Here is a 459802-nt window from a genome sequence, read left to right on the forward strand (position 1 = left end):
AAGAGAATTTTTGCAATGGATCACTGTAAGAGAGAAAATCTGTTCAACCTGTTAGATGTGTAGAATAGTATTAGACACACCGTATTTATAATGGCTGCCTCTGAACCTACAGTAAGAAGGTATACATATCAATTAAGTTGTGGTTTTGCTCTGCTTCACATGAGCTGTGCTAATCAGCAGATGTATGCATGCAAGCTCCACATCCCACATTCTGCTGTAAGTATAACTGGCTGAAACGGTGATTGATTTTCTTTATATGCAGCTGTAAGAAGACGGATGGAGAGAGAACTAGGTTGTGCAGCATCAGCAAAATGCAGAAACAATGAATGATCATCGAACAAGCTCTTTTTAAATGAACAGTGTTTGCTCATACTAATATATATATATATATTTAAGATGACAGCAATTGCAAACATTTATGTATGTTTGTTTGTTTTTTTGACTACTGCAAAACCACACGTTTGTTGGAAAATGTCTATCACATTTTTTTTTTTAGGAATGCAGACATATGCTGCATTCTGGATAGTGAAGTAATGTTAATGAAATAAATTAAATAAAAGTATAAACATATAATAATATATGCTCGGCTAGCGCATATTTAAAAAATGTATATAGAGCTCTCTGCTATTTTTAAATAGGGATGAGCTGAACATCCCCGGTTCGGTTGGCAGCAGAACATGCGAACAGGCAAAAAATGTGTGTGACCATGCGAACACCGTTAAATTCTATGGGACGCGAACGTGAACAATTAAAAGTGCTAATTTTAAAGGCTTATATGCAAGATTGCCATAAAAGTGTTTGGGGACCCGAGTCCTGCCCCAGGGGACATGTATCAATGCAAAATAAAGTTTTAAAAACTAAAGTTTTTTCGAGAACAGTGATTTTAATAATGATTAAAGTGAAATATTCCTTTAAATATTGTGCCTTGGAGGTCTCCTTAGTCTGCCTGTAAAGTAGCGCATATTTCCCATATTTATAACAGTACCACAGCAAAATTACATTTCTAAAAGATAACATATTTAAAACCTCCCGAGGGGGTTACCTTGCAGGCACGCTCTAGAGTCCAGCATTTGCGTCCATAGACACGAATGCCAGACTCGGCCCCGCACCCCGCCACCCGCATCATTGGATTTGATTGACAGCAGTGGGAGCATATGGCTGCTCTGCTATCAATCTATCCAATCTAGCCGGGACTCCGCGGAGATAAGGATGGTGTGTCCCCACCGAGGAGATGAAGAGGCTCAGGTAAGTAAAATGGGGGGCTGGAGGGCTGATGACTGCCAGGTGTTTTCCACCTTAATGCAACCCCTTTAAGCAGCCTTATATAGTGTGGGTCATGGACTTGGTCCCCCTGAGCCATGATAGGCCTAAGGCACCCTGCCTTTGGCCAATTATGGCTCTCTCAGCAGAACATGCTGTGATTGGCCAAAGCATGCAAGTCAGGTGCATGCTTTGGCCATTTATCATACAGCAATGCACTGCGATCTCGCAGTGCATTATGGGGCGTTCCGCGGCGCTCACATTTCCCACAAATGCCCCATATGTTTAGTTCATTTTAAAACAAACGAACACCCGATGGTCAAGTCGAACTTACGTTTGACTCGAACCACTGGCTCATCCCTAGTTTTAGAGAGACTGCAAAACTGTAGACAATATGAGACTGGATGGAACCCCTGGTAGAAAGCATGGGCCAGATCCTCAAAAGGGATACGCCGGCGTAACTGCTGTTACGCCGTCGTATCCCTGTTTCTTACTATGGAAATGATCCACAGAATCAGTTTTCCATAGTTAGGCAGAAGATCCGGCATGTGTAAGGGACTTACACTGCCGGATCTTAGGATGCAGTACCGCATCCGCCGCTGGGGGCAATTCATGTCGAAATGCCGCCTCGGGTATGCAAATTAGCACTTACGGAGATCCACGAAGCTTTTCAGCTTCGTTTTTTCTCCGTAAGTTTTAGTTTGCAAACGCAAAATTAGGGCTGCTTTTACAAAGTGTAAACTGTTTACACCATGTAAAAGCAGACCCTTCTGTCCAGCGACGCGATTTTTTGTTGTTTTGAATTTTTTTTTTTCGCCGTATCTTTTTTTTTTCCCGACGCAACTTTATTGACCCGTCGCGATCCACAAAGCTCGGCGGAAATTTCTAGGTAAGTGCTTTGTGGATCGGGCACTTAGGTAGAAATTTTAAGGCAGTGTAACTTAAATGGGAAAATGTACGTTATGCCGGATCTTTGTGGATTACCCCCCATGTTCTTTACAATGTCTAAATATGTTTACTAAAATACTGGAAAGCACCCTTTATATAGCTCAAATTAGCCAAAATTGTATTTCTGACATTTTCCTCTTGTCTTAGGTTGGGCTGTGGGCTTTATGTACCTCAAATTAGTTGCATTAAAAAACCTACAAAAAGAAACCGTTTTCCTCACACCAGTCTTACCTTAATTTCCCCCACTGCTTGTGGATCTAGAACTTATCACCATAGATCAATCACCAGTTCTGGGCACCAGTCCTCAGGAAGGATGTACTGGAAATGGAGCACGTTCAGAGAAGGGCAACAAAGCTAATAAAGGATCTGGAGGATATTAGTTATGAACTTATTCTCTCTAGAGAAAATACGCTTGAGAGGGGATATGATTTAAATTTACAAATACCATACTGGTGACCCCACAATAGGGATAAAAAGAAGGGGGGGGGATTTTGGGACTTTAAATATAGGATTTATAGGGATACAACTTTTTTGCAGAAGGGAGTTTTTATAAGACACGTGGCCACTCATTAAAATTAGAAGAAAACTTCCTTTCATACTGCAGTAGGGGGATATTATACTGCATATGACAAATGTATATTGTGTATACCCTCCCTCTCTCCTTTTCCTCTTTACTATGATGTCTATATGAACAGATTTCTGATGTCTGCTATTATTTGGTATGGGAGCTCCATTGTACACTGGTGCTGGGAATTGTAGTGCTGGATGTTTACTATGTTCTAAGTTTGTATACGTCTTTTTCTATGTAATAAAATGTTTATAAAAGAATTTACAAAAAAAAAAAAAATTGAGGAAAAGAGGTTTAACCTTAAACTGTGTAGAGGGTTCATTACTGTAAGGCCTCGTACACACGACCGAGGAACTCGTCGTAAATGAAACATCGCTTTCCTCCACGAGTTCCTTGTTAGGCTTGTCGAGAAAATTGACAAGCTTTCTTTGCGTACACACTGTCAAGACAAAATCTCGTCGTTCTTAAACGCGGTGACGTAAAACACGTACGGCGGCACTATAAAGGGGAAAATTGATTCCACTGGCACCACCCTTCTGAGCATGTGCGGGTTTCTATGCATACACACGAACGTGTTTCTCGTCGAAAACCAGCACGACGAAGAACCCGACGAGGAAAAAGAGGACTTGTTCTCTTTTTTTCTCATCAAGTTCCTCGACAGTTTTCTCGATAAAAAACATACACACGACCGTTTTCCTCGGCAAAAAAGTTCTGCCACCAAGTTTCTTGATGGATTCTGTCAAGGAAAACGGTCGTGTGTACGATGCCTAAGATCGGCAAGGATGTAGAATTCCCTTCCACAGGGAGTGGTTTAAGTGGGGGGCTTAAAAAAACTATTTAAAAAAACTATTTAAAAAAACTATTAGATAAGCACCTGAACGCCTGCAACATACAGGGATATACAAGGTAATACTGACATATAATCACACACATAGGTTGGACTTGATGGACTTGTGTCTTTTTTCAACCTCACCTACTATGTAACTATGTAACCAAAAGCAGCTTTATTTGCCATACTACCTAGTTAGTGCAAAATGACCCACATCTCATGTGTCCCTTCAAAGAACAAGAAACAGTCTAAAGTCTCCATGTCACTGCTACACTAATGCAATGTCATTGGTAGCCATTTGATCATTTAACCTCTAAGTAATATTTTCTTTATGTGGAAAGAAAATTGTATTAGCAACCACATCAGAACTTTTAATAATATTAGAAAAAATCACTTCAGTCTGTCACTGAACTAGTGATGGGTTTGGTTCGCATGCGAACAGGCAAACAATTTGTGCGAACATTCGAACCCTATTAAAGTCTATGGGACACGAACATGAAAAATCAAAAGTGCTCATTTTAAAGGCTTATATGCAATAATTGCCATAAAAGTGTATGGGGACCCGAGTACTGCCCTAGGGGAGATGCATCAATGCAAAAAATGTTTTCAAAACTACAATTTTCTCTGGAGCAGTGATTTTAATAATGCTTAAAGTGAAACAATAAAATTATATATTCCTTTAAATATCGTGCATGGGGGGTCCCCTTAGTATGCCTGTAAAGTGGCGCATCTGTGTGATGTATACAACAGTGCTGCAGCAAAATTAAATTTCTAAAGGAAAACATTTAATTTTCAACTTTTAAACTGCTTGCAGCTGTAATGTATTGCTGACTCCCGGCAATATAGATAAAAATAAAGGAAAAAATTGGTGTGGGTTGCCCCCAGTCCATACCAGGCCCTCAGCATGGGGAGAGTGCTTTGTGGTCCCCCCATGTGAATGGGGTACAGATTCTGATAAGTCCCACACCTGCAGACCCCCACAACCACAGGGCCAGGGTTGTGGGGACGAGGCACTTGTCCCCATCAACATAGGGACAAGGTGCTTTGGGTGGACCCCAAAGCACCCTCCCATGTTTAAGGCAAGTGGCCTAGTATGGCTCAGGAGGGGGGGCGCATGCTCATCCCCCCTTTCGTGGCTTGCCAGGCTGCTTGCTCGGATAAGGGTCTGGTATGGATTCCCCTTAATATCGATGCCAGAGCCTGGTATGGATTTTGTGCGGAGCCCCACGCTGTTGCAAGTCACAGAGCTACTTTGATTACCACTGTATCTTTCGCATCTGATCTCCACTGTTTGATTACATTGGGCACTCACTGCCATTTGCTGTGTTGGGACCTGGGGCTCCTAGCTAAAAATGTGGGGCACGTGCCCTGGATATCCAATGCTAGTTGAGAGCATGGTTTATACCACAGTCAGGCTGGAAAGCTTTGCTTTCCTCCAATTATTCGGAGAAGGGCCTTCAGCCCCCCCAACACACAGGTATTAAATACTATAATAATTGATGGTATGAGTCTTATGGTATTTTCCTCTTCTACTTTGCCTGCCATAAGAATGTTTTAATGTTACAAAATTCTTCCATTCTAAAAAAACAATAAAAAAAATCCAAAAAACAAAGTTATGTTCAATCAATTTTCCCTTTTATGTGTAATAAACACTATGCTATACTACAGAGTCATTATAAAACAATGCCAACACACCTGAATAGTGTTTAGCAAACCAGCCCTACAGATTTTAATTGTTTTATGATGACTGTAGAATAGCATAGTGTTTATTATTACACATAAATGAAAAATTGCTTGAACATGCCTTTGATTACTGGTATTTTTTTTAGAATGGAAACTACCAATAGCACAGTTTCATAAGTTTTAGTTTGAATACATTAAGCCAAGATGCATGGGTCCTTAAGACCTCCAAAACGATCATAAAGCATCTACGTTAGTGTGATAGTTCCGTTAACCGCAAAGGGGTTAATATGGATTCTACTGCTGTTCCAAATTCTAAGTTCAGATCAGTTGAACTACACCGTTATCTCTGCTTTATTGCAGACAAAACAAACTTCTACATACAGCATGATACGTCACTATTATGTTAATGTGAATTAGAAAGCGCATCTAATTGGCTGAGATACAAGAAGAGTACAAGATGGGGTGTCGATCTTAGCCGGCCCTCTGATGTGTCTTCACCTCTGCATTCCTAGAGCTGTGTGGGAGAGGGAGGCATTCGCCATGTTTGGGAGGGTTGTTATTAGGAGCTGATTTGAGTAAGGAAGGATTATAGCAGTGGTATACATGAAAAACCAATATAGACTTTATATTAAAGATGCATAGAGAATAGACATTTTCTAATTTATCATTATGCTCATTGCATTCCTTCACATTAGCAAATGTGCTACATTGCTACTTTTTAAATACAAACATTACACAATGTTTGGTAACAATTGCCTCTCATATGAAAGTTGTAAAACTAAGAATTTCTTAGCAGAGGAGACATTAAAAAACATGTAACGTAAATGAAATGCTAAATGTGCTGCTGCCCAATGTTCTAAAAAGTACGGTTACTCTTCTGCAGTATACAATGAATAGCACAAAGAAACAATATTACAATACTTATGCATTTGAGCTAGATACTACTTTATATGCATGCTGTTCCCATTGCAGAACTGAAGTCATACTTTCATGTAAAACAAGGTTAGAAAAAACATTTTCTTACCACCAATAGATGAGAACATCAGTGCAAACTCATGTTCCCAAGTGGTCAATTAGAATGTGAACAAGAACATGTGCTAGAAAGTCAGCATAGATCAGTACTGAAGCTAGGGTCCTCAATGCTGTGTTCCTCCTACTTTTCTTTTCAGAAAGTTACAATAGTTGAAAGACGTATATTTTATATGTTCTCACTTGTCATTATTTTCTCTCATCTCACTCTTTCTCTCAGCTTGTAAACGTAAAGAACAAGAACAACAAAAGGACCGTAACCTGCAGCCAAAAAAACAGCGACTGGTTTTTACAGATCTCCAACGACGTACCTTGATTGCTATCTTCAAAGAAAACAAGCGTCCTTCAAAGGAGATGCAAATAACCATTTCCCAGCAGCTAGGCCTGGAGCTAAACACTGTCAGTAACTTCTTCATGAATGCACGCCGGCGATGCATGCATCGATGGCAAGAAGAGCCAGGGGTCAATACTGCAATGCCTTCAGTTTCCTCTAGCACTTTCTCCAAAGCATGAGCTATTGAGCTATTTCCAGAACTTCATAACCACAAAAGACACACAAAACATGACCCATAAAATTATGAACAGCTAGACAAACACAAAAAATAGCTATGGCTGAATACCAATGATCTTTTTAACACTATATTTCAAATTGAATTATAATCTAAGACCAAAGTAACATTCTTGTTTACACTGATTTGCGTCACAGCACCAGAAAACATCCACACAGAATGAGGTTAGGTAGATTATAATGTTGAAAATGTAAAAAGAAAACATAAAGTGTGGATTATTATAAATATTATACAACCATCAACACAAACCCACATATTCAGTTCTGCTATTTACCATTCAGTAAGTAAAATCACATTAATAATGTATAATACCCCTTATAATCTTGGCCATCAGTGATGTAAAGTTTTAGATGGGGAAGATTGTGGGGCAGACAATATTACATATGAACAGTGACAGCTATTGTACAAGCACATTATCATAGATTGGCAAGTCTTTTTCTTAATCTCATGAATATTAAAGAGGCAACATTAGTGATACACATAGAATATGGAGGAATGCAAGTGTTCATGGATTTTGTTCTGTTCCACCCATCCAAAAAAAAGCAAACAAAAATAAAGCACTGAAGCAGGCCTCAAGAAGAACATCAAGAAACTAATAGATTTGAGTGCAAGATAAGGGTAACATTTTGTGCCAATAACAACTGCCTTAAAGCTTTCCATGGAAGATGGTGATACCAAAGAAATGATTATGTCCTTCATGGTCTCCTTAAGTGCACCCATTTAATGACTCATGGCTTCTTCGGTTTTCATCGGAGCTGTAGTGTTCTGTTGTATTCTTCAGTTTAAATAAGGACAATATAGATCTAATATCCTGCCCCAATTGTAGATGACAGAAGTCATAAAACTTGCTACAATAATGGGATAGGCATACATGATTAAAACATGGACAGACTTTATTGATGTTAAATGATGCGGGTAAAACATATATATATATATATATATATATATATATATATATATATATATATATATATATATATATATATATATATATATGAAAACAAATAATGATGTGTTTTCAATGTGACTTCTCTTCATTTTATTGATAGGTGGGTTGTGTACTCAAGCAAGTAGGCACCTTGATGATAAAGTACATATACAGTATGAGAACTGTGAAATGAAGAAGAAAAAATCATACTTTAGTGATGGGTGGCAAAAGGGATGTTTCTTCCTAATTGTTATAAAGATTAGGTTGCAACCTACAATAATCAGGAGTAAAATATTTTGAGAACTTAAGGAAGGAGAATGTTAAATACAAACAGAAAGTATGTTTTTGTCTCTTTCACTTACAAGGAAAAAAATTATCCTTTTGAAGCTCCCTGAACTGTTCAAAGACATAATTTTGTTGTCAAAAAAGTTGCCTAGACAACAAAAGGAATGAAAATATTTCTACTTGGGGCAAGCCACCATTTTGTCTGTACATTGCTCTAAGTATGAAAAAAGTGACATTTAAGACATTTCTAGTGAGAACCTCATAGAAAAGGCTACCTCACTTGAGCTTTCACTTTGTGATTGAAAAATCACACCTGATACCAAAGATTTTGTTCCCACTTGCCTGGTCTGTGCCGAAATGCACTTTTCTGAACTTTACGTGCCATGTATTCATTTTGGCTTTTCACATTGCCATTAGTTTGTAATTACATGTATCTTGTCTTCTTTATTGTTTATTCTATACTTGTTTTAGGGATGTAAATCAAAGTGATGTCATAAAAGGCTTTTGGGTTGAGCACAATGCTATGCACAGAGATTCATTTTTAAAAGAGACATTATAGCAGACAACAACTATGTTCACACCAAAGATAATTGGCATTAAATGCATCAAGTTAAACATAATAGAAATTTCCCCTTGATCTGATTGGGTGTTTATAGTGAACACAGTTTTGCTTGCCTTAAAATTACTAACTTTAGTGAATTATCCTCAGCGTGGGACCATTATAAACACTTAAATGGAGGAAAAGGTGCAAGAATACATAACCAATTTTAAGTTGTCACCCCAAGCTTCAGTACTAATTTGTATTCAAAGCTCCTAGTACAAACACATAAACTGGAAATATAGATGATGCCTCTGTGCTTTGCAAAAAAAACATTTTTTTCTGTACTCATCGATTTTGAGATTTATTCTCATCTGTCTCATGGTTTTCCAATGACCAAAAAACATTTTTAAAATTTAACAATTCAGCAAAACCCTAAAATATGTAATGTCACAATCTTTTTTTTCTTTCATTTAGCAGGATGATAAAATGAAAAAAGATAAACAAAAGATGTACTTTATGAACATCGAACACCAAACTGCCCTGCAGTTGTGTGTTTCATGCATTAGGCTAATTGCAAAAACTAGAATTGTCTTCTCCAGCTGTACATAAAGGTCCATATCAATCAGTGAGTAAAAGAAAAATGAATATGTTTTGCTAAATTCACAAGTTAACTTCCCAACTAATTCTTACTGTAGTCATTATGAAGGAGATTTACTAAAATTGGTGCACTAAAAATCTAGCTTTTAGCTTTTATCTGTCAAAGTTAATTGAACAAGTTGAAGTTAGAAGCTGATTGGTTGCAATGCACAACTGCACCAGATTCTATGTACACCAGTATTAGTAAATCTCCCCCTGTGGGTAGTACTGCTACACAGTTTAACAGTGGGATATGGGTACGCTGGTTAGCGTTCTGCATATATATGTATGTGAGCAAGCTCAGTGTTTTATATGATGATATGAGGTTACAATTTTTGAATTGAAGTTTATTGAAACAGTATTTGCAAAAGCAGACACTTCCACAACGTTTGGTATTATACAGTAAGGTCATTTTTCTTACAGATAGACTTCTAGAATGTCTAAATGCCACTCAAATTACCACTGGGCTATCAATTAAAACAGGAATCAAACATAGTAAATGTATAACAACTAGGAAATGTACCTATGTGCCATTGCTTCTTTGTGGATTTTACATGCTAACAAAGGTTATTGTTTCTTTTTACAGCATCCAAGCCTTTAACTGTGTAATTTGGGATGATTTACTAAAGGCAAAAAGGCTGTTAATTTTGCAAGGCAATTTTTAGAGATTTTAAAATTTGGTAAATCTTCATTTTGAATAGTTTATCCAAAAACATGCAAGGAAAATAAAATAAAAACAGTAGCGCTTCATCTTATTGACTAAGCTTTGGGGAGAATTTCCTTCAAAAGTGAGCAGTTCATTTGCCTTAAGCAAATCAACCCCATTGTGTCTGGTGTTTTTGGTCAATCATGACATATCCTAAAGAATAAAGAACATCATCTGCTTTGGTTTACCCACTAACACTAAGGTTAACTGAAAAACAACATCCCATAGACAGAACTCAAAACCAGACTCCAAACTTTAAAATAGAGCTCCAGCCAAAACTTTTCTCAAAGCTTTTTTTAATATATATTATGGATACAGTGGGCAAGAGTTGGGATCTTTGTCTGGTTTCAATTACTATCTCTGTCTACTCTGGGAAGATTTCCTTTCCTGTCCCAACAACATAGAAGCAAATTAGTAGTACTTTTCCTAATGTGAGGGGAGACACCATGAACTGTCACCAGAACAGGTGTCATCATTGAAAGATATCTCCGGTATTCCTGTTCTGGTGGTAATTGTCGAATGTTGACAATGCAGCCCCTCTGCATGTCAATAAGAGTCAATCTCTCCAATGGAATACAAAAAGCAAACCAAACATGATCTAAAATTGGGGGGAAAACATTTTGGTTGGAGTTCAACTGTAATGTAATGGTAAACACGTTAAACTTTGAACAATAATAATAATAATAATAATAATAATAACAACAACAGAATTATTTGTCTTAAAGCAGAACTTTCTTGAAAAAAGTACACCGTTAGAGTATATTATACATTGCCTTCAGTTTTGTAAGTGAATGTATAAAATATTACCTGTGTTATATTCTCTGTAAAGATCCTGGCTCCGCCACTCTATATTGTTCAACTACTTTGAGAATGATGAACTGATTAAGCATCCCACACTTTCTAGTACGTTAGTTGCGTGATGTGTAATGTCAGCATTCTCCCTGCTCTCCAGCCTTGGTCTTTGGTCTCTATTATTTGTCTGAAGTCATATAAGAGGCAGTGGGGGAACATGGAACCTTGAAGAAAACTTACTATGCAGTCTGAAGATAATCAGATATGACAGCTTCAGAAAACAGTATAGGCCAACACATACTGATAATATGGAGACCAGACATTTACAATAGTAACTCTTGTATGTAATATCTTAGACTCAAAAGGTTTATGATTTAAAAAAAAACATTTTTATGTAATCATAGTACACAATCCTCTTCAAATACATCATATGAATGCTTCCTTAGATACAAGTATACTTCAAGATGTAATGTAAATACAATTGAATCTTTCCATTACTCAAAGCTTTACAGAATTACTCTTCTGTGATTTACTAAACTGGTTATTTTTTCTCCATCCCAGTTAATCTGCATTTTTACCAATCAGATGATGGGAACATAAAGCAAAAAAAGTCTATGCAGAACATCACAGCTGGGGTAAAAGTTTCACCTTTAGTAAATCATACTCAGCCCTAACCTCATACTTAGCAACTCCGACCAGAAAATGGAATCCACTTACAACCTTCTCTTTCAGCACAGACCTCTCAAGCTTTTGACAATTTTCTCTGAAATACCTCAAATATTTAATGTATAGTTTATGTGAAGATACTTAGCTAGTTTTTTGAAATTGTGACTTGAAGCTTTCTACTGTTAAATTATATATTTTTTTCTTTGCCAAAATGTGTGGCATGATCCTTTTTTGATGCATAAAATGAGGGGGAAATATTGAATGTTTAAAGAAGGAAGTTGAAGGTTGGTCTATGGTTTACATATTTAGACATTAATACCATTTGACCTCATCTTGTGAAAGATAGTACATTATACAACCTTTCACAAGACAGAGAAGCAAATGTAGTTTATTTAGCTCAGCTTCTGATACTTTTATTCTGTCTCATCTTATTAGACAGTATTTATAATATGTGTTATGTGTTTAAAATGTAATTTGAAGGAGTAGCAGTAAAAATAAATAATGACGTTATAATTTAATGCATGAAAAATGTACTGTTCTTAAGCTACTGTATTTTTTTCCCTGATTTTGTGGGTGGGTTGGGTAATAGTAGGAAGAATCTACCAGAGATATCTCGGCGGAAGTAGAGGTATTGCATGGAATGTGATTTTATATGATTTATGATAGACAATGTTTTTCTGATAGCATTTCATCAACCCAAATATTGCACTCTTAAGTATGTCAAATATCAGGATTTAACTGGCACAAAATTAGAATTGCCCAGGATGTAAGTGCACAAAAATAAAAGTGCAGACTAACCATTTTAATAGTGTCCTATTTTTCAATCAAATAAACCAATTTACATACTAACACTAGCATTGCTCCTCTTTGCACCATGTACAGTTATACTCAAATAAATGGCGACAGAGAAAGCAATTATATTAAATAATCCATGGTTAGGACCTAAAATAATCCTTGACCAATTTTTGAAATCTTTTGTTACTCTCAATGAGGCCTTGTATGTAGTAAAGAAAAAAAAATACAAACTGAATAAAAAACATACTTGTTTTGGAACTATTAATGCAAAGCCCAAACAAACTTAGAAATGTACTTCCTTGCGTGTTGATTAAATGTAAAATAGGGAAATGTTAATCAGACATAGCATATTTAGGAGGTGTCTGATGATTTTAGGTTAAAAAAAAAAAAAATATTTGGTGCAACCATAATGATGCACTCAAATGGGAATGGTTGTCCCTAAACCAAGATAAGTCCTTCAGATCTTCAATAAAACATTCACAAGTGTCTTTGAGTAAGAGGTAAAGAGACAATCATTTACCTATCGTCTTACATTTTGAAAGATATGTAACATTTCTCGTGCCATAAGTATGCATTAGAACTCACTGGAAAACGATGTGAAGGAATAGAACGGATACATTTTAGTTAAAAAGAGGCCATAATAAGACATGTAAAAATTTGTTCTGCTTAAATTATAACTAGCCACCACCCTGTGTATACCAAGGTAAACATAGCAGGTAAATGTATTCACCTTCTATAAGTTAGTTTGCCTTTAATTTATAATTTTGTACCCCTGCTTTTTTATATTTTAATGAGATCCTTCAATCTGAAAAGATTGTCAGTGTGAGGCTTCCATGGCTGCTGACATCAGGGCAGGAAGGGAGAATAGCTTCATCACTCTAGGATAAAAACATCTGATGCTCTACATGCTCTGGTCTCTGTTAGGGACGAGCCTGATGTTCGAGTCGAACGTAAGTTCGACTCAAACATCGGGTGTTCACCGAATAGCAAACAATTTGCGCTGATCACGGCAAATTCGAAAGCCGTGAAACACTGTTTAAAAGTCTATGGGAGATTAACATGAAAAATCAAAAAATATAATTTTAAAGCCTTATATGCATGGTATTGCATATCTCCTGTCTTTTAAAAAAATGTACAATGTACCCATTACCAATTCACATGGGGGGGGGCCTATGCCATTTAAAAAAAATGGTACAGGGTTCCCCTTAATATCCATACCAGACCAGAAGGGCCTGGTATGGAAGTTGGCGGGACCCCCATGCAATTTTTTTAAAATTTTGGTCGGGGTGGGTAATGGGCTGGGGGGAACCCATGCCATTTTTAGGCTGCTTTAGCCGATTTTGTGTTAGTAAAAGACGATTCGCGCTTTTCTGTCTGTTACAGCGTGATGAATGTGCTTACTCCATTACGAACGCTAGTTTTACCAGATCGTGCGCTCCCGTCTCATAACTTTCTTCTGAGCATGTGCGGGTTTTTCATGTCGTTTAAGCCCACACACGATCATTTTTTATAACCCGAAAAATGACATTGTTTAAAACGTCGTTAAAAAAATGCAGCATGTTCAAAAAAAAAATGTCGTTTTTCAGAACCCGAAAAATTATGTGAAGCCCACACACGATCGTTTTAAATGACATTTTTTAAAAACATTGTTTTTTACATGCCGAAAAATGATCATGTGTACGCGGCATAAGACTTTAAAATTAGCACTTTTGGTTTTTCATGTTCGTGTCCCATAGACTTTAATGGTGTTTGCGTGTTCGAACAAATTTTTTGCCTGTTTGCAATTTCTGGTGCAAGCCGAACCTGGGGGTGTTTGGCTCATCCTAGTCTCTGTACAGTAATAGAGTAAAATTAAGAAATAAAGACACCGATTTATCAATACATGTGCATTTATCTGCTATGTTTATCTTGATGGGCATGGGGAGCTTACAAGGCCTCTTTAACCCAAGGTTCTTCACTATGATCCTAACACAAATTAAGTTCTTTACTAAGGTCCTAACACAAATATGCTTGCTGTGACTATATAACTGTATTGCTCTACAGTCGGAAAAGGACATGAAAAAAATCTTTTGAAATTGTCATATTATTACAACTCATTTAACTAGCTAATCAAGGGTTAAATATTGTTTTGAATTGTAATTTTATGCTTTAAAATATGGTATTTCACAGTTTTTCCTCAAAAGTTATTTAGATGATTGCAAAGCCACCCAATTGGCCAACGGCTTCAGAGTCTCCCTGCTTTAAACCAAAGATTTAAAAGTAGTGACAATCCCCTGCTATCCTGAAAGCAACCCTTTACCCTTTGGGAGAGTCTGAGGCCTGCTGCACTAATTGGATGAATTGAATCTAAAATAGGCCATGTAAAATTCTGTATTTCTTCCCAAATCTACCTGCATCCATGGATGGTCTGTAGTTATAAGTTGCAATGTCCGGAAAATACATTTCTTAGGCAACACACAAACTTCTTGTTAAGTAAATACATTTTTTGATGTTCAAAACCATGTTTATTAAAAATATGAAAATTAATAAGGTGTGTTTTTTTAATTTAATTTGTATTGTGATAAAATTTGTAAAGATGTCTATGGAAACATATTCCCATTACTTAGAAGGAAGAGTGGAGGACTGAACTTCGGAGCCATTTTTTTCAGTGTGTACACTTGCACACAGACTGTAGGAGACATGTAGGCACTTGTGATGCAGGGCAGAAAGTCCATTCACAGCTTGTAGCAGAGGAATAAAGAGTAGAGAGAGCAGTTAGATCCACCCACATCTACTCAATTTCATTTTAAAACAAAACACAAATTTGGAAAAATATTCTTTATTTCATTGTACTTAGTTGTCACCCGAACTATCTTATTTCTGTGTCTATTGCGATTAGCATATTTACTCAAAATTAAGGTTAAATTGTTTATTTCACGTTATAACTGACCAATCAGTGATACCAACCTACTACAGTATGGTTCTGTTTGTACCCCAAAAAAGTCCTGGTGTATTATTTTCATGTAATTATCATATGCATGAATAGTTTGTGAAACTTCATAACATCTTACATCAGCTTCAGAAACACAATTTCATTTAAATACTGTACTTTGAACTATAGCACAAGTTGCTCAACATTTTTACAGTCCACAATTTTTATAGCCAGATTATGTAATATTGTTCACTGATATTCATGTATTTAGAGATACAATGCTGTAATGTCAACCTGGCAATCTGGACGAGCAACGGCACTATCATGTAAATCATACGGTTGTGTTGTAAATTCCATAAATAACTAAGGATGGAGAGATGGCAAAGGTATTGGATTTATTCTTCTCCTCAGTCGTCAAGAGGGAAACGGGGGGCTTCAGTAACCAAAACTGCAATGTTTATCCTCATGACACGTCACAGGAAGCACCCTCAAGGCTACCAGAGGATATAATTAGAAATACACTTGAAAAACATAATATAATATGTCACCAGGACCAGAGGGCTTCCACCCGAGGGTCCTTAACCACTTAAGGACCTGCACACGACTATATACGTCCTATTTTTGAAGAGGGATATCTTGGTAATGGCAGCAGCTGCTGCCACAACCGAGATATCTATCTCTTCAGGCGCCGGTCCTTTAAACGATAAAGGTGGTCTGAGGGGCAGATTCACCGCGAGATCACCGTTATCGATGGCGGAGAGGGACCCCCCTCCCACCGCTCTCCCGTCTCCATAGAATAGTAGGGCGTAAGCGATGTCAAAACCTTACTTTTTTTTAAAGCGCCCCGTCCCGACAAGCTTGCGCGCAGAAGCGAACGCATACCTGAGTAGCGCCCGCATATGAAAATGGTGCTCAAACCGCACAAGTGAGGTGTCACCATGATCATTAGAGCGAGAGCAATAATTCTAGCTCTAGACCTCCTCTGTAACTTAAAAGATGCAACCTATAGAATTTTTTAAACGTTGCCTATGGAGATTTTTAAGGGTAAACATTTGACGCGGGCGCAATTTTGAAGCGTGACATGTTGGGTATCATTTTACTCGGCGTAACATTATCTTTTACAATATAAAAAAAATTGAGCTAACTTTGCTGCTGTCATATTTTTTATTTCAAAAAAGTGCATTTTTTCCAAAAAAAGTGCGCTTGTAAGACCGCTGCGCAAATACGGTGTGACAAAAAGTATTGCAATGACCGCCATTTTATTCTCTAGGATGTTATAAAAAAATATATAATGTTTGGGGGTTCTAAGTAATTTTCTAGCAAAAAAAAATGTTTTAATCTTGTAAATACGGAGTCTGAAAAATTGGCAAGGTCCTCAAGTTATTGCCAGACCATTGTTCCTAATTTTTACAAACAGTCTACTGACTGTAATGGTACCAGCTGATTGGAGAAAAACCAATGTAGCACCCATATTAAAAAAGGGACAGTTTACATCCCTGGGAATTACAGACCAGTTAACCTAACATCAATAGTATGCAAGCTCTTGGAGGGGATGATAAGAGACTATATACAAGATTTTAGTAGTGAAAACTGTATCATTACCAGAAATCGGGATGGATTCATGAAGAATCATTCTTGCCAAACCAATCTATTAACCTTCTATTTGAGAAGAAAAAGGCCTATTTTAATGTGCATTAATCGCAGGGTGATGCTGCGAATGCACCGATGCGCCACCGTCCTGATATTAAGAGATTTTGAATGAGAACTAGTGGTTTGGGTTTTAAAGGCACACGGTACAATTGGTATGAAAAAACTAGAAAATGTATTGGTATGGAAATATCATAAAATCAGTTATAAACATAAAATCACAATGGAAATTAAATGAATAGCTGGTTCTACACAGGTTAACACAATGATTATATGATCTCAAATACAGAAGCTTAAATATAAAGCAGAGTCATAAACATAATTTTATAGTGTGTAACCCGAGTAATGATCCGGAGGATATGGAGGGCTTGCTCTACATGTTGCGCGCTTTGGAATAGCGCTTCCTCAGGAGCATAGATATTTGAGTAACAATTGGGCCACGTTGGTCAGTTGCTGGTAAGCAACAATACAGATACCTAGTCCAGGGGTATACTCAAACGGTAGATTGTATTTTGTGTAAGGTGGGCTGAACAATAGTCGGCAGATGGTATTGGCGTTATCCTTAAACCAGAGGGTTACCTCACGGACGTATGCTAGATCTTGGGCTCCAAGGATCGTTTTTTGCCTCTGCCTACAACCTTCTCCATTCTATGGATTGAGGATTTCAAGGCTGGCTATCGATTAGGCAGATTTACCCATCTGCCGACTATTGTTCCGCCCACCTTACACAGCATACAATCTACCGTTTGAGTATACCCCTGGACTAGGTATCTGTATTGTTGCTTACCAGCAACTGACTGCCTTACCATCTCATGCAACTTTGTCCTCGCTTTATGATACTATCCCTCCAAACGGCTGGATCAGGGTTTTTCTGAATAAACAGCCATTGTTGGGCTAACGTACGACCGAACGTTGCTTACCTCCAACGTGGCCCAATTGTTACTCAAATATCTATGCTCCTGAGGAAGTGAAAATTCCAAAGCGCGCAACATGTAGAGCAAGCCCTCCATATCCTCCGGATCACTACTCGGGTTACACACTATAAAATTATGTTTATGACTCTGCTTTATATTTAAGCTTCTGTATTTGAGATCATATAATCATTGTGTCAACCTGTGTAGAACCAGCTATTCATTTAATTTCCATTGTGATTTTATGTTTATGATATTTCCATACCAATACATTTTCTAGTTTTTTTCATACCAATTGTACCGTGTGCCTTTAAAGCCCAAACCACTAGTTCTCATTCAAAATCTATTAACCTTCTATGAGGAGGTGAGCTGCCCTCTAGATAAAGGAAGGCCCGTAGATGTGATGTATCTGGATTTTGCAAAGGCATTTGATACAGTTCCCTATAAACACTTACTGTATAAACTAAGATCTGTCGATATGGACTACAGAGTGAGTACATGGATTGAAAACAGGCTACAGGTGCGAGTTCAGAGGGTAGTAATAAATGGGGAGTACTCTGAATGGTCTGGTATGGAAAGCAGGGTCCCCCACGGTTCTGTCCTGGGACCAATCCCATTTAATTTATTCATAAACAATCTGGAGGATGGGATAAACAGCTCAATCTCTGTATTTGTGGACGATACAAAGCTAAGCAGGGCAATAATTTCTCTGCAGGATGTGGAAACCTTGCAAGAAGATCTGAACAAATTAATGTGGTGGGCAACTACATGGCAAATGAGGTGTATTGTAGAAAAATGTAAAATAATGCACTTGGGTGGCAAAAATATGAATACAATCTACTCACTATGGGGAAAACCTCTGAGGGAACCTAGGATGGAGAAAGACCTGGGGGTCCTAGTAGATGATGGGCTCAGTGGTGGCATGCAATGCTAAACTGCTGCAAGCAAAGCAAAAAATATATTGACATGCATTAAAAAGGGGATTAACTCCAGAGATAAAACGATAATTCTCCCACTCTACTAGACTCTGGTCCGGCCGCACCTGGAGTATGCCCTCCAATTCTGGGCACCAGTCCTCAGGAAGAATGTGCTGGAACTGGAGAGAGTCCAGAGAAGGGCAACAAAGCTAATAAGGAGACTGGAGGACCGTAGTTATGAGGAAAGGTTACGAGCACTGAACTTATTCTCTCTGGAGAAGAGATGCTTGAGAGGGGATATGATTTTAATGTACAAATACAGTACTGGTGACCCCACAATAGAGATAAAACTTTTCCGCGAAAGGGAATTTAAAAAGACACGCAGCCATTCACTAAAATGAGAAGAGAAGCGGTTTTACCTTAAACTGGGTAGAGTTTTATTTATTGTAAGGCCTCGTACACACGACCGAGGAACTCGTCGGAAAAGACACATCGTTTTCCTTGACGAGTTCCTTGTTAGGCTTGTCGAGGAACTCGACAAGCTTGCTTTGCGTACACACGGTCAAGACAAAATCTCCTCGTTCTCAAACGTGGTGACTTACAACACATACAATGGCAGGGGAAGTTCGATTTCACTGGCACAAACCTTGGGGCTGCTTTTGCTAATCTCATATTACTGCGTGTTAAGTAAAAGTTTGGTAAGAGACGATTTGCACTTTTCAGTCTGTTACAGCGTGAAAAATGTGTTATCTCCATTACAAACGCTACTTTTACCAAAGGTGCGCTCCCGTCTCATACTTTACTCTGAGCATGCGCGGGTTTCTTAGCATACACACGATCGTGTTTCTCGTCGAAAACCAGCCCGACGAGGAAATTGAGACTCCCGTCGAGGAAAAAAGAGAACTTTTTTCCTCGTCAAGTTCCTCCACAGTTTCCTCGATGAAAAACGTACACACGACCGGTTCCCTCGACAAAAAAGCTCTCCCGCCAAGTTTCTTGATGGATTCTGTCGAGGAAACCGGTCGTGTGTACGAGGCCTAAGAGTGGTAAGGATGTGGAATTCTCTTCCACAGGCAGTGGTTTCAGCAGGGAGCATCGATAATTTCAAAAAACTATTAGATAGGCACCTGAACAACCACAACATACAGGGATATTTAATGTAATACTGACATAAAAACACACACAAGTTGGACTTGATGGACTTTTGTCTTTTTTTAATCTCACCTACTATGTACAGTGCCTTGAAAAAGTATTCATACCCCTTGAAATTTTCCTCATTTTGTCATGTTACAACCAAAAATGTAAATGGATTTTATTGGGATTTTTTTTATGTTATAGACCAACACAAAGTGGCACATAATTGTGAAGTGGAAGGAAAATGATAAATGGTTTTCAAATTCGTATACAAACACTTTGTAGAACTACCGTTTGCTGCAATTACAGCTGTAAGTCTTTTTGGGGATGTCTCTGCCAGCTTTGCAGATCTAGAGAGTGACATTTTTGCCCATTCTTCTTTGCAAAATAGCTCAAGCTCTGTCAGATTGGATGGAGAGCACCTGTGAACAGCAATTTTCAAATCTTTTCTCCATTTGATTTAGGTCTGGGATTTGACTGGGCCATTCTAACACATAAATATGCTTTAATCCAAAGCACAGGTGTCAAACACAAGGCCCGCAGGCCAAATCTGGCCCTCCAGGCCATTCCATGTGGCTCTTGCACCTCTCCTGCAGCTGCAGGAGAGCTTCAGCCCTCCTCTGGTCCTATTCCAGACCCTTACTTTCTGCTTTCAAGCAATACACCAAGCTTCTTCCCAGCAGCAGCATAGGGAAAGGGGGGTACACTGTGATGTAAGGGAGAGTGAGGGACTAAACTTCTGATGGTGGGGTGGCTCTTGACATCTAATGTAAAGGGAAGGGGATGCACTGGACATCTAATCTTACAGATACAACCGGCCCTTTTGAGGGCAATCATAATGCTGATGCAGCCCACGATGAAATTGAGTTTGACACCCCTGATCTAAAGCATTTCATTGTAGCTCTTGCTGCATGTTTAGGGTTGTTGTCCCACTGGAAGGCGAACCTCTGCCTCAGTCTAAAGTCTTTTGCAGACTCTAACAGGTTTTCTTATAAGATTGCACTGTATTTGGCTCCATCCATCTTCCCATCAACTCTGACCAGCTTCCATGTCCCTGCTGAAGAAAAGCATCTGCACATGATGCTGAGACCAACATGTTTCACGGTGGGGATGGTGTGTTCAGGGTGATGTGCAGTGTTAGGTTTCCGCAAAACATAGCGTTTTGGTATTAGGCCAAAAAGTTTAATTTTGGTCTCATCAGACCAGAGCACCTTTTTCCGCATGTATGCTGTCCCCCCCACATGGTTTCTTGCAAACTGCAAACGGGACTTATAATGGCTTATAATGGCTTTCTTTCAACAATGCCTTTCTTCTTGCCACTCTTCCATAAAGGCCAGATTTGTGGAGTGCACGACCAATAGTTGTCCTGTGGACAGATTCTCCCAGCAGAGCTGTGGATCTCTGCAGCTCTTCCGGAGTTACCATGGGCCTCTTTGCTGCTTCTCTGATTAATGCTCTCCTTGCCCGGCCTGTCAGTTTAGGTGGACGGCCATGTCTTGGTAAGTTTGCAGTTGTGCCATACTCTTTCCATTTTCAGATAATGGATTGAACAGTGCTCTGTGAGATGTTCAAAGCTTGGGATATTTTTTTATAACCTAACCCTGCTTTAAACTTCTCCACAACTTTATCCCTGACCTGTCTGGTGTGTTCCTTGACCTTCATGATGCTGTTTGTTCACTAAGGTTTTCTAGCAAACCTCTGAGGGCTTTACACAACAGCTGAGTTTATACTGAGATTAAATTGCACACACAGGTGAACTCTATTTATTAATTAGGTGGCTTCTGAAGGCAATTGGTTCCACTCAATTTTTAGTTAGGGGTATCTGAGTAAAGGGGGCTGAATACAAATGACAAATCACACTTTTCAGATATTTATTTGTAAAGAAATTGGAAAACCATTTTTCCTTCCACTTCACAATTATGTGCCACTTCCTGTTGGTCTATCACATAAAATGCCAATATAATGCATTTACGTTTTTGGTTGCAACATGAAAAAAATTGGAAAATGTTAAGGGGTATGAATACTTTTTCAAGGCACTGTGACTATGTATAATTTAAACCCCATTTAGTTAGGGTCTCTGGAATGCAGCTCAACCTATAAGCTAATTATTTCAACATTGTAAGTCTTCTAGTGGGGAATTTCTATACTCTTTGAACTACTGGCTATGGTTAGTTCAGGAAGGTTTTTGTATAGGCTTGTTTGAGAGGCTCAAGAGATGAGGCAGCCCAGATTAGTGTTCCGGTCTTCATTTGAATAGATATTTATGAGCACAGATCAGGAAACTTACCTCTCTACTGTAATTGACTCTGAGTATTATTTATACTCCATCTGTTGGTACGAGGCCATGTTGGTTTTAATAATCATGAAACGTATATACAATGCATTTATTTTTTTATTAAAAATTATGTTTTTGACCCAAGTCGGTGATTAGAACGCATGACCTCCACTTAAATTTTTCAACATCATATGTCTTTGGACTATACTGTACATGTAAAACAAGCATCATAGTAACCAATGATTTTGGTTTGTTAATAATATGTTTAAAACAAAGTAGCATCACAGAATGTTGGCAGGCCTGGTCTTAAGTCACAAAATACAGAGGCTGACATCATCCTGAATGTGTTGCTGCAGTTCTGCCCCAAGATCTTATGGAGATATCAAGTTTCTGAAAGTCAGCACATAGGCTCATACATAGTAATCGGTTACACAGGTTCCAAGCATTACATTGTGTTATGGCAGAAGTAGAATGCAAGTGTCCCTCATATCTAAGTTAATAGTTTAATTTATTCATATTGTTATGTTAGAATGATTTGTTTTTGGAATGTGTTTCGTATGTTTGGATTCTTTTCGTATATTCATAATTTTTAAATTGATTTGAATTTCAAATTTTGGAAGACGGCTATATTCCTTATTTTTTTAGTCTATTTTATTCTATTTCATTCTATATTTTTTCTATTATATTTCTTTATTTTCTATTCTATTCTGTTTCATCCTGTTCCGCTCTTCTATTTTATTTTCTATTCTTTTCTGTTCTATTCTGTTCTATTCTCTTATTCTATTCAATTCTCTAAAGCAGCCTAAGTTGGACTCTTCGTAATAAGATCGTCTTATTTCTCTTTTTTACCTTACTGTAATTATTGCAATATATTTACATTTTTAATTCAAATTCTTTTTTTAAATCAAATTCATTTTCAAATTCATTTTTAAATTCATTTTTCAAATTCAAATTCAAATTCATTTCATTATCATTATTTTCAGATTAATTCAAATTCAGTATTATTGTGATTCCGAAATTTGGATGCATCCGAATCTTAGAATAATGGAAATTTTGTCTGAATTCTGATTCTCAACAAAAAAAATTGCACATATCTATTAATCATATGTTCTGGGAACATCAGTTGCTATCCTCCGTATAAATGTTTTTCTTAATCCCACCCACTGTAAGCTCTTTGATGTCTTCCACACATAGAAACAATTAAAGTTGTACAGTATAGAATCATGCATCAACAAATCCAACTCTGGCTTGTGGTACATTCCACTCAAATCAACATAAATCAACATAAATTAAGTAACCTTGCTGACTTAAAAAAACTTTCCTGAAGAAAGGTTCACTGATCTATTTAAAGCGGAGGTTCACCCTAAAACAATTAAATACCATTACATCCAGCATACTTCCGACATGTACAGTATGTTGGTATTTTTATTTTTTTCGCTATACATACCGTCCTATAGTTCTTTTTCACCCGGCTTCCGGGTTCTCACTACCGCTGGGAGTAGGCGTTCCTATGAAGAGGCGTAGATGATTGATGTGCGGATAAGGCGTGTCACGCGTTCCGAAAATAGCCGAACTGGGACTCGGCCCTATACGGCGCCTGCGCAGTCAGCTCTATACGGCTTCTAGTCTGTGCGCAGGCGCCGTATAGAGCCGAGTCCCAGTTCGGATATTTTCGGAACGTGTGACGCACCTTATCCGCACATCAATCATCTACGCCTCTTCATAGGAATGCGAGTGAGAACCCGTAGGCCGGGTGAAAAAGAACTATAAGACAGTATGTGCAGCGGGAAAAAAAAATACCAGCATACTGTACATGTCGGGAAGTATGCTGGATTTAATGGTATATAGATGTTTTTTAGGGTGAACCTCCGCTTTAACTCCTTGCCTGATTTTGCTGTAAAATGTGCTGTTATTCCCCTTGGTAAACACATTTCAATGATGACCGTGCTTCTGACCTTTTTGTATCACACCCAGTGTACTTTGCCAGTGCCTAGAATTTCAGATCAGCAAGGATTCTAATTCAACTATTCAGGAAAAAATTTCCATACCATTGTTCTTAGTCTAAAGCAACTACACAAAAAATCACGTTGTGGTTTGTAAGGGTGCATCAATAGTCCAGATGACGAAACTCCAGGAATAATTTATGTATATTTATGAAAAGTTTACAAATTTTATACCAAAAAATTAAACCCACATTGCTTTTACAATACTGTCAGGTTGGAAAAGATTGCTGTAGTGGTTGACTTAACTTTAACTTAGCAAATGCTGGTTGATTGGCTTGGAATTAAAACTTACACATTTAGTAAATCATCTCTATGAACACATTTTTCTACTCATTACATGGGAAATATTAGCTTTACATTACTTGACATTATTTAAAACGGCTGTAAGTGTTTTTTTCACTGTTTTCATTTTGTTTGTCATTTATTAAGACTTTGCCTATTTTTCCCAAAATCTTTTAAAGAATTTAAACCATCTTAAAGTTCATTCATCAGAACAGGAATAGAGGGGAATGCTTCCAATAGGGACACTAGTTCTGGTGACACTGGTGACACTGGTGACAATCAGGTGTTTGTCACTTTGAAAGGATTTCCTCTCACTTCCTGTTTTGGGACAGGAATAAAAGCAAAAACTCAGATGGACGCAGATGTAAAAAAAACAAAAAACAACATGTTAGGGCTTATAACCACCCCTTACTTCAAAATGAAAATTCATTTTGTCTTCAGTTCTACTTTAGGCAACACAGCTTTCAAATCATGGCAACAATTTATAAATAAGAAGAACTAGTCATATTTTTCACCAAAACTGGTTGACTGCTTTATCGTTCACACTTCTCAACTTGAAGATGATTTTCCACTGCTTAGTGTACTGTTGTTTGTTAAACCTAATAAAGTTTTTGCTAAAAAACAAAACAAAACTAGGCATAGGTACGGCAAAGTTAAAAACAATTAATTTGTCGGTTTAAAAAAAAAAAATGTTATATATACCGAATGGCAGGCTTCAGATAAATGTTTATGAAACATGTAAAATCAAGTTTTTAGGCTTCTTAACTGTCCATACAACTGCCCAAACAACATACTCTTCAACAAAATGACAAACAAACCAAATAAATATCCAAAGCAATATAAAAAAAGTACCTAAACCTCCTTGCTATCTACAGAGTCAAAATCTGTGTTTTCCTTTCATAGGATCTGCAGGTTATGACATTGACTACTTTTGTTATTTGACCCAAAAATTAACAACAACATTGTTGTGTAAGTAGGCAGTATGCCCTATACTTTTTTTTACTAAATGTCCTCAAGTATTGTGAAAAATGTAATAATGCTTCTTATACACTAGCCGACACTGGCAGTTCTTAAACCTGAGTTTAAGAGATTATGGCATGTTTTTGCCAACACTACTAAACTCAACTTCATAAAAGCATGTACACAGATTATTTATTAAGTCTACATTATTGCACAAACCAAGAGGCAATAATATGAAAGTAAAAATTGAAAACAAAATTATTTACATTAATTAATATTAGAAAAACATAAAAGGCCAATCCCCTATGGTCTGTTATTGGCATATAATAAAAAAAATAAAAAGCCGATATAGCAACCATTCTTACATTTTTAGTTTCTCTTAGAATCCTTGACAGTCTAGCCTTGTCAGTCTATTTTTTTGTAAAATACTTTTTATTGAGATTCATAATATACATACAACTTCAGCCGCAGTTGTGGGCAACAGTCATCAGTTACAGTAAAATTCCGGTGTGTAGCAATAACATAAACACAGAAAGGAAGTGCATTGTGATTTAAGGCGTAGTCTCCATTGGTACTCCAACAGTACCTACAATGTAGACATGAGAGATTAAGGTCTAGAGCCCTCTTCTGCAATTAGCAGGCCTCCAGCTGTTGCAAAACTACAAGTCCCATCATGCCTCTGCCTCTGGGTGTCATGCTTGGGGCTGTCAGAGTCTTGCTATGCCTCATGGGACTTGTAGTTCTGCAACAGCTGGAGGTCCGCTAATTGCATATCCCTGGTCTAGAGAATCAAAATCCTTACTACCACCTGAATTCAATTGTAACTGTCAAGCCTGTGAGTTAATCCGAGACCTGTCAAACTTGGTCATGGCCCCCCTATTCAAGTATGTTGCTTTGTAGAAAGGTACTGCTTTATTGATTAGTGATTTCCAGGATGCCAGAGTTGGAGCTGAAGAGCTCTTCCATGATAGGATAATCCTTGTCAGTCTTTTTAAAGAAAAAGTATATAAGTATAGTAATGAGTTGCTTTACCATTTTAAACTCAGTGAAAAAAGCCATAAATATTACATTTACAACGTTTTAATTAAAAAAATCTTAATCTGCAAAGATCAATGTGTCCCAATGAATGTAAAATCAATTATATTTACTGAGTCCAATAAAAATATAATACAACCATTGTATTTTAAATGAGAAATGTTCTTTGCTAATGGGATCGTCTCGTAAGGCTTACATTTAAAGTACACACAAAGTTATGTATATATATATATTCAAAACAGGTGTGGTGACAATCATGGGTCTTAAAGTTCCTTTATACCGGTTTTAGATTCAGTCTGATTCAAGTTAAGACAATGAAAATCAAATTCTAAATGTTGCAGTCCAATTAACAAACCAAAGTTTTAACACGTCCTGTATTCAGTCTACTGTCCATAATTAATTTCTAATGCCACAGCATTACGTTTCCATAATAATACTGGAAAAAAATGTTTTGCTTCCTTGTTATCTCCAGGTTTCCCAAAAGTACAGTTATTAACACCTCTAGTAAAAGACAACAAAATAAATTTGTCGTGAACATGCACTGCTGATCAAAACTGAGAATTGTATTTTATTTCAAGGTACAAGATATCGAGTGTTTGACATGCACACCCGAAGCACACATACTTTTAAATATTAATGAAAAAAAACAAACATTTTTTTTCCTCCATATCCTAAAACATTATGTCAGATGACTTTCAATCCTAGTATCCAAGTTTTCTAAAAGGGGTTGTAAAGGTACAATTTTTTTTCCTAAATAGCTTCCTTTACCTTAGTGCAGTCCTCATTTCTTCTGAGAAATCCTCACTTCCTGTTTTTCTGTCTGTAACTCCACACAGTAATGCCAGGCTTTCTCCCTGGTGTGGAGTGTCGTGCTCACCCCTCCCTTGGACTACAGGAGAGTCAGGACACTCTCTACGTTGCAGATAGAGAAAGGAGCTGTGTGTTTAGTGGGCATCCTGACTCTCCTGTAGTCCAAGGGAGGGGGCGAGCACGACACTCCACACCAGGGAGAAAGCCTTGCAATACTGTGTGTAGTTACAGACAGAAGAACAGGAAGTGAGGATTTCTCAGAAGAAATAAGGATATTTAAAAGCAAAATCGAAGGATGAGGTAAGTGAAGGAGGACTGCATTAAGGTAAAGGAAGCTATTTAGGGGAAACAAATGTACCTTCACAACCCCTTTAAATAATAAAGGATTATAACCCACAGGAGTTCCCCCCCGCCGTGTTTTTTGTAGCAAAAGAAGCATAGCATTTTTTGTTTCTCTGTCTTTATAACCTGTTAAAAAAATCTCAGTGTCCATTCATTTTTCAGCTATGTGAAACTAGCTGCAAGGTTTTGGAGTTTGGTGGACTCTCTGACAGCACTGTAATGCCACCATTATAAAGGCTTTTTTACTACAGTGAGATCAATACCAGACCAAAAAAACTGTACTGGATTACATATTTAAATATCAAACTGTGTGGAAATGTCTAATTCAATTTTTCCTTGACCTGATTTGATCTTTGAAGCCAATATAGAACTATATAAGATTCAGCTGAACTAATGTTTTTTGGGAAAACAACTGTTATTGTGTGGATGACTAGAGCAGCCACAACTCAGTATCAAACAATGAAAAAATGCTAAGTGCATAGGATAATGGGAAAGCTTTTTGTTTTGTGACAGTCTTGTGTCAATTGTGTTCAGCAACAACAGTATTGATGTAATCTAGATTTTTGTGTTGCATTGTTGTTTAAATTTCTCTGAAAAAGAAACAAAATGTCCTAAATGTTTGGCACTTTACCCAAGATGGTACCATATATATGTTTAGTGTGAGTTTTCATGAATCTACTGTAACGAGCAATCTTGGTGGATACTTCAGGCTCTGAGCCAACTCTCATTGTTTAGCATTTCTGAACGCAAATGCGTCTTACATGTGGTCATCTCTACTCTTTTCAAGTGTTGTATGTTTCTGCAATTTATGTTCAGTAAATTATTTTTTAACCATACAAAAGATGTTTGTTGCATTTATTTGGCAACTCGCGTGCACAGGTTTTCTAATTGCATAATGGTGAAAATTACTTGAAGCACAACACTGTCCTCAGCAGAGGTTATAATCAACTGTGTGTATGCGTGAAGGTTTGCTGAAGACAGATCTTGCAAAACACGTCATAGAATTTTTTTTCAAAAACTAGCCACGAAGTCTGGTTTTGTGGTAATTTTGGTATGGAATTCTCTGCTCTATAAAATGATTCTGTTAAACTGATCATCCTACATTGTCTTGGCTGTGCAATCTCTCAATGTACTGATAATGCACTTTTTTTTTATAGAAATTTTTATAGAAATTCGGGAGTCAGCAACCCAAAAAGAGGAACAAAAGAAAATGTATATAAGCTCCACTTACAGGTAGGGCAGTAGTCCAACCTGGTGAGCCTCAGAATGAGAGATCTCTTCATAAAATATACCAACAGGTGTTATAACTAGACATCAAGGATAAAAAAGATAACGTTACTAAACCATCAAAGAAAGACCAGAGAACCATCTAACTTATTACTCTTAGTAATTACATACCTCCATTATGCACACCACAGCATGACTGCTCTCCTGTATCAAACTCAGGTTACCACCAACCAGAAAGTACCTCCCATATATATGTCCCTGGGCCTACCAGGGACCCCCCCTCACTGAACAGCAGCACCACCTTCCCCCTCCGCCCCCATTGGGGTGTAAAACCCCTCCCCATTAGCAATGACCAGACAAGTGTGCCCAAACAAGATGGCGAAGTGTCCTCCAGAGAGGAAAGTGCCAAAAGAGGGCCACGTGGCACGCTAAACTGTCTGGCAACCGGAAGCCGGGTGGTCAAAACGGCCACCATGCAAGGAGTGACATCAAGTGGAATGGCGCGTACGGCACATTGAAAATGACACAGTCCACTTCTAGGGCTTAGGAAAAAACACAAAGTGACAGCAGAGATGTCTGTTCAGAGGAGAACACTGTGTCTGTTTGATGTGCCCCCCTCTTCCCTGTACACAGAGGTGTTGTGCGGTTTCTTTAACCAGAGATAAGTTGGTGGCATTTGGAAATCTATACCTATCCCCTTTTTACCCACGTTTGGAGGACTGCTATCTCAGAATTGTTATTTCTTCAGTTTTGGTCTCTATTTATATATTTATCATACTATGTATTAGGGTATTGTGCTAGCTGCTATTTGCATTGTTATTTGTTAAAGCCCTAGTGCGGTTGTTTATAGGATATAATCATGATAATTGATGATTTTAGAATTTGCAGTTTCTATTTATTACCAGTGTGAGCCATCCTTTTGTTGTTTTCTTCTGGCACTCTGTGCAGGTAAGTATAACCTCTTTTTTATTTTAATAAAAAAAACTAAGGTTTTACAATCACTTAAAATCCCAACTCCAGGAAACCTGAAGATTATCCCTGGTAGTTGGGTTATGTACACAATGCAAAGGATACAGTAGCTGTTAATTTGGTTTAGAGGAGAGTAACAGCAGTTTTAATTAACCAATCTTCCACTCCCCCATGCTCCAGTGGTGGACCATCCATTTGCCTCCTCAAGTTCAGTGAATGAGCCTAGATAACGTCAGAAATCGCTGAAGCATAAGGGAGAGGATAATGCTGGGACAAGTCTAACAGCGCGGAGGAGTGGGTACATGAGTCTACTTTTCCATATCCCCACTTTATTAAAACAGGCTGTAATTTATTAAAATGTATGCATTTTTTACCACTACTATTTGATGCATAGTTATCTAGTTACATAGTTAATCAGTTTGAAAAAGAGACAAGTCCATCTAGTTCAACCAATAGAAAAAAAAATGAAAACCTCCATATACACAATCTATTACCCACAGTTGATCAAGAGGCAAAACAAACAAACAAAAAAAAAAACATATAAAGCATGATCCAATTTGCTTCAGCGGGGGGGACACTTTCTTCCCGATTCCCCAGGGTGCAATCAGATATTCCCTGGATCAACTACCCCTGGTGTTATTACCAATGAATATTGGTATCCAGTTATTTTTTGTACATTTCTTAAAAAGCGGAGTTCCACCCAAAAGTGGAACTTCTAATTTGTTTCCTTCCCCCTCCAGTTCCACAATTGGTAACTTTTGGGGGGACAGGATACCTGTCGTTGACCATCTCAGAATTGTTATTTCTTCAGTTTTGGTATCCTGTTCCCACTTCCGTGAGCCACAGCCTCGGACATTGACGTCACCTCTCGGCTGACAGATCGACTGCCTCCTCCCCCCGTCACCGGGCAAGTAGGAGAGAGGAGCGGAGCCTCGTGCATCCACAGTAGGATTTCCGGTGTGAAGCCGTAAGGCTACACTGCCGGGTTGCCTTACCCGCAATGATGAGGGCATGCACCCAACAGCTGTTGAAAACATCGCTGGACTCCAGGACAGGTAAGTCTCCTATTATTAAAAGCCAGCAGCTTCAGTATGTGTAGCTGCAATCTTTTAATTTTTGCTTTAAAGCAAACTACTGAGATGGCTAGAACTCATTGTTGAGGGATTTTGTTCTGCCCATTTCTGCTGAAGCTGAGCTTTAAAGGCACAGTTCCTTGGTGCAAAATCGAAAAGGCCTAACATCAACATTAACCTTAAATCTAAATATAGCAATAACAATAATAAATATTTTTCCTACCATTTTACAAACCAAAAAAAGACCTACTGTATTTATAGTTTTCATGCTATCTGTACAAATTTATGCTCAGAGGCCTACTACCAGCTCAAAAAATAGATGAAAATAGAATATAACGAAAAAAGAAAAATCTGAGGTACATGCTATACATAATTGAATATGAGCATACAGCTGGCAAAGTAAAGGGAAAAGAAGTTGAATAGGCTCCATTACAGTAGCATCTGCTGTAGGCCCTGTAATTACACCTCAGCAAACAGAGGTACGCTTATAACTCCAGGCTGTTAGTAAACTGGCTTTACCATACAGGTAATATATTTACAGTTCTTACAGTACATCAATAAAAAAACTGTATACTTTATCTTTCTTTTAATTTTGAACATTCAAGATATAAAAATTTAGGAAAAAAAACATTAAGATAAGTTTATAATGTTAGAAAATTCAATCACACAGTGTGGTAATTAGTAAAAAGTATGATTGCTGTGATTTAGACTGATTGTATTAACAATTAACATACAATTTTATTATACAATATCAATATTACATTTAATCATCTTAGTCAAGAACAAAAAAAACGCATGAAAAAACTGTCAAAAAGTGTGCATAATAGTGGTATTTACTGATACTATGTACACCATACTTATTCTTGAGGAATAGCAGCTTCTGGGGTTTGTTGACCTGAGTTATGCCTTTTATGTAGGCTTGTGCCTTTTGTAATAAGATCAGCATATCCTTCCTTGTGTGAAAATGCATAGCTGGATCTGCGATGTAAGCTGCCTCGCTTGAAAGGAGTAGACATTGCAATTGTTTTAATATCATTTTGATTTTGTGCACCATATGAGTGTCCCTGCAGAGAAGGAAACACACAAGTCATAGACTACTTAGTAACACATATCAGGGTAGTTTAGGATGGGAAGACGGTGCATTAACCTATGTTCAATACTAGAAAACTGCAATACAGTACAATTTTTCCAAACAAGTAAAATAATATAATAACCACAAGTTTATGAAAGCTAAAGAAAACATCAGAATACAGTTTACAGAGGGGTAATCTGATATGTCTTCCAATTAATGTCTTGGCTGCCTTATTTATATTTCTTGAGCAAAATACAGTATATTTTTGGTAAAAAATTGCAATAAGTGTATATTTATTGGTTTGTGCAAAAGTTATAGCGTCTCCAAAATAGGGGATATATTTATAGCATTTTTAATATAATTTCTTTTTTTTAACTAGTAATTGCAGTGATCTGCAATTTTTACTGGGGCTGCAACATTGCGGCTGACAGATTGGACACCTTTGACACTTTTTGGGACCATTGACATTTATACAGCGATCAGTGATAAAAAAAACACTGATTACTGTATAAATGTCATTGGCAGGGAAGGAGTTAACACTAGGGTGCGCTCAAGGGGTTAAATGTCTTACCTAGGGAGTGTTTCTAACTGTGAGGGGTTGGACTGCCTGGGGGAGGAGACTGATCGTTGTTTCTAAGCATTAGGAACAACCGATCAGTCTCCTCACCCCTGACATAATGGAGATCTGTCTATTTACATTGACAGACCTCTGTTCTGTCTCTCTTAAATAGTTACATAGTAAGTCAGGTTAAAAAAAAAAGACATAAGTTCATCCAGTTCAACCATAAAAATAAATAAATAAATAAATGAAAAATAATATCAAACAATCCCATATACTCAATCCTAAACCCACAGTTGATCCAGAGGAAGGCGAAAAACCCCAGGGGAGCATGATCCAATTTGCTACAGCAGGGGGAAAAATTCTTCCTGACCCCCAAGAGGTAATCGGATTTTACCTGAATCAACTTTACCTATAAATGTTAGTACCCAGTTATATTGTGTACATTTAGGAAAGTATCCAGGCCTTTTCTTAAAGCAATCTACTGAGCTGGCCAGAACCACCTCTGGAGGGAGTCTATTCCACATTTTCACAGCTCTTACTGTGAAGAAACCTTTCTGGATTTGGAGATGAAATCTCTTTTCCTCCAGGCGTAAAGAGTGCCCCCTTGTCTTTTGTGTATTATTTTTTCTCAGTTCAGCTCTCGGCAGTTCTCAGAGGAAAATTATCTCCTCTGCAGCCAGTTTAATAAACTGAGAACTTCAGTTCTCAGAGGGAGAACGGAGGAGAAGTGTTTTCTCTGAAAACGGCCTAGATCAGTGTAAAAGGGAGTGGGCTGCCTGTAATCTCGTGAGATGCTGTGAGATTACAGTGCAGCCGAGTTCAAAAAGTGAAACTAAAGTTTAAAAGAACATGTAATTACATGTTTTCAGACATGTGATAACTATATATATAAATATCTTGTATATATACACGTGTGTGTGTGTGTGTGTGTGTATATATATATATATATATAATGTACAAAGACATACTTGGGGGGCACACCCAAAAAACACTATACATCTAAGATGGTGCTGCTATAAGACCAAAGACAGTACAAAACAGATTATAGCGCACACATGCAAAAATGACATTTATCCTGCAAGGCTAGTTAAAAACACCTGAACAAATTAAAAAATACAGGGATTTGGTCACACTATATGGTCAAATAGTGCTAAGCCCACTTACTGCGACAAAGTACCCCGGATTAGTGGGTCCTAACCTGTTAATAGAATGAAAGAACCTAGGGCCAAATCCTCAAAAGGGATACGCAGGCAGAACTGCTGTTCAGCCTGCGTATCCCTGTGCCTATCTTTGGAAATGATCGTCAGAAGCAGTTTTCCATAGTTAGGCAGAAGATCTGACATCTGTAAGACACTTACACTGCCAGATCTTAGGATGCAGTACCGCATCCGCCGATGGGGGAATTTCTCATTGAAATGCCGCTTTGCGTATGCAAATGAGGACTTACGGAGATCCACAAAGCTTTTCAGCTTTGTGTTTTCTGCGTAAGTTTACGTTTGCATACGTAAAATTAGTTCTGCTTTTACAAAGTGTAAACTAGTAACACCTTGAAAAAACAGATCTTTTTTTCGATCGCCGCGTTTTTTTTTTAATTTTTAATTTTTTTTCCCGGCGCGTAAGTTTTTTTTTACCCGACGCAACTTTATTGTCCCGTCGCAATCCACAAAGCCCGACGTAACGTAATTTCGCGCGCTGCCCGTCGGGAAAATGACGTCACGAGCATGCGCAGTACGGCCGGCGCGGGAGCGCGCCTCATTTAAATTGTCATCGCCCCCTGCAGAAGAGGACCGCCTTGCGCCGGAGACATTTAAGTTACACGGCCTGAAATTTCTAGGTAAGTGCTTTGTGGATCGGGCACTTAGGTAGAAATTTTAAGTCAGTGTAACTTAAATGGGAAAAGATAAGTTAGGCAGGATTTTTGAGGATTTGGCCCCTAGTGTCTCAATCTTGGGAGATAAACTCCTCTATATGGAAGAACTGAAGGGATTCCTCCTATGCACTGGTGGCCACTAATGTGAGGTAATGAAGAGGGGGAGGGGTGCTCCAGCTCCAGACCCGTATTTTTGAATATGTTCAGGTGTTTTTAACTAGCCTTGCTGGATAAATGTCATTTTTGCATGTGTGCCCTATAATCTGTTTTGTACTGATATATATATATATATATAGGGCCAGATTCACAGAAGAGATACGATGGAGTATCTCAGATACACCATCGTATCTCTGATTTTTACTGGTCCTATCTATGCACCCGATTCATAGAATCAGATACGCATAGATAGGGCTGAGATCCGACAGTGTCACACTGTGTTACACTGTCGGATCTTTTTTTGGATTTAAAAATGGCGCCGGGGGCGTTCCCGCTGATTTACACTAAATAATATGTAAATCAGCGAGATACGCAAAATTCACGAACGTACGCGGACCCGACGGTGTGTTCTTACGTCGTTTCCGTAGCGCGGTACCCGTCGTATACTTACCCTTTCTAAAAGCAGGGGTAAGTATTGTTAAGTATGGCCGTCGTTCCCGCGTCGAATTTGAAATTTCCTACGTCGTTTGCGTACGCCGATTCACGAACACGCGCGTCGCAAGTCCCGCTCACGTCGCAACCACTGACGTCCTATTGACGTCAGTGGGAGCAATGCACGCCGGGAAATTCCCCGGATGGCGCATGCGTATTTAAATCGTCGCGGGAGCGCGCCTGATTTAAATAGTACACTACACCAGCCGCGGAATTAGAATTCCGCCGGGGGAGTTAGGATCCGCCGTCGCAAGTTTGGAGGTAAGTGTGTTGTGAATTTGACACATGTGTGTGTGTGTATGTATAATATATATATATATATATATATATATATATATATATATATATACACACACACACACACACACATATATATATATATATATATATATATATATATATATATATATATATATATATATAAAAAATGTGTGTGTGTGTATGTATAATATATATATATATATATATATATATATATATATATATATATATATACACACACACACATATATACAGTATCTATATACACACACACGTATGTACATTATACATATATATATATTGTTGTTAATATTAATTTTTAACCCACTGGTACTGATATTAGGGAGAAATAAGCCTTCTTCCTCTAATCGCACCAGCTTCTCTCCCAGATTCTCCACCTCTGAGCTGCTGAATCTGGAAGGGAGATATGTCACCCAAGTTCACTATATGGACCCCTTATATATTTGTACATGCTGATCATACCCTCCTTAATCCAGGGGTTGACAAATTTGCTTGGAATCTAGGAGCCAGCTAAAAAAGTTAGGAGCCAGAAAACGCACCCCGTCCCGACGAGCTTGCGCGCAGAAGCGAACACATATGTGAGCAGCGCCCGCATATGTAAACGGTGTTCAAACCACACATGTGAGGTATCCCCGCGATTGGTAGAGTGAGAGCAATAATTCTAGCCCTAAACCTCCTCTAACTCAAAACATGCAACCTGTAGATTTTTTTTAAACGTCGCCTATGAAGATTTTAAAGGGTAAAAGTTTGTCGGCATTCCACGAGCGGACGCAATTTTGAAGCGTGACATGTTGGGTATGAATTTACTCGGCATAACATTATCTTTCATAATATAAAAAAAAAATTGCCGAATAACTTTACTGTTGTCTACTGTTTAAAGTGTAATTTTTTCCCAAAAAAGTGCACTTGTAAGACCGCTGCGCAAATACGGCGTGACAGAAAGTATTGCAACGATCGCCATTTTATTCTCTAGGGTGTTAGGATAAAAAATATATATAATGTTTGGGGGTTCTAATTAGAGGGAAGAAGATGGCAGGGAAAATAGTGAAAAATGACATTAGAATTGCTGTTTAACTTGTAATGCTTAACTTGTAATACCAACGGCCACCACCAGATGGCGCCAGCTCACATCTGGTGGTAATAACTTGTAATACCAACGGCTCACCACCAGATGGCGCCAGCTCACAAAAAAACGGATTTTTGCCAGATGAGGTCTTACTAATGATTTGTACAGGGGCAAAATTATATCTCTCTCTCTGCAGTCCATACCTCTCTTAATACAAGAAAGGACTTTGCTCGCTTTGGAAACTGCAGCTTGGAATTGCATGTTATTATTGAGCTTATGATCTACCAAAACCCCCAGTTCCTTCTCCACTACGGATCCCCCCAGTTGTATTCCCCCTAGTATGATGCATGCAAATTCTTAAGCCCTGTACACACGATCGGTCCATATGATTAAAACTGTCTGATGGACCGTTTTCATTGGTTAACCGATGAAGCTGACTGATGGTCAGTCGTGCCTACACACCATCGGTTAAAAACCCGATCGTGGCAGAACACGGTGACGTAAAACATGACGTGCTGAAAAAAACAAAGTTCAAAGTATCCAAACATGCATCGACTTGATTCTGAGCATGCGTGAATTTTTAACCGATGGACGTGCCCACAGACGATCGTTTTTTTTCTATCGGTTAAATTTAAAACAAGATTGCTTTTTTTTAACCTATGGATAAATAACCGATGGGTTATACGGCTTGTACGCGGCATTAGCCCCCAAGTGCATAACTTTACATTTATCAACATTAAACCTCATTTTCCACATAGTTGTCCAATTATACAGTGCATTGAGGCTGTCTTGAAAATTGGAGACATCCTGTAAGGATGTTATTACATCGTAATTTGGTTGCATAGTTTGGTTTCATCTGCAAAGACTGAAATGCTACTTTTAATCCCAGACCATGTATCATTTATAAAGATATTAAAAAGCAAGGGTCCGCTGGGGAGAAGTGTATCTTTAAGCCACGCTCCTGGTTACCCCTCCCTCTCGGGCCGCCGATTGGCGCTGGGTTGGGGGTTGCCCAGGGGGAACCGGGTGTGGTCTTACTAGGGGCTGGGGGGGTCGCTTGCAGGGGGGGAAACATCTTGTTTGACAGTCAGCCTGTATGTGTGCCTGTTTGATTCAAAGACATGTTTTGCCGTGTAACCGTTTGCAGAGTTTTATATGTTCTTTAAGCCCTGTCTTTTCCTAGGTGTCTTTAATTTAATTTCCTCACGTGCCTATACCATGCACCATTTGCCTATAGCCCACGCTCACTCACACAGTGAGGGCCGGTGGAGTCAGGAGGGGGCTGGGGGCCCCGCTCGGGCTTTTGCTAGACACACTCCCACATAGGACAACACTCGTTACCCAGGTGATTCTGGGGAGCGTAGTAGCAATTATTTTGCAGATTCTTTAGATACCCAGCTAAGCTGGATAGTGCCGCTGGGGGGATACCCTTTCATAGACGCGCCTCGTGCTTATGCGGGACACCCTCAGGGGACTGTACTTTTCTTCTGATCTCTCATCTCACCTTTTTCGGTTCTCCTCTCCACCTTTCTTTCGCTCCCTTGCCTTTCCCCCGTCCCATTCCCCCCTCCCCACCCATGACCATGGACGAGCTTACCATTGTCACTCTAAATGCGAAAGGACTGAATGTTACGGAAAAGCGACGGATGTTGCTCAATGACATGAGACGCCTAAATGCAGACATAGTCCTGCTGCAAACACATTTCCGAGACAACAAATTCTCAATCCTTAGAAATAGATTCTAACCGACAGTATATTATTCTACCAATTCGGAAGCCAAATACAGGGGGGTGTCTGTCCTAATCTTGGCGAGACTACCGTGGACCCTGACTGATGTGCTCTCTGACACGGGAGGTAGATTTTTGTTCCTAAAGGGACTGATTGGTGGGGTGAAGGTAACCATTGCTAGCCTCTACGCCCCGAACAGCCAGCAAGACACTTTCATTAACCACTTAACCCCCGGACCATATTGCTGGTCAAAGACCAGGCCCCTTTTTGCGATTCGGCACTGCGTCGCTTTAACTGACAATTGCGCGGTCATGCGACGTGGCTCCCAAACAAAATTGGCGTCCCTTTTTCCCCACAAATAGAGCTTTCTTTTGGTGGTATTTGATCACCTCTGCGGTTTTTAGTTCTTGCGCTATAAACAAAAATAGAGCGACAATTTTGAAAAAAAGTTATATTTTTTTACTTTTTGCTATAATAAATATCCCCCAAAAATATATAAAAAAACTATATTTTTTCCTCAGTTTAGGACGATACGTATTCTTCTACATATTTTTTGTAAAAAAAAAAAATCGCAATAAGCGTTTATTGATTGGTTTGCGCAAAAGTTATAGTGGCCTAGATTCAGGTACATTTGCGCCCTCTTACGGAGGCGCAGCGTACCGTTTTTACGCTACGCCTCCGTAAATTACGTGCGCTACGCTTCATTCACGAAGCAGTAGCTCCGTAATTTGCGGGGGCGCTCCGTAAAACTGGCCGGCGTAAGCGCGCATAATTTAAATGATCCCTTAGGGGGCGTGGATCATTTAAATTAGCGCCGAACGTAGTGCGCATGCTCTGTCGGGGAAACTTTGCCGACGTGCATTGCGGCAAATGACGTCGCAAGGACGTCATTTGCTTTAACGTGAACGTAAATGGCGTCCAGCGACGGGATGGTCTTTCACCACTCGAGGCATGCTCAAGGTCATTCACTTGGCCCTACACGCAATGCAGCTGATAGACGCCTGGTGACTTTTTCACCCCGGAGAGCGGGATTATACTTTTTATTCCCACCCTCATCAAACGTATTCACGTATAGATTGCTTGTTAGTTCCACATAGCCAACTCCAAGCCGTCAAGAGTATCTCGATTGGGTCCATTACCTGGTCGGATCATACTGCGGTCACGATGCACTATGCGCTGACCGACTTCCATAGAGGTCAAAGAAAGCCATGGAGGCTCAATGAGAGCCTTCTGCAAAATCCAAAGGTTCTGGCGAATGTGACGAAAGAAATCACCCATGACTTTAACACTAACAATACCACTGACAGTGATGTGGGTCTAATTTGGGAGGCACATAAGGCGGTAATACGTGGGGTGCTCATAAAGCACGGTGCGCGAATCAAACAACAAAGGATGAGTCAAATAGACTCACTCCTCGATAAACTACAGATACTGGAAGCTAGCCATAAACAGGCCCGACTGATATACTGAGGTCTGAGATTGACACGTTACGCGCGCAGATCACCGACCTCCTTCGATTCAGAGCTAAAGCGGCGCTACAGATCTCACGAAAAAAGGTCTACGAGTCGGGTAACAAGTGCGGTAGATTGCCAGCACAATCCTTACATGCCCAGAAACTCGTGTCTTATAAACCGTGCATACATACCTCGTCGGGACAGAAAATGGCCTTTCGCCAACAGATCACAAAAGAATTAAAAACTTTTTATGAGTCATTCTATAATCTAACCAGGGCTCCGTCGCCCCTGGAACGCTACGCAGACTACATAACCTCTTCCGGTATGGCCACGCTACCAACCGAGACACGGGAACTTTTGGAAGCACCCATTACAATAGTAGAACTACAGGAGGCGATAGGGAGCACCAAATCAGGGAAGGCCCTTGGACCAGATGGTCTCACACTACAATACTATAAGTCCCTATTCCAGTCCCTGGGGGCCCACTTCCTATGACTGCTCAACAAACTCACCAAGGGGGACACATTACATGACACCACACTGCAAGCCCAAATCACTGTCATCCCTAAGGAAGGCAAGGACCCGACCTGTTGTGGAAGCTACTGCCCCATATCCCTTCTCAATACGGACCTTAAATTGTTCACCAAAATTATAGCCACCAGATTGCAACCCCATCTGCCTTAGACCAGGTGGGATTTGTCTCGACAAGAGAGGCGAGAGACAACACCACAAAGGTATTGAACCTACTCTACTCGGTCACCTGCGCTAAAACACTGAGTGTCTTTATAGGCACAGACGCTGAAAAAGCATTTGATTGGGTCAATTGGGCCTTCATGTTCGCCACATTGCGCCACGTGGGGCTGGGAAGCAACAGGCTGCGCTGGATCACGACGACATATGTGGCGCAAACGGCTAGAGTTAGAGAGGAGTGATCTCGGACTCTTTCCCGATTACTAACGGAACGCGTCAGGGATGCCCACTGCCCCCCCTACTCTTCACCCTTTCCCTAGAACCATTCCTTTGCCACATACGTTTGAACCCCAACATCTCAGGCGTGACAGTAGACCATATCCAACATAAAATATCGGCATACACGGACGACTTAATGTTCTCACTCACTTCCCCCACTACCTTCCTACCAAACTTGTTACAGGAATTTACTACGTACGGACAGCTCTCCAATTTGAAAATCAACTTTGCAAAATCAGAGGCGATGGGCTTGGGGATACCGCAACCGCAACTCACACATTTACAATCCAGCTTTAAATTGCAATGGTCGTCCACGGCCTTGAAATTCTTAGGCACACACATTCCCCGCGAGCTCTCGCAGATTTTTTACCTTAGTTTTTCACCCCTACTGAAGACAGTTAAAACCTTACTAAGCCAATGGCACATGGGTCTGCACTCTTGGATGGGCCGTAACATCTTAAAAATGTCGATCCTACCGAAATTCCTTTATCTCATGCAAGCACTGCCCATACACATACCAACATCTTATTTTAAACAGGTGCAATCTGCATTCACAGACTTTGTCTGGGCCAGGAGGAGACCTCAACTCTCTTATAAACTGTTAGTACTTCCCAAACATTCGGGCATATTACCAGGCAGTTCACTTGGGGAAGCTTATAGATTGGTGCCGTCATCACGAGCTCTGGACACGGTTGGAGCAAAGCAAACCACGATTCCCCTCACCAGGGCACCTTGGTGCTACATGTATTTGCCGGCAGAAACCAAACGCCATCCACTGAACGGTAACACGACACGTATTGTGCCCGATTTTTCACACAGGCTTCTATATCCTCCCCTAACTCCCCTCTATATCCCATACTGGGAAACCCCCGGTTTGCGCCGGGCATACATGATGCGGCCTTTTGGAGGCTAGGCGAGGCGGGCCTCCACCAAGCCTCCCATTTTAGCTCTGGAGGACGGTGGAAAACAATTGCAGAACTCTCTGACCACACAGGCCTGTTCCGCATGGACTTTTGAAATTCGCTTCAGCTGAGACACTTTCTCCATTCCCTGTGCCCTCCTGCCGCAAATGACCAACCTCTCACGACCCTGGAAGAACTATGTGATGCTTCCGGAGCTATAACACACACGCCTAGCCTATAACCTTTTAAACACACCACAGGCTGAATTCCCACCCCCGAGATTACTTAACTGTCACTTTAGCGCGCCCAAACGTCAGCGTATCCTCAGACTTACACATAGGTCCTCCATTTGCGCCAAAGCCCAGAAGACCAATTACAAATTGCTGTCAAGATGGTACAGCCCGGCGTTGCGGAATAAACTTCCCGATGGCGTCGGACCTTTGCTGGCATTGCTGGGCAGACAAGGGATCACTTGTGCATATTTTTCTGTCCTGCCCGAGCCTAACACACTTCTGGCGAATGGTGAGAGAAACTGTACAGAAATTCACGGAACACGCAATACCAGACGACCCTGCAGTTTTTCTCCTGCATGCAGCCGACATCCCTGAGAAACTGTACAAAAAGTCAGTGATTAGACACCTGCTAGACGCAGCCAAAGCCTGCATGCCACTTCTTTGGAAAGCCACTTTGCCACCGCCCATTGCCTTATGGCTTAAGAAGGTGGAAGAAATAAAACATATGCAGGATCTTATCCTCACAGCACAAAATAGCATTCTCTAATACCTGGCAGATGTTTGTTTATTCTGCCGAGGGCCAGGTTCTCCGTGAGACCCCGGCGGATGTATGCACAAACACTCCTTTGCGCGAGCCCCCTTAGTTAAGACTCAATTACGAAACAGGTGGACATCCTTTACACTCCATGTTCATGAGTACGTACTCCTTTACATCAGGGTCCCCAGAGAGCCCCCCTTACATCAGGGTCCCCAGATAGCCTCCCCCATACAGGGTCCCCAGAAAGCCTCCCCCATACAGGGTCCCCAGAGAGCCTCCCCCCATACATCAGGGTCCACAGAGAGCCCCCCTTACATCAGGGTCCCCAGAGAGCTCCCCTTACATCAGGGTCCCCAGAGAGCCTCCCCCCAAACATCAGGGTCCCCAGAGAGCCCCCCATACAGCAAGGTCCCCAGAGAGCCCCCCCATACATCAGGGTGCACAGAGCCCCCCATACATCAGGGTTCACAGAGAGCCCCCCCCCCAATTCATCAGGTTTCACAGACTTAAACATTAGCACAGTACCTTGTTTCCTCGTTCAGCCGAGTACTGCACTGCAGGGGGAAGCAGAGAGCACAGCACATTCCCCTGCACTGTTTACTTTCACTTTTGAGGCTGATGGTTCTCACAGTGCCATGTATAGTTCAGCAGGGGGATGGGCTCATCTGAGCGACCTTCTCTCCCCTGATCCCGCGGCACACTGGTTGAGAATAGCTGGTTTAGATAACCAGGCCGGCGGGCCGTTCAAAACTGGGTCGCGGTCCGCGATTGGCCCGCGGGCCAGACTATGGACATGCCTGCTGTAGACTTTACCTTACACATAAACCGTGTGTTGGGAACTGTGTCAAAAGCTTTTACAAAATCCAAGTATACCACGTCCAAAGTCACCCCTCTGGCCAAGGTTTTACTCACCTCCTCATAAAAAGAAATCAGGTTTGTTTGACAAATTCTGTCTTTCATGAACCCATGCTGTCTGTTGCTTAAAATATTTTTCTCTGTGTGGTCTTTCATCTGTTGTCTTTTATTAAACTCTCCAGCATCTTCGCGACTATAGAAGTTAAACTAACAGGTCCATAGTTACTTGGTAAAGACTTTGTTCCCTTTTTAAATATAGGCACCACATTGGCCCTACGCCAATCCAGTGGTACTATTCCCATCATTAACGAGTCCCTTGGGGCTGTGTCAATACCATCCCCATTATGGACTTAGGCTACCCCATTCTCCTTTGTATAAACAGAACTGAAGAATGTATTTAATACATTTGCCTTTTCTTTGTCCCCAGTCACCCACTGTAGATCACGGGTGCCTGACGGACATCGTGACCGCTGGGCATGCACTTTGGCTCCGTCGTTACGGCATGTGCACCCCCTAGTGCTCTTAAAGTGATACTATAGCTTAAGGTTTTTTTCTTTTAAAATAACAAACATGTCATACTTACCTCCACGTCGGCTCTCGCGGCTCCTCCCTGCAATAGATAACCCCCTCTGTGAAGCTCTCTCCCAAGGGCAGTGGTGTATTTAGGTTTTGTGCTGCCCTAGGCCTGACTAAACTTGTGCAACCCCTAATTTAAATATGCCACACCCCTTCCTGTCAAGATCACACCCCTTCCTGTTTAAGACCTGCCCTGAAATTTTCCAGTGGGACACTAGTTCTGAGAGCCTTGGGGGGAGGGGGATTCCCTTAATCTGCAGATATTTCCTCTCACTTCCTGTTTGACTATGGGGCAGGAAATGAAGGGAAATGAACAGACGGCAAAAAAAATATCAGGGGCTATAACCATCCCTTACTCTATCCATAATGGAAAAAAAAAAGTGTTGCCTATAGTTCCACTTTAAGGACAATTTCTGCTAAATTTATGGAGGACTAAGAGGATATAAACATGCCAGTAGTGCAGCAGAAAACATATAGCACAGTGATGAAGTCCAGGCAGTGAGCAAAGGAAGGATTGGGGCAGGAACAAATAAATCCATCTATTTTTCTCATCAGCAATCAACAGAAATAAAATTAAGATTCCCTAATATGTACAACTGACACAAGCAAAGTATTGTAGGGGAGTCCTACTACCTACCTGACAGGTATAGGTGACCCTTGTGTCTGCGCCATCCCTATCATACCGGCAGCAGTGCGGCCGCTTTATGGGGGCACCAGACCGATTTGTTTTGCGGCCCAATCCACAACATAAGACTGCCACTGCACTAAAAGTGTAGCGCACACCGGCGGGGACTCTTTTCATGCTGCCCCCCTTGTTGGCCTAGGCCAAGATACAGCGTTGCACATACACCCATTCCTGGAAACGGAAACCTAATGGGAACTCAAATCATCCCAGAAGACATTAGGTAGAATTCGGAAATCTAATTTTTCCGAATCAGAGAGAATGCACATTCATCGCTCTGAAGACAATAGGGAAATTAAATGTCATTATTCTATAGATATTGTGACTGCATTGTGTACCTACTATATCAGACCAAATAATTTATTGGGAGCTTGTTCTACATCTTCCCTGCAAGTTAAAATAGACAAGAATGGCCCTTATATGAGCAAATGTCATTAATCTATAGATGGCCAAAGCAAATTTAACAGAGACGGTAAGTTGGTTTATTTGACGTTTACTATGAGCTGCCCTTGCTGGACTTTCTTTTGGAAAATGGTAGCTGCTTGGCTATCATGCTGGCCGCCTAGCTTCAACACTTCAAGTCACTGACCAGTATAATAATGACTTCCAACTTTACTCAGATTTTTCTGACCTGCATGCTTGTTTCACATCAGTAACTTAAGAGATACTGAAGGCAGTATCATATTCAGGAAATATTGAAGGTCAGCATGACAGCCATACAACTAGTGTTTTCAAATAGAGGCCAGCAGTCTACATATGTTATGCCGCATACACACCATCACTTTATGTGATGAAAAAAAACGACACTTTCTGTGAAGTAAAAAATTACGTTTTTGAAACTTCAATTTTCAAAGACGAAGTTGCCTACACACCATCGTTTTTCTCACAATGTTCTTGCAAAGTGAGGTTACGTTCCACCACGTTTTACCATTGAAGCTTGCTTCATAAGTAGCTTCTGGGCATGCGTGGATGAAAAAACGTCTTAGAAAACAACGTTTTTTGCTACACACGGTCAATTTCTGTGAAGTAAAAATTGCACTTTTGAAAAACGACACATACCAGGTCTTTAGACAGGTATCTGCACCCCCCTCCCCCCTGAAAGGTGTCAAATGTGACACCGGAGGGGGGGAGGGTTCCGATCAGCGGGACTCCACTTTAGGGTGGAGAACCGCTTTAAGATTCCCTAATATGTACAACTGACACAAGCAAAGTATTGTAGGGGAGTCCTACTACCTACCTGACAGGTATAGGTGACCCTTGTGTCTGCGCCATCCCTATCATACCGGCAGCAGTGCGGCCGCTTTATGGGGGCACCAGACCGATTTGTTTTGCGGCCCAATCCACAACATAAGACTGCCACTGCACTAAAAGTGTAGCGCACACCGGCGGGGACTCTTTCCATTCTGCCCCCCTGCAAAGTGCTGCCCTAGGCCTGGGCCTTGTTGCCCTAGGCCAAGATACAGCGTTGCACATACACCCATTCCTGGAAACGGAAACCTAATGGGAACTCAAATCATCCCAGAAGACATTAGGTAGAATTCGGAAATCTAATTTTTCCGAATCAGAGAGAATGCACATTCATCGCTCTGAAGACAATAGGGAAATTAAATGTCATTATTCTATAGATATTGTGACTGCATTGTGTACCTACTATATCAGACCAAATAATTTATTGGGAGCTTGTTCTACATCTTCCCTGCAAGTTAAAATAGACAAGAATGGCCCTTATATGAGCAAATGTCATTAATCTATAGATGGCCAAAGCAAATTTAACAGAGATGGTAAGTTGGTTTATTTGACGTTTACTATGAGCTGCCCTTGCTGGACTTTCTTTTGGAAAATGGTAGCTGCTTGGCTATCATGCTGGCCGCCTAGCTTCAACACTTCAAGTCACTGACCAGTATAATAATGACTTCCAACTTTACTCAGATTTTTCTGACCTGCATGCTTGTTTCACATCAGTAACTTAAGAGATACTGAAGGCAGTATCATATTCAGGAAATATTGAAGGTCAGCATGACAGCCATACAACTAGTGTTTTCAAATAGAGGCCAGCAGTCTACATATGTTATGCCGCATACACACCATCACTTTATGTGATGAAAAAAAACGACACTTTCTGTGAAGTAAAAAATGACGTTTTTGAAACTTCAATTTTCAAAGACGAAGTTGCCTACACACCATCGTTTTTCTCACAATGTTCTTGCAAAGTGAGGTTACGTTCCACCACGTTTTACCATTGAAGCTTGCTTCATAAGTAGCTTCTGGGCATGCGTGGATGAAAAAACGTCTTAGAAAACTACGTTTTTTGCTACACACGGTCAATTTCTGTGAAGTAAAAATTGCACTTTTGAAAAACGACACATAAAATTGAAGCATGCTTGAATTTTTTTTGGTCGTTTTTTACAAGACATAAAACGACGTTTTCCCCCACACACAGTCAATTAAAGTGACGTTTTTAAAAACGTCATTTTTTTTCATCACATAAAGTGATGGTGTGTACGCGGCATTACTCTTGACAAGTGAATTTTATTAATCATAAGATTTAAAAACAACAGATAAAATCATACTTACATGGACTTGATTGCGATACATTATCTTGGTAGCAGTACTGACAAGAAGTGAAGGAAGAATGCTTATTCCAACAGCCAGCAAAATTACAAGCCAGATATACCCTTGTTTTAATGTATTTCGCATTACATCTAGAACAGAGAATTGCATATTCAAAGATGGAAGCTCTTGTATACATTGGGATATATTTAATAACTTTGATCAAGAAGCAATTGATTTGGCAGTATAATTTAGTAACAATCAAATGTCAGTTTTGTAATTAGTGTAATTTCAGGGCATGGTAAACCCTGTCCAAACATGGTAACCTCTTTAACACCAATAAAAGGCTAATGTGTTTCTAAAAACAAATATTCTATTGCTCTAGTGCAGGGATCTTCAAACTACGGCCCTCCAGCTGTTGCGGAACTATTTGTCCAATGAGGCATTGTAAAACTCTGACATTTATAGGCATGACTAGGCATGATGGGAATTGTAGTTCCTGAACAACTGGAGGGCCGTAGTTTGGAGACCCCCTGGTCTAGTGTAGTAAGGAGGAAAACAAATGGTTAATAAGTTTGTGTAGCTGTTGCTTTGAAAATACCTACATCCTTCAAAGGCAGCATCAAAATAAACACTAAGGGCCCTTTCACACGGGGCGGATCAGTAATGATCCGCCTCCGTGTGTCCGTACAGCTCAGCGGGGATACTCCGTAAAATCCCCGCTGAGCTGGCAGCTGACAGGGCGGTCCCCTATGGGGAATCGGATGAACACGGACTGTATGTCCGTGTTCATCCGATCACATCCGGCAGACGGAAGAAAAATAGGGTTTTCTTCCATCTGAAAATGCGGATCTTTGCGGAGGCGGACAAATTACGGGTGTCAGCGGATGGTCATCCGCTGACACCCGTAATCACATAGGGACCCATGTATGTCCCGTTTTCATCCGCAACGGACAGATGAAAATGCGGACATACGGTCCGTACGTGTGAAAGGGCCCTTAAAAGAGATCATGCTCACATTAAAAAAAAATACAAAAGTAGCGAAATATAAACAGTTACAAAATATGTGTACAAAAGATATGAAGCAATAGAAGCAAACACTCACATGTACCTCTGGCTGCATAATCACCAACAGCTATAATAGATTAGAGCAGTGTTTCTCAACCTTTTTTTAGACAATGTTAAAAGCGAAAGTAATAGTGTCACATAATGCTGCAGCATTCACTTATATTAGACACCCAACATGATTTATTCTTCCAAAGTAAACAAGCCTTTGCACACTGGTACTGACTAGTATTCCAATGTTTCTCTTCTCCTTCAGTTTCTCTCCCTCACTCAGATAATGTTACCCCAGTGCTGACATGCAGGGGAGGGGCAAACAAGGATGCTGGGCAGCAGTGCCGATCCTGACCCCCCTGGGGCCCTAAGCAAAATTCTTCTAAGGGGCCCTCTACCTGACCCATGATGCTGTGAGCTATGTAAACCATCTGCCATCTAGATTTTATTTTCAAAGCTTAACTACACAGGCAAAAGCTAGAAGCGGATTGGTTGCTCCTGACTTGGTAGAATCCTATGATGTGACAGTTTGTGTAGTTTGTAGAAGATGTGGGATCCTTCTCAGGACTTTACAGATTGTTTCCAAGTCATGGGATACATTACAGATGTACACTCACACCCTCACCCATTCCAGGCCACCTACCTGTGTGTCAGGTCACCCTCTTGGTCTGTACCGGGAAAGCCATGAACAGAAAGGAATGTCTGGTCGGTGTACTCCAGGTCACCACCCCAGCCCTCTCGTAGTCACTCTGGGTCACCAACTCGCCCTATTCCCAGCACCCCAGCACAACTTATCACCACTCTGCTCTGGGCCCCCAAGCCCCTCCTCTTCGCTCTCTTCTTCTGACCATTCCTTTCAATGTTCCATCCGGTCGCGAGCCCCCTCAACCTTCGGCTACTTTCCGGAAAACTTCCGAACTGACTTTGATGCCAGTGAAGAGAGGAGATGTGGCGTCCCTATAACCCCGCCCAGCGGGCTGCGTCACAAGGGAGAGACATTTAAGCTGGGAGAACGCTAGGTTGCTGGTTGGGTGTTTCGGCTCCTCCCATGACATGCCCACCCAGGGGCTTACGGTAATACGGCGTGTGATAGAAGTTTGCTGGTGTGAGATGGATGGATATGTGTGATCAATGACAAGGGGGAGGCGGGGCCTCGAGTAATTTGCAGGGCCCTACGCAGCTTGCATAGTGAGGCAGGCACCCAACATCCTCCTTATCAACCAATGATGTCATTGATTGATAAGGGGGATAATGGGTGGGTTTTTAGGAGGCTGGGGGCTAAAGGTTGTATTGGTGCACAATGAAAACCAGTGACTTTGTGTAAGTAAAAAGCAAGCTTGATCACCCCATTGGCCAGTATACAATTTTTGGGAATTTTGCCAAGGCACCCCTGAAGAAACCTGAAGACACCCCAGGGTGCTGGGCACCCTGGTTTAAAAAGGCTGAATTAGAGCACCAGGCACATAATATAAAATTAAAGGCCCTATCACTCGTATGACTAAAAGAGCTATATATGCCATCAGGTGGACAGAGCGAGAGCTTAGAGTCTGAATTAGTTAAAATTACTGTAAAAGTCTACAAGGGAGCGATAATCATCCCCTCCCAAGTCACATAGTTACATATTAAGGATGAATTAAGACAATAGTCCATGGGTGCTCAACCTGTGGCTCTCCAGCTGTTGCAAAACTACAATTCCCATAATGCCTCAGCCTTTGGGAGACATGCTTGTACCTGTCAGCGGCTTGCAATGCCTCATGGGAATTGTAGTTCCGCAACAGCTGGAGAGCCACAGGTTGAGCACCCATGCAATAGTCCATCCCATTCAACCTGTATAGGTGCACATGTGTCAGTTTCTATAATTATTTCCCATATCCCTCTATGTTGTGTTCTTTAACCACTAGCCGACCGCCCACCGCCGGTCTACGTCGGACTCCCGTGCGTGTGGCTTGCAATGCCTCATGGGAATTGTAGTTCCGCAACAGCTGGAGAGCCACAGGTTGAGCACCCATGCAATAGTCCATCCCATTCAACCTGTATAGGTGCACATGTGTCAGTTTCTATAATTATTTCCCATATCCCTCTATGTTGTGTTCTTTAACCACTAGCCGACCGCCCACCGCCGGTCTACGTCGGACTCCCGTGCGTGTGCCCGGCGGGCGCGATCGCCGCCGGGCACATGCGATCGCTCGTTACAGAGCGGGGACCTGGAGCTGTGTGTGTAAATACACAGCTCCCGGTCCTGCCAGCAGGGGAAATGCTGATCTTCGGTTCATACAATGTAAGAACCGAGGATCAGTGTTTCCCCTAGTGAGGCCACCTCCCCCCCCACAGTAAGAACACACCCAGGGACATACTTAACCCCTTCCCTGCCCCCTAGTGTTAACCCCTTCACTGCCAGTGGCATTTTTATAGTAATCCAATGCATTTTTATAGCACTGATCGCTATAAAAATGCCAATGGTCCCAAAAATGTGTCAAAAGTGTCCGAAATGTGTCCACCATAATGTCGCAATACCGAAAAAAAAATCGCTGATCGCCGCGATCACTAGTAAAAAAAATATAATAAAAATTACATAAAAATACCCCCTATTTTGTAAACGCTATAACTTTTGCGCAAACCAATCAATAAACGCTTATTGTGATTTTTTTTTACAAAAAATATGTAGAAGAAAACGTATCGGCCTAAACTGAGGAAAAAAAATGTTTTTTTATATATTTTTGGGGGATATTTATTATAGCAAAATGTAAAAAATATTATTTTTTTTCAAAATTGTCTCTCTATTTTTGTTTATAGCGCAAAAACTAAAAACCGCAGAGGTGATCAAATACCACCAAAAGAAAGCTCTATTTGTGGGAAAAAAAGGACGCCAATTTTGTTTGGGAGCCACGTCGCACGACCGCGCAATTGTCTGTTAAAGCGACGCAGTCCGGAATCGCAAAAAGTACTCTGGTCTTTGGGCAGCAATATGGTCCGGGGGTTAAGTAGTTAAGATGCACTTCCAAGAGTCTCCATACTCCCCGCAGCCATGACTAATTGTGGAAGAGAGTTCCACATCCTTATCTTCCTGACAGTGAAAAACCCCCTGCCCAGTTTAAAGTTAAATCGCTTCTCCTCCATTCTCATTGTGAGTCCTCTTACACTCCTTGAGACTGAATCGTTTTTTTCCTATGCTGGGATGGCCATTGAGGTATTTGTAAATCGCTATCATATCTCCTCTCAAGTGTCGTTTCTCCAGCGAGAATCAAGGTCCTCCAGTCCCCTTATTAGTTTTGTTGCCTTTCTTTGTACTCTGTCCAGGTCCAGCACATCCCTTCTGAGGACTGGTGACTAGAACTGGATAGAATACTCCAGATGTGACCTAACCATGTTTTTTTAAAGTGCCAGGATTATAGTTTTATCCAGGGGTCAAGACCTGGGGAAAGAAGTGTGGGAACTCCCACCAAAAAAAATAAATGATTCGCTCATATGCATAATTACTAAACCGCATGTTTGTTCTTTTTTCGATCCACTGTACCCTAGTAATCCTTTATGTTACTAGGGTACATAAAGCAAGTTCTTTCTAAATCCCGCGATAATTCGCGGGAGACCGCCGCAATTTCTCCTGGGAACAATGACAAAGCTCCCAGGAAACATTGCAGCATCGAGGAAGTGACGGAATACCCGCACACTACTCGATGAATCCATATACAGGAAGCGGCCAGTAACATAAAGGATTACTAAGGTTCGCCTGCCCCTGACAGTGACTCGAGCTGGGCATCGCCGCTTAGTGAAGGATTGGCTCGGGCGGCTCGGCTGCTCTAGTCCTGCAAAGGGAACTGCGTTCCTGCTGTGAAAAAAGTGCAAGAACTCCGTTCCCACGCGTTCCCGCAGGACTTGAGCCCTGGTTTTATCCCTGGAGTATATTCCCTTTTTTATGCATGCTAAAATTCTGCCGGATTTGGTAGCTGCAGCTTGACTTTCTGTCATCTACTTGGACCCCCAGATCTTTCTCCATCTTTGATTCCCCCAGCGGTTCTCCCCCTAGTGAGTAGTTTTTTGCCTTTGAGTGCATTACTTTAAATTTTTCCACATTAAACCTCATTTGCCATGTATTTGACCACTCCATTATTTTGTTCAGGTCTTTCTGTAAAGATTCTATATTCTGATGTGAAATTATTGCCCTACTCATTTTTGTGTCATCCGCAAAAACTGAGATTGAGCTATTTATCCCATCCCCTATATCATTTATGAATAAATTGAATAAAATTGTTCCCAAGACAGAACCTTGGGGCACCCCACTTACCACTCCAGACCATTCTGAGTACATGTTATTTATCACCACCCTTTGGACATGTCCATGTAACCAATTTTTTACCCAAGAACAAACCTTATGGTCCATGCCTGCGAACCTCAGCGTGTAGAATAAGCTCTAATGGGAGACTGTATCAAATGCCGTTGCAAAATCCAGGTAAACTAAATACACACACTTTCCCCTGTCTAGATGGCAGCTCACTTCCTTGTAGAATGTTAAAAGTGGTTATAAACTCTTTACAACCACTTTTACCTACAGGTAAGGCTAGATTAAGGCTTACCTGTAGGTGCTCGAAATATCCCCTAAACCTCCAGGTGCACTTTAGAAACCTTTAGAAACGGCAAACGTGCCTTTTCTAAAGGAGATCATGCCGTGACTGACGGCTCCCGCGTGCATGCGCGGGAGTGACGTCATCGCGGCTACAGCCAATCACAGTGCCAGAGCCGCGATACCTTTAAGGAAGAGGGTGAAAGATGGACGCTTCGTGAAGGCGAGGAAATCGGGGACATCGCAGGCTTCGGTTTCAGGTAAGTGACACATAATGGGTTTACTATGCGATGCATAGTAGCCCATTATGCTTTACCTATGCAGGGAAACAAAGAGGAAGAAAAACCCATCAGGGTTTACTTCCTCTTTAAGAGATTGGTTTGGCAAGAATGATCTTTCGTAAAGCCATGCTGATTACTACTAATGATATTTTTTTCCTCAGTAAATGTTTGGATATAGTCCCTTATCATCCCCTCCAATAATTTACCAAGGATAGATGTTAGGCTGACTGGCCTGTAGTTTCCAGGGATTTGTCTCTGTCCTTTTTTGAATATTGGTAACACATTGGCTTTTCTCCAATCAGCTGGTACAAATCCTGTCAGTATGTCCACAAAGATTAGGAACATTTTTTCTGGCTGTAACCTGACTGAGTTCTCTGAGGACCCTTGGGTGTATGCCATCTGGTCCTGGTGATGTATTTGTATTAAGTTTATTAAGGGCCATATTCTTAGAGATCTCAGGCGGCGTAACGTATGTCCTTTACGTTACTCCGCCGCAAGTTTAACTGGCAAGTGCCTGATTCCCAAACCACTTACCTGTAAACTTGCGGCGGCGTAGCGTAAAGTCCACCCGCGCAAGCACTCCTAATTCAAATATTCCTGGTAGGGGGCGTGGATCATTTAAATTAGGCGCGCTCCCGCACCGATCGTAATGCGCATGCTCCGTCGGGTAAATTACCCGACGTGCATTGCGCTAAATGACGTCTCACGGACGTCATTTGTTTTGACAGTAACGTAAATGGCGTCCATCGCCATTCACGGACGACTTACGCAAACAACGTTAAATTTTCAAATTTCGACGCGGGAACGACGGCCATACTTAACATTGAGTACGCCACCTAGGGGGCATGTTTATCTTTACGCCGCGTATCGCTTACGGAAACGACGTAAAATCACTACGACGGGCAAGCGTACGTTAGAGAATCGGCGTGACTAGTCATTTGCATATTCTACGCTGACCGCAGAGGAAACGCCACCTAGCGGTCAGCGTAGATATTGCAGCCTAAGATACAACTGCGCAGGCCGTCGTATCTTAGGCATGTTTAAGTGTATCTCAGTTTGAGAATACACTTAAACATAGGACGGCCTTAGAATCGGACTTACGTCGGCGTATCTGCTGATACGCCGGCGTAAATTCTTTGAGAATATGGCCCTAAGTCTTTACTTCAGTCTGGCCTCTGTTAGCCACGAGGCTATGCCCTGTGATGTGCCACTAACAGTGCTGTCGTGGTCGGTATACCCCCTCCTTTTCCTGTGTAAAGACTGAGGATAAGAAGGCATTTAGTATAGTTGCCTTCTCTGTTACCATCATCGTCTTTTATGTGGGCAATGTGCTCTGATTTTGCCTTTTTACTGTTCATGTATAAAAAAAAAAATGATTTCGATTTTTTTTACTCTCCTCTGCTATATGTTTGATTGCTGATTGTGTTCTTACACTTCTCATTGCCTTGTAGTGCTGGAATGCGAGGTGACCTAACCCCTTTATATTATTTAAAGGCCAATTTTTTTTCTCTTTAATGAGGCTTTTTACATTACGGTTTAGCCACCCAGGTTTCATCTTCGCTCTTCTATATTTATTGCCCATTGGAATGTACCATGTGATACCTTTGTTTAATATGCTCCTAAAGCAGTTGTAATGACCGCAGTTCAGAAAAATTGGCTTGTTTGAAATTTAGTGTTCTTGTGCTACCCTCATGCCTCCTTTTTCAGTTTTACATTAAATGTGATCATCCTATGATCGCTAGATCCCAAGTTGTCTCATATTTCCACAGCCAAATTTGAAATTCCAATACCTATAATTTATTAGTTAGTAATGTATTATTAGTTAGTTATTATTTCAGATTTTTGGGTTTTCGAATTTTCATCCTTTCGAATTTTCTGTAATTTTGAATTTTCGAAATGTAAAATGTTAAAATTTCCGAAATTTTGAATTTTCAAATTTCCGAAATTTTTGAATTTTCGAATTTCCAAAATTTTAGATTTCTGAAAATTAGATTTTCCTAACGTCAAATTTTTGAATTTCTGAAAATTTTAATTTTCAAATCCGATTTTCGAAAACTCTGAAATTCGATAGTTCATAAAATTGGGCAGTGCCTGAGTGCCCGAATGGTCAGTCCGCCCCTGGGTGTAAGTTTTATTTGATTAAAAATTGGACACAGGTTGAGAGATTTATTGGAGAGGACCTGTGGCTGTGTGGGACTTGTCAAGCTCATTGCTGATGATTTTTGTTAATCTTGTACAATCATGAGGGAAGATAGAAGGAAATAAAAGCAGCAACGGGAGGAACAATAAACAGATGGATTAGGAATCCAAGAGTGATTGGGGGGGAAATGATAAGATGGGGTGGTGATGGGTGTCATTTCATGCCAGGGAGGCAGGCCTCTCAGTGTGTGAGCGTGAGAAGTAAATTGAGGAGATAACAGATCTGAATCATGGGGAACCCAAGAAAATTATCCATATGGTCCAGGAGGCAAATGTATGTGGAATATCTGTCATGGTGCATGGCTATAAGCTCTTCCCAGTGCTGCAGAGCTTTTTTTGTTTAATATGCATGCACAATTGTGCAAATATAAAACTTGAATTGAGAATATAGAAATACAAGCATCCACAAGATAATAAAAAATAAATATAATATAAATAAAAAATATACATACAAGAAAATGCTGCCTTTCAATAAAACTATACAGAAAATAAATATTTCGGGGGTTTGGCAATAGTTCATCAAACAATAATGTTAAAAAAGAATCTGCAATAAGCAGAGCTACTTGCCTTATTCATTGGTCCTGCATGATTCCTCCCCACCAGGTGCCCACTTTCATTCTGATGCCTCTACCCCTCCCCCTCCCTCTTTCCCTTTGCTAATGTCATATATACCTCTTCCCTCACTGACACACTTACACACATTCGTATACACTCATGTCTGTTTATTTACATACACACTTTCACATTTTCACTACACCTACACCTTGGTTACCCATATTTACTTTCTTTATACACATCCTTTCTACTCACCCACATTATTCACATTTATTTATTATCTCTGTTCGCCTTTATTATTGTTATCATTTTTACTAGGATATTCCTGGTAAGCACACCTATCTGTAGGTGTATCTATAATTTTGCTCTATTCCAATTGTTCACCTTTAATATATTTTCACATAGACACTCTATTTATCTTTCAAATCCATTCAGTTATATTACATACCGCCCTCAACACCTGTGGAGCCCTGCCGTTCCTCCCATATGCTAATTATGGGAAGTATATATGACGCTGGAGGGGAATACACACCCAGAGCTTGGGGATCTCCAGCTGGGAACAGATCAGTGGTTCACCTTTTCATGTCTCTGACAACTAGATTTTTTCAACTCTTATCCCTGTACACAGGTAATTCTGCCTCATCCATCCTTTTTCTTATCCCTCATATTTTTATGAATGGACAGCAACATCTGGAGTCAGAAGATGGGGCCCAAGTGCATATGCCGAGTCAGCTGGAAGGGAAAAGACAGGAGGATGTTAGCCGTGCATGTGCCTCTCGTGATGTCTGCATCATGGGGTCGGACAGTCATGCCTGACTCCCATGTCACTCACCAACCAGCCAGCTGTCCCCATACACGTTCTGTTCGAATTCCGTTGGGATGTTGCTCTGACGGTATATGTAGCTGTCGGGGCTGGCCCCTGGGTGTTTGGCACGGACGTGCCATATGAGGCATTGGGCATCGGCTATCACCTGTACGTTGATGGAATGCCACTGCTTACGATTGCGGTATATGTGCTCTTTGGCATGGGGGGGCCGTAGTGCCACATGTGTGCAATCAATGGCCCCCACGGTGCGTGGAAATGCGTCAATTCTGTAGAAATCCTGCATTGCCTTTTGCCGCAAATGCTTATGGGTGGGTTTGATGATGTGGTGGGACATGCGTGTGAGGATTGCGGGGACAACCTGGTGCACACATCTGCTCATGGTGGATTGTGACATCCCAGACACGACTCCACTTGTTCGTTGGAAAGATCCACTGGCGAGGAAATGCAGTTTTGCCAGTACCTTGACTAGTGGCTGCACTGTATGTGAGCGTTCTGTCTGTCTGGCGATTTCATCATGCAGGGCTGTGGCTAATTCCAGGATGGCATCAGGGCTGAATCTGAAGATGCGATACACCTCCGATTCCCCCATGCCAAAGACGTTCATGCGCTTTTGGTATATCCTCTCCTGTGCTCTCCTCCGTGCCTGTGGACACAGTAGTGCTATGACCATGGCTGCCCCTGGCATGTTGGCATACAGATGTGTTGTCCTGCAAGTGTGGTTGCTCAGCTTGTCCGTAACCCGTCCATAAGGCTGGGTTCACACTACGGTTTTCCCGTCCGTCAGCCGCATACGATTTCAGTATTGAAAACGTACGGGCCCGGACGGGAAAACGTATAGATAGAGAATGCATTGCAAATCGTATGCACTCAGATGCATCCGGGTGCGTACGATTTGCTGGCAAAACGTTTTTTAAACGTCCGCAAAACCGTGTTCAACCACGGTTTTGCGGTCGTTTTTAAAACAGTATGGCAACCGCATACATTTTCCTTTAACATTAATGTCAATGGAAAACGTACATATGTGCGGTTCCATACGTTCCCGTCCGTTTCAGCCGCATACGTTTTTTCATATAAATCGTATGCGGCTGACGGACGGGAAAACCGTAGTGTGAACCCAGCCTAACTGTGCTGCTGCAGCTGCTCTCCAGCTGACCTGTGCACGTCTGTTGCTGAGTTACACCTCCTTTATGGGGAATAACTTTAAGCCGGACGTACAACGTACATTCGTGAATCGCCGTATTTCCCTCATTTGCATGTTTGAATGCCTAATTAATGGTAGAAGCAACATGCGTCCAGCCCATATTTACGCCCACGCTATGCCGGCGTAGGCAAGTTACGTCGACGGGATTAGACATGTGCAATTCGTTTACTTTCTAATTAGTTTTTAACAAAAATTCGGAAATTCGTTAATTTCGAATTATCGTTTTAACAAATTTTTTATTTCCGAATTTTCGGACTTCAGAAAATTTCGAATTTCCGATTTTTCGGATTTCCGAAAAATTGAATTTCCGAATTTTCGTATTTCCGAATTTTTCCATTTCCGAATTTTCGGACTTCCGAAATTTAGAGGTTCCGAATTTTTTAATTCCCGAATTTTGGAATTTGTAATTTCCGAATTTTCGTATTTCCGAATTTTTACATTTCCGAATTTTCGTATTTCCGAATTTAGTTTTTTTTATTTTAAAAATCCCGAATTTTAGAAATTTCGAATTTTTAATTTTTTATTTTCGATTTTTTCAATTTTAGAAAATTCGAATTTTTCATATTTTTTTAATCTTCGAATTTTTCATTTTCGATTTTCAAAATTTCGAATTTTTCATTTTCAAATTTCGAATTTTTCAATAATCGAATTTTCGTTTTTTTTTTCGAATTTTTCAATTTTGAATTTTGCAATTTTCAAATTTTTGAATTTTGCAATTTTCAAATTTTTGAATTTTGCAATTTTCAAATTTTTGAATTTTGCAATTTTCAAATTTTTGAATTTTGCAATTTTCAAATTTTTGAATTTTGCAATTTTCAAATTTTTGAATTTTGCAATTTTCAAATTTTTGAATTTTGCAATTTTCAAATTAAACGAATTGCACATGTCTAATCCCGTCGACGTAACTTGCCTACGCCGGCATAGCGTGGGCGTAAATATGGGCTGGACGCATATTGCTTCTACCATTTTCAATTTCGAATTTCCGAATTTTTACATTTCTGAATTTTCAATTTCGAATTTTCTTTTTTTTTTTTAATTTTCGAAATTCCGAATTTTCGAAATTTCCAATTTTTCATTTTTTATTTTCGAATCTTTCAATTTTAGAAATTTCTAATTTTTCTTTTAATTTTCGAATTTTTCATTTTCGATTTTTAAAATTTCGAATTTTTAAATTTTCGAATTTTCTAATTTTTTATTTTTCGAATTTACGAATTTTTAATTTTCGAAATTTCGAATTTATAAATTTTTCGAAATTTCTAATTTTCGAAATTCCGAATTTTCTAATTTTCGAAATTCCGAATTTTCTAATTTTCGAAATTTTCATTTTCGAAATTTTTCATTTTCGAATTTTTCATTTTCGAAATTTCGATTTTTGGAATTTGTCATTTTCGAAATTTCGATTTTTGAAAAATTCGAAAAATAAAAAATTTTAAAATTCGAAAATGAAAAAAAATCAGAATTTTCGAAATAGTGGAGTTTCCGAAATTGTGGAATTTTCATTTTTTTAATTTTCGAATTTTAGAAATTTCGAATTCAAATGTTTTCATACTTCCGAATTTTTTCATTTCCGAAATTTTCCGAATTTTTTGAATTTCCGAAAATTATTTTTTTAATTTTCGTTTCATTCGTTTTTTTTCGGAAATTTCGTTTTTTCGTCTTTTGCTTTTTCGGAAATCCGAAAATTCGGAATTCCGAATTTACGAATTTCCCGAATTTACGAAAAAAGCAAAAAAACGAATAAAACGGAAAAAAAATTGTTTTCGATTTTCCCTGAATTTCCGAAAAAAAAAAAAACGAATGAAACAAAAACGAAAAAAATCTTTTTTTTGATTTTCCAGAATTTCCGAATTTCCGAAAAAATAAAAAAAACGAAAATAACATAAATGAAAAAAACAAATTTTTTGGCAGTGCACATGTCTAGACGGGATGAAGCCTATTTTTAGGCGCATATTTGCACTCACGTGGTGTATCTTGAGATACGTTGGCGCAAGTGCTTTGTGAATCTGGGCCTATTTATTTATCCACACACCTTCACATTTTCACTACACCCACACCTTGGTTACCCATATCCACTTTCATTACACACATTCTTCCAACTCACCCCTATCATTCACATTTATTTATTATCTCTGTTCACCTCTATTATTGTTATCGGCCCGGATTCACAAAGGAGTTACGACGGCAAATCTCCAGATACGCCGTCGTAACTTTGAATGCGGGCCGTCGCAACTCGGCGCCTGATTCATAGAATCAGATACGCCTCACAGTTGCCTAGATATGAGCGGCGTAAGTCTCCTACGCCGTCGTATCTTAGGGTGCATATTTCTGCTGGCCGCTAGTTGGCGCTTCCGTAGATTTCCACGTAGAATATGCAAAATAGCTAGATATGCCGATTCACGAACGTACGTGCGCCCGGCGTATCAAGATACGTTGTTTACGTTAGACATACGCCGGCTTAAAGTTACCCCTCATAAAGCAGGGGTAAGTCATGTTAGGTATGGACGTCGGAAACGTACGAACAGCGTCGTATTTTATGTCGTTTGCGAAAGTCGTCCGTTAATGGGGCTGGGCGTAGGTTATGTTCACGTGGACTAAGCATTGAGCGGGCACAATTTACTTTGAAAATTCGACGTGATACTGAGCATGCGCGCGCATGCACGTTCGTAAAAAGCGTAATTTACGTGGGGTCATGATTAGTTTACATAAAACACGCCCACCTGTTCCTCATTTGATTTAGGCGCGCTTACGCCGGCACATTTACGCTACGCCACCATAACTTAGGACGCAAGTGCTTTGTGAATACTGCACTTGCCTCTCTAAGTTGCGGCGGCGTAGCGTAAATACGATACGCTACACCCGCTTAAAGTTACGCCGCCCTACGTGAATCTGGGCCGTCATCTTTACTAGGATATTTCTGGTAAGCACACCTATCTGTAGGTGTATCTATAATCATGTCCTATTCCAACTGCTTACCTCTAATATACTTTCACATAGACACTCTATTCATTTTTCAAACCCATTCAGTTATATTACATATCGCCCTCACACAACTTCCCAACCTTTTTCATATTTTTTTTTTCTTATGTCATGAGTTTTACTGCTTGCCGTTAATTATGCCCTAATGATCACATTTTTTTATTATTATTAAATTGATATAATAATATCAACTTATGTTGAATTTTTGCGACTGTATTTTTACAGCACGAATGCTTTATTATTATATGGTCTAATCATGTTTTCTAATTGTACTATTATGTACTGTTCCTAGATGGAAAGAATAATATTTGGAATATGTTTATAAAGGTGTAAGCATTAATTGGAAAATGGCACAATGGGATCTAATAAACATACAATGTTGTATTTTTGATGTTTGGAGGGAGGGAGAGAGAGAGAGAGAAAACTATTTATTTTATTTATATATTCTTTTCTCTCTTGTTCTTTCTCCTTTTTGTTTTCCTCTCTCTGTCTCCTTACCCACAGTTAAAGAGTGGGGATTAATTATAAATCACTAAGTAATCACTAATTAAGTAATTCAACGATATGGAATGAGTATATTTAAATGTTCACATATTTATCTGGGCACGGGGGGGGGGGGGGGTATGAAATGTTAGACAATATTGAGTAAATGACAGGGAAGTAGCTGCACGGGGAACTACATGGAGCTATATAAATTAACTCCTTGCATAAATTATGGTAGGGGGAGGGTTTTTTTTTTTGTTTTTTTTTTTTGCTGTACCAATAAGGTCCAAGCAATAGAAAGCTCCTAAGGAAACATAATAGGACAATAAATGAGGTATAAAATGTATAGCTTACTAAGGAGCCCGCCACACAAAGGAATGAAAGGTTGTGGGTTGAGTTATGAAGGATACTGAGCATGAAATAAATAGAGATTATACTCAGTAAAAAAGGGGATAGGGAAAGTTCCTCTCCACTCTCATCCACGAATGGATGGGATTGTACATAAGAGAGGGGAGTGGGGAGAGACTGGGTGGGTAGGGAGGAGGGAGGTGGGGGGAGAGTATGGGGGAAGTATGTATGGGGGTTTGCAATGGTGTGGTTTAAGTATTCTATGGATGCCCCCTCCCAAAAAAATAGGGAGGTGTAAGATACAATGGAGGCAGGGTTTTTTCCCATACTCTAGATATAATGCCTGAGAAAAATAATTGTTTTTTGATACTATCCTGGAATGTCCGAGGCCTAAACTTAAAGTTTAAACAAGCCTTAATGTTTCAGTATATAAGAAAATATTCTCCCCAATTGATTATATTACAGGAGACACATCTAATGGGAAAAAAAGTAAGAACATTAAAAAAACCTGGATACGAGAAACATACCACTCCACCTATTCTTCATATGCTAGGGGGGTATCAATTCTGGTAAACAAAACCTTTCCGGGGAAAATAGAGAAGGCTTATATAGATATAAATGGAAAATATGTCATCCTGCTGTACACGATTGGCAAACAGAGATATGTTACGGTGGCAGTGTATATCCCACCCCCATCTTCGATGGAGGTGCTAAGCGAAATAATGGAAAAAATTATTCAGCATCTCCCAGCAAAATTGATATTGATTGGAGACTTTAACGCGGTCTAATCACCAGAGCTAGATAGATCAAAACATCCTAAACAACATTCAGCAGATCTGTATAATTGGGCACAGGCAATGGGGGTAACGGAGATTTGGAGATGGAAAAATCCGGGGATGAGAGTGTGTTCTTGTTTTTCTGCCTCCTATAAAACGGCGTCTAGAATAGATCTGGCATTTACAGATTCTGCGATGTTGCAGAAGCTACATATCTACCAAGCGGTCTCTCAGACCACTCACCCCTGTTTCTGTCAATACGTATTCCTACTCCAAGAAATGCATCCCTAAGGAGATTGACTCCACAATGGGTTGGACATCCAGAAATAGCAGGGAAAATGACATCGATAATAATGGAATATTGGGAGAATAATGCTGAATCAGCCTCGGTAGAGATGGTTTGGGATGTGTTCAAAGCATATCTGCGAGGACAATATATATGAAATATCTCAGCGGTCAATAAAAATCACAAGGTAAAGATGCAGGAGTTCGAGAGACAGATTGATTTCCGGAAGGAAAAATATGGCCAAGACCCCAGCGGGATCAACTTTGAAGAAATGAGATTTACATTTACATATGGAGGAGATAACAAGATTAGAAATGCATAAAAATAGAGAGAACATATTTGAGCAGGGAGATAAAGGGGGTAGATTTCTAGCCAGATTGGTGCAACAAGAGTATCAGGCTACAACTATATCAGAAATTGAGGATTCAAATGGACAGAAAGTAAAAGAACCAGAAGAAATATTGGAGACTTTCAGAGAATATTATAGCACATTGTATGCCTCTTCCCTGCCACCTGACTTCTGCCCGGAGGATATGACTGACCTATTGAATCGGATAGCCCTAGGGTGGCTGTCGGATGGGGAGAGGAGAGCATTAGTTTGCCCTATTACGGCTGAGGAAATCATGGAGGTTATACGTACATTCTCGGGGGAAAAAGCACCAGGCCCAGACGGAATTCCAGCAGAATTCTATAAAAAATATGGAGCACTATTAGCTCCTAAATTAGCAGAAGTATTTACAAGCGGGTTAAGGAAAGGGGCCCTCCCAGATTCAATGACAGAAGCACATATAACACTGATATATAAAGAAACAAAGGATCCAAAATTATGTTCATCATACAGGCCAATAGCGCTATTAAAAACTGATTTAAAAATCTTGACGTAAATATTTACATTAAGACTACAACCCCTGCTTAGAAATATAATAGATGCTGATCAGACAGGATTTATGCCACAGAGAACAACGAATATTAATCTACGCAGGCTCTATACAAATATACATACCCATCATATGCAGGAGGGGTCTAGGACAGTGGCCTCCCTAGACATAGAAAAGGCCTTCGATACGGTCGAATGGCCTTTCCTGTGGGAAATACTTAGAAGGATGGGATTCCCATTAGTATTCTTAACTACTTGCCGACCGCCCACCGTCGTTATACGTCATCACTTTAGAGATGAATATCTCGGTAACGGTAGCAGCTGCTGCCACAATCGAGATATTCATCTCTTCTGTGGGCGGCCGTGTTAACGATAATGGCGGTCTCCGCGGCGAATCCGCCGCGAGATCGCCGTTATCGGTGGCGGGAGAGGGGCCCCCCCCCCTCCCGCCGCTGTTCCGCGCCCTCCGCCGCTTACCGGAGCCGTCGGTAGCGGCGGAGGAGATCGCGACCATCCGGCAGCTGAGCGGGGACGAGACTGAAGGAAAAATCTCCTTCGCCCGTCCCCATAGCTCCGCTGGGCGGAAGTGACGTCAAAACGTCAGTCCCGCCCAGCGTCTTAAAGAAACATTTTTTTTTTTGTCATTTGAAAAAATGACATTTCCAAATTTTTTTTTTTTTTTTTGCATTTAAGCCTAAATATGAGATCTGAGGTCTTTTTGACCCCAGATCTCATATTTAAGAGGACCTGTCATGCTTTTTTCTATTACAAGGGATGTTTACATTCCTTGTAATAGGAATAAAAGTGATAATTTTTTTTTTTTTTTTTTTTTTCAGTGTTAAAAATTGTAAAATAAATAAAAATAAATGCGAAAAGCAAAAAAAAAATGTTTTAAAGCGCCCCGTCCCGACGAGCTCGCGCGTAGAAGCGAACGTATACGCGAGTAGCGCCGACATATGAAAACGGTATTCAAACCACACAAGTGAGGTATCGCCGCGATCGTTAGAGCGAGAGCATTAATTTTAGCCCTAGGCCTACTCTGTAACTCAAAAAATGCAACCTGTAGAATTTTTTAAACGTCGCCTATCAAGATTTTTAAGGGTAAAAGTTTGACGCCATGCCACGAGCGGGCGAAATTTTTAAGCGTGACATGTTGGGTATCATTTTACTCGGCGTAACATTATCTTTCACAATATATAAAAAAATTGGGCCAAATTTATTGTTGTCTTATTTTTTCATTTAAAAAAGTGATTTTTTTCAAAAAAAAGTGCGCTTGTAAGACCGCTGCGCAAATACGGTGTGACAAAAAGTATTGCAATGACTTCCATTTTATTCTCTAGGGTGTTAGAAAAAAAAATATATATAATGTTTGGGGGTTTTAAGTAATTTTCTAGCAAAAAAAAATGGTTTTGTCTCGTAAACACCGACTCTGAAAAACAGGCCCGGGGCTAAAGTGGATAAAGTGGATCCAAACAATATATGGGCGACCCATGTCAGCAGTTAAGCTGGGAGGAAAATTATCATCCTTCTTTCAGCTATACAGGAGGCACGGGACAGGGATGCCCTCTCTCTCCAGCACTATTTGCAATAGCAATAGAGCCAGTGGCAGAGGCTCTAAGGACCACACCGAACATTCAGGGACTCAGAGTGGGGGGGCTGGAGGAGAGGGTTGCCCTATACGCAGATGATATGCTTCTGTTTTTAAGATATGCGGGGCCGTCTTTGGAGGGAGCGCTAGAGTTACTAAATGTATTTTCGCCATTTACAGGGCTGAAAGTAAGTTGGGGTAAGTCCCCATTATTCTCCATTGATCAAGGAGAACAGGAAACTGCTGCCCCGAATATACCTTTAAAATGGGTAGCGGAATTCAAATATCTGGGTATAATAATATCTAGACAGGCTGAAGATTTTCGAAGGCTAAACTTAGACCCAGTGGTACAGGAGCGTGGGAGGAAGCTAAAGATATGGGGGACATTGCCTCTGTCATTACTAGGACGTGTAAACTTGGTAAAACTGAAGATCCTACCTAAACTTCTGTATGTATTCAGGAACTCACCACAGTGGGTGCCAAAGAATTTCTTTACACAGTTACATGGAATGCTATCCACATTTATTTGGGCAAATAAACCAGCAAGAATTAAATTAACTACGCTGATGAGACCGGAGGCGCAGGGAGGGTTGGCCTTTCCAGATTTTCATAAATATTATATAGCTACACAATTAGTGACAGCCGGGAGATGGTTAAACCTGGACGGGTATGATGCAGCTACTATGTTGGAAGCGGCAGTGGTCCAATCGGTAGAGGCATTGCAGGGATTACTGTATAGAGGGATCAAAACAAGACGAGACCTAACTCCTGCAATGAGGACAAAAGTAAAAATATGGAAAGTTGCTATAGGAAAAGAAGGAGATTTAAAAACAAACTTATCACCAAATACCCCACTGTGGAGAAACCCTGAGTTACCACATCTAGTTTCGATCCAGGATCCAGGGGCGTGGACTAGATATGGGATAAAGAAATTGTCACAAGTTTTACAAGGGGAGAAGTTTCTCTCATATGTAGAAATGAGACAACTTTGGAACATTCCAGAGAGCTATGCATTTAGGTATAGGCAGCTTATTCACGCCTTACTAGCTCAATTTCCAGAGGGGACCCCGCGATTGATAGAATCAGGTCTGGATCAAATGGCAAAAAAAGGAAAAAAGAAAACTTCAAATTTCTATATGTATTTAATAAAGATTACAGCCCCGGATACAAATAAATTAAGGGAAAATTGGCAGAGGGATGTTCCAAACTTAATGGAGAAGTGGGAGGAGGTATGGAAGTTTCCACTGCAGATACTTATATCACTTATAATATACAATTTAAAATTTTGCATAGAAGCCATTACACACCATATAAGTTACACAAGATCTCCCCGATAAATCAGCAGGATTGTTGGAGATGTGTACGCATCCCAGGGGATTTCATGCACATATTTTGGCTATACCCAAAGATAGTGGTATTCTGGAGAGAGGTCCTGAGAATTATTGCCATAGTGACATCAATAAGATTGGAACAAGAAGCAGAGATCTGCCTGGTAGGATTAGCAGGGGAAAACAGTATGTCAGTAGGAAGGAGAACACAGATAGGTCTACTATTGTTCTATGATAGAAAGGCAATACTGCTAAACTGGAAAAAGACAGAAGCTCCCTCGGTGGTACATTGGAAACATTTGGTAAACAGTAATTTGCCAATGTATAGAGAGGCATATCGGAATAGAGGACATGGGGAGAAATATGAGCGAGTATGGGCAAGCTGGATAGAGAACTCCATGACAGCATCAGGATAAATGGGCAATAAGGGGAGGTTAACCACACCATTGAATGAAGGGAGAGAGGAGGGGGTAAAGGTATTGGAGCTAGGTGAAAGGGACAAATCGAATTGTATGAAGGCTCTAGAAGAGAGCAGATGAATGTAAATGTATATGTAAATGTATATGCATGGTTTTATTTTGTATGGAATGTTTTCAGAAAAAAAAATTAATAAAGATATTTATAAAAAAAATGTACTGTTCCTAGGGATCTTTGGCAACCAGTTTCCTTTCATGCAATATATCTACATCATTACACACACCCACAGGTCTCATTTAAAGTTCCAATCCTACCCCTTTTTGGTCTTTACCCCCTCCCTTTTTTTTTACCAACCCCCCCCCCCTTTTCTCTATCTGTTTTACTACTTTATGTTTTACAGATTTTATATCATCCTGCATCCAGTATGCATTATACATACACATTCAAACTTGGTGACCATTGGCCCGCCCCTGCTGCTGTTTCCGCTTTGGATCACACCTGTTCTTTCCCCGCCTCAGTCCCGGGTGAGACCATTCCTACCGGATTCCCGCACAACTCCACCTTTGGAATTGCTTCCCATTTCTGGGTTACTCTGTGAGTAATATAGCAACTATTTCTCCTATATATTTTTCCATCTTGGAGCATAACACCTAGCTAACCACTGAAATCATTTTACATCCTATTTAGAGTACAATGCATGCATCAGACTCCTCAAGAGGGGCAGAAGGCCATGAAACGCGTAGAGTGTCCATCTAGTGATGCCCAATCATGTTTTTTCTAATCTATCTTACTAATCATGTTCTTTGCTTGTACTAATTTTATGAATTTGTATATATTATTTATGTCTGAATTGTAATTATTTGATGTCATGAATTTTACTGCCTGCCGTTAATTATGCCCTAGTGATCAATTTTCTATTATTATTAAATTTATATAATTATATTAACTTATGTTGAATTCGCAACTGTATTTTTACATCACGAATGCTTTATTATTATATGGTCTTATTATGTTTTCCAATTGTACTATCATGTACTGTTCCTAGGGATCTTTGGCATTCAGTTTCCTTTCATGTGACATATCCACATTATTACACACACACACAGGTCTCATTTAAAGTCCAAATCCTACCCCTTCTGGTCTTTACACATATATATATGCAGGGATGGAGGCCTGTGGGTGTATAATCCCAGGTAGAGATAGGTCTTACCCCTTGTGCATACTGACACCAATTTCTTACCTTCTGAAATCGTCCACTGCTCCACTGACACCAACCTCTGCCCTATGTCCACTGCTCCTATGACACCAACGTCTGCCCTATGTCCACTGCTCCACTGACACCAACCTCTGCCCTATGTCTACTGCTCTACCAACACTGTTTATTGCCTTACTAAAATATATATATATATATATATATATATACACATATATACATACATACATACATACATACACGTGCATGTGTGTTTGAGCTTTGAGGTGCACACCCTAATGCAATAGGCTGCGCACACCTATGGCACAGTGAGCATATAACACCTATCGTCTTAGATTCTTGACTTGTTTTTTATCGTGGAAGGAAAATGTATAATTGGGAGGTAAAGGAGAATGTTTGAAAACAGTGTTTACATTAAAACCAGCCCTTTAAAAAAATTCCACTTCAGTTTTAAAGAAATAACAACTCTCTCCACTTGCAAACACTTAGGTGCAGGGTGCCATAGAAAAGAATAGTGAGAAATAAATGTGAAAAAGTAAGAAAAGATTCTTCAAATTTGCCCATTTTAACCAATCTTATACTTTTGTCTCTTTTAAATGAAACAAGGCATCTAAATTAATACAAAAAAGCAAAACACCTTATGCTTGGTGTAAAAGAATCAATAAACTAATACAGTAATATGGTACTAAATCAATGTAATAAAAATGTGTAATGCCGCGTACACACGATCGGTTCGTCTGATGTAAACGGTCTGATGGACAGTTTTCATCAGACGAACTGATCGCGTGTGGGCCCCATTGTTTTTTTATCCATCGGTGAAAAAACTAGGAACTTGTTTTAAAATGTTCTGATGGTTAAAAGACCGATAGAAAAAAAACGATCGTCTGTGGGCACGTCCATTGGTTAAAAATCCACGCATGCTCAGAATCAAGTCGACGCATGCTCTCAGTACGTCGTTGTGTTTTACATCACCGCATTCTGACACGATCATTTTTTTTAACTGATGGTGTGTGGGCAAGACTGATGAAAGTCAGCTTCATCGGATATCTGATGAAAAAATCCATCAGACCGTTTTCATCGGATGTACAGATCGTCTGTACAGGGCATAACAAGGGATGCTGCACACTAAAAAGGATAAAAATATGGTGCTCCACCCAATAAACTTCACCTGCTTTACAGAGAGATTGACCCTAGAATTAAAAGGCCACCAGCGCCTGGGTACAGGACACAGCCTGTCAACAACCAGGTTGCTTTTGAGTAGAAACTGTCAAATCTTCAGCTCTCCAGCCTCAAGCACAAGCCACTCGATCAAGCATGGGTGCATGATCATGTCAGCACCGAAAGCTCAGCCCCTACTTGTTTTAGCATAGACATCCTAAACGGTCTGATGGACCGTTTTCATCGGTTAACCGATGAAGTTGACTGATGGTCAGTTGTGCCTACACACCATCGGTTAAAAAAACGATCGTGTCAACACGACGACGTAAAACACAAAGACGTGCTGAAAAAAACAAATTTCAATGCTTCCAATCATGCGCCGACTTGATTCTGAGCATGTGTGGATTTTTAACCGATGGACGTGCCTACAAACGATCGTTTTTTTTCTATCGGTTAGGTATCCATCGGTTAAATTTGAAACAAGATTGCTTTTTTTTTAACCTATGGATAAATAACCGATGGGGCCCACACACGATCGGTTTTGACCGATGAAAACGGTCCATCAGACCATTCTCATCGGTTTAACCGATCGTGTGTACGCGGCCATATAGCTGTAATTTATTTGCACTAAATTTAAAAATAAAATGTAATTAAAGGGAAAAAGTTAGTCAGATAAGGATATATGGAGGAAGGTTATTGAATGGGAGAGAGAAAAAGTCACAGAAGTAAGAATGGTCATGAAACTGTTTGGTAGCGATGTAAAAACGGAGAACCTTATTAAGGCTATTAAGAAAAGAGGAACTTGACTTTGAACAAAGATATTGCCTGTTACAATATATGGGAGATGATTTATTTGTACAAATGTTTACATATGAGTGCCAAAATCTGGGTATATCCCTATTAGATACAGGGGGGCCCACTATTTTAGGCATGAAGTGTTTAAATTGTGTTGCTAACCTATACTATTGTGAAGTTTATAGAGTTAATATGATTGATGCATTATTGGTGATTAAAACAGGGGGGGGTGGGGGGATTTGTCATATAAATATAGAAGAAAATATGGAAGAATGCATTCTAAATGAACAAACAAATGGAAGGGCCAGTGAATGAGAATCAATGAATGAGGTAAGGAAGGTATTTTATTGTATCAAGAAAATATTTATTACGGTTTATGGATTCACATTTAATGGTCAAAATACCTAAGGCAAGGTCAATTTGTGTATGTCTTAAAATGTGTACAAGGTTAAGAGGAAATGCATTGTATTTCTATTTAAGAGTAGGAGGGAAAAAAGGGTGCAATTATAAACCTTAGGAGTTACTGAGATTAACCAATTCATATATTGAATCCGTGAAATGCTAAAGTTTGGTGGGAAAATTTGAATAACAGTCTTATTAGGCCTCGTACACACGATAGGTTAACCAGAGGACAACGGTCTGAAGGACCGTTTTCATCGGTCAAAAACGATCGTGTGTGGGCCCCATAGGTTATTTAACCATAGGTTAAAAAAAAGCCAACTTGCTTTAAAATTTAACCGATGGATTGCTAACTGATAGGTCAAAACTGAAACAAAGTCGACGCATGCTTGGAAGCATTGAACTTCGTTTTTTTCAGCACGTCGTTGTGTTTTACGTCACCGCGTTCTGACACGGTCGTTTTTTTAACCGATGGTGTGTAGGCACGACGGACCATCAGTCAGCTTCATGGGTTAACCTATGACAACGGTCCTTCAGACCGTTGTCCTCTGGTTAACCTATCGTGTGTACGAGGCTTTAGAGTGACAATTTTTTGGATATATTACTTTTTAAATTCACAGAATTTCAGCTGTAAAGTGCTAAGAATGTAATATTGCTGATTCATTACTGTTGTACTTTGTTTATGATAATCAGATACATTTACAAATGTAGGAAACTAAGTTCTGAGTTAGAATATGTGCTTGGGTAAAATATTCTGTTCTGAGACCCTCTGGTTTCCAGAGGATAAGAGGAACTAAAGATGTTTTATTGAATCCTGCTGCAATATTGGGGTTTGAGAAAAATGTTGTTAAATATATTGAAACTATATAATGAAAACTGTTGCTAGGAAAACATTTTATTACTGCATGGTTAATGGACTTATGAACTTATGTTTGAATTAACGAATAATATTATTTTTAACACCTCCAATGGGTAAGGAAGGCTTTAGCTAATAGTTCAGGTAGGTGATTCTGTGGTTATTCATGTTGGATGGTGAAGAAATTACCCCTCCCCCATTCATGCCTCTATCCGGATGCCGCTACTTGAAGAAATTACTACATCTTTTACATGGAAAGCTTTGTTGTTCATCTTTGTTGTTCTAATGCCACAGAAGGTCCTGAGATGAGTAAAGGGGGACTCCTGCTGGGAAAATGTTTCCGGGAATGATGCCTAAGAGAGGGAGCCATGACACGAACCCAAGGCCTGAGAATTCCAGTGAACACCACAAGAGAGAGACCTGAGGTGCCAGCCCAAAGACCCAAGCCTAGCCCAAATGCATCAGTTCCAGTCTGTCTGTAGATGTCAAGTTCCGTCTTTACAAAGAGACAAGATTTTATGGGGTGGAGAATCTAATGATTGCATGGATGAGTACAGAATCAAATTCTTGGAGGTATTTTAACCTATTAAGGACCCGCTCGGTACTTTAAAGATGGATATCTCGGTAACGGCAGAAACCGCTGCCACAACCGAGATATCCATCTTTTCAGTGAGCGGTCCTCTAAATGATAACGGTGGTCTCCGCAGCAGATTCGCAGTGAGATCACCGTTATCGGCAGTGGGAGAGGGGCCCCCCCTACAGCCGCTCTCCTGCACCCTCCGCAGCTTACCGGAGCTGTCGGCAGCAGCGGAGGCGATCTGGTCCTGTCTCCTGCTCGGCTGGGATACGAGTGAGGGCAAGATGGCCCCCACCCGTCTCCATAGCATAGCAGGGTGGAAGCGACGTCAAAACGTCACTTACGCCCATGCTTCTTAAAGACATATTTCCTTGTTGTCATTTTTTTGCATTTTAGTCTTAATATGAGATATGAGGTCTTTTTGACCCCAAATCTCATATTTAGGAGGACCTGTCATGCTTTTTTCTATTACAAGGGATGTTTACATTCCTTGTAATAGGAATAATAGTGACCCATTTTTTTGTAATTGGTTAATTGAATAGGTTTATAAAGGAAATATGTCATCCCAACACGTACCCCTTATTGGTGGAAAATAATTAACACCCATCTCATCCTGTGTATTTAAGCCAAAATAACCTGAACAGTGTGTAGATCTGAACTGTGTTAGGTAATTTTTATATATACACATTGGCCCAGATTCTCAAAGGCGTTACGACGGCGCAACACCATTTGCGCCGTCGTAAGTCCTAATCTGGCCCCGGGTATCTATGCGACTGATTCTTAGAATCAGTTACGCATAGATACCCATTAGATCTGACAGGCGTAAGGCTCTTACGCTGTCAGATCTTAAATGCATTTTTTTTTTCGCCGCTAGGTGTCGCCGACGTCGTTTTCCCCGTCGCTTATGTAAATTAGCAAATTACGACGATTCCCGCACGTACACGCGCTCGACGCAGAGAATTTACGACGTTTCCGTAGCCTTTGTGACGCGTAACGTTGCCCCTGGGGTCTATGAGGCGCAGCCAATGTTAAGTATGGCCGTCGTTCCCACGTCTAAATTTTCAAAATCTATGTCGTTTGCGTAAAACGTCCGTGAATGGCGCTGGACGCCATTTACATTAACGTCTAAGCAAATGACGTCGGTGCAACGTCATTTAGCGCAATGCACGTCGGGTAATTTACCCGACGGCGCATGCGCAGTACGCTCGGCTCGGGAACGCGCCTAATTTAAATGGTGCCCGCCCCATTTGAATTGGGCGGGCTTGCGCCGAGTTTACAGGTAAGTGTTCTGAGAATCAGGCACTAACGCTGTAAAACTGCGGCGGTGTAACGTAAAACACATACGTTACGCTGCCCAGGAGCAACGTAATTGTATGAGAATCTGGGCCATTGTTCCCTGCGCAGAATCTGTGTTTGGCGGAATAGAGAAATTCCAGCAAATAAAATAAGGTAATGTAGACAATAATAAGGTGATAGTTAGGAATAGAGGTATAGGATGACAGAGTATCCTCACTCACAACACATCAGATTTGAAGCCAAGCCATACTCGTATATTTTATGAAATTCCAAGATACAATATCCTATATAATATAGCTCTAGTTTTGCAAACTACTGTATATAGTGAGCAATATTTATTTTACATAAGATTTATTATTTGATATGAAATCTAATGTTATGTTTTTAATATCTTATTTGTTTAGGAAACCCCATTTTAGTGATTCACCCTATTTACCCAAGCTATAAAGTTCAGACGAACTTTGTCATCAGACTACAAATATGTTCACAGTAAATGTTCTCTGATTTTCAGATCAACTGATTAAATAAACAGTTTGATGAGAAGAAAATTTAGCCAGGATGACAAACTTTTGGTAAATGCCCAATATATAAAACTCTTTACTTTTTGCAGCTTCTAAGCAAAATACATTTTCTACAGTTTACCCTTATTTCATTGATCATGACCCCAATCAACAGAAGGCCTAATTGTCATTACTCTTATATGTTAATAGCAAAGAGCAAATTAGCAATACCAAACGTTTTTTTTCCTAGTTTTCTTAAAACAAAAAGCAAAAATTTAAAACCTATGCTTACCATTGAAGAGCTAAGATTTTTATATTAAAATGAAATAGTTGAAAATATTTCAGCTACACAGTAAATGTAAAAACACCTATTAACCATACACGTATCTCAACATTGGGCTGTGGATTTGCTATCAGCTATGTAAAATCACACAAGCCCCTGTAATTAGGTCCTTTAAAACATTTATCTAGTTGAAAAAAAAATGCAATAATTTGTCACTTTATGTGTTCAGTTTGCTCAGTAAAATCTAGCTGTGTTTTTGCGCACATATTTTCAAGTGTCTATAATTTTTTATGCTACATTTCCATCTATTAATGGTAATGGAACAGCTGTGTTGGTTGCATTTTAAGCAAAAAAGAAAACGGTTTCATGTCATAAACGGTGTATTTTTAAACATATTTCTTTAATGTCTTTTGGACATGATTTATTTATTTTTTGATTTGATATCAATATTTAAAGTGTTTTATGCTAACAATATGCTAACCATGAAGATAACAATACTTAATTCTGCCTTGTTATGTCTTTGTAAAGCCAATTATAATAATGTGTGTGGTTAACATTAGGTGTTATACAGCAAATGTTTATTTAACCAACTCCAAAATGGCTTTTTTTTTTATGTACACTGTATAATCTGGCAGCAATGTGTGACAAGAAATAGATACAATAGTGTTTCATGAAGCCAGTCACAAGGGACACTGTCAATGTGATATTGAACACTTTTGAAATACAGCTTGATGCAGCAAGAGTGACAAAATATATGAATGCGTATTGGTTTATCGGATATGGCACTAACAACTGAATGGAGTTGTCTGTTGATTTATTGCTGTGATTACTGTGTTACTAAGGCTAAAGCCGTGCAGCTGACATTGTAGTTAAAAGTCAAATTAAAACAAAGTCACTTGCTAACAATTCAAGAGAAGAGAGATAATGCTGTTTAAATCCTTAAATTCTCAAGCCGTAACATGAACATTTGCAATACTTAAAAGAGAAGTTCGGGATTTAAAAAACAACAATTATACTCACCTAGGTGAATGCAGCATCGATCCAATGTTGGATCTGTCCTCTGCTGGCTTTGTAGTGAGAAATGAGTGACCAAACACTGCTGATCGCTCAGTTCTCCCCCTCTGTTTTGAGCAAAGAGCTGTGACTTTCAGTCTCTAGCGCTCACTGAAAAGGGGCAGGGAGGGGCTGGCTAAAGCTCTCAGCGGATCACTCGGAGGCTGGGCTGGGTGCCGGTCCAGACATCTAGGTGTATCCTGACCATATGGTCGGGACCTTTCTCGAGTGATGGCTTTAGCCTGCTGTCTGCTGAAAAATGGGTCACAGTGCACTACGGAAAGGTTTTTTCACAGTAAGAGCTGTGAAAATGTGGAACAGACTCCCTCCAGAGGTGGTTCTGGCCAGCTCAGTAGATTGCTTTAAGAAAGGCCTGGATTCTTTCCTAAATGTACATAAAATAACTGAGTACTAAGATTTGTAGGTAAAGTTGATCCAGGGTAAATCCGATTGCCTCTCGGGGGATCAGGAAGGAATTTTTTCCCCTGCTGTAGCAAATTGGATCATGCTCTGCTGGGGTTTTTTGCCTTCCTCTGGATCAACTGTGGGTATGGAGTTGGGTGTATGGGATTGTATTGTGTTTTTTATTTTGTTTGTTTATTTTTTTTGTGGTTGAACTGGATGGACTTGTGTCTTTTTTCAACCTGACTAACTATGTAACTATGTAACTATGTAACTATGTAACTCCTGTGATCCATAGAAGTATGGTTAAAAGTTTTGGCCATACTTCTCCTTTGAAGGTTTTTTGGCACACAAAAAATACACTTTAAGAAAAGTTAAAGTAATCCAGTCAGAAATGCAAAGAGCTGCCATTGCTGATCTCCTTCTGCAATTGCTATTTGCTGGGCTGTTATCTCATCCCACTGTTTTCAATACTTTCAGAATTACAGAGCCAAAACAAGTATGTAGATCAAAAACTTAGTGAAAGCCAGAGCTCCTTTTCTGCATAGTTTTTCTGGATCAGTGACTGAAAATACTAAAGTATGGGGGTTAGCATAACAATCAGGCAACTTGTACTGTTTGTCCAGAAAGAGGAACAGGTTGTCTTAAGAGCAATTGTATCCTTTAAACTGAAAATCTTAATGGGGCTGAAGCTGTTCTTTATTAAAGCCCCCTACCCCCCTGAGCTGTACTTTATTAAAGCCCCCTATCCCCCTAAATTGCAGGCAGCTGGATTTATACTACCTTCATCTCCAATCCAGGGATCTTACTGCTGATATGGACCTGACTGGCTTCTCTTTATTCTGCACATGCAAGGGCCCTATTCATTTTTATGGTAGCTGTACTCATTGTACCCCTCCAGCAGTCACTCAGAGTACAGCTCTCCCCATAGAGATAAATATACAGTGGCCTGCATGAGCAGAATAAAGAGTAACCAGGTGGATTCATGTAAGTGGTATGATCACTGGATTGGAGCTGAAGGTAAGTATAAGCCCATGATGCTTGCCGTCAGGGGGTGGAGGTCATTTCTTAAAGCCAACTTCATCAACAGCGAACCACTATGGAGAGGGAAGGGTGTCATGTAGTAAATAGGAAGGACTTCTATGCTTTATTTTCCCAATAAAACCTCATAATACTCCATTTATTGTTTATGCCATCTGTTTGAAGGGTATGGCTGATTATTGTCAGCATGCTGAGAGATAAACAGTTGTCATTGTGTGGGTTTTGGCTTTCTAACGTCCCAGATTTACCAAAACCCTATAATATGAGGTCAAACCTTTAAGCCCTGTGGGGCTGATTACTGTCAGCATGCCGAGAGATAAACAGTTGTCATTTTGTGGGTTTTGGCTTTCTAAAGTCCCAGATTTACCAAAACCCTATAATATGAGGTCAAACCTTTAAGCCCTGTACACATGATCGGTTTGTCTGATGAAAACAGACCGATGGACCATTTTCATCGGACAAACCGATCGTGTGTGGGCCCCATTTTTTTTTTCACCCATGGAAAACAAACCAAAGAACATGTTTTAAAATTTTCCAATGGATAAAAAAACGATAGAAAAAACGATCGTCTGTGTGGAAGTCCATCGGTCAAAAATCCATGCATTCTCAGAATCAAGTCGACGCATGCTCGGAAAGCATTGAACTTCTTTTTTCTCAGCATGTCGTGTTTTACGTCACCGCGTTGGACACGGTCGGATTTTTGACCGATGGTGTGTAGGCAAGACTGATGAAAGTCCGCTTCATCGGATATCCGACAAAAAAATCTATCGAATTAGATTCCATCAGATATCTGATTGTGTGTACAGGGCTTCAGAGTTTCAATTTGTATGCAATCAGACAGGCCCCTGCACTACATGGTTTTGGTAAATCTGAAGACAAAAATCTGCAGAAAATCTAATGGTGTGTATGGGGCTGCAATTAGTGGTGGTGGGGAAATGTTAAGGCTGAGTATAGTCCTTGCCGATGCAAAATATATGACACAATTTGCAATGGTGTTGGAACCCTCCTACACATAAATACTACATTTAGACATAATTTAGGGAAGTCCCTGAGTAAGGAGTCAGTATAGTATAGGAAGAACAGAACTTCTCTACATGAAGTGGCATGTGAACCCAGAAACTCAGTGCTGGTAGATGGAAATTCTGAGGCCCCGTACACACGTCCAAGGAACTCGACGTGCCAAACACGTCGAGTTCAGTGTTGAAGCCAGGGGTCAAGTCCTGGGGAAAAAAGTGTGGAAACTCCCACCCAAGATCCACTCCCTCACCAAAAAAAAAAATGATACGCTCATATGCATAATTACTAAACCGCAAGTTCTTTCTAAATCCCGCGATAACTTGTGGCAGACCTCCGCAATGTCTCCTGGGAACAATGACAAAAGCTCCCAGGAGACATTGCGGCATCGAGGAAGTGACGGAATACCCTCACACTACCTGATGAATCCATATACAGAAAGCAGCCAGTAACATAAAGGATTACTAAGGTTCGCCTGCCCCTGACAGTGACTCGAGCTGGGCATCGCCGCTTAGTGAAGGATTGGCTCGGGCGGCTTGGCTGCTCTCGGCTGCTCTAGTCCTGCAAAGGGAACTGCGTTCCTGCTGTGAAAAAAGTGCAGGAACTCCGTTCCCACGCGTTCCCGCAGGACTTGAGCCCTGGTTGAAGCCGCCAAGGATCTCGGCGGGCCGACTTTCCTCATTGAACAACGAGGAAATAGAGAACATGTTCTCTATTTGACCCGACGAGTTCCTCGTCGGCTTCCTCGCTGAAAAGTGTACACACGACCGAGTTTCTCGGCAGAATCCAGCTCCGATCGAGTTTGTGGCTGAATTCTGCCGAGAAACTCGGTCGTGTGTACGGGGCCTAACCTCTAAGCCTCTGAGCTGCCACATGTGGAACCCTCCTACACATAAATTCTGCATTTCTGTGGACATATAGGTGGTGGAATTACATTAGTCAGGAGATATTTGGTGGTTCTTGTTGTGCGAGTGTAGAATAGCGATGCTACCCTCTGATTTTTTTGGGAATGCCATTTTTATTTCTGATGTTGGTACACATATCAAATTTTTTGAGCGCAAATTATGATTATTCGGAAATAATAAAAACACACAAAATTAAGACTAATTTTTATTTGCATCAGCAATGGTATTGTTTGTGAACAGCTGTGTGAGTTTGGGTAAAGATTTTTGTGAGATGGAGAGCAACAAATAAAAGTGACAGAGAAAAATATATTTTACCAGAACATGAAACATTACACATTCTACCATTCTTAAAGTGGAGTTCCACCCAAAAATGGAACTTCCACTTTTTGGAATCCTCCCCCTTTCCAGTGTCACATTTGGCACCTTTCAGTGGGGAGGAGGGAGCAGATACCTGTGTAATACAGGTATTTGCTCCCACTTCCTGGCATAGACCACCGCGGTGATAGCGGTGACGTAAGCCACTTCCGGCGTCTACTCTGTTCTTCCCCGCTGTCTTTTGGGAGACACACGGGTCCCAAAAGACAGCAGGGACCAGTGAGGACTGTCAGAAACAATGAATCAGACCGAGACAGAAGTACAGTTAAATCACACTTGTTTAATAATAAAAAGATAAACAGAGTTAGCGTAGTCAAAACATAGCCAGAGTTCAGGAACCGGATCGGATACTCAGACAAGCCAAAGGTCAGGGAGCCAGAGATGAATGTAGTAGAACAGTAAGCAGGATCAGGAGCCAAAAGGGATGTCAGCCAAGCAAAGTCTTCAACAGGAATGCAGAAAGTCTCTGTGATGTTGACCAAGGTGAAGGCAGAGAGCAAGTGAACTGGAAGGCTTACAAGTAGGCAGAACTGACAAGCAGGATCATCAACAGGTGAGTCACTGTTGAGAGATAGGAGCTGGCAATTAGCTGACAGTTAAGCAGCCAACTCAGAGAAGGAAGAGTCGAGCCAAGCCCTGACAGTACCCCCTCCTCAATGACCCCTCCCCTTGGAGGACCATCATGCTTGAGGGGAAAAGGTCTATGGAAATCACGGAGGAGGACAGGGGCGTGTACGTCCGAGGATGAGACCCAAGAGTGTTCCTCCGTACCGTACCCTTTCCAATGCACTAGGTACTGTATGCGCCCACGAAACCTACGGGAGCCAACAATGGACTGTACATCCTACTCCTCATGGTTCTCAACCTTTATAGGGTGAGGATGTGGAACCGAGGTGGTAAAGCGTTTGGAAACCAAAGGTTTCATTAAAGAGACATGAAGCACATTTGAGATACGCATACTAGAAGGAAGGTCCAATGCGTAAGCCACTGGGTTAATCCTGCAAAGGATATGAAAGGCCCAATAAACCAAGGTGCAGACTTCAGAGAAGGAACACAAAGTCTGAGGTTGCGAGATGACAGCCAGACCCTGTCCCCAACCTGGTAGGAAGGCGCAGGCAGGCATCTGCGGTCAGCATGGAGTCTGTACATATCGTTAGCATGTCGCAAAGCCTCCTTCCAAGTGGAACGAAGATCATGGAGATGCTCCTCTAGCGCAGGAATGCTCTGCGGAACAAACGAGTCAGGCAACATGGAAGGTTGGAAACCATAGTTCGCCATAAACGGAGACAATCGGGAAGCATAACTCAAGGCACTATTGTGAGCAAACTACGCCCACGGTAAGAGGTTTGATCAGTTGTTATTATGGTCATAAATATAGCAACGTAGGAATTGCTTCAAGGACTGATTGGCTCGTTCTGCAGCCCCATTAGACTGCAGGTGATGCGCAGAGGAGAAAGCAAGCTAAATTCCCAACTGTGCACAAAAAGCTTGCCAGAACTGGGACACAAACTGACTACCCCTGTCTGAGACAAACACCTTGGGTAGCCCATGTACACGAAAAGTTTCTCCCAAGCAAAAACGGAAGCCAGTTCCTTAGAAGTGGGCAACTTAAGTGATATTCTGTACAATGAGACATTTTTGAGAACCGGTCAACCACCATAAGGATAACTGTGTTGCCCTGGGAGTTGGGTAACTCCACAATGAAATCCATAGACAGGCGAGTCTAGGGCCTCTCTCCATTGGGTATGGGTTGTAGGAGGCCCACTGGAATGTCCCGTGCACACGATTGGAAATTCGACAGCAAAAGTCTGATGTGAGCTTTTGAATGGAAATTCCGACCGTGTTTATGCCCCATCGGACTTTTGCTGTCGGAATTTCCGCCAACAAAAGATTGAGAGCTGGTCCTCAAACTTTCAGACGGAAAAAATGTGATTGTCTGTAGCAATTCAGACGCGCAAAATTCCGAAGCATGCTCGGAAACAATTTGACGCATGCTCGGAAGCATTGAACTTAATTTTCTCGGCTCATCGTAGTGTTGTACGTCACCGCGTTATTGACGGATGAAAGTTCAGAGAACTTTTGTGTGACCGTGTGTATGCCAGCCAAGCTTGAGCGGAATTCCATCGGAAAAAACATCCAAGGTTTTTCCAATGGAAAATCCGATCGTGTGTACATGGCAGAAGTTGTCGTGGAGTCCTACTCTGAGCACACACGGAACAGGCAGCTACGAATGTGGTTAAATCAGCACATAAACTAGGCCACCAGAATTGTTGAGAAATGGCCCAAAAGAGTTGATTCTTCCCAGAGTGGCCAGCAGCCTAGGGAGAATAGTAAGTCTGGAGCACAGCAGTACGGAGACTCTCTGGGACAAAGCAGCACTGACACAGTTTCTCAGGAGAAGCATCGACCTGAGCAGCAAGAATTTTGTCACCCAAAAGAGAAGTGAGACTGGTGCGAACCGTAGCCAGATTACGATTAAGAGGATTCACAGGAACAGGAACCAAATCCATCTTGGAAGTGAAGAAAAATTGTTGTGACAACGCGTCAGCACTTACATTCTTAGTACTGGGTAAGAATGAGACAATGTAATTAAAACTTGACAAGAAAAGAGCCAATCGCGCCCTTCTGGAAGAGAGGTGTTTAGCCTCAGACAAGAATGTAAGATTCTTATGGTCAGTAAGAATGAGAACCATCACAGTGGTACCTTCGAGAAGATGTCTCCATTCTTTCAGGGCTAAAATGATCGGCAACAGCTCTCTATCACCAATCTCGTAATTGCACTCCGCAGGTGACAGTTTCTTGGAAAAGTAGCCACACGAATGCATAGCGCTCTCAGAGCTAGGACATTGAGACAGAAGGGCGCCAACTCCAGTTTCAGAAGCATCAACTTCAAGGATAAAAGGCAATGTAGGATCAGGATGTGTCAACACAGGAGCAGAAACAAAGGTAGCCTTGAAGGCTCTCAAAGGCCTTAATGGACTCTGGAGACCAACTCTCTGGGTTACAATCATTTCTGGTCATATCAGTCAGGGGCTTGACCAGAGATGAGAAGTTATGAATAAACTTCCGATAAAAGTTGGAAAAAACAAGAAAACGCTGCAGAGGATGTAAACCCACGGGTCGAGGCCACTGTAGGACTGCAGAAAGTTTCTCTGGGTCAATCAAAAAAAAACAGCAGAGGAAATGACATAACCCAGGAATTTATCAATTTATCCAGGTTGTCCAATCTAGAAAAAATATTACCAACACGTGGATTGTATGCATCTTCTGAATTCATGGCCTTCGCTTACTGTCAGAAACCATGAATCAGACCGTGACAGAAGTACAGTTAAATCACACTTGTTTAATAATAATAAAAAGATAAACAGAGTAGGCGTAGTCAAAACATAGCCAGAGTTCAGGAACTGGATCGGATACTCAGACAAGCCAAAGGTCAGGGAGCCAGAGATGAACGTATTAAAACAGCAAGCAGGATCAGGAGCCAGAAGGGATGTCAGCCAAGCGAAGTCTTTAACAGAAACGCAGATGAAAGTCTCTGTGATGTTGACCAAGGCGAAGGCAGAGAGCAAGTGAACTGGAAAGCTTAAGTAGGCAGGACTGACGAGCCGGATCATCAACAGGTGAGTCACTGTTGAGAGATAGGAGCTGGCAATTAGCCGACAGCTGAGCAGCCAGCTCAGAGAAGGAAGGGCTGAGCCCAGCCCTGACAAGGACGCGCAGCGCGTTTTGCGCATGAGCAGTACGGAACCAGAAAGTGAAGGCTTCGCTTCCTGATTCCCTTACCAAGGATGGTAAAGTCGAGAGCCGACGGACAGATCAGCTTCAGCTGCCGACATCGCGAGCGCCCAGGACAGGTATGTATATATATTAAAAGTCAGCAGCTGCTGGCTTTTAATGTTTTTTTTTCGGCGGACCTCTGCTTTAAAAACAAAAATAGATGAAAAAGAAGCAACATTGTTGTAAAGACAATTTCGAGAGAAAGATACATTTCATCTCAACATGAAAATAATTTATTTAGGGTAGTTACAATTGTACCCTTATGCCGCGTACACACGGTCATTTTTTGGCATGAAAAAAAAAGAAATTTTTCAGCATGTCCAAAAAACGAAGTTTTTCCAACTTCATCATTAAAAACGATGTTGCCCACACACCATCGTTCTTGAAAAATGATGAACAAAGCGCGGTGACGCCTTTGGGCTGCTTTTAGCGGATTCCGTGTTAGTAAGACGATTTGCGCTTTTTTGTTTGTTACAGCGTGATGAATGTGCTTACTCCATTATGAATGGTAGTTTTACCAGAACGAGCGCTCCCGTCTCATAACTCGCTTCTGGGCATGCGCGGGTTTAAAACGTAGTTTTAGCCCACACGATAATTTTTTACAACCTGAAAAAAGGACATTTTAAAAAACGACATTAAAAAATGCAGCATGTTCGAAAAAAAATGTGGGCGTTTTTCAGAAGCCGAAAAACTATGTGAAGCCCACACACGATGATTTTAAATGATGTTTTTAAAAATGTCATTTTTTTTTATGCCGAAAAACGACCGTGTGTACGCGGCATTAGAATCAATGGGTTAAACCCGGATGGTTACGATCCGGCCACTATGTTGGAAGCAACAGTGGTCCAATCGGTAGAGGCACTGCAGGGATTGTTATATAGAGGTATTAAAACTAGGAGGGACTTAACGCCAGCAATGAAAACAACGGTTAAAGCATGGAAGGCTGCCATAGGAAGAGAAGGGGGGAAAAAAATATTCTATCTCCAAATACCCCTCTGTGGAGGAATCCTGAATTGCCACATTTGGATTCAGTTCAGGACCCGGGAGCATGGACCAAATACGGGGTGAAGAAAATATCACAGCTGATACAGGAGGGAAAGTTCCTATCATATGGGGAAATGAGACAGATCTGGAATATTCCCGAGAGCTATGCGTTTAGATATAGGCAGCTCAGCCATGCCATAATAGCTCAGTTCCCAGAGGGGACCCCGCAATTGATGGAATCTGAGGTGGAACAAATGATAAAAGGTGGGAAGCGGACAATTTCAAAGTTCTATGGATACCTGATAAACATCACACCCTATGATATAAGTAAACTAAAGGAAAATTGGAAGAAGGAAGCCCCTGGTTTGAAAAATTGGGAGGAAGTATGGAGGTTCCCACTGCAGATTTTAGTATCACTCCGTGATAAACTGATACAATATAAAATCATACATAGAAGCCACTATACACCATACAAGTTGCATAGGATTTCACCAAGCAATTCTCAGAATTGCTGGAGGTGTGTAGTGGAGTCAGGGGACTTCATACATATATTCTGGCTTTGTCCAAAAATAGTAGCGTTTTGGAGCGAGATCTTGACAATGATAGCAAGGGTGACATCTGTAAGGTTGGAACAAGAAGTAGAGATCTGTCTCTTGGGACTAATAGAGGGTAATGCTATTTCAAAAGAAAGAAAAACGCAGATAGGCCTGCTACTATTCTATGCCAGGAAAGTAATAGTGCTAAATTGGAAAAAAACAGAGGCCCCATCAATAGCACAGTGGAAAAATTTAGTAAATAGCAACCTGATATTATATAGAGAGACATATTGTAATAGAGGACATGGGGAGAAATATAGAAGAATATGGGCAAACTGGATAGAGAACCCTATAACAGCGTCAGGATGAGGGGAGAATTGGGGAGATAATCACACCATTGGGAGAGGGGGGGGGGGTAGGGAGGAAGAAGAATGAATGGCATTGGATGAAAGGATATTGTATGAATGTTTTGGGAATAAGGTCAATGTTAATGTCATTAGAGTTTTAGTAAAGTAAAATATGAATGTAATATATGTGTATGATCTTATTTTTTTGTATGGATAAAAAAAAGAAAATTTAAATAAAGAGATTTATAAAAAAAAGAAAAAAAATCAATGGGCCAGATTCAAGAAGCAATTGCGCCTGTGTAACCATAGGTTACACAGCGCAATTGCTTACTTGCTCTGGCGTAGCGAATGCTCCTGATTCAGGAACATCGATACGCCGACTGCAGCCTAAAATCTGCGTGGCATAAGGCTCTTATGCCACGCAGATTTTAGGCTGCATTCTTGCGTTGGCCGCTAGGGGGCGCTCCCATTGTGATCTGTGTATATTATGCAAATTGCATACTAACACCGATTCACAACGTTGCGCGAGCCCTGCGTACGCAAATTACGTAGTTTGCGTACGTCGGGTTTCGCGTAAGGTTACACATCCTAATAGCAGGCGCAGCCAATGCTATAGGATACCCACGTTCCCGCGTCGTGATATTTTAAATCTACGTATTTTTTGTAAGTGAATCGTGAATGGCGCTGGACGCCATTCACGTTCACTTTGAAGCAAATGACGTCCTTGCGACGTCATTTGCCGCAATGCACGTTGGGAAAGTTTCCCGACGGAGCATGCGCTCTACGCTCGGCGCGGGAGCGCGCCTAATTTAAATGATTCCCGCCCCCTACTGCTCCGTGAATCGAGGGCAGCGCAAAATATTTGCGGGGCGTAGGGCAAAATCGTTGCCCTGTGCCTCCGCAAATAAAGCGCAAATGTACCTGAATCTGGGCCAATGGCTGAAACTTGCATTGGGCTACAAAACTCTAATTTTCACTCCCAAAAAAGCTCTTTAACCAGGCACTTATTTTGGTATTTACTATAACTCTTGGTAAAAAAAGCCACAGGAGTTAAAATGAGAATTGTTTGCAGGTCTAAGCATGCTCAGTTGAGTTGGCACCTAATTGTAAAGAGACAGCAAACTCATCTCTTCTCAGACTTTAAAGCTTGGTTCACACTGGAACCAGCTGCAAATCGCACAGGAACGCTGTGCGCCCCCATTTTCTGGTTCAAGGAAGAATCAGGGCCGAATCTTTGCCTGAATTTGGCCCTGAAATGGAGCCAAAGACGCACAGCGTTTCTATGCAGTGCGCTCCACAGCCGCACCAGAAATATGTGAACTGGCTTCATAGAGAGCTGATCACATTCTCCTGCTATGTGAATTGGATGCAGAGAAACCCGCATCCAATTGTCATAGGTGTGAACCCAGTCTTAAAGATATTTCAGTGTAGAAATCACTTTTTCACACAGTTTAAAAGCAGATTATCTTTAAACAATATACTGCATATTCCAGTACAATTTAGGCAATTATATCATGCTCTAAACATTATTTCCATGTGCAATAATCCTGGTCCTAACAAGAGTAAGGGTTTGGGTGCTATTTGTTTTCAGGGAGCTATAGTAAATTTATTTTTGAGAGTATTTTTGCACCAGCGCCATAGTGAATACTTACCAGGATTAGTGCTAATTAGCGGTAATTAGCACGCAGAGCTATAGTAAATGACCCCATAGTGGCCAAAGAGCCTCTCACACTGATGCTCTATTAGGTGTCCTCAGGGCAGCAGTCTGATCTCAGGAGACCAGGCAAGAAGTCTTGCCACACTCAGGGGCTCCTCTCTCAAGTCTGTGCTTGTCTCTAGTGCCTTCCGGGGTCCTCTGGCTCAGAAAACCAGTAGTCTTTATAGTCCTTTTCCCTTCCTAGGCTCTCTGCAGCTATATCTCTTCTCTGCATGCACAGCACAGTCCCTCCAGCCTTTCCCCACTCTGTCTATGGCAGCCTTGCTTCTCAAGTCAAGCATTATCGATTTCTCCTGTCTCCCCCTGAGCTCCCTGTGGGTCTAGTAAGCAGGGCTAAAGTTCACCCTTGCTTTGTGGCCAATTGAAGCCTTCTTTTCTTTCAACACGCAATTTCCCTGCTACACTGTCCATTCCAGCAACAGGAGACACAGAGGTAAACTACAGTTGAGCCAAGAATGTATGGGCTGTGTGGTTTCTGCCCCTTAAAGGGACCATGGGCCATGGCACAGTCAAATATGCCATCAATTGTGCATAATAGAAGGAACTAATGTAACAGGTTCTGTATAGTGTACAATGAAAACACAGGGCCATGGCATACAGTAATGAATTTTCAAGGGTTTTCAGGTTTATCTGATTGCTATCACTGTTTTTAATTAATATATTTTTATTGAAATTTTCATCATAGAAATTTATAAAAAAAAGATCCAGAGGAAGAAAAGAGATACAATTAACACAGGAATATACAGTAAAGCTCATAGGTGCCTTAAATATGTTTAGTGATATACCTATGGATCTTAAAGTGGAGCTCCATCCAAAAGGAAAAGTTCCACTTTAAGCCCTAGATTTCACACGTACCCATGACCACTTATACCCAGACCACCTAGACAATCTAAGCGGAAGTTTTCCTCTCCCCCCCCCCACCCGCCAGGGAGAGGGAGAGAACCGCATCGCTGGACCGTGGGACAACTGAGCGTGTGTTTATTAAAAGTCAGCATCTATACTTTTTGTATTAAAAAACACAAAAAACTACTGGAACACCACTTTAACATAGATTACCATGAATTTTTTTTTTTATAAAATTACAATTGTACCTTAAGAGATTAAGCATTGAAAACCATAAGTAAATGTAGAAAAAGGCAAAGAAAAGACAGAGAAAATAAATAAAAAAATAAAAAAGGGGAGGAGGGAGATAACGACGGCATGGGCCTGTCGACAAGATGCTATCACTGTTTTAACCGCTTTTCAATATTTATTCAACTAAAATGTGTATACCACAAACAGATGAGTAAAATATACAATTTTTTTGTTGCCATATTTTGGGCACAAATTTGCTCTGTATTTTGATAAAATTTTACTATTTCAACAAAACACAATAGAATTATTAGGGGAAGGCAACATTTAAGTGCTTTTTGTGATTTTAAAAGTACAGTACAGTTGGATATAAATAGATTATAGAAGCTCCTTGTTCTTTTGCAAAAAGTACCCATTAGCTGGGAGCATGACAATAGATAGTAAGGAACACTAATGCCGTGTACAAACGATCTGGCTTTTACCATGCCAAATCACATCACAATTCCGACGGAATTCCATCGGAGAAAAATAGAACATATTATATATCTAAACTCTGATGAAATTCATCGGAATTTCCGCTGAAAAAATTCAGATGGGGCTTCACACGATCGGAATATCCGATGGAAAAAGTCCGTCGGATGTTTTCCATCAGAAATATCGATCGTGTGTACGCGGCATTAGGCTCCACATACACTAGTGTTTTTTTAAGCTAAAAAAAAAACGCTGAAAAGAAATCACTGGATAAAAAACACTTTGTATTAGTGTTTCAGCAACATTTTAGGAGTGTTTAAGAGTGTTAGCATTTTATTGGCATTTTTGCAGCAAAAGTAAAAAAAAAGTTAAAAAAATTTAATTAGTAGTGTTTAGAAGCTGGAAAAAAGGCTCCAGGAAACTCTACAAAAACTATTTTTGCTCCTAGACGCGGAAGCTCACACAATTCTAATAGCCTAAAGTAGTGTGCATGGACACATAGCATAACACCAATAAGCTTCTAGGAGCAGAAAATGCTTATAACAGTTTTTAGCTTAACAAAAAATGCTATTGTGCATGGAGCCTCATACAACAAAAATACAATGTCAATAAAAATAGTTACACTGCAAGGAAACATACATCATTTTGATGTTCAATATGAAGACTTAGGCCGCGTACACACGATCGGTCCATCCGATGAGAACGGTCCGAAGGACCGTTCTCATCGGTTTACTGATGAAGCTGACTGATGGTCTGATGTGCCTACACACCATCAGTTAAAAAACCGATCGTGTCAGAACGCAGTGACGTAAAACACGACGTGCTGAAAAAAACGAAGTTCAATGCTTCCAAACATGCGTCGACTTCATCCTGAGCATGCGCGGGTTTTTAACCAATGCTTTTGCATAATAACCATCGGTTATCAGTCCATCGGTTAAATTTTAAAGCAAGTTCTAAATTTTTTGACCGAAGGTTAACTGACCGATGGGGCCCACACACGATCGGTTTGGACCGATGAAAAGGTCCTTCAGTCCGTTTTCATCGGTTTTGACCGATCGTGTGTACGCGGCCATACAGTATAACACAATCCTCATTTATATAAAAGAACACTTAAAAACACAAGTATCAATTTGGACCTCATTTACAATTATATAAATTGTAACATGATGGCAGCATACTGTATATTAAACTGGAACTAAGTTCCAAAAAATTGACGTGTTTTCTAAAAGTACGCAAAAATATTCTTGTACACTGTATTTTTTTTATTCCGTTTTACTTTCTGCCTTGATTCCTTTTTTCAAAAAAAAAAAACACAAAAAAAAAAGAAAACAAAACCACAAACACTTTGCAAAACAGTTTAGAGAAAGTTCCTATAACAGGATGGGATGTGGAATTTTGAATGTTGCAGAATAGATATGTATAACAAATATATGTTTCAGCCTGGTCAAACCCCAAACAAATGGAATATACAAGCACAATTGATTAAGTAAAAAAGGTTTATTACAAAGACATAGAAAAAAATATATATAGAAATTTGGACATATGTTTAAAATGTTCAGACAAAAAGTAGAAAAAGTACTAGTAGTGCAGAAAAACTGCACATAGTCTTCTTCAGACCCCACGTAGAAAAGTTCTACTAGTTTCGCCGTTACGGCTTCATCGGGAACCCGTGGAGGGTGAGAGTCTATAATAATCAAATAACATATTTACAATAGAATTAGGGACAGGAAAAAATATACAATGACAACATCACATACAACTGTTGCAAAAATAGAGTGATCATTAGTAGATATACAAACAGAGTATATATTGCGTACAAATAGATTAAGGTAGTCATATTGGGCTACAATGTATCAAACATTAAAAATCATATGATGAATGTGGACCGGGATGCCACCCCTACCTGATAAGAATGAGATGAGGTCACAGAAGACAGCAAACGCGATAAACCCATTAACTGGATGCAGTTTTTATTTTTTTTTTTTCCTTTTCTTTCTTTGCCTTTTTTTTTTTTTTTTCTTTCCTCTTCTTCTTTCTTTGCCCTTTTTCTTCTTTTTTTTTTTTTTTTTTCTCTTTTTCTCCTTTTTTCTTCCATTAGGTAGGTCCTGGAAAAGGGACTGGTTAATCTGCATGGAAGCAGATTGGTGGGGTGGTTCGGGGAGGTATAAGAAATGCCTACATGGACCTATCCCTCCATTAGTTGTTATATGTTATATGTTATGTAATAGAATATTTGCTTATATTGTAGTAGGATGCATTTTGGGTCTATTGGGAGAGAGGAGAAAAGGAGATATGTGGCAAGAGACACAGGAAAAGAGGAAAAAAAAAAAAAAAAAAAAACTTTTTTTTTTATAATGGCTACTTCAATAAAAATTATGACTTATAATGTAAGGGGGTTGTGTTCCCCTCAAAAAAGGGGGCGTCTGTGGCAGGAATTGCGGCACCAGGCAGTGGATGTCGCCTTCCTGCAGGAGACACATTTTATGGCAGGATCAGTACCTAAGTTACCTCTATTTCCTTGCAATCAATGGTTCCATGCAGTGTCCCCTATTGCAAGGGCAAAGGGAGTAACAATAGCTTTTGGAAGAGCCTGCCCACTGGTGCCCATATCTATTCAGACGGACCCAGAGGGACGGTTTCTTTTCATTAAAGGAATGTTGCAAGGGCAATGTTATACGTTCGCCTCTATTTACGCACCTAACTCTGGTACAGCCAGCTTCTTAATCAAAGCCTTAAGGCTATTGGAAAAATTTCAATATCACCCTTACCCCCCAATTAGATTCATCCACAGGTAAATCCGCATTATCCTTTAGAGCTCTCAAACATATCAAAAAACTCCTACGGTCTCTACACTTAATAGACAGCTGGAGAGTGCTAAATAAAGAGAAGAGAGACTTTAGCTATTACTCAAAGACTCATAAAGTATACTCCCGATTGGATCTGATTCTGGTAGACCAATTTTATCTAGACTGCGTGGGATCTAGCAAAATAGAATCGATAACAATTTCTGACCACGCTCCAGTGGTGATAGTGTTCTACTTGGTGCCAGGTGCCCGCCAGGAGAGGACATGGCGTCTAAATGAACTTTTGCTGGACGACAGAAAAATAGCGGAGGACATAAAACACAAATTGGTAGAATACTTTGAGAATAACACAGACGGGGAAATATCTGACCAAATAGTCTGGGAGGCACATAAAGCCGTCATTAGAGGAGAGCTAATAGCACATGGTATTAGAGCTAAAAGGGAGAAGAGGAAGGAAATGGAGGAGTTATTGGGGAAAATACAGGATAGAGAGATCAAGCATAAAATTTATTTAGACCCAGAAGAAGCTAGGCAACTAGATATACTAAGGATAGAACTTTCGGAATGCCTGGATAGAAGAAACAAAGAGAAATATAGATTCCTTGCGCATCAATTTTATGAACAAGGAAATAAATGTAGTAGACTATTAGCGAATCAAATAAAAAAACAACAAGAAACCACTCATGTACATAAAATAACAGCAAATGGCAAGGAAATAGAGGATACTAAAACAATAGCAGCAGAATTCCATCGCTTTTATACGGAATTATATAATATACAAACAACCCCATTAAGAGGGGAAGGTAGGAGGGAGAAGGAGGAGATAGAGAAATATATTAAAGACTCTAAATTACCAACCCTGCCCTCAAAGATTATAAAAAAATTAGAAGGACCGATAACCACGGAGGAAATAAACAAGGTAATAAAAAATCTACCAAATGGGAAAAGTCCAGGACCAGATGGTTTAACCAACGCATATTATAAGAAGTATAGTAAGATCCTGGTAACGCCCTTATGTAATTATTTCAATAAAATAACAGATAGTAACCCTCTGCTTCCAGAAGCCCTAGTGGCACATGTGACGGTAATACCAAAAGCAGGGAAAGACCCACAATTCTGTGCAAACTACAGACCCATCTCCCTCTTGAACTCAGATATCAAGCTACTAGCAAAAATACTAGCTATAAGACTAGAAGATCATATGACGCAATTAGTCCATATCGACCAGACGGGCTTCATGAAGGGCCGAGAAACTAAAGATAATACCATCAGGGCCCATCATGTACTCCACTGGATACAGAATCGGCCAGAGAAGAAACCAACAGTAGTACTATCAATGGACGCCGAAAAGGCATTTGATAGAGTAAACTGGAGGTTCATGACAGAAGTATTAAAAGGAATAGGTCTCGGGGAGCGGATGATGGGATGGATATTAGCACTATATGCTAATCCTAGAGCGAGGGTCAAGATAAACGGGACCCTTTCGGAAAATTTTGATATACGGAATGGCACCAGGCAGGGGTGTCCCCTCTCCCCATTATTATTTGCAATAGTGCTAGAACCCTTCCTGTGTAAAGTAAGGGAAAATAAGCGAATAGCTGGGGTCGACATTGGTGCAGAAACACACAAGGTCTCTGCATATGCAGATGACCTACTGTTTTATCTTTCTAAACCTCACGAGTCCATACCTGTACTGATGATGGAGGTACAGAAATATGGAGAACTGTCTAACTTTAAAATAAATTTCAATAAATCTATGGTACTATCAAGCAATGTACCGGTTGTAATGGCCACATCCCTGAAGAAAAACCTCCCGTTCATCTGGGAAGAAGAATCATTACACTATTTAGGAATACATATTACAGCGAATACAAAACTCTTGTATGAGCGTAATTATGGAACACTAATAGTAGAGATAATAAAAGACCTCCAGAGATGGAAAGGCCACCCCCTGACTTGGTTCGGGAGGGTCAACGTAATAAAAATGAATATCATACCCAGAATAATTTATCTTCTATATACAGTACCAATGTCGATCCCACAAGTTTTCTTTAAACAAATACGTAAAGCATTTATATCTTTCATATGGAAAGACGGAAAATCTAGAATAGCTCATGATATGCTACGTAAAAATAAACAGGAAGGGGGAATTGGACTACCAGATATAGTTATGTACTACAAAGCAATGTCGCTGGTACGTATACTCAATTGGTGCCATGATTCCTCAAATAAAAGATGGGTTCAAGCCGAAAAAATTATGGCAGGAAGAGATTTAAAGGGAGCACCATGGATACCGAATAAAGAGAGGGGGCTCTCTAAATGGACATCTCCGTTGACCCGGAATACACTAGCAATATGGGACAGATTAAATAAAGATGGGAAATATGCACCACCCACATCCCCAATAGCTCCATTAGAAGGATACCCATGGTTCCCACCAGGGGAAGAAAATGGGGCAATGGGCATATGGGGATCTAATGGGAATACTATGTGCTCAAGATACGCACCGCAAGGAACTTTATTGCCTCTAGCAGAATTAATATCATCCCAGGGGAATATGAGAATGGCTAAATGGAGATACTATCAAATGACAAACTTTTTTAATAAATTAAAACCAAAAGTAAGGACAGCATGATCGCTTACAACATTTGAGAATATGTGCGTGAAAATATCGAAGCCTAATCATTTATTATCACAAATGTATAAATTGGTTCTGAGCGAACAAAAAAACACGATTCCTTATTTTATTAGGGAATGGGAAAAAGAGCTAAATTACACATTTACATCAGTACAAATTAAAAAATTTATAGAATCAACATACAGAACATCTATAAGCTCTAAAATCCAAGAAATGTCATACAAATTCATGGTCAGATGGTACCAGACGCCAGCTCGATTAGCCCAAATATACCCCACAGCAGACGGAAACTGCTGGAGGGGATGCAAAGAAAAGGGAACATTCCTCCATATTTGGTGGACTTGTAGAAAGATCAGACCATTCTGGGAAGAAATAGCTACATGGGTAAAAAAGATGACCAATCAACCTATGGAACTATCACCTATACACTTTCTATTTCACGGGACACCGGGATCTATGATTAGTTATAAGAAAAGTGTGATACCACACTTATTAAATGCTGCTAAAATGTTAATACCCAGGCATTGGAAACAGAATACACGCCCCTCCCTTATGGAATGGAAAAAAGAAGTTAACTCAATAATGGAGGCAGAGAGATGGGTGTATAAGAGCAGAGATAAACAGAATGAATTTAACAACGTATGGGCAGACTGGGAACACCACTCCCCACAGATATAAGGGGAGTAATGAATGGAGTCTATCCCCCGTCTCCTCCTTTAGTTTTTTTTTTTTTTGTTCTTGAGCCACATATACTCACTCCTCTCTCTAAAATATACATGACGATTAATGGGAAAGATAAACTACAATATTAGATGACTGAATTTTCCACCATTTTATTTTATTTATTCATTTTTCTTTTTTTTCTTTTTTTTTAATGTTGTTTGCTTTACCCTACTCACCTACCCGTCCTTACTGTCCCTACCCATGGGGGGGAGATGGGAGGAAATAGAAAGTGAAGGGGGAAAAACAATGAGGCTTTCCCTCCTTTTTTTTTTTTTTTTTTTTTTTTTTTTTAGGTGGAGGTAAATCATCCACAAAGGGAAATATATAAAGAACACTTCAAACACTAGAGACACAGGTTAATATACACATAATAAACACAGATATATAGATAGCACAAATAAAATAAACCCGTATGGGTCTTTAAAGTAATATATATACAGGAAGGTACGTAGACATGTATGGGGGTGCGTGGATATACATACCAGTACACAAACCCCCCCCCCCCTTTTTTTTTTCTTCACTAGGAAATAGGAAACACTATTATGATAAAACACGATATAAACACGAAAAACACGATAGGGACACAAGAATAGAAGAGAAGAAAGGAGGGAATACCCAAATAGGGAACAGTTTCTATGGAGGAAGGGAGAGGAGGAGGAAGGTATATTAAGTGATTTACTCCATTTCCCCCCCCTTTTTTTTTTTCTTTCTTTTATTTATTTATTTATTTATTTATTTCCTTCCCTTTCTTGTTTTTGTCGTGTTTTTTTTTCTTTAATTTTATGTATTTGTCGTGTTTGCATTTATAAATGTAATGTTCATTGTCTTTGATGGAAGTTGGTTTTTGATGGAAGTTGGTTTTATATGTAAGTGATGTTAAGCAATATACAGAAAATGAAAAAAATAAATAATTATATAAAAAAAAAAACTGGATGCAGACGCCCCCTATTGGTGGAAGGTAACCCTGAATCACAGAGATATACCTGAGAGATAATGCAAATTCATGAATGAACCTATTCAGAGGAAATGAAGGGAAGATAGAAAATATCCAGAAACACAATATAGAATAATATAGGAGATTTAACAGTTAAAAAGCATAGCAGCAAATTGCATCGCAAATTGCTGCATAGAAAAGTGTCACATATAAATAGATAATAGCAAAAAACTTACTGCTATAGTATACTGAATATTTCAAAGGAAAAATAGCCAAATCAATGTCAAGGAGAGGATGTTTAAAGTGATACGTGGTTCCAAGAGGGTAAGCTGAATGGTCATTCAAAACTGCAAAGACCTCTACTGTGAAGCAGAGATTAGCCTAAAAGTAAATTAAATCAGTTAATTCATAACAGTTTAGAGTATAATAAGAAAAGAGATTATTTGAAAAAAGAAAATAAGATAGAAAAAAGAAAAAAGAAATAATAAAGTTAAACCGGGAATACCTAGTCAGTGTATCCTCCTTAATTGCTTGAAGGCACAAAGGACCTCAGCGCTGAGTATATTCAGAACTCACAAGTGTGAAAACACCAGATGAGTCTGCAAGGTCAAAGATGGAAATTAGCAATACAAAAAATGAAAAAAATTAATTGAAAGAAATAAACAAAATTTTTATAGAAAAAAAAGGAGATAAAAATATTTGCTTCATGCAACAAGAAAGAAAAGAAACAAGGAGTGAATGACCAGCAGCATACCTAGTGAAACTGGGAGACCACGGAGATATTTTTCATTGCTATCTTCATCAACACAGCAACACAGCAAGCTCACACTGAAGCTGGTAACTGTGTGAGCTGCATATGTAGTATCCTCAATCAGGCTGAAGCAGCACCACCTGAGTGTGGGCTGTCAGCCTGATGTGGGTGGGCGGAGGAAGGCGGCTGATGTCACTAGGGGATTCCCCGGTGATAACGCCCAACCTGGCCACACAGGAGAATCCTGTGACGCTTAAGGGGGCGGCATCAAACGGGGACCAGCAGCGGGCATAATATAGTCGTAGGTACTGACTGTAGGGTATACTATTGATAAGGGACTTAGGGTGTGAACTAGTGGCGTGCAGTAAACTATTGCCGGCCGTGGGCTTCCTATATAGCGTGGAACAGAGAAACCCACCCTCATCTATATACAATTCCACGTCCAGGAAGGTGATGTGTTCCTGGCTAAAATTGTGTGTGAATTTTAAATTGTAATGATTGATTTGAAGACCATCCAAGAAAGACACCAACTCCTCTTTAGACCCCACCCACACCATGAAAACATCGTCGATATAGCGGTGCCATGTAAGCACGCTATCTGACGAGTTACAGTTATGTTCCTCACTGAACAGGTCGCGCTCCCACCCCCCCAGGTACAAGTTAGCATAGGAGGGGGCACAGCCCGCCCCCATAGCCACACCTTGCACCTGGAGGTAGTGGGAGCGCTTGAAAAGAAAAATATTGTTAGTGAGTATAAACTCGAACATCTCGATTATGAAATTGTTGTACTTGGACGTGTTCTTATCACGTTCATTCAAAAAACTCCTCACCACTTGAGTGCCAAAGGCATGGGGAATAGAATTGTAAAGTGCCTCAATATCAATGGCTACTAGCCATGCATTTGGGGGAATGTTAAGTCCATCGACAATTTTGAGGAGCTCTATCGTGTCTTTGACATGAGAAAACAGACTTTGCACGTGTGGGTACAGATATTCGTCAATTATGCGGCTTATATTCTCAGTCAGGGAGCCACAGCCCGATACAATCGGACGGCCTGGAGGTGGTAAGGTACCCTTATGAATTTTAGGTAAGGCGTAAAATGTGGGGGTTGAATATTTAAGAATTGAAGTGTGTTATCATCAATGACTCCTGCACGATGGGCCCGATTCAGGATTGAGCGATATTTGGCAATACTTTGTGATATCATAGAGGCTGGTACAGGTCTATACCATTCTCTATTGCTGAGGATCCTATGGCACATTTCCTCATATCCTGCCCCATCCATAACAACGATGTTGCCCCCTTTGTCAGAGGGTTTGATGACCAAGTCATCATTGTTACGGATGGAATTGAGGGCTGTTCTGAGTTTAGGGCTTAGGTTGGGTGCAGTGCCTATTTTCCAGTTGGTAGCCTCTATGGCCTTAGTAACCTGCAGGACAAACGCCCAAATGTTGGGGTTTCCCTGCAGGACAGGAAATGATCTGGACTTTGGTTTGTAAGATTTTGGTGGTACGTAGACAGGTTTGTTATGTCTGGACTGTACCAGACTGCCCGGCTGGATACCAGGGAGCTGGTATGTCCACCCTTCCTCTTCCGGGTTGCTTTCGTCCCATAAGGACATTAAGTCCTGTAGGGCTTGCAACTCTTGGAGAGAGGCGTTGTCTAAGATGGAATTGTCATTACTAGTGATAATTGGTAAAGCATCTGTTTTATCATATAAAACCTTATACATGAGGCGCCGGGCGAAGAGGTGCAAGTCCTTAACAAGTTCGAACTTGTCAGCCTCGCCATCCGGGCAAAACGATAGCCCTAGTTGTAGAACGGTCTCTTGTTCTGGAGTGAGTGGGTACGAGGAGAGGTTAATGATGTTTTTGTTGTCGGTCTCATTCTGGGTTTCTACTTTGTTTTTCATGTCCCGGTCTACATTGTTGTGTGGGCCGGGACCTGCTCTTTTACTGTCTGCTGGATGTTAGATGCAGAGACATTAGACTTTCTCTCTATAGAAAAAATCGGTGCAGGTCTCAGATCTGTTATTGGGTTGGGGGCTGTCTGGTTGTGACCCTGAGGGGTAGGGGTCATGGGAGGTGCAAGGGTTGAGGTTGTCATTACACTTGGAGGAGGCGTTGGGAGCATAAGTGAGGTGTTACTCACTGAGCTGGTATTACTGGTGGATTGCCTAGCCCGTGATCTCTGAGACCGAGAGCGCTTGTCCTGGGAGCGGGAGATCTCTTGTAGACTTCGATCTAAGTCGCTTTTGCGTTTCTTGTTGTCTACAGCATTCCGCCTTTCTATTGGAATATAGGACGTCGAGGATACAGATGATGTATCTGATCCTCTTCTTGGACTAATGGCTTTTGATTTTATTTTATTTTATTTTTATTTATTTATTTGTATCATTCTTTATTATTATCTCCCATACTTTATATATATTTATACTATATCTGCATTTATATTTATACATTTTCTTTCTATTTATATATTTTCTCCTCTTTCTTTCCCTCTCTGATATTCCTTATCTCTCAGATGGGAATTTGTTCGCCGCACACAGCACTCGCGTTATAGCCCTTTATATGGCGTGCAGCACCTCTCACGATTTTGTTACATGACTGCCTATGTGGGCGGTTGGGGGCCCGCGCCAGCGTTATTCTCTATCTCGTTGAATTCATGCGGAGGCATGAATGCTAGCACCGGTCCGCTTACAGGCTCCTGTCACAGGTTTGTGCATGCTGGCCATATTCTATATTATGCCCGCTGCTGGTCCCCGTTTGATGCCGCCCCCTTAAGCGTCACAGGATTCTCCTGTGTGGCCAGGTTGGGCGTTATCACCGGGGAATCCCCTAGTGACGTCAGCCGCCTTCCTCCGCCTACCCACATCAGGCTGACAGCCCACACTCAGGTGGTGCTGCTTCAGCCTGATTGAGGATACTACATATGCAGCTCACACAGTTACCAGCTTCAGTGTGAGCTTGCTGTGTTGCTGTGTTGATGAAGATAGCAATGAAAAATATCTCCGTGGTCTCCCAGTTTCACTAGGTATGCTGCTGGTCATTCACTCCTTGTTTCTTTTCTTTCTTGTTGCATGAAGCAAATATTTCTCCTTTTTTTTCTATAAAAATTTTGTTTATTTCTTTCAATTTATTTTTTTCATTTTTTGTATTTCTAATTTCCATCTTTGACCTTGCAGACTCATCTGGTGTTTTCACACTTGCGAGTTCTGAATATACTCAGCGCTGAGGTCCTTTGTGCCTTCAAGCAATTAAGGAGGATACACTGACTAGGTATTCCCGGTTTAACTTTATTATTTCTTTTTTCTTTTTTCTATCTTATTTTCTTTTTTCAAATAATCTCTTTTCTTATTATACTCTAAACTGTTATGAATTAACTGATTTAATTTACTTTTAGGCTAATCTCTGCTTCACAGTAGAGGTCTTTGCAGTTTTGAATGACCATTCAGCTTACCCTCTTGGAACCACGTATCACTTTAAACATCCTCTCCTTGACATTGATTTGGCTATTTTTCCTTTGAAATATTCAGTAGACTATAGCAGTAAGTTTTTTACTATTATCTATTTATATGTGACACTTTTCTATGCAGCAATTTGCGATGCAATTTGCTGCTATGCTTTTTAACTGTTAAAGCTCCTATATTATTCTATATTGTGTTTCTGGATATTTTCTATCTTCCCTTCATTTCCTCTGAATAGGTTCATTCATGAATTTGCATTATCTCTCAGGTATATCTCTGTGATTCAGGGTTACCTTCCACCAATAGGGGGCGTCTGCATCCAGTTAATGGGTTTATCGCGTTTGCTGTCTTCTGTGACCTCATCTCATTCTTATCAGGTAGGGGCGGCATCCTGGTCCACATTCATCATATGATTTTTAATGTTTGATACATTGTAGCCCAATATGACTACCTTAATCTATTTGTACGCAATATATACTCTGTTTGTATATCTACTAATGATCACTCTATTTTTGCAACAGTTGTATGTGATGTTGTCATTGTATATTTTTTCCTGTCCCTAATTCTATTGTAAATATGTTATTTGATTATTATAGACTCTCACCCTCCACGGGTTCCCGATGAAGCCGTAACGGCGAAACTAGTAGAACCTTTCTACGTGTGGTCTGAAGAAGACTATGTGCAGTTTTTCTGCACTACTAGTACTTTTTATACTTTTTGTCTGAACATTTTAAACATATGTCCAAATTTCTATATATATTTTTTTCTATGTCTTTGTAATAAACCTTTTTTACTTAATCAATTGTGCTTGTATATTCCATTTGTTTGGGGTTTGACCAGGCTGAAACATATATTTGTTATACATATCTATTCTGCAACATTCAAAATTCCACATCCCATCCTGTTATAGGAACTTTCTCTAAACCATATCTTAAGTGGAACTATGTTGCAGATGGCTTTTCACTATTAATCAGTGTGCGCTCTACAATCTAATCTATCACTTTGCAAAACAGTAAGAATATATATTTTATTTTCAAGTATTTTCAAGCATATATTCCCAAGCAGAAAATATGGACAATTTTTGTTGAAATTTCAGCAAAGATGAATTCAGCAATCTTGTGGCAAAATCAGTTTAGCTGAAATTTCTTTGCTCATCTCTAAACAACGATGGTTGTGAAGAAATCATTGCATTATTCAGTAAATATTAGATAGCACAATCTGCAGTAAAGTAATATTATAATATTACTAATAATAATAATAATAATAATAATAATAATAATAATAATAATAATAATAATAATAATAATAATAATATCTTACCTGGGAACTGGAAAATAGTGGGCAGATTTTTGAACAGTGGAAACGATTGGGTAACAAAAGACACGAAGAAATAAACAACGAGACTACCGATCAGGGCAACTACTGACAAAACAGTCCAATATGAGATCTCAAAGATGATCTATTAGGGAAAATGTGTTGGCATTGTGAGTTAAGATTAAGTTGGTGTAAACTTTAAACAATTAAAGCTGAATAATAATTCTCAATAATCCAAGAGCATTTAAATCCACTTTGTGTACACCAAATGCTTTTGCAAAGTTAGTTATTTCCTTGTAAAAGTAGTGGTAACATCAGCACTGTGCTACACATAGCCTGTTTAGAGAGCTGAGCTGTGAGAGGAGCCCAGCAGGTTTACCTACTACAGGCTGTCTGCAAAATACTACAGAAGAGAGGCTAACACAAGACCAGAAGAGTAAGTTAACTCCGATGGATCTATCATAAACTGATTTATCCTTCAAAGAAGCATATCTGTGGTTGAGATATAGTATAAGTGGACCCTATTCTGGTCCTCCTAAGCTGCTACCTCTCTTCTAGCAACTAAGGAAGCGCTCTTCAGTCAGTAAATTCTTAGGTGTTTACTGAGGAGCACCTGGAAAAAAAACTAATTTAACTTGAAAGCATTTTTTAAACATTTAATGATTAGAAGCATTGCATTTTAGGGGAAAAAACCCTCCCCCTTCTTTAGGACTTGAGGAGTCGATGTTAATAAAATCAGATTGGAATGCACTAGATGACCTGTGTTAAGGCTTGATGAAAACGAATGTCTTCTGACATAACTAAGGCAGCTGGATGAGTCCTGTTAGATCCTGTCGTGGTTTCATTACCATTGACTGCTCAAGAGCTGAAGAAAGGGGAGGCTCTTATTCCCTGAAACGTGTTGCTGTATTTAATGCTCTTAACCATAAGGCTTCATTTCCATGGACGTTTTTACAGCCACTTTTCTGAGCGTTTTTTTGCAGCTTAAAAACACCATGTTAGTCTATGGCCTCATGCCCACCATGACGTTTTTGAGCTGTAGATGGCTGAGCCGTTTTTAAGCTGCAAAAAAAAAACAGGACCAGTGCGTTCTGAAGCTCCAGAGTAGAGCTGTAAAAACGCCAGACATTAAAAAACGCTCAAAAACGTGCAAAAACGCTACCGCTGCGTTTTTGAGCTCCAGCTCAAAATAAATAAATAAATAAATAAATAAATAAATATGGACAGGCGTTTTTAAGCTGTAAAAAAGGCTAAAGAAAGTGGCTGTAAAAACGTCCATGGAAATGAAGCCTAAATGTAAAAGACTTTCAAGTGAGATTTGTAGGAGGTGTTCCTCAATACACACCTAACAATTTATGTTTATTTGTTTATTTGCAGGGAGTTGCTTGACAGAGGTAAAGATTTATACTGGATTATTGCACACATTTGGAAGATATTCACAGAACACATGAAAAATCAAGTAAGAATAGAAATGCCTCTACTATGTATAAAAGATTTGTATATCCTGGTGCTAAGCTTTCAAAAATATCAATGCACATGACAGTAGATGTCTGTGGACAAACACCTACGATCATTCACTTCCCCCTGAAGCAGAAGTATTACCACCAAACAAAGGGCACTTATTACAGTTACACATTCATATTTTAAATATCTTGTACTTTTTACATATATTTTGGCATTTCGCTCACACCGTATACAATAACAAGCCCTACTTAGGGGTATACACACAAAACCAATAATTTGAAAGTTACCTCATAAGAAATGCATTGCATGTAATAAGATGATTTATTCATTTTTTATTTATATAATTATTTAAAATGGCTATAAAAGTGGTTGTAAACCCCATTCATGAAACTCCTAGGCACATATATCTGCAGTGTTTATGTATCTCTCTCCAATGCTCTAAGTGCCATGTCTTTCTGCTGCTCCGTTACTCTGTTATAAGCAGAGTCTCTACAAGTTCTCCGACACACAAGATAAAAGCAGCTGAAAATTTGTGTCGGGAGGGAACTTAGAGCTAGATAAGCAGAGAGCATGTCTATTCAGACAGCAGCTCTGCAAGTTTCTTTATTCCTCTGCCTATGTGGAGGGGGTGTGTGCCTCTCCTCCAATCAGCTCACACACAGACTCCACACCCACTGCTGGAAGAGGAAACAAGATTTCTAACAGGATGTGCACTTTCTAAAGATTGTAGAAAGCTGAAGACAGCAGATATACAAGTAAAACGTATTTAGGGAGATTTGTTTCATCTCTATGTATCTTCTGAGGCTGTTCACTTCACTGGATGTAAGGGTTTACATCCACTTTAATTTAGATATAATTAGACTGTAACTAAATTACATAGTTACATAGTAGGCGAGGTTGAAAAAAGACAAAAGTCCAACCTATGTGTGTGATTTTATGTCAGTATTACATTGTATATCCCTGTATGTTGTGGTCATTCAGGTGCTTATCTAATCGTTTTTTAAATTATCGATGCTCCCCGCTAAAACCACTGCCTGTGGAAAGGGAATTCCACATCCTAACGGCTCTTACAGTAAAGAACTCTCTACGTAGTTTAAAGTTAAACTGCTTTTCTTCTAATTGTAGTGAATGGCCGTGTGTCTTACTAAATTCCCTTACACTGAAAAGTTTTATCCTTATTGTGGGGTCACCAGTATGGTACTTGTACGTTGAAATCATATGCCCTTTCAAGCGTCTCTTCACCAGAGAGAACAAGTTCAGTGCTCGTAACCTTTCCTCATAACTAATGAGGCATTGCATGCTATTGCTGATCCTGTCATCTACCAGGACCCCCAGGTCCTTTTTCATCCTAGATTCCACCAGAGGATCTCCCCCAGTAAGTAGATTGCATTCATATTTTTGCCACACAAATGCATTATTTTACATTTTCCACATTAAACCTTATGTGCCATGTAGTTGCCCACCCCATTAATTTGTTCAGATCTTGCAAGCTTTCCACATCCTTCAAAGAAGTTATTGCCCTGCTTAGCTTAGTATCATCTGCAAATACAGAGATTGAATGGTTTATCCCATCCACCTGGTTGTTCATGAATAAATTAAATAGGATTGGTCCCAGGACAGAACCCTGGGGGACACCATTTATCACTACCCTCTGAACTCGCCCCTGTAGCCAGTTTTCAATCCGTGTACTCACCCTATGATCCATGCCAACTGACCTTATTTTGTACAGTAAACATTTATGGGGAACTGTATCAAATGCTTTTGCAAAATCCAGATACACCACATCTACAGGCTTTATCTAGATGGCAGCTCACCTCCTCATAGAAGGTTAATAGATTAGTTTGGCCACAACGATTCTTCATGAATCCGTGCTGATTACTTCTAATGATACAGTTGTCATTGCTAAAATCTTGTATATAGTCCCTTATGATCCCCTCCAAGAGCTTGCATACAATTGATGTTAGGCTAACTGGTCTGTAATTCCCAGGGATGTATCTTGGTCCTTTTTTAAAGGGGAGTTCCAGTCCCCCCCAAAAAAATTTTTTAACGACTGCTCTGTAATTTTTAAAACCTGGAAAACAACATTTCTAACATGGCATATTTTATTGCTCTTTCACTTTCTTGAAAAATAATCTTTTACTCACAGATCTCGGAAGCAGGCAAGTTCCATCTTGGCTGTGGGCATCTGAAGCCATTCTGTGGTCATTTCTTGGACATTTGTGATGCCTAAGCGGTTGCTATAGCAACGATTCATGTAACATAGGGAACGCCGAACGGGAAAAAAAGTATTTGCACGCCGCCTCCTCGGACCTCCCGTTCTACCGCTTGGAGGTATGGTAGTGGGTGCTGTGACCTCATGCCGCGTGGGAGGAGGCGAGCTGCGGGCTGTCACAATGTTTCGTACCGCTCGCTCGCACCCTCCTCCCTTTCTCCAGTCATTGGTCATTCGCGTCATCTGCAAATAACGCGAGATCTCGGCAGTAGGCGATATCCCAGAAACCCTTGTAATCGCCTAGGCGAATAGGGGCGGAAGACAAGAAGAAATCAAGTTAAAAAGGTATTTCTAGGCAGAAAAATAAATAAATACATGCCAATGTGAAAAGTATTAGATCAGGAGATTGAATATAGATTAAGTTAAAAAAAATGGGTGGAACTCCTCTTTAAGTATTGGTGCTATATTGGCTTTTCTCCAATCAGCTGGCACCAGTCCACTCAGTAGACTGTTCGTAAAAATTAGGAAAAACGGTCAGGCAATTACTTGAATGAGTTCCATAAGGACCCTCGGGTGCAAGCCACCTGGTCCTGGTGATATATTATATTATGTTAAGTTTTTCAAGTCTATTTCTAATTCTATCCTCTGTTAGACATGAGGGTGCTTCCTGAGACGTGTCATGAGGATAAACATTGCAGTTTTGGTTACTGAAGCCCCCCCGATTCCCTTGTGAAGACTGAGGAGAAGAATAAATGTAATACCTTCGCCATCTTTCCATCCTTAGTAACCAGATTGCCTTCATCATTCTTTATGGGACCAATATGATCTGACCTCCCTTTCTTACTATTTATGTACTTAAATAATTTCTTGGGATTTTTCTTACTCTCCTACATTATGTGCCTTTTGTGTTTTATCTTAGGTGCCCTGATTGCACCCTGACATTTCTTGTTGCATTATTTGTAAAATTGTAATGCTGATGAGGTCTTTTTTGAAGGCCTTCTCTTTAAAGAGAATGTTCTAGCAATGTGGAAGTTGCTGCAGCTGCCCTTTTTTGTTTAGAAAAGCTTTGTATGCATAACTTTCTTTAATTGGGTCTTCCAACCAGTTGTGTAACCCTCTTACACTGACAGTGGTCCTTGACACTACAGAGAGTGGTGGCACATAATCATGTGGTGTCATTCACTGCAGTGTTCTTGTGTGAGCCCATTGTGGTTTTACAACATTACCACGGGGCAGGGGGCTTGATGGTGCAGGATCACAAAAGAGTCTGTGGGGGACAGTGCTAGAGATACAGGTCAGCTCAAACACATACATGATTCCAGTCAGCAAGGGGTAATACACATTTTCTAGAGATTAGTCACCAAGATGATGCACATCTACTAGAGATTGGTCATTGTTCTTGCTTCAGTAATTAGTAAACACCAAAAAATGCTTGTTTCAGGTCAATGCATGACAGCTCTGGAGTAGAGTTGGGCGAACGGTTTGGCCCGAGCATGAGTTTGGGCCAAACACCCGAATTATCGTGATGTTCGACCCTTTGGCCCGCAGAGCGACCACAATGCACTGTAATGATGACTCTATCCAATCATGGCTCATTGCTCTTACTCCCACCCCACACTATAAAATGATTCTTCCCATTGCGGCCATTTGCAGTGTGATATTGGCATAGAGTGAGATAGAACAGGGCAGTGCTATTAGCGAGTGCTAGTGCGACAGCTATAGTGTATTATTGTAATTCTATTGTAAGTGTAGAGTGTCAGTTTAGTATGAATCTAGTGATAGTGCAGTTTGAGGGCAGGGCACATTTCAATTTTACTTTGTGTCACATTAGTGTGAATCTAGTGATAGTACAGCGTGAGAGTAGTGCGACCGTTCATTTTTACTTTCGTTACATTTTATTTTGTCAGGGCAGATATCCTGCAGTATATTTCAGTGTTTTATGCCGTGTACACACGATCGGTCAAAGCGATGAGAACGGTCCGATGGACCGTTTTCATCGGACCAAACCAATCATGTGTGGGCTCCATCGGTTAATTATCCATAGGTTAAAAAAGCAATCTTGTCTTAAATTTAAACTAACCGATAGAAAAAAACGATTGTTTGTAGGCACGTCCATCGGTTAAAAATCCACGCATGCTCAGAATCAAGTCGACGCATGCTTGGAAGCATTGAACTTCGTTTTTTTCAGCACGTCGTTGTGTTTTTATGTCACCGCGTTCTGACACATGGTGTGTAGGCACGACTGACCATCAGTCAGATTCATCGGTCAACCGATGAAAATGGTCCATCAGACCGCTTTCATCAGATGGACCGATCGTGTGTACAGGGCTTAATTCCACGTTTACTGCAGTATATTTTAGTGTGTTCCTGCATGTTTAATGCAGTTTAGTTCATTGTCTTATTGCAGGTTTACCACAGTATATTGCAGTGTGTTAGTGCACATTTAACGCAGTATATGTCAGTGCGTTGGTTAGTGATCATCTACCACAGTATATTGCAGTGTGGTGCTGCACATTTAACGCAGTATATTTTAGTGCCTTACTGCACATTCAACGCAGTATATTTTAGTGCGTTATTGCAGGTTTACCACAGTATATTGCAGTGTTAGTGCACTTTTGACACAGTATATTTCAGTGTGTTACTGCACGTTTATTGCAGTATATTTCAGTGCAGTATATTTCAGTGCGTTAGTGCATGTTTTACTTAAGTGTATTGTAGTGTGTCTGTTTAGTGAGTCCTCAAGTTAAAGTGCACTAAACACCACTTTCATTCATTAAAGTGCATCCATGTACACATGTCCCCATCTTTATTACATTTTGTTAATAAGTCCCGGATCATGTTTGGGAGGCCAACAAGGAGAGGCAGAAGTTCCCATGGCACTGAGAAGGGACCAGCAGTGCCTGTGTCCACATTCTAAGGTGGACGTGTTCCGTCCTCAGGCAGGGCATAATGTTTAGTGACTTTGCCCGTGCTATACAGCCACAGAATGGACAGGTGGTGGTGGACTGGCTTACTAAACCATCCTCATCCTCCTCATTCTCTGTCACCCAAGCAGAGACTAGTGCTCAGTCCACCACAGCTGCCAGAGTGGCTTATTCTGCCTTCATGTCCACAGCTACTCATGCCATAGCCCCAGCATCAGGCATGGAGGAGTCAGCCAAATTATTTCAACACAGCGTCAGCCACTTGCTCCTTGACGATGCACAGTCATTACTTAATTCAGATCCTGGTTCTGAAGTTGAGGAAGGTAGGAACATGAGCCTAAAGAGAGGGAAGAACCCTGGTAAACAACAATTTTCCAGTCATGTTCCCCCAGCTGCAGCATATTGCCAAGTTGACTCCAGTGATGATGATGCTCAGGAGGATATAATGATGATGAGGTCATTGACGCGACTTGGGTGCCGGATAAAGCAGAGGAGGAAATCGATATTGAGGCACAACCCCAATGAGGCAGCCATCATGGAAGAGTAGAGAGCAGCCACCCTATTTCACCAGATTTTAAAGCTGCTATCTCCTGGCCCACTTCCCACAGCTTAGCAGTCTGGGCCTCTTTTAGCACATGTGCAGCCAATCACACTGTTGCAATTTTCAAACTTTGCCTCAAGCAGATCAAGTGTGGTAAAAACACCAGCCATTTGGATACCACGTGCTTAACAAGACATTTAACCTCCCCCTGCTCAGCCCGTTGCACGAGCACCTGAAATCTATCCAAAAGGGATGAAATTCTGACCCCCCTCACTCCTCAACTTTTTAGGTCTACCCCTGTTATACCTCATGTCCTCTCAGCAGCCTCCACTGACAGGGATGATGGTATGAGGGTGTCACAGGTCCTTGCAGCACATCTGCCAGTAGCACACCACCAACTGTAGACTATAGCAGGCAAATGTATCTGCCCCATCACTGCCACTCACATGCCCAGCATCTAAATTCAAGCTTGTCAAAGCTGCTGGCTTTACAACTCCTGCCTTTCCATCTGGTGGATTCTTCCCCCAAATTGGCAGGTTCCCAGTTGCTATTTATTTTCATGTAAGGCCATTCCAGCTCTGTACCATCATGTGGAAGGCAATGTTGTGGCATCATTGGGCAAGGCAGTTAGCTGCAAGGTCCACGTTACTGCTGACACATGGTCCAGCAAGCATTGTCAGGGGCACTAAATTTCATTCACAGCACACTGGGTAACTCTGCTTGCAACTCGAAAGGATGCAGGACAGGGCTGAGTGCTGCAGCTTGTTGCTCCACCAAGTCTCTATACAGCTACTGGTGATGATGCAAAATTTGTCAGCTCCACCCCCCTCCTCCTCCTCTGTGCCCTCCTCTGCTGAATCGTGCTATGAACCACCAGTACCCCCTAAGCATTCAAAGGGCTAGTCCATGAGTCAGGCTAAAAGGTGCCATGCAGTGCTTCAGCGAGTCTGTGTAGGGGACAGGAGCCACACTAGAGCAGAGATTCTTGCAGCTCTACAGGGGCAGTCCCAAAGGTGGTTCACGCACTACCAGCTGGAGCCAGGAATGGTGGTGTGCCATAATGGCACAAACCTCCTGTCTGCCCTGGGTAAAAACAGTTAACAGGTGATGAAAGGGATAGAGGTGAAAAAGGAGAATCGCAGATTCAGGCTTTAGTACTGGGAACAGTCCTGTTCCTATGAGTAGCAGCTTTTCTTACACCACTCCTGCCTGAGTGGGTTTAGCGTGTCCGGATAGGCCTCTCTCACGGACCCAGCAGCCGGAACACCGCTCGAGTCACTTCAGAACAGAGTCTCTGCCACAGACCCTTTTTGATGAATGAACGTCACTATGGAACCTCTGCCACGGGCCCTTTTAGATGAAAGTCAGAATGGAACCTCTGCCACAGGCCCTTTTAGATGAATCTCAGAATGGAACCTCTTTTTATTAACGTCACCACTGGTACCCACTGAAAGAGGAGTCAATCCCTCAGTGTCCGGTCACCTCGATCTCCGATGGTTCGTCAGAATCCTGTTGGACCGCCAGTCTCTCATTGACGCTCCTCAGATGGACTCCCCATCGAACAGCTAAACTCGCTTGGGATCTTTAAAGTGAGAACCCAGTCGACCACTGGGTCCCCGTCCTGCTCAAACGCCCCGGACCAACTTAGGCTCGGAACCAGGAACACAGCATAGTGCGCACACTCCGGCCAGGTAGGCCATAATGCCGGAGCGCCGTGATGTGGCCACCCTAAAGGTGGGTGCCACACCGGAAGACGAGCCACACAAAATGGCGTCTGCCTCATAAGTACCCTCTCCCAGCATGCCCAGCGAGGCCCAAATCTCCTGATTGGTCGCTGGGAGAGAACACCCCAACCTCAACTCCACTGCTGCCACCTACCGCACCGGGGTGGGAAAACACCCCAGCGTGACAGAATGAGCCCACAGCACAGCCAAGCTGAAGCAGAGACCCTAATCAAATGGTTGCAATTGGAATCAGAGCCACTTACACTCTGATTACCCCTAAATTTCTACAGCGCTACATACACCTTCCTGCCCAGACCAATTTTCAGCTTTCAGCACTGTTGCGCTTTGAATGACAATTGCGCGGTCATGCTACACTGTACCCAAACTACATTTTTATCATTTTGTTCCCACAAAATAGAGCTTTCTTTTGGTGGTATTTGATCACCTCTGGGATTTTTATTCTCTGCAAAAAATAAAAATAAAAGCCCGAAAATTTTGAAAAACAAAATGATTTTTTTGTTTCTGTTACAAAACTTTGTAAATAAGTACGTTTTCTCTTTCACTGATGGCCACTGATAAGGTGGCACTGATGGGCACTGATAAGGCGGCACTGATGGGCACCGATGAGGTGGCACTGATGAGGTGGAATTGATGGGCACTGATGGGCACTAATATGCAGTACTTATGGGGAACTTATAGGCCGCACGGATGGGCACTGATAGGCGGCACGGATGGGCACTGATAGGCGGCATGGATGGGCACAGATATGTGGCACGGATGGGCACAGATAGGTGGAATGGATAGGCACAGATAGGCGGCATGGATGGGCACGGATAGGCGACACAAATGGGCACAGATAGGCGGCATGGATAGGCACTGATAGGTGGAACAAATGGGCATGGATGGGCACTGATAGGTGGCATGGATGGGCACTGATAGGTGGCACGGATGTACTGTATTGTACTTATGGATGCCAATCAGTGCCAAACAACAATGCCTGCCAATCAGTGATGCTCATTGTGGGCCGTGATTGGCATCCATTGTGGGCACTGATTGGCATCCCTGGTGGTCTTGGGTGGCATACCTGGTGGTGGGCATCCCTGGTCTGGTGGTCTAGTGGCATCCCTGGTGGTCTAATGTGGGCATCCTCGGGGGGGGCTGTCCTGATAATCGATCAGCACAAACCCCCCCTGTCAGAGGAGCAGCCGATCGGCTCTCCTCTACTCGCGTCTGACAGACACGAGTGAGGAAAAGCCGATAACTGGCTCTTCTTGTTTTCATTGTGATCAGCCGTGATTGGACACGGCTGATCACGTGGTAAAGAGTCTCCATCAGAGCCTCTTTACCTTGATCGGTGTTGCGGGGTGACTGACTGACACCCCATTTTGTTATAGGGCGGGCGGCAAGTGGTTAAGCAGGTACCCAGGGTTGGAAGATCTGCAAAAGCAGGTCAGAAGAGTCTGTAGCCATTTCAGGCGGTCATACACAGCCAGTGTTTAGTTGGCTGACATTCAGTGGTAATTCCACCTGCCTGTAAACCGACTGATTTGTTACATACCCACAAGGTGGAACTTGACTTTGGCTATGCTGCAGTGGCTGCACATGCAGCAGAAGGCCATCAATTAGTACCTGAGTGAGTATGGTAAAACGACAGGCTCGGGCCGGCTTTTTTTACCAACGCCAATAGCTGCTGATAAAGGATGCATGCGCTGTACTGTCACTATTCGAGGAGGCCACAAGGATGGTGAGCCGTGACAATGCATGCATCAGTGACACAATTTCTCTTGTGTTCTTGCCGGAGCAAACTCTGCGCGTCAATTATGGACCAGGCACGCAGAGTTTGCCCTGGGACTTCCTTTCCTTCCAAGGCCCGCATTATGCAGACACTATCTGTCCGTCATACAACACATAAGAAAAGAGGGTGGAGGAGGAGGTATCTGGCAGTTTAGGAGGCATTGAAGCAGGGGAAGACATACATCAACCCTTAACATATGGGTTTCCATCCCCAGAACCTTTGGGAGTAGTAAGTGGCTGGGAGGAGGCAGATACTGAAATCCTCAGTGACCTGAGGAGTCTTCTTCTCATGCCTTCGCAAACTTGCGGTGCATCGGCTCCCTCATTCTTCAAAGCCTGTGAAAGGACCCGAGAATACATGGCATCAAGGAGAAGAATCACTATTCGTTGGCAACCTTCCTTGACTACCATTACAAGGAGAAAGTCTCGGAACTCATCCTGTCCCTACAGAGGTAGCAGAAGGTGAAATCTCTTGAGGACACCTTAAAGAGGAGTTTTTGTAACGCCTTTCCAGAATCTTGTAGGTTACAGTCTCGTGGAAAAAGTAGTTTTGAGACTTTTTTTGGTCAAGATAGGAGTGGTGGAGTAGAGAATAAACATGAGAATAAACCACTGGCCAGAACTTGACCAGTATGCAATTGAGCTGCTGGGCTGTCCTGTATCCAGTGTGCTTTCCGAACGGGCATTCAGTGCTGCAGGAGGTTTTGTAACAGATAAGAGAGTGCATCTGTCCACAGACTCTATGGACTGGCTGACATTTATCAAAATGAATCAGTTCTGGATTAGCAGCAGCTATCAAGCCCCTGATGCCAATGTTGCTGATTAAGTACTTTCTGGATCTGGAATCTCTGAAAGACTGTCTAAGCTGCCTAGCTTTGCAGATGTTAATTTCACCTGGAAGAAATGTTTTGATGTAGGTTTCATGGGCACAATTAAAGGACCATTTTGACAGGTGCATATATTTTCAATTTTTGAAAGCAAGGACAATTCTTACTGTTATCAAAAGTATCTCTAGAGGTGTACAGTGTGAAGGCACCACCAACACCCAAAGACCGATATTTCCACCACTGTTTGGCCGGGGCATATTTCATTTTTTGACAGCAAGGCCAATTCTTGCTTTCATGAAGAGTACCTCTATAGGGTTAAGGTGTGAATGCACCACCGACACCCAAAGACCAATTTTTCGGCACCTGTTTGACAGGTGCATATCATCTAAATTTTTAACAGCAAGGCCAATTCTTGCTTTTGTCAAGAGTACCTCTATAGGGTTACAGTGTTCAGGCACCACCGATACCTAAAGACCAATTTTTCCGCATGTGTTTGACAGGTGCCTAGAATTAAAAAAATTTGCAGCAAGGCCAATTCTTGCCTTTATCAAGAGTATCTCTATAGGGTTATAATGTGCAGCCAATTGTTCTGCCACTGTTACTTCTATCAAAAGTCTGCGAAAGAGACAACAAGTAAAAAAAAAACTCTAATCTTGTTCCGAGTGCACTAAATAGTGGCGTCATCATACAGACTGGCTCCCTAAGCCGTTGTTTACAAAATAAAGAAAGTTTCCAGGGAAATTATTTTTTTGGGTTTTATAAATATCATTATTACTGCAGCAGGTTCTATACATGGTTCAGAGGTGCCACTTCACAGACAGACTAATGGGACCCCTCAGGCACTACATTTAAAGGATTTTTTCATTTTTATTGTTATTTCTCACTTTTATGGTTTCACTGTAGCGATAAATCACTGCTAATTTAAAAATTATGTTTATTTAAAAACGTTGTGTTCATTGACAGTACCCATGCCCCCTGTCAGGGCTCCATTCCCGGCTCCATTGAGCTCCCGCGCATGCGCGGTACGGCAGCGCGCCGTGTGCGTGGAAGCGCGCACGTACAGGTATGCGGCAACCCTGGGGCCAATCAGAGGCCGGACACTCCTATTTAAACCAGCAGCCTTCCCTGAACAGGTTGCTGGTTTGTCTTCAGCTCCTATGTGTTTACCTGTTGCCGTACCTGCCTGTTTTGACCCGGAATTCCTGACGACTCTCCTCTCACCTGGAACCTCTGACCCTTTGGCTAATGTTACCTGGATTGCTGTTGTCTCCTGCCCCTTGACCTTGGCTTGCTCTCATGGACTCCCTCTGAACTCTCCTGCCCTTGACCCTCGGCCTGTGACTCGGATTTGCCTTCATCTCCTGTGGACCCTACCAGACTTACCTACCAGTTCCTGCCTGACCAACGCTTGTCTCCAGTCTTCTGCACCTGCCCTGCTTCTGTCAGCTGCACCAAGTCTGCCTGCCAGCTCCCGACACCGGTGCCTCCTTGTGCCGTCCCTCCTCTGTCCCAACTCCAGGGAGTGGTCTGCACAGGGTCGCAAAGGTGAGCCGCCCTCAGCATCTCGGTCTCGGTGAGTACAGGCTCTGACAGTACAAACCAGCCAGATGTCTGAGACCGACAGGGCGCGCTCACCCTTTGAGACGCTGTGCCAACAGGTCTCCGCCTTAACAGAGGCAGTCCAGAAGCTTCAGGAAGGCTACCTCCAGATTGATGGCCGCCTCCAACAACTGGCCGGTTCCCCAGGTCCATCCGCTGCAGCCCTAGCCTCTTCACCCGGACCTTCTGCTGCCCAAGCTCCTGCAAGCCCTGCCATGATGGGGAGTAATCCCGAACCCCGGGTCTCCATGCCCGAGCGATTCTCAGGCGACCGCCGGAAATACCGGGCTTTCAAGAATGCCTGTTCCCTTTACCTGGCCTTGCAACCTAGAACTTTTGCGACCGAAGCTGTTAAGGTTGGATTCGTAATCTCTCTCCTTTCTGAGGAGCCTCAAGCATGGGCACACTCCTTAATGGAACAACGCAGTCCAATACTTGACTCTATGGACACCTTCTTCACCCACATGGGGAAATTATACGACGATCCTCTACGTGCAGCCACAGCGGAGGGTACTCTGCACAGCTTAAATCAAGGGAGACGGCCGGTGGAAGACTACACCGCCGAATTTAGAAAGTGGTCTGCTGACACAGGCTGGAATGAGCTGGCTCTCAGGTACCAATACCGCCAGGGCCTCTCTGAGAACCTAAAGGATGAGCTTGCAAGGTCGGCACCCCCTGCCTCTCTGGAGGATTTAATCCAAACCGCCACTCAGCTGGATAGGCGCCTTCGAGAACGTCGTTCGGAGAGGTTCCAGTCCAACCGGCCTAACTGGGTTCCACCAAGATATGCTCCAGTACCTCCGCCTCACCCAGCTCCACCAAACACCTCATTACCCGACCCAGAGCCGATGCAGCTTGGTATAGTACGGGCCCCTCTGACTCCAGAAGAGAGACTCCGGAGGCGTCAATCTAACCTCTGTCTGTATTGCGGAGCCGCCGGACACTTTTTGCGCACTTGCCCAGTAAGGCCTTGTAAGTCGAAACCTCCATCTGCTATCAATTTCCCTGTTACCAGTTTGCCTCAGACTTATGTTATCCTCTTTCTTTCCCTACAGCTCCCGGAAGGGGCAACACGTCTGCCAGCGATAATTGATTCCGGGGCCTGCAGCTGCTTCTTGGACTCATCCTTGGCCCAAAAGCTGCGTATCCCCTGCCGTACCAAGGATTTTCAGCTGCAAGTTCATCTGGCTGACGGCTCTCTTCCCCGTTCCGGATTGATTACCCAGGAAACCCTTCCTCTTTGTGCCATCTCAGATTCTGGGCACCGGGAGTTCCTCTGTTTGGACTTGATCCCGTCCCCCATGTTCCCTATCATTCTGGGTCTCCCTTGGCTACAAGTTCATCTGCCCTGCATTGATTGGCTCAAGAAAGAAGTCAGCTTCCCTTCCACCTACTGTTCCCAGCACTGTCTCGCACCCGTTCCAGTCTCCTGCTCCACGTTAGCTACTCCACCTGAAGACCTACAGCATGTTCCTCCAGCCTACCTAGACTTCAAGGATGTCTTTGACAAAAAACAAGCCGATTGTCTCCCACCACATCGGTCATATGACTGCCCCATTGACCTCTTGCCCGGATCTGAAATTCCCTTTGGGCGCATATTCCCCTTGTCAGAGACTGAGTTGAAGACCCTCAAGGCCTATATTGAAGAAAATTTAAGTAAGAAGTTCATCCGTCCCTCCTCCTCGCCAGCGGGGGCGGGGATCTTCTTTGTCGAGAAAAAAGATGGATCGCTTAGACCCTGCATTGATTATAGGGAGTTAAACAAAATTACCATCAAGAATCGGTACCCGCTGCCTCTTATCCCCGAGCTCTTTCAAAGGTTCCGATCAGCTCAGGTTTTTTCTAAATTGGACCTCCGGGGCGCCTACAATTTGGTCCGAATAAGGGCAGGAGATGAGTGGAAGACTGCGTTCAGGTCCAGATTCGGGCACTTCGAGTATCTGGTCATGCCCTTTGGGCTTTGTAATGCGCCCGCCACGTTCCAGCATCTAGTCAATGACATTTTTCGACAATTTTTAGATGACTTCCTCGTAGTCTACTTGGACGATATTCTCATCTTTTCAGCCACAAAAGAATTACATCGGCAACATGTCAGGCAGGTTCTCACCATCTTGAGACAACACCGGCTTTATCTCAAATCAGAAAAATGCGAGTTCGAAAAGACATCAGTGCAATTTTTAGGATTCATAATTTCTGTGAATGGGGTAGCCATGGATCCCCAGAAAATCAGTGCTATCCAGGAGTGGGCACCTCCAACAGACAAGAAGGGCATTCAGCGCTTCATTGGCTTCGCCAATTTTTATAGACGATTCATCATCAGTTTTTCATCAATTGTTTCTCCCATCACCAAGTTGACCCGCCAGGGGCACCGCTTCCAGTGGCCACAGGAGGCTCAGGAGGCCTTTATCAAACTCAAAGCGGCCTTTACCTCGGCACCTGTACTTTGTCATCCGGATTCTACGTTACCTTTTGTTCTAGAAGTGGACGCCTCGGAATCTGCTACAGGCGCTATTCTTTCCCAGAGACAGGGACCGAAGTCGCTTCTTCACCCAGTAGCCTACGCCTCTCGGAAACTAAGTCCTCCTGAGCGCAATTACGACGTAGGCGATAGATAACTACTGGCCATAAAATTTGCACTGGAGGGGTGGAGGTACCTGCTGGAGGGGGCAGCGCATCCCATTATCATTTTCACTGACCACAGGAACCTGGAATACTTACGGTCTGCAAAACGCCTTAGGCCCAGACAAGCCCGTTGGGCTCTTTTTTTTGCTCGCTTCAATTTCCATATTACCCATCGTCCTGGCGCAAAAAATGGAAAAGCTGATGCCCTCTCCAGGATGTTTCCAGAGACGCCCGATACTTCCGAGCCCAGCACGATCCTGTCACCTCAAAATTTTTTGCTTCTCCCTCAAACAGATTTGTTGACTGCTCTAAAGACCGCATGCCAACGGTGCCCTGATCATGAGGTTTCCTCCTTGGAGAAAAAGGATGACCTGCTGTGGTCTTGTGGGAAGATTTTTGTTCCAACAGAGGCAAGACAGTTAATCCTCAGCACCTTCCATGATCGTAAATTGGCTGGCCATTTTGGTACCCGTAAAACTTCCGAACTGGTCTCTCGCTCCTTCTGGTGGCCTAAATGGAGGTCCGACTGCAAGGATTATGTCTCTTCCTGCATTCGCTGCCAGCGGAGTAAGGGGCCAAACACGAAGACCTGGGGGCTGCTGAAACCCCTTCCTATCCCAGAACGGCCCTGGATTGACATCTCCATGGACTTTATTGTCGATTTGCCTCCTTCAGCCGGGTTTACCACGATCCTAGTCGTGGTGGACCGTCTGTCCAAGATGGCGCATTTCTTGCCCATGGTGGGTACGCCCTCCGCGGCAGACACAGCCAAAATCTTTTTTAAAGAGATTATCAAGCTCCATGGAGTGCCCAAAAGCATAGTATCTGACAGAGGTACTCAATTCACATCCAAATTTTGGAAGGAACTTTGCAGAGCTTTGGAAGTGAAGATCTGTCTGTCCTCGGCCTATCACCCTCAAAGTAATGGCCAGACAGAGCGCACTAATCAAACGCTAGAACAGTATCTACGATGCTTTTGCTCAGTCTCCCAAGACGATTGGTCCTCCTTGTTATCTACAGCCGAGTTCGCTTACAATAATTCCATACATTCTTCCACAAACCAAACCCCGTTCTGGGCTAACTTCGGTTTCCACCCTTCCTTTTTGCGGGACTCCATCCCGGAAACATCTGTGCCAGCGGTCCAGGAACGTGTGACCTGCATCCAGCAAAACTTTCAGAAGTTACAGGAAAGCATGCAGCAAGCTCAGCAGGACTATAAGAGGTTCCATGACAAGGGGAGGAAGGATTGCCCTGTCTTCAAAGTGGGTGAGAAGGTCTGGCTATCCGCCACCAACCTCAAGTTACCTATTCCCTCTCGGAAGCTGGGTCCAAGGTTCATCGGGCCATTTGAGATCAGGCGAGAAATCAACCCAGTAGCTTTTGAGTTGGCTTTACCCAGGTCCTACAAGATCCACCCTGTGTTTCACGCCTCCCTGCTTAAGCCCGTTGTGTCTGACCCCTTCAACGGTAGAGAAGAACTGCCGCCACCACCAGTGGAGATTGAGGGGGAAAAGGAATTTGAGGTGGAGGCCATCTTGAATTGTAGGAAGAGAGGAAGACAATTACAATACCTCATCAAATGGAAGGGGTATCCCCCTGAAGACAACTCCTGGGAGCCTTCCCGAAATCTCCATGCCCCTCGTCTGATTCGGGCCTTTCATGCGGAGCACCCTGAGGTGATGGACAGTTTGGGCGTCCGGAGTCCGCCCCTTGGGAGGGGGCACTGTCAGGGCTCCATTCCCGGCTCCATTGAGCTCCCGCGCATGCGCGGTACGGCAGCGCGCCGTGTGCGCCTGGGGCCAATCAGAGGCCGGACACTCCTATTTAAACCAGCAGCCTTCCCTGAACAGGTTGCTGGTTTGTCTTCAGCTCCTATGTGTTTACCTGTTGCCGTACCTGCCTGTTTTGACCCGGAATTCCTGACGACTCTCCTCTCACCTGGAACCTCTGACCCTTTGGCTAATGTTACCTGGATTGCTGTTGTCTCCTGCCCCTTGACCTTGGCTTGCTCTCATGGACTCCCTCTGAACTCTCCTGCCCTTGACCCTCGGCCTGTGACTCGGATTTGCCTTCATCTCCTGTGGACCCTACCAGACTTACCTACCAGTTCCTGCCTGACCATTGCTTGTCTCCAGTCTTCTGCACCTGCCCTGCTTCTGTCAGCTGCACCAAGTCTGCCTGCCAGCTCCCGGCACCGGTGCCTCCTTGTGCCGTCCCTCCTCTGTCCCAACTCCAGGGAGTGGTCTCCACAGGGTCGCAAAGGTGAGCCGCCCTCAGCATCTCGGTCTCGGTGAGTACAGGCTCTGACACCCCCATACCCTTTGAATGCCCAATTACTTGCATATAAGCCTTAAAAACTAAATGGGGTTTGTTACTCGTTTCCGAACTTTTGCAATGTTCGAAAGTTCTGCCGTGAACTGAACCCGGGGTTGTTCGGCCCATGTTTACTCTGAAGAACATTCAGTTTACAGCTCGTAGATGGAGTGAACATTGGAGGATGGAATAACCTGGGAGGCATCTGGGTACGAATCAATATGCAAATGTGAGAAAAGAAAGGGAAAAGATCCACTGTGGATATCTTTTCAATAATCTGAGACCCAGTAAGCTTAAAGTTACTTACATGATATAATGTATGCCAAGTAACACATCATATTGCAAAATCTTTTTGAGAGATTTAAAGCAGGACTATACTCACCTTGGCTCTAGCGATGCGCCACCCCCTGAGCACCCTAATTGGTTGTAGGAATTCAATCAGATTCGGCACTGCTGAATTTGTACAGTAAGCTGTGAGTGTGCAGCTCGCTGTACAGGGGCAGACAGGCAGTTAGGGAACGTTAATGCGGAAGAGACAAATCATATCTCTTCTGCATTAAAATTCCTGCTTGTTTGCTAATTTTATTTTGTTCACTTTCCACTTTAAGACCCGATTCACACCTATGCATTTTTTGTGTTTTTTGCAGGTTTGCACTACAGTCCATTTAACATGGTTTCCTATGGAACACAATCTGTAGTGCAAATCTGCAAAATGCAAAAAGAACTAAAAATGCATAGGTGTGAATCAGGCCTAAAATAAGAATTTAACTGTGGTTTTTATTTATTACCAGACTTTTATATCTTTGTGCAACAAATTGTCATCTGTTTAGGAACACCATTGTTTAAATTGTTAGGAATTACTGCAAGGAATTTGGTGTAGCAAGTGTTTACTGAAACAGGTATAAGGCAGTTAATTAGAACAACAATAATCTTACTTTCTAACAAGAGCCACTAAGAAAATAAATATTACTTCATTTAAACTAATATACTGTTTATTTATTTTTAACTCTCTAAATCTAACTTTGTCCAAAACAGTTACAAAGCTTTCATAAGCTGCAGTTTCAAAATACTATACTTTATTGTATTAAAAGAGGTATAGACTCCAAAAAGAGAGAGAGAGACATGATTTTGCCTCTCATCAGTAAGACCTCATCTAGAATATGCAATTCAGTTTTGCGCACCAGTTTGCATAAAGGATCTTGGAGAGCTGAAGAAAGTGCTGAGAAGGGCAACCATATTGATAAGAGGCATGGAGGAGCTCAACTATGAGGAAGGATTAGCTGACCTGAATTTATTCTCTCTTGAAAAGGGGAGAGTAAGCCCAGGTTCACTCTATAAATTGACTATAAATCGCACAAAATGTGCAGCACAATTCACATGTGATTTAGTGCAGTGTGATTTGAGCCGATTCATTTGCATGCACTACTTTTGGAAATGCACTGCAACCTGATCACATGGTTGTTTTGTACCATGCGATCCGGTGCAAGCAAAGAATTGCATTAAATTTCACTGACACCCGCTGCAGATCACAAAGGCAGTGCTTTTTAAACACGGTGCATGAAATGTGTACAGATGACGGGGTTCCCGCACCACATTCTAGTGTGAACCAGGGTTTGATCACCATGTATAAATATAAGTGGTCCTTATAGTGAACTTGGTGTTGTTATTCCTTTAAAGGTCATTACAGAGGACAAGGGGGCACTCTTTACATCGGGAGGAAAACAGATTTAACCTTCACATATTAAAATGTAAGTAAGAGCTGTGTAAATGTGGAATAGGCTTCCTCAGGAAATTGTTCTGGCCAGCTCAGTAGGTTTGTAAAAAAAAAAACTGGATGCATTCCTAAATGCTCAAAATATAACTGGATACTAATATGTATAGCTAATAACACCAAAGATTGTTGATCCAGGGAATATCAAATTGGCTCCTGGGGAATCAGGAGGGAATTTTCATCCTCTGGAGCAAATTGGATTATGCTTTATTCTTTTTTTTTTTTTTTTCCTTCCTCTAAAATAGATCAACTGTGGGTATAGGATTATGTATGTATATGGAGGTTTTCGATTTATTTATTCTACAATGTTGTATTAATTCTTATTTTTTTATTGCTTGAATTAGATGGTGTTTTTTTCTGACCTAACTATCTACTATGATGAAAATGCAGTAAAATTATTTAGACTGTTTAGGAGAGGCGCCATAATGTCTGAAGGTCAGTAGCCAATATCAGCAAAACAAATCTTATTTACAGTGGTTGCAGTTATCCCCTCAGCCGCCCCAATACTTACCTAAGCCAGATCACGATCCAGCAAAGTGCACAAGACCCAAGGCTCTCCTCTCTACCTCCAGATTGGCTGAGATGCAGCAGCAGGAGCCATTGTCTACCGCTGCTGTCAATCACAGCCAGTGAGGCAGGAGCGAGGGGGTGGGGCTGTGTCTTATGGATGCAGAGTGCCAGCTCAGGAGCAAGCACTCATGGGTACCTCCACAGCAAGAGGCTTGCTACGAGGGCACTTGGAAGGGGTAAGGGCCCAGAGCGGCAAGAGGAGGATTGGTGCTCTGTGCAAAACCAATGCAAAAAGAAGGTAAGTATAGCATGTTTGTTATTTCTTTTAAAGAAAATTTAATTATTTACAATCACTTTAACTCTAGTCAGATTAATGTTTTAATGGCAGCAATGGGTTACTGCATTCTGAATATTACAGTTGCTCTTTGCACTTCCAGAATTCTGCTTTTTATTCTACTACCTGACAAAAGGCAAAACAATGAATTGATATTTTTTAAGATCTTGTGTTAATTTAGAATAGTCCTAATATTTACCTCCAGAGTGACAGCAAGAATAACCACAGTTGCTGCAGTAACAGCAAATGACTGATGATCACAGGTACCACCGGGACCAGCAGAGTCTCTGCAAGCTCCATATGGTATGAAGACAGATGCTGATGAAGTTATAATGCCTTTTATAAAAGACCATGCAAACCTCTTGTAAGTGAAGAGGGAATCAGTCTGCCCAATTCTGTATAACTCTGGGAGTTGTAGGCTCATTTTGGCATTGACATCCTGAAACAAAAACATAAGCATAAAAGCATTCAAAATCAGGTAAAACAGTTGCAAAATGCTTAGATTTTAAAGCAGAACTTCAGGAATTAACTTTTCTTATGTTTGTCCAACTTGACTTGATGTCCACAGCTGATATCTGGAGGGCCACTGGAGATGCAGAAAATCAATGGAAAAATCTATGTTACATACAGTGAGAGCTGTGATCTTCAGGGTGCTACTAACAGCAGCTTCCCCCACTGAATATAGAGGGGTTATTGTGTAACTAGTGCAGCGCTGCCGACTCTCATGTGACTATTAAATAAAATGAATCTCAACACAGTGAAAATACAATTGTTAAATATCAATAAATAAAATAAAAGTTTGGATATATGTTTATCAGCTTCTGTGATTTCTTGATTGCTGTGAACAAATATTCCACCACTGTGCTTCTACCAAACTTCTTGGATATTTATAAACTGTGCACACCACCACCAGCTGTTATGCCGGCTCACCTCAACAATGAGCCAAAAAAGCTCTGAATGAAATCTTCCTCCTTTCTCTCCACTCCGATATTACTTCTCCTGCTCCAGTCTGTTGCTCAATATTGATATCTCTCAGATAACTCCCATACAAGATATTTCCTCTCGGGACATTGTTTGTGATCATGCAAATACAAATGCATGAAACATAGTGCTCTCTATTTGACTCATTTATTCCAAGTTCCACTTAAAACATTGCACTTACAGGAGTAAAAAGATGAAATTGTGTATCACAGAATACATTCGCTCGCTCTCCACTCTGTTGGCGTGATGTCTACACGCGTATCACCCTACTATTGGGCTTTCTCCATAGATGGATGGGCCGCCTCGCCCTAATATGCACTTGTGTCTCCACCGTAACCTCCCAAGCTTTCCCCGGCAGTAAGAGTGACTACAGGACCACCCACTTCCCAAGGACCACGGAAGCTAAATCTACTTATACTTCACCCTGCTCCTAATGCCAAAAGAGCGCCATTCCCACCTCGAGCGTACGGTATTAAACCCACCCTCACACTCTTTAAAGCTGCCGTGCAGATCGTTTGGTTACATTCTAAACATGAGATACATTCTACATCAACTAAATTAAATATACAAAGTATATACCCCTACCTTGTTGTCTATTGTTATTTTTATGTACCCCTGACCAATCTGTCCCTTTTATACCCGACGCCTTTTCTTCCTATATATTATATTATTTGCTGTATCTTTTATATAAGAAATATATTATAAAATATTTATAAAACATTATTAAAAAAATATTAAACTTTAATTAATACCACCCTACAGATCAGAGACAATTTTATTATGTTATATCTCCTAAAATATTACTTCATGCAGAGTCTATATTAATTATTTATATTTATTGTTAATTCCCTTATCTATATTCATACAATACCTCCTCTAATTATATTCCCTAATATTACTCAATAAATTCCTTTCATTATATTTCCATAAATTCAATGTATTATATTTCAATATAATTCCCCTTACAATTTACATAATTTAATAAATGAAATTAAAACAAAAAATGTATAATTCTTAGCAGAACCATTATATTGTCTAAAATATAATAATTTCTAAAACATGTTTTTTTCCCCCCATTAATTCATTACTATTGTCAGATCACCCAATCAAGTTCTTATTCTTCCTTATTAATTCATTATATCCTCCTTACTATTTATTTATAAATTCTGACTATGTTTACACTTTCTCAACCATTACAAATAAAGCAGTTCATAAGGATCAGGTGGGTTTTGTCCCCCTCCGCCAAGCGGTGGACAATACTAGGTGGGGCATGGATTTGGTTGATGTGGTGAACAGGGAGGGACTAGAATTTTGGTTCTTAGCCGAGATGCGGAAAAAGCCTTTGACCGCCTTAGCTGGCCTTTCCTGTTCGCCACGTTGAAACACATGGGGTTCCAGGGGCCCAAGTTAAGACGCCATTTGCTCAGTCCCCCTCCTTCCCGATATCCAACGAAATGCGCCAGGGGTGTCTGCTCTAACCGCTACTGTTTGCGTTGTGTGTTGAGCCCCTGGCGGCGTCCATCCACAGAATCCCTGACATCCGTGGGGTCCCGGTGCGGGGAAGGGAGTTTAAACTGGCACTTTTTGCGGATGACGTCATACTCACCCTGACTCAGCCCAGAACCTCGCTGCCCAACCTACACGCAGAGCTTGACACTTACAAAACCCTCTCAGGCTATAAAATAAATGCGATCAAGTTGGAAGCTCTCCCCATTAACATCCCAGCAGCTGAAGTACAGCACCTGCGTCAGTGCTTCCCGTATCACTGGAAGATGACAGCCCTAAAGTATTTGGGGGTCCAGATCACCCCATCCTACACAACCCTGTACCAGGCCAACTTTCCTCCCCTGTTCTGATCCATCAAAGACCTTTTATAGAAATGGAAGGCCCGTCATATCTCCCTCTTAGGAAGGGTGGCCTCTGTGAAGATGACTATTCTCCCCAAACTCCTCTATCTCTTCCAGACACTGCCCATCGCAATTCCATATGCAGTCTTGCGGAAAGCTCCAGGCGGACCTGGTGCGCTTTGTCTGGAATTATGGGAGGCATAGGATATCTTGCGCGGTCCTGACGGCGTCCCGCACTGACGGGGGATTGGCGTTCCCTGACCTAATTAGGTACTACCAGGCGGCGCAGCTACGCGCCGTAACCTCCTGGTTTCACCAACGATCGTACAATAAGTGGACAGAAATCGAAAAAATATGGCTTGCACCCACACATCCGAACAGTTTGCTCTGGAATGCGAATGCGGAGGTGGACTCGAGCCGGCTGTTGGGCCCCATGCTCCACCTTCGGACGCTTTGGCACAGATTGTCTTAGGTACATGGCCTGGGCTCTGAGCGCTCTCTTCTGACTTCCTTCCTATATAACCCCAGAATGCCTGCCGGCCTCACCCACCAGATGTCCTCGCCTTGGGTGACACACTTTGGCCACTTAGTGGACCCAATATCACGCAAGATGCTCTGATTCTCTGCACTCCAACAAAAATGTGGTCTGCCTCGCCAGGTGTTTTATGGGTACCTGCAAATACGACATTATGCACAGTCTTTTGCCCCAAACCTCCAATTCTCAGCGCCGACCCCCTTTGAGAGGCTTGTACTGGAGGGATCCGCACGCCGAGGTCTGATGTCGGACATATATCGGCTGCTCAACTCCTACTCCATCTCTACTCAGGGTAAGCATGCTTATATGCTTCACTGGGAAAAGGCTCTGGGAGAGGAGATCCCGGAGATGGCTTGGCGGACGATCTGGTCCCAGGCAGCCAAAAGCTCTTTTTGCACGCTCTACAAGGAGAACGCTTATAAAATTCTCTACTTTTGGTACCTGACACCAGATGTCCTCCATGCTATCTATCCCTCCAGCTCGGACAGGTGCTGGCGCTGTCAGGGAGACAAGGGGACTCTCTACCACATCTACTGGACCTGCCCAAAGAATGTGCATTTTTGGATAGAGACGCAGCTTTTGTTGACTCGGCTGTTAGGGGTACAGGTTCCCAGGACCCCAAAATAATTTCTTTTGGGGGTCTCACCTCTGCAAATTCCCAAATGTTCTAAAACACTGCTTAGGCATGTCCTGACAGCTGCGAGGTGTCTGATTGCCCTGCACTGGAAGCGCCGGTCCCCACCCTCCCAAGCAGACCTGTATGCTAGAATAAAGGACATTGAGCTGATGGAAAAAATGACAGCCCGATTACAAGACAGATTGGATAAACATAATAAGGTCTGGGAGGAGTGGCACCGGCGGGAGGATCCGCCCTGAGCCGACGGTCGAGCTTCCCTACCCTACCCCTCCTTTTTCTCTTTTCCCGTCTGTACTCGCTCTTCCTATCCCTCACTTTTTTTTCTCTTCTCTCTTTCTCTTCTCTCTGGATGCATGTATAGTTGCTGGGAGGCCCTGCTTCACAGCTTGCAGTCTTTTTGTGGAGTTGGCGGGGATCCCCCAGCTGTTTGGCTAATTGTTCAATGTTTTATGCGTTACTCTGACTGTACCGATGTAATGCAACAGTTCTTGTGTCACAGTGTCAACTTTTTGTATATCTACCTGCTGGTATGTTTGAAAATAAAATTGTTACTTGAAAAAAATAAAAATAAAGCAGTTAAGGTCAAAATCTATGTTGAGACCTCTGGATGCCTAAAATCTTGGTTTCATATACCCAGACAGACTCACGTTGACTTGGGGCTCTTATGAAGTTCCCACCCCAGCAGTTGTGGTTGATTTTTTTTCTACCCCCCAGAAGTTTAGACACGCTCTTTTAATCCTTTTTGGATGTTATTAATATGTTCTCGCACCCTCACCAACAGTGGTTTGGAGCTACGACCAACATACTGGAGCTGGCATGAACATTCAAGCATATAGACAACCCCCTCTGATGTACACGTGATGAATTTCTTAATTTTACCCGTAGCTGTCACTACTTTATTCTTACTCTCCTTTTTCTCTTTTGCAACTATTAGATCCTTTCTTCCATATTCCTAACCGCTTCAAATTCTTTCTTAATACATGTCTCTTCATACCCCTTTTGCACAAATTGTTCAACAAACTGCAATGCCTATTATATAAATTCTTCTTTCTTACTTCAATTTCTACTCAGTCAGACAGACTGTCCCCTAGGGATATTAAGCAGCCATGGTTTATGGTGACAGCCATTTATTAAAATATAACCATTTCTGTCCGTAGGTGTACAGTAATTTATATTTTCTAGTATGGATTCTTCCTTCCTGCATATACATTTCAACATTCAGGAAGACCATTTTTTCATTGTCATATTTCCAGGACAGTACAGTGGGCCAGATCCACAAAGAGCCGGCGTAACGTAAAATTTCCCATTTAAGTTACACTGCCTTAAAATTTCTACCTAAGTGCCCGATCCACAAAGCACTTACCTAGAAATTTTCGGCTGTGTAACTTAAATTCCGCCGGCGCAAGGCGTTCCTCTTCAAATGGGGGCGATTGCCATTTAAATTAGGCACGCTCCCGCGCCGGCCGTACTGCGCATGCTCGTGACGTCATTTTCCCGACGTGCATAGCGCGAAATTACGTTACGCCGAGCTTTGTGGATCGCGTCGGGTCAATAAAGTTGCGTCGAAAAAAAAAAAAAAAAGATACGGCGAAAAAAAAAAAATGTAAAACAAAAAAAAAAAACCTTGTCGCTGGACAGAAGGGTCTACTTTTACAAGGTGTAAAAAGTTTACACTTTGTAAAAGCAGCCCTAATTTTACACATGCAACTTAATACTTACGGAGAAAAAACGAAGCGTAAAAGCTTTGTGGATCTCCGTAAGTGCCAATTTGCATACCCGAAGCGGCATTTCAACACGAAATGCCCCCAGCGGCGGATGCGGTACTGCATCCTAAGATCCGGCAGTGTAAGTCTCTTACACATGCCGGATGTTCTGTCTCTTGGAAACAGATTCTGTGGATCAGTTCCAAAGATAGAAACAGGGATACGACGGCGTATCAGTAGATACGCCGGCGTATCCCTTTTGAGGATCTGGCCCTATGTCTTTATTATTTGAATACAATGTATCCATGAAGGAGAGGAGACTGGTTTCACTATCCCCCCCCCCCCATCCATGTCATGAACCAATCATCTATAAACCTATTATAGTACACCAGTTCCTTGGGTCTGTCTGAAAAAAAAATCAACTGAGACTCCCAGTGCACCAAAAATAAATTGGCTACACTGGGAGAAAAACGAGTTCAAATGTCTACCCCCGTCTTTTGTAGGTAATAATTGCCATCATACCAAAAATAATTGGAGTAATCCAAACTCCAAACACCTTAATAAATATCTACAATGCTTTTTTCTTTGTTGGAGCTACTTAAAGCAGAGTTCCGGCCACAATTTCACTTTTTAAATATAAATACACAAGCTTAATGTATTCTAGTAAAGTAAGTCTGTAAACTAAAGTCCGGTTTGTTAGGTTGTTACAGCATTTAGACACTTTATAAAATAGAAATTGACTGGGGCCATCTTAAGTGTGGGCATCATGAAGCCAGACTGTATGACTTCCTGGATTTTAGCCTTGCAGATCTCGCACATGCTCAGTGCTGCACAAGCAGTGTAATAGGTTTCAGATCAGGTTTCAGCACCTGTACTGTCCAAGTCACATGATTCTTCGAGACTGGGGAGTGCACAGACTCCTGGAAAGTTACACCCACTACATTCCCAGGAGTCTGTGCGGTGTAGGTTAGGAAGCTTAAGCACCTAGGTGCAGGAAGAGGGAAGATTAACTATTCTGCCTAGCAACAACACTTTGAAGGCATCTAAAAAAAAAAAAATTTCTTAAAGGACTAATGACATTTTTTTAGAACTACTGATGTAATGTTATATTTATGGGTGGAACTCCACTTTAATGCTCATTTGACCGATTCTATAGCATCTGTGTGCTTTATAATGGTACACAGAGATCCCACATCTGCTGCTACCAAAAAGAAAGGAGTATCATCTACTATAACATTATCGTTTAGTGTCTTAAAGAAATGCTGGGGTCAACATGACCGGAGGTTGTAAAAATGACATTCAAGTATTGCCCCAATCTAGATGTTAGGGAATCCACCCTATTTACAATAGGGGTTCTGACTGTCCTTATGTATTTTCAGAAGAAAATTAATTATAGGGATTCGACAGGAAATGGTGTTTAAATATTCAGCTTATTTTTTATTTAGAATCTATGGTAGAATCTATGGTAGAAGCACAGTGGTGGAATATTTGTTCACAGCAATCAAGAAATCACAGAAGTACGGTAGATAAACATATATATGAACTTTTATTTTATTTTATTTATTGATATTTAACAATATTTTCACTGTGTTGAGATTCATTTTATTTAATAGTCACACGAGAGTCGGCAGCGCTGCACCATTTACACAATAAATATTTCTGTTGGTGAGGTGATACACAGAGTGTTTAGCAGCAGAAAATAGATTTTTTAATTATAGCAATTTTGTACACTATTTGCACAATATCTTAATTTATTTTGTACGTAGCACTTATCTAGCGGCACTGATTGATCTTTATAGAATATAGAGGGTTGTTTACTCATACCACTGCCCTCCAGAGAACACATGTATTTTTTGTAATAAATACAAGGAATACAAGGGATTGGACGAGAGGAGGGGTGGATGACGCCACAGTATCTTAAAAGTTTACAACTGTAGGGGTCTGCTGTCCTCTACTGTCTATATGTAAAAATCTGTGCTACTTATCACATAAATAATTATGTATAGCCCTTCCTGTCTTTGGGTTGTTGGGTTGAAATCCTGAGAAGGAGGAAGTGAAAAGAGAGAAAGGAGCCGACACCACAAGTCCCTATAAAAGAACGGTTGCAAATCCAGACCAGAATCTTCATGTTCTCTCACATGAATTATACTAGTACTATACTAGATAACTGAGTCTGTGATACAATGTGCGTGTGTAGTGGTCACCTACTGTATGTAAGTTGGTGAACCAGTTTATATGCAGCTCCTGTTATTTAACCGCTTGCCGACCAGCCGGCAGGTTGGCTCTGCTGGGCGAGATCACGTAGATCTACGTCATCTCTGCGAGCAGCCAATAGGGACGCACGCGCGCCGCCGGAGGCACGCACGCGAACGCCCTGTGCGCCCCTGACGCTGACGCGCGTGCGGGGCGGGCTCGATCACCGTCGGGCACCCGCGATCGCTCGTTACAGAGCGAGAACCGGGAGCTGTGTGTGTAAACACACAGCTCCCGGTCCTGTCAGGAGGAGAAATGCCTGATTGTCTGTTCATACAATGTATGAACAACGATCAGTCATTTCCCCATGTCAGTCCACCCCCCCTGCAGTTAGAACACACCCAGGGAACATACTTAACCCCTTCCTCACCCCCTAGTGTTAACCCCTTTCCTGCCAGTGGCATTTTTATAGTAATCAATGCATTTTTATAAAAAAAATGCCAATGGTCCCAAAAATTTGTCAAAAGTGTCCGAAGTGTCCGCCATAATGTCGTAGTACCAATAAGAAAATCGCTGATTGCCGCCATTACTAAAAAAAAAAAATGCCATAAAACTATCCCCTATTTTGTAAACGCTATAACTTTTGCGCAAACCAATCATTAAACGCTTACTGCAATTTTTTTTTACGAAAAATATGTAGAAGAATACGTATCGGCCTAAACTGAGGAAAAAATATGTTTTTTGGGGGATATTTATTATAGCAAAAAGTAAAAAATATTATTTTTTTTCAAAATTGTTGCTCTATTTTTGTTTATAGTGCAAAAATTAAAAACCGCAGAGGTGATCAAATACCACCAAAAGAAAGCTCTATTCGTGGGGAAAAAAGACGCCAATTTTGTTTGGGAGCCATGTCGCACGTCCGCGCAATTGTCAGTTAAAGCGACGCAGTGCCGAATCGCAAAAAGTGGCCTGGTCTTTGACCAGCAATATGGTCCGGGGCTTAAGTGGTTAAACCCTTTACAACCACTTTTTACTACAGGTAAGCCAATAATAATGTTTACCTGTAGCTACCTGCATGGTTATAGGAGATATCCCCTGTATCAGCATGTGCCATCGGCATAAGCGCACTGCAGCAACGTCTGACATGCCGTTACCAGCACATGTGCGGGAGTGACAACATTGCGGCTCCGGCCAATCACAGCGATGGAGCCCACAATACCCGGAAATTACCAGTCCAAAATAAAAGCAGACAGATTGAAGTGTTTGACTCAACATCAGGACAGGATCTAGCCTATTTGGTATGGGGGTGCACTAAAAAAAGTCAAGGGGCACAGGATAGGACGTCAGTAGGGCAATGTACAGGGATTAGCAGGGCAGAGGACAGGGGTCAGAGGACAGGGGGTCAGCAGTGCAGTGGACATGAATTAATAGGACAGTGTACAGAGGTCAGCAAGGCAGAGAATGGGGTCAGCAAGCAATAGGACGTGGTCAGAAGGGAAAAGGAAAGGGTCAGCAAGGAAGAGGACAGGGTCTTCGGGGCAAAGGACAGGGGTCAGAGGACAGGGGTCAGCAGTGCAGTGGACAGGAATTAGTAGGACAGTGTACAGAGGTTAGCAGGAGAATGGGGTCAGCAGGACAAAGGTTGTCAGAATGGAAGAGTACAAGGTCAGCAGGGCAGAGGACTGGGGTCAGAGGACTTGGGTCAGAGGACAGAGTGTAAGCAGTGCAGTGGACAGGAATTAGTAGGACAGTGTACAGAGGTCAGCAGGGCAGAGAATGAGGTCAGCAGGCCATAGGAAGTGGTCAGAAGGGAATAGTACAGGGTCACCATGGAAGAGGACAGGGTCAGCAAGGCAGAGGACAGGGGTCAGAGGGCAGGGGGTCAGCAGTGCAGTGGACAGGAATTAGTAGGACAGTGTACAGAGGTCAACAGGGCAAAGAATTGGGTCAGCAGGCCTTAGGACATGGTCAGAAAGGAAGAGGACTGGGGTCAGCAGGGCAGATTACTGGGGTCAGAAGGGCAGAGGGGAAGGGAACATTAGCAGGGCAGGGGGAGGGAACATTAGCAGGGCAGAGGGAGGCAATGTCAGCAGGGCAGAGGGAGGGAACGTCAGCAGGGCAGAGTGAGGGAACGTCAGCAGGGCAGAGTGAGGGAACGTCAGCAGGGCAGAGTGAGGGAACGTCAGCAGGGCAGAGTGAGGGAATGTCAGTAGGGCAGAGTGAGGGAACGTCAGCAGGGCAGAGTGAGGGAACGTCAGCAGGGCAGAGTGAGGGGGTGTCAGCAGGGCAGAGTGGGGGGGGGGGCGTTGGCAGGGCAGAGGACTGGGGTCAGCAGGGTAGAGGGGGAGGGAATGTCCGCAGGGCAGAGCACTGGGGTCAGCAGGCCATTGGACTGGGCTCAGTAGGGCAGAGGACTGGGGTCAGCAGGGCAGAGGGGGAGGGAATGTCAGCAGGGCGGGGGGGAACGTCAGAAATAACAAACATAAAACGTAGAAAATTATAAAATTGTAAAAAATACTGACAGCATCCACTGCCCTACTTTCTCCAACCTCTGCCCAACTGTCACTGTCCTCTTGGGGGGGCCTCAAACTAAGTCTTTGTGAAGAATGTCTAGCTTCACCACTGGGTAATACACACTGAGCCCTTTCTATTGATGCCATTAAAGCGGAGGTTCACCCTAAAAAACATCTATGTACCATCTCATCCAGCATACTAAGGTCAGCTACAGTATGCTTTTTTTGATGGTTGACGTCCGGCTATGGCGCGTCACGCGTTCCGAAAATAGCCGGACTAGGTCTCGGCGCCATACGGCGCCTGGACTAGGAGCTGACTGCGCAGGCGCCGTATACAGCCGAGTCCTATTTCGGCTATTTTCGGAACGCGTGACGCGCCATAGCCGGACGTCAATCATGTCCCCCTCTTTATGGGAACGCCTACTTCCCGTGGGAGTCTGAAAAGAAACTGAGGGATTAAACGGTAAATACAGCGCAAAAAAAAAAAAAGCATACTGTAGCTGACGCAAGTATGCTGGACGGGATGGTATATAATTATTTTAGGGTGAACCTCCGCTTTAACATAAACCTATCTTTAATTTCAGTGCATTGTATATTTCAGTGCATGAATAATTTTACTCCAGTGGAACCTTTGTTTCTTACAATTATATGTCCTTTATTGTCTACAGTCATTGCCACGAGGGTACATAGTGCATTTATTAGTTATTTTTTTTTATGTCTTTATACTTTTAAAATAACACATTTGAGGCTATATGAATGCTGCAAACATTACTCTGTTGCCTAATAACATGAGAATGCACTGTTTACTTTTACTATGGTTTAGTATGATTATTTTGTCTCATCTGGGCAAGTTTACTCTGTACATTAATTTTAATGGTGGATTGCTAATTATGGTGTTATTTACAGCCCTCTGTTTGTTTTAGGATGAGAATTGCTGCTCTGTTTTTCTGCATGTATTCTGCACCCCATGATCCTATCTATATTTCACTAATAGCTTTTATATTTAATTTAACAATATTTTAAATATTATTTTGTTGTTGTTCTAGATCCTTTTTATTAGCCCCAAAACATGTATATCTTCTTACCTCATGTTGTGATCAATAAACTTTTGCTGGACTAATCCTTGATTTGCAGTACTCTTATTCTTTTTACATACTTTTGATTTATAAATAATCTGTCAACTATGCAAGTATGCAATGTTTTTTTTTAGAAGACTCAAATTGGCACACGCATACATGTTGGATTAGCTGGACCCGTGTCTTTTCCAATTCTTATCTTCTATGTAACTATGTAATATTTGGCAGTATAAATTACATACATTAAGGCCAATTTAATGTTAGGCAATGCATCTAATAAAAAGAATAAGATTTTTTTCTCACCTGTTCAAATAGCCCCATGGACAATGCTGGAAAAGCAGTAAAAAGTACAGAGTAGAAGGCTATAAACCAACTGTCAAACACTGTCTGCATTACAAGGAAACAAAAACATTAAATATGTAAGTGTCATGTTACTAATGGTTGTCTTCATTATTGATTCAACAAGTAATTCACCCATAATTTTAAGCTGAAATTTGCCATTTTTTTTTTTTAACCAAGATTACATTTTCCTAATTTTATCTAGTTGTTACAGTGGTTTTTGGTATTTTCAACTGAGATTTGCCCATTTTGAAAAAAATTCACCTTGCCAAGCATCTACCTAGTCTTCAGTAGGAGAGTACTTTCCTGTGCCATTCATTCTATTTATTACTCAGTAAATGTAGGTTCATTGTAAAAATTCACCCAATATTTACTGATGTTTCACCTTGCACAATATTGTAAATTATTCCCTGGTTGGGAGTGGTCAATGTGCATTTTGCAGTGCTTCTTGGAGCTTGCTTTGGGGGATTTAGAATGTTTGCCTATGTAGAATGATACACCTGTATTTTTTATAAAGGTTTAATGCTTCTGTGGTTAATGATTTTTTTTTTGTTCAATCTTATTTTATTAGGAGACCAAGAATAACAGAAATGGTGTTGGTATAAAAATATAACATGATTCTTTGGTATAAAATTACAAAGGCAAATAATCCACAGAAAACAAATTGGCCTTTTTTCGAGATTCATTACAGTTACTAGGCATAATATGTGCAATAGTATAAGAACAATCATTTACAAGCAGCAATATCACAGGTGGAATCAAAATATATTGCTGCTTAATAAGGCATTGCGTACCGTGGTTGTGCAATATCATATAAAGAAAACGCAAGTCATGTGGGTCACATATTGTGCAATATCAGAAGAAGCATTATTCAGCTAATGCTCTTAAAGCAGAGAAGGGTTTAGCAAGGTTTTAGAAAAAAAGGATAGAGTATGGCCAGATTAAGGGGGGAGACATTCCCTCTAGGCTAAGGTGTGGTGGGAACAAGTTCGCCCTCCAAGGGAGGGCATGCTTGTCAACTTTCAGTGATGGGGGATCTAAAATGATGAGCACTAAAATGGTGCAGCACATCTTTTTAAACTGATTTTAGAGTGGCCCGGATTACAGATAGGGGAGCTACCTCCGGTGAGGGTTGGAGAGATTTTACCGTCATTTCACATTTTTATGTACACATACATGTTCTTTTTCATGCAATCATTTAAATATGTTGAAATCTAGAAAAGATAAATAGAAAGTTAGCTTTATGTGAGAATCATTACTGTCAATAAGGGGCCAATAAGTGATCTATATACTTTTTGCTGGAAGGATTGCTTTGGAGTTTTAACATAATATGGAATATATGGAATACTGCATTTAATGATATATATTGAATATATTGAATTCTTTGGCATTGATGCCAATTTTTGCAGGAGTTCCTATAAACATGTTTTTCCCTTTTGTTTTGCCTTTTTTGATGTTTTTACTTCTTATCTATGTTTTTAGATGTATAGATTTGTCATCAGCAATCGTAAAAACCATGAAATGTATACATATTGTAGTAGCGATTTGGGCTTTATCGTTTAAAGTCGCACCAACGTGGCAACATCATGTGTGACACAGGCCTCGGCAGATCTGATATTGATTTAATCAGAGCTGAGCTTCCATGTGTAGTGAGTATCCACTAATTCACCAGCTCTTCAATTATTCAATTAAGCCCACCTTGTTTACTCTGTAAAAATTGTATTGGCATGTGTATATAAATTCTTGTCTATTGCCTAAAGAGTCAGCTATGAGTAAGCACCAGTAGTTATGGTGTGAAACATGTCAGCTGTTGATTTAATCTTTTGCTGTATGGTTTTTAACCAATAAAGAAATCATTGTTGGAGTGCGGCCATCCGGATTTATTTATTTTTTCTAGAGGGTTGGAGAGATGTCGCCATCATTTTGCTATACAGATCAAGTATTTTTTGCCAGAATTGCCATACAGGAGGGCAATCCCACCAGATGTAGAGTAAAGTGCCTGTTGAGGATAAGCATCTCCAACACTCGTCCAATTGGGATGGGTTGAAGTGTTAATTACTTTTTTTTTTTAAATTTTTAGCTGCCTGTCTCTTGTTATGAGGAGAGTTATAGAAAAATTAAAGATCTTCAGACTTGTTCCAGGGTATTGACGCAAGGTACTGAATTCTGAAGGAAAGCATCTTAACCAGGAAACTAGCATTTTCAAAAAGACAGGTCCGCAATGTCAGCGTACATGTTTCTCTCAGGTATACTTTTATGCCTATTGTTCACCTTGTATGTCCCCAAATAATAAACACACTAAAAATCATTTCTCACACAATTACAGTTCTTACAATAGTATTATTTATATTTCAATAATAAATACCAGAGCTGTATATCCATTAAAATATGCATATAACACATGGCAGAAAACACTGGCCGATGCCTTGTAGAAGAAATATCTCAGAAACTTTGCAATACGAAGGTAGGACCACCGTCCATGAATAAGTAGAAGACGCTGAAGATAAGAAAACTGAGCCAAAGCATAATCACTGGACTGGACGGCTTGTGTTCCTTCCAAACCACTGATACCAACTCCAATGTGAGCAGCTGATACAAGAGAATAATGTTAGATAAGAAGGGAAACTTTTACTTTATCATGGTTTGCAATACTATAACAAGATTTACAAAAGAACAGTCAACCATATTTATTAAGCTAAGAACGTAATAACCTAACTTCATATTAAAAAGATCCACTTTAAAAGGAGATTTTTTCGTCCAATGCCAATAAACCCCTAAAAATTTAAAATAAATGGCCATAAAAAGAACTGTAATTTCATAAATGTGATAACATGAACAAAATTAAATAGTGAAATGTATTGTCAATGCTTAAAATGGAGTACGTTCCAACAGTATATGTTGCGTATTGTGAATTATATATTGAAACTTACTAATTAAATACATTTGACCCAGGAATAAAAATATAATTAATAGTTCAGATTGTAGCTGTACCTTGCAGTTTATATTTAAAAAAAAAAAAAAACATTATGTGTCTTAAGCAGGCCATACACGGAAGAATTTCGAACAAATTTTCTTTTCAAAATCAGAAAGTTCATTTTTTTTTGTGATCCGATGATGCCACCATTGATTTGTGAAATTCGGCCAACAAAATATTCATGTTGCCGGGAATATTCGTTTCTCTCCGGGAATATTCATTTCTTTCCGGGAATAAGAAAATGCTTTACATACCAGATCCTCCTCTCTCACGTCATTACACTAAAAATCTGTTAAATTCTTCTAATGTTGGAATGGTGGAGTTGATTTACTAAACCGGGAGCACTCATAATCTGATGCAGCTGTGCATGGTAGCCAATCAGCTTCTAACTTCAGCTTGTTCTGCTAAGCTTTAAAAATAAAAACTGGAAGCTGATTGATTTCTATGCAGAGCTGCACCAGCTTTTGGAGTCTCCAGTTTCAGTAAATCAACCTCTTTGTATCTAGCCACTTCACAGAAATGATGGGATCCCATGGTCTTGGGATCCCAATCACTTAAGCAGGGTATAAATAAAATGTATTGTAACTGATTAACTCACTCACATATGTATTTAATTTAAAGTCCACAGAGAACCTAAAGATTAGCTTGTGTAAACATACCAATTATTCAATAAAGCAACCTTACAGGACTTCTAACACGTTGTCTGTTGTGGTATATTTATAGAAAATATAGGGTGCAGAAATTTGTTGTTATTTTACAGGTGTGCACAAATTTAAAGCTTTGAATGCTCAGTATATATTTAAAAAAAAAAAGTAACGTATTGCACTTGTGTGCCCTAAAACTAAGTTTAGTGTATTTGTAATGTATTTGTGTAGTGTATGAAATGTTGTGGTTGATAAACCATTGCACAAATATCGTAAGATATTAAAAAAAATGGAGCTGCCACCATTATATTCTAGATGGTGTTTGTTTTAAGAAAATATATACTATTTGGGGGTTTATACTAGTCTTCTACCTAACATAATTTTTTTAAAGATGTGTGGAAAAAAATGCAAAAATGGCCCTGGCAGCAAAGGGTTAAAGGCTAAGCACACCCTAATTTATTTTTAGCAACCTTCATTTCATCATGTTTCTTCATTGCCAAAATAATGTGGCAAAAATTAGATCACCTTGGAGTGTCCACTTTCAAAAAAGGGGTCATTTTAGGTGTGTTTCGTCCTCCCAATCAGTTTAATGGGCAGGGCAATATCAAATGGGGGGGGGCAGGAGGGGTGGCTGTGAATTCTGTTTTCACCTCTTCCCACAGGCCGTTCGCATATATGCGGCCTCTCAGTGGGTGGGCTTTAATGCAGAGAGGCTGCATGTTTGCATCCCAAATGTAAATATTTCTGAGCTCTGCATGCTCCCAGTACAGTTACCGGCTGGGACCGGAAAGCTCCTGATGCATACTTGTGATCAGGAGCTGTCTGATCATGTGCCCGTTGTGGCAGCCAGTCACAGCAGTCGCATGACCCCAATGCTCACCTCCGCCTCCCAGCATTTAGAAGGTCTTAAAGATCTTGGAGGAGGCGGCAGGAAGGGGTTAAATCTATCTTTTTATAAATATTTAAAAAAAATTCATGCCTTAAAAAAGACACTGGCATGTGTAATTAACTGTGGTGGTGGCGATGAGGGTGGTGGGGGAAGGTGCAGTTTGACACCTTTGCCCTGGGCACGAGATGACCATGTTCAGGAACTAATTACGGTATGTCAGTGGGGTGGATGTCAATCTGGAGGAGTGGATGTTCATAGGCAGATAGAATTTGAATGGAGAACACCCTAGTGAATATCTACATATAATGTGAAATATCTGTGAATAAAAGAATTGACATCCAATGACTGAAGGGGCAGGCCATGGACAGTGAGGGTGGGCAGGAAAGCGCTGGATGATACTGCATGCAGCCAGAGAAATGAGGTGGGCTATATCTGACTTGCTGCAGATTTCAATGCACACTTCCAGAAGCTCACAATGGGGAATTTACTAAAACTGCTGCACACAGAATCTGGTGTAGCTGTGCATAGTAACCAATCAGCTTCTAGGGTTTATTGTGAAAGCTTAATTTAAAAAGGCCATACACCATACAATTTATTATAGGGTTCTGGTAAATCTAAAGGAAATCTATAGAAAATAAAATTGTATAATGTATGGCCAGCCTTATGCCGCGTACACATGACCATTTTTAAGCCTGCCTTGCCTACACACGAACGTGAAAAAAAATGCTGGAGCAAAGCGCGGTGACGTACAATGCGTACGACGGCACTATAAAGGGGAAGTATCATTCGGATGGCGCCACCCTTGGGGCTGCTTTTGCGGATTTTGTGTTAGTAAAAGTTTGGTGAGAGACGATTCGCGCTTTTCAGTCTTCGTGCTTTTTAGTCTGTTACACCGCGACGAATGTGCTATCTCCATTAGGAACGCTAGTTTTACCAGAACGAGCGCTCCCGTCTCATAACGTGCTTCTGAGCATGCACGTTTTTTTCACGTCGTTAAAGCCTACACACGACCGTTTTTCACGACGTGTGTAGGCAGGTTCTAAATCTTTAATGGCAATTTTAATGTCACGAAAAATGCTCTGGAGCCCACACACAATCGTTTTTAATGACATTAAAAATATATATATTTTTCACGTCATGAAAAACGGTCGTGTATACACAGCATTAGAAGCTGATTGGTTACTATGCACTAGACATGTGCAATTCGTTTTGTTTCTAATTCGTTTTTTTCCGAAAATTCGGAAATTCGTTAATTAGGAATTTTCATATTTACAAATTTTTTATTTACGAATTTTCGGACGAAAATTTTTAATTTATGAATTTACAAATTTTCGTATTTCCGAAAATTCGAATTAACGAATTTTCTAAAATTTGGAAATTCAGAAATACGAAAATTTTTCGGATTTTCGAATTTTTCAATTTTCGAATTTTTCACTTTTCCAATTTCGAATTTTCAGATTTAGAATTTTTCAAATTTCGAATTTTCGTATTTACGAATTTCGAAAATTCGAAATTTCGAAAATTGAAAAATTCGAAGTTCGAAAATTGAAAAATGTTTCAAATTTCGAATTTTTTTATTTCCGAATTTTCGTATTTCCGAATTTCGAAAATGCGAAAATTGAAAAATTCGAAATTCGAAAAATTAAAAATTTGAAACATTTTTCAATTTTTGAACTTCGATTTTTTCAATTTTCGAAATTCGAAAATTGAATTTTCGAAAATTGAAAAATTCGAAAATCGAAATTTCGAAAATGGAAAAATTCGAATTTTAGAATTTTTCAAATTTCGAATTTTTAAATTTTCGAATTTCTTACTTTTCCAATTTCGAATTTTTCCGAAATTTCGAACTTTTCAATTTTCGAATTTTCATATTTCCGAATTTCGAAAATTGAAAAATTAGAAATTAGAAAATTGAAAAAATCGAAAATTGAAAAAAATGTTTCAAATTTCTAATTTTTCAATTTCCGAATTTTCGTATTTCGAAAATTCGAAAATTTCAATTTTCCAATTTTCGAAATTTCGAATTTCGAATTTTTCCATTTTCGAAATTTTGAAATTTCGTATTTCGGAATATTTTCGTATTTCCGAATTTCGAAAATTGAAAAATTTGAAAATCGAAATTTCGAACATTGAAAAATTCGAAAACTGAAATACGAAACTTCGAAAATACGAAATTTAGAAAATTCGAAAATTAAAAAATTCAAAATGTCAAAAATTCGAAATTTCGTAAATTTACGAAAAAATAATTTATTTTTCGTTCCATTCGTTTTTTTTCGTTTCATTCGTTTTTTGCCTTTTCTGAAATCCGAAAATTTCCCGAATTTCCGAAAAAAGCAAAAAAAAAATTTTTCCAAAATTTACGTATTTCCGAAAAAAAATAAACGAATGAAACAAAAACGGAAACATTTTTTTTTTCGAATTTCCCGAATTTACGAAAAAATTCAAAAAACAAAAATAACAAACAAAAAAAATGTCTACTATGCACAGTTGAACCAGATTAGTAAATCTATCCCATTGCGCTGTGAATTCAGAGTAATCAATTCAAGTACAGGCAAGGGGGTTGTAAAACTGCATGAAATATAAAATCACAATGTTTAAATCTACCATCCCTTTCACAAATCTTTCTCTCCACTCTCTTATCAATACCTAAAAGGAAAAAGGAAAGCAAAAAATATTAAACCCAAACTTACTTTTAATCATATTCACATCATTTGCCCCGTCTCCAATAGCAAGGGTTATGGCTTTCTTGTGTTTTCTCACAAGCTGTACAATCATAGCTTTTTGCTTTGGTGTCACCCTGCAGCATATGACAGCTTGGCACTGAGAAGCTAGGTCTACAAATGAATATTCTCTCATCCTTTCTTCTTGTTCACTGGGAGTCACTTTCTTCCGATTGCAAAGTTCTACTAGTTTTTGGAAAAGTTGCCAATTACACTTTTTACTTTTACTGGGTGTTAAAATCCGTCCCTGTGAAAAAAAAAAAAAAACACTGTTTGTTCGAAGCAGAAGACAATACATAGTAATTACTTTTTACTTTAAAGAAATATATAAAGTTAGTGTTAGTTTTACAAAAGAATCCATGATCTTTAATAAAGATCAGATTGTCACAGGAAAGAAAATATGTATTAATCCCAAAACAGAACTTACCAGGAAACCTCCACTGACCACAAGAGCTACCCTCTGCCCAAGATGTTCTCTGTGTTTCTTGAATACATTGATGTCCAAAAGATTTTGCCCACTCCCTGAAAAGTTGTTGTTTTCCCAGCAGTCATCTAGGATATCACTGGTTAGATAAACACAAAACATGGTTCAATAAATAAAGCTCAACCCAAACAAAACCAAAAGCTACTAATACACTACCTGGTTATCCCTCGCCTCAGCTATTGCAATCCCCTTATTGTTGGCCTAACCTTACAGGCTATTCACCACCAACTGTTCAGTGGCCGTTTCCCCCTCTGCCAATCTCTCCATTGGCTTCCTACAACCCAACATAAATGATTCAAAGTATTAACAACATACAAGGCCATACACAATTCTGCCCCAAGCTACAATACCCTCATCTAAAAGTATCACATAAACGGTCCGCTTTGCCCATCCCAGGATCTCCTGCTCTCTAGCTCCCTTGTCACCTCCTCAGATGCGCACATCTAGGACTTCTTCAGAGCTTCTCCTATCCTCTACTACTCGCCCCACCCTTTTAGAATGTAAACTGTCATGAGTAGGGGGCTCCCAGCCCTTGTGTTCTGCATTGTTTTGTAACTCTCTTTAATTTGTAAAGGACTGCACAAACTGTATAAAAGGTATAATTTCCATTTGTTTTATATCTGTGACCTTTTTAGGGAAATTTCATATCACCTTCTGTCCTAACAACCTATGACAGCAGAAAATGAGTTGGGGCATAGTCAGGGCTCAAGTCCTGCGGGAACGCGTGGGAACGGAGTTCCTGCACTTTTTTCACAGCAGGAACTCAGTTCCCTTTGCAGGACTAAAGCAGCCGAGAGCAGCCGAGCCGCCCGAGCCAATCCTTCACTAAGCGGCGATGCCCAGCTCGAGTCACTGTCAGGGGCAGGCGAACCTTAGTAATCCTTTATGTTACTGGCCGCTTCCTGTATATGGATTAATTGGGTAGTGTGCGGGTATTCCATCACTTCCTTGATGCCGCAATGTCTCCTGGGAGCTTTTGTCATTGTTCCCAGGAGACATTGCGGAGGTCTGCCGTGAGTTATCGCGGGATTTAGAAAGAACTTGCTTTACAGTTACAGGTACAGTGGATCGAAAAAAAGAAAACATGCGGTTTAGTAATTATGCATATGAGCGTATCATTTTTTTTTTTTGTGGGGGAGTGGATCTTGGGTGGGAGTTCCCACACTTTTTTCCCCAAGACTTGACCCCTGGGCGTAGTAGACACTAATAATAATAATATGACAGAGGTCTTTACCTTTTCCTATTTTACTGAAGAAACAGAATTGTTACATAAAATATTTGTCTTTGAGTTCCCTATGTGGATTATACTGCTGCCTCAGGAGGAACTGGACACTGACAAACAAATAAGTTATTCACCAGGCAGGTAAAACCCCTCCCACTCCCAGCATGCAAGGTTTGTAGAAAAGCAGTATTAGGAGTACAAAGAGTAAATCACAAACACAGAGAGATGAGACCTCTAAAAATTGGAATTTAAGTACAAAAACCCAGTTTTCCTTTACTTTCATTCAGGAACACAGGATTCAGATTCAGAAGAGGCCTTAACATCCACCTGGTACAACTAAAGCCTCGTACACACGTCCGAGGAACTCAGCGGGCGAAACACATCGTTTTCCTCGTCGAGTTCCTTGTTAGGCTGTCGAGGAACTCAACAAGGCAAGTTTCTCCATTCCCGTCAAGGAAATAGAGAACTTGCTCTCTTTTTGGCTCGTCGAGTTTCTCGACAGTTTCCTCAACGAAAATGTACACACGACCGGTTTCCTCGGCAAAAAAATATCTCCCAGCAAGTTTCTTGCTGGTTTTTGCAGAGAAACTCGGTCGTGTGTACGAGGCCTTAGAGAAGGTGTGAGCAGAAGACCAGGTGGCAACCTTGCAAATCTGGGAAACAGTTGTCTAATGCAAAAAATCCCAAGAAAATTTCTTAGACCTAGTAGAGCGCACCATGAAAGGAAAGCATGGAACCTTGTCCTTAAGACCATAAGCTTGATCTCTCACCACTGTAAAATGATGGAATAAGAACAAAAATAAAAGAAATGAAAAGAAAGAGTCAGTTTTTTTGGAAGCCGTGGCTGAAATGTAAACCCACACAACATGAACTACATCCAGAAACTGAAGAAACATTTCCTTTTGATGCACTGGAACTGGCCAGAGAGATAGAAGAAAAATGTCCTGGTTAAGGTGACTTTTCTTGGCCTCCGGAGGTGGAAGAAGTCTTCCCAGTTTTTGGCTCAGGCTTCCTCTTCTGGGGCAAAAGAATTCTTCTACTCCCAGTGACATCCTTCAGGATCATATCAAAGAGCCATTCATCATCAAAAAGGCATACACAATAAGCAATTTTTTTTACATTGCTGTTCTTTAGACCAACATTTCAGCCAAAGAGTTCTCTGCATATTCACAAACTGGAGACTAATTAGCTAAATAAGATGCATAATGTCATCTAAACCATCAATGCAGTAGTGTAGATCTGAATCACACCCTACAAACACAGCATTATTATAGATTTTAGTTAATCCTGTGACATAAGTTTAGTCCATTCCCTTAAGGTTTGACAGAGTGACATTATGGCTATGGCAGGTTACAAAGCAGGGCCTGTTAGCGAAAACAATAATTTGAAAAGGGTTTACAAATGTTTGTCAATGGGATCCTCAAACACTAGTAAATCTTCCACATGTTTGATCAGTGTTTTATTATGATGGAAAATCTCTGTACCAACAATGGGAATGGCCCATTTCTTGATAAAGGCCTCCGCAAATGGGTATTAGTCAGTAAAACATTTAGAAGAGTTAACAGTTTATTTGAAGTTTTCCTATCTCCATACAAACCACCATCAAATGAGGAGTATACTAGAAAGGTTTTGATAGTCTTAGGGCCTCTCAGAGATCCCAGACTAGAACAGCACCAGTGGAAACCACAGGCTGTTCCAATTTTGAGGTGGCACACACTATGGTATTGATTAAGAGGATCCTTTAATAAAAGGACACTTACATGTCCAGGGATATAGCAACGCCCTCATCTGGGTCAGTTCTTCTTCGATCTATGAGTCCCCAGTACCAGTATGTTTAGTATGGGAAGCCAAATATGACTCATTGCAGCTTCACAGCCAGCGTTCCACTGCGAATGCGCAAGCCACTTTATACTGTGTGAATGGTCCCACAATCTCATGGGACCAAAGTCTACTTGACTGATAGACCATACATTGCTTGACAGAAAGGAATACCTCAAGTGGTCAGCAAGCTGATTTTGAACTGCTGGGACAAATTCTGCCCTAAAATCCAGTATATGCTGCCAAGCCCACTTATTGATTTGGAAAAATTATTTCAAAAGTTTAATGCCTAGTACACACGAGAGGATTTATCCGCGGAAACGGTCCTCCGGACCGTTTCCGCGGATAAATCCTCTGGCGGATTTTGATCTCCTGGTTGTACTAACCAGGAGATCAAAATCCCCGCGGAATTCCGTTCCTTGGTGACACGTTGCGCCGTTGCCGCGATGATGACGCGGTGACATACGCGACGCTGTGATATAAGGACTTTCCACGCATGCGTCGAATCATTACGACGCATGCGGGAGATGGATTCGGACGGATTGATCTGGTGAGTCTGTACAGACCAGCGGATTAATCCGTTGGAATGGATTCCAGCGGATAGATTTCTTAGCATGTTAGGAAATTTTTATCCGCTGGAAATCCACACCAGGGGATCTATCCGCTGAAACCGGTCAGCGGATCAATTTCAGCGGATCGATCCTCTCGTGTGTACGGGGCCTAAGACTCTTTGTTTCCCTGCCTCTGGAGATATACAAGTGGTACCCTGTTGCCTAGGCATAGAAGGGCCCTTGTACCTATCAACAGGGGGCAAAGGTCGTCAGTGCCTTGAATGCTGTTTTGAGCTTAAGAATGTTCAACCCCATATCTCCCTATCCATTCAGACTGGTGTCAGATCTGTAACAGATATACTCGCATTGGATAATTGGAATGGTTGTTGATGACATTCCCAAAATGCTGAGACACTGTATAGCAGGGGGACACCCTGATCCCAAACTTTTACAGTTTTATAAATTTTCTCTGATGATAGCTCCACTGAATTTCTCAGGCTGTCTGTCATTGCTCCAAGTGACACCATCCTCTGTGTTGGCTGGTGGCTAATTTTCTTCCAATTGATTAGCCATCCATTTGCTTGTAGACACTGCAATAGAACCTCTTGATCCTGTAGGTAAACATCTGCATTGTTAGCTGGGAGCAGACTGTCATCAAGGTAATGATGTAGACCTAGGCTTTGCTCTCTCAAGACCCCATGAGTGGCACCAGGACATTTGTGAATGTTCGTGGAGAAGTTGACAGAATAAATGGGAGGCATGGAAATTGGTAATTTTGCTGGATAGCAAGCCCTATAGCACTTTTGGAAGGTCAGCTGCGTTAATACGTGAATATAGGAATTAGGCAAGTCTATGGATATTAGTCAATCCCCCATGCTTACTGATAAAAATATTGATTGCAGGGTCTCCATTTTAAAATGATCCACATCTATGTATCTGCTCAACTGCACATTCATCTACAGTATTTTTCTTTACTAGAAACAATGTTGAATAGAATGACCTTTTGGGGGTCTGGGAATGGTGCAATCACTTCTTTTTGTAATAGCTCAGCCACATACGGTTGTAGAATTAACCTTTCCTCTAAAGAAGAGGGATTTTTTTTGTTTCCTGAAACTGACTGGGAGGGAGGTACATGTGCAAAGAGTGGCACACTTAGTACTTTTATTATTCTGAGGCTGAGATTGAGTCTGAGGCCTCGTACACACGACCGTTTTCCTCGACAAAATCCATCAAGAAACTTGGTGGCAGAACTTTTTTGCCAAAGAAAACGGTTGTGTGTATGTTTTTCGTCGAGAAAACTGTCATGGATCTCGACGAGAAAAAAAGAGAACAAGTTTTCTTTTTCCTCATCGGGAGTCTCAATTTCCTCGTCGTGTTTCTCGTCCGGCTGGTTTACGAGGAGAAACACGTCCGTGTGTATGCTTAGAAACCCGCGCATGTTCAGAATAAAGTATGAGACGGGAGCACACCTTCGGTAAAAGTAGCGTTCGTAATGGAGATAGCACATTCGTCACGCTGTAACAGACTGAAAAGCGCGAACCGTATCTCACCAAACTTTTACTTAACACGCAGTAACATGAGATTAGCAAAAGCAGCCCCAAGGGTGGCACCAATGGATTAGAACTTCCTCTTTATAGTGCCGTCGTACGTGTTGTACGTCACCGCGTTTGAGAGCGATGAGATTTTGTCTTGACAGTGTGTACACAAAGAAAGCTAGACAAGATTCTCAACAAGCCAGACAAGGAACTCGCAGAAGAAAACGATGTTTCTCTTTCGACGAGTTTCTCGGTCGTGTGTACGAGGCCTTAGTCTTTTGTAGCTTGTGAAGGGAAGTCTGAATGCACCTCCAGCTACTTCTGTAGATCTTTTTCCAGCCTATAAGCTTTTGCAGTTTTTGATGCCTTTATTTCCTATACATTGCGATTAACCACCCCCCAGTCACCTTCATAATTGCAGAATCCACCTTACTTCCAAAAAGATTCAAACCATCATATGGAATATTACACCAGTTTGATTTTGAGGCTGGATCTGCTGACCAGAGTTTTAACCACAGCACTCTTCTAGACATTACTGAAGACAGCATAGCCCTGGCTGAACACCCGATAATATCCACAAATGTTTCAGCTATGAAATAACCTACTAATATCTTATTCCAAGGGGGTTACATTCCTTAAGAACAGCCTATTGGTTGAAATGCATTGGGGATGAAGTTTGTGCTGACATCTTTACACCTGCTGGAGCTAGCAGTGGTGGTGGTTGTATTTACATGTGATTCATCCTTGCAATTGTGTGAGTAGATGCACAAATACTTATTAAAATAAACCTGCTAGTTGTACTATAGAATTCTTGCTTATTTCTTACATGGCTTAAAAGGGGTTGTAAAGGAAAAAACATGGTTTTCACAACAAGCATCCTTTACCTGCAGACATTCCTCTTTTCACTTCCTCATTGTTCATTTTTGCTCAGAAGTTGCTCTATTTCTTCTCTGTTCTGTTGACTTCCTGCTTGTCTGATTTTACTGACCACCGTGAAGAGAGGCTTTACTGCGGTGGTCAGTGATGTGCTCACCCCCTCCTGGGAACTACATCTGTGCGGCAGGACGCTCTCTACGTGTTAGAGACTTCAAGGCGGTGTGAATTACTGGGCGTGCCGCAATTCATACTGGGAAATGTGGTTCCTACATGAACGAGTGATGCAAACCAGGAAGTGAATGAGAGAACAGAAACTAGAATGCCGGAGGTGATATAGATGAAGGAATTTAATAGGTATTTACTCGTTTTTTTAACAGATACATTACACTATTCTGTCTGTCTACCTTGCAGACATTAATTTTAGGCAAAACAATGTTTTCCTTTACAACTCCTTTAATGTACATGGCAGAGTGGAGGTGCAAACTGTGAATCCCTGCTGATGTACTCTGGAGTTCCTGAAGTGCCATTGAACAACCTGTTGCTATGATATTCCTTATGGTTCCAAGGCTGTGGATGGATGATTACTGATAACATGGTGTTATAAGACCACCTATAATTTGGGGTCTTAACTCTTGGTAAGTGGCACTCATCCTGTATCGACTCATCAATTTCCCCAATGAAGGGAAGGTAAGCTTGCTCCCTCTTAGGCCCCTCTAACACCAGTGGACCAATTGGGCCTGCTTGTCCATTTTTCAGGTGGACCCAATCGGACCACCCATTGTTTTCTATATAGAGCGGCGGATGTGTCTGCTGACACTCGCCGACATCTGATTTGATCAGGTCCACTAAAAACAGATGGGGATCCATTCCCCATTCATCCAGCAGATTGGATCGAATGCCTGTCCATTTCCATCCGACCGCCCCATAAAGAACAGTAGGCTGTGTCCGCTATGCAGGAAGGACATGGACCTATGCAGAGTGGACAACGAACCTGTCATTGGCCTGCTCAGCGGGGATCAGTGGATTGCACTCCGTCTGAAAGGGGCCTAAAGATCTCAGAGTCAGTCTGCTGAGGTTTCTTTCAGAGGGCTGTTTATAGCTGAAAGTGCTTGGGACTGAAGAAGCTGTCTGTGTAGTATATTCTTCTTGAATCGATTCTTAAACCACTTATCTACCAGAGAAACCTTTTCTCACACAAAATCTGCATTTTTTGCTAAAAAATTATTTTAAACTCCACAAAAGTATGTATTTTCTAAAAGGAGAGACTCTAGAGAATAAAATTATTTTTGTGTTGCATGATATTTGCACACCTATTAATCGGAAGCATATTTTCAAGAAAAAATACACTAAATGAATCTTAGTGCAGGCAAATACGATCTTAAACTCAATTTGTGTGCACCTGTGAAATCACAAAAAAACAATGGTACCCAAAATTGTCCACAAGTGGCACTTTAAAAACCTTTACATGTTTGTCAGTTTAGGGTTAACAGTAAATAATGGCCCTGGAATTGTTGCTCTCTTTCTGACCTTTGTTTTTATACCGTTAGAATTAGGGTGTGTACAAGGGTGACGGAAGTGCTTTAAACGTTTTTTATATTATTATTAATTGCATATACATTCTTTATTTCTTTTTTATTTTCCTGGCACACTGTTTTTTCCGGGAGTGACTGATATTTGCAAACCTAATATCTGTTATTGGCTGGTCATTTATGCCACTTTACTGAAGAAGAGTGGTGTCACAGAGAAGGAGATTTTGAGCGGCTTCTACAAGAACACCATGTTGTACCAAGAGTGCCATGATGAAGACCTGATATGACTCCTGGAGCATGTGTGGCGAGAAGAGGATCCGTGCTGATCTCTGAAATCTTTCCAATGGTGAGAATCGGATCTTCTTTTAAATTTTGGAAGACTGTTAAAACAGGTAGAAGTGGGCAAACTGCATGCTCACCAACACAGGATCATAGTCAGACAAAGGGTGGAGAGGCAGGGATGAGTTCTCTAGCCAGGCATATCTCTGATGTCAGCCGCCACATTGCTTTAATTTTTCAGTTCTTTTAAAATGCAATTTTGACATCTCCGGCACTTGCTGATGACATCACTTCTGCAATGTGTTCACTCAGATGGGTGCCATTTTAACTATGTGTGCCCAATGAGGAAGTAGTCCTGAGCCTTTTGATGATGTAACCTGTCTCCATCTTGAAAGAGGATGCTTCTACATAAAGGAGGAAACCTTTGCCAACAGAATGGAAAATGGAGAACAGAAAGTAGGAAGTAGGAAGTGGGAACATGGAGCACAGCATATCCTTTAACATATAAACCTGTGTAAAAATGCCACTAAATCCAAGAAGCTTCTTTTTAAAGCTTAAATACAATAGCCCCGGTTCACCAGATTGGGACTCTCTTCATTTAGCTCATTTAGAGGTTGTAACAAACATAATTCCACCCAGAAGAGGCTGAACCTGCATTGGATATACAGCAGACACTAAGGAAACACAATGAGGACAAAAAAAGAATGCTGTGTATGTGTGTGGAACTGCATCAAAGTAGAACTATAGGCATTTTTTTTCATTTTGGCTAAAGTAAGGGAGAGTTATAACCCCTGTCAGTTATTTTGGCATCTGTGTGCCATTGGGGTAATTTATCTCCACTTCCTATCCCATAGCCAAAACAGGAAGTGAGAGGAAATCCCTGCAAAGTAACAGAGGTTAACTTTTCCAAGTTTTCCAGGTCACCAGAACTAGTGTCTCCAATGAAAGATTTACATTTTTGGTGACAACCCACAATTGGGGATTTTCGAAACTTTAATTTCCAATGATAATGGTAAACAGGACAAATTGAGAGAAATAATCAGTGGCGGTTCGTTCATAGAGGGCGCTGGAGCGCCGCCCCCTCTGGCTCTTGCACCGCCACTGAAATACATAGATTCATGCATTGCATGAATCTATGTATTTTCGCCACTGCCGCCCACTATTCAGATGGCCGGATGGTGAGCGCCGGCCACCTGAATAACGGCAGCTGGTTGGCTGTGTGGAAGTGCCTGTCAGAGCCAGCGGCTCTGATAGGCTTTCAGAGTACAGCCCTCAGGCTGTAAACAGCTTCCGAATGCTTATCTAAGGGACGTACCGGCAGTGCGTTCCTTGGATAAGACTGACTGGTGTCTCAGCCAATCAGGTTCACCGGTTGTGGTTACCAGTAACCTGATTGGCTGACGCGTCATCAAGGGCAGGAGAAGACATCGAGGGACGTGGAAGGAGGATGGCTGACCCCCAGAAAGGTAAGTGCCGGGAGGGGCATTTTACAGGGCACAGCGGCGACAATGGGCACAGTGGCGACAATGGGCACAGTGGCGACAATCAAAGGGCACAGTGGCAACAATTGGTACAGTGGCAACAATTAAAGGGCACAGTGGTGACAATTAAAGGGCACAGTGGCGACAATTGGCACAGTGGCGACAATTGATGGCACAGTGGCTGCGTTTGATGGCATGGCACAGTGGTGACAATTGATGGCACAGTGGCTGTGTTTGATGGCATGGCACAGTGACTGCGTTTGATGGCATGGCACAGTGGTGACAATTGATGGCACAATGGCTGTGTTTGATGGCATGTCACAGTGACTGCGTTTGATGGCATGGCACAGTGGTGACAATTGATGGCACAGTGGCTGCGTTTGATGGCATGGCACAGTGGCTGCGTTTGATGGCATGGCACAGTGGTGACAATTGATGGCACAGTGGCTGCGTTTGATGGCATGGCACAGGGACTGCATTTGATGGCACGGCACAGTGGTGACAATTGATGGCACAGTGGCTGCGTTTGATGGCATGGCACAGTGGCTGGGTTTGATGGCATGGCACAGTGGTGACAATTGATGGCACAGTGGCTGCATTTGATGGGCACAGTGAGGCTGCAATTGTTTTTTTTTTTTTTCGTTTGCGCCCCCCTAAAAGTTTTGAGCACCAGCCGCCACTGGAAATAATCTTCCTAATGGGGGCACAAACAATAATAAAAAAACAATAGGTGTTCTAATTTCTCTCCACTCATGGGGAATTAAGGTCTCCATCCGACCAAACTGTGTCCATATGTCTCATTTCACAGCATTATATGAGATGTATGGACACAGTTTGGTCATCTGTAATTCAGTGGTCAATACATTACGGTAAGCAGTTTGGCACGATGGTTGAACTGGAGAACATGACACTATATTAGCTGTTTTCCGCCCCGGAATCACTTTTTTTTGCACCTAAGGAATTGTCACTCATAAATAAGGATAAACACCTTTATTTTTGCCAATTGCATTTTTATTGGTGCACTTATTGTTTTTTTTGTTGTTTTTTTTGCACCCTAAAGTGTTTTTTGTTTTGCCTTTTCATAATATTATTTCATTTTAGCAGTACACTTTATATTACACATTTATTGCAGTTTTGTATCTAGACTCTCAGTGTTGGTTTCTTATTTTTAGTAAAGTAGTGAGAGTACAGCTGGTATAACAGTGTCAATTTGCTGCCCCCTCAAAATAACTCAACACACAGCCATCAATGTCTAAACCACTGGCAACAAAAGTGAGTACTGGTCACTGAAAGTTCAACAAGGCACCTCATGGCAAAGGACTCTGTCAGGATCTGAAAAAAAAATAATTGTTGCTCTACATAAAGATGGCCTAGGCTATTAGAAGATTGCCAAGACCCCTGAAAATCAGAACAGGCCTCGCCGTGGTCAACCAAAGAAGCCAAGTGCACATGCTCAGCATCATATCCAGAGGTGGTCTTTGGGAAATAGATGTATGAGTGCTGCCAGAATTGCTGCAGAGATTGAAAGGGTGAGGGTCAGCCTGTCAGTGCTCAGACCATACTCTGTACACTGCATCAAATTGGTCTGCATGGCTGTCGTCCCAGAAGGAAGCCTCTTCTAAAGATGATGCACAAGATAGCCCGCAAACAGTTTGCTTAAGACAAGCAGACTAAGGACATGGATTACTGGAACCATGTCTTGTGGTCTGAGGGGACCAAGATAAACTTATTTGATTTGGATGGAGTGTGTGGCCACTGCCTTGTGACTGGGCTGCAGGGCAGTATTCCAACATGATAACAACTCCAAACACACCTCCAAGATGACCACTGCCTTGCTAAAGAAGCTGGGGGTAAAGATGGTGGACTGGCCAAGCATGTCTCCAGACCTAAACCCTATTGAGCATCTGTGGGGCATCCTCAAAATAATAGATGGAGGAGTGCAAGGCCTCCACCATCCATCAGCTCTGTGATGTCATCATGGAGGAGTGGAATAGAACTCCAGTGGCAACCTGTGAATCTCTGGTGAACTGAATGCCCAAGAGGGTTAAGGCAGTGCTGGAAATAATAGTGGCCACACAAAATATAGCCATTTTGTGCCCAATTTGGGCATTTTCACTTAGGGGCATACTCACTTTTTTTGCCAGTGGTTTAAACATTAATGGCGGCCCAGATTAGGACTTACGACGGCGTACATGGCGTTGCGCCGTCGTAAGCCCTTTGAGAATCTGGGCCTTTGTCTTTAAAGCTGCACTATATGGATTATGCACTATATGGAACTTAATGATTTAGTAATTTAGTATTATTTGGTATAATTTGTGGTTGATAGTTTAAGTGACGTGATTAAGCATGAAGTTTAGACTTATTTGTTTCTTATCTGCCCATGGCTGCACATGGGTGGCAGTGGTACAGTTCAAGCTGAGTAGGATTGTAGGCTCAGTGGTTATGCAATTATCCAGATGTGTTCATGTATATTCATATAATCTGTCATCCAATATAGAGTCCACATATCCTTATTGTTCATTACTTGTATTACCATCAGTTATACTTTAATATACAAGGTTTAATTTCTCTGCCTGTGGAGGTGTCTATTTCTGCTAAAATTACAGGATTACTGGGTATTAAAGTGTTGTTGGTGACTCTCTTGAACTCAGCTAGGTATGTCAGAGAGGCTGAAGGGTTCAATAAGGCCGAGGTCAGCATCAGAGGACCAATCTAAATCAGCGGCTCTTTCGAGGGATAACGTTACATAATTATTCAATATCAACTCAACTTTTTGCTTTATCCTTTCCAATTATTTTACTTACACAATCCAATCTAAGCTAACTACCGGTACTTATATTTCTGGTAGATAAGATGTAGGCCGACTTTACAGGTATGTGAGAATGAGTAATCTTTTCACATAATGTAAATACACTTATAAAAACAATTATAAACATATAGCTCATATTTTCTTTCAGATAAAATAGAATACAACAAAATCTAAACCAATATTATGTGTTACCAGATCTGCTTTTCATCCAGAATATTCATGTCATCAGAGAGCAATTGACATGAGAAACCAATGTTGATTGCAGTTTCTAATTAAAATAAAGTGATGGCATAACATTAGAAACTTTAAAAAATGTATTTCAAAAGAAGATGCCTTAGATTTCTGAAAATATGAAGGCAAGCCCAAGGAAAAGCTCCAATCCATCCCAAAACATGGTTTTATCCCCTCCTAACCCTGCCAGTAGATCCATTATTTGTGTACTTCCTTTAACAGGCAAACACAGGCAAACACACCAAATAATACTGACAGGAGGGCTTACAATATGTACAGCATTTGTATGGTTTATGCATTTGAAAAAATAAAATAAAAAATAAATGACAAGCATAAACCCATTCCTTCAAGAGCCTAAAACATGTTATATGGAGACAGACTTACTTTGTTTCTTACTTACCACTTGACCACTGGGCACGTAAACCCCCTTAATAACCAGACCAATTTTCAGCTTTCGGTGCTCTCACAATTTGAATGACAATTACTCAGTCATACAACACTGTACCCAAATGACATTTTCGTCCTTTTTTTTACAAAAATAGAGCTTTCTTTTGGTGGTATTTAATCACCGTTGGGTTTTTTATTTTTTGCGCTATAAGAGAAAAAAGACTGAAAATTCTGTAAAAAAAAAAGATTTTTTCTTTGTTTCTGTTATAAAAATTTAGCAAATTTAGTATCCTTTCTTCATTCTTTTGCATATATGTGAAAGATGAAGTTACGCTGAGTAAATAGATACCCAACATGTCACCCTTCAAAATTGCACAGGCTCGTGGAATGGCGCCAAACTTTGCTACTTAAAAATCCCCATAGGCGACGTTGCAGGGTATTGTGGGGTATTGCAGAGTATTGCAGAGTATTGTGGGGTATTGCAGAGTATTGTGGGTTATTGCAGAGTATTGTGTATAGCACAGTATGGGGCAGGGATGGCTGTGCAGGGATGGATGGCTGGCTGGATCTGTGACTGCATGTGTCACAAATCCAGCACACAGCACTCGTGCTGCATCTGTTCTCTCCCCCCCTCTCCTCTCACACTGTACCGTTCGGTACAGAGAGGGAAGGGAGGAACCGGCGTCATCACAAGACGCCGGTTTGTTTACAAGTGATCGCTCCATCATTGGACGGAAAGATCACGTGGTAAACCGCCGCTATCAGTGATCCGGTCACGGACATTCCCGTGTGCGCGCCCCAGAGGGCGCGCAGGAGCGCGATTCTGGGAGGACGTCCTCCCAGAGTTAAGCAACCGCCTTGTAGACGTATATAGTCTATAGGGCGGTTGTTAACTGGTTAAAGTCCATTTGAATATGGAAAAATAGGACACCCAGGATGAATTTGGAGCAGTTGCAGCAGCCTAAGAATAGAGGGGGAGTTGCTTTAGCCAATCCATAGTTGTACTATTTGACAGCTCAGCTGCAACATATGATTGGAGATGTGTCTAGTGCATTGGGTCCTCTCCTACAGTGGCTTTTTCATTATCAGTGATACCTAACATGACTAAATTTCATGACCTTTCTGGGAGCTTGAAGTCCCTTAACTTTGGTAAGTCTCTGACAAAAAATTTGGTCTAAGCTCAAACAGTTGCACAGGGTGATTGGGTCCACTTTCTATAGTCCCATCTGGCAAAATGACACATATCCAGTGTAGCGCCTGGTAACTTCAAAGTACCGGTGCTATTTAAATTTAGAGGGAGATCAGAGTGTAGTTAAACTCTGATCTGGTTGATATGTTCAGATTGGGTCTCTGTCTCAGCTTGCCTGTGCTGTGGGCTCATTCTGTAGTGCTGGGGTGTTCTTCCCACCTCAGGGCAGTAAATGGCAGCAGTGGAGTCAAGGTTTGGGTGCTTTTCCCCAGCAGCCAATCAGGAGGGTTGAGCCTCACTGTGCATGCTGGGGGAGGGTATTTATGGGACAGACGCCATTAGTTCTGGGTTTTTCTTCAAGTGCGGCATCCACCTTTAGGGTGTCCGCACCACGGCGCCCCGGCGTTATAGCCTACCTGGCCGGGGCGTGCGTGCCACGTGGAGTTCCACGCAGGAGTGGCACAAGAAGTGTTACACGTGGGAGCAGGCTTGCTTCCCTATTGCCTTTGTCCAGCGATCGGTCACTGGAGCTGAAGAACGGGGAGAGGTGTGTGTAAACACACCTTCCCCATTCTTCACAGTGGCAATGTCACTGATCGTCTGTTCCCTGATATAGGGAAAGGCGATCAGTGATGTCACACGTCCAACCCCGCCCCCCTACAGTTAGAAACACATATGAGGTCACACATAACCCCTACAGCGCCCCCTAGTGGTTAACTCCTAAACTGCAATTGTCATTTTCACAGTAAACAATGCATTTTTATAGCTGTGAAAATGACAATGGTCCCAAAAATGTGTCAAAATTGTCCGATGTGTCCGCCATAATGTCGCAATCACAAAAAAAAAACGCTGATCGCCGCCATTAGTAGTAAAAAATAAAATATTATTAAAAATGCCATAAAACTATCCCGCTATACATTTTGCGGAAACCAATCGTTAAGCGCTTATTGCGATTTTTTTTACCAAAAATATGTAGAAGAATATGTATTGGCCTAAATTGAGAAAAAAATAGTTTTTTTTATATCTTTTTTGGGGTATTTATTATAGCAAAAAGTAAAAATGTATTTTTTTTTCAAAATTGTCGCACTATTTTTGTTTATAGCGGAAAAAATAAAAACCTCAGAGGTGATCAAATACTACCAAAAGAAAGCTCTATTTGTGGGGGAAAAAAAGGACACCAATTTTGTTTGGGAGCCACATCGCACGACTGCGCAATTGTCAGTTAAAGTGACGCAGTGCCGAGTCGCAAAAACTGGCCAGGTCCTTTACCTGCATAAAGGTCCAGGTCTTAAGTGGTTAAGATGAATTTTGGTGTATTTTTTACTGAAATTTGGGGTTTCCTAAACCTTTTCAGCAATATAGTGTAACATAAAAAATTGAAACTACCACAATTTTTTCTCCAGGATGTCTGTTTTCAAAAAAATATATAATGTTCTGGGGGTTTTATGCAATCTTCAGGCCTAAAATTATTTGTTAAACAAGTGTGCAAAAAATGCAAAAATGGCTCAATCAGCAAAAGGGTTAAAGGATTAGTTTACCTTTTCAGAATTAACCCTACATCCCCCTCCTCCCCCTCCTCCCAACACCCAGGTCCCTGGTAGTAACCGATATGGCCCCGTACACACGAGAGGATCCATCCGCTGGAATTGATCCACGGACCGGCTCCAGCGGATAGATCCCCTGGTGTGTACAATCCAGCGGATCTGTTTCCGCGGATTTTTATCCCCTGGGATGGATTTCCAGCGGATACAAATTTAAAGACATGCTTTAAAATCTATCCGCTTGAATCCATCCTAACGGATCTGGTCTGTACAGACTCACCGGATCAATCCGTCCGAATGAATCCCCCGCATGCTTCGTAATGATTCGACGCACGCGTGGAATTCCTTATATGACAGCGTCGCGCACGTCGCCGCGTCATCATCGCGGCGACGGCGCGACACGTCATCGCGATGGGATTTTGGCGCGGATTTCGATCCGATGGTGAGTACACTCCATCGGATCAAAATCCGCGGAAATCCTCGAGAGGATTTATCCGCGGATACGGTCCGGCGGACCGTATCCGTGGATCAATCCTCTCGTGTGTACCCGGCATCAGAGTAATGAATTGTCAGTGCCTGCAGAGCTGGTATGGCAGTCTGGGAATTTGAAATCCTTGCTCTTCTCCCCCTTTTTTTCTGGAATGGATCAGAGCTATTATGATTGGTCAAAGCGGTCACATGCTGATGCTGACCTATCAGAATCACTGTAATTCATTTGGGCTGAAGTATAAAGAGGGTATGGTTTTAGTTCACCTTTTTATTTTTACTGAGAAAGCAAATTTACACTTTAAGGAAGGAAAAACAAAGGGATGTGTTGGTAGCATTAACAGGTAATAAAAGCTGTTACAGGGGAGCTCATAAGAACAAACATAATGTGTTAATGCTAGTGACAGACTGCATACTGTATGTGTTTTTTATGTCACATACTCACACAGCTGGGCACCAACCTGACTGTACATTAGGCCTCTTTCACATTGGGACGTTTTTCATGCGGTACAGCGCTAAAAATAGCCCTGCTATACCGCATGAAAAATCATGCCCTGTACTCTTCAATGTGAAAGCCCGACGGCTTTCACATTGAAGCGATGCGCTAGCAGGAACGCTCCAAAAGTCCTGCTAGCCGCATCTTTACCGCGGTATAGGAGCGGTGTGTTCACCGCTCCTATACCGCGCCTTCCCATTGAAATCAATGGGAAAGCGCGGTAATACCGCTGTAATACCGCCGTAATACCGCCGCAACGCGGGCGGTATTAACCCTTTTTCGGCCGCTAGCGGGGGTTAAAACCTCACCGCTAGCGCACGAATATCGCGGTAAACACGATGGTATAGCCGCGCTACAAATAGCGCGGCTATACCGTCACCGCGGCTGACGCTTCAGTGTGAAGCCAGCCTTAGGGATGAGCTTTGTGTTCGACTCGAATGTATGTTCGACTCGAACATCGTCTGTTCGTACGTTCAACGAATTTCGAACAAAACGGGTCGTTCGCGCCAAATTCGAGTGACGCGCGTCAGCCCATAATTCACTGCGCATTGCGCGCTGATGATTGGCCAAGCATGCACCATGACCCTGCATGCTTGGCCAATCACAAGGCGCAAAAAACGAAGAACCACAATTGGCCAAAGCCAGGGTGGCTTTGGCCAATTATGGCTCAGGGGGTTAAGTACACGCCCCACACTATATAAGGCCGCCTGTAAGGCGGCCACGTGTAGTGTGTTCCAGCTTTGTTAAATAAAAAAACAGTCAGACAGTTAGAGAGAGAGAGATAGATAGATAGATAGATAGAGACACAGTGTATTTTCTACTAGATAGATAGATAGATAGATAGATAGATAGATAGATAGATAGATAGATAGATAGATAGATAGATAGATAGATAGATAGATAGAGACACAGTGTCTTTTCTACTAGATAGATAGATAGATAGATAGATAGATAGATCCCAGCATTGTACATATATTTATACACTGTATAGCTTAGCTAGATCAGCTATTCCTATTGTTAGGCAGTAGATTGTGCTAGATGCAGTGCTCTAACGTGTTGTATTGCCTGCATAGTGTTTAGTTTACACCTAAACATAGTACTCAGTGTTAGTGGACGTGTGCTATTTAATTGCCCATAAACGCATTAGCTGTTACTGCACGTGGGCTATTTAATAGTGTATAAAGGGATATTGCGTGAGTGAGAACGTCGTTCGCAGTCGGTAGAAAACGTTGTGAAAAACGATCATGCAGTACGACGATACGAAACTTGATTTTTGGACTTTACGATCTGTGGATGAGTTTGTGGGTTTGATATGGGGTGAAAGCTAAGGCTTGACTGACATTAGTTTTTTTTTTATACATTTTGACTTGCAGAAATAATGTTCAAAGGGGGCCCCGGATGGCAACCCCCCCTTTTTTCTAGAATTTTTCTTTCCCAAAAAAATAATTTATTGAGCCAAGATCTGGCATTGTAATGCCCCCCCCCCACCCCTAAAATAATCGACATATTGTTGCCACACAGCACTGGCACTTTGGGGGGCCAAGTCTGTATGGACAGTCTCACGGGCCACCACCACTGAAACATCAGTGGCCTCATCAGGCACAAGTGTCATGTAGTTTGTTGAGGGTCTCTTTAGGAAATTGTGCAATATGCAGGAGCAAAGTATGACATGGTTCTGATTCTACTTAAGAAACCTACAGTCCTTATCTTGTTTGCACCGCCTGTATACTGCTGTTCAAAGTATATAGGGCCAAACGGTCTTGTCAGGGCCGATCCTCGCTATAGGCTCACTATGCAAGCCGCTTAGGGCCCCGCAAAGCCGCAAAGGGCCCCCCAAATTACTAGAGGCCCCGCCTGGTGAGAAGTCATTTTTTCCCCCTCACCCTGCTTCTAAACTCGCTGGCTGAGTCATTTCCAACAGCAGAACACCCCCTCCCCCCGCTTCTCAACTTTCTTTAATGTGACATGTCACTGTCGTCAGGGCCCCCCCGCTTCTCATTTTTAATGTGCCATGTCATTTTGCTTAGGGCCCCAGGGAGGTCAGGATCGGCACTGGGTCTTGTAATGACCTGGGGGGAGTGGTGGCGGGGAAACTCATGCTATTTTTTTCAATGAGTTTTATCCATATTGCAGGGACCACACATTACATTATAGCCGCAGGCAGTATTAAATTACTTTATTCTGAGAGTAATCTCATGTTGTGCAGGGACATTTCTAAACACGTGCCACTACTATAGACACCCAGCAGGTACCATACTTAAAGGAAATTTTCTTTTTTTTTTTCGCTTTAAGCATCATTAAAAAACGCTGCTCAAGAAAAAAAACTACAGTTTTTACAACTTTTTTTTTATTTGATACATGTTCCCTGGGGCAAGACCCGGGTTCTCAAAGACGGTTTCCAACAATAACTTGCATATTGGGCTTTAAAATGAGCACTTTTGAATTCGAACGTTCGAGTCCCATAGACGTCAATGGGGTTCTAAATGTTCGCGCAAACGGTCGGTCTGTTCGAACGTTCTGGTGCGAACCGAACCCGGGTATGTTCGGCTCATCCCTACTGTACATGTGTGAGCATGCGAGTGCAAGAAATATCTCATGAAACTGTAGAATACCTTGCTTGTCTCCAGTTAGCATCCACACTTTCATATTAGCATTTTTAAGTAGCTGTATTGTTTCTGGAACACCATCTTGTAACTTATCTTCAATTGCAGTTGCACCAAGTAGCTAAAGAGGAAAAAAATTGTATAGGAAATTAATCAGACACCATTATTGTCAGTTTCTGAGCAGACTCCAAAGGGGGCTATTTCTCAGCATTGGAGGGGCGGACAAGTTCCTGTTCCTAACTTCAGTTGTGTTGAATGACATCTCCCGACCCGCTGCTAAAGAAAAAAGAAAAGAGTGGAGTTTTTTCAATGATGTAAATCAGGGGTCTCCAAACTTTTTACTTCGAGGGCCACATTCTATATTATACACATATTCGCGGGCCGGAAAAATCATTCATAAATAAATCCACAGTAAAAGAGTGAAATATAATTTGACTTACTGCTGACAGCAGGACTGCATGGTGCTACTGTATCCTTTGCTGGCACCTAAACGCTGGAGCATCATGCAGTGGGGCTAAACTTCCAGTGTGCATGAGGCTTTACATGCGTTTCCCCATCGTGTTCCCCTTACATCTGTGTCGCCATCATTTTCTCCAAACATCCATGTCCCCATCATGTTCCCCTTTAAATCCGTGTCCCCATCATGTTCCCCCTAAATCCGTGTCCCCATCATGTTCCCCCTAAATCCGTGTCCCCATCATGTTCCCCCTAAATCCGTGTCCCCATCATGTTCCCCCTAAATCCGTGTCCCCATCATGTTCCCCCTAAATCCGTGACCCCATCATGTTCCCCCTAAATCCGTGTCCCCATCATGTTCCCCCTAAATCCGTGTCCCCATCATGTTCCCCCTAAATCCGTGTCCCCATCATGTTCCCCTTAAATCCGTGTCCCCATCATGTTCCCCTTAAATCCGTGTCCCCATCATGTTCCCCAAACATCTGTGTCCCCATCATGTTCCCCAAACATCTGTGTCCCCATCATGTTCCCCAAACATCTGTGTCCCCATCATGTTCCCCTTAAATCCGTGTCCCCATCATGTTCCCCTTAAATCCGTGTCCCCATCATGTTCCCCAAACATCTGTGTCCCCATCATGTTCCCCTTAAATCCGTGTCCCCATCATGTTCCCCTTAAATCCGTGTCCCCATCATGTTCCCCCTAAATCCGTGTCCCCATCATGTTCCCCCTAAATCCGTGTCCCCATCATGTTCCCCTTAAATCTGTGTCCCCATCATGTTCCCCAAACATCTGTGTCCCCATCATTTTCCCCAAACATCCGTGTTCCCATCATGTTCCCCAAACATCTGTGTCCCCATCATTTTCCCCAAACATCCGTGTTCCCCTTACATCAGTATCCCCAACATTTTCCCCATCATTTTGTGTTCCCATCATTCATCAGTCTCCCTGCATCCCCCATCAGCCCCCACATTTGAGTCTCCATCAGAGCCATCAGGCCCCCCCCCCCCCCCCTCACCACACACACACACGTTTGTCTCCCAATCAGCCCTCCCCCAGATGTCTGTGTCCTCATAAGAGCCATTAGCTCCCCCCTTCCAATTTCTGTGTCCCCATCCAGAGCCATTCAACTCACCCCCCACATGTGTAACCATCACAGCCCCCCTCCTTGCATGTGTACTTGATTCATACCAGCGCGTCTCGGACGTTACACTGGCTGTGCTGACCTGCTGCACCTCCCGACCCCCACCCCTCTGGTATTACACGCTGGTTAACAGCGAGGCAGGAGGCGGGACCCGGGAGGTGGCAACAGGTCTGCATTAAAGCACCTCATTGGCTGCTAGGATGCCGGGGTCCCAGCAGCCAAGACAGAGAGACGCCGGGAGAGATTGCGGGACCTGCGCTGCATATTGCCGGGGTGAATATGCAGCGCAGGTTCCACAACTGACAGGAGGACTAAGGACTCCAGCTGCGGGCCGTAATAAATGGCCTGGCGGGCCGGATGTGGCCCGCGGGCCGTACTTTGGAGACCCCTGATGTAAATGACCAAATATGGAAATGATCCTGCCCCTTTGCTTACTTTAGTGGTGGAGACTGGAAGATGTCATTCGGCACTAGTGAAGCACTGAGATTGAATGTGTGTGTTGTTTAGTGATTTATTTCCTTCTGCTGGGTGGGAGATTGACATGCATCACTAAGTAACGTGATTGACAGTGAGTTTATACCATGGGGCTTTTTTTGAGTTTGGGCACAAAAATACCCCCTTCCTACCCAGGTCAATTTTCAGCTTTCAGTGCTGTCGCACTTTGACAAATGTGCAGTCATGCAACACTGTACCGAAACTACATTTTTATCACAGTCCTCAAACTATGGTATATATCTGAAAATTGATCAATCCTGATGTACTGATGGGCTATCTCATATCTTGAGGCCCTAAAATGCCAGGACAGTACAAATGTGCTCCAAATCACCCCTTTATGTAAAGTAGACAGTCCAAGCTATTTAGTAGGAGGCACAGCAGGATTTCTGATGTTGTAATTTTTGGAAAATGAAGAAATTAAAAACAAAATGCACTTTGGCCCAGATTCTCAAAGGCGTTACGCCGGGGCACCTTGATATGCGCGGCGCAATTGAACAGATGCGCCGTCGTATCGGTGCGCCGTACCCACAGAACCAGGTATGCCAGAAATTAGTCTTGTTTCGATCGGCGCAACGTTTGTGCGCCGGCGTAGCGTAGGCGCACATTTACGCCGAGAACGCCCAGCGCTCCCATTGATTTCATAATCAAATATGCAAATGAGGGATATACGGAGATTCCCGAACGTACGACCGCCCGACGCAGGCTACGAGCGGTGCGCGTAAGCTGTTCGTCCGGTGTAAACTTGCCCCTCATAAAAGCAGGGGCAACTTTGCACCAGATGTGTGCAGGTCAGCTGGAGAGCAGCTTTAGCAGCACCCTTACGGACGAGTTGAGCAACCACACTTGCAGGACAAGACTTCTGTATGCCAACATGCCAGGGGCAGGCATGGTCATAGCACAACTAGTGTGCGCCCAGGCGCTTAGAATGAGAAGAAGAAGGAGGAGGGCACGGCAGCGTTTTTACCGAACGCCATTAGACGTCTTGGCCATCGGGGAAGCAGAGGTGTATCGCCTCTTCAGATTTAATACTCAAGCCATCCAGGAAATAACCACAATCCTGCAGGATGACCTTACCAGCCCAACACACCGCTCACATGCAGTGCAGCCACTGATCAAGGTCCTGGCAACACTCCACTTCCTGGCCACTGGATCTTTTCAGCGCACAAGTGGAGGTGTGGCTGGGATGTCACAAACCAGCATGAGCAGATGTGTGCACCAGGTTGTCCCCGCAATCCTGAGACACATGTCCAACCAAATCGTCAGACCCACCCAGGAGGTCCAGCGGAATAAGGCAAGGGCAGATTTTGTCAGAATTGCAGGATTCCCACGCACCATCGGGGCCATTGATTGCACCCATGTGGCACTACAGCCCCCCCGTGACACAGAGCACCTATTCCACAATCGGAAGCACTGGCATTCTATCAATGTCCAGGTGATCGTGGATGCCCATGGCCTCATATGGCACTTCCTTCATGACAGCTTCATCTACCGCCAAAGCGACATCCCAATGGAGTTTGACCAGAACGTGTATGGGGACAGCTGGCTGGTTGGTGAGTGACATGGGTGTCAGGTATGACTGTCCCCCCCATGACGCAGACATTACGAGGGACACATGCATGACTAACATCCTCCTGTCTTTTCCCTTCCAGGTGACTCGGCATATGCACTTGGACCTCATCTAATGACCCCATTCCGGAACCCACAAACCCCAGGAGAGGAAAACTACAATGCTGCACACATAAGTACCCGTGCAGTGGTGGAACGAACCTTTGGCCAAATGAAGTCCCGTTTCAGATGCCTGGATAAGTCTGGGGGGACCCTGTTGTATTCCCCAGACTTTGTGTGCCAGATCATCGGGGCATGTTGCATTCTGCGCAACTTCGCAGTGAGAAAGGGCCTGGAGATTGAACTACGTGATGACCTGAGCCCCCAACCCGACAATCCCCCCCTGCCTGAGGGTACCCCGTCTGCTGAGGGATCAGCAATCAGGAGATGCCTCTTTGAACGTTAAACACACACATGAAAAATGGCACAATGTGAATGCACGCGTGCACACCACTGTGGTCCCTAGCACACACCCCCCACATGCACATCGAATTGGATTAGACCCAATCAAACCACATTGTTTTAGGGAGCAGCAACGCCGCGCCAAGGCTCCAATTATGTTACTGTACATTCATACACCTTTCACACGGCAGAGGGTGACACCCCTTTGCTGGCAGGAGTGTCAACCCCCCCCCCCATTCTCACACCAGTCACACTATTCTGCACGCCTCACCGTGTGCATTTGTCAACAATAACTTAAAATACTCTTTACCAGAGCAATACTTAGAAAAATAAATAAAAAAACTCTTTACCCGAGCAATAATCATCACGAAAAAATAACTAATTGGCCTGCCTTCGGCCACGGCCCCGGCCCCGGCTCCTCAACTGCCTGGTTGAGGGGGGGGGGTTGCATCAGGCAGAGGAGCATCCACCGGGGCTGGAGGCCTGCCCTCTAATGACACCGCTATCCTTCTCAGGAGGTTATTGGTCTCGGTTTGAACACCAACAATGGCAGCTGTGTGCCCCTGGACGGACTCATTTAGGGTCTGCACCTCTTTCACCAGGCTTGCTGTGGTGGTTTTGAGATCCCGCAAACATGTGATAATTGCAGTGGTGTTGCCTGCAATGTCCTGAATCACATCGGTGACATGTCCCCTCTCCCCAAGGCTGTCAGCCACTCGAGTGAAGTCCTGGCCCATCGCACCCATAAGGCGGGTCTGGTCTTCCTGCGCAGTGGTCAGGGTCACAGACAGCAACTCGGGTACCCCCCAGGTTCTCGGCGTTGACCTCCTTGGTCCACGAGAGGCTTCAGGCCTGGCATAGGGGGAGGGATTAGATGGAGGGGGTGGGTTGGGGATGGAGACAGAGGGAGTGGCTGGGTTGGAGATGGAGTCCGAGGATATGGAGGATCGTGGGCTTGAGGTCCGGGATGGACCAGCCAAGCTTCCCAAATCCTCCATGAAAAGGGACAGTGACACCTCCTCCCCCAAATGCTCCGCATCCTGCAGAACCTCCTCAATGGAGGCGTGGCCACCACTCTCCTCCACCAATGCCGCTTGCCTTCCCTGGGGGTCAGGGGCATCTTCATCAGATGAAGATGGTGTGGGACGGGCAGGGACATCAGCATCAGGGGATGGTGTGGGACGGGCAGGGGCATCAGCATCAGGGGATGGTGTGGGACGGGCAGGGGCATCAGCATCAGGGGATGGTGTGGGACGGGCAGGGGCACGAGACGGGCCAGCTTCATCCTGGACACCTGTGGATGACACAAAACATTCACATGTTGGTGGACCCACAAACTTGTCACATATTCCCTACCTCCCCCCACACACATGCTACACACCAGATAGTTGAAATAAACACTTACCTGTCCTCAAGGGCGGATGAACAGAATCATAGCCCGGCATTCCCTCAACTTGCACCCTGGTAAGGCACCGGGAAACTACCTCCTCATCTGGTGTCAGACGGATCCTTGAGGCAGGTCCCCCACCAGTGCCCCTGGCATGCCCCGCCATGAGGGCCATCTTGTCCTTGACCCTCCTCCTAAGATCATTTATTTTTTTGCCTATATGATGGGGCCTCCTCGCCTCATTGCCCACAGCATTCACTTGATCCGTTATCCTCTGCAGGATCTCATCCCTTCGCCTCTTGCTTGTAGTTTTACTCCTGGACCCATGGAGGCGGTCATAGTGCCTCTCCATGCCTGCGAGAATGATGGCCCTCTCATCATGAGAGAAATTATTTTTCCTTCTCCTTGTACGCTCAGCAGACATGGCAAAGCACTGCAAAAGTAAGCTCACCACCAACAGTAAACTAACAGGTGTACTTTTGCACACGATGGGCGCATGTCTGGGCGTATTTATGCACTTGTTTGGAGCAACTCGCCAATCGCGTTGTGCGCATGCGCATAGGGGCGGGGGACACCCGGTCACGTGACGGCCCATGCGCCGTCCGTTCAGACCATCATTTGCATAAGGTCACGGTTCATTTAAATGTATCACGCCCACTTCCTTCCTACTTTCACTTACGCCCACATACGCCCACGAATTTGCACTACGCTGGCGCAAAATTGAACGCCGGTGCTTCGGGATTACGGAGCTTACCTCTCTAAGTTAGGAAGGCGTAGCGCATCTTGGATGCGCTACGCCCGCATAAGGATGCGCCGATATACGAGAATCTGGGCCTTTGTTTTTTACATACTGTCACCAGTGCAGTACAGCATCATAATATAACTGGTGTGGCCGTGTTTAGGGACACTAAGGCCCTGTACACACGATCAGTCCAAACTGATGAAAATGGACTGAAGGCTGAAGTCTGATGGTCTGATGGACTGACGGTCTGATGTGCCTACACACCATCAGTTCAAAATCTGATCGAGTCCAACGTGGTGACGTAAAACACAACAACGTGCTAAAAAAAAACGAAGTTCAATGCTTCCAAGCATGCGTCGACTTGATTCGGAGCATGCGCGGGTTTTGAACAGATGCTTTTGCGTACTAACCATCGGTTTTGACCGATCGGTCATCAGTCCATTTTTAAAGCAAGTTTTAAAACTTTGGTCTGAAGGACAAAAGTCTGATGGGCCATACACACGGTAGGTTTGGACTGATGAAACTGAACTTCAGTCTGTTTTCTTCAGTTAGGCCCTGTGCACACGATCAGTCCAAACTGGTGACAGTCCAAAAATAAATAAATGTTAATGATAATTTTTTTTTTTTTCCCATTATATATTTTTTTCTTTTTTTTAACACGCTGTGACCAGAGCACTATAATGTTACAATAGTAACATTGCACTGCTCTTGGGAAGTGATCACATTTTTCACATTATGTTTGCTTATAGCAATGTTTTACATTTCTATAAGCAAGCATTTTACTGAATAAACCTAAATCATTCAGTCTTTTTTGTTGTGATTAGCTGTGATTGGTCACAGCTAATCACATGGTACAGATGGGCTGTGATTGGCCCTGTCTGTACCATGTGTTCAAATTGACCAATCACAGCTAGCAACACAATTGTAAACATTGTATGGAATGAAAGGAAGTTGTGTTCAACTGTCATGTGACCTGCTGTAATTTGTCACGGTGGTCACATGGTACTGGCAGCAAACCTGTACTTTGATCGGTCATCAACTGTGTTCCGTGGACATGGCCGGTAACAAAATGTGCCACGCAATCAGTGCATCTTGACAGGAGGTCATATGACGTCCAGTCAGGATGAGAAAGCAACCCCCCAGTGGTCAATCTGCTATTAGAAGGATGATCTGGGTAAACCACTCTCTTCAACATATCAGGCCCCATACACACGACCGAGTTTCTCGGCAGAATTCAGCCAGAAACTCGGTCGGAGCTGGATTCTGCCGAGAAACTCGGTCGTGTGTACACTTTTCAGCGAGGAAGCCGACGAGGAACTCGTCGGGCCGAAAAGAGAACATGTTCTCTATTTCCTCGTTGTTCAATGAGGAAAGTCGGCCCGCCGAGCTCCTCGGCGGCTTCCACACTGAACTCGACGAGGAACTCGATGTGTTTGGCACGTCGAGTTCCTCGGACGTGTGTACGGGGCCTAAGTCTCTTCAACCCTCCGTTCATGTTAGACTAGACAAGCTATTGTTGCGATGGTGGGAGGAAGTTTCCGAAGACTGGGAGATTGTTTGGGACTACCCTATGCAAAGCTTGGTATCAGCCAGAGATAGATTAATCCAATTTAAGATTATTCATAGAGTTTATCTCACACCTCAATGACTACAGAAAATGTACTCCTCACAATGCTGGCGATGTACGGCTGACCATGCCACATTCCTGCATGTGTTTTGGGAGTGTCCGGGCATAAAATTATTCTGGACATCGGTTTCCCGATGTATTTGCACAGTCACCACAATTGTGATACCACTATCAATTGATGTTTGCATTTCTCTCCTTAATATTTATACTCCTTAAATTAAAATCTTCCCAGCCCCCTACCTTAGATTACTGGAAGAATATTGTCAATTGTCTATTGTATAAATTTACATATGAATCTAGGGGGTGTCCCAAAAAATTCTCCAAAGTATGGGATATTTGGACAGAGTCCAGAGATACTGTCGGATCCTCAGCAACCCTAATTGGAATGCTCTGTTTTGCGTCTGTTTACTTCTTAGATGTGGATCTGTATACAGGTGAAGCACCTGGACACTTCAAAGTACCAGTGCTTACATTTAGAGGGAGATTAGAGTATAGATAAACTCTGATCTGGTTGAACTGTTCAAATTGGGTCTCTGTCTCAGCTTGCCTGTGCTGTGGGCTCATTCAGTTGTGCTGGGGTGTTCTTTTCACCCCAGTGCAGTAGATGGCAGCAGTGGAGTCAAGGTTTGGGTGCTTTTTCCCAGCAGCCAATCAAGAGGTTTGAGACTCGCTGTGCATGCTGGGGGAGGGTATTTGTGGGGCAGACGCCATTAGTTCTGGGTCCTTCTTCAAGTGCGGCATCCACCTTTAGGGTGTCTGCACCACGGCACCCCATCGTTATGGCCTACCGGGCTGGGGCGCACGTGCCACGCAGAGTTCCTGGTTCTGGGACAAGGCTGGTCCGGAACATTTAAGTAGTGGCCGGGAGCCCAGTGGTCGACTGGGTTCCCAATCCTGAAGATCCCAAGCGGTATAGCTGTTCGGTGGGGAGTCCATCTGAGGAGAGCCAATGAGAGGCTGGCGATCCAATAGGGTCTCGACAATCCACCGGAGATCGGGTATCCGGACACTGAGAGGCTGGTCACCTGTCAGTCGGTACCTAAAGGCAACTTGAAGAAGATCCAGGCGTGACTTCACCAAAGAGGTTTATCTCCGCAATCACAATCAGGAGGGCCTGTGGCAGAGGTTTCTCACTGAATTCATATCCAGGAGAGTCTGTGGCAGAGACTTTTCCTCAAAGGTTCAAGCGATACTCTGGCTGCCAGGTCAGTGAGAGAGGCCTGTCCAGGTATGCTATTCCCACTCAAGCAGAAGTGGCGCAAGAAGTGTTACACGTGGGAGCAGGACTGTTTCCCTATTGCTACACCTGAATTTGCTATTCTCCTTCTTCCTTCAACTCTACCTTCTTCACCACAAGTTTTATTGTTTTTACCGGGCTGGGTAATAAAGAGCACAGCAAAAGACACCTGTTGCAGACATTCCTTTACTTCTGCCATATGCACCATACACCCCTAGGAATTCGGAGAGCCACGAGGTAAATGTGCCACCCAAAACAAACCAGCAGCTCCTCCGGGGGTAGTGCTACACAGGGAAAGTACAACCTGACTTCTTTACTTTGCACACTCCAGTTACATCGATTCCAGTTCCCTTAAGCCTTGATTTCCAACCACCTTGCTTTTGGTTGTTTTTTCTTTTAATGTGGGTGTTTAAACCTAAGCCTGGTTATGCCCAATAGGCTTTGTTTTGTATTCCACTTTATATTCTTATAATAAAAAGAATAATAAAAAAAAAAAGAAATGACAAACCTTTGTTGACTGTGCAGTTCCATTTGCACAATCAATATCAGGATAATTAAAATCATCCATAATAATAACTTCCAAGCCATTTTATTCTGCGAAAAAAGCTAAGATTCTTCCACATTTTTTATGTTAGTAGGCTTATAACATACTCCCACAAGTAATTTACTATTTGCTGTACTCTTAGGGTGCTATAGCCATAATGATGCTGCACAATCACAGTTTTCGTTATGATATTGTCGCTCATATTTACTATTAGATCACTTTTCACATACATGCATACCACTCCACCTCTTCTGCCAATTCTGTCCCTCTGAAAAAGAGTTTACCACTTGGTATTAGCAGCTCAGTCATGTGAGTTGTTGTTAAACTGTTCAACCAGTTGCTGGTTGTTATGTGTGTCCATCTGTTTTAATGATGTTGCTCTGCTCAGAAAACTTATAACTCTTTCTGTATTCTGTTTTATTTTTATTTTTAATTTTTTGGTTTATAAGTGTTTGTGAGACTCACTCATATTAATGATATGTTATGATATATACTCATAGTAATGATGATAGGCTTTGAGGATGCAAGGACTGTAGCAAAAGTGTGCATGTACACTATAAGTATGTTCAGATTCTTTTTAACAATGCCTCGTAAAGCTATATCCAATATTCAGAAAAATGTTGCAAAGCCCACTTTTTGCCAAGATGCACTGCCCGCTCCACATGTTTGTTCCTCTTCCTCAAGTGACAGTGTTACGAATTACCAGAGCTTTTTATCTCCACCAATAGGTGCTGGAACTTAACCAACCCACTAAACCCCCCCCCCCCCTACACACACCCTCCAAATCCCATCAAATAGTGGGTGTGGTTAGTCAAACTTCACGAAAACAGTAGGAGGGTCTAAAAGGGGCATTAACCTCCCTGGCAGTATGATTATTTTTAGAAAAAAGATGCTGAAAGCGGTACCATTATTTGCAAGGAAATTTGGCGTTTTATACTGTAGGCCTGTAATTCTTAGGAATAACTCACTTAAATTTTTTTATGACGATCTTCCCCACAAATTGCTATTGCACAATTCTGCAAGTGATTATAATTTATTATCGCTGTTTTCTAGCTGCTCTAAAACCATTTTTGACATAAAGGGACACTTTTGGACAATCTACAGTTTGCAGGCAGAAAGAACAGTTTTTATTATATAAAAGAACATGTAGGGCACTGGGCAGACCACTAGGGACAAGGGGTGTGTGTATTTTTTTACATATAGTACTGTTATCTATAAGATTACAGTATACTGTATGTAATGTGTTTGTTTACCTTTTTGAATTTGGCGCCGTTCTCCGCCTCCGTGCGTCGTAACGTCACAGGGAACGGAGATCGGCGGCACAGGACACTGTGTGAATCGAGCAAGGTCCCGCTCGCTCACACAGCGTGGCGGCATCACTGGATCCAGGGACAAGGTAAGTAACTTAGACTCGGACTCGCCACGCTGCAGCCAGAGACAGACTCAGGGATACCGATTTTGGTATAAAAATCTTACCCCGAGCCAGACTCGGGAATACCGTCAGGGGGGTTAAATACCAGGATGCAGAGCTGTCACCAGACTTCTGTGTTTACAAGTGATTATGGTGAGCCGCCACCAAAGTGTCTGAGCCAGAGGTGGTGGAACTGAGTTCTGAGTTCCCCCTGAAAAAAAGCCCTACTTATTACCGATACTAATAAACTGAAACAATGTAAATGTAATTGTCAGATAACCTGACTCTTCTGTTAAAGGACACCTGTGCTGAGGAAATCCGCCATTGTTGATTTCCCCTTCTAAGTATGCTAGTTACCTGGCTGACTGATCAAATCACTTAAATTATTTTAGATTTTCTGACTTTGTGACTTTCTAATCTAGATGCTTATTCTGAGTCAGTAATTCAAGAAGTAATGCAGATCAAAAGCCAGGAAGCTAGTATTCTTAGAAAGAATGTCAGCTCCCATATTTCTGCTCTCACAGGATTTCCGTATGTCAGCTTTAACTTATGCCCTAAAAGGTCATTTTTTTTTTATTTTTTTTTATTCAAGTACCATTATTATAAACAAACTATTTTCATACCTGCAAGTTACACTCCATTTCATCATAGACCAGTTCCATATACTGTGATCGATTCTGCAAGGCAACACTGGCCTGGTGGTATTTTGTACTCCATTCTGCATACTCAGAAGCATCAACCTCTTTGAACCCCAGACATAAAGTTCTCAGAGTCTCTTCACCGAACATCTAGATGATCAAAAGAGATATGCAGCACACTGAAAATCTTTAGTCAAAAGGAGACAACATCTACCACCTGATTAAAAAATGACACACCAATCTTCCTGAAAGCAGAAACACAATAGAGAGCTAAAAATAGAAACTATGATCAATAAGCAAAGCAATTGTAACGCTGTTTAACTTCACAAATTTCACAACAATCAGTGAACAGTTCCAGGTTTGTCACCCACTATCCAATCTTTCTTTGCAATGTCAATATACTCTACTCCTTTAATAAATCAACCCTGTAATCTGCAAGTGTCACACAGGAGTGGCCACAGTCATATGTAAAGTATTAAGTGAAAATATTTTTATCTGGGGCGCTTGGTATTGTTAACATCTTATTGCCAACTCTGTGGCCCTTTAAATGGGCTTAAATGCTTAGAGGGTGGTGCGACATCTCTACCGTGTAAGTGGCTCTTACAGCAGTCTCATGATCAGCAGCCAGTGGGACAGGCTCCTGGTCATGTGACTTTTGTGAGAGCCAATCACAGCAGTCACATGATAGCTGAGAGTTCATTCCACTTCTTAGCATTGAAGCCCACTCAAAGGGCCACTGAGATTTGGAATTAAAGGGTTAACTTGATTGGGAGCCTGTCCCACTGGCTCACAATTAGAAGCTGTGACTGAGAACTGTCAGTAACAGCGCAGTCAATGTGCTAGGAGCATGCAGTGAGCTCACTCTCAGTGCACAACTTCAGGCTGTCATGGATGTACAGTATACAGTATATGCAGAAGTTCAGTGTTAAAGCCTATTTTTCTTGCCAGTGCAAATATGTTTTAATAATATGTTTCAATAGGACTAGATTACTGTAAGTTTATAAGAAAAGGTAAAAAACTGTAGCTTTAAAAATCAAAGTAAGGATATAGGGGTTGATCTACTAAATGCAAATAGACTGAAAAGTGCAGTTTCTTTCTGTAAGTGCAGTTGCTCCAGGACTTAGTAAATGAGGAAAGTTTCACTCAAGGAAAATAAAAATAAAATAGAATTTTTGCTTGCACATGATTGAATGATGGAAGTTAGCAGAGCTTCTGCTCATTTACCAACCACTTAAAGCGGAGCTCCACCCTCCACCTCCACTCCCGCTCGTCAGAACCCTCCCCCCCTCCGGTGTCACATTTGACACCTTTCAGGGGGGAGGGGGTGCAGATACCTGTCTAAAGACAGGTATTTGCACCCACTTCCGGCCACACAGTCTGTGGGTAGACTGCGGGCAGGACGTCAGATCCCGCCACCCCCCCCCCCTCCCTGTTGTATTCTGGGAAACACTCGGCGCCGGAGCGCTTCACTTTCTGGTTCCCTCACCGAGGATGGCAGTGGGGGCAGCAGAGCGACGAGCAATCGCTCGTCCTCTGCTGCGGACGGCGCTGGACTCCAGGACTGGTAAGTGTGCTGATATTAAAAGTCAGCAGCTGCAGTATTTGTAGCTGCTGGCTTTTAATATTTTTTTTCAGGGGACATCCGCTTTAAAGGGGAGGTTCACCCTATAAAAAATTTCTAACACTACATCCAGCCCAGTTCTGCATATAAAATTACATTGACCTTTTCTTTTTTTTTGCCGTAGATATCGTTTAGCCTTAGAATTCACTGCGGCTTCCGGGTAGGGAATCCCGCAGGAGTGGGCGTTCCTATTGACATGCCAATTGATTGACATGCTAAACGACGGCGCACACAGCGCGTCACGACTTCCCGAAGGAAGCTCGGGTCGGCTCGGCTCTATTCGGCTCCGGTGCGCAGGGTGAACCTCCCCTTTAAGGACCGGGCCTATTTTTCAGCCTATGGCTGCGCTGCTATCAATCTATACAATCATGACCTGAGACACCGGCTGGAGCTGATGTGCTCGTTTCCCATCGCTGCAAGGACCGGGTTCGGGTAAGGAAAAGGGGGCTCTGGGGGGTTGCTGCATCACAGGAGGTTTTTCACCTTAATACATATTATGCATTAAGGTGAAAATCCTTCAGGGTTTACAACCCCTTAAGCTCTGGAGCAACTGCTCTTGCAGAGTGCAACTGCACTTTACAAAGTGCACAGTCTATTTGTCTTTAGTAAATCAAACCCATAGTCTTTGCATGTCAATTTAGATAAACAGCTAATTACACATGTGAGCTGTCTTATTTACCAACAAATTTGTAATTCTATCCAGCTACTTTTGTAATACATACACCACAGTCAGGCTTCATAACAAGGAAAGCCGCACCCTTTTCTGTTAGAGGGGAATTTATTAGTGTAACCTCTCAATCCATGGACTGCCAAATAGGGGATGAGCCGAACACCCCCGGTTCGGTTCGCAGAAGAACATGCGAACAGGTAAAAAATTAGCAGCATAAAAGTCTATGGGACACGGACATGAAAAATCAAAAGTGCTAATTTTAAAAGTTAATATGCAAGTGTTTGAGGACCCTTGTCCCCATCAACATGGGGACATCCTCCCCATGTTGCAGGCATGTGGCCTGGTATGGTTCAGGAGGGGGGCGCTCTCTTGTCCCCCCTATTTTCCTGCGGCCTGCCAGGTTGCGCGCTCCGACAAGGGTCTGGTATGGATTTTTGGGGGGAACCCCAGGCCATTTTTTTTATTATGGCGTGGGGTTCCCCTTAAAATCTATACCAGACCTGAAGGGCCTGGTAATGGAATTTAGGGGGACCCCCACGCATTTTTTTTTCAATGATATTCAATGACTTTGATCTGTAGTGCCGGGACCTGACAATTCATTATAGCCGAGAGTAGTTTTAAATTACCTTTATTCCTTTAGAAATGTCATTTTGTGCAGAGACTGTTATAAACACGGGAAACATGCGCTATTTGACAGGCATAATATAGACACCCACAGGTAGGAAATTTAAAGGAATATTTTACTTTTATTGTTTCACTTTAGGCATTATTAAATTCACTGTTTCCGAAAAAAACTGCCGTTTTAAAACTTTTTTTTCATTGATACATGTTTCCTGGGGCAGGAACCAGGTCCCCAAACACTTTATATAACTTGCATATTAACCTTTAAAATTAGCATTTCTCCCATAGACTTTTAAAGGGTGTTCCGCTGCTTTTCTAAAACTTGAGATTGAAAAAGTTGATGCACCTGCGCATGATAGCCAATCAGATTCTAACTTCAGCTTGTTCAATTAAGCTTTGACAAAAAAAAAAAACTGGAAACTGATTTGGTTTCTACACAGAGCTGCACCAGATTCTGCACTCTCCAGTTTTAGCAAATCAACCCCACTCTGTCCTTTATCCTGTCTGCGTGTTCCCTGTTTGCACAAATGTATGCAGCAAAGCCCGATTTGCTCCTTGTACTGTCACTCCCACACCAGTCGGAGCGTTGCTGATTAGATTTTCAATTTAAATATCCAACCTTTTAGTACTTACCTCTAAAGCTTTTTCAGTTATGTCCTGGTTCTCACAATGAGGATGAAGATGCTTTAGAATAACATCATCTGCTCCCTTGGTGTAAAGTTTAATCGTTCCTTCTGGATCTTTAACTGTTGTAGTATAAAACATACATCAATCAAAAGTTAGGTGTAAAAAAAAATATTGAATCAAAAATGTTGCATGCTCACCCAATATAGACATCCTCTTGCGGGCACTATTAAAGTCAAGAAGAGCCAAGATGTGGTATATTTTTTCTACCCCAAGCTCATTTGTAGTGATAGTGTCTTGTGTCCGGGACATAAAAACATAGCCAAAGTTCCTTGCCGCTGTGACTAAGGCTTCTTCATCAGGACTTGCTGCCTTATAAAGCAAATCATCTGTAATGCACAAGAAAACAAATAAATCCAGAGTTTATCAGTTGCTAGTGAAGTTAAAGGAATTGGGGCTGATCTGATGTGTGATGGTGCAGAAATTGGGGCTTACATAAGATCTAAAGGTGCAGGATTAGGGCTGATCTGAGGTGTGAAGGTGAAAAAATTGGTGAAGGTAGCCTTGGCTGTTATCTACATTTGGATCTACTTATACAAGTATGTTTAAGTAAATGTTCTCACAAATGAAAGGAATATTGAACCAGTATTGCACTCTATTGACTTTGAAAATATTTTTCGGCATACTACCCCTGAGATAGTGACTATAAAGAGTCGACACACCCCTGTTAAAATGTCAGGTTTCTGTGATTAATCATTTTAGAACATTTTCCACCTTTAATGTGACCTATAAAACTGTACAACTCAACTGAAAAACAAACTGAAATCTTTTAGGTGGAGGGAAGTAAAAATAAAAATAAATTAATAATATGGTTGCATAAGTGTGCACACCCTTAAACGAATACTTTTTTAAGCACCTTTTGATTTTATTAAAGCACTCGTTTTGGGTCTATCAGTAAGGCACATCTTGATCTTCTTTGCAAAAACACTCCAAATCTGTCAGATTGTGAGGGCATCTCCTGTGCACTGCCCTCCTCAGATCACCCCACAGATTTTCAATGGGATTCTGGTCTGGGTTCTGGTTGGGCCATTCCAAAACATTAATATTCTTCTGGTGAAGCCATTCCTTTGTTGATTTGGTGAAAGATGAAGTTCCTCTTCATGTTCAGTATTCTAGCAGAAGCCTGAAAGTTTGGTGCCAATATTGACTGGCATTTGGAACGGTTTATAATTCTCTCTACTAGGGTTGTCCCGATACCGATACTAGTATCGGTATCGGGACCGATTCCGAGTTTTTTCGGCGGTACTCAGACGCCGATACCCCGCCCCGATACATAAATAGAATACTTGCCGCCGACCGCCGCCGACCGCCGCCGAACGACGCCCGCCGCCACGAAACGCCGTAATCCGCCGCCATTCGCCGCATCCCCGCTGCCGCCGACTGTGTAATACGGGCGGGAACATTACAGCTTTGAATAGCTGTAATGATTCGCACCACGCATAGACACTCCCCCTCGCTCGGGTGAACTGTCCAATCCCAAGCGAGGGGGAGTGTCTATACGCAGCGCGGCGCCAATCATAACAGAGATTCAAAGTTCAAAGTAATGTTCCCGCCCGTATTACAGAGTCGGCGGCAGCGGGGATGCAGGTAAGCGTGACATGGCTGGATGGGGGGAGACGCTGGATGGGGGGAGACGCTGGATGGGGGGGGACGCTGGCTGGATGGGGGGTGATGCTGGCTGCATGGGGGGACGCTGGCTGGATGGGGGGTGACGCTGGCTGTATGGGGGGTGACGCTGGCTGCATGGGGGGTGACGCTGGCTGCATGGGGGGTGACGCTGGCTGCATGGGGGGTGACGCTGGCTGCATGGGGGGTGACGCTGGCTGCATGGGGGGTGACAATGGCTGCATGGAGGGTGACAATGGCTGCATGGGGGAATACATTGCTGGATGGGGGGTGACAATGGCTGGATGGGGGGATACATTGCTGGATGGGGGGTGACGCTGGCTGGATGGGGGGTGACGCTGGCTGCATGGGGGGTGACGCTGGCTGCATGGGGGGTGACGCTGGCTGCATGGGGGGTGACGCTGGCTGCATGGGGGGTGACGCTGGCTGCATGGGGGGTGACAATGGCTGGATGGGGGGATACATTGCTGCATGGGGGGAGACGCTGGCTGGATGGGGGGTGACGCTGGCTGCATGGGGGGTGACGCTGGCTGCATGGGGGGTGACGCTGGCTGCATGGGGGGTGACGCTGGCTGCATGGGGGGTGACGCTGGCTGCATGGGGGGCGACGCTGGCTGCATGGGGGGTGACGCTGGCTGCATGGGGGGTGACAATGGCTGCATGGGGGGGAGACAATGGCTGGATGGGGGGATACATGGCTGCATCTGTGGGGGGACATCGCTGCATTTGGGGACACATTTTAAAAAAAGTATCGGTATTCGGTATCGGCGACTACTTGAAAAAAAGTATCGGTACTCGTACTCAGTCCTAAAAAAGTGGTATCGGGACAACCCTACTCTCTACCTTGACTAAGGCCCCTGTTCCAGCTGAAGAAAAACAGCCCCAATGCATGATGATGCCACCACCATGCTTCACAGTGGGTATGGTGTCCCTTTGGTGATGTGCAGTGTTGTTTTTGAGCCAAATATATCTTTTGGAATTCTGTCAAAAAAGTTCAACCTTGGCCTCATCAGACCATAACACATTTTCCCACATGCTTTTGGGAGACTGTCCAGTGGATATCGGAAGATTCTCACTGCCAAGAAAGACCAGTCAAAGACTAACTCCCATGGGGTTGTGTCAGTCCCTTTGGGCTGAACAATGCACCTAACACGTTCCAGAGAACAGTAGAACTGACCTTGGAGACAAGAACATAGATAGTTTCCTGTTCTACTTAGACAATGTACAGTGGGGATCGAAAGTTTGAGCACCCCAGGTAAAAATTTGTATTAATGTGCATAACTAAGCCAAGGAAAGATGGAAAAATCTCCAAAAGGCATCAAATTACAGATTAGACATTCTTATAAGAATATTATAATATGTCAAAAAAAGTTAGATTTTATTTCCATCATTTACACTTTCAAAATTACAGAAAAAATGGCGTCTGCAAAAGTTTGGGCACCCTGCAGAATTTATAGCATGCACTGCCCCCTTTGCGAAGCCGAGACCTGCCAGTGTCATGGATTGTTCTCAATCATCGTCTGGGAAGACCAGGTGATGTCAATCTCAAAGGTTTTGAATGCCCAGACTCATCTGACCTTGCCCCAACAATCAGCACCATGGGTTCTTCTGAGCAGTTGTCTAGAAAACTGAAATTGAAAATAGTTGACACTCACAAAGCTGGAGAAGGCTATAAGAAGATAGCAAAGCGTTTTTAGATGTCAATATCCTCTGTTCGGAATGTAATTAAGAAATGTCAGTCATCAGGAACAGTGGAAGTTAAAGCAAGATCTGGAAGACCAAGAAAAATATCAGACAGAACAGCTCGCAGGATTGTGAGAAAAGCAATTCAAAACCCACGTTTGACTGTACGATCCCTCCAGAAAGATCTGGCAGACAATGAAGTTGTGGTACACTATTCCACTATAAAGAGATACTTGTACAAATATGGTCTTCATGGAAGAGTCATCAGAAGAAAACCTCTTCTACGTCCTCACCACAAAAATCAGCGTTGGAACTTTGCAAATGAACATATAGACAATCCTGATGCATTTTGAAAACAAGTTCTGTGGACCGATGAGGTTAAAATATAACTTTTTGGCCGGAATGCGCAAAGGTACGTTTGGAGAAGAAAGGGCACAGAATTTAATGAAAAGAACCTCTGTCCAACTGTTAAGCATGGGGGTGGATCAATCATGCTTTGGGGTTGTATTGCAGCCAGTGGCACAGGGAACATTTCACGAGTAGAAGGAAAAATTGATTCAATAAAATTTCAGTACATTTTGGATGGTAACTTGATGCCATCTGTGAAAAAGCTGAAGTTAAAAGAGAGGATGGCTTCTACAAATGGATAATGATCCTAAACACACCTCAAAATCCACGGGGGATTACATCAAGAGGCGTAAACTGAAGGTTTTGCCATGGCCTTCACAATCTCCTGACCTCAAAATAATTGAAAATCTATGGATAGACCTTAAAAGAGCAGTGCGTGACAGACAGCCCAGAAATCTCAAAGAACTGGAAGACTTTTGTAAGGAAGAATGGGCGAGGATACCGCAAACAAGAATTGAAAGACTCTTGGCTGGCTACAAAAAGTGTTTACAAGCTGTGATACTTGCCAAAGGGGGCGGTACAAGATATTAACTCTGCAGGGTGCCCAAACTTTTGCAGACGCCATTTTTTTGTTTTCTGTAATTTTGAAAGTGTAAATGATGGAAATAAAATCTAACTTTTTTTGACATATAAGAATGTCTAATCTGTAATTTGATGACTTTGAGATTTTTCCATCTTTCCTTGGCTTCGTTATGCACATTAATAAAACATTTTACCTGGGGTGCCCAAACTTTCAAACCCCACTGTAGTTGTGTTTTCTGACACATTTTAGGACTATCTTGCATTTAAATGCTGTGATTGGACTGGCTGCACCAGTACCAGGTGATACCAAACTCCTGCAGCTCCGCAATTTGCTGCCGGAAAGGAGCCACAGCAATTTGCTACAGCGGCCTCCATGTTTTAGGCCAGGTTCTTCTGTCACGATCAGGCGTCGGGCTTGAAGACCAGTAGCTATAGCAATTGAGGGACAGGTATATAGGCAGTCACTTCTGGCAGAGACAAGGCTTTTATAGGAAGTTCATGAGAGAAGCAAGGAGTTCAAGATTCAACAGCAATCAAGACACAAGGCAGAGTTGTCCAATGGATCAGGCAGGGAGCTGTCCAGCATCCCAGATAGCTCAGTGGGAAGCATCAGCACCAGACACAGAAGAGGTCCCAGGCTCAAGCCCAGGTCCTGACAGCACCCTGCATGCTGATGGCACTGGGATAGGCCAAAGCATGTGGGTCATAGTGTCAAAGATCAATTTCCTTTCAAAACAGGAGAAGCTTACAATGATTTGCTGGCCCAGTCTGTTGAAACAAGGTGTCAGGGTGCAGACCTTCCACGGTCTCTTTCCCCAGTTGGTCCTGGGTGGAATCGAACCCAGGATCTCTCCATTGCAGGTCCAGCTCTTTTGTCTCTGAGCCACTGCTCAGTGCTATTCTGTGTGCTGTCCGTTGGAACCTGGTCCTGAACCCATACTTCTGTGGACCAATCAGTGGCCAGTGCGGCCTATTTAAGCCAGCCCCTTCCCCTTTGCTGGTTGCTGGTTTGTCATCAGTTCCTGTATGTGCTTTATCCTTGAACTAACCTCTTGACCTGGATTACCTGATTGCTTGACTACATACCTGACCTCGGCTCGTTTATCGGATTGCTGCCTTCTCTTACCCCTGACCCCGGCTCTGGACTTTGGACTCGCTTCTCTCTGTGAACCCTGATCCCAGCTTGAATCTCGGACTTGCTGCTGTCTCCATTCCCTGAACCTGGCTTGCTTCTTGGACTTCCTTATTCCTGCTCTTGATTGACTTCGCATTGGCTTCCGGCTTCTAACGTATCCTGTGGTTCCGGATCCCACACTTGTGATCTTCACCTCGGCTACTACCCAGCTACCCTCCGGTGCCGGTGCCTTCTGGTGCTTCCCTCTCTCTGTTTCCACCCTCGGAGGAAGGTTAGCACCAGTCCGCAAAGGTGAGCCGTCCGCAGCATCTCGGTCTCGGTAAGTACGTGTCCTGATACAAGGAGACAGACACACACACACACACACACACACAGACACAGCTCTCTTGCTTGTTGGAATGGAGAAAAGGGGCTGAGCTCCAGCCAGGCATCAGTTTTAATAGCCTCATGACATCACAAATACATGCATTTGATTGGTTCACATTAAACATTCACACCCACCGATCCCTCCCATTCACCCTGTGACGTCTGTAGCACATGGCACACTACAAAGTCCATTGTTTGAGACTAAAGCACAGGGGTTTCTTGATCAACTTTGCAAGAGTTGCCTAATCCAATCAGATGATTACACAATTTAAAGTCTCTTTCAGTCACAGACATCAATGGTTTCCTTTCAAAACGTCACACAAGTTCCCTGAGTGTGTAGAAGGGGGAGGCTTGAACACATTTGTAACATGAGGGGGAAATGGAGGATAATAGCATCTGTTCTTGATAAAAGTCCTTTTGTATAATGCTGGATTCCTGATATAAACTCTTTAAAGAAAATAAACATTTATTGTGATACATATATTTCACACATGCATATATATATATATATATATATATATATATATATATATATATATATATATATATATATATATATATATATATATATATATAAAAAGAAATATAAAAACAACAATATAGAAACAATATGAAAATATAAAAAAAAGATTAAACATTATTAGTGGTTCTAATAAAAAATTAGCTTAACTCAAAAATAGGCATATTATTACAATCTATCACAATCCCCCCTTAAAATGACTATTTTATCAGTACCGTCCCTACATTCTCTTTGCCCTTTCTCTTACTTGAGAATATTGTAAGTGGTCTTAACAGGTAAGGACTGTAACAGAGGATATGGTCCCTCTTCTACTTCCTTCATTGAATCTCCTATTTCACCCAAATTTAAAAAAAGTAGGAGCTACCTCTTCAGCTGCTTTCCCTAACAGCTTGTTTATACAGGGCAGAATACAATAAAACATCACCACAGCCAATATAACCAAAAACAAAATTGCTATACTTATTTGAGTACAAATGCGTTGCCACCCTTTCATCCACCCAAAATACTGGTCCCAGGGATCTGTCAGCCCTGAATTTCTTTTTAACTCCTTGGAGAGTTCCTCTAATTTCTTAATGGCCAAAGTTACCTTACCATTCGGACCTGTTTTGTCCGGAATATACGTACAACATGTACTTGTTCCAGGTAATATTTTACATACACCCCCCTTTTCAGCTAATATCATGTCTAGGGCCATGCGATTTTGGAAAGTCGTCTGTGAAGTGGCCTCTAGTTGTTCAGCTATTCCCTGGAGTGCATCCCTGGTATAGTTAACAAACCTCTGGATTAATTATATTTACTATAATCAACAATCTACATTCTTATTTATGGTGAGCACCCTGCATGCTGATGGCACTGGGAGTGGCCAAAGCATGCGGGTCATAGTGCATGCTTTGGCCAATCATCATCCAGCAATGCAGTGCATTATGGGGCATTCGGTGCTGCTCGAATTTGGCACGAACGCCCCATAATGTTCGTATTTCAAGCGGGCGAACAGCTAATGTTCGAGTCGAACTCATGTTCGACCTGAACATAAAGCTCATCCCTATTGGTGAGTGCAGTAATAAGGAGAAGACAGAAGTAAGGGTGATATATATAAAGTGTGAGGTGGAGAAGAGGGGTGAAGGAAAGAGAATTTAAGGAGAGAGGACACAAGAGTCAGAAGGAGTGGTAGAGAGAGCATGTTCAGTGGAAGGAGAGCTGAAGGGGTAAACAAGTTCACCTGTGTGCTGTTCAAAGTATTTTCCTCTATACATTCGCTGAAGTGCAGAGTCGGTAGTGCTCCCACTTAAATAAATATATTCGTTTATATTGTTTTTTTTATTTTTACTTCTTCCACCTAAAAGATTTCAGTTTGTTTTTCAATTGAGGTGTACAGTTTATAGGTCATATTAACCACTTAAGACCCGGACCAAAATGCAGCTAAAGGACCTGGTCAGGTTTTGCGCTTCGGCACTGCGTCGCTTTAACAGACAATTGCGCGGTCTTGCGACGTGGCTCCCAAACAAAATTGCCATCCTTTTTTTCCCACAAATAGAGCTTTCTTTTGGTGGTATTTGATCACCTCTGCGGTTTTTATTTTTTGCGCTATAAACAAAAATAGAGCGACAATTTTGAAAAAAATTCAATATTTTTTACTTTTTGCTATAATAAATATCCCCCAAAAATATATAAAAAAAAAAAAATTTCCCTCAGTTTAGGCCGATACGTATTCTTCTACCTATTGTTGGTAAAAAAAAAAAAAAAAAATCGCAAGAAGCGTTTATCGGTTGGTTTGCGCAAAATTTATAGCGTTTACAAAATAGGGGATAGTTTTATTGCATTTTTATTAATTATTATTTTTTTTTTTTTTACTATTTATTACTTTTTTTACTATTATAATTTTATAATTATAATGGCGGCGATCAGCAATTTTTTTCGTGACTGCGACATTATGGCGGACACTTCGGGCAATGTTGACACATTTTTCGGACCATTGTCATTTTCACAGCAAAAAATGCATTTAAAATGCATTGTTTTCTGTGAAAATGACAATTGTAGTTTGGGAGTTAACCACAGGGGGCGTTGATGGGGTTATGTGTGACCTGAAGTGTGTTTACAACTGTAGGGGGTGTGGCTGTAGGTGTGACGTCATTGATTGTGTCCCCCTATAAAAGGGATAACACGATCAATGACGTCGCCACAGTGAAGAACGGGGAAGCTGTGTTTACACACAGCTCTCCCTGTTCTTCAGCTCCGGGGACCGATCACAGTTCCGGTCAAGGAGCTTTCTGACCGGGTCGCGTGCCCAGCCGTGCCATTCTGCCGACGTATATGTGCAGAAGGCGGTCCTTAAGTGGTTAAAGGTGGAAAAAGTTGTAAAATGATTTATGTTTGTCCCATTTTTTTTACATCACAGAAACCTGACATTTGAACAGGGGTGTGTAGACTTTTTATAAAAAAAAAAAAAAAAGAGAAAATGACTCCCAGGGTTTTTTGCGCAGCTTAAAAGATTGTTTACTCTTAAATAAAGTTTCAATTTATTTTATTGTACAAGTATAAAAATTTACTAATTCATATAGTGTAAAAGAAAAGGGAAAAGGTTGAAGGAATGGATCCAAAGGGACAACATTAAGAGCTCTTGTATACAAAATGTTGTATGGTATTCACATATGTACATCTCACAAAAACCATATATAGTTAAACCATTTTTGGTTGCCACATACAGATTTCAATCTTTATAACTGTAACTACCTTCTTAAGGGGGTTATGTAGACATCTTACGTTGAACATCATATATACTAGACCAGAGTGTTTTAAAAGCATAGTAGTTGAATTCTCCATGAAGACCATCCAGCCAAATGCCAAGGGCAGGGGGTTCTAGTTTGCCTTTATTTGGCTGCTTGATAAAAAATATGAGGTGTAAATCCCTTTCCTGCTTTTTGATTGCAGTATTGTCCGATTATAATGAATACCACCAGTGATGAAGTTTGGTTTCAAGCTTCAAAATCCAAGTGTCTGTCCTTTTATTAAGGGTCACTGCAGGGGCGGACTGACCATTCGGGGCATCTCGGGCACTGCCCGAGGGCCCCATGCCACTAGGGGGCCCCCATCAGGGTTGCCAGCCTCAGTAAAACCAGAAAAAGTATGTAAAAATCTGTGTTTTTAAAAAAATCCCAAGATTATAGCTGCCCCGCCTCTCCAGTACCCTTTCACTGTGTGTATGTGTATGCTGTGTGTATGTATACTGTGTGTGTTTATGTATATTGTGCGTCTGTGTGTGTATACTGTGTATGTATACTGTATGTGTATACTGTGTGGCCCCATAATCTATTGCCCGGGGGCCCCATCATCTCCTATTTCTCGGGGGGCCCATAATCTCCTATTGCCCGGGGGGCCCCATAATCTCCTATTGCCCGGGGGGCCCCATAATCTCCTATTGCCCGGGGGGCCCCATAATCTCCTATTGCCCGGGGGCCCCATAATCTCCTATTGCCTGGGGGCCCCATGAGTTGTCAGTCCGCCCCTGGGTCACTGATGGGTTTGTGTTCAGCCATATAAGTCCTGCCTGCACTGCATACTGCCTGTCAAAAAGGACTTGCCTAGCATGGATCTATTCCTTCAACCTTTTCCCTTTCTTTTATACTATATGAATTAGTAAATTTTGATACTTGTACAATAAAATAAATTGAAACTTTATATAAGAGTAAACAATCTTTTAAGCTGCGCAAAAGCCCCTGGAAGTAATTTTCTCTTTTTTCTAAAATACATTTGGGCTAGCAGCAATAGTTTAGACACTAGAAGGTGGGTACCTTATCTTCCTGTAGACTTTTTATATCCACATTATGTACTTCCTGGAGGTGAAAGGTCTCAGACACATAAAACAAAGCACGCTGAGACAAATCAATGCTTCTTTCACTGGAACCAGACCATCCAACTCAAAATAATTAACTGACCCCACTATATCTTCTATCACTTATCGACCAACTATTCACCCCCAGATATTTACTGACCTCCCCCCCTTTTGATCCCCCAGTTCGCTTGACTCTTTGGGGCCATTATTGACCACTTTGAAGAAGTCTAGTGTAAAATAAGTGGTCACAATCTATTCATCAGCTGCCCAAATTTACCGTTCAGTTATCAGTAAGGTTTTCAAAACCGGTTAAATTTTGTACTTACTTTTGAAGCTAATAATTCTTTGTACATAATCTGTTAATGTCCAATTCCAAACAAAATGTTTTGTTTAGGTTTTGTCAGATGTGAGAAGGGGTTACAACCTCTCTCTGGTTTTTATTGCTGATCTTGAGCAAACTGTGTTTATAAAAGTTGCATCATACAGATAATTGTATAATAAACTTTAAAAAGCAACTTAAGTGCAACAGACCTGGGCAGAAATAGGCATTATAGTTTTATAACACAAAACCTTTTGCATTAGGAACTTGTGGCTATAATGAAAAAAGTTTTACTTCCCAAATTCATCCTTGGTGAAGGTTGGTGCCCTATAATTAGGCAACCACAATTTGTATGCCTAATGTGACTCATTGGTGATTTATTCCTAAAACAGAAGAGCACATGTTCTCTTAAATGCAAAATGGGAATAAGAATGCAAGATGTTTCTAACATGCAATTTATGTACCCTGGCATAAAGACTGTATCTTACCTCCATTCCTATCCACCATGACCGTGTGACAAATTGAAAGCAGCCGGAAAAATTCCCTCAGGATGTCATCCTTGTTCTGGCAAACTGTATCAATTAATGACTGATCATAGAAACTGAACTTGGTATCTGCATATTTATTCCACCTGAAGCTTACTGTCTAAGAATTAAGAATTCATTCATCAACAGATTTCACTTTATCATTGTTCATTTGAGATTATACATAAAATATTAATAAAGTATTACATTGAAGCACAGACATATTAAAAAAAAAATCTGATACTAAACCCAAATACTCTGGTTTAAAAAAATCTCACCACTGTTAGATAATAAGCAGAACCTTCCCTGCTGGCCGAACACAATGATCACTGCTATAGAAGTGATCACATGCAAAATTGTTGACAAGCTAGTTGTGCTTGATCAATGGATCATACTCATAGATGGATCGAATCTCAGCCGGTCCCTGCTAAATCGTCCAAGATTTAATCCATTTATGGCCTGGATTTAAGGTAAAGGTACACCTCCCAACTTTTTGAGATGGAAAAGAACACATATTGGATTTTAGTACACGCAAACACAATACAATACCTTCATTTATGGCAAAATATGAAAAATGATGTTATGTCGAGTTAATGCATACCTGAATGAATGAGTGACTTGTATAGCGCTACACATGCCAACTGAATCATCTCTAGGCGCTTTTTTGCAGCCAATGTCTTCCTGGCTGGTGCAGTCATTTTACCCGGTAGGATCTCAACACGCTTGGGACACACAGTCATACACACATATATACTGGGCCAATTTGGACAGGATCCAATTAACCTACCAGCATGTCTTTGGAGTGTGGGAGGAAACCAGAGTACCCAGAGGAAACCCAGGCAGACACAGGGTGAACATGCAAACACCTAACATGTCATACTAAAATTGCGCACTGCTATGGGGGGATGGCAACAAACAGTATATTAAATTATCTATAGGAGATTTTTTTAAAAGCCTTTACAGGTTACCAGTTTGGAATTAAACAGTGAAAACCAGAAGTGACAAAATCCTCATCACTTCAAGTTTCTGAGTTCATAGAGGGGTGGCAAGTATGGATGTACTTGCCTTTCCTCTTCTAGCAGCTGGAAAGAGCAGATGCAGCGGTCTCCCCAATCACGCTGGAGAGTCAGAGAACAGCAGCAGGTGGCGGGAAGGGGGCCCTGTAGAAGTGATTATTTGGCTGTAGAGCTTCTCAGATCACTTCTACAGGAAAGTCCGTCACGGACCACAAATGTTTATACAGGGATGATAGCAGTAAACCCACTGCAACTTGAAGACATATGGGTAAGTCCTAAGGGAGTGAAGTGTTTCATATTGCTTTAAGGTTAGGCTTTAGAATGTGTACAACTGCAGCAAAAACTAACATACAGTTAGTTATATTCAGACTTCGATGTTGATAATTATGACACATTATACTAATTATACTTCTTATATAAAGTAGCATCATTAGACACAATGGGAGATTTACTAAAACTGGTGCAGCTCTGCATAGTAACCAATCAGCTAGATGTTAGCCCTCATTCACACTGAACGCGGGTTTGAAATCAGTTCAGAGGAGTTTCATGCACAGATGTCTATTAAAATCGCCCCCCAAAGTCACCAAAAATAGTTGCCGGCAATAGGCTGCGATTTGACATGTCAAATCGCACCATTGTCAAAGCTTAATTGAACAAGCTGAAGTTAGAAGGTGATTGGTGATGTGCAGCTGTACTAGATTCAGTGTGAACTACTTCTGATTACAAAAATATATCTATCTATCTATCTATCTATCTATCTATCTATCCATCTATCTAGATTTTCTTGGGCCTAATTATTTAATGAAATATGGGCAATAATAAAAGTTGACTACCTGTAGAGTCTTCTCATCATTTGAACTGGTTCCTGAAAAAAAAACCACGATAGTTATATGTTAAAGAACATACACAGCTCCTACAAATATCAATGAAAGTTAGATTCTCTATAAGACTAAAAAAACTGACATTTATGACCATTATCTATTATTGATACTAGTAGTATTTACCATAAATGTTTCCATTGATGCAGCATTTTTTGAAAGTCATTATGTTCTCTGTCAGTGTTCCTGTCTTATCAGAGAAAACATATTCTACTTGACCAAGCAAGTCATTCAGGCTAGTAGACCTGGCTTTGGCTGGAGTGTTGTTCCTCTCAAAATACATTTCCACATCCCAATCAATATACATGCTGTGGACTAGATGGATGAATTCTAATCTATAAAATAATTTATATTTTAATACAGTGTTCATTGCAATAATATAAATCATTAACTGCAAAATAAACAATATAAAAATGGTATTTAATAAACTGAGATTTCCTCCTACTCTAAAAAATACTTAGCTATATGCCTATATGTACAGTAAATATTTCAAGACTAGCATCTTTTTTGGTTTCATTTATTTCAGCACCCTTATTAGCATCTTTTTTTATTAACTGCGTTAGGACTAATAGGCATTAGAGATTTCAATCAAGTGTTAACATGTATTAATCTATGTAAAGTGAAACATTGAAACTTTAATTGTTGTGACTTAAACTGTGACGAAAAGGGTTCAAGCAACTGGTTCCCTACCCCACCTCACCCCTTCCCTCGCTAGTGGCCCCTACTGGATGTATGTTTTGCTTTTTTATATTTTTATATTTTCCATTTCTGAAGTCTTCGGGGTCAGTCATGTGATGATTCAGGTTCTTGTTTTTATATTTGCCTCTTCTCTGGGCTTGGTGGTCCTTATGAATGCAGAGATATTGGCATAGGCATTTATTTTGGAGAGAGTAAGAGAGGGTTATAACCCCTGTCAGATTTTCTTTTGCCATCTGTATCCCATTGGTGAGATTTAGCTTCACGTCCTCCCCTATAGCCAAAACAGGAAGTGAGAGGAAATCCCTGCAAATCAAGAGAATCTATTGGAACCCCTCCCCCCCAGGTCACCCGAACTAGTGTCCCCATTGGAAGATTTCCCCTTTATTACTTTTCTGGGGACAACCCGAAATTTGTTTTGTTTTTTTTACTTTCAGAGATGATGGATCTCCCTGACAGGGGCACAGACAGCAATAAAATCCTAACAGGTGTTCTAATCCATCTGCACACTGTCCAAAACAAATGCCTTTAGTTATACTTCCTGTGTCTTTACAGTGGGAGTGGCAGTTCTTGACTGTTGAGCAACAAAAAGGCACAAACACGGATATTCAATTTATTTTTGTTTACCCATTTATAACATATAACATTATATTTTTGCATAATTACTAATCATCTTTCCTTTTGTTTTTACCTAACCCCCCCCCCCCCCCCCTTTTTAAGTATACATTTTCGAAAACCAGAGACCCAGGAGAATAAAATTATAGAAGCTGTAATTTTTATGTTGCATGATAAAATACATGTATTTTCAAGAAAAAAATGACCACGAATGACCATCAGTACAAGAACAAAATACATTCTGTTACAAATTTCTCACAAGGTGGTTCGGTGTACAGCTCCAGTTCATTGAGTGAACCATGAATGCCAACATGTACTGTGACATACCGAAGCAGATCATGATTCCCCTCCCTTCGAAGACTGGGCCGCAGGGCAGTATTCCAACATAAGGACCCCAAACACACCTCCAAGACGACCACTGCATTGCTAAAGAAGCTGAGGGTAAAGGTGATGGACTGGCCAAGCATGTCTTCAGACCTAAACCCTATTGAGCATCTGTGGGGCATCCCCAAGCGGAAGGTGAAGGAGCGCAAGGTCTCAAACATCCACCAGCTCTATGATGTCATCATGGAGGAGTAGAAGAGGACCCCAGTGGCAACCTGTGAATCTCTGGTGAACTCCATGCCCAAGAGGGTTAAGGCAGTGCTGGAAAATAATGGGGGCCACACAAAATATTGACACGTTGGGCCCAATTTGGACATTTTCACTTAGGCTGGGTTCACACTACGGTTTTCCCGTCCGTCAGCCGCATACGATTTCAGTATTGAAAACGTACGGGCCCGGACGGGAAAACGGTTGCCACACAAAATATTGACACTTTGGCCCCAATTTGGACATTTTCCCTTAGGGTGCATTTACTTTTGTTGCCAGCGGTTTAGACATTAATGCCTGTGTGTTGACTTATTTTGAGGGGACAGCAAATTTACACTGTTATACAAGCTGTGCACTCACAACTTTTTATTGTAGCAAAGTGTTATTTCTTCAGTGTTGTCACATGAAAAGATATAATAAAATATTTACAAAAATGTGAGGGGTGTACTCACTTTTGTGAGATACTGTATATGAATGTTATTGTTAACTACTAGGACTGTGGAACCCTAACTCTAATTTCTGCTATTCTTTTTTAATAAAATTTAAAAAAAGTTTTCTTAGAAGAGCCTGCATGTGTGGTGTCCATATATATTATGTTAGGCTTGGTTTACGTAGTAGATAAAGAGATGTTAAAATATTTCCATATACCTTAAATGTTCAATCATCTGACTTTGCATAGAATACATAAAAGCTTATTTTTGTTGTTGTGCACATTACAGCAATCAAAACAGACCACTGTTAGAGCCGGTTCACACTGGGGCAGCACGACTTGCCGAGTGACTCAGCAAGGCGATCTGCCCACGACTTCAGAGGCAACTTGCAAGATGACTTTAATGCAAGTCGCCCTGAAGTCACCCCAAAGTAGTACAGGAACCTTTTTCTAAGTCGGAGCGACTTAAGTCGCTCCTATTAGAACGATTCCATAGTACAGAGCGGAGCGTGACTTGTCAGGCGACTAACTCGCCTGACGAGTCGCCCCTGTGTGAACCGGCTCTAACGCTGTTAACAATTTTATGTGTATATTTCTTTCTTTAGTAACAATCATGTTTCCTTACGTGATATACATTGACAATGGCACAATGGTGCTCATCAGTATAGTATAACTCCAGAAGTTTAGGAATGCTCTGTAAGCTGGCGTTTCATTGGAAGGTAGAGGTGGTATATAACTATGATTTTCTTGAAACCATGTAATCCAAAATCCTGATGCAATGGCTAGTGACATGGAGCATACAATTAAAATCACAAATACCTATAAGACAAAATATTAAGATTAATTTTATCTTCTAATCTAAGTGATAAAGTTTTGTTTTACAATACATTCATTTATTAATTTGTGTATTTATTCCTGACATTTCTTATGATAGGAAGACTAAAAAACGTTAAGACAAGTCTATAGGTGCCAGTGATTAAGTAAAACGTCTAATGCCCTTTAGTTTAATGAAACTATGAACCCACTACAAAAATATCACTCAGCAATACATTCTTATTTGTATATATTTTTTAAACAGCCCCCACCCAAAACTTTCCAATTTGGCTAGTATTAAAGCAAAATAGGAAAGATGTGAATATTAATACTTTAAGATGCAAGTTATTATCCTAACATTTTTGGAAAGGGCTGAGTATAAGCTGATCATTAATAATGAAGCAGAACAAGGACCAATCATGGACTATGAGGGAATAAAAGGGAGAAAAATGGTGGCTGAACATGTGTTGGAAGGATGTGAGACATATAAGGAAGGAATGGCAACTTGTGTGGTAAATATGTGAAAAGTAGGCACATTGGAAAAGGGGAGAGAGAAAAAACAGCTGACAATCGAACATCTGAAGAGGCCGAAAAGGCAGTGTGGAAGAAAGAGCTAGATAGGGGGCTTGTCAGGAATGTGGGCCAATAAGCAGAACTGGTAATGATCGTTGTAGAAGGGTGCAGAAGAGAGAAAAAGGTAACTAATCGTGTGTCAACTGGGGTGAATGCAGAGGAATAATTGTTCAAGGAACAGTAGTGAAGACAAAGGAGACAGAGATAAATATGCATAGACTTTCTAGAAAGTGCAGTGAACAGACGTTAACACAGATGATGAAGGTGCTTTGATGTGACCATTCTTTGCCAACAATAACCAGTCCTACTGACCTTCATATGACTCCCCCTCCTCTCTTTTCTCTGTCCCAACCTCAAAAATATACCAGGTGTCACAGTGTACAAGGAGTGATGACATCACACTTTCCATACACAGATCAAATTTCTTGCTGAATGGCCCTGCCAGCACCACCCGGTTTTCCAAACTTCAGTCTGAAGGTCGAAAGAGCCAGGTGGGAAGCTGTCCGCCAAATAGTGACTGCAGCCTAACACAGAAAAAACAAAAGAAATCTGTGCCTGTAAGGCCAGTTTTAGTTAAAAGGATCTCATTGACCAGTTATATTCTCTGAAAACCAAGCATGCATACGTTTAAGACAGCACATTTACAGTTTGCTAGCTACAGATGCTATCATGTGTAGAGCTGCCCTTCACCACATGGGCATAATATTTACAGTGTATGGACATTGATTGCTTAAAGCGGAGGTTCACCCTAAAAACATGTATATAACATTACATTCTGCATACTTCCAACATTTACAGTATGCTGTTTGTTTTTTTTGCTGTACATACCGTATTATTGCTATTTTCCACCTGGCTTCCGGGTACTCACTTCCGCGGGAGTAGGCGTTCCTATGCAGAGAGGCAGTGTCATGTGGGACTTCGCCCAGATGATTGACGTCTTGAGAAAAACTTCACCTCGGCGGATAATGCGCGTCACGAGTTTCCGAAAGTAGCCGAACTGCGAGTTGGCTCTATACGGCGCCTGCGCAGTCAGCTCTACACGGCTCCTAGTCGGTGCGCAGGCGCCGTATAGAGCCGGCTCGCAATTCGGCTACTTTCGGAAACTCGTGACGCGCCTTATCCGCCGTGGGAAAGTTTATCTCAAGACGTCAATCAGTGAGCACCCAGAATCCGGGTGGAAAATAGCAATAATACGGTATGTACAGCAAAAAAACAAAAAACAAACAGCATACTGTAAATGTATGCAGAATGTAATGTTATATACATGTTTTTAGGGTGAAACTCCGCTTTAATGATTTGGCAGCACTTTGGTTAAAAATTGGGGAGAAGATTACTAAAGCACTGGCACAAAATTGTTTTTTCATACACGTTTTAGGATGTATATAATAATCCATGCCTGTGACACAAAAGAACAGTGCTAGTTTTAGTTTATAGTTTAAAACCTCTCTAAGGTTTAATTCAGTAGACAGAATGTAAAGACAGGTATAGAATAGATATCTATTTTCAGAATCACATGAAAATTTGGCACTATATAAATTATATACTTACAGTGGCCACAAGGTAATTCATCATAATGTCTAATTTTGTTTTCTTTACATTAACCTTTCCACAGTTCTTCATTATTTTGGTGTCAACCCCTTTTGAAGAGAAATAATCCATCACTATTACACTTTTAGGTTCACCAACCAGCCAAAACGAGTTTCCAATTAATTATTCCATTATTTTACATTATAATGTGTGCAGCACATTTACATAGTAGGGGTACCTCAATTATTTGATAGCAGTGTTTGATCGTACAATCCGACTGTGTGTATGCTCCATCGGACAAATGTTTTTGTTTTTTTCAACGGACAAATGTTCGCTGTGAATGCTCTCAAACTTTCCGGCAACAAATGTCCGATGGAGGATAATAAGATCGTGTGTACACAAGTCCATCGGACTAAAGTCAAAGTACAAAACACACATGCTCAGAACCAATGCTAAAGATCAGACAACAATAGCAGAAGTTGCCCAAAGGGTGGCAGTAAAGAGCTGAAAAAAGACGTGATTTGGTGAAAGTTGGCTGAAAAAGTCCTGCCGTGTGTATGCAGAACAAGTTCACGGCCAACGCCCATTCAGACCAAAATCCACGGAAAAGTCAGATGGAAGTCCGATCGTGTGTATGAGGCTTTACACTAGTCGCAAAAGCCTTGTGTAACTGGTCTCCAGCCAGTTGTAGTTTCTTTCTGAAGCAACAGCCGTGAGCTGGGTCATTTATTTTACCCTGACCATCAAGCTATGCACAGTACTGAATTAAATGTAGAACATACAATAATCCATAATAATCAGCAATGATCTATTGATTGAAATGACTTTACTTTGATGACTTTGACAAAATGACTTTGAAGTCACTGCACTTCTCAGATATTCTTTGGCCTTTGTCCAAAGGTCAGATTGATGTAAACAATTTCTGAACAAGGGAAATATACTGAGAATAAAAAATGTTATGTAAAAAGTCATAATGTTATGTTTAAGTACCTGCATAAATTACAAGTCCAAAGCAATACTTGGTATTCCTGATCTTACAGCCCCTTAAAAGAATACAGTCATTGCCCAAAGAACACTTCTCTCCATTCCACTCCAGTGTTCCTGTAAAGGAATGCATGTTGCTGTTGGCTTCTTCACAGATGATTTTACCTGTAATATATAATTCCCAAATTATATTTTACTACTATTACTAAACTAATACTGTACAGTGTAAGTTTTGCTGGGGAAAGAAAGAAAAAAACATTGCCGTATATGCAGTTTACATACGGTATATAAACACATTTACATACATTTTCCTTATGTAAATCAGTCTTTTAGCGTGTGAGTCAGTTAGTCTAGTAAAACAGTGTGATAACTTTCTTCTTTACATCACACACAAAAATGTTTGCATATTTTTTCCAACAGCGTTCTTACCATCGAATGCAGCCAGTGCTTCTGTTGTGCAAAGTTCACGATGTGTAACCATCAAGGCTTGCTTAAACTTTAGATTTGTTTCTCTAGCAGAGCAAAAATAAATAAAAAGCTTTTTAAAGTCCAATCAAATACGAAATACAGTTACTTCACAAAATTTCAGTCTTTTTGTTTTTTAAGACCAGTATGACAATTTATACATTTTATCACACAGCTTTCATGCGAGATACACACATTTTTCTAGTCAGATTGAATTAGGAAATATGTGAATCCCGTGTGAAAGTTATGTGATTCTTGGGTGAAAACATTACATTGAAATTACATTTTAAATGATAGATGGACCCCTTGTTTTAAATAACAGGCTTTTAGAGAGCTACTTTTTTATGGCATGCATGTGTAGACAAGACATATGTTAAAAGCAATAACAAATACAACAAGTGAACACTGTCCCATACCAATTCAGAATTAAAACATTTAGGGCGGCGAAAATTAATTCCTCGATTATTCGTTAATTTCTTTATTCAATCAAAAAAATTTTGATCGGTACGATCCGCGGATTGAGCTCCGCTGTCCCGCCCATAGGAAAGGCCGCGGCTTCGACCTAGCTCCGGAGCGGCGGCCATCTTGGTACACCCGGCTGCGGCCTACAGTATGGGGGGGGAGATGTGGATATTACAGTGGGGGGAGATGTGGACATTATAGTGGGGGGGAGATGTGGATATTACAGTGGGGACTATATATGGTGGTGATCCGAAAAATGTATGTGCGTTATAATTAATCAAAATTAGTCACAAAAAATTTAATCAGTAACAGCCCTAAAAACATTACATTTTATACATCAATTTCTATCGTCCTATTAATTTTTTAATTTCTTGCCTGACTGTCCTTTTTGCAAATCTTTCTTTCGGCTTTTACAATTATGCTGCCTCCGCCCTTTAACCACTTTCGCTCCGGAAGGTTTTATTCACTTCCTGACCAGGCCAATTTTTGTGATACCGCACTGCGCTGATTTAACTGACAAATGCGTAGTCATGCGACGCTTTACCCAATTAAGACTGGTGTTCTTTTTTTTCCCCACAAATAGAGCTTTCTTTTGGTGGCATTTGATCGCTTCTGTGCTTTTTTTTTTTGCTCTATAAACAAAAAAAGGCCGACAATTTTAAATAAAAAATAATATTTTTAACGTTCTGCTATAAAACATTCCCAATAAAAAAAAAAAAAAAAAAATCGAATTTCTTCATAAATTTAGGCCAATATGTATTCTGCTACATATTTTTTGTAAAACAAAAAATCCTAATAGACGTATATTGATTGGTTTGCGCAAAAGTTATAGCATCCAAAAAATAGGGGATAGATTTAGGGACTTTTGAGTTTTTTTTGTTTTGTTTTTTACTAGTAATTAGATATGTGCATTCATTAATTCTAATATTGTTTGACTAGTAATAATAATTATTAACTATAATTATTACTTGTCAAACAACATTAGAATTCTACTAGAGTGGTGTCGTACAATTTAGCTGCTTTGTCGAATCTTCTTGGGACATCCGACAGACACCATAAACCTTCAATTGACAGATTTGACCTTAACTAATTTGGATTTTCGTACAAATGCATTTTTAACGAAACAAAATAAACACTGTGACGGTAGTAGAACATATCCCCGTCAAGCATTCCCTTCTTCCCATAAAGAAAATCACCCAATATTCCACGAGTAGGAATCCCTGGAATCGCCCAATAATCCACACATGAGCCAAAGCTTAATGCTGGAACAAGACAATCTTTAATGGCAGCATTCTCCTAGTTATATACAGTTTACAAGCTAATCATCAAAGAACAATGAGATCTGCACCCCCTTTCCACACACTGGGGCTCCCATACAGATTATAGGTAGACACTTTGGAGCCGACCCTGACAGACACATTTCTTTAGATAATGACATCAGTGAAGTTAATTACTACAACGAAGCAATCAGAATAATTAACATGAGCCAATTATCTAATCATTTAGCCTGACGATACAATACACATCTCTTAAGGGTAAACACAGGTCTTCTTCACACACACAATAGATCAATTACCCTTTAGAATAGAGAGCTGGCTGGGGATGGGACATTAACATTTCAACAGTCTGTAATGCAGAGGAATGAGCCACATGAAATCACCTTCTACACATAACACAGACATTAAAATAGCAGGGAGAGAATATTTCAGTGTGCACATGTCTGCTAGTAATAATGGCGATCTGCGATTTTTATCGGGACTGCAACATTGCGGCAGACAAATCTGACACTAAGTGACACTTTTTGGGGACCAGTGACATCAATACAGTGATAAGTGCTATACAACAATGTTTCCCAACTCCAGTCCTCAAGGCACACCAACAGGTCATGTTTTCAGGATTTCCCTCAGATGAAACAGCTGTGGTAATTACTAAGGCAGTGAAACTGATCAAATCACCTGTGCAAAATAATGGAAAGCCTGAAAACCTGACCTATTGGTGTGCCTTGAGGACTGGAGTTGGGAAACACTGCTATACAAATGCAATGATTACTGTATAAATGACACTGGCAGGGAAGGGGTTAACACCAGGGTCGATCAAAGGGTTAAATGTTCCTTAGGGAGGTGCTTACTAATTGTGTGGGTCAGTGAAGGAAAAGAGAGATCCCTTCCTGACATTTGCCTTGTTTGCACGGACAGATAGCTGATCCGTTTCTAATGTGAATAATCGGCAGCTTGCGGCCTCCAGACCCGCTGATTTGCTTCCGCTGTGTCCAATCACAGTGGCAGTGGCACTCCCAAGACCACGTGCACAAAATCACATACCTGTACGTGATCTTGTGCAGCCGGGCTGCCCTGCAGCAGTATATATGCGTGTGGGCGGTCGGAACTGGTTAAGGGCAAATCTTTTTTCATTTTGGATAGAGTGACAACCCCGGTCTGTTTTTTGCCTTCTTATGTTTATTTTTATGACATGTATATGAAGAATTTCTATCTCACAGAATATTAGTTTTCTTCAAGCCAGGCTATGATTGGTTGATTTTTTGGGCAAAATATCCAAAACAATTTTGGTTGGTCTTGTTTGAAGTTCTACGTATTAAAGTGGTTGTAAACCTTTGTGTTTTTCCACCTTAAAGGTGAAAAAACACCTTGCAGTGTCTGGCCCCCCAGCCCCCCCTGTTTTACTTACCTGAGCCCCAATTTTCCCGTGGGCACGATCCCATGTCGCTCTCTCCATGGCTTCTCGACTCTTCATTGGATAGATTGATAGCAGCTCAGCCATGCTGTCAATCAAATTCAATGACACGGCTGCGTCATACACTCGGCGTCTATAGACGCTGAGTGTATGACACAGGAGAGCGCCCACAATGTAAACCCCTAGGAAGAGAGCTTCCCAGAGGGGGTTATCTAATGCGGGGAGGAGCCGCGAGAGCCGCCGTGGGACCCCAGAAGAGGACAATCGTAGCCACTCTGTGCAAAACGAGCTGCACAGTGGAGGTAAGTATGACATGTTTGTTATTTAAAAAACAATAAAAAAGGAAACTTTACAACCACTTAACTACACATATTTCATTAAATATTTTCTCCTTTTTCAAATAAAATAAATGTAAAAAAGTTTCCTTTTATAAATCCTTTTCCCTGCTATTGTTACACCTTTTTCATATTAAATATATGTAGGGGCGTGGCTTGGCGCGCAATGAGGATGGCAGCACACTGAGGGAGCTCCGTTGACACACACAGCTGTACACAGCTTTCCACCCGACCTACGGCACTCAGATACCTGGAAAGAAGCTATACAGCACCCCTCACCCAAGGAGGAGTTCAGTGAAGACTTAGGCCGCGTACATACGGTAGGTCAAACTGATGAGAACGGTGCGAAGGACCGTTCTCATCGGTTAACCGATGAAGCGGACTGATGGTCTGATGTGCCTACACACCATCAGTTAAAAAAACGATCAAGTCCAACGCGGTGACGTAAAACACAACGTCGTGCTGAGAAAAATTAAGTTCAATGATTGTGACTTGATTCTGAGCATGCACAGGTTTTTAACCGATGCTTTTGCATACTAACCGTCGGTTTTGACCTATCGGTTAGGCATCCATCGGTTCAATTTAAAAGCAAGTTCAAAAATTTTTGACCGAAGGATAACGAACCGATGGGGCCCACACACGATCGGTTTGGACCGATGAAACGGACCTTCAGTCTGTTTCCATCGTTTTTGACCGACCGGGTGTACGCGGCCTTACAATCGACTCCGGAGGACACAGGAAGGGGTAAGAAGAGATCTGATCTCCCCCTGACTTACGCTGACATGTCAGTGATCGCGGCAGACATCAAATCTACTTTCTCTGCAGCGATCACTGACTTAAAGACCAACCTGTTAGTGCTAAATGAGAAAATGGCCTCTGCAGAAGAGTCGGGGAAGCAGAGGGACAAGGCTATCCACAAATTGGAAAAGGGCTCATTTGCACAGGCTCAACAAGTCATAGATATGAACAGGCACATAGAGGATTTGAACAATAGGGGAAGGAGGTGAAATGTCCGTGTAAGAGGGATCCCAGAATCAGTAGGCCATGATCAGATTATACCAGCGCTGCTGAGAGTTTTTATTAGCCTGCTATGGGACAAGAGGACATGGACATAGATTTTGTGAGGACGCATAGAGCCCTGAGACCAAAGGGACCAGACACAGCACCGCCCAGGGACATAATCTGCTGCTTTCAGAGCTTTGCTCTTAAAGATGAAATTATGCGTAAAGCAAGGAGGAATGACCACATTGTTTTCAACGGTGAAAACAAAATGCTGTTCCATCATTTCTCCCAAATAACACTGAGGAACAGAGGTGCCCTACGTCCCCTGCTGGAGAAGTTAAGGGATAGAGATATGAGATACTCCTGGCGTTTCCCGTTTGCGCTGGCAGTCTCCTTCAATGGACAGCAACATGTCCTTAGCAGAACTTTGCTCAGCACTGGACCTGGGTCAGACGGACTTACCTGACTAGTATGCTGAGTTTCTCCAACCTATTTTGGAAAAAAATAACTCAGGTCCCCTTACTCCACGCCAGAGAAGCGACAGGCAAAGAAACAAAAGCAGAGTCGCGGAGGAAGCACCAGGATGGGGACTCCGAGACCCCAAGTTGGGCCTGACGAAGACCAAGACGAGGACTAATCCTTTCATGACCTCCTTCTCTCTGTTGCTTGCCACAAGTTGAAGTTGGACAATAGTTCTTGCGGACAGTTCACAAATCCCTTTGAGGGCATGCATTGCTTATTTTCTTCTTCCACCACCCTAGCGCGAAGTGATGCTTACATCTTCACAATGTTTTTTTTTTTGCCACGTTTCTGGATGGATGAACACCTTTGCAGTGACGGCCCCCAGCTGGTGAATTTTGAAATCGGACTGGTCACTCAACTTGCCCAACAGTCAGATTTGGAGGTGGATGCAGACCTACCCTCTCGCTCGTGATGTCCATTTTGAACCTTCTTTCCTACTACCATCTCACCAATTTTTCCTTTTTCTTTGTACTGTTTTACTTTTTATTTTTATTTTTTCTATTTGAGCTTTTTCATTACCCAGGTCAGGTTTGCAATATTGCCGGTCGGAAAGTCCATATGGTTAAATGTTGGTCACGTTAGTTCTGTTTTATTGGTTTTATATATGGATCTCAGGCTCACAATTTAACGCTTTTATTTGTAAGGCTGTGTGTACAACAGCCATTCATTTCCCTAGACTTTTTTATTTTAGTTTCAATCCATATCTGGATTGTACTATAGGTGGGCTGTCGACGTGTAGTCTGGTGCCTCCCTTCAACCCCACAGAGTGACCCAGTGCTCCTGATTTAGGACACAGGGGACACTACCTCCGAAAGAGGTGCTCGCTCCTGGGTGGGCAGGTTCCCCCTGGGAGGCGTACCTCTACCTTACATTATCCTCCTCTATATTATTATAGAACCTTTTCCCACTGGTTTCTCATTCTCTGATCTAGTGTCTTATTTCTCTACTCTCTTCTCCATTTTCTTTCTCCTTCTTGATCTCTCTTTTTCTTTACCTGATCCCTAATCTGGGGGTGGGAGATTAACGAGAGACATTTGTCTGGCATTATTTATTGCATTTGTACCAACTTGCACCTGTCAGATTATTTTATTGCAGTTGGACCTCTGGAGCATCTCCTCCTGTACCACACCGATGGCTTACTCCTCGCTAGGACATGCACCGTCAGTGATATCGCATAACATCAGGGGTCTGAACATTCCAGAACGTCGTTCCACCTTATTACGTGAACTCAAAAAAAGGAAGGCCCCATTTTGTGTTCCTCCAGGAGACACACTTTAAAACTCAACACGCACCTAAAACTGACTAATACATATTTCACGAGGGCCTTTCATGCCACCAACAATGACTCCAAGTCAAAGGGGGTTTCCATTTTAGTGAGTAAAGACGCACCTTTTCAGCTCATAGAACAAAGGAGTGACCCGGGAGGGAGATTCCTGTTTCTGAAGGGGAAGTATGGGACCACCCCAGTGACTTTAGCGAACGTATATTTCCCAAATAGGGCCCATGCCACGTTCTGTAGTAAACTTATGCAGAACTCCAGGGGTTTTCCACGGGTTGCCTTATACTAGGCGGAGATTTTAACCTTCCGCTCAACCCTCTGATGGACACCTCAAAACGGTAGATCATGCATTACCTATAAAATACTTAAAAAAATTAATCCGCCCTCCAAACTTTACACCTTATTGACACATGGCGTTTCCTCAATCCAGAGGGCCGTGACTTCACTCATTATTCTGTCCCTCACGCCAGACTAGACTACCTCTTTATTTCTCAGAGGAACCTATACTCAGTAGAGGCAGCTCACATCGGGATCCAATCGATCTCGGACCACGCGCCTATAGCGCTAGGCTTAAATCTCTTAACCGCACCCCCTAAACAGCCAACGTGGAGACTTAACGCGTCTCTCCTGACTGACCCAGACCTTTTGCCCTCTATCACCACCTCACTACTGGAATTCTTTAACCGTAACTCCACACCTGACACAGACCCCCTTATGGTGTGGGAAGCACACAAATGTACAATTAGGGGAGAACTGATCAGAATAAACTCTAAAACGCAAAAAAGACAGAGAGAAAGAAATTTGCAAACTAACGACACAAATTCACTCTTTAAAGTCTCTGCACAAACACTCACTCTCCGTTCAATCGGCTGAAGGCTTACTGGAAGCTAGGAAAGAACTACAACACATACTTGACTAAGTCTAAACGCATGCTGTTTTTCAGAAAGAAACTGTATTACGAATCAGGCAAGCTTTTAGCCAGAGCCTTAAGGGAACACACTTATGCCAATGATATTGCAGGAATCAGAAGGGGGAACGGATCAGTAGATGTGACCACAGAAGCAATAGCTGCTCATTTTCATGAGTACTACACTAAGCTATATGACCTGCCACCCCAACACAGACCTGAGGGTTTGCTCAGGGATAGAATGCAAATTATACAGGACTATTTGACCAAAAGTGGGCTTCCAAGACTGACAAACCTCGATGTAACACTTCTGGAAACGCCAATAACCCCCGTAGAAATCGCTCAGGTCATTAAATTGGTGAAGAATGGGAAAAGTCCTGGCCCGGACGGCTACTCAGCCATTTATTACAAAACCTTCTCGAACATACTTACCAAGCCGTTCGCTGCTGCTTTGAACTCCATGTCTACACCCTGGGACATACCGTCAGATTTTTTTCCGCACATATAGCTATAATCCCCAAACCTGGTAAGGACCCCCACAGATTGCGCCAGTTACAGGCCCATTTCACTACTGAACCTAGATGCCAAACATTTCGCGAAGATTCTCGCAATGCGCTTGGGTCCCTTACTGCCGGGCCTGATAGGTCTGGGGCAGGTAGGCTTCGTGCCAGGCAGGGAAGCAAAATACAATGTCACCAAGGCCCTGCTTCTCATCCAGGCGTCGCATGATGGGGACATCGAGGGCCTTCTCCTGTCCACGGACACGGAGAAGGCCTTTGATAGGGTGGCATGGGACTTCATGAGGGCAGTATGCAGACACGTGGGATTCGTGGATTTTTGCCTTGTATCATAACCCCACGGCGAGACTGAAAATAAACTGGACATTGTCTGAAAAAGTCTGCATTAAGAACGGCACTAGGCAAGGCTGCCCCCTGTCCCCATTGCTGTTCATCTTGTCTCTTGAACCCTTCATAAGAATAATTAAACGGAATAAGGCAATCACTGGTTTCAAGGTTCGGGACGGGGAGTTCAAACTGGCGGCGTACGCGGACGACCTTCTTTTCTTCTTAATCAACCCAACGGATAGCATTCCCAATCTTCTGACCGAATTCACACGCTACGGCTACATCTCCAACCTAAAAATGTAATTACACAAAATCAGAAGCCATGAACCTCTCGCTGCCATCTGAGCAGTTGAGTCGGATTAAAGCCGACTCAAACTTTAGATGGGAGGACCGAACCATCAAGTATCTAGGCACCTATCCAACGCCACAATTACAGAATATTTTTGAACATAACTTCACACCCCTTTTAAAAAGCTGCGTGGATGACATCGAGAGGTGGCAAACTGGTTACTTTTCCTGGTTCGGAACGGGCGTCCATAGTCAAAATGGTTATTTTACCGAGACTCCTCTATTTTTTAAGGACTCTACCCATAAAAATACCGCTACATTTTTTTTAGATTGCTCAACTCTATCATACTGAAATTCCTCTGGAATCAACGTAAACCTAGAATAAAATTGATGTGGTTGACCAGGCCTAAAGAGGCGGGTGGGATTGGGCTACCAAACTTCAAGCACTACTATTATGCGTCGCATGTGGCTAGGGTGATTGATTGGCACTGCCACAGACAATCCAAAGACTGGGTGGCACTGGAGGAATCCCTCTGCGCAAAGTCGCTGAAATTCTCCCCGTGGACCCCAAAAAATGACTCACTTAACCCAGGTGATCATCCAATCACGGGCAACACTTTAGAAATCTTACACCAGATTGCCAAACAAGGTACTGTCACCACCCCTCTCAGCACTCTGACCCCATTAAGGGATAATGTGGCCTTTACTCCGGGCGTCAATAACGCTCTGTTTCAACCTACACAAAGTGACACCCCTTTGCTTGCAAGGGATTGCTATATAGAGGGCAAATTTAAGGATTTCTCAGCACTGAAAATGGGCAGCGGTCTTCCACAACTAAGATGGTAGTCGTACTTTCAGTTACGCAGTTATTTAACCAAGCAGGAACACAAAAAAAGATTTTCACAGACCCCTGACTGACTTGGAGTCGACTTGTCTTGATGGGACGCCCCTAGCCAAAGCCACATCACTCTCGTATAAATGGTGGAGGAGCGGATGGGTACAGGAGGAGATGGTCGGAGGAGCTGCGGGAGGAACTGACGGACAAACAATGGAGGTATACCTGCATTTTAGCGCATAAAGGTTCCATAAGTGCATTGATCCAAGAAACGGGCTACAAGCTGCTGACACACTGGTATAACACACCTGATAAGCTCCATAAATGGGACCCTCAAAAACCCCAGACATGCTGGAGATGCCAATTGGAAAAGGGCACATTGCTCCACATTTGGTGGCAGTGCTCAATGATCACACCCTTCTGGGATGGAGTTAAAAAAACTGATTAAAATAATTACGGAGTTGTCGTTGGATGCAGCTTGTTGTTTGTTACATATCAATCACTTCACTCTCACAAAATACAATAATTCACTATCCAAGCATCTAATTAATGCAGCAAGGTCACTAATACCTATTCTTTGGAGATCCACCAGGGTGCCCTCCACCGTGGACTGGCTAAAAAAAAAAATTCAGGGACATGTGTGAGATGGAGGACACCATGGCGCAGGAAAATGGCAGAGTCGAGGCCTTCCAAAATACCTGGCAGCCTTGGATCGTCTTTCGTTATTCCCAGGAATATGAAGACACAATGCAGAGACCCTAATGTTGATATGTAGAATGTATGGGACTCCTCGCGGGAACAGGTCCGCGACTCTTTTGGTCATTCTTTTTGTCAGACTGAACTGGCTTGTAAGCAAGCGTTACAGCTTTAATGTTCACCCCCCCTTGAGCTCTTACTACTGTTCTTTTTCTTTCTTTCCTCTTTCCTTTCTTTCTCTTCTCCCTGTCCAGCCATCTCTAGCGCACAAAACCCTGTGCAATGTATGACGATGAACCACACTGATTCATGGCCATATATCCGTGTTGTTATGACAATCATTATCAGAGTCTCAGGCCAAAAAAGTTTATGGCGAAACTATAGTTCAAATGTTTGTTCCCAGAGGGGCTTGACTCTTAAGACTTAGTTTCAGCCTTCAGATACTTACTTTGTATAAGGAGTATTCTATAATCCTCATAGTATCAGTTCATCCCTGTATTGCATTGCTTATTGTTGTAAATGTACTTGCATGTGACGTGTTGTGTATGCTACCCTGTGATTCCTTATTTTCTTTCAATAAAACTGAAATGTTTAAAAAATAAATATATGTAATTTATTTTCCATGAATAAACAATTGTGTAGGCACCGATAAATACTCGATAAACGATAAAAAGTGCATAAATATGGAGAATTGTTTTAATTGAGTGTGCCTCCTGTGCTTGTAATGCTGTGTACACACGATCGGTTTGTCTGATTAAAACGGTCTGATGAACCGTTTTCATCAGACTAAACCGATCATGTGTGGGCCCCATCGGTTATTTATCCATCGGCTAAAAAATTAGGAACTTGTTTTAAAATTATCTGATGGATAAAAAACCTATAGAAAAAAAACGATCGTCTGTAGGCACGTCCATCGGTTAAAAATCCATGCTCAGAATCAAGTCGACGCATGCTTGGAAGCATTGAACTTCATTTTTTTCAGCACGTCGTGTTTTACGTTTCCGCGTTCTGACACGATCGTTTCTTTAACTGATGGTGTGTAGACACGACCGATCATCAGTCATCTTCATCGTAAATCTGATGGAAAAATCCATCAGACCGTTTTCATCGGATGGACCGATCGTGTGTACAGGGCATAAGTGGTACAGAATTTGTAAAGACTGCTATGTCTATATGTATATTCCAATATCTTATTGCATATTTACAAATCATATTCTAGAATGAAAGTGTTTTGTTTCTTTTGAAATCAGCTGTGGAATGGTTTCATTTATGATAGCACATGTCTTTATCATAGCAAACATTTTTTTCCTGTAAATGTTTTGTGCTGGTCTCTTTGGTTTCAAGTGTGCAATGGAAATATATGCAGATTTGCAATGGAAATTAGAGGTTACAATGTCAATAACGTGATGTTTTGCATTTTAGTAAAAAAACTACATTTCTTTATGCAGCTGTCACAACTATACTCAATTTTACGTAAACCTACCTGTCTGACATCTCTAAAAAGCAAATGCTTTATTTTAATATTCCTTTTTGTTATTGCAAGGCTTCAAATGTTTCAGGTGTCTTGTCTTTAAGAGATAAATGTATATGTACTTAACACGTTTTAAAAATGCTGTGCTTTGGTGTATTATATATGTACCCTTGACAACCAGATACATTTAAATGCTTAAAATACAATGTGAACTCGAACCCATTCCTTACCCATCTATATCTGCTGTCTCCACATAACACAGACTATTCTGTTCTGATGAGTACAGCAAAAGCAGATCTGCCTGTAAAAATAAAGCAGCTTTACTTGAAACATTCACAGACCAACTACACAGAGCTAAAAACAATACATTATACTGCATAAGGCTGGGTTCACACTTATTGCGAATTAGATGCGGGTTTTAAAAAAGGAATGTATTGTGTACAGGAGATCATATTGTTAGGAATATTGACCTCATCAGCTGGGCCAATGCTTTAAAAATGGCTATCCTTGGCTTAAATGCAGAGACAGTGGGCCAGATTCACAGCTGAAATACGCCGGAGTATCTACTGATACGCCGGCGTATTTTCAAATTTACCGCGTCGTATCTTTAGTTTGAATCCTCAAACCAAGATACGACGGCTTCTGGCTTCGATCCAACAGGCGTACGGCTTTGTACGCCTTCGGATCGTAGGTGTAATACTTCCGCGCCCGCTGGGTGGAGTTTGCGTCGTTTTCCGCGTCGGGTATGCTAATTAGCTGTTTACGGCGATCCACGATCGGCGTAAAGTTACAGCTGCTATTTCTTGGCTTAAATTTAGACTTGCCATGTTAAAGTATGGCCGTCGTTCCCGCATCAAATATATATATTTTTTTTTTTGCGTAAGTCGTCCGTGAATAGGAAAGGACGTAACGCACGTCGCCGTTCAAAAAATTACGTCGGTGCGACGTCATTTTGCGCAAAGCACGGCGGGAAATTTCAAAACGGAGCATGCGCAGTACGTTCAGCGTTCAACCCATTTGAATTAGGCGGGCTTGCGTCGGACGGATTTACGCTACGCCGCCGCAAGTTTACAGGCAAGTGCTTTGTGAATCAAGCACTTGCCCATAAAACTTGCGGCGGTGTAACGTAAATGTGATACGTTACGCCACCGCAATTCTATGTGAATCTGGCCCAGTTTTTATTACCTTGACCAGCACTACATTTCCACAGAGTAGAGGATTTGGGGTTTCATGCCCTCTTTATATTTTTTTATACTCCTCCCCTTTCTTTTACTTTAACTTTCCCTTGCACTCAGCATAGAAAGGTGTCAATTGATAATGAAACTCACTGTGCCCGCTTTCTCCATTCCTCTTTTTGTTATGCATTTAAACCCTGGTAGCCTTTCAATTGCTTTTAGTTGACAGTAGGTAATATAAGCATTCCTAATTCACTGTGAATATTCTATTAAGGTTATCTAATACAACATGTCTAATATAATCTAATATATTATCTAATATAACAGCACACCTTCCAAATTCTAACAAAACATTATCAAAATCTGGCTGTCTGTCAGGTTATAAGATTAGCAATGGCAGGTCTCACCTGCAGCTCTAAAATTATGCTCACTGTCTGTTCTCCCGTATAATTTTGTAGTCCTGCTTTTTTGTTTGAATCTACAGTGAGGGAAAAATGTATTTGATCCCCTACTGATTTTGTAAATTTTCCCACTGACAAAGAAAAAAAATCAGTCTATAATATTAATGGTAGGTTTATTTAAGTGAGAGACGGAATAACAACAAAAAAAATCTAGAAAAATGCATTTAAAAAAAAGTTAAAAATTGATTTGCATTATAATGAGTGAAATAAGTGTTTGACCCCTTCGCAAAATGTGACTTAGTACTTGGTGGCAAAAATCTTGTTGGCAATCACAGGAGGTCAGATGTTTCTTGTAGTTGGCCACCAGGTTTGCACACATCTCTGGAGGGATTTTGTCCCACTTCTCTTTGCAGATCCTCTCCAAGTCATTAAGGTTTTCGAGGCTGACGTTTGGTAACTCGAACCTTCAGCACCTGCCACATATTTTACATGGGATTAAGGTCTGGAGACTGGCTAGGCCACTCCAGGACCTTAATGTATTTCTTCTTGAGCCACTTCTTTGTTGCCTTGGCCATATGCTTTAGATCATTGTCATGCTGGAATACCCATTCATGACCCATTTTCAATGCCCTGGCCGAGGGAAGGAGGTTCTCACCCTAGATTTGATGGGGCATGGCTCAGTCCATCGTCCCTTTGATGCAGTGAAGTTGTCCTTCAATGTATAATGTTTCATTTTTGAAGGTGGGGATGTTGTTCTTGGGGTCATAGGCAGCATTCCTCCTGCTTCAAACACATTGAGTTGAGTTGATGTCAAAGAGCTTGATTTTGGTCTTGTCTGCCCATAGCACTTTCATCCAGTTTGGGCCTGTACATGTGCTTTCTTGAGCAGGGTGAAATTGCGGGCGCTGCAGGATTTCAGTCCTTCATGGCGTAGTGTGTTACCAGTTGTTTTCTAGGTGACTATGGTCCCAGCTGCCTTGAGATCATTGACAAGATTTTAGTTCTGGGATGATTCCTCACCATCCTCATGATCATTGAAACTCCACAAAGTGAAGTCTTGCATGGAGCCCCAGACCAAGGGAGATTTACAGTTATTTTGTGTTTCTTCCATTTACAAAAAAAATCGCACCAAGTGTTGTCACCCTCTCACTAAGCTGCTTGGCGATTGTCTTGTAGCCCATTCCAGCCTTGTATAGGTCTACAATCTTGTCACTGACATCCTTGGATAGGTATTTGCCATGGTGGAGAGATTGGAATCTGATTGATTGCTTCTGTGGACAGGGGTCTTTTATACAGGCAACAAGCTGAGATTAGAGCACTCCCTTTAAGAGAGTGCTTCTAATCTAAGCTTGTTACCTGTATAGAAGACACCTGGGAGCCAGAAATCTTTCTGATTGATAGGGGATCAAATACTTATTTCACTCATTAAAATGCATTGCGCAAAATCAGCAGGGGATCAATACTTTTTTCCCTTAATGTATATGCATAAAGCAGAGGTATAAATCCCATCATGTCTCTTTCTTTGGGAGACATTCCTGTGGCTGTCAGTCTTACAATGACTTATTGGATTTGTAGTTCCACTATAGTTGAGGTTGTCAACCCCCGGTATTGAGGTTTTTCTTAGCTTAGGGCCTTATTTTAAATTGATTTTCTCATTTAGGCTCTCACATACAGTATTTCCTTCTGACCTCCTCCATGGAAACATGCTTTTTTGGAGTCAGAATTTAACTATCCTTAGGCCCCGTACACACGAGAGGATCGATCCGCTGAAATTGATCCGCGGATCGGTTTCAGCGGATAGATCCGCTGGTGTGTACGATCCAGCGGATATTTATCCGCGCATATATTAAGGGCCGACCGATTTCCAGCGGATAAAAATTTCCTAACATGCTAAGAAATCTATCCGCTGGAATCGGCTCCAGCGGATCGATCCGGTGGTCTGTACAGACTCACCGGATCGATCCGTCCGAACCCATCCCTCGCATGCGTCGTAATGATTCGACGCATGCGTGGAATTCCTTATATGACAGCGTCGCGCACGTCGCTGCGTCATCATCGCGGCGACGGCGCGACACGTCATCGCGATGGGAATTCGGCGCGGATTTCGATCCGATGGTGTGTACACTCCATCGGATCAAAATCCTCAGAGGATTTATCCGCGGAAACGGTCCGGAGGACCGTATCCGCGGATAAATCCTATCGTGTGTACTAGGCATTAGTCCTCCAACACCTGGAACTTATTATGAGAGAATGCTTCTAAAATTTCCATGTGTGCTTATAAGGTGTTATTTGAATGGTACTTGACCCTAGAAATTTCTCCATAAATTATCCAGCTCTATATTCAGGCTCTGTGCCTTCATCCACATGTTCTAGACCTGGTCCAGGATTCAGCCAATTTGGAAGAAGGTCAAGTGATTTATCAATACTAAACAGAATATGGATTTTTTTTATTTAATCAATTAATTTACCATATTTATCGGTGTATAACACGCACAGGCGTATAACACTCACCCTAACTTTAAGAGGGAAGTTTCAGGGGAAAAAACTTTCCACAGCCCCCTGCGTATAACACGCAGCCACAGTTTACCCTTTATTTTCAGGGTAAAAAAGTGAGTGTTATACGCCAATAAATACAGTATTTATTTGTAAATCTTTATCAGTCCACCATATATCAATGAATGATAAACCCACATTCTGGTGACATCACATTATAACATTGTAATATCCTGGAAATATTGAGTTGTTCCAGCAATACCTAAAAGAAACATCACCTTAACCAATCATTGCATTGAGATTTAAAGAGGAGTTCCAGTCATTTGTGTTTTTATTAAAAGTCAGCAGCTACAAAAAGTGTAGCTGCTGACTTTTAATAAACACACACTCACCTGTCCCACGGTCCAGCGGTGCACTCATCCTAGCAGTTTTCTTCCTCTCTCCTCCCTCCTCCCTCTGCGACGCCAGTATCTCTACTATGGGCACCCAGCTGTGACAGCTTGCAGCACAGGGTGCCCACTGCACTCTGATTGGTCCCACAATCTTCTGGGACCTGTCCCGTGTCCCAGAAGACTTCAGGAGGGGGAGGAGAACTTCCACTTCGGATCGCCTAAGGCGACCGGAACGAAAGTGGCTGTGGGTACCTGTCAAAATTGGGTACCCACTCCCCCCTCCTCCCCAAAAGCTCAGTTTTACCATCAGGAGCCAGGGAGGAAGCCTTAAAGCGGAAGTTACACTTTTGGGAAGTTCCATGTGGATGGCGCCACCCTTGGGGCTGCTTTTGCTGATTCACGCTTTGCAGTCTTCGTGCTTTTCAGTCTGTTACAGCGTGATGAATGTGCCATCTCCATTACAAATGCTAGTTTTACCAGAACGAGCGCTCCCTTATTATAACTTGCTTCTGAGCATGCGGGTTTTTTTCACGTCTTTAAAAGTACATATACCACCATTTTTTACGACGTTAAAAACGACAACGTTAAAAACTAAGTGAAAAATTAGAGCATGTTCGAAATTTTTAATGCCCATTTTTTACATAGTGAAAAATGCTCTGGAGCCCACACACACGTTTTTATTGACATTTAAAAAAAAACTTAATTTTTTACAACCCGAAAAACGGTCGTATGTACGCGGCATAAGTCACATACTCTGAATTTTATAAAGTATGCTATTTTTAGGTCAATGATTCAGAAGGAAATGAAGACTGAGGCCTCGTACACATGACCGAGAAACTCGTCATAAAAGAAACATTGTTTTCCTCGACGAGTTCCTTGTCAGGCTTGTCGAGAATCTTGTCAAGCTTTCTTTGCGTACACACTGCCAAGACAAAATCTCGTCGTTCTCAAACGCGGTGACGTACAACGACACTATAAAGGGGAAGTTTGATTCCACTGGTGCCACCCTTGGGGCTGCTTTTACTAATCTCATGTTACTGCGTGTTAAGTAAAAGTTTGGTGAGAGACGATTCTCGCTTTTCAGTCTGTTACAGCGTGACGAATGTGCCATCCCCATTAAGAGCGCTACTTTTACCCAAGGTGCGCTCCCGTCTCATACTTTATTCTGAGCATTCGCGGGTTTCTAAGCATACACACAAACGTGTTTCTCGTCGTAAACCAGCCCGGCGAGAAACACGGCGAGGAAATTGAGACTCCCAACGAGAAAAAAAAAAAGAACTTGTTCTTTTTTTTTTCGTCAAGATCCACGACAGTTTTCTCGACGAAAAACATACACACGACCGTTTTCCTCGGCAAAAAAGCTCTGCCACCAAGTTTCTTGATGGATTTTGTCGAGCAAAACGGTCGTGTGTACGAGGCCTCAGGCAATCGGTTAACAAGCATTTTCAGATTGAAGTCATCAATAACAGACTACATATTTCTCTCGGTACACCTTCCTTTTTTAAATGTCAGTTACAAACTAAGACTACTCACAGGAGATTTATTAAGTGAACTCAGGATTCAGTAATGATTCAGAGATGATATTTTAATATGCAGGATCTTTCAAATTTACACTTACAGGCACAAAATCATCCTTATGTAGCCGAATAATATCTCCAACCTGAATGTCTTTCCATTTCTCCCAGAAGAAACTGCAAGTATACATTAACAAGATGTATCAAATACTCATACTGGTTCTTTCATTAAAAATTTATTTTTCATAACAACAAATCTAAAAATTAATTCTTAAACAGTGCACATTTTCTGAAAATGTTAAAATATATATCAATCAATACATTTACTCATAAACCATATATACCATTTGATAATAAAATGGTCCATGACATACAGTCTAAAAGCATCTACAAACATGTATTTTTGTCACCAACGCCTGCATATGATAAAGTATTGGTCTACAATTGTATGAGCAATTTTGCTAATTTGATTTTGGTAAATTATGGGGGGAAAAATCAAAATATAATGTACATTTATTATTAATTTTGTGGATTATGTTACCTAATTGTGACTAGCAAATGAAATATCATGCTCCAAATTATGTCCCTCTATCTCCTGCATGTCCAGTTACCTGCCTGGCTTGTTGTAATCCAGTAAACAGCTAAAAAACACAGAAGGGAATACTGCAATCCAGACTGCAGCAAATATATTGTATTCGAAACAGCAGCAGAAACACAGTTCGTATGCATTTAGCCGCACAAATAGAGTTTTTATCTTACTATTTAGAAAGCAACATTTGTACCGCGAAACACATAAGTATGTTTTCCTGCTGCCATTAAAATGGCAGCAGGAATGTTCCTCTCTCTCCTGCATGTCCAGTTGCCTGTCTGGCTGATTGTAATCCAGTGAATTTCCAAAGCTTTAGATTGGGATTTGATGGTGTCACTACTGTTCTGCTCACTGTTCTCCGTGCTGGAAGTTCAGACGTGAGGAAGCACAGCCCTGTCTCTACTTAGATGTGACATCCATACAAAGACACAGTGCAGAACAAGGCAATAAGGAAGAGATTAGCTGTAAGGAGACCACAGGCAAACCTAGTGTCTAGTCTTTTGCCGTCTGTCTGTCAGTGTCCGGTGGTCACAGTGGGTGACCGATTGCACCACAATGCAGCCCATGGGGTGCCCACAATGCACAATCCTGGGAGGATATTACAATAGGTCGGGCAGAAAGCAGTTAAAGAGGAGTTTCCATCAAAAATATAATTTTGCTTTAAAGTGTAGCTTAGACCTTAAAAAAACAAAAAAAAAAAACATTTTTTACTCACCTTGAAATGCCTATTGCTATGCGGTCCCACGAAATCTGCCTTCCTATTCACCGAGGATCCTGACATCAGCTCCTAACAGCGCTAATGCTCCTGGGAAACGATGACACGTGATGTCGTGCCCTTACCCTGTGCAAGAATCGCGTTACTACTATACCAGAAGTGACGCGATTCCCTGAATAGCTTGGCGCCATTTTCAAAACTGGCAAAACAATTGAGGAAATGGCAATCATGTATTTTAATGCTGTGTGATGGTCGCGGCTTGTTGTTGATGATGGGTTGCCATCACAACGGCGTACACTTCGCTCGTTGTGATGGCAACCCAAGTGGTTGACGGCGTGGCGCTGCAGCAGTCTTGCGCATATGCGATATTGGGGCGGGACGGGTGGCTCGTTCTGACGCGTCATCCCCACTATTCCCGGAAGCAATTGCTTGTGGGCTTCACAATGCCCACAAGCAAAATGAGAACGTTCTGAAGACCGGAATATAAAGTGTTCGTTTTAACCACTTGCCGTCGCCGCACCGTCATAATACGTCCACAAGGTGGCTCTCCTAGGCGAGAGCACGTATTATGACGTCCTGCCTTTTAGCCGCCACTAGGGGCGCCGCCGGAGGCGCGCGCGCCCCCCGCTCGCCCCCGACTCCCGTGCGTGTGCCCGGCGGGCGCGATCGCCGCCGGGCACACGCGATCGCTCGGTACAGAGCGGGGAACGGGAGCTGTGTGTGTAAACACACAGCTCTCGTTCCTGTCAGCAGGGGAAATGCTGATTTTCTGTTCATACAATGTATGAACAGAAGATCAGTGTTTCCCCTAGTGAGGCCACCCCCCCCCCCACAGTAAGAACACACCCAGGCATACTTAACCCCTTCCCCGCCCCCTAGTGTTAACCCCTTCACTGCCAGTGGCATTTTTATAGTAATCTAATGCATTTTTATAGCACTGATCGCTATAAAAATGCCAATGGTCCCAAAAATGTGTCAAAAATGTCCGAAGTGTCCGCCATAATGTCGCAATACCGAAAAAAAAAAAAATCGCTGATCGCCGCCATTACTAGTAAAAAAAAATATTAATAAAAATGCCATAAAAATACCCCCTATTTTGTAAACGCTATAACTTTTGCGCAAACCAATCAAACGCTTATTGCGATTTTTTTTTACGAAAAATATGTAGAAGAATACGTATCGGCCTAAACTGAGGAAAAAAAATGTTTTTTTTATATATTTTTGGGGGATATTTATTACAGCAAAAAGTAAACAATATTCATTTTTTTCAAAATTGTCGTTCTATTTTTGTTTATAGCGCAAAAAATAAAAAACGCAGAGGTGATCAAATACCACCAAAAGAAAGCTCTATTTGTGGGAAAAAAAGGACGCCAATTTTGTTTGGGAGCCACGTCGCATGACCGCGCAATTGTCTGTTAAAGCGACGCAGTCCCGAATCGCAAAAAGTACTCTGGTCTTTGGGCAGCAATGTGGTCCGGGGGGTAAGTGGTTAAATAACTCGGCGGAACTTTTTAAAATAGTAAGTGACACTATAGAAACATATACAACGAGAGATGAAAGCAGATGTTTTTAAAAATTGAAAAATGTGATGGAAACCCCGCTTTAACAATACACATTTTTACATTAATTTGCATACAACTCAAACCTTAACATACATTTAGAAAATTAAAATATTTAAGAACAAATAAAATTCAACCTTCTTTCTTAGGCAAAGTAAAAATATAATTACCTTTTTCCCTTAAGGATCTCACATGGCCGGTTGTTTATTTCTTTGTCGCTTTTGTGCCGGGCCTGTAAATGGTAAAATATTTATAGTAATATTAAATATAGTAATATTTTTTAAACATTTAAAAAAAAAAAAAAAATGTACATACTCTCATCAGAGTAGTTCATGGTCACCATAGTAATATGTCCATAGTTCATGGTCACCATAGCAATCAAAGTGTGAAAATAATCCCTGATCAACTCCCCCAAAGTAGTACAGTGGTACTACTCTGGGGAAGTTGATCAGGGATTTTTTTTACACTTTGATTGCTGTTACAATGATAATCATTGTGAAGCCTCGTACACACGACAGAGAAACTCGACGGGCGAAACACATCGAGTTCCTCGTCGAGTTCCTGGTTAGGCTTGTCGAGGAACTCGACAAGCTTGCTTTGCGTACACACAGTCAAGCCAAAATCTCCTCGTTCTCAAACCCGGTGACATACAACACATACAACGGCAGGGGAAGTTCGATTCCGCTGGCTAAACTCTTGGGGCTGCTTTTGCTAATTTCATGTGTTTGCGTGTTAAATAAAAGTTTGGTAAGAGACGATTTGCACTTTTCAGTCTGTTACAGCTTTAAAAATGTGTCATCTCCATTACAAATGCTACTTTTACTCCCGTCTCATACTTTAATCTGAGCAAGCGCGGGTTTCTTAGCATACAGACGTCCGAGTTTCTCGTTGAAAACCAGCCCGTCGAGGATCTCGACGAGCCAAATCAGACTCCCGTCGAGAAAATAGAGAACTTGCTCTCTTTTTGGCTCGTCAAGGTTTTTGACAGTTTCCTCGATGAAAATGTACACACGACCGGTTTCCTCTGCAAAAAATATCTCCCAGCAAGGTTCTTGCTGGTTTTTGCCGAGAAACTCGGTCGTGTGTGCGAGGCCTTACAGCAATGTTTTGAACTATTATGAATGGGTTACATTCATAACCGCTGCTATTACTAGTGATCTGTGATTGGCTACAGCTAATCGCATGGTACAGGGTGCATGTGATTGACCCAGGTACCAATCACATCATTACTCAACAGGAAACATAGCTGTTATTAATTAAATTCAATTGAAACAGCTTTGTTGCCTTTAGCAGCGGGGCACCAGGATTTGCAATCTGCTGTGTTTGGTCACACGAGCAGCATGCTGCGCCCCCCTAAACCAGTCTGAATGATGTGCATGTACGTTATCCAACCTGCCCATGCCGGCTGCCCACAGTAAATGTAATGCGGGTGGTTGGCAAGTGGTTAAAAAAGTCAAACATTTCACCAAGGTGTAGTCAACCACAGTAGCATAAGTTTTTCAAATAGTATGGTAAAAAGAAAGATTAAATAAAATAGTTGTTACTTACAAAATCATCAATAACATCTTTGATTCCTCGTACGATTAGCAGAACGAGCAAGGGAAACATTATGGCAAACCATGGTAAAGTTGAAATAGCAGGAACAGTCTAAGGAAATACAGAAAAAACATCAGCTTATGCGTAATCAGTGAAGAATGAGTTCCTCAGTAGATACACAGATGAAAATAATAATCCTTGACAGGTACATCAAGGGTTATTTCCACTGGCTCAAAAACACTCAGTGCAACACTTCAGGACTAAAACGATCTCGAGTAAAAAAAAACAGACAACAGAGGACGCAATCTAAGTGCAGTAAATATATATTTATTGAATAAAAAGATAATTATCAACTCACATGAATTGGAAGAATAAGCTCCTCTCAACAGAATCTCAATCTGGTGGTCTGCTACTGTAACCACAGTACCATAATAAACCAGTCTACAATGTGCAGCTAGCAGTGCCAACTCAGAGGCACCCAGGAAGCAGAGAAACTCCTCTGACAGTGTGACATCAGTGATGTCAGATGCCAGGAGGCGTCAAGGGCACGCTATGTGTTTCGAGGCGATTATTTTAGTAAATATAAACTGCTAAATACCTTTTCTCATCAGCAGTATATAGCAGTCTTGTGACTTCCATCAGTATCCAGCTGAGCACTGGTTAACGCTTATATGAGTTTTCATTCTCCTCCGACTGTCTAATGAGGATGCATGACTCTGTCTGGACATTGCTGGTTGGCCCTGTGGTCATCACAAGCACCTCCCCCCCAAAAAATTCTTGAGCACTATACATCAAACTGAGCATGTGCAGAGTGCCCCCAAGGCTCTTTACTATCGGGAGATGGATTGGGGACTGTGGATGATGTGAAGGAACAGAGAAGACAGGATTTAAACAGCCTTTTTACAAATTACACGCAATGTGCAGGATTAACCCCTTAGGTTCCACAGTGAGTATAACAAGCATGCTTTACTGCAAATACAGACTGATTTTACTGTTGTGGATTTAGTAACATTTTAACTATTTAGGGATTGCTAGTGGTACATGTAATCTGTTTTAAAATCTATTTTTTTATAATATATTTAACAACTTTAAAATGTTTAAAATGGTGACATTTCCAGCACTAAAAAGCTTCAAATCAGTGATACCCATGTGATAACCTGGTACCTTCAACCTAAACCTGCAACTCGAATAAAGTACTTTTAAACATAGTCAGGCCCTGTTCACTACTTGTGTACGCACACACAATGCCTATGATTGCGCTGTCATTAGTCAGCACGGATCACAGGCAAAATGCACAGAGCCAAAGTGGTGTGACCACCAATGTTATGGGAGATGGGGGACACCGCCCACAACATACAACTGATTTAAAGGAGTGCTTACCACAGATCACTAACTCCCGATACTAAAATCTGGAAGTTGACCTGTGCATTACATAGTCTTGACCCTTGCACTCTGCTGCACTGTGTAGTATGCTATGCCCTGAACTAAATTAAGCAATGTTGGGAGTTACTGTACTGACATTTTAGCGCCTTAAGAAATACAAATGGCTTTAGAACATAATTATTTTTAAACTGTTGGTCGTTTTTCATCCTTATAGTAAAAAATAAAATAAAAATTGAGTGGTTATTAAATAGGACCAAAAATATGTAATATTCATTTTGGTACAGTATTGCATGACCAAGTACTTATCAAACTATCACGGCACTGAAAACTAAAAAAACTGATTCAGACACAAGATTCAGACACAAGATACGACGGCGCATCTCCTGATACGCCGTCGTATCTCTGAGTGCGGGAGGTCGTATCTATACGCCTGATTCATAGAATCAGGTTACGCATAGATATCCCTAAGATCCGACAGGTGTAAGTGTCTTACACCGTCGTATCTTAGGCTGCATTTTCTGGCTGGCCGCAAGTGGCGCTTCCGTATGTTTACGCGAGGAATATGCAAATTAGTTTTTATGCCGATTCAGAAACAAATGACCGCCCGTCGCTTTTTTTTTACGTCCGTTGCGTTAGGCTTTTTCCGGCATAAAGTTACCCCTGCTATATGAGGGGTATGTGCGGTGTATCCTATGTTAAGTATGGCCGTTGTTCCCACGTCGAATTTTGAAAACTTTACGTTGTTTGCGCAAGTCGTTCGCGAATAGGGCTGGACGTCATTTACGTTCACGTCGATTCCAATATGTCCTTGCAGCGTACTTTGGCGCAATGCACACTGGGTTATTTTACGGACGGAGCATGCGCCGTTCAAAAAAAACTTGAAAAACGCAGGGTCAAGTCAAATTTAAATATAACACGCCCCCAATATCCGCATTTGAATTACGCGGCCTCACGCCGCAACACATACGTTACGCCGCCGTAAATAAGGGCGCAAGTTCTTTCTGAATACAGAACTTACGCCCAAAGTTAGATACGCTCAGATATCTGAATCCGGCCCACTGCCTTTTAATAAAGGGTAATACACATGATAGTAATCAAGTGGTTATTTATCATATTGGTAAAGCACAGTTTAAAAAACACTTACCTGCAAAACAATTATAAACAGAAAGTAGAGATTTGCGACTCTGTGGAACTGCTCAAATAGGTTGAGAGGGATGAAAGTAAAGATGTTGTATTTATAGGTCTTTATACTGTTGTCCTTGAAAGATGAAACAAAATCAGACATGCTTAATAAATATAGAAATAGATTTTTTTTCACATAACATGTCCTATTATCAATAAATTATATGTTTAAAGGAGTTCTATAGTCACAATTTCATTTTATGAGATCAGCATTGTAATAACAATACAAACAATAGTTGTATATGACAATCCAGTATAAGCTTACAACTTTCATGTTATATGTTCTGCCTGTCTGCTGTAGGGTGATCACATTTCCAAACTACCATTCAGGGACACCCTCCCTTTCCAAAAATCAGCTTGTGATGTAACAAATCACAGCACATTGATTGGACACAAGAGGCGGGATTTATGATTTCTCCAATCACAAGCAGGGGGCGGGATTTTGTCTCCTCCAGGCATTCCCGGCCAGGACAAGTACTGTCAGTGAGTAAAGCGGTGATGTGGCGGCCTTTTTTGGGGGCATCGGATTGGCCCGGGGGGGGGGGGGGTGGCTGTGTCAGTTTCATTCCGGGACACTGTATTGTCCTGGAATGAATGTGCCCGGGACAGACCTGCAAAATGGTCACCCTAGTCTGCTGGTTATCTTTCCACAACTTCCTGGATTGCCTGCATGCTTTACAGTTTGTTATTACAAAGTGGTAGCGATTCTTACAGGATGCTTTTTGATTGTGAAAATGTATTACATCTTTTAAAATATATTATAGGGAACAAGCACTAATTTGAAGAGAAATGTGGTTATTATGTTCAGAATTTTCGCTGTCACCATACACTTCCCGAGATGATTCAAAACTGCTTGTTTAATCTGCAAAATTGTGAGAACCTAATTTTAAACTAATAAAGACAATGGCCCATATTCTCTCTAAATATCTGCCTGCTGCGCTTAAGGCACTTACACTCCGCTGTCCCAACTTACTAGAGCAGGTGTTGTATTCCTCAAACACTTGCTCCATAAGTTGGGACAGCGGAGTGTAAGTGTCCCGGCGTAGCCTGGCGGATCTCCAAGGGGGCGGCTTCTATTCAAATGAAGCGCGCCCCCGATGCGAAAGAACTGGGCATGCGCCGGGCTTCAAAAAGCCCAGTGCGCATGCTCCAGTTCTCGGCGGAAAACGTCAATGACGCCGACGTGTGCGTCATTGACGTAAAGTCGTATTCAAGAACGACTTACGTAAACGACGTACCCGACGAAAAAACATGACGGGGACCCGACACCATCCGTAACATGGCCTACGCGAGACTTGCGGAAACTTACCCCTCATATAGCAGGAGTAAGTTTCCTCTTACGCAATCGACGTTAGCGACGGTTACGCGACGCAAACTCGTTCGGGAATCGGCGTAGAAGGATCATTTGCATACGCAAATGACTCCTTCACGTAAATGCCATCTAGCGGCGGCCGGCGTCATTGCATTTAAGATCTGCCAGTGTAAGTGACTTACAGATGGCGGATCTTAAGTGTATCTATGCAAAAATGATTCTAAGAATCAGGAGCATAGATACACGGGCCAAAAAAAGGGAGTTACGATGGAGTATCCTGAGTTACTCCATCGTAACTTCACTGAGAATATGGGCCAATAGTTTTTTAAAACGGTATCACACTTCTCTCCATATATGCATTAATGTTGGAAACTGAAAGTGGAACACAGGGAACGAGGAAATGCCAGAGTGCAACACAGGGCATACACTGTGAAAGCTTTCCACCCCAAGAGGGGGTTGGATCTGGTGAGTGTGGATATTGTCAGAACATAGAAGAAGGTGTCACTGCATGGAACACGGACACAATAGCACAAACACTTTTTAAGCAATCTCCAGGATTTTTTGGACACAGCACAAAGCACTTTTTTTCCTTCCTTTTTTTCCTGTGATATATAGCACATTGTTTACATATTGAACTGGTTTTTATATATTTATATTTATTTTTATTTATATATTTAAAAAAAAAAAAACACGATCTACCAAATTTTTCCAGCACATTCACATGCATGTTTGTATAGTAATCTGTATATTACTTATTTATCACCATCTTTATATATATATATATATATATATATATATATATATATATATATATATATATATATATATATATATATATATATATATATAGTGACAGGAAGTCAGGTAAATCTGTGGGTGTTGTCACAGACGGGACATACATTTCTGCCTTGTTTAGACAATACAAGTTGTTATTAGGCGTCGGCTGAAAAATGTAGCCAGGAAAGGTTTGAGGCCGTTGGAAGACTCCAGCTGTTCAGAATGAGGCAATTAAGGCCTATATAAGTAATCCAGGCGATTACCACTAATTTGCTGCATGCTGAGGCTTTCTGAGTGAAAGAGAACAGAGCTGAAGGTCTTCTGAGGAGGGGAGGAGACCATTGATTTTTCTGTGTGATAAAAATCAAAAGACTATTGTTTTCTGCTGTACGACCAGCACTGTCTGCCCAGCGCTAGGCTGAGCCAGACTCCATGGATAGGTTCCTGTGTGGAAAGTAGACGCCCAGAGTGGCTAGGGTTTATTTTATGTTTGATGTTGTTTATGCTGTTTGGATGCTTGCAATTGTTTTCCAGCAAGATGAAAAAATAAACCAAAAACGTTGTTTTCAACCGTCTTCGACTGCCAGTCTGTATAAATTCAGTGTGTGGTGAACCCATCCAAGGGGTCACACACCCCGCTACCAAGCTAACCCCTATATATATATATATATATATATATATATATACCAACCTGTTGTAACACTACACAGCAGCACAGTTTTCACTGAATCAAAGGTCGTTAGGCAGGCGCCGAGTCTACTAAATATTTCCAACTCATTATCTTAGTTAGGATTAGGGAAAGAACTTTATTCATTATGTACTGTCATGTCGCATTTTAACAGTAAAGTTGCATTAACCATTGGAGTCGCTGCATGTTGGTTCTGAAATACTCCAAAAGAACCAGGGTCTGTATTTGCAGTATGGGGTGTGAAGCAACACTAGTACAAGAATTTCATATTCTTTTATTAAAACCATAGTAAGGTAAAATGCAGCCAAGCTTTAATCCAGTTGTGTGCCAGCAGCTTTTCTTGTTGAAGGGATAATCCAAATCACATGATTCCTATAGTCCCATATACACTGAAAACAATATCCAACAGTCAGCCCATTCTGAATTCTGTTTACTCTTTAAAATCATAATGGCAATAAAATCTACCCAAATGATCCTGATCAAAAGTTTACATACCCCAGTTCATTATACCGTGTATTGCCCCATTTAACATCAATGACAGCTTGAAATATGTTGTGGTATTTGTGGATGAGGCTCTTTATCTTCTCAGATAGTAAAGCTGCCCATTCCTCTTGGCAAAAAACCTCCAGTCCCTGCAAATTCTTGAACTGCACATTTGAGATCTCCCCAGAGTGGCTCAATGATATTGAGGTCAGGAGACTGACCTCCAGAACCTTCACTTTATTCTGCTGTAGCCAATGACAGGCCGACTTGGCCTTGTGTTTTGGATCATTGTCATGTTGGAATGTCCAAGTACGTCCCATGCACAGCTTCCTGGCTGATGAATGCAAATGTTCCTCCAGTATTTTTTGATAACATACTGCATTCAGCTTGCCATCAATTTTGACCAAATTTCCTGTGCCTTTGTAGCTCACACATCCCCAAAACATCAGCGATCCACTCCCCTGTTTCACAGTAGGAATGGTGTACCTTTCATCATAGGCCTTGTTCACTTCAAATGACTTTGTGCCAGAAGGTTTGAGACTTGTCTCTGTGCTGTTTGGTGTATTATAAGCGGGATACTTTGTGGCATTTGCGTAGTAATGGCTTTCTACTAGCGACTTGACCATGCAGCCCATCTTTCTTCAACTGCCTCCTTATTGTGCATCTTGAAACAGCCACACAACATGTCCTGAGAGTCCTGTATTTCATCTGAAGTTATTTGTGGGTTTTTCTATGCATCCCGAACAAATTTTCCTGGCAGTTGTGGCTGAAATTTTACTTGGTCTACCACCTGACCGTATTTTCAGAGAGCATGAAATTAGATTAGGGATAGCATTTCCTTTTGTAAAACCCATGTGTGGAACTGAGCACATGGGGTCACCTTGAAGGTAGAGACCATGAGACTCAGGACCTGCATGCAGAACTGCAGAGAGGACCACCTGCAGAACAGTAACAACTGAAGAGCAGTCTGGAGTTTCCAAAGCTAGTCCAGACAAAGAACTACCTTGGCCCACGCTGAACCCAGAAGCATTCCAGCCACCTGGTCGTAACCAGAGCAAATCCAGACAAACTCCTATATAGTACAAATGCCACATTGTCCATCAGGGAAGAGTTTTCTGAAATTGTGGAAGAGAAGTACATTACTTGTATGCTCCAAGAGGGTCCAGAAAATGTCAGCCAGCATTGCACCAAAGACTCAGACATCCTGGAGGAGCAATTCCTTCAGGGTCCATTTGAAAAACCAGCACATAGGCCAAACACCAGGCACAGGACAAACGCTGGGACAAAGAGAATTGAAAGCAATGGGGCTGAGGTTTAGTTGCACGCAATGCATGTGTAAGCTGCAGGCCCCGTCAAGGCGCTCTGTATACTGCAGTACTAACTATAACATTGCATTTTAAGTCTCCTCAGTAGAAGCACATGACTGCTGATGGATAGATAAGGGGCAGGTGACTGAAGGTAGCCCAGCCCTCATTAAAGGGGCAGGAGCACACTGCACACTCAACACATGGAAGCAAAGGTGCCAGTGTGCTGCCTGACCACAATGACATAAATACAACAAACAAAAGTCACTGCCCTTACCTATGACCTATGACCTCCAGTCACCTGCCCCTTATCTATCCATCAGCAGTCATGTGCTCCTACTGCGGAGACTTAAAATGCAATGTTATATATACACCTATTTAACTCTTTACTAAACCCTTAGTTAACCATAATAAGGCTATAATTATTTCCATCTTCCCCTTCTCACTAAATCTCTTCTGCAATTCACATCTGAGAAAATCAGTTTATGTGTACTTGTCCGATATTAAGTGCTTTTGAATCTTTTGGACTTAGAGTTTTGACAGATATCAAAATGTAACATGCTACCATTTCGTCACTAAACTGACCATAGCCAATGTTCAGCTTAAAACACATTCACTTGGTCACACACAGCTGAGCCATTCTAAATGTTTTAATTCAAGGTTACTTCTAAGAACATTTCATTATATCTTCTTAAGCAAAATAAATTTGACACCTTTTATTTGAGGCAGATAATTAAACTAACTGTGGTTAAAGCTGCATGAACATAGGAAGCTGACGGTTCACAACAGACTTGAAGACATGCTCCATTTTTAGAATCTTTCCACACAACATTCCCTGATGAATTAAGCAGTTGAAATGCTTTAATGTTGCCTTATTGTGCATATTCTTTAGTCTGCCAAAAATGTTTCCAACAAGGCTGTTCCTCAGTCTATCAGAACAGGAGTGTTGTCTGTGGCCACACAAAAGAACCTAGACAGGGTCAAATTGTGGGTGCGGAGAATGTTTTTCAACTTGCCAAATATGTCAGGGCCAGTTCTAATATCCTGCATTGAAATTAAATCCAGAAGATCCAGTTCTTTCGTAACTTTTCGATGTTGGTCATATCAAATGAAGACAATGTTGAGCAATGACCTGTCTGTACTCTTTATATGATAAACTTAGAGGACACATTACTTTAGTGCCTTGAGATATCCTTTGACAAGGCTTTATATATTTTTATTAAAGCTTCTATATTGAAAGGTTTAGGGTGGCTTTCAATCATCTGGAAAATTATATAGCTTGCCCTTAAGAGCCGGTACACACACTCAGCCGCCTGACAAGTCACGCTCCGCTCTGTTCAATGGAACCGTTCTAATAGGAGCGACTCAAGTCGTTCCGACTTAGAAAAAGGTTCTTGTATGACTTTGGGGGCGACTTGTATTGACTTCAATACAGAAGTCATTTTGCAAGTCGCCTCTGGAGTCGTCTTGAAATCGCCTTGCCCCCCAAAGTCCCTGTGTGAACCGGGTCTTAAGCTGAAGTGTAGTATATATTTTGGTATACAGCACCAAACACATTATATATGTTTAATGGTCTACATAACATTACCTGCAGGTTGCTGCATCTGGTAAAAATCATCCCTGCATTGTCTTCTTCACAGCTGCCAGATATTATTCAGAGCTGCTGTCTTCCAGCAACGTGAAGGTTAACAGCAGCTTCTGCTACTAGTATAGTTGTTCTGCCTACCTGCCTGTATTACTACAACACTTACACAATGCATCATGTTCTTTGATTAGAGCAGATCTGGTAAATTTCACATAACGCAGTGCATTGTGGAGGAGTAGTAATATGAACAATACGATTGTCAGAGAGGGCAAAGGGGGTGGGTGGTGCAACTTTTTTTAGTAGCAGAGACTGCTGTTAACCTTCAAAGGCGCCAGAATACAGTTCAGCACAGTATCCTGCAGCTGTGAAGGAGGCACTGCAGGTGTGATTGTTTATCTGGAAGCAGCCGCCTGCAGGTAATGGGTTACATGCCATTACGTTATGGTTGAACTGGATGGACTTGTGTCTTTTTTCAACCTGACTAACTATATATACCTAAAGTGGTGCTGAATTTCAGAAAAACATATACTGTGTATACATATACTAAACTTCAGCTATAATTGATTATTTCTACTTTATGGAAGAAAGTTTGCTGCCTCTAAAAAGTCCCCTTTTAAAACTTTTGATTTTTCATTCTCAGATTAGTTCTTGCTGTACTACGAGCACATCGAAGTGCTATAGGTCTTAATGGTAGATGAGAAGAAGTAAAAAGCAGGGAGGAGAGACTGGTCACATGATCTGTTAATATCAGGTTACATAGCTTCTGCTCAGTCATGGACTTCTCTCTGTTACATTAAACAGAAATAACTTTAAGAGCTACCTCTGGCTCCAGACTGCCGTCTGCATTTTATGAATGGGCCACAAAATGCAAGCTGTCATGCTGAGTATTCGAACATTGTACGGCAGAGAGCAAATAGCAATATCCACTCTCCATTGTAAATGAGCCCCATAAAGCAGAAAATATGAAAGATGATAAGGGAAGTACATAAATGCATTATCACACCTAAATATTACAGTCACAGTATATAATAAGAAAAGTTGTATTGCATCTATGCATACACATTTAAAGTGGATGTAAACCCCATTCATGAAATGTGTACTCCGCATTTACAGTATATCTGCAGTGTTTTCTTATTTCTCTTCAAAGCCCTAAGTCCCGTGGCTTTCTCATGCTCCTTTCTTCTGTTATCAGCATGATAACTTCTGACAAGTTCTCCATCAACTGTGATAAAACCAGGCTGAATTTTGTGTCAGGGTGGGTGCTATAAATAGATTAGCAGAGAGCTGGTCTATTCACAGCACAGCTCTGGGCCTTACCTCCAATCAGCTGTCTCACAGTGTATGGCAAGAATCCACACACACACAGGTGAATCAGGAAGAGAGAATTCAGAACATGCACTTTCTGAACAGTGTATAAAGCTGAAGACAGAAGATATACATGTAAAACTTATGTAGGAGGATTTGTTTAATCTTTGTGTATTATCCGAGGCTGTTCACTTCACTGGGTATATGTGAGGGTTTACATCCACTTTAAATAAATGGAAAAATGAATGTGTTACATTTTGTGGTGGGTAACAAGTGATGTTAAGTGACATTGAGTAGAGAGTCAAAGCTAAAATTTCCATTTCATAAGATCTATTTAAAATGTATTTGCATGTCTGATATTTCAATTGCAATCAAGTCCATTCTACAATACAATCCAAACAATACATAGGATGTTAGTTTTTAGGTTTAAATGAGAAACTATGAGGTATTTGCCCATAATTAAAAAGTACATAGAATTGTTAATATTGCTGTATATGGATTGCATACAAATGCATTTTGATAGGATTGTTTTCATATGATTTAAGCATTTATTTTTAAATTTGAATTTCCTTTGCTAATAATCAGAAGTGGTGAATAGTTGTTTAGCACATTTAACTGAAATCCCCAGCCTATTACATGGTAAGGAGCTGCATAGAATGAGACCTTCACTACAAACAATTACTCTGTATGGCAGAGCCCAAAGTGAATTTGCTGATAAACACTAACAATAGCTTGTTGTTTTTAATCCTTTAATGAAGACTGTAGACAGACCATCATTATAATACTAATGTGGACCTAGCAGGTCCCTCATCACCCTGTCCGCGCTAATGCAATATGACAGTAGGAAACACCTATTTGCAAACAGTGGATGAGTATACCCAGCTACACCAAAGAGTACGTTGGTCATAAACTGGCAGGTGGGACCCTGAGAACTATGGATCAGAATACACTTGTTTATTATTGAACCCATCAAAACCATTACACTGTTATCGTTGAAAGCATCAAGCGTAGACCTTTTGTACTGAAGTTTGTGACTCTGCTTAGATACTGGAATGGGCACAGGACTGTAGAAAAAAAATATTTATGAATAGCAAATCAGTATACCTACATGGCAGATGCTTCCTCAGGAATGATGGGTTAAAGCATACATGCTTACTACTGAACCCGTCAAGACCTGAGTGCTTCTTGGCTTTGGCTAATGGATAGACATATGACTGAGAATAATATGTTAACAGCCATCCACACATTTTTTACAACATGTTAATAATTACTACTAATACTACAATACTGTGTACTGTTATCAGCTAGCAAGTTATTTTTTTCTCTGACCTGAATTTATTTGCACAAAAATGTCTGTCAAATTTACAGCAGGACTGGGGTATATGAAACAATCTGTAGTGATGCTGGCTCCCCAAATCCATACTAAAAGGGCATCATGACAATAATAAATAATATATACCAGCCACAATAAAAAAAAAAAAAGAAGAAGCAGAACATACAGTATAATCAACCCCTCTGAAATGAGCATTTCTGATGGTGTAATTACCGTAGGTTGTCAAATTTGGTTTGCTTTGTGTTGTGATGCACTGCGTTTTAAAAAAAATGACCATGTGGGTTTTGCCTGCATGGGGTACATTGGCAGTGCATTTAAAATGAATGTATGTGCTAATAAAAATGATTTTTCAAAACAAAATGAATGTATGTGCATAACACAGCAACATACTGCTCAGTGTGAACTTAGCATAACATATCTCCTGAGCCTCTAACTAACACAGGAATATGTACAACAATGCATGCATTGCAATAAGGGGATTTGACATTAAAAATCACCAGAAAAATTATAAACAAGGGGAGAAGGATAGGAAGTTGGTAATAAGAGTTTATTGTGGTTAACTAAGTATTAATAAGGAGTTAAATAGGAACACTTACTATTGTATCTTCATATGAATGAAACAGAGTGAATACAAAAGTAATAATGTTCATTGTATTTTTTTCAGTCTCTGAGCATGGTTAACAAATACTGCTTAGCCAAGTGGGTCCCAACTCCTGTCCTCAGGACCCACTAACAGGCCAGATTTTAAGTATTACCTGCAATCACTGAGCAGCAAATGACATTACCTTTGATGTATTTCAGTTATCTTGCAAACCTGGCCTGTTGGTGGGTCCTGGGGACAGGAGTTGAGAACCGCTGCACTAAAGACTCCAACAGCAACTGCTCCTGGCACTGTTGTATTATTATACAGATAATTTTGACAGCCAGGAATTGGCACTAAGAAGTGGCAGAAGCAGGAGAAGGGGACGAGGGACAGATGTACTCCTCTGCTGCTTCAGTACTGAATGTGGAAATGCTCAGTACAAAGCATTTCTGAGTTACATTTAAAACTGAAAGAGATCTGTGCATATGAAGGATATGTTCACTAATTTCCCAGCTTAACATCCTGAAAGAAAACTGACAACAAGACCAGCATGAGCACCATGAAGACAGGAGGCTGTTCTAAACTTAAGAAATCTATTCACAAATGAAATAAATGCATTTCTAAAGCTTAAGTTTACTATATACAGAATGTTCGGATGGAGGGGTGTACCACACAAAATGCATCAGCTACAGTATGAGTTTGAGTACACCCCTCACATTTTTGAAAATATTTTACTATATATTTTTATGTGACAAAACTGAAAAAAATACACTTTGCTACAATATAAAGTGTAAATGTGCTGTCCCCTCAAAATTACTCAACACATTAATGTCTAAACCGCTGGCAACAAAAGTGAGTACACTCCTAAGTGAAAATGTCAAAATTGGGCCCAATTAGCCATTTTCTCTCCCCGGTGTCATCGGTAGCAGGTGTGTTAAATTTGGCGTTATCGTTTTCACTCTCTCATACTAGTCACTGGAAGTCCAACATGGCACCTCATGGCAAAGAACTCTGAGGATCTGAAAAAAAGAATTGCTGTTCTACATAAAGATGGCCTGGGCTATAAGAAGATTGTCAATACCCTGAAACTGAGCTGCAGCACAGTGGCCAAGACCATACAGCAGTTTAACAGGACAGGTTCCACTCAGAACAGGCCTCACCATGGTCGACCAAAGAAGTTGAGTGCACATGGTCATGGTCATATCCAGACGTTGTCTTTGGGAAACAGACGTACGAGTGCTGCCAGTGCCAGCATTGCTGCAGAGGTTAAAGTGGTGGGGAGTCAGCCTCTCAGTGCTCAGACCATATGCTGCACACTGTATCAAATTGGTCTGCATGGCTGTCATCCCAGAAGGAGGCCTCTTCTAAAGATGATGCACAAGAATTACCGCATTACAGTTTGCGGAAGACAAGCAGACTAAGGACATGGGTACTCTTTAGGAGGACTACCATATTGCATTAGATTTTCATTAGCGCAGTTGCTTCCAATTTCTTTTCTTTAAGGACATGGGTTACTGGAACCATATCCTGTGGTCTCATGAGACCAAGATAAACTTATTTGGTTCAGATGGTTTCAAGCGTGTGTGGCGGCAACCTGGTGAGGAGTACAAAGACAAGTGTGTCTTGCTTACAGTCAAGCATGGTGGTGGGAGTTCATGGTCTGGGGCTGCATAAGTGCTGCCCTCACTGGGGAGCTACAGTTCATTGAGGGAGCCATGAATGCCAATATGTACTGTGACATACTGAAACAGAGCATGATCCCTCCCTTGGCACTGGGCCGCAACATGATAACGACCCCAAATACACCTCCAAGATAGCCACTGCCTTGTTAAGAAGTTGAGGGTAAAGGTGATGGGCTGTCCAAGCATGTCTCCAGATCTAAACCCTGTTGAGCATCTGTGGGGCATCCCAGAAGGTGGAGGAGTGCAAGGTCCCTTACATCCACCCACTCCATGATGAGGTCATAGAGGTGTGGAAGAGGACTCCAGTGGCAACCTGTGAAGCTCTGGTGAACTCCATGCACAAGAAGGTTAAGGCAGTGCTGGAAAATAATGGGGGCCACACAAAATATTGACACGTTGGGTGCAATTTGGACATTTTCACTTAGGGGTGTACTCATTTTTGTTGCCAGCGGTTTAGACATTAATGGCTGTGTGTTGAGTTATTTTGAGGGGACAGAAAATTTACATTGTTATACAAGCTGTACACTCACTACTTCACATTGTAGAAAAGTGTAATTTCTTCAGTGTTGTCACATGAAAAGTTATATTAAAATATTTACAAAAATGTGAGGGGTGTATTCACTTTTGTGAGATACTGTATGTATAATGGTGTGTATCCAATTAACTGCAGGAAATGTATTTGGTAAAAATCATCCCTGGAGGAGAGTGGGATACTGGAGGACCCTAAATCCGTGGAAGAACTACATCTTGCCATCTCTTCCTCCCAGACAGGTAAGGCTCTAGGACTTGATGGTCTTCCCCTGCAGTACTATAAAATATTGCACCACCAACTCACTCCCTTTTTTGTACAGGCCTTTAATTTAGGGCTGTGCAAATTAACTTTTAATTAATCGATTAATCTTTAATTTTTTTGATCGATCAAAATATTTTTGATCGATTAAAATTCTTTTGATTGGTACTCACCTCTCCGCTGGCTTTCCCGGGCCTTCAGGAAGTTCCGTCGGAGATCCAGTAAAGTCACGAACGCCGGCGGGGCTTACCTTGTCCATCTGAAGGGCTCCTTTGCTGTGCCTTCATATCTGCCTGCCGGCGGGACCTTCCTATCTGCCACACGCAAGGGCTGTTACACTTCCCTCTATCAACCTGGGATTCTACAACCATCCACTGGGAGTTGTGATAGTTCCCTTCATGGGACATCTACATGCCGACGGACTGATGTTAACCTCTCCTCATCTGGATTCAGCAGTGGTATCGTTGTACACGTTTTTATACCAGTATCATACTTAGCTACATGTTTTTATGACTGCTTTTGGTACCGTTTGGTATTACTCGCACCATTTTTACAGTTTATGTAGCTACATCGATTTTATCTCCAGTACAATATTTATTTGGTTACCTACTTAAAGACTATTAAAGTTTTAATGCTATTCCCATTGAACGCTTCCTTTGTGTGTTTTATGTATCCTGCAATCCATTTTTCCAGTTGTTGGTAGCTGCACTGGGAATCAGCCTGCAAGGAGATCAGCTAAAAGTAGTTGGATCTGTATGTGCGTTGAAATTAATCAATTAATCGTTTAAAAAAACAAACGATTAATCGAACAGAAAAATTTTGATCAGTAACAGCCCTACTTTAATTCCCTTACTGAGGGGCTTTGCTTCTCGCTGTCTTCTAAACGGGACAAGGATCTCAAGAAATGGGTCTGATACAGGCAAATTGCCCTACTAAACATAGACCTTAAATTAATAAAAATAAAATTCTTTCTAAATGACTCCCCCCTCACATTGCCAATATAATTCACATTGACCTGGTGGGTTTTAGCCCCATATGAGAGGCCTGGGATAATGCCCCTAGAGCAATTGTTGCTCGTACTCCTTTTGACAGATGTGGAAAAGGCCTTTGACCAAGTGGACTTGCAATTCCAGAAGTCACATGTCAGCTTGGGTACACGAATGATGGCCTGAATTTCAGCCCTATTTTTCTCTAGTCTAAATAAATGAAACTCAGACGGAATATTTTTGTCTGTTTAATGGAATGTATTGTTCCCTATCACTTTAGCTCATAGTCCTGACACTTACTTAGCCCCACAGACTGAATATGAGAAATCAATTTATTCCCCTATCCACACTAAGCAGCATGGATGGAGGAATCTCCTCTGTAAGCTATTGTATTCAAGCAGCCACATCACCCGCGGCTGCCCAAATATCCGAAACAGTGACTGTATCTAATAGAATGTAGTCACTGTTCAGCCAATGATATTACACTTGGACTCAGAACCAACTTTTGTCAAGACAGGTGGTGCTGACAGTGCCATCTATAACTCGAATTTCAACAGGAATTGGACAAAATTCAAGCCATGTATGGCTAGCTTAGCAAAAACTATGTTGCTTTAAGAATACTGAACGAAATGCCTGCACATACCTGCAGCAGCTTTTAGTATTTTCTGATCAGACAAAGCTCTGACATTTGCTCCACGCTTTTATTGGTTGGCTCACTTGCCAATAGAAAAAACGTAGAGGGAGGAAGGGGCCGGCACTAATAACATTATAAACATTTAAGATTAAAATGATGATCTATTTATGAATGAAGCCTGCATACACTGTTTGCAAGCTTTATTCACACAGGAACACTCTTCAGTTTCACTGATTTTAGCAGGTACAGCAAGTAAGAGAGCAACTCCGCATTTTCTTTATTGAAATTACACCCACTGTTGAACTGTGACTGCTACTGCTGGCATGCAAGTTCTGCATACATGTCAGCAGTGTGATGACACAAGTAATACTTCAGAAAGGTTCAGATACAAGACTGTATAATACATTGTTTCTATTCTGTTATGTATTGCTACAATGTATTCTTCTGTATATTCTGCTCCATGTCAAATATAATAGTAGATGTGAAAAATATTGCGCTATCCCAGAACAAAAAACAAAAAACCCTAGAACGTGGGGGGGGGGGGGGGGGGGAGGGTGTAGCAGCTGCACTAGAATGTGACAAAATTCAAAAAGGAGTGTGGGTGAATGTGTAGCGCTACGTGTAAGTGAAATATGAAAAAAACACCAAATGATGTATACTCAACAGAGTATAACTATAACATAATAATGTTCAGTTCACATGAAAACAATCAGTTAATTTAGAAATTCAATGTGATAAATTGTCCATCATGTGTGGCTAACATATTAAAGATGTCATGAGATTGAATAAACCATCCCAACGATAATCTTCCGATGAGAGATGTAATTGCTTACCGGAACCGTTGGACCCGACTGTCATACGACAACAGGTCAATCGAGCCCAAGGTATTCAACCAGCTGTGCAATAGGATTGTCAACGAGGATCCAAGAAGAAGTGGGGTGCACTTCCCAGGTGTCCAGAAGACGTCAACTCGAGGTAAGGTCAATAGGCCCGATGTTCCTCAGCTGCAGGTGACTCCAATGGAAGTGTCAAAAACCATGGAGCAGTTGGAAAAAATATGGGAAATCCACCAACCATCTGAAAACAACTCGGTTCAGGCAAAAACCCTTGGTGGGGTGGTGGGGACCAACTGGAGACACTCAAAAAAACTTTTCCTCCACAGAGCATGCAAAGAAAAGAAAAAAATAGGGGCTCAGATGGTGCAGGTAAACAAAAGAAGGTTTTAATGGAAAAAAAAAAATCATACAAGTTAAAAAGGTGATCACAGGTCAAACTTTTTGAACTGTGATCACCTATTTAACGTGTATGTTGGTTTTTATCATTAAAACCTTCTTTTGTTGACCTGTACCATCAGAGCCCCTATTTTTTATTTTCTTTGCATGCTCTGTGGAGGAAAAGTTTTTTGAGTGTCTCCAGTTGGTCCCCACTACCCCACCAAGGGTTGTTGCTTGCCTGAACAGAGTTGTTTTCAGATGGTTGGTGGATCTCCACGGCTTTTCCAACTGCTCCATGATTTTGACACTTCCATTGGAGTCACCTCTGGCTGCGGAACATCGGGCCTATTGACCTCACCTCGAGTTGACGTCTTCTGGACACCAGGGGAGTGCACCCCACTTCTTCTTGGATCCTCGTTGACAGTCCTATTGCACAGCTGGTTGAATACCTTGGGCTCGATTGACCTGTTGTTGTACGACAATCAGGTACAACCGTTCCGGTAAGCACAGTCTCAATTACATCTCTCATCTGAAGATTATCGTTGGGATGTTTTTCTTCAATCTCATGACATCTTTAATATGTTAGCCACAGACGATGGACAATTTATCACATTGAATTTCTATATGGACTGATTGTTTTCATGTGGACTGAACATTATTATGCTGTAGTTATACTCTGTTGAGCATACATCATTTGGTGTTTTTTTCATATTTCACTTACACGTAGCGCTACACATTCACCCACATGGATATAATAGTAACTTGGGACATGTCTGAATTTCATTATCTATTGCAAAATGCAAAACATATAAAAAAAAAACAAAAAAAAAAAAAAAACTTACAGCGTATCTCCTCTTGGTGAAAAATAGGAAGCTCTTTCTTGTAAATGAGCGATTGAATACTCTGTCATTTGCTTTAACTTCCCAGGTGTAGCCTGACAATAAATAAAAAAACAACAAACATGTAAGATAAATAAACCTAAGTCTCAAAACTCTAACATAATATAAACATAGGCTTTAGTGTTTAAAATGTACTAATTTATTTCATTTTTAAATTTGATCCTGTTAATAGTATAGGTTTTTTATTACTGTGTACCACAATGTCTGAAAAAATTTGCAAGCATCCAGTTTTATATCCAAATGTATTATTCTTACTGTTGAAGCAAGAAAATGACAAGAAACAATTGCTGGCTATCATAACTGCTAGGACTTTATAGGAACCATAGAAGTCCTACAAACAGAGGGGTAGATTCAGAGAGAATTTACGCAAATTTACGTAAATTCAAATCTGCGCCGGCGTATCTTCTTTCTGTATTTAGAAAGCAAGATACGCCGACATTAGCCTAAGATACGACTGGCATAAGTCTCTTACGCCGTCATATCTTAGGGTGCATTCTCGAGCTGGCCGCTAGGTGGCGCTCCCATCGTTTTCGGCATGGAGTATGCAAATTACCTAGTTACGCCGATTCACAAACGTACGTGCGCCCGGTGGTAGTTTTTTACGTCGTTTGCGTTAAGGCTTTTTCGGCGTAACGTTGCTCCTGCTATTAGAAGGCGCAGCCATTGCCAAGTATGGACGTCGTTCCCGCTTCGAAATTTGAATTTTTTACGTTATTTGCGTAAGTCGTTCGCGAATAGGGCTGGACGTAATTTACATTCACGTCGAAACCAATACGTCGTTGTGGCGTACTTGAGAGCAATGCACTCTGGGATATGTACACGGATGGCGCATGCGCCATTCGTAAAACACGTCAATCACGTCAGGTCATCACACATTAGCATAAAACACGCCCCCCCTTCCACATTTGAATTACGCGGGCTTACGCCGGCCCCATTTACGCTACGCCGCCGCAACTTACGGAGCAAGTGCTTTGTGAATACTGCACTTGCTCCTGTAAGTTGCGCCGGCGTAGCGCAAATACAATACGATGCGCCGCCGTAACTAGGCGTGCAGCTACGTGAATCTACCCCAGAGTCTGTACAAGCATTTTCTAAGAGCAATGATGTGCAGCTGGCACTGGAGAGAGTGTATGTAGGCAGGAAGTGGCTGATGTAGACCGAAGGAAATAAGCAGTGCTAATAAAGGATGAAAAAGGAGAAAAAATATTTTCTTGGCAAAAAACAATGTTTTAGCTCCATTTATTTAAAAGAGAAGTATGATTATTTTTTTCCTGTTTCATACTTACCTAGGTGGATGCAGCATTGGTCCGATGCTGCAACTGTCCCCTGGCGCCTCTGCACTCAGAACTAAGCTATCAAACATCGCCGATCACTCGGTTCTCTCAGCTCCCTGAGCAGAGAGCTGTAGACTGTCAGTCAGCAGCTCTTCTCTCTGCCTCCCCCATGCTCATTGAAGCGCTGAGCTGTGGAGGGTCGGGGAGTTGCTGTCTCAGTCTATTAGCGGCTCGTTGAGAGCCTGAGACAGGTATCAGTCCAGGCACCTGGCAGATCAAAACCTTATTGTCATGACGACGCAGTGCCTGGACCGATTCCTGTGACGTCAGCAGAGAGCAGACTTCAGTCTGCTCTCTGCTGAAAACTGGTCACACAGGAGGGGAAAACTAATTGCACTCCTGTGACCCATAGAAGAAGCCCATCCAAACAAGCTCAGACTGGACTTCTCCTTTAAGGTTTAGCTCTACTTTAACCACTTAAGCCCCGGACCATTTTGCTGCTAAATGACCGGGCCACTTTTTGCGATTCGGCACAGCGTCGCTTTAATTGACAATTGCGCGGTCGTGCGACGTGGTTCCCAAACAAAATTTAAGTCCTTTTTTCCCCACAAATAGAGCTTTCTTTTGGTGGTATTTGATCACCTCTGCTTTTTTTTTTTTTTTTTTTTCTTGCACTATAAACAAAAATAGAGCGACAATTTTGAAAAAAAAAATATTTACTTTTTGCTATAATAAATATCCCCAAGAAATATACCATTTTTTTTCTCAGTTTAGGCCGATACGTATTCTTCTACATATTTTTGGTAAAAAAAAAAAAAAAAAAAAAAAATCGCAATAAGTGTTTAATGATTGGTTTGCGCAAACATCTTTTTTTACTAGTAATGGCGGCGATCAGCAATTTTTATCGTTACTGCGACATTATGGCGGACACATCGGACACTTTTGACACATTTTTGGGACCATTGTCATTTTTACAGCGAAAAGTGCTATAACAATGCACTAATTACTGTGAAAATTACACTGGCAGTGAAGGGGTTAACCACTAGGTGGCACTGTAGGGGTTAAGTGTGCCCTAGTGAGTGTTTCTTACTGTAGGGGGGGATGGGCAATGTGTGACATGACACTGATCTCCGCTCCGATTACACGGAGCGGAGATCAGTGTCATTGTCACTAGGCAGAGCGGGGAGATGCTTGTTTACATTAGCATCTCCCCGCTCTATCTCTCCGTGAGACAATCGCGGGTATCCCCGCGGCGATCGAGTCCGCGGGACCTGCGTTCGGCTTCACGGAGCTTGCAGCGGGCATGCGCGTGCCGCCGGCGACGCGCACGCGTGCACAATGGCGCTTCCTTAAAGGGGACGTATATATACGTCCTTCTGCCCAGGAGTGCCATTGTGTCGACGTAAATGTGCGTGCGCCGATCGGGACGCAGTTAAAGTGACTGTAAACCCAATAACTAAAATATCATCTAAGCCTAGCAATGTTAATAGTATTTTTTTTAAATATTTTTAAATATGCAACTTTCAATAAATCTAAATCTGTTGTTTCTGCTGTGAAGGTCTGCATTCAATCACCTGTTTTAGGATGACAACACTATGTTACTATGTGCCATTTACAGTATGCTCCTGCATTGTGTCATAAGGGCTTCAAATGAAGGACATGCACACTGCAAAGAAAAGCATTAAAAGCGAATACATCATTGTGACAGACAGGTAGCTAACAGCTAGAAGAATGGTAGTCTTCTCTCATGACAGTGTCCCTTTAACCGCTTGCCGACCAGCCGCCGTCATTATACTGCGGCAGGTTGGCAGGGCTGCACAAATCGCCATAGGTGTATGTTGGCTGATTTAAGAGCTCTAGGGGGCACACAACCCCCGCAGCATGACGCAATGTCGCAGTCCCGCTAAAAAACGCTGATCGCCGCCATTACTAGTAAAAAATGTATAATAATAAAAATGCCATAAATCTATCCCCTATTTTGTAGACGCTATGGGCCAGATTCACAGAAGAGATACGACGGCGTATCTCCTGATACTCCCAGAGATACGACGGCGTATCTATGCGACTGATTCATAGAATCAGGTACGCATAGATAGCCCTAAGATCCGACAGGTGTAATTGACTTACACCGTCGGATCTTAGGATGCAATACTTTGGCCGCCGCTGGGTGGAGTTTGCGTCGTTTTCCAGCGTCGGGTATGCAAATGAGCTTTTACGACGATCCACGACGGTTTTCGCGTTCGTTACGTCGTCGCTAGTAATTTTTTCCCGTCGCAAAGTTAAGCCTGCTTTAACATGGCTTAACTTTAGATGAGCCATGTTAAAGTATGGCCGTCGTTCCCGGGTCGAATTTCAATATTTTTTTTTGCGTAAGACGTCCGGGAATACGAAACGTCGCAGTTCTAAAAAATTACGTCACTTCTCGCAAAGCACGGCGGGAATTTCAAAGCGGAGCATGCGCAGTACGTCCAGCCGGGAGCGCGCCTAATTTAAATGGTACACGCCCCATTTGAATTAGGCGGGCTTGCGCCGGACGTCTTTACGATACACCGCCGTAAGTTTACACGCAAGTGCTTGGTGAATCAGGCACTTGCGCTGAAAACTTGCGGCGGTGTAACGTAAACACGATACGTTACGCCGCTGGAGTTTTCTGTGAATCTGGCCCTATAACTTTTGCGCAAACCAATCAATAAACGCTTATTGCATTTTTTTAACAAAAATATGTAGAAGAATACATATTGGCCTAAACTGATGAAGAAATGTGTTTTTTTTATTTATTTTCTGGGATATTTATTATAGCAAAAAATATATATTTATTTTTTTTCAAAATTGTCGCTCTTTTTTTGTTTATAGCCCAAAAAATAAGAACCTCAGAGGTGATCAAATACCACCAAAAGAAAGATGTATTTGTGGGAAAAAAAGGACGTACATTTTGTTTGTGTACAACATCACATGACCGCGCAATTGTCAGTTAAAGTGACACAGAGCCTGATTATTAAGGGGCAAATGCTTCCGGTCCTTAAGTGGTTAAATGAAAGGTCTCTACTCTAGCTTATCTGCTGCGTGATCCTGTTTTTTTGTTTGGACTGCTACTAACTATTGCAGCAATTTGCTTCCAGCTACCATCCATCACTTTGCTTTTCTTTAATTTACAATGTGCTAAAAATAGTCTATTATAGATATTCATGTTTGCCTCATGCAAGAATCAATTGACCTATTTATATTTTTTTGCATTTGAATTCTTGTTATTATATTTCCTACCTGGATCACCATCACATCCATGTGTATCTGTGCTTTGAGTCCCCTGGCTCATTGTCGCCTTCTAAGAACCTAAAACAAAAATATTATTGTGGGTGTTCAAGGGGTAAAGTGGCAGTCAATACATTAAATAGTACAGATACAAGAGTGATTTGTTAGTTACATTTGCATAGTTACATAGGTTATAAAAAGACACAAATCCATCCATTTCAACCAATAGAAAAAATAAACAAAGTAGAAAACCTCCAAATACACAATCCTTACCCACAGTTGATCCAGAGGCAAAAAAAAAAAAAAAAAAACTCTATAATGCAAGGTTGAATTAACTCCAGCAGGAGAAAATTAATTCCTTCCTGATCCCCCAGAAGGCAATTGGATCTTTCCAGGATCAACAATCCCTGGTGTTGTTTCCTGTTAAAGGGTAAATTCACCTTAAGGAGCATGTTAAATGTTACACCCATATTTAGGGTGTAACCATAGGTGTGCACACCCTAATCACCCTGTGTGGCACAGATTCTCCCTGTTAAGACCCCTGATATTTCACTAAAGCCCCCTAACAGGGCTCCTAAAATATTTGTAAAGAACAAATAAAAAAAAATGTAATTGTAAAAAAATTATAAAAATAAAAACTACTGACACCATCCACTGCCCAACTGACACCATCAGTATAAATACATATGCACACACACATAGGTATTTGAGCTTTTGAGGTGCATACCCTAATGCAAAAGGCTGTGCACACCTATGGGTGTAACATGTAACATGCTCTTGTGCACCCACCTCCTGCCGCCATTGCTCCGCTCTCTGTTACAGTGGGTGGGGGTTTAAAAACAGCATGTTCATGCGGTGCTCCACCCACACAGCCATGTCATTGATTCATCATTTTCTTGTGCATGAATAGACTACAAGTACTGTCTTCCATTGCGGCAGATGGCTTGTAGTTCTCAATGAACTACGAGGGCACTGATGAGGGCTCTCATATTTTATTCATTCAGTAACTGCCTGAAACTACTTGAGAGTTTGCAGGATCCAAGTATTGCACCTACGATCGCGGGTGCAATGTTTTTCCAGGCTGCAATGTAAAAAATAATAAATGCACATTTTCCTACTTGCAAATATGTTTACATTATATATATATATATATATATATATACTTTTTTACAAAGTGTGAACTTTAATATCTATTTATGTTTTATGCATTTAGGATTGCATCCAGCTCTTTTTTTTTAAACAATCTCCTAAGCTGGCCAGAAATACAGTTTAACCACTTGCCTACAGGGCACTTTCACCCCCTAACTGCCCAAGCCATTTTCAGCTTTCAGCGCTGTCACAATTTGAGTGACAATTGCGCAGTCATGCAACACTGTATCCAAATGAAAATTTTATATTTTTTTCCCCACAAATAGAGCTTTCTTTTGGTGGTATTTGATCAACTCTGCGGTTTTTATTTCTTGCGCTATAAACAAAAGAAGTAGGGACAAGTTTAAAAAAAACACAGGGCTAGATCCACAGACGAAGTACGCCGGCGTATCTACTGATACTACTTTCAAATTTCCCGCGTCGTATCTTTAGTTTGAATCCTCAAACCAAGATACAACGGCATCTGGGTAAGATCCGACAGACGTACGGCTTCGTACGCCTTCGGATCTTAGATGCAATACTTTGGCGCTCGCTGGGTGGAGTTCGCGCCGTTTTCCGCGTCGGGTATGCAAATTAGCGATTTACGACGATCCACGAACGTACGCGCGGCCGTCACATTTTCTAACGTCGTCTGTAGTCGGCTTTTTCCGGCGTATAGTTAAAGCTGGTATTTTTCGGCGTATAGGTAGACTTGCCATGTTAAGTATGGCCGTCGTTCCCGCGTCGAAATTGAAATTTTTTTTTTTGCGTAAGTCATCCGTGAATAGGACGTAACTCACGTCTAAGTTAAAAAAATTAAGTCGTTGCGACGTCATTTCGCGCAAAGCACGGCGGGAAATTTCTGGACGACGCATGCGCAGTTCATTCGGCACAGGGACGCGCTTCATTTAAATGAAACCCGCCCCCTGATCGCCGATTTGAATTAGGCCGCCAGAGATACGCTACGCCGCCGTAACTTACCGTAACTAACGTAACTTTTGAGGATTCGAACCAGCCCAAAGTAAGTTACAGCGGCGTAGCGTATCTCACATACGCTGCGCCGATCTAAATCTCTGTGGATCTGGCCCACAATATTTTTTACTTTTTGCTGTAATAAATAGCCATTAAAAAAAAAAAAAAAAAAAAATTTCCTCAGTTTAGGCCGATACGTATTCTTTTTATTCATATTTTTGGTAAAAAAAAAAAATCACAATAAGCGTATATTGATTGGTTTGCGCAAAAGTTATAGCAGCTACAAAATAGGGGATAGTTTTAAAGCATTTTTATTATTATTATTTTTTACTAGTAATGGCGGCGATCAGCGATTTTTATCGTGACTGCGATATTGCGGCAGACACATCGAACACTTTTGACACATTTTTGGAACCATTCGCATTTATACAGTGATCCCTGCTATTAAAATGCATTGATTACTGTATAAATATGACTGGCAGGGAAGGGGTTAACACTAGGGGGTGATCAAGGGGTTAATGTGTTCCCTAGGGAGTGATTCTTACTGTGGGGGGAGGGGACTGACTGGGGGAGGTGACCAATGGTTGTCCCTATGTACAAGGGACACACCATCGGTCTCCTCTCCCTGACAGGATGTGGATCGGTCCGGGCACGCGCATCGGGTCCCCAGTGACGCAGCGGCGTGTGCGCCCCCTAGTGGCTTGTAAAGGCGCAACGTCATATGACATCCGCCTAGAACAAGAGGGTCTTCCTCCCGCCGTCATTTGACGACGGGCGGTGGACAAGCGGTTAAGGGAGTCTATTTCACATTTTCACAGCTTTACTGTTAAGAAGCCTTTCCATATGTTAAAGTTAAATCTCTTTTCCAACCAAACATAAAGAGTTCCCCCTTGTCCTCTGTAATGACCTGAAAGTGAATAACTCTACACCAAGTTCACTATATGGGCCACTTATGTATTTATGATAATGAGAATAAATTCAATTCCTCTAATCTTTCCTCATAGCCGAGCTCCTCGTCAGTTTGATTGCCCTTCTCTGCACTTTCTCCAGTTCCCCCGATATCCCTTTTTTTAAAGTGGTACCCAAAACGGAACAGTACACATCTTAGCCATTGGAGGACAGGCAACTAGAAAATTCACAAAACTGAGATAGATGTGTTCACATGCCCAGCATGATCAGTGTGAAATAGGAAAGCAAGGGGACTGGCAAGATCACACAAATGAAGCAATCCAAAGAGAACTTAGGTACATGGTACAACACACACATATCAGGAATATGAAATGTTGGGGTAACAAACACTTTGAAGGGTTAGTTCACCTTTACCAAAAAACTGTAGATAAGGGGGGCCTGTAGATAAAATCAAACTGTGCTGCAACTCTGACTAAAGTTTAATAATGCCCTTGCTATAAGTGTGGGCCATTTACGTGCTTCATGAAGCCTGACTGGAATACTCCCAGGCAGGACAGCCATCACAAATTTTGGGACCCCTTACACAGCTTTGGGCAGGGCCCCCCTGGAACCGGGGGGGGGGGGGTGCTGACCGAAAAACAAGTGTAATCTCTTCTCTCCTGACGCAAGATAATAAGGGGGGGGGGTGGCTTGGGGACCATCTTACAGGTGTAATGCAAAACATAAATAAATAAATAAATGAAAACAAAATGGGAAAAAACGGGAGGGGGGCCAGCCGGGTCTGTAAGGGACCCTGGGGACCATCGGGCCCCTTACAGGTGTAATGCAAAAAAAAAATTAAAAATTAAAACGTTAAAATTTAAAAAAAAACAGGAGAGGGGCCAGCCGGGCCCTGGGGACCATTGGGCCCATTACAGGTGTAATGCCTGTACCCCTCTGATGGCGGCCCTGCTCCCAGGATGTTGCTAGGATAAGTGAAGCCTAGTTGTCACAGTTTGTTTTTATCTATAAACCCCCCTTACCTGCATAGGCACTTCTTTGGTAAAGATGAACTAACCCCTTAAGCAAAGTTTATATAAAATCTGGTCTGGTTGCTCATTTACAATAAACAAGCCACATTTAGCCCAGGATTTTAATTTGGAAAAAGTTTAAAAAAAATATTTGAACAGGGAATTATAAATCTACTAGTACTAGGACTGTACTAGAATGGGGGAGAGAAAAAAAGAGGGGGTGACTGGGTACAAGCTCAGAGTAGATCGCATAGTCTGAGGCCGCGTACACACAATCGGTCATAACCGATGAAAACGGACTGAAGGACCAGTTCATCGGTTAACCGATGAAGCGGACTGATGGTCTGATGTGCCTACACACCATCGGTTAAAAAAACGATCGTGTCCGAACGCGGTGACGTAAAACACACAACGTGCTGAAAAAAAACGAAGTTCTATGCTTCCAAGCATGCGTCGGCTTGATTCTGAGCATGCGCGGCCTTTTGACCTATGCTTTTGCATACTAACGATCGGTTTTGACCTATCAGTTAGGCGTCCATCGGTTCAATTTTAAAGCTCTCTTTTTTTTGACCGAAGGATGGGGCCCACACACGATCGGTTTGAACCGATGAAACGATCCTTCAGTCCGTTTTCATCAGTTATGACCGATCGTGTGTACGCGGCCTTAGAGATCTAAGACATTGGGTTAGAAAAGTGGGAATGATATTCCTGAGTAAATTGTAACACTACTCTTCTTTGCATGTCAAAGCTGCAGTGAGGTCCTCCATGTACTTTATATCATTGCCCGCTGAGATCCACTGTCGAATAGTGGAAAGATCTGCAGTTCTCCATTTTTGGGGGATACATACGCTTGCTAAGTTGATCAAGACCGACTTAGTTTTGGCTAGCGATACACTTTTCAGTATACTACCATAGTATTATGTTGCAAATTGCCCTTATATAAGACCTAATATGAAGGCATTATGGATAAGCTTATACAGTAGCTGGCTGACTTTGACATTCCTAAAGAGCATACACTAACACAATTTATGTTTATCTGCAAATTACAGTGGAACCTCGGTTTAAGAGTAACTTGGTTTGAGAGCATTTTGATTTGCGAGCAACTTTTTTTTTTTATTCTGACTCGGTTTGAGAGTGGTGACTCGCAAGACGAGCAGAATTCAAGCTAAAGAGGCCTGCAGTACCTCATTTGGCCTGAGGTACGGGGAGCGCAGAAGTCGAGCAGAGCCGAACATTGGTCTGCAGTCCTCATTAAGCCTGAGGTACAGGGGCACAGGAGACAAGCCAAAGAGTTCTCGGGCCTTTTTGGACATTTTCAGCGCTCTCTGGCGCCCCCCACCTCTGGCCCTATTCGGTATTGCATCCCATTGAAGTCAAAGTGGAACAAATTATTTCTGTTTCCATTGACTTCAATGGGAAAACTCGCTTTTATATGCGAGTACTTTGGATTACGAGCATACTCCCGGAACGGATTATGTTCCTAATCCTAGGGTTCAACTGTATTCTTAAAGTGAAACATGTCCCAAATGTCAACAGGATTATAACAGTGCCCAGAACAATAAAGAATACATAAGTTGTATAAAAAATAGAAATGTATTACATAGAACAGCAACAAATATAGGGTTCAGTAAAGGTTAGTAGAGCATGATACAAATCATGTTTAATAGTCATTGATATCCATATATAGTAGGTGATCAATACCCAACATGTTTTGCCAACAATGGCTTCCTTTTAGGGGATTTTTGTGGACCACCAGTATTCTATATAGCTCAAGGGAGCATCAAAGGAAAATACTGAGCAAGTCCACAGAATTAGGGAGGGGAGGCAGTGTTTGATCACAGGGGATATATATGCATAGCTCCCAACTGTCCCTGATTTCGAGGGACTGTTCCTGATTTGGAGCAATGTCCCTCCATCCCTCATTCCTCCTCATCTGTCCCTCATTTTGGTCTGATCTATAGAGTTGTATATAAAATGCACTTTTTATCCATCAAAAAGTGTTTCCCAGCTCTAAACCTTTCATCTGATTTCTAAATTGCTGCATTTGTAAATTCCCAAAGCCAATATAAAGGAATAGTAATGGTAAAAAAAAAGCACTTGTGGGTTTAACCAATCTTTTTTTTTTGTACAATTATCCTTTAAGAGTGCGTGGCAAGGGGTGTGTCCTATGCCTGCATACTTTTGCTGATAGGTGTCCCTCATTCCCATTTCAAAAAGTTGGGAGGTATGTATATGGACCAGGAGAACTCTGCTATAAACATAGATTAGTACAGGGGAGCCAGCAATTTACAGCAATTTACAGCAATCATGCAGTGTGGAGCTATCACATAACGACCACTCGTGCTATGCAATGCCCACCAGCTAGTCCCAAATATAGGCAGTTCAAACCAAGCACATGATATAAAACCAAATGAGTAAACTTTACTTTAACTTTTACTTTAGAGGTAAACATGCTAACCAGTAGCTCCAGTCATATGGTTACCTGAAGTTATATGCAATTTTTACTTTTTCTGTTAAATTGTATTTGTATGGTCCTTAATGTTATGGCAGCCTCTTTGGTCACAAGACGGGCGTACGTTCGTGAATCGGCGTATCCCCTCATTTACATATTCTACGCCATATTCTACGCCACCTAGCGGCCATCCAAAATATTGCAATCTAAGATAGGACGGCGCAAGCCGTCGTATCTTAGATATGTTTAAGCGTATCTCTGTTTGAGCATACGCTTAAACATAGGTCGGCGTAGATTCTGAGTTAGGTCGGCTTAACTGATAAGCCGGCCTAACTCTACCTGAATCTACCTATTAAATTATACATTTGTGACAGGCTTTGACCTGGCCTTCAGATATTTTAGCTGAACAATAAGTTTACCTAATCATTACTCCTCTTGTTAGCCTCGTGTTAGTAAGTTTTAGTAAACATATCACAAAGTGAAATATAGTTCTCTGTGGACCTAAGGCCTTATAGATAGTGCTACAATTGTGTAATTCCATGTTCTACTATGATGTACACAGAAAATGTACATATACTCCCACGCAGACCAGTATCTGCATTATGACTCTCACTACCTCCCCAAACATGTACTAGGGGTTAATAAAACTCCTCAACTTGGGGCTGAGCTGATAACAACAAGCACAATAAATATAGAGAGAACAATAGCCTTTTAAGAGTGCTTTGAAGGTTTGGGGCTATCCAGATAGGTACACGAGGTTAAGCAAAAATATGGGACCCATCTAATGCAGGGAGGAGTAGAAAAAAGAATATACATAATAAATTTAAAGTGGAGGTTCACCCGAAAAGTACATTTTTAAGATTAGATTGATGCTCATTTTGTCAAGGGGAATCGGGTAGTTTTTTTTAAATCGAAGCAGTACTTACCGTTTTAGAGAGCGATCTTCTCCGCCGCTTCAGGGTATGGGCTGCGCAACTGGGCGTTCCTATTTGATTGACAGGCTTCCGACAGGCTTCCAACAGTCGCATACTGCGCGTCACGATTTTCCCGAAAGTAGCCGAACGTCGGTGCGCAGGCACCGCATAGAGCCGCACCGACGTTCGGCTTCTTTCGGCTACTCGTGACGCGATGTATGCGACTGTCAGAAGCCTGTCAATCAAATAGGAACGTCCAGTCCCGTAGACCATACCCGGAAGCGGCGGAGAACATCGATCTCTAAAACGGTAAGTACTGCTCGGATTTTAAAAAAACTACCCGATTCCCCTTGACAAAATGAGCATCAATCTAATCTAATCTTAATTTCCGGGTGAACTCCCGCTTTAAGAATGTAATCATCCCATCTTTTGGAATCTCCAAAGAATTTTAATAAACTTTGCATGCCTGTGCTTTTGAACCCCAGTAACACACCAAGACAATGGCTTGTACATCCAAAAGACCCTACACCCATAAACATGCAAAGTAATCTGTTATTTGCAGTGCAGTGTAATGAGGAATTCAGAAACCTGTACAATGAGGAGACAAGAAAACTGCTAGAGACTGCAGGTCTGGAAGCATCAGCTTTTCTGACAGTATAATACACATTTTGGACAGTAAAGCCAACTGGTTTAATGTCACACTGAAACAACCATTGCTTAAACACCATTATATATGGAAACACACTATATATAATTCTATTTTAATATTTTTTACCCCAGCAGATTGGCAACAATTCACACCTTCAATAATGTGACAATTTGGTGGTGCATTGAATTATGGAAATAGCACACATTATCATACATTCCTTAATGTTCATCTGCCTTAACATGACACCATGGTGATTGGATGTCATGCTGTGGTATTTTCCTGAAACTCATTATAACCAATGAAGCTACTTAATTCAATGATAAAATGCTTTTGTTTTGTTGTTATGTCGTGACAGCGCCCTGCCACTGTGTGATGCCGCCTAAACACGACCATTTTTAATGGTCTGGAAAAAAAAAATTGACGTGATTCTTGTCAAGCCTGCCTTGCCTACACACGATCGTGAAAAAAAAAATGCTTGGGCAAAGCGCGGTGACGTACAACACAAACGACGGCACTATAAAGGGGAAGTACCATTCAGATGGCGCCACCCTTGGGGCTGCTTTTGCTGATTTCGTGTTAGTAAAAGTTTGGTGAGAGATGATTCGCCCTTTTCAGTTTTTGTGCTTTTCAGTCTGTTACAGCGTGATGAATGTGCTATCTCCATTACGAACACTAGATTTACCAGAACGACCGCTCCCATCTCATAACTTGCTTCTGAGCATGTGCGTTTTTTTTCACGTCGTTAAAGCCTACACACGACCATTTTTTACAACGTGAAAAACGACGACGTTAAAAATGACGCGAAAAAATAGAAATGTTCTTAAATTTTAATGCCCATTTTCCACGTCATGAAAAATGTTATGGAACCCACACACGTTCGTTTTTAATGACATTAACAAAAAAAAAAACATTTTTCACGTCATGCAAAACGGTCTTGTGTAAGCGGCATAAGAATAGGCAAAAATTACACAGGGTTCTCATGAGTGCAGAGTGTAGGGCTCTGGAATATCGGTTCAGAACGGAGGAAACTGGCTGTTCACTTTCCTCCAGGCTCTGTAAATCCCTGATTGAGATCCGAAGTGCAAAGGCTTCAGAGTCTTAGGTTGGGCAAAGCCTTTAACGCAGTGGTTCTCAACCTTTCTAGTGCCATGATCCCTTGATAAAATTTCCCAAGTTGTGGGGACCCCAACAGTAAAATTATTTTCGTAGCGTAGGTTGTCAGCACCCAAGGCAAGACGACTAATTTGCGCCTCTAACCCATGGACATTGAGCGCTTTCAGAGTCCCTTCCACTTATACGGTATTAAAACCCCTTATGGTACATTTGAGGATGTACCACTCTTTCTTCTCCTTTCTTTCCCTTTTATGTCTCTCTATTCCAATTTATTTTTCCCCCATCCCTCTCTATAGCCATCTTTCTTGTTCTTTCTCTTAGGCCCCGTACACACGACCGAGTTTTCTCGGCAGAATTCAGCCAGAAACTCGATCGGAGCTGTATTCTGCCGAGAAACCCGGTCGTGTGTACACTTTTGGCCGAGGAAACCGACGAGGATCTCGTCGGGCCAAATAGAGAACATGTTCTCTAGTTCCTCGTTAGTCAATGAGGAAACTTGGCTCACCGAGATCCTCGGCGGCTTCACAAGGAACTCGACGAGCAAAACGATGTGTTTTGCCCGTCGAGTTTCTCGGACGTGTGTACGGGGCCTGATTCTTTCTCTCCCTTTTTCTTCTCCCTTTGATGCACTCTCAAGTTTTATTCCTTCTCTTACTCCTTGGTGGGGAGGTGGAGGGAATAGGATGAGTGTCAGTGCTGGTGGGGATTGGGATCAATGGCAGTGCTGTTGGGGGGGTGGTTCAGTGGCAGTGCTGGTGAGGAGTTCTGATCAGCCAACTTATGTGCTCTTGATCAAGGTCATCTTCTGATCTGAGAACTGTAGTGGGGACTTTTAATGGCAACTATAATCACAGGTAATGTTACTCACTGTGTCTCCAGCTTCACTGTGTCTCCAACTTTGTGGTGTCTCGCAGCAGTGACACCTATGTAGAAATCAGGACATAGGACCAGCCATGCCATGAACCAAATGGGTGGCTGCAAAGAGGCTGAGTGGGCGGCCGCGGGCTTCAGGAACAGCCCAGCTGGGCGGCCACAGGCTCAAGAAACAGCCCTGCTGGGTGGCCGCAAAAAGTCTGGGAGAGCAGTGTGGACTTCAAGAGCAGCCCAGGATTTGGTCACCCCTGGCAAATCAACATTTGACCCCAGAGGGGGTCCCGACCCCCAGGTTGAGAACCACTGCTTTAACGCAATATGCTGGTCTTTCTGGAAAACAGCAGGGTGTGTGTGCATGTGTGCACAGACCTTATAATCAGAGGCCTGGCAGAAGGTAAGGGCTCCAGTTAGGATCTGATCTACTCAGAAGACCATACTCTATGCTGGGTCAGGAGGTTTTGTGTCTAGAGGACTGAGTTGAGACAACTAAGCAAGTCCAGAGGACTGAGAGAACCCAAAGGATCTAGGTTGCAATTCTGTATGAAGCTGAAACCCCTGCATGGGAAATCCTGATATAAGGAATGTTGCTTAAATTTTTTAAATAAAAAATTGGGCCATGAAGGCCTGGTTGGCATGATCTCACTAACAAGCTCTACACAATTTAGTATTTATTACAGGTATTTATATAGTGCTCAGGTATATATATATATATATATTTATATATATATATATATATATATATATATATATATATAGTGCTGACACTTTACACAATGCTTTATATACTGTACATCCACATAATTCCATGCCCTCAAGGAGCTTACAATCTAATGTCTCCAGCTCACATGCATACATACACAGGCCAATTTAGACAGTAGACAACTAAACCTCTATCGTGTCTTTTTGTACAGTGGGTAAGCAAACGCAAGGGAGAATATGCAAACTCCATGCAGGTAGTATCTTGGTTGGGATTCAAACCAAGATTAGCAGGAGTGCTAACCACTAAGCCACTGTGCAGCCTCAATCCTCCAGAGTTACACATAATCAACTCCCAAATACACCTCAGTCCACCTCTGGTCAATGTTATCCTCTTTTTCAGGGAGCATACCCAGGTTAATCCACTCAGGGTAACGCATTTAGCATTTATGCTTAATTACATACAGTATCTCACAAAAGTGAGTACACCCTTCACATTTTTGTAAATATTTTATTAGATCTTTTCATGTGACAACACAGAAGAAATTATACTTTGCTACATTGTAAAGTAGTGAGTGTACAGCTTGTATAACAGTGTAAATTTTCCATCCTCTCAAAATAACTCAACACTAGTAGCCGGATTCAGGTAGGACTTACGCCGACATGTCTTCTGATACGCCACGTAAGTCCACGGATACGGTGTCGTATCTATGCGCCTTATTCAGCAAACAAGATACGCCTGAATTTTGGCTTAATACGACCAACGTAAATCTCCTACGCCGTCGTATCTTGGGCGCATATTTCCGCTGGCCGCTAGGGGCGGTTCCATTGATTTACGCGTCAAATATGTAAATGACCTAGATGCGCCGATTCACGAACGTACTTGCGCCCGTCGCTGTAATCTATGCCGTTTACGTAAGGCGTACGTCTGGCGTAAAGTTATTCCACCTAAAGCAGGGGTAAGTCATGTTAGGGTTTGGACAACGGAACAGCGACGGAACAGCCGTCGTATTTTACGTCGTTTACGTAAGTCGTACGTGAATGGGGCTGGGCGTAGGTTACGTTCACGTCGAAGGCATTGAGCCAACGTATCTTAGGGTGTATATGCGACGTGATTCGACCCTTCATTTACATGGGGTCACGCTTCATTTTAATACAGCACGCCCACTACCTGCCTACTTTGAATTAGGCGGGCTTACACCACCATTTTCGCTATGCCGCCGTAACTTAGGGAGCAAGTGCTTTGTGAATTCTGGCCTTGCCTCTCTATGTTACGTCAGCGTTGCGCATATGAGATGCGCTACGCCCGCTCAAGTATACGCCGCTCTACCAGAATCCGGGTAATAGTGTGCTGTCCCACTATCCCTTAGCTGACAGCCAGTTAACAAAACAAACAGAAAAAGTGTTTTATTCCAAAACTGAATTTACTTATATCAATAGTTCTGTAAACTGCAATACAATTAGAGAAACTTTGAATTACAATATGTATTGCATGTGACTCTTTGCAATAAGTACAACATTAAATATTACTATACAGAAAGCTTATATTTAAATTATATATCAAACACATAACAGTGCAGTCAAAGTGTAAATAAAACTTTGGGAAATAATTAATAGACGTACAGGCATTTGTGTATCTAAAGGCAAATTTGAAGATATTAAGTTATCCGCATCAGAACTAAAATGGCTTCTGTAACACAGGTAAAAACTTTGTTGTTCAATTAGAAACTTTATTAACAAAGGCAAGACTTCCTGCTTCTTTCCTGTGAGGAACTGAACTGCAATTGCAACAGGCAACCACCAGGTGTCCTCAAAATGACAATTCTATAGACAACCCTATAATATACAGCATACTCCCCGCCTGATATAAATATATACCACTACTATATAATCTATGAATTACTGTACTATTCAAACAGGTGACTGTATCTTTTGGACAAGAACATTCAAATCTGAGATAGACCTGAGATATACTTTAGCAATTCCTGGTTTAATGATTTTGACCTCTACTTTGCAAATTCTGCTGGAAATGGCTTTCACGACGAGACCCATTGTGCTTTACTTGAGGGTCTTTCAACAAGGCATTATTTACGAAAGGCAAATCCACTTTTCCTTTGAATATGCCTGGGGGGCAGGGAGTGGTTAGTGTAGCAGTGGGTGTAAATGACATGTACTTCAGCTCTTGGGCGCCTCCCCTGCTTTCAGTGAGAATGTTCTGGAAGAGGGGCAGGGCTGGGAGATGGAGTGGCATAAGGGAACATGTGAGGAGCCCTGACCAATCCTCAACTAGGATTTGCAGGGGGCAGGCCTCCTACATATACACACAGTCAGCCTGCTGGGGGGGAGTTGTCAGCTGGGTGAATTGAAAGATGGAGTGCTAGACTGCATGCTGGAGAGACACCCCCCATCTGGGGGGGTGTGGATTCGGCGGAGGAGCCCGGGAGCTGGGAGAGAGCCAGTCATGGAGAGTTGTCCTGGAACAGGAGCTGGAGGAGAAGTTGGTCCGCACGGTCTGGGTAAATCTTTCAAGAAGGACTCAGGACAGGAGTCCATGAGTGAGGCACAGTGGAGATCTGGAAGAGGCATGCCAGGGGAGCTGGGTGCAGAGCCAGAGACTGTGGAGTTTTGTGTCAAGTCGCTGCAGTCTGAGAACTCAGGATTTGCAAGTCGGGCTTGCTGGGATCAGTAGTCCATCGTCAAGTATGCTTTATTAATCAAATGTTCAGGGCTATAAAGAAGGGGTACTGCAGGCCCCTGGCCTATTATTTATCAAGAGAAGTTTCAGCTAGGAATTATTCAGAGTGAGTGAATTATTCAAGATGGTGGGACAGTATGTCTAATGCTGTGACAGGGAAGTGTTGCACAGGAGGTGAAGAGTCCTGGAGGTAGAAGTCTGCAGGGGGAGTGCAGAGGCGGGAGAAGTTCTGAGGTGAAAAAGTCTGTCAAGATAAGAGTCCATCATTTTTGTTTTGTGAAGATAATGAGCAACCATTTGTCAATGTGAAGCCAGATCAGCTCCAGCATAGCAAATACCAATTGTTCTATTGTTCTATGGGCACAGGGCCAATCTTAGGCAGGGTGCACAGGGTGCTTTGCACCCAGGTGCCTGCAGAGGTGGGGGCGCCAAAGTGGCAGAGTTCTCCCCTCCCTCCTTCTCTCCTTGTTTGTGTCCGTCCAGAACTAGTGTTCAGAGTATAGGTGTGTGTCCGTCCAGAACTGATGTGTCTCTGATCATCTCCTGTGCTATGTCTGTAGTCTCTGATCATCTCCTGTACTGTGTCTGCAGTCTCTGATCATCTCCTGTACTGTGTGTCTGCAGTCTCTGAACATCTCCTGTATTATGTCTGCAGTCTCTGACCATCTCCTGTATTATGTCTGCAGTCTCTGACCATCTCCTGTACTAAGTCTGCAGTCTCTGACCATCTCCTGTACCAGGGCTGGACTGGGACAAAAATTTGGCCCTGGATTTCATCCAGACTGGCCCACTTTGACAGGTCTCTCCCATGGCGGCCGGACAACTCCCGCACCCCCCCCCCCCCGGCCACCCAAGCCCCCTCTCCTCCTTCACTAGCCACTAGCTGTTCTACTTTATTAGAGTAGAACTGCTGGTACTGGTACTCTTATAGGCAGTAACACTGGGGAAGCTAGACATTATTTCACCCGGGCAAAGAATCAGTTTGGTGCCCCCCCCTTATGGGACAAGATTAGGCAGAAGTGAGAAACTCCCAGGCCATAGCTGTTGAGTCAGCTGTCTGTCCCCTCCCCCATGCTCCTCTGTCATCCCCCCTGCTCCTCTGGTCCTCCCTCTGCTTCTTTGTTCCCCCCAGGTGAGCGCTGCGGGGACGGAGAGACAGAGGAGCGGAGGGGGGCAGTGATCTGCTGTCACTGAAGCCGGCCCACTGAGCCATCGGCCCACCGGGAAACTCCCTGTAGTCCCAATGGCCAGTCCATCCCTGTCCTGTACTATGTCTGCAGTCTCTGACTGTCTCCTGTATCATGTCTGTAGTATGTCTGGGGGCTCTTTATAACAGACTCTCTAACAGAAGCCCTCTCTGTGTCCATCAGAGAGGCCGCTCTCCAGGTCCCAATAAAGTACTCTGCTTCTCTTCCTGTATTTTGTTTATTGTTAAGAGATCATGTAAGAATCCCAGGGTAATGAAGACTTTGTGGGGGAGCATCTCTGTGGTTGAGTCATTGCCATAGAAACATTTGTAAAGGGGAGGAGTTAGTAAAATGACCACGCCCATGTGGGGGCGCCAGAAATATTTTTGCACCCAGGTGCCTGTGACCCTAGGATCGGCCCTGTATGGGCATCCCATGTCCCTTTCTGCCAACCAAGTTTAATCCCCCAAATAAAACAAACCAAAGTAAAAGACTTTTCATTGTCTACAAGTGTGATATATGGATGTCTGGCAGCAGGGTGAATATTCGTGGATGTTGCTAACTAGTGGCAACACACTGTTACACCTGTATACACCATCAGCACTGCCTCCTATTGCACTGTCCCCCTCGGTGTATGATTTATAAATATAAATGCTGCAAATACCTAATTTTACATCCGAGATCCGTGATCACATGATTGGCCAGCTCTCTCCTCCTCCCCTCCTCTCCCCTTCATGACTGATGTTAGCAGGGGAATTTGGGCCCCTCCCGCTGAATCTGTCAGAGGAGGAGAGGAGAAAGCTGGCCAGTTATGTGATCACAATCTCGGCTGTGAAATTAGGTATTTGCAGCATTTATTTTTATAAATCATACACAGAGGGGCAATAGTAGACAGCGCTGATGGTATATACAGGTTAGACTGGCTTAACAACCACTTTAATCCCGCCTGTGGCTACTGATCCCAGCGCCACCTCTTCGGTCATTGCTAGCCTGTCTGGCTGCAGCTGCCCCTTTCACTAAACATCCTGGCTAACTTCTGATCAGTCTTCCCAGACTGATCACCAGCCCACCAAGCTGACTTCCCAGGAGATCTCCGGGATGAGCTGACCTGCTCCCATTGTCCTCTCCTTGCTCTTGTGCCTCCGGGAAGGCGTTCTTCCGTGTGTTGTGGGGGATCCGTCCAGCACCCAAATCCTAGGCATGAGGTCATCCCACCAGACTAGGGGGCACCCTCAATTGCCACTGACAGCCGCCTCCTCAGCACTATACCTCCATCTTTCATCCGACTGCCCCTGCTGGCATGACACATGCCTATTTATGAAGTGGCCTACCCTTTGCCAGCCCATTTGCTGGAGATTGGCTGGGCTCTCCTAAAAATGCCAAGCAGCTCCTGCTAGCTTCTGCCCACTACACCCTGGAAGCTTATCCAGAAAGCAGGGGGAGGCACCAGCCTCCCCGAGTCACTCAACCCTGACCCAGATTCAACCCATGCCTAGCTCTCGGTCAGACCAATTTTCCTACACTAACAAATCTATTTACATCTAGCACACTAGCTAAAGAGTGCTACAAAAGCATGGTCCAGCAGTAAATTACTTTAAAGTGAATAATTCTACACCAAGTTCATAATATTTATTTATACATGGTGATCATATGCCTCCTTAATCTCCTCTTTTCAAACAAAGAGGCAATTAAGGAGGCATATGATGGAGTTCCTCTATACCTCTTATCAGTTAGGTTGCCCTTCTTTGCACTTTATCCAGTACCCCAATCTTTTTAGTCAACTGATGCCCAAAACCAGGGTTGCCAATTTACAGACAGTATGGGCCAAATTCTCAAAAGAGATACGCGGACTTAACTAAAGTTTTCTAAATTTACACGGCGCGTATCTTTGCGCCCGATCTTCAAAACGAGTTCCGGATTTTCCGTCCTACCTAAAATAGTTACACCTGCGCATCCCCGGGCGCAAATTACGCTAGTCTCGCCGATGTTTTTGATAGGCAAAGATGCAAATGAGGGAGTTAGGGCGATCCACAAAATTAAGTGTGTGCGGCGTATTTTCCGCCCTGTGCGCACCTGTTAGTTTCCCTGTGTAAATGTCCACATTATAAAAGCAGCCCTAATTTTACACATGCCGTCGAAGGGTTTGCTGAAGGTAGTGACTAGAGCTATACTTGTGAAGGATCTGTCTGGAAAAATGCCTGGGACATCAATGATTCTGACGGCACTTGCCACCTTACAGGCACAAAGGAGGAGGAGGGCACAGAGGAGGAGGATGAGGGCACAGGAGAGAGTTTATCGGCCACGGCGTGATCTGTTTCAAATGCCAGATTATGAAGTGTATGGCAACTTCATGTTTGATAGGGAAGCCATCCTGGAGCTCACCCAACTACTTATGGAGGATCTTATCACCCCAACCAGACGCTCCCATGCCCTGCCACCTCTACTTAAAGTTATGGCAACCCTCCATTTTTTATCTACAGGCTCATTCCAGCGTGCACCTGGAGGTCTGGCTGGGATGGTGCAGTCGACAATGAGCCGATGTGTCCATCAGGTGGTCCCTGCCATACTGCGGCGCATGACCAACCAATTTGTCAAGCCCACCCAGGAGGAGCAGCGTCTGCAAGCCATGACTGACTTTTACAGCATTGCTGGCTTCCCAAGGACCATCGGGGCGATAGATTGCACGCATGTGGCACTACAGCCCCCCCATGAAACTGAACACCTGTTCAGAAACAGAAAAGGGTGGCATTCCATCAACGTCCAGATGATTGTAGATGCAAATGGCCTCATCTGGCACATTTGTGCCAAGTTTCCAGGGTCGTGCCACGACAGTTTTATTCTACGGCAGACCAAGATCTACCAAGACTTGGAGATGAACGTTTATGGAGACAGCTGGCTGATTGGTGAGTGACATTGGTGTCAGGTATGCCCCCCCCATGATGCAGACATCACAAGGGGCACATGCATGACTAATATCCTCCTGTCTTTTCCCTTACAGGTGACTCTGGATATGCGTTGGGACCCCATCTCATGACCCCTTTTAGGAACCTCCAAACACCCGGAGAACGCAAATTCAACGAGGTGCACATCCACACCCGGTCAATAGTAGAGCGGACATTTGGCCTTCTCAAGTCCAGATTCAGATGCCTTGACAAGACTGGGGGTACACTCTTGTATTCCCCAGACTTTGTCTGTCAAATTATTGGGGCATGTTGCATCCTCCATAATTTTGCTCTGAGAAGGGGCCTGCATGTTGAGTTATGTCCTGACCTGACCCCCCACCCAGGCAATCCCCCCCCCCAACCAGGCAATCCCCCCCCCCAACCACCTCTACCCGGTCTGCTGAGGGCCAGGCAATAAGGAGACAACTGGCTGAAGGCATCTTTGCCCAGTAAATGGACCTTAATTATCTTTTTTTTTTGGTTTGACAACAAAAACTCACAGAGATTATGTGACCTTTAAACATTTACTTTGCACATAAAATGCACATTACTTATATGACAATGAGAATGTCTTTTTTACACAAAACGCACATTAATTATCTCACAATGAGAATGCATGAATGCACGCCACTGTGGTCCCTAGCACAGACACATCACATGCACATCGAATTGGATTAGATCCAAGTACCCCCCCCCCCTTTGGTACTTGGGAGCAGTAACGCCCCGCCACGGCTCCAATTATGTCACTGTGCATTCATACACCATTCAGGAACCTGGGATGACTTCTCCCTGGTCCTGGGGATCCCTACTCCACCAAAACTGAGGGTGACACCCTTATGTTATCAGGAATGCCACCCCCCTACATTCACACATCATTCACACACATAAACCAAATCATAAGTACAGTATAATAAAAAAAAGAAAAAAAAATCCAAAAGTACCCCTGCAACTTACTGATGTTGCCGAGTGCTCCTTCTGGGCTGACCACAGGCACGGCCACGGCCACGGCCAACTGGGGGATCTTCACGGGGGGGGTCTGTGCAGGGGAGGGAGTATCTTCACGGGGGGGGGGGTCTGTGCAGGGGAAGAAGGAGCCTCCCCTGGTGTCTGTCCTCCTGCTGGCCTGCCCTCCAAGGTCACGGCTATCCTTGTCAGACAGGCAGTGATGTCAGCTGTATTAGCCTGGCCAGCCCGGGTATTGGCCTGCACAGCCCGGGTATTGGCCTGCACAGCCTGGGTCAGGGCAGTCACCTCCTGGGCCACGCCTGTTGTGGCGTTCCTCAGGTCCCACAAACAGGTGATGACCCCCACTGAGTTGGTGGCCACGTCACCCAGTGAATCCCTCATTAAACCCAGGCTGTGCTCCACCTTGGTCATTGTTTTTTTAATTTCACCCAGACTGCGGGTCTGCCGGGCATTGTCCCTCAGCAGACTGACCGGCAGACGCTCAAACCCCCCCTGGTTTCCGGGGTCGGCCTCCTACTTGCCCCTGAGGCTTGTGGCCTTGGAGGAGGGGTTGGAGTGACCCATGGGGGCTGCTGCATGTTGGAGGATGGTTGGGAGTGGCCACCCCTGATGGTGGCCTGACTGCTGGGAGCCTCTGGGGTACCCTCAGGGGATGACTCAAAGGTCCTATCTTGGCCCATCAGGATTTGCTGGCCAATAACAATATTCTCATCTTCCTCCCCCTCATCCTCCTCCCACTCAACATCCAAATTAGGGGAGTTGTGGGCACTCCCCTCCCATGGCGAATCCTGCCCTTCTTGGGACTCAGCATCAGCCTGTCTTGGGGGTGGTGCAGCAACCTCCTGCCCTGATGGGCCAGCAACCTCCTGCCCTGATGGGGCTGCCACCTCCTGCCCTGATGGGGCTGCCACCTCCTGGGCTGATGGGGCTGCCACCTCCTGGGCTGATGACCCAGCAACCTCCTGGGCTGATGGGGCTGCCACCTCCTGGGCTGATGACCCAGCAACCTCCTGGGCTGATGGGGCTGCCACCTCCTGGCCATCTGGGGAGGACACAAAACAATCACAGGTTGGTGGATCCACACACTTGGCACATCTTCCCTTCCCCCACCCACACATGCTAATCACCAGATAGAAAAAAAAAGAAACTTACCTGTCCTCACAGGAGCATCAGAGTCAAAGCCAGGCAGGCCCACCACCTGCTGTGGGTGGAAACACTGGGCCACTGCCCATTCCTCCTCACTCATCCTGACTGGGCAGGGTCCCCCTCCTCCAGTGCCCCTGGTATGGGCATGCAGCGTTGCCAGCTTGTTCCGGGACACGCTCTTCAAATCGTTTATTTTTTGGGATTCCAGCGATGGTCCTGGTCCCCCCCCCCTGCCGCCGCATTGATCCGATCGGTGATCTTTTTAAGGATCTCCTTCCTCCTGGCCGGGGTGGTGTTGTGGCTCTCAGGGCAATGGAGAAAGCGCCCATATTTTATGATGCCCTGAGCAAGAATATGCTTCTCTGCCACAGAAAAATTTAGCTTCCTGCGCTTGGTGGCCATCACAGACACCACCCAGCAACAGGAAACTCACCCAAAAAACAATCAACAATACACACACAACAAACAAAAAAAATCACAGCAAAAAAATAAATAAAACACAAACAGACAGCTACTATAAATTCAAAAACAAACAGGCAAAAAAGGGAAACAAAAAACAATCACACACCAAAAAACAAACACTTATCAAAAACAAACAGGCAAAAAATCAAAACAAATAACAAATTATCAAAAACAAACACCAACTATACTCTCCAACTCCTCAACAACTTTTCTCACAAACAAATCTTACCAACAAACACTGACAAACGTTCAAAGCAGAAGCAACTTGCTTTAGGAAGGGAACACAGGGAAATACTTTTGCAAGGGAAGTGTGTTTGACTGGGGCTATTTAGACACAGGGCGATCCTCAAACTAAGTACGCTTGGCCTTTTACCTATCTCACTGATTGCGATGAGCAAAGTTCTGCACATGCCCAGTGAGGTCCAGATTCGTGCGCGCATGCGCAGTACGGCTGTCCCTTCATTTGCATGGGGTCACGGCTCATTACAATGAAGCACGCCCACTTCCTTCCCACTTGCCATAACCACGCCTTACGCCTCGGAATTTAGGTTACGGATGGCGCAAGTTTGTGCGCAAATGCGCTGTGGATACAGCACTTACGACACCAACTTAGGGCGCCGTAACTTAAATGACATAAGTTAGGTAATACTAAATTTGCACTGCTTTTTGAGAATTTGGCCCTATGTATATTTCTGCTGATTTTCAAGCTGTTCGTAAATGTCCGGCATGGATGGCAGCAGCCCATAAAGAAAAGGGCTTTTGGACGACTTTAGAACTGAGCAGGCACGGTTCTGAAGCCAGCTAAATACTATTTGGTAATCTTTCTGTGCTTTACAGTGGGCATTGCGTGACGCCATGGTGCATTATTATTTTTTTCAGCCCTATAAAACAGTCAGCAATGTATTGAGAAGCCAGCTATATGGCTCTACAGCAGCCACCACCACCAGATTAGAGAACCTGTTCTAAACAGTAAGTGGTTATCTTTAATAGTAATACATCACACCCATTTTCTTTGCAGCCTACTGTATAAGACAAGTGGGCAACACACACAAACACAAATGTTCTTCTTTTTTAGATGTGATGCATCTCTAATTGCAGCTAATATGTTTTCATAATATTTTTCACTAAGTTCCAAAAGATCAGTTTTCATTAACAATAGCTTTTCTGACTTTCATTACACAGGCATCTACAGCACACAAGGCAGTAGGTTTTACAGTTTCTGAAATTTAAGAGGGCTCAGGGCTGGTTTGGCCGTATCTTTCCCACAGAAGTGTGAAGGGTATTTTGATTTCAGTTTAAGGCTGCATTCACATCTGAGCGACAGCCGTGTTCGCGTGTAGCAGCGTATTTTGCCGCGAGTACAAAACTTTCACTTTTTTTTTTTTTTTTTTCTCAAAGTCTTCCCATTGCTGTCAATGGGAAAACGCCTATGTCGCCTGAAAAAAAGGGTCCGGGACTTTTTTTCAGGCGTTCGGCGTCTATGAGATGTGAACCATCTCCATAGACAGCAATGGGAATTCTCCCCTCGAGCGACAGAAGCATCCGGCGTCGGGCGTTTTGTCGCTCAGGTGTGAATGGAGCCTAAAGTTTGACATATTTAACAGCTGCTGTTGGTAACACAAAACAGTTAAGGGTGTGTGTTTTAGGTTACACTGTTGTCTGTTTATGAAGCAGTGAAAAGATCGTTCTCCTCTGGTTGCCAGTTTATGAAGCGGTGTAGATCGCTTCTCCTTTGGAGGAGTGAAGCGATCTACAAACAAATTGAACAGTGGAGAACACCCCCTGATACTGAAATCATGTGAGACATAGCAAAAATGTTATATTTTATATAAACCTATAAACATATACATGACAGGGGGGCATGGTAACTGTCTTGGGGTGTCTAATGGAGGAAGGAGGAAGTCAAGAATCTTCCTCCTTCCACCGTGATTCTCTCTTCATTCCCCGAATCACCACCTCTGAGCTGGTGAATCAGGGAGTGTGAATTCTGACACAGATCGCCAGTGAAGTGCCGAGATCGCAGCTTCATAAACTGTCCGTTTCTGTGGCAGACAATTACAGATTCTCTGTGTGTGGAGATCATCGGGGGAAAACATGTTCTCCCCCGATCATCTGCCCCATAAACCGTTAACCATTTGCTTACTGGGCACATATACCCCCCTCCTGCCCAGGCGAAATTTCAGCTTCCGGCACTGCGTCGCTTTAACTGACAATTTCGCGGTCGTGCGACGTGGCTCCCAAACAAAATTAACGTCCCTTTTTTTCCCACAAATAGAGCTTTCTTTTGGTGGTATTTGATCACCTCTGCGGTTTTTATTTTTTGCGCTATAAACAAAAAAAGAACGACAATTTTGAAAAAAAACACAATATTTTTTACTTTTTGCTATAATAAATATCCCAATTTTTTAAAAAAAAATAAAAATTTCTCAGTTTAGGTCGATACGTATTCTTCTACATTTTTTTGGTAAAAAAAAAAATCGCAATAAGTTATAGCACCTACAAAATAGGGGACAGAATTATTTTAATTTTTTATTATTTTTTTTTACTAGTAATGGCGGCGATCTGCGATTTTTATTGGAACTGCGACATTATGGCGGACACATCGGACACTTTAGACACATTTTTGGGACCATTCACATTTATACAGCGATCAGTGCTATAAATATGCACTAGTTACTGTATAAATGTGACTGGCAGAGAAGGGGTTAACACTAGTGGGCGAGGAAGGGGTTAAATGTGTACCCTGCATAGTGTTTCTAACTGTGGGGGGAGGTGACTGACTGGGGGAGGTGACCGATCTGTGTCCCTATGTACAAGGGACACAGCATCGGTCTCCCCTCTGCCTAACGGGACGGGAATCTGTGTGTTTACACACACAGATCCACGTCCTTGTCTGTGTAACCGCCGATCGGGGGGTGCATGGCGGACATCGCGGCCGCTAGGCACGCGCATCGGCATCTCAGTCATGTGGCGGGCGCGAGCGCCCCCCAGTGGCCCTAGGAGCCGAGGATGTCTATAGACGTCCTCCCGGCAATTGAGAGCCACCTTGTAGCCGTCTTTTCACAATAGGCTGGATACCAAGTGGTTAATGGACTGTGGAACTTATGGAAGGGGCACCACCTGTGCCCTTCTGCCATAAAATGTAAGAAATGGAGGCAATGGGGGTTATTTACTAAAGGCAAATCAACTTTGCACTACAAGTGCAAAGTGCACTTGAAATTGCACTGAAAGTGCACTTGGAAGTGCAGTGACTGTAGATCTGAGGGGGACATGCAAGGAAATTAAAAAACAGCATTTTAGCTTGCACATGATTGGATAATTAAATCAGCAGAGCTTCCCCTCATTTCAGATCTACCCCTCAGATTTACAGTGACTGCACTTCCAAGTGCACTTTGCACTTGTAGGGCTAGATTCAGATAGGTTAGCGGATCTTTAGATCCGCGTAACCTATCTGATTTACGTTACGCCGCCGCTATTTTTTGAAGCAAGTGCTTTATTCAGAAAGCACTTGCCTCTAAAATTGCGGCGGCGTATTGTAAATCCCCCGGCGGAATTCAAATTCCGCGGCTAGGGGGCGTGTACTATTTAAATCAGGCGCGTCCCCGCGCCGATCGAACAGCGCATGCGCCGTCCGCAAATTTTCCCAGCTTGCATTGCTCCAAATGACGTCGCAAGGACGTCATTGGTTTCGACGTTAACGTAAATTACGTCCGGCCGTATTCGCGAACGACTTACGCAAACTAGGTAAAAAATTCAAAATTTGGCGCGGGAACGACGGCCATACTTAACATAGGATATGCCGCACTTACCCCTGCAGAGGTAACTTTCCGCCGGAAAAAGCCGAACGCAAACGACATAAAAAAAAAAGCGCCGGGCAGTCGTTCGTTTCTGAATCGGCGTAAATGCTCATTTGCATATTCGACGCGTAAAAGATATGAAAGCGCCACCTAGCGGCCGGCCTGGAATTGCAGCCTAAGATCCGACGGTGTAAGTCACTTACACCTGTCGGATCTTAGGGAGATCTATGCGTAACCTGATTCTATGAATCAGGCACATAGATACGACGGCCGGACTCAGAGATACGACGGCGTATCAGGAGATACGCCGTCGTATCTTCTTTCTGAATCCGGCCCATAGTTTGCACTTGTAGTGCAAAGTGGATTTGCGTTTTGTAAATAACCCTCATTGTTCCTTTTCAGGATCATGGCTAACAGATCTGAAGTTCAAATACTGGTTATCAGCAGATGATGATTCAAAACAAAATGCAAAGTGTCTGTGGTGCAAAAAATTGTTCAGCACAGCACACAGCAGTGTTTGTAATGTCTGTAATCATGCTTCAAGTTACAAACACAAGTCTATTGCTGCAGCTAGGCAAGCCCAACCCTGCATTTGTTACATTTGCAAAACAAAGCACAGATTCAGACGTGTTGGCTCATAAAATAAAAACTTGTTTTAACTGAGTTAAAAATAGTTACCGTATTTATCGGCGTATACCGCGCACTTTTTTCCCTGAAAATCAGGGCAAAATCGTGGGTGCGCGATATACGCCGATCCCCGCTTTCCCGCACTGTGTTTGAACACTGCGCCGGCATATACCGAGCGCAGTACACTCGTGTATAGTCGGGCAGGCTCGGCTCCTCTCGCGCTCACATCCTGTTATCCGGTTGATTTACTAAAGACAAATCCACTTTACGCTACAAGTGCACTTGGGAGTGCAGTCGCTGTAAATCTGAGGGAAAGATCTGAAATGAGGGAAGCTCTGCTGATTTTATTATGCAATCATGTGCAAGCTAAAGTGCTGTTTTTTTATTTTCCTTGCATGTCCCACCTCAGATACAGCGACTGCACTTTCAAGTGCACTTGTAATGCAAAGTGGATTTGCCTTCAGTAAATAACCCCCTATGTGTCCATGCAAACATAGGGGTAACATTTATTAAAACTGGTTCACTCAGAATCTGGTGCAGCTGTGCAGGGTAACCAATCCGCTTCTAACTTCAGCTTGTTCAAATAGGCTTTGACAATAAAACCTGGAAGCTGATTGGTTTCTATGAAAAGTTGTGCTAGGTTTTGCACCATGCAATTTTAATAAATAGCCCTCATCTGCTGTTATCAGCAGTTTTGGGCAGTTGCGTTTTTAAACAGTAAAAAAAAAAAGACACACACTAGTGGGTTCTGAGAGATGTTTTTCAGCTGTAAAAATGCTCTAATGTTGATAAAAGCTGATAAACTTTGATAAACGTCGATAAACACTCAAAAACTTTACTCGCTAGCATTTAAAGTTTTTGATCCATTGGAAAAAAAAAAAGCGGTAACGCAGAAAATTGCAAAAAAAGCTAATGAATGCTAAAAAACGCTATTGCAAAAACGTTGAAAAAAGTTGAGAACTCACTGCAAAGCTATTGGTGTTTTTATAACGTATTTTAACGTCCAGTGTGCATATAGGCCTTATGCGTAAAGTGTTAATATGTTTAATCTTAACCCCTTCTAGCCCACCCCAGCATCCCTTAAATGGTTATGAACCCCCAGGGAGGCAAGAAGAATTGGTGATCACGTGACCACAGTAATTGGCTGTGACAGTGGTCACATAACCAGGAGCCAGTCCTGCTGGCTACCAATCATTAGTGGGGACCAAGAGCTGTCTATGTGCAGGGAACACACAGTGCGTGTGCTCTCAGCACAGGAATATGTGTGGCATGTGGGCGTTAAAGTCCACCTTTTTGCTGCCATACATATACAGTATGTGTTATGCAGGTGGCTGTTTTTCCACAAATCATGCAGATGTGCATGCTCCATCTCTCTCTTTGACGTAGGAAGGGGGAAACTTTGACATCCTTGTCTGGAGAAGCTTTTATTTGAGGTAAGCATTTTAGCAACGCTTCAAGGGTCTGAATAAGACCACAATACGTTTTAAGGATCTGTAAACGCTGGGCCAAATTCTCAAAAGAGATACGCAGGCGGAACTGCTGTTCAGTCTGTGCCTAACTTTGGAAACGATCCTCAAAAGGCTTTTTCCAAAGTTAGGCAGAAAATCTGACATGTGTAAGACACTTACACGGTCAGATCTTAGGATGCAGTACCGCATCCGCCGCTGGGGGCATTTCTCATTGAAATGCCGCTTTGAGTATGCAAATGAGGACTTAAGCAGATCCACAACGCTTTTCAGCATTGTGATTTCTGCGTAAGTTCCGATTTGCTTGCGCAAAACTAGGGCTGGTTTTACAATGTGTAAAATTAGTCACACCTTGTAAAGGCCCATTCAAGCGACGGCATTTGGTATGCATTCCTGAGGGAGAACTCCACGGCAATTTGAAAAATCAAAACCGGCATGGGTTCCCCCCCCCCAGGAGCATACCAGGCCCTTAGGTCTGGTATGGGTTGTAAGGAGACCCCCCCTACGCCGAAAATTCGACGTAGGGGGTCCCCCTACAATCCATACCAGACCCCTATCCAAAGCACGCTACCCGGCCAGTCAGGAATGGGAGTGGGGACGAACGAGAGCCACCCCCCCTCCTGAGCCGTGCCAGGCCGCATGCCCTCAACATGGGGGGGGGTTGGGTGCTCTGGGGCAGGGGGGCGCACTGCGGGCCCCCCCACCCCAGAGCACCCTGTCCCCATGTTGATGAGGACAGGACCTCTTCCCGACAACCCTTGCCGTTGGTTGTCGGGGTCTGCGGGCGGGGGCTTATTGGAATCTGGGAGTCCCCTCAAATAAGGGGGCCCCCAGATACCGGCCCCCCACCCTAAGTGAATGGATATGGGGTACATCGTACCCCTACCCATTCACCTGGAGGCAAAAAGTTAAAGTTATTAAACACACAACACAAGGGTTTTTAAAATAATTTATTAGTCTGCTCCGGAGGCCCCCCCTGTCTTCTTTATTAGCTCTAATACCAGGGGGGGCTTCTTCTTCCACTCTCCGGGGGTCTTCTCCGCTCTCCAGGGGGGGTTTCTTCTTCCGCTCTCCGGGGGGGGGTCTTCTCCGCTCTCCGGGGGTCTTCTCCGCTCTCCGGGGGTCTTCTCCGCTCTCCGGGGGTCTTCTTCTATCTTCACCGCTCTCTGCTGTTGACTCGGCGCACCCTGGTTCTTCTGCAGCTGTCCGGTGCCTTCTTCTTCAGCGCTGGCTGCCTGCTATCTTCGTGTGTTAGCTCAATTACTAACAGGCAGCCAGCGCTGTCTTCTGTGACGTCATGTTCTTCTTCTCCCTTCTTCCGATGTTGACACGTCGCCTCTTCTCACTGCAATGATGGAAGCGCGCCTTGCATCCCATTTATATAGGCATCACCGTCCCATCATGCTCCGGTAGGTACCCACGTGGTGGGTGCCTACCCACGTGCACCCACCACGTAGGTACCTACCGGAGCATGATGGGACGGTGATGCCTATATAAATGGGATGCAAGGCGCGCTTCCATCATTGCAGTGAGAAGAGGCGACGTGTCAACATCGGAAGAAGGGAGAAGAAGAACATGACGTCACAGAAGACCGCGCTGGCTGCCTGTTAGTAATTGAGCTAACACACGAAGATAGCAGGCAGCCAGCGCTGAAGAAGAAGGCACCGGACAGCTGCAGAAGAACCGGGGTGCGCCGAGTCAACAGCGGAGAGCGGCGAAGATAGAAGAAGACCCCCGGAGAGCGGAGAAGACCCCCCCCCGGAGAGCGGAAGAAGAAACCCCCCCCGGAGAGCGGAGAAGACCCCCGGAGAGTGGAAGAAGAAGCCCCCCTGGTATTAGAGCTAATAAAGAAGACAGGGGGGCCTCCGGAGCAGACTAATAAATTATTTTAAAAACCCTTGTGTTGTGTGTTTAATAACTTTAACTTTTTGCCTCCAGGTGAATGGGTAGGGGTACGATGTACCCCATATCCATTCACTTAGGGTGGGGGGCCGGTATCTGGGGGCCCCATTATTTGAGGGGACTCCCAGATTCCAATAAGCCCCCGCCCGCAGACCCCGACAACCAACGGCAAGGGTTGTCGGGAAGAGGTCCTGTCCTCATCAACATGGGGACAGGGTGCTCTGGGGTGGGGGGGCCCGCAGTGCGCCCCCCTGCCCCAGAGCACCCAACCCCCCCATGTTGAGGGCATGCGGCCTGGCACGGCTCAGGAGGGGGGGGGCGCTCGCTCGTCCCCACTCCCTTTCCTGACCAGCCGGGTAGCGTGCTTTGGATACGGGTCTGGTATGGATTGTAGGGGGACCCCCTACGTCGATTTTTCGGCGTAGGAGGGGTCTCCTTACAACCCATACCAGACCTAAGGGCCTGGTATGCTCCTGGGGGGGGGAACCCATGCCGGTTTTTTCTTTGAAAATTGGCATGGAGTTCTCCCTCTCAGGAATGCATGCCGAGCGACGCTGTCAATTTTTTTTATAATTATTTGTTTTCCCGGCGCGTATATTTTTTTTCACCCGTCGCAACTTTAGTGTCCCGTCGCAATCCACAAAGCCCGGCGTAAATTACGTTTGCGCGCTACACGTCGGGAAAATTACGTCACACGCATGCGCAGTACGGCCGGCGCGGGAGCGCGCCTCATTTAAATTGTAAACGCCCCCCGGAGAGGAGGACCGCCTTGCGACGGAGGCACTTAAGTTACACGGCGTGTAATTTCTAGGTAAGTGCTTTGTGGATCAGGCACTTAGGTAGAAATTTTAAGTCAGTGTAACTTAACTGCTGAAAGTTAAGTTAGGCAGCTTTTTTGAGAATTTGGCCCGCTGTGTGCACTTAACTGCTATACTCGTACATGTGTATGGGTGTATTTTATCAAAATGTAAAATTTTACATTTGACAAAAGTATATGCCTGAGCCAGCAGTTAGGCAAGCATGGCATTTTCTGTAATGTATTCCTATGGGCTCCCCGGGTGCCACAACAGCAGATACACTGTAATTAACACTGTACGTTCATACATTGTACGTTCAAGAGGCCTGAAAATGCAATAGAGACAGAGAGGTGTTGATTATTATAGCTACATCTGTAGGCCTTTCCTATAAAGTTTTCTTGCTTTGGTGTTCAAATATAGCCAAACTATTGTTCTTATAGACTCTATTGAAAAATAATTATTCCCACTGTACTATATTACATTTCAAGTATTGCATGATACTTTAACTGGTTGGCCTGTTAGAGGATGTCCTGGTGACTTCATCCTTGCTGTTTACTCTGTATCTACACTGGGGAGATAAAATCCCTTGGCATCTTATATGCTACATGTTCCTGCAAAATCAGCTGAAATATTCGCCTTAATTTCTGCATCTAACATTAAATGCTGGTTGGTTTGGACATCTATATAAAACCACTGTTATGTCATGTTACTTTGTCTCAGGCCTCATGACCGAGAAACTCGACAGGCGAAACACATCGTTTTGCTCGTCGAGTTCCTTGTGAAGCCGTCGAAACTCGACAAGCCAATTTTCTCCAGTCCCGTCAAGGAAATAGAGAACATGCTTTCTTTTTGGCTCGTCGAGTTTCTCGACAGTTTCCTCGACGAAAATGTACACACGGCCGGTTTCCTCGGCAAAAAAATATCTCCCAGCAAGTTTCTAGGCTTGTCGAGTTCCTCGACAAGCCTAACAAGGAACTCGACGAGGAAAATGATGTGTTTCGCCCGACGAGGTACTCGGTCGTGTGTACGAGGCCTCAGTCCTGTATCAATCCAGCACTGTTTTCATCTGCAGCAGCACTGATTCTCTATCCCTGCTCTCACAGAGACATTGGCTTCTGCTGCTATCAAGTCAAATTCTGTAAAGAAAGGAGCAGGAGCTAAGGCCAAGCCGTGCTGTGTGTGTCTATGGACATATACAGCCCAGTGGTCTGCTATAGGGGTACACGCAGAAGAGGAGAAGCAAAGAGCAATGGCAGGGGACCCCAGAAGAGAAGGTAAGGGACTACTCTGTGCAACACTATTTCACAGAGCAGATAAGTATAAACCTCTTTTTCTAATTTTAGGCAAAAACAAATGAGCCTTTGGTATCACTTTAGCTTATACATTTTTTGAAGATAACCAGACCGTATCACCTACCAAATAGAAAGGAATGACTCATTTGTGCCTGCCTGTTGTTTTTCTTATATGATTCTGGGGCTTCATGTGATGTTTTGTTGTAACAAAGTCGTTCTTGTAAAGAATACAAGCTTGTATTTTTTAACTGGCAAAGATAAATGCAGTTTAGTAACAAAAAAAGATTGATGAGTTCCATAATAAAAAAAAAAAAGGGGGCTCTAAGAAATGGAATACTATGGTAGGAATTGCCACATGCAAATTCAGCTACAGGTGGGTATTCAATCCAGTCATTTTGGAGATGACAAATGAAACAGCAGAGATATTTCTCTAATGTTTGATTTGGCCTTTCAGCCTAATCGATTGTCGATGAAAAGCAGTTGACAGATTGACTTCCATCTTCAGAAAAAGGCCCCTTTCCCATGACTGTTCTGATCAGGGCCACCTAGCAGTTTTTCCGCCTATTGACCAGGAGGTGTAAAGGGACTTGTGTACATTTACACCCACCTACATCCAATTTAATCCGGTCCACTAAAAAAACCAAAAAAAAACAGAAGGGGATCCTTCCTCCTCCATCTAGGAGGAAAGGATCAGATGGTAGTTGGGTGTAAACGGACAGCTGATACCTCATCCACCATTCATCTACTCCATGATTTACTTATATTTTACATTATTTAGTAACATTTACAACTGTGACTATTATGTAAATGGATACATTCATTTCTAGTATAAAAAACGTAATCAGATAGGACCTTTATTTCAATATCAGTTAGAGTTTATTCAGCAATGTGTATCGAATGTCCTCACACAAAAAGCAACACGTTGAGTTTTAAAACTAGTTTGAATGTGTATAGTTTATTCTGCTGCTCTGATCTTGACTTTAATACCTGTTGGTTTGTGATGTACGTTAACTACACTGAGGTGTGCAAGTTAGGGTTCTAATGTTTTTGACCGTTCTAAGTCATGTTATGTGGTGTAAAGGTTCAGAGCCTGGGTATGCCCAATAGGCTCTGTTTTTGTATGTTCTCTTTTTCAAAAATCTCAATAAAAAGATTTATTTATTTTCTAAATACAGTAAAACCTTGGTTTGCGAGCATAATTCAGAAACATGCTTGTAATCCAATGCACTTGTGTATCAAAGCATTTTTACAGGGTATAAAAGAGAAGAGAGGTGTAGCAATAAGTTGCTAAATGTTGTACCTTCATTAAATGTAACCATATTGCTACACTTAGAGGCTCCTCTCTTCTTTTTTATACTCAGTTGTGACATGACGCTACTCTTATATCAAGACATCGCTTGTATATGCAAAACGCTCTCAAACCAAGTTACTCTCAAACCAAGGTTTTACTGTACACTGAGGTGACCACTGTGATAAAGATATTTCCCATAGGACATATTTACCTTAAAATGCATAATAGAATTGCATTCTATACAATAAGAAGCAAATACAGACCAGGAAATATGACAAAAAATAATTGCTGTGCACCAAAATATAATAACAGCATCATATACGGTAATATCAGAGAAAACGTAAAAAATGAATATCTACACAAATGTCATCTAAACTTTGCAAGCAAGTAACATTATGTAACTACACATACTTTTCTATGGTGACCCCCTACATTTATATTCAGAACACAGATTTACATTTTTTTTTTTAATCAGAAAGATTTTGAAACTCACAACTAAATACAACCTGTTTTCATTTATCTACTCACTCAAACTGCTAAAACAACAAATTGCAACTGGCTGCTATGTAGTAAATCAAAACGCTGATTTTTGTACCATATCAAAATATGTCTTAATACATCAAGTCTGGAATCTCAATCCCAATGTCTTAAGTATCTTACAGCAAATTGAACAGATCTGAATTTTTCTCCTTGTTCTTCCCTTAGTGCATCTCTCTATCAAAATAAAAATATATGTATGTATGTATGTATGTATGTATGTATAGAAGAAGCCAGTCTTACCAGAGCTTGTGTGGGTGGAATCCAAAGAAGGAGAATATTAATAAACCTGAATAGGAGATTCAGTACGCAGTGGACAGATGCAGCTTGTTGTACATGAAAGGCAAGCTCCACCCTACAGTTCAGTGTACAGGTTTCCTAGACAATTTACTTGCTGCACCTGTTACCACTGTAATGTGGTACCTATTCTCCTAAAATAATAGATGCTGAGATCATGTTTCCTGCATTTAAAGCATTGTTGAAGCACACTGTGATTATTTCAGAACCTAATGACTGACAATGGAAATAAAGTGAAATCCAACACACTGCCAAAGCAATAGACCTTGGGAACAAGGAAACGTCTCTGTAAAAACAACATAAAAACATAATACAAGATGAGAAACCAACACATGCTTCATAGAAATTCGGACATACTAAAACTTTTCCGATAAATTATTAAGTTATAAAATAATTATATTCAATCGTTTTTTTGGATAGAGTGGGGAAGAGTTACATTTTCACGCTTTTGTTTTTGTGCATGTGACCTCCTTATTTCCATGCTTAATGACGCCCATATAAAAATGGGGGCTGTGGGTATCACTAGAACATAAAATAAAAATAATGGGAATTCATTAAAAGTACCTAAAACACTCTTTCAAACTCCATTATGCTTCTACACAGATACATGAATCTGGGGCACGCACCACCTTTGAAGGGGCACTGAGGTTAGAGTAGGGTGACCAGACATCCCCAGTTTCAGGGGACAGTCCCCTGATTGAGGACACTGTCCCCGGACCAAGTCTGTCCCTGGTTTTGTCCCCAGACTGGATTTAATAGGGGGCAGGGGCAATTTCAAAGACAATCAGTGCAGAATTAAAATAAAAAAAAAATAGAATTACACCCCCCCGCGCTCCGCCCGCCGTGCCTACTAGCATAGGGGGGTTGTATTTTTCCCATTATCTGTGCCCCTTTCTGATGATCATGTGTTGGTCGGAGTGGAGGGAATATTTCTTCAGTTTCGCATGCCCATTCAGCTTCGCTTGCATGTTCTTCTGCCTTGGCTAAAATCCTGGCAAGCCACCTGCCTATCTCCCTGCCTTCCCTAGCGGAGTGATCTCCCCCCCCCCCCAAGTAGTAGCCAGGGCCCAAAGAGTAAGACATGAGAGGCTGTGAGGCGGGCGGCGACAGGCAGAGAGTCGCTGATTGCCGCCATTACTAGTAAAGAAAAAATATGTCCCCGGATTTCATTTTTAAAAATCTGGTCACCTTATGTTAGAGTGACCATGCGAACATTCCACAATCAGCGCAACTACATTTCCTTCTCGCCGCTGCAACAGTTGGGGAGCTTTGTGTCTGGAAGGCGGAGCCTGGTGATCAGGTCTGCTCCCCTTGTGATGGACAGCAGGCAGATCCTTAGCCAATAAACAGTCTGCGATTGGCTATAGAATCCATCTGCTGTCAAACTAGTGTCTCAGCTTCCCGATCAGGCTCTTCCTACTGCAGTGTCCCTGGTAGCTGGTAGGCTGTCGGCTGTGTCCTGAACTACCTGAATCTGCTGTACCTGTCAGTAAATTTACTGAAACAGGCAGCAAGGATTTTTTTATATCTGGTGTAGACCATTTTAAATGGCCACAGTGCCAGAAAAATGTCAGCAGGGTTTTAGTGAATTCCCCTGATTAAGGGAAGTTTTAACTTTTTCCCACAGCACTATTTTTTTTGTGTCTGTATGCCCACTAAAGAGATTAGGAAGTGAGAGAAAATATTCCCAGTTGGCAATAAAAACCTGCTCTATTAAAAATAAAATGTTATAGATGGAGTTCTACTTTAAATATAATTAAAGGGGTTGTAAAGGTTCCTTTTTTTCTTCTAAATAGGTTCCTTTAGGCTAGTGCATTGTTGGTTCACTTACCGTTTCCTTCGATTTCCATTCTAAATGTTTGTTTTCTTTGTCTGAATTTCTCACTTCCTATCCCTCCTCAGTTAGCTTGTCCCCATTATCCAAGCCTTTCTGGCTGGGGGTTAGTCAGCGTTCTTGCCCCCTCCCTTGAGACTACATGCCTGCGGGGAGACACTGTGCAGAATAGGAAGCCGCCAGCCGGAGTGTAAGAAGGGAGAAACTATGGGGTGAAAAAGAATAAGAAGGAGATTTAGGGTGGAGGGAGACAAGGGGGTGTCAGGGCCTGTTTAGAAACTCCTGTTGCATAGGGCCTCTTTTTATATCACCATTTGTTAACATTTTTACCCAGCACTTGCATTTGATAGCTTTCGCCGCTGTGTGTTTTAAACTAAAAGTGTGTGAGAAACCAGAAACTGTCCTTACTGAGCTAAAACCCCTTTGACAGAAGCGGTGGAACACAAAATCAACATGGAGCCCCTGTGCAAAAAGTATATCTGTCCCTATCCAATAACAATTGTTATTTTACCTAATGGCTGTTATTTTTAGCAATGGCGGTCGGAGAGAGCTGAAAATGATGACCTTGAATAAAGTGTACCCAGGCAGTATACGTTACCGAATGGATCATTTGTGAGAAACAAAATAAGGCTACCAACAGTTAAATGTTTATTTCATGCAAATATATTTCCATATTTAAATAGCACAATATATTATCATGCAAATCCATATTATGCTGCCAAAGCAATTTTAATTGATTAGCAGCATTAAAGTATATCATACTGAAACGGTATGATATAGGAAAAAGGAGCTTGTCCCCAGCCCCCTCTATTGTGTATTGATAAATACCCCCCCCCCCCCCAATTCACCCACCCCCAAACCCTGATTAATGCCCAACTATATTAATGATCACTTTTAATGTTCTTGTTACATTGGCAGTCATTTTAAATGCCCTTGATATGTTGGTGGTCAATACAAAATCGCTTGTTACAACAGTGGTCCATGTAACATCTCCTGTTGTCTTGGCATTCAGTGTAAATGTTACTGTTAAGTTGGTGATCATTGTAAATGCCCCTGAAACATTGATGGCCAGTGTATTTGCCCCTGGTATATTAGTGTTAAATATATGATCGTCGGGATTATTGCCAGCCAGTGTTAAAACCCCTGATACATTAGAGGTCAGTGTAAACCCCTGATACATTAGAGGTCAGTGTAAAACCCCTGATACATTAGAGGTCAGTGTAAAACCCCTGATACATTAGAGGTCAGTGTAAAACCCCTGATACATTAGAGGTCAGTGTAAAACCCCTGATACATTAGTGGTCAGTGTAAAACCCCTGATACATTAGAGGTCAGTGTAAACCCCTGATACATTAGAGGTCAGTGTAAAACCCCTGATACATTAGAGGTCAGTGTAAAACCCCTGATACATTAGTGGTCAGTGTAAAACCCCTGATACATTAGAGGTCAGTGTAAAACCCCTGATACATTAGTGGTCAGTGTAAAACCCCTGATACATTAGAGGTCAGTGTAAAACCCCTGATACATTAGTGGTCAGTGTAAAACCCCTGATACATTGGAGGTCAGTGTACAACCCCTGATACATTAGTGGTCAGTGTACAACCCCTGATACATTAGTGGTCAGTGTAAAACCCCTGATACATTAGTGGTCAGTGTAAAACCCCTGATACATTAGTGGTCAGTGTAAAACCCCTGATACATAAGAGGTCAGTGTAAAACCCCTGATACATAAGAGGTCAGTGTAAAACCCCTGATACATTAGAGGTCAGTGTAAAACCCCTGATACATTAGTGGTCAGTGTAAAACCCCTGATACATTAGTGGTCAGTGTAAAACCCCTGATACATAAGAGGTCAGTGTAAAACCCCTGATACATAAGAGGTCAGTGTAAAACCCCTGATACATTAGAGGTCAGTGTAAAACCCCTGATACATTAGTGGTCAGTGTAAAACCCCTGATACATTAGAGGTCAGTGTAAAACCCCTGATACATTAGTGGTCAGTGTAAAACCCCTGATACATTAGAGGTCAGTGTAAAACCCCTGATACATTGGAGGTCAGTGTAAAACCCCTGATACATTAGTGGTCAGTGTAAAACCCCTGATACATTAGTGGTCAGTGTAAAACCCCTGATACATTAGTGGTCAGTGTAAAACCCCTGATACATTAGAGGTCAGTGTAAAACCCCTGATACCTTAGAGGTCAGTGTAAAACCCCTGATACATTAGAGGTCAGTGTAAAACCCCTGATACATTAGTGGTCAGTGTAAAACCCCTGATACCTTAGAGGTCAGTGTAAAACCCCTGATACATTAGTGGTCAGTGTAAAACCCCTGATACATTGGAGGTCAGTGTACATCCCCTGATACATTGGAGGTCAGTGTACAACCCCTGATACATTAGAGGTCAGTGTACAACCCCTGATACATTAGAGGTCAGTGTAAAACCCCTGATACATTGGAGGTCAGTGTAAAACCCCTGATACATTGGAGGTCAGTGTAAAACCCCTGATACATTAGTGGTCAGTGTAAAACCCCTGATACATTAGAGGTCAGTGTAAAACCCCTGATACATTAGTGGTCAGTGTAAAACCCCTGATACATAAGAGGTCAGTATAAAACCCCTGATACATTAGTGGTCAGTGTAAAACCCCCAGATACATTGGTGGTCAGTGTTATTACCTCATTACATTGCTATTTATAATAGAAGTAGTGGAAAGAAGAAGTAGTGTTTTAAATAGGATTCACTGCAAAGTCATCAGACATTAACCACACATTTACCAAATGACAAATGCCATTTATAACATGGCAAATGTGCGGTGAATGTGACACTTTTGACTTGAGCACGATCACTGGATCTGCAGCTAATAGTGCTACTAATCTAGACTTATTACATATACATATAATTATATAGTACTTACTGGGTTCACGCTTCACTGGATGACAGACACATTATCTAAGGTGTACATGCTGCTGTAATGGCAGCCATCATTTCTAGTAAGTGTTTATTTCACTGGAGAGTGGTGACTGACCTTGGAGCACTTTGCTGGATAATCTATGTTCACTGAAATAGGTGTTAGTGATAGTTCCGTTGTATTGCTGCACTGGATCTTTCTATAAAGTCTTCATCCTCTCACTGTACTTTGCACACCAATATTTTCTTTTTTTTTTTATCATGGAGGATTGTGTTTATTAACCACTTACATACTGGGTACTTATACCCCCTTCCTGCCCAGACCAATTTTCAGATTTCAGCGCTGTCACTCTTTAAATGACAATTGCGCGATCGTGCTACACTGTACTCAAATGAATTTTTTTCACACAAATAGAGCTTTATTTGGTGGTATTTAATCACTGCTGGGTTTTTATTTTTTTGCTAATAAAAACCGAAAAAAGACCGGAAAAAAAACAGTTTTATAGTTTGTTATAACATTTTAAAAAAAGGTAATTTTTCTCCTTAATTGATGTGCGCTGATGAAGCTGCATTGATGGGTACTGATCGGCACTGATAGGCTGCACTGATGGACACTAATAGGTGGCACTGATAAGCACTGATGAGACGGCACTGACAGTTGGCACTGATGGGCAGCACTGAAGGGCCCTGATAAGTGGCACTGAAGGGCACTGGCAGGTGACACTGATAGGCAGCACTGATCGGTGGCACTGATGATGAGGCACTGATAGGCATTGATTGGCAGCATTGGTGGGCATTGATGGGTGGCAATGTGGGGCACTTGTAGGTGGCAATGTGGGCACTTGTAGGTGGCACTGTGGGCACTGGTAGGTAGCACTGTGGGCACTGGTAGGAAGCACTGTGGGCACTGGTAGGTGGCCTGATGATGACAGAAGCCAGTGATCTGCTTTTTTTTGGGTTCCCAGGAGGAAGTTGTACTCTTCTCATCCACCAAGGTAATATAACATGGAGCATTAAAGTTGTATAAAAATACAAAAGCAAACATTTATTATATTGCAGCTTACCAATTCTTAAATGTGTTTGTTTTTCTTTTTAGCCTGTTGTTTTTCAACAGAACAAGCTTTTTGAACAAATATATCAGGTAAGAGCCGGTTCACACTGGGGCGATCCGACTTCCAGCGCGACTTCCAGAGGCGATTCCAACACGACTTGAATGTGAACCACAGGGCGATATGGGGAGATTTACAACACGACTTGAAGTCGTCTCCAGGACAGGAGACTTTCCAGTGGCCAATAAAACAACCATCAGCTCTGGGAGAGGGAGGGGGAGGGAGAGGTTTGCCTGAGAAATGTATGTTATCTTCCTAGAAAGTAGCTTCAGATAAGACAGTGATCAGACTTCTGAGGCGACTTCCATTGAAATCAATGGGTACAAATCGCCTACAAGTCGGATTGAAGTAGTACAGGAACCTTTTCTGAAGTCGGATCGCCTTGAGTCGTGTGTATTAACACCGCTCCCATTCACTTCCATTGTTTTTCTCTACAGCACGACTTGGGACGACTTGAGGCGACATGAAGTCGGATCGCAAGTCGCCCCAGTGTGAACCGACTCTAAGAGTGTTGAGACAAACATTTAAAACTGACAGGGGTGCTCACAATTAGACATGTGCAATTTGTTTAGTTACGAATAAATGTAACGAATTTTGACAAATTCGTTAATAGCGAAATTTTCGGATTTCCAAAATTTAGAATTTTTGGATTTCCGAAATGTCGAATTTCCAAAATTGTGAATTTCCAAATTTCCGAATTCAGAATTTCCAAAAATCAAAAATTCGAATTTCCAAATTTCAGAAATTCAAATTTCGAAAATATGAAGGTAGAAAGTTTGAAATTCCAAAAACAAATTAGAAAATTCGAAGTTTGGAAATTTGAAAATTGAAAATTCCAAATTCAAAAATTAGAAAATCCGAAAACTGAATGAAAATTCAAAATTCGGAAATTTGAAATTTGAAAATTCGCAAATTTGAAATTTGAAAATTCGCAAATTTGAAATTTGAAAATTCGCAAATTTGAAATTTGAAAATTCGCAAATTTGAAATTTGAAAATTCGCAAATTTGAAATTTGAAAATTCGCAAATTTGAAAATTCGCAAATTTGAAAATTCGCAAATTTGAAATTTGAAATTTCGGAAATTTGAAATTTCGGAAATTTGAAATTTCGGAAATTTGAAATTTCGGAAATTTGAAATTTCAAATTTCAAAATTCGGAAATTTTGAAATGAAAAAATTCGGAAATTTTGAAATTTAAAAATTCAGAATTCGTAAATTTAGATTTCAAAAATTCCAAAATTCAGATTTTCAAAAATCTGAAATTCGAAAATCAGAAAATTTGGATTTTCTAATTTCTAAATCTCCGAATTTTCAAATTTCCGAGTTTTTAAGTTTCCGAATTTCTGAATTTTCTAATTGCCGAATTTTCGATTTCCGTATTTTCAAATTTTTGAATTCCGAATTTTCGAATTTTCACATTTCAGAATTTCCAAAAAAAGCAAAAAAAATAATGAAACGAAAACGAACACATTTTTTGGCAGTGCACATGTCTACTCACAATTATCACCTTTTATTTATTTATGTAAAACCTTTATCCCAAAAGAAAAAAAACTATTGCTGTAACATCTTTTAAAGAGTGACCTGGAGTTTAGCTTCAATTTGTTAATGTATTCAAATCTGCTAGTACATCTAACACCTTTCCCCCCAGACTAACAGTGCTGCTGTCCAAAGGTGTTTCTGTTTCTCCTTCATCCAGAGTGGAGGCACTCTAATACAGGAGGCGCGTTACTGGCCAGATTACCAGGTAAAAACAAGAGCCTTAAAAAATTCAGCCACCACGTCTAATGATTGGTAAGCTACAATATATAACATTTTTGGTTGGGTTTACTATGGGGGTTATTTACTAAAGGCAAATCCACTTTGCACTACAAGTGCAAGCTACAAGTGCAAAGTGCAGTCGCTGTAGATCCAAGGGGGACATGTAAGGAAAATAAAAAACAGCATTTTAGCTTGCACATGATTGGATGATAAAATCAGTGGGCCAGATTCTCAAAGAGATACGACTGTGTATCTCCTGATACGCCGTCGTATCTCTGAGTTCTGCCGGTCGTATCTATGCGACTGATTCAGAGAATCAGTTACGCATAGATATTCCTAAGATCCGACAGGTGTAACTGTGCTTTTTTTTTACGTCGTTTGCGTTCGGCTTTTTCCGGCGTATAGTTACCCCTGGGTCTATGAGGCGCAGCCAATGTTAAGTATGGCCGTCGCTCCCGCGACGAAATTTGAATTTTTTATGTTGTTTGCGTAAGTCGTTCGCGCATACGGATGGACGTAATTTACGTTAACGTCGAAACCAATGACATCCTTGCGACGTCATTTGGAGCAATGCACGCTGGGAAAATTTCCGGACGGCGCAAATGCGCTGTTCGATCGCGCGGGAACGCGCCTGATTTAAATATTACACGCCCCCTAGCCACGGAATTTGAATTCCGCCGGGGGATTTACGATACGCCACCGCAAGTTTTGAGGTAAGTGCTTTGTGAATTAACCACTTGCCTCAAAAACTTGCGAATGTGAATCTGGCCCAGTAACTTCCCCTCATTTTAGATCTACCCCTCAGATTTACAGCGACTGCACTTCCAAGTGCACTTTGCGCTTAGTAAATAACCCCCTATGGCTCTAAACTAAAGCAAATTAAGTGCTCCATCTCCTTTTGGTTTAAACAGTCTGAGGCCATTTTTCAGTGTCTATTTTCTTTTTATATAAAATACAATTTGTTATTTTAACTATTGTTATAAACATTAACTATTTGCTTTTATTATGTTTTTTTATGTAGGCGCTACCTGTTAATATTTACAATATAGTAGTGTGTCTATTCATTTCTAGCCTAGGTTCACATTAGTGCTGCTGCCTAATCATGCATTTTTTTTTTAGTGCGTCTTTATATTGTGTTTTTATGTGCATTTTTTACATGTTTTCATGCTCCATGCTTTTTTTTGTTGGAGAAGGAGAACTAGTTGTTAAACACAAACCCTGGCAAAAATGCACCAAAAATGAATGTACATGCCTTTTTTGTGCGAACCTATTTACGTCTATGGAGACATGCTGCACCAAAAGACACACCGTCACCTTTTAAAGATGGCACTGCACCATATTGCATTGATGTGAACAGGCACCATAGTGGATAATGTGATTTCCATTGTCGTGAATTGCAGGGCTAATGCAGATGCAGGAGAAATGGCCTTAAAGGGTGTAGTTCTTTTTTTACCATCACAGGTGTGACATTTTGTTTTTGTGGCCTAAGCACTGGTTTATTTTTGTCTTTTTATGCATCGTAGTAAGCACTGTGTAATTACTAGTACCCAATGTATCATTGCATCTACCTAATTGGCAAATACATTTCCCTCATGGGCCAAGCTTTATTGTGGTGCCAACTCTGGATTCATTCATATTTTTGCCTTTTCTACATGTGACTTCTCTCAGGTTGTCCTCATTTTTGGCAAATGTTCATGCTAAAGGACACGTTTGGTGAATGAATATGGAGGTTGTCATTGCTGACCTCTTCTTCTAAAAATACTAGTCTCGGTAGTAAGAAATGTCAGGAAACACTGGTTTGTCATTGTGTGATAATCTGGTGCAGATTACGCAGTCTGATTGTATCAATCAGTTTGAGTGATTGTTGTTTCTGAAAGTTTTGTGACTATGCAGCATGTTACTTGGAAGTAGTCAAGACCTGCACAAGCTGAGGAAGAGCAGGAAGGCAACATGTCCCAGAGGAGGTCCACCAACATCTGTTCCTCTCCTTCTGTATCTAATGGCTGCAGTCTTGCAGGATTAGTTGGTAGAGCAGGGGTGGGGAACCTTTTTTTCTCCAAGGGCCATTTGGATTTTTGTAACATCATTCGGGGGCCGTACAAAATGATCAACTTAAAAATTAGCCTGTTATATTGTTATATCTGTGCCCATCATATGTAGCCTATGTGCCTATCATACAGCCACTGTGACCATCATACAGTCACTGTGACCATCATACAGCCTCTGTGCCCATCATACAGCCACTGTGCCCATCATACAGCCACTGTGCCCATCATATGCAGCCTATGTGCCCTTCATATGCAGCCTGTGTGCCCTTCATATGCAGCCTCTGTGCCCTTCATATGCAGCCTCTGTGCCCATCATACAGCCACTGTGCCTATCATACAGCCACTGTGCCCATCATATGCAGCCTCTGTGCCTATCATACAGCCTCTGTGCACATTATAAGCAGCCTGTGCCCATCATATGAAGCCTCTGTGCCCATCATACAGCCTCCGTGCCCATCATACAGCCACTGTGCCCATCATACAGCCACAGTGCCCATCATACAGCCACCGTGCCCATCATATGCAGCCTCTGTGCACATTATAAGCAGCCTGTGCCCATCATATGAAGCCTCTGTGCACATCATATGCAGCCTGTGCCCATCATATGAAGCCTCTGTGCCTATCATACAGCCACTGTGCCCTTAATATGAAGCCTCTGTGCCTATCATACAGCCTCTGTGCCCATCATATGCAGCCTCTGTGCCCTTCATATGCAGCCTCTGTGCCCATCATATAGCCACTGTGCCCATCATATGCAGCCTCTGTGCCTATCACACAGCCTCTGTGCACATTAAAAGGCAGCCTGTGCCCATCATATGAAGCCTCTGTGTCCATCATACAGCTTCTGTGCACATCATATGCAGCCTGTGCCCATCATATGAAGCCTCTGTGCCTATCATACAGCCACTGTGCCCATCATATGAAGCCTCTGTGCCCATCATATGAAGCCTCTGTGCCCATCATATGCAGCCTCTGTGCCCATCATACAGCCACTGTGCCCATCATACAGCCACTGTGCCCATCATATGCAGCCTCTGTGCTTATCATACAGCCTCTGTGCACAATATAAGCAGCCTGTGCCCATCATATGAAGCCTCTGTGCCCATCATACAGCCTCTGTGCACATCATATGCAGCCTGTGCCCATCATATGAAGCCTCTGTGCCTATCATACAGCCACTGTGCCCATCATATGAAGCCTCTGTGCCTATCAAACAGCCTCTGTTCCCATAATAAGCGGCCTGTGCCCATCATATAAAGCCTCTGTGCCAATCATACAGCCTCTGTGCACATCATATGCAGCCTGTGCCCATGTGTGCTGGAAGCGCTTGGGGGGGTCAGATATGTGCTGGGGGGGGTCCTTTGTAAGAGAAGACGGCCAGTGCAAGGGAGAGGACTAGGTGGGGTAGGATATGTGCAGGGGGGGGTGCTTTTGCAAGGAAGAAAGATAGTGCTAGGGGGGAGTTGTTAGATTTCAAATCTAATCCAAACTTCTAGCATTGCCTTCCCCCTCCTAACCCCTCGATCACTCCAAATATTTTCTACCTTGCCCTCCTTTTCTACCGATCTCTCCCCCTCCCTCCTCCATCTACAGAGCATAAAAAAAACTTTCTACAGACCTGATATCAGCACCAAGCCGGTTCCCCCTCCTCCTCCTCCTCCTCCTCCTCCTCCTCCTCCTCCTCCTCCTCCTCGTGTACAGAGGAGCTATGATACACTGACACTCTGCTCCTCTCTGCTGTACCAGGCTGCTGTCAGGGAGAGGGGAGACATGTCACTCTCAGTGCAGTCTGTGCGAATGATGTGTCCTGGTCTGGGACAGAAGTAAACCCGCACCTGCTGCACCCCGCCAGGATCGGCCCTGATTCCGCCTGTGACTCACACTGTCAGAAGGAGCCGGAACTACAAGGTAAACATCGGCTCCTTCTGACAGCTCCGCGGAAACACACTCAGTGGCACGGGGGGCCGGATGGAATGATTTTGCGGGCCGCAGGTTCCCCACCCCTGTGGTAGAGGATCCCCTGGGTAGGGTGACCACGTTTCCAAACTACCATTCAGGGACACCTTCCCTTCCCAAAAATCAGCTTGTGGTGTAACGAATCACAGCACAGTGATTGGACGCAAGAGGCGGGATTTATGATTTCTCCAATCACAAGCAGGGGGTGGGATTGTGCTCCTCCAGGCATTCCCGGCCAGGACAAGTACTGTCAGTGAGTAAAGTGGTGATGTGGCAGCCTTTTTTGGGGGCATCAAATTGGCCCGGGGTGTGGCTGTGTGAGTTTCATGATGAGGCTTCTTTCAGCCGCTTTACAGACACATTTTTTTTAACGCTTTCACACTAGGGCGTTTTTCAGGCGCTTTAGTGTGAAAGCACTCAGGCTTTCACATTGGGATTGCAGATGAGGCTTCTTTCAGGCGCTTTACAGGCGCTTTTTTTAACGTCAAAGAGCCTAAAAAATGCCCAAGTGTGAAAGGGGTCTAACAGTCAAAGGCTCTTTATTTACCTGGGGTCAGAGGATCACTGTATTCTTCTGTAGAGGTATAGATATTCCAGTTGGATAAATTCAAGTAGAAGCTTTCTTCTGTGCCCATAACAGAAGCAACGTTTTAATGGGTCGCTGGTGACCTCTCTTTGTGGTGCCTGGCAGTGTAAACTGAGGCAATTCTGTCATTGATTCAAATTAAATATACAGTTCATCTGGAAAGTAATCACAGCGCTTCACTTTTTCCACATTTTGTTACCACCTTATTCCAAAACGAATTAAATTAATTATTTTCCTCAAAATTCTGCAAACAATGCCCTATAATAACAATGTGAAAGAAGTTTGTTTGAAATCTTTGCAAATGTATTAAAAAAAAAATCACATGTACATAAGTATTCACAGTGTTTGCCAAGACTCTCAAAATTGAGCTCAGGTGCATCCTGTTTCCACTGATCATCCTTGAGATGTTTCTACAACTTGATTGGAGTCACCCTGTGGTAAATTCAGTTGATTAAACATAGGAATTTTTTCCGTCTGAAAAATTGAGAACCTGCTCTCTATCTATCTTTGTCCGTTGGAAATTTAGACGGAAAAAGTCAGATGGGGCATACACATGGTCGAATTATCCATCAGACTTTTTCCATCAGAAATTCCGACTGTATGTACGCGGCATAACAGAGCCCTAGATAGCATTAATCTTATTTGTTAATAACCCTGACCCCAAAATACTAGTTTGATAAGGTGGTGATATACAAAGCTTTAACCACTTAAGACCCGGACCAATATGAAGGTAAAGGACCAGACCCCTTTTTGCGATTCGGCACTGCGTCGCTTTAACTGACAATTGCGCGGTCGTGCGACGTGGCTCTCAAACAAAATTGGCGTCCTTTTTTTCCCACAAATAGAGCTTTCTTTTGGTGGTATTTGATTACCTCTCCGGTTTTTATTTTTTGCGCTATAAACAAAAATAGAGCGACAATTTTGAAAAAAATTCAAAATTTTTTACTTTTTGCTATAATAAATTTCCCCCAAAAATATATAAAAAAACTATTTTTTTCCTCAGTTTAGGCCGATACGTATTCTTCTATCTATTTTTGGTAAAAAAAATCGCAATAAGCGTTTATCGATTGGTTTGCGCAAAATTTATAGCGTTTACAAAATAGGGGATAGTTTTATTGCATTTTTATTAATATTTTTTTTTTTACTACTAATGGCAGCAATCAGCGACTTTTTTCGTGATTTCAATATTATGGCGGACACATCGGACAATTTTGACACATTTTTGGGACCATTGTCATTTTCACAGCACAGCAGAAAGTGCTGTGAAAATGACAATTGCAGTTTGGGAGTTAATCACCAGGGGGCGCTGAAGGGGTTAAGTGTGACCTCATTTGTGCTTCTAACTGAAGGGGGGCGGGGCTGGATGTGTGACGTCATTGATCGCCTTTCCCTATATCAGGGAACAGACGTTCAATGACAGCGCCACTGTGAAGAACGGGGAAGGTGTGTTTACACACACCTCTCCCCGTTCTTCAGCTCCTGTGACCAATCCCGGGACTCCGGCAGCGATCGGGGCCGCGTTCACAGAGCTTCGGACCGGGTCGCGGGCACGCGCCGTGATTTAACAATCACTTACAGGTACGTGATTGTGCCCAACCGTGCCATTCTGCCGACGTATATCGGCGTTAGGTGGTCCTTAAGTGGTTAAGTGTCCTCCAAAGATTGGCAAAATTGCTCAACCAAAAAAGATTTTTTTTTTTACCAAAAAGTACAAGAATAAACGAAAGATTATAAAAGTAACAAAAGGTGCCTTTATTTAAATAACTGGACTCTTTTGTCAATATTAATTAGGGTCTATATTAGCTCTACTCTGTAATATTGCTTGGTTATATACTGTATGGTGTATTTACTCAAGTGTTTGTGCTCTTTATTAGCATCTTACTGCTTACGCATTGGAAGGAACTAATGATGGGTTATTTCATGCTATGACTTATTCACTCATAGTGATTGACATTGATGGATTATGTCTTTATAGATAAATAATGTCTTCTTGTTTACAGACTTCTTAAATGAATATTCATACAGTATTTTATTGGTCATCCACTGTCATAGCATTTATAGCACTTTTCAATGGACCCTTCCAAGAATGTGGTGGATTATAGTTTTACTTTTTAGGGTTTTACCCTGGGGCCCCATAAACACAATCAAAAAATTGTATGAAAAATACAGATTTTTGAGCAATCGTACGATAATCTGTTAGTTAGTACAGAGCTTTCAAGAGCCGACCAGGACAGTTCATCCGATATTATTTGATCGGACAACACTTTCAATTTGTATGCAATCAGGCAGGCCCTTGCACTACATAGTTGAAGGTAAATATAAAGGAAATTGAATAAGAAAATTGTATAATGTATGGCCAGCTTTAGATTTGATAATGTCGCTACTATGTTGCCATTTGTACCTGCATGCAACTCCCCGCATTTGCTTTATTCATTTTGTGGATCTGCTTTGTTAACCCCTCCTGGCTCTTCTTGAATATTTTTACAACAGTCATCAGATCAGTAATCATCAAAAGGGAAACTCTGACATGGGGAAGCAAAGCCCTGCCTCAAGAATGATAGCCTCCTCCACAAATGACCCAGTGCAAAACAAGGCACAGTTAGGGCACTTCCACACCCAGGCGTGGGGGCGTCGGCGGCAAAGCGCCGCTAGTTTTAGTGGCGCTTTACCATCGTCTTAGGCCTCGTACAGACGGGCAAACATGTACGATGAAAACGGTCCGCCGGACCGTTTTCAGCGGACATGCCCGCCCGGAGATTTCTGTATGATGGCTGTACACACCATCATACAGAAATCCGCGCGTACACGATATGCGGCGACGAGGCCGTGCCGTCGCCGCGACGATGACGTGCGCGGCCCTGGCAGTTCAATGCTTCCACGCATGCGTCGAAGTCATTCGATGCATGCGAGGGATGGCGGCCGCTCGGACATGTACGGTAAGTCTGTACAGACGACCGAACATGTCCGACGGACAGGATTCCAGCGGGCATGTTTCTAAGCAAGTTTAGAAACATTTGCCCACTCGAAAACGGTCTGGCGGGCAAATGTACGCTGGAATCCTGTCCGCTCGGCTGTACAGACGACCGAACATGTCTGCTGAAACTGGTCCGCGGACCAGTTTCAGCAAACATGTTCGGTCGTGTGTACGGGGCCTTAGAGGCACTTTTCGCTTTTAACCCCACTAGCGGCCGAAAAAAGGGTAAAAAGCGCCCGCAAAGCGCTACTGCCATGGCGCTTTGCAGGAGCTTCTTCGGCGCTGCCCGTTAATTTCAATGGGCAGGGGTGCTTTAGGAGCGGAGGTGTATACAAATATGCTGATTGCAGGACTTTTTTTAAAGTCCCGCAAGTGCCCCGCTCCAGTGCGGAAGCCCTCTAAGGCCTTGTACACACGACCGAACATGTCCGCTAAAACTGGTCTGTCGGACCAGTTTCCGCGGACATGTCCGACCGTGTGTAGGGCCTACCGGACAGTTTCCCGGCCTAGCGGACAGGTTTCCAGCAGACAAAAGTTTCTTAGCATGCTGGAAGCCTGTCCGTCGGACATGTTCGATGGTTAGTACGACTCATCGGACATGTCCGCTGGCCTGAAATCCCACGCATGCGTCAAATTGATTTGACGCATGCGTGGAAGCATTGACCTTCCGTTTCAGAGAAAGTCAGTGTTGTCTACGTCACCGCGTTCTCTATCCGCTGGAATTTTGGTCTGATGGTGTGTGCACACATCAGCCCAAAATCTCCCAGCAGACATGTCCGATGAAAACAGTCCGCGGACCGTTTTCATCGGACATGTCTGCTCGTCTGTACAAGGCCTAAGTCAGCAATGGGGAAAGATCAGCTGCTGGAAGACCACTTTGAAAATTGGTGACTAGTTCTCTGCCCTCTGCATCCCTTTTTGGGGCAATACTTTCTACAGTATCCTGGGAGCAAATAACTCTAAAAAGTGATAATTGTATTATAAAACTGCTTTTTTCTGATAATACATTTTTGAGTCTACAACCCACTTTGCTAAGAGAAACACTGGCACTATTTATGGCACATTTTGTCTTATAGTTTCAGTTATAATTTATAACAGTGTTTGAAAATTATTAACATTTAAAAAAAAAATCTCCGCTTAGTTGTAAGTACAGTAAAAATGGGGTGATATTCAATGATTCCGACAGCTGTACTCACAGTATTGCACATATCAATACTGTTAACCTGAATAATATATATTTAAGATTTAATATCTCAAAGATATGATGTGGGTTAAATGAGAGTTCTATTGACCAGAAGTGAAAGCGTTAACATAACAATTTTTAGAGTATAGTTAGTCTATCTAATACACAACAAATATCTATAATCTTACACCAAAGGAGGAAATAGTAGGTTGAAATACAAGCAGAGATGGACTGGCCATTGGGACTACAGGGAGTTTCCCGGTGGGCCGATGGCTTAGTGGGCTGGCTTCAGTGACAGCAGGCCGCCGCCCCCCCTCTGCTCCTCTGTCTCTCCCTCGCTGCAGCGCTCATCTTCTCTCCCTCCCCGCAGTGCTCACCTGGTGGGGGAACAGAGAAGCAGGGGGAGGACCAGGGGAGCAGGGGGGGGACCAGAAGGAGCACGGGGGAGGGGACAGACAGCTGACTCAACAGCTATGGCCTGGGAGTTTCTCACTTCTGCCTAATCTTTTCCCATAATGGGGGGGGCACCGAACTGATTCTTTGCCCGGGTGAAATAATGTCTAGCTTCCCCACTGGTAATTGCCAATAAGAGTACCAGTACCAGCCGTTCTACTCTATTAAAGTAGAACGGCTAGTGGCTAGTGAAGGGGCAGAGGGGGCTTGGGTGGCTGGGGGGGGGCGGGAGTTGTCCGGCCGCCACGGGAGAGACCTGTGAAAGTGGGCCAGTCTGGATGAAGTCCAGGGCCAAATTTTTGTCCCAGTCCAGCCCTGAATACAAGTATACAGAGTATATTCATCAAACTACAAATAGCAAACGAACAAACATATGACAAGCAGGTATACCTTTAAGTGCTGGGAGATGATTTGATATTTACCTCTGATACACTCTGATTGGTAATTCTGTTAGCCCTCTCCTTCCTCCGGGCGTATCTCCTCCCAAGATTGGACAATTTCCTCTTTTCCTAATTTAGCCTAGCTCAGCCCCTCAATAGCACCTCCTCTCTTGGGTTAACGAGTTAGTGAAAATTAGTTTGAAGAGAAATTAATAAAAGCGAAGGTTGTCAACTTCTCTTGAATGGGGCACTTAACTATACATGGCAATAACCGGGGCAAATTGTCCCTTCCTGAACATATGAAAGAAATATTTTCATCATATTAAACACCCTTTACATTTTTTGGTTAGAACGGAGGAATACAAGGCATATATCTATCTAATGATTTCGGCCCGTCAAGTCTACACACTCCGATGGTATCTCTTCCTGGCCTTTGAATATTATGATAGGTAAATAGCAGAGCGTCTCCCATAACACATCTTCACCCAACATTCTTGCATGTCAAGAGGGAACTGTTAAATTGATTAGATCTTCTCAGGCAAAGCCTGTCATATATATTTACATCTAGCCAAGTTAACCCCTTACTGAAAGAATATTACATACACACTACTCTTATTTCTTATTCTAAACTATATATACATATGTATACAAATATTCCCAGTTGCTAATGCAGATTACTCATAAACTCCTCATTAAGGCAACAAATACAAATACATATAAAGAAAGAGAGGGTGTTGCGCTGTCGCTTAAAATATATATATAAGTGCCTGCAGACCATCTATTCACAACTTATACATATATTCAACTTAAAAATATGAATTTCAATAATTGTGTTCAGTGTTATCATGCAACCAGTACCTGTAAAGTGCATATAATTGCCTAAAAAGCATAAATTATCAATCCATCCATGTGCATATAATAATCAAATTCATCATAATATTAAATAGTAACAATATTAATAAATTCCAGTTCATGAATTCCATGCTGTTGAAGATTGAAAGTTGAAATTAATATTTTTAAGGTGAATTTATCTATTGCAACTACATATAAGTTGTGAATATATGGTCTTCAGGCACTTATATATATTTTAAGTGTTTAAAAATTCCCTTTTGTTGTTTGATAATAGACAAATATCCCATTTGGGCTAGCTTACCCTTAAAAATTTGATATATGAAGAATAAAGGATTTAATCTGATTTGCAATAGTGACCCAAGACAGACAATTCTGACTTTTGTAATATACGTAAAATACATGTCACGTGGCATTGTCTTGTTTTGTGACAAAAGAAGAAAATGCCCAACCTCCCAGTGTATAAAAAACACTCAGATACAAGGTAATCAAATTCAAAAGTTGCAGAGAGAGGCAGAATTACTTTAATTGCAATTACACTTTAGTTCACTCTAAATAGTTACAGTGCAACTTAAATATCTGAATTTAATGTCAAGTATACTGACATTTTGGCATTTTATTTTATGCCTGAGGTGTTCATTTACAGTGTGTACTTGTGATGCAAGGAGGCTTAATCTATTCAATAGCTTTTCGTATTGAGATCTGTCCTTTCAAAGTCATACTCACAGGAACAGAGGTCAATAACTGTTTAGTTAGGTGTAAAAAAGAGACAAAATAAAGGGAGTGCCAGATTCTCATGCCGCAAGTGCTTTGTTTGCAACAGCTTATTGACTAATGCCCTGTACACACGATCGGTTCGTCTGATGAAAACGGACCGATGCACGGTTTTCATCGGACGAACCAATCGTGTGTGGGCCCCATCGTTTTTTTTCCCATCGGTGAAAAAAAAATAGAACCTGTTTTAAATTTTTCTTATGGTTAAAAATACGATAGAAAAAACTGATCGTCTGTGGGGAAATTCATCGGTCAAAAATCCACGCAAGCTTAGAATCAAGTCAACGCATGCTCGGAAGTATTGAACTTAATTTTCCTCGGCACGTCGTAGTGTTTTACGCCCCTGCGTTGGACACGATCAGATTTTTAACCAATGGTGTGTAGGCAAGACTGATGAAAGTCAGCTTCATCGGATATCTGATGAAAAAATCCATCGGTCCGTTTTCATCAGACGAACCAATCGTGTGTACAGGGCATAAGACTTTGTCTTAGCATACATACATTTGACCCCTAAATTAAAACGTGGGCAATGACAGTAATCAAGTGGAAGTAAAGGCTGCCACACACAGCTCATGTTAGGGTCGATTCCAGCTGAATCAACCAAAACTTTAGCCACGGTTATCCCTGTTGACACCACCTGCCTCAGCAAAGGTCAACAATGTTGAAGGGGCCAGGTCGAAAATTGGCCGAACAGTGCCTTCATCCAATCAGATTTAGGTAATGTTTGGGCAGAATACAATAGTTGGCAGGGGAGATTCGAAACTGGTATTTGTATGGCCAGCTTAACACTCAACATTTTTCAGTAGTGTGTTTGAATGTTTTGTAGCAGAGGGTTTCACTCAGTCCAAGCAATATGGAACAATCTTTGTAAGACAGAAATTTAAATTACAGCACCACAGCTCCTTTAATAGTCCTGTGAAAGAACCATATTATTGTGTCCAAGGAGATTTATTTATATTTTTGCCCTTCAGAAGCATCGGGCTTAGTATGCAGTCCTGATACTACTCTTCTTCTGCTGCTTACTGCATTTACAAATTGTTTTACATTGGGGGCCACTGACTACAGGTGAAAACAAAGGCTCACACTGCCTGACAGTTTACCAGGAGACTACCATTTTGGATTAGGTGCATGCACACAATCAGCAGCTTTTATGTGCCACCAATGTTTAGCATGTAAATATACTATTAACATAATTTGAGGCATAAGTGTGTAGCCTATTTTAAAATGTTAACAAAACATATATACTTTATTTATTTACTTATTTTCCCTGATCAAAAACTAAAATAAGCACTATAATCCTTGTAGTGGTAGGGGCTTAAGGGGCATGGTTAAAAAAAACTTCTTGTACCCAAAATATATTCTGAGATTGCTATGCCACAAGTAAGGGTCTCACAGACATGTATAAACCTCAGCACAATCATTTAAAAAAAACTCTTACATTACATATGATTTTGTGTTCACTTGTGTGATGGGTGAACCCCCAGGTTCAGAGTGGTTAGCTAGACAATAATGTAAAAAGTTAATTCTCTGCACTGCTGTTTCTCTTTTCCTTGACAACCTCTAGCCACACAACTGGTCCTTATAGTGTACTAACCCTGCCAAAGCTATCCTGTTACCTGTCATTGTTTTAGACATACTTTTCTGTTAATATCATTGACAGTATTGTCACAGTTGAAACTGTCAGGTGTGACAGAAAAAGGCTGTTGAGGAAGACCCATTAAAATTTGACTATGAGTTCCCATGATCTGTAGTTATGCTCTGAACAGTATCACAGAAGGAAGGAATACCCGAAAAACAAGTCAACTGAGATACTATTAAATATTTCCCAGCTAAGGTAAAAAAGACTTTTACAAGGATACAGACCTGTTACACTTTCTGAATATTTAATAAAGTTTGACACCTGAGTACAAGAAATCCAACACCATACACCAGGAAGGAAGTATAGATTGTGCAGTTGTAAGAAATACTTTGATGGTTCAACCAAAAAGATAATACACCAATTTAGTAATAGTCAAAGACCACTGAGGCTTAGGCCTCGTACACACCAGCGGATCTGTCCGCTGCCGGATTTCTGTCTGATGGTTGTACACACCATCAGACAGAAATCCGCGCGGACACGATACGCGGTGACGTGGCCGCGCCGATGACGCGGCGACGTGCGCGGCCCTGGAAGGTCAATGCTTCCACGCATGCGTCAAATCACTTTGACGCATGCGAGGGCTTTCGGCCGATCGGACATGTCCGGTGAGTCTGTACAGACGACCGAACATGTCTGACGGACAGGCTTCCAGTGGACATGTTTCTAAGCATGCTAAGAAACATTTGTCCGCTGGAAACTGTCCGATCCGCCGGACAATTGTCCGGTCATCCGTACACACGACCGAACATGTCTGCAGAAACTGGTCCGTCGGACCAGTTTCAGCGGACATGTTCGGTCATGTGTACGGGGCCTTAGAGATGAAGTTAGTATACAGCATGGTATTCTTTTTTATTTATTTTTTCTTTTTTTAAAGTGTATTTTGTGCGTGTACTCGAGAGAGGAGCTGGACTGCAGGAGTTGGGAGTAGGCAGGCCTCCCCCAGAGGCAATCTGCCACCTTTCTCCATGCCCCGGGTGGCAATGGCGGGTGTGTGAGGGGGTCCTCCCACACAGCCCGCCCTACCTGCTCCGCTTTGAAGCCCAACGGGGCAGAGGGACTCCCTATAAGGGAGTGAGAGGATTAGCCCGCTCAACCAGCCCCATTAGTCCTTCGCCTCTCTTTAGAGACCGCGTGGTCAATGTGCGTGTGTTAACCCAATTTAGAGTGCGTGTGTAGGTGTGGTGGTTTTTGTGGGAGGGGGGTGGGCGTACTAAGCACAGGCTTACCTTGCATAGCACACCCACCGGGAGACGGGCTGAGACCACCAAACTCAATTCACATGAAGCCGAGACCGGGATCCGAACCTCTAGCTGCAGAGGTGAATGGCTTGTCAGCGCAGTGCCAATCGCGTTGAGCCACCGCAGCTCCCTGGACAGCATGGTATTCTGTATAAAGGCCCCAATTTCTGAGGGCATACTTTTGGGTATAATGACACCATGGTCAGCTAATTTACGCCACCTTGAATTAATTGATTGCATACATTGATTCATGCGTTCGGAAGGACGTACTATTTTAACTACAAATTGGTCCACTCCAGGCAGAATTGCAGCAATATAGAACTGTAATGCCTCCAATAGAAATTTATTCTCCATACCAGGCAAAGTAAGTAAGTAAGTGCCCTCCTGTGACCCAGAAGATAAGTATAGCCAAAAAGCTTTCGCCTTGCTTTCCTTTTAGCCCCATATCACAGGCAATGCGAAAATACCGTAAAATAGCCAAGACACTTTAACAAGTCATAAAAAAAGCCCACAAGAATGGCAACGAAAGGCATTTATTTTGAACAAAATATACTAAAAGTTTACCAGTAAAATATGAAAATACAAATCTTTCCAACAGCTCAAAAGCTTCTGCTTCCATAATCCTAAGGGCTTTTTCACAGTGACCTGCATTTTTTTCATGTACTGGATAACTGCCGGTCACCTGAAAAATGACAACGTTAAAAACGTCGTGAAAAAATAGAGCATGTTCGAAAAAAAATTGCCCGTTTTCAGAACCCAAAAAATGCTCTGAAGCCCACACACAATCGTTTTTAATGACATTAAAAAAAATACTTTTTTTAGAACCGAAAAACGTGTGTGTGTACGCGCATTAGTCCATTCATTCTCCTTCCAGCTCTCTAACTGAGAAATGGGCAGAAAGCTGGGGGGAGAGTGTGCAGGAACCAGTGGTGGCTGGTGCTCCATTTTTTTTTTTTAAGGGGGGGTGGAAAACAAACAAAAATATAAGTGAACTAAATATCCCTGTTTTTCAATGCATAGTTTGCTGCTTGGAAGGGTGTAGCAGTGTGCAGAGGGTCCATCCAGTCACTGGCAGGAACCTTACACGGAGCCCACAATGTACCCACGATGTACTGGCTTTATAGGAGTCTCGCTTTTATTGTTGAAACGTTTTCATTTTTTTTCATATACTGTATACTACTGTGCAAAAGTTTTAGGCAGGTGTGAAATACAGCTGTAAATTAAGAAGTATTCTAAAATAGAAGTGTTAATAGTTTTTTTTATCAATTAACAAAATGGAAAGTAAATGATCAGAAGAGAAATCTTTGCCTTCAATCCAGCATCAATTCTTGGCACAGCTTTTGAAGGAGCTTGGCAGGTAGGTTGTTCCAAACATCTTGGGGGACTAACCACAGATCTTCTGTGGATGTAGGCTGCCTCAAATCCTTCTGTCTCTTTATGTAATCCCAGACAGACTCAATGATGTTGAGATCGGGGTTCTGTGTGGGCCAGACCTTCTGTATTTTTGGGGTCATTGTCCTGCTGCAAAATAAATTTAGGCCAATCACATGTTTCCCTCATGGTATGGCTTGATGGATAAGTATCTGCCTGTATTTCTTAGCATTGAAGACAGCTTTGATCCTCATTATTGTACTGCTCTACAGCCCTTTGGCAAAAAAAGTGCCTCCCAGTACACTCAAATACTTAAAACTTTGACTCATCGTTCCAGAGCACCTGCTGCCATTCTTCTGCACCCCAGTTCCTATGTTTCCGCACTCAGATGAATGGCACATCGGAGGTATGGTGACAATTCTTCAATGAAACATCATATACTTTACTGTATGTAATTTTTTATTTTTCCTTTAGTACCATTTTAAGTGAGTGAATAATGTATAAGGCCCCGTACACACGACCGAGGAACTCGATGTGTCAAACACATCGAGTTCCTCGTCGAGTTCAGTGTGGAAGCCGCCGAGGAACTCGGCGGGCCGACTTTTCCCATTGACTAACGAGAAAATAGAGAACATGTTCTCTTTTCGGCCCGACGAGTTCCTCGTCGGCTTCCTCGCTGAAAAGTGTACACACGACCGAGTTTCTCGCCAGAATCTAGCTCCGACCGAGTTTCTGGCTGAATTCTGCCGAGAAACTCGGTCGTGTGTACGGGGCCTTACTTTACTCACCATAATCTTAAAGGCTTTTTCACACCGTTCGTAGTGACCTGCATTTTTCATGCACTGGATAAATGCCGGTCACCACTAGGAAACATGTGCCTGGTTCATATCGCAATGCTGGTGCCTGCATTTTTCCGCACTGCACTGAATGGCACCTCATGTCACCACACAGTAACACAACACAATGCGCTACCGTGCCCCTCCTGTGGCAGCAGACTCTTTAATGGTTCCTTCAATTTCCCTGTAATGGGTGGTGTTACTTTGCCCCCTTGATATCACTTGTCTGCTGTCCTGACTCATGACCTTGGATCTCCCCCGTCTCTCCTGAATTTGATGTTGTCCCTCCACTGTTTTCATTATTAGCTGATACTTTCTTCCCTGTTTTTTTTACGATGCTATCTGGAAATATTTCTACAATATTGTATCCTTTATTTTGGTTGTATGATAAAACTTTTCAATAAAAATTATTGAAACAGAAAATGTGGATGGGGAAATAGGGTAATTTTTTATTCATCCAACCCACTGGATGAACCATGTATTTCTAAGGCTACATTTATGCTATATTAATGCCTGTACTGCTGTATTTAGCTTTTCTAAACTCAGGAGAAGTTATCTTACTATTCCCTGCACTCAAATGTTCTTGATTTAAAGTGTATTTTGCCCTTATACACATGACCGGTTTTCCCGACGAGAAAACTGCCATTTTTTCGATTGGTCGGGAAAACCGGTTGTGTGTATGCTCCATAGCAGTTTTCCCGATGAGAAAACTGCCCGCAAAAAAACTTGAACCTGCTCTATTTTTTCCCGTCGTGTTTCCCATCAGTGTTTTTCTCGTCGCGAAAACCGCTCGTGTGTATGCTTTTCCGAGGAGAAAAAAAAAACGTGCATTCTCAGAATTAAGTATGAGACAGGAGCACTTGTTCTGGTAAAACTAGCGTTCGTAATGGAGGTGGAGCCCAAAGGGTGGCGTCATTTGAATGGAACGTCCCCTTTATAGTGCCGTCGTACGTGTTGGACGTCACCGCGCCTGTTTTTTTGACGTCTGAGTTTTGGCATGTGAAGAAAACCGGACGTAAAAAAAAAAAAATGAAAACCGGACGTGTGTACAGGGCATTAGGCTTAGTTTACATGACTTCGGAGTTTTCAATTGGATCCCGAATAGGATACAGAATTCTATTTTCTGTAAACACAGCTAAATTGACCTCACCTAAATGCTGAGTTTAAATGACAGCATTAAAAAATCATTATGTGCATTTTAGATACCTTAAGGCCAGGTTCACATATGTGCGGCTGTGGGTTTATGCCTTCCAGTGTGTGTCTGTTCGCCCGTTCAGAGGCAAAACGGGTCAGAATTTGTGCCAGAATTTGCATCTGAATCAGACCCAAACACGCACCGGAAACCCGCATCCATATGTGTAAACCCAGCCTTAGGCTAGATTCACACCTATGGATTTTTAGTGCTTTTTTCATTTTGTAGATTTGCACTACAGAACGTATTCCATAGGAAACCATGTTAAATAGCCTTAGACATGATGATGAAAAAATCATGCTTAGAGCATGCAGTTTCCTATGTAGGTCAGCAGATGGCAGGCATGCATAACAGCATGCCTTACCCGAGCACAGAATATTTCTAGTGCAACAAGGACTGAAGACTGCTAGCAAGCAATGAGAGGGTTACACACAAATCTGTATTTTTTTAACTCCTAAGAATTCATTACCATTTCACACTGCTGTGCTGTGGTTTGGCTGCAGCACACATGTACCCATGGTGTTCATGCTGGGTACCTGTGGTTTCCCATAGACTTTCTATTTTATCCTGCGTTTTGTGGCACATTTTCTGAAAGCACACCAAACGTCCCGTAGGCTGCATCTTTGGTGCAGTTTCAGGAAGTGTGTCAAAAATGTGGGACATAATAGAAAGTCTATTGTGGATAACCTGCATTAAAACTGTAATGTAGCCAAACCACAGTGCAGCAGTGTGAAAGCAGTCTTAAGCCTCGTACACACGGTCGGACAAACAAACTTTTCCGTGGATTTTTGTCCGAAGGGAATTGGCCGGGCACACCCATAGCATACACACGCTCAGACTTTTCTGCAAACTTTCCGAAAACTTTTCCAAAATCACATGTTTTTTCTGCTCTTTTCTGCTCTTTACCGCCACCCTTTGGTCAACTTCTGCTATTGTTGGTTGATTTTAACATTGGTTCTGGGCATGCGTATTTGCACTTTGTACAAAAGTCAGATGGCTTGCTTTACACACGGTCGGACTTGGCACCATCGGACTTTTTTTTTATATTTAGATTTTTTTATTTTTATTAAAAGACTTATCTCAACTGTGTCTGTGTGGTTTTTAACATTTTCACACCTTTTCTTTTGTGAAATGGTTACCAATTCACATAGGGGAGGCCGGAATCTGGGGGTCCCCTTTGTTAAATGGGGCTTCCAGATTTCGATAAGCCCCCTGCCCGCAGACCCCCACAACCACCGGGCAAGGGCAGCGATGGACTGGCCATCGGGACTACCGGGAGATTCCCGGTGGGCCGATGGCTCAGTGGGCTGGTCGGAGGTCTGCTGTAATCTACCCGTCAATCGCCGTCAGTTGGCGCCTGATGGGTAGATCGAAATTTAGATGCAGAGTAGCGCAGGAACTTATGGCGTGGCCCGGCGTGGCCCGGCAGTCATGCTGCACCCCGGCGGCCCCTCCTCTCTTCTCGTCCATCCTCATTTGCTTGCGACATCATCTGGGATGGACGAGAAGAGAGGAGGGGCCGCCGGGGTGCAGCGTGACTGCCGTGCCGCGCCATCAGTGCCGTGACATGAGAGAGAACTTGTTAGACACGCTTCCTGCGCTACTCTGCATGTTGGCTGGTAAACAATGTGCTATGTGCCCTGCACTGATGTGCTATCTGCCCCATGTCCTGATGTGCCCTCATGTGCTATATGCCCTGTGCCCCATGCCCTGATGTGGTATGTGCCCCATGCCCTGATGTGCTATGTGCCCTGATGTGCTATGTGCCCCGATGTGCTATGTGCCCCATGCCCTGATGTGCTATGTGCCCCATGCCCTGATGTGCTATGTGTCCCATGCCCTGATGGGCTATGTGCCCTGATGTGCTATGTGCCCTGTGCCTTGATGTGCTATGTGCCTCGATGTGCTATGTGCCCCATGCCCTGATGTGCTATGTGCCCCATGCCCTGATGTGCTATGTGCCCCATGCCCTTGTGTGCTTTGTGCCCTGATGTGCTGTGCGCCCTGGTGTGTTGTGCGCCCTGATCTGCTGTACGCCCTATGCCCTGATGTGCTATGTGCCCTGATGTTCTATGTGCCCCATGCCCTGATGTGCTATGTGCCCAATGCCCTGATGTGCTATGTGCCCTGATGTGCTATGTGCCCTGATGTGCTGTGTGCCCTGTGCCTTGATGTGCTATGTGCCCCGTGCCCTGATGTGCTATGTGCCCCATGCCCTGATGTGCTATGTGCCCTGATGTGATCTCATGTGCCCCATGCCCTGATGTGCTATGTGCCCCGTGCACTGATGTGCTATGTGCATTGATGTGATCTCATGTGCCCCGTGTCCGATGTGCTGTGCCTCAATGTGGTGTGCCCTGATGTGCTGTGATGGACCCTGATGTGCTACGCACTGTACTGTGATGTGCCCTGATGTGCTGAGCTCTGTACCGTGCCCTGATGTGCACTGTACCCTGATGTGTTGTGCCATGGGCCGGTCTGGATGAAGTCCAGGGCCACATTGTTGTCCCAGTCCAGCCCTGGGCATAGGTTGTGGGAATGAGGCCCTTGTCCCCATCAACATGGGGACATCCTCCCCATGTTGAGGACATGTGGCCTGGTATGGTTCAGGAGGGGGGCACTCTCTTGTCCCCCCTCTTTTCCTGCGGCCTTCCAGGTTGCGTGCTCGGATAAGGGTCTGCTATGGATTTTTGGTGGGAACCCCACGCCATTTTTTTTAAATGGCGTGGGGTTCTCCTTAATATGCATACCAGACCTGAAGGGCCTGATATGGAATTTGGGGGGACCCCCACGCTTTTTTTTTGGTTCAGGGATTTTTCATGTTCGTGTCCCATAGACTTTAACATTGTTCGTGTGTTCAAACAATTTTTTTGCCTGTTCGCTGATGTTCTGATGTTCGGCTCATCCCTAACCAGTACTTTAGATTTAAAGTGGAATTCTGGCTAAACACTTGACTAGCCTTGAAAACTGTCCCCCCCCCCCTTCTAACACCCATGCTGACTAACCTGTTTAAGAAAGATGTTAAAGGGGTTGTAAAGGTAAAAAAAAAATCACTTTAAGGTGAAAAAACTTTGGACCAAATTCTCAAAAGAGATACGCGGACTTAACTAAAGTTTTCTAAATTTACACGGCGCGTATCTTTGCGCCCGATCTTCAAAACGAGTTAAGCCTAGATTTCCGGATTTTCCGTCCTACCTAAAATAACTACACCTGCGCATCCCCGGACGCAAATTACGCTAGTCACGCCGCTGTTTTTGATAGGCAAAGATGCAAATGAGGGAGATAGGGCGATCCACAAAATTAAGTGTGTGCGCCGTAGATTACGCCCTGTGCGCACCTGTTAGTTTCCCTGGGCAAATTTACACATTATAAAAGCAGACCTAATTTTACACATGCCGTGTAAGGGTCTGCTCAAGCAACTGAATAGAGGTAGAGCTGACAACACATCTCTGCAGGACAACAATCTGACTGCCAAAATGCCCGGCACATCAATGATTGTAACGGCACTCGCCACTTTACAGGCACAAAGAAGGAGGAGGGCACAGAGGAGGAGGATGCGGGCACAGGAGAGGGTTTACCGCCCACGGCGCGATCTGTTTGCCATGCCTGATTATGAGGTGTATGGCAACTTCAGATTTGACAGGGAAGCCATCCTGGAGCTCACCCAAATACTTCAGGAGGATCTCACCACCCCAACCCAATGATCCCATGCCCTGCCACCTCTACAAAAAGTTATGGCAACCCTTCATTTTTTGGCCACTGGGTCTTTCCAGCGTGCATCTGGAGGTCTGGCTGGGATGGTGCAGTCGACAATGAGCCGATGTGTCCATCAGGTGGTCCCTGCCATACTGCGGCGCATGGGCAACCAGTTTGAAAAGCCCACCCAGGAGGAGCAGCGTCTGCAAGCCATGACTGACTTCTACAACATTGGTGGCTTCCCACGGACCATCGGGGCGATAGACTGCACCCATGTGGCACTACAGCCCCCCCATGAAACTGAGCACCTCTTCAGGAACAGAAAAGGCTGGCATTCGATCAACGTCCAAGCTATTGTAGATGCTCATGGCCTCATCTGGCACGTTTGTGCCAAATTTCCAGGGTCATGCCACGACAGTTTCATTCTCCGGCAGACCAAGATCTACCAAGACTTGGAGCAGAATGTGTATGGAGACAGCTGGCTGATTGGTGAGTGACATTGGTGTCAGGTATGCCCCCCCCCATGATGCAGACATCACAAGGGGCACATGCATGACTAATATCCTCCTGTCTTTTCCCTTACAGGTGACTCTGGATATGCCTTGGGACCCCACCTAATGACACCATTTAGGAACCCCCAAACACCAGGAGAACACAAATATAATGAGGTGCACATTCGCACCCGGTCAATTGTAGAGCGGACATTCGGGCTTCTCAAGTCCCGCTTCAGATGCCTTGACAAGACTGGGGGTACACTCTTGTATTCCCCAGACTTTGTCTGTCAAATAATTGGGGCATGTTGCATACTACACAATTTTGCAATGAGAAGGGGCCTGCATATTGAGTTATGTCCTGACCTGACCCCCCACCCAGGCAATCCCCCCCCCCCCAGCCACCTCTACCCGGTCTGCTGAGGGCACAGCAATAAGGAGACGACTTGCTGAAGGCATCTTTTCCCAGTAAATGGACCTTCATTATCTCACTTTATTGTTTGGTTTTACACCATAAACGCACAGATATGTGACATTTAAAATGTTTCTTTGCACAGTAAATGCACATTAATTATATGACAATGAGAATGTCTTTTTTCACAGAAAACGCACATTAATTATCTCACAATGAGAATGCATGAATGCACACCACTGTGGTCCCTAGCACAGACACATCACATGCACATCGAATTGGATTAGATCCAAGTCCCCCCCCCCCCCCCTTTGGTACTTGGGAGCAGTAACGCCCCGCCACGGCTCCAATTATGTCACTGTGCATTCATACACCATTCAGGAACCTGGGATGACTTCTCCCTGGTCCTGGGGATCCCTACTCCACCAAAACTGAGGGTGACACCCTTATGTTATCAGGAATGCCACCCCCCCCACATTCACACATCATTCACACACATAAACCAAATCATAAGTACAGTATAATAAAAAAAAAAGTACCCCTGCAACTTAGTGATGTTGCCGAGTGCTCCTTCTGGGCTGACCACGGCCACGGCCACGGCCACGGCCAACTGGAGGATCTTCACGGGGGGGGGGGTCTGTGCAGGGGAGGGAGTATCTTCACGGGGGGGGTCTGTGCAGGGGAAGAAGGAGCCTCCCCTGGTGTCTGTCCTCCTGCTGGCCTGCCCTCCAAGGCCACGGCTATCCTTGTCAGACAGGCAGTGATGTCAGCCGTATTAGCCTGGCCAGCCCGGGTATTGTCCTGCACAGCCCGGGTATTGGCCTGCACAGCCTGGGTCAGGGCAGTCACCTCCTGGGCCACGCCTGTTGTGGCGTTCTTCAGGTCCCACAAACAGGTGATGACCCCCACTGAGTTGGTGGCCACATCACCCAGTGAATCCCTCATTAAACCCAGGCTGTGCTCCACCTTGGTCATTGTTTTTTTAATTTCACCCAGACTGCGGGTCTGCCGGGCATTGTCCCTCAGCAGACTGACCGGCAGACGCTCAAACCCCCCCCCCTGGTTTCCGGGGTCGGCCTCCTACTTGCCCCTGAGGCTTGTGGCCTTGGAGGAGGGGTTGGAGTGACCCATGGGGGCTGCTGCATGTTGGAGGAGGGTTGGGAGGGGCCACCCCTGATGGTGGCCTGACTGCTGGGAGCCTCTGGGGTACCCTCAGGGGATGACTCAAAGGTCCTATCTTGGCCCATCAGGATTTGCCGGCCAATAACAATATTTTCATCTTCCTCCCCCTCATCCTCCTCCCACTCAACATCCAAATTAGGGGAGTTGTGGGCACTCCCCTCCCATGGCGAATCCTGCCCTTCTTGGGACTCAGCATCAGCCTGTCTTGGGGGTGGTGCAGCAGCCTGCCCTGATGGGCCAGCAACCTCCTGCCCTGATGGGGCAGCAACCTCCTGCCCTGATGGGGCTGCCACCTCCTGCCCTGATGGGGCTGCCACCTCCTGGGCTGATGGGGCTGCCACCTCCTGGGCTGATGGGGCTGCCACCTCCTGGGCTGATGACCCAGCAACCTCCTGGGCTGATGGGGCTGCCACCTCCTGGCCATCTGGGGAGGACACAAAACAATCACAGGTTGGTGGATCCACACACTTGGCACATCTTCCCTTCCCCCACCCACACATGCTAATCACCAGATAGAAAAAATAAAAAACTTACCTGTCCTCACAGGAGCATCAGAGTCAAAGCCAGGCAGGCCCACCACCTGCTGTGGGTGGAAACACTGGGCCACTGCCCATTCCTCCTCACTCATCCTGACTGGGCAGGGTCCCCCTCCTCCAGTGCCCCTGGTATGGGCATGCAGCGTTGCCAGCTTGTTGCGGGACACGCTCTTTAAATCGTTTATTTTTTTTTGGATTCCAGCGATGGTCCTGGTCTCCCCCCCCCCCCCCCCGACGCATTGATCCGATCGGTGATCTTTTTAAGGATCTCCTTCCTCCTGGCCGGGGTGGTGTTCTGGCTCTCAGGGCCATGTAGAAAACAACCATATTTTATGATGCCCTGAGCAAGAATATGCTTCTCTGCCACTGAAAAATTTAGCTTCCTGCGCTTGGTGGCCATCACAGACACCACCCAGCAACAGGAAACTCACCCAAAAGACAATCAACAATACACACACAACAAAGAAAAAAAATCACAGCAAAAAAAAAAAAAAACACAAACAGACAGCTACTATAAATTAAAAAAAAAAACAGGCAAAAAAGGGAAACAAAAAACAATCACACACCAAAAAACAAACACTTATCAAAAACAAACAGGCAAAAAATCAAAACAAATAACAAATTATCAAAAACAAACACCAACTATACTCTACAACTCCTCAACAACTTTTCTCACAAACAAATCTTACCAACAAACACTAACAAAAGTTCAAAGCAGAAGCAACTTGCTTTAGGAAGGGAACACAGGGAAATACTTTTGCAAGGGAAGTGTGTTTGACTGGGGCTATTTAGACACAGGGCGATCCTCAAACTAAGTACGCTTGGCCTTTTACCTATCTCACTGATTGCGATGAGCAAAGTTCTGCACATGCCCAGTGAGGTCCAGATTCGTGCGCGCATGCGCAGTACGGCCGGCCCTTCATTTGCATGGGGTCACGGCTCATTACAATGAAGCACGCCCACTTCCTTCCCACTTGCCATAACCACGCCTTACGCCTCGGAATTTAGGTTACGGATGGCGCAATTGTGTGCGCAAATGCGCTGTGGATACGGCACTTACGACACCAACTTAGGGCGCCGTAACTTAAATGACATAAGTTAGATAATACTAAATTTGCACAGCTTTTTGAGAATTTGGCCCTTTATACTTACCTGACCCCTTGAAAGTGGCGCGTTCGGCCCCGACATCCTCTTCGCCGCTCAGTCTGCCCGTTGATTGGCTAGAGCGGATGGATTGAAAGCAGCGCAGCCATTGGCTGGCGCTGCTGTCAATCACATCCAATGTCGAGGGGCGGGGCCGAGTGATACAGTGAGCGGCTATGTATCACGGGAGCGCACCCGCAAGGACTCCACACAATGCGAGGGAGCTCGCATGACTGTGTGGAGTTCTTGCGGGGAGGACCAGAGAAAGCCACGAGGGACCCCAGAAGACGTGGATCGGGGCCACTCTGTGCAAAACGAGCTGCACAGTGGAGGTAAGTATAACATATTTGTTATTTAAAAAAAAAAAATCCTTTACAACCCCTTTAATACTTACCTGTTTTCAGACCATTCTGGTCCAGTCATGGGGAAGATCTCTACTGGGTGAGAACTGTATTGGAGAGATATCTGAACTGGTTAAGAGCTGTATTGTGAATAGCGGTACTGGGCGAGATCTGTACTAATGAGAGCTGTACTGGGCACAGCTGTACTGGGAATGATCTAAAATGGGGGACAGCTGTAGTGGGGAGGGGGGGCAGTTTTACTAGGAGAGATGTACTGGGGTCAGGGCCGTTGCAAGGATTTTTTACACCCTAGGCGAAACCTAATTTTGCCGCCCCCTCTGGGTCCGCACCTGACTCCACCCCCTTTGCCAGTGTTAAATGGTTTGATCCAACCCTCTAACTGCTACATCTGCAAGATAGCTTGTTCTTTTTAAAAAAACAACAGACTTACTAGCAGGATCACCAGGTAAATATAAAAGAGAAAACCTAAAAAACAAAAAACAAAACTAATGCAGCCACCCATCTCAGAATTGGTAAGCTGCAGTATAATAAATATTTTGCTTTGCTTTAATACCACTGTGTGAGGATGAAGTTAATCAAGTAATTCTGTTATACATCAATGTATAGGCAGATGATGGTAAGGAAGGAGTTAAAACAGGAGATAAACAGACTGGAGTAAAGCTACTTCCAGTGCTGGCAAGGAAAGAGAGAGCGAGGGGGGTCAGGGAGAGAGAGATGGGGTGGGTGTCAGGCAGAGAGAGAGGGGATCAGGAAGAGAGAGGGGGGTCAGGGAGAGAGGGGGGTCATGGAGAAAGGGGGGTCAGGGAGAGAGAGGGGGATCAGGGAGAGAGACAGGGGGGGTCGGGGAGAAAGGAGGGTCAGGGAGAGAGAGAGAAGGGAGCAGAGGCTGGTCAGTGAAAGAGCTCACTCACTTGGAATGGTCCCCAGGGGCTCACTGGTTCATTCAGCAGTCTTTGGGTGTGGCTGTTGGCTGCTTGTTTTTAATCTTTACAGACAGAGTGCACAGGAGGGACGGGACTCGTGAGAAGTGTGTATGTGTAGCTGTTCAGGCAGACATGCTGGAGGTGGATTGGATAGAGCACACATGAAGGGGGGGGACTCGTAAGAAATGTGAAGCTGCTCGGGGCAGACATGCTGGAGGTGGATTGGACGGAGAACACAAGAGGGGCGGGACTTGGTAGAAGTGTGTAGGGAGGGATTTCTGGACACACACCAGAGTGGAGAGTGCCCTGCTGGGGGGCGCTGGGTGGTTTCTGGACACATGATGTCAGAGCGAAGAGCTGGGGGGCGTTGTTGCTTGACACATTTTAGAGCGGCCTGGTAGATAGTTGCAAGCTCTGCGTACAGTGCAGGAGTAGAATAACCAGCGGCCGGGCACCCTAGGCGGTTGCCTAGTCCGCCTTGTTGGTAGCACCAGCCCTGACTGGGTTAGATCTTTACTGGGGGGAGAGTTGTACCTGAATTCTGCACTTTGTGCATTATGTACCCCTGACTCCGACTTCTGTAATCCTGTGTGGTAATCTATCCCAACCCCTGCACTGTGTAAGTTATGCACTCCTGAGCCATGCACTATGCTGTGTATTTTGCACTTTTGATCACTGCACTTTGTTTATTGGGCTGTATATGACATACTCCTGACTGCTGCATTCTAATGCCGCGTACACATGACCGTTTTTTGGGTTGTAAAAAATTACGTTTTTTTTTTTATGTCATTAAAAACGATCGTGTGTAGGCTCCAGAGCATTTATTTACAATGTAAAAAATGGGCATTAAAAATTTCGAACATGCTCTAATTTTTCACATTGTTTTTAACGTGGTCGTTAACGTTGTAAAAAATTATCGTGTGTGGGCTTTAATGACGTGAAAAAAACGTGCATGCTCAGAAGCAAGTTATGAGACGGGAGCGCCCGTTCTGGTAAAACTAGCGTTCGTAAAGGAGTAAGCACATTCATCACGCTGTAACAGGCTGAAAAGCACGAATAGTCTTTTACTAACACAAAATCAGCAAAAGCAGCCCCAAGAGTGGCGCCATCCGCATGGAACTTCCCCTTTATAGTGCCGTCGTACGTGTTTTACGTCACCGCGCTTTTGCTAGAGCATTTTTTTTTTCACGATCGTGTGTAGGCAAGGCCGTTTTAACGATCTGGTTGAAAAAAACGTTGTTTTTTCTAGACCATTAAAAATTTCATTTTTTACAACCCGAAAAATGGTCGTGTGTACGTGGCATTAGTACTATAAAATGACCACAACATATGTGGCTATGTTAATGAAGTTCTTCGTCCAGATAGGTATTGTGCAGAAAAGCATAGCGAATGGAATGGAGAATATAGTTTTTGAAATGAGTGCGCTGAGTCTTGTACATGTCTTTTAGACTCTGTGTGGCATAGTAAATGAAGCATATATTTTGAGTACTGTTACCTACCTGGTACAGGCAGGGCCGCCATCAGGGGGGTACAGGCAGTACACCTGTAAGTGGCATGGAGGTCCCCAGGGGCCCAGATGGCAACCCCCTTTTTCTTTTTTTTTTTCTTGTAAGGAGCCCCGGATGGCAACCCCCATTTTTTTATAATTTTTTTTACAATTTTTTATTTTATATATATTTTTTATTATTATTATTATTATTAAAGGGCCCAGAGGTCCCCAGGGCCTCGGATGGCAACCCCCTTTTTTTTTTGTTTTATAAAAAAAATATATATATATATTTTTTTATTAAAAGGGCCCAGAGGTCCCCAGGGGCCTCGGATGGCAACCACCCTTCTTTTTTTTTATAAAAACAATGTTTTATATATTTTTTTTATTTCTTTTTTTTATTATTATTATTACAGGGCCCAGAGGTCCCCAGGGCCCCGGATGGCTACCCCCCTTTTTTTATATATATATTTTTTTTATTGAAGGGCCCAGAGGGCAACCAACTTCTTTTTAGGAAAGTCCTGGCCAGAAAAGGGTCTGGATCATGCAGCAAGGCATGATATCACAAGTATTTGCGAGCACAGAAGACAGAACTGTGATTAGGCGTGCAGAAGTTTGGCAAACATTTGGTAGCAGAGTAGCAGATTCAGAAGACAATAGCATAAATGGGAGCTGGGCTGGGGTTAGTATCACATGGGCAGGAAGCGGTAGCAAAATGATAAGCAGGATAGGGAGTCAAGTAACAAGCCAGAGGTCAGGTAAGGAAGAGATCAAGATCAAGCGAAGTCAAGAGGCAAACCAGGTTAAATACAGAAGCTAGCAGGGACTGGTCATGGGTCACAGGAGGTAATGACCACTCAGCAATTATCTTGAGTCTCACAGTGCTTTAACCACCTCAAGACACTTTCACCCCCTTCCTGCCCAAGCCAATTTTAAACTTTCAATGCTGTCACACTCTGAATGACAATTACTCAGGCATGCAACACTGTACAGGAATGAAGTTTTTATAATTTGTCTAAGATAGATAGAGCTTTCTTTTGGTGGTATTTAATCACAGCTGTTTTTTTTTTTTTTTTTATCTTTTGACAAACAAGCAAAAAAAATATAATACAGAAACTTTAGACAAAATACATGCTTTTCTTAGTTTCTGTTATAAAATTTTGCAAATAATCTTTCTTCATAAATATAGGCCAACATTTCTGCTACATTTATTTGGGAAAAATAAAGCAAATCAGTGTATAATATTTAGTTTTGAAAGTTACAAAGTCTACACACTATGGTATATGTATATATTTGACAATTGATCAGTCCTGATGTACTGAATGCCATTCTCATTTACTGAGGCTCTAAAATGTCAGCTCAAATACTCCCCAAATGACCCTTATTTGAAGTAGACAGTCCAAAGTATTTAGTACGAGGCATAATGAGTTTTTAAAGTTGTAATTTTTTAGTCACAATTTTTCTGAAAATTAAGAAATTAAATAAAATTTGTGTTTTTTTTCACAAAATTGTAATTTTAAGTAGTTTCTCACACACAGTATAGACATAAAATTACAACCACTAAACACTTTCTGCTATGCCTCCCAAGTATTGGGATACCACATGTGTAAACCCTTTTCACACAAGGGTCCAAAATCCAAGGAGCAATTATGTATCTAATTTCCTGATTACCTCTCTCTTTTTTGGAAGCCCTGGAGGAACAGGACAGTGGAAACACCCATTTCCTGACACATTCATGGCAGCACACACTGGGTTGTGACTCCGCCCCCACAACCTGACAGGATTGGTTAGCTATAAATTCGAAGAGGAGACACCCGGCATCATTCTCTTTTTTATCCTCACCTGAACAGGACGTGGACGTACAGCTTGCCTCCTACCGCTATCGCCCCAGCAGGTTCAGCCTCTCCTGTTTGGAAGTCCCCCCTGTACAGTCTCTAATAGAGCTATATGGGGGGATCCCCGCTCTGGTGGTCTCAGGGGCTAAATCCCGGCAAAATTTCCTGGCATTCACAGGCTCTAAATGAGCTTAGAACTCTGGCAGTGGGTCTCCCTCTTTTCCCAGGTATTTGGCTAGATGCCTTCTGTGTGCCTTTTTTCACTATTTATATGCCTTTATATATATATATATATATATATGCCTATTAGCTGTGCCTGTTAGTATACATATATGCGCCTATTAAAACCTTTTTGGGAAGTTTCTACCTTTTGTTTTGCCTGCAGGCTTGCTGGGCTGTGTTGTCCCATGCTTCTTCTCCACTCACCGCGCTCCCTGTCTGCTCTACAATGAGCGCAGCACTTTGATGATGCAGCAGACTCCCTCGCCCTCATCCAAAATGGCGTCGGGACGCGCGCGGCGCTACTGCGCATGCGCGATGACGTCATCAGCGCCGCGACGGCGGCGCCAAATTTAAAAAAAATGTAATTTTTTTGTTTTTTCCTTTTCCCAGCTGCTGCTCTGCCGTTTTTCCTGGAATTTTTTCCTGCAAGGTACCTAGCTCTTCTCCTCTGCTAGGCTCACCTCATTTTATCTTTTTTTCACCTCTTTAACTATTTCTTTGCTTTCCAGCTCCCATATCTGCTGCTGTCTTCTCCATGGAGCCCACTGCCCTAGCAGACCACTACCAACAAACGAGGTATGGAGGCCATCATTTGACGGGTAAGTACTGAAGAGAAAAAAAAAGAGAGCCGGCCACTGAACACTGCCTTTTTTTTGCAGTCCCACCAGGCCTAGAGACGCAAGCCCACGGCGCAGGGAGAGATCCAGGCATGTATCAAGCAGAAGGTCTCACAAGAGTCGGTCAAGATCATCCTCCCGTTACCACCGATCAAGGCATAGCCGATCACGCCACAGCCGTTCCCGTCGCAGCCGGTCCCACCGCAGACGGTCTCCCTCATCGCACCGTGAACATTATCATGCCCGTCCTGCAGCAAACGCCTGCTGGGTATGCGGTGCTACTGCAATGCCAGGGAAGCTAGCCTGTCACTCTTGCTTTAATGAAGCAACGAAGGAAAGGGAGATGGATGTTAGAGCCTCTTCTGACCGTCCAAGAGAGCCGGCACAGGAAGCAGCCTGGGCGGTGGCCCCTCTAGCCTGCGATGACCCCACTCCGGGAACCTCTTCGGCCTTTAGTCCGTATGTCCAGCTACCAGGAACCCTTCCCGATCCTGAGGAACAGGAGATGATATCGGGGTTTGATTTTAGCTTGGTCGAACCCTTTGCACGCTCAGTGAAGGAGGCCATTGGCTGGGAAGAACCCGTAGCGGATCCCCCGAAGGTTGGGAAATACTTCCCAGAATTAAGAAGGGACCCCGAACTGTTCCCCTTCATTGAGGAATTGGAGGACCTCATCAAAGACGAGTGGGAAAAACCAGACAAGCGGCCTGGTTTGTCCAATAAACTAGCTAAGTTATACCCGCTGAAGGAGTCTAAAGTTTCCCCCCTCATCAACGCCCCCATCGTTGATTCATCCCTAATGCGGCTCGCCAGACATGTCACGCTGCCTATAGAAGACGCAGTCTCGTTCCGAGATGTCCTTGACCGCAAGATTGATTTGGAGCTAAAAAAGGCATACTCTACGGCAGGGGGAGCATGCAGACCAGCCATTACCACGGCAGCTGTCGCCAGAGCCATTTCCACATGGGCAGCCAATGCTGAAAAGGCCCTCCTGGAAGGTACCAATCAGGGGGAGGTGATTTCCACTTTACAGGAAATCAGACTGGCGGGCGACTTTGTGGCGGGGGCTTCAGTAGATGCGATTCGCTCCTCGGCTAGATCCATGTTAGCCTCAGTGATGGCCCGCAGAGCCTTATGGTTGAAACCCTGGGTCGCTGACACAACATCAAAGTGAAATTGGTGCAAGATACCATACGATGGCGCAAACCTGTTCGGCGCTAAATTGGACTCAGCGATCTCTAAGGTCACTGGAGGAAAGTCGGGGCTTATTCCATCGGACAGGAGACCCAAGCCTCAGAGGAATCCTACCTTCAGGCGCAATCTGCCTGAGAGATACAGGGAGGCCAGAACCTATCGCCCCGGCAGGGAGTTTAGGAGAGATTGGAGAACTACTCGCCCTCCCTTTGCAAGGGCTCAGAAGACCAAGCCCGTCACCGCGGGGGACCAACCAAAGTCCTTTTGAAGCTTTGCCTGCCCACCCAGCTCAGGTGGGCGCCAGGCTCAGGGCTTTTTCACAAGTGTGGTCAGAGCACATAAAGGACCCATGGACTCTTTCTACGATCAGTCAGGGTCACAAGTGGAACTTCATGGGGGCATTGCCTCACACCGTCTTCCAACCCACCAAGATTCCATCTTCTCCGGACAAAAAGAAGCTTCTCGTTCAGTATATTTCAGAGCTGATTCTGAAGGGAGCAATCATAGAAGTTCCTTCGCACCAAAGGGGCAGGGGATTCTATTCCCCTCTATTTTTGGTCCGAAAGAAGTCAGGGGACCTTCGGCCCGTTCTGGACCTCAAACGTCTCAACAGGAGAATTCAGATAGAAGCTTTCAAAATGGAAAGTCTCCAGTCTATCCTTCTGGCAGTGAATCTAGGGGATTGGATGCTGTCGGTGGATCTTTCCGACGCCTACCTCCATGTGCCAATCCATCCGGCGTTCCAGAAGTTTCTACGCTTTTCCATCAGCCAACAGCACTTCCAATTCCGATGCCTACCGTTCGGCATCTCTTCGGCACCCAGAACGTTCACAAAGGTCCTCCTACCTCTCATAGCTCTCCTCAGGGAAAGGGGACTTCGCGTGCATCACTATCTGGACGACATCTTGCTCTTAGCAGCGAGCCAGGAGACTCTGCTCCTCCAGCGGGAGATCCTGGTCTCTACCCTTCAGAATTTCGGCTGGCTGATCAATTGGCGGAAGAGCAGCCTTCAACCCTCACAGGTGATGATATTCCTTGGGGCAGAGTTGGACACCAAACAGAACAAGGTACAGCTGCCCCTGGAGAAGGTGGAACCTCTAGTTCAGAAGATACGGAATCTACTGTCCTCCAAACTCGCGTCAGCCAGAACCTGCCTCAGCGTACTGGGCTCAATGTCCTCAACTATTCCCATGATGCAGTGGTCCCAGTGGAACATGAGAGCCTTCCAGAACTCCTTTCTAAGACAGTGGGATGGAGTTTCAATGCACCAACGCATCAGAATCCCCACTCAAGTGAAGCACGCTCTTGTGTGGTGGACATATCCTCCCAACCTCAGGAGATCCAGACCTATAGTTCCTCCGAGTCCAGAGATCGTGACCTCGGATGCCAGCGAGAAGGGCTGGGGAGCTCACTACCGGGACCAGACAGCCCAGGGACCGTGGCACTTCCCTGCCCGGGGCACAGTTTCGAACATTTTAGAGCTCCGAGCTGCGTTCCAGGCACTCTTAGCCTTCGCGCCTCTGCTACAAGGGAAGACCGCTTTAATCCGGATGGACAACAGGGTGGCGGTAGCCTATGTCCAGAGACAGGGCGGTACCCGGAGCCACACTCTATTAGAGGAGGTTCACCCCATAATGGAATGGGCACAGGCTCATCTATTAGACCTGAGGGCAGTTTACGTTCCAGCGGCACAGAACACGCTAGCCGACTTCCTGAGCAGGGAACTTCGTTCAAACAACGAGTGGTCTCTGAACCTCCGGGAATTCTCCATTCTGACGGAGGCATGGGGGACTCCAGAGATCGACCTGGCTGCAACACCTGCAAATGCCAAATGCGTGAAGTTCCTTTCCAGAGTTCCCTTTCCGACAGCAGAAGGGACAGATTGCCTTCTTCATCCATGGGACTTCAGTCTGGGGTACATCTTCCCCCCAACTCCCTTGATAGCAAGGTTTCTATCTCGGCTCCGAAGGTCATCAGTCACAGTGATCGCGGTAATACCATTCTGGCCGAGGAGACCGTGGTTCACGACTCTACTGCAACTCAATACCCGACCTCCTATCCACCTACCGGTCTCAGCAGACCTCCTTCACCAAGGTCAGCTCCTCCATCCGGCTCCGGACAGACTCCACTTGACAGCCTGGAGGTTGAGAGGGCTAGGCTTAGAGAACAGGGATGTTCCCAGGCAGTTATAGCAACCTTGATGCAGGCCAGGAAGGTCACCACGAACTCTGTCTACACCAGAGTCTGGGAAAGATTCGCCCACTTGGCGCAACTCAAAGGTTGGAATCACGTCTCGCCGGATCCTTACCAAATCCTAGAATTTCTGCAAATAGGAATCGACAAAGGTCTGAGCTCAAGCACCCTGAAGGTACAGATCTCCGCTCTGTCTGCCAAAATGGGCACTAGATGGGCCCTGCACCCCTTGATAATTCAGTTCATGAAGGCATGCATTAAAATTAGGCCGCCCAGGAGACCATCCTTTCCGGCTTGGGATCTTTCAGTAGTTCTGGAGGCGTTGTCCAATCCTCCCTTCTTCCCACTCAACTCAATCTCCTTGTGGGACCTGACCCTAAAATTATCCTTCCTCATTGCCATTGCTTCAGCTAGGAGAGTGTCGGAGTTGCAAGCTCTCATGTCAAAGGAACCATACTTAGTTTTCCTGCCCGACAGAGTGGTACTAAGGCCTTCGGATCGCTTCCTTCCCAAGGTTACTTCAGCCTTCCATTACGGCCAGGACATCGTCTTGCCATGCCTTTCTAACGAAGATGGTGAACCGCATGCCTTGGACATTAAGTCTGCAATTTCTAACTACCTATCAGCCACTATCCACCTTCGGTCAACAAAGAAAATTGTGGCGCTGCAAATTAAATGACACAGGGGCAGGGCAGAGACCGCTGAATAGGAGGTGAATCCTTGTTACCAAAATAAACAAAAACATGTATATATTTAAGACCTAAAATAAAATATTTGTTATTTAAAAAATGAGAATGAAGAAATATAGGAAAATATTTAAAAATTAAACAAATTAATAGAGAAAAAAAAAAAAAAAAAATAATTAAAAAAATATATATGGTGAAACCTGGGATTGGGTGGTGTTGCAGTGGGTCATGAGGGAAGGAACACTGTTCTGTGTGGAGCTGATTGTCCCAAAAAACGTTGTCCTAGGGCAAGCCTTTCAAAGCAGGGGAGACCAGAGCAGGGACTCCAAACATGTGTACAGAGAAGGAAACAAAAAGGCGCCTCCAGGTTAAAACGTAATTGCAGCTTGGCGCCAGCTTTGAAACGCCGTCGCAACTAGGTGACGTCACCGTGGTCTACGCTGCGCTCCGGGCCTCGTTTCCCACTACCCTCCCGGACCGGCTGTTTTACAGCACAGGACCCGACAGGTACAGGAGTGTTCCCGGAGATACTACCAGCACAAACAACCAGCCCGGATAGACGTCCCTCTCATCCTCCTCTCCCAGCATCTGATTCTACTATTTCCTCACCGGATTTTAAGAACTTTAAATGTAAGTTCACACTGTTATCTATGTATTAAAAGCTGCAATTACGTTTTAACCTGGAGGCGCCTTTTTGTTTCCTTCTCTGTACACCTTCGGTCAACAGACGCTCTCCTGATCATACCTCACGGAGCCAGACGAGGTCAGGCAGCCTCCTCTCGAACCATCGCCTCTTGGCTAGTTAAGGCCATCGAGAAAGCATATTCCACTCAACAGCTAGAGATCCCAGAAGGCATCAAAGCGCATTCAACTAGGGCAGTGGCTACCTCTTGGGCAGCATATTGTGGAGTCTCTTCAGAGACCATCTGCAGAGCAGCAACCTGGTCTTCCAGGCATACCTTTATCACCCACTACAGAGTGGACGCCGCTCTGTTGGCAACCTCCGAGTTTGGCAGATCTATCTTCAGGGCCAATTCTTCGGCTCTATAGGAAATAAAATAATTTTGCATTGAACCCGCCCGACTAGCGAGTTATTTCCCAGTGTGTGCTGCCATGAATGCGTCAGGAAAACGGAAAATTGTATACTCACCTTTCCGTAATTTTCCTTTCCTGACGCATCTTCATGGCAGCACACAACTGCCCACCCTGTTGTTCAATGATGATGATATTTACGGAGAATGATGCCGGGTGTCTCCTCTTCGAATTTATAGCTAACCAATCCTGTCAGGTTGTGGGGGCGGAGTCACAACCCAGTGTGTGCTGCCATGAAGATGCGTCAGGAAAGGAAAATTACGGAAAGGTGAGTATACAATTTTCCGTTTTTTAAAAGCAAACACTCCAGGGTATTTTCTAAAAGGCATAGTGAGTCTTTTGAAAATGTATATTTGTGCCACACATTTTTGGAAAATTCAGGAAAGAAAATTAAAATGTATTTTATTTATTATTAAATTGTCAATTATTAAGATATTTCTAACACGCATCATAGGCACATGTAAAGAAATAAAAAAAATGCCTCAAGTGGATATCATCACTACACTCAAAACAAAAACAAAAAGGGGGAGGGGTATCATCATCCAGAGTTGACTATTTGGAAGAACAACAGGAATTGACCCCAAAGCAGGATTATTGGACTATCTAGGTACTCATTGATAACACATCAAAAATAAAAATTAATAAGCTTATTAATACAAAAACTAGAAAAAAATGTTCATATACATGAATACATAGATAAAAATCACATGCATTGACAAAATATTGTGTTAGGATACACGAGTCACAGATAGTGTAGCACCCCTAGGGTGATGGATAACATAGGGGTGAAGACTGCTCACCTACATGTTTCACAGATCTACTTCTTAAGGAGGAAAGAGCAAAACGTATTCTAAAACAAAACATGATATCATTCAAATACAGAAGCATGATAAAGATAACAAGTAATGAGTACAGTAAAACCTTGGAGTGCGAGCATAATTAGTTCCGGAAACATGCTTGTAATCCAAAGCACTTGTATACAAAAGCAAATTTCCCCATAAGAAATAATGGAAACTCAAATGATTCGTTCCACAACCATTTATTCATAGGTCCTTCAGTTTATAGTCCATATAAAAAGATTATAGCAATGTGATAAGTTGTGTAACCATAAAATGTCCATCCACAAATGGAAGCCTCCCCAAAGGGGATTAGAAGCAAAATCCAGAAGGAGCTACAGAGTATAAAAGAGAAGAGAGGCGCCTCTAAGTGTAGCAATATGGTTACATTTAATGAAGATACAACATTTAGTAACTGACATGGTTGATGAATAAAAGAGGTACATCTAAATATGCAGGCATCCAGGGTAAAGCGATCCACATAGACCGTTCTCCTCACCGCCGGCTCTCACGGATATCAGTCTGCAATCGTGACGGGGAAGACTACCCGTCACCTTAGAGCGTTCTGAAAGCTAGGCTTGAACCGCTCGTGGAGCGCAACGTGGAAGGGACGACATCAATGGTGGCGAGGAGAAGGGTCTATGTGGACAGCTTTACCCCGGATGCCTGCATACTTAGATGTGCCTGATTTAATCATCAACTATATGAGTTTGTTAAATGTTGTACCTTCATTAAATGTAACCATATTGCTACACTTGGAGGTGCCTCTCTTCTCTTTTATACTCTGTTGTGACATGACACTACTCTTAGGCCGGGTACACACTGGCAAACATGTACGATGAAACCGGTCCGTCGGACCGTTTTCACCGTACATGTCTGCCCGGGGACTTCTGTACGATGGCTGTACTAACCATCGTACAGAAGTCCGCGCGTAAACAATACGCGGGGCGTGTCCGCGCCGTCGCCGCGGCGATGACGCAGCGACGTGGTCGGGCCTGCCTTTTAAATGCTTCCACGCATGCGTCAAAGTCATTCGACGCATGCAAGGGACGGCGGGCGCTCGGACATGTACGGTAGGTCTGTACTGACGACCATACATGTCCGAGCGGGCAGGATTCCAGCGGACGGTTTTAAAACAAGTCCAGGAATATTTGCCCGCTGGGAAAAGGCCCGGCGGGCAAATGTTTGCTGGAATTCTGCCCGCTCGCGCCTACACATGACCGAACATGTATGCTAAAACTGGTCCGCGGACCAGTTTCAGCATACATGTTTGTTCGTGTGTACGGGGCCTTATATCAAGGCATTGCTTGTATATCAGATATGACAGTGGACAGTATGTACAGGAGAGGAGTGTGGAGGGTATGACAGCGAGCAGTATGTACAGGTGAGGAGGATGAAGGAAAATCGGAAGGAAAAATGTAAAAGTTTGTGGAAGGATGTTTAGGGACTGCATAGTGATTAAGCAGGCCATACATGGATTGAAATTAAGCCAATTAAGCAGAGACCAGTCATAGTCGATCTATGTATGGGCTAGCTGGTTTTACACAAGTCAATCTATTAATCGACTTGAGTACAACCAGCCTGTCAGGTGTTTCCCAAAACAATCAGTGCTGCCAGCTATAGTTAGCAACACTGATCATTGTAGTCACTGGCAGAACACAATAACACTGCAGGAGTGATTCCCCCATCCACAGGTAAGCAGGTGAGAGGATGTGTGGGGACAGGCTGGGGAGAGATGCTAGTCAGTGGATGGGTAGGCACTGGCTAGTATCAGAGCCAGATACACACAGGTTACATATGCCACGATCGTTGGAGCGAGAACAATAATTCTAGCACTAGACCTCCTCTGTAACTCTAAATATGTAATCTGTAAAAAAATGTAAAGTATCGCTTAGTATACAAAGAAATCGTGCTAACTTTAGTGGGGTTTTTTTTCTTCTGGACAGCCGCTCTCCGAATAAAAAATTGCCTTTATTGTGAAATACAAAATCCAAAACAGCACTACAAGTCACAGCACAACACACTGGTAAAGCTGACACGTTTCACACTATACTAGTGTTTAACCATAGCTTAGGCAGTTAGAAGTATAACCTGGCCTGATCCTCCAGATCACAAAAGCCAAATGACATTGCCCACAAGCAGGGGGCACACAAAAACATTATCAAACAAAACAATTCATTACAATCAAAAACAAATCATTAATATAAATACAATGGCTATTCATAACCCTGCTTAATGTCATCATAGCTCAGTCTGAGGACTAGGGATGAGCTTCGTGTTCGAGTCGAACTCACGTTCGACTCGAACATCGTATGTTCGACAGTTCGTCGAAATACGAATGTTACGGACCGTTCGCGCCAAATTCGAGTGGTGTGTACTGTCTGTGTCCTCTGCACATTGTGCACCTAACGTAAAGCTGGTGTTTCTCATATTTACTCCTAGAAGCAGGGATCTTTTCATATTAATACTACAGGCAGGGTATATTGCTGCAAGTACTTTCACGTGGTGTACTGTCGTGTCCTCTGCAATGTGCACCTAAAGCTACGTGGTGTGTGTACTGTCTGTGTCCTCTGCACATTGTGCACCTAACGTAAAGTTGATGTTTCTCATATTTACTCTTGGAAGCAGGGATCTGCTCATATTAATACTACAGGCAGGGTATATTGCTGCAAGTACTTTCACGCGTGCACCTAAAGCTACGTGGTGTGTATACTGTCTGTGTCCTCTGCAGTGTGCACCTAAAGCTACGTGATGTGTGTACTGTCTGTGTCCTCTGCACATTGTGCACCTAACGTAAAGCTGGTGTTTCTCATATTTACTCCTAGAAGCAGAGATCTTCTCATATTAATACTACAGGCAGGGTATATGGCTGCAAGTACTTTCAAGTGGTGTACTGTCTGTGTCTTCTGCAGTGTGCACCTAAAGCTACTTGGTGTGTGTACTGTCGTGTCCTCTGCAGTGTGCACCTAAAGCTACGTGGTGTGTGTACTGTCTGTGTCCTCTGCACATTGTGCACCTAGCGTAAAGCTGGTGTTTCTCATATTTACTCCTAGAAGCAGGGATCTGCTTATATTAATACTATAGGCAGGGTATATTGCTGCAAGTACTTTCACGTGTTGTACTGTCTGTGTCCTCTGCAGGCCATTAGTATGTCTGGAAGCACAACAAGGAGAGGCAGAGAGTCACAAGCCGATAAAAGAGGGCAAGCAGGCTCTGCGTCTAGAGGCAACAGTGCTGGTCGTGGACTCGGTGCATCCTCATCAGCACGTGGCCGTGGGACACGCTCGTCCTTTTTTTTCGGCAGCAGGTCGTGTTGAGCCACAACATGCCGAAGACTTGGTAGTGGATGACCAAGCCATCCTCATCCTCCTCATCCTCTCTCACCCAGCATGGTCAACGTAGAGTTCCACCTGGTGGGCATGTCACAGATTGGGCGGTTCTTGGGCAGGTTGTATTCCCTTTGGAGGTCTGCCAGCCGAGCACTGGCATTATATGACCGTCGGAAATGCACACAGACTTTCCTGGCCTGCTTCAGGACATCCTGTAAGCCCGAGTTCCTGCCCAAGAACCGCTGCACCACCAAATTAAGAACATGAGCAAAACAGGGCACATGGGTCAGTTGTCCCTGTCGCAGGGCGGAGAGGAGGTGGGTGCCATTGTCGCAAACCACCATTCCTGGCTTAAGCTGGCATGGCATCAACCACCTCTGAGCCTGCCCCTGCAGAGCTGACAGAACCTCTGCCCCAGTGTGGATCCTGTCCCCCAAGCACACAAGCTCAAGCACCGCATGGCATCTCTTTGCCTGCGTACCTGCGTAGCCCCTTGAACGCCTACGGAGCACCGCTGGTTCCGAGGACACATCAGCACAGGAAGAGGCCACAGAGGAAGAAGAAGAGGAGGGGATGGAGGAGAGAGGTGTGTCACAATCAGTAGTAGCATTTTGGAGGCGTGGTGGCAGAACAACCTCCAACACTACTGTACCTTGTCCTGCATCCTTCCCAGCTGCCAGCAGAGTCACCCAATGCGCCGTGATAGATAGGTAACGTCCCTGTCCATGCCTGCTGGACCATGAGTTAGCGGTAATATGCCAGGCAGCCTATCCCCGTAGACGTCCGTATTGCGACGAAACGCGTAGGAGGAGCTTAGCCACAGTGACGTCATCACGTTAGAGGGAGAGACACGTGACGGACGGAGATACGAAGCAAACGGAGGATCGAGGAAACGCCATCCTCTCCACACCATATCCCATATGCAAGTTTACCAAGTCTTTGCTGTAAGTGCACATCTGTTTCTATTAAAAACTAAATGTTTACACAGTAATGCACTATGTGGTTTCCCACCATTCTTTATTTTTATGAACACCAATTGCTAAACTGGAGCGGATTTGAATAGGATCTTATCTCTTGGAGTTATCCATACTGGTGATTCATAGCAGTGTCCGGAATAGTCTTTTCAAGGAAGACTTTAAACATCCTTATGCTGAATTAGACCGTTGAAAGCCCGGTCTTTTTCTCTGGTAAGGAGATTTCATTTCCCACATATTGGGTGACCTTTCTGGTGGAGGATCCTTCCTTGATTAATTACAGATGCTCACCTTAATTGGACTCAATTGCACTGATTTTTTATGGACTATCTTTATTTCACTTTATTTATTCATTTGGATGGATTTTTTATATTGATTATCATACTGTCAATTCACCCATCTTAATTTTTGGTTATATACATTTTTTGGGTATATATTTCACATATATTTCACATTGTGTTTATTCAATTTTTTTGATATATATTTCACATATATTCTTCACAGGTTTTATTATTAGCGCTGTATTATTTTGTTTTTTGTTTCTTTGCTTACTATGGTATTTTAGTAATTAATACTGGCAGCTTTTCACAGATATTTTATATATTCAATTTTCACTGATATTTAATATACACGTTAGCGCAGTGTTTTTTTTTTCTGTTTACACAGAGAAATCCCCTTCCATATTTTGAGACATGGACATTGCCTTCCGTGAGAAAAAGTGGCGTTTGGGAACTTGCCACTGAGGTACCGCACATTCCACAAACTCACAGAAGGGGGCTTGAAAACAAAAGAAGGAGGGGGATGGGAAGGGAAGGAAAAACACAAAACTAGGGATGATCAGAAAGGAAAAGAAAAAGGAAAGAGGGAGGGGGAGGGAGGACAAGATACACAAGGAAAGCACTCACATTGGCCGCATCCGTAATGATAAGAATATAGAACAGTACCCCTTCAAGAAGAGTGGGCAAAATCGGACTTTGAGACTCGTGGAAGTATAAAAATATATATTTTATTACATAAATTTACAAAATGTACACTAACAATGGTATAATGGAATGCAACTGATAACAATCACAATACAACCATTCAGAACAAGAGAATAGTGAAAGAATCCTATTGAAGTCGTCTACGCGTTTCACCGTGGGGCTTCTTCAGGACGAAATGAACAGGATTATTGCTACTATGTAGCCATGATTTTCACAATCTGATACACAGCGGTGGATATAATCATCCAGGAAGATTCCAATGATAGATGAAATATATACCGATGGTAGTAGATAGTACAAAAAATATGTTTAGAGATCGATGATCGCAGGTCCAGGCCAAATATGTCAATAATGACATGAGCAAATACACATTACAGTCCCCAGGCAAAAGAAGACGTGTCGGGGATAGAGATGCAGGTAACCGAATCCCTTAAAAATCCACTAGGGGACCTAAAGCTGGGGCAAAAGACAGCTCACAGAGGCAAACATAAGGCCATCCATCAATAAAGGAACAGCATCTCCCATATAACAGAGATCGTCTTGCAAACACCTTGTGTGCATGTAGCGTCCGTGTATGCCCCAGGGTCACAGCCTGCGTCCGTGTATGCCCCAGGGTCACAGCCTGTGCTGAGTACGACCCTGTTCATTTCGTCCTGAAGAAGCCCCACGGTGAAACGCGTAGGCGACTTCAATAGGATTCTTTCACTATTCTCTTGTTCTGAATGGTTGTATTGTGATTGTTATCAGTTGCATTCCATTATACCATTGTTAGTGTACATTTTGTAAATTTATGTAATAAAATATATATTTTTATACTTCCACGAGCCTCAAAGTCCGATTTTGCCCACTCTTCTTGAAGGGGTACTGTTCTATATTCTCACAGAAGGGGGCAGAATCTACCAACTGAAAAGGCAGCAGTTGAAGTGCTAGCAATTTGGCTAAGCTAGCATTCAACCACTGGGCATGTGGATGACTGGGAGAGAACTTTCGGCGCTGCAGCAGCTGGGGCAGGGAAATTTGCCTGGTACAATCTGCCATCGGTGTACCGATAGTAGATTGCCCGCATGTACTAGGCTGTGACACACCTAATTCTACACCTTCAGTCCTATCAGTGCAGGCTTCAGAGAGGACTGAGGGTATAGTGGGGTTGGAGATCAGAGCTGATGAGGGGCAAGGGAAGGTCGGCTTTGTTCTTTGGTGTGGGTCTTTGAGGTACGCTTGCCAACAAACTGCATGGCAGGTCGACATATGTCTGGTCAAGCATGTGGTGCCCAAGCGGGTGATGTTTTGGCCACGCGAGATACGCTTGAGACATATGTTGCAAATAGCAGCGGTGCGATCTGATGCTCTTGTCTCAAAAAAGGCCCACACCAAAGAACTTTTGGAATAACGCTGAGACACAGCAGCGCTGTCAGGGACGTACTGTTCGCTCCCCTCGGCGCGCGCCTACACGCATGCGCCAACCACGGACCTAGCACGCAGCTATGCAGCCGTTGCGCGCTCCTGTGCGCATGCGTCAACCACGTACCTTGCACGCACCTAAACAGCCGTTGCGCACCTTTGGCGCCCAGCAGCCTATAAAAGACACTGTGGGGATGCTGCACCTTGCGGCTTGATCTGCATCTGTTCCCTGAGCTCCTGTTGCTGTTGAAGCATTCTGTTCCAAGTGTATGACCCGGCTTCCTGACCTTGCTTCCTGCTCCAATCCTGACTCCGGCTTGTTGACCTTGCTTTTTCCCTGCCTGATTACCCGTTGCCAAGACCCGGCCTGGACTCTGAGTAGTCTCCTACCTATTGCTTCTGCTATGACTCCAAGTGTATGACCCGGCCTGCCTGACTCCACTCACCTGCACCTGTTGCGCTGCTAACCTGCATCCACGCCTCTGCTGACCTGCATCCACGGCGCTGCTAACCTGCATCCATGCCTCTGCTGACCTGCATCCACGGTGCTGCTGACCTGCATCCACTAGTCTGCAAACCTGCATCATCTGCTTCCTGTCTCTCGGTTCCCACCTCACCAGCAGCAACAACCAGAACAGGCAACTGTACCCCACCGCGCTCTTACCACCACTGTCCCCATTCCAGTGGTCTCCGAGCCGGGGTTGTACGGGAGGTCTCCCTCCACGCATCAGGCTCACACCCAGGTACATAACAAGCGCCCTGCACATGCGTAGCTCTGCGTTGTGATGCAGTCAGTGTGCTGCCCTTAAGCTGGCCCCTGGAGGGCATCCTGTCTCATTGGAGATGTGCCTGTGCCTCCTCCTCCTCCTCTCTTCTATCAGGCACCCAAGTAGAGTCAGTGACCTCATCATCCCCTCCCTCCTCATCACTGTAGAAAACCTGGCAGTATGCTACAGCTGGGGGAACATGACTGCCAGATTGCTGTCCTTCTTGGGCACCCCCTCTCTCTGGGCTCACATTACTGCCTTCCTCTAGCTGTGTACCATCATCGGAGCCTTCAAAACGCTTCTATGCACCTGGAAGTGGTGAGATACACCCAGGTGTGCCAGGTGAGTGGCCAATGCTCACACTAGGGATGGTGGAGCTGGGTGTAACATAGTAGAGTTATACCCTGATGCATGGTGGAATGCACTCCTTAATGTAAGCGAATATGCTATACTATAAGAGCCTACTACTGGAACACTTACTGTGTAATGCCGAGTACACACGGTCGGAATTTCCGACAAGAAAGATTTAAAGTGAGCTTTTGGTCAGAAATCCTGAACGTGTGTAGGCCCCATATGAGTTTTTCTGTCGGAATTTCCGACAGCAAAAATTTGAGAGCTGGTTCTCAAATTTTTCGACCGGCAAAGTTCTTGTCGGAAATTCCGATTGTCTGTGTGCAATTTTGACACGCAAAAAAACATGCATGCTCTGAGTCAAGTCGACGCATGCTCGGAAGCACTGAACTTAATTTTTCTCGGCTTGTCGTAGTGTTGTACATCACCGAATTCTTGACGGTTGGAATTTTGTGTGACCGCACAAGTTTGATCCAAAATTCCATCGGAAAAAAAATCACGGTTTTCTTGTCGGAATTTCTGATCGTGTGTACGCATAATACACAACAGCTTTAAGGTGTTTTTTTTTTCTTTTGAGTGCAGGTGATTTTCATATAAATAATTCATTTAATGTGTGCTAGCTAAGTGTCTGAATTTCAGCAAAGACAGTGGGCTAGATTCAGATAGGTTACGCGGATCTAAAGATCCGCTCACCTATCTGATTTACGTTACACCGCCGCAAGTTTTTGAGGAAAGTGCTTTATTCAGAAAGCACTTGCCTGTAAACTTGCGGCGGCGTATCGTAAATCCCCCGGCGGAATTCAAATTCCGCGGGTAGGGGGCGTGTAAAATTTAAATCAGGCGCGTCCCCGCGCCGAACGAACTGCGCATGCGCCGTCTGTTATATATCCCAGAGTGCATTGCTCTAAATGACGTCGCTAGGACGTCATTGGTTTGACGTGAACGTAAATTACGTCCATCCGTATTCGCGAACGACTTGCGCAAACGGTGTAAAAAATAAAAAATTACCCGGGAACGACGGCCATACTTAACATAGGATACGCCGCATATAGCAGGGGTAACTATACGCCAGAAAAAGCCGAACGCAAACGACGTAAAAAAAAGTGCCGGGCGGTCGTTCGTTTCTGAATCGGCGTAACTCCTCATTTGCATATTCCTTGCGTATACAAACGGAAGTGCCACCTAGCGGCCAGCGTGAGATTGCAGCCTAAGATCCGACAGTGTAAGTCACTTACACCTGTCGGATCTTAGGGAGATCTATGCGTAACCTGATTCTATGAATCAGGCGCATAGATACGACCGGCAGAACTCACAGATACGACGGCGTATCAGGAGATACACCATCGTATCTTTCTGAATCTGCCCCAGTGCTTGTATGCAACCACCCCTAAATAAAAAATGCCATGTTAAATGTGAAAAAAAAAAATACCTTAAACCCTGGATTTAAAATGTTTTTCAAAATGTTATTATTTTTTGGCTTTACTTGTTTTTTTTTTTGTTGTTTTTTTTTGGCGGAGGCTACCAAATACACGTTTTTTGCACAGTTCTCTTGAAAGTGGACCAGAACTGAAAATGTGAATTTTGGGAATTTTGAGAATATTGAGAAATATTGAGGGAATATTTAGAAATGTTCTTTGTGCCTGAGCAGTATCCAGAACATTTACCTTTTGTCTGGAATTTGTCCTGGAAAATAGCAATGCAGCATTGCACTTCTTGAGTGAGCGTATCTATAACCTCTTAGCTGTATATCTGCAGTGTTAAGGTGACCAGATTTTTAAAATGAAATCCGGGGACATTATGGGCCAGATTCACAGAGATCGGCGTATCTCTTTGCAGGCGTAGCGCATCTCATATGCGCTACGCCAACGTAACATAGAGAGGCAAGTACAGTATTCACAGAGCACTTGCTCCCTAAGTTACGGCGGCGTAGCGTAAATGGGCCGGCGTAAGCCCGCCTAATTCAAAGTAGGCTGGTATTGAAATGAATCGTGACCCCATGTAAATGAAGTACCGAACGGCACATGCGCGCGCATGCTCAGAATCACGTCGAATTTACGTCGTAGGATAGTAGGATACGACGGCTCAATGGCAACGACGTGAGCGTAACCTACGCCCAGCCCCATTCATGTACGACTTACGTAAACGACGTAAAATCCAACGCTTGTTCCGACGTCCATTCCTTTGCATTACTTGCGCCTCATGTAGCAGGGGTAACTTTACGCCGGACGTACGCCTTACATAAACGGCGTAGCTTAATGCGATGGGCGCAGGTACGTTCGTGAATTGGCGTATCTAGGTCATTTGCATATTCAACGCGTAAATCTACGGAAGCGCCCCTTGCGGCCAGTGTAAATATGCACCCAAGATACGACAGCATAGGAGACTTACGTTGGTCATATCTTGGCAAAATTCAGGCGTATCTGATTTCCAGAATACGCGTATTGATACGACAGCGCACATTTGGACTTACGACGGCGTATCTGGAGATACGTCGTCGTAAGTCATTTCTGAATCCGGCCCCTCTTTTTTTTTTTTTTTTATTGGGAAATGGTAAAGTAAGCATAAGCATATACATTATTTCTCAATGACGACAGCGTCACCCAAGAAGCTCCAAACGTTCCCCCAGTGGACGGGTGTCTGAGAATTTGTGTACCGGCCGGCACATCATATTCAAGGCGTTCTTTTATCTGCATTTTTGTAAGTGCATTACTACATTTTAATAAACCTTTTTTACTCATATAACACACTATGTGGAGCTATTATTATTATTTTTACATGGTGGGCATTGATGCCGGTGAAATTGGACCGTATATGTCTGAACTACGAGACTAAGGCCCCGTACAGACGACCGAACATGTCTGCTGAAACTGGTCCACGGACCAGTTTCAGCATACATGTTCGGTCGTGTGTAGGCCCGAGCGGGCAGGATTCCAGCAAACATTTGCCCGCCGGGCCTTTTCCCAGCGGGCAAATATTTCCGGGCTTGTTTTAAAACAGCCCGCTGGAATCCTGTCCCCTCGGACATGTTCGGTCGTCTGTACAGACCTACCGTACATGTCCGAGCGCACGCCATCCCTCGCATGCGTCAAATGACTTTGACGAATGCGTGGAAGCATTTAACTGGCAGGCCCGCCCACGTCGCCGCGTCATCGTCGCGGCAACGGCGCGGACACGCCCCGCGTATTGTTTACGCGCGGATTTCTGTATGATGGTGAGTACAGCCACCATACAGAAATCCCCGGGCAGACATGTACGGTGAAAACGGTCCGACGGACCGGTTTCATCGTACATGTTTGCTCGTCTGTACCCGGCATAGGAGTGACTACCCATTACATGCTGTTTATGATCCCCTGTAATAAGGGATCATGGAGATTTGGTAAGGAGCCAATCCATAGTCTGGTGGAGGATACATCACTTTTTCCTGTGGACACGTTTGCAACCTATCTGAAATTTGGCACAAACCACGGGTGTTCGATAATTCATTTTGTTAAAAACGTATGGAGTTTATTGCCACAATTTGTAATCTTTAATTTTTCATATTTTTTTTTTCATTTCACTTTAATTTTATTTCTGTTTCCAGTTTTTGTTTATATGTGTTTTTTGATCGAAATGTATATAATTCATTATTCTGTTGGTACTATCATATCACTGTTTTACTAACACTGAGGGGTTCTGAGATTGCCACATAGAGCCTTCTAGTGGCCATCAAACTCCATTGTCTTTGATATATTAGTGAGCTATATATATCATCATATATCACTCACAATTAAAATCTAAATTTTTCGCTTTCAAAAAGTGTTTATGTTTTAGAGTTAGCGCGATTTATTTAATTTCTCAAACCCCCCTACATACAATAAAAATAACAGAGATGCAAATCAACCAGTGTATTAGAACATAGTAGTGATCCTTGCTAAAGGTATGAAATTTTGCAGAGCTACAATGTGCAAATAGTGGTGAAACCCCCTACATATAATCATGACAAAATGTACAATTGATGTACATATTTTACATTTAATTATGATTATGCACAGGTGGTTTGACAAAGGGGGTGGGGCTTTGCATATCGGCCCCACCCATCCCCAACATCAGAGCTACAATTTGACAGCTCCACTCACTTTTGGCCATATACACCCCCGGCATGCCCACCAATCCCTGCTATGCTGGATAGATATTCATATTTCTGCATGTCCTGCTAGGGCTAAGCTGTCAGCAATGGGTATAGGCGCTGTCCCTAAATCTGGGGACAGAACCAGTGACAGATTTTGTCCGGGAACATGTACTCAATCCAGTGACTGTCCCCGGAAACCGGGGACGTCTGGTCACCCTATGCAGTGTGCCAAGGCACGGTAGCAATGCAGAAAGATCAACTGCAGGTAGATCACAGGCAATATTGGTGACTGGACCTTTGTCCTCTGCCTTGTTTTGGGCGGAGCTTCCAGAGTTCATTTCTAATTTATGTATGCCATTTAAGTTTTTCCATAAACCTGGGCACAATAAATAATTGACTAATTTATCAGAGTGCACAAATAATGTTAAAACAATGTATTGTAATATGTGAGGTATGTGCTACTTTTGTCACGCCTCAAAACAATGCACAATTCCTCTTCGTCATATGTGTTTACAGCCTCTTCCACGCCTTTTCTCACTCCTCCCATCTCTTGAGTTAGCTATCCCTGCAGAAGTCTTCAAATGGTAGAGTGTGACTGTTGTGGTGGCTGGATGTTTGTGTTCTGCCAGTGCTTTGGGAGACTGAAAGAGGAGTTCTGGGCTGGAAATGGTTAGGATATGGATATTAACGGCAGCGTTCGCACACATGGAGCACACTATCTCACTGAAGATGCAACAACTGGAAGGTTGTACAGGAAAGGAAAGCTACTGGGGAGGGTAAGCAAAATAAGTTTTGTTTTTTAACTGTAGCAGCATCAAGGAATGTTTGTATTAAGGCTAAGGTATTATGTAAAAAAAAAAAGAAAGAAAGAAAATTCAAATATTAATATGCACAAAAAAAACTACCAATGTATATGTTTGCATTCTAGAGAGAACCGATGTTGGAATGTGACATGTCTACAGACCTACTTGAATTTGACGAAATTTTTACCAAGTGTCTGTTTCTAAGCTTTTTTTTTTAGTTCTCTAAACTATTTTTAGTGATCAGGATCAAAACGTCAAGCCTTTGTAATTGCTTTAACATGAGAGATTATTGTAAAATGTTAATTATAGCTTTAGAAGCACGCTGGTATGAAGCTTCAGGTCAAAATAGGATGCCTTTGTGTTTTGTCACTTTAAAAGTCTGTATAAATTGGCACGTGTCATTCGTGACGCCCTTAATTTTATTTTATGTCTTACAGGGTGCTTTTGGGAGGTGCTACAAATTCACAGATGTGACCAGTAGGCAAGTGTTTGCAGTGAAAATGATCTTGCACACAAGAAAATCTGTGACACAGCAAAGAGGAGGGGTGAGAGTAAATGCCTGCAAGCTTTAACACCTTCTTGTCCATTAGTACTTCTATGACAAGACCGAAAACTCATAGGGCCAGATCCACAAAGAAATTACGCCGGCGTATCTATTGATACACCGGGTAATTTCAAAGTTCCTGCGTCGTACCTTTGTTTTGTATCCACAAAACAAGATACGATGGAATGAGGGATCGATCCGACAGGCCTAAGTCTTAGTACGCCGTCGGATCGTAGGTGTATATTTACGCTGGCCGCTAGGTGGCGTTTCCGTCGAATTCCACGTCGAGTATGCAAATTAGCTAGATACGGCGATCCACGAATGTACGTCCGGCCGGCGCATTTTTTTACGACGTTTGCGTTCGGCTTTTTCAGGCGTATAGTTATAGCTGCGATATGGTGGCATACTCAATGTTAAGTATGGCCGTCGTTCCCACGTCGAAATTAGAATTTTTTACGTTGTTTGCGTAAGTCGTTCGCGAATAGGGATTTGCGTAGAATGACGTCACCGTCGTAAGCATTGGCTTGTTCCGGTTTAATTTCGAGCATGCGCACTGGGATACTCCCACGGACGGCGCATGCGCCGTTCAAAAAAAACATTGTTTACGTCGGGTCACAACGTATTTACATAAAACACGCCCCCATCACATCGTTTTGAATTGCGCGCCCTTACGCCGCCAAAGATAGACTACGCCGCCGTAACTTACGGCGCGCATTCTTTGAGAATTCGAAAAAAAAAAGTAAGTTACGGTATCTTAGATATGCTACGCCCGGCAGAAATATGCACCGCTGTACGTGAATCTGCCCCATAGCTTTCATTCCTACTGCTACACTTGTGCCCTTCAGTCAGGTATAACCTGCAAAACTGAATTTCGTTTATTCTCATCTGCAGGATTTCTTCTATAATCCAGCAGTTACAGAATTCACTTTAAAAGCACAGCATCAAATATCTTCTAAAACCTTCAAGTTCAAAACGCAGTTAAAAAACATTTTTTTGGTCATTCTATATAATTTCAATATATTTACAAATTAGTGCTGCCTTTTTGTTACCATCTATCGCTCACTACATTTATTTTCAAATTGTTTAGAGATCCTAGTTGGGTGGCTGGGTCGTTGTTTTAATATTTAGGGCTCATACACATAAGCAGTTTGGCTCATACAGCATAAAAAAACAGGAGTAGAACTGGGATGTATGCCCTGAATGCAGAAATCCCATGATTGGATGTATGTTCCTGAATGCATATGGCTCTAAACACAAGAATCGCTCAGTACAGCATCCAGCTGCTTAGAAACGCCTATTATTTCAGCCTATCATTATATTTTACAGTGTGAATGAATGAATGAATGAATGACTTGTATAGTGCTACACATGCGAACTGAATCGCCTCTAGTGTGCTGGCAATGGGCTGAACGCTGCACCTTATACCCCGTACTACCATGTTTTTATGCTGTAGAAACCAAATTGTTCATGTTCATGCATGAGCCCTTAATGTTTGATAAATTATGTTCATCCTAGTTTGTTTAGTTTGTGAATAAATCTATGGCTCCATGCTATTGGCATTCAATTGTTTGCAAAATCTTAAAGCAGAGTTCCACCCATTTAAAAAGTGTAGCTGCTGACTTTTTTAGTAATCGGACACTCACCTGTCCCACGGTCCAGCGATGCGGGCGATCCAAAGCCCCGCTCCTCTTCCTTTCCTCTCTGCTGCACCGGCATTGTAACTGTGGGCACACTGCGCGCTGTGAACGGCCGAGCAATATTCTGGGAAGCGTGACGTGTCCCAGAAGATTGCCGGAAGGGAGGGGGAGAGGTGAACTTCCTTCCTCAGGAGGAAGTGGGAGCCGGATGCCTCTAAAAAAAGGGTATCTGCCCACCACCCCCGGCAAAAAAAGGCTTTCCAAAATGTGGCATGTCAGGGGGTCACCATCACTTAAAGCGGAAATTCCATTTTTGGGTGGAACTCCACTTTAACAAGCAAATAAGTGCTAAAACACGCTCTCACTGACCTCTGTAGTTGCAGGCATATGGAGCAATTAATTTTCAAAGTATATAATAGAGGCACTGTTCTAGTCAGTTCTCTCAGCAGATTTAGCTCAGTTAAGCAGCCCATATACAGTGCAAATTTATTTCCTGCAGCTACGAGTTGCAGGGAAGAATTTAGCTCAAATCCCGCCCTCAGCACAGACAGTGACAGGGGAATCCTTCCAGCCGAGTCATTGTATTCTCCCAGCGGGGTGGACGGGGGGAAGCCATTCCCACTGGTAGAAGACCGTGATTATTGCTAGCAGCTATAAAATAACTTGCTAGATTGGACGATTGTGTTTCATTGTGTTTCCAATTTACAATCCTTTTAAATGCAATGGTTTTGTAGTAATGGGTGAGGTCTGGGACGCTCTGGATTCCAGATAATTTGGGGCATCTTAGAAAAGACATTGCTTATCTAAATTTCAAATTATTCCACGTAACCATTGTAAAAACAGGTTTGCAGGAGTTTAAATGGGATTATTAATTTCCCTATAGACAAAACAGAAAATGAGAGAAAATTTCTCAAAAAATTTGTGAATCCCTGATTTTTACCAGGGTCACTAAAATCAATGAGGGTCCAGAGAGGTGCGGGCTTTCCCGCAAATAATTGTGCTAGGGGAGCTATCTGAGCCACTTTGTAGTATTAAGTAATGTTTGGCATTCCTAACTTAGGTCTATAGAGTATATATCTGCTCAGTCTTGGGTTTAATTAGGCCCCACAAAAACTGAGGGTAACATAACAGACCAGAACAGGCAAGTTTGGTATGAATATTAAGGGGAACCCCGAACCAAAATTAAAGAAAATGCGTGGGGGTCCCCCCAAATTCCATATCAGGCCCTTCAGGTCTGGTATAGATATTAAGGGGAACCCTGCGCCATTTTTAAAAAAATGGCGTGGGGTTCCGCCCAAAAATCCATACCAGACCCTTCGGTCTGGTATGGATTTTTGGGGGGAACCTCACGCCATTTTTTTTAAACATGCATGTTTACATATCCTTTAAAGGATCACTAAAGAAAATTTTTTTTTTAGCTAAATAGCTTCCTTTACCTTACTGCAGTGCTGGTTTTATGTCCTCATTGTTCGTTTTTGCTTTGAAGTAGCTGTAATTCTGCTCTGATCTCCACACTTCCTGATTGTCTGGCTCCTTATGAAAAATCTCATGGCAGCTTTTCACTGTGGTCCAAGCTGTGTGTCTAAAACTTCTCAGAACCAATCAGATTCATTTTAAAAACAAAACACTGCCCTGGATTTGTTTGTTTTTGTTCTGTGTATCTCTCTACTTCACAGAAACATGAAACCAGTTTAAAAGTGAAAGTGAAACTAGAGGCACATTATATGATTGATTTTTATCTATTTTTAATCATTTTTAAAAGGAATCAGTTAACCTTTATGTCTCTATACCCTGTAAACAGTCATTTCAGCAAAAAAATTGTTTCCTTTAGTGACCCTTTAAGCTTTGACAATAAAATGTGTCAGAGAGGGGGCGGGGTCACCCACGCACATGATGTGTGGCCCCGCCCTCAGCTATACAATGTACTCTGTTACCAATTCACATGGGGGCTGGGATCTGGGGGTCCCCTTTGTTAAAGGGGGCTTCCAGATTCCAATAAGCCCCCCGCCTGCAGACCCCCACAACCACCGGGCAAGGGTTGTGGGGATGAGGCCCTTGTCCCCATCAACAAACGGACATCCTCCCCATGTTGTGGGCATGTGGCCTGGTACGGTTCAGGAGGGGCGGTCTCGCCCCCCTATTTTTCTGTGGCCTACCAGGTTGCGTGCTCGGATAAGGGTCTGGATGGATTTTTGGGGGAACCCCACGCCATATTTTTTTTTTTGTGCGGGGTTCCACTTAAAATCCATACCAGAACCTTCAGGGCCTTGGGTGTTGGTGGTGGTGCCACAACACTGTAACCCCTCACAGATACTCTTGTTGGGCACAGGAATGGGCCCTGCTGTGAAATATTATATCAAAAATTTTAATTACATGCCCCTGTTAAACAGGGGCAGAAAAATTGGGCCTTGGGTGGTGCTGGTGGTGCCACAACACTGTAACCCCTCACAGATACTCTTGTTGGATGCAGAAACGGGCCCTGCTGTGAAATATTGTATCAAAAGTTTTAATACCATGCCCCTGTTAAACGAAATGGTAACCTCCCAGGGTCTGGAAATGCGTTGCACAAACCTTTCTTCAAGGCCTCCTGAAGATGTTTCATCCTCGGCTCCCTCTGTGAAGGATGAGTTCAGCAACCTTACCCTTGTAACGTGGATTAACCACTTGCCGACCGCCCCACATAGATTTACGTTCGCAGAATGGCACGGGCAGGCAAAACAACGTATATATACGTTGCTTTAAACCTTCCCCCTAGCAGACGTGCACGCCTGCCGCGGTCTCTGTGACCGTGCCCGTGGCACCTGCGGAATCGATGTCCACCAGTATCCTACCATCAGAACGGCAGAACGGGGGGATGTCTTTGTAAACAAGACATCTTTCTATTCTGCCTAGTGACACAGCACTGATCGTCTGCTCCCTCTCATCGGGAGCAGCGATCAGTGACGTGTCACAGTAAAACATGCCCCCTAACAGTTAGAATCACTCCCTAGGATACACTTAAGCCTTTCAGCGCCTCCTACTGGTTAACCCCTTCACTGTCAGTCACATTTACACAGTAATCAGTACTGGCATGTTTATAGCACTGATCGCTGTATAATTGTAAATGTTCCCAAAATAGCACCAAAATTTTTTTTTACCAAAAATATGTAGAAGAATACATATTGGTCTAAAGTGAGAAAAAATGTGCTTTTTTTAAAAAAAAAATGGGAATATTTATTATAGCAAAAAGTACAAAATATTGCCTTTTTTTTTAAATTGTCGCTCTATTTTTGTTTATAGCGCAAAAAATAATAACTGCAGAGTTGATCAAATACCACCAAAAGAAAGCTCTATTTGTGGTAAAAAAAGATCAATTTTGTTTGGGAGCCTTGTTGCATGACCGCGCAATTGTCAGTTAAAGCGACGCAGTGCCGAATAGCATAGAGAGGCCTGGTCATTTGGCAGCCAAATGGTCCGGGGCTGAAGTGGTTAAGAAGGGTTGCCAGTCAGTAATGATCCCTCTACTTGATAGCACAAATCCTAGGTTCCTTTTACAGGCTTTGTAGAATCAGGGAGGCCATGCAGCGTAAGTTTGCAGAGGCATTCGATTCTGAGTCCTCTGGGTCACTAAGGATCACATGATCTATAACTACCTCTTCCCAGCCACGTACAACTCCTTGGGTTTCTGGGGACTGAAAACCATCCCTTGAAGACTGCTGTTGAGTGTTATCCTCTATATCCATACTTACTGACACAATCCTCCTGCTCCTCTTCCTGTGTGTTTGACGGGTCCTCAGGAATGCTATCTGGATAAAGGGGGCCTTGAGAGGATAGAAAGTTCTCCTCTTCCTCCCGCTTTCTTGCCTCAAGTGCCCTGACCTTGTGTCACAGATGCATGCATTGTCGCTGCTCACCATACTTGTGGCCTCCTCAAATGGTGACAGGACAGTGCATGCATTCATGATCAGTAGCCACTGGTGTGGCGAAAAGAAGCCAAGCTCCCCTGATCCTGTCCTGGTGCCATACTCGCACAGGTACTCATTGATGGCCCTCTGCTGTGTGTGCAGCTGCTGCAGCATTGCCAACGTTGAGTTCCACCTGGTGGGCATGTCACAAATGAGGCAGTTGATGGGCAGGTTGCATTTCCTTTGAATGTCGGCCAGCTGAGCACTGGCATTGTATGACCAGTGGAAATGATCATAGACTTTTCTGGCCTGCCTCAGGAGATCCTGTAAGCCTGGGTACCTGCTCAAGAACCGCTGCACCGACAAATTCAGGATGTGTGCCAAACATGAAACATAGGTCAAGTGTCCCTGTCAGAGGTCAGAGAGAAGGTTGGTGCCATTGTTGCATACAACCATTCCTGGCTGGCATGACGTCAACCACCTCTGAGCCTGCCCTTGAAGAGCTGACAGAATCTCTGCCCCAGTGTAGCTCCTGTCCCCTATGCAAACCAACTTAGGCACTGCATGGCATCTTTTAGCCTGACTGTTTGCGTAGCCCCTTGAAAACTTACTGAGCACCGCTGGTTCTGAGGACAAATCTGCAGGAGAAGTCATAGAGGAAGAAGAAGAGGAGAGGGGGAGGAGAGAGAGCTCTGGCAGAATCACCACTAGCTTTTTGGAGGCGTGGTGGCGGAACAAGCTCCTTCACTGAACCCTATCCTGCATCCTTTCCAGCTGCCAGCAGAGTTACACAGTGCGCCGTGAAGGAAAGGTAATGTCCCTGCCCATGCCTACTGGACCATGAGTCAGCGGTAATATGAACCTAACTGCTGACCACCCTGTCCAACAAGGCCAATACATTGCCTTCCACATGCCAGTAGAGAGCCGGAATGGCCTTCCGTGAAAAGAAATGGCATTTTGGAACCTGCCACTGAGGTACAGCACATTCCATAGATTCACAAAAGGGGGCAGAGTCTACCAGCTGAAAAGGCAACAGGGTCAGTGCTAGCAATTTGGCAAAGCTAGCATTTAGAGGCTGAGCATGTAGATGGCCAGGATCAAATTTATTTTTCGGGTTCAGCAACTGGGGTAGGGAAATTTGCCTGCTAAAATCAATTGGTGGTTTAGTACTAGCAGATTGGCTGCAAGTACTTGGGACACCTATTGCTATACCTTCATTCCTCTCAGTGCAGGATTTTGAGAGGACTGGAGGTATAGTAGGGTTGGAGATCCCAGATGAGAAGCAAGGAGGTTTTTTTTTTTTCCTTGATGTGGGTCTTTCAATTGCTGTTGCCAATGGACTGCATGGCAGGTCGTCATATGTCTGGTCAAGCAAATGATGCCCAAACGGCTGCTGTTCTGGCCACGCTTAATTCGCTTCAGACATAGGTTGCAAACAGCAATGGTGAAATCTGGTGCAGACTGTCGATAAAGGCGCACACCAAGGAAGTTTTAAAAGTCAATGGGGAGTCAGCAGCGCCCTGCACCTGCGGAGCTCTGTGGTGTGATGCAATAGGGTGGCTGCCTTTAAGCTGCCCCCTAGAGGACATCCTGCCTCGTTGGAGTTGTGACTTCTCCTCCTCTCTTCTCTCAGGCACCCAAGTACAGTCAGTGACTTCATCATCCCCTCCCTCCTTGTCACTGGAGCAAACTTGGAAGTATGCTGCAGCTGGGGGAACATGACTGACAGTTTCTTGTCCTTCTGTGGCATCCCCTCTCTTTAGGCTCACGTTTCTCCGTCCCTTAACCTGGGAACCAACATCGGAGCCTTCAAATCGCTGTGTATCCTCCAGCAGCATGTCCCCGACACTGTGGTCGAAGAATTCTGGGGACTCCTCCATGCATGATGGTGGGGCTACGGAAGGAGTGACTGTGGAAAAGGAGCTGGTGGAATAGGCCGCTTTGGCAGCTGCGTTGGAAGGAAAACTACTTTGAGCCTGGGTGACAGAGGAGGATGAGGACGGCATTGTTATCCACTCCACCAACTCTTCTGCATGTTGTGGCTCAATAACACAGGCAGCAGCAGAAAAAAAGGACACAAGTGTGCCCCACGACCACCACTGACTGTAGACACAGAGGCTGCTTGCCCTCTTTTAGTGGCCTGTGAGCATCTCCTTGGTGTATTTTTTATTTTGTAACACCACACTACACTGTATTAGATACTGTGTACACCGTCCGAAGTGTATTAGAAACTTTACACACTGTATTAGATACTGTGTATATGTATACCGCCTGCACTGTATTAGAAGCTGTACAAGGGCTGCACTGTATTTTAGACTGTGTGCACCACCAGAAGTTTAGTAGAAACTGTACAAACTGTATTAGATACCGTGTACACTACTTGAACTGTATTAGAAACTGTACTACACCTGCACTGTATTGTGTACTGTGTACACCACCAGAAGTGTAGTAGAAACTGTACACACTGTATTAGATACTGTGTACACCGTCTGAAGTGTATTAGAAACAGTATACCACAGAATACACTGTATATATAGGCTACACTGGATGCAGAGTGTGGATAGATAGATAGATAGATAGATAGATAGATAGATAGATAGATAGATAGATAGATAGATAGATAGATAGATAGATAGATAGATAGATAGATAGATAGATAGATCTATATGTATATACAGAACTAGATAGATAGATAGATAGATAGATAGATAGATAGATAGATAGATAGATAGATAGATAGATAGATAGATAGATAGAGATATCTCAAATACACTGCCACTAGCTGAATAACCTGCCTGCTTAATTTAACTCCATCTATCTCTCTGTCCACACCAACAACACTACACACGGCCACTGTGTAAGCAGCCTTATATAGTGTGGGGTGTGGACTTAGTCCCCTTGAGCCAAGATTGGACTTTGGCCAATTATGTCTCTCTCAGCAGAGCGCGCTCTGATTGGCCAAAGCACGCAGGACAGGTGGATGCTTTGACCAATCATCATACAACAATTGCACTGCGATCTCGCAGTGCATTATGGGGCATTCCACGGTGCTCGAATTTCCCACGGATGCCGCATAATGTTCACTGTTGGTTTTGAACTTATGTTCGACCCGAACATCGAGCTCTTCCCTATTGTTTACTATAGTTCTTCTGTTCATGTCCAATCACAACAGTGGTTAGCAATTTGCCAAATAGTTTTACCAAGTTTCAGAGTTGTTTTATGTTAATAGATCTGTTTCCCATTGTACAAATGAGGAAAACATCAGAATCATTAACCACTTGCCGCCCGCCAATGACAGATTGACGGCGGCAAAGTGGTTGTAGAATCCTGACTGGACGTCATATGATGTCCTCAGGATTCTGAGCCGATGCACGCCCCCGGGGGGCGCGCATCGCGGCGATCGTTGTTGCAGGGTGTCAGTCTGACACCCCGCAACACCGATCTCGGTAAAGAGTCTCTCACGGAGACTCTTTACCACGTGATCAGCCGTGTCCAACCACGGCTGATCCCGATGTAAACAGGAAGACCCGTTTGGCGGCTCTCCTGACAGGGGGGGTTCGCGCTGATTGTTTATCAGCGCAGCCCCCCCTCGGATCGCCACATGGACCTCCAGGGAAGCCCACCCTGGACCACCAGGGATGGAAAAAAAAAAGGGGGCCAAAAAAAGTCTGCAAAAAAAAAAAAAGATGCCAATCAGTGCCCACAAATGGGCACTGACTGGCAACAAAAGTAAATCAGTGCCGCCCCACAGTGTCCATCAGAGCCGCACCACAGTGCCCATCTGTGCCACCCCACAGTGCCCATCTGTGCCACCCATAAGTGCCGCCCATGAGTGCCCATCAGTGCCGCCTATGTGTGCCCATCAGTGCCGCATACCAGCGCCGCCTCATCTGTGCCCGTCAGTACTACCTCATCGATGTCCATCAGTGCCATCTCATCTGTGCCCATCAGTGCCGCCATATCAGTGCCTGTAATTGAAAGAGAAAACTTACTTATTTACAAAAAAAATTACAGAAAAAAATAAAAATGTAATTTTTTTCAAAATTTTCTGTCTTTTTTTAGTTGTTGCGCAAAAAAAAAAAATCGCAGAGGTGATCAAATACCACCAAAAGAAAGCTCTATTTGTGGGGAAAAAAGGACGCCAATTTTGTTTGGGTACAGTGTAGCATGACCGCGCAATTGCCATTCAAAGTGCAACAGTGCTGAAAGCTGAAAATTGGCTTGGGCGGGAAGGTGCGTAAGTGCCCTGTATGGAAGTGGTTAATACACAATTCAAAATAGTCCCTTTATTACTATTTAAAGCTTGAGAAACAGATGCAGAATATCAGAAGTATGTTTGTTTCGAGTGCTATCAATGACTTCTTTCTCATCCTATGTTGTTAAATCAAAGCAGTATCGAACAATATGCCGAAGTGTTAACACAATATGGCAAACTGTACTAGTTTATTGACTTGTGAATTGGTCTAGGTCAGCATTTCTTAACCTTTTTACCCAAAAAGAACCTTTGAAATAATTTTAGGTCCCAGGGAACCCCTGCTGAAATAAATTTATTGGGGGCAGTGGGAAGAAGACTCCCTACAGTGGTAGGCAGAATGCCAACCTTACAGACAGCTATTACTACTAATTTTACATTGCTCTCTAGACATTTTATTATTTTTATTACACCTGGATGCCTCAGCTGTATTCTGATGTTTTTAGCAATCTATACTGTGGTCATTCTATGATTATGTTTAGTACTGAACAGAACTGAAAGAAATATATAGCCTGTCATTGCTGACCAGGCTGCTATGTTGACTCTCCGGCTTCAGTATTTTCTAGTCACTGACACTAAGACCCCTTTCACACTGGGGTGGTGTGCAGGCGCTATTGTGCTAAAAATAGCGTCTGCAAACCGACCCTAAACAGCGGCTGCTGTTTCTCCAGTGTGAAAGCCCAAGGGCTTTCACACTGGATTGGTGCGCTAGCAGGACCACTCCAAAAGTCCTGCTAGCAGCATCTTTGGAGCGGTGTGTTTACTGCTCCTCCACCGCTTCTTCCCATTGAAAGCAATGGGAAACTGCGGCTATCCCTACCGGCAATGCGCCTCTGCAGAGGTGCAGTGCGGGCGATATTAGCCCTTTTTCGGCCACTGAGATAGACTCATTACATGCAAAGCAAGCTAGTTCAAGCCGTGATTACAGCTTACAGCTCATGAAAACCCCAAATCCACAATCTCAGAAAATTAGAATATTACATGCAATCAATAAAACATGGATTGTACATAGAACAATATCAGTCCTCCGAAAAGTATAAGCATGCATATGTACTCAGTACTTGGTTTGGGTCCCTTTTGCAGCAATTACTCCCTCAATGCGGCGTGGAATGGAAGCTATCAGCCTGTGGCACTGCTGAGGTGTTATGGAAGACCAGGATGCTTCAATAGCGGACTTCTGCATTGTTCGGTCTCATGTCTCTCATCTTTCTCTTGGCATTGCCCCATAGATTCTCTATGGGGTTCAGGTCAGGCGAGTTTGCTGGCCAATCAAGCACTGTAATCCCACGGTCATTGAACCAGGTTTTGGTGCTTTTAGCAGTGTGGGCAAGTGCCAAGTCCTGCTGGAAAATGAAGTCAGCATCCCCATAGAGCTAGTCTCCGGAAGGAACCATGAAGTGCTCCAAAATCTCCTGGTAGATGGCTGCGTTGACCCTGGACCCATGTCCAGGATCCGTCTGTGTGTGGTGGCTCTGGATGCACTGATTCCAGCCTCAGTCCACTCCTTGTGAAAGTCCCCAACACTTTTGAATGGCCTTTTTCTGACAATCCTCTCCAGGCTGCGGTCATCCCTGTTGCTTGTGCACCTTTTTCTTCCACAATTTTCCCTTCCACATAACTTTCTATTAACATGCTTTAATACAGCAATTTGGGAACATCCGACTTCTTTTGCAATTACCTTTTAAGGCTTTCCCTCCTTTTGGAGGGTGTCAATGATGGTTTTCTGCCCAACTGTCAGGTCAGCAGTCTTTCCCATGATTGTGATTCCTACTGAACCAGACTGAGAGAACATTTAAAAGGCTCAGGAACCCTTTGCAGGTGTTATGGCTTAATTAGCTGATTAGAGTGGGAGACAAATCACGGCTTGAACTATCTTGCTTTGCATGTAATGCGTCTATCTCATATATTAGTTTCACATTTTAAGTTGCATTAGTGAAATAAATTAACTTTTGCACGATATTTGAAATTTTTCGAGTTTCACCTGTATATATAAAATATATGGTAGAAAGGTAAGAATTCTGACATATTCAGACTTATAATTTCTCACTGTGCTTTGATAACAGGTTGAAAAAGAAATTGAACTCCACAGTCAGTTAAAGCATAGAAACATTGTCAGGTTTTACCACCATTTTCAAGACCAGAAGTACGTGTACTTGGTGCTAGAGTACTGCAGACACAAGGTATGTAAATTCTCCTAATTAAAGACAAATTTAAATAATAATTACTGTTTACCTGTTTATTAAAGTTATAGATTATTGCAATAAAGAGCGTACCAACATCCCAAGTATAAGCAACACATAAAAGAGAAAGATTAAGGGACTAAAGAGTAAATATAATATAATAAAAATAATTAACTTTTATTTGAACAGTCATAAAATTGTGCAAAATAGAGCAAGATTTACACAACTTTGAAACATCCTAAAACTACACCACCGTATTCCTTATCACAGATCATAGGAAGTGAGCAGGTGACCAGGGACCCCCAGGGACATGTAGTCTAAGGGACAGTCAGTTTCAAAAGAGCCCCTGCAGGTGTCGCTGCATGCTGATCCCAGGTTGCGACCCCTAGGTTTACCCTGCTCTAGCTGAGCAGGGACAAGCACAAGATGATGATGATAACCAGAAAATGTGCTGCAGAGACATGTGGTAATAGAAAGATAAGCCAAGTGTCCGGGCAGGCAGCAGACAAATGGAAACCAAGAGTCAAGTCATGAGTCAGGGCAGGGGGAGGGTAAGTGTAAACCAGGAGACAAGCTATGAGTCAGGACAGGCAGCAGACAAGTGAATCCAGAGAAGGAAGTCAAAGCTGATACACTAAAAGACAATGCAAGGAACCAAGCAGGAGGCTAGAGAGTTGAGACTGAGCACAGGAGCCAATGAAAACTGTGGCTTGGGCAAAACAGGCTGAAAGGCAGAAGCCATAAGTAGGTGTGGCTTTTAAGAGGTTCATCCTGATAAGGCCAAGATTGAGGTTAAGAGCTTGATTGCACAGGAACGAAGAAGATAATTAACATTCATGTTCCCCATGTTGCCTGTCTAATATTCTACTTGAATACCATTTTCCAAGAGTGCATTGTCTACAGCACAGTTGTCAAACACAAGGCCCGCGGGCCGAATCCGGCCCTCCAGGCCATTTCATGTGGCCCTCGCACCTCTCCTGCAGCTGCAGAAGAGCTCCAGCCCTCTTGTCCTCCTCCAGACCCCTACTTTCTCCTTTCAAGCAATGCATCCACCTTCTTCCCAGCAGCAGCTTAAGGAAAGGGGGGGTGCACTGTGATGTAAGGGAGAGTGGGGGACTCAACTTCTGATGGTGGGGTGGCTCTTGACATCTAATGTAAGGGGAGGGGATGCGCTGGACATCTAGATTTACAGATACAAGCGTCCCTTTTGAGAACAATCATAATGCTGATGCGGCCCACGATGAAATTGAGTTTGACACCTCTGGTCTACAGTATAATTGCACTCTACGAGTATAAGCCAAGGTACCGAATTTTACCACAAAAAAATGGGAAAACTTATTGACTTGAGTATAAGCCTAGGATGAGAATGCAGCAGCTACTGTAAGCGGAAAAGAGGGTCAGAAATGCCCATTTGCACGCCTCACTGTGCCCATCGCAACCTCACTGTGCCCATTGCAACCTTACTGTGCCCATCGCAACCTCACTGCGCCCATTGCAACCTCACTGTGCGCCACTCACCTGGAGGATGCAGGAAGCGTCCGTAGGCCTGAATGCAGAAGCCAGGAAAGGAGGGAATGCCGCCGCGTGGAGGAGCGTTGCACCGTTCAGATACACTGAATCGAGTATAAGCCGAGGGGTGCATTTTCACCCTTAAAAAAAAGGGCTGAAAAACTTGGCTTATAATTGAGTATATAAGGTAAGTATAAATACAAATTAGTATTATTATGTGAATTTACAGACATGGTAGACACCATCCATATGACATTACGTCATTATATCAATGGTGATCAATTATATTAATGTTTACAAGGCAGTAAAAGGGACACTGCCAGGGACCACAGAAACTAGAGAAAATTTTCTTAAATATATTATGATTATTTAATGTGTATGTAGATGGGTAGTATCATGTAACTATCTAATATTTAGGCAATCTACCTATGTGTAAGGGATGTAATCTGTCCCAAATTGTCCAATGGAAATAAACACCAGGAAGAGCACTTCAAAGCATTTTAAACAAAATGTACCATAGTATTTGTATTTATTTTTTGCTATTTTTTATTGTTTTTTTTCAAATATACAGCCAAATAAAATAAAAAAGAACAAAATAAATTTGCAGTGTCAAAACAACGCAACATCGGAATAACGAACATGTAACTAACCATTGAAGATTAAAATCCAGTATATATAAACAATCCAAAACATAAGATAAAATGGGCCTTCTAAGAGATTAAAACTTCAGATTTTTTTTTCATTTGTTTACTGTAGTAATTGGTTAAATTTTTAGTTCATGGAAATCAGGTATTTTTGGATTTGTGCAGATTTAAGCAAAACCTCAGCTCAAAATAAATATCTTACCATCATCAGTCAAATTTCCCACTGAACCTGCTAATGGGGCTTCCTGGGTTATTCAATTTTATTTCATCATTTGTACTGTATGACTTTTCTTTGGTACCCCAAACAGTTCTTATATCTATTGGGTATAGATAAGAAGGACATTAAACTCATTATGATTTTTTTCCAAAAAGTGTTCAATTCACAATCCTAAAATGTGTAATGCTTGCTTTTCCAAACGAAATAAACATTTATCTGTTGAAAGCTTTATTTTCTTTCATGAATGTATTTTATCTCGTGAAGTGTTATTTTATCACTAACTCAAAGGGCTCTTTTTTCCTCATCTCCTCCACGAACAGCAACTGAAACTTCCATTCATCACCAGCCTATCGCTGGTGTTATTTTAAGGAGTGATAATCTGTGTGTTAATCTTTGTGAATTGACTTTAACATTGATTTTTTTTATAAGGGCTGATAAAATAACACTGATGGTGTTATAATAGCACAAGTAGTGGTCTAATAGTACTACTTACTTGATAAAGAGTGCCAAACATCTTTTTGAATTGATAGTTAAGAGGTATAAGATGTAATCTTAAGGAAGTATAAGAGAAAAATTGCCTAATCTCATAAAATTGGATGCCCCGTAGATGGGTACATTTTTTATGGATGGTAATGTTCAGTAAAAGCTCTAGCTTCCACTTTACAAATCCCTACTCTACAGGACCGGTATAAATGTCTACATAATGTAAGTTACATTATGCAGAGGCACACAGATGATGAAAGAATGCTATCTTTTCAATGGAGAGAAGAGAGCAATGGCTTCTGATAATTGTCAGTATACTACCCAGTTTTAAGAAGCACATATACTGTACATTAAACATATAAATAACAAATCTATAAAGACACATAACAAAAAAGGGAAGTTGTCTTAAACAAATAAGAGTATAAAATGTTTAATTATTTTAGTCAAGTTTAACTGGAGAAGAGTTTAAACATCTATTAGTTTAATGGCTGTCTACAACCCTCTTCGGGACACCATTTTTCACTTTCTGTCCCTTTTATCACTAGCACATTATATGGAGGGAATAGGTGTCAATGGGGCAAGAAGACACCGGCAGCATGAAAAATTTGATAGCAGTTCCAACCTCTTTCTACTCTACTAATTAAAAAAAATGTTTTGTTGTCTCCTCTATACCCCCCCTCCCCCCCATTGTACTTCACCATTGGATTTAGAAGTAGGAGATGGTAGCAGAGGTAGAGATGCTAATGAAAATGTGTCTTTATAAGTGTTTTCAGATAAATCTGAAAATATGACCTGCTTCATTTAAATGGAAGTTGACCTGTTGCCTATTATTATATGTACAGTCGGCATTGGCGTATTTTTTTTATTATTATGCAGTTCTGATTAGAGTTATTGCATTAATATATTCAGAGCACTTCATAATTTACATGTGATATGTGAATGATGCTGCACATTACAAAATTATTTCAAAAACACTTCACCTTTTCCTTTTTTACAGGTGTTGGCTGTTAGTGTGTATTTCATACTGCATGCACTTATGCTTCTGTGTCTTTTTTTTTCTGCAGTCTCTTGCTCACATCTTGAGCATACGAAAACTACTGACAGAGCCTGAAGTGCGATATTACATGAAGCAGATATTACTTGGGGTACAATACTTGCACCTTCACAGGATAATCCATAGAGATCTAAAACTCAGTAAGTAAAAAATTCCAATCAAGTAATCAAGCGCAAGAAGTCACAGGTGTCACAATTTACTTTGTTCACTTTGCAAGAGAATGTTCCCTAGATCTTAGTTAAATGTGATAAAGTTTCATTTTACAAAAAATATTCAATGACTTGCTAAGAAAAGAAAATAAAAAGCATTTTTGACTGCCCACAACAGGATGATGGAGTTCAGCAGAGCGTCACCCCAATTACTAAGCTCGGGGGGTAATTCCCTTGCAAAGTGAATCATCTGTTTGCCTTTATTTAATCAACCCCTGGGTGTCACATACAGTAAGTTGATTTGTCAACATTTCGGGGCCTTGTAGAGTCCCCTTCCGTGCAGTGGCACCATGACCTTGGTTTTAATTCCTCACTACTAATTTTGTAATGAATAATAAAGTGACCCTGTCACCACATCTTCTTTTTCTTTCACCATTTCCTACTTGCTAATGTTTTCCTAAGTAGATGTGTCAGATAACCTATAGGTGCCAGTGTCTCTTTTTTTTTTATTGTGACCCTGTCACCACATTGTCACTTGTTAAAAGAGCCAGACCTGTAAAAAAAAAAAAAGACCATTTAATTACATTTCTGGTGGTCCATGTCTCAAACTCTGCCATTTGCTATTCCCCAGATCCTGCAGGTATGTGACACTTTTTGGTGTCATATCTTGTAGTGATGTGTGAGCTAGTGAGAGAAACCACAGTGTTTGGCAAAAGGAGCGGATATTCAACACACCTGACAGTCACTGTTAAATACCTGCAGCAGTCAGGAAGCAGCAGTGGCAGAAAAAAAGTGCCCAAGTTTCAAGTCAGTGACCACCAGAAAGGTGGGTTGTCTCTGTTTACAAGAAACACTGTTAACTTTAAAAAAAAAAATGGTTACAGCTTCAGAGAAAGAAATACTATTGTGAAGACCATAGTCCATAGTCAGAGGTACAACAGAGGGATACTTATTGGGTGTATTTGGCTTTTAGTTTGGGCCAATCCTGTGTCGTAGTAAAGAGAGTACAGTACATTGAGAAAAAGAAAAAACAGTAGGTCCTTGAGGTCAGGAACTGATGTGATGCACAATATACTGTATATGTAAAGTGCTGCGTAAATTGTCTGATATAACAATAAAGAGCTGTTATCATGGTTCCTTAAATTGTGGTGCTGCCCGCTACATCAAGGGAGCCTTTCTATGTATATTTGTATACCTGCAAATGATGTGATTGGTGCTCTGAGAGGAGATTCTTCATTTGTTTGATTGGAGTTTTGGATTAAGAAACTTGACAGTTTCCTCCAGTGTGAAGTGTTTAAGCTGTTGTGCACATGGTTGTAATTAAGCCACATCATTGGGTGAGCATCATTGGGGATCAGTTGTGTCTCTGCCTTTCCTTGATGTGATTGATTGCTCTTAAAATGGGTTCTCCATCCACTTGCAGAGTGAATTCTTGGATTAATAATTCTGGCATAAACCTTCAGTGAGTGAGTCTTATGCCTAAAATGCTAAAGCTGTAGTACACCCAAGTGTACCTCAGACACTTATGCCGCGTACACACAACCGTTTTTTATGACGAGAAAATGCCATTTTTTTAATTGGTAATGAAAACGGTCGTGTGTATGCTCCAGAGCATTTTTCTCGATACGAAAAATGCCCGCTAAAAATTTAGAACCTGCTCTATTTTTTCTCGTAGTTTTTCACATCGTGAAAAACAGTTGTGTGTACGCTTTAACGAGGGGGAAAACAATGCACATGCTCAGAAGCAAGTTATGAGATGGGGAAATTGGCAAAAGCCAGCCCAAAGGGTGGCGCTATTTGAATAGAACTTCCCCTTTATAGTGCCGTCATACATGTTGTACGTCACCGTGCTTTGCTAGAGTATTTTTCTCACGATTGTGTGTATGCAAGGCAGGCTTGAGAGGAATCGTGTCGAGAAAAACTTCTTTTTTTTCATGACATGATAACGGTCGTGTGTACGCGGCATTAGGATAGCATATTCTTATTGTGTTACACATTCTTAGATGAAACTGATATTCTTATAAGTGCCATGTGTTTTTCTTTTTAAAACTATGGTTCAAAAGGTAGTTAAATGTAAAAGGATGGTGGAGTGAGATGAGTAAAAATAAAAATCTAATAGGAGATATATAAATAAGGCCACTTTTGCTTGCATCTGATTAGATTATAGAAGTCAGCAGGGCTTCACCTCATTCACTAAACTTTGGAGAGTGTTTCCATGCAAAGGGCAAGTTCCCTTGCAAAGTGAACAGTCTATTTGCCTTTAGTAAAAAAAGCTCTGTCTCAATTATCATTAGGCACGGTTCACACTGGAAAGGGCCGCGGATCGCACAGGAGCGCTGTGCGTCCCTGTTCTCCATTTCAGGGACGAATCTTTGCCTGAATTCAGCCTTAAAGCGGAGGTTCACCCAAATAACATGTATAGAAGATCATATTCTTTATACTTCCAACATGTACAGTATGTTCTTTTTTTTTTTTGGCTCTACATACCTTATTATGGCTATTTTCCACCCGGCTTCCGGGTACTCACTCCCACGGGAGTAGGCGTTTCTTTGCAGAGGCACAATATCACCTGGGACTTCACCCAGATGATTGACGTTCCTTGAGAAAAAGTTCCCCCCCGCGTCCCCCTATTGCGTAGGGGCGTCACGAGAGTCACGGAGTTTCCGAAAGTAGCCGAACTGCGAGTCAGCTCTATACGGCGCCTGCGCAGTCAGCTCTACACGTCTCCTAGTGGGTGCGCAGGTGCCATGTAGAGCAGACTCGCAGTTCGACTACTTTCGGAAACTCCGTGACTCTCGTGACGCGCCCACGCAATGGGGGGGCGCGGGGGGAACTTTTTCTCAAGGGCGTCAATCATCTGGGCGAAGTCCCAGGTGACATTGCGCCTCTGCATAGAAACTCCTACTGCCGCGGGAGTAAAAAAAAAAGGGCATACTGTACATGTTGGAAGTATAAAGAATATGATCTTATATACATGTTATTTGGGTGAACCTCCGCTTTAAAACTGAGCCAAAGACGCACAGGTTTTTCTGTGCAATCTGCTCCGCAGCCCCCCCGGAGATACAGTATGTGAACCCAGCTCCATAGAGAGCCGATCACATTCTTTTACTATACGAATTGGATGCGGAGAAAAACGCATCCAATTAGCATAGGTGTGAACCCAGCCTTACACCAGTTGCAAATTGTAATACCTAATAATGAACAATAAAAAAAATCAAAACATAAGAAGAACAGATTTATGTACAATACATTTTTTTGTGCCTTTCAACAAAACCAAAACCTTTTTGTCCCAAAAGGCATTTCTCAACTCACAAACTGTCTAGTAGTCCCTGGCCAATGATGATGAACCTATTCAGCTTCACTATGAATAAATCAGATGCTTCTGAGGCAGAAGTTTAATCCCTGACTGATTCCTAAAAAAAATGTTTGCACACGTTTACAGCACATCATACTCAGCCATGTGTTCCCCTTGCACAATTACTTGTAGCTTAGTGACATTTTTATTAACGCAACTTTATTATCCTACATTAAGCAATATCAAGTTTTAGTGAATTGTAAATGCTCAAAATTGTTCGTTCTAACTTGTAGTAGATTAATGGACTATCCTTTTGTGAAAACTCATTGTGCATGCTCTGTCATTTGTGTGGTCTGCTGCTTTCATTTCACTGCAGTTTGCAAATATTTTTAAATTAAACCAGAAAAGTTACGTAGTGTCTCTTCAAAATATTCAGTCAGTCTGGCTCCAAAAATAGGACATTCCACACACAGACTCGAAGCATTTGGCACTTCATAACAGTCTACATGTAATAAAACTGAGAACTACTCACATAATCCCCAGTGTCAGTTGGCAAAAGATACTTTTAGCTGTTTACACATCTACTTCATTCATTGATAGCTTTAGTCGATGACAGGTCAGCCCATGCAGGGTAAAGCAACTGGTTCACCTAAAGTGTATCTAAAGCTAAAACTTAAGCAGTGCTATATGCACACCATACTATACTGCAGAAATAAGCATTCCACCACACTACAGCATCCTTGTTTGCCACAATATATGCTGTGAGTATGGTGCATGAAGCTGCTGCTGTGTGCTGTACCCAATGTTTTGTGCATTGTATGTATTGGTGTGTGCCATATCCAATGAGTTGGTTGTGTGGTGCTCTTCTGTGTGCCATTATTCAGCGTGCTGGGTATGGTGTGTGCTTCTGAATACGTTGGCCAGTGTGTTGGGTATGGTGTGTGCTTCTGAATATTTTGTCCATGTGTTGGGTATGGTGTGTGCTTCTGAATGCTTTGTCTAGTGTGTTGGGTATGTTGTGTGCTTCTGAATGCTTTGTATAGTGTGTTGGGTATGGTGTTTGCTTCTGAATACTTTATCTAGTGTGTTAGGTATGGTTTGTGCTTCTGGATTCTTTGTCTAGTGTGTTGGGTTTGCTGTGGGCTTTTGAATACTTTATCTAGTGTGTTAGGTATGGTTTGTGCTTCTGGATACTTTGTCTAGTGTGTTGGGTATGCTGTGGGCTTTTGAATACTTTGTCTAGTGTGTTGGATATGGTGTGTGTTTGTGAATATTGTGTCTAGTGTACTGGGTATGGTGTATGCTTCTAAATAATTTGTCTAGTGTGCTGGATATGGTGTGTGCTTCTAAATACTTTGTCTAGTGTTCTGGGTATGGTGTATGCTCCTAAATACTTTGTCTAGTGTGCTGGGTATAATGTGTGTGTTTGTGAATACTTTGTCTGGTGTGTTGGATATGGTGTTTGCTTCTGAATACTTTGTCTAGTGTGTTGGGTATGTCGTGTGCTTTCAAATACTTTGTCTAGTGTGTTTGGTATGGTGTGTGTTTGTGAATACTTTGTTCACTGCGTTGGGTATGTGTCTAAATACGTGTGAGCTCAGTGTGGTGTGTGCTTCTGAATACTTTGTCTACTGTGCTGGGTATGGTGGGGGCTTCTGAATACGTTGTCTAGTGTGTTGGATATAGTGTATGTTTCTAAATACTTTGTCTACTGTGTTGGGTATTGTGCGTGTTTCCAAATATTTTGTATAGTGTACTGGGTATGGCATGTGCTTCTAAATACTTTGTCTACTGTGCTGAGTATGGTGTGTATTTATGAATACTCTGTCTACTGTGCTGGGTATGCTGTGTATTTGTGAATACTTTGTCTAGTGTGCTGGGTATGGTGTATGTTTTTGAGTACTTTGTCTAGTGTGCTGGATATGGTGTGTGTTTGTGAGTACTTTGTCTAATGTGCTGGGTCCAGTGTCTGAGCCCCAAGCCCCAGACCTGGGGTCACCCCCCAGATTAGGGGGCACCCTCAAGGGCCACTGACAGCCTCCTCAGCACTCCATCTCCCAGCTGACTGCCCCCACTGGCATGACTCAGGTGTATTTATGAGGTACCTGTCCCCTGCCAGCCATTTTTGCTGGGGATTGGCTGGGGCCCTCGTCAATACTCCAAGCAGCTCCTCCTAGACTCCACCCTCTACTTCTGGAAGCTTCTCCAAGGTTCAAGAGAGCATAGGGAGTTACCAGAGGTGCTGCTTGCTGAGTAACCCAGGCCAAATACTCAGCCAGGCCAAATTTTTCTACACTAAAAACTATGTACACTAGCATCTAGCTAGAGGGTGCCACACATAAAAAGTGCATTTTAAATGATCATGTACATAAACCCCCTAAAGTGACACTAAACTCTGGGTTTTAAAAAAAATTAAGTTAATTCAAGTATGTGTTCTTAACTCCAAAAGAAAGTACTTTTTGCTCTAAGGCCGGGTACTCACGAACAAACATGTACGGTGAAAGCGGTCCGTCGGACCGTTTTCACCGTACATGTCTGCCAGAGGGCTTCTGTACGATGGTTGTACACACCATCGTACAGAAGTCCGCGCGTAAACATTACGCGGGGCGTGTCCGCGTCGTCGCCGCGACGATGACGCGGCGATGACGCGGAGACGTGGGCGGGCCTGCCATTTAAAGGCTTCCACGCATGCGTCGAAGTCATTCGACGCATGCGAGGGACGGCGGGCGCCTGGACATGTACGGTAGGTCTGTACTGACGACCGTACATGTCCGAGCGGGCAGGATTCCAGCGGACGGTTTTAAAACACGTCCAGGAATATTTGCCCGCTGGGAAAAGGCCCGGCGGGCAAATGTTTGCTGGAATTCGGCCCGCTCGCGCCTACACACGACCAAACATGTATTCTGAAACTGGCCCACGGACCAGTTTCAGCATACATGTTTGGTCGTGTGTACGGGGCCTAAGCCTCGTCCAAATCTCCAAACTCTTTTTTTTCATATAGGGTGTCTACATTTCTTCTCCATGATTTGTAGTAATGTAGCCACCTTCTCCTGCTTGCTTGCTCATGTGATGGACTATGGGATTTGTAGTGTGCATATGATTATAACTAGCGTGCAATGCTCATTCACAACAAACAGACATGAAGGGGGTAAAGAGGAATTTGAGAAGCTCACAAAGGATGTTACAAGGAGGCAGAAAAACACAGTGAGGGCTCATTTGTACTTGTGGTTGGGGGGCAGTAAAACCCTGTGGTGGAGCCATGCTTTTTTCTGACCAATTGCTACCACCCACCCCCTTTAGCTGCTGAGGCAGTGGTTGGGGGTTATCACATGCTGTGGCCGCAATGCTTTGCTTTGCAGCTGCCACATGAAGTATACACCCTGGCGCATTCATCAGGTGTTACCTTCCACACGTTACCCATTTAAGTAAATAGGGCCACCCTGCAAGTGCCCTGCGACCGCCTGCAATGTATGCAGTTGCAGCATGTTAGTTTGGGGCATACGGGGTAAAGCAGGTGGTGAGGAGGCAATACAACACATCCTCACCACCTGTCAAATGCCCTCTGAAGAGCAATTTGAGCAAAGTGCAAATGAGCCCAAAGAAACAATTTAATGAAAAATAAATTACAGGACCATTAAGTAGTGAATGTATATGGATTATTTTTGTAGAATAAGGATATCGTTTAGCGCCGCTTTAATGTAGATAGGCCAATTCATCAGGGAACATTTGTTTGTTTTATTTTATAATTATGTTGAAGTAATGCAAGCTAGAGGGCTTTGATGATAAACACAAATATATAAATCATTTTATTATGAAGTGCAAATTAAATATTGGAAATAATGATCTGCTGATGTTGGCCATGTCTGTTAATGCTTATCAAAACTTAGATCTAAATTGTATGCAATGTCAATGATAGAGGACCTTTAAATAAAGGAAGCAGATAGATGTGCTAGACAGTGGCTTGGTTTTAATTTACTGCTTCAGTGAACTATCTGTCCCTTTGTGCTCCCTTGCACACATGTCAGAAATTCTAGGAACTACAAATATAAAACTCAGACTGTTACTTAGCATTTGCTGTTTTTAGCAAGTGTTTTCAGTGCTCTATCTGTTCTACTTATATCCATTGCTTCTGTCTGCAAAGCAAGTTCAAAAGGGCACCTTTTAACTTCCAGTTTATTTACAAACACAGAACATTTGCATTAAGATGCAATGGGTTAAAAACTCAAACTTCAAGCAGCAATGCATAGCAGTGCATGCCTTTGAACAGACATGCAATCAAACCTTATAGAAAAATAAAGACAACAGAAAAAGTGCCACTTACATGTCAAAGCAGATATAAACATATCTGTATAATAGTTAAAAACAAAGGCCCAGATTCACAAAGCACTTACGCCGACGTATAACAAGTTACGCCGATGAAAGTGCAAATGTGCGCCGTCGTATCTGTGCGCGAGACCCACAAACAGATATGTGCCTAAAACCAGGCTACACCCCTCCGACGTAGCTTGCTTACACCGGCGTAGGGTGGGCGCACATTTAGGCTGGGTGCATGGTGCCGCTCACATTGATTAGCCATTCAAACATGCAAATGAGGGAAATACGGCGATTCACGAACCTGCGTGCGCCCGACGCAGGCTACGAGAGGTGCGCGTAAGTTGTACGTCCGGCGTCAAGTTATTCCCCATATAGGGGTGCGACCCAGCAGCAGACATGCAAAGGTCTGCACCAGGGAACACAAGCCGGCGTAATTTACGTTGGACGTGTGTCTGGCTGGCCGTAGGTTACGTTCACGCCGTATGCAGTGATCCGGCGTAGTTTAGGCAGTTGCTCCAACGTGGTTGTGAGCAGGCGCAGGGGGATGCGTCCACGTCACGGCGCATGCGCAGTTCGTGATACGTATCTGTCTGGCGCTCAGCCCATCATTTTCATGAGGTCATGCGTCATTTGCATGGGTCACGCCCACTTCCACCTACGCTGGCGTACGCCTTTGAATTCCACGCCAAGCTGGCGCAGCGTTCGGAGCACTGGCTTGCTGAATGCATTGCTTGCCTCTCTGCGCTGCGTTGGCGTAGCGTATATTGGTTACTCTACGGCGGCGTAATGTGCGCCTTGCTCTCTGTGAATCTGGGCCAAAAAACATTTAAATGCCCAGCATGCTGGGAATGCTAACTCACTGACACGCGCTTGTGCTTTCAACCAATCTGTTAAACCATCAAATGGTGAGTGCCATGATTACATGTGCAGCATCATGGCAGTTGCAAATCAGAGGTCAAAATGGAAGAAAAGAATAGGAGGGTTTAGTTCTACTTTAACAGACAGTTAAATCTTTTTTCTTCTGTTAGGCCTCAAGCAAAGTGGAAGTTTTGCTATCTCTCCTAGATGCCTCTCCTCCTAACAGCAGTGTTTTGGCAGACAAAATGCTTGACGCTTGTAAAAGCGTTTAATGTGTTTAGGCAGGTTTAGGTGCATCAAGCTCTTGGGCATTTATTCATTTCATTGGCAAGAATAATAATTTATTCTGGGCATTAAAATTCTTTAACGCTCAAGTGCTAAATGCATGTAGCCTAAGCGTGCTTTTACACATTGCAAGCATTTTTTCTGCAAAAAAAAAACCTTCTTGGACACACACAATGGCTGTGGGTTTTTTTTTTTTTGCCTCTTAACTCCTCTAAACACCTATGTATAGGCTAACATACAGGGGGATTTAAAAGCATGAGGTTTAAAGACCCTGCAAGTACAGAAAATACCTAAAATACCTGTTTTTCATGAACAGGGGTCAGGCTCGAAGACCAGTTGCTATAGCAGCAGCTGGACTACTGCTGACCAGCTGGATAGGTACACCCTATAAGAAGTCTCCCGGGCGGATGATACAGGCTCACCTGAGGTACGGAGTATAATTACGAACGTACCTGTACGTACGTGTTCAGCAGAGCTCCTGATGGTAAAGATGGATTTTGTTGCGTGTTAGTACCAGGTCACGATCCTCAGGATTGCCCCACCAGAAGGTGAGCAAGTCGTGGTTCAGAAGCAGATAAGCAGTAAGGAGCAAACAGAAGCATAGTCAGTAATACAAGTCAGTAACTAGTAGTTACAAGTTGGAATCAGGCAGAAGCGTAGTCGAGGAACAAGCCAAGGGTCGATAATGAGTGGTAGCACAATATGGGCAACATCAGGAAAGACGAGATGAGTTATTGGATGAAGAGAGCACAATAATCTGGCAAACAGGAAGTGCAAAAAGTTCAAGGTTCAGCAGACATTAAGGCACAAGGCGGGGTGGTCCAATGGATCAGACAGGGCGCTGTCCAGCATCTCAGGTAGCTCAGCGAAAAGGGCCATCACCAGACACAGCACAGGTTTAAGTCCAGGCCCTGACACCGCTGATCTGTCAGAATGCACCCAGTTAAGTCTTGTGAAGAGCTGACAAAACATAGATGGTGTTGTAACAAAAGCAAAGACACTGCTAAAGGCAAACATTGCACAAGTCAGGTTTTGCAAACAGTGTAAAAAAGTTCACAGACCAAGAAACTTACCAGTTACACAGTATATGCTGTGACAAGCTAATGCTATGTTATGGTGTATAAAGGCAGTTGGTGCACAGTTTGGCATGCAAGAAATAACTAAGCAGAGGTGGGACTGGATCACATGATCATGAAATGTGCTGGAGTCCCCTAGGGTTCTCACCTATACAGGTTACTGGGGCTCCAGGATATATGTCTTGTAGATCAACAAGCGTGTTGCTTTTCTCAGGAATTGGTCAAATCTGGTTTTGGTCCTGGAGCATGGAGACTTTGTAGAGACATTGGATCCTCCAACCCTGGATCTGTGTGTGTACAGCTCTCTTAATGTAGGTGCTAACTACATATCAGGGCTCCTCCTTCCCCAAGAAGTCAGTGATGCTGTAAGGGAGTAGTAAGGTATATTCACACGCAATCGCTGCAAAACATATTAACTCCTTGCAATCGCTGCAAAACACGCATCTCAGCATATACCCATTTTTGCAATCGCTGCAAAACATGCATCTCATTATATACTCCTTGCAATTGCTGCAAAAACTTGCATTTCAACATATACCCATTTGCAATCGCTGCATGCCTCTCAACATACTTCTTGCAATCGCTGCAAGCACACTCAGTGATGCTCATACAGCCCACTTCATTTTTTAGTGGCACTTAATCGGTCACTCATTTCCAGTCGCATTCATACGAGCCACTCATTGCTTTCGTCTGTCTTTTCTCCCTCAGGTCAGTCGAGTCCAGGTTACATCCTGTACCAGGTTGGAACCTACCATACCTACCAGACAACCAAAAGTCACACCTCAGGTCTATTTATTTTGTGAATCTTGACATGTGTTTATGGCCATGACCATAAATTAGAAGGCCAGTATGGTGGCCTGAATTTATGGGAGGACCCTGGAGGGCATTTAAGCTGACCACTTCCCCTTCCTCTTTGTCGGTTCCTGTGCACAATACCCTCCCTTCCATTCCCCTTTTTACAGCACTTCTCAGCACATTCTCCTCCACAATCATCCATTACTTATCTTGGGTATGGCCCCTTTTCTTGTCATACCTACCAGACGACCAAAAGCCACACTATTTATGTTGCGTGTTTATGTGATCCACATTTGTCTCGGTCTTAGAGCCACGACCATAAATAAATATATATAAATATATATATATTAATATATATATATATATATATATATATATATATATACAGTGCATTTTTTCCTCAAACAATAGGTGCTGGAGCTTAACCACGACCCCACAAAACCCCTCCCCCTACACACACCCTCCAAATCGCATCGAATAGTGGGTGTGGTCAGTCAAATTTCACGAACAGTAGGAGGATCTTAAAGGACCATTAAATACCAGGGTTGTATTACATACAGAGTGCAGAGCTGTCACTTGTAAACACAGAAACCAGACTTCTGTGTTTACAAGTGATTGTGGTGAGCAGGCACCAAAAGGGTCTGAGCCAGAGGTGGTGGAACTAAGTTCCACCAAGTTCCCCCTAAAAAAAGCCATATATATATCTCCTTTAGTAGATTGTTTTAGATGGCACCAAAGCACCTGGGTCAAAAGAAAATTAACACCAAAGTAAGATTTTTAAATAATTAATTGCTGTTTTTTAGTAAAACATATTCATGTTATTCCTTCCAGCTAGACTCGGTATTGAAGAAAAAGATATATAAATATGTTCAGCTACTTATCTGTATGCTAGCAATGCAGAGACACAAGTGTTCTGATAGCAATCAGGAAGCATCTTGTTCAAATCTGTTTATATACATATGTGAGCAGACAGTACCCAATTAAGAAATACCTTAGATCGCATAAATCAACATGTTTCAGATTGTTTCCTTAATTAAAAAGCACAGATGTAAAGAGAACAATTATAGCACTTTTAATTAAAAATGCATATTACATTACTTTGACATCATTGTTGGCATGACGCATTACTTAAAATTTGAGGGGCATTGCATTCTATAAAACTGATAAGTGATAAAGTACTGGGTATCTTAATCTCAAATTGTAGATGTTCATTGGTTAATTTTTCCGTTTCATGTTACAGTACTGAGCATAGATTTATATAATTTTGCACAAGCTCTTTTATTTAGAGACTTAATAGACTTTGGGCCAGATTCACAAAAGGGATACGACGGCGTATCTGCTGATACGCCGTCGTATCCCTGTTTCTATCTATGCGACTGATTCATAGAATCAGTTACGCATAGATATCCCTAAGATCCGACAGGTGTAATAGTTTTACACTGTCGGATCTTAGGATGCAGTACCGCGGCCGCCGCTGGGGGGAGTTTGTGTCGTAAACCAGCGTCGGGTATGCAAATTAGGAGTTACGGCGGATCCACGGCGGTTTTTCGCGTTCGCTACGTCGCCGCTAGTCAAGTTTCCCGTCGCAAAGTTACACTTTTTTTTGGGTGCCTTAACTTTAGTCAGCAAGTGTATTACTGTCTAAAGTATGGTCGTCGTTCCCACGTCGAAATTTAAAAATCAACGTCGTTTGCGTAAGCCGTCCAGGAATACGGAAGTACGCTACGCGCGTCGCCATTCAAAAAAATTACGTCACAGCGCGCAAAGCACGGCGGGAGTTCGGAAACGGAGCATGCGCGGTAGGTCCGGCGTGGGAGCGCGCTTAATTTAAATGGCACACGCCCATTTGAATTGGCCCGCCTTGCGCCGGAGGCCGCGGGCGTAGTTTTCATCGTAAGTGCTTGGTAAATCAGGCACTTATCTAGGATAAGTTACGCCGCCGCGATTCTACGTGAATCTGGCCCTTTATGTCCAAGAACAACTAATAACACAAAAAGGCAGAGCTAAGCTAGTTTTTGTAAAAAAAATTACTTTGTCGTTAAATTTTTTTAATAAAATTGCTGCAGAGAAACAGGCAGACAGAGCTTTTGGGTCAGAACTTGCCACTTATTCCTGCCATCCACATGTTCCTCTTGGCCTGACACTCTGATGGACCACCTTACTGGTCAATTAAAATGTGCAGGGAGCAATATGGCAAGCCGTATCTCTTTTGGGGAGAGGTAAAGTTTGCATGTCAGGACATCCACGGCTATGGCCATAATAACAGAATTTTGAATGGCACGCCTGGTGACAATAATCCACTTGGCCTGTATACACTGGTATGTGACTCAACCATTAATTATAATAATTACTCCACCCAGTAATATAATTCATCTCCTTTTTAATTGGGAATTGTCTGAATTCCATTCCACTAACAGTCCCAAGCCATCTTTACTAAAGACAAATGTCATATGTAGTTTTAAATCCTTCAAGTAGCCACAATCACAGGCTACGTTTGTTGTTAACAGATTGTCTCCGGGTAGAATGTACAGCTTAAAGTGGATTTAAACCCTCACATATACCCAGTGAAGTGAACAGCCTCAGATGATACACAGAGACTAAACAAATCTCCCTATATACGTTTTACATGTATATCTGCTGTCATCAGATTTCTGTATTCTTTAGAAAGTGAACATTGTGTTAGAATTTTAACTTCCTCTTTCAGCAGTGGGAGGGGAGTCTTGGCATACACTGTGTGACAGCTGATTGGAGGAAAGGCGCACACACCCCCTCCACATAGGAAGAGGAAGAAAGGAACATGCAGAGCTGTGCTGTGAATAGACCAGCTTTTTGCTAATCTATTTTCAGCAACTTCCCAACACAAATGCTGATAACAGAGGAACGGAGCAGCAGAAAGACACCGGGTTTAGGGCTTTGGAGAGAGATGAGTAAATACTACAGATATATGTGCCCAGGTCAAATTTCATGAATAAGGTTTACATCCACTTTAACTGCTTCAATACAGGGCACTTAAACCCCCTTCCTGCCCAATCAATTTTTTGAGCTTTCAGTGCTGTCACATTTCGAATACAACACTGTACCCAAATTAATATCATTTTTTCCCCAAAAAATAGAGCTTTCTTTTGGTGGTATTTGATCACCTCTGTGTTTTTTATTTTGTGCGCTATAAACAAAAGAGTGACAAGTTTGAAAAAAAAAACACTATGGGCCGGATTCACATAGCTCGGCGCATCTTTATACCGGCGTAGCGCATCTCATTTGCGCTACGCCGACGTAACTCAGTGAGGCAAGGACAGTATTCACAAAGCACTCGCTCCCAACGTTGCGCCGGCGTAACGTAAATTGGCCCGGCGTAAGCCCGCCTAATTCAAAGTAGGAAGGAAGTGGGCGTGATCCATTTAAATGAACCGTGATCCCATGCAAATGAATGGCCAAACGAACGGCGCATGCGCTGTCCCTTGGACGCTTCCCAGTGCGCATGCTCAGAATCACGTCGGACCTAACGCCTAAGATACGTAGAATCACTGAACATAACCTACGCCCAGCCCTATTCACGTACTACTACATAAACGACGTAAAATACGACGGCTGTTCCCTGGTCCATATCTTAACATGACTTACCCCTGCGTTATGAGGGATAACTTTACGCCGGACATAAGCCTTGCGTAAACCGCGTATATGAATGCGCCGGGTGCAAGTACGTTAGTGAATCGGCGTATCTAGGTCATTTACATATTCAACGCATAAATCAATTGAAGCGCCCCTTGCGGCCAGCGTAAATATACGCCCAAGATACAACGGCGTAGGAGACTTACGTCGGTCGGATCAAGCCAAATTTCAGGCGTATCTTGTATTAAGAGTCAGGCGCATAGATACGACGGCGCATGTGTGCACTTACTCTGCGTATCTCAAGATACGTCAGCGTAAGTGTTTCCTGAATCCGGGCCCTTATTTTTTACTTTTTGCTATAATAAATATCCAATTAAAAAAAACAAATCTTTTCCTCAGTTTAGGCCGATATGTTTTCTTCTACACATTTTTGGTAAAAAAAAAAAAAACGCAATAAGCATATATTGATTGGTTTGCGCAAAAGTTATAGCCTCTACAAAATAGGTGATAGATTTATGGCTTTTTTTTATTTACTAGTAATGTCAGCGATCTGTGTTTTTTTTTTTTTTTATCGTGACTGTGATATTGCGGCAGACATATTGGACACTTTTGACACTATTTTGGGACCGATCAGTGCTATAAAAATGCACTGATTACTGTCAGGGAAGGGGTTAACACTAGGGGGCGATCAAGGGATTAAATGTGTTACCTAGGGAGTGATTCTAACTGTAGGGGGAGGGGACTCACAAGTGTTACTCTGTACTGGGAACACACATTGGTCTCTTCTCACCTGACAGGACGTGGATCTGTATGTTTACATGGTCCTGCTGTTACCGGGCAATTGCGGGTGTGTGGCAGACATCGCGGACGCCGGGCACGTGCACCGGCTCCTGAGTGACACCGCGGGCGCGCTACCTTGAGGGACGGAAAGCCGAGGATGCCGTATGATGCCCGGCCAGAACGAGAGCCGCACCGTCATATAAACAAACAAATCCCCTTGAGGGGTTAACAACGTGACTGCTTGTATTTAACTGACATGGACCCATGGTACTTGTGCCCATATGCCCACTCGTTTAAGCTTGTTTTCCCTAATTGCAGGCCATTTATGACATCTATATTTACCTTTATTACAGAGTCTATCTACAATATCCAGCTTTTGTCTATTGTTTTGCATTTTAGTTCCAGATATATTATGGTGATTGTAACAGGAGTCACTTTAGGGGCACAGGGTGAATGAGAACCCCACTATGGTCTGTGCTCGTCACATTTAATGCGGTATAGATATTGTATATATTGTATATATATTGTGTGTTGGCTGATGTGTACTATTAAGCTTGCTGTGATGAAAGGGGTGGGGTGTGATTGCATCCTATTGTCTATTGTGGTAATTAAGTCTGCTACTGTGGTGATGTGGATTGGAGATGGGTAGACAGTCTAGGCTACCTATTATGGGATGTTTAAGTGTCTTGCTGTGAGGAAAGGGGGGGGATCACTCCAGCAACCCCCCCCCCCCCCTGCTAAAACTGTTTATTGAAGGAGAAGTTTGAACACACCTGACATGTATCACCATTGTCATTTTGTCACCATTTGACGCATGCGTGGAAGCATTGAACTTCCAGGGCCGCGCACGTCGCCGTGGCGACGGCGCAGCCTCGTCACCGCGTATCGTGTACGTGCGGATTTCTGTATGATGGTGTGTACAGCCATCATACAGAAATCTCCGGGCGGGCATGTACGCTGAAAACGGTCCGGCGGACCGTTTTCATCGTACATGTTTGCCCGTGTGTACGAGGCCTAAGATATGACTGGCATAAGGCTCTTACGCCAGTCATATCGTAGGCTGCATTCTTACGATGGCCGCTAGGGGGCGTTCCCGTAGTGGTCAGCGTATAGTATGCAAATTGCATACTAACGCCGATTCACTACCCTACGCGAGCCCTGCGTACGCAGTTTACGTTGTTTCCGTTCGTCGGGTTTCGCGGAAGGCTGCTCCTGCTATTAGCAGGGGCAGCCAATGCTACGTATACCCGTCGTTCCCGCGTCGCGAAGTTTAAATTTTACGTCGTTTGCGTAAGTGAATCGTGAATGGCGCTGGACGTCATTTACGTTCACTTTGAAGCAAATGACGTCCTTGCATACGCACTACGTTCGACGTGGGAACGCGCCTAATTTAAATGATCCACGCCCCCTATGGGATCATTTAAATTACGCGCCCTTACGCCGGGCATTTTTGAGGAGCGCCCACGCAAATTACGTGGCTACTGCTTCGTGAATGAAGCGTAGCGCAGAAAATTTGCAGGGGCGCAGGGCAAAAACGGTACACTGCGCCTCCGTAAGAAGTGCGCAGCGGTACCTGAATCTGGCCCACTGGGTTTAGGGCTTTGGAGAGAGATGAGTAAATACTACAGATATATGTGCCCAGGTCAAATTTCATGAATAAGGTTTACATCCACTTTAACTGCTTCAATACAGGGCACTTAAACCCCCTTCCTGCCCAATCAATTTTTTGAGCTTTCAGTGCTGTCACATTTCGAATACAACACTGTACCCAAATTAATATCATTTTTTTCCCAAAAAATAGAGCTTTCTTTTGGTGGTATTTGATCACCTCTGTGTTTTTTATTTTGTGCGCTATAAACAAAAGAGTGACAAGTTTGAAAAAAAAAACACTATGGGCCGGATTCACATAGCTCGGCGCATCTTTATACCGGCGTAGCGCATCTCATATGCGCTACGCCGACGTAACTCAGTGAGGCAAGGACAGTATTCACAAAGCACTCGCTCCCAACGTTGCGCCGGCGTAACGTAAATTGGCCCGGCGTAAGCCCGCCTAATTCAAAGTAGGAAGGAAGTGGGCGTGATCCATTTAAATGAACCGTGATCCCATGCAAATGAATGGCCGAACGAACGGCGCATGCGCCGTCCCTTGGACGCTTCCCAGTGCGCATGCTCAGAATCACGTCGGACCTAACGCCTAAGATACGTAGAATCACTGAACATAACCTACGCCCAGCCCTATTCACGTACTACTACATAAACGACGTAAAATACGACGGCTGTTCCCTGGTCCATATCTTAACATGACTTACCCCTGCTTTATGAGGGATAACTTTACGCCGGACATAAGCCTTGCGTAAACCGCGTATATGAATGCGCCGGGTGCAAGTACGTTAGTGAATCGGCGTATCTAGGTCATTTACATATTCAACGCATAAATCAATTGAAGCGCCCCTTGCGGCCAGCGTAAATATACGCCCAAGATACAACGGCGTAGGAGACTTACGTCGGTCGGATCAAGCCAAATTTCAGGCGTATCTTGTATTAAGAGTCAGGCGCATAGATACGACGGCGCATGTGTGCACTTACTCTGCGTATCTCAAGATACGTCAGCGTAAGTGTTTCCTGAATCCGGGCCCTTATTTTTTACTTTTTGCTATAATAAATATCCAATTAAAAAAAACAAATCTTTTCCTCAGTTTAGGCCGATATGTTTTCTTCTACACATTTTTGGTAAAAAAAAAAAAAAACGCAATAAGCATATATTGATTGGTTTGCGCAAAAGTTATAGCCTCTACAAAATAGGTGATAGATTTATGGCTTTTTTTTATTTACTAGTAATGTCAGCGATCTGTGTTTTTTTTTTTTTTTATCGTGACTGTGATATTGCGGCAGACATATTGGACACTTTTGACACTGTTTTGGGACCGATCAGTGCTATAAAAATGCACTGATTACTGTCAGGGAAGGGGTTAACACTAGGGGGCGATCAAGGGATTAAATGTGTTACCTAGGGAGTGATTCTAACTGTAGGGGGAGGGGACTCACAAGTGTTACTCTGTACTGGGAACACACATTGGTCTCTTCTCACCTGACAGGACGTGGATCTGTATGTTTACATGGTCCTGCTGTTACCGGGCAAGTGGCAGACATCGCGGACCCCGGGCACGTGCACCGGCTCCTGAGTGACACCGCGGGCGCGCTACCTTGAGGGACGGAAAGCCGAGGATGCCGTATGATGCCCGGCCAGAACGAGAGCCGCACCGTCATATAAACAAACAAATCCCCTTGAGGGGATAACAACGTGACTGCTTGTATTTAACTGACATGGACCCATGGTACTTGTGCCCATATGCCCACTCTTTTAAGCTTGTTTTCCCTAATTGCAGGCCGTTTATGACATCTATATTTACCTTTATTACAGAGTCTATCTACAATATCCAGCTTGTGTCTATTGTTTTGCATTTTAGTTACAGATATATTATGGTGATTGTAACGGGAGTCACTTTAGGGGCACAGGGTGAATGAGAACCCCACTATGGTCTGTGCTCGTCACATTTAATGCGGTATAGATATTGTATATATTGTATATATATTGTGTGTTGGCTGATGTGTACTATTAAGCTTGCTGTGATGAAAGGGGTGGGGTGTGATTGCATCCTATTGTCTATTGTGGTAATTAAGTCTGCTACTGTGGTGATGTGGATTGGAGATGGGTAGACAGTCTAGGCTACCTATTATGGGATGTTTAAGTGTCTTGCTGTGAGGAAAGGGGGGGGGGATCACTCCAGCAACCCCCCCCCCTGCTAAAACTGTTTATTGAAGGAGAAGTTTGAACACACCTGACATGTATCACCATTGTCATTGGACAATTTAACCCACCCTGTTTCCCAAGGGTGGGAGGGATGTATTTTGAAGAGAAATGTGTTACCATGTGCATAATAAAGATTCATTCCCTGTTTTCAACCTCAAACAGAGCTGTGTATCTAGTTTCTAGGGGAATTCTTATGGGTCATGTTCGTTTGCCTGATTGTGGAGTGTCGATAAGCTGTCTTGGGTGGAATGGAATATCGTAAACGGATTTAACCCCTGTCCCATTTGGGGTTCCATTACAGTGATGTATTGAAATTGACCTCAGTCACAGACCATTTATAACAAGCCTATTTAAATATATTATTTCTCATCTATTTCTCATTATTTCAACATCTGTGATGTTGCTTATAGTGGTTTCTGTCTGTCAGATCATTTAAATACAGTATTCTATAAAAAAAAAAGCTTGTTTGACAGCTTGTGTATCATCACACAGTAGCATATTATGTGTACCAGGCATAGTATATTGTCAAGTTTCAATAAATCTAGAAAGTTTCCCTGCTCACAACTGTACTTCATTTAACTGTTTAACACTCAGGGCTCAGAAAAAACACAAGGAGTGTGTGTGGGTTCTAATCACCAATGTCAGAAGATCTAAGGCCCCGTACTCACGACCAAACATGTCTGCTGAAACTGGTCCGCAGGCCAGTTTCAGCAGACATGTTTGGTTGTGTGTGGGCGCGAGCGGGCCGAATTCCAGCAAACATTTGCCCGCCGGGCCTTTTCCCAGCGGACAAATATTCCTGGACTTGTTTTAAAACAGTCCGCTGGAATCCTGCCCGCTCGGACATGTACGGTCGTCAGTACAGACCTACCGTACATGTCCAGGCGCCCGCCGTCCCTCGCATGCGTCGAATGACTTTGACGCATGCGTGGAAGCATTTTAAAGGCGGGCCGCCCACGTCGCTGCGTCATTGTCGCGGCGACACCGCGTCATCGACGCGGCGACACCGCGGACACGCCCCGCGTATTGTTTACGCGCGGACTTCTGTACGATGGTGTGTACAACCATCGTACAGAAGCCCTCTGGCAGACATGTATGGTGAAAACGGTCCGACGAACCGCTTTCACCATACATGTTTGTTCGTGTGTACCCGGCCTTAGGCCTTGTACACACGACCGAACATGTCTGCTGAAACTGGTCCGCGGACTAGTTTCCGCGGACATGTTCGGTTGTGTGTAGGGCCGACCGGACGATTTTCCGGCCGACCGGACTGGTTTCCAGCGGACAAATGTTTCTTAGCATGCTAAGAAACATGTCCGCTGGAAGCCTGTCCGTCGGACATGTCCGACGGTCAGTACGACTCACCGGACATGTCCGCTGGCCCAAGAACCCGTGCATGGCGTCGAAGTGATTCGACGCATGCGTGGAAGCATTGAACTTCTGGGTTCGCGCAGGTCGCCGCGTCATCGTCGCCGTCACGTCACCGCCACGTCACCGGGCTGTCTGTCCGCGGGGATTTTGGTTTGATGGTGTGTACAACCATCAGACCAAAATCTGCTAGTGGACATGTCCGATGAAAACGGTCCACGGACCGTTTTCATCGGACAGGTCCGCTCGTCTGTACGAGGCCTTAAAGATCCATGATATTCCAGACATGAATATACTGGGTCTTAATTTGCCATATGATGAAATAACAGTTAGTAACCACTCCCATCGTGCAATTAGTTCTGTGCATTATTACAGGGGTGTGACCAAATTCATCTGGACACCAAGGTGATACTTCAATACTTGACACAATAACAACAAATAAAAATGATAAAACAAGCTATTGGTGCTTCTGACTCACAGAATAATTATCAAGTTGAGAAATCGGCATCCGTGAGCAAGTAGGTTTGTTAACATTTGTTACCTCTTATATCACTGTTGTTCCAACACTGCATCATTGTGTTAAATTGATTTCACACCCAAAGAATCTAAATTATGCCACTTAGTATATTCTTCAAATGTTAAAAAAAAAAGCAGTTGTAAAGCAATGGATAACACTAAAGCCGTGTACACACGATCGGTTTGTCCGATGAAAACAGACCGATGGACTGTTTTCATTGGACAAGCCAATCGTGTGTGGGCCCCATCAGTCTTTTTTCCATCGGTGTTAAAAAATAGAACATGTTTTAAATTTTTCCTATGGATAAAAAAAGATAGAAAAATCCGATTGTCTGTGTGGAACTCCATCGGAGAAAAATCCACGCATGCTCCGCATGCTCAGAATCAAGTCGACGCATGCTCAGAAGCATTGAACTTCATTTTTTCCGGCTCATCGTAGTGTTGTACGTCACCGCATTTTGGCACAGTCAGAATTTAGTCTGATAGTGTGTATGGAAGACTGATGAAAGTCAGCTTCAGCGGATATCCGAAGAAAAAATCCATCGGATTAGATTCCATTAGATATCCGATCGTGTGTACAGGGCTTAAGAGGTGAAAATACAGTAAACTTTACCATAGACATAGGCCCGGATTCACGTAGCGCTTACGCCGACGTATCTCGAGATACGTCGCGTAAGTGTAAATGTGCGCCGTTGTATCTGTGAGCCGTGCCCACAGAACAAGATACGCCTGAAAATAGGCTTCTTCCGACCGACGTAAGTTTCCTACGCCGTCGTATCGTGGGCGCATATTTGCGCTGGCCGCAAGGGGCGCTTCCATTGATTTACAATTCATATATGCAAATGAGGGAGATACGCCGATTCAAGAACGTACTTGCGCCCGGCGTATTTATATACGCGGTTTACGTAAGGCTTACGTCCGGTGTAAAGTTATCCCTCATAAAGCAGGGGTAAGTCATGTTAAGGTAGGGACCAGGGAACAGCCGTCGTATTTTACGTCGTTTAGGTAGTAGTACGTGAATAGGGCTGGGCGTAGGTTACGTCACGTCGTAGGCAGTGATTCGACGTATCTTATGGAGTATTTTCAATGTGATTGTGAGCATGTGCATTTGGATGCGTCCACGGGACGGCGCATGCGCCGTTCATTCGGCCCATCATTTGCATGGGGTCAAGCTTCATTTAAATGGATCACGCCCACTTCCTTCCTACTTTGAATTAGGCGGGCTTACGCCTGCCAATTTACGTTACGCTGGCGCAACGTAGGGAGCGAGTGCTTTGTGAATACTGCTCTTGCCTCTCAATGTTACGTCGGCGTAGCGCATATGAGATGCGCTACGCCCGCACAAATATGCGCCGCTCTACGTGAATCCGGGCCATAGAGTATATAAACTTTTTGGCTTTTACACAATGCTACATGAGATGATTACTAACCTGCAGCTGTGGTTTTCTGCACTTTGTGCAGCAATGCTATCTTTCTTACATAAGTTGCATGTGTATTAGTCTATATTCTTACTGGAATCAACGTTTTTACTAAAGTCCTTAACAAAGCCAGTAGAACATATTTTTATATATATATATATATATATATATATATATATATATATATATATATATATATATATATATATGTATATTTATTAGGACAGAAGGGTGAGTGGTGATCACAGACACATCCTTCAGGACTCTGAGCACAGCTGGAGCAATTCATAGAGCCTGCCTAGGAAAACTGGAGGAGCCTTCAACAATTTACCATCTCCTTGACTGATGCTGAGTGCAGTGCTATCTATGGTTCTGACATTTATCCCCGATTTAAGGTCTGTTTTTTTGCTTGCTCTGATGCGGCGACGTGGGCGGCCCTGCCAGTTCAATGCTTCCACGCATGCGTCGAAGTCATTCGACGCATGCGAGGGATGGCGGGCGCTCGGACATGTACGGTAGGTCTGTACAGACGACCGAACATGTCCGAGCGGGCAGGATTCCAGCGGGCTGTTTTAAAACAAGTCCGGAAATATTTGCCCGCTGGGAAAAGGCCCGGCGGGCAAATGTATGCTGGAATCCTGTCCGCTCGGGCCTACACACGACCGAACATGTCTGCTGAAACTGGTCCGTGGACCAGTTTCAGCAGACATGTTCGGTCGTCTGTATGGGGCCTAAGGGGGAGTGTGTTCTCACGAGGTGGACCCGGAATTTTCGGTGGAAGGTGCACGCTGTTATTTTTCTAGGATCACCTATGGCCACTGTCTGATGCCGCATACACACCATCACTTTATGTGATGAAAAAAAACGACATTTTCTGTGAAGAAAAAAAAACAAAATTTTTGAAACTTCAATTTTCAAAGACGAAGTTGCCTACACACCATCATTTTTTCACAATGCTCTAGCAAAGCGAGGTTACGTTCACCACGTTTTTCCATTGAAGCTCGCTTCATAACTAGCTTCTGGGCATGCGCGGGTGTAAAAACGTTGTTTTAAACGTCGTTTTTTGCTACACACGGTCAATTTCTGTGAAGTAAAAAACGACGTTTTGAAAAAGAAAAATGTGGAGTTGGCCGCATATTATTCACCAACATTAGCGCTATTTTAGTATATGACTCACACAGTTTTTACTGTTTTTGTGTTTTTATATACTATTTTTTATATTCTGATATGTTTTAAACAGCCGCTCAGATAGGATTTGCCTTTAGGCCTCATGCCCACGGACGTTTTTACACCCACCTTTCTGAGCGTTGTTTTGCAGCTTAAAAACATCTCTCCCTGTTAGCTTATGGCCTCATGCCCACCATGACGTTTTTGAGCTGTAAATGGCTGAGCCATTTTTAAGCTGCAAAAAAACCCCAGGACCAGTGCGTTCTGAAGCTCCAGCGTTAGAGCTATAAAGACGTCAGACGTAAAAACGTGATTTAACGACGCTTAACGTTAAGCCTCGTCCGGCGTTTCTTTCTCTATTCAAAATCAATGGTTCCCTATGGGAGCTCATTGATTTGAATAGAGGTCGCACCAGAAGTCGGATCAAGATGATCCGACTTGCGGGGAGACTCGTGTGCGGAGAATCTTGAAGGGAAACCCTGTGAAAATTAAAAAAAGAATTTGCGTGAGGTTCCCCGAAGGATGAAACTAAGCCCTTCGGTCTGGTATGGATCTTAAGGGGAATCCACCACACCGAAAAAAAAAACGGCGTGGGGGTTCCCCCAGGATCCATACCAGACCCTTATCCGAGCACGCAGCCCGGCAGGTCAGGAAGGGGGGCCCCCCTCCTACACTGTACCAGGCCACATGCCCTCAAAGTGGGGGGGTTGATGGGGACAAGGGCCTCTTCCCGACAACCCTGGCCGTTGATTGTCGGGGTCTGCAAGCTTATTGGAATCTGGGAGCCCATGTGAATGAGTATGGGGGTACATTGTACCCCTACCCATTCACCTGTTGGAATAAAAATGTCAATAAAAAACACTACACAGGTTTTTAAAGTAGTTTATTAGGCAGCTCCGGGGTCTTCTTCCGACTTCGTGGGTCTTCCGACTTCTCCCTTCTGTCGGGCACCACCGCTGTCTTCTTTCATTTCTTTTACCAGCGGGGGCCCGGTCTTCTCCCTTCTTCCGACTTTGGGGGGTCTTCTTCCGACTTCGGGGTCTTCCGACTTCTCCGCTCTCTTCTCCCGCTCTCCAGTTTTTTTTCCCTTCTGCCGGGCACCACTGCTGTCTTCTTTCAGCTCTTTCACCAGCGGGGGCCCGGTCTTCTGCGTCGCCTTCTTCTCTTCTTCACTTCTTTTCTTCTCTTCTTCGATGTTGACTCGACGCTCCCTCTCGCTGTAATGCCGGGTGTGCCGGGTGCAGCGATTTATATAGGCCTCCTATGACATCACAGTCCCAGCATGCTCTGGGTGGTGACGACATAAGGGGGCGGTGTTATGTCGTCACCACCCGGCGCATTCTGGGACTGTGACGTCATAAGAGGCCTATATAAATCATCGCGCACCGCACACTCGGCATTACAGCTAGAGGGAGCATCATGGCAACATCGGAAGAAAAAGAACGCGAGCGGAGGAGACCCCCAAAGTCAGAAGAAGACCCCCGGAGAGCAGAGAAGTCGGAAAAAGACTTTAAAACGCTGCTTTTTTTCTGGTGTCTGTACTAGCTTTACAGCCCGTTTTTTAAAATGTCAGTGGGCATGAGGCCTTATGTTTGATGAAACTTAAAGCGGTGGTTCACCCTCCTTAACATCAGTCTAGCATTACATTCGGCATCGTAGCGCGAGCTACAGTATGCCGGTCTTACATTTTTTATCCCCGTACTCACTGTGCTATTGCACATTTGAAGATTGCGACTCCCGCGGGGAATGGGCGTGCCTATGGAGAGGGAGGATGATTGACGGCCGGCTCTGGCACGTCACGCTCCCCGAAGACAGCCGGAGTAGGTCTCGGCTCTTCACGGCGCCTGAGCCAAGCCTATTTCGGCTATTTCCGGAGAAGCGTGACGTGCCAGGGCCGGCCGTCAATCACCTTCTCTCACCATAGGAACGCCCATTCCCCGGAATCTTCAATGTACAATAGCACAGTGAGTACGGGGATAAAAAATGTAAGACCGGCATACTGTAGCTCGCGCTACGATGCCGAATGTAATGCTAGAATAAAAAAAAAATTTTTTTTTTTTTTAATAGGGTGAACCCCCGCTTTAAGGGATTTTAATTTATATTTTTGTTTATCAATATTTTTACTATTTGGATGACCCTCCGATTCTTGGTCTCCTGTTTGGAATACTAGCTTTACTGTTTTTTGGCTCTGAGTGGTGTATTGGAGGCCTTTATTTTACACCCTTTTTCTTTGATATATATATATTAGGGCTGTGGAAATTAATTATTAATTCCTCGCTTAATCGTTCATTTTTTTGAACGATCAAAATTCTTTTGATCGGTACTCACCTCTCCGCCGGCTTCCGGGTCTTCAGGGAGTTCCGTCAGAGATCCAGTGATGTCACAGACACTGGCGGGGCTTGCCGTGTCCATCTGAAGGGCTCCTTTGCTGTGCCTTCATATCAGCATGCCGGCGGGACCTTACTATCTGCCACACGAAAGGGCTGTTACTCTTTCCTCTATCACTTCCCTCTATCAACCTGGGATTCTACAGCCATCCACTGGGAGTTGTGATAGTTCCTGTGATGGACACTCGCAGCTGCTTTGATTTTAGTCCTTTGTATCTCCATCTCAAGTTTAAGATGTACTTATAACTTTAAAACATTATCTGTTTCTTCATGTAAGGACAATAACAATATTGCAGTATATTTTCTTTTTTTATCTTAATTTTTCTTTATTATTTTCCAATATTCTGTGTTTTCATATTTACTCTCAAGCATACAAAAGATACATAATACATGTAGCAGAATAGACAACCGACAGCAATAATCATAGTGTACATACAATAAATTATCCTATCCCTTCCCTCCCTCCCCCCACTGCTACCTCCCCCTGCCCCTACCCTGTCTCTCTCCCCCCCCCCCGGTATGGCTCTTGTATCTTCGTGAAATTAAAGGAAAAGGAGGGGTCAACAGAGGAGGCAGAAGGGAGTAGCCTCTTCCACCCATCTAACACAGGATCACTTTTAGGGAGGGGTGGAAATTTGATCCGTCTTGTTTTTAGTGTCTAACCCGGTAAGGAATTTCTGTCTTCTATAGTTGGGGGAGATTACTGTTCGTATCGGTCTTCTACCTCTAAGGAGGGAATCCTGTGTCTCTCAACCAGGGTCAAAAAAAGAAGATTGTACTACACTAGGTAGTGACATGGCGGACTTTAAAGGGCAATCACAGGGACATTTTTAGTTATAAAAATAGAGTTTAATTACAAAATTATAAATATACAAATAAATTTCATTTCAATAAAATGTTGACAAAAAAGAACATAGATACATATTTGAGCAATAGAACGTCTCGCCGACGCGTTTCGCCTTACGGCTTCTTCTGGACGAGTTGTATGGTTTTATAACAGGGAGGTATTGCTACTTGCATGTGTCTGAAAAGAAATTATACACTTGTAACATACAGACAACATAGAAACATAATCCAATAAAATATTGAGGGCCAACATGCAACAGAAGACTCAATGAAATACCAATTGAATTGGTGGCCATCCGCATCCATCACAGATCATTGGAGTGGTACCAAAAGATAAGTTCATGAACTGTTGGAACAGAGAAAAATAAAGAAAAAAAAAAAAAGTTCTCTGTTCCAACAGTTCATGAACTTATCTTTTGGTACCACTCCAATGATCTGTGATGGATGCGGATGGCCACCAACTCAATTGGTATTTCATTGAGTCTTCTGTTGCATGTTGGCCCTCAATATTTTATTGGATTATGTTTCTATGTTGTCTGTATGTTACAAGTGTATAATTTCTTTTCAGACACATGCAAGTAGCAATACCTCCCTGTTATAAAACCATACAACTCGTCCAGAAGAAGCCGTAAGGCGAAACGCGTCGGCGAGACGTTCTATTGCTCAAATATGTATCTATGTTCTTTTTTGTCAACATTTTATTGAAATGAAATTTATTTGTATATTTATAATTTTGTAATTAAACTCTATTTTTATAACTAAAAATGTCCCTGTGATTGCCCTTTAAAGTCCGCCATGTCACTACCTAGTGTAGTACAATCTTCTTTTTTTGAATTACTATTTCGGATGTGGGCCAATGTGAGTGCTTAAATGTTATTCCCCTTTCCCATTTTTTTGATCTCAACCAGGGTCCCCACACTTTTTCAAACCTTTTATGGTTCCCTTGTTTAATAAAGGCCACTCTCTCGCTCTCAATCAGCGTGTTGATGGTTTCAATCCAGTTCCTGACAGGTGGGGAGCCATGCGCCTGCCAACGCTGTGCGATTAATTTGCGTGCCTGAAATAGGCCTCGCAATACGCCTTCCAGTGTTCCCCGTGTCTCCCAGGAGGCAGGTTCTAGCGTCCGGCTCTAGAGAGGTCTTAAAGATATTATTGAGTTTGTTGATGACTTCTGTCCAATACCTGAAGAGCTTGGGACATCTCCAGAACATATGGACAAGGTCACCTGTAGCATTGCATCTAGGGCATTCATCTCTCCGTTTCCAGCCTAGTTGAAACATTTTTTTTGGAGTGTATTAGACCCGGTGTATTAAAAATAGGTGAGACAGTCTCTGTGCTGGGGCAATAGATACTAGAACCCCTCTGTTTAGAATCCTACTCCACTGCTCTTGCGTTATGGACCCCAGGTCCCGTTCCCATCTTTCTCTACTCCTGAGCATACCCGATTCATTTATGGCCTGGCCCCCAGTTTATCGTATAGCTCTGAGATTAACCCTTTCGTTGTATTATTTTGGGCTATTTTATTGAGAATGGGGGTCTGAATCCTGTCTAACGAATGGGTCTTAAATGGCGTGCCTAATCTGGAGATATTTGAAGAAGGTTTTATTTGGAATATTGAATTCTTGTCTCAGGTCTGAGAATGACTTCATAATATCCCCCTCGTACAGATGGACTAGTCGCGTAATTCCCTGTCTCTCCCAAATATTACATTTTCCCACGCCCTCCACTTCTGGGAGATTTTTATTTTTCCAAAGGGGAGCAAACTCAGTTACTCCAAGGTATCCCAATAGAGCCTTTGTTGTCCTCCACACCTTGTTAAGTAAATTTATGGTCGGACACTTATGGGCAAATGAGTTTGCCTCCAGAACTTCTACCAGTGTTTTGTGCGGGGGCCCCTTCTAGCATTAGTTTAAAGCAGTCCTTTCTTGGGTCTGGGATTCCACACCCTGCAATGTGCTGTAGCTGAGACGCCAGGAAGTAAATTCTTGGATGTGGGACCGCCATCCCTCCCTCCCACGACTGGGAGCTGCATGGTCTGCAACCCGATTCTGGCCTGCCCTCCTTTCCACATTAATTCACGAAATAGCGTTTCCACTCTTTTAAACCATGTTTGGTTAACCCAAATCGGAGAATTGTGGAGGACGTATAATATCTGGGGAAGCCAGATCATTTTAATTAGGCTGCATCTCCCAGCTACAGAGAGAGGGAGGCGGCTCCAAATGTCTTTTTTTTGCTTCAACTTTGATATTAATGGGGCTATATTTGTATTAATATACTCGCTGACATCTCGGGTAATCCAAATCCCCAAGTATTTGAATGTAGTTAGGATTTTTAACTGAGGCATATCGGCTAGCGTCTGATCTCGTAGTGTGTCTATTGGAAGCAGAGCCGACTTATCCCAGTTAACGATCAGTCCTGAGAACCTACTGAACTCCCTAACCATTTGTACCACTGGGGCCAATGAGTTATTAACGTCGCCTATAAAGAAGAGGATATCGTCCGCAAACAGCGCTATCCTATCTTCCTCTAAGCCCCTTTTGAATCCCTGAATGTCTTTCTTGAGCCTGGTTTTGATAGCTAAGGGTTCCATGGCCAATGCAAATAGGAGTGGGGATAGGGGACACCCTTGTCTTGTTCCCCTCTCCAGTTCAAATAGGTCTGAAGCTTCGCCATTGATCTTGATTTTTGCATGTGGTTTATTGTATAGGAGCTTGACCCACCTGATAAAGGACGGGCCAACCCCAAAGCCTTCTAGTACCCTCCATAAGTAAGTCCACTCCAGGCTGTCGAATGCCTTTGCAGAATCCAAGGCCAGCAATGCCCTAGGGCCCTCATTGTCAGTAGGGACCTGTATGTTTAAGAAAACCCTTCTTATATTCAGGCTCTCGATACACCCTTTTAGGCGTGTTGCAAGAACTTTTGCAAGGATTTTTACGTCCGTGCAGAGCAGTGAAATTGGGCGATAGGAAGAGGGGTCTAATTGATCTTTTCCCTCTTTATGAATAACGATAATTGTTGCCTTCATCATGGAGGGAGGGAGATGCCCTTCAGAGAAGGCAAAATTCAGAGTATGTAGTAGCTCTGGTAACAATATATCCCCATATTGCTTGAAAATTTCTATTGGGAGCCCATCGGGACCTGGTGATCTATGGTTAGCCATCTCTGCCACAGCACATTGCAGTTCTTCCAAAGTGATCGGGGATTCCAGTTTTTTTTTTCACTATCTGGCAAATTTGGAAACGAGATTCCCTGGAAAAAAGCTTCCATGTATTCATTCTCGCCCCTAGATTTATATAGGGATTTGTAAAAATCGTGGAACATGTGTCTTATCTCCCTTCCTTCAGTTAAAATTTCGCCTATGGGACCCCTAATGGCCCCAATATTAGAAGAAGGGGTGTTGGTCCGTACCAGAAGCGACAGCACACGCCCCACCTTCTCCCGTTCACCAAATTGAGATTGTTTTTGAAAAATTTGGCGGTTCTCAGCCTTCCTCCTAGTTGCCATTTTGTAAACCTGTTGTTTTTCAAGCCATTCACCTTGTCTTATTAGGGAGGGTATATTTAGGGAGGGTATATTTTCACACATACATATGTATTATATCTTATATAGATCAAGCAATTAAAAGGAAATAAAAACAATATATAAGAATATAAAAAAAAAGGAAAACAACATTTCAGAGGTTCTAATAAAAGAATTAGCTTAACATAAAATAGCATAGAATATCACATTCCCTTCATGGGACATCTAAATGCCGACGCACTGATGTTAACCTCTCCTCATCTGTATTCAGCAGTGGTATCGTTGTACACATTTTTATACCAGTATCATACTTAGCTACATGTTTTTATGACTGCTTTTGCTACCGTTTGGTATTCACATGGAAAAATTTGAGTTGTCCAAAATGCTGAAATGAGACAGTCCCAATGGTTGTGTATTAGACAAATAAAAAAGTGAAATAAAATTGAGTCTATCGTTGGAACATGAAAACGTGCATCTGATGATGATTACTGACAGTCAATTATCATATTCCTTCAAGTGGATAGTGACATCCAGGGCTTTTTTTCAGGGGGAACTTGGGGGAACTCAGTTCCACCACCTCTGGCTCAGACCCTTTGGTGCCTGCTCACCACAATCACTTGTAAACACAGAAGTCTGGTTTCTGTGTTTACAAGTGACAGCTCTGCACTCTGTATGTAACCCCCTGAACTCTGCACTCTGTATGTAATGCAATCCTGGTATTTAATGCCCCTTTAAGACCCTTCTACTGTTTTTGAAATCTGAACAGGGTCGTGGTTGAGTTCCTGCACCTATTTTCTGAGAAAAAAAGCTCTGGTGACATCAATGCAAGAAGACCTCAGAATAGTGCACGCATAGGCGTGCGCACATAGGGTGTAAGGTGTGCCTGGGCACACCCTAATCACCCTGTACTATGCAGATTCCCCCTGCTGCCTGGCTGCAGAAAAAGGGACTGGGGAATCTCTGTCCTCAGTCCCTTTCTCTGTCTCAAAAGTTAGACATCAGGGGTCTGTTTAGACCACTGATATTTCACCAAAGCCCACAAACAGGGCTCCTAAAAAAAACTAATATTAAGAAAGAAATAATAAAAAAATAATAATAATACAAATAAAGATAAACTACTGACACCGATCTCTGCCCTGCTGACAAAGCCCTACTGACTTGCCCACTGCCATATATTGTATATTACACACGCATGTGTGTTTGAGCTTTGGTGTGCACACCCTAATGCAATAGGAGTGCACGGATAGATAAAACACCTCCACCTTTCAAACACACTGCCCCTTACTAGAGGAAAAGATCCCAACTAGAGATCTTCTGACGGCAGGTGGCTTACTCCCCAGCCAAGGGCTTGTGTGGCAGGATATCCAAGAGTCGAGATTTCTCCCTCAATGGACCGATGGTTAGTGTGGTTTAAAACCAATATGGAGAAAGAAAAGAGCTAACATAGTGTGAATCCATATAGCAGTTTATTATAAAAAAAAAAAAATCACACTTACAAGAAAGTAGATAAAATTTGCTAGTGAAAATTTAGCCGGCCGGCTAGCACAACCCGTTCACTCCGGGACACAGTATGCGGTTAAAGACGTCAGCACGCCACTACCCTACGCCGTTTCGTCTTAGAAGACTTCGTCCGTGCCCCTGGACGAAGTCTTCTAAGACAATTGCTGCCCTTCATTTATGGTACAAAAAAGGGATGTTCTCATTACTGTCCTCGGACCCCTCACCCCTCACGTCTTTGTTTGACAACCCCGCTCTACCTCAAGGCATGGGTTCCAATTCGGAGGGCCCCTACTACCGCCCCGCCTGGCCTGTGGCAGGCTCTTTTGTAGACCCCACTTCAGGGGCTCCTGTAGTGCCAATTTTCCAAGGTAATTGGCTGACAGCCCTCCGCATATCTTCCTTTTGTTCTGACCTTTTTTCATTTCCCCACACCTATAGTCCCCTGACGGTATACGAACAGCTGTGCTCTCTCTCGGAAATGCCCAGACATTCACTTATACACGCTACTACATACATTGATACATGCTCAACCCCCCCCCCCCTTACACGAGGAAGTGGTCCTCGGATCTGGGAAAGGAATTCCACTTGGTAGATTGGCAAAAGTCCTACTATTTTACACACAAATCCTCAATCTCCTGTTATTCCCAGGAGAAAAACTTTAAACTTATCTCCCGATGGTACAAAGACCCTCAATCGTTACATAAGATTTTTCCATCCGTGCCTGCCTCGTGTTGGAGATGTGGTGCGGCAGATGGTAGCTACCTCCACATATGGTGGGATTGTCAGTCCATTCAGCCCCTCTGGTCACAGGTTTTTGCCATATACAGCAGTTTATACGACCGGCCTTTGACACCATCCCCAGGGATAGCTCTATTGTCTATGTTTCCTGGCTCCATAGCCTCCCAGAAATGCACTCTGTTGTGTTTCTTCCTGTCGGCCGCTAGGCAGCTTATCCCTATGTTTTGGAAAACTACCACCACCCCCCCCCCCCCCTTGGCCTTGTGGGTCTCCACGGTCAATGATATTATGCGCATGGAAGAGATGCTGGCCCTTGACACTGACACCTTAGACAAATTCAAGACCCTCTGGCTAGTTTGGATTGACTACTCTGCCTCAGACTCTCTGAAAACTTTATTGGCACCTCTGAGTTAATCCAGCTCCTTATCCTGATCCCATCATGTAGGTTGGACATGCCGTGGTCTTCTCCATCCCTCCTCTCTACGTATTCTCTGCCTTCTTTTCTTTCTTCCGCTATCCTCTATTGCTCTTTTTTCCTTTTTTCCCCTTCTTTGCTTTTCTCTCTCTTTGATAACAATTTCAGGTAAATGAGTCAAGTGTCGTATTATGTATATTAGCTAAGCCCTCACTGTCCTTTGGATGGAATGGCACTGTCTGCCCCTCGTAGGCGGTGGAGCCTCTGAGTTTTTGTTGATACTGTTACAAGCTGAGGATAGATGATTTTCTTGTCTCCCGGACACTTGAACGCTGTTTGTACTATTGTTTTTCTTTGTCAAACAGAATAAAAACATATTTGACTCTAAAAGTAGTTGGATCTGTATGTGCGTTATAATTAATTGAAATTAGTCGATTAATAGAACACAAACATTTTAATTAGTAACAGCCCTAATATATATTTAAATATGTATATTGCATTTTTTTTTACTATTCTTGTCTCTGTTGGTGCTGCTTAGGGATCTGTGGGTTTGATTTGGCGCTGAGTATGTGTTCTGCAGGCCTTTATTTACACCCCTCTATACATATATTTAAATATATTCCTCAATAGCCACAGAGTATAAGTCAACTTTATGTGGACCAAACACTTTTGCAAACCCAGATATTGCCATATAAATGTATCAATGGCATTATCACTGTGCCTCACATAACAGAAAGCAGAGCTGTGGGAGTGACCCATTAGGTCCACATACTATTGGCTGCCTGCAGAAAATTACAGGAGGGGGCATAGACAAGACCAGTCGTCCTGCACAATGATAGAGAGCAACAGTGACTGGTCTTTATTAAAGGAAGCTCCAGCACAGAGGCAAAGTTTCACACTGGATTGCTGCACAGATCTGGAAGAAATATACAAAGCACACCTAGATTCAAGTAAGAATACATATGTCTCTTACAGTATATTTAGACAATAATTATTTTTCTCAGAGCTCAGCTTTAAAAAATAGACAGTTATCCACAACATATGTTTCTCTGCATGAGTTAAAAAAAATCATTTCTGCAGTAAAGTGGATCTAATAATATATTTCACACTTGAATTAGTAGGGCATGTTATCAATATCTAATCACAGTATTATAATTATAAAATTTAAAATAAGAGAAGATGCACAAACACAATGAAGCAGACCTGAACAAATACTGGTTTTGTTACCTCCTTGCACACAAAAAGGAAAAAAGTATACACAAGCAAGACTTTAAACACATTAAATAGATCTATAAGATGTTTTACACTAAGATGATCAAATTTTCATACATATCTATCAAATACTAAACACCTTTAGTTTCTGTTCAAGAAATATAATTTTTGTTTAGGTAATGAGCATGTAAAACTGTGGCACGTGTTGCCCAGATTTTAGTTATTCAGTACTGCTATTTAAGGTTTCAGGATTATTATGTCATTTTAGGTAACTGTTTAATTGGCAAGAACATGACTGTAAAAATTGGAGACCTAGGATTAGCAACAACTGTAGACCAGTGCGAAAAAGTTCCAGGGTAAGGATAGATTTGTTTTCAATTTTGTAGAAAAATGCATACAGAAAGTTACCGTTAACTAATGATTCTTCCTTTTCTTGACTAGAGTCATATGTGGAACCCCAAATTACTTATCTCCGGAAGTGCTTACTAAGGACGGACACTCCTTTAAATCAGACATCTGGGCCCTTGGATGTATAATGTAAGAACTGATCATTATGTATATATATTTAAGGCCCTTACAGTACAGGGATGAATGACAAAAAAATGTATGTACGTCATCAGATGTTGGTCTGAAATGTTTGAAAGGTTTTGAATATTTAGAAAAATGTGTATAAAAGGTTAAACGTTTAAAGGTTTTAGTAGGCATTTACAGCTCCATATGTTTTCACCAATGATCCAGGTATACACTCTTGACTGGATATTCCCCCTTCAGAGCTCATTCACAGAAAGAGATGCAGTACTTCATCAGAGAAGGCTTCTACCCTGTGCCTTCTTACATATCACTCAGTGGCAGAAGACTGATTATTTCTTTACTTGCGAACTGTCCCACCAACAGGCCTGGCATAGAGGACATACTTGCAAGTGACTTCATTACAAAGGTATAGTATGTTACCTACCCATTTGCAGTAAAAGCAAGCATATTGCTTTGGATGCCTTAATTAGTACAATAAGCTACTGTAATTTGACCTCAAGTTCTTTGAAAACTTCTGGAAGCGGTAGTGAGCATGAGTGGAAGGAGGAAAATTCTGGGAAATCCCGTCTACAACCAGAATTCTGTTCACAGAAGAGGGCGGAATACAATTTAGATTTTTTTTTTAAATGCACGAAAAGCTGTTTTATATAAAAAGTACTGTGAAAAGGTTTTAGGCAGCTGTGAAGAAATGCTTTCAAAAACATATATTTTAAGGCCGGATTCTTAAAGCACTTACGCCGACGTATCTTTATATACGCCGCGTTAGTGCACTGATGCGCCGTCGTATCTATGCGCCTGATTCCTAAAGCTAGATACGCCTGAATTGTGGCTTCATCCGACCGACGTAAGTTTCGTACGCCGTCGGAGCCTGGGCGCATATTTACGCTGGCCGCAAGGGGCGCTTCCATTGATTTACGCATCGAATATGCAAATGACCAAGATACGCCAATTCACGAACGTACTTGCGCCCGTCGCTGTAATCTACGCCGTTTTTGTAAGGCGTACGTCCGGCGTAAAGTTATTCCATTTGTACCATTTACACTTTACTTTCGACCGTGGGGACCAGCATCAACACCCTATCACCAGGTGCAAAGGTACGGACCTGGGCCCCACGATTGTAAATCCTTTGTTGAGCCAATTGGGCTTGGTCTAAATGTTCCTTCACAATCGGCATCACTTGGGCAATTCTGTCTTGCATTTGGGCCACATGTTCAATCACACTTCGATGAGGGGAACTCTCACTCTCCCATGTTTCCCTGGCAATGTCCAGTAGGCCCCGAGGGTGCCTCCCATACAGTGGCTCAAACGGAGAGAACCCTGTGGACGATTGGGGAACCTCTCTTATTGCAAACATCAGATAAGGGAGCAGATAATCCCAATTCTTTCCGTCTTTATCCACCACCTTCTTCAACATTTGTTTTAAGGTTTTATTAAACCTTTCCACTAACCCGTCTGTCTGAGGGTGATATACTGATGTACGTAATTGGGTCACTTTCAGGAGTTTACAAAGTTCTTTGGTCACCCTAGACATAAACGGGGTGCCCTGGTCGGTTAGGACTTCCTTAGGAAGACCCACACGGCTGAAAACCACTCTTTGGCAATGGTTTTAGCAGAGGTGTTTCAGAGAGGAATCGCTTCTGGGTACCGGGTGGCATAGTCCATTATTACCAAGATGTGCTGGTGCCCTCTAGTGGACTTCAGTAAGGGGCCAATAAGTCCATGGCGATCCTCTCAAAAGGGACCTCGATAATGGGCAGGGGTACCAACGAACTGAGGAAATGTGGCATGGGTGCAGTAATCTGACACACTGGACAGGAAGAGCAGTACAATTCCACTTCTTTAGTGATCCCAGGCCAATAAAACCTCTGGGTGATCCTCTCCCGGGTTTTTTCCGCTCCCAAATGTCCCCCAAGAATGTGCCCATGGGCCAATTCTAAAACCATCTTGCGGTACGGTTTAGGCACTACCAGTTGCTCAATGGTGTCCTCTATCCTCTGTGACACTCAATATAACAGGTCCCTTTTAATAATGAAGTAAGGGAGGGCAACCCTCTCGTCAGGGTTAACTAACTCCCCATCTATCTTCACTACATTCTCCCAGACTCTTAGCAATGTGGGGTCCCTCAATTGCTCAGTGACAAAATTTTCTCTGTGCACCTCAAGGTCATCAAACCCTATCGGCCGCTGTTCCTCTTCTGAGGTAGCAGGCTCCTCCCTAGGGACTGGTGTTTCCCCTGCTAATACTGAGAATGGAAACTCAGGAGAATCCTCACAGTTATAGGTTTCTGGAGTAGATGGTTCAGACTCAGAAGAACCACCTACTGGGGAATCTGGGCAGTCCCAGAGTTCCCAGAATTTTGGGAAATCCCTTCCCACAATGGCGTCATGTGGCAGTTTGGGAACTAAAGCCACCTGGTGACACAAGTTACCGAGGGAGGATTCAAAGGAAACCGTAGTCACAGGATATTCTCGAGTGTCCCCATGTACACAAACTACAGCCATTTTCCTCGGATGTAAGGTTTTTCCCACCACTAGGTCACTTTTCACTAAGGTGACCAGGCTACCTGAATCCAACAATACCAGAACATTTTTACCATCTAAGCACATTCTATATAAAGGTTTCTCATTTCCCTTTTCTGCAGTGCATGTGGTTGCAAAAAGGGACTGTCGTCTCTCTGTCAGAAAGTCACACTGCATGGGTCCATCACCTGCTGGGCAAACCGCTGCTACATGTCCCTCTTGCCGGCAACGGTAACAAATCAACCTTCTGGTCCTCTCCTGTGGGATGGGTCTTCCAGGTCGCTCTCGCCAAATATTAGCAGTAGACCCGATAATTCCTCTAGTTGCTCCTTGGTACTCTCCACCCCCATCCCTTGATGCAGTCTTACCTATAGGTGGGGAGGGTCTGGTCTTGGGGTGAAAAGTCTGTGCGTCTCTGGTGGAAAAGGACAAATTCTCTGTTGTTAGGTACCTTTAGACCAGGTCTACAAGTTTATCTGCGGTTTCCGGACCACCATGGTTCACCCATTTCTACAGGGTGTTAGGACCTAAGAAATTTGTCCATGACTACTCGCTCCAAAATTTTTGGTCCGGACAGAGTTTCTGGCTGCAGCCATTTCCTAGACAAATAGATGAGGTCGTACATCTGCGACCGCGGTGGCTTCCTCTGCTGATAACTCCAATTGTGGACCCGCTGGGCACGGACATCCAGGGTTACACCGAAACGTGCCAATATTTCCTCTTTTAATCGATCATAGTTTTTTGCGTCTGCAAGCTCCAAATCAAAATATGCCTTTTGGGCTTCTCCAGATAATAGGGGGGCCACTAGTCCAGCCCACTGGTCTTTAGGCCAACTCTCTCTTTCCGCTGCTCTCTCAAACGTGGTCAGAAACATCTCAGGGTCCTCATCTTTAGTCATCTTTGGCAATAAGTGTCTTACCCGAAAATCGGTATGTTACTGGCCTGACTCCCAGCATCGGTCTGCTGTCTCTGAAGCTGTTTCACGATGGCCTCCATTTGCTGCTGGTGTCTCTGTTCCAAGCCTGCAATGCTCTCTTGATGAGCCTGTTGTTGAGCTGCAATGCTCTCTTGGTGAACCTGTTGTTGAGCTGCAATGCTCTCTTGGTGAACCTGTTGTTGAGCTGCGTAAACCTGTTGTTGAGCTGCAATGCTCCGCTGCAAACCTGCATTCGTCTGCTGTTGATTTGCATTTGCTATAGCCAGCTGTTTCAGTATCTCCTCCATTTTGGGTTTACTTTAATTGCCTGCGGCGCTCCACCATGTGTAAGGGGTTCGCTCTGTAGCGGAGTGTGTGACCCCCTGGATGGGTTCACTACACACTGAATTTATACAGACAGGCCGTCGAAGACGGTTGAAAACAAAGATTTGGGTTTATTCTTCCATCTTGCTGGAAACAAGTGCAAGCATCCAAACAGCATAAACAAAATCAAACATAAAATAAACCCTGGCCACTTTGGGTGTCTACCTTCCACACAGGAACCTATCTATGGAGTCTAGCACAGCCTACTGCTGGGTAGACACTGCTGGTCATACAGCAGAAAAACAATAGTCTTTTGATTTTTATCACACAGAAAAATCAATCCTCTCCTCACCTCCTCAGACTTTCAGTACACTGCTCTCCTTCCTCACAAAGCTTCAGGATGCAGCAAGGCAGTGGTAATCCTCTGGATTACTTATAGAGGCCTTAATTGCCTCATTCTGAACAGCTGAAGTCTTCCAAATCCCTTAGACCATTTCTGGCTACTTTTCAGCCAATGCCTAATAGCAATTGGTGTATTGTCTAAACAAGGCAGAAATGTATGTCCCGTCTGTGACAAAACCCACAGATTTACCTGACTTCCTGTCACACCGTGTAAATTTACTGTCCCCTCAAAATAACTCAACTCACCTAAGCAAAAATGTCCAAATTTGGGCCCAAAGTATCGATATATTGTGTGGCACAATTATTTTCCAGCACTGCCTTAACCCTCTTGGGCATGGAGTTCATCAGAGCTTCACAGGTTGCCACTGGAGTCCTCTCCCACTCCTCCATGATGACATCACTGAGCTGTTGGATGTTAGAGACCTTGCGCTCCTCCACCTTCCGTTTGAGGATGCCCCACAGATACTAAATAGAGTTAGGTCTGGAGACATGCTTGGCTAGTCCATCATCTTTACCCTCAGCTTCTTTAGCAAAGCAGAGGTTGTTTTGGAGGTGTGATTTGAGTTTGTTCTCATTTATGGTCTTGGCCACCATGTTGCAGCTCAGTTCAAGGGTCTTGGCAATCTTCTTATAGCCTAGGCCAGGGATATGCAATTAGCGGACCTCGGCCAGGGTTGTCGGGAAGAGGCCCTTGTCCCCATTGACATGGGGACAAGAGTGCTTTGGGGTGGGGGTCGCAGTGCCCTCCTGCCCCAAAGCACACACTCCCCCATGTTGAGGGCATGTGGTCTGGTACGGCTCAGGAGGGGGGGTGCTCACTCGTCCCCACCCCCATTCCTGTCCGGCCAGGCGGCATGCTCGGATAAGGGTTTGGTATGGATCTTGGGGGGACCCCCACACCGATTTTTCGGCGTAGGTTTTCCCCCCTAACGATCCATACCAAACCTAAGGGCCTGATATGCTCCTGGAGGGGAACCCACGCCCTTTTTCTTTTAAAATTTGGCGCGGAGTTCCCCTTCATGGTCAGCGTAAGCTGAAAATGATTTGGGCATTCACGTGCGCCGCTTGAAGCCGCGCAAAGGCAGCTACGCCGCTTGATATTTACAAATATTTTGCCGACGTAGTAAAGCGGTGTGCGTAAGTGCCCGAATTTGCCGCTCACGCATGCGCAGTACTCAAATAAACCTCCCGCAGGTTTAAATTCACTTGCAGGCGTAGGCTCGTTTTCACAAAAGTCACTTTCACTTTCAATTCGGCCCGTAAAAGTTAAACAAACACATGTGACTACACTTCTCCACATTACCCCCCCCCCAATAAACTCACTCCCAAACACTTTCATTTTACATTTCTAAATGCCGTGCGCCAGGTCCATAGAGGCGCACCATGCGCCCCCTCCTGGGCGCACTCCGCATTATAGTAAATAAGGAATTGTGCTGCATTGCCAGCGCATTCCTTTAGTAAATGTCAAAACGTCTGTTGCTCCAGCCTTTGCTCCATGAATCATGGAGCAAAGGCTTGGTAAATCAGCCTCATAGTGACATCAGGGCTTCCTTATGACTTGCAGTTTACAGTTTATGAACTGACCTATATAAGTGACTTATATTATGCTTTAAACTAGTTATTTTGTTACAAACAGTTCATTTCTGTGAGAGGGGTCTTGTCCTGTGTTTGTCTTTCTCAAATCTGAGACAGTGGTTAGTCACTGGATAACCAGGCTTGTCAGGTCAGTCTACCTGATCATACATATGATATGAGGTGTTTTCACATTTCAAATTTATGGGATCCTTGTAAATATTAGTCAGTTTGTCTTTGGTTCCAGGTGTTGTGAGTGTACCAGAAACCCATTGTTTCTATAATTAATTCTGTAAGCAAGCTTGTTTACAGACCCCCCGCAATTCCAGTTGAGAAAAATAGAATGTCTTATGGTGGGAAAGTCAACTTAAATGAAGATATTGGTCTCTGCTTTTTTGGAACCTGTTTTAGACAATCCAAATATTAAATTATTAAATACATTTTATGGGGATTTTATGTAATAGACCAAAAGAAAGTGGAACATAATTGTGAAATCTCTGAAAAGTGTGGCGTGCATTAGTATTCAGCCCCCTTTGATATCCCTAACTAAAATTTTGTGGAACCAATTACCTTCAGATGTCACCTAATTAGTAAATAGAGTCCACCTGTGTGTAATTTAATCTCAGTATAAATACAGCTGTTCTGTGAAGCCCTCAGAGGTTAGTTAGAGAACATTAGTGAACAAACAGCATCATGAAGGCCAAAGAACACACCAGACAGGTCAGGAATAAAGTTGTGGAGAAGTTTAAACCAGGGTTAGGCAGAGATCCACAGCTCAGGTGGGAGAATCTGTCCACAGCACAACTATTAGTCATGCACTCTACAAACCTGGCCTTTATGGAAGAGTGGCAAGAGGAAAGCCATTGTTGAAAGAAAGCCATATGAAGTCCTGTATGCAGTTTGCGAGAAGCCATGTGGAAGAAGGTGCTCTGGTCAGATGTGACCAAAATTTCACTTTTTGGCCTAAAAGCAAAACGCTATGTGTGGCGGAAAACTAACACTGCAAATGACCCTGAACATATCATCCTCACTGTAAAGCATGGTGGTGGCAGCATCATGTTGTGGAGATGCTTTTGTTCAGCAGGGACAGGGAAGCTGGTCAGAGTTGATGGGAAGGTGGGTGGAGCCAAATACAGGGCAATCTTAGAAGAAAACCTGTTAGAGTCTGCAAAAGACTTGAGATTGGGGCAGAGGTTCACCTTCTAGCAGGACAACAACCCTAAACATACAGTCAGAGCTACAATGGAATGGTTTAGATCAAAGCATATTCATGTGTTAGAATGGCCCAGTCAAAGTCCAGACCTAAATCCAATTGATAATCTGTGGCAAGACTTGCTGTTCACAGGTGTTCTCCATCCAATCTGACAGAGCTTCAGCTATTTTGCAAAGAAGAATGGGCAACAATTCCACTCTCTAGATGTGCAAAGCTGGTAGAGACATCCCCAAAAGCCTTGCAGCTGTAATTGCAGCGAAAGGCGGTTCTACAAAGTATTGACTCAGGGGGGCTGAATACAAATGCACGCCACACTTTTCACATTTTCTGGTAAAATAAAATGAAAACCGTTTCTTTCCACTTCACAATTCACTTTGTGTTGGTCTACCACATAAAATTCCAATAAAATACATTTACAATTTTGGTTGTAACATGACAAAATGTGGAAAATGTTAAGGGGTGTGGATACTTTTTTAAGGCTTATATATATATATATATATATATATATATATATATATATATATATATATATATATATATATATACTGTATATATATGTATATATTTATATATATATATATATATATATATATATATATGTGTGTGTGTGTGTGTATATATGTATATATATATATATATATATATGTGTGTGTACTCAACATTTTTTTAGCAAAGATTTTGTTTCTTTTATCATTATATAGCAAAGAGACTAATTTCACCACTATGTTATCCCTTGCCTTTAGGGGTTCACACCTAAGCAGTTATCATCTGCCAGCTGTAACACAGCTCCAACCTTTTTGCTTTCCATCCAACTCACCAGATTCTTCAGTAAAGCAGCTAAAGTTCTCTACCGAGGAGTCTTCCATAAATCCTTCTGCTCAGGTATACAGTAACTTCAAACTAAAGGGACAGAAAATGGTTCTAAATTATCATATTTGTTTGGTCTTGACAATTAACACATTTTGGCCAGCAGTTTCAGTGGTTTTAACATTGTTGGGTGTCAGTGAAGATTTTTTTTTTTTCTGTCAGGCATTGAAATTTGTACACATTTAAATCTACAACTTTAGTATCCGCATGTATCGCTGACTCTAAGGAGATGCTGGAATGTTGGTTTCTTCTGCCCTTCTCAGTGGTCACCCACCTTTAACTGGACCTGACAATTCCATGACACACCAACAGTGGTAAAATGGGCTTCATCTGGGCAGAAATAAGCCCCGTAAGGGGGCTTCAACAATGACAGAGTTAACCAGGTATCAAATATTGGAACAATCATAAGTACATCAAAGGAAATGCCATTCATTTCACTAGCTGCCTGTGAAATGGCCCTACAAGAACACACTAGGAGAGTGGAAGGGAATGACTTTAGCACAACAGTAATTTAAAGTGGAACTAAACCCACAGATTTAACTGTTTAAAAAAACAGTTACATTCAAGGCATGCCGTGAATGCTAAATGTATTTGCTTGTGTTCTCAATCAAACTGTCAAACCATCAAATAGCTGGTGTCATAACTACTCACATAAGGCAACTGCAGATCAGAGGACAAGATGGCGACTTCCTTGGCTTAAAAGAATAGTAGGGTTTAGTTCTGCTTTAACCACTTCCATACAGGGCATTTTCACCCCCTTCCTGCCCAGACCAATTTTTAGTTTTCAGCGCTGTCGCATTTTGAATGACAATTGCGCGGTCGTGCGACGTTGTTCCAAAACAAAATTGACGTCCTTTTTCCCCCACAAATAGAGCTTTCTTTTGGTGGTATTTGATCACCTTTGCGGTTTTTATTTTTTGCGCTATAAACAAAAGAAGAGCGACAATTTTGAAAAAAACACAATATCTTTTACTTTTTGATTTAATAAATATCCTAATTTAAAAAAAAAAAAACGTTTTTTTTCCTCAGTTTAGACTGATATGTATTCTTCTACATGTTTTTGGTAACAAAAAAAATCGCAATAAGCGTATTTGATCGGTTTGCGCAAAAGTTCTAGCGTATACAAAATAGGGAATAGAATTATGTCATTTTTATTTATTTTTCTTTTTTTACTAGTAATGGCGGCAATCTGCGATTTTTACTGTGATCGTGACATTGCGGCGGACATATCGGACACTTTTGACACATTTTTGGGACCATTCACATTTACACAGCGATTAGTTCTATAAAACTGCACTGATTACTGTGTAAATGTGACTGGCAGGGAAGGGGTTAACACTAGGGGGCGCTGAAGGGGTTAATTATGTTCCCTAAAGTGTGTTCTAACTGTAGGGGGACTTACAAGGGAAGGAGACCGATGTGTGTTCCTCTGTACTGGGAACACACATCGGTCTCCTCACCGCTGACAGGACATGGATCTGTGTTTACACACACAGATCCATGGTCCTGCCGTGATTGCGGGCAATCACGGGTACCCGGCGGATATCGCGGCTGCCGAGCACGCGCACCGGGTCCAGAGCAATGCGGCGGGGGCGCGCGCCCCCTAGCGGCCGGGAATGCAAGGACGTCATATGACGTCCACTCTGAAAGAGGAAAGGTTCCCGCCGACGTCATTTTACAATGACTCAGTAGGGAAGGGGTTAAGTAAATACCCTTATAATGCAGCATGGTGCAAATAAACAGCAAATTACTGACAATGATGCAATATAATTAACAGTTCAATTGATAGTGTGGTGTAGCTACTGAGTACAGGCCCTGTCAAACTACTGGCTCGTGGAATAAAAAACAACTCTGCCTTCCAAGCAAAGTCAAATGTAGAGAGAGGTGGACCTCAGGTCAATGCACCTGTAAATTATTTCTGAGTAATCATAAAGTGATGTCAACCTGATGCCATCAACCGTAGCCAAGAGGCAGTTAACACAGGCCCTAATGGAAGTATTTGCACTCTGGAAAGTTTGACCATAAAAGAGAAGCTCTGGGGCAGATCCACAGAGCGAGTACGCCGGCGCATCTACTGATACGCCGGCGTACTTTCAAATTACCTGTGTCGTATGTTTAGTTTGAATCCTCAAACCAAGATACGACGGCATCTGGGTTAGATCCGACAGGCGTACGGCTTCGTACGCCTTCGGATCTTAGATGCAATACTTCGGCGTCCGCTGGGTGGAGTTTGCGTCGTTTTCCGCGTCGGGTATGCAAATTAGCTATTTCCGTCGATCCACAAACGTACACGCAGCCGTCGCATTCTTTTACGTCGTCTCTAGTCGGCTTTTTCCGGTGTATAGTTAAAGCTGGTGTTTTGCGGCGTATAGTTAGACTTGCCATGTTAAGTATGGCCGTCGTTCCCGCGATTAATTTGAATTATTTTTTTTTTTTGCGTAAGTCGTCCGTGAATCGGGATGGACGTAATTCACGTCTATGTTTTAAAAAATGACATCCTAGCGAAGTCATTTAGCGCAATGCACGACGGGAAATTTCGGGACGGCGCATGCGCAGTTCATTCGGCGCGGGGACGCGCTTCATTTAAATGAAGCACGCCCCCTAATCGCCGATTTGAATTCCGCCGCCAGAGATAGACTACGCCACCGTAACTTACAGCGCAAAATCTTTAAGGATTCGAACTAAAGCCAGGTAAGGTACGGCGGCGTAGCGTATCTCTGATACGCTGCGCGGGTGCAGATCTCTGTGGATCTGCCCCTCTGCTATTAAAAATACACAGCGAGGAAGGAAAGTAATAATGTTAATCAGCAGCTGATGTTCCACGAAGAGGTCGTATTTATTGCAAAGCTTGTATTTTAATGTTGTACAATATACATGTGTATACTCATGATGCTACAAATTTTATTATCATGGATTCATTTTTAGATTTTTCCATTTTTTTTAGATTGTGGAGAAGCAGGGGAACATAGGAAATCAATGGATTTGCCTACACAGAGCCTGGAGTCTTTGAGTACAGACAACACATCTGAGGTATGAGAATACTGGAGACATTATACCTTAGAGACATAGATTTGCTGCAGTGGTTAACTTCCAATTTATGTCTTTTTCAGGATGAAAACACAGAGGACATCATGAGGCCTAGTGATGAATCTCTTGCTATACTCATGAGAGGGAGAATGAGCAGCAGGCGAAGGTCGGCCTTGCAGAGTGAGCTTCAGTTTTACCAGTGATAAAGTAAAAGATTAGAAGCACTTGTAGTCCTATTCAGAGCTAAGCATTTAATTTTTACTGCTAAATTCTGTATTTTTTGTAGATTAGAATGTAATTCTGTCATTTCATAGTTCAAATTTGGCGAAGTGTAAGGACCAGTTACGGTATATCATGTAAAGCCCCATACACACTTTCAGTTTTCCTGCAGGTTTTTCTCTTCGGGTTTACCAAAACCATCTAATATGAGGTCAAACCTTAAAGCTCTGTACACACGATCGGATATCTGATGGAATCTAATCCGATGGATTTTTTCATCGGATATCCGATGAAGCTGACTTTTATCAGTCTTGCCTACACACCATTGGTAAAAAAAAGTGGTGACGTAAAACACTACGACGTGCTGAGAAAAATTATGTTCAATGCCTCCGAGCATGCGCCGACTTGATTCTGAGCATGCGTGGATTTTTGACAGATGGATTTCCCCACAGATGATTGTTTTTTTCTATCGGTTTTTTAACCATAAGAAAAATTTAAAACAGGTTCTATTTTTTTCCCCGATGGATAAAAAAATGATGGGGCCCATACACGATCGGTTCATCTGATGTAAACGGTCCATCAGTCCGTTTTCATCAGATGAACCGATCGTGTGTACAGGGCTTCAGAGTTTCAATTCGTATGCAATCAGGCAGGCCCCTGAACTACGTGGTTTTGGTAAACCTGAAGAGAAAAACCTGCAGGAAAACTGATAGGGGCGGATTCAACAAAAGAATTACGCCGGCGTATCTATTGATACGCCACGTAATTTTAAAGTTCCCACGTCGTATCCTTGTTTTGTATCTACAAAACAAGATACGACGGCATCTGGGATCGATCCGACAGGCGTACGTCTTAGTACGCCGTCGGATCTTAGGTGCATTTGCTAGGTGGCGTTTCCGTCGAATTCCGCGTCGAGTATGCAAATTAGCTAGTTACGGCGATCCACAAACGTACGTCCGGCCGGCGCATTTTTTTACGTCGTTTGCATTCGGCTTTTTCCGGCGTATAGTTAAAGCTGCTATTATGAGGCGTACTCAATGTTAAGTACGGCCGTCCTTCCCGCTTCGAATTTTTAATTGTTTACGTCGTTTGCGTAAGTCGTTCGCGAATAGGGATTTGCGTAGCAAGCTTTTGCCGAACTTAAGACATGATAAGCTAGGCACGGCTATGTTGGACATCTACCAATGCCCAAATTAAGCGCATACACGTATTCCTCCTCATTCAGAATTATCGCCTCTCCCTAATACAACACACTGACAATATGGCTGCTGTGAGTCCATCCTTAGTTTTAACCACTTCCATACAGGGCATTTTCACCCCCTTCCTGCCCAGACCAATTTTTAGTTTTCAGCGCTGTCGGACTTTGAATGACAATTGCATGGTCGTGCGACGTCGCTCCCAAACAAAATTGACACCCTTTTTCTCCCACAAATAGAGCTTTCTAAAACTAGTGGTGCTTTATCGCTACGCCGGCACCACCCCAGTGTGAAAGTACCCTAACAAACAGCTATTGGGGGGGGGACGCTTTATCTGAGCAATACTGCATATGATACCAGCAGCAAAAACCCTGGTGATAAATATTGCATCTTTTTTACTTTCTGTTCTCTTTGTGAATTGGACTTAATGGCTTACCGCATTTTTTTTTTTTTGCAATATTTACCAGAACATTTTTCATTTTGTGTTAAATACTGCATAATCATTTTTTTGTGAATTTGACTTTTTTTTACCGCACAGTATAATTTATGCAAATGAGTCACGTGACCGTATTATGGCATGCTGTAATCTTTAGTTAATTGGCCCCTTAGGCACCTAACCTAGAGATGTGTGACTTCTAAATTGAGAAGTCAGTTTGCAATAAATGCCATTATGATAAAGTAGTCAGCCACATTTACTCCCAGTGTTCAACTAAAATGGTATTTATCATTTCAGTATGCACCGAAAAATTGCCGCTCAACCCTATCCAGTCTTTATGATTAAAATGTGTAAGATGGCCTCAGCCTTGCACTACTCCACAAGTCATGCCCTCTGACACCGGGGCTTATGCCCCGTACACACCATCACTGTATGTCACTTTAATTGACCATGTGGGGGGGGAAACTTTGTTTTATGTCTTGTAAAAAACGACCAAAAAAAATTGAAGCATGCTTCAATTTTATGTGTCGTTTTTCAAAACGTAGTTTTTTACTTCACAGAAATTGACCGTGTGTAAAAACGTCTTTTTCAACGACGTTTTTACACCTGCGCATGCCCAGAAGCGAGCTTCAATGGAAAAAGTGGTGAGAACGTAACCTCGCTTTGCTAGAACATTGTGAGAAAAACGATGGTGTGTAGGCAACTTCGTCTTTGAAAATTGAAGTTTCAAAAACGTCGTTTTTTACTTCACAGAAAATGTCGTTTTTTTCATCACATAAAGTGATGGTGTGTACGGGGCATTACTTATAGAGGTTTGCACAGAGGCATTGTGTCAGAACTTTTGTAGCACTGGCTGTGAGAATGAGAAGATGAACATGTGCAAGTGATTAGGGTAATGAATGGAAAGAAATGGGGAAATAAAGTGGGAAAACTGAAAGAAAAACTTACAGTATGTGAGACTAAAATTAAAAAGGAATGAGGGAATGTTAAAAAATGTGAGAAATAATACTAAAAAGTAATGCAAAGTGAAAAATTTAAATAAGAATTGAAAAGTGAAAAAAGTTAAAAATAAAAACTCTTTTTTGTGAGGACTGAGACTAAGGATTGAGTGGTGATCATAAAGAAATGTAATGTAGTGACAATGAAAGAAAAAAAAAATATATAGGGTTTGTTGGACAAATTCTAGGGACAGAATATCATATCCACATCCCTGTTAAATAAAAAAAGAATGGAAGAGAGCATCACTCTCTCATAGGGTGATGGTATTTTAACCACTTGCTTACTGGGCACATATACCCCCTTCCTGCCCAGGCAAAATTTCAGCTTTCAGCACTGCGTCGCTTTAAATTAAAATTGCGCGGTCGTGCGACGTGCCTCCCAAACAAAATTGACATCCTTTTTTTCCCACAAATAGAGCTTTCTTTTGGTGGTATTTGATCACCTCTGCGGTTTTTATTTTTTGCGCTATAAACAAAAATAGAGCGACAATTTTGAAAAAAAAACACAATATTTTTTACTATTTTGTTTTGCCTCTGCCCTTTGCCTCTAGAACTAAGCATCTGTGGGTGGGGCGAAACATGTCCAAGTGTGTGGCTTGTAGAGTGGTGCAAGGCTGAGGCCATCTTATACCGCGTACACACGACCATTTTTAATGGTCTAGAAAAAACAACGTTTTTTTCAACCCGATTATTGTTAAGCCTGCCTTGCCTACACACGATCGTGGAAAAAGATGCTCTGGCAAAGCGCTGTGACGTACAACACGTATGAAGGCACTATAAAGGGGAAATTCCATTCGGATGGCGCCACCCTTGGGGCTGCTTTTGCTGATTCGCGCTTTTCAGTCTTCGTGCTATTCAGTCTGTTACAGCGTGATGAATGTGCTATCTCCATTACGAACGCTAGTTTTACCAGAACGAGAGCTCCCATCTCATAACTTGCTTCTGAGCATGCACGTTATTTTCACGTCGTTAAAGCCCACACACGACCATTTTTTTACGACGTTAAAAACGACGCAAAATTTTTGGAGCATGTTCTAAATTTTTAATGCCAATTTTTAACTTAGCGAAAAATGCTCTGGAGCCCACACACAATCATTTTTAATGACATTTAAAAAAATGTAATTTTTCAAATCGCGAAAAACGGTGGTGTGTACGCGGCATTACACATATTAACCAAATAGACTGTATAGGGATGAGCAGCAATTTTTCCAAGTAGGCTACACACCACTGGATGGTGATACTTTAAGACAGGACTCATTCCTGAGTACTAGCGAGACTATATACACTCCCCTTTTGCACTAGTGGCACTACAAGCATTAGCATATAATTTCAGAATGATTTCAGATTAAGCCTGCATTCACACTTGTGTAGTGTGATTTTGAACATATTCACTAAATGTGCAAAAAGCTAATGTCGCACTTGTAATGCAATTCATTGTTAAAGAAACTGCAAATGTAGCAAGCAAGACGCATGATTTTGTGAGCGTAAAAACACAGTTAAAAAGCTCAGAAAGGTGCATGAGCTTGTTTGCCACATTTGTCATGTGTAGGGCTGCCCTTTGCACACAGTTCACACTGCAAAAAAGATATATGCGTGACACCTGACGTGAGGCCCGGACTGGGACAAAAAATAGGCCCGGGCATTTTAGACTGAGCAGCCGGGGGGGGGGGCACTGCAGTGGCACTTCGCGGCGGTGGTTACATTACAGACCACATCTACAATACAGACCCCACTACATTACAAACCCTCTCTACAATACAGCCCATACAGACCCCCCTACATTACAGAGACGTGACCTGCGGCCCGCGGGCCGCTGCAGGATGCCGGCGGCCCACCGGGCATATGCTCGGTATGCCCTATGGCCAGTCCTGGCCTGCCTGACATAACACTACAAATTGTAAATGGCGAGAGTTAAAACCAAATAACTTTTGTAAGGGGTTAGCTCGGTAGCAGGGTGTGTCACCCCTTGGATGGGTTCACCACACACTGAATTTATACAGACTGGCTGTCGAAGACGGCTGAAAACAAAGTTTTTGGTTTATTTTTCCATCTTGCTGGAAAACAATTGCAAGCATCCAAACAGCATAAACAAAATCAAACATAAAATAAATCCTAGCCACTTTGGGCGTCTACCTTTCACACAGGAACCTATCTATGAAGTCTAACACAGCCTACTGCTGGGTAGACAGTGCTGGTCATACAGCAGAAGAACAATAGTCTTTTGATTTTTTATCACACAGAAAAATCAATCCTCTCCTCACCTCCACAGAAGACCTTCTGGCACTGCTCTCCTTACTCACAAAAGACTCAGGATGATGCAGCAAATTAGTGGTAATCCTCTGGGCTACTTATAGAGGCCTTAATTGCCTCATTCTGAACAGCTGAAGTTTTTCAACGGCCTTAAACCTTTCCTGGCTACATTTTTCAGCCGTCGCCCAATAACAATTAGTGTATTGTCTAACAAGGCAGAAATGTATGTCCCGTCCGTGACAACACCCACAGATTTATCTGACTTCCTGTCCCATACCCCCCCCCCTCTTGTTTCAACCCTAGGGTTGGGACACAGGTTGCCAGGCAGGCATGCACTCGGGACAACCCATCTGCATTCCCCATTTTAGCATTTTGCATTACCAGTTCAAGCTTTTTAATTTTCTTCTGAAGCTCATCTATCATGCTCTGTTTACTGTCCAGATCGGACTTGCTCTGTACTTCATCTTTTTCCTTCTGTTGCTTATTAAGGGTTCTCTGCTTTGTTCGCAACTCTTGGTTTAGGTTTTCAAGGTCTTCTGTGAGGTTATTCTCTCTAGCCTTGCTAGTTTTTAGGGCCTCTTTAAGCTTTAGTTGTAGATCATTTAAATCTTCAATCCGTGCCTTTAAATCTTTGGTCTGTGCCCTCCACTTCAATGGGGCATGATCCGTCACCAGTTCAAACTGTCTACCCATGAAGTAGTACTGGAGAGAATCCAAAGCCCATTTCACCCAGGGGATTTGTATTCGTGTCATTATCTCTTGTTTTATTAAATTGATCACAAACAGCAAATTATCATATTCAGTATTCAGGCCCCACAGCTTCACTTTATTGGCTTCAAACTGGGCTTTCTTTTTTTGACGGCAAGCTCTGGAAGCCAGCTTGTTTTTCTCCTTACGAGATCGCGGCCTGGCAGTGACAGGAAGCTCCGATACGGGTGTTAGGTCACTGATTACTTTATTCAGTTTACGCAGTTCACCACCAATCTGCAGAAGTTTTCTTGGATTTGGAGTCAGGTCTTCCACATCTGTCCTGCGAGATTTCTTCAGAGTGTACTTGATGCAGACCATTCTTCTGGTACATATTACTGGGAAGCGTGTCTCTGTCCCATTCAGACGGTCTCAGCATCCCTTCATGTTGAGAAGGCATTAATTGCTCGCTATATTCCCAGAAATACCTTCGCTTTCCTCTTTTCCTCGATGACACGGCAGTTATTCCTTTCAAATTTTCAACAGAATCATTTTCATAACCTGGCTCTGAGAAGGTATCACTGATATCATGTTTATCATCTTCATTGTCTTCTTCTTCTTCCTCTGAGTCACTGGCTCCTCCTTTCACAGGTGTATCATCATCACCACTGCCTTTTTGTCTGGTTGGCTCATAATCCGAATCACTGGCAATGTGATTTTGAGCATCTTAATTTTCAGAGTCACTAGCATTACGATTATTGCTACCATTTTCTACATCGCTGGATGTTCGCTCCCTAGGTTCATCATCTTCTGAATCATTTGCTTCATTCTCAGATCCGCTGCCTCCTCCTATCATGTCATCATAGCTGTTGTCATTCTCATATCGATGCACTGGACTTTCAACATCTGATCCATGTTGTCTGTTATTTCCCTCATCATCAGAGTCACGCTCATCTTGAACTGGGGTTGCACCACCGTCATCTGAGTGTTCGGGGCTGTAATAGTCCGCTTCCATGGCTGGGCTTCTCACACCTCCAATTGTGGCCACATTCTGCGGAGGACAGAAAAGCTTTTGAGTCTCTATGAAAGGCAAAATGGCACAGCTTATTCGGCCTATGGAGGGCTCTTCAATTGTCCTTTCCTGCTTTTTGGCTACAGCACCACAAAAACAAGTATTTTCCTTGGCTGCATCTCAAACTACAAATGGCTTAACTTTGAATGCCTTGCTAAGAGCAGCTGCTTGATATACAGCCCCCATAGCTGCTGCTTCATCTGCATTTATGTTCTTTCCCAACTCCTCCTTGCCCACTGCTTTAAGAAGCCATTCTTGAACATTAGGTACACGAGTGGCTCCACCCACTATGATCACCTGATCAATTTCATCCATGTTCATTTCAGCACCACTCAAAGCCTTTTGCACAGGTATGGGGACTCTTTCAAATAGGTCTTCACAAAACTCCTCACTGTTTAGCTGAGCAAGAGTGGGGGTTTTACTGATAACTTTTTCATCCTGATAGGGACTTGAAAAGTCATCAAGACGAAGATAATCCACCTCTTTTGTTCCCCATATTTCAAAACTAGTTAGCTTTGTGTACTTGGTCAGATCCTCACAATATGTGTCCCAATGCTCCCAGTGAGATGTTAAGGGTGGACTGTTTCCAAGGATACCAGTAAATGAATCAAATATTTCAAAGTCTTTGCACTCCTCCAACAACAGAAAATTCTCTACTGGGTTTTGTTGGTATCCCAGTTCTTTTTCCCGAAAAGTCGGTATGTTACTGGCCTGACTCCCAGCCTCGGTCTGCTGTCTCTGAAGCTGATTTGCATTTGATAAAACCAGCTGTTTCAGTATCTCCTCCATTTTGGGTTTACTTTAATTGCACGCATTCTCCACCATATGTAAGGGGTTAGCTCGGTAGCGGGGTGTGTGACCCCTTGGATGGGTTCACCACACACTGAATTTATACAGACTGGCAGTCGAAGACGGTTGAAAACAAAGTTTTTGGTTTATTTTTCCATCTTGCTGGCAAACAATTGCAAGCATCCAAACAGCATAAACAAAATCAAACATAAAATAAATCCTAGCCACTTTGGGCGTCTACCTTCCACACAGGAACCTATCTATGAAGTCTAACACAGCCTACTGCTGGGTAGACAGTGCTGGTCATACAGCAGAAAAACAATAGTCTTTTGATTTTTTATCACACAGAAAAATCAATCCTCTCCTCACCTCCACAGAAGACCTTCCGGCACTGCTCTCCTTACTCACAAAGACTCAGGATGATGCAGCAAATTAGTGGTAATCCTCTGGGCTACTTATAGAGGCCTTATTTGCCTCATTCTGAACAGCTGAAGTTTTTCAACGGCCTTAAACCTTTCCTGGCTACATTTTTCAGCCGACGCCCAATAACAATTAGTGTATTGTCTAACAAGTCAGAAATGTATGTCCCGTCCGTGACAACACCCACAGATTTACCTGACTTCCTGTCACACTTTATATAAATGCATACAAACACAAATATATAACGTGTGTAGATTATGCCTTGGTTGTAAATACATATATACTCAACTTCAGTTTTGTAGCTCTTCACTTTTTTTTAACTCAAAATTATACAGAAATCTATCAATATAATTACTTAGAAATATCTGTAAAAATACAGTTAAACTGTAGGAGAACCCTAACAGATGCGGTACATGGCTCCTGGGCTTGGTGTGCTGGCGCTAACACAGGAAGAACTTAGCCAGGTAGCAGGGTGGCATAAGAGCATCAGAATGTCCCCTAGGCAATGCTCTCCTGCCAGAACATAGATCACCACAATACTGATCAGCTCCCTAGGCTCTCTTTCCAGTTATTGCAGCTACACAGTAATCCGTCAGCATGCCTACCTAAATCTGTCAGCTTCTTCAGTAAGGAAGTTGACAAGCTCATAGTGACATGCTGACAGTGGAGGCTTCAAGGGCCGGATAGGAACAGCCACTGGGTCGGATGTGGCCCTGGGGCTGCAATTTGCCCAGGTCTGAGTTATCATCACTATTAAAATACCATACACATTTACAGCACTGCCAGTAAAGTAAAATGTATGACTGTTTTTACATTCTAGCATGTTTATATGTTGCTTTCTTATTTTGCAGAACAGAGAAAGCCAATGGTAGAGAAAATGGTGGAAGATGTCACTGTTATGTTAAAAAACTTCTTGTTCACCATCATACCAGGTAAAAAGAAAAAGGTTCATTATAAATACAATTTCTGCTTTGAAATTTTACAATATTTTTTATCATTTTGTTCTTGCTAAACTGTTTTGTAATGCGCCCCTTAAAACAGTAACCTTTCAAAGCTATTGCCATAAAATATGAATACATTTAACTTACGAGGATAGAACTATATGAGCTTCCATCGTTGACCTGTTTTTTTAGGTGCAGGTTTTGTGGTTTTCATACTTATCCTGTCTTCAGTACGTAGTGAGTCATTGGCATGCAACACATTTGAAGCCACTAAAGTCTAAAAAAAAATCTGATCTGCTATCCTGTATGCTTCCTTCATCTCAGTCAATATTCTGTAATAAAGCAAAAATGAAAGACCCAATGTTACCTCAACCACTTGCCGACTGCCGCGCGACTATGTACATCGACAACATGGCACGGGCAGGCAGATTGGCGTACAGGTACATCCCTTTAAATTTGCCAGCCAGCAAACAAGGCATTCCCCTATTCTGCCTAGTGACACAGTGTCACTGATGACTGTTTCCCGTAATCGGGAAAGGTCATTAGTGACGTGTCACGTGTAGCCATGCCCCCTAACAGTAAGAATCACTCCCTAGGGAATACTTAACCCCTGCAGCGCCACCTAGTTGTTAACCCCTTCACTGCCAGTGTCATTTTTACAGTAATCAGTGCATTTTTATAGCACCGATCGCTGTAAAAATGGCAATGGTTCCAAAATCGTGTCAAAAGTGTCCGATGTCTCCGCCATAATGTCGCAGTCATGATAAAAATCGCTAATCGCCGCCATAACTAGTCAAAAAAAATATTAATAAAAATGCCATAAAACTGTCTCTATTTTGTAGAAGCTATAACTTTTGCGCAAACCAATCAATAAATGCTTATTGCGATTTATTTTTTTTTTTGCCAAAAATATGTAGAAGAATACGTACCTGCCAAAACTGTGGAAACAATTTTTTTATATATATTTTCGGGGGATATTTATTATAGCAAAAATTTTAAATATTGAGGCCTAGATTCGCGTAGGGCGGTGTAAGTGTGGGCGGGCTTAGCGTATCGTATTTAGGCTACGCCGCCGCAACTTAGAGAGGCAAGTGCTGTATTCACAAAGCACTTGCGTCCTAAGTTACGGTGGCGTAACGTACATGTGCCGGCGTAAGCGCGCCTAATTCAAATTGTGAAGAGGTGGGCATGTTTTATGTAAATAAAGCATGACCCCACGTAAATGAAGTTTTGAACGAACACCTAAGATACGTCGAACACTGCCTATGACGTGAACGTAACTTACGCACAGCCCTATTCACGTAGGACTTACACAAACGACGTAAAAAAATACGCTTGTTCCGACGTCCATACTTTGCATGGGCTGCGCCACCTAGAGACCTGCTTTATCTTTACGCCAGCATATGTCTTACGTAAACGGTGTAACTAAATGCGACGGGCGCATTTACGTTCGTGAATCGGCGTATCTAGCTCATTTGCATATTCGACGCGGAAATCAATGGAAGCGCCACCTAGCGGCCAGCGTAAATATGCACCCAAGATACGATGGCGTAGGAGGCTTACGCCGCTCGTATCTTGGCAGAATGTATGCGTAACTGATTCTATGAATCAGGCGCATACATACGCCCGCGCTCATTCGGACTTACGACGGCGTATCTGGAGATACCCCATCGTAAGTCTTTGAGAATCTGGGCCTGAATTTTTTTCAAAATAGTCGCTCTTTTTTTGTTTATAGCGCAAAAAAAAAATCGCAGAGGTGATCAAATACCACCAAAAGAAAGCTCTATTTGTTAGAAAAAAAGGATGTCAATTTTGTTTGGGAGCCACGTCACACGACCGCGCAATTGTCAGTTAAAGCGACGCAGTGCCAAATCGCAAAAAGTGGCCTGGTCTTTGACCACCAAAATGGTCCGGGGCTGAAGCGGTTAAAGAACAAATCAATAATGGCATCTCTTAATATGTATATGTTCACAGATTGGGTTTAATATAGCTTAGGTCCTAAACATGGTAAATAAATCTGAGGCCTTGTACACACGACCGAACATGTCTGCTGAAACTGGTCCGCGGACCAGTTTCAGCAGACATGTTCGGTCGTGTGTACGGCCGACCGGACAGGTTTCCAGCGGACATTTGTCCAGCCGACCGTTTTCCAGCGGACAAATGTTTCTTAGCATGCTAAGAAACATGTCCGCTGGAAGCCTGTCCGTCGGACATGTTCGGTCGTCTGTACAGACTCACCAGACATGTCCGCTCGGCCGCCATCCCTCGCATGCGTCGAAGTGATTCGACGCATGCGTGGAAGCATTTACCTTCCAGGGCCGTGCACGTCGCGGCAACGGTGCGGCACGTCACCACGTATCGTGTCCGGAACCATCATACAGAAATCTCAGAGTGGACATGTCCGCTGAAAACGGTCTGGCGGACTGTTTTCAGCAGACTGTCCGGTCGTCTGTACGCCGCCTTAAAGGAACTATCCTATCAGTCAATGCAAGTCTAACATTTGTAGCAAAATGTATAACATAAAAAAAAAAGCAGATCATACACATAAATGGCTTAATGGGGGCTGTTCACTCTGCAAAGGAAGTTGTACTTTGCAAGAGAATTTTCCCCAGAGCTTAGGGAATGAGTTGAAGCTCCAAAGACTGATCATCCAATCATGTGCAAACAAAAGTGCTGTTTTTTTATTCTCCTTGCACATAATTGAATATTCTTTATAAAGTGAAATTTCACTGCATTCATTAAGCACTGGCGAAAAATTACCTTGCAAAGTGCAACTTTCCTTGAAAACTGAACAGCCTATCTGCCTTTCGTTAATCAACCCCATTTTGTTCAAGGGTAGCCATTAAACAAACCACTAAGGAAATAAGAAAAAAACATAAACTACAACAATGTCCATTATAAAGTGAATGCTTGCTTGTGTTTTGAATTGGTCTTGAACTTGCATTTTGCATTTAAAAGGTGACTTGGATCCCACAAAGCAGGTGAATTCCCCTATACTATGGGTAACCAAGTGGGTGGATTACTCTAATAAATACGGCTTTGGCTACCAGCTTTCTGATGACTGTACAGGGGTACTACTGACCGATGGAACACATGTTGTTCTCTCCCCATATACACAGTAAGTACATTTTTTAATTAAAAACAAACTCACATTTCTGGGGTTCACTGGAACATTGCATTTCTCTCTTAATCGCTTTAACCAATTCCCTAGCATTGCTCTCATCTAGAGATCTACAGTTCGGCTATACCCCTTAAAGTGATGGTGGCACATCTTGATCTGATCATTGTTCATTAAAAAAAAAAAAAATCCTGTACCTTTCTGTACCTACTCTTTCTCCTTCTGTTGATGTTCATTCTGTCCAAATGTATTCTCTGGTCCAACTGTCACAAAGCGTTTTTTTCATCTCCTTTGGACTATTCTGCTATCAGTGATGGTTCCACATACATAAACGTTTCTTAACTCATTCGTGCTCTGTATCAGGCCTTTTAAATATAAAATAACAGGCTATTATCCACGCTACTAAATACAAAAAAATATATAAACAAATCAGCCAGTAAAATTTGTTGATCATCAAATGTAAAATATAAAAAAGTCCATATGCAGCACTTTATAAAATGCAATGAATCCAGGAGAGGGAGAGTTGAATATACCCGTCACCAATGTTAGTGTATATATGACAGCACTCGCCACCACGTGGTAATCCACTCCGCTTACCAGATTGCTGAAAATAGTGTGCACATAATGGAATGAACCAGAACCACATCTCCAACTGCCGGCTTCGCATAGAATTCAAACCAGGGTGACGGTTGGCCATCAGATAACTCCACACAGCACAACCTTCATTGATTTCTCATATCCAACATACACAGTTCACCAAAGCAGCCAACAATACCCAGTGAAGAGATAAAGTAGCCAATAGTGAAGCCCATAATATCTTATATAAAAAAAATTATTGTAGTAACTTACAGTTTTAATATAGGATAAAATGCATCAAAAAGGAAAACAGCCGTGGCTCTCAGCGTGCTAATGTCAGCCTGCCTAATTTTAAATATACCTTTCCTTTTCTTTCATGGTAATCTACTGTAATTTTATCCTCCATTCCTGCAATTTCCTGTACCTACACCCCCCTAAACAGAAGTACATACATTCGCACAAAATATTTTTATACTTAGATATCCACCTGTGGCACCCTCCACAAGCCATTAACTCAACAATAGTTTTAGATGTGGACTTGCGTCAGTTTCACATTAGTGAGCATGCCTTGCATACCATTCATGACGACATAGAAAAAACTAAAGAAAATTTCATAGTATGGAGATATTTTTGTATCTTTTTATACGCAAACAACAATAAAAAAACATTGAAATTAAAAAAAGGAGATATGCAATACACAAGCACGGGAATGCTCTCTCGTGTGCTATGCAATCGTCCATCCTTTCACTTATCCATACAAACTAAAATACTGTAGGTATTCCATACTTTGCCTTATTTTTTACAAAGCAAACTAATGACTGCAGAACTTGAAGGCTACTACCCTTTATTCATATTTATGTTGATTCATCTTTTGCTTTTGGCACGGTTGGCCATGATATTGATGAACCGAATGTACCTGGGTTCGGTTTAGGGCAGATTTGAATCTGAATTCCATTGAAGGCAATGAAAGCTGAGTGATAAAATAGAGTAAAGGCCATTTTCTAAGCTAATAGGCATGTATGGCTTAGTGATAACCTAAGGAACATGTACCAAAGCAAGCATTTTTTCTTTTAAATTCTATTTGGCAGGGAGGATGGATTTTAATAATGCTTAAAACATGCCTGGCAATTACAAAGAAAAGTGTTTAAATTGCAGACAAAATGACAACTCCCAGCTGCTTTGTTCTGTTTGTAAACTCCTTCACATTGGAGGCAAGTATCTGGGGTCCCCTTATTTTTCAAGGGGGCTTTTAAATTCCAATAAGCCCCTGCCCGCAGACTTCCACAACCACCAGCCCAGATAAGTGGGGAAGAGGCCCTTGTTCTCATCAACATGGGTACAAGGCATGTGGCCTGGTGTGGTTCAGGATGGTGCATGCTCGCTCCCCTCTTTCCTGGCCTGCAAGGTTGTATGCTTGGATATAGGTCTGGTGAGGACCTCCCACTTTTTTTCCCCCTTGATATTTGCATAAATAAAATCCATGTCAGGTCTGAGGGGCCTGGGTCGCTAAACCTTCTCACTCTATTCAAAGTAAAATAGGAAATGTTGTCTTTCAGCACGATTTGCAAGATTTGTCACTGAAAGAGCAAAACTCTGTTGCCCAAACAATCCAACTAACATCTACAAATCAAACACAGATACCCCCCCCCCCCCCAGTTCTCCCATTGGCTGCCAAATGCACACATTTCAGAATTATAAAACTTTCCTGCAAAGTTCCCTCTGATCTCTCCCTCACTCTCAAAATATTTTGTTACAAATTTTTAGATACCATTTCAAGCACCACCTCAGCTCTGCTTAAAACGTCTTCTCATTTTCCACCTTCTTTCTTTGTTCCTCACATCCATCGGTCTCTCCATATATGTAAAATTCTCTTCTATAGGCAATTCAGCACTCTCCAACCCTTTAATTCTTCAAACTACGGGGGGCGTGGCCGAGATGTGAAGGAGAAAAGACGTGTGCCTGCTGAGCTCCGCTCCTACTTACATCCTGACCTGACTTCCAGCGCAGATTCCTCCTTACAGCAGCCACCTGCCTGACACCCTGGGGTGGAAGAAGGCACCCGGCACCCTGAGGCCACCTCCGCTGTCTCCGTGGTGGCCATCTTGCCCACGAGGCTCCCTGCACTAGAGATGTCAGCCAGCTCCCCTGCCTCCCCTAATCCATCGGCATCCCACGCCGCCTCACACGCAGAGCTCCTGGCGGCCATCAAGGAGGGACGAGATTCAGGGATGGTCAAAATAGACCACCTTGTGGCGGATGTCAGCCTTATCCGGCATGACATGGACAAATTTAGGGCCCGAGTCACTGAGGCAGAGGGCCGCATCTCCCAGCTGGAGGACACCACCAGGGCCGATTCCAGAGACTTACATGCCTTACAGCTACAGGTTAAAGCCTTGCAGGAAAAGTCCATTGACACAGAGAATAGACTCAGGAGGAACAACATCAACATCAAGGTCCTGGGCCTCCTTGAAAAGGCGGAGGGCCTGAGGCCTGCAGAATTTACAGTAGCCTTCCTTGTCTCCCTACTGGATCTGCCTGCCATGCCGCCTACATTTGTGGTGGAGAGGGCCCACAGGGTCCCCCTAAGCCTCCGATCCCTGGGGCCCCACCTCAGCCTTTCCTGCTTCGCCTGCTCAATTATAGGGACAGGGATTGGATCCTGGCAGCTGCCAGGGTGTCACGTACCTCGGAGGGTGAGCCCGACGTGCAGGAAGTGGCAGCCGTTACTCCTCTGATTCCGGGACCCCTGGTAGAGTAGACAGGGGGAACGGAAATACAGAGTCGCACAAGCGCCTGGAGAGACGCTGATGCAGGGGCTGGTTGTTGCTTCTGCAGGATCTGATGGAGTCTCTGGAAGGCAGGTGCAGCCTGGCAAGTAGCAGACCGGTGGGAAGATGTCTTGTAGATCAAGCAGCAACAAGTCCCAGAAGACAATGCAAGTCCCAGAAGCCGGAGAGAAGCTAGACCAGCCGATCAGGCACAGGAAGGTCAGGAGGGTAGAGGGGTCGTCAAGCCGGGTCAGTAACAGGCGGGCGGCAGAGTACCAGGGATGAGGCAGAGGGATGGTCGGAGCAAGCCAAAAGGTCAGGGCAGGCGGAAGACAGGATCAACAGGAACAAGCCGGGTATCAGGATCAGGATCAAGCAGGGGTAACAGGTACTGGCAGGTTCAGGAAACACTTCAGACCGGACAGCAAGAGGCCAGACTCTCAGGACGCCTTAAGTACCTCGTTTTGGCGCCGAATTGGCGTTTGCGCGCGCCCGTGCGCCGTTGCCGCCGGTGCGCATGCCCGTGCGCGCCGTAGTACCGCGAACGCGCGTGCCCGTGCGCCGTTGCCGCGATTGCGCGTGCCCCGCACGCGCCGATGCGCCGCTAGCGCCATCTGGTGGCTGAGGTATTTCATGACACAGGGAGAAGCGGGACCTGCTTTACAATGGGGCCAAGGTCATGCTGTTTCCTGATTACTCCCCAGAGATACAACATCGCCAACGCTCCTTCACAGTGGTGCGGAGTCGCCTGAGAGACCAAGGCCTTAAGTTCAGTCTGCTTTATCCCAGCAAGCTGCGAGTGATTGATGGGGACTGAACGCGCTTCTTCATGGATCCGGAGGCGGCTATGTCATGGTTGGAGAGTCGCTAATGGACTTGACCTTGCGGCAAGTATCCCTGTTTGCTATACTGACTACCACCCCCTATGTTATCTTTGCCTCTCCTGGAGGCCCTGAAATAGCAGGAAAAAAGAAAAAGGGGAAAGATTTTTAATTTTTTTTTGTGTTTTATCTTCATTTCCATTATGGCCGCTGTTGCTTCCACCCCCCCTATGCACTTCCGCCACTTTGATTTGTTCACGATGGGGAATCTTGCCAGACACTATCATAAGGAGTTCTGTTGCTCAGTGCACTGTTCTAGACGCACACCACCTTGGTTCACGGACGCAGTAGCATTCAAGGACTGCTAACCCCCCCCCCCCTGTTTTTTTTTTTTCCTTTTCCCTTTTTTTTGTTGTGTTCCCCTTTTTTTCCGGCCCCCGGACACTGACCGTCGGGTCATTTGTTTTATACCGCCGTCCGGCTGCTGAAGCGGGCGACCTGGCGCCTGCCGTGTAGGGCCCCCAGTTTCGGGGCTCATTTACACTGTATTTTTGTATGTTGTTGGGGAGAGAAACTATTCCCAGCCCCCTACCCGTTGGTGGAGGGATGGGACATAGTAGGATAGGCACCCTGTGCCTGGGAAGTTTGATTCTAGTTGTGCTGTTTATGTGTTTTGTGTATGATGTTTTTTTCTGTTCTTTAAATGTGGTATGCTTAAGTGCTGTCAATATTCAATGCGATGTGATCAGGATTTTGCTGCTCCTGGGGTGCCCCAGGGTGTATCTTCATAGATATTGTTTCTTTTTTTTGCCCCCCCTGCCGGATGGCTGACCGCTCGCCTGACTCCTTTACCATCCTTTCCTGGAATGTCAGAGGCCTCAACTCTAAGTTCAAACGAGCCCTCCTTTTTCAGTACTTAAAATCCCAATCTCCCCAGCTCATTCTCCTCAAGATCCTGACTCTTAAAAAACCCTGGATACAGCGAGCGATACACGCCACGTATTCCACATACGCTAGAGGTGTATCGATACTTATTCACAAAAATTTCCCCTGTGTGATTGAGGAGGTCTGCACGGACCCCTAGGTAAATATGTGATACTGGTCTTCACGCTCTAGGCGCAAAGGTTTATTGTTATTAACTTGTACATCCCTCCCCCGTTTTCACCTGCTCTGCTATATGATGTGATTGAAAAGATCACGCCGTTTTGCCCGGGGAAGGTTTTGGTAATGGGTGATTTTAATGCCATTCTGTCACCGGACCTACATAGACCTATGCCGCCCAAGCATCGGTGAATGGACCTGCCAGCCTGGGCTCAGGCGGTGGGTCTGGAAGAGATCTGGAGGTGGAAGCACACTGACGTGAGGGCCTATTCGTGCTTTTCGGCTTTGTACAAGACCGCATCTCGGATAGATTTGGCCTTCTCCAACCCCGCACTGTTAGCAGATGTATTGGAGGCGGACTATGGGCCAGATCCACAGCCCCGCAGCGCAACGTAATTTAACCGATTTAAGTTACACTGCCGCAAATTTCCTAAGTTAGGTATCGATCCACAACACACTTACCTGGAAATTTGCGGCGGTGTAACTCAAATCCGTCCGGCGCAAGGTGTTCCTAATCTAATGGGGCAAGTCCCATTTAAATTAGGCCCGCTCACGCGCCGGACGTACTGCGCATGCTTGTGACGCAAATTTCCCGACGTGCTTTGCGCGACGTGACGTCATTTTTTGATCGGGCGGCGCGTAGCGTATTTCCATATGGCTTACGCAATCGACGTAAAATTAAAAAATTCGACGCGGGAAAGACGGCCATACTTTACACAGCAGTACGCCTGCTGTGTAAAATTAGGGCTGGTTTACAAAAGTGTAACTAAGCGACGGGAAAGTAACGTAGCGGCGATGTAGCGAACGCGAAAAAGCTTTGAGGATCGACGTAACTCCTCATTAGTATACCCGACGCGTAATTTCGACGATGAATGCCCCCAGCGGCGGTCGCGGTACTGCATATTAAGATCCGGCAGTGTAAAACTATTACACCTGCCGGATCTTCTGTCTATCTCTTGGAAACTGATTCTGTGGATCAGTTCCAAAGATAGAAACAGGGATACGACGGCGTATCAGTAGATACGCCGGCGTTTACCTTTTGAGGATCTGGCCCTATATTTCTAGCGGTTTGTCGGACCATAGCCGTTTAGCAGTGGTGCTCCACTCGCCGGCGTCACGAAGTGCGGCGCTCTGGAGGTTGGGCGCACAGTGGGTCGCCCATCCAGATATCTCTGATGTTCTGCCCCCCCCGCTAGCTGAATTTTGGGAACAGAATGCGGGTTCCTCCTCCCCTGACATTGTCTGGGATTCCTTTAAGGCATACACCAGAGGGCAATACATCTCTTCCATCGCCAGTGTTAAAAAGCAACATTCGGCTATGACTCGGGCGCTGGAACAAGCGGTTACTGACCATACTGATACATACAACTCTGACCCCACCTCGGATCATTTTGATCTGCTGATGGCAGCTCAGAGAGATCTACAACTACATTTAGCTGAGGCCACTTGAGCTGCGTTTGTATTTTGTTTTGTTTTATTTTGTGTTATGTGAAAAACCTTAATAAAAACAACTTTAAAAAAAAATTCTTCAAACTACAGCCTTACAATTGCCACGTACACACAATCGGTTCATCCGATGTAAACGGACCGATGGATTTTTTTCATCAGATATCCGATGAAGCTGACTTTCATCAGTCTTGCCTACACACTATCAGTTAAAAATCTGATCGTGTCCAACGCGGTGATGTAAAACAAAATGACGAGCAGAGAAAAATGAAGTTCAATGCTTCCGAGCATGCGTGGACTTGATTCTGAGCATGCGTGGATTTTTGACCGATGGATTTCCCCAAAGACGATTGTTTTTTTCTATCGTTTTTTTAACTATCAGAAAATTTTAAAACAGGTTCTATTTGTTTTCACCGATGGGGAAAAAAACGATGAGGCCCACACACGATCGGTTCGTCCGATAAAAACGGTCCATCGGAACCGAACGTATGTACAGGGCATAAAATTACTGATCTAGTATGCATTTCTTCTTCACACAATCTGGTAATGCACAAACCTTTCCATATGCACCGCCTACTTATTTTTTCATTTAATTTCAGTCAGTTCTACCCCTAGATTGTAGGCTTGCCCAGCTCTACCTCATATACTTTATCTGTGAATCTTATTATTGGGGTGTTTGTTCTGTAGTACCACTGTACACGCTTCTCAATGTAAATATTTTATGTCTTGATATTATTGTAGCTGTATTGCCCACCCTTATGTATCTCTAACTTTGTTCAAGGCATAAGATATGGTACTGTTACATAAATTAATAGGTTTCCACAATCTGAGCAAACACAACTGAAATAATTCCATTCTCTTTCTTAACTTGCTTTAGAAAAGTTTGTTATTCTACAAGCTCAGAAGAACATATCACGTTTCCTGAATGGAGCCCACCATGTAAGCTGGAAGCAAAGATGAGGATACTCAGGTTTTTCTCTCAATACATGCAGAAAAATGTGTTGGAGGTGAGGAATAAGCAGCCAGAATAAACAAATTGAGCAATGTTCCCTATTGTAGATGAAGAACCCTTTCCTGATAGCTCAGCGAAGCTGGCCCCCCTACAATCAGCACAAATAAAAACTCAAGTGTGTTTCTTTAGTGCTACGTTTGTGCTGTTTTGTGCCGCAAAAATTTACGTTTGTGCTGCTTTTATTTTGAAGATATTAGCAATTGTTTTTTCCAGACTATGACATCACACAGCCCCCCTACAACCCCAAATGACACAAAACTGGTCTCGTTGGTTAGTGCTACGTTTGTGCTGTTTTGTGCTGCTATTATTTCCGTTCTATCTTTTCTCGTTTTTGCGTTATTAATGATTTATTAAAGGTCACCAAAGGTCACACAGCCCCCCCTACAACGCCCAAATGACACAAAACTGGTCTCGTTGGTTAGTGCTACGTTTGTGCTGTTTTGTGCTGCTATTATTTCTGTTCTATCTTTTATCGTTTTTGCGTTATTAATGATTTATTAAAGGTCACCAAAGGTCACACAGCCCCCCTACAACCCCAAAATGACACGAAACTGGTCTCGTTGGTTAGTGCTACATTTGTGCTGTTTTGTGCAGCAAAAAAAATTATTTGTGCTGTTATGGTTTTAAAGTTATAACAGTTTATTTATTTTTTTCAAACCCCACTCACTTTGCCCACCTTACAATCAGCACAAATAAAAACTCAAGTGTGTTTCTTTAGTGCTATGTTTGTGCTGTTTTGTGCTGTTTAAAGTTCCGTTCTATCTTTTATCGTTTTTGCGTTATTAATGACTTATTAAAGGTCACCAAAGGTCACACAGCCCCCCTACAATGCCCAAATGACACAAAACTGGTCTCGTTGGTTAGTGCTACGTTTGTGCTGTTTTGTGCTGCTATTATTTCCGTTCTATCTTTTATCTTTTTTGCGTTATTAATGATTTATTAAAGATCACCAAAGGTCACACAGCCCCCCTACAACCCCAAATGACACAAAACTGGTCTCGTTGGTTAGTGCTACGTTTGTGCTGTTTTGTGCTGCTATTATTTCCGTTCTATCTTTTATCGTTTTTGCGTTATTAATGATTTATTAAAGGTCACCAAAGGTCACACAGCCCCCCTACAACGCCCAAATGACACGAAACTGGTCTTGTTGGTTAGTGCTACGTTTGTGCTGTTTTGTGCTGCAATTTTTTTTATTTGTGCTGTTATGGTTTTAAAGTTATAACAGTTTATTTTTTTTTTTCAAACCCCACTCACTTTGCCCACCTTACAATCAGCACAGATAAAAACTCAAGTGTGTTTCTTTAGTGCTATGTTTGTGCTGTTTTGTGCTGTTTAAAGTTCCTTTCTATCTTTTATCGTTTTTGCGTTATTAATGACTTATTAAAGGTCACCAAAGGTCACACAGCCCCCCTACAATGCCCAAATGACACAAAACTGGTCTTGTTGGTTAGTTCTACGTTTGTGCTGTTTTGTGCTGTTATTATTTCCGTTCTATCTTTTATCGTTTTTGCATTATTAATGATTTATTAAAGGTCACCAAAGGTCACACAGCCCCCCTACAACGCCCAAATGACACAAAACTGGTCTCGTTGGTTAGTGCTACATTTGTGCTGTTTTGTGCTGCAAAAAAAATTATTTGTGCTGTTATGGTTTTAAAGTTATAACAGTTTATGTATTTTTTTCAAACCCCACTCACTTTGCCCACCTTACAATCAGCACAAATAAAAACTCAAGTGTGTTTCTTTAGTGCTATGTTTGTGCTGTTTTGTGCTGTTTAAATTTCCTTTCTATCTTTTATCGTTTTGCGTTATTAATGATTTATTAAAGGTCACCAAAGGTCACACAGCCCCCCTACAACGCCCAAATGACGCAAAACTGGTCTTGTTGGTTAGTGCTACACTTGTGCTGGTTTGTGCTGCTAAAAAATGTATTTGTGCTGTTATGGTTTTTAAGTTATAACAGTTTTTTGGTTCTTTTCAAACCCCACTCACTTTGCCCCCCCCCCCCCCGTACAATCTGCACAAATAAAAACTCAAATGTTTTAGTGCTATGTTTGTGCTGCTAATATTTTTATTTGTGCTGCTATGGTTTTTAAGATATAACAGCTTGTTTTTATTTCATAACAACCCACTCACTTTGCACCCCATGTTATTAAATCTTAAAAACAAACATACTATTTGTTAGTGCTACGTTTGTGCTTTTTTGTGCCATAAAAATACAAATTTGTGCTGCTTTTATTTTTAAGATATAAGCAATTTGTTTTTTCCCAGACAATGACACCACCCTGCCCTCCTGTCCCATACCTGGTTAGTGATCTCCTGGTTAGACAGCAGCAATTGGAGCACAGCGAGGTATGGGTGCCTGTGATAAGTCCAGTAGACTGCGTGGTGGCAGCAGAACCGGCTGGTGGCATATAAGCTGGCACTGAGCTTGGCTGGCAGCATACTGTAGGTAAGCAGCTGGAAGCAGGAGACAGGTGAGACCTTGCTGGACTGAAGAGCTGTAGCAGGCTTGATGAGCAGGATGCATAATGGTCCATAATGGTCGGACAGATCAGGCATAGACAGCAGACAACAGGATAGTCAGGTCACAAGCCAAATCAGCAACGGGAGTTAGATCAGGCAAGAACAGAAGGCAGAATCCAGAGACAAGCCATGGTCAGGGCAGGTAGCAGTCAAACTCCATTTTGTTTGTTTGTTTTTAAGATTTAATAACATGGGGTGCAAAGTGAATGGGTTGTTATCAAATAAAAACAAGCTGCTATATTTTAAAAACCATAACAGCACAAATAAAAATATTAGCAGCACAAACATAGCACTAAAACATTTGAGTTTTTATTTGTGCAGATTGTACAGGGGGGGGGGCAAAGTGAGTGGGGTCTGAAAAGAACAAAAAAACTGTTATAAAACTTAAAAACCATAACAGCACAACTAAAAATTTTAGCAGCACAGACCAGCACAAACGTAGCACTAACCAACGAGACCAGTTTTGTGTCCTTTCGGGGTGGTAGGGGGGCTGAGTGACCTTTGGTGACCTTTAATAAATCATTAATAACACAAAAACAATAAAAGATAGAACATAAATTTTAGCAGCACAAAACAGCACAAACGTAGCACTAACCAACGAGACCAGTTTTGTGTCATTTGGGTGTTGTGGGTGGTTGAGTGACCTTTGGTGACCTTAACGATAAAAGATAGAAAGAAAATGTAAACAGCACAAACGCAGCACAAACGCAGCACTAAAGAAACATACTTGAGTTGTTATTTGTGCTGATTGTAAGGTGGACAAAGTGAGTGGGGTTTGAAAAAACAAATAAACTGTTATAACTTAAAAACCATAACAGCACAAATAAAATTGTTAGCAGCACAAACCAGCACAAATGTAGCACTAACCAACAAGACCAGTTTTGCGTCATTTGGGCGTTGTAGGGGGGCTGTGTGACCTTTGGTGACCTTTAATAAATCATTAATAACACAAAACGATAAAAGATAGAACATGAATATTAGCAGCACAAAACAGCACAAACGTAGCACTAACCAACGAGACCAGTTTTGTGTCATTTTGGCATTGTAGGGGGGCTGTTTGACCTTTGGTGACCTTGAATAAATTATTAATAACGCAAAAACGATAAAAGATAGAAAGGAAATTTAAACAGCACAAAACAGCACAAACGTAGCACTAAAGAAACACACTTGAGTTTTTATTTGTGCTGATTGTAAGGTGGGCAAAGTAAGTGGGGTTTGAAAAAATAAATAAACTGTTATAACTTTAAAACCATAACAGCACAAATAAAAAAAAATGCAGCACAAAACAGCACAAACGTAGCACTAACCAACGAGACCAGTTTCGTGTCATTTTGGGGTTGTAGGGGGGCTGTGTGACCTTTGGTGACCTTTAATAAATCATTAATAACGCAAAAACGATAAAAGATAGAACGGAAATAATAGCAGCACAAAACAGCACAAACGTAGCACTAACCAACGAGACCAGTTTTGTGTCATTTGAGGTTGTAGGGGGGCTGTGTGACCTTTGGTGACCTTTAATAAATCATTAATAACGCAAAAACGATAAAAGATAGAACGGAAATAATAGCAGCACAAAACAGCACAAACGTAGCACTAACCAACGAGACCAGTTTCGTGTCATTTGGGCGTTGTAGGGGGGCTGTGTGACCTTTGGTGACCTTTAATAAGTCATTAATAACGCAAAAACGATAAAAGATAGAACGGAAATATTAGCAGCACAAAACAGCACAAACGTAGCACTAACCAACGAGACCAGTTTTGTGTCATTTGGGGTTGTAGGGGGGCTGTGTGATGTCATAGTCTGGAAAAAACAATTGCTAATATCTTCAAAATAAAAGCAGCACAAACGTAAATTTTTGCGGCACAAAACAGCACAAACGTAGCACTAAAGAAACACACTTGAGTTTTTATTTGTGCTGATTGTAGGGGGGCCAGCTTCGCTGAGCTGTGTCCTGATACTTTTCCAGTGATGTTTAATCCCTTTTAAAAAAAACATCTGTTTATTCACAATGTGGTGGTTTGCATTGCCTAAATGAATACCTTCTGTTATAAAGAGCCTTGCTACAGACTTGTCACACATAAAGATGTCATTGGGCAGGTCTAAAACATGACATAAGGATTAAATCTTCCAGATGGCCTGTAAGGTCATTTAAATCCCCCAAAAGGCAAGAACTGCAGCCCTCCATCTATTCTGATATAATGAGATTGCATTAGCTAAATCTGAGTTTATTATGATATGTAAAAACATCATAATGGTTATGTTGTAATTACCTATCAAGATAAGGAACTGTGGGAGGCAATTAAGGAATTCCGGTTACACTGAATATTCTCTTATGTACCTGTAGGGATTATAGTATACATCATATTTACAGTGTTTTAAAATAGCTAACCTGGCAACCGTTCAAAGAAGCCTCCTGAGATTGCCCATAGCATTTGTTAGTGTCCTCTACACTGCCTAAACATATGATAAGTCACAGATGGCAGGTGGCCTATGTGTATTGCCTTTTTTTGTATATAAGGAATGGCATTTTGGTTTCACCAATGTTTATTTTACAAGTATAGTTGATAAAATTGTGCCATTATCAAATGTTTAAATGCCAGTGCCATAATACAAGCTTAACTAGTAGTTCTGCTTCTGTTTTTACAGGGTGGAAATCTTCGCGGAGCACCCAGCCTATCTGTCAGAACATTGTGCCTGTTGCACTTTCTGAAAACAGACCAAGCGCTGCTGATGTTATTCAGTAATGGAACATTGCAGGTACAGGTTTAAAGAGCATAATTCATCCTAGAATATCTCTCAGGCCCCGTACACACATCCGAGGAACTCGACGTGCCAAACACATCGAGTTCCTCGTCGAGTTCTGTGTTGAAGCCGCGGAGGATCTCGGCTAGCCAACTTTCCTCATTGAACAACGAGGAAATAGAGAATATGTTCTCTATTTGGCCCGACGAGTTCCTTGTCGGCTTCCTCGGTGAAAAGTGTACACACGACCGAGTTTCTCGCCAGAATCCAGCTCCGATCGAGTTTCTGGCTGAATTCTGCCAAGAAACTCGGTCGTGTGTACGGGGCCTCATAGGCATACCTCCCAACTTTAGAATGAGGGACACTTCGGGAAGGTAGTGACCTGTGGCACGCTGTGGCAAAAAGCAGGTGTGGCAAAACTGTTTTTGGAGGAGGGGCTTTAGGAGCATGGTTAAACAAAACCCAGGGTTTCTTTTAGCCATAAAATATGCTTTGATTGCTGTGCGAAAAAGAAAGAGTCTCGCAGATACATATAAACCCTAGTACAGTCATTAAAATTACATATGGTCTTGCACAAACTGAAAATAGACAGATACCTAACACTTTGTCTGAGCCTTAACCTCCCTGGCGGTATGATTCTGTCTGGAATTACGTACCAAAAGCGGTACAATTATTTGCAAGGAAATTTGGCGTTTTATACTGTAGGCCTGTAATTCTAAAGCCCCATACACACCATCAGATTATCTGCAGATTTTTGTCTTCAGATTTACCAAAACCATGTAGTACAAGGGCCTGCCTGATTGCATACAAATTGAAACTCTTAAGGTTTGACCTCCTATTAGATGGTTTTGGTAAATCTGCAGAAAAAAATCTGCAGATAATCTGATGGTGTGTATGGGGCTTTAGGAATAACTCACTTAAATCTGACCAAACAAGAATCTAATAGGCATCCCGAGTATGACATTTTTTTAAAAACAAAATTATAAATTATAATATAATAAATAATTATAAATAATTATAACAAATAATAATATAATTATAATAAAAATTATTCAGTAATGTAATCAAATTAAAATCACTGACATTTTCTCAGTTGCAAAATTGTCGCTGTCATTATTTTTTTTTTTTTTATGACGAATTTCCCCACAAATCGCTATCGCACAATTCTGCAAGTGATTAGAAATTATTATCGCTGTTTTTTAGCTGATCTAAAACCATTTTTGACATAAAGGGACACTTTTGGTTGCTATGGACAATCTACAGTTTGCAGGGAGAAAGAAAGGTTTTTATTATATAAAAGTACATGTAGGGCACTGGGCAGACCACTAGGGACAAGGGGGGTGTGTTTTTTTTACATACAGTACTGTAATCTATAAGATTACAGTATACTGTATGTATAGTGTTTGTTTACGTTTTTGAATTTGGCGCCGTTCTCCGCTCCCGTGCGTCGTAACGTCGCAGGGAACGGAGATCGGCGGCACAGGAGGACGCTGTGTGAATCGAGCGAGGTCCCGCTCGCTCACACAGCGCGGTGACATCGCTGGATCCAGGACAAGGTAAGCCAGCGCACGCTGCAGGCTCTGCATAGCTTACCCCGAGCGTGACTCGGGGATACTGATCGCAGCAGAAAAAATCCACCCCGAGTCACGCTCGGGGATACCGCCAGGAGGGTTAAAGGGGTTTAAACCCTTATGGTTTTTCACTTTGATGCATTTTATACATTAAGGTGAAAAACCTTCTGTAGTGCTGCAGCCCCCCATTTTACTTACCTAAACCCGGTTTTCTTGTCCCTGGGGACGAGCACACCAGCTCTAGCTGGTGTCTCGTGTACTGATTAGATAGCTTGATAGCAGAATAGCCATTGGCTCCCGCTGCTGTTAATCAAATTCAAAATTCCTTTTTCTGTGTCATTGGACGCAGAGGCAGCACTCTGGAGCGCGCCCACACGGGTGTCCACTGAAGGAGAGCGCTTCTCCAACATGGGCACTCGATGGGGGGAGGAGCTACTAGCGCCGATGAGGGACCCCAGAAGAGGCAGATCGGGGCCACGCTGTGAAAAACTAACTGCACAGTTGAGGTGAATATGACATGTTTTTTATTTAAAAAAAAAAAAATGTGAAGGTTTAGTAACCCTTTAAATAAAGACTTCATTAAAGATAGAAGCCGATTGGTTGTCATGCACAACTGCTCCAGTCTTATTAAATTCCCATCAAGATGTTCTTCCTACATGTAGAAGTTTGCATGTACAGCATATTTATTTGGTTCATCCCCTACAAGTATTGCATGAAATCGTTTTATTTATATTTTTAGCTTTAGTGTTAATGTATTATTACTTTTTATTTTAGGTGAACTTTTACCATGACCGCACAAAGATTATATTAAGCAGAGGAAAGCAAGGATACCTACTGAGCTTTGTTAACCAAGACAGACAAAGCTGTACAGTGCCACTGTCAGTACTTAAAGCTGGTTGTCCTCCCCTTATAATACAGCGACTAGAATATGCTCTCATTATGCTGGAAAGTCTGTAACGGGATTTATAAAACCCCTGAAGAAAAAGGAAAGGACAAGTTTGGACAGTACATGTTCTGAAAGGTTTAATTGAAGGCTAATTTCATTTTTCAATCATGATGATTTACTGCAAGTGAATAGGAAATATTATGATCTGAAGGCTAACGCATGTGAATGAAGGTGTTACTGTGGTAAAATGCTTCAACGGTTTTGCACACTAGGTGATTGAGTGTGGCAAGGTGTTCAGTTCTTAAACCAGATAATATGACAGCAGGAAAGAAATTAGGATTGAACAAGAAATGCATGAGCTAGTATATGAAGATAGTATATTACGGAGCAGGGGTAGGCAGCCTTGGCACACCTACTGAAAATCCCATCACGTCCCTGCCTCTGCAAACCATGCCTGCGAGTCGTGCAATGCCTTGTGGGATTTGTAGTTCCACCACAACAAGAGTGCCATGGTTGCCTACCCCTGGTATAGAGCAAAGCTATGATTATTGCTTTATGTCTTGTTCACATTGCTTGGCATATCTCATACCTGATGGGCTGGGGAATCTGAAAATTACTGTAGTAGCCGGAGCTGCTACATTGATAGTAGTGATCTTCTGGGTCCTGTGCTGGTTCTGTGCTAGCAGCATCCCCTCGGCACACAAAACACAGAAATTCGCTCACTAGGCACCGCCGCCATTCGTAGAATACCTTGTATTTTTTCAATGAACACAAGGCATTCTCAGATTGGAGGTAGAGAGGAGGGGCGATGAGGTCGCAATCTAATTTAGGAGCAGCTTAACGTTTCTTAAAATACACAAAAAATGATTATGTGATCTTTCCACTATTAGGCCAATGGCCCTGTTTTTGTCTCTGCATTTTCTTTCTGTAGCACAAGTGATCAGATTTCAGAATGCTATTTGTGTTCAATTTAATGTGCCTTTAATGTGGTTCTAAAGGCTAAAGGTTTTTTTACCTTAAGGAATTCTATGTACAAATACTTCCCTCTCCAATCTTTCGATCGAGCGCCATGCCCAAGAGCAGCATCGCTACTTTCTCCCTCTCTCTTATAGGTCATTGGCGCCTGCTGCTGTCAATAAAATCCTGTGAGGAGGGAGCGGGAGGGGGGCAGGGACACACACATGCCCATGGCACGTCTGACCCCAGAGCAATCACTTGCTGAGGGGGCATACACAGAAGAGGTGGAGCCAAGATTGCTGGCAGGGTACCCCAGAAGGGGAGGTCAGGGCCACTCTGTGCAAAACCATTGCACAGAGCAGGTAAGTAACCCATGTTTGTTATTTTAAGAGAGAAAAAAATCTAAGCCTTTAACTGCACCTAAAATACACAAACATAACTAGAGTAGAGAACGCCATTTTTTTCATACCAGGTAAAAAAAAACGTGTATGTGGATACAAATTCTGCCATAAGCTTTTTATGCAACCTTGCAGAAATTTGCATCTGGTTAAAATTAGGAATTTACTTTTAGAATATGTTAGCATATACAAGGCTAAATGTACACAGTTTTAATAAGGATTATATTTCAGCAGAATCTTCACTACAGCTTCACTGCCATGTTCAAGAACATGTGTAGGTAGATTCACGAAGAGTTAGGCCGGCTTATCTACAGATAAGCCGACCTAACTCTGAATCTACGCCGCCCTATGTTTAAGTGTATTCTCTAACAGAGATACACTTAAACATATCTAAGATAGGACGGCTTGCGCCGTCCTATCTTAGATTGCAATGTTTTGGTTTACCGCTAGGTGGCGCTTCCATTGCGGCCAGCGTAGATTATGTAAATGAGCATTTACGACGATTCCCGAACGACCGCGAGCCCGCCGCAGTCGATTAACATTGTTTCTGTAAGTGATAGGCCACCTAAAGTTATTCCACCTATGAGGTGGAATAACAATGTTAAGAATGGCCGCCGTTCCCGCCGCGAGGTTCGAATTTTTTACGTCGTTTGCGCAAGTCGTCCGCGAATCGGGATTTACGTCGTTTACGTACGCGTCAAAATCAATAGGCCCGTACGGCCTACTTAGCCGCAATGCGCACTGGGAAATGTAGTCGCCCGACGCATGCGCAGTGTCAAAAAACGTCAAAAAACTTGAGGTCAAGCCTAATTTCCATACAACACGCCCCCCTCCAAGTCATTTGAATTAGGCGCACTTACGCCCGCTCGTTTTAGGCTATGCCGCCGAAAATTATCAGGTAAGTGGTTTAAGAATCACTACTAGCCTAACTAATTTACGGCGGTGTAGCCTAAAAAGACTAGGCCGCCCTAAAGTTAGGCGCCCCTACGTGAATCTACCTAGTGGAATCTTATATTTAGTCTAAAGATAGTCAATACATAAATGAATCCTTGTAAGTGATGTGCCTGATTTCAGGCTTAAGAAGTTGGTAATAGCAGAGGCTTGGTTTTAAAGGGCTCTCCTATGGCTCAGTATGAACACTTCGGACCATCAGAGGTCCTCACTTTTGCACATGGTGATTTTAATCTTGTAATAATTGGTGTAAGCAGATGTAGTTCATTACCTGATAAATAAGAAATAATTTCACCACATATGCATGCTAACATCTCTTAGATAAATTTGAAAAAAACTAAGCCCCACCAGGGTTTTTGTGAGGATACCATTCTGTTTATTGACAGTTTGAAAGGAGCCCTGTAATGTGTACTTCATTAAAGGATAAGTGCACCCTAACAATTAAATCTCTACATCTACAGACATCTACGATCTAACACTAACCTATCTAGCCCTGCAAAGAAGAAATCAGTATATATACCTTTTTTTAAGCCAATCTGACCCAATCACACGCTGAGCTTTCAGCTGCGGCTTCTCTGTGGAGGCGGGTGCAGATGGCACAGCCGACAACAGAGGCCCCATAGTAACTATATGGTTGATGTCACTCACCATTCATTTCACAGCTGTTGTCGACTGTGTCCTCTGCAGAGCTTCTGCCACTGGAGACTGGACCAGATTGGCTTAAAAAAGATATGTATACTGATTTCTTCTTTATAGGGCTAGATAGGTTAGTCCTATAATGTGGATGTCTGTATATATAGTAATTTTAGTGTTATTATTCACGATTTATATAGCGCCAATAGTTCACACAGCGCTTTACAGTGTAGAGGGGGACAGCATAATTACAGTACAGTTCAATACAGAAGGTACAGGAGGGCCCTCGGCTTACATTCTAAAGGGAGGGAATGGTGGTACAAAAGGTAATAGCTGCAGAGAATGATTAGATGGGGGTGTTAGGGTGGACCTATTTTTTAATTACAAGATTAACATTATTACTGTTAATTGACTAAGTAGCTACCATTAAATATGTAATTTAAAGGGTAAGGTCACCTTCAAAACATAATAATGTAAATTTTTTCCTGCAAAATTAAGTGTATTTAATTTTTTTTTTTTACAGGAGCCTGCAAAGCATTGCGCCCACAATCACTAGGTTGCGGGTGCAATGTAATGCTCCTGCACACTCTTCCTCCAGCTTTCTGCTCTGCTCTGTAGGGATTTCAGTTTAAGAGCTGAAGGAAGAGTGCACTTACATTCCATTAAAAATGACAAATCTGTCTGCCGCGGTAGTGGAAGATGGGACCTGTAGTTTACTCATAGATTTCTGTGAATGAATGACACAGCTGTGCGGGCAGAGCCCCTGACAGCCACCCTGACTATTAAATGCGACAGGGGGAGGAGAGGATCGCGGCCTGCTGTCACAACAGGTAGCTCAGGGTGTGAAGGGGGATGTGCTTAGGAACATGTTACATGTTTCACCCTAAATAATGGTGCAATGTGTTACTAAAAGGGAACTTATCTTTTATGGATCTTTTCAAAATAACGTAAAATCAGTTTTCCTTACTTGATCTAAATGAAAAATTCCACAGCTGCGGAGGGAGAGATGCTATAGTGTTGGGGGATTGGGTTGGATTCAAAGATGTCACTTCTCCACCATGGCCATTCAACCTAATAAATGTTGAACTGAGAACAGTACTCAAGCTGTAATAGTCATGATGAGTTCTCTGATGCCGCGTACACACGACCATTTTTTGGGATGTAAAAAATGACATGTGTGGGCTCCAGAGCATTTTTCACGACGTAAAAAATGGGCATTAAAAATTTAGAACATGCTCTAAATTTTCACGTTGTTTTTAACGTTTTAGTTTTTTCCGTAAAAAATGGTCGTGTGTGGGCTTTAACGATGTGAAAAAAACGCGCATGCTCAGAAGCAAGTTATGAGATGGGAGCGCTCGTTCTGGTAAAACTAGCGTTCGTAATGGAGATAGCACTTTCATCACGCTGTAACAGACTGAAAAGCGCAAATTGTCTCTCACCAAACTTTTACTAACACGAAATCAGCAAAAGCAGCCCCAAGGGTGGCGCCATCCGAATGGAACTTCCCCTTTATAGTGCCGACGTACGTGTTGTACATCACCGCGCTTTGCTAGAGCATTTTTTTTTCACGATCGTGTGTAGGCAAGGCCGGCTTAACAATAATCGGGTTGAAAAAAACATTGTTTTTTCTAGACCATTAAAAATGGTCATTTGTACGCGCCATTAGAAGAAGAATTGTTACATTGGGAGGTTTCATAATTTTGGCTAATGGATACTACTGTTGAAAGACCAGATGGTTTTTATCTACTATTGGGTCTACTGAGTTGGTGGATGCAATATTTAAAATTACTCTGCCAAAAAAAATCTCCTGAGAGGTATACAGTGCAGGTACCATCTCTGACTAAATGATCGGCAATTCTGATCTTGCAAAGTTTTGGCACTTCCTAATGGTGCAAGTCTTGTTTGCCCACTCCACACATTCCTATTGGCCAGTAAGGCACACCATCATAGTGATGAGCCAAAATAAATGCATGGGTCAGTGAGGGAGCAGGCAGGCTCCAACACTATTAGGAAGCGTTGAAGCTTTTGCTCAAGAAGAAAGGAGATTTTGCCCAAGAAGGAATGCCCAGCGTTTGGGCAAACAGCCGCTGCAATTATGTACAGGCCTCCTTAGATCCATCAGAAACCTATTTTTTTTTAAAGTTGTTAAGGTGACAGTGTTATTTTATATCATATAATAAGAAATGTGGGAAAGTGGTTTATATATTATGTTCTTCTGTAAACAGCAGTGTAAAAATTGATGTTTTTAAATAAAAAAAAATCTGCACACAGGTGTCTTTGTCTAATTTGAACCCGTTCCCGTTGCATTTGTTACTTTGTGCATTAAACATTAGAGATGGGTAAACTGCTTGGGCCGAGTATCAGTTCAGCCCCGAACAGCGCCGTGCTGCACAGTGCATTCTAGGGCCCTGATTGACAATCAGGGCACAGTGAATAGCTGGTTGTTCAGGAGCGGGCCCGGGAAGCCGGCCACCACATCCTTAACAATGGATGAGCCCCCCCTCCTTAACCATACCATGCCACATGCCCTCACCATGGGGGGGGGTGCTTTATTCTCTGCCTCCCACCCCAAAACTCTGTGTACCCATGTTGATAGGGACAATGGCCTCTTTCCCACAACCATGGGTGGTTGTTATGGGGGCCTGTGGGCCGGGGGCTTAACAAGGGGGCCCCAGATCCTGCTTTCCCCCATGTGAATGAGTATAGAGGTACATAGTACCCTACTCATTCACTCAAAGTGTCAAAAAGAGATAAAAACACATACATGGTTTTTGACAATTCCTTTATTAAAAATAAAAAAAACAATGTCCCCTGGTATAGATCCATCGTCAATCACAACGCCCGTCGCACCACAAGGCCCAAAAAAAGAAAAAATCTCTGCTCGCAAGGAAGGCTCCCTGCCAGCCTGCTCCACCGTATGACATTCTTAAATAGGTAAGGTGTGGAGCCACATGGCTACCCCACATTCATTAACATGGGAGGGCAGGATCTGGGGGCCCCCTTGTTAAAGGTATGGATTTTGGGGGGGACCCCTCTCCATTTTTTTCACATTGTTGTATTACCGGTAATGTTTTTTTTTTTCATTCAGCTGTCAGCAGGGAAGCACATGTACTAAAATGTGGCCTCATGCCCACTGACGTTTTAAAAAACGGGCTGTAAAGCCAGGTGTTTTTTCCGCGTTTTGCATTGAATTCAATGCACGTTTTGCCGCGCTAGCTTTCAGCCGCGTTTTTCTTTCTCTATTCAAAATCAATGGTTTCCTATGGGAGCCCATTGATTTGAATAGAGGTCGCACCAGAAGTCGGATCAAGATGATCTGACTTGCGGGGCAACTCGTGTGTGAAGAACCTTGATGGGGAAACCTGCGAGAATTCAAAAAAAAATTTGCGTGAGGTTCCCCCCCAAGGATGATGCCAGGCCCTTAGGTCTTGTATGGATTTTAAGGGGAACACCTACGCCGAAAAAACAGCGTGGGGATTCCCCAAAAATGCATACCAGACCCTTATCCGAGCACGCCGCCCGGCAGGTCAGGAAAGGTGTTGGGGACGAGCGAGCGGTGCCCCCCTCCTGAACCGTACCAGGCCGCATGCCCTCAACATGGGGGGTGGGTGCTTTGTCCCCATGTTGATGGGGACAAGGGCCTCTCCCCGACAACCCTGGTCGTTGGTTGTCGGGGTCTATGGGCGGGGGGCTTTTCGGAATCTGGGAGCACCCTTTAATAAGGGGGCCCCCCACCCTACGTGAATAAGTATGGGGTACATCGCTCGCTAGTCCCCACCCCCATTTCTGACCGGCCGGGTGGCGTGCTCGGATAAGGGTCTGGTATGGATTTTGGGGGAACCTCCACGCCGTTTTTTCGGCGTAGGTGTTCCCCTTAAAATCCATAACAAACCAAAGGGCCTGGTATCATCCTTGGGGGAACCTCACGCAAACATTTTTTTTAATTTTCGTGGGAGATTCCCGCACACGAGTCGCCCCGCAAGTCGGATCAGCCATTTACAGCTCAAAAACGTCATTGAGGGCATGAGGCCATAGACTAACACGGAGAGACATTTTTAAGCTTCAAAAAAATGCTCAGAAAAGTGGCTGTAAAAACGTCCGTGGGCATACAGACTGATCCCCCAAGCCATTGTTTACAAAATAAAGAAAGCATGCAGGGAAAATCTATTTAAATGTATTTTTTTTCTTTATACTGTATATGTCAGTTTTGCTGTTCTATACACGGTACAGATGCACCACTTTACAGGCAGACTAAGAGGACCCCCAGGCACTATATTTAACCACTTAAGGACCAGAAGGATTTCCCCCCTTAATGACCATGCAATTTTTTGCGATATAGCACGAAGTAGTTTTACCTGACAATTGCGCTGTTGTGTGACGCTGTACCCAAACAAAATTGTCTTTTTCCCAAACGTCTTTTTTTCCCCACACAAATAGAGCTTTCTTTGAGTGGTATTTGATCACCTCTGTGCGTTTTTTTTTTTTGCACTATAAATAAAAAAAAGTGACAATTTTGAAACAAAAACAATATTTTATACTTTTTGCTATAAAAAATTTAAAAAAATAAATGTCTTCATCAGTTTTGGCCGATATATATTCTACATATTTTTGGTAAAAAATAAAAAAAAATCACAATAAGCATATATTGATTGGTTTGCGCAAAAGTTATAGCGCCTACAAAATAGGGAATAGATTTATGCAATTTTTATGGCATTTTTATTATTATTATTTTTTACTAGTAATGGTCTATGATTTTTAGTGGTACTGCAACATTGCGACAGATCGGACACTTTTGACACATTTTTGGGACCATTGACATTTATACAGCAATGTCAATGGTCCCAAAAATGCACTGATTACTGTGTAAATGTCACTGGTAGGAAAGGGATTGACACTAGGGGGAGATCAAGGGGTTAAATGTGTTCCCTCAATGTGTTTTTCTAACTGTGGGGGATGTGACTGACTAGAGGAGGAGACATATCGCTGTTCCTACTTAGTAGGAACAGACAATCTGCCTCTTCTCACACAACACACACACCCATTCTGGCCCATCACATCCCTGTGTTTGGCCCATCACTAATTAACATTCATTGTGTCAAAGCTGGCAGTTCATTATGAATGCGCTGCCAACACATCACATTGGATCAAAAAATTCACATGACACTTTTTAGCAACACAGTGCACCATAACGCACAATATGTGCATTGTGGCATGTTGTGGTTATCACACATTGAAGTCCTACAGCAGTCCCCTCCACCCTACCATTTTGGAGATTTCTTTGTTACTCACCAATAGACTACCCTTAAAGGAGTTCTATGCATTAAGATAAAAAGTCTTCTGTGTGCAGCAGCCCCCCTCAGCTCCCCTAATACTTACCTGAGCCCCATCCCTGTCCAGCTATATCTACGAGTGCCTCAGCCATCTGGGACTCTCCCTCCTGATTGGCTGAGACACAGCAGCGCCATTGGCTCCCACTGCTGTCAAAATCAGTAGCCAATAAGGAGAGAAAGGGGCATGGCCGAACAGCAGCTCTGTGTCTAAATGGACACACGGAGCTGCAGCTAAGCTCGGGTGCCCCATAGCAAGCCGCTTGCTGTGGGGTCACTCGATAGGAGGGAGGGGCCAGGAGCAGTGAAGAGGGACCAGAGAAGAGGAGAATGCAAGCTGCCCTGTGCAAAATCACTGCACAGAGCAGTAACATGTTTGTTATTTAAGAAAAAAAAGGAGACTTTACAGTCACTTTAAGTTTTATATATAACTTTGTTGATCCAGGGAAAATCCTATTGCCTCTCTGGGATCAGGAAGGAATTTTTTTCCCTGCTGTAGCAAATTGGATCATGCTTTGCTGGGGGTTTTCACCTTCCTCTGGATCAACTGTGGGTATAGGATTGGGTATATGGGATTGTATGACAATTTTTATTTTATTTATTTTTATGGTTGAACTAGATGGACTTTTTTTCAACCTGACTAAATATGATTACATTGAAAAATGATAAAGGGGTTATCATGCATATTGGGCTATGTCAATAATTGACCAGGAATCCTTGAGCTTTAAAGGCCTGGTTTACACCTATGCATTTTTTAGCGCATTTTCAGTTTTGCAGAAACACACTACAGTCCATTTAACATGGTTTCCTCTGGATGTAGTTCACATCTGTGCATTTTATGGAAAGGGACAGGGACTTTTTTTCTGGTTTTTGGTTTAATAGACTTAAATGGATAGAAAGCATGTATTGAAAAATGAAAAATGCACCTGCTATATGCAAACTTCAACCTGCATACATGTGAAGCAGGCCTTATTACGTTTTTGGGCACCAGAGCATTTTTCACAATGTAAAAAATTGCCATTAAAAATTTAGAACATGCTCTAATTTTTCACAACGTTTTTAACGTTGTCATTTTTAACGTCGTAAAAAATGGTCGTGTGTGGGCTTTAACGACGTGAAAAAAAACGTGCATGCTCAGAAGCAAGTTATGAGACGGGAGCGCTCTTTCTGGTAAAACTAGCGTTCGTAATGGAGTAAGCACATTCATCACGCTGTAACAGACTGAAAAGCGCAAATCGTCTTTTACTAACTCGAAATCAGCAAAAGCAGCCCAAAGGGTGGCGCCATCTGAATGGAACTTCCCCTTTATAGTGCCGTTGTACCTGTTGTACGTCACAGCGCTTTGCTAGAGCATTTTTTTTTCACGATCGTGTGTAGGCAAGGCCGTTTTAACGATTGGGTTGAAAAAAACGTTGTTTTTTCTAGACCATTAAAAATTTCATTTTTTACAACCCGAAAAATGGTCGTGTGTACGCGGCATGAGATCATTGTAATATTTACACCCAGATCCCTACAAATTAGGATTGCACCTCCTATACCGATACTGGTATCGACATCAAGACTAGCCATTTTCTCGAGTATCAGTACTCGTGAAAATGCTCCGATACTGGAAACCGATAGCAGTAGTGCCTCCTCTTCCCCTCCTGACCGTGCCATCCCCGCTTCCTCCTCCCAGTGGCATCGCTAGGTGCAGGACTGCCCATCCTAACAGCCCACCAGCCTTGTCTCCTCGCTGCACACCTCCATCCTCCAGCTCTGACTCCTGGCCACACAGAGTGCTGGATCTGGGCTCTCCCTGGCTGGATGCTGAGGCACAAAACAGAAGTGGCTCTGTATGTAAACACTGTACTGAGCAGTGGGGCTCTCTCCCTCCTCCATGTGCTGTCTGGACAGCTCCTCTCCCGCGAGAGACAGAAGATGCTCCCCAGATTTCAGTTGTGCCCCCCCCCCCCCACCATGCATATTGTGGCCGTTGAGCTTCTCTCCCATCCTGGCACTCAGGGCTGGGACATTAGGCGGAGGACAGGAGAAGTGTCAGTGGCAGAGAGGAGGAAGTGCAGGCTCTCCCCCATCCTGTTAGTTCTGTTGTTCCCGTTGCTGGCTGTCTCCTGTACCATGCATTCAGTTTCTGACGGTCTCCTGTACCATGCCTGAGTCACTGCTGTCACTTCCTCCTTCCCTCTACCAGCTGCCACCTCTGCCCCCATGTCTTCCAATAACACTTCTATCTCCATCCTCTTCCCCCCAGTGATCACAGCCTTTTCCATCCCAACTCTCCCAATACACAATCCCTATTTCACCCCACCCTCAACTACCTTGCCCTCACTTACCCTCTACTCCCACCCTGCCATCACCCAACTCCCTAACAACAACCCCCATCACCTCCCAAACAACCCCTCTACCTAGGCGATAGGTATCCATAATTGGTATCGGCGAGTACCTGCAAAAAAGTATCGGTACTCTGTGTTTAAAAAATGGTATCGGTGCATCCCTACTGCAAATTCCACCACTCATGAATAGTTAAGTAAAATGTTATCTTTGATGGAACTCGCTGTTGGTGGATATCAGAACAAGCAGTTACTAGAGGTAGAGTTTCTCTCTACTCCAGTTATAAATGGACTGCCAAGGTTCACAAGAGCTTTACACCAGTAACCACTTTCCGACCAGCCGCCGCAGTTTTACTGGTCTGTCGGCTGGGCAAATCGAAGTTACCTTACGTCGTTTCCCATCGTGTCCACTAGCCGATGCAAGTTTTTATTATAGCAAAAAGTAAAAACCGCAGAGGTGATACAGCAGCAATACTATCTGTAAGACACTTTTTTATGGATTATGATTCAAGATTACCTTCAAAATGTATTCTACAGGGTTTAGAGTTCATTCTGGACAATAATTTCTCTAAATTCAAGAATTCATTATGGAGACATTGGAGTGGTACAGCCATAGGCAGTTCAGTAGCCTTGGCTTTTGCTAACCTCTTTGAATGTTAAACTATTTGAATTGTTTTGGAGCCATGTATACATGGCCTCAATGGTAATCATACATTTTCCGGTATTGCAGTTCCCACTAGTCTTGCATACATGCAGTGAATCAACTGTGATATACAGATTGATCGAATGAAGCAAAAGTTTTTTGCAAGAGCATTGTAGATAGGGCTTTGACTGAAAATGAATACACAGAACCCTTATGCCGCGTACACACCATCGCTTTCTGCGATGGAAAAAAACGTCATTTTCAAAAACGTCAATTTAATTGACCGTGTGTGGGCAAAAACGTCGTTTTATGTCTTCTAAAAAACGACAGAAAAAAATTGAAGCATGCTTCAATTTTATGTGTCGTTTTTGGCCGACGTCGTTTTCTGTGTTCTAAACATTGACCGTGTGTACGTAAAAACGTCGATTTAAGCCCGCGCATGCTCAGAAGCAAGTTAGGAGACGGCAGCGCTCATTCATGTAAAACGACTGTTCAGAATGGAATCAGCACATTCGTTAAGGTGTTTTTCAGCTTATAGACAAGAAAATAAAGCGCTTCTTTAACCCCTGCTTTTAACTGCTACCCAGAAATGGACGTTTGTTGCGGCTGATCTTGTTACATAGTTATGACAAGCTTTTAATTAGTTTCTTTCTTGTTTGATAATGTTTATGTTTGTGTTCTGTTATTTAGTTGTATCTTCCATCTTAAACATTTTAAATATATATATTGGTCCACCTTATTTTATTTTTTTTAATTTTTGTCACCAATTTGATTAGTAATCTCTATTTTGTTTTTATTTAGGAGTGTGTGAAGTGTCTGCAACAACCTAATTTTTTAGTTAACTCACCCACAAGCATGTTTTTTTACCTTGTTAATGTTTGCATTATTTATTTTGTAATGGGTCTGCCCATTCAATACTGATCTCTCAAATCTACAATAAAGAAACATGTTGAAATTTGGCTGAAAAATTAACATTTATTTTAGTCTTCCTAAAAATTTAAAAAAAAAAAGGTGGCAACCCAAAAACACAACATAATAAAAAACAAAGATGCCAAGGTAGGCAGCACTTTAGAGCATGCTTGATTTTTTCTGAAAACAAGGGTCCCCGAAGCCACAAATACAGCCTGTGAGTCCACATTAAAATTCCATCAGGGGCACTGTATTATTTCTTCGCCTTTTTCTTCCCAGCAGCCTTCCCTGCAGTCTTCCCTGCAGCCTTCCCTGTAGCCCGAGTCCTTGGGGGCTGGGTTCCTGGAGGAGATGAGGTGGCAGGAGCCAGAGCAGCCTCATGAGGTGGAGGAGCAGGAGCAGGTGCAGGAGCAGGAGCAGGAGCAGGAGCAGGAGCAGGAGGAGCAGCAAGGACAGGAGGAGCAATCCGCACAATGTGGGTGTCGTCATCGAGCTGCCCCAGGGATGCCATGGTTATGGCTTGGAAGATGAGGAGTTCGCAGCGCACACGCTGGCTCTGCTCCAGATTGTACATCTTGGCTGCAATGAGCGCTGCGAACCCCTCAACTTCACTGGGTGGCTCTCGGATGGCTGCAGTAGCTTGGCGAAGCAGGCCCTGGGTCTCCTCCTCCATTTGTCGCATACTCCTGAGCCGTTTATTGGGATTGCGGAATGGAGGGATCCGGGAGATGGTATCCCGCCGGCGTGCCTCCTGGGTCCCACTGGGGCCTGCCACCTCCTGGCTCCCAGTGGGCTCTGCCACCTCCTGCCTTGCAGTTGGCCCTGGCTCCTCCTGGCTCCCTGTCTCTTCCTGGCTCCCTGTGGGCCCTGGCTCTTCCTGGCTCCCTGTGGGCCCTGGCTCTTCCTGGCTTGGGTCTGCCTGTGTATCAAAAAAAGGAACATATGTTATTTGTGTTTGTCATTAATCACACACATTTTTACAATCATGAGTGATGCAAATTGAATGTCAATATATATTACACACAGGGTCGCCATCCTTAATTATGTGGCCCCTTAAACACCTTCAGACATGGTCCCCCTGGAATTATGTGGGTTGTTGCATGCCTAATTTAGTAAATAAGTGGCCTTTTCCCCAAAAATTAATTTATTCAATTTAGTGTCAACTAGATAGTACTCAAAAAGGGTGTCTTCCATCTGGGACCCCTTGCAGGTGTATTGCGTTACTCCCCCCTACTGGCCTATCTGAAAATGCCACCCACTCCTTCATAAACATTATTAATTTGCCCATTTTGACCCCATCATGTTTTCCCACTACTGACTATTGATCCTATCCCTAAACTTACGAGATTCACATAGAATTTAGAACAATAGTAACATACATTTACCATTATTACTATACTTGTCATATACTAACTAAATTCATACAAAAAACACATACCATTCTCCATGGCTCACAATTGGGGTCCTCCAGGAACTCTTCCTCTTCCTCCGAGCTTGCCTGCTCTTGTCTGCAGGGAACACTGGAGGATTGGCTGCTGGGAAGCTGGGAGCTACCTCTTGGGGGAAGGGTAGACATGGATGTCCTGGTCTCAATGTGGTCGTCCAGGAACTGCAGCTGACTATAGTACCACAGGGTTGGTTTGTATATGGAGTCAGCTGCAGCCCCAGACCTCATTGAGGCCAGGACTTGGACCCGTTGGGCCCTGTAGGTGCCCCTGATGGAATTGATTTTGCTTTTCACAGTGGCTGTTGTGGCGTTGGGGACCCTTGTTTTCAGAAAAACAAGCATGCTCTGTCTAGCTTTCTCCCTGGCATCTTTGTTTTTATTTATTGTGCTTTTGGTTTGCCACAGAACAGGATGTTCCTTCCATTTTTGTATGAATTCTGTCAGGAACTCCGCATCCTTGAAGGGATCCATTCTTTCTGCACATGAAACAGAAGCCAAAACATAATGTAATTAAAGCCACTAGCTTACTTCCCCTAACTAGCCCACAAACTCATTCCCTATTCACTATAATAAAGTCGGAATAAAAAACTTACGTCTCGTCGTTAGGAAAGATCGTGATTTACGCCTTCTTCCACAGACTATGCACGCCGTTTACAAACACGTCCCATCCCTTTTACACTACGCACGCGTGACGCTCCGCACGACACCCCGCCCCTGACGTTCGGTATCGTCCTTTCCACGCCCCTTCTCTGTCGTTTGGTGAGTGAGAAAAGATGGACAACATGGAGGTGTATTCTAGCTCAAGCCAGGAGGCAGGCCAGGCCCAACCACGCCGCAGATTCCGGTGCAGAGCCTCCAATATGAGTTTTCAGGAAATGGTGGAGATGGTCACCATATTGAGGAGGGAGGACTATGATGCCAAGCATGGCCCCTACATGCATCCCAATAAAGTAAAAGCCCAAATTATGGAGAAGGTCATCCGTAGGCTCCAGCGGAAGTTTGGGAAAACCAGGAGCAGAGAGCACCTGCGCAAAAGGTGGTCGGATTTAAAAAAAAGGGAACCCCACCAACTTTACAGAATTAATAGGGTGATTCGAAGAAGAAGTACGTTTTTTCCATGTGTATTAATTATTTTGGTGTGTTCTTTGTGCCATTTTTTTTTTTTCCAGGTTGACCATAAAATGAATATTATGAATGTGGACGCATGATGCAGTCGTCGTAGTCGTCGTTCATTCGCTGACTTTCAATAATCCAAGACCATATTAATGAGAAATGGCATCATGCCTAGTTTGCATGTGCAAAGGGGAGTTGAAGCACTGTATCTGAACAAAAATCGTAAATTTAGGAATTGTGGGCGAATGAACGACGACTCCTATGACCAATTAGTCGACACAAATATGAAAGTTGTGACATTTTTGGGGCTTAAAAAAAAGGTGTATTCAATTCTGGAATTGATGGAAATGTGTTTCAGCTTATTTTAGAAGAAACGTAAATACCTTGAGATTCACAAAAAGGAGCGTTTGCTACTCCTTTTTTTATTGAACATGTGTACTCAGTAGCACAATTGTTTGTCACAATCACAACTTATGTTGGGTCACACACAGGGGTTAGCAGATCCAGGGGAGACTTGGTTAGCTTACATATATAATAAAAAAAATTTGGTCAACAGATTTGACATTACTTTGTGAATGGATTAAATACTGGTCTATTTTCTTGATAATTGTTTAAAAATCAACAATATTGACCTTTTGTTTATAATTTATTAATTTTTGGGTGTCATTTCAGGCCGCTCGTAATGTTTGAACCTCATGTTTTCCCTTTCTTCAATCTTGTAGGGCACAATGAAGCAGAAAGGCAGGAGGCACAAGCCAATCAAGCCACACCCCCGAGGGATGTAGAGGAAGAGGAACCTGCCTCAACATCCGGTAAAGTAACATCTACCACATTTTCTGTGAATATAGATATAGGCATACAATCTTTTAACACATGTTTTGGTTCCACATTTCAGGAGGAAATCGGGCTGGTCAGGGACTGGACACGTATAGTGCCCAGCTCCTCATCGGCGAGGTTCTCACCTGCAGGGCCCAAGTCGAGGACATACGTCTGGCCTGCCGTGAAATACGCCACAAAGCAAAGACGCTGGAACGGCAGCTTAAAAATTTTATTAATGTTTTGGGGAGGGTTTAATTGTTTGTGTATTTTCTTTTTTCCTTGAATTTGAAAAAAAAAAAAATTATATTTTGTACTAATCAAAAAAGACCAAAAAAAAAAAAAAAATATTATATTTTGTACTAATCAAAAAAGACCAAAAAAAAAAATAAAAAATTATATTTTGTACTAATCAAAAAAGACCAAAAAAATAAAAAATAAATTATATTTTGTACTAATCAAAAAAGACCAAAAAAAAAAATAAAAAAATTATTTGTTGTACTAATCAAAAAGAAAAAAGTAACAAATAAATAACATTTTGGACTCCAAACAATTTGTGTGTAGTTATTGGTATCAATGCAGACTCATTCAATTACTCAGGCATATTTGTAGAGTTATTAAGATTTAACACTCATGGGAATTTATGACATCCCAAACACATGGCTGGATGAGAACCTAGGAAAAAGAAACATTACCCCCCAAAACTTACAAATAACTAAAATCAAAAAAATAAACACTGTTTCATCAAACAAAAAGTAAATTTAATTCTTTAGTCAAGATCAGGCATTTCAATGGCCCCCCTCCCCATAAAATAGTCCACATATGATTGACGCACTGCACGTGCGGTTTGGGGGGCCAAGCCTCTATGGCTAGCCTGATGTCCCGGCTCCGGAGCCACAACATCAGCCTCATCAGGCAATACCGTCAGGTAAGTTTGTGAATTTCGTTTCAAAAAATTGTGCAAAATGCAACAAGATAGGATGATGTAATTCCACTTGTATTCCGCCAGGTTTATTGCTGTTAAAAACAATCTGAATCGGCTGGCCATGATTCCAAAGGCATTCTCTACCACACGTCTTGCTCTGGCCAGCCGATAATTAAAAACCCTCCTCTCATGGGTGAGGGTGCGTCCGGGAAATGGCCTCATGAGGTGGGGACCCAAACCAAAAGCCTCATCTGCTACAAACACGAAGGGCAGACCCTCTTCGTTCTCCTCCGCAGGTGGCAATCCTAGGTCCTCCAACCGAAGCCGTTGGGCGAACTCCGTCTCCGCAAAGACACCGCCGTCCGACATCCGGCCATTTTTCCCAACATCCACGTACAAGAACTCGTAATTTGCAGAGACCACCGCCATCAAAACAACGCTGTGGAACCCCTTGTAATTGAAGAAATGGGATCCACTATGGGGTGGGGGCACAATGCGGATGTGCTTGCCATCAATGGCTCCTCCGCAGTTCGGAAAGTTCCAACGCTGGGAGAAGTCCGCTGCCACAGTCTGCCATTCCTGTGGCGTGGTGGGGAACTGGATAGAAAGAAAATAAAAAATACATTAAAACAAAGATTTTGAACAGAATATAGCTAAAATTACAAGGGATCCCACCAACAATTCCACAAAAAAGGTTAGTATTAAAAAATAACATGTGAACACTTAAGCATATTAATCACCCCCCTCTGATGTTGAAAAAATATATTTAGGGGGAGTGGGGCTCAAGATGAGTTTCTCACATGAGAAACAACCCCCCCAAAAAAATCTAACTAAGACAAATAATTATTAGTATGTAGTTCAAAAATCTAGGGGGGGGGTTTGGACAATGGAGGCCACAAATAAACGGGGATATAGGGACACACAAAATGCAGCACTACAATGGAGGCCACAAATAAACGGGGATATAGGGACACACAAAATGCAGCACTACAATGGAGGCCACAAATAAACGGGGATATAGGGACTATGCTAGGTGGGTTTGGCCACAACATAGAATGATGGACAGGTTGGCTAAATTAAATAAACATGTAGGGCTTTACAAATTGTGTAGAACAGCATACATAGAGACAAAGTGAGCATTCTGAGCATATTAGAAAAGTTTTTTTTTTTTTTTTTTTTTGGGACATAGTTTGACCATTGAAAGAACACCACTTACCTTAACATAGTCCTCCTGAAGAACCTGAATGATGGCCGAACAGGTCTCCGGGATTATGAGGCCCAGAGCCTGGGGGGAGATGCCCGTCGAGAACTTCAAGTCCTGCAGACTTCTCCCTGTTGCAAGGTAGCGCAACGTAGCAACTAGCCTCTGCTCAGCAGTGATGGCTTCCCGCATAACGGTGTCCTGCCTGGTGATATATGGCGACACCAAAGCCAAAAGCTGCTGAAATACGGGGTCAGACATCCTAAGAAAATTCCTGAAATCATCAGGGTTATTTTCTCGGATCTCCCGCAGCAGAGGCATATGAGAGAACTGGTCCCTGCGTAGCAACCAGTTCTTGGTCCACAACCTCCTCCTCACCCTGTTCATGGACCGTCGCTGGGATGCAGCACACATCCTAACAACAAGCACAGCACGATCTCGGCGACGAGTTCGTACCCGCAACATGGCTAGAAAACGGTCGTCAAATCAGATCAGACTAAAAATTACGCCCTGAAGTAAAGAATGGCCTTTGAAGAACGACCTGCTAAACAGCACCGTGCACACAAAACGTAATGCCTAAACAAATACGTCCTTAGTACAAGCACTGTATCACAGATCCGACAACAAATAGACAAACTGTACGACAGAAAACGAAATTTAAAGCACAGTCACTGAAAATCACGAATCGTATCTCACCAAACTTTTACTAACACGCAGCAACACGATATCAGCAAAAGAGGCCGTCTTCCGCATGGAAACGACCCTTTATAGTGACGTCGTGCGTGATTGACGGAACTGCGCTGTGCTAGAGCGTTGTGAAAAAGCGATGGTGTGTATGCTACGTCGTTGTTCAAATTGAAGTTTGAAAAATGACGTTTTTTTAAAGCACATAAAGCGTCGCATTTTTCCATCGCAGAAAGCGATGGTGTGTACGCGGCATTAGGACCGGACAAGCAATGATAAAAGATATGCATACAGTTGTTAGGCCTATTATCATGGATTAAAACTGTCCTGCTGCTAGTAATTTTACACTGGTGTATCCCTTGTAGTATCTTAATTGTTGTAGTACTATCTCAGCCTGTGCTCTTTTAGCCGGATTCACCAAGACTTACGCCAACGTATCTACTGATACGCCGCGTAAGTCCATGGATGCGCCGTCGTATCTATGCGCCTTATTCTTGTAATAAGATACGCCTGAAATCTGGCTCCATCCGACCGACGTAAGTCTCCTATGCCGTTGTATCTTGGGCGCATATATACGGGGCGCTTTCATTGATTTACGCGTCGAATATGCAAATGACCAAGATACGCCGATTCACGAACATACTTGCGCCCGTCGCATGAGTATACGCTGTTTACGTAAGGCGTACGTCCGGCGTAAAGATAAACCACCAAATAGGAGGCGCAGCCAATGCAAAGGTACGGACGACGGAACAGCCGTCGGATTTTACGTTGTTTACGTAAGTCGTACGTGAATGGGTCTGGGCGTAGGTTACGTTCACGTCGTTGCCATTGAGCCGTCGTATCTTAGGACGTAAATTCAACGTGATTCTGAGCATGCGCCGTTCATTCGGCGCTTCGTTTACATGGGGTCACGATTCATTTTAATACAACACGCCCACTACCTGCCTACTTACGCCGGCTCATTTACGCTACGCCGCCGTAACTTAGGGAGCAAGTGCTTTGTAAATACTGGCATTGCCTCTCTATGTTACGTCGGCATAGCGCATATGAGCTGCGCTACGCCTGCTCAAATATACGCCGCTCTACCTGAATCCGGCTCATAGGGGCAGATCCACAAAGCACTTACGCCGACGTATCTCGAGATGCGCGGCGTAAGTGTAAATATGCGCGTCGTATGTATGCGCCGTATCCCCAAAACGATATACGCCTGAAAAGTAGATTTTTTTCGACCGACGTAATTTTTCTACACCGGCGCATCGTGGGCGCAAAAATACGCTAGACGCACTATTGTTTTGCTATGCAAATGAGGGAGATACGGCGATCCACAAAAGTACGTTTGTCCGGCGCAGGCTACGCGCGGTGCGCAAGGGCTGTATGTCCGGTCTAAAGTTAACCCTCATAAAAGCAGCTTTAACTTTGCACCAGACGTGTGCAGGTCAGCTAAAGCAACACCGTTAGGGACGAGCTGAGCAGCCACACTTGCAGGACAACAATCTGTATGCCAACATGCCAGGGGCATCCATGGTCATAGTTATACTACTGGCTTTAGATGCGCGCAGAAGGAGGAGGGAACGGAGGAGGAGGAAGAGGGCATGGGAGAGGATATACCGACCGTGCATAAACGTCTTTGGCATGTGTGATTCGGAGGTGTTTTGCATCTTCAGATTCAGCCCTACTGCCATCATGGAATTAACCACAACCCTGAAAGATGACATCACCAGCAAGACACAACGCTCACATGCAGTGGAGCCACTGGTCAAGGTACTGGCAACACTCCATTTCCTTGCCAGTGGCTCTTTTCAGCGTACAAGTGGAGTGGTGGCTGGGATGCCACAATCCTCCATTAGCAGATGGGTGCACCAGGTTATCCCCACAATCCTCAGACGCATGGCCAACCAAATCATCAGACCCACCCAGGAGGACCTGCGGGTGAAGGCAATGCGTGATTTCTACCGAATTGCAGAATTCCCACATACCGTGGGGGCCATTGATTGCACACATGTGGCACTACGTCCCCCCCCCCCCCCCCGTGACACAGAGCACCTATACCGTAATCTGAAGCATTGGCATTACATCAACGTACAAGTGGTAGCCGATGCCCAATGCCTCATATGGCACGTCCGTGCCAAACACCCAGGGTCCAGCCATGACAGCTACATATACCGTCAGAGCCCCATCCCAATGGAATTCGAACAGAACATGTATGGGGACAGCTGGCTGGTTGGTGAGTGACATGGGTGTAAGGCATGACTGTCCCCCCCATGATGCAGACATCACGAGGGGCACATGCATGACTAACATCCTCCTGTCTTTTCCCTTACAGGTGACTCTGCATATGCACTGGGACCCCATCTCATGACTCCATACCGGAATCCCCAAACCCCTGGAGAGGAAAGATACAATGAAGCACACGCACGTCCTCCTGAAGTCCCGTTTCCGATGCCTGGATAAGTCTTGGGGTACCCTGTTGTATTCCCCAAACTTTGTGTGCCAGATCATCGGTGCATGTTGCATGCTGCACAACTTCGCCATGAGAAAGGGCCTGGAGATTGACATACGTGATGACCTGACCCCCGAACCAGACATTCCCCCCCAAACCGAGAGTACCCCGTTTTCTGAGGGAGCAGCAGTCAGGAGACGCCTCGCAGTAGGCATCTTTGCACGTTAAACCCACACATTCATCATGGCACAATGAGAATGCACGCATGCACACCACTGTGGTCCCTAGCACACACACCCCACATCCTCATCAAATTGAATTAGCACAAGTCCACCATGCAGGACTTGGGAGCAGCAACGCCATGCCAAGGCTCCAATTATGTCACTGTACATTCATACACCATTCACACGGACCTGGGGATCACTTCTCCCTGGTCCTGGGGATCCCTTCTCCACCACAACCGAGGGTGACACCCCTTTTCCGGCAGGAATGTCACCCCCACAATCATACATCATTCACACTGTAGCCTGCCTGGGCTACAAAACAAAAAAAAACCTAATCACAGTAAAAGAACAAATAAACATAAAGCACTCAAAAAAAATTACAAAAACCTAACACCGCTGGCGTGACCCACGCCTGGGGCGGCCACGGCCCCGACTCCTCAGGGGAGACTCATGGGGGGGGGAATCAGGGGAAGGAGGAGCATCCCCTGGTCTCTGCCCACCTGGCGGCCTGCCCTTCAATGCCAGGGCGATTCTGGTGAGGCCCACATCGATGGCTGCCGTGTTGGCCTGGACAGCCTGGGTCAGGGCACGCACCTTCTGACCAACGCCTGCTGTGGTGATCTGCAGGTCGTTGAGGCAGGTAATCACAGCCAGGGAGTTGCAAGACATGTCCTGCACTGACTCCATGCACAGGCTCTCCTCCATGTGGCCCAAAGTCTGAGTAACCTGACCCAGATGGCGGGTCTGACGGGCCTGGTCCCTCCAGAGATTTTCCGGCAGAACCTCTGCCACCCCCCTTGTCTTGCGGGTCACCTTCCTGCCTCCTGATGAGGCTTGTGGCCTGGGAGAAGGGGAGACCCTTGGGGGGGAAGCCCTGTTGGGGGAGGAGTGGGAGGGGCTAGCCCTGATGGAGGCCTGACTGGTGCCAACACCAGGGCTAGACTCCTCCAAATGGAGCCTCGCTTCATTGGCACTGGTGACCTCCTCCTCCTCAAGAGGAGAGCTGGGGCCACTCCCCTGCACAGAGGACTCCGGGCTTTCCTGGGGGTCTGCATCAGCCTGATGTCCGGGGGATGGTGCAGACTGGCCAGATAGCCCAGCACCCTCCTGCACATCTGTGGATGACACAAAACATACACAGGTTGGAGGATCCACACACTTGTCACATATTCCCTTCCTCCACCCACACATGCTACACACCAGAGAGAAAAAAAAAACTTACCTGTCCTCACAAGCTCCTCAATGGAGTCAAATCCAGGCACTCCCTCCACTTGATGCCTGTGGAGGCACTGGGCAACCACACGCTCCTCAGCAGTGAGCCTGATAGTGCATGCAGGTCCCCCTCCAGTGCCCCTGGCATGAGCCACCATCTTTGCCAGCTTACCTCTAACCAGGAGCCTGAGATCATTTATCTTTTTAAGGATCTCATTGGGGGTCCTGGTCTCACACCCCGATGCATTTACATCGTCTGCAATAATCTGCAGGATCTCCCTCTTCCTGGCTGCGGTGGTATTCAGACTCTCAGGCCCATGAAGGTAACGATTATACTGGGTCATGCCCCTGACAATGATCTCCTTCTCCCTCAGAGAGAAGTTCAGCTTCCTCTTCCTCGTTGTCATCTGTGCAAAACACATGGTCCAAAAAACACTCTCCAAAAACACTCTCCAAAAACACACCGACACAAACCAACAAACAGCGACAGACAACGGAACAAAAGCACCTTTCTTCAGGGGGGGAAACAAATGGATGTACTTTTGCAATGGAAGTGCGTATGTTTGGGCGTATTTATGCACTGGGCGTATCTCACTAATTACGGCGGGCCTAGTTCATATCTCACTGATTACGCCGGGCCGAGTTCTGAGCATGCGCAGAGAGGCGCTGAACATAGTCAGCGTCATGCGCGCATGCGCAGTCCGGCCGGCCCTTCATTTGCATGGGGTCACGGCTCATTTCAATGGAACACGCCCACTTCCTTCCCACTTTCAATTACACCGGCTTACGCCTTGTAATTTACGTTACGGCGGCACATATTTGGACGCAAATACTCTGTGGATACGGTACTTGCCTCTCTAAATTGAGCCGGCGTAACGTAAATGAGATGCGCTACGCCGGTCTATATATGCGCCGATGTACGTGGATCTACCCCATAGTCTTTAGATTTGATATCCCTGCTTATTTACAAATTTGCCCATAAAAATTATTCTGCTGTTGGCCAATTTTTTTCCTAATGAAAGCTTGATAGAAATTGTCCAGTGGCAGGACAGTTTTGCATCATCGAGAACAGGGACAGCCCCAGACCTACTGGTTATAATTTCCATCTGTTGAACAAACTGTGTTAATTACCATTTAAAAAAAGGCTTCTTTTTTTTTTGGTAGCTTTAGCTTGAGGCACATGTTTTTTGAAACTGAAATTAATCAAATTGGGATGCTACTGTATGCAAGCCAAGCTAATTGTAAACAGAGAATTCATTCCACAGCCAAATATACAGTGCCAGAGTATGCTGTCGCTGAGACTGTCCATGGAGATCGTAATATTCTGTAACACTATGTACAGCGATAAAGCATCCCAAATGTGTTATTTTAAATATTTGTGTACTTTTAATGTGGTCCCTGAATCCACATGAAAATACTTTTTTTCCCCAGATGTACAGTATTTTTTTGAAAAAAAAATATATATATATATATTTATCAGCACAGGGTTCATTCCCCTGCTCTGGGAGCAGTTTTAATGCAGCACAGAAACTTTACCAAATATGCAAACTCTTAGGCCGGGTACACACGAGAGGATTTATCCGCGGAAACAATCCTCTGGCGGATTTTGATCTCATGGTTGTACTAACCATGAGATCAAAATCCCAGCGGAATTCCGTCCGCGGTGATGTGTCGCGCCATCGCCGCGATGATGACACGGCGACGTGCGCGACGCTGTGATATATGGACTTCCACGCGTGCGTCGAATCATTACGACGCATGCGGGGGATGGATTTGGACGGATTGATCCGGTGAGTCTGTACAGACCAGCGGATCAATCCGTTGGACTGGATTCCAGCGGATCGATTTCTTAGCATGTCAAGAAATTTTGATCCGCTGGAAATCCATCCCCGGGGACAAAAATCTGCGGAAAAAGATCCGCTGGATTGTACACACCAGGGGATCTATCCGCTGAAACCGGTCCGCGGATCAATTTCAGCGGATCGATCCTCTCGTGTGTACGGGGCCGCGTACACATGGTCGGTTCAAACCGATGAAAACGGCCTTAAGTCCAGTTTCATCGGTCCACCGTGTGTATGGCCCATCGGTCTGTTGTCCTTCGGTCCAAATTTTTAAAACATGCTTTAAAATCGAACCGATGGACCGCTGCCCGATCAGTCCAAACCGATGGTTAGTACAGAAAGCATCGGTTCAAAATCCGCGCATGCTCAGAATCAAGTCGACGCACGCTTGGAAGCATTGAACTTCGTTTTTTTCAGCACGTCGTGTATTTTACGTCACCGCGTTCTGACCCAATCGGTTTTTGGAACGATGGTGTGTACGCACATCAGACCATCAGGCCACTTCAGAGGTGAACCGATGGAAATGGCCCGTCGGACCATTCTCATCGGTTTGGAACGACCGTGTGTACACGACCAGTCCTTTCGATGAGAATGGTCCGACGGACCGTTTTCATCGGTTCACCGCTGAAGCAGACTGGGGGGATTATGGTGTGGGGTTGTTTTTCAGGGGTTGGGCTGGGGCCCTGAGATCCAGTGAAGGGAACTCTTAAAGGCATCAGCATACCAAGACATTTTGGACAATTTCATGCTCCCAACTTTGTGGGAATAGTTTGGGAATGGTCCCTTCCTGTTCCAACATGACTGCACACCAGTGCACAAAGCAAGGCCTATAAAGACATGGATGAGCGAGTTTTGGGTGGAGTAATTTGACTGGCCAACACAGAGTTTTGACCTCAACCCAATACAACACCTTTGGGATGACTTAGAGTGGAGACTGTAAGCAAGGCCTTCTCGTCCACATCAGTGCCTGACCTCACAAATGCGCTTCTGGAAGAGTGGTCAAACATGTTGGAGTTGAAGCTGTTTTAGCTGCAAAGGTTGGGCCAACTCAGTACTGAACCATACGGGCTAAGACAGGGATGCAATTAAAGTTCACGTGCGTGTAAAGGCAGGTGTCCCAATACTTTTGCCAATATAGTGTATATGCATAACCACTTCATTACTGGGCACTTAAACCCCCTTTGTGCCCAGACCAATTTTCAGCTTTCAGCACTGACGCATTTTGAATGACAATTGCGCGGTCATACAACACTCCACCCAATCTATATTTTTATCATTTTTTTCCCACAAATAGAGCTTTCTTTTGGTGGTATTTGATCATCTCTGCGATTTTTATTTTTTGCGCTATAAACATAAATAGACAGAAAATTTTGGAAAAAAAAACACAATATTTTTTGTTATAATAATATCCCAATTTAAAAAAATAAAATAAAATTTCCCTCAGTTTAGGCCGATACGTATTCTTCTACATATTTTTGTAAAAAAAAATTGCAATAAGCATATATTGATTGGTTTGCGCAAAAGTTATAGCGCCTACAAAATAGGGGATAGATTTATGATTTTTTTTTTTTTACTAGTAATGGCGGCGATCTGCGATTTTTTTGTCAGGCCTGCGATATTGCGGCGGACATATCGGACACTTTTGACACAATTTTGGGACCATTCACATTTATACAGCGATCAGTGCTATAAAAATGCACTAATTACTGTATAAATGTGACTGGCAGTGAAGGGGTTAACACTAGGGGGTGAGGAAGGGGTTAAATGTGTATCCTGGGTGTGTTCTGTGTGGGGGGAGGGGACTGACTGGGGGAGGTGACCGATGCTGTGTCCCTATGTACAAGGGACACAGCATCGGACTCCTCTCTCCCTGACAGGACTGTTTACACACAGAGATCCACTTCCCTGCTGTCACCGCCGATCGCGGTGAACTGGCGGACATCACGGCCGCCAGGCACACGCATCGGCTCCCGAGCGATGCGCTGGGCACGTTGTTTCCCCGCTGCGCGCCCCCAGCAGCGCGCACAGGGAATGACAACAGCAGGACGTCCAAAGACGTCCACTCGGCACTTGAGAGCCGCGCTGTGGAGGTCTTTCGTCCATAGCGCGGATTCCAAGTGGTTAATATGTGTTAATACACCCAACTGTAGTCTTCAATAAAAGCCCATGTGACAGGTGAACAAATAGGAGACAGGGACACAGTGCTGTTACCCTAGAATAAGAATTGCCTGACCAAGGACCTACATGGCAGAATCCTTGGGTAATATTTTGATGAAAGCTTCAAAAAAATATTAAATTGACTTTGAAATTACATCAACATGTTAAAACCTGTATGAAATTTTAGTGACTGGGTTTACACATAATTTAACCAGCTATTTTAATAACTAAAAATCATATTGCTTTATAAATATATCCTGAAATAAAAACGAATACTTTTCTACTATTCTTACTTAAAATAGTTATATTTAGACAAACAACTTATTCAGAGATGTTCATTAGGTACAAGAGCCATTTAAACATGTAGACTGTTGCCATTTTAAGGGTGACCATAGATAAAGTACTCAAATTACAGTATCAAATTTAGCAATTGTTTAAGACTAAAGAATGGTATCCAAATTCTCTTTTGTCAGTTGGCAGAAGACAGAACTAGGATCTGATGAGCTAAAACGGCAAAGTCTGACTTTACATCATGCTACAGTAGCTGCCAATGTCCACGGCCAGTCCAAAAATGTAACATGCCCTTTAAGAGATTAGATCCCCACTACAAACTCCTAGTAGCATTCCTATCTAAAATATGCAGGAATATACAAGTTCTAGGAATTCAAGTCTGCCTCGCTGAACTGAAAATAACCACAGTGGCACTAGGATGACACGTGTCTTATATCATTTCTTTATATAAACTCATGCGGAGAGTGCCAGGCGACTACTCAAAGCTGTAAACACCCCTCGTACATAGAGGTACTCAAGAGTACAAATACCACTTGTTCTGCACTACCAAAAGGTTTCAAACTTGGATCTAGTACATTAGATAGACCAGGAGATGAAGAAGTAAATGCCCATCCTTATGAAAAATAGAAATCATATTAGACTGAACCTAAAACAGACCTTAAAGTGGCTCTAAAGTATGAAGGTTTTTTTTTTACCTTAATGCATTCCTTGCATTAAGTAAAATAAAAATCCTTCTGTGTGCAGCCCCTCTTAGACTCGATTCACATCTATGCATGTTGCTTTTAAGCGTTTCTGCAGTGCTTTTTGTGGTGCTTGCCATGTTTTTGGACACGCGTTTTTAAAGCGATTTTGCTGCGATTTGCGTTTTTTTTACACTGTATATAGCCGATTGTTAAGGAGGGGGCCGGGAAGCTAGCTGCTGCGTCCTTAACAACCGATAAGTCATCAGCTGACCCCCCCCCCCATGCCAAAACGAAAAAAAAATGGCATACCAGACCATTATCCGAGCATGCAGCCCGGCAGATCAGGAAAGGGAGGGGACGAGCGAGCGCCCCCCCCGAATCGTACCAGGCCGCATGCCCTTAACATGCGGGGATGGGTGCTTTGGGTCAGGGGGGACCTGAGCCCCCACTGCAAAGCACCTTGCCCCCATATTTTCTTATGCTTTTTGTCCGTTTCGTTTTTATCACTATTATTGATACGTCCTCTGCCTATATTGCTATCTTCCATATTTGGAATAATTAGTTTTAAGCTCCTGAAGAAGCGTTTTCTCAACGCGCAACATGTCGGGCTGAGCATCGTACGACATTTCACCTCCTGAAAACGTCAAGGGTTTTTGTTTTAACCATAAACGAGAAGTGGTCGCTAGTCTCCCACTCTTATTGATTTGTGTACTATACCCATATGTAGTAGGTGGTCTGTCACGCTATTGGTTCTGTAATTTTAGGCCTTCCCAGTAATGGCCTTAATTATGTAATCTATGTCTTTGTATTAATTTATGTACTTTCTTAATAAATATCCAATTTTTTTTACTTATTACGCCTTCAAAGTCCATCATCTGTTTTATACATACATATATGTATGTATATATATATGTGTATACTCTTCTTCAAAATCTATGGATAGACCTTAAAAGAGCAGTGCATGACAGACATGCAAGACAGACAGCCCAGAAATCTCAAAGAACTAGAAGACTTCTGTAAGGAAGAATGGGCAAAGATACCTCAAACAACAATTGAAAGACTCTTGGCTGGCTACAAGCTGTGATACTTGCCAAAGGGGGCAGTAAAAGATATTAACTCTGCAGGGTGCCCAAACTTTTGCAGATGCCATTTTTTTGTTTTCTGTAATTTTGAAAGTATAAATGATGGAAAAAAAACTGGAAACTTTTTTTGACATATTATAAGAATGTCTTATCTGTAATTTGATGCCTTTTGGAGATTTTTCCATCTTTCCTTGGCTTCGTTATGCACATTAATACAATTTTTTACCTGGGGTGCCCAAACTTTCGATCCCCACTGTACAGGGTTCCCAGAGTCTGTGTCTCTTGGGGGGACATGGACCTGAATCCAAATTAACACCCCCTCAAGGGTCCCCAGACATACAGCTCACAAAGAGCACCGTTCCCCCAAATGCCAGGGCCCATAATCAGTAGGCAAGAGGCTACCATTCAGTCCCCTCCAAAACCTCTGTCCTGGGTGAGTCTGTCACAGTAGTGTAGTGTTAAAAAATACAGTAGACAGTTGTTGACAAGTCTTCTATTAAAAATATCTTCTTCTTCTTCTCCGCTTCTTCTTCCGCCCTTCCTCCATCTTCTCCCACATCTTCATCCTCCGGTCTTCTCCTTCTCCCCCTGCTTCTTCTTCCGATCTTCTTCTTTGTCCGGTGATCTTCTTCCTCTGCCGCCGCCGACCCTCCTCCGATGCTGCGTCCTGCTGATCTGTCCGCGGCAATTGGATTACATCATCTGGAGGCCGTCCCCTTGTGACGTCACAGACCCATCATGCCCGGGCGGTGACGTCACAAGGGACAGGGCCTCCATATGATGTAGACAAATAGCCACACCCCCTTTGTTATCTAAGAAATGCAGGACATCCGTGCAGACAGATCAACGGGATGCAGCATCAGAGGAGGAAAGTTGGCGGGAGCGACGGCAGAGGAAGAAGAACACCGGGCAAAGAAAACATAAGAAAGAAGAAGAGCAGAAGAAGAAGAAGCAGGGGGAAAAGAAGAAGACCAGAGGATGAAGATGTGGGAGAAGATGGAGGAAGATCAGAGGAAGAAGCGGAGAAGAAGATATTTTGAATAAAAACTTGTCAAAAACTGTCTACTGTATTTTTTAACACTACACTACTTTTATTTATTTTTGGTGAAGGGGTAGGGGTACAGGGGGTGGTATCAAGTGGGCCCCAACTTTTTTGGAGTGTCTACGTTGCAAAACCATTGAACAGAGCAGGTGAGTATGTCATTGTTGTTATTTTAAAGAAAACTACATTTTTACGTTTACAGTCACTTCACACTGTATGTAAACCCCCAACAGTGAACTTCTCATCTTTGCTAAACATGTGTTAAACACACCATTGAAAGCATATTTGTTGCAAAAGAAAAAAAATCTGGAGTTGTCTATGGTATACTGCATTTGTAACCGGAAAGTGTCTATTTAGTCCTACCATTATTTATCTTGGGACTACAAACAGTTAGTTTGGGAAACGACTCAATCATCCCACTGTTTTCACCTTCAAACACAATTGGGCAGGGCTTGAAGCACCCATGCCATGCCATGTGTTCACAATAGGAAATCACAAATCCATTATTCGTCTGTGTTAGCAAGTTTAAAAAAAGAAAACAAATACAGTGTAATGTGCATGAGTTGTAGAAATGTACTGCATATCATTTATTTTTAACCACTTGAACTATGGAAGGTTTTAGCCCATGCATGACCAGAATACACTCTGCTATTCAGCACTGTGCTACTTTAATTGCCAATAGCTCAGCCATGCAAAACTGTACGCAAATTACATTTTTATCATTTTAACACAGAGTTTTTTTTGGTGGTATTTGATCACCAATGGGGTTTTTTTTTGCAATATAAACTAAAAAAGTAAAAAAAACTAGAAAAAAAAAAAACTATATGTTCTACATATCTAATACAATTTCTTCACACGTTTAGGGCAAAATGTATTTTGCTCCTTGTCTTTGGTAGAAAAAGTCCTCAATAAGTGTATAATAATTGGTTTGTGTTAAAGTTATAGCTTCTACAAACTATGGTATATACAGTGCCTTGAACCAAAAACATAAAAGTATTTTCTTGGGATTTTATGTGATAGACCAACACAAAGTGGCACAAAATTGTGAAGTGGAAGGAAAATGATAAATGGTTTTCAATTTTTTTTACAAATAAACATCTGGAAAGTGTGGCGTGCAATTGTATTCAGACCCCTTTGCTCGGACACCACTAATTAAGATCTGGTGGAAACAATTGCCTTTAGAAGTCACCTAATTAGTAAATAGAGTCTACTTGTATGTAATTTAATCTCAGTATAAATACAGCTGTTCTGTGAAGGCCTCAGGTTTGTTAGAGAACCTTAGTGAATAAACAGCATCATGGATGCCAAGGAACACACAAGACAGGTCAGGGATAAAGTATGGAGAAGTTTAAAGCAAGGTTAGGTTATAAAAAAATATCCAGAGCTTTGAATGTCTCACAAAGCACTGTTCAATCCATCATCCGAAAATGGAAAGAGTATGGCACAACTGAAAACCTACCAAGACATGGCCGTCCACCTAAACTGACAGGCAGGACAAGGAAAGCATTAATTAGAGGAGCAGCCAAGAGGTCCATGGTAACTCTGGAGGAGAGGCAGAGATCCACAGTTCAGGTGGGAGAATCTGTCCACAGGACAACTATTAGGCCCCTTTCAGACGGACGGCTGTTTTGCCGAAGTAAAAAGCACTACCAATGTTTTGTGAAATTCAAGGCTCCAGGCACTGCGATTAGCTGCATTTGCACATTGCGATTACATGCTTTTACGTTCATTTAATTGCGGCCGCGTTTAGCTTCGGTATTCATTTCCATAGCAACCCCTTTTATTTTTTGGGATTATGATGTGCTTCCTGTTGTTCTTTTTTTTTTTCAACGCTGCTATCCGCAGTTGACAAAAAAAGGGAAAATTTATTATCAATACTTACCGTAATTTTCCTTTCCTGATGGCAGCCTACGTGTGGGTTAATCCCGCCTCCTCTCCAATGCTATAGGACCCCATACCCATAAAAGTCAGCTCACCTATCAGTACTGTGTTCCGTAACTAGCCGACTCTTGGACCCCTTATTAACCTTTAGGGTGGGAACTCCGTCTGCCATGGAGTCCATCAGGAAAGGAAAATTACGGTAAGTATTGATAATACATTTTCCCTTTTCCTGACTGACTCCATGGCAGCCTACGTGTGGGAAATAACTAGCCAAACCACACGGGTGGGTATGATGAACAGAAAAAAATTCAATTTGACCCGTCAACCAACAGGATTTACAAATACAAAATCACAGAAGATAGCGAAGCAGGCTCACTACAAAAGTGACATAAGGTCTTAATGAAGGCCATAGGGCCGTTTCACAGATAACATCTGGAGCAATGTGCTGGACTGCTGTCCATTAAACCACCATACTCCTGGTGGAAAGTGCCTTCACTGGCTCCGGAGGAGCCAAGCCCTCGACTCTACAAGCTTGTTGGATGGACTGAACGATTCAGGCCGCAATCATTCTTGACAGAGGCTCAGCCTCCCTAAATACCTAATTCATGCCCATTTCCTTAGAGCTTATGAGAATGAAAAAACAGACTTAAAGCGCACCCAAACCAGACAGGGGTGCAGAACTGACCCTCGAGGAAAAAAGAATCCAGCCTGAGAGGATGAGGCACCTGATCCCAAAAGCTGAGCTAGCTCAGGGAGGGAAAATAAAATCAAAGCTTGTGCGGCCAATAAGGAGCTACTACCATCACTTAGATCGCTTCCGCATGAGGTCTTTTTAGGAACGTGAGGATGAATGCGAGTGGTCAGAAAGCGTATGCCCTCTTGGAACCCAATCGATTTGTCAGGACATCCATACCGGAGGCCTTAACTGTACGGCCCTGAGTGAAATCCCTCTTAAGCTTGACGTTGCCAGTGAAGAGAATAGATCCACTTCGGAATTGACTTCCCAGGAACAGGATCCACTTGAATGTCTGCACATGAATAGACCACTTGTTGGTGTTTAACCGAATACGCGTCAGGAAGTCCGCTTGGACAATCTGGGCTCCGGGGATGCAAGCCGCTGAAATGCTGGACAGGTTCTTCTGGTCCCAAGACAGAATGGGCTTGACCTCCCCCCGAGTGCTCCCTCAAACTCTTCATATAGGAGATCGCCGTGGTGTCGACCATTCTTAATGAAACTGACTCCCCCTTATGGAGACGGGAGAAGGACTGAAGGGCACCCTAAGCTGCCTGAGGCTCCAGAACGATCTAGCCCGGGATGAGAAGAAGCATAGCCAATTTGTCTTGGAGCAGGATCCATTCTGCAGAGGGCTCTCAAACCGGAACTGCTGGCATCAGTCGTGACCATGACCCATGAGATGGGGCAATTACGCCGGTTTAGAACTGAAGCCACTAGAAGAGGTTGCCCCTCATCCTCGATATGTGAAATAGGTTGACTGTTGCCCCTTGGTTTCCGTTGCTGTCGACAACCTAGCTGGAAAGAAGGGCGTACGTCTGCAGGGACCACTTGACCATAGGGATCGTGGAGCCCATTGGGCCGATAATCTTTGATACCATGAGGTCTTCAGCCATGAAGAGAAATTTAATTCTCCTCTGGAAAAAACGAGATCTTCCCCACTGGGAGTGGGATGGTGCCTTCCACTATAGAAAAAACAAAGCTGGGCTCCAAAGTACAGCGGGCGCTGGACTAGTTCTAGGTGGCTCTTTCACTGATCTAGGAGCCATCCACAGCTGGCCAAGGTGGAGACTACCTTCTCCCTGTGAACCAGCAGCTACCCTTTGTCTTGGGACAGCAACAGGAGGTTGAAGTAGTGAAAGGACGTACGTTCTGATGAGAGCCACTATGGCCAGATGAATTCTAGAGAAGACTTGGGTGGGGTTGACAGCCCAAAAGGAAGGAAGATGAAATGTAGATGTTATCGTCCAACTTGCAACCGGAGGTATTTGAGAAACTCCTTCGCCACCAGAACATGGAGGTAAGTATTTTAAGTCGATTAAGAATAGCCAGACGGAGTCTACATTTGACCCTTCATACTACATATACTTGTTTAGGTAAGCTAAGACTGTCACTGGTCGCCATAAACCTTTTCTCTTGTGCTACGAGAGAGGGGGGGGTATACCCCCCTGGGAATTTCCGTCCCTTGGGACATGTACCGCTGCTCCCTGCGACTTCAACGATTTAAGTCCACACAGATGTGCCAGAAGTTCCAGCCAGGCCTTTAAGGGTGAGCTTCTCCCGAGCGTTCAGAACCTTCCATACTAGAAACTCTTCCGATCAAACAGACGCCTAACCTTGGGGAAGACGTAAGTATAAGGCCCACTAGCCGTGACCGAGGCTTGAGTATGGAGACATATGTTCTCTGTCCAGGTTTCCAAAGCCTTAGCCATAGCTGTTAGCGCCAGGTCAGGTCAACAGCCATCCCATAGATTTTCTTGGGTCTTGGCTTATTCTTCTCTCCAGCCCGTCCTGAAGGACGCAGGATCTTCTAAAAGAATGTCAACCCATTTAGCCAACCGTATTAATGCTGCAACTATGGGGGGAGTGTTCCCAGAGACTTCACTTCTTCTGTCATGAAGGGGTATACTCTGGAAATGTTTTTTTTTTTTTTGATGAAGCAGTTTTCATGTCCACCATAGTCCACTCCGATGATATCCTTTAACTCCGTAAGGATCTTAAAGAACCTCTTCGCTTAGCCGGGGGTGGAAGGGTCCACCCACCTAAGGGTCTCCCTAACCATCCTGACTAGTGGGGGAGCCAAAGGGCCATCAAGGCCGCTGACACTTTACATCACCTTCCAGTTCGCTGACTGAAGAATCCGGAGAAGCAGCGTAGGGCTGTAAGGATCCAAATCCTTTGGGCCGCATCAGCCAAGGAGCCATGTAGAATGGTGGACTGGCTCCGTGTGTGGGATGTATCCCATTTCTTTAGGGATTGATCTACCACATATTTCACCAGAGACTTTTCATACTTCATAGTTTCCAGTCTCTATTTCCCTCAACCGCCTGGGCATCACATTGGTCACATAAGGACTTGCCCTCCGGGACTCGTGTCCCATATCCCCAGCAGGCTCTGCGTTCAGAGCGGCTGTCACGGCAGTGGGTAAGGTGAATGGAGGAGGAATGGAGCGTCTCCTCTATTTGGAGGAGGAATGGAGCGTCTCCTCTAGTTGGAGGAGGAATGCAACGTCTCCTCTAGTTGGAGGAGGAATGCAACGTCTCCTCTAGTTGGAGGAGGAATGCAACGTCTCCTCTAGTTGGAGGAGGAATGCAACGTCTCCTCTAGTTGGAGGAGGAATGCAACGTCTCCTCTAGTTGGAGGAGGAATGCAACGTCTCCTCTAGTTGGAGGAGGAATGCAACGTCTCCTCTAGTTGGAGGAGGAATGCCACGTCTCCTTCCAGTTGCAGGAGGAATGCTACGTCTCCTTCCAGTTGCAGGAGGAATGCTACGTCTCCTTCCAGTTGCAGGAGGAATGCCACGTCTCCTTCCAGTCGCAGGAGGAATGCCACGTCTCCTTCCAGTTGCAGGAGGAATGCCGCGTCTCCTTCCAGTCGCAGGAGGAATGCCGCGTCTCCTTCCAGTCGCAGGAGGAATGCTGCGTCTCCTTCCAGTTGCAGGAGGAATGCTGCGTCTCCTAGATGTAGGAGGAATGCTACCTCTCCTAGTTGCAGGAGGAATGCGACTTCTCCTCTCGTCGGAGGAGGAAAGCGACTTCTCCTCTCGGAGGAGGAATGCGACTTCTCCTCTCGTCGGAGGAGGAATGCGACTTCTCCTCTCGTCGGAGGAGGAATGCGACGTCTCCTCTAGTTGCAGGAGGAATGCGACTTCTCCAGTTGCAGGAGGAATGCGACTTCTCCAGTTGCAGGAGGAATGCGACTTCTCCAGTTGCAGGAGGAATGCGACTTCTCCAGCCGCAGGAGGAATGCGACTTCTCCAGCCGCAGGAGGAATGCGACTTCTCCAGCCGCAGGAGGAATGCGACTTCTCCAGCCGCAGAAGGAATGCGACTTCTCCAGCCGCAGAAGGAATGCGACTTCTCCAGCTGCAGGAGGAATGCGGCTTCACCTCCAGTTGCAGGAGGAATGTGACTTCTCCTCTTCTGTCTAGACGGCGAATCTCGTCTAGATCTAGACAATAAATGGAGAAAGTTGTGGTCTGGCAAGGTCTCGGACATCCTGGACCACAAATTGCTGGTCCGATCTTTTGAAAGAGCTGCAAAAGAAAGATTGGGGGGTGGGGACACCAAACGCAATCTCAAACCCTTGAGAATGCAACCTCAGCCCCCTCCCCTTGCCTGCACCTACCCAGTGCGCAAGGGCTGGCTGCAAAAAGGCAGTGACCTGTCCATAACCTCTGGACAGGACGTCAGCAAAAAATACATACAGTCTGCGGATGACCCATAAATGCTACCCAGGCCAGGGAAGCCAACCAGAAGAAAAAACTTTTATTTATTATTTTTTGTTTTTATATTATCAAAAATATACATATTTTTTATTTTTTTATTTTTTACATATAGTGCATCCTGGTGCAGACTCAGCATGGGGGAAGCCACCGCTCACTGTCTGAGGAAAATTCCCGCACTGACAGGAGGCAGACCTTTGAATCCCCGGCCTGGTGACGTCACCGCCCCCTCCACCTCGCGCCTGCGCCGTGAAGACAGCCTAACGGCACCTGCGCGGTCGCCGGACCACCTGCCACTGCGTGAACACGAGAGCCAGGCCTCACTATCACAGAGGCCCCGCACATGCGCAGAGCGGTGGCAGCGTCCGTGACCCGGAAGTACCGTGGCACCCTGGAACGCAAATGCATTCCATGCGCCGTGAGGGGACACAGAGGTACTGCAGAGTACCAGAAAATAAAGGGAAACAAACAAACAAATAGACACAGAGGCGACTGCCATGGAGGAAGTGAAAAAGGTTCAGACCTTGCCAGCCGTTGATGCGTCCACCTTCAGGCATACCGTGGCAACCTCCATTCCATCACTGGGGTATATATTTTTGGAAGTGCAGTTGTTCACCTTTTTCCTTTCAAGCTTTGTTTCCATGCATTGCCTGCACCCAGGCTTCTGAGAGGACACTGATTGCTTAGTGCACTCAGCTGGAGCGGCAAATCCCTTCTTCTCTATGGAGTGTATACTGCCAAAGAATTGCACAGGCCAACTCGTAGCTCAGCCCTGAGCTGTACCGCATGGATGATATGCCAAAAATTCAGGAAATATTCCAAACGGACGCCAGCAGGAACAAACGTGATGTAGGTCCATGAGGAGGACAAAAAAGGAACACAGTACTGATAGGTGAGCTGACTTTTATGGGTATGGGGTCCTATAGCATTGGAGAGGAGGCGGGATTAACCCACACGTAGGCTGCCATGGAGTCAGTCAGGAAAGACTGCGATTACCTGCGGTTATGTGCATATAGCTGCGCTACCTCACACCTGGACGCATTCAATTCTATTTTTTCTATTCGCACCAAACCGCATGTAACGAAATCGCACGTAAACGCTGTGTGTGAATGGGGCCATAGGAAAACATTGTGTGCTTTTAGCTGCGGTAGAAAAATAGAAAATCCGCAGCTAAAAGCACCATTCTATCCGTCCGTCTGAAAGGGGCCTAAGTCGTGCACTCCACAAATCTGGCCTTTATGGAAGAGTGGCAAGAAGAAAGCCATTGTTGAAAGAAAGCCATACAAAGTCTTGTTTGCAGTTTGCGAGAAGCTATGTGGGGGATACAGCAGACTTGTGGAAGAAGGTGCTCTGGTCCGATGAGACGAAAATTTAACTTTTTGGCTTAAAGTAAAACGATATGTGTGGCAGAAAACTAACACTGTGCATCACCCTGAACAAACTATCTCCACCATGAAACATGGTGTTGGCAGCATCATGTTGTGCGCATGGCTAGTAGCTCAGAACTTGAAATTTTGAGCCTGTTACTGTCAATTGCTTTTGAAACTAATGTCGCACCAACCCTACAACTAAGGGTCTTATCTATGTGTTGTATTCTTCTATACTGAATAATATGGGAGCATCAACCCCCTTATACTGTGATACGTGTGCGAAAGACCTCGGCTCTGCCCCACAGCTCGAAGACTGATGTAAAATGTGGGAGGCCTTGTTCAAATCTTTCCATAATATTTTGGCAAAGAAGTTAGAGGGAAAACCAAAACTTACAATTGTGTATATTAGTAACGGACTTCCAAAACAGGTGGATTCTTGGTTCCCCTAAATCTCCCCATTAGAAATGTAGATAAAGGAAAACAAAACAAGATCCCCAAACGTTCTGTATAGTTCTCCCCAGGGGCTGCGGAGAGGAGGGGGCCAGCCAGACAGACAAACGTCCAAAGAAACGACCAGCAAAGAATTCCTCAAAGCGTGGGATTTTAACGCATGAGACATAGTAAGTGGTATAATATTAAAGTACAAAGTTCATTAATGGAACATCAAATAAAAAGTTGGATCAATAAAAACAGATACATAGCATGTATGACATCACTGAATCAAACCAATGAATAACCTATTGATCAACTGTCCATTGGTGGTAGGACAGAAGAAAATCCTATGTGTTTCAAGACAAATAGTATTCTTCAGGGACAATAGGTTATGCAGTTCCAAATTTTTTTAAGGTTAATTCTATGTGCTATTCAACGTATGGCAGTCAAAACTCTAGAGCAGGAAAGAAAACCGCTAAAGGTGTGACAACAAGTAAGGAGGGATAACGCCACTAAACAGGGCCTCAATCTCAAACCAACCCCAAAAGGGGCTAGGGCAAATGAAGGACCAACGAGTCTCAGCAGTGGCTCCAGAGATCTTAATCACATGGAGTCTCTAGGTGTAGGGGTAGTATAGTGCACTGATATAGCCAGGAGGTAGTATCAATTTGGATTATCAATATTTTTACTAAATGCAAAAGCACCAGGGCTAGAGAAAGGAACGGAAATGGAGCATTGGTTACAATGTATTCCAGTCCAGGTAGAGACATGTTACATCAGACTGTAGCGCTCTACCATATCTTGTGATGTAGCAGTGTAGTATGCCACTGACATCTCCCACATATAGCAAATATACGTGGGAGACGTCAGTTGCATACTGCACTGCTGCATCACAAGATATGGTAGAGCGCTACAGTCTGATGTAACAAGTAGCAAACTCCTAAACATCACACCTCACGTCTAAGGCTCCATGCACACTGGAAGCTAAAAAAAAAGCTATAAAAAAACGCCAGTAGCTTTGCAGGGAGCCTTTCAAAGTTTTTGCAATAGCGTTTATTAGCATTTTTCAGTGTAGCTTTTTTTATTTTTTTCAATGGATAAAAAACGCTAAAAAACGCTGGTGAGCATTTATTAACGGTTTTCAGCATTTCGCGTTTTTTTTGGCTTTTTTTTTTTTGCCGAAAAATGGCACTTTGAATGCAAAGTTTTGGCGTTCAGAAAAAATCCCATAATCTCCACTGCTCATTAACACTAAAAAAACTTCCATGTGTGCATGGACACATAGGCTAACATAGAGTGCAGTTTATGGGCTTTTAAAAAAAAAAAATACAGTTTATCAGCTTCAGTGTGCATGGAGCCTAATAATGCAAAAAACAACCCGATATAGGCGCCTGCAAATACCTAATGAAGAAAAAAAAATTATATATATATATATATTAGTGCTGTCAGTTAAACGCGCTATTAACGGCGTTAACGCAAACCCATGTTAACGCCGTCAATTTTTTTATCGCGTGATTAACGAGGCGGCGTTCGGGGATTATACCGGGATGATGCCTGCAGCCGCAGGCATCATCCCGGTACCGTTGTTTAGAGCGGGCGATCGGCTATCCAAACATAACAACCGATGCGGCTAAAAGCCGCTCGGTTGTTATGCCGGAGGAGCGGGAGGGGACATCCCCCCCTCCCGCCACCTTTCCCCGCTCTGACCGGGCCTCCTGTCACACCGGGAGACCCGATCCTAGATCCGCCGCCTTCTGTGTCCAGGTTGGAGACTGACACTAAGCCGTAAGCGGCTTTGATTCAGTCTCCGCATTGAAACCACGGAAGCGGCGTCATGACGTCACTTCCGGGTTTCTCGGCTGCCAATGGCGCCGGATTTAAAAAAGTACACAGTATTCAGAATCGCCGTTTTCGGCGATCTGAATACTTTGAAGTGCAAAGGAGGGCTCGGAGGTCTTTTAGACCCCCGATCCCTCCATAAAGAGTACCTGTCACCACCTATTGCTGTCACAAGGGATGTTTACATTCCTTGTGACAGCAATAAAAGTGATCAAAATGTAAAAAAAAAAAAAAACACAATTTAATATAAAAAAAAAAAAAAAAATAAGAAAACAAAAAAAAAATGTTTTAAAGGGTGAACCTCCTTAATAGCGCGATTAATCGTGAGTTAACTATGACATTAATGCGATTAATCGCGATTAAAAATTTTAATCGCTTGACAGCACTAATATATATATATAAATAAATAAAATGTGTGCCAAAAGTGGCTAAAGTGGTGAAAGTCTGAACAATATAAGGGGAATGGGGTACTTTCCCAGAGGGTGATTGTGCATGGGTGCAATAAATGATACGTGGACCTCATTGGGGTGAAATTCATATAAATAGAAAAAATGAATAAAAGAGTGATTTATTAAAAAAAGGAGACAAATAAGTGTCCATTATCAAGAATTAAGGTGAAATTGGTGGCCATCAAATGGACAGTTTTTTTTTTGCCGCCTGGGGGATTAAATGAGTCCCATGGCGTTTTTTGCCATTGTGACACTGCGGGGGTGGGGCCAAAACCAGTTCTCAGGCCATTTAGTCAGCCTCCGCCCACTAGTTATCACAACAGTCAATCAGGTGTGAGCTTGTTTGGTGTCTGGTGTTCATACCTCTTGGAAAAGCGAGTATCTACCAGCCACGGTACTATGTCATGTTCCAATAGCATTCACTTGGGTTTGGTTCCTGCTTACTTTCTTCAATGTTTGGGTATTTGTTTTGAATATTTCACTGCATTTTACAACCACTATTTGCACATTAATAGGGCAATATTACATTCATGATGGGTTTTCCAGCTGGGATTCACTCACCAAAGGGTCATTTGATGGCCACCAATTTCACTCTATTTCTTCATAATGGACACTTATTTGTCTCCTTTTTTAGTAAATCAATCTTTTTATGATTTTTTTTTATATTTATATGAATTCCACCCCAAGGTAGACACCCAATGAGGTCCACAGATCATTTATTGCACAATCCCCCTCTGGGAAAGTGCCCCATTCCCCTTATATTGTTCAGACTTTTTATTTTCACCATTAGCCACATATATTTTTTTTCTTAATTATGTATATGCATGCGCCTATATCGGATTGTGTTTTGCATTAGACGTGGGTTGTGGTGTTTAGGAGTTTGCTACTTGGTACCCTTCATTGAGGTTTACTGTTGCTGTTTTCCAACTTACAATATTTGCACACCCCTGACCATCATGACACCTGGTCATTTCTTTGGACATTTGCCTGTCTGGCTGGCCCCCTCCCTTCCACAGCCCCGCAGGGAGAACTATACAGACTGTTTGGGCATCTTCTTTTTTTTCCTTATCTTCATTTCTAATGGGGCGATTTATGGGAACCAAGAATCAACTTGACCGTTTACCCTGTTTTAGAAGTTTGTTAGGACTAATATACACAATTGTAAGTTTTGGTTTCTCCTCTCCTCTCCTTTCTCCTTTCCCCTTCCCTTCATGCTCTGATGCTCAACAGCAGTGTTTTTAATTACGGATGTTTATATATGTTTCGCCTGAGGAAGCGAGCATTGTCTCATGAAACACGTAGAGAAATTTATCATATATACATTTACACCTTGGACTGTCAGTTTTACCTTGATTTATGTAACTATGAAAACCCATACATATGTGTATGTACTCATGTTTACCAGAATCATATGTAATTGTATGTATTAAAAGTGTTTAAATGTTCAATAAAAATTGTGTATATTTTATACTCTGTGGTTTGTGTCTCACAAAGTCCCTTGGGCAACCTTCTTCTTTGTACATTAACTAAAACTGGTGCACACCGAATCTGATGCAGCTGTGCATAGAATCCAATCAGCTTCTAACTTCCAGTTGTTCAGTTAGTGCCAGTACACACTACAGCGACTTGGGATCCGACTTGTCTGACATCAAGTCGCTTGATATAAATTCCATTATAGTTAATGAGAGCCATTTTAATGTACACTACTGAAGTCGCTCTGACTTCAGAAAAGGCTCCTGTACTACTTTCAAGGCAACTTCTAGACGACTTGTACACATTGATTTCAATGGAAGTTGCCTCCAAAGTCGCATCTCCATCTTAACTGAAGCAACTTTACAGGAAAATAAAATAGTTTACCCAAGCCAACCCCTCCCTCCCACAGAGCTGATTATTCTGTGATTGGCCACAGCCAAAGTCGCCTGTCCAGGAGGCAACTTTAAGTCGCATTGTAAGTTGCTCAAAGTCACGCTGAAGTCACCTCCAAATCGCCTTGCAAAGTCGCGCTGTAAGTCGGGTTGGCCCTGTGTGAACCGGAACTTTGACAATAAAATCTAGAAGCTAATTGGTAACTATGAACAGCTGCACTAAATTCTATGTGCACTAATTTTAGTAAATCTCACCCTATGTGTTTTATTACCATGATAAACTATTACTAACTGATTAATAATAAGGCCAGCAGTTTATAGCTTCTTACAGATATTTAGAAACATAGAGGGGCTTAAATAGTTATCCACTTGAAGACAATGGGCCGGTTTCAGAAAGGACTTACGACGACGTATCTCCAGATACGCCGTCGTAAGTCAAAATGTGCGCCGTTGTATCTATACGCGTATTCTGGAAATCAGATAAGCCTGAATTTTGCCAAGATACGACCGACGTAAGTCTCCTACGCCGTCATATCTTGGGTGCATATTTACGCTGGCCGCTAGGGGCGCTTCCGTTGATTTACGCGTCGAATATGTAAATGAGCTAGATACGCCGATTCACAAACGTAGTTGCGCCCGTCGCAGTAAGCTACGCCGTTTACGTAAGGCGTAAAGTTACCCCTGCTAAATGAGGCTCAAGTAATGCAAAGGTATAGACGTCGGAACAGCCGTCGTATTTTACGTTGTTTACGTAAGTCGTACGTGAATTTGGCTGGGCGTAGGTTACGTTCACGTCGCATGAATGGACCCGGCGTATCTTAGAGAGTAAATTCGACGTGATTCTGAGCATGCACGCGCATGCGCCATTCGTTCGGCCATGCATTTACATGGGGTCACGCTTCGTTATAATACAACACGCCCACTGCCTTGCTACTTTGAATTACGCGGGCTTACGCCGGCCCATTTACGTTACGCTGCCGTAACTTAGGGAGCAAGTGCTTTGTGAATACTGTACTTGCCTCTCTTTGTTACGTCGGCGCAGCGCATATGAGATGCGCTACGCCCACACAGAGATACGCCGATGTGAAAATACGTTTTTTTGTTTTTTTTTGCTAGAAAATTTGTTAGAACCCTCAAACATTAGATATTTTTTTTAAAGCAGGAGGCCCTAGAGAATAAACTAATGGGTTATGCAACTTTTTATATCACACAATATTTGCGCAGAGGTTTTTCAAATGCAGTGTTTGGGAAAAAAAAATACACTTTTTAAAATTTCAATTAAAAAAACACAATACATAAACAGATTTTTTTCTAAAACATAAAAGATTATGTCACGTCGAGTAAATAGATACCAAACATGTCATGCTTTAAAATTGCACACGCCTGCACATCGGCGTCAAACTAAACTAAAAACTTTTCTATCCATAAGCAGCATTTTAAAAGTCTTTACAGGTTACCACTTTAGATGTTTAGAGGAGGTCTAGTGCTAGAATTATGCCCATGATACGACATTCCCTCACATGTGTGGGACGATCACGTTTTGCCTTTGAGACGGGCTACCATAGCGGCGACCCAATCAAAGCCGATCCAAAATGGTTCGTGATTGTGAAGTGGAAGGAAAATGATAAATGGTTTTCAATTTTTTTTTACAAATAAAATATCTGAAAATTGTGGTGTGCATTTGTATTCAGCCCCCCTAAATCAATACTTTGCCCGTGT

General features: G+C 43.0%; 3 protein-coding genes across 7 annotated transcripts in view; 2 read left to right on the plus strand and 1 right to left on the minus strand.

The window, feature by feature from the left end:
• The window catches only part of LOC120912711 (hepatocyte nuclear factor 6-like), a 133594-nt gene extending 125798 nt beyond the window's left edge, over window positions 1–7796 (plus strand). The window contains exon 2 of the mRNA XM_040322632.1: window positions 6538–7796. Within this exon, the coding sequence (XP_040178566.1) occupies window positions 6538–6830 (293 nt within the window). The 3' untranslated portion in view covers window positions 6831–7796. The remainder of the gene's footprint in view (window positions 1–6537) is intronic.
• A 23520-nt stretch (window positions 7797–31316) lies between these two features.
• LOC120912727 (phospholipid-transporting ATPase IK-like) lies at window positions 31317–304359 on the minus strand. 5 transcript variants are annotated; one of them, XM_040322637.1, is made up of 28 exons: window positions 304192–304359; window positions 238261–238329; window positions 233669–233760; window positions 218113–218226; window positions 215598–215696; window positions 214220–214281; window positions 211291–211363; window positions 205442–205512; window positions 193843–193925; window positions 193420–193578; window positions 192451–192539; window positions 190142–190335; window positions 187311–187519; window positions 187140–187171; window positions 185255–185411; window positions 174499–174687; window positions 174308–174420; window positions 170748–170912; window positions 159086–159197; window positions 152336–152411; window positions 139987–140122; window positions 139530–139806; window positions 134698–134921; window positions 132297–132380; window positions 120708–120947; window positions 99880–100018; window positions 46743–46870; window positions 31317–31795 (listed from the first exon to the last, which is right to left on the minus strand). In XM_040322637.1, exons 2-28 carry the CDS (start codon window positions 238310–238312, stop codon window positions 31589–31591), a joined length of 3576 nt encoding a protein of 1191 aa, XP_040178571.1. In that variant the 5' UTR covers window positions 238313–238329; window positions 304192–304359; the 3' UTR covers window positions 31317–31588. The 5 variants fall into 5 exon arrangements, with proteins under 5 accessions (XP_040178571.1, XP_040178568.1, XP_040178570.1 ...); XM_040322634.1 differs by lacking the exon at window positions 304192–304359 and adding an exon at window positions 270315–270408; XM_040322636.1 differs by lacking the exon at window positions 304192–304359 and adding an exon at window positions 238526–238550.
• Window positions 304360–326825: 22466 nt separating this feature from the next.
• Window positions 326826–417928, plus strand: LOC120912784 (serine/threonine-protein kinase PLK2-like). Its single transcript, XM_040322638.1, has 15 exons — window positions 326826–327053; window positions 327518–327625; window positions 339461–339577; window positions 343495–343624; window positions 377811–377898; window positions 377984–378079; window positions 378281–378479; window positions 385763–385901; window positions 388831–388916; window positions 388997–389093; window positions 397832–397912; window positions 400880–401039; window positions 408629–408758; window positions 413936–414046; window positions 416377–417928. Exons 1-15 carry the CDS (start codon window positions 326955–326957, stop codon window positions 416557–416559), a joined length of 1824 nt encoding a protein of 607 aa, XP_040178572.1. The 5' UTR covers window positions 326826–326954; the 3' UTR covers window positions 416560–417928.
• The last annotated feature ends 41874 nt before the right edge of the window (window positions 417929–459802 follow it).

The sequence above is a fragment of the Rana temporaria genome, chromosome 1, assembly GCF_905171775.1.
Source record: "Rana temporaria chromosome 1, aRanTem1.1, whole genome shotgun sequence".
NCBI classification, from domain to species: Eukaryota; Metazoa; Chordata; class Amphibia; order Anura; family Ranidae; genus Rana; species Rana temporaria.

What these genes read in the sequence shown, in the direction of transcription:
- LOC120912784 (XM_040322638.1), top strand. Translation starts at nt 326,955, where the DNA reads ATGGATATTAACGGCAGCGTTCGCACACATGGAGCACACTATCTCACT. An exon ending in TAGAGTACTGCAGACACAAG is followed by an intron (nt 339,578 to 343,494) that starts GTATGTAAATTC and finishes TTTTTTCTGCAG; the next exon opens with TCTCTTGCTCACATCTTGAG. An exon ending in CCATAGAGATCTAAAACTCA is followed by an intron (nt 343,625 to 377,810) that starts GTAAGTAAAAAA and finishes ATGTCATTTTAG; the next exon opens with GTAACTGTTTAATTGGCAAG.
- LOC120912727 (XM_040322637.1), bottom strand. Translation starts at nt 238,312, where the DNA reads ATGAGCCAGGGGACTCAAAGCACAGATACACATGGATGTGATGGTGAT. An exon ending in TCACCAAGAGGAGATACGCT is followed by an intron (nt 218,227 to 233,668) that starts GTAAGTTTTTTT and finishes TCATCTTTCAAG; the next exon opens with GACAACAGTATAAAGACCTA. An exon ending in CACTATTTTCCAGTTCCCAG is followed by an intron (nt 46,871 to 99,879) that starts GTAAGATATTAT and finishes TCTCTGTTCTAG; the next exon opens with ATGTAATGCGAAATACATTA.